This window comes from Balearica regulorum, chromosome 11 (genome assembly GCF_011004875.1).
Source record: "Balearica regulorum gibbericeps isolate bBalReg1 chromosome 11, bBalReg1.pri, whole genome shotgun sequence".
In the NCBI taxonomy this organism is placed as follows: domain Eukaryota; kingdom Metazoa; phylum Chordata; class Aves; order Gruiformes; family Gruidae; genus Balearica; species Balearica regulorum.
In genome coordinates this window covers 7,411,766-7,988,481 of record NC_046194.1, presented here as the reverse complement: position 1 = coordinate 7,988,481, position 576,716 = coordinate 7,411,766, and the positions used below count along the sequence as shown (strand labels likewise).

At 44.2% G+C, this 576,716-nt stretch overlaps 5 protein-coding genes and 1 long non-coding RNA gene across 21 annotated transcripts; 2 read left to right on the top strand and 4 right to left on the bottom strand.

The window, feature by feature from the left end:
• Nucleotides 1–1,113: 1,113 nt before the first annotated feature.
• Nucleotides 1,114–16,889, top strand: LOC142603332 (uncharacterized). Of its 2 annotated transcripts, none has more exons than XR_012837244.1 (3): nucleotides 1,114–1,274; nucleotides 15,011–15,248; nucleotides 16,716–16,889. It is a non-coding gene; the product is annotated as an uncharacterized LOC142603332 (long non-coding RNA). The 2 variants fall into 2 exon arrangements; XR_012837245.1 differs by lacking the exon at nucleotides 1,114–1,274 and adding an exon at nucleotides 3,529–3,698.
• An 85,488-nt stretch (nucleotides 16,890–102,377) lies between these two features.
• Nucleotides 102,378–364,259, bottom strand: FGF13 (fibroblast growth factor 13). Of its 5 annotated transcripts, XM_075763129.1 has the most exons (7): nucleotides 364,168–364,259; nucleotides 362,551–362,702; nucleotides 221,427–221,594; nucleotides 163,732–163,842; nucleotides 157,629–157,732; nucleotides 107,849–108,047; nucleotides 102,378–106,964 (listed from the first exon to the last, which is right to left on the bottom strand). In XM_075763129.1, exons 2-7 carry the CDS (start codon nucleotides 362,597–362,599, stop codon nucleotides 106,828–106,830), a joined length of 768 nt encoding a protein of 255 aa, XP_075619244.1. In that variant the 5' UTR covers nucleotides 362,600–362,702; nucleotides 364,168–364,259; the 3' UTR covers nucleotides 102,378–106,827. The 5 variants fall into 5 exon arrangements, with proteins under 5 accessions (XP_075619244.1, XP_075619246.1, XP_075619245.1 ...); XM_075763131.1 differs by lacking the exons at nucleotides 362,551–362,702; nucleotides 364,168–364,259 and adding an exon at nucleotides 362,315–362,436; XM_075763130.1 differs by lacking the exons at nucleotides 362,551–362,702; nucleotides 364,168–364,259 and adding an exon at nucleotides 362,135–362,245.
• A 57,333-nt stretch (nucleotides 364,260–421,592) lies between these two features.
• On the top strand, nucleotides 421,593–437,683 carry F9 (coagulation factor IX). The gene is made up of 8 exons (XM_075763128.1): nucleotides 421,593–421,716; nucleotides 424,800–424,963; nucleotides 425,301–425,325; nucleotides 427,197–427,310; nucleotides 429,067–429,195; nucleotides 431,336–431,574; nucleotides 433,887–434,004; nucleotides 436,965–437,683. Exons 1-8 carry the CDS (start codon nucleotides 421,650–421,652, stop codon nucleotides 437,510–437,512), a joined length of 1,404 nt encoding a protein of 467 aa, XP_075619243.1. The 5' UTR covers nucleotides 421,593–421,649; the 3' UTR covers nucleotides 437,513–437,683.
• A 1,435-nt stretch (nucleotides 437,684–439,118) lies between these two features.
• MCF2 (MCF.2 cell line derived transforming sequence) lies at nucleotides 439,119–499,885 on the bottom strand. Of its 6 annotated transcripts, none has more exons than XM_075763123.1 (30): nucleotides 499,654–499,880; nucleotides 486,908–486,976; nucleotides 486,228–486,342; nucleotides 480,491–480,581; nucleotides 473,395–473,514; nucleotides 472,200–472,316; nucleotides 470,261–470,410; nucleotides 467,365–467,489; nucleotides 466,767–466,881; nucleotides 466,276–466,395; nucleotides 464,889–465,080; nucleotides 463,266–463,457; nucleotides 462,944–463,115; nucleotides 459,652–459,740; nucleotides 458,987–459,075; nucleotides 458,675–458,741; nucleotides 456,731–456,846; nucleotides 456,569–456,638; nucleotides 456,115–456,207; nucleotides 455,689–455,781; nucleotides 454,574–454,699; nucleotides 453,531–453,752; nucleotides 450,106–450,198; nucleotides 449,058–449,136; nucleotides 448,467–448,530; nucleotides 447,871–447,977; nucleotides 447,677–447,789; nucleotides 447,282–447,394; nucleotides 445,755–445,855; nucleotides 439,119–441,078 (listed from the first exon to the last, which is right to left on the bottom strand). In XM_075763123.1, the coding sequence occupies exons 1-30, from the start codon at nucleotides 499,778–499,780 to the stop codon at nucleotides 441,038–441,040; spliced, it is 3,381 nt and encodes a 1,126-aa protein (XP_075619238.1). In that variant the 5' UTR covers nucleotides 499,781–499,880; the 3' UTR covers nucleotides 439,119–441,037. The 6 variants fall into 6 exon arrangements, with proteins under 6 accessions (XP_075619238.1, XP_075619240.1, XP_075619239.1 ...); XM_075763124.1 differs by having other exon boundaries at nucleotides 440,572–440,698; nucleotides 499,654–499,881; XM_075763126.1 differs by lacking the exon at nucleotides 439,119–441,078 and adding an exon at nucleotides 442,199–442,369 and having other exon boundaries at nucleotides 499,654–499,885.
• A 4,638-nt stretch (nucleotides 499,886–504,523) lies between these two features.
• Nucleotides 504,524–562,187, bottom strand: ATP11C (ATPase phospholipid transporting 11C (ATP11C blood group)). 6 transcript variants are annotated; one of them, XR_012837249.1, is made up of 32 exons: nucleotides 561,979–562,187; nucleotides 555,002–555,129; nucleotides 543,825–543,944; nucleotides 541,991–542,080; nucleotides 537,856–537,936; nucleotides 536,736–536,843; nucleotides 535,992–536,120; nucleotides 533,443–533,546; nucleotides 532,698–532,748; nucleotides 531,773–531,837; nucleotides 531,108–531,189; nucleotides 530,376–530,526; nucleotides 529,400–529,597; nucleotides 528,330–528,491; nucleotides 527,976–528,133; nucleotides 526,988–527,059; nucleotides 526,126–526,199; nucleotides 525,309–525,412; nucleotides 524,531–524,712; nucleotides 523,707–523,970; nucleotides 523,228–523,402; nucleotides 522,464–522,566; nucleotides 521,183–521,328; nucleotides 520,756–520,815; nucleotides 519,577–519,704; nucleotides 517,011–517,146; nucleotides 515,040–515,105; nucleotides 514,084–514,187; nucleotides 512,549–512,702; nucleotides 510,229–510,319; nucleotides 509,314–509,409; nucleotides 504,524–508,113 (listed from the first exon to the last, which is right to left on the bottom strand). XR_012837249.1 is itself a non-coding variant. In XM_075763118.1 (31 exons), exons 2-30 carry the CDS (start codon nucleotides 555,086–555,088, stop codon nucleotides 510,230–510,232), a joined length of 3,444 nt encoding a protein of 1,147 aa, XP_075619233.1. In that variant the 5' UTR covers nucleotides 555,089–555,129; nucleotides 561,979–562,187; the 3' UTR covers nucleotides 504,524–508,113; nucleotide 510,229. The 6 variants fall into 6 exon arrangements, 5 of the variants coding, with proteins under 5 accessions (XP_075619233.1, XP_075619232.1, XP_075619231.1 ...); XM_075763118.1 differs by lacking the exon at nucleotides 509,314–509,409; XM_075763117.1 differs by lacking the exon at nucleotides 510,229–510,319.
• Nucleotides 562,188–571,346: 9,159 nt separating this feature from the next.
• On the bottom strand, nucleotides 571,347–574,950 carry ARL13A (ARF like GTPase 13A). The gene is made up of 5 exons (XM_075762932.1): nucleotides 574,613–574,950; nucleotides 574,178–574,283; nucleotides 573,448–574,096; nucleotides 573,001–573,102; nucleotides 571,347–572,672 (listed from the first exon to the last, which is right to left on the bottom strand). The coding sequence occupies exons 1-5, from the start codon at nucleotides 574,945–574,947 to the stop codon at nucleotides 572,596–572,598; spliced, it is 1,269 nt and encodes a 422-aa protein (XP_075619047.1). The 5' UTR covers nucleotides 574,948–574,950; the 3' UTR covers nucleotides 571,347–572,595.
• Nucleotides 574,951–576,716: the final 1,766 nt, after the last annotated feature.

The window sequence follows — 576,716 nt, the reverse complement described above, 5'->3', positions numbered from 1 at the left end:
TAGTGGGATTTTTTTTGTGGCTGAGAATTTGGGTGACTAATGCCTGCAGTGTGTGTAAACAGACAGCAGCAACGTGCTGCAAGAATTGTAAGCAGTCTGGCCCCTTGGCAGAACACGGGTAGAGCTTCACCAGTCAGACTCTCAGTTCGATGTTAGGAATGTAATTTTGGAGTTCTCTGTGGAATTCTGAGATCTGCTTGGTGGAAAGCTAAGTTTTGGTTTGATATTTGTTGCCTATAATTTTCTTCCAATGAAATTACAACACTATCAGGCATATCTTCACCCACCCAGTCCAGCAGATGATTGCACTACTTCATAAACTCTTGTAAAATGAAAGGGGATATTTTTAATGTTCTATAAAGTTTGTTATTCTTCAGCTAGGGTTGACTCATTGTTCTCAGTCCTGCATAAATGTGTTTTCTTCATACTGGCAAATAAACAAATAAATAGAAGACCAACAGTTTAGAGAAGGAAACAAAAGGGAGGACTTCAAATGTAGTCTTACTAATGAGTTAATCAGCATGTTTGAATGCTAATAAGCACAAGTTGGTAACAGGATCATCTCCTTTCTATTGTCCACTGGGAAGCTACATTTAGGAAATTAATTCAAAATTCGTATTTAACTCACTTTTCTTATGAATTAATGTGCGTATTTAAATCTACCATGCAACAGTAACATTGGCATCTGCTTCTTTTCTGCTTCCTTCCTCCATTAATAATTACTATTCTCTAATAAAAATTAGAGGATGGAGGAAATAATACTAATCATGAATTCTAGCACTGTCATGCAAAATTCGTCGTTAGAGCCTGCAATCACATGTTGTTGTTTAAATAAATGCCTGTAATTCTTGCCTTTGCATCTGGAGTGTCTGTTTTCCCTCTGTGACATCAGTAAAGTCTTTCCCTATTGACTCACTTGTCTCTTTTGGAAAAGGACTGGCCTTTATTTCTGCAAAGGAGGATCAGTGTTGCTGGGCTGAGGCAAGAAAGGGAGACCCAACTGCTGTCAGCTGCAGGTACACTGTTCACAGTGTTTGGAAATGTAAGGCCAGTCATTTAAATACTTTGCATTTGCAGGAATGGCAAAAAAATGTATGATAGTTGTTTCTTCAAGTCTGCTGCACAGGATTGCTCAGGAGGCTCTGGAGAACTCAGCAGAGCGGTCACGGACAGCGGCCTTGGAGAGCCAGAGGCCACATCTGTACGGCACTTTCCAGCCCTCGTGTTTCCTGCTTTGAGGCGCTGGGACACTCTTGTCAGCTACGGAGATAACCGTGAGTAGAACGAGAGATGTGAATCTGAGAAACAGCTCATGCGCTACAAATTAGTAAGGTGCCTTACCGGAGGAGACGAAGCAGGAGGAAAAGGTCTGTGTACAAACATGCAGAATAGACTGACTTGCTAAGTGTGATCCCGCTAAGTGCATGGCAGCTGAACGCAAAACCTCCTGACATGTCTCCCAGCTTGTTTTGCAATAGAAAACAATTTGGCTTTTCCTATTAATTTTTGTAGTTACCGTTAAAGGCAATACCACAACTAACGTTATATCAGGCCCAATTACACTAGTGCGTTGCTTCTATTTTTTTTCTTTTTTTTCTTTCATGCTGTGGCATTTCCTTTCCCTTGAAAACACTCTTTCACTCAGTCTAGCAATTAACTGCTTGAACAGTATAATAAGGAAGCAATTAAGAGGTGACAGAGAAAAATTAACACTCCATTTCACATTAAAGGCCAAGTGAGTATCCTGGCCATTGTGAGTTAAATGTGTCTTTGAAAACCTGTAGTTTGGATGTATTTTCCTTTTGAATAAGAAGCCAGCTCCATGTTTTTTTGTCTAGAGTCCCAATCTGAAAATGGATGATAACTAATTGGGTGCTGTCTGCTTAAACAGGCTGTATTAATTGCAGTTTGTTCTCCTGTAAGTGTCAAGGAAAACAAAATCTTTGTAATGTGTAGGCACAATGTACGCAGCCTTAATTTGAATATGCATGTAGCAGAGCAAATAAAGCAAACTACTGCATGCAATGTTGCCATGGCAGACAGTATTTGCATAATAAATAACAGCTATCATGAGACTTTCTTTATGAAGTTCTCTGCTGTGTTGTCAGCTATAAGAGCCTGCAATAAAGGAGCCAATATTGAGAAAGTAAGAGTGTGTTTTGCTTGCAAATGCAACACCCCAACCCCAGTCATTGTTAAGCATACGCGATTCGGGTGCTGCTGACAAAACGTAGGGGGTTGCATTGCTTTGCACACGCGAGCACGTGAACTATGCAGGGAATCGTGCAAAATGATGCTGAAAAAGTGTTTTGTGTGAGGCCAGACTTTCCAAATCTGTGCCGTGGAGGCTGCAGGTTTGGCATGAGGTCATTAGCATCGACCCACGGCCCTCTTTTGGGACAATCTAACAAGTGGGACACAGCGCAGAGGGTTCAAACAGCGCTGCTTTTTATTTTATAAGCAGCCTAACACTCCAAATGAGTTTTGTGAAAGTTTTGCTCAGGCTGTGGATAAGATCAAGATGTACTGACGGAGCTCTTGGACTGGGACCTGACAGTGAAATCATGTGCACGTTACTACTAATTCCAGAGGGACTGGGGTTGTTCCCCAGAGTCAGGGTTGAATGTCTGTGCCGTCTCACAGAGCTCTGGCTTCAGAGCTGGTGGTTTCTGCTCTGTGTCTCCGACGTGTGTCTCCTGCCTGGTCCTCCTGCCAGAACAGGAGATGAGGACAACCCGCAGCTATTTGCCTCAGCTCTGTGCCAGGGGAACTCGGTCCTCCTTTGGATCAAGGCCTTTTTTGAGGCTCATGATGCTGTCCTGTCCTCACTACCTGGAATACAGACTCTTCAAGTAGAGCTGGTTAAATATATATATTTTTAATTTCATCTTCAGCTGAAGGGTTTCAAACCTCAGAGCGCGGCAAAACTTTCATGATCAAATCATAAAGCTTTGTGAGGCTCCTTTGCTTTGGGGGTTCATTACAAATTGTAAGCACTGGTTCACTGGGGAGTCACTGAATATTGATAGTCAGCTTGGGCCTGGTTTCAAGTGAATGTGTTGTGGAATTTGATATTGAAATCCGTGACTTTGATGCAATACCAGCTGAAAGGGAGAGGTTTCAGCTAGATTTTGCTTTGAACTTTTTATTTTCCTTTTGTTGAAATAAAGGGGAAATGCAGATGAAGGCAATCATTCCTTCCGAAATATTAGGGAGAGCAAAGGGAAGGTCTGAGATGGAACGTAAGAAAGGACCTTGGGATGGAATTAAAGGTAATAATAAATCCAAACCTGAGACTGTGTGCTTGGAGGTGAATGAGTGTGGGGAAATATGGCTGTTTTGGCATGGCTTATTGACACGGTGGGGAGCATGACGGAAGCGAAGGAGAGGACCACCTTGAGAAGGCTTCTGCAAGGCTCACTGCATCTGAAAGCAGATGCTCCTGATGGTAACCAGCCTGTTCAAAGGCAGATTAGTTGAGCAATCTAATTTGTCATTTAGTTCTGAAAATGGGGAGAGGGTGGTGACCTATACACCAAAATAATCAGACTGTGACCAGGGGAACCCCCCTGTTCCTCTTTGGTTGTGAGTAACAGCCTTCCTGTTCCTGTGCCAGAGAGCTACACCGAGGCTTTCCAGACTCATGGAAAGCAAAGCACCAAGTTCTGGCAACTCCTAACCAAACAAATGCTGTCAAGGTTTGTATGCATGGATTTAATAAGCTTTGATCAGGATTTTAATTGACTTGGTAGATATGACTTGACTGAATGCTCTTAGGTGTGATTTAAATAAGGCATTAACTCTTTTGTCCCATGCCAACCTTTTCTAATAAAACTTAAATAATGAAGAGGCTGGTAGTACTGGATATCTGGTAATACTGGTCTGGTGTGTGGATTAGCAGAGTGAGAATTATTGCTGGTAACTCCTTGACTTTTCCATAACTTATTGAAAAATAAAATGATGCTGATACTTATAAGAGGCTTTTCAGAGTGTATTACCATTTACTAACATGAAGCAAAAGTTACCGTGTCCCTGATTTAGTTTGACTTTTGGAATCTGCATGGTTTTTATTTTATTTTTCTATATTAATTGTATTTACTTACAGATTCTCTTCCCTTTATTTTTATTCTCTTTAATAAACAATAAGAAATAAGCTGACTATCAGTACATATGTTAGAAGTAAGCAATGATTTTTGGGTTTTCTTTTGGTCTGAATATCAGAAATGATACCTTTATCTGTATGGGTTTTTTAGCTAATGGATGGGTCATGTAATATCTATAGTACCTAATATCTTCTCCTAAATAGAAAAGAAAAAAGTCTCTTCAAACAAGCAACCCTAGATCTCATACAACAGCACAGCGTGTGTCAATTCACACTGTGTCATGTGACATGAAACTACTTAAGACAACCTGACTTGGAGTGACATTTGTATTGCCCATATCATAGAATAAAAAAATAACACTTACTTTCACAAGTGAGTAATTATCTTTTCCAGTTGATGGTATTTTGCTATTTGCAGGTCAAAATGAAAAACAGGTAAGGGTTAGTGAGCTACCTTGAAAAGAAATATTACAGTAGGGAAGAGATTTGATAAGGCCCTAACCATGCTGGCAATATGAGCAAAATAAATGGTTCTGTTCATGAAAGGATGGCTCTGCCTTCAGATGTGATTTGAACTAAAGCGGGGGGAAATCCAAAGAGGAAATCTCAGCTTTTGAACAACAGGCTTGTGAGATAATTAAGGCCAAAGGACAATTTTAAGGAAGGAAAAGAAAACATTATCTATTGCTGAAGACTGAGGGCACATTCGTGTTCTCCATTTAATCCCACACATCACACCACAGCAGACAGGTAATGTGGACACCCCAAAGATGTGGAGATCATTGGGCAAAGGGGACCAGTGCTGGACACTCTCCTCCCCATCCCACCACTGCGCTGTAGCTGCTCATGTTGCCTGGTGAGAGGACAGTTCTCAGGTGTATTCTTTCCCTGAATACATTGAAAATTATGGTTTATTCATAAAGATCCTAATTTGACATACAGTTAAGAGTCCTATGAATGCGGCATGGGGAATTAGCTTCCGAGTAGTGAGAGTTATCCGCAGCCTATGGTACTTTCTCTGCTTGCAAGAAAATCCCCGGTCCTTCTGGAGGTTTTTCTAGTTAGACTGGATCTTCATAACCACAGGAGACCCTTTGCAGTAGCATCTCATGGTGACATGCAGTTGTCCCCAGTTCACATTCCTGTTGCTCTTAAAGCATCTCCCCATTGTTTGTTCTTAAAAAAATCTGTGACACAGGTGTGTGACAGCTTGCAGACCTTATCCATCAATGTCCACCTGCACATCATGCTGTAGGACATCTTGCATGAGCCCTTTCTTGTAGCCCAGGAACTGCAAGTGAATGTTACCTTCCAAAAATGGCTGATAATTGCGAAGACAGATGGCAAAACCATCCTGCCAGGGGCAGTTTCCCTGCAAGAAGTTGTACAGAGGGCAGTAAATGGCTCCATTTTGCACAACACTGGGTGATTTCTGCCAGCTGCCTGGGTGACAGTGTCTGTTGGAGGAACTCTCCTCCTCTTGTATCTCAAGCCCTGTAAGGCAAGAAACACATTAGCACTGTGATTTTTAAGATCCTTTTGGATGTAACCTTGTAACCTCGTTTGTTTGTACAAAGTTGCACAGCTCAGAGCAAAATTGCGCCTTGTCTAATGTGCTGCTACTCATGTGTTTCTTTGACTCCAAAGTACCGAGACATTGGAAATATTCATTGTAAATTTATTTCAGCTATTTTCACAGATTTTTTTACGAAGCTACAAAAATAAGCTTGCAGTGAATATTTCTTGTTCTCCTGCCATGGCCCCATGCTGCCACTGCCATGGCAACCACGAAATCTCCTCTCCTTCTCTATCATCAGGTCTGTCTGCTCGGCTGGGGACCCTCTGCCGAGTGATGCCACAGTCATGGCAGTGCCTCTTTCCAGTACCGGGGCCACTTCTTCCTATTTCCTGACTGTCCACTCTACAACCCCCCAACAGTAATTGGAGATAGGAGCATGTCTCCCCTCTTCTCTCCACCTCAGTTTAGTCCAGGGGAATAGTCACATTTCTGCTCTGCAAAACTAGTGCCAGGGAAGAATGACACAGTAGTGAAGGTCTCCCACTAGTTAAGTCTTCTCCAAGCAATGCTTGGAAGGGTCTGGATGATGCTTTGTGGGCATGTTTACATGCATGACAGCTACACATAATTTCTCATTGAAAATGGACAGTTTCAATGACTTTTTAATCAAATTGTGAAGGTTTAAAAATGTAATACATTTTATATATGGGTTACATATTTTTCTTTACAAAGGGAGGAAAGGACATATCAAATCTTAGAAATGAACATAACATGACAATTTTGCAAACCACCATGAAATAAGGATTTATTAGTTTGTTGATCTCCCCCGGGGACCTGCGTGCAATAAAAGCAGGAATTGTGCTGACTTGGGTGGAAGTGAGGAACAGGTTCAATTTGAAGGCAAATGGTTTTGCTGCACAATCCAGGGATATAGGCTGGATGAGCTCAGCTGTCACTCAGTCTGTTAATCCCTCAAATCTTTAGCGCTTGAGGATTAATTTCTCTAAATATTGTGCCAAATATAATAGTCTCTCTATCTCTCACACTATTAGATGTGTCTGAACTACAAGGAGCCTTTTGTCTCCTTAATAGGATTCAGCCCTAATTCTGAAGTCATAAAGCATGAGTTTAAAATATAACAACTTAAAAAAAAACCCTGAAACATTTTCCACAGGTAGAAAGGTAACAGCTGGACAGTTGTAAAGCCCTGAAGTCCTGGGCTCTGCTCCTGCCCTTTACACCAGTCCGACAGCAGAAACAGGCCAGGCAACAGCTGCGTGTGCTTGTTTCTGGTTTATCCTGGTACAGAAGATTTCTGGGGTGACAAAGAAGAACTAACAGTGACACGGCACCTTTCCATGTGTTGATTTGGGGGGTAGGGATGGTGGTGTTGCGGTGGAAGGGACACCTGGATGGGAGGCACTCAGGTATAATTATAATGCTGAGCAAGTGTGCACGTGGAAGTGAGAACAACCTCTGGGACTCATAGTTACATGACGGAGTGCCCGCTGGTCCAAGTAAGACAATTCTGATTATTTTAACAAAATCACAATACTTTCAGATGAGATTTTATGTGTACAGTGCTATTTGGGTTTTCTATTCTCTTGGGGACAGCCTGCTACAGCTGGGGAGTGCTGTCAGAGAGCTGACCCTGTACTATTACACTTCCTTACTGTGCCATCTTCAGCCACACATGGTAGGTTGTAGACAATCAGGATCTTAGGACGTGGGTTTGGGCTCGCAGAGCTGGGGGACTGAATGCTGATAGCCATATATTTTCCTGCTGTGGTACTGCTGTCCTGGCTGGGAAGTCAGAAACAGGTGATGAAAGGAATAACAATACAATTTCTCACTTCAGAATTGTCTCACATGGCATTCATACCTTTATGAAGCAACTACTGCTATTTTCCCTTCCTCTCCTGTATCCCTAACAACACCTGCAGATGACAAATCGTGACCAATTACACTATTACTTTTAACATGGGCTGTACTGATTACCTGGACTCTGCTCCAGGTAGGTCTGAGATATCTTACTTCAAACTGTTCTTTCCTCTTGGCACCAAGAATCAGTGCGTGGTGCATTGAAATGAACTCTAATTAGAGCAGACGGTGCGTGATGTGCTGAGTGACAGGCCACTGCTTGCTAGGAGGCCAGCAAAATTTGCAGCTCACTGGGAGAAGATGTAGGGGCACATGCCAGCAGCCCTGCCAGAAGGTCCCTGCCTGAGACCTCGCTCTACGCCCCTGGGAAAACTCCTCCCGATACAGCTGTGCACCGAGCCTCAGCCCACACTGAGAGCTCGAGCTCGGGCATGTGGGTCACCATGCCACAGAGGCACAGCTTCCCAGGAAAAGCTCCTCTGCTTCTAGGTACTTTCTGCCTAGATGTAGGATCATATGGCATCACAGTCAATTGCTTTTTCTTTCCTTTCTTTTTTTTTCTGCATCCAGTTTGCTTTACCAGATCACCTTCTACTGGGCTGCTTTATTTCCCTTCTGGTGTTCTCCACGTCCACATTTTTCTGCAGCCCATTGATAGAACATGGTAAGGTGTTGGGCTAGGAGCTGGTCCCTGCGGGACTCTTGGGAAAACCTTGTTCATCGATGATATCCGGCTGTAGTTGGGGTTTCAAATGTGCTTTTTTGTCAGTTTAGTATCCTTTTATGCTGACTTCTGCCACACTGCCTTGGTGTATTTTTTAGTTTCTAAGCTAGAAAAATGTCCTATGATACCAAGTCAAATAGCTGATGAAATATTTTCTATAAGAAAACTGTAGTTCACCAAACTAAAAGTTGTTCACAAGAATGAGTAGATTTCAAATAATCCAACCAATCTGAAAACAAAGTAGGAAAAAAAACCCCTGAAATATAGTGGCAATGAAAAGTTTCACTTTTCAACTCTAAAGGACCCTTTCTTTTGAAATACTAACTCATTTATACTTTCTGAGAAGTCAAACTTGAGATAAAGAATTCTGCTTTCATGGCTCCAAAACATTTTATGTTAGTGAGTATTCTTCTCATTATATAAACTTTTCCTCCTAGTTTGGGATGGCAAAGAATGTAAAATTCTAAAAAAAAAAAAAAAAAAGAAAAAAAAAGATATTGATAGACTGCTTCCCAGTCAGAACTGCTTAAGTCCAGGATATTTACATTTTCATTGTAGCAATCAAACCTGCAATTTTACTCCAAATGATAATGAATTAGCTTTGAAGGTGCAAAGTGATATAAAAGTCTTTAAATTCAGAGCCAGTTAAGATTTTTCACACTTTTGCTTTTAGGTGAAAGTGAATGCAGAAATACAGGAACGCTGGATGCAAATGTTTTCACTGATGTAGTTCCTAGCAATCCAAGAATAAATTGATATCTTTCCATAAAACTGATCTAATGAGATTTTGAAGTAAAAAGGTCATCTTTATTGGAACATTAATTAGATTCTTTGAAAAAATGGGAAGCTGAATTTTTTGGTCTGTCAGCACCCTAGTAAAGATAGAAAACCTGTTCTATGTCTGTTAAAAGTATAAGATCATGTAACTAGAAATGGAAGAAGTCAGTGAAAATTAGGACGAAAGCAGGCTGTTTTAAAAGTGAGATTAATTAACCATTGAAATACCTTCCCAAGGGACATGGTACCTTTTCTCCCACTTAAAGTCCCTAACTTGAGGTGGGATGTCTTTTTCAAGAAAATTCTGTAAGAGTGCAAATTGTTCTACTTGTCTAGGAGTCGTGGGGTGAAATGCTGTCTTACGCAGGAGTTCAGATTAGAGAGGATCGCGATGTTCCCCTTTGGCCTCGGCATCCGCGGGTTCGGGCTTCATGGAATAGGTGGTAGTCAGGTCTGCAAGCTGAAATGTGGCTGCTCTGGGAAGCAGGGACTTTGAACGGCGCGTGGGGTACAGATGTGCGGTGTACGGGCGTGCGGCCCTGTGCAGGTGGGGCACAGTGGTCCATTGTGAGCTCCAGCTGGAGCGAAACACATCCAGGGAGGTTGCAGGATGGAGCAGGCTTTGCCCTGCGGTTTACACTTGTTTAGTTTTCCTTATCCCTTCCTGTTTCTCTCACACCCTTGAGCGACTGCTACTTGCAAACCTGCTGTTAAACTCTGCCATTGCTGAACCCGTATTAACCTGAAGGCATTAGAGAAATTGGTTGGAAAGCTCAAAATGTTCTTGGACATCAGGAAAAAGAGTCTTATGAATGACAAAGGAGAAAGTAGGAGTCAACGAGACACACAATGGTAGAGGAAAAATATTCTTTTTTACAAAATCTGGTGACTGAGGAAATTCCCCAGAGGAAGGAGAATAAGGTGCTTCCTACATGACAGTGAATGACAGCTTTTTCGTGTACTGTGGCTTGACGGTTGCGCTTTCGCCCTGAGAAGCAAGAGAAAAAGGAGAGACTAGCTCTTTTCTCAGAACATTAATGCTTGCTCACACCCCAGCTCTTCTACATTTTGATGTTCTCCATTTCTAGTCCAGATCTTCCTCTGCTTCCACTGAATCCTGCACCTGTCTTTGTTGCACAGTAAGGTTTGAATGAATGAAAGACTGGGGAAAAGAGGAATGGAGCAGCATTCTGCTTCCTGCCCTAAAAGCAAGCACTCCCGGTTCCCTCAGTATCACCCACTGCTGCAGCCCTTGGGGAACGGATCATCAGCGATGGGAAAGAAAATTCCCGGTGATGCTTGCCAGGAAACAACCATGTACCATGGTGAAACCAAGAGGTGCCTGGTGTACTTGCTGTTTCACAGGATTATGAACTATGGGTCTCTGCGAGCACTCCTGGACAAGGGAAAAGGGAAGACACAGTCCAGGGCAGAGTGTAGGGTGCTTTGTGAGGAGTGAGGTCCCAGTCACCCCATGGAGTGACAGCCCCTCCTCAGGCTCCTGTGGCTAGCTCTGGTTTTCCAGGGGTGGCCCTGCCCCAGGAGTCTTCTCGTGGTCTTCTGATCCCACGTGAGGTGGATGAAACTGCTGTGAGCAGAAGGACAATACAAACTCTCCAACATTGTCATCCAGAGAGAAGGAGCAATGATGTGCCAGGACTACCATAGTTCTTCATCCTCCTCTTTTGTGCACAAGGCACTGAAAAGGGAGAAGAACTGGCTGCAGTGTCTGATCCTGGAAAGTCTGACTTCCCCCGTGCGTATTTACACATTTGCAGGGTTCGGGCCTTTGTACGGTCTGCAGCCAGTCCCACCTGTCCCATTTGCTGTCTACCCCAGGCAAGTATGGGACGTGCCCTCCCTAATACCTGTTGCAGTATTTTTATGTTTCTTTCTGATGTCTAAGGATGAAAAAGGCATCTAAAAGGAGACCACATGGATTGTAGCAGGCTAAATATAATATGCAAGTTCTTAAGAGCATATGAAGCCCCTTAGGCAACAGTTAAGCGATCTCAAAGCAAGATTTGGTGCAATAGCTCATGTTGGTTTCTTGTGGGTTATGGCTTCTTAGCAGGGAAATCCCTAGCTGCACTGCCTCTTTGCCTTGACTGTCTAGTTTAACATCTTGTTTGCTTTTGTCTTGTATTATTTTTCTTTCGTTTTTTTTTTCAGCAAGCCTTAGTCACTGACTTTCCTGGTGGTTCTGGTGCCTGAGCCATGGCTTACGGCTTGTGAGGTGAGTGGGGTGCTGCATTGGGGAGGCTGGTGTCAGCCCATCTCTTCTTCTTTTAGTTCTGTTCTCTAAATTCAGCTTCACGGGGTAACAGATAAAAACTACAAGCCTTCCCTGCAGATCTCGTGGTGGCCTTGATCTTTGTATTTTTTCAGCTCCAGCCACATAAACCTTCGAAGCTAACCTTGCAGCTGCGCCCTGCTAGGCTCTCCCACACAGGTCAATCTCATTTCTAGTTTTGATTGTTACAGTTTAAAGATAGAATTTCCCTTTCTTGCTTCACAGCATTCAAATGCTAATGAGATCGCTTAAATGTCTAGGAAGTTATCCCAGTTTACACATATATGGTTTATTAACTCATGCTCATTTCAAACCTTTTCTTTGATGTAGGCTAATGGAATTATTCTTTTAGAATCGCTTTAAAAGCTGCCTTCTCTTTCTTTCTTGCTGGATGTGTTTCTCTGAAGCATGTTTGTGACTGCTTTTGGAAAAAATACCTGCTTTTCCACGGGCTGATGTTGAGCACTCCTGGACTTGCACGCAACAGATAAACAGTTGCTTTCTATTTGCAGCAACTTACTTTTTCAAGTTCACACTTTTACTCTTTGCTGAAACAATATTTATTTTACCTCCCTTTCCATAGCTGCACAGCTAATAAGATGGAACAGACCAGGTTTGCAAAAATACATCTGCCTAGAGAATATGGTCATGTGAGCCAGCATTTGTTTCCAGCTGTTTTCTTGTCATTAGCTTTTAATTTCAACAACTACCTGCTTGTGCCTTTCCTCTTTTTTCTCCACCTCAGGTATTTTGTGCTGTTATTGTGATTGTCAGTTCTGTTCTGCTTGAAAGGTTTCAGTGTATGTTGCCATGGTTACAGGTGCCAGAATTGGAAATAAATGAAGGGGGTATCAAGGCACCGTTGTGACTCTGATGGAGGCTTAGCACTAAGATGTTAGCTATTACTTTGCTGGATTCCACGTTATTTGATGATGGATCCATTTTAATAGAATATTTAAATGCTTGCGTGAATATAGATTGCACTAAAATGGAATTATGTAGAACTGGATTTAAAGTAAATTAATTTTTTTAACAGTTTTTTTTTTTAATGAGTACATAGCCTTTGGGACAATCCGCAAGTAAGTGAACAGAGTGTCTAGAGTATCTACTGCATGAATGGTATGAACACGTTTGATTATTTCTGCCACTGGAGTATGGACGAGTATTGAGAACATTTCTTCACAAAAGTTCAAAGAGAGAAGAGAAAAACTTTTTTAGGCAGTAGAAAGCTGCTTCAGAATAGTTTTTTATATCTGAATGAGGAAGACACTTAGAAATTAGGTGCATGCTGTCTCTCTTTTATCGTCTGTATAGTAGTAACACCTGCTTGTAAAGGCTTGTGGGAGGCTTGTGATGGAGATGACGTGAGGGTTTCTGCAAAACCAGATTTCCTTCTTCCATTTGTCATTTTATAGGCCTGACACTTAATCCAAAGCTCAGCAAAGTCAATGGAGAAATTCCCAGTGACAACAGTGAAATTTGAATTGAATCTTAGGTCATTTTTTAGCAATCTTTTTTCCCATGTTGTTCAAAGTGATATTAGTCTGGTTGAAGTCCTTTTTTCTATCAGATTGTCTCAATCAGTCAATCCCTCTCAGTGTGCATCCATGGTAATGTTTTTCATGTGTTCTTCACCCAGGGGGATGGGCAAAATATGGAAGCACTGCTAAATGTTTAAAATGGGCAGTAACATGTCATGCTTGTCCCCGAGAAAGTTCCTGCTCTCCTTTCCCAGGGAGGGGATGGGTTTTCCTCTAGTGGTGATATCTGGTCCCACTGAAGTAAGCTGAAAAACTCCTGCCCACATGAAAGGAAATTGTGTGTATGTCTGAATATATACATGCATATATTTATACACTCAAATAGTTAATGTATGCATAGTTAAAACCTTCATACTTTTGAAGTAGTTTTAAAATTAAGCTGTGGCTTTCTGTTTTCTGAAATGTTATTTTGAAGCCAATAGCAAGAAGGCAAAGAGTATGGTATCCTTGTAGTGTTGATTAGTGATTACAGTGGGATGGTAATAGTAATATGACATTTTACTAAAGGTTGAGGATTTTACAGGAACTCAATTTATCTGTAAAATGCAGGAAATGGGAACAAGTGAAGGCAGTGACTGTATTCATCCTTTCCCCTAATTTGTGTCTTCATTTCTTATTAACCCTTCCTCTAGCAAAATTGCTCAATGAGACTATTCTACCTCTACCCCTTGGGATTAATCTTGTGGAATAGCTTTGACAACTCTGTTATAAATGTGGAACTTAGAAAATACATCCTCCACAAAATGCCATACTTGCATTTACCTTCATCAGAGAGTTGCATTTATTCGTGAAAGCTGTCTCTCTTCTGAGGTGGATTAGAACTTGTAGTGTATGTCCACCCCAGTGGGGTAGACAGTAAGTGTCTGTGATCTGGTATGTGGAAGGTGCCTTCGATGTCTCTTTTAGGTGACTCTCTGTCCTGCTTGGGCATAAAGCAGGTAGATGTGACTGGAGGAGGAGGGTTTTGGTGGCGGAGTGAATCAGCTAAAGGGAGGAAAAAAGCTCGGGGAAGTTTTTCTTCATTAATAAATGTAGATCCCAAAAGGCAGCTGAGATCTAAACCCTCCAAAATCACAGGTACCTAAAATAAAATTAAGACAGAGCTTAACCACATAAGACTGTCACAAACCCACGAAAACTATGCCTGGCTTTTCAGAGTCCATAGGTACTGAGGTTTTCACCAGTGTAGTCAGTTAGAAATGTAAAGTTCAACATATCGATTATGGCTGTGGTCACCTTTTGTATACCTTGTGGCATTTATAGAAGGGCTAGCGGCTGTACTGTCTCCACGGCTTGAATTGCTCATGTAGAGTAGCCAGGGTAACTCTGCATGGCACTGAAATATGCTTTGCAGCTCCCCCCCGCCCCAGATGCTCTGCTCATATTTGTGAATTCTGCTCTACCAGCTGGATACCCAAAAGCAAAGCACTTAAAAGCCTGTGTCCCTTTGTCAATCTGGGCCCAAATTTTTAACTCTATGTACTGCAGAGACTTTGTCTGGGGGAAGCTAGGGAAAGCAGCATCTGCTTTGTTTGAGGACTTGCTTTGTATAAGCACTCAGCAAACACACAAAACTTCCACAAAACAGGGTGTCATGTTTTCCTGTGATTTTTGCAATTGCCTGTCATTAGGTTGAGGGACATACGTGCACATGGGATAAAAGGAGCTGCATCAAAATCAGTGTTTACACAAACTCCATAAACAAAGCAGCATCTGCTTGGCTAGCTGCAGTGTTTCCAATTCATTGCAATACCTAATTGTTGTCAAACTGTTGTGTTTTCCTTGACACTGAATATAATTTACAGGAAGAGGTAGATGTAACAGCCGTTCATCTCCTGATGAATGAGCAGAGCTACCGTTTTATGCTTGACTTTAAAATTTTGACTATGGTTTGTACCTGATGGAAATCAGCTCGTGGAAATGATTTGGCAGTATTCTTTCTCTGCAAACTCCTGGAATTATTGCTGCACAGGACAACAACGACCACTAGTGGCTAAAGATATTTTTTCCAAAATTGCTAAAACGAAGGAAAAAGCCATCGATTCAGTATGTTAAGTTAATGCAACACATGGTATTGGGTGGATTTTGTGCCCTAAGACATAGAAAACCATGTCACTCTTTTTGTAAGGTGCACATATTCTGTTCACAGCTGTGATCTGTCTCATTTTGCCAGGACTGCTCCAAGGTTTCCTTGAGCTCGCCACTTGCCCTCTGGTCAATATTAATGCAGACTGCTCCAAGTCCGCTTCTCCCTCCAAATCACCCAGTTTTGCCCTTACTCTATCCATTATCAGTTCAGCTCCTATACTGATGCAAGTCGCAAGCACAACGCAAGGTCTTCAGCAGCAAACATCAGAGTGGCTTCCAGCTATCACCCCGACACGGAGAATCCAGGCCTCACCCCCATTTAGGTACACTGCATCAGTCCTTGGTACTGCAGTTGTTGCTTCTCCTGTTGGTTAGCATCTTCTGTCACTTGTCTTTCATGCACTTTTTAATTGGTTAATTACTTTATCCATATGCCAAGCACGCACTAGAGTGCCAGTTATTAGCGATACCACATGTTCAGTTAATTCTATACATCTTTAAATGCTTTATTTAGGCATTTCCCAATCTGCACATCTTTCTTGTACAATAACACAGGTGTCTCATGTAGGCCTTTTGTTAGTTCTTTACTGGGCATCCTGCTTGTTAGTCTATCATCTAACTGCTCATCATTTGTGCTCACAGGCTCCCCATGACTTCACTTGTACAGCTACAATAATTATACATCATTTTTTCCTGGCTAAGGAAACACTGTGCATGTCCGCAGTGTTTAATGGACAGATGATGCAAGCTGCAAAATGTTACAAAGATTGCATCTCCCTGGGCCAGGCACTGTTTTACCTTCTGCCTGTTTGTCATTACTGACGATGTTTGCAGTGAGACAGAGTCCATCGTGGCGTGAAGTCAGCTCTGTTTGGGGTGAAGGGACCACAGAGTATCCAATTCCTTCTGGCTTTCTTTAAAATGACTGTAGGCAGCGCAGGGCAATGGGAATCAGGCTTTCTACATCCCTACCTCCAAATGTTATTCCTGCTCCCCCCTCCACCCCTTTTTAAAATCAGGGTGCTCTCTTGCAGTAGTTGTTGCAGTACCACATGGCAGAGGAAGGTGGCACAGGAGGAAGAGGAATCGGAGACATGTTAATGAGTAAAGCTGATGGAGTTCAGTTTGGGCACTGCTCCTCCTGTGTTGCCATTGACCCCAGTGCCAACTTAGTCAAAACAGAGCAAAGCGGCACCGTTCAAGTGTAAAACAGTGATGGCAGAATAAAATATAGATAATACAGAGGGGCACACAGAACCTGAGTTTTCTCTGCCTGTAAGCTCTTTGTGGTTCCTGCTGTTAATCCAAACACCAGTCTGCAAAGTGAGTTTTCCACTGGTTCAGTTGCTGTGCTGGGGTGGGGGGGCTTCAGCAAGGACAAGAAAGTCATCTGAGCCATAGCGGAGCTAATTGCCCCTATCCATGCAAATGTGCGCAAGTCACATTATTGTTAATGAGCTGCAGGCGTGATTGGAGGGGGGATGTACTCCCCAGCTTACTTTACGAGACAGTGTGTAGTTATTGTTCTGAATGGTCTCTGCAATGTGTAGTTGAAACTGAGCCAGGGGCATAGTGCCAAAAGAAAGGGGGAAAATACTTAAGGCAGACAGTTTGCCAGTAGCTTAGCAGCTGTCAACTAGTTGTTCCAGGAAGATATAAATATTTAAGATTAATGATACCTGTCTCTAACTCTCTTTCTGTGTATATAATATGTAACAGTGTGCGCGTTGCTCTACGATGTATGTGTTTTATTTAGAGAGATATAATTACTAATTTAAACTGCTCAACAGTGTGAGCAAAAAGAAGATTGTCTGAACACCAAATGCAAAAGCTGCACCCTGTGTTTACAAGAGAAGTTGTTTCTTCCCGGTTGGCCATGATGAAAGGTAAGGGTGGTTCTCTGGTCAAGGCATCCACCGGGGCCGTGGAGCTCTGCACTGAATTCTCCTGTGGGGAAACTCCTTTCCAGGAAGCCCCAAATCCCCTTTTTATAGAAATGCTTGCTCTTAGATCCAAAGAATGACTGTGTAAGTGGTTAATGCCTAGGTAGGTACTTAATTTCTACTGAAAGAAAGGGAATAAAGAGGAATTTCTTCCTCCTTAAGGGGATTATTAGGATACATGTTAAGGAGCTATACCTGTCAGCGGGAATCATATCCAGAACTAAGATAAAACTTTGGGAATTTCCCGTTATCCTTCTTTGATTTTCATTGAAATACAAATTTTAAACAGCTTCCACTAGCTGGTCAGAAGACAGAAAGAAAAGACAAAAAGACCTGGTGGAAACTTTTTTTCTATGTCTTTTTGAGAACAGGGAGAATACAGGAATAGTTGGGTCCATAGTCTAATCTCCATCTTTTGATTTATGGGTTGATTGTTCTTGGGCCTTTCTGGCTAACCAAAACGGGAAAAAAATCTTTATTCCTCCCTGTGAGAAGTCTCCAAAATCTTGAAATGGACACTGATTTCTGTTTCTTTGTTAGTAGGGCAAACCTTGGATAATGATCATATTCAAGCAGCCTCTGATATGGATGTGAAGGTGTTAGCCACCTCTCCAGATGCCCCACATACGCTGGAAAAAGATGGTCAATGATTGTAGGCTCAAGAAAAATCACCAGTTTTGGAGCAGCTCCATACCTCCAGGAGCTCCTTCTCTCATCCTCTTCTTCGTGCCGATCGGTGGAGAGGGTCTAGCTCCTGGAGCTGCAGCTGGGGCATCCCTACGGGTGGTGCAGTTGAGTGTGGGAAAGCCATGCCCTTGTGCAGGTTGGCTGGCGGGGGATAGCTTCTGCTGCAGGCCACACTTAGGTATATTACCTGTGTTATATTAACACATGGGGCACAAACAAATATGTCCTTAGCAGAGAGAATTCAGCTCCGGTTCATTCCCAAAAATAGTTCAGAACCATTTTCTCATGAAAATTAATGTCTTGTTATAAATCCATTTTCTTTTGAAGGTTTGTTTGGAAAACATTTCACCTCTTCCAGTGTTTGCCCCAAATTAACTGGCAGCTTGGACACTCATGTATTTACTGTTTGAATGAAGTGAGATGGTTTCTGTACTGAAACAGGCCCTTGCTCTCTGAATTAAAATACTTTTACATATCCTCTCTTATGGCACTGGTTTAATTTGTTCCCAGTTGCTGGTCCTATTACAGGGTTCTTTGGAGACCCTGTGTTAATCTACTCCTAGAAATTTGTCGACATTTGTCTGAAAATCAGCCCAATTAAAGTGCTTCATTGCTGATCCTTCCTCTGCCAATGTGCTGAGCTCTGATGTGCATTAAACCACTATGTCAAATACAACGTACTCGGGATCGATTATGTTAAAGGTAGCTTTTTATCTGATTATGCAAATTTTGCTCTGTAGGGACTGTTCCTGATGGCCCTTCTAATCACCCAGGCAAAAGGGTGTTGCTTACACCTTTAGGTAAAGGCATGTGTATCAGTGACACTCAAAGTGTCCACTTTGCCAGAGCATCTGAGCAAATAGATTCACTGATTGCTGAGGTCACACCTGAGGTTGCAGGCAGGGCTGGGGTCCCATTACACCAGTAAAACCTTTCTGCTTCCTTCTCCCTCGTGGTCTGGGAAGGAGCAAGACCAGATGGCTTATCACAGCTGAAGAGAAACAGCTTAAATGCCACAGTTGCTGGAGTGCAGGTACTTCTCCCAAAGTGTCAAACTGTTTCTGATGGCCTCTTTTAGCAAACTGTGGTGCACTTGTTGAATTTTCATATACAGAAAGAAAAAATAATTTAAGTAATTAATTAAATAATCAGCTGAGTCTGAGCTAGGTGCTGGAAGCTATCAGTTCAGCCAAGGAAAAATGTCTGCACCCTGCAGAGGCAGTGTGACCAGCCTTCTCACCATCACCTCCAGAAAAAGGAAAGCTGCTTTTCATTTTAAACACTTTTACAAGTGCAACTCTTCTAGTTTTTTCCCTGCTTCTGTTCTGCACAATTTTGGTCATTTCAGCTGTGTGTTAGTAGGTGGCAGTCTCGATCAAGTTTTGAAACATGGTGAAATTTCTCTCCTTGCTTGCTAGGAAAGCGGTGCAAACCTTCTCCTGCTGAGGATGGGCTACCTGGGCGTGGAAGGAGCCGTGGTCTCACTTTCCTGCAGTAATGTGTATGTACTGCACTGGCAGCAAACCTCACGTGAGGACATTTTCCTCCATGCTCTCGTTTCCTCCTGGAATGTGACTTTTAACCATACCTGTGAAAACTGGTCTTATTAAGCAAGGTGATCAGCTGGTTTCAGACATTAATGCTTTTCCACCGAAATGAAGAAATGGTGCAGTTCGGATGGTGTAATCCCGAAGGGGCCGTTTGCACGTGCGGGCACCCGTGTTAGAGCTCTGCCTGAAAAGCTCATTAAGCCACTGTCCAGACTGAACAGGAAAGGGGGACCGTGGGGCTGGGGTAGAGCCTGGCTTTCCTGGGGCCATGCCAGCTGTGCCACTGGCTTACGGCCAACAAGGTGTTATTTTACTACAGTTATTTATATAAAGTGTTACCTTAGTAAAATAATATCGACCTTTGAGGCACATCCTTCCCTGTGGCCTCAGCTCACGGGCAGCAGGGACATCCTTCCTCTCCTGGCCTGTGCTGAGTAGTTCGTTCTGCCAGCATGGTGGTGGTGGTGCTAATGGGGACACCTTGACCTCCCTTTTAAGGAAAAGCTCTTTGAGATGCTGTTGTGCTGTCAGCATTGGCTGGGCACGTTCTGGGCTGCCTCCACTTGGGACAGGCAGGGGGATGTCTGGAAATGCTTCCCTCCTTTGAGGGTCCTGTGCTGTGAGCATCTCAAACCTGGGCATCTCCAGGGGGTTTGTAAGGGACCCGGTGAAGTTGGAAGTCACACGGAGAGGTGACATAGAATCATAGAATCACAGAATGGTTTGGGTTGGAAGGGACCTTAAAGATCATCTAGTTCCAACCCCCCTGCTGTGGGCAGGGACACCGTCCACATCACCTGGGCTAAGGTGTAAATGTTGATTTTTTTGCTGCAATTACCCCAACTCCATCTGAACCCTTCTTATAGGCACCTTGCTGGTTCTGGCACTGAATCTGTCTCTCGTCTGTCAAAGACAGATAAAAGCATTTCGCCACTTTGTAGGATAATCCCGGGATAGTCTGCAATGGAACTGTGGACTTAGCCCTTGGGCTGCTCTGAAAACTGAGCACACCGGTGCAAGAGCATCTCTCCCTTGGAAGACGCTTTGTGGTAGGGAAGGGCTCATCTAGGACAGCAAAAATCCAGGGAGACAGTTCTTGTATTACTGTCCTGAAAGAAAGATGAGCTGTTTAGCAGGGACTAAAATGTTCACCTGGAGAGGTGTGAAGCCTCCTGAAGTATTTTTGGGCTTAGTGCTCCTAGGGGTCTCCAGGGAGAGGAGATATATACACACACAAATAGGTGTGCTTGGATCACATACCTACTGTTGGCTTTACCAGCGTAATTTAGAGATATAGTTCCCTCAGAGGGGCAGAGCTAAAATGCCGTGAGCGGAGGAGTTAGCAGGAAGAGCAGATGTGTGGGATGACACAAGCTATAAACACTAGGATGCTGTCCTTGGCTATGGGAGGGGAGAGGGAGGAACCATGCCTGTGCCTGCCCACACCTCCATGCAGGAGCCCTCAGACACTTGTGGAGCATTTCAGCTGTCCTCCTGCCCCCTTGGAGGCCCTCAGCTGACTCACTTCTCAAGTCTGGCCTGTCTGATTTGACCTCCATCTCTGCAGAAAGAAATGGGAGGGCTTACTGATCTGGGTTGAAAGCCCTTCTGTGTTTCTCCTTGGATTCTTTCCCAGTCCGATTTGTCTGTATCAATAGACAGGTCACCTTTCTTTGTTTTCAAAGTTGATGGCTTTATGTTTATCATCGCAATATGTCTCTCAAAAGTTAGCCAAGAGAGATGACTTGCATGTGAGTCTACCAAAGAAAGGTATTTTTAAAGTAATCATCTCCATTACAGATAAATGGAGTAGAAAGTGGGTGATGGATAGTACATTTCTTTCCGAGAAACTTCATGTAACTGGAATATCACTCCATTAAACTGGACTGAATGTTATAATAGTCATTCAGTGAATTGGAGAGAAGCACTATTTTCAGCCTAGCATTAATCTAAATGGACGCTTTCCCCAAGTTTTAAATTATTTATTCCTTTACTATCTGGCAAGTTCAAGATAACCATGGTTTTAAGAACAGCTCTGATCCATTTCATGAAGGAAAGGTTTTGGGTAAGGAGAGATCGGTGGTGTACCTGCGGCACAGCAGAGAAGCCGGTCCTGCTCCGGAGGGAGGGTGAACCACAGAGCTGATTTGTTAAGTGCGCGGCTTGTGCGGCGTGCGTGGGGGAAGGCAGGCTGGAAGTCAGTCGAGACCTTATTTTCATTCCTCTTAACAGAGTCCCTTGTTTGAAGCGCTATCAGAAAAAATTGATTGAATCATATCTCTTTATACTCAGGCAATTGCCACAGGGCTGTTAATAAAGATTTCAAGACATGAAGGATATCTGGCCTGATCTTTCCTCCTTTGGACAGCCTAAGGATAGGACTCTTGACCAATTCTAAATTCCCCTCTCCTCAGCTGGAGTAGCTGCTTTGTGGGTTTTGTCCTTAACCATCTCCTAGGGAATTTTGTGCCATCCTCTGGCTGCTACAAAAACTGGAGTGGGGAGAATGTAGGGTAAAATAATAATGGGTAAATGAACCAAAGAGAAAGTTATGAATTCCTCCTTGTGGATAAATGTATGCTTAGTTGCCATATGTGTAGTAGTCTCGCCTTGCACACCACTGCAAAACTCTTCTCACTCCACAGGGTTGCTGGCAGCTACTGGATCTTGGGGTGAGGAAGGTTGCAGAAGTCTTCTGAGAAGGAGTCATCTACTTCTGGAAAATAAGCAGAAGACATGGGAGGAATAAGGCCTCCAATGTTAGTTTCTGCCTTGCTATCTTTGTTTCAGGAAAGAGGTACAAGAAAGGTTTCCAACAGAAACATTTTAATTGCAGTAACTTTTGGCTCTTCTCAGCCATCAGCAGATTTTTTTTTTCTTTTAATTTTAATTTTTTTGGCCTAGTGTGACTGTTGGTAACTTAGGAAAGTGGGAAAAACTAATTTCAGGTGTTTCTTCTTCTAGCTGGGAGACTTTTACTTTACGATAGAATGTGGTCCCTTTAGCAAAGCGATCAGATTATTGGTCTGGCACTGCTGAGCAAACAGCAGCTTTCTCAGCCGCAGCGCAGATGTCTCTGGGATACCAGAGATCTGGTGTTACCCCTCCGCTGAGCACTGTATCACAGATTTTTAAAATGATGAGAGGGAGAGGTAAGAGCAGAAGGACCACTTGTGCAATGAGAGCTTATCTTGGGGAGCAATGCAGGGGCAGAAACTCTGACTTCTTGGTGGAGAGACCGACCTGCACTGGGAAATCACTCCTGCAGCCCTGGTTACACAGAGACTGGCTCCGTGTAACCCCAGGTGTGTGAACGCTCCCTGCTGTACAACAGCAGCTTCTGCATGGCTCCGCACTCAGTGCCTGGTTTGCGCTGTCTGAGATGAAACATGATTGGAATTTACGGCTGTGATGCAAGAACTGGGTGGTAAAAGTTTTATGGACTTCTTGTGGGAGCCAGGGTAACAGGGGAACTGTAAATCTTGAAGGTGATGTCTATAGTCGTCTAAAGGGAGAGCATGTCAGTGATTCCAACAAAGTGATTTCTTTTAATACCAGTGACTATGCCTACAGCATACAAATCCATCCTGTGTCTGACTGACTCCTTGCCGTGCCGTATCCTGTGCGGTGCCTGTGGATCCACAAGATGGCACTTGGTCCTCGGTTTACTCTGAATTTGCTTTTTCCTCTGCTCCAACTTGTTAGATGCTCTAAATGTAACTGTCTGGATGTCTGAGTGTTACTCTTTTCATTCTGAGTTAATCCTTTTCTTTTTTAACTTGCTGTTAATTTGAAAATATGATAATGTTAAAATGCTCCAAAAGCAATTAATGGAATAGATTCTGCTGTGACCCGCACCTAGCATTATAGTTATTTGTGAAAGCCCTTTGGGAAAACTTGCACCCGATATATAAATATTTTAATGACATCTAATTGGATTTCAAAAAAACTTCCAAGCATTTTAACTTTCTGCTTTAGTATTCAGCCTCATTAAATGTGTGTGATTACAGCAATGTCTAAATCCAAACTGATAGGGAATTATTCCAAGCCACTGAGAGCTTCATCAGGAAAACCACAGCAGAAAGTTGCTGCTGACTCCGTTACAGTACAGAGAGCACCCTGGGGTGACGGGGACTGTTCTGTGTGCTGTGAACGCTAAAAATGAATCCTAGCAGATGTAAGGAACAAGATAAAAATTGGTGGGAAAAACTAATAGAGTAATAAAGTCAACAACACATGTCCATCTTCCGATATAGATGATAAAATACATATGCTAGAGCAAATGACACAAGGTGTAGAACAGACAAGGGACTCCACCGAATCTATCAATAACCTACCTATTTTATGTAGACTAGCTAGTCTACATAAAACTACCTCTAAATTTTGGATTTTTGCCCATTTGATTTTTTTCCCCCAAACAACTAGTTGCTCCCCTTTGGAGGAACAGAGGCTGAAGGTGGGTAATTGCAGGGGAGACTTCAAAATCTGTTTTCTTCACACTCACAGGGAATTACAGAGGGAAAAGTAGTTTCTCTTCTTGGCAGTCCTAGCCTCTTCCAAGCCTGCTGATAGCCCAACATCTGGCTCCTAGCCCTTAACGCAATGCCCTAGCATCATTTCCTTGCTGTTCAGTCCAACTGTTTGGCATCTGCTTGTTGCTGAAAGGCAGCTGCAACTGACTCAATCCTTGCCTTGCTGTTGCTTTGGGCTGCATGTTCCAGATTTACACAGCAAGTTCCTTCACTGGTAACTTCTCACTGCCATGGTTGTTGCACAAAGGTCTCTCCTCTTTTTCCTGGATTTAGTTTGGCTTTTGATGCAGTTCTCTGTCATTTCAGAATTTCTTTTTTAGGAATTTTTGATATGATGCTACTGGAAAAATGGACCGGAGAACCTTCTGTGGAAAAAAAAAATGGTGCTTAAACTTGGTAGATGTTTCTGGAGACGTCTGTCTTCACTTTTGAAAATGGCTCTACCCATACTGGTGCAGTTTTTTTTCCCCTTCCTGCAGATCCTCCAGCAGGAGTATTAGAGTCTGCTTACGTTTCCCCACCCGATGAATTTCTCAGTTGTTAAAGACACTATTGGCTGTGGGAGACAGTGGTCCACCTTCTGTTCCTAGTGATGTTTGTGTCTGTGAGAGACAATGAGATTACTTTAGATTGAAATCGAAGCTTTCTGTCTTATACAATGGTGGTTTTATTGAAACTGTAAATCTGCAAAATGTTTTGGAGTTGCCAAAAGGTCTTGTGCTGTTTTTCATTTCAACTCAGACCAACAAGCCCAAATGCCAGTTGTGATTGTATTGCAAAGTTTTAACTTCTAACGCTTTCCTTCCATTTTAATTGGGAAATTTCATACTATAGCTCTAAAAAGACTTTATTTAATTTGAGATATTGTGATTTTTTTGGGAAAAAAACCCTCACTTCAGTCTGCCAGAACACTCTTTCTCCTCCTTGGAAACTGCATTTGCCATTCTCCATACCGAATTTCTGAAAAACTGTACTCCTGCATTGAATTAATGTCCTGATTTGATCACAGCTCCGAGGTCTGCTTATGCTCCCAGTTCTCCTTGAGACTGGCATGAGCCAAAGCAGGATTTTGCCATTTTGGTCCCATAAGGTGGCCTATGCAGACAGGCTTATTTGTTTAGCAGAGCGTTCATACTAAATGATACCAACAATGTTAAATAATGAACTTTGCTAATACATTTTGATGAATTTCAAAGACCAATTAAACCAAGAAGAGCACAAAATAGTGTCGTATAAATATTTAATGTAAACTTATGGATTACATTGTTCTGGAGACTGCTATCAGAGGCACTTTGAAACCACATGTGGCTCATGATAGCTAGACAGAGCCAGTTTCAGCCAGAGATGAGTTCAGACTCCTCTAATAAACACCCCTCCAGGGATCACTTTGAAGTGGTAAAATTTTATGACTAGCTAAAAAATCAGAGTTCTGCAATCAACAACAAGCACCATTGTATTTCCTCTGTGCCCTAATGAAAAGGACAGAATATGTATTTTTAGTACCCTTCTCCAAAATGAAGGTAAGATAACATGGTTTTGAGAGAAAAATGACAAATGAAGCAAAGTGTCCATGAAGAAAGGGAGCCTTTGTAGCTGGCACCAGTCTCCAGATGCTCTTAGAGCAATGGATTTGGAAGGAAGCTCTTTATACCAGCTGCTGTCGGTGACGTGCGCCTGGGCTGGAGCAGCCGCTGCTCGGCTCCATGTTACACAAACGGATCAATCTCCGTGTGTGCTGCGAGCGCTGGAGAGAACAGCACGTTCTGCCCTTGGGTTTTATGAGCTGGTGCTGCTGGCACGGCCGTGAAGCCCCCACCCACCGCTAAGTGCAGTAAGTGCCTGCTCATCTTTGCTCTTCCTCCCTGACTCTCTGTTTATCTCTTCCCATTTTGGCAATCAGATGCAAAGTGAGCTCCAGGGGTAGCTTTGATGGCTGTGCAAGGTGGGAACCACAGAGGTGATCTGTGGGCAGGAATTTCCCACAGATTAAGGAGAGTCTGTCACACTGGTGAAGACCGCACAGGACAGAGAGCATCTGAAGCGAGAGAGGAGAGGATGAAGAAGCTATACACCCATTAGAAGAGGGTCTGACTGGCCCATCCACTTAACTAAAATCAGTGATAGTGGCTGTTTCTAGCACTCACCACTTTGCAGAGCTTTCCATCCAGTGATGTTGGATGCCTGGAGCAGTGCCCATTTTGCAGGTGGGGATGCTGAGGCAGAGAAGGGCGGTGGCACAGTGGAAGCCAGGAATACAGCTCCCACTTGCTGACTCCTGTTGCATCCTCCTTTATCAGCCAGGGAATGCAGCCAAGAGCAGAAGGTTTCCTACATGGAAGTCAGGGCTGTGTCTAATGTGGCTCCATAATTGAATTTGGATTCATGTAACCAGTCAGGAGCACTTGGGGATAGCATCTCTGCATATATAAGCCCTCCCTCGATAAGAACAAACTCTAATCCCTGTATGGTCCCAGATCCCACTCTCCATGGGGATGCACCCCAAGCCAATCTGTATCACAAATCTCCAATGTCACAAGCAGGTTCTCTCACTTTAGCTTTACCAGTTCACAGCTGGCAAAGACTTGCCCTGCTGAATATGCACCATGCATCTTGTACAAACTTTTTTAAGGAAAAAAAGATAAAAGTGGCAATTTGCAGTTAAAAGAGTCTTAAGCAATTGCAACAATAGCAACTTAGAATCTACATTTCCAGAAAGTTTTATAATGCCGGAGACATCTGTGTTTTGCACTGTACTGGGTTTTATTTTCAATCATTTTTCTCATTAAAAAAATGTGTGTATCTCATTATGTCTTCATATCTGAGCCAGCATTTAATTCTCTGATTGCATATGGTCGGTACAGCATGTGCCATTACACCCACCAAAATAACGAAATGACAGTTCCCTTTGCAAAGTAGAAGACTAGAAATAACTTTCTGCTGAGAGATGCTATTAATTTTTCTCTCTTTTTTTCCCCCAATAAAAGTGAATAGTTAAGTGGCCATGATTCAGATCTCAGAAAGTGTTTTCTGACTAGTCTGTGACTTGTCATATAAGGGCCGCACTGCAGCTTTGATATTTATGATATATTATACCCATGTAAGAGTTAGTTTAAAAGACTACGAGAAATATCTTCCTCTTGTTTTATGTATTATTTATCGGCCTCTTATTCTTTCCTTTATGCCGCGGAATTTTTTTTTTAATCTTTCCCCTTGATATTATAAAGTAATAGGCCTAATAACATAATTCACATTGGGAAGATGTTCCCACGCTTCCCTGTGCAGGTACCCAAGCGGGCTGTGCCCGGCTGGTCCCCGCCGCCAGCCAGGGCTCTCGCACAGACGTGGCTGCGGTGCCGCGGAGCTCCGTGAGCGGTAGATGGCTCTGTCAGCTTTTCCTCTGGAAATCACGGCTTTATTAGAGCACCTGGATTTTTCCCAGTGTTTTTTTTCAGACTTTATCGCTGCTGTTCGTGTTGCGTTAATTTTTTTCCCTCCCTTAACATTTCCTCCACCTTAGGAAAGCTTCTCTCTTCCTCATCCAGAACATTTCTCGTGGTTTATGAAGAGGACTTAAAATGAATGTGAAAGCAGTGAAAGGCAGCATCAGGGGTCTTCCCTGGCTGGACAACAGAGTGTGAAACCAGCACTTCTGGCCCAGCAGCATCAGCTGTGAGGGCCAAAAGAGCTCTTATTAGCCCAGGGCAATAAATAGTCATCTGCTAAACACATGTGCAGCAAATTCCTTGTTATGCCAGTGTGCAACAGTCCCAGTTATCAAGGAGGTGGTTTGTGCATGGGCAGTTTCCCTTCACTTAGGACCAAGGAGGATTATTTAATAGTACAACAATAATTTTTTTAAAATTTTGAGTCTCTAATTTCTTCATTTTCCTTGTTAATTATGTCTCCTGGCACCCACTTGTAGGAGAAACCAGTCTGTTAGGTCTTGCATCAGCTGCCTTGCGCCTGTCTAAATTCATGGAAGCTATTACTGTTGCTCATCCCAAACATGAGACGGCTCCTTTAGGGAAAGAGCCGGTGCAAAAGAGCCACAGCACTGCTGCTTTGTGCTGGGGAGTCCCAGCAGTGCGCGGGGGCTCAGGGTGGGCAAATGGAGCACGAGGGCCCACTTCTCCACGTCTCTCTGTTCCCTGCGCTTACAGATCGATCAGTGTGTTTTGTCAAAACTGCAGCGACCTGTTTGGTTGCCTTTATCTCCCTGCTGTAGTCTAAGCACTGAATGTTACTCCTGGAGATAATAAAGAAACAGCTGTACATTCACCCCAAAGGTATCAGTTACAATTTAATAATATTTTTCTTTTATTGCTTTTTTTTCCCCTTTCTAAACGAACTCTGATGACATTCCTTTGAGTCGCTGTTTCCTTCCCTCTCCATTTTATCAGGTCCACTGTTGCTTTGGAGTGATTCTTCGCAAACCCGTTGTGCTGATTACCTGCATGTAAGTTGGCTTTATCACTGTGCAGTTTGGGCAGGGCTTGGACTATGTTTTCCACGAGGAAGGCTCAGTCGTAAGCATGAATCACATGGAAAAGACACGTGCCAAACAGCCCAAAAGTCATCGCAAGCCTCATCTTGCCAACGTTGTTTATTTCGATATACTTTGGTGAGTGGATCTCAGGAAATGGGTGGGTGTTTGTTCAAAGGAAAGTAAAAGCCAAATGTGCTTTTCAACAGGGTTCACCTTTCAGGGTGTCAGTTGTTGTGAAGTGACCTGTTTTCTAGACTGTCCCTGCTCTTTGAAGCTAATACTGTGTTTTCTTTCCCTGATGTCGACAATGTTCCTGGGAACATGGCCCCTAATCTATCACTTACCACATTTGTTACAGACTGCAGTGGCACATCCTTTTTACTTTTTCTAGCAGGTATTTTTTAAATAAAAGCCAGACTTCTTAGCAGCAGCTTGGTTATTCATCAATATTATTAGAATCTCCCTTCCCTCTTCTGAAGCTAGGAATAGAAACCTATGAAATTACTGTGGAGGATGCGCTCTTAAAACAAAGCACCGAGTAAGGAGAATGTGAAAAACATGTACAGCTGAAATACAGAAAGAGATTTTATGCGGTGGTGTAGTGGGAATATTACATTCAACACTCGATGTATGAGCTGGCAGGACCCTGGCTGGGGAGCAGCAGGAGAAAGGCAGGATGGCTACGCCATGCCCTTGTCCCACTGCCAGAGCCGGGGCTCGCCTCTCACCCGCACGAGGTTGGTCATGAGAGCGGAGAGTCTGGCCAGAGCCAGCAGGGCATAACAGGTGCTTTTGAGAAAGATACTGGATTTTTTCCTTGTTTCCAAAGCTGAGACATGCACAAACCCAGAGAAAAGGCCAGGCCTCCTTAAAATCTTGGAGAGGTATTTTTGTCACATCGCAGGAGCACGGATGCTTTGCACTGGGATGGCTGTTTGTAGATGGGGTTGTGTTCCAGCTGGTTTGTCTAAAATGAATCAGGGAGTGGAGGCAGCCACAGACATCACTGGACCAGCAGCACCCTGGCACCAACAACCTGCCCAGGCAGGAGGCAGCATGGAGCATCCTTCCCAGTTTGACCCTAGAGGGTGTTTGCCTGCTAGTTGAGCCTGAGGAAAGGAGCTTTGCCTTGGCGAAGTGCATTGACAGTGTATTTATCACTAGTCCCTCCTGGTCAGGTTCACCTTTGGCAACACATTTTTTCAGTGGGTGACTTGAAGGAACTAAATCTGCAAGTGGGAAATGTACCCAGACTGTTGGGAGTTTGAGCAAGAGCTGTTGGAGGAAAAAGTATCATCACAGCCGGTCATGGCAACAGGTAGCTTTCCAGCAAGTGCTTGTTAGTCTCGTCCTAGCCAAACACAAGCCTGGGGAACTTCTAGTTGGACAATGCCTTATCTCTCATTTAACAAGCAGCGATCTAAAAATGCAGCCCTTGCTCCAAGCCCATCAAAATACATACACAGTTGCAAGGAGTTTAACAGGGCAGTACAGTAGGTGTTAAAGCTCCTGTTATCCCACCTGCGCTGCAATTACAAACTGACAGATCTTAGGCATGAAGGAGAAACTGGAAAAACTGCAAGGTGCAAGTGCCGAATGTAGCAGAGCGCCAGAACTCCACCCAGCACAGGGAGAGCAGTTTTCATCCTTCAGCTGTGGCTGCTTTGCTTTTTCACAATCTATGACATTATGGAAACACAGCTGCTATTATGTTTCTGCTGCAAACACATAGCTTGCAGATGTGGTACTGCCTACAAAAGTCCTGGGCTTCCCAGGAATTTACCATGCTGGCTTCGTCCCACCATTCTGGGATGGGTTAATAAGGGCACAGGGTGCTGGGTGAGACAACGTGGAGCTTTTCTCTTTGTGGTTTTCACATGTGCAAGGTTCACCTCTGGTTCAATGTTTAACTAAAATTAAGGCTGACAGCTTTTCCCTATAAACTAAATTAATGAGACGTTTGAACTACTGCTAAATTGTTTCTGCGGATCTTTGCTGCTTGATATTGTCTCCACGCTCCCTTCCCACAGCTTTCTTTGTGGCCACGCTTGCTCCCCTGCCCACGCTGGGATTCAAGGAGCAATCACCACTGGTGCTGTGGGTGCCAGGAGAGCCAGACACACAGAAACTCCCTGCTGCATGCAGAGCCACTCCTACACAGGGAAAAAAAGTTTACTTAAAAAAAAAAGTAATGAAAGAATCCTGCCTTCCTAATCAGCTTTTGCCGGTGCTGGTCTAAGGGTGCTGTACAGCAGCAGTGCTGATCGTGGTGATCATGCTCTAGGCAGGTCTCTCCACTTTGCACATTTCCACAGGCTTTTCACTTAGACGTTCGTAACTCATCCTCTCCCAGCCACCTCCCTACAGCAGCTCTCACACTTGTCATCGCTTCCAATCCTTTTCAACTAAAATGGGCTGGATTAGCAGAGGCTGCTGATTAAGTTAATGAGTTCATTTAGGCTAAAATGGGATAAGAGATATATGTAGCCAGAAGTAAGAGCTTTGCCCTCTGATACAGCAGAGGTACAGTGGGGTCTGTTTGCCTGTACCACCAGCTGCAGGAGCTCGGTGGCTTGATCCAGTCTGGGGCCAGCTTGGAGAGGTGACAGGACCTGGATGAGTATGGGACATTTGCCTGGGGTGAGCTGTTCCCTGAGGAGCTCTGGGAGGGTAGGTAAGGTGGGTAACAGGTTTGGGTGTTAATATTTCTGTTGTAAATAAATGTGGTGCTTGGAAGAGAACATCTACCCTGTGGAGCAAGCAGAGCAAATTATTTAATGAATAGCAACCTTGAAGACAAGCTTTTTAAGAGCAGAAATGGAAGTTAGTGTGATTTGGTAAAGCTCCCTGAGTGCTTCCTTTGCTCTGTCTTTGCAGAGAAAGACTTTTCTTCATTATAGCACAATTCCCTGCAGCAGAGTAAAGAGGCAGTCATGACCTGGGAGCTGTGGTTGCCCAGCTGAGGAGGGCAGAGAGCACATTAGCTCTTTGTTGCTTGAAAATCAATCTGAGCAAATATCACTGTCAGAGCAGTTAATAGCTGTAAAACAGATAAGAAAGCAAAATGCAGGTAATGAGGCTATTTTACATGTACATTTTAAGAGATTTTTAGCTGTGGTCTGATACCTCAAGGAACCAGGCATTTCAGTGCTGTTTGTGGCCAGAATCTGTGGTTTGTAGTAAAAATAGTGTTTGTTTTTTTAAAAAACTACAGATGTACTTTTGTCTCATCTTCTTCCATAACCATTTGCACTGCATCTCCATTACAGTTCAGGATGGATGTAGAAAGTAAGTGCTTACTCTCTTTCTCTACTATTTGACTCCGGTTGCATCAGTGGAAATACCACCCAAGTGAGCGTGTTGCAAGCTTGGACAGCAGGTAGAGCGAGCACTGGTTTGTTTGCAAATGCCTGTGAAATAAAGCTGGTTACTAGACTCTATTCCAGTAAAGGAAAAAATTCTTGTAAGGGGAAAAAGTCATGACCATTACTGCAACAAATGTATTCTTTCTTGGGCCAGTGGTAGCATTGCAAATGTTAAGCTGAACAGCAAGTTGTCAAAGAAAAATAGAATGTGACCAACTCATCCATCTGATGGTAGGGGAGCAGTTTTCTGGCAGAATGGTTCAGCATCCAGGATTCCCCAGCTCCAAGGGGCAGAAATTGGACTGAATGCAGAGTTGTGTGTGGTCTCATTGCCACGGACATTCTCATCAGATCAATGTTTCCATGGGGAATGCAGTTTCTGTTTTATAACTGGAGCATTTGATGTTCTTTGGGCCAACTTAGACCTCTGCTTCTTTCTAAATCATTAAATGAATAGTTTAGCCATTAAGGTGCTTTTAAAATAGCATCCATTTTCCTCTTTCTGGTACCATATTCCATTTAATAAATGCAAACACAATACAGGGAGCATTGAAAGAAGCAAATTAGAGATCCATCCAAAGCAAAATACCCCCAAAGCAGGGAGCACCTAGCACAGAAGATAGAAATTAATATATCCTACAGACGTGTTCTGCAAACCTTGCAGCTCACTGTTAGGTTGAGAGTGGCTGAGAAGGGAGGAGATGGATACGATGACAGGGACAAGAGGAGAGAGGCTAAGGCACGGGGGAGGGTGGTTGTTATGGGGGCACAGGGAGCATGTGTGGATAAAACTTAATGAATATAGTGCATTTCGTTGGATAAATCTTTGTGTGAGTTGCCTCTACCTGGAATGTCTGGTTTGAATGGCACTCCAGAATTACAGGGTGTTCAGCTGCTGTTTAATTATTGGCATAAGGATACTTCAGGCAGATTTTGGTAATCTCAGCCTTTTGGGCTGATTCAAGTGTTTCTTCAGGATTACCAATGAGTTTTGTGTCCTTTCCTGTTTGCATTTTCATCTGAGATTTACAGCAAACAGTGATGAGAGATGCCAGAGGGCAACTTTTCAATTCCTAGCAAAATAAAAATATGTGCCAGGATTCATGCATATATTCATGCGGACACCTGTGTTATTGAAACACATTTCCTTTGCTATTTGTGATGTATTTACTTGAACCATTCTAAAATTCAAGTAATGCATAATACTGAAAATCTCCTGTGGATCTTGGTAGGAAACATGAAACTTTATTTTGTGCTTGGAAATACTGCACTATATATTACTTACTTTCCCCTTCAAGCACTTCCAGCATAGAGGCTTATTCTTGGCTGGAAATGGTGCAACCCCCAGAGGCTCTGACCAGAGGAAAGCTGTGAAGTCTTAGGGGTCAATACTTGTTTATAAGCCGTATTCCTGGGCAATCCCATTTTCCACCTGTTACCGAACCTACCTTAAAGTTTTGTCTGGCTGTCTGATATGCTCTCTCATCACCTAAACATCCGTACCTTTGCTTAGCTTATTTAATTTATAGGTTAGATCCCACCCCCGGTATCTTCTTTTTTCAACTGACTAGAGGAGGTCACGCTCCTCTCAGGCTCATGTTGCAAGGGACTAACTCTCCCAGGGAGATATTAGCCCTCTGAGGACCTTGCCTCCGTGACTTAGAGGAGATGATGTTTTACTGTTGTGAACATCTGACAGGCTGTTAAGACAGAGAAGTACAGTAGGGAGGAATAGGACCTTTATTTATGGTGTGATGTTTAGTGGGAAGTTTGGTGAGGTCCTGACTCACTGCTCAGACACCCTCCGATTTATCTCCTCCTATTTAACATATGTCTAAAATGTAGCTCTAAGCACATGTGCAGAACTTATTGCTGTAACAAATCTTGTCAGCCTGAACAACATTTGAGATGAAGAACAGGAACAGAGGCCTTCAAGTTGGAGCCAGGGAAGTATACCAGAGAAGATGAATAACCCACGTCTAGACACATCCATGCTATGGCATCACATTGTTGCCCCTGCCCTGCTGGCACAGGTCCCTGGCACGAGGGTTTTTCTCCGAGACCACCTTGCTATGAGGAGCTTGTGGTGCAGCCAGAACTCGTGCCGTTCAGAACTAATGAAGATAGTCAAGAGCTCCCATCCCGTGAAATTGTAGGGCACCAGGTTCTTTCCCATAGATGTGATTTAAGCCTATGAAAACTTGCCTTGCTTGCTGCCAGGAGGCTGAGGCAATGGCACTCGTTCGATCTCTTCCAGCCAACCCCGGGTTCGAGGTCTCTTACCTGTGAAAAATCAATAAATCAAAATATTAGAATATGCCACGCTGATCATTGATTCTTCCAAGAATATTTTTCCCAAAGCTTAAACTATTTCCAACAGCAAGAAGTTATAATGAAGACTAAGTGTATTTATGAAGTGAAATCATTAACAATGGATTAGCCAGTGGAATCCAATTTCCTGTTCCATCAGTGATGCTAACACAGACTGAAATTTCATTGATGTATTGGGCATCATTGTCATCCTCTTAACTGAGAGAAAAATTATATTTGCCATTCTCGACTGGCTGCACTTCGCAGGCAAAACTGCATTTTATACAAAGGATCAAGCCAGAATCTTAATGGAGAAAGTATTTACAAGAAAATAAATGCGCACATCAATATTTCACAGGCATCTCGTATGTGCTTTGTGTTTCATCATATTTAATGTATGAATGTAACTATTTTACTTGTGTGGATTTTCTCCTTTTAAGCAATGTCTTAAGAAGCTTAAGGTAGAGAAAGACATTTGTGTGAATGTCTGTAGGGCTTTATAAGACAATATATGGAAGAGGTAGAGGAAACCTTCTTGTAAGAGTTCTTTTTCTTAAAGAACAGAACTAAAAAAACCTCATTTGCCACTTTGTAAGTATTAAGTACTAAAATCCAGGTGTTTGAAGCTCTGGTCCCTGCTTTTATGCTGTGTACTCTCAGCCCTGCTGTGGCTTTCCCCCTGCCCTGGGGGGTGGCACGCAGCTCACCGAAATGGGCTTCACTGGCAGTAGCAGGGAAGTGCCTGTAATTTTGGATAGCCAGTTTTACTCCAGTGGACCAAACCACCTCAAGCAGAGATCTGGAGTAATCTAAACACCAAGTGTGACCTGTAAGTGTTGCTGCCTTGCTGCTCATCACTCTCTTCTCCCAGACCCTCAGGAAATACATTAAACAGCAGATGATCTTGTAGGGAACCTTGAGGCTCCTTTCTAGGGAAAACCGACAGTTTAATTCTGCTCCTTGCTTTCCAAGTCCTCACCATCCTTCCACCCCCCAGATCATATTTTGGCATCTTAAGGAGCTTTTGGTAGAGGACTCTGCTGAACTGCAGCAGGGATGTCCATATGATGTGTATGGTGGTGACTGAGACAAGACGCTCACTCTGCATAGTAAAGTTGCATCTTTAACCTACTTAGCGCAGAATAAATCCAAGCTACTGTTTGTCAGGCTCTGTGAGGGGCTCTTGGCGGTTCAGTGTGGTGCACTGTCATCACAAGGTCAGTGGTTTATAACATGATGCTTCAGGGTGTTATATAGGTCTGCAAACAGTGTGCTTATCTGCATATACTGATGGTTAATTTTTTCTCTCTAAATTGTTCTCTGCTGGAATAATATGTTTATTATTATTATTATCCCCAGGAGATGCTGATGGCCAGGAAAATCAGCTGCTGCACACTTGGGGGTGGTGGTGGCGTTACTCCATGTGTGGCCGGGTAGGTACCAACTGTATCTCCCTGAGCACAGGCAGCAGGGCTCTTTCTGTAAAGAGAGCCTTTCTCCAGATATCAGACCACTGTCTTAAAGCAAAAATGAAGTACTAGTTTCCTGATCTCAGTAATATAACAAGGCAGAGATTGATAAAAAGCAAAAAAACCCCAAACCCCAACACTTTAGGTAGGGAAAAAGCAATTTTTGGAAATGTTATTTTAAAAATAAAGATATGGAAAGTTTAACTTAAAATACAAACCAAATGTGGCTTTACTGTAGGCTTTTAATGAAATCTGTTTCTCTTTCTCTGCTAATTAAAAATGCCCAAACTAATCCATTTCTGAACCAGCCCAAGGTGACCAAAAGGTAATTCAAATAGAAGGTAAGACCTGATTGCACTTGGACTTGTCTTGAGTTTTAATACATGCAATGATGATATTTTCTCATCACATAAACTCTAGAGAGAGGAAAGATTTTTTTTTTTTAATGCTAGTGCTAAAATTATCTGCTAGTTATGAACATTTCTGTTATGATAGTTGCAGTGTTACCTCCCACAGCCACCTCTCCCACCAACACAGAAGCTGGGGAACCACGTGGCTCTGTTTGTAGTGCACCGGAGCAGCTCCAGCTGCACATGAAGGAGGCTTTGCTCTAATAAGCCGCAGAATTTGCCTCTGTGTCCCCCTCCAGGAGTGGGCTGACCTCACCAGAGGGCTGGAGGAGATGATGTTCAGAGGAAAGATTCGCTAGAGGAGGTCAGTTGCAGTCCTTAATGCTTCTGCCTTTTAATAGAGCGATTAAATAAAAACCAGGGCTCTAAATCAGGTTAAGCAGCCAACAGGGGCTTTACTCCTCACCTTCATTTAGTATGCAATGTAGTTGGCATGTGACGCCAGGTAACTTTGCTGTTTCCTCAGAATAGCACTCTGGTTTTCTTCTACAGAAATCCATGAAGATTTCCCCCTGCACTGCCAGTCAGGACTCCAGTTTTAAATTGCACTATGGAAATAGCTACTCAAATGCAGTTTCTGCAGAGTTTGGGTCTTATGCTACCCCTGTGGTGCTGAAGGACACAAATGCAGCAGTGCTGTCATCATCAATTATAGCACTGGTGAAGATGCTAACCCACCCCACGCTATTAGCACAGTAGATTTCACTTCAGCAGTTGTCATGTATATAATATGAGATCACTGTTCTTGTCTCCAGTGTGATGCCACAGAGGCCAAAGCAGTGAAGAGCACCATCCATCAGGCACCCCAGCCTGCTGTTCCTGAAGCTTTTATGGCCAGCATACCTCCTGGGCAGCCCGGGAGCTGAGGCCAGGCTGGGCTGGGCTGCAGGTGGCGATGCTCGGCAGGGAATATTCAGCTTGATCCCTAAAGAGGAGGCTAGACTTGGAGTCTTAGTGCTCAGACCTGAGCTAGAAATGTGCGGTCTGGGCCCTTCCTATTTGGAAAGGGGTGTGGGAGGGGGAGGCGAGCAGCGCAGAGGGGACAGTGGTGTGGCACGGTTAAAATCAAAAGAATGAAAGAGAAAACTATGATGAAGAAGGAGCTAATGAGAAGGAAAGAGGTTGTCAGTGCAGAGGCAGGTGTGTTTTCCCATCCAGGTGGGCTAGGAGCTCACAAAGAGGGAGGGATCCTTGCTAGATGGGATGCATGGGCTGGCACCAGTCTGCAAAACCAAACTGTGCTGGAGATGCTCAGAAGAATGGTTGTGAGCCCCCCGGCAGTTCTGCCTTGGAGCAGCTCCTTCCCTGTGCTTAATGCCCTGCTTTGGGGATTGGGCGTCCTAGATGTGATTCCCTGCTTCTCCAAAGGGAGCTTGGGGACCTCAGGTGAAAACAAGTTCCCTTGAAAAGCCCATCCTGTAACTGGAAAATAAATCTATTTCTTGCCATTAAGGTATTCAAATCAGAACGTGCCATATGCAACATTTCCCCATGGGATACAGCCAGCAGATGTGTTGGCAGGCCCCCACAGCCCACATCGGGCAGAATAAATGCTCACAAATCAAATAATATCCATTCTTTGAAATCCAGGCCAGTGTCAGCTCTGCTTGTATAGCCAGTGAGGCTCTGGGACGTGTCTGAGATCACACAGGAGATCTGCAAAGCAGGGATTGAAATCATGTCTCTCCATCAGGTGGTGGTGCTGTAATGAGCGGACTAGTCTGGAGTAAGAGCAGCGAAGGAGAACAATATTTAAACATATGCTCTACTGGGGAGGGAGACTAGAGGTTGAATGTATGTGATCAGGTATCAAGTTTTAGAAGAGGGTCTGTGGCTGGAGGATGGAGGGGAGAGTTATCTGATTTCTTTTGTGTTCTTCAGTCACCTACAGAATATCAGAAGGTTGTAGGTAGGAATTCTGGATGCTGAGACTCTACTCTTCCTGTCACAGTTGTGTTTTGCACATCAACATCAAATACTGTGCAGAAAAATTATTCTGTTTAGAAAAGAATCAAAAACTGTCTTCAAAGAATAATGCATCAAGACCAAGTACATGCTCTGGCATTTTTGAAGTTGCCTTCATACTCATTAGACTTTAATGATATGATGAGTGGCTTTTTGTTTATCAAAAGTTGTGGCGACTTCTAACTTTCTAAGCACCTTGCACATCAGTAATGTCTGGTTTTGGTAGTCTTCCCAATTACTTTACATTTTGCTTGTGTGCTTTTATTACACAAAATGAGGACTTTTGCTTTTGCTGGGTAAACTCTACTAATTTACAAATTCTGCAGGCTTTGTCCATTTACAAATCAAATGGATGAATTAAATTGGATTAGGACAATAAACATCCAAGGGATGGTAGAAGATGCTATCTTCTGAAGCATAGCCTTCATCTGGCTTAGCTGCACAGACGCAGTGTAACAAATCAGCTGTTTACCAAAGTGCTTCTGGTGTTTGCCCTGCCCCATCCGTAAATGTCACGGCTGTGAAGCACGAGAACTTCCCGCAGGCCCACCAGTCTCCGTTTTCAGCCGTTTTTAGGGGAGGTAACAAATTTCTGATCTAGGCAGCTATTTCTTTTTAAAGCAAGGAACTTTTCAAAAGTAGATCTTTGATGTAAGGTAATAACTGGAATCGAAGGGCAGGACAAACTGATCCCCTCCCCTGCTTCCCTGCAGCACCAAGCTGACTAAGGAGAGGTTACCAGGCCCTCGCTTTTTCTCGTAGCACGCTCCTCCTCTGTACATAAAGAGTTTTGGCTGTATTGGAAGTACCCTACAGACTTCTGCTGGCATCACCTCCCAAAAGACCATAGTATGCACGTGCTTGTAAGAGAACCAGTTGTGTTTGAGGGTGATGAAAGCAAAAGCCAAGTTTCACAGGCTCACCCCCGAAGAGGCAAAACTGACTCACCCTCGGGACTGCCTGAGAGCCGTCAGCAGCCTGGGGACTCTGTCAAGTCTGGTTGGAGTTAGCAGAAATCCCGTCTCTGTGCTTTCTTGCATCTGCATTGGTGAAAAGGTCTCTTCTAAAGCTCTGACATCATGCTTTTCTGTCATGCAGAGCTTGCATATAATAGATAGGGGATGCAAGTTATTGGTTTCCAGGGAATAGTGTACACTGTGTTCTTTTTAAAAAATAATAATAATAATGTCAGATATTTCCATTATTCTGACAGCAAGGGAAGTGAGCAAGTTGCATAGTCTTTGGTGATAGCCACCTTTTCCCTGCCCTCTTGCATACAGGGAACAGGGACACCAACTAAGTTTCTCCCCTGTGGTACGACTGTGCGCTTGGCTCCGGCTGTACAGGGAAAAGCTGTCCCTGCTGCTCCCCAGCTGGAGGTGGAAGTTCTGCAGGTAGCAAGGGAGAAGCCAAGGGAGAAGATTTCCAGGTTTTCTGGTCACGGTAATGGAACCCATTCTTTGTAGTCCTCAGCCCCCTGCTACATTTTGCCTACAGTTCAGGAGGGTATTTTGAGTTCTCTGATTTTAAAAATCAATCTGCTGTAAACCTGTTGTCCTGGGGTTCTGCCAGCAAAGTTTTAGCTATCCCGGTGGACCTTGTAATGGTAGGAAAAGAGTGCAGCAGTGGGGTCTGAATGAGAGCTGACAGGCAGCACATCTCCAGATAACATCCTCCTCTTCCTTAGCGAGACGTGGTGCACACAGGTAGGTGGGAACAGCTGCAGCACTCGCTGTGGGAAAGAATTAATATCATTTAAAATGAATTACGTGCTTGAGATAAACTACCTCTTGCAAGTGTGTTGCCTCAAAAGAGTCTGTGGCTTGTATTTAAGAGGATTGACAAGGTGTTCAGGCTTCTGTGAAATAGAGATTTAAACTTGTGAAGGAACTACAAGTTCTCCTCTTTCTTAGAGGTCTGGGTTTCCCTAATCCATGTCTGTATTTGCTTACATTTAATTAGAAGACAGGCCCTGAAATGACTTAGTGGGCTGTGTGCATGCCGAATCCACAGCTGAGACAAATTCGTTTGTCAAGTGTAATTCTTGAACACAACCGACCACCTTGCTCTAAAATGCCGGTGCACAGGACCTCTGGCACGCTGCGCAGGTCATGGAACATGCACGTCTCCGCTTGTGCAGGATCTTCTGGTGTTCTTTCAGGGATGGCACAGGGGCTGGTCTTGCCTGTGCTAGTAATGGAGCTAGAGTGGTCAGTGCTTTGCACTCATAACTTTCTTTTGCAGTTCTGGAAGAATCAGCTCCATCTCCTTCTGCTGTACAGTAAACATGAGAGCAGTCCAAAACCCTTCTCAGCATGTTCCTCACTGACTTTGCAAATGCACCGCTTGAAAAACCTACTGGTTATGAGATCAGTTTGGAAGTGATTGTCAGTCATGTTTATCAATGAAACCAAGCTGGAAATAAAACATTTGAATTGCTGGAGTAAATATGCTGGTAAAATGATATGGAATTAACTGATGGAGCTGTGGTGATACAGCATTTGTATCTTGTGGTTTCCATAGACAGACATGGAACAGTGTTTTGCAAACACTATACACCACCTGAAATATATTTCTGCTACTTCAGGAATAATAATTACACTTAAGTGTGTTCTGCACAAAAACACTCCTTAGGCATTTGTCAAATTATGAAAACTAAACAGGTTTTCAAAAGGTCATTGCAGCTTTCTCAGCTCTAATCTTAAATGTTTCCCAGACTAGAGGTGGATGAAAAAAGAGGGAGAAAGCCCCTGGCCCAAGGCCTGTGCATGTAGTTTTGTGGTATGCTCCAGCAAGCGCAGTTCAGCTTGGGGCGAAAGACTGGGCTGTGTGCATGCCCTGTCAGCAGCAAAGCTGGTGGTGCCCATGTCGGGAAAGGGAGTGAGAGGTGAGTTGAGTAGATGCAGCTTTGAGAGAGTACTGAGAGGAAGGAGAAAAAGGAAGGTTTAGGAGAGAGCAAATAAGATGAGCAAACAGATCCATCCACATCAAGTAGAGTATATGAAGGTGACAGATACATGGGGATGGAGGATGGTTCCCTTCAGCACATGAAAGTACTCCTTAAAATAAGAAGTTGCAAAACAAGGGACATTAAACCTAAAATGGGGCTCTGCTGATGGGAAGTTTTCCTTTTCCAGAGACACATTTTCCAAGTGAGGCCGATGGTTTGAATGGGTCTGTCTCCAGCACTGGGATCAAACCAGGGCAGAGCCCTGCACCCCCTCTGCACTTGGGTGCAGGCTGGATATTTCGAGCACTTCAGCCCCACAGAGCACACTGAGTACTGGCCTCGGCTCAGATCCGGTGCCGACTGTGGAGGCTGAGCTCTTACAGAAATCTGGCTCATCTTGTGTAGGAATAATTGAAACAGTCAGAATTATTATTCTCCCTCCCCAGTTCTTCATATCAAATATGCATTTCCCCCCTCTATGCTCTAATTAAAAAACTAAAGGAGAGGGAGAGAGGAGGAGGAGGAAACTAATAATGCCAATTACACATTTGGCTTACAAAAAAGAAAAGAAAAGCACACTCTAATGCATTTGTGGACAATAAGTAGGAAATGATTCACGCTTAATAAACCTCTTTGCTGTTAATCTCTGTTAACCTAGGGGCTCTGTTACTTATATCGAAAAGTCTCCTCACTTTCTGTTGTGTTATTGCAAAGAATGAACTTTTATTATTATTTCTTGCAGGGGCTATTGAATCTGCTCCCTCTGGAGCACTGGGGTGCTGTGCAGACCAGGCAGCCTGGTCACCGGCATGGTAAGAATTTTTTATCACTGTGATCATAGAATCATAGGATGGTTTGGATTGGAAGGGACATTAAAGATCATCTAGTTCCAACCCCCCCTGCCATGGGCAGGGACACCAAGGTTGCTGTGGTTTCTCCTCACCCACCACAGTGCTGGGAGGACAGGAGGTCCCAGGACACACATCAATGTCATGGAAGAGTTGGCTGCAGCTTCCCAGACCTTGATGCAAGAGGGCTGCTTGGGTCACCTGCTCGTTCAGATGATTGAGAGCTGCTGCTGGAGGGGTTTTTTTTGGGTGGATTCCCACCACCTGAAGGGCTGAGGATGAGTCTGTGCTGGAGAGTTTAGAAAGGACCCCAGAGCTAAGCATCTGCCAGCCCTCCAGCCACCTTGCTGGATAGCTGGGAGTACAACGGACGGATGTGATTAGCACACTATGTTAAAAAAACATATTTTTCTTGCGTGATGCACAGTCTTTCACAGCTTTCTCATCCCATGGAGTAATGCCCAGAAATTGATGTTATGCTGCTGTAATCAGAAAGGAGCAGGGGACTGCAAGGGGCAGAATGGATATTGCTGACAATCCTTCATGCTTAATGATTTTCTCTCCAGCAACGTCATCTACCACCCTCTCCCTTGTGCCTGGGCTTCAAACATCTAAAGTTTGGTGGTTTTATTTCAGTTTTGGTCTGTGGCATTAAATTCTGCCACTGTTTTTCTGAAGCAGCGGTGGCAGCAGTGGCTGTGTGACTCATCTTGTCTGTAACTGGTGGCTCAGGAGGACACAGATGCCATCAGTGTTCCTGGGAGCTGCAGATGATCCACAAACCCCTCGTGATGCTGCTGCATGTGCAATCGGCTGACTTGAGGTGAGTGAAGGTGTATTTGCAGGTAAGGGATGAAGAGGAGCAACAGACCAAAGGTGGCAAAGGACGTGTGAGAAGAGGAAAAATGAGATTGTTGTGGAAGATCTAGTGTCAGAACTAACATCTAACACAGCAGCAAGATGCCTGTTTGCTGATTCCTGAAGCAATTCCCACAGAAGCCCCATGCTCTTGCTTTGTCTGGATGATGGCTCTTCCCTGTAATCTGCAGATCTTCCCTACTGGCCCAGCCGCATCCAAGTTTTCAGAGAAAGTCAGCATCTCTGTCTGAGATATCTCCAACCTGTGAGGTTCACAAGAGGGTCAAATCTTGATTTGATATCAAATCGTTCAACGGAAACTTTCCCATTGATTTAATGTGTTGATTTTTTTACTTCCAGTCAGGACTTTTATCTCATTAGTTCTGTGAATCAAACCATGTGTCTGAAAACCTTTAATTTGCTTTCTGAGAGAAAGGTTTTAAATTCAGAGCTGGATAAAAATTAAAGCATGAACATTATCTGGCTGGATTGTAAGTCCTTTATAAGTTATTCAGAGTGAAGCCTGTACAGCTGCAGAATGTCATTCCCTGTTAATGTAATCAATATTCTCCTCTCTTGCAACGTTGTCTCTTGTTGCAGGAGGTCTTCATGGTGCAGAAGGAGTGCAACAAGGAGCTTCACACCACAGCACTCACTGGGGCTTGGGACGAGAACCCAAATCATGTCAAAACTCAGGACGCTTGGCTGGAGCATTGCCTGTGTGCGGGCACCACTGCTGGGACTGAGTGGAGTAGAAACGTGTCAGGCCTTGATTGAAACTGGACAAAAAAGATCCTAAAGGATCACATTTTCTAGGGAAAGACCTCTGAGTTGAGAGGATTCAGTCTGGGCTCCCAGCAGCACGTTACTAATTCTCTAAAGGCTTTCTGTAGCTGGGGGCATTAAATAATTTAGCAGTCTTTCTATCCAACCTCATGGGACTTTTTCCCAGGTGTTGAAAAGTTCTGCAGGCTACTCTGGGAACTGAAAGGATGACAGAAACCCAACCTGAGTACTAACACTTGTCATAACAAAGATGACTAAAAGAAGTGTCTGGAGAAGCAGCCCTCCTGGCAGAATATGACATTTAAATGTGTTTCCCTCCTTCGATTTAAAATGCAAGAAGCAAGCAGATGCAGAAAGGCACTTGCTTTTAGGTTCAAAGAGCTGTTTGTGTAAAGGATCAATACATCCAGCACTGTATTTAGTGTCGTACAAAATGCTGGACCAGGCAATTATTTTGATTCATCGCCGTGGTAAGTGAAGCATCCAAGTGTGACAGAAAATTCTCATATTTTCTTGTTTCTTGTGTAACTGAAATATCTCATCTTTAGAGGCAGTTATGTTAAAGATTAATATTCTGTTCTTGACAGCTATTGCCAATGGCTTGTTAATTCAGTGTTAGTTTTCCAGGGTTTTTTGGCATTTTGCATTCACTCAGTCTCTAATCTCTACCAGTGCCAGAGGGACTCTTCCAGTAGCACCAGTGTCCTCTGAGCCACCTGGGCTGGAACATTAACCGTAGAATCATACAATGGTTTGGGTTGGAAGGGACCTTAAAGATCATCTAGTTCCAACCCCCCTGCCATAAGCAGGGACACCCTCCACTAGACCACATTGCCCAAAGTCCCATCCTACCTGGCCTTGAACACTTCCAGAGCATCCGCAGCTTCTCTGGGCAACCTGTTCCAGTGCCTCACCACCCTCACAGGGAAGAATTTCTTCTAACATCTAATCTAAATCGACCATCTTTCAGCTTAAAGCCATTCCCCCTTGTCCTGTCACTCCATGCCCTTGTAAACAGTCCCTCTCCAGCTTTCCTGTAGCCCCCTTTAGGTATGGAAAGGTGCTGTAAGGTCTCCCCGGAGCCTTCTCTTCTCCAGGCTGAATGAACCCAGCTCTCAGCCTGCCTTCACAGGAGAGGTGCTCCACCCCTCTGATCATCGAGAAACAAATGTGCTTACTGGCATAACAGGGAAAACTCCTGCTGGCTCCAAAGAGCCAGTTCTAGAGTTGGATCCATCTTATTTTTAACAGTCTAAAAGGTATAGGGCTAAATTTAATCAGGGCAACAAACCCGCTAAGCAACATATTACATATGCTCAGCCACTTTGCTTCAAAACACTTTAATAGTTCTGTATTCACTAACAGCAACAGCCAAGTGTCATAATGTCTCAAAACCTGCAAGAAAAGCTCACGCACTTCTACTTTTTCTTGTTATATAGGTAAAAGCAGCAGATGCTTGTGACATCTTTGCCAGCTCCACGAGAGGGCTGCGATACTGTGAATTTCTGACCTGAGCCTGCAGTAGATCTCCCACATCAATAACTTGCAAGTACTGTTTCTTCCAGCTGAGATGAACAAAAGTTGGATTGTGAGACTAATGCTGTTCTGGGTATAGAGTGGCTTTGCAACCAAGACGAGTTGTCATCATGAGTTTGCAACCCTTTCCAGCCACAGAAGGGTGTGTTAAAACCAATGAAATTAAATGCTAAGGGAGGTGCTGACCATCTTGTATGAATGGTGTGTGATGTCCTGGGTTGGTTATGAAGAGCCCGATGGCTTCCAGTTTTACCCAGGGTCTTCATGGTCTCAGATACCTTTTCTGCTCTCGAGCTCGTTTCTGTAGGTATCAGAAGTGAAGACAATATTTTGAGAGGAGACCAGCTCAGATTGTATGTGGGAAGGGCGCAAACAGTTCCTAAAAATACAGGAGCTCAAATGAGTGTCTACTGGAGGCTTTTAAGGAACAACAGTCTGTGGACCTGAGGATATGATGCTGTTTGGAGCTCTGAGGTTTCAGCTCTTCAAGTGCTCTGTGCTTGTTGAGGAACATCTTGATTTTATCAGCTGCGTAAGTCTTAACTTGAAGGCTACAGAGCAATTGCACCAATTTGGTGGCAAAGGGAACTGATTACACCAATTTGGGAACATTTATTTCTTTGCATAAAGTTGCAGCTTTTCGTTATTCAGTATGATTTGAGCATGCTGAGAAAAACGCTGCAACTCTTCATTTACCTGTGCTGTAATGGTTTAGAGATACAGGCTGGTCCTTGTAGTCCTGGGCTGTAAAACTGTGTAATTGTAACCCCAGATGTCATCTGTTGCTGTCATCCCTAACTGGTGCTGTAGACACACCTGCTTGAAGACACAGGAAGATGTTTGCTTAAATAATGTATATATGCATATTTATATATCTGTTTCTTTCAAAGTAATTCAAATTCCACTGGAAAAAAATCTATAGAAAGTTCTTTGGGAAACTTGCCAACCCTTAGAATCTTTCATGCACTTGCAGTTGGTAAAAACACCTTTCCAAGACCTGTGTGTGTTCAGTCAACATGTAGTCAGAGGTCCCTCTGCAGATTGCTTGTTGCCTGTTCTGGGCAATATTTCTGCCTTAAATCCTTGTTGCAGACTTGGGCTACAATGTCACCTGGAGGAGGGCTTCCAAAGATCAGCAATGGGACTGGCCTGGCCTGCAGAACATGGCAGGAAGCTGGAGGTTAAATTACTGAAAGGGCCAGTGGAAAGCTCAGAATTTGTATCAGATATAATGTATTACAAGTAAGATTTATAAAAGGATTACAGAAAGCAGTTAGTTAAAGCTACTGGCAGTAAACAGGGATTAAAATATTTATCTTGCTGTAAAAATATGAATAATGGAGTCATTTATTTAGTTATGTAAAGAAGCTGAGTACTTTAAACTGACAACAAATAACACTCTTCATATCACTAATATTTTACAATGTCCATGTATCAAAATCCTTCCATGCCTTTCACTTCCAAGCAAAATGCTTGTGTATCTAATTGGTGCATAATACAGAATTTCCTCAAGCGACAGGCATGCTCACAAGGGGGTAGATCACCCGACAATGTAGTTATTTGCCTTTCTGCCTCCCTTCCCTCTCCAAGGCTGTAGCATTTGGAGATCAGTTCCTTCCTTTCTTCCCCTCTGGGAGGATATGTGATGCTGGTTACAAGGCAGCTGGCTGCTAATATTTCCTGCATTTTTATTTCACTCTTCTAGTTACTGTGTTTCTTCTAATTTTGCTGTTTGTGATTGGTATTATTCCACAGAAAGGTCACATCTTTATTTGAGAACTGGTTGAGGGTTGGGCCCTCCACAACTCTAGGCTAACGTTTCAACCTTTTTACATAAAATCATCCCTCTTTGACCCAGACCTCATGCGGTTACCTACTGCAATATCACTTCAGTTCAGCAGCTTAGCCATGTAATCTGTAAAATGATCAGCAAATTAAAAGCAAACACTTACTGCCCCAGTAAAAATTTATTGGTGACCATGACTGGTATTAGAAGTTTCACTTCTTATTTTTTTCAATCGCCTACTTGCCAGGAATAACTTTCAGTATGTTGACCATCTACAGTGATGCTTCCAGGTGCACTGTGGTGTTTTATCAAGGAAAAGCTGCGATTTCCCTTGTTGTTGTAGGTCTGTAAATGTGTGCTTAAATCTGCCTGGACTGATAAAACAATCTGGTGGGGAATCATCAGCTTCATCTGGAGAATCTGTGCAATCCTCTGACGGCCGAAGGACAGCCCTGGAACCAGTTCCTTCCTGATGCAACTTCATGGGTTTCAGTTTCCACAGGGGTGTCTCAAGCCTTCCTGCTCCCAACCTTCTGGGGAGATAAAAATAGTGTTCATTCCTTGTTTAGGACTAAGGTAGGAAAGCTCAGTGGTTTGCTGGTTTATGCTCTTACTCTCAAGTCAGCTTAAATTTTTAAAATATTCAGCAGGGAGGATTAAGAAGCACAGCTGGCCTCACTTCTGTGTCTTGCTGGATTCCCATGGTAATTGGTCACGCTGCACAGCGAGTGGCTCCCAACAGCTGGTTATTTCCTATGCTATCTTCTGCTGACAGTAATAAATTTAGCCCACGGTGGTAGTCTGGGAAATTGGCATTAATAATGACTTTTGGGCGGCCAGTTCATTTCCCTCCTGGGTCAGACCACCCCAGTACACAGCAAGCTTTGCTCCTCTCTCCCTCTGCAACAGATTGGTCCCACTACACTGCATCAATACAAATCAACTTGTGTTTGAACTCTACCTTTAATACATAACTTGTGAGTTCTGGGTGAGCCATGTTTGTGGGTTTTTGTATGCACAAGGATTCATCCCCTCCTGACCATCTGCGGTGTTGAAGTTTGCTCTTCCTCTCAAGCGGCGCATCCCCAAGCAGAGTTTCAGCCATCCGCTTGCAAAGCAGGGAGCTGCAGAGCTTAGTTGTGTGTCTGCCTTTGTAATTGCAAAGTGATTTTAGTGCTCATAGAAAGCATTGCGTGATAATTTAAAGAATATAAGCAGTGGCAATCAAGGAAAGTAAATATGGTATTAAAATCAGGCTACTATGTATAGTATTGAAAAGAGAATTTGATTATTTCAGAGCGCTAGTTAAAAAAGATGTAGCAGGACTCATGAAAGAGGAATAGAAAAAGGGATGTGTGTATGTAGCGAGGGAAAGATAGGAAGTAGTTACCCGAATGGTAAAAAAGCATGGAATATTCTCATAAAAAGAAACTTTGGCTGCTAAAATGGGAAGGAACTCTTTCTGTTGCAAAAGCCTTTCTGTTTCTGCCAAGTAGGGGGAAAAAATATGATGATGACACCTGGGATTTATTGCTCAACTGTGTTGAAAATAGAGCTGGTTTTCAAGGTATAGATGGGAAATAGAGCAGGAGTGTATTACAAAACCGTGAGATCTCTCTCCCCTGGATTCTGCTGAGGAGATTCCCCAAGGTTTCCCATCTCTACAATTATCTTCAATCGTTCATAACCTAGTGCCTTTTGGTTTTATTAAGGCAATACTAGTGTGCGTTTATTAGTCATTATGTTATGATTCATGTGTTCTCAGGACTTCTTCAGAACTTATCTACAACTACTTTTTCTTCAGCTTGGGGATGCATTAAATTCTACAAAGTTATTACCCTGCTTTCTCATGAGCAGCATGGGAGGGAATGTGCTGTACAGCTGTCCTGCCCCGGATTAGTGATGGTGTCTACCTGCTCAAAGACTTCTCTTTCTTTGCAAATAATCTTAACACATTGTTAATAACGGTGTTAACAAGCAGTACAGTGTCTGTACTTGTTGAGTACAATTTTTGAAGTATTATTTACCCTAAATGTATTCAAAAATACAGCACAATAGTAGGTAATGGTGGGCAAAGGGTCAGCCAAAAGTTCCTCAGTAACTTCTACTAACCCATAATGTCTTACCATATTTGCAGTGAAGCTCTACCCTGTGCTCCTCCTCCCAGCTGCTTGGGAAATCTGGCAGCAGTTCCTGAGCAGGAATTAACTTCGCTTTGAAGTGGGTTTGCTCCCTTATGGGTACCAGTTTAAGGTGGTCAGAATGATTGCCGATTCACAAAGGCTGAATTCAGGGACTTCTGGACACATGGTTTGAGAGAATTTTAGTGAAACTGAAATCCAGCTTTCCAGAAGATGCTTCTTCACACAATGTGTGCTCTGCTCATTGAACCCGTTACTACTGCCAAGGCAAGGTGCAAACCTCAAACTCAGCAAGTTGCAAGGAAAAAATCCAACTTATCTTCTGACGAGTGTATGCATTTACTTAGAGTAAGGCTTTCAGGCATAAATGAAGTTCCTAGTGGAGGCATGCTGTTCTGCAAGATTGTTACTCCTCCTGTGAAACACCTGGACTTGGCCCCTGTCTCAACACATGGGCAGTGGACAAATGACTCTCCAGACTAATTTACAGAACTATATTCTTACTTTCTTATGACAACAAAATAGAGACTAATTTGTCAAAAGTGTGTGAAGGATGTTGAATTTATCAGTCTTCAGAAGTAAATGTGATCCCAGAACAAGTTTATATCAAGCTTTGGGTCATTGCCAACTTCAGTGCAGTCCTTGGACTAGTATCTCATGAACCACCATAAGACATTAATGTTTTATAACTTTGGGAAACTCACAGCCAGCCATCCTTGGTGCATGTCCAACATCTCCAGCATTGGAAGAAATATCAGCACTGCAAAATGTCTACTACTCTGGGTCTGATCCAGCAAAGGTGCCGCTACAGGGATGATTAGAAGCCTGTGAGCTGCTACACTGTGGGTATGGATTTAGCTGTTTTGCAGCCTGGAAGGAAAGTCCTGGCTGGACTGAGCTCTCTGTTGTTGGTTTGCACCTTAGTTTGGAGTAGTTGCTTCTGCCCTAAGTTCTCCTTCCCAAACACCTGGCACAATGGGTAGGACTGCATGAGGAAAGCTGGTTAGGAATTACTGGGAGAGACTCTAAGCAGGGAATTAGACTGGCCTGGAAAACAACATCTGTGTTCTTTTAAAGTGAGATCTACCTGATCAGTTTGTTCTGGTTACTTTTTTTTTTTTTTTTTAATGGAAGATGCAATGACATTTTGGAAAATGATGCAGTGGAAAATTTGGAAAATTTATAACAGCAGTGGAAAAACGAAAGGGAAAATGCAGCAGAGAAATATTGATAAGAATGAAGAAAAATCACAGCCAACTAAGTATCAAACCTTAATTTTAAGGAGCATAGCATGCCTGACATAATAGGGAAAAGCTATATCTGAACTGATGGCTGGATCAGAGGTGCAAAGCCTGGAGCTTCTGACTTTCTGATTTGTCACGTTATTTCAAAACTCCCTGATATGCTAGGTCAGATGTTTGGCAGGTTTCAGAGGAAGAAAGAGAGTAACTTCACATTTCTGAAATGTGATACTCAGTCACTGCAGGGGTGGAGTCCATTGCATGCTTCTCACTTCAGCCACATGGAGATGAAATGTGCTGCACCATCCAAGTTAGCATCATCTGACATTAGTTATCTCTGCCTGCAAGACTGGATGGCAGCTCTGCCATTGTCTTCAACAGCAGCAGGTTTAAACCAGTATGAAACGCTTTTAAAAAATACTGTTCTTAATAATAGAAAACAATTTGGAGCTGCTACTTAGGCTGTGAAATGCCCTTGGGCTTTAGCACAGGCAGTGCAGCAGATCCGCTGGCCAGGCGTATCTCTGTTTGCTTAGTCTTGCTATCAGACACTAAGATGTCTGTGAAAGGTGCTTCAAACTATTTAACGTGTTTCACTGCTCGCTTGTAGTTTCTTCAGAGACTGGAAGCCAGAGGAAAAGGTTATACAAAACATCAGTTCTTCAAAATAGGATATGAAGTTTGTGGACTATAAACTAAAACTTAAACAAAATGATAGTGTGTTTTTATACGAGAGATATGAAGCAAATTTTTAAAGTAATACAATTTCTGAAAATCTGGAGCTAAAGAGGGAAGCTTGCAGTGCTTTCTTCATTTGTTTTGTATTTAATTCAGGGCAGACACTTCAGTCCTGATAGGGGCTGAGCACTCTGGTCTCTCCCAGCAAAGCCACAATACCTGTCGCAGAGCATCAGATCACTGCTACAGATTTCATGCTCAGTCACTTTTTTGGATCAGACTGGAGCACTCAGTAGCTCACCAGAATAAGCACATTTCCATCAAGAGAGAAATGCTTGGGGCATTGTGGGGGCAGATCACTAAAAGTCTTTTTTTCCTGGAAAGTAGAACAGAGCATCCCCCACATCACCCTGTTTGATTCTTAAGGGGCAGTAATTCCCCCTAATGTAAATTCCAGTGCCGTATCTAATCTTGCCTCAGAAATCCCAAGCCAACACCCAGTACTTGGGGGGGGGAAATTAGGATATTGGGTAGGAGGTAACTCCAGCAGAGACACAAGAGTTGCCTGGGCGAAACATGGACATTATGGGGCATGGGCATAGACTTGGTAAGAAAATAAGGTTGCCTCGATTCCATCGTGGATTGAGGGACGAGGCCCTCTCCGTGCCCTGGGACCTTCATGTTGGCTTTACAGAGACTCATCAAGCATGGCACAGACCTTAGAAATGTCACCTGCTGCCGTGCAAACCCGTGGGTGACTCAGCAATGCAACACAAGGGCTTGCTCAGTAATGACAGATTGTTCTGTATTTCTAAGTACATTACTTCATTTATTTTTTTTAATATCTTCTAATTATGTTCTCTTTGGTATCGATCCTGTGCTCTTTTAGAAGCTAGAGTCATCCCTTGCTTCTCAAAAAGCAGAAAAGAAAATATTGGGAGTCTGAGGTGCTCTGTGGTCCACCAACCATGTCTGCTGGGCTTGTTTGCTGCCTGACAGTTGGTTTGGGACTCCTGATTGCATTTTTTAGGGCTGTGATTTTATAGTATGTCAGGATCTTACGTCTATCTCCCTTCTCTGCAAACCACTTGTGGACAGTTGACCAAACATAAGTTTTGTGTTTTAAGAAAAAAAATAATATATTTTTCTAGTCATGAGATTCTGTTGCCAACTCACCTGTCATTCTCCTGTCCTATTTACGGCTCAGACTTGAAAAGCATAACAATTTTTGAAGGCTTTGCTTTTAAACTCTGCTCTTGTTTTTCCTTTGTGACTGCTTTGACAGACTTCTCTGATGTATATTTCAGCATAGGTTGATGTGAAGCTAATGAGAAGGCAGACGTTTATTTACAGAAATATGGGTTCCATTTGTAAAATTATTTCCTGGTGAGAAAAACATTGCTTTCCTATTGCCTTACATGCTAGGATTTTTTTATTTTTTAATTTTTTTCTACATCTGCATTCTTTACAGATTGGTCTTTAAACTGTGTATTGCTAGAGACATATAAAACAGCCAGTAAACCCTAACCCCACAGCTTCAGAGGTCATTATAAGACACAAAAAAGATTCAACTGTTGTTTTAAGTCAAGAAATGGATTTACACATCATAAAATAAGTTTAGAAGTAACACTGCTGATTTACAAATCTGACTAATAAGTACTAAATAAAAAAAGATTAAGTTTATAAATTCTCAGGCTACACTTCGAGATTTCTGTTGACTGATTTACAGTAAATAAAAGTTTGAAGCTCTGTTGTTCTAGTTTTACAGAGTCTTGTCTTCCATATAAACCCCAGTGCTAGTTGCATACATGCTGCTTAGACTTATTTTTATCACTTCATCTTTTGTTATTACCCTTGGTACTGTAAAATCATTATATAAATAGAAGATTAGCTACTCTGTAGCATATGGTCACAAACTGTGCTGTATATGAAAGCCTACCTTGTCCAAACTAAACTCAGAGGTCTGCTCCTCTTCCAAAATGTGATTGAGGGTCCAAGCACCCGGCTGTGAGAGATTAACTGGCCTTTTTGGGGATGGGGTGAAGTATTCCTTCATGGGCTGTAGGTGGGGGATGCTCTTGCTGCAGCTTGTGTGGACTTGGGACCAGCTCTGGCACTGCCTACCTATTCACAAGGGTAGGCAAATACTTCAGGATGTAAAATTTGCCCAAGAAGAGAGCTAAATACTCAAGTGGCTACTGTACATCTACCGTGGTCGGTAGCTAAATTGGCTTGTAGTGAGATGTGCATACCCCAGAATGCCTACAGTGCCGTGACATCTGGAAACCTGCCCTCTGAGGCAGGCAGGAGACAGAGCATGCCAGGAAGGGCACTGAGCTGCTTTCTTTGTGCCATACCCCTTCCCTGTGCTACAGCACGTGCGTAGGGCGTGCAAAACATCTGAGAGAGCCTCTGCGCTTAGACACTGGTAACCAGTTGCGCACCTCTCCTGGTGCCCTCTCGTCTCCAGGAGCCACATCCTACTCACACATCCTTCCCAGTCCCCTCATGTTTGGCAGCAAGTTTATGCCTCCGCACTTACTGATTGTGGAAGTCAATGCCCTGTATTTAAAACAACACAGGATTTCTAACTGAGAGGGGCAGAATCTCCTGTCCAGGATGCTATTCTGCCTGCAACAGGACCCCTGGCTGGCTGGGGTGTCCCTCCCGACTTGCACCAAGAAAATTTAATAGGGTTTTTCCTAATTTGGGCTTGCAGGTCATGTGACAGGATCTACCCCTTGTGTGAGTCACCTGAGGGGAGAAGATAAGGAGAAGGTCTGCAGAGGTTTTGGGTTCCTCCAGCTGGTGTGCAGGACCAAGCAATGTTGGTGGAGAGGAGCTCTGGCAGAGCACTGGAGATGAGTCTCCTGCTAGTTCTCCTTCCATCTCCTCCTGGATTCATAGATGTGACAGGCTCCAAAAATATGTTTCCAACCTCTTCTAGCGATTCATCAATGTTTTCCTAGTGCCCTGAGGGTAAGTGGAAGGACAAACCCTCTTGTTTCTCCTTATCTCCAGCTGTTTTGTTGTATTAAGTGTCTCTAAAAGTTTGCCTGATGTTTTCTTTGTTGATTTGCTTTCTATTTTGCTTTTTTGTAAACAACCAGTGCAGTTGCTCCAGGGAGACCTCCCCTTTCCCAGCACCAGGGTCTGGCTGGAAATCTGGAGCCAGCCCCCATTAGGGACTTGCCTGCATTGTGGGACAAGCCTGGAAGTCCTGCCCACGCTTACATCCAGCCTGAGCAGGCTGGCTTAGAAGTGAGGTGGGTCACTGCCTGAAGTGTTGAGTATGTTTGAGTTATGCATACACCTTCAGGCTGGTCTTACCTGGGAAAAAATGATCTCCTGTTCTCTTCTTGCTCTTTGCCAGGGAGATGTTTCCCATCATCCCTTTGCCAGCTCATGGCTGCTCCTGCTCCGGCTCTGGAGGGCTGAATGGGGTCAGTCCCTTGGTGGAGAAATCTGCCTTTATCTTTCTGGACCCAGGCTCATGCAGAGCGCCAGCTGTGTGTGTTCTTTACCTTGTCTGTGGAGCAGTAAAATCCCTTGAGGTTGTTTCCACTACAGTTTCTTTCCCTTCATTTGAACTTCCAAAACTGAGCTGTCCTCCCAGGGTATGGTTGCAGAGGTGTAGAGCAGGATCATACAGGACCTGACCACCCTGAAATCATTATCCCATTATCTCCATATTCTACACTTCAGCAGCTGGGCAGTTTCCCACTAAATCTTGGAATCCCTGTTAATAAAAGAAAAGGGAAAGATGAATAGCCTCAGTAACAAATGTACCCTATCAGAGAACTTACTGGCACAGCTATTGGTGAAACCTGGCTGCGTTCCTGTTTGAGACTTTGAATGAAATGTGTTGTTTCAGTTTTTGATTCACTTTCATTCTGAATGAGAAACGCACAGTCCCATTACCTTGTCTTCAGGGAGCTGGTTTCTAAGACTTCATCTAATAGTTTACTTCTACACTAAATTTTATCAGACTTAGTCTCTACTCAATGTTTTTAAGGAAAGTCTGTTTTTTTACTTTTTATTTGAGATGAAAAAATATTTTCCCCTTTCCTAAGGAAAAAAATAACCATCCTGAACTGTACTGTGTGACTTTGCTGGGAGAGAAGGGGTTTCAAGATGAGTATTTTTAGCCAACCAGAACTGGAAATCTGACTTAGAAACGTGTGTAAATCGGGTTCCAGGGTAAACCATCTGCAGAGCTGCGCTGACGTCGGTGGCAGAGCAAGCGGCACAGCAGCCGGTGGGCACAGCCCCTCCAGCTCAGCTCCTGCATTTGCATTCTGTTCACAGGAGCCGTGCGAAAGAGTCCGTGCTGCTGGAAGGCTGCAACTTGCCAAATCATCTTGGCAGCCAAATCCACGCAGCCCGTCCAAGAGGTGTAAATGAGAGCAGGATTTGGCCTGCTTTCTTTCAGTTAATCTCTCTTTTTAGAGGAGCTCCCTGTTTGTCTGGTTGGCTCATTGATGTTCAAGAGCTCAGTTCTACTTGTTGAGGATGTTACTAGTCTGACAGCAGCCTATAATTACCGTATGTCATGCAGGGTTGGTGATAGATACAGCAGCACTGGAATTTAGGGGCTGCTGAATTCATGAGCCACTCGAGGGTATCTTAGCAGTAAAATGATACTTGGTGTGACTAAAGCATGCAAACATTTCAGAGCGGGCTTAATATAAAGCCTGAGAGCTGTCCTCCTGAAGTAAATTGGAATATTAGTGTACTTATACAAAAATATCTGTATGCTTCTGTATGCTTGAAGGCTTAAATATCAATCCAGTTTGAGAATTAATTTATATTCACATTGTGGTATTTTAGTTTATGTAATTATCCATGCTCAGGGCATCTCTACCCACAAAAGTCAGTGTGCATTGTGATGGTTTGTGTTACGCAGTAAGCACATGTACTTATGCCATTAAGGCCACTTGTTTTCTGTGTAGGGAAGCTTTGAGTAAGTCGGTTGATGTGGTATTAACATGATCTTCAATTTATCCATGTGCCATATTTGTGTTATTTCTAACTTAATCCAGGTTTTGGACCGTAACCCCGTAAGGGTGGATGATGCAGGTCACTGTAAAGTCCACTGTGTGTTGCGGGAGATGCTGTATTAGGTCTGACCTCATCAGTCTCTTCACATTTCCAGCTCAGCAATGATGTTTCTTTAGGCTGTTATTCTTTGATTAAACCCTGATTTGTCTGGAAAGGTCAGTCACCTGTAATCAGCACCTTAAATGAAAGATCTATCCAATTTGCTATTGAGAAATAATCACAAATTCAATAAAGGCTTAATTCCACATTTCCAAATCCCGATGCTTTCAGCTCTATAATCACTGGTCCCTGTCAACCACAAAATTCCTTTCATTTCCTGGTGTATGAATGCAAACAACTGTGCAAGGAGCCACAGGCAGACGCCAGGGTTGCCTTGCTCTGTGGTAGGACACTGCACATTCAGATGCCATTCATCTCATTAGCAAACCTGGGATTTTCGTGTTTCTAGGGCATTTTGTGGAATAACACATCTGACAAGAATGTCACATCACTGTTGACGTCCTGAGAGATCTGGCTACCCAGTAAGTGGAATAAGGCAGTAGCCACCAAGTTTCCTGGTCTGTATTTGGTGGTGTCTAGGTATTTGAAAGGAGCATGGTTTGTGGAATCATTTTAACCCTTAGCAAGCTTTGGGGAAATGTGCTGCTCTGTGAAACCAAATGACTCCCTTGTTGTTGAAAAGTTTGTCCCCAAAGGAAGCTCTATTATGTAAAATACTAAAAGTAAAAAGACCAGCAAGGTCATTTCACAAGCAAAATTCTCTCAATATTAACTGTATTATATACCACTCTAGCTTCAGAAAAAAACCAAAAAACAGCAAATTAGCTTTTTGGAGAGAAAGGGTTTAGTGTGTGCTTTTTTGTGTAAGTCTGAAGCGGGCTAACAGCAGTTCAGAGGTGGGGGGAAAAAAAGGCCAAATCCGTGACCAAAGTGCTCTGGATCCGCAGTGTCAGTGCTTCATTAAGTGTATTTTATAGACTTATCAGAAGGCAAGGTTCAGGCACTCAAAGCTATGTAGCAAATGGGAAGAAATGCCTTAGTGCGAGGCGTACTCTCCCCCGTTGCTGTGTTAGTCAATGATGTTTTGTTTGAGGAACTTTTTTTGAGAAAGGGGAGTTGAGAAGGAGGTGGGACTGACAGCTAAAGTTTAATGTTTCTTGTATGTACTTACTTGCGTCGATGTGTAGAAGCAGAATGAATTAGCATGTTTTCCCTCCAGCAGTATTCCTAGAGCCAGGACCGTCCAGCACTTAAAGGATTTGTGGGATGATGGTTTCTTACAAAGAGAGTGGCAACTTTTATATCAAGTATGTCTGAGATTTTCTTTTCACTTGGCACGTGCAGGCTCAATTAGACTCAAAGTAATCCTAGGATAATGATACAAGCAGAAGCAAAACAAGAAAATTGAGGGAAGTGCTTTTAACTGCAGTGAAAGCGTCAAAGATAAATAATACATAGATTGGCGTTGCTTGCTAAAGTCAACCGCTGAGTCTGCTGGAGATTTTATTGCTGAGAAATCATGTGTGCCCTGTGGAAGAGCTGGAGTTGGGTTGTTTGTGCCAGGGAGAGCCAAAGTGAAGGGGAGTTCCTCTCCTCTGTGCAGCACGAGGCGGCTGGGTTACTCTGATGCAGCAGAACACTTCAGCACCCTCTTTTTTCAGGTTGCTGTGTAACCCCAGTTTTAATAATCTACTTGCAAGAATCAGTGGAGTCTGCTCCCCAGCAAAGTGGTGGGGAGGGGATGGTTCCCTTTGTCAGGCTGAACTCTCCGTGCTGGAGAAATAAAACAACTTGAAAGGGAAGGCAGTGTTTTCCTCTAAAAGGTGCTCTTGAGATGGCATAACATGGTCCTGAGTGACTCTTCCCAGACTTATTGATGGCAGGAACTGATGGGGGGTGGCAATGACTGAACCTAAAGGTGACAGTGTTGTGGCACTTGTGGGGCCAAGATGGCGACATGGAGATGTGCTGGCACTGGGGACCAGGAAGGAAGGGAGGAGGTGAGACAGGTGAATGTGATAGAAGATCCTTGAAGACATCCCGCAAAGAAAAGAAGGAAGGAGAACACCAGAGAGAATGGGAAACATGAGGAGGGAGGGACACAGGGTGTCCAGGGTGGGATGTGCTTCCCTTTACATGATTGTGGAGCTCGGTGCTGATGCATCCAGCACCGGGGTAGTACTGTCCTGGACACAGCTGTCTCCTCTTGTCACCCGGACCTTCTTTCCCCAGCCTCAGCCTCATCCCATTCACGGCACCCAAGGGACGGAGCCTTCTTGCCATGTTCTGCTTCCTCAGGTTAGCAGCTCTGGTAGCTGCTCAGGGGCCAAAGTAATTTTGACTGAGTCTTTTCCATTCAACTTGCTCCAGCAAGGTTTGATGGGTTGCACAGAGGCCCTGCTGCCTGCAGCCTCATCCATATGCATAACTATGATAGCTTCACATGCAAAAATTGAATTGCCTTGTTTCGCAACCTTTGATAGATAAAGTATATGGCTGAACCTAACTCGGCAGATACGACACATCCTACAAGCTGGTGGCAGTCTTATATTGATTTTGAGTAATTCTGGTTTCTGTCTTTTGACCAACTATCACTTTCTGTTGTGATAATTAAAGTACATTTTTGCATTCTCTGGCATGAAGCCCTGATTTTTCTGTGCATAATACACTGAGTTCCCACATCACATGGGAAACTATTGGGAAATCCATAATTGCGGGGCTTTGGCAACCTTTAAATATTTCCATGGTTACTGAGGGGAAGGAATATCCCATTGGTTGATGCAGTAATTATTTCAGTGACAAGGATGAACATGATTTTTTGAAGTTGTTTGTCAGTACATTATTTGTAGTACCAACTTAATTTTTTATCTCTTAGAGTACAATATCCATACTAGCTATTTATTGTTTTTTCAAAGCTGATTAATGAGACGCATTAAAACTTTGGCTAATTGAGCCAGTGGAATGATGTGGAAAACTTTGCTGCTGGTACTTTTCAGTTACTTTCAAGTGAATGAGGAGAGACAGACTTAGACTATTTGATTTCACTGTGTTTTGCATCTGCATTTCATGCTTATGTCAAAAATTGTGTTTTTACTGATACAAAAATCCCCAGAAAACTTGAAGTTATAACCAACAACTATAAATTTGTGCCTTAGGTGTATTCATGTGGAAATGAATGTGCTGAGACTGTACCTGGCCCAGCTGTGATCAGCTGGTGCCTGGCTGGTTTTAGGGTATCTCCATAACGGGCTGCTCACAGTCAAGACAGGTCAAAATGTGCGGGCTGGAGGGACCAATGGCGAGGGTGAATACCGGGGGGGTGTCTGTGGAAGAATGCCAAGACTTCCCTTATAGAGCTTCTCCATGAACAAAAGAGGGCAATGTTGACTGAATTGGTAGCTTATGAAATATTGCTCATTTTTACAGCAGCGAGGACATGACAGTAATTCTGGAGAGAGCCCCAATCTGTAACGCTTGCTTTGAGGCTGCTTGTGCAAGGGATGTGAAATGATGCCAGGTATTGGAAGCCACTTTCCTTTTCTGCCTGTTTCTGACTCCTCTTATCCTCTTCAAAGAGTGCCTGTGTAGCACAGAGGGTGGGTGTCTCTACTCCACGTGACTTCTTGGTGCATTTGCAACTTTGGCCTGACAATTATGAGAGTTAAAGATTTAGAGCTTGGTACTTTCACCAATTTTTTTTGGCCCGTTAAAAGTCTAACCCAGCTTGGTGAGCAAATCTTCAAATTTGTATTATACACCAAGCCTCAGCATGTTTGTTTTCTCTCGGGAAGTTAAGACAAGTATTAATGTCAAACTGGATTTGAACTCAAAGCATCATGCAGGAGCTGGTTTATGGGATAATACTCCAGTGTTGGGTTGTAATTTGCTTTTTTTTGTGCCTACCCCCTCCTCCCCTCTTACTGACTACCCACAGCCCCAAATTAGAACAGCTAGTAATTTTCTGGTTGAAAAAGCTCAAATACAGCTACCTTCAGTATGTCTCTGTGCTAATGCCACTGGCACGTGAATAGAAGCAAGACTTGAGGCATAAACCTGGAGCAATTCACACTGTGGCAGCTGCAAACAAAGAGGCAGACTATGTGTTGAAAGGCGAACACTTGAAAGTGTGTCAGATTTAGCCAGGATTCAACCCAGGGGGCAGAGTTAAATCATTTTGGGGGGCTGTGTGCACAGATTGATTTATTTTTTAATTGGGACAGCTTGTGTTGCCAAGCGTTAACTCATTTGCGGGTCCATGGCCCACTAAGGATGGTATTGTTGTGGATTGAGAGGCCAAATGCTCTGCTGCCTACATAAACAAGCCCACCTTCTCCTTGCTAGGAGCTGCACTGATGCAAACAGCCTATTGGCTTCAGTACAGTAGTGAAACAAAGCCTAATGTGGACATGGGAATCTTCTCGTTGGCTATGACCACCTTTAAAATGGTCCCCAGGTGAACTGGGAAGGTGGGGATCCTGTGTTTTAAGGGTTTTGAGTGCATGAGAGGTGTTTTCCCATTGCATGCTGGCTGGCTAGAGAGGGGGTACCCCGTGCCCTTGCTTGCTGCTATGGAGGAGGAGGTGGTAAAGGAAGACGGTCACTTCTGCTGTGTGGTTGCTGACCCTGGCAGGCTCCCACTGTCCCTGGACATGCTCCAAAGCTGCCCCTCCACGCCATGCTCCCCAGGGAGCTGTGAACCACCACATCTCGAGTGGGGCATGTGGAGATGCTGTGCTGCTCCAGCATGGGCAGGACTGGCCCAATGCAGTACTTACTCCTGGCCATCCAGAAATGTGGAGAACCACTGGACTCAAAGGGGCTTCTCTCATCAGTCCCTCTTCATCAGTCACAGCAAAACTCTTGCTCACCTGGAAGAACCTGAGCTGGGCATTAAGTCTCCTGCCCTTTCCTTCCACCTGGTTGTAGTGAGGGGTCTGGCCCGTCTCCCCTCTTTCTTTCCCCTGACCCATGTGCTGATGGTGGCTGCTGGCTTCATCTCCTCTTGATGTGATTTGGGATGACGCGGAGCAGTGGCATACAAGATTAATGAACATGTTCTGTAGTCCCTTCAAGCCTTTCTGGTGAGGTAATATAATGCAGATTGATTTGCACCATTCCTCTTGCCTATCCCTGTTTCCCGGAGGCTTTGACAGGATGGCAGGTTTGCTTGTCTGCTTTATTTATTTATTTTAAATGGAAGAGGAAGGATGTTAAATATCCCAATTGGTAGTTGTTATATTGAGAGCTCAGTTATCTCACAGGCCAAAAGCAGTCCCTTTCCTGATGTAATTTTTTTTTAAAAAATATGGTCTCTTCATGTTCCGCTGTGTGTCTATAAGCATAGATACATACATGATCACTTAAAATTCACAGTTACTTTGCCATGGAGCAGGGAATTGAGAGAAAGTGCTCATTTTCTATATCTCACTTAAAAGAAAACCTCATGGGAGTGGTGGATCTGTGGCAGTGATCACTTTAAGAAGTGGAGGCCAGTCCCCTGTGGAGATCATTTGAATTCAGTGCACTGCCAGCTGCCAGACAGGTACGCCCTCAGCAGCTCCGATATTTAGGATAGAGGAGGGATTTCTTCCACATGCACCAATGACTCTGTGGACCAACTCTGCATTGTACCATCCTCCTGCAGGTTTTTGTGCCCTTAAAGCCCTGTTTTTCTGCTGCCCCCATAGCATCCTCAATCTTGTCAACGCTGTTTTAGTAGTGCATGTAGCTTTGCTTTAATTTTGTTGATGCAGCCTCTCCCTGCTCCTCCTGCCCTGTGTGTGTGCCACCAACACAGTGAGGGGCTTGTACCGAGTCCCTCCACACTGCTCTCCTGTGTCCTACCTGCCCACCCTGTGCTTGTTAGGCTGTGGACCGTTTTGTCTCCTTGAGTGTTAGTTCCTTCTTGGTCCTTAAAAGCTGTGCAATTCAGACGCGAATCGGAACATACCCTGACTAGCAGGACTGACTTAAACCCTGGCAGACTTCCCTTCGTAGCATCCTGGGGGCCAGGCTTTGCCCCAGGGAACTGAAGAGCCCTGCAAACAGGGGCAGAGACAAGAACCAGATATAAAAGCTCTTGAATGGACAATTCTCCACTCAGAATTAAATCCTTTGTAGAGTCTAGATCTAAGTACCATCAGCTTTGTACCTTAGGGGACCTTCAAAGTTGACATTTGCACCCATGCTTCAGGGGTGTCCAGGTGCTAGTTCAGGGCTCAGGTTCACTTTTATTCTAAATAAACTTGATGGTGATAAGGAATCTGGCATTTTTTTTTTCTTTTCTCTTTCATCCTGTCCGCCTTATATCATGCCAGCTTTTACTCCAGGGTTCATTGACAGAGAAGTCTTTGCTCTGCTGTAGCTAAACAGGAAATCAAAATGATACAAGTTTTTTTTCTTTAGAGAGCACCGTTTGGCTCTTTTTCCATAACTGCTGATGCAGGGGCAGCGCCTGGTGCTTCCAGGAACGTCACTGCTCTTCTTTGCAGCCCATAACTATGTTGCTTTTCTGATGATTTCAACGTGCATTTCTCGACTTCAGAATCACCAGCAGCTGATTGGGGGGAAAAAAAATATCTCCTCTTGTAGACAATCCCAAGGGGGATCCTCTGCCTGCTGCCCCACCACCTCCAGCAGCGAGAGGGGAAGCCCCCTTTGCCCCGAGGGTCCGTGAGCAGCAGCCAGTGGGCTTCTTTATGAACCTGGCTGCCAGCTGAGGGGCTTGCTCGGGGTCCCTGGGTTACTGGCATTGACTGCCAGCAATCAAGCATCCCCTTGATTTTTATTTGTTACTTATTTTTTTCCTCTTTTAGCTGGCACTGCTGATTTTTAACCCTTTAATGGCAGCGGCTGTCTGCAAACGCAGCGTTGGGTTGTAACGGGCAGCTGCACTCAGTTGCTTTGCTGGACACCAGCCAGGCTTCCCTGGCTTATCTCAGCCTCTCCATCAGCATCTCTGTTGCTTTCTGCTTTTTAGAAACCACTACAAAAGTTATTAGAAAAACTTCCTTTTTAATTGCCTAATTGTTTCAGTGAGATGACTTTTGCATTGGTCTGTATCCCTGTAACATGTGGCCAAGGTCTCTCACATGTGGTTCTTTCCTTCCATTTTTTTTTCTTTAAACACCAGATCAAGGTGACTTTTGTCACAGCAGTGCCCAAGTCTGCTTCGTGAACAGAAAACAGCCTGTCGAAATAGGCCCGATCTCACCCTCCTGGATGCTGCTCTGCTGGTGCCTCCTTGTGAACACGAGTTCATTTGTTTTCCCTTCCAGTCAAACATCTTCTTCCTCGCTCTGGAGTCTACATTCAGTGTTTATTTAAAACACTCCTTCTTTTAGCAGCTATATGCAAGCTATATGTGTGAGACAACTCATTATAGCATGATAGAAGGGTATGGACATATGTATGCACCAGACTCACATATGATCAAATCTGGAAAAGAAATAGCAAGGCGAGAAATAGTACGGCAAAGACAAGTGGGAGAACAAGTGACTGTCAGAGGAGGGATTTCAGCCTCCTGGGAAAAGAGGTGGCATTGCTCCGGTTAGTCACCATTGTAGCTCCCACACCAGCTCTTACGGACAAGGGATCCCCAGATGCACCCGGCGATCTGTAGGTAATCAAGCAGTTTTGCAGAAGGTGTAGGAGCTGAGAGAGGGACCTGGGCAACCTCAGAGTAATCCAGAAAGCTGCTAGGAAGAGGTCATTTTTAGCTTAGTCTTGTGAATTTTGGCTTCAGCAAGGTATGTGTTTGCATTTGTAGTGGGGAAATTGCTTTTTCAATGATCAAATTAGAAGTCACATTTCCCTGCTTTAATTATCCCAGGGAATTAAGCAAGGGAAGAGCTTTGGGTTATAGGTAGAACCAGGGGAGACTTTTTCAAAGGTAGCTGGGGTCACTGGTTTTTGCTGTCTTCGAAATGTTCTTCCTTAGGCCTGGAAGTAGTTTTGAAGTTAACTTACCTGAACAGGAATAAATCAATTCTAGAGCTAGTTTAGTGTTGGGAAGGTATGTTTTTTGCAAGCATTTTCCTTCAACCATGTTGCTGCTGCATGGGTACATGCCCTCATGGAAAGCAATTGATCTGCACAGAAGAGGGACTTTCCTTAGATGCTGTTTTGCAGTAGTGGGGGCAAATACTTAATTTTTGGACTTGGAGGGTAAGAACAAGCCATGCTATGCACCGAGCTCACTTCTTACAGCTAGAATTGTATCTGCATACATGATTACAGCGTGTAATGACAAGAGAAAATACTACATTAAACCCAGCTGATAAATCTTAAAGTAGTCTAAATTTTCTATGAGGGAAGCCTCAGGCTAGCTGTTTCTGAGTCAGAATGGGAAAAGTTTTACAATTACGAGAATGTCTTGTTTAGTATCTTCAAACAAATCCTCATTACAACTAAACTGCATGTTTAAATCAAAGTGTTTTCTGGGTCAGTCTACAAAAAAAAATATTGGAGGGAAAGGCAATTGCAAATAACTATGTGAATTTCTTTAAAGGATGAAAAGCATTACTTTGTCTATAAACCTACATTTTTCCCTTCTCTCTTTTCCCCCATTTGCACTCTCTTTTGCCCAACACCCAAAGTGTGTCCTGCCAGTATTACCTTGGTGGCACCTCCACGCAGATGAATCTCTGAGCTGCTGCTCTGCGACAGAGCCCAACTTTGGGGGCTTTGAGCTGCTGTAGGTGCCCAGGTGATGGGCTGGGTGGGGAGCAGGAGCTCGTGCCGCCCAGGTTTCAGGGTGCTGCACACAGCGTGTGTGTCTCTGGGAGATTTGCAGGGCAGGGAGAGAGGGAAGAGGCGGAAGGTGTGCTTGGGGGGGGTGGTGTTTCCCGTGTCCCCAGGAAGAGGAGCTGGAGCAAAGGGTGTGGACAAGCTGCTCAGAGCCCCCACAACTGGGGTTTGCAGCTGGTGCCTGCGTGCCTTGCTAGTAACACCACGCGATGGGCACCATGAAATCCGCCTGTGAACTGCAGATCTCTGCCAGAGCTGGAAACACAAAGACTGGCCTGGTCTGGACTCAGCGCTTATACCCACCCCGTGACCTGTCCCTGGCATGGCCAGTGCCGGCGCTTGGGAAACAGCACCTGAGCAGGCTGCTTTTAGAGGGGTCGCTCCCCAGTTTTCTTCTCCGTAGTCTCCAGCCACCAGCTCTTTGGGCTTAATTATTCCTGGAGTGGCCTTTGCCTGCAGACCAGCGTGCAGCGGTCTGGTGGAGATGCACTCCATGATTTTCCCTAAGCGCTCTATGTGCTTAGTTATATTTCTGGCCATTACAATATCCTGTAGCCAAAAGTACCATGATTTAATCACAAGCTTTGTCGAATGTCATTTCCTTTTGTTTGCTCTAAACCTGCTGCCAGGATGGGCATCTCTCAAAGCAGCAGATGTTTCAGGAGGTGAAGAAATCCCCAAAATGCTTTTAATGCTCTCTTTGCACTTGCGTTGGTGGTGGGGGTTTTGCAGAACTGATAGATCCAGCCAAGGTTTTTCCCAGCAAGGACTGTTTAGGCTGCCGGAGCAGCAGCCGCTGTCTCTGCACAGAAAGCGGGTTCCTGGCCACCGCACGATGATATTCCCTGTTCAATTGCACGGGGACAGCGGCACTGGCGGGAGCTGTTGCCATGGCAATGGGATAACTGTCGCACATCCCCGAGTAGGTCCCCTCTGCGGCATCCCAAGGTTTCCCTTCACCTCCTGCTAACGTAAGAGCTGCTCTTGAATGCAACTGCAATAGCTGTTACTATTGCAACTAAAATAAAGCAAATTTACCCAAAATGGGAGGCACCTGTGGAACATGAGTGTGGATTGTGCTTGGAGCAAAGCACAGCCAGCAAGGGGGTGAGGACCTGCCATTGATTTCAGGAAGCGAGAGCAGAGGCTTGTGTGGGTGTGACAGGACTGAGACATTTGGGTACCGCGTGTGGCACAGCCGCGGCTGTCACAGTGCCCTGCTCTCCCTGCCGAAGGTATCGGAAATTAAACCTGACTGTGGCAGGTCTCTGGTACTTGCTGGATGCTGTGTTTTTGAGGATGGTGGCTAGTTTATGAAAGATGGTATTAAAAATATTTTTATTTTATTTTATTTTACTTTCCCTGGACCTGAAAGTGCCCTTGAGGTTTGAATCTTTAAGCAATACTTTGGGGAGAGAGTTTTCTGTAGACACCAACATGTTTTTTTGATTTTACTTTATTCCATGTACCATCAAGGTTGAGAAATCAGTATTGCAAGCAGAGAGAGCCGGGGCAGGGCTGTGGTTGATCCATTGCTGGTTGTCAGGTGTATGACCAACATCTGGTGGAGTGGGTGTCCTTCCCTAGCCTGGCTCATGCATAACACTTCAAAATTTGCTTTCTTGGAGCATCTCTGCCAGGCCAGCTTGAACATGCTGGTATGCATGGGATGGGAACATAAATAAAGGCTGAAGCCAACTCAGTGATTCAAGGGCATTGTAGCAAGAAAAAACTGCATTTGCTGAGAGCTGAACTATAACTGTTACATTTAGGCAAGTACTTTAAAGCAGACTCACAGTATTACTGTGTGTTATGAGATGACCACTTTGTTGTTATAAGCTGGACTTTGCCAGTAACATTAGCAGATGTTTTGGAGTTCTGGATACTGGCTTAATCTCAAAGAAAACTAATCCATTTCAAGATGCAAAGTGTTGCTTTCATTGTATGCTCCAAATCATCACTTTTCCTTTTCTCAGTGTGAGAATCTGAGCCTGCCACTGTGTAATTTAAGTGACTAAGATGTCTTTATATTGTCACTGTTGTCAGCAGTTCCAGTCTTCATCAAACAGCTACTTTTTGGTGTGGGAAATTTAGCATGCACATTGTCATGCTGGGTGCAAACTTCCATCTTGAAATATAGCTTAATGTATCAAAACCTCATTCCAGCTCTCCCCAAGGTTGTCTCTGAACCACTCTAGACTGACCAGTACTGGCAAAGTAAAGGAGATGCACTGCCAGAGCCAGCCTGTCACTGGGAGTGAAACACCAAGAATCAGTTTTGCAAAATCCCAGAGAGCTCACTCAGGGACTGGGACAAACTTTTTGCCTGACCTCCATTTCCACTACGGCTTGGAGACAATCACTTATTGGTGATTCTTTAAGGAGGGAGGAATTGCATCCTGTGCACATACAGAGGAATTTTGGATGGTAATTTAATCAGAGATCTGCCCACGCTTTGCTCCCTTCCCGTGCAGCTGTGAGATTTCTGGTCTGCAAATGGCGACTGCGGTGGAGACTGAAGATCTGCATGTGCCTCAGAGGAAGAGGTCTCCCCATCTTGTTTATTACTCTACTACCAAGGAAGGCAGCACAAAACCAGCTGTTAATGACATTTCCCTGCCAGCTATGTTCTTGGCGAAGGTAGCTTATGGCATTATCTCAGTATCCTCCAGACAGATGTCACAGATGTAGGATTGCTTCTGTTAGCCAAAGAAGCCTTTTTTAACTGGAGATTTGGGTCCTTGTCAGGAACAGCAGGCATTGTCCAACAGGAGGTTGGTGCCTGTGACCCAGAGATGCAGTGCTGCTGTGGGGAGTGGACATTTATGGAAAAGTTGGGAAGGACCAGAGGTCTCATCAGTCAAGACCTCAAGTGTTTTTTGGGCATGAGGGGACCCTGTCCCCCCGCAAAGTGCTCACAGAAGGTGATGCTGCAGTGGTTCTGTCATGCAAATGACCCATCGGAGAGAAATTGCAGTATGAGCTGTGTCCTGGTGGGAACTGGTCTTTAAATCACCTAGTGCAAAAAGGAGCAAAATGGAGAATTTTTATTAATAGGCTTAGAAAACTATCAGAAAACACTTAGACTGCTTGCCAGAAATTGGGGTGGGTCCTAACAGCCTCCCCTCAAGCTTGTAGCCTTCCTGGGCTGGCCACATGGTCCCAAGACTGGCAAGGGGGGTCATTCTCTGCAGAGCTGAGGCTGCCTGCGCTTCCCAGCCCCACACAGGGACACAGCAGTGCTCCCTGCCTGGTGGGATGCGAGACTGGCAGGGTCCCAGTCTGGGAGAGACCCTGTAAGATGTGGAAGCTGTGGCATCCAAAGAGTTTCACCAGAGCAGGTTCTTGGAGGTGCATGGTGATGGCAAAATATGCCGGATGAGAATACTCCAGAATCAGTGTGGTCAGGGCAAGTAGCCTGCTCCAGCCCTGGGTTTTGGTGGACACGCACCTCATGTGGGGAAGGTTCTTTCTATTTTCAGTTGCTTTCCTCCTTCTCCGCTCCCCAGGCAAACCCAGGGGCAAGCTCACATGGTGTGGTGTCACAGTGGTGCCTGCAAAAACAGGAATTCAGCAAGCTTTTTCTCTCCACAAACCCTGTTGCTTTCTCTAGGCAAGTACCTCAAGACTGTGGTTAGTGGAGTATTTCTAGGTGGGTGTATGTGAGAGCAAACTTTGACCCTAAATTCTTAAGTCAGCCTCAAATGGGAATCCTGGAGGAGGAAAAGGACAAATGTAGATAACACTTTAGCTTTTCTTTGGAAAATTTGCTTTTTCATAGGGGAAAGAGTATTTCTCAGTTTCTTAACTGAATTTGTTGTTGCACAAAGTTGAGTCTTGTTTGGAAAAGGGCATTTGGCAAATGTGTGTGATAATATTGAGCTCAAAGGAGGTGACTCACTGGCATAAGATATTTCCAGGAAACAAATGAAGGGTAGGGTAATGATATGTTGGTTTTTATACTGTGGAATAGAAGAGTAACCTTTCTGCCTGAAGGTACTTTTAGAAAGCCAGATAAAACCTGAAGTCAGAAACATTTATAAATTGATAAATCCTGTCTTTGAGGTTTTCTTCAGCTTTATGTGCTGTAGTTTCTCAGGAAAAGGCTGGGCTCTGAGAATCAAATTACTTCCAGCCACAGAGATTTGAAGTCTATGTTAAGTTAGTCAAAATGCTTCCTCCATACCTCTGCTGGAGGGCTCCCTAAATACCTGACTCCTTGTGGGAAGGAGCCGCTTAAGCAGATGAATTAAGAGTGGAAATAGTCGTTGTTATGCTGGGTGCAAACCTCCAGGGTCTTTCTCTAGTAGCTGGTATTGCACAGCAGCGTGCTGGGATGGAGAGAGCTGCTCTGTCCTTAGACTGATATTTGGGAAAGCCTGGAGGAACTGACCCAATTGTTAAGCATCATTTCAGCTTCTGGGAAGACTTAAAAAAAATAAAAAAATCATTTGAAATCACCTATTCATCAAAGAATGAACAATTCATATTTGCAGACCTACAGCAAATCCTGTTGATAGAGGAGACATAATTTTTAAAGCTTAGTATTTCTGTTTTGGAACAGTTATAGAACCTTGTCTTATAGAGGATGATGTGATTGTTTTGCATATGGAAACACCATTTAATTAAGATTTAAACAGATGGTTAACAGGAATGGTATTGTAGGCTTCATAAAAGTAAAATCTAAAGGGCACAATAATATTTCCACTTCAAAGCTGTTTGTTTTGATTTCTACCAATAAATAAATTAATTTCACATGTCAGACGAAAGCATTTTCACAGTACAGTTTGTGTATTACTGCTTGTGTAGTGAAGTTTGGTTCACAGAACAGGGACTCAATTTGTAACCCCAACGCATATACAAATCTACCAATTACGTGAATTACTCAATATTTTGAAATTTACTGATAACCACAGAAAGAGGGGGAAAAAAAGAAATCTATTTTCCATAACTGATGAAAAATATATACATGAGTTCAGCGGCAAGGCAGCGACCAGCCCCTCTGCTTTCCAGATGCACAGCCTTCCCCTTGCCCCTCTGCCACCACCACCATGCCAAAGCCAGTCGAGAGAGAGAGGTTGTTCAGCAAAGCAAAGAGGACGTTCAAGATATAAGGAAAATGAGAGAAGCCATATTCTTATCTCCCTTTACTCAGGGAACCAAAGGAAACACGGTGATTTAACCCAAGAGTAGGATTGCAAATGTGTAAATAAAAGTCAACCAAGGGAGCCGCTCTCGCCCACACCACATGCTGTACTCTGGATCCACTCTGCACTTCCCTGTTTGCTGAAAACAAGTAGTAGTAGGAAAGCGAGTGCAGCGTGGTTTTGTAGATTGGGCTTATTTATTTTTCCTCTCCAACACAGCTCAGCTGAAGAGCCACCATCACAAAACCCCCATCAAACTTTTCACATTCAAAAAGGAGAAAGCGCCATATCTAAATCAAATTGAAATGAATTTTCTGGAACTTCTTAGGGCAAAGCATTTTGATAAGAAAACTTGCCTATCGAAAGGGAGAGGCTGCTCTGGCCCCATGGCTCACCCCCAGAGAAGGTGAGAACATCCCTGCTGAGATAAGTGCCCTATTTCTGGGCATGGCTCAGCAGCAAGTTGGTTCTGTAGCCCCAAATGAAGATTCCCAGGAAGCAAAGGTCAAAGCAGATAAAGCACTGGTTTAGGAGCTGTCACTCTCTTCGGTCAATATGTTTTCTGCCACTGCACTGCTCACATGCACGTCGAGAACAAACCTGAGTGCAAAGGCTACTCTGCTCCAGCAAGGATGCATTGGGCAAATGGGCTGGGATTCATCTCATCCAACTTTAGCTAAAATCTGGTTTCCTTGGTAGTCTGCAGGAAGAAATCAGCTCTTCTGGAGGGCCATTCAGCCCACACGTTTATTCCCGTTGACTTCCAAGGGAGCCTGAACAACGTGGCTGATCCCAAAGGTCTGAAGCTGCACCCTGGCCATGCCGGCATGCTGGTGAGACTGGAGCTTGCTCCTGCAGACTGGTCTTTGCAGAGATGTAATCTTGGATCCTGGATGCTGTGTTGGGATATGAGTGATAGCATAACGGCACCTGCACAAAGCTCATGCAGGCTTTTGGACTATTTTTGGGGGATCCTGGCAGTGATTCCCTGCTTGTCCTGAAGTTCCTGCTTGCTCCAGCTATACCATTCTTGCTGTGTTTCTAGCATGAATATTTAGGAATTTGGATTATATAGAGAAAAAATAAAAGGAAGTGATCTCTGGTGGGTGAGAGGGTAGATGGGCAGTGTGTGATAGGCATAACACACTAACTCTGTGCCCGCAGCACAGGCTCCAGCCTAGACTGAGACTGGCAAACCCCCAGAGGTGGAGCTGCTTGTCCCAAAGACATCATGCTCTAAAGGTACCCCTCTAAAGAGAACACTGCAAATCAACAGCAGAGCTGGGAACGCAAGCCAGATCTGCAGCTTTTCCAGGAAATATTCTGTGAAATATAACAATAGAGGCAAACATCACTTGAGACATCCCAATTATAATTAGCATATTGCAAAAGACATGAAGGTTTTCCCTGTACAAGACCTAATGTCATTAAACTTAAACCTGGCAAACATCAGAGTTACTGGAAACAAATTCAGCCTTCTTTGGGAACAAGAACTCCTGCCTTAAGTGCTAACTTCCCAAAACATACAGGCGACAGGCTCAGAAAGTGTAATTAGAAAACCCTGCCAGACTTAAAAGGAAGTTCTTTCACCCACAAAGGCCCAAGTGCATAAGCTGCTCCTATCGCCCCATGGCTTGATGGATTTAATAGTCTCATTGCTCAAAGTGATAACCAGACCATGTTGAATTCAATATAGGACCATAGAAATCTGAAGGAAAATTAACAGTGTCTAATCCCACCTCAGTCACTCTTGCTTAATTCTTCTTGGGGTGGCTGGCAGTGCTCTTTGTCTTCGTTTTTTTTTTGTTTGTTCCAACAATGTTGTCATTTCTCTCCCTCTCCTTCTGTCCCCCTCACACTCTCCTTGCGTGATCTTCCTCCAGCTGATTTCTAATTTCATTCCTTACAGAAGAGGTGACTCACAGGATTCCGGTTGTATCAGCATCTCCAAGGTGTTTAACAGCAGGAGCAGCCCGAATATGGCATGAAAGTTAATAGCTGATGAAAGCATAATTTAACATAGTATTAAGAGGACAGATTCTCAGCTGATACAAATTGAGAAGAAAATGAAATTGCACCAATTTTTCATCAGCTAAAGAGAGGCACAGTGTAGATCTCTAGGTAAAAGTAGCTTATGTAGTTGAAATTTCACACTCTAACTTATCTGGAGACAGGGAATTAAACAACAAGACTAAGCATCTTCCAGAAATAGATGCATCAGTGGGAGTTGGAACAGGATTTTTAACGTAATTACTATCCTGCCTGGGGTGTCAGATTCATCAATAAAAGCAAAGCTTTTCTATTGTATTGGAACATATAAAATGAAGCAGACCCCACATTCTGCACTAATTGGTTGAACTAGACATTTTACAGAAATACTGAAATTGTGAAAAGTGTCCAGATGGAGGGGTGAAACCTGTAGGGCAAGTCTGAGTAAGGACCGTGTGGTTTGGCCCCTCGTCTTTCCTTAGGGGGCACCAGAAAAATGATCACTTATGGTGCAGTGCATCATCCCTCTTCTGATGGCAGCAGATGGCCAGGGTTACTCAATCCCAGATTAATCAAAACTCCATTTGGAAGAGGCAGTGCATTTGAGGAACAATCCAGAGATGGCAGTGGGCTGACAGAGGAGACAGTAGGATTGCATGTGCTGTGAAAACCTACATGGGATTCATGGAAAAATCAAAGAAAAATGTTCTAGGAATGAGGGGCTGCAAAATGAAGGGAAAGGAAAACTTCCAGATATGATGATAGTCAGGACTTGGGGCAGGAGCCAGACTGATCCCCTAGGCTTTTTCCAGGACAAGAACATTTCCTACAGCTTTTGCAGAGAGCAGGAATGTCATAGAGCGGTGTTGTAATATCGAGGACCTGGAGCTAGAGATGTCATATTTTATTGCACCGCAATGACAGAGTTGCACTCCAGGGAGTAACCAAGCCCACAAGACGCTGGGCATTAAGGAGATGCACATTTTCCCTTCACCTTTCTGTCCCCTGGGGAAAATTGAGTCCCAGACAGGCTCTGGTGCAATGGGTGGTGAGAATGCATCTGGGTCCTGATGTCAATGACATTGCTGATGTTACTGCTCAAATGAGGGCTGCCTCTTTCGGCAGCGATACGCGTGCCCCAGCGGAGTGGGGGAGGATGCTGGTGAAGATGCCTAATGCCTTGTCATTCAGAGCACATGCTAGGCTGTTGCTGCTGCAGATAGCAGCAGAGTAGGAGTAAAGTGTATTTGGGAATCCCTGGTTTAATGTGGTATTTGGGATACTGCGGGACTGGCTGCGTTATTTGGGCTGTCCTGGTTCTGCCCTTTGGAAGAGGTGTTATTTCTCCACAGAAACCCTGGGATTTGGATGTTTCAGAGAGTTACGCCTCCTTCAACTACTCAGCAGAATCTGATTTGGTCCTCAATTTCTGTAAAAATCTTTGATATACTTGTCTTATATCACTGCCTTGTGGGAGAAATCCTTTTTTCCCCCATCTTATTAATTCTGCAATGGATTTTAAGGGCTGTGGAAAGGGAAAAGATGAACCCATGTTAAGGCAGAGTTTTATGCAGCTGGGCTCATGATATTGTGTGTGAGTGGGTGAGCTGCAGGGGAACGTGCTGCCGACCAGCTGGACTCCCAGCAAAGAGACCTCCCTGCATAGGCATGAAGGAGTGTTACCAGAAAACTTGGCCAGGGTGCTTGAAAGGAGTTTTTTATAGCACATATAGATGCCTTAGTGGTTTTAAATAAGCCAGTCAGCCACATAAGCTTAGTTAATAAACTCCACTTTAGGTATGCATGACTCATTGGTAGCTTGTTAATAAGTTCTGCTCTTGATTTTAAAGCAAGCTGCTTAATTCCGTACATGATACTACCGGGATCACAGGGTGAGGCTGGTTCACTGCTGCATGTAGGGGATCTTGCCGATTGCTCAGGGTGAAGCTCTGCGTGTGTGGCATCTTCCCGAGGAGCAGTGGGATTTCTAGTGTCATCTTGGCTTGTAAACAAGAGAAATGGCGGAAATCATGGACAACACATTTCTCTACCTCCTTGCAGAAAGAAAGATTGGAAACCCAAGAAAGAGATACAGCACAGGTTGTGCCTGTCAAGCAATGCAAGATATAGGGAGCTCTTGGGAGTGTTGAGTCATGGTATTTGGTATTGCATTGTACAAGGTATTTGGGTTTCAGCACAGCCAAATATCCTGCTTGGAGGGGAACATACTCGTTGCCCCCTCCCATCTTTCCTCCATTCAAAGATCAGAAAAATACAGTGAATTCAGATTGCCCAATCTCCTGATAACTTCATAGGTGAATGGGAGATGAGGACGCACTGCCCTCCCTGCAAATGATGTTGTTCCAGTTTCTCTCTGTCATGCCAGCAGGCTGAAGTAGCTTGAGGTATGGTTTAGAAATTTAGAGACATCTGGATTGGACCTTGCCATGAGCAGCAGTTGGGGCAGTATTTTAAAATTAATTTAATGGAATTGCATTTCTTACCTGTGTCTTATGATGATGCTCTGATTATCATTGGCAAGAACATCATTACTCTTGGCCCAGGATTTGATCCAGAACCCAGTGAAGTCACTTAAAAAGCTCTTATTGATTTCAGTGGATGCTGCCAAACATGAACCCTTTTGGAGATGCTTCCTCATTGGTTTATGAGGATTTTGAAAAGGTAATTAAAAGGGAAGCAACATGTAACTGCAATTTACTGGTGACCAGTGTCTGTGCAGGAATGAAAAATATTTCAGAACTTTTCCTCTGGGGTACCCATCTCATTTTAGGCCACATAAATCCTCTCCACAGGTTTGCAGTAATACTTTGGCTAACTTTCTGCAGGTGATTTAAAGTGTATGTTTGACAAGATTCCCTGTGCCATTTTTCCCTCACTGCTTGAATGTCCTTTGGCATTCAACAAAAATCCAGACTGCTTATGTTAATTTGATTTTCCCAGTCAAGCTACCTTAAAGTGTATTTATTCCTGTGTGGTGAGTCATGCTATAATGATCTGATTTGCAGATCAGGTCCAGGTTCTGCAGGGTATTGTGCAAACATGAGGCAATTTCTTTCTCAAAAGTCTTGGAAGGCACTTTCTGTCCATGGTAACAAAAGAAATTATTACGTTTTTGACCACTCCAAGTGGAAACCAGAGCTTCCAATTGTATTTGAAAACAAAATTCACAATATTAGTCAAAGGAAAACAGGCATGAAAAATTGTCAGGTGAAATCTAAGATCCCAACTGTGTGAAAAAAGTAAAGAGCTCACACTGCTGAAGCTACGGTGGGAGTAGAGGTGACAGAAGTTGTAGCCGTGGTCTGTGGACAAGGAAAATGTGTACTAAAAAGCAATCCAGGGCAACTAAATCATGTTTAGATTACTGTGGACGTAATACCTGTATTTCCCTCCTGCCCCATGTCCCTTCTCTAGAATTAACCGAAAATTTGCTGTTGTTGCTTTGGTGTAGTCCTTTAGTTAACATCACCTGACTTTGAGCAAGAGCAGTAATTTCAGTGTTTTAATTATAATTATTGATATTTGGTTCTGAACTACAAGTGCACATCTAAAGTTTAATTCAAATGACTGGATTGGAAGCCGGAGGCAACACAGCTGGCAGGGTTAAACATGAGCTAATTAACTCTGCCACAAGACAGCCTTATTAGTTCAGCCAGTACTTCCTAAACAGGGAGGATCTGGTTCATTTGTGGTGGGGGCTCGGAATAACATGGAAGGGGCTGCAGGCCACTTGTAGGTCATGTAGGAGGGAAACTGAAGAGTTTTTAAGCCCAAACTGGACCACTTTGGTGCCACTTTGCTGTCCTGCTGCCCAGAGTCCATGCAGTGCCCGGCCGTGCACCGCCTGTGCTGGCCGATGCCTCCGCTCGGTGGGAGACATTCCCATGGTTGGGAATTTCTGCCTTTCAGGTTATTGAAATTGGGTCAAAATCCCTGACTGTAAAACCAACACGTGAAGGAGCTGCTGCTCCTTTATTAATGATGTACAGACACACTGGCTGCTCTCAGCAAGCCGAGCTGCCAGCAGCATGTCTCATGGCTTCAAGAAGTCGTTTCATCCTGGTGAAAGGTTAGAAATGTTTTGTTCAAGTGTGTTCCCTCTTTTAGTGCTGTGATTTTGGTGGTGGACAGATAAAGCGATATCAGTGGTGGAGACCTGCAGGCCAGGCAAGGACCAGTGAGCAGCTGTGGCTCACAGAGAATTGCTTGTGCTTCTGGTGAGCAGGATCTGTATCATGGTCAGAGCCAGTGACTGCCATGTGAGAGAGGAATGAAAAACATTTGTCTTTGCAATGAGTTCGAATAGGAACATCACCAGAGGTTCCCTTCTTTCATAGTGCTGAATTGGCAGACTCTTTTCCCTAGGAATATGTACTGAGTTTTTCTTTGCCTTCAATGGATGAGGATGTCTGATTTACACTTGGAAAAATATTCTTTTTCCCTTTCTCTATTGACTTGTTTTTCATAAGCACCGTTAGCTCGGGGCTGTATCAAGCTAACAGCTGTGGTCCTCTCCTTCCCACTACCCAGATGCCCATTGCCAGGGGACAGACTCCAGAATTTACTTTAGGAGCAGTGACCCTTTGCATTTGTTTTAAGTCACATTGTTCATTTTCCATGATAAAAGCTTGGAAACTCATCCTATAGTGTAACAGTCCCTTTTGGTTACTTTAATCCTAAAGGCAGAAATTTCATTAAATTACTCATTCTCCCGCATTCTCATTGTGATCACCAGCCATGTCAGTCACAGCGTCTCTTCAAAGGGGGAGGCTGAACTGTACATCAGATATGACTCCATTCTTTGTATTTGTAAGGCAAAGCATAAATTCTAACAGGTCCACTAGTCATATCTATTGATTTGGTACTTAATCATATGAACACAATGAATATTCAGTGCCTGTATGATAAAAAAAGAACAATCAGAATAAGCTATTATAGGTGCTGGAATCTCATTTAAAATCTAATTAGGTCTAGAACAAAACTAGAGGAGTCCTGTCTGAGGATGAAGAAATGGATGTGTCTATATAATGAGTGAAATGTCTTCTTTTTTTCACCCATCTCTTGGCATGTATTGAGAAACGAGCATTTTTTTCAGTTCCTGCTTAGAAAACCATTACTGTCTAGCTCAGACCATGGCTGGTACCCTCACACTTTACAGACTAAAGCTGATCACTCCATGCTGTTTAAGTATGCACTGCTTTATACATAGCATGGTTACGGTCACAGTGTTAGGGGTGGTCAACGCAACTCAAACAGTAATTGGTTTGTACCTGTTCCACTGCACTCACTGGCCTAAAGCCTTAGGATTGTGTTGCCCACAGTGCTAGTGGACCAGCATCCTTACTGACCGCCACCTCTGGTGGGCCCTAGGCTAGGCCAGATGCCTGCAGGTAGTAAAAAGAGTCATTGCAGCAAATATGGTGTTCAGCGAGGTCTATCTGAGTGCAGCACCAGGGTGTCCCTTCCCCAGCAGCACTGGACCTCTCCCTGGGCAGCAGTGCCATGGAGAAATGGTGCATCATGAGCTAGAACTTGGGCAGGCGCTCCCAGACTGAGGCATCGCAGAAGTCCTTGGTTGGCTCTTAGACCCCTCCTCACAGGCAGAGTTGCAGTGACCATAGTGTGATGAGGAAATCAGAAAAAAGGAGTCACAGAGACGTTGATGTTGTTAGTGCTCACTGGTAGAGTCAATGAAGGCCTCTTTCCTACAGCTTTGTTCATGTGTGTGTCTTACTGGCCATCAGCAACAGCAGAAACAGGATGACTTCAGGTACCACAGCAGGAAACCTGGCTGCCTTTAAAACCTATGCAGAGTGGGGCTCTTCCAGTAGTTATTTTATAGTAAAAAGAGTGGGAGATAGGACAATCCTATCACATATTTGAAATCCACTTAGGGCACTAAGATGTCATGCAAGAAATCCTTGGGAATAAAAATAGGGACTTGCAGGCTTTATTTTAAAATATATCTGTTCAGACTCCCAGATTAGGACAGAGCCTGCCTTGCCGTTTATAAAAAGAGATGTATAGATGGTTGTAGCTCTATCAGTGTTATACACATGCCCACATGATTAAGTAAAAATAGATCACAATTCAGTTCAGCATTTATACTTTGCAGGAAAGTGGAGTGCCATGAGTGTATGCTCATACACAGATATTTGTGCAAGCGAACAAAACTGGTTTTCAAAACATGTATTGATTGCCTCAGGGGCAGATGAAGAACAGAACCAAGGAAAATAAACACCTTTCAGCTAACTGTGTTCTGCAAATAGGACATGGCTTTCTGTCTTCAGGGTATATCTTTCTGTTAAAACTGTGCCAGCAAAGTGAATTTGTTGTTTAATGCCTGTTCTAGTTTCCCTTGTGCTTTTCTTGATGAACCAAAACATTTGCAGGAGTGGGTTCAACTGGCTATATAAGACTATTCACACTCTTGCTGTCTTTCACTCCTTTGCTTTTTTTTGCATCGGTGATGCAGGAGGGCAGTCAGAGACTGAGACAGAAAAGACACTTATGCAATGTGAGTCTGTAGTTTCCCCTGTTTTTCATTGCAAGAAAAAGAGTTTAGGCTTCAAACTCTGATTTATCTTGAAACTCTGCTCACTCCAGATGTCTGTAACTGGCCGGTCCTATTGCCAATAATGGGGATTTTTTTCATGAAGGGCTGCAGAAAACTGCTTAGATTTAGCATCCCCAGGAGATTAATCACGAGTTAAAAGCCTCTTCGGATGTCTTGAGGGTTTCACAGCTAAATACAAACCTGACATCTTTGACTTAGCTTTCCTGCAGTGAGCTCATCTGTCTGTCTGTCTGCTCCCCACGCAGGCTCTCTGCTCTGTGCCCTCCAAGCAAGGCAGCAACAAGTAGACAGAGCAGGGCAGCACACACGGAGAAACCCAGCCAGGGGCAGGGGGAGAATTTGTCTGGTGGTGTTTCTGGTTAAAAAACACCTTGGGCATGCTGAGATACTGTAGTGATGGAGCCATCTAAAAATACCTGTGTGGAGGATGTTGGGAGCTACTGCAGCGGCTGTGGTGTGACCTGTCCCCTTCCAGGGCATGAGGACTGAGAAGCCCCTTCTCCTGTGCGGCGATGTCTGGCTACTCTGCAGACTGGACTGCTTCCAGGCATTTCTTGTCTTCCTCAATTTTCAGCCTAATTGACGATTTCAGCCTTATTAAAGTCGTGCTTTCGAAAGAAATTCCGTGCCCAGATGCTGTCTGTATTTACCAGGCCAAGACTCGCACCAGAAATTCATAAGCTCCCTAGTTTACATTGCTTTAATTGACCTCATAGTTTTCCAGATTTTATCACCATACCAGATGAGTGATCTGTGAGGTTTGAGTTTGTTTTGTTTTGTTTTGTTTTTTCCTTTATTAATAACAAGATTGAGAAGAACTTCAGTTACTTAAGGCACTTTTGTAAAAAATCATCACTCAGGTGCAGGGGTTGTCTTGCATGAAGGCAGAGTCTGTCTTGCTCTGCTGGGTAGAGTTGAGCCGATGAATGATTCACTTCCCTTTAATGGTTAGGGTGGGTCTAATCCATGCTTGACTTCTCATACTGAGACAGCCAGAAGTTGTGAATGGAGGTCACCCTGTGGTGAACTGCTGGCTGGTGTGCCCATGTAGGAGCCTGTGGTTTGCTTGGCATCAGCAAACTTGGCTTTGACTGGATTCAGACTTTTCTGACCGAGGAGATGGGCAAGGTGGGCTGCACTGGTCCTCTAGACCCTCAAGGTCTGAGCCAGGCCTCATAAGAGCCATGCATACCTATCCAGATAGCTTTGGATCAGGCTCAGATGATGATAAAGGTGCACGATGCACCTACACACTGCTGTAGGGCCCTGCAAAACAACAGTCAGAGCCTGGCAGAGGATGGTTGAAGGGCTGCAAGGCTTTTCAGGGGAAGCTTTGCCACCCTGTGTGTGGTAGGATGATTAGATGACTGTGCTTGGTATGCTCAAATTACACTGCTGTCTTTTAATCATCCTTTATTCAGTGACTACACCCAGGTTTTTATCCTCCTCTGTCATTTCCAGCCCGTAACACAAAATCTGGTGTTCTTCAGGTGACAGTTTCAGTGTCACTTGTTAAAGGTCAGATCGTATAAGTCTACTCTTGAATGAAGCCCATGAATGGTACCATGGGTTAGCAAACCAGGAGGTCAGAGTTTTCCCATGAAGCTGGCTAACAACTGCTTAAATACAAACCATGCTACACGGTAATTTCCTGGAAAAATATCCCTGGATATAGAAATGACATTTAATTCATGAATTCATTTCGTTGTTTCTGAACATTTGTAGCTGGAATGATCTTTATGCTTTGAAAGTCTGTTCCTATCCCACCTTTGACGGTTTTTGACAGCGCAGAAGCCAAGGCAGCTGTTCTAGGAAAAGTGCCATTTACAACGATGTACTTGGACTGCAAAAGGCTCAGCCTAAAGAGTGTTGCAATGACTTCAGAGCTGCCAGCTGGGAGTATCCCCACCCCAACTGGCTGTCTAGCGTTAAAATCATTATTCCAAATGTAAGGACTTATATTTGCAAGTATATTGCTTCACATGTAAATAGAGAATTAAAAAGAATCGGGGAAAGTCATTCTGATATTCTGTCCAGATACTGTATTCAAACAGGGACTAACCAGTAAGGACTCATTCCTTGCTAGACTTTCTGAATGCCATATTAACATTGTTCATTTTGTATATTAAGATTCAGAAGTATAATCCAAGTTGTGCACATCTTCCCACCTGTAGTAAGTGACTGTTTCCACCATTTTAGCCCTGCAAATTCAAGTTACTGAAATTTACTTTAACCTCCTTACTGTAGCTAGCCAAAAGAAGTCCCATGACCTCTCTTTGCCAGGGAGAAATAGCGCTCATGAAGAGCTGGGATGCTCAACAGACGAGGGATGACTTGATAAACTCTAGTCGCTTGAGGATGCATCTGAACCTGTGAAAATAGGAATAGGTTAGGGAGCCCAAATGCCAGGTCAGGGTGGCCACCAGGGAAGATGCAGGGTCCCAACAGCGTTGGGCTGCAAAGCAAACACACCATGTGCAGAACTGCCCAGTGTGGTTGTCACCTCATGAACCTACCATGAGACCACCGACTGTAGGGCTGAGTCCTACCTGTTGCTGGGGGAGCTACACAAGGGGTTTCAGGAAAGAGAGATTTCATCATTAATGAAGAGGATTAATTTGCATGACATTAATTCCTGAATTAGCATGTATTCCTCATGGTTTGAGGAGGATGAGGAAGGTCTTGTTTGGTATACTGATGGTTTCCTTGCTTTTCTTCTCCTTGCTGTAATGCGTTAACCCTGCAGAAGTCTGCAATTGCCAGGTATGTCCCTAGACTTTGCAGGCTGCTGTGTATGGATGCCTGATACGTATTGCCTTCCACAACGATATTGTTCCCAGGATTTGATTCTGATTCTGTTCCATCTCATCTGAGATGAATGGATTTAATCAGAATCTCTTAAGCCCACTTCATGCGATGGTAACCCTTTATTAGATGTTAAGAAATGCACTGCAATCTCATCCTGGAAAGGCAAGGGGCTAAATGAAGTGGGGAATTTCAGCTTCTAACTAGATTCTAACTAAGAGGCTCTAAGGTTTTATAAGATTTTGCAGTGATAGCCTCATTTGGCCTCTATAAATGGGAGCTCGGCAAGAAAATGCAATCTATCTGTCTGCTCTGAAATGTACTTATTGATTTCAGCAGTCGTACTGTAACTTTTCTCACAAATCAACTAATTGAGATTCTTAATGAAAGGGGATTTAAGCTGCAGTAAATTTTGCAGTTGCCCCCCCAATGGACAGCAGCTGACCAAATCTGGTATTCCTTGTTAACCAAATACAAATCTTTAAATGCATTCAACCAAGTGACTAGAATTAATGAAGTTTATCACAACACTCAATGCTCTCATTCATCTCTTGCAAGTGGATTTTGTAAGGCTGAGTTGGTGGTGGTGTCATTGTCCTCTGCCAGAGAAGTGCTCTTCATCAACCCCAGACAAGGGCTTCTCTGTAGAAGGAGCAGACCTCAAATGTTGGATGTGAAGATGCAATCATGCCAGTGCTCTGCAGTCCATGACAGCATCAGGTCTCATGTCTAGGGCAAGGCTGTGTTGTTCTCATGGCTGATACAATGCTGATTCATGAGATCCTTGACACCAGGGTGTGCACAGGATTGGGCTTGGGGAGGCTGGGCTGTCAGGTCTGGAGGCAGGACCATGCTTCTTCCAGTTCAAGGCTGTGTTTGCACAGGTTTGTGGCTCCTCAGTGCAGTGCTGCGTTCAAAACATTTTCTTGCCTTAGGCACCATGGAACATCTCACTGCTGCGTTGGTGTGCGCACCCCAGGCTGGGAGGAGGGTAGCACCCACAGCTAGCATGTGAAACGCAGGCACTGAGGGGGAAGGTACTGGGAGAGACATCATGGGAGCTTTGTGTTCAAAGCCTGAGACGAAGCAGCTCTGTTTGGCAGTTTTCAGAAAGGGGTTTAGAATCTCTTTTTTTTTTTCTCTAGTTTACATGTGTGGTTTCCTGCCTTGGTTTTGCAACTCTTAGTGGTAGGAGAAGACTCTCCAAAATTCTTCTGAAGGTTCAAAAAAAATCAGGGTACTTTCTCCTCTGAACTTTCAAAATCTAACTAAAGGCTTTTAGCTGATTATCTCAAGTCTCTTCTCTCTAATGACTTTGCAGTTTCTTGATGTTGAGCAAAAATCAGTGCATAACTTACTCTATTAGATATAATTATCTAATGTATATTGAGCTTGGGAAATTATTCAGTTAATTTTGTCTTTAGTCTTCCATTTCCTGTTAGAGATTTGAAGTGTAAGCCTGCAATTCTCTCTTAATTACTGCATCCTGTTGATTTCTTGTTCCATTTTTTAAAGATAAGCATGTGCTTAAATGAGAGCCTTTGAAAGAAGGAAATAAAAAGTCTTCATTAAAGTGTGATTGTGGTTTGAGTGCACAAATATCACTGACTAAGGTGAACCCTGATTTTCAATTGAAAATTCACCACTGATTTAGCAATTTTTTTGCAGAGATGGCAATGGGGCGAGGGGGAGGGCATTTGCTTTAACAGGAAGAGTCTTTCTCTTGATTAGGTTTCGATGTTGCCTCTGCACTTCATCTTCCTAAGGATGAGTTCTTGTTCAAGTGGAGCTACGCTAATAGGAATGATCATATCCCATACTTAGCTGTTTTAGATCTTTTTTTTTTAGCACTTATCAACTGTTCAGCTGATTATAAAGAAACTGTTAAATACGTGAGGGCATCCAGAGGAAGAGACCACGCTGTAGTTTTATGAGGCTGCAAACTTCTTGCAGCCCTACCTACTAAGCGCCTTCAGTCGTGGGCTAGCAGCTGGGATCGCTGTCTATGTTGCAGAGCTTTTGTTGCCATATCTTGTCTTACTACTCGATGAGGAGAAATATTTCCTGTGGCTTTTTAAGGTCTCCCAAATAAATTTAAGACATTTTATTTTGCACAGAAGGGGTGTCCATCACTGTGCCCGTGCTTGCTTTCATGGCATAATGTTAATGTGCACTCACTGCATGTGCAGTGGAATTTGTCACAGGGCTGTTGAGAGCTATGTATTTTGTCCTAAATGAAGCAAACTGCAGGCCAGTGGGTTTTTTTCTTCTTTCCCCTAAAAAGTGGTTACTTACTTACAATTTAATTATTTCATTTCTTAGGGTCATAAAATGATACAGATTGGAAGGGAACTTTGTCTTTGGCCTTTAATCTGAATAGAGAATGTTATTTTTTTTTATTATTATTCTGAACAGAACACGTCACTACATGTTCATGTTCTCAAACAAGAAAAACATTCAGTTAACTCAGCTGAGAAAGTAGGTCTGGATCCCACTGCTGGATTTCCTTCCCTTGTCTATCCTTGATGCCTCTTGTTCCCTTTTTGTAAGTGCTAACTTTATCGCACAGCAGTCTGACAGCAGGGACACGCTCAGTTCCTCTAGTTTGATGTTTCCATTGCAGTATTAGGCTGAATGGTAGTTGGCAGCAAAATCCATCCCTATACCTCCAGAGACTCATTAAAACCGGGTAGCTCTGAAGTACAGCAAAATGATTTCTGTTTGGACTACATTGCCAATTTAACAGATGTGAATGGTAAAATGATTAACTAGTTCCTTGTAAGGAAATTCCTCTAACTAGGCACTTTCTAAAAACTTCCAATAAATGTTCACTTATTAAATCAACTTTGTAGATGTAACGTTTCACAATCATGTACTGCATGCCTAAGAGAGAGTACATAGATTTTTTTAGTATCACACAGTTCCTTACATGGCTTATTATAATTGCAATAATTTGTGTATGTGTTGAAAACACAGGGTTAGGAGTGCTATCATTGCACCATTTCAGGACACATACTGGTTGAGCAGTGCAGCTGCTTCCATTGGATCTGGCTGGCACGGATGAGCTTTGCCTCCTCCAATTCTCCTTCTCCTGGAGCTTGCACAGACCTCAGCCTCTCATCCCCCTCGAGCAGGGAGGCCCCAGCCTGAGTTTCTGAAGAGCAGCAAGCACACAGTGCACAGTGCTGCAACTACATTATCCACCAAGCACATGCAACTGTTGGGGCAGTGGATTTAGGAACCGTACATAAACAAGCCACTTCTTGGTCAGGGCTTGGCCATAGCTAGATATTCCGGTTGAGTTCAGGCTACACTGAAATATTTCAGATTTTGAATTTTTTCCCCCTCTATGAGGTTTTTTTGCTGTCAAGTGATAGAGAGGAAGGAAGAGCTGTTCTGAATCCCCAGGCAAGCCTGCTTCAATCTGGACTCATAATTTCAGCTCTAATCATAAAGGAATATCTACTATGGTTTTATTTTAAGCTGCCTTTGTGGAGGTGGCAGACTGAAACTGCGTGAGCCCTGACACTGGAAAGGAAATAATACCTCTCTTGCAGGCTGCTCAGTCAAACGGAGATGTCATGCAGGAGGTCAAGACAATCCCACTAACGCATTCAGCGCCGAGATCTCCCCTCCGGCAAATTCATGGCTGCCAGCCGGGGTGCCCAAATGATGTGCCAAAAGGCCAGATGCTGCTAATCACCGTCTGGGCAGCTGGACCCCCCGAGCCGCTCCGGCTGCGGCGGTGGGGACCCTGCCAAGGCACCGCAGAATGTTTCTGCAGCACCGGCAGGTTTTCCTAATTTGCTCTTACACACAAAAATCAAACAGGAAAATATTTAATTTGACAGGGCAAACAAATGGTGCTTTACTGGAGAAATGATACTTTAAGCATATGATAGCCATCTGCCTGTTCCTCGCCGTGATTGTTGGGGAGTTATAATTGGACACGCGGTTTTGACACCTACAGAGTCTAGCTGGCATTGCCACCAGGCAATTTTAAGTGGGACAGAGCACTTACAAGTGTGAATTTTCACTTGGCTGCCATCCCAACAGCCTTGTTAAGGATCACCGAGTGATCAGGGATAGAAATGGTTAATAAAGATTCTGCTTAGGTTAAAACCAGAGATACAAATTGCACACATTTAGTATTTAGAGTTACCGAAGATTCCTTCTGGATTAAAACAAAATGTACTATTTTGTATAGGTATTCATAGCTGAGGTCTGACCGCTCTTAGGACCAGGTAACCGAGCTTTCAGGGTCAGTGGGGGTCTTTTCACCCACTTCATTCGATCATACCCCATCCTGGAAAACACAGGCAGGAGCGGTGCTGCCTGCCCAGCCCATGCCTGTACAGGCACAGTCATGGCCACCGGCACACAACACACAAAAATCGCTGTGCTGTTTATTGTGCTCTGCAGCCCACTGGTGCTCAAGCAATATCTCCTCTAATTTGAGTTCTTTTCTTAGCAAAGGGTAATAAAGTTTTCACAAATTTTTTTGGTTTTCCCATTTCAAAATATCAATTTTTAGCCCAAACTTGTTGCCAAATTCTATTTTGATCCTGTGTTTTGTTTTGTTTGGTTTTGTTTTAAACTGGAGCTCAGTTTAACTTCAGGAATCACAATTATGTGGAGATAATGCTGATAATCTTGTCCTACAGCTTACCCACAAAACGTCTGCATGTGGTGTTTATCCTCTCAGTATATAACGCTGGTGACAGCAAACAGTCTTGCTAAAAGCTGCCTCTTTTACAGGGAGCTCTGCAAAATGCAGGTGTGAGCAGGCGTGTGTAATGGATCTGTCCAGGGAATGTGTGGGTGGAGGGTGAGGAAAGACAGGGATGCACAGCAGCTCGAGTCTGTTCTGTGCATTAATGGCTATAATGAACAGAACTGCCCCAAAATCCTACTCCAGAGTCCCGGAGGGACCATCCACACCATGCAGTGGGTCCTGGCACATCCCTCTGCTCACATGGAGGGTGGCTGGGAGAAGCTGAAGCCAGCAGAGGTGACACCGTGATGGGAGGAGAGGTGGCAGCAGCTGGGTCCCCTCCGCTTGTGCTGGCTACACAGGGGGAAGCAGCACCTGTGCAACAGCCCGGACCTTTCCAGGTGGGTTCCCTGCTGTGATGCTTCTGGACACTGGTCTTTGCAGCCCTTTTCCACCATGCACAAGTGAAGTTCATACATTTTAAGCTTGGAACAAAGGCTGCCTAGAGAGCCTAGTGGCCAGGGGCTTTGCTGTAGATCCCAGTTTTCCATAGACAATTTCCTCCCACTCCCCCAACAGTCACACAGGACAGTGCAAGGAGCTGGCGGGCTGCAAGTGGTACATGGTGGGGGTAAGTGTTGCAGTGCCACGGCAAAGCACCCGCATGGCTGTGGTGTGTGCAAGTTGTCCCCTTCGATTCTGGATCTGCCTATTGTAGCTGGAAAGGTGAGTGGCAATGTAGCTTTGGCATTTGTAGTAGGTTTGGAGGAAACGAGCTTTTAATATGGTGTGCCTGGCTGATCTTCATTTAATATTGAAGGGAGCTGCTTTAACAATGCATGATGGGGCAGTCATTTCCCATCGAGTATTACTGATACATTTGAAATGTGACCGCTCTCTCTGACGATCTATAATTCAGCAGTTCATGCCCGGGCAGAAGAGGGTCAGTACAGCCTTGGTTTGATTGCTGGATGAAAGCTATGCCAGCATAAAGATACTCTTTGGCATGCCAGAGGGTTGCCAGGTCCAAGACTTAATTTCTTTATTTATTGACACATTAATTCTTGAAAGAAAAAGAAGGCACGGCCCTGACAAGAACAGACCTGAACCCGTCTGGTCCTCTACCAGCAGCGACGTGAGCCAGGAGCACATCTCTGTCCCTGCTCTGTGGGCAGACATTAGAGGGCCCATGCTTCTTCTCCAGCAACAAACGGGCACATAGGGTCAAGAAGATGCAGGTTCCAAAGTTTGGCTTGCTTTGGTTTTTTTTAACGGAGATTAGAGGACTCGGGAATGGTTTCGATGCATTTAATTCCAAACTCTCAAGAGGACACTCACCAGTGACTTTTTTAGGATATCGACTGATCCTAAATCCCAAACCTGCTATCGATTCCATCCTTTGCTGTGTTTTGCTAGTCTGTCCCTGGCACTATTCAGCTAAGGGACAGTACTGTCCTAATTATGTACAAAAATACCAATCCAAACAAAAGTGCAATCCCAAAGGTGGATTATGGATTGTTTTTCCTTTGTTGAGGGAACAATGTTTTTGTCCATGTATTTCAAGACACACTACTGCTCATGAACAATTTAAGAGAGAAATATTTGATACTGCAGGGGGGTTGGTAATGACACAATCAAAGGCAAAATACCCCTTCGCTCCAGTTCAATGTTCATATACTTTAGTTCTTATTAGCATTGATTTTCCCCAAGCCTTTAGCATCTTATTTATGAAAGGCAGTGTGGTGAATTTTACCAATAAACAAGAATGTTGGAACAACAAAATAGACCATTCTTCCACTCGCTAATGTGTAGGTGTAAAACTCCTACTGCATTTCTAGAAGGGCTCTACCTTGGCTGGTTTACATTTCCTTTACAGTCACATGGCAAATAAATACATTGTGTCCCCATCTTCATCCATATGTAGGACAAGAGAAGTCAGAAACCACCTGGCATGTGGAATAACCACCTCTACATGAGCAGACACAAATCCCACGCCAGCCAGTCCGTCAGCCGCCGAGCACAGCATCCCTTCTGCGCCTACCCTCCTCCCAACGCTTAATGAAGAGCTTGGGGGATCCTGGCGTATGCCTGACCTTGTGATTGCGGCCCGTGTGGGAAGAAGTGATCCTATGCAATACTGACATTTTTTTGTGGCAGATGAGGGGCACGCTGAGTTTCTAGTCTGATGATGTTTTTATTTAAGTCAGTTGGGAATGTCTGACATTCTCAATTACAGCTTGTTTGCACACACTCTTTGCAATTGAAATGCAGTTTGCAACCAGCTCACCTAAGGTCTGCTCTGGGACAAGCTAAAAATCTCACTGTCAAAGGTATGAAAGCATGTGGCATTTGCAGTGCTAATAGAGAAGGATCTGAAAGAAATGTCTAAACTTTCTTCAGTCCTTTTAAGCAATGACTCAGTCACCAGTCCTTCCCGCAGTTCTTCATTGATGTTCTAATTACAAACCAATACCAGCTTAGGCTGTCTAAAAATAAACTTCACATTTTCATTTAATTAGTTGGACTGTCTGCCTCATTGGCATGAAAATTATATAGAGGAAAATATTTACTTAAAGGGGCTTCTTAAGCACAATCTCTCTGGTATTTAAATGTTCCAAACAGATAAGGCAATAATTCCATCTAAAAACTATGAAAGGCAATGGGAGAGTGAGTTTGGGGTGAGACAGCTGAGTGCCTGTGGGTATTTCCTGAGCCCTGGAGCTCAGAGCTCTGCCTCACCGGAGACGCAGCCCATTCATGTCCCAGCCTTTAAGAACAGGATCTCACTCATTCTTGTCCAGACTTTCCTTGACAAAGCTCACAATAAACAAGCGAATGACTATGGCGTGCAATTTTTGCATTCAGCTTCCAACCAGAGCCTGCCCCAGGGATAGTGGTCAAGCAATGAACTCTCCTAGTTGTGTGTTTTGAAGCAGAAATGGAGCTGCAGGCAGTGAGGTCTCTGCCAAATCTTTTGTCTGTGCAGTTCCAGGAAGGCTGAGGAGTTCCCGTGCTGCCGGGAGCTGGAAGCGCTGAGCTGCAGCAGAGCCCTCCAACCGGCTCGGCACGTTCTGCGATGTCCAGTAATTTTCTTCCCATCAAATCCCTTTGCTATGGCTAAAGCTTTGCTTTTCACAGGGAAAGATTAGCGTTTGCAATCAGCGACTCAGACCTGCGTCCTGGTCAGTCTGTTGTCATTTCTCTCTCTCTAATGAGATTCTGGCACATAAATAATAATGTATGTTGATGTCTTTGAGATCGCTGTGCTGAGTGCTGGACATTGCAATGGCCTTGCCATTACACTGTGATATTCTTCTGATGAGTAGCAGTTTCCTCAACAAAACATTGTGCCCCTCAAGAATCTGAAAAGAAATAAAAACAGGGATGGTTCTTATGCTGAAAAGCTTTTTTTTTTTTTTTTTTTTTTTTTTTTAAATTGAGCGTGCGTATTAGGGAGCAATGATTTGCAGTCATTTGAGAGAATACTGCAAAAATGTTCTTGGGAATATTTGTCTTTCCACTCCCTGTGAAAGAGTATTTAAAATGTTCCAACAATGCGAATAAAACACAGATCTCAGGGACGTTAGGTGAGGGGGGAAACATGTAGATGGGGATATGGTGGGGACACCCGGATCAATGGATGTGTCTGAGAAGTGCTTGCTTGGTCATCCCAAAATCCTTGGTGGGCTGAGGCTGCCCAGCCGAGGAGCACGGCCTCTGCAGTGCCTCCCAGCCGACGAGCTGGACGGCACACACGGCAGCTTACTGGACTCAGCAAACACCAGGGTCGATATCTGCAGGATCTGAAAGAATAGATTTTGGCTGCACTATATTAATGTAAATTGGGAAGTGACTTCTTATATTTATGAGCAGCAGAGTTTCAGGACAATATTTACTAGGCAAAAAAAAAAAAAAAAAAGAGCTATAGCTGAGAAACAAACTATTCATTGAATATTTTTGCCCAGCTGAAAGATGCTGTTGACAAAACTGAAAAACCTGAGGTAATTTTTATTTGATCTTTATGATGAAATATTTATTATCCCAATAATTATATTTGATGGTCAAAGATCAATATGGACCATATAAGTCATTAATGACAAAGACTGTCTATCTTTACTTAATGCATGTCCAGTCCAGCTCCCCGAAATCTGGCTGTTGGTGACTGCCTTGGCAAGATGCTGTTTGTGAAGCACCAAGCCTTGCCTGCCATTAGCCAAGCGGAGATGCTTGCCAGAGGTCAGCGATGCTGCGAACACCTGCGAGCCCGGGCAGCACATCGGGAGGGAGGGCAACAGGAGGGCAATCATGCCACCGCACCACGTGCCCTGAGCCGGAGCTGCATGAAGCCATCTCTGCTGTTCCTCAGAAGCAGAAGCCCTACGTGGATGAAAGCCCTGCAACACCCTTCGTGGGAAGTGCAGACCTTCAGGTAATGCTATCCCTGAGAGCGTTCAGAAATCAGGGAACTGGCTAAAAGTGATGCCTTTACTTTTTTATGTGAGAAGGAACAGCAGGCATTCTACTTCATCTTCTAGTTTCTGAGCCTCTAAAAGTGGCTCGCTTGCTATAATTCATGTTATTTTTTCCTGCAGAGGTTTGTTGATAATAAAACTTTTTATGTAAAAGGAAGAAAAAGCAGGAATTTGTCTGGGGCATATCCCAATATCAGGATCTATTGGTTAAATTGCCCAATCATCCTGAGATTTGCATTAAAAAGCTCAGGGTCAGCTATCCCAAAGACATAATACTGTAACTCTGTTGCTTATGGGTTGCTCAATTAATCAGCAACCATAATTAAACCTTTAGAGTAAGGGTTTGCATGAAGATCTCAGAGGAAAGCTTTGCAGCAGCATCCTGCATTGTGGATGGGTCCTGTACCACCTCTTGAGGCAGCCTGGCTGCTGGAGGAGGAGCGGGCTCACCCATTATTTCTAATTTCATGTGCTCAATGATTTTGGCTCCCTTGGCATGCTTGGAGGTGGCCGGACACTCCTTTCTCTGGGTCCTGAGGCTGTACCTCTTTTTATGGTCTTTTCACTCCTGTCCCACCTTGCGCAGGGCTGCTGATGCCCAGCCAGGAGGGGAGCAGCATCTGCAACACGTGCAGAGGAAACCCATTTCTCCTTGTCCCCACCAGCCGCCATGCACCGACCGAATCATTTTCCTCCCACTTGTTTTTCCTCGGAGCCGGTGGGGTGAGGCAGGCAGCCATCCCCGCGTTTTCAAAGCGCTGGTGCGATTCCTGCCACCCGACTGGTGCGGATGTGATGGGAATGAGAATCGCAGAGCTCTGTCCTCATGCAGCGCTTTGTAAACGAATCGCTTTGATCTCAGGCGGATTTCCCTGTGCTATTTTTAGATGCGGTGAGGATAACCGAGGGATGTCGATTCTAATGCAGACAGAAAGGAGTTTCAGATGCAGCGTTCCTCCTGGGGCAGGACAGAAGAGCAGGAGGAGGAAAACAAGGCAATCTCCACCAGCATTTCTGAGTCTTCTGGAACACAGATAGACCGCTAAGCCCTTGAGGCTACAGAGGGATGTTCCCCAAATGCAAAATTCACTAGATATCCAATAATTCTCCTTATGTTTCTCCTTGCTGCCTTTTGTATAATTCACCACTCTGTTACAGCCCAGCATCAGGACCTGTGATTAAATTCAGCTTTGTAGTGTCGTGGATATGTTTGTAAGGAATTCCTAATAGTTACCCTTTGATTGAAAGATAATTGCAACATCTCTCAGTTTTCCTGCTTAAAGGACATATGTGGAGGTCTCAATTTGCTCAGTTTTGGTCTCAGGTCTCAGTTTTGATCATACCAATTCCTGCTTTGCATTTTGCCTTCAAAAACAATGAAAAACTTAAGCAAAAGAACAAGCAGATAAGCAAATCAAGTCTTCCTTCTGTACTGCCAGGAGTGTGTGTATGTATGTGTGCAGGTTTGCATGCAGGATGCTGAGAAGAGCGAGAATCTGTTTACAGGGAAAAAGCTCTTCCGAAGGGTTTTTTTTTTCTCCTCCTTCTCCCATCTCCCGTTGCTGGGGAAACCGCCATCCCCGGCGCTCGGAGCGGCTGACTCACCCAGCCTGGTCCTCTGCCGCACACATCGCGCCTCGAGCTACAGCACAGGAACAAAAGAAATACAGACTTCAGCAATTCAACATGAAATACATAAAATCTCCTTTCCCAGTGTCTCCAGGACATGGCTGGTGGCAGCTAGCTGTAAGCGGTCCCTGGAGGCTGTAGAAAAGGCATGGGAGAGGCTTTTATTTGGTGCCCTAGGGAAGAAGAAGGCAGTGCTACCTGGAGCAATGAGGGTCCCAAGCCCCGCAGTGGCCATCAGACCTGCGGGAGGGTGAATCCACAAGGAATCCCATAGCTACAAAGGCTGCTGATGGAGAAAACCCCTATTGATTTCCACTGGGCTTACTAACTTCCTACCTTTCCATGAATATTCACAGGAACATGAATGTGTGCCCTTCCCCTGTTCCCTCATCTCCTGTGTTTGGATTTTTTGGAGTGGAGTTCAGTTCTGCCCAGCTGTGAGCTCTGGGTCTTGTAATAGGCATTTGTCTATTTTTAATTGCGATGCCCATGGTGGCTGTGGTTGGAGGATGGCTCTCCATGGCCAGATGCTGTGGTGCAATGGACTTGGTGATCTGTTAGTAAATCAAGATGCTAATATACTTAGGTTTCTAAATCCCAAACCACAAAGTCAGCCAAGTAAGCTTAAAAGTCAGAAGCTTAAAAATAAGAAAATTAGGATCTACTTGAGTTTCGTGAAGCATTTACTACTGTTTAGTCAGCTTTTCTCCTCTGTCTTGAGAGCTAGAATTTCAGCTGCTACTTTGGTGCTTCTGGTTTTCATGTTTTCTTTTTATCCAGTGCCATAGATTTGGGGAGAGGCAGATGCAGGAAATGTGACAAGACTGCAGGAGAGCAGTGAACACAGCAGGACCAGCAGCAGCCAGAAATCAAGCTTAGCAGGTTGTTGTTAGGCTGGTGTGTTTGGCTCCTGGCCTTGGCAAGCTTTGGGAAACTGAGTAATATCTGGAAATTTCCCCTGTTCAGGTTTCTGGGCAGCCTGCGATGAACAGATGTTTTTAAAACATCTGCATCTGAGGGCAGAGCCCCGCTGTTACAGTTGTTGAGGTCTGAGACTGATGCTGCCAGCTCTAGACTTCCAGTTCTTCAAACACACCCTTTCCCTCCATGTTCCCCCTTATCCCCTCTTTTCTCTTTCCAACACTGGGGCACAACCCACTGCTTCAGGTTAAGTTAACCTCAGAGATGAAGCAAAAAGATTCAAATTTGGAAAAATTGCTCTAAACTCAGTGTCTAGCTACTAGAGCACAAATGTGCATGGCCAGACGGATCAGTTAAAGATCCTTTTTCCCTCCCTCCTTGCACCACGCCTGAGCAAGCTTTCCAAAGCCTCTGTGGTACCTGGGATGCCCCTTCCTTGGCATCACCAGGACAGTCCTTTATCGCTTCAGGCAGTTCTCCACCAGCCGTGGTTAGTCCCGATGCCCCTCCACAGTGAAACATTCCCCTTTTGTTCCCTTCTCCTGCTTCACGCTTGCTTTTTCTGCAGGAGTCCCTCTGGGTTTGATGCTATCAGTAACACCGCCTCACTTTGTTCTGCAGCCCAGAGAAAGCTCGTTCCTGCGAATCTGCGCTTTCCCGAGAGGAGAGGGCGAGAGGAGAGGGCTGTGGGCTGAGCACTTGGTCCTTTGTTCACCTCAGAGAGGTGCCGTTCAGGTGCTCAGGGTCAGGCCCTCTTCACAGGCAGAGCAATATTCCCTTGTTGCTTTGCACACAGAGGAAGGAATATAATGAAAGAAAGTTGTAATATCAGTCCAGAGTTTGGAGTTGTGCTTCAAAGCTCACTGCTGGCTGCCCCAGTAGCCCGTGCCCAACTGGTGCTCCCGCACACCCACTGCAGAGCTGCTGCTTGGCAGCTGCGATGGTCCTGCAAGGATGTTGTGTTTTGCAGGTATGCTGTGGAAGGAGAGACCCGCTGGGGAGGGCAGAAATCCACCCATGTGAGCAGAGCAAAAAATGTTCTTGCTCTGCAAGTTTAAATTGTGCACCTGCAAGATTAAATTGGAATTTTGCACCTGCACATTTAAGGCTTGTGTCTCACACTGGCTCTTGCCAAGTCCTGTTCAGGTAGCTGGGGGGGGGGGGAGTGTGGGGCAAGCACATCATCCCTGCAGCTCCTGGCAGCTCCAGCCCCCCCCCCAGCCCCATCCCTGACTCCTTCCAACTCCCCACATCTCAGCCCCATTGTGCTTTGGAAGGCACATTTGTCTTTTTCCCATGGTTTCTTGGCAAGGTGCATTAGCTGCACTGAGCCACGTGTGATCTACTGGTCTGGGGCCGGAGCCCCTGCTTGCACGGGAGCCTTTTGCCACAGCTCAGCACCATCTGCAACGCACCGTGAAGTGACAGGGTGCAACTGGAGAGCTGCCAGGAGTCAGGGCAGGAGGAGAGGGGTTTTAGCCCAAATAACAAAGCAGCATTTCAAGCCTAGTCATAAGCCAGTGCTGGGTTTTCACAACAGAAATTTGGATTTAGAGGGTGGACTGTCTCCTGAATCCTAAAACCCATTTCTTGGTGCATTCTTAATTCTGCAAGTAGGTCACGCCTGCTCTCTCTCTTTGGGTACAGTGGAGACTTGACAGGTCTAAATAATAACTCTTATCTCTTTGCTCTTTGATGTTAGATGTCACTAAGTTGTTCCCTGCCATCTGTTTTTCATTTCTTCTATTCCTCTAAAACTCTGCTGAACACCCAAGTTAATGAAGGATAAGACATTTCTAGGTCCCACAATTTTTTCTAGCACGTGGTCTCTCCCCCACCCCCAGCATGACCCATCACATTGGCCTGGCATGGGACATGGTTTGGAAGGACCATGACGTCCTGTGAAGTTGCGGGGCGTCCAAAGCTTGTCTTGAAGCTGCAGTTTCAGTGTGCAACACGCAAACTCGACAGCCCTCTGCCTATGGAAGAAGCCATGATCTATAGTGCATGATCCCAGCAGGAGCATCTCTGCAGGGTGTGGAGGCCACCTCCATCTCACCTGGCTGCTGGGCACAGGGGCTGCGTTAATTCCAATTCCACCATACAATGCAAGTACAATTTCTTACACTTGCATTTTACCTATATGCATTCAGCTGAGTCTCTGTCACAGAGGTTTCAGCTGCCACAGGGAGCCTTTTAAAGACCTTGCCCTAATTACAAAGCAATTCCAGTGACATTTTAAATTATGGGTGAGTTTTACATAATTCTTTTGATACGTGTTGTTATGACATGTAAAATCTTATCTTTGCCAGATGCAGTGAATTATGTAAGATCTTTGTTTTGCGTTTGTCAGGATAATTCGAACCATTGCACATCTAGCAAATACACTTTCAAAGGACCCAGTCCCGCACACAGCTGCGATAGTACAGATAAGCTTCATGAACTTTATTAAATTTCTATTAAATTATATAAGCTAACAGACAAGTTTATGTGACAGTGTTCAAACTGCAGTGTCAAGCGCGCGAGGAGTAGGAAAAGTCTTATCCTGAAATGCAGCCCCTTTCCTGGGCTTCCAGTGATGGCTCATTATAGGATCAACGGCTGTTTTTTCCATGGGGGCCCTGCCTCAGTCGCTGAGCAGACTGCCTGATGCAAATCAGTGGGCAGCAATTCAAAAATCTGTTTTCTTCCCGTCATTCAGTGTGTGGCCCCAGCCCTTGTTTACTGCATACTGCTCAGCCTTGCTGTAAAGATGAAATACTGTTTCTGCTTGGGTTTTTTCCATGACACTCATTACTCCAGTCGTGTTTGTTTATTTCACATGCAAACTATTAATTAATTTGTCTCCGTGAAGCCCAGTAAGGCAGGGGAAAAACATTATCACTTTATAGATAAGGAACAGAGACACAGAAAGATGCAGTGAAGAATGTCAATTAATTCGGGATGTTCAACTTGAGATGTTCAAGAGCTGATATCTCCATGCACATACAATTTATTTGCTTGCTTCGATGCCGCTGTGTCTTTAGGCACTGGCAGGGCACCTGCAGCGGGCAGCTGCTGCCGGACCAGAGAGGCTGCCCAAAGCACTTCCCAGGGCACGAGACAAGAAACAGCAGCCAGAAGGAGGAAGATGGCAGGATACATGCAACGTCTTCTTGGCCAGGATTCACCTGGCGACAAGGGGAACTTTAAAGCAAGAGCCTGAAGGAGAAGAGTGATGTGACCTCGTGGGGGCTTTCTTGCCATCCATTTGCCCTGTATCCATTCAGGCACCAGTTCAGAGGCTGCAGCCTGTTACGGTCATGATCACACCCATCACTAACGGGGTTCAGCGGGCTGTGCAGGTATCCTGCAGCCTGGTCAAAAGAGGAGAAAATTCACTAACACATGCCCCCCCACAGCCCTCCCTTGGACAGCAGCATGCACCAGTAACACGAATGAGGACTTGTATCAGGGAAGACAGCGTGGGCACTCACAGGAACTCAGCTGCTGGGTCCATGTTGAGCTCACCAGTCTCCTTGGCTTTCTTCAGATCATAATTTGCCAACTCCCAGCCCATAAGTGAGAGACCTGAGAATGACTGCAGAAACTTTCACTTGTCTGAGTTCCAGGAGTATTTATATAATTTAATCAATAAATTGCATTGATTTATTTGCATTAAGTAACTCATTGGGATCTGGATAATAGATAAGGGTGTGCATGGTGCTGCACAAACACATCATAAATAAATGTAGCTTACAAATCAATTGCCAGATATTACTGATTAATCTTCTCATAGTAAAATAATGTGATGTCTGTCCATTATGGATTTTTTTTTTTAAAAAAATCTGACCTAAGAGGTTTGAGAGTCCTTTATTTCAGGAAGGCTGCCCTTTAAGCCAGATCGTACACTTTTTAAAAGGTCGTGGGGTTTAAATATCATGGCTACTTATGAAGCACGACTCCCTGAGTGGTTTGACAGCTGCCTTCATCAGAAAAAGTCAAGGTCCTGTTCAAATAAGTGCTCAGCCATTGAGGCTGAAGGCCGGGTTCTTGCAGGGAATTTCACACCACCATCTTCTTTGGCTGCTGGTGCTGAATACATAAAGTACTGTAAAGGTTACCCCAAAAGCCTGTGGACATTAACACATGTGAAGAAGAGCACAGACATTTTCCTTCATCAAGTCACTGGCTGGTTTGTTTTCTGACATTAGTGAGAGAGGAACAATATAATGTGGTGTTTTACTACGCTACATTTGATGCTAGTTTTATGCAGGCAAAAGACAAATCTCTGTGACCGGAGTTAGGTGTGATTCCAGGCATGCTCAGCCCAATAAACCCCGTTCTCAGGCTGTTGAGCCAGACTAGACTGTGGTCATCAGCTCCATTACCCAACCTCGGTGCTCCCAAGCTGTGCAATCATCTCATTCATCCCCATGATACATTATTATATAGCAAGGAGAAGATGTTTATTCCAAAACAGGACAAACTTCCTTGTCTCTTTATCTTCCTTATCCTCTCTTATCACATGAGGATTGGCAAGGCAGGGCCATGTGGTCCAGAGAGCTCTCTGTCATTTGCAGTTTTGGTAGTTCAATTTTCTTTTTAATAGGAAAAATGATTTTTACAGTAATTTCTATGCAATTGTTTTATCTTACCTACAATGTCTTCCTTTTGCTCTTTTCTCATGCTCTCTTTTTCATGCACTTTTAGGTGCACATCACTTTATTTTGTAGCACAACATTCACAGACAGGTGATACTTGAGTTCTTTGGATTAGGATGGTTTTGTTCTAAGAGTAATTATGGCACAGGGGAATGTATATGTTTGCTGCTATCTTTTAGTCGATAAATTCACAGCAATAGCCTGAATTCCACCTGGACACAGATGAGGTGTTTGGCAGAGCGCTGTTATTCATTGCATATGTGAACTAACACAAACCAACTACAATTCAATGCAAACTGATTACAATTTCAACTTACAAATCAATTATTTCCTTCTGGCTATAGAGCAAGAACTTGTTTTTAGTCCAAGGGTCAGGTGATAAATAAAACTGGTTAAAGCCACTGCTCCTCAGCCACTAGCCCTGGACCGGTTCGTTCCACGTCAGGAACAACATCAAGCCATGCTCAGGCTTGATGAGCTCATTCATTTTGGTTGACCTTTCTGTAATCACAGTGATTTTTTCCTCTCAGAGCCATTTTGCAGGAGGGCGAGGAGGTAACTTACCCTGTGCTCTGGCAATCAGAGCAGGGATTGGCTTTGGTGGTTCAGAACCAGATGGCTGGAAGTTTTATTGGCATTTAATGAAGACTTTTGCTACTAAGACAAATGCTTAGATCTGTAGGCAGCCCAACTTTCAATAACTTCTTCGCTACTTTTGAGTCATCATTAATACCGTCCCACTCAGTGGTTATTCCTAGGCCCACTCTCTCTTCCAGCACTTTTTTGCACATATACTTTTAATTTCCTTTAACGCTGCTGGCGATTAACCTTTTCCCCCACTCTTGTCTTGCCTGGCACACTCCATCCAACTCTGTAATCTTTGTCAGCTGCTTAAACCCTTCTACATTTCCATGGCAATTTTCAAAGACTTGAGATCTTTGTGCAGCTTTCTGTGAAGTTTTTAGCAGCCACTTCCCCTCCCTGTTGCTGTGTTGGTTGAGGGACTGGAGTCTGCTTTCCTCTTTCATGCCATTGCTGAGCAATTCTTCACCATTGGGCTTCACCCTGACTGATCAAAGCCTTTCCCACTGCAAACTTTGATCAAGAAGTAAAAGACTTCTGGCAAAGTGTCGGTCCCTTCCTGCTCACTGTACGAGGTGGGTCAGCCAGTACTGAGGGGAATATGAGAGCTGTGAAAGTGTATGAACAAGGCTAGCAGGGTTTTAATTTCCTAAACATTTTCCAGTTTACTGCCTTGGCAAGGTGGGTTGCTGTGTGCTCTAAGCCCGCACTGCAGCAGGAGGCATTCCTTGAGCTTGCTGGTGCCAACCGCATTCTCACCAGTTCAGGCTGTTTGCCCGGGAGCTCTTGTATGACAAACATGAGCTGGTATCTATTTGTCTGTCTGTCTGTCTATCTATCTGTCTATTCATCTATCTGCCTATTTATCTATAATATATATTTATAAAATGTATATCTGTATGTATTTATGTATCTGTGTGTGTGTATCTTTCATATGTGTTTGTGTGTGTGCCTATGATGTCATACACTTCAACGTGCTTGTGTAAAGACATTTTCCTCCTTGGCAGAATTAAAACTCCAAGTGGGCTGCTGTCTGTCAGATGTGGAGCATGCTGGAAGAATTCTGCCTTTGTCTCTGCTGAAAATGAAAACGATTTAATGCTGGCTCAGTAAGATGCCAGAGAGACGTGCTGGGGGCTGGCTCTGCTGTGGGTGAGCAGCTGCCAAAGCTCTCCTGGAGACAGATGTGTAACTGGGTAGGAACAGTCACACTGAGGAGGAGAAGGACCATCAGCAAGTGACCTCCAGTGGGGAAACACCGATGAGATGCTGGCTTTGCATGACAGCAGAGATGCCACGGACCTGCCACGGGAGGCTGACACGTGCCTGTGCTCCACATTGTGCATCCAAGGCAGCTGCTTTTGGCAGGTTAGGCAAGGCAGAAATACTTAACTTTTTCTTGAATGTGGATTCATTTTACAGAAAAAGATACAACAGGGCCAAGTATTAGTGACCAAGAAGGTGAAACTGGTGATATGTTCATAGGTAGAGCCTTAGGGATCATCCAAGCAGAAGAGGACACTGGCTGGTAAGAGCAGCATCGCTATTCCTGACTGGTTTATGATTTCCTTTGCTTTCTCTTTGCCTTGCTCAGTCTACCCTGATTAAGTGACCATAAGGTCCGCTGACTGAAACTCCCTAGAAAACCCCATTGTATTATCTAGTGCAAAACATTTGCGTTATTTAAGTCAAAGTAATATTTTCACCAACATCTCTGTAGCAGGTGGGTTCCCAAATGTTGCCACTACTTACAAAGGCATTAATTGTCCCTCTAAATGAGGAATGTTAAAAACCCACCCCTCTAAACAACAACAAAAGTTCTGCTTTTGCTTAACAAGGAAAGAAGTTTAATTTTTAAAGATCACTCTATATTATTAACTCGCTTAATTATCAGAAGGGATGGTTGGATGAGCAGACAATTAAAATAAGGAGAAGCTCAGAAGGAAAAGTTCATCAGTGCATTAGACAGACAATGGGGGAAAGTAAAACTATTTCAAGTACCATTTAAAGGAAATCATTTGGGAAGGAAATAGGATTAATTAAGTTTTGAACCGGTTAATTTTGTTATCTAAAAATATTTCACAGATTAACCACTGTAACATAGTTATGCATGAGGTAATGTCTGAGGTCCTTCAGCAGTAGGGCGAATTGCTGGTCTAGATAAAGGCACTTCAAATCAGCAGGGGACTCCAGACTTACTGGAGTCCAGGGCGTATTCTGCAACTGAGATTAGGATCAGGCCTTGAGACATCCACAACAGAGGAGCCTGAACTGTGCTGTATTATTTAGCTGGTTGTGGATCAGGGTGTGAGCTGAGTCCTGCTAAACTCAGTGCCTGGCAGTGGTTTTGCTGCCTCTCATGGAGACTGCGTCCTCCTCGCTGATCCTGAGGCTGCATCCCCTCCTGCACCTCCCTTTATGGCCTTGTCCTTTTCATCGTAAGCAAAGTGACAATTCTGCTTCATTGCTGTGAAACATCTTTGGTAGAGCTATAACAGTGACGTGGAGGAACCTGCAGCGAAGCCACTGTCACCAGAAATACCCCTGAACAGGAGTCATTTTCCTTCTTTATTCCCATTACCGCTTGCTCGGAGCACACGTGCGTGCAGCACCAGGGATGCTCCAAGTGTCCTTTGGAGGCTCTCTGAGTACAACACTAATTAATGTAAACTCTCTTCTACCTTTTCTTTTTCCTGTTTCCCTTCAGAGGGTGTCTGTAAACCTTTCCTGCCACAGACCTGTCTCCCTGAGGTTTTGTCTGTAGGGCTGATCTTCAGCTCACAGTAGGAAAAAGAGAAGACAGTTTTCACTAACTTTGGCTCAAACCTCTCTATGGTTTTCTTCAAAATACATTGTTTGAAAACATTAAAAGAGCTCTGAGTTCTTGTCTATATGAAACTTCCCTGCTGCAAAGGTGTGGACAATGGAGTCTGTGCTGCTGCTCCAAGGGCAGGGCCCTGCTTTCTATAACTGGGTCCAATAATTGAATTGAATCAATATGCAAAGGAAGGGCGAAAGAATGATCTGCTTACCCCAGTTGGATAGGGGTTTTGTTTGTGCCTTAGTTTTCTTTAAGATGTGGGTGATGAGTTCTGACAAATTACTTTTCAGAGCTTTGCAGTCTATTCACTAATGAATTAATTTTAACAGGTGCCAGCCATGGTCCTCCCAGCACTGCTGCTGCCACGGCCGTTCAGCCACAGCGACCAGCATTTTTCCACCCGTGCCTGAGCAGTTCTTTTCATTGCAAAACTGCCGAATTCACCCCAGGGTCCCCTTGGAGCAAGCTCTGAGCTGAGAGGTCTCTGCGCAGGAGCAAAGACAGAGTGTAAGACAACTGCCAGTCTGCTGCGTGTCCCCCAAAATATGCCATCGACAGCTCGGATCAGCCTGACTCAACATCTCATCAGATCAACCAGCTCTGGTGACAGGGACAACTCCTCCTCCATATACCAGTGTGATGGCCCTTGGTGGAGGGTGGACCCGTGACCCTGCCCTCGGCAAGGGGAGAAGGTCAGAAAAGGAGTGTGGCAGAGAGTGTGCGATGCTGAGAAGCCCATGGGAGATGAAAGCATTCATCCTGCCCCCCCCGCCCAGTTGTTGAAATTAGGTGAGAAATGCCAAACATATGTGGGGAAAAAATTAGGCCTACGGGTGCTTGAAGGTACTTTTCCATACATGGTATTTAAGATTCTTAACTTCCAAATCGTTAATAATGATCTTTGAGGGGAATAAACTTTCAGTTCCTGATGAGATGGAATAATTTATTACTTCAATTTCTCTGATTAATGTAAAATGTGTTTCAAATTTGGGTTTCCCTTTAATATTTAAACTTCCCGTGAGAGAAGCTGCAGAAGGGCAGGGTGATCGAGTGCCCCCCAAACTGACGTGGCATGTACCCAAAGCAGGGTAAGCTCTGCTACCGGAGCCGATCAGTGATGAAAGCCATCATGCACCAGCAAACCCAGCTTGTTTCAGGACCCTGCTCTCCAAAAGGCATGAACCTCGGTGCCAACCTGCCAGGAAAGAGCACGGCCCCACAGCTCTGCTCACTCAAGCCAGGGAAGAGAATTTCTTAAAAATTTGCCCTGTGATCTGAGTCAGGAATTTTAAGTTGCCAAGAACATGTCCCCCCAAAAGAGCTGAAAATAGCCCAAAGCTTGTGTTATTCAGGGTAGATGGCATGGTAGGATTTGTTCCTAAGAAACCAATTTATTTTAAATAGGCTTTCTGCTATTCATTTTTGTCATTGCTTTTTTGTAGAGCCAAAGTCAGACAGAACCATGGGGGTTTTGTCTTGGTCTTACACCACACAGGAAACTAAGCTCCAATATTTACAGTAGCCATTTCCCGAGCTGGTAAAAAGCATCACACTTTCTGTGTCCTCCAGGGACCGTGTTGAGGCTACAGCAAACTGAAGGATCCATCTGTGATGGTCTTGGCTTGACCACTCAAGTTGCCCCTCTCTGGTTCAGGAGACATAGGAGAAGGACAATGTTAACACAGAAAGGAAAACTAAGCAACGGTGTAATGCACCAGCGATGGGGTAGAGAACCCTTAAATATCTGCAGTGATAAAAATCAGAGTCCAGACGAGAGGGAGTCTGTTTTAGAGAGAATTATTTATTAGAAGATAGGAGGTTGTTACGTACAGATTCTGTCCTGCAAAAGTGTCCTGGTCATAGAATTGTCAGGGAGACATTTAAACCCGTTAGAGCTGGCTCTGGTCTCCACGCAGAGATACTCAAGACACAGCAGAGCTCTGCCAGGCCTGGCTCTCGAGCTGGTGCTCAGCTGGGGAGAGGCCTGGTGTACCACAGCATCCCTGAGCTCGTTACACCACCTTTATCCCACTGGAAAACCTGGCCCGTGGGCTGGAAACCAGCGGTGAGGACACCAGACGGTGCTGCAGAAGGGGCACCGTTCTTCCCTGGGATAACTTAGAGATGTTTTCCCCAAGTAGGGAATTGTCTTCCATCGTGCCAGCGATGAACATGGCTGAGCAAGTGGCTACAGAGATACAACCATGCTATGAGGTAGCATGAGGTAAATTAAAAGAAAAAAGAAAATGAAAAAAGAAAGATCTCTGTGATACAGAGAAGAGCTCTTCTCACCCTCCCTCATCCCAAAACCAGGCCAAGCAGGCAATGCCTGAGTCCTGTGCACAGACCTCCAAGAAAGCAGCTCTGACAGGTGGATCACAAAAAGGCAGTAATTTTGCCTCATAATAGTTGTGCTCCTAGCAATATTCCTCCCAGTTTCATGGGTGACCTGTTTTCTTTTGGGTTGGCGGGTAGTATTTGTCAGCCTTTCATCAGGTCTCTGCACAGCCCCTGCGGTGGCTCAGGGCTTTGTCATGTGAAGCCCAGGTGAATCAGAAAGCTGCTGCACAGGTTTTGCACCTCCGGAGCCAACTCCAGGCCAGTGGTATGCTGCAGCGTGGGCAGCATCGGTGGAGAGGCAGGAACAAGAGAAACGGCAGGTTCATCAGCCATCACATTGGCAATGACAGCAGGGCCTGAGACCAAGCCTTCTGCTGATGGTTAGTGGCTCACAGCCAGTGCAGGGCTTGGTTTCATACCAGCCCCTGGGCTTTGTCCTTATCCCAGGTGTGCATCTCACTGCACTCTGCCACCGTACATGTGGCAGAGCTAGGTGGATTGACCAGCGGCTGTAAGTTTTCTTTTGACAGACAGCCACCAACGTGGACATTTTTCCAACATCTAGCAGATTTCTTAAAGGAAGGTAGTATTCAGGAGTCATCTTTATAATTTATGGATGCTGAAGTATAAGTAAATACTCTTAAATCTGGTCCTCTGCTGAAGCCACATTCTTGTCTACCCAAGGGACCTTGCTGGCTGGGTCGGAGTATCACTGTCTGCAAAGTCACATTTAACTCTATTTTTTCTTATTAAATCTCAGTCCATGGCTCCAGAGACTACATGTAAATCCCTGGGCATAATCCCCCACATTGCCCATAGTAGACATGAGCTTTTGTCTACTCTCAGGACTCTATCAAGAGTATTCTCCTTTCCACAGTACTCTGAAGGAAAAACTACTGTTGGAACAGTTTTGTCAAAAATTTAACATAATTTTCAGAAACAGCTGTTTATGGCTCATCTATCACCATCTCTCTCTTCTCTTCTCAGTCCAAGAGTGGCTTTTGTCAGCTTGGTATATTAGAAACCTTTAAAACTAGGGACTTGGCAGTGAATGCTCACAGCTGATGCCAATGTCAATATGAAAGATGGGTCAGACTACAGACCTTGGAACAATTTCTGAGATGAGCATTTGTCTTTCACTGCAGATGACCTTCAAGGTTAGAGGTACTCAGGATGGGGAATAACAGTAAAGCAGCAGTAAAGCAAAGCAGCAGACCTCCAGTTATCTTTAATATAGCAAATGCTCCACATTGAACAATGTATCTAACTAGCTTTGCCACAAATATGCCTATTTTTATTCAGGTTTTATGTTCCTAAGGCACTGAGACTCCTTTTCTGGAACATGCACCTCAGTAAGTCTGATATTTGGGGTTGGAAGGGTTAAGAGGAATGTTCCACAAAGGCATAGCACACTTGGTTGAAGGGAACAGGTGCTCCAGACTCACTGAGTTATCAAAACTTCTGGAGCAATCACGGCCACATCTTCAATTTTTAAGGATTTCTCTGGCATTGGTTGTGCTCCCACCTTCTTCACCCTTTGGAAAGGGGTGAGCTGAGGCCCCCCAGCCCCTCTGAAGGCCAGCAAGATGGTGCTATTTGGGAGGGCAACACCCTGCTCCAATATGGGAGCTCAACAAGCCAGAGCTCTTTGCCTACTACTTGTCGCAAAACAACAAATCCAGGGGTTTGATCTGAAGCATAATCTCCTTCCCTCCTCCCTCAGCTCTAACGTTTAAAAAAACCCCCATTGTCCCAACCTGGTCTGAGGTCTAATTCCATCTTGGTCAAGTGGGAGGGACAGAGAGCAGAGAACAGAATACCTGATGTCAATGTCAGGCTAGCATTTATAAGTAGTTTTTGCCTCCATTTCCATTATGCCCTTCCAGAACTGGTTCTTCAGCGACCCGTGATGAGAACTTGTTCCTCCTAGAACTTCTCAAAACACCTTGATGAGTGAAGCTCACCTGTCAGAGCTGCCTGGATGTTATAGATGAGAAAAGTTCTCAGTGATGGTTTTGGAGAGAAAAGACAGGAGAGAGGGATGCTTTCTCTCCAGAGCATGTGCACGAAGGCAGGAGGGCATAGGAGCCTTTTTCCTCGAGCCCAGATAAAGCTGGCCCCTACGGTGTGCCTGCAGTGATGCACAGCAAACTCCGAGCATCCTAGAGGTGCCACTCTGGCACAAGCAGTGCTTGACTTACCGGATCTCTTTGGGACCTCTGTACCGAGGGCTGTGGGGAGGTGTGCTGTGCTAAGGAAGTCTAACGGGGAGGGCGGACACGGAGAAGCTGGAGAAGCTCAAAGCAGAGGAGTGCAATTCACTGGGGCTCCAGCAGCACACGGCAGAGGGGCCGTTACCAAGACTTTGTGGCACTTATTAGTCACTGTGTTTTGAGTATCTCGGCTGGGCATGTAAGACCAGTTCTAACAATATCCAAAAGAAAGAACACGTTCTCATTTGAATAGCGTACGGCATTACGGGGGAATAACCCATTACATAGAAAGATTTTGAACATTAATTACAGTTTCTTTTATAACTTTATAATTTAACTGCCAACCCTTTCCCTTTAAATTAATCACCGATGTACATCATATAATCAAACAAGCTTTTTTAAAAAGTACATCTTAATATAAATAGTTTATTCAGTGCATGGTTTTGTATACAACAAATAATAAACAACTCTTTTGTACGAGGCAGAAAGCTGCCTGTACAGAACTATGTCAGTTTTGGAGCACAGAATCCAACGATGATTAATGCACAAAATCTTACACATCATGCAACTCTATGCCAATATTCCAACTTTCTCCCATGCAACAGACATGATGACCTAAATGGAAACCTAACTACATTTTTTTTTTTTAAACAATTGTTTCCAATAGCATGTATAAGTATATGTTGTTTAGGGGTAACCTGTCCTAACGCTTCCTCCTACACAATATTCACGTGCCCGTTACAGTGAAAGAAGGATTTACAAATAAGACGTTTCTTATAAAAAAATTAAGTCACCTTAATTCCACAGTTTCTGTCTTTAGAAAAGAAGCCACAACAACAGTTTAACATGACACACAAAATGGAATTAAGAGAAATCTACACTGGAGGATAATTTTATCCCTTTCTGTTAACTTCCGCTTGGGATAACAAAACAACTCAATTCCTACAGACTGGGGTTAGCACAAGAACTTTACCAGAAACTACAAATCTATAAAAATTTATATTTCATTGTGTTTAAAACCACAAGAACACTGTTTGCTTGAGCCTGAGACACCAACTCTCAGTTCCAACCCTGAAGTGTTAATTATTTTTTTAAAGACATAGCTTTAAAGACCCATTGGAGTTCAGAAATCAAAAAGTTGCACTATTCCAAATTAAAGGATAAATTTTTTTATCAAGCCTTAGATATAAAACAGTAAGCCAAGGAAACAACAGAGTTTACATATTTGTTTTTTGTTTGCCCCTATAAAACATACAAGCATTAAAATTTCCTTTGAAGAGCAAAAGTGGTCTTTTTCTGAGTTGGAAAGCAAATTCTTATCAGCAGTGAATGCTGTGAAATGTTTTTGTTTCGTATTCCACAAAGCATAGGAGAGAGAGAGAAAGAGAGAGAGAAAGAGAGAGAGAGAAAGAGCTGGACATTTCTTCTCCGAGATTTATTCCGCAGTTATGTTTGCTGGCTATCCAAGTGCCTTGTGATATGCACAAGCATATTCTACATTATTGGGGTATATCCTCTGACAACCAGTAGATCTAATGGCTGATAAACGAGTGACCTATGCAAGTTCGGTGGCTTGTCCTGGGCAATTGAACGTTTGGATGAAAGACTGCTAGTAAGAATTCAACTGCATCCAGAGGTAAGGTTCTGTTTAGAGAGCACTTGGCTTGCCTGAACCTGGCTACGTTGACTCATTTTGGCTCATGGATTTACCCCCGTTTAGCACTCCCGAAACACTTCTGCTCTTTGTTGGGGTCCCACTTCCAGATCTTGAGAACTCTGTGAGATCATGGAGAGAAGGCTCTTTGTACATGGCCACTGTAAAGCAAAAGAGAGGCAGCACATCAGCACGTGTTACGGGCTACTTGGTCTGTTGGTGCAATGTCTGGCTGCGAAACATTGGGATTTTTCATTCAGCAATACGCAATGTAAGGAGTGAATGAAAGAAATACAGCAAGGATGCCTCTTCTATTTCAAACCTAAGAACCTCTGAGCTCTTCTTAAGGGAATGACATTTTACAGTAGGGAAAAACCACAGCTCCCTCCTTCTCCCAGTTAAATCACCCACCTACCCACTGCCCTTACAAAACTCTGCAAGATAGACCTAAGCTGATATAAATCAACATTTCCTTACTAATGGTGAAGCCGCACTGTCAACAGCTGTGATTTGACCTGTTACATGTATATGTAGCCTGAGCAGGTGAGTGCAGAAATGCATTTTCAGTCTTCTATTTCCTTTGTTTTCACACACGTAGGCCACACACATTATATTACCTTTAATGTCACCTGCTGATGTCACATTAATTGCGCACATTAGAACTTTATCTCAGGCAAAACCAGTCAAACAAACATTCTGTAACATAAAGCACAGATTGACAAGCTATACAGCAAGTCCATGATGGCCTGTGAGCAGATGTTTGAGCCATTCCAGGTAGAGCATTGGTTATCTATAATGGAGACACTTTGGGCACATAGAAACTAATATGTGTATTTGGTTAGAGTAGAGGTAACGTAGAGAAATGCAGAGGTAACGTAGAGAGACCCAAAAAAAGCAGCTCTGGTTAGATTAACAGTGTGTTACAGAACATTATACTCCTGTTATATAAGTAGCTGAACCCTTCAAATATGTATGCACTGCAATTAAACGTCTCTGACACAAGATAACGTCAGTTCAGATAGATAGAGCAAACCCAAGCAATTACCTTTTAATGGTTTTGGAAGAAAGTGTGCTGCAGGTTTATTTTTCTTCACGTGGTTTCCTTTCATTATTTCTCCTTCTTTGTTAAGACCCAAATACCAACCCCGGCCAGACTGTTGCTGTCTGTAGATCATTGAAGAATACGTCACGTAGTAGTTTTCAAATACTGATTCTTTGAACTTGCATTCAGGTGTAAAATGCTCCTGTAAGAAAGTAACAGGTCAATATGTGCAGTGCTGAATCTCACGTCAGTTAATGAAAAAGCATCCAATATTCATTGGTTTCCTGACGGCAAAAAGACATACCTCTCACCCTCCAGTATCCAATTATGAAACACGGGCCCTAAAAGTATTAACAGAAGAGTAACACAATTTGAAACCTGTGAAATGATGCTGTGAGCAGCTCAAAGTAGCATAATAAAATCTTTTTGAGCAATGAGTAAAAAGTCTAAGTGAAGAATTATTGATTGATGCAACTGATGGACATTAGGCAGACGCAGCCCTGATGTCAACCCCAAGGGATCAGCTGTGGTCCAGCCCCAGAGGCGAGAAGCGAGGCCACATAATGCCTTTGTGCATTAACTGCTGGCCTTAACTGCTTATGAGGAAAGTGCAATAAAAATTCAAAGCCAGGAAGTCATGAGTAAATGGTCATCTCTTACCAACCCAGCAATATAAAGTTAGCTGGTAGCAGCTGCCTCTTGGTCTAATCTATGCTCTTTCTCTGCCCAGCATATCATCCACTGAAAGCCCAGCTGTCAGAGACCCACGCAGACATTAGCCTCTGCTCTGAGGCTGGCAAGAGTTAAAGGGTACCACAGCTGAAAGCCTATGGGATCAAGCTTTAGTCTTCATGTTGAATTGCACTGCTGCTTTTGGGGAGATGGCTAACAGTTCAAATAAAGAGCAATAATCCAGAAGAGAGACTTTTTTCTTCCTGCCAGTAGTGTGACTGGCTTTCGCTGTGCAATGGCCCTGACTCAATCAATACCTTTTGGCAGTATTGCCCAGGTTCATAAAAGGATACAGACATGAAACATGGGGCTTGGAGGGACCGAAGACCAAAATGCCAGTCCTGACAGCACCACTCAGCTGCTTCCTAATGCCTCTGGGTGCTTCAGGTCTTTTAACATTAAAAGTTCTGATGTCTCACCTACGGACCCCTAAAAGTCCATAAAATATGAAAGAGGAGGGGCTTGGTCTGGTGATGCCAATGTTGTTATCATAGTCCTGCCTGTGGTCACACCGCACAGCAGCCAGCTGTTTGCTGGTCTTTCCTTGCGAAGGCAGCCAGCTTCAGCAGAGCTGCCCTTGTGCTTAAAGTATCCTCCAGTGGCGTGAAAGAAAGGAGGCACAGTTGTGCTTGCATAATGACTGTAATTTTGATTTTAAAAAAATCAAAGGAAATTAAATGTCTCAGGAGCTTAAGATGTTCTTAGCTAGTTTCTCAAATATTCTTGTGTGAGAAAAAGATGTTTTAAAAAAAACCCCACTGCGCATTTTCTGCACATTTTTTGCTATTTTGTCTTCTCATAGGAAAAAGAAAAACCCTCCCATCCTCTGACTGGTGCTTGCTTCACCAAAGAATGTGAAGTAAGCAATTTTCTTCTTTTTTTCTTCAAGCTAATTGGCTGTTATTTAGTTAATTGACGATTGGTTTCAATTGCTGTCAAATGAGGACAGTCACTGCATTTTTGCAAGATTTCTAAATAAAAGCCTTCCATCAGTGTACCCTGCCCAGCACTAGCTGCATTAACAAAGACCATTGCAAGTGTATCATCCAATTAGCAGCAAAATGGAAAACTACAGTGCTCCCACCGGAAGATTATGGTTTATGTACAGTAATTTGGAGCTGTTTTGGGTACAAAAGGCCTGCTTATACACAGTGGCAGAGGGTCAGATTGCAAACAGAACCACAACATGTACTCTGGCTCTCTTAGGAAGCAAGTTAACCTCAGTATGAGCAGCAGGAGCCAACAGCCTGCACGGTCCCTTGAAAGAGAGTGGGGAGACAGACAGACAGACACTAAAATCTCCTTCACCCCTGATTTTTCCCTTGGCTGTGAGGCTTGTGATAGCAAGCTGCAGCGGAAGCCCTGTGCTGCTCTAAGTGAGTTGGCGGTCGAGCCCATGTACAGCCAGACACCGGCCTGACAGCGCACGCCAGCCTGACGGCTGTCCCCTGTGAACATCACGGGCAGCAATCCCCAACCTGGAGCATCCCGCAGTTCAGCAGTTACTACCAGGGTGGTGATTTCTCGTGACAAACAGCGGGGCACGGAAACAAAGACATCTCTCTATAACGTGCCTGGTTACGACGCCAAATTCCCTCCCAATTTCTCCAGCACTAAAGCAAACCACCTCATTCACTTGCCCGGCTTGGCACAGAATCGTGCTCCTTTGTCTTCACTGACATCTGCTTAATTCCTCAGCTTCAGAAAGGTGCTGCACGGTGGGAAAGGCATCCTCCTTGCCAAATAAAAGTTGATCCCACATGAGCTGTTTGCAGAAGCTGAAGTACTCTGCTTGCTCCTGAATACTAAGCAGCTCCTTACCTTTTGCAAGGGTTTGTTTCCACCCATCACTTGCCTTCAGTTTAATCCAATGTGTGTCTTTCCTACTCATTAGAAAAAGAGCCAGGGACAGAACTGCAGAGGGGAGCTCTGAATGAGGAATTCTAGCAAATGTGCTCCTGGTTTGGGGATATTACAATTAAAATGTACTTTTCCCAGCTTGGCAAGTCCATGTGCCAACTCAGCTGGGCATGGACAGGGCTACTATCAGCACATCAGTTCAAAATGCAGTGCAGGGCAGCAAGTGCAAAAAGGCCATTATGTTATCTTTGCTGGCAAATGTACTAAGGAGGTGCAAGTTAAAGCTGGGAGAGGGCTGAGTGGCCCAATTAAAACTGATCTTTTTCAGCTCATATAGTCAATTGTGTTGAAAATTTATAAATGTAAGTAAGTGTTGAATTGAAAGACCAGGTTTTCCCCCATCTCTCAGCGGTCCTCTTTGTCCATCTTTGCAATGAAAATAATTGGAATGAGTTCTGAGAAGTCCAATGTTATGAATATATTGTTACGCAAAACATGAAAAATAAGTATTTGTGTGAAGTAATATTTCAATCTCAGCTTACCTCAGATATCAGGGATGATGGCACCTACACGACATTAAATTGCACTCACCCAAGCCCCTCACACATGCACCCTAACAATGAATGAATGAATGAATGAATGAACGAATAAAAGTTAAAGAAAGTGCTGGATTCACTGTAGTCATGACTCAGCCATGCTTAAGTAAGCAAGAAGATGAACTGTCAGGAGTTTCTTCTTGGTTTTGAGTTGATCAGCTGAACTACTGAAATGTTTCTTCATGAATAGATCTGCAGCTGCAGTAAATATGTGAAAAATAATTCAAAAAGAATAATTTGGTGTATGATAATATGGTAAAAAGGCCTTGTAGCATACACTTACAGTAGCTGTATTTCCAGGCAGCTGACTAGATTACATCTAAAATAATCCAGTCTCTTCCATACAAATAGTGCGTTACAGGTCTGCCAAGGCTGAAAGCTAAAATACTATAAAAGTGAAGCTGGAATTCTTCCTGCTCTAATTGTGCAAAAGCCGTGGTTCGAGCCAAAGACCATCCTGATTATCAGCCATCACACCCACCTACACTGCAGGACTGAATATTAATTATTCTGGCCCCCAAAGGATGGGGATGCAGGAATTCAGGCTTCCCATAGACAGAAAATGCAAAATCTGCTTTAAAAAAAGGTATTTCGTGCCTTCAAGTTTCTGTCATGTTATAGAAGCCTCTTGTCAGGATGGCTGTAGGCACAGCGCACATAAGGAGGGAAAAGACGCTTGCTCTCTGCTATTTATGGTATTCTGTATTGGTATTGTGGATACCATTGGCAGGGCACATCACCAAATACTTTACGGAGTAGTATGTTCAAGTCATTAGGTCAATACTGAGTTTGTGAAATGTCTATATATCACTACAAGTTGAATGTCCTGCAGCTACCCTACAGCGGTTGACCAGAACAATCAGAAATTTTATTCAGATGGATTTAGTGCTAGGGGTATGAATAAACAAGAAAAGAAAAATTAACTTTGAAAAGTATTTAGGAAAAGTATTGGGTACTTGGGAAACTTGAAAATGTTCTTACATATTGAGTATATAATCATGTTCCATGTGATCAATGACTTTGTCCGCTTATGGGATTTATTCTTTATTTTCTCCACTTAATGAAAATTGGATTTTTTTCCCTCCATATCCTGATTTCGTTCAGGAATAAAATGTAGCCCAGGATTCCATTCTATAATCATGAATTTTTGAAGGAGTCTCTTTAAGGCTCCAGACTAGTGATTTTCTGCGCCACTGAGCCTGCCTTTTTTTATTAACAGAGATTGATTTTTCTCCATCTTGGCATGTGAAGTTCCAGGGTGTATCCTCTGGATCATCACCCTGTAATGTGCAGTGATATCAACAGCAGAAGATGTGACTACTTCAACTGCAACGTTATCAGAAATAACAGCTTTTAGATCACCAGTGTGAGAAGACTCTCTGAAGAAACTGGTATTTTGTGAAGCCACCAAAAGCTGTTCGCTTTAGGAATGAAACTTACAACTATCTTGAAGCAATTTATTCTGGATCAGATACATTACAGTTCCCACAGATAGGTTCCAGTGCCACCGAATGGTCCATTTTGCTTAAATTTGCCTGTTTTGAGGAATCCTAGTGATTTCAGTGGGAGCAACTCACAACATAGGAATACGTACAGGTCTTATAGGACTGTAATTAGGAAGACTGACCATGGAATCATGACTGTATATAACAGTCGCCAGTCACAGCAAAAGACACGCTCATCAAAAAGCTGCGTGGGCTTTTGAAGACAGATGCTCTAGCAGTGCAGTGAGGAGCTTCATTTCGGCTATGCCTCATCCAGGTGAGTTCTTGTAGAGACATCATAGGTATCGCAAAGCCCTCAGGAGGGGCTGTAAAGCTGAACTCACTGCTGCTTGAACACAAAACTACTGCTGAACAGGAATTGGGGGAAGGCTGTCAATCCCTTTGAGTTCACTACAATCTGAAGGCATGTGTACCGGCCATGCGACAATGCAAAGAAGAATTTAAAGTCAAAATTATATAGAAAAGATAGATACACTCAATTCTTTTGTCCGGAAACCTACCTACTGGCAGGAGTGACAGGAAGGCACAATTTTCCTGGAAGGTGATTCCAAACAACTCCATAGGATGGAATTGCCTGGGATGGTGCAATAAACAGGAATTTATCAAGTGAAACACAAACTGTCAGGGGTGTGTAAATTTTTTTAGGACAAAGCTTCCAGAAAGAGTAAAGTGGAGCCCAAGGAAGCAGCTGGGTATCCAGCATCTCCAGAGTAAGATTTCAGGTTGTCACTAGATATTCTCTGAATCTATGAGAAAAGCATTGAAAAGATCCTGTAATTATTCCCTTGACATTGTTCCTTTGCACAGCAAATCAAATGCACGAACTCAGGGAAAAATGCACACAATGAACTGAAGCAGAAAACGTATTAATTACAAATACAGAGATTTAGAGATTTAAGTTTTGTTCATTACTCTTTTTCTAGCCTTATCAGTGACTCAGTTGTGAAAACTTGTCCAAGTCATCTTTGTCCAGATTTTTAAGTGGCTTTTAGGCACATCAATAAATACCTATTTAAAGCTTGGTGCGTCACCTCTCAGCATGCTCTGCCCATGGAATGGATGTACTGCCTGATGACCCCAGGGAAAAAGACTCAGTGTCTGTAAGCAATGCTGAAATTTAATTGAGATAGGAACTACGCATGATCATATTATTGTTCCCCTGTCTTTTGGTGATGCTTCACTTCTACAACTGTGTTGATTAACCAAAGCACTCCTTAATTGGGGCAAGAGAACTAATGCATGATACATACAGAAAGAAGACACTCTTCTGATTACTGCAGAGGAAATTAATCCTGTTAGAGAAAGCTTGTACGTGGTTTAAAAGTTCTGCAAGATGCCCAGGAGAACACCTCACAGGCATCAGACACAGGCCCCTTTCCTATTCTGGCCCATAAAGCTATGAGATGTAATTTACTTGAGACAAATAAGAAAGAGAGAAGATCCACTTTGCCCCCAAATGCTTCTCTTCTGCATCGATGCTGAGCTACACTGAACATGTGCATCCCTGACGATCCTGGAAGCGTGGTACAGGAAAAACCTCTGCAATTTCCTGAATGATCAAGTTCTCTATAAATATTTTAATACCTTCTAATGCTTGTACCTACCCTTTTTTTTTTTAATTTCTGCAGCTTTAGGGCACCAGACTTGCCAGTCCTAGTTCAAAATCAGTGAAATTCTAATATGATAAACGGAAGAAACTAGTCCTTAAACACTGCTTGTTTTGTGAAACTTGGGAAGGTTCATTAAGCACTAAGTGCCCATCAGGTTGTCTGAGGGCTCTAAACCAGACTGACTGAGAAAATCTGTATGGTACAATCCTACCATTACCTAGAAGCAGTTTTTAAAATCATATTTAATTTTTATTGTTTCACACATACAACAGTTTTGTTACTGCTTCTAAATCTGTAAAGGGAAGCCTATATATTAATTTGCAATTAAGCCTCTTTGGAGAGAGATCTTCTCTACTAGTGTAAGAATGGGTTTGGGGTTTAAAAAAAAAAAGAAAAGATTAGAATAACTTTCTCAGTGTCTAGCCAAAGGTTTTGTTGTATTACAAAGCCCCATGATTCATGGACTGTACTCCTAGGTTTGGTCAAGGACTGGCTAACACCACTACAGCCTCTGAATAAGGTAGTCTCCAGCTGAAAAATGGGAGCTGCAATTTTTCCCTGTACTTCCACACTCCGATCTCATATTCTTCTCTAGGTATGTGCCACTGACCATCTTTGGACAGTGAACTTGGTGGACCTTGGATCTGATCTGCTACAATTTCTCATGATCTTCCATCCCATGTGACTGAGCCAAGCAGAAGAACGAAACCTTCCTGGCTGAGCAAACCTTGGTGAGCTATCCTCCGAGCAAGTCAACTGAAAAGCAGGAGCTGCCTCAGTACATGACCTGCATGGACATTACAGAAAACAAGGATGTTGAAAAAGATGTGCTCCCTGAAAACCTGCTGGGAAAGATCTTGCCTGCTCAACCTGGACAAAAAAATCAAGTCATCCTTACATCACCAAAGGCAGCTGAAGCAGGTAACTATACCTAGTGCATAGGTAGCTGTGCATAGTGTATAAATACCCAGAGCCCACTGAGGCTGGTGGTTTATTTCAGCAGCCTGGGGACCATGCCAGCTGGTGAATCCTGCTCTCATTCCAAGCTACAGGAGAACTCCTTTTTCCTGTCAATAGGCTCACGATTTTCCCCGGAGCAGCCAGTCCTTTCCATAATTTTCCTGAGCTCATTATCTCTGTTCCCTGCAACAGTGGCTTCCACAGGTGAAGCCACCACTGTGGAAAACATTTAAAATATGTCCGTTGTTGTTATTTATCATACACAAATTTCTTATTTTTTTATAGCTTTCTTCTATCAGCTTTTAATTTTGGAAAACAGCACATAAAAGTACCCAGTGTGCCTCTTCTGTGCCATTCATTACTCCACATCTCTCTATCATGTCTCTGCTTATTCATCTCTTGTCTTAACTAAGCAGGCCTAATCTTTTTAAATCTCTCCTCATATGAAAGGTTCTCTGTGCCTCTAATCATTTTCATTACCCTTCACTGGATCCTTTCAATTTTTTGCCCTCTATCATTTCCAGAACTGAAACACAACATTTAAAAAGAGGCTGTACCATTGAGTTGCATAACTGAGGTAAGATATTTTCAGTCACTTATCTTATGACAAAGTAAAATGGTCTTTGCTGTTCAGCCTCACTATTGTGCATTCGTACAAAAGTTCTCTATCTTTTAAGTTGCGTCTCTGATAAATACGGTCCAATTTTATGGTATTTCTGACCCTCTGATCAGTCAGTGTACCCAAGCTTAAATATTAAAGGAAGGGAGAAGGAAGCAAAAGGCAGATAGGACAGCTTTCTTCCCCAGAACTAGAGCAGAGAGCCCCAAAGATGCTAAGCAACCTATTTTATAACATACCCATTATTACACAGATAACCTGCCAGCCATTGCAATCAGATTTCTAGCAGTTACAACTGACATCAAATCCTGGTATTGTCAAATCTCTCTGACACAGCTGTTGTGCAGAATGTCCTCAGCTTAAGTGTGTCATGCATTACTTTGTTAAAAAAAAACAAAACCCAAGTTGAAAACTGCTAAAGTATGGTGCCCATGTTCTGCTTTCAGTTAGAGAGAGCCCTGCATCCCACTCAGTTTAAGGGCCAAGCCCCGAGTCACTTGCCATTCACTGAAAATGGCCAGTGGCATGAGATGCTGAAGGACTAAGAGGAGCCTGAGCCTTAGGAGACACCACAACTGCCTTGTCTGGAAGGAATTACTTGTGGTTCATTCCTCCAAGTTGCTAATTGCCTGCCAGCTCTCCCTTTGGCTTTGTACATCACCTCCTCAGTGGGACACGGGGACAGAGAAACCATACGAAGCCTGGTATCTTCCACCGAGCAGCAGCAAGCTGCAGCAAGAACGCACCAAGGAAAAGTTGTTCTATCAGGCAGACGAGTGTGGCATGAAGAGACATCGCTTTGTCACAGCCTGGCCGCTGCGAGGGGGAGATGTCTGCGAGCTGGCAAGAGCAGCTGAGAAAGAAAACACATTCCTGTCCCAGTAGCCCTTTTACACAATTACTCTTGTATTCGTCTACATGATCGCTGCCACCGGGGGAAACCCACACTGATGCTGCTGGGGCTGTGGAGTGCAGGGCAGCAGCCGTGGGTTAATTTGCTGCTGGAACAAGGTGACTTGGCCAGTGTTTGTTAAAACACCACCTGGGAACAAGGGGCAAGAAGGGTAGTGCAACCTTTCTGCTGCCACATTGACTGCCTGGGCTGTACCGTCCTGAAATGCTGCTTGCAGTTACGTGGGCTGTGAGGGGCTGTGGGAGACAGGTAAGCTGGGATGGGGTTCAATAGCCACACCGGGGCACCCCCAGCCTCAGCAGAGAGGATGGGCAGTGATGCTGGAGCATTGCATCACCAAACGCTCCCCTGACACTTCTGTGGTGGCAGCTCTCCCGCCACCGGGGAGCTCCCCAGACAGGCTCTGCAGAAGTAGCAGGGCTAATTAGAAGAGTGTGGGATTTACTGCTGTATCCTAGATACAGGACATCAGCCCTGGGGTAAGGAGATGGAAGAGATCTCCTTCAGACTGTCACCCATGAATTCATGCAGATTTATCTTAAAGTGCTAAAACCCCAATAATCTAATCAGTGTTTACAGCAAGCTCTAAATCTGTCTGTTTAATTACAAGCAGGAACATGACCCTTTTAGCAGTGGATGCTCCTAAAATTGTATGGAAAAAAGGAAAGCATGCAAAGGTTTCTCTTTTTTTGGGAGGAAGGGCAGCTGAACGAACAACAGTCAGAACAAGTGCTACAGTCCTTCCCCTGGGAATAGATGATAACGGGGAGGACTGTTTCTGTGGTAACCTGCAACCTGGCTGAAAGCCTGTCTGTACAACTGCTCAGAGTTACGATGGGTAAATCGACATCGGAAGTGATGTCCTTGTCCTTTGCTGCTCTGGTGAGGTGCCATCCTACGTTTCTGATGGCAAACTCGTGGAGGCAGTGCTCTTCCACTCAAAGGCTAGGCAGGAGACTCCCAAGCACAGCCTCAGCTCGGACCTCCCCAAACTACCACCAGCCGCCTCGCCGGCATTAAAAAAGAAAGATGGGGTCCTCCCCAGAGGAAGTGCTTAGAGACAGATGCTGCTGAACGAGCTCTTTTTCTGCACACTAGAAATGGCCTCTGCTCGCTGACTGTGAGAAGCTGCAAGTGGAAGATAAATAACAGCGTGAGCTGCAGAAGAAGAAATAATGCCACGTTACATCAAACGGGACCTTGCTTCACTGTCAGCTTAGAGTCTATTCCGCACGAAAGGACAGCCCTGCCATTTGGCCTGTATCTTTTATTAATGTGGATGCATATTTACGGTGCTATGGATTAGCCGATACTTTGGCGTTCAATACTGTCCTTTTACGCTGGAGTTCTTGGCAAAGGCATTTGTCCTGTCTGCTGCTGTTCCTCGGGTGCAGCTAGCAGTGCTCTCGGGCGGCTGCTGTCCTCTCCGCAGACCATCCCCCCTGCACTGCCCGGGCTAGAATCGCTGCCGCAGAGGTGCCTCACCTATGCCATATACCACCAAACATGTTTTGGGAACCCACTGTAAACCTCTGTAAAGTACTAAATGCAGTATCATCTTTGGACTAGAATTATATGCTAAAAATAATATTAATGCCAAACTAATAGGCCTATTAATTAGGGTTTTATTCTACTAAGCACTACCTTGCATGCTTAATTTTTAACATGGATAATGTCAATGTCAGGAGAGCTAAGCAGGTCATTACACGAACAAAACCAGTGACTCTTTCAGGACCTGATCCAAAAGGTATTATGACTAAGGGAAATACTACCCATGTCTTCACTGCATTTTGGTTAGTTTTCTAATGTTCATGTAGTCTGCAAAGAAACATACACATCTTGCTTTAAGAAATCAAAGCTATTTGATATTTGTCACAATTAATTCAACTTACTTGCTTAGTATGAGGTGTAACTAAAAAGGATTAAGCTTCATAATAATGGGAATATCACAGGTTCAAGGAGCTGGTTACCTCCACCATGACCAAACCAGCATCTCTGCATGACCAAATGGTAATGAGACCTTTTCACATGAGCTTGATTTACTGCAATCCATTTATTCATGAATGTCATGGATGGATGTTTTTCAAATCTTGGTAGTTTGACAGTGCCAGGACATTACTGGCAGCCAAACCCTGCTTCTTGATATAGAGCGGTGATACTCTTTGGAATTCCTCCGCCCTCATGGCTCCTTAAATTATGTTATGGAACATATGCTGCTAAGAGGATCTCAGAGGGATGTTTGTATTAGATGGCAGGCTAATTGAGGGATTTGAGAGATTTCAGATGGCAAAACCTTTTAAAAACAAGATAATCAGGGATTATACAAGGGAGATGAGATGTAAGAGTGACCCTTTATTTAAGAGTTGATGCTGACTGGCAGAAAACATTTCTTTCAGCAGGTAAAGACCCCCCCACCCCCCCCAAGAAGGGACACCTACGCAGAGAACAGGCTAAATTTCTCTCTGTAAATAACAGATATGCATTTCTCATAAGCAACACTTTGAGGAATTCAATGGAAATTCAAGTCTGGGGAAGTTTTTGAGCACCTTGCACATGAAAAATTGTACAGCAGAGCAGAGCCCAACCCCCTCGGTAACAGGCACAGGTAACAGGAGCCTGCGTGTCATTCGGGGAAGTCATGCACTAGCATTTAAACCACTGCATTGCTCTAACAAGCAAGTTGGCACCATGTAGCTTGAAGAAATGGAAGGCTTCATGTTACAGTCAGTGCTTGAACCGCAGTGCACTCTCTGGCAAAGCCTGAATAGGACCCTAAAACAGCTCAGAGGGATGAGGAGGGCAGCAAACAGCAGCTGCCATGTCTCATCAGCCCCTCGGAAACCAGCCCAGGCAGAGCCAGAGGGAAACCTCACTGAAACATCTGACAGGCCTACAAAGCTGCCGCCAAAGCACAGTTTCTTTAGGTTTTATAGTTGTTATTTCTAAACAGGGGCCCTCATCAAGCCACATAATGCGGAAAGAAACAAACATTTCTAATAATACCTCACTTCACGATATGGCTATGCCATTAGCATCCAGACCAGGCTGAATATCATCTGTCCTCTTAACAGCCCTCCAACAACTGTCCTAACGAAGTTAGGAGTACAAGCTTTCTTTTTCAGTGATTTATGGGAAGTTTTCTCTAAAACAAATACACAGTCTAATAGGAACCCCTGTCCTTCCAAGAGACAGCCCGAGCACAGAGATAAGCTGATTAAGCTCTGTTTTCTTTCCCACGCAGTGATAGGGACTTTGCGAGGGTCTGTCACTTGGCTGTTTTACGACTCCCCGCCGCCCCTGGGCTGTGTAACAGATTACTCTGGAGCCAGACTTTTGGGAGACACCGTGCTGCTACTGTCTAAGCAGCAGAGGAGAAACTGGGCCCTGGTAAAACACTTGCAAAGCTAATTTAAACTTGGAAGACACCCAAACGTCTCTGGGAGGTGCAATTTAAAACCCTAACCTAAGATAGCCTGGACTGCAATCGCAGATTTCTGGGAACGGTGTGGAACAGTTCCTCCATGACCCAAACACTGCAGATCTCTCTGTTATAATATTTCAACAGGAGAGCTGTTGCCATTCCAAGTTATCTCACAGAGGAAAAAAAAGTAGCAAAATACTAAATTCAAATATAGGTATGACCACTCCCTGGCTTACACAACTGCACCAGCAAATCTCTTAGCTTTCCTGAGACTTTGAGTCGAGGAACATTTAACATCTCAATCTCAATCTGAATTTCTCTGACAGTGTTACCTGTTGAACAGACAGAGAGCTCCCTGAAAGGATTTAGAAGGTTTCTAGTGCAGAGAAATCTTTGTCCCTGAATCATACAAAAAGTTGAATGGTGTGAGCACCTTGATTTTAAAACCAAATCTTGTATCTCTGCTACAGAAGGTCCTTGTAAGCACAGTTAAAACAAAGAACTTCTGGCACTAGATTAACAGATGCTGTGTGCTGTATTGCGAGGAGGAACCCGAAAGGTAAGTCCAAGGCTTAGTTTGAAAACTACCATTGTATTTTTTCTTGAGAATCTAAACTGCCTTGGATCAGTTCTGCTTCTAAAATCTGGTTATCTATTTCCAAGTCAGCAAATAGCTGGCTGCAGGCAGCCAGGCAGAGAGCAGAGAGCTAAACCACCCTGCAATTGAAAGTATAAAGGTGAGCTTGTCCGTCAGAAAAAGTGATCGTCTTTCAATTTATCCACTGGTTGATCTTCCATTTCACTGTCCAGGGCTACCTGTTGTTAGTATAACCTAACAAGCAGCAAAAAAGGCTGAGGGAAAAAGGCACAGCAGACCAAGGATTCAGGGGAAATGCCGATGAATCCTATCACCTGCCTTCTGAAGTCTGCACAAGGAATACGGGCTGGCAAGTTCAGAAATGCAGTTTTCCTGGAGGCTAGCAAGACTCCTCGGACATCTTTGGGCTTTGAGGGTTTTGAGGCTAAGCCTGTGGAGACCAAATGGGGTAACAAAATGCCATTTAAATTCTACCACTGAAATAAAGTAAGACTACCGATGAACTAAATGGGATTCATCTATCTAAATATCCCTGAGGATCTGAGTCCATATCTGGACCTGCATGTACAAATCCAAGCTCTGATTCATCTCATCTACCTTCAGGCACTTAAAAGAAACACCAAAGTTAGGAGCTGGGTCAGCCTGGGATTTTCCTCTCCTCAAGGAGCATAGCTGGGATAAATTACCCCCTGGAGAGGATAAGTGAGTGTGGATCTGCTGTGTTTGACTCCTACACCACAGACTTGTCTCTGCTAAAGCCTCTGGTCCTTTCTGAGCACAGTGCAAGAGGTGCAACGTCCCGGGGCAGTAAGACACAGGTGGGAATGGAGGGAGAGGAGAGAGGTGAGACATGGTGGGCAACGCCAGGCCAGACCAAAGCACAAACTGAGCTGCAGAGGCGCTGGCCCTGTCCCTCCTCCAGTGTTACTGCGAGGGGTGAGGCCAGCCAGAAAGGTCTGCTAGAAGCCTCAGCAGGACCAGTCCATCCCAGTATGCTGCGGCTCAGCAGAGCTGCACAGACTGTCCCCAGGTGGCCCCACTTTGCTGTTCCCCATCACAACATGAGATTGGTTAAGCGAGCTTTAATACCGAGTATTGTATAGAAGAGGATTTCAGTTCTGCTCTTGTCCAAGCCAGGGAAAGTCTGCCCCAGATCAGCCTTGGCATCAGCAGTCTAACTGCCGAAATGGAAAGAAATTACCTTGGGTACATCCGAGATACAGTTTCTGCTTTGCAATATTTACAGGGATTTCTTTCCCCTTCACTGGAACAGCCCCCAAACCTTACAGTCTCATTTTGGCAAAGCTCCCATTGAAATGAATCACGACTTTGCTTGAGTTAGTGCTCCAGGACTGAGCTCTAAATTATTAAAAGCGAATGATATGTAAGAATTTATGTCAATTTTCAAAACGGCTCAGCAAAGGTAGACAAAAATCCTTCTTTGAAACTAGTAGAAGGTATGTGGCTGAACTCCCAGTCTGCTTTGAAATCTCAGCCCTAGCTTTTTAGTGAAACACAGCGCCTTTTAAACCTCATATTTTAATCATCATACTTCTGTACAACACAGAACTCTTGCCCTGTTTCTTTGCTTCACATACAACCTCGACCATGACTAGCTTTACAGTGTGAGCGAGCCCCTTGCATCGGAAGCTGACGCTCTCCTCGTGGGGAAGCCGTCGGCTCGTTCCTTTTCTCCCTCTTGCAAAATAACCTACTGTCTGAACAGGCAAATGTACCTTCCCAGAGCAACCTGTCGACATCCCTTCTTGTTCCTACACGGCACCTTCAGGGGAGTCAGACTGAGCATCAAATATTGCTTTAGGCATTGTGTTTGCATTTGTAAAATTCGCATTTGTCAGTGCGTAACTAACTCTTCCCCAGATTTGGGATTTTAGTCTGTGCCACCTGTGCAGCCAGGTGAGTTGGTGGTGTTTTGCTAAACTAGAAGGAATGTACATCATGGCAGAGCTCCCAGGGGCCCAGACCGGCAGAGACTGATCTCTGGGGTACACGACTTCCAGGAAACCTTCCAGAGTGACACCCGAGGCCCTTGATCCCAGCCTCAGCCCCTCGCCACGTCCACGGGCGCTCAGAGGGACCAGCTACTCCTGTTTACCTAATTCAGCAACACTGCGTAAAATTATCATCTTATCAGGGATTCCTAGACTTTCATTACAGCAGAATGTTTTTATAATTACTCCTAACTGGCTTTTCCTAGGATGTCTGAGTGCAGATTAATTGAGTACACAGAGTAATTATTTTCTTTCTGTAAGATATAACAGTTTGGCTGCTGGTCTCTTGTTTTTTTAAGCTCACATTGGTGAAATTCAGCTCTTTGCATCAGTGTGTCCCATCACTGGATGTTTGTTATTGAAAGGCGGCTTCTGTCAGAGCTGAAAACACAGCTACACAAGCACAGAATACAGACTGTAAAACGATGTGGAAGAAAAAGATTAATTTCTTCCCCTAGATTTTGCAAAGCCATTACCTGTTTTTGAATGACATTTCCAATTCTACACTGGGAACTGCTAAAGCATTTACATAAGAATGCAAAAATGCACACATTATCACTGCAGGAAGCACTTAAAATTTAAGATAATTATATAGTATGGAAACGATTTCAAAGGACTCAAACAAAATAACAACTAATTCTAGAGAGTCACCCTTTAAGATGATTATTACTCTGCACTACCGCTGATCTCTCACTAAAAAATCCTTCTCTTTACAATTATATGCACATTATAAATTCCTACTTTGTTCTTCCACCATCAAGCTCCTACAGCTGCCGCTGCCAAATTTGCATTCTCTGAGAGCTTAACTAGACAGCCAAAATATTCACACTGTGAACGGAGGTAAAACACACCGTTGCCATACTCGGATACAATCCTGCCTTCACCCTTGCCTTTCGCCGAGTCCTCTTCTGTGGGCTTCTACATCCCTGGTTTTACAGCTGCTGAGGCTGAACCTGGGGAAGGAGCCTCAGGCAGAGGATATGGTGGGGGAGAACGGCGAGTCCCGTGTCGGAGGAGAGTGCAGATGCCCCTCCTGCAAACCCGCAGAACAGCACCTAGATGCAGGCAGAGAGTTTGCAACAGGGATGTGGGGAGGATTCCTCTGAGGGACTTGGTATTTCTCTGCTGTGTGCTGAACAGAGGAATAAAGCATCCTACGCTGGAGTCAGCAGCACAGGTTATACGCAAAACCTCAGCCCCGTGTTTCACGGGGAGAAACCCTGTCTGTCATTCATCGGTGCTGCTGGGGATGCAGTGAGAGGAGCAGCCAGTAAACTGGGATGCATCTTCTCATCTCTGCAAACTAATAAAAGCAGTAAAGATTTATTTGGTCAGTGAATTTCCAGACAAAAAAAAATCACATGTGAACTGGGGAAACCTGGCATGGGAAGGGAGAAGCACACTTGTGTAGATCAAAACCTCCTGCCCCACTGCTGCCTTCATCTCTCTTCTCTTATCTTTTCCCCAATTTTCCCAGGTCAAAAAAAAAAAAAGGAAAAAAAAAGAAAAAAAAAAAGGAAAAAAAAGAAAAACAAAAGAAAAACAAAAGAAAAAAAAAAGAAAAAAATCCTGCCTAGTTCTTTTGCTCAAGGCAAACTCAGTTGGGGAAAAACTTATCTGCCAAACCCTAATATGTTTTTATTGGACATCTGCAAAGACAAATTTACAGAAGCTCATGCCAAAGTCAAACACTACCTTCCCCCCCCCCCCCCCCTTTTTTTTTTTCCACAGCAAGGGTAGAAATACATACTGAACTCACAGCAAATTAAAATCTCTTGTCTCAGATATTATGGAGACATAAGGAAGTCACATTCCAAGGCTCTGACTGAATATAAATGGACAAAAAGAAAGTGTTTTTCAAGTCTGATTCTTGGAAATAATTATAGTGAAACCTCCCCACAAACTTCAGCCTGAAATGGAAAACTTACACATTTTAAATCTTAAATTCTGACAAAGTACAGAACAGCTGAAAATAGTATCTGGTAATGGGAAGCACAGCCAACTTACTAATAGGTGTTGCTACCTGCGCTGCTGCTGGTCTTTCACACGACTGTCTCGAACGAACCAAAACATCAGAGGTCTGAACAAACCAGAGATGTTTGATTGGCAATGGGGTTCCTGTGGAAATTTAATTAGGTTTGGACTAGAACACATTTCAGGCAGCGCTGGCATGAATTCCCGTCTATTAAATAACACTTTGCATGAGCAGAGTGCCACCAGCTTTTGCAAAACGCCTTACAGATCTATGTGAAGCTTTACTGGATAACTGTGAGCAGGTCAGCGTAGGGCAATACGCATTCACAACAGTTATTTAAATCATCCAGGGCTACAGCATTTCTTTTTTATGGTCAGCTTGGCTAGGGTAACTACTGCACTCCAGAGACTATTTCTGCTAGCAGGAAATGTGATAATGAAGCCTCTTATTCTTCATAGACAGGGTCCTGTCTCCCTAAACACCGGGGGCTCAAACACAGGAGGAGCTTTGCTGTCCCCAAAGGCAGAAATCCCTCGGGTAGAAATCACCTTCCCTCCAGCTGTCGCCATGCCTCCAGTCCTGGTCTTTGTTCAAAGAGGGTTGAGACTGCCACCTCTTCTTTCCATGTACCTGGTTCTTCTGCCCCTCTTTTTTGGGCATAGAAACCATCACAGACAGCAGGCAGAGCCACTCCCCTGGCTGCCTGTACCCTGGGTGGGTCACTGCAGTGGGCAGCAGCAGGAGGGGCTGGTACCAAGGTGGCCTCTGCTTTTGACATACCTCATCCCCTGAAAGCGCGAAATCGTCTCTCACAATTTTCTCAGATGAGAGAAGACAGGAGTTGCCAGCCTATGACATCACTTCTAAAAGCAAGCTTGCCAAACTCACTCTAAAATGAATTATAAAGGTCTAGCTTAAACCAACCAGCTGCCTACCCGACATCCAGATTGCAAGGACCTGTACAGATGGAGATGTAATTATACAGAGAACAAGACGCTATGTCTTTGCAGCAGAGCCCATCTTTCATGTATTGTTGTCACTGAAACCTTATCATTATTGAAAAAGACAAAAGCGGTGTGCCAAGTAATGGTCTAGGTGTTATCTTCTGGTGTGGACACAACCTCATCTGACTTTTCAAATCAGCCAGCGTGATGTGGGGTCAGGGCACCACAATTGCCCAATTCAAGTTCGACACTTCCCAGCGTGGCCTGGGCCAAGTCTCTTCCTTAGAGCCTCATTTCTCAGGGACACACTTTGGGGAGCTGCGCATACTAAAATGAGCAAAGCACTAGATCCAATTTCCTATTTTGTAAAACAGCAGTGATTACAACTGTGAGAAGTAATTAATGTTTCCATTCCATTGTGAAAATGAAGACTACTAAATAATATCTGAGTGTAATCACATTTACATAGTTGAAGTGTGCTTAGAAAAAAATAATCTTTTAAGAGATTCACCTTTCCTGCTCCCAGTAGCTGCAGTCAGTAGTGACACTAGCCAAGAATGCAAAAGGCTGAATTATTTCTGCAGACGGAAAGATGATTTATATATTTTTAAATAATTCATGTGAATTATATAAAAAAAGCTTGTAACCTAACCATCAAATGATGTATAGGGTGGCTTATCATCAGGATTTGAATGATACCTCTAAAATACAATTGCGCATGGTTCAATGATTTACTAATAACCTACTTTCACAACACCGGCACAGATGCAAAGCACAACAGGTCTAACATCCCCCCCCCCCCCCTCTTTTAATTCTCACTGCTAAAAAAATAGCATTGAGACTGAGTTGTTTTTATTATCCCTCCATAATTTTTAATCCATTAGTGGGGTACTTTCTACCTCAGCACATAAATTAGTCTTTCATCATTGGAGTCCTTTACAATATTGTTGTTGTTCATACACTCTGTTAGTTTTCTGGATGTGCTGGCCATATCCCAGACACACAAGAAGGACTTACCTGCCCTAAGAAACTCCAGATCAAAGAATAAAGATGATGAAGATGAAAAATATTCATCAGAGGCAGCAGGAAAGAAGGAGTGGCAGAGACAGGCAGCAATGTAATGTTCAAAAACTTAAAAAAAAAAGATTTAGAGCTGAAGTGCATTTTAGTTTCAGTAGCAGTTTCAGCACGGGGTAAACTCGTGGAAGTGCTGCAGGAACGTACTTCTCCCGGTTTATCAGGAGGCTTGGCTCCCTGTGTTCCTCCCTTGCTTTTGGAAACAGGACTTGTCTGCCAGCAGCACATCCCAGCGCTCAGATGATATTCCCACATGAGCGATTTTACAAAGGAGGGAAAGGAAACCAAGTTCTTACATGTTTTGCCCAAGGCTAACGAGGAATTTATCTCCCAGAGTGGATTAAAACCCCAGAACACTTCTTGCACCATTACTGTTTTCAGTAGACTTTTCCTGCCTCCCCTGACTCTACTGAGCTCTCCTGCACATTGAGGCTGAGGTAAATTTGAAGTGTCTTGGTTTATTGGTTCTTAAACCCTTAAAAAGTCCTGAAAAAGCCCCACTCCTTGTGGTCTCCTTACTATCTCCTGCTACACTGCTAAACCTGTCTTTTGTCTTTTTCCATAAACCTTTTCGCATTCGGAAGATGCACGCAGGATTTAGGCAGGACTAGCGGAAGAGCATCCAGTCTCAGAAGAGCATCCAGTCTCAAGTTCACGCAAGGGCTATGGCCACATCTCCCTTTTACAAAGTTAAAAGGCACAGGAGTAGCTGCTAATGAGGAGCCAAGCCTCCTGCCTGCAGAAAAGCAACACTCTTCCCAGCAAAGAGAAGACTCCCTCTGTATTTACATTTCCATTACATCTATGTTTATCTCTGTATCATACATTTACAACTGAAGCAGCTGCATTGTCCTCCGACTTCTTAGAAAAGGGACACAGCAAGGAACACAGGGGCATCTTCAGACTGATTCTCCTGCAACTGTATTATTGCTTTCTGGAGCGAAAGTTGCCAGTAACGACACCCTGGTGACCTCTACCTGCACTGTCGAACTGCAGAGGCCAAGAGGGCAGTGAACTTTTTGGGGTATTTTTACCTGATAAACCTTGTTTCACCCTCAGGCTGGCAGCACGCTACTAACCCTGTGGTGATGGCAAACTGTTGGCACCAGCGCCCGGTTGGCATCGAAAGCAAGCTGGATTACACCAGCAGCAAGGTGCTACCATGGTTTTAAATATTAATTAGGAATGTGCACCATAAACCTTCTCCATTCCCTGCCAAAATGAGTCCATGGTGGTGTTGGGGGGGAAATTGGTGGGAAGATCTGTTGGTGATCACTATATACCAGTAAAACATGGTTAATGTGCATCAACAACCGCACACTGCACCAGTTACGGTACGTAGCTACAAGTCAAGTACTTTATTTGTGTAATTACAAGGAACCGATCCCTGGGGGTCATACAAATAATTCAGTATACTAGCTAAAAATGAGCTTTCTGAGAACATTTACACTAGTATTATCTGATAGGATGCAGAGTTCTGGAAAATAAATGCCAAAGGGGATGAGAACACAGCTAAAGCTAATTTATTTTTCAAATCAAGTGAATATTCACATTTTTTTCCCCTGTATTTGCCCAGCTTTAATGAATAACTTCTTTGCTGCATTGCTGTCTCTTCCATTTCGGGCAATATATCCCAAGTTGGGGAATTGTATCCAAGGCTCAGCGCAACTGCCAAGGAGTGAAATGCAGTTAAAATAAAGCCCTCAATATACAGCTACGCTGCACTGCACATGGGAGACACCTTGTCCATCACCTGAATGGACAGCCTTTTCAGTGAGCTTCTAAAAAATAACCTTGTGTCAAATGGCAGAGTGACAAGAGAGAAGATTTACCTGGGTAATAACTCAGCAATAAAGGTATATACTGAGGAGGAGGAAATTGGGTTGTTGCAGACACAGCAATAACATCATGAAGCAAAATCCAATATTGGAAGAGATAAAAGTTTTCCGTCCCAATATTCCTCAGTGACAAGTATGAAAGAGATGCATGAGAACAAGGAAGAAAAAGATGAAAGATAGCGTAAGTAAAAAATGCCTTTGAAAAGTGAGCTAACAGGTAATTAATCCCTCAAAAGAAAGAAGATCAGAGCATTTGGGAAACTTGCATAGATACAGATCTCGGTAACATATGCTTTGGGTCCTCCTCATTTAGTTTTGCTTAAACGCTCTGCGGAGGTGATTCAGAGAGATCCCAGCCAAAGGGCTTCTCTTCCCCTGGGAGGAACCTGCTGAGCTCTCCCCACCCCGTTTCCACCTGCCTAGGAAAATAACGGGTAAATGGGGGCAAGCGGGGTATTAAGGTGGTAATGGTGGTGACAAGGCAAGCCAGAAACAAAATGTATGTAGCAGTGACATGTTTTCTAACAGCAATGACAGATTTTAATAAGCAAGCTATTCTTAAGTTTTGATTTGAGGTGTATATAATTAGGTAATGTAGGTGTTGAGTGATAAAACTCACAAGAAATACACAAATTAGAAGCACTGATTTTTTGAAACCATGACCTGTTTCATACTAAATGGCATGACCTATTTTTATTGTATTTTTATATTTGAAAAATAAAAGGAAAAATTTTATTTTTGTCTCTTCTTCAGCATCGGAAAGATATATTGGAGACAAATGTCACTGCTTTTTTTCAAATCTCCTCTTTCCAAACTGAAGAACCCCTACTTGTGGTTTGATTTATTTTATTGTTAATTGGCTTCCTCCTAGCAGTTACAGGTGAGATCTACCTTGTCTTTTCCAGGTTTTCTGGTGGTCACTTTCATACACTTAGCTACAAACTCAGTTAAATATTACCCTGTTCTAGATTTGAATACGAACAGGAAAATCTAGAAAAACTCTATGACTGCTTATCAAAAGCAAGAACTTACAATGAATTTCAAGAATATCCTTTTGAAGGGAATATGGCTGCTGAAAAAACAAGAGACTTTTTGATCTACTCTGAATTTTCAGGTGTTTGCACCCATGGCAAGATCTTTTCATGGGCTATAAATGTGAAATGCCTAGGACAACTTCTTGTGCAGATTGTAAGAGTTCATACTCCTGACCATCGTCACTAACAGGCTGAACATGGAATCAATAGAGCAATTATACAAAATACATATTTCTATCTATCTCAGTAATTTAATCAATTCCTTTCTAAATAAGCTAGGTTATCTTTGTTAAATTTATAATGTGAAGTACTTTGGTGTGCAGGACAGTGTCTTGTTCTAGTATCTTCACCATCTTTCATATAGGCTTCCACTGGCCACTAATTTGTGAATTACCTTTTTTAGAGCAAGTTATCATCTTCCAATCATATGAATGTTATGGAATGACACATCTTTATCTATAGTGATCGCTATGAGCAAAAGTACAGTATTATTATTTCCCAAGAAATCCAGTCCATCTACCGAGGATGACTAAAGATAGTCATTGTTATTGAAAACACTATCAAATACAGATCTTGGGAAACATAATTTGTCCAAATGGCATCATATACCCCGCATAAAAGTGCTGACAAACTTTGTCCAAGTTCTGCTCTATCCAACATGTTGCACCTATTCAGCTCACGGCATTCTGCCTGCGGTGCCATCCCCAGCTGGGGCACAGAGCACAAAGCCTGAGCTGCGATGGAACTGCAAACCCCTTCACAGGCTTCTCTGAAGCCCAAGTGCTCCTCGAACAGTCATTCATTTATTTTTGCAATGGCTCTATCAAATGATGAGGTATCATTACAGCCAATATAAATACATTTAGTTCCATGGGAAATGCCAGGACTGCAAAATCTGTTCTTATTTCAAATCAACATGAAATAAATCAAAATCTTGAATCTTTTCATAAAACAAAATATCAGAAATCATCTCTTGATATTCTTAAAATTCTTCATTTAGGCTATCATACAACACAAAAACTGAAATTGTAATGTTGGAATGGTTTTAGCCATAATACAATATTTTCATAGTCTTTCCTCGGGAATTTGAGAAATCAAAACTCACAGCTCTTCTTCTGGATCCAGTCATCTTTCTCCTAGGCTTTCTCTCCTGAACCCTATTTTCCTGACGTCTTTGATTGTCCTTACAGATGAACAGCCCTGTTTTATAGATGTCTTTATACAGCACCTCATCCAGAGGTTCCCTGATCCTGGTTCCCCAAGTATCTTCCTAAAGCTGTCATCCATTTGAATTCATAACCGCAGTGATTAATAAGAATAAGAATATAAAGCCAGGAGCAACAAGAGCTTAGTGGCAATGCTATACTTTTAAATGAAAGCTGATTAGTCTCAGCTGTTCCTTCCTGGCTAACAGTGAACTGTAATAATTCCTGATTCTGTCTGCTTTACTGCTTGGCCTTTTGTAGGGAAAAAAAATCCCTTTTATTTTTATGACCAGGAAGGCAAAGTATCAGTGTTTTCAGTGACCTCAAAGCTATGATGAAGAACAGGCATCTTTGCCAATAGTCTGCACAAAATTTTCCTTGTTGTTTCACTGCCTTTCTACTTAACGTTCCAAATGCACCTGTGGAGAACCTAAGAAATCCCCTCTTCCCTCTGCCTGACTCATTTTCAGCCCCAGTATTGCCAGGATTGATTTTAGTGACCCCCCCAACCCAAATAACCTGGCACCCTTCAGCCTGCCAGCTCCCCCGTGGGGATTGCTCCCAGTGCTGCTTCCTGGCTTTGCCCTCCACCTTTGCATCCTCTGTGCTGGTGTGGGATGAACCCCAGCTCTGCTCCTGGCATTTCCACCCCAGGAGGAGCATGAGGTGGGGATGGGAAGCTGATTGCTAAAGGAGGAGGTTTCCTTTCAGAGACAGCAAGGGACGCTGCTCTATTGCACTGAGGACAGCACCAGCTTTCCAAATATTTCAAGAACTTTGCAAAGAAAACATTATTTCAGGTCAGAAGAACTGTATTGGGAGGAGAAGACCCTTTTAACCCAGTGTGGGAATGGTACTGTGTGCAGGCATTGGGCTCAAACCCCGACCATATTGAGACAAGCGTAGTGACCTTCACAGCCATGCCTGCAAGATGCTGCACGCTGACGGGATGATGCTGTAAGTAAAAGCCAGGAGCAGTAGGAAATGGACTGCTAAGTGTCTCATTAAGTTCCATTAAAGGGTCTAACCGCTATCCTTGGATTGACTGTCAGATGGAAAACATCTGTTTTATTTAATGATTTCTACTGATGCTATTCAGATCCCAGCAAGTTTGAATTGTTGCCCCTTATGCACTTAGAGCACATTTCCCAATTAGGAGTGGAGCAGTTCTTTTTATAGTAAAGTGGGAGATTTGCAGTAACTACTGTAACTCAATTGTAAGGAAGATCTCCAGGGCTTGATTAACTTTTTCATTGCAAAAATCAATCCTGGTAAGAAAAAGCAAAATCTTAACTCATGCAGCGGTTTCCCAGATGAGCTCAGTCCTGGGTATGCCTTCTCTCAGTCCCACCCACAGTACACCACCGGAAGGCTGCAAGATGTGTCCAGAGGCTCAAGGTACAGAAATGAAGCCACTTCTGTTTATCACCAGGGGAAAAACAGGACAGATTTGCAGAATTACTTATAAAGAGACTGACCTGGAAGAGCGAGTGTATTGTCTGATATGCAGGAGACTGTTTTCCGCAGGAAAACACTTTCAGGGAGGTTGTAACTTGGCCCTTATCACTTCTCGACATAAAAAGAAAATGCTTTTACCAGCTAATGGTTCAGGAAAGTGCACGACTGGTTACCGTAACCACAACAACATATTCAGAAGCAGCGAGACAGAAAATGAAATGCCCGATAAGCATATGTTGTTTTTAATAAAGAACGATTTAATGCTAAGTGGACCACACCGTCTCCAAGGTTGCTCTGCAACAGCAGAACACGGCGAGGACCTGGCACCCTCGGGATGCCCCACTGTGTCCATCCATCACCAACTGCAGCATCGCCTCGGACTTCTCCTCCCTGTGCATCCTACCCCATGCTGCAAAACAGGGCTGATCTCTTCTTTCTCTGTCCTCCCTGCCTAAACTGTTCAGCTCCCCCAGACGCAGCACCAGGCCATACCAAATTCAGTGCTTAATGTACTCTCCACGGATTTAGGACTAAGATCATTTGGTCAGACCCGAGATGTGGAAAGACAATTTTGTTCCAGCCTCACGTTAACTGTTCATTTATTACACTGTAAGATCAGCCACGTGTTATCAATATTCAGAGGTCTGAATGCACCAAGTGCAGACGTACCGCAGACTGACAGTAATTTATTTTGTAGAATGGCTGAGATGAGACTGGAGGAGAAGCGCTACCATCCAGGTGGCTTTCTGAGTACAAGCACAATGAATCAGCCATTAGCATTTTAAAATCCTTCCTGTGAAATTCTGGAAAAGGGAGGAAAGTTGGCCCTCACCCTGCCCGCTGCTCCCCCTGCTCCCTGGGAGCCAGAGAGCAATGTGTCCACCAGGAGACTTCCAGAGCTCTTTGCCTTTCATGAGGGTCATCCTAAGCAGGACCTAAAAATACCTTGTTTACAGGCTGCAGCTGAAACAAGCAAAATCACCCTTTTTCCTACAGCAAAACCTTGGTAGACCCTGCTCATGGCATTCTTCCTGTGACACCACAGCTAAGCAGAGAGAGGCAGGCAGCCCTGGTCACCCCCCGGTTGTGTGGTCATGATATAAGACCTTCCTCCAGCTGCATTTCATTCTTCTGCCTCGAATAGGTAGGTACAGTTACTATTAGGTGCAAACCATACGCAGGAAGCAATGTCTAGTGTCAAAATCAGTTCTCATGGCAAGTGAGACTTCGAATAGACCTGAGTCAACACCACCACTCCAGGAACCACCAAGCCATAAAGATGCTGCCTGTTCTATTTCAACCACCACCAACCTCCTTACAGCCTTCCCTGCAACAGAAATGTAATTTGTTCCTTCTTGGGAATGGTAAAGCTCGGGTAAAAGTTTGAATGGGAATGGGAATCCAGCTCCAGAGCAATCATTACTATGGAGCAAATGGCCTGAACAAACAGCAGAACACAAACAGCAACAAACAAGAATGAGACAGAATTTACAGAGAAAAAATACGCTGCCCCATTTAAATGAGCAAATCACCATTATTAAATTATCACCTTCTTCAGGTAGCACTGAACTAATTTAACCTCCACCAAAATACGCACTGCTAATGAAACAAGAATGAATATAGGACTGTAATGAATGCTGGATTTCTCTGAGCGCTCACATCCAGCTGAGAAATGCTAATGCAATGTTTTTGCTTAACCCTGGTACTTGGACCTCGCTTTTGAGAAGACGCAAAAGCAACTGCTGCTTTCACAAAATCAAGTGTCTGATAAGATGTTGCAGGTTCCACACTATTTTCTGAAAGGGAGATAAGGACAGAGCTTGGACAACTCTCATCCTGGGCAATAGTGACTCAGAAAATCCATCTCTGGGTACAAAAAGCACAGATTCAGGTAAACTCATCAGTTGATATGGAAAAGTAATTGTAGTAGGGAGACAAAAAGTATTTTAAAGTCTCATAAAAACAATCAGAACAAAAAGCACTTAGAAATTTGTATTGAATCTAGCTACATCTTCGTCTTCTTGATTTAAGGGCTAGACTCCTACAGCTCACTAGGTCAGACCATAGGTCAGACAGTAACACCTTGGGCTCTGAAAGCTGCTGGATCGTGATTTGTGTGATCATGCCAAGGACTGGAGGGATGTCACCCACGCTGTCAGCAACACTGACCTGCAGAGGGGTTAGCCTTCCCGGCACCAATCCTGCGGCACACGTGGTGGCTCGGATGTGCTGGGGACAACCTATGTGTCCGACTGCTCCCATGTAGACAAGCCCTGGGACTTGTCCACTTTTGCCTACTCACATCACCTCTTCCCCTTGGTCGGAACCAGAGGGTCTGGGTGACAGAGCTCTGGAAATCAGGCTGCAGACTTGGAGAAGCGGTGCCTGCCTTTGCTGCAAGATTTAGCCAAGGAGAACCCGGCCTTGGGTGGCCTGGGGCCCTGCGAGCTGACAGCAGCATCACTGCACCTGGCTCTGGGGTTGGCCCTTCCTGCTGGATAAAAAATAATAGCAATTTTCCTGAAGTTTTTAGAACTTTTTTATCACAAGCTACAAATGCTGAGACAAAAATTACTGAAAAAGTTCAAATCCTTGGCTATCACGGACTAACCCTTTGTAAAACAGTTATAAATGGATCCTTACCATCAAGTGCAACTTGGTTCCCCCGCAGTGGCAAGGGGAAGGCTTGATTGTGTACCTAATTTAGGTTGGAGGAAACAGCCTCTGTGCTAACCCTCTACTCTGATATTTCACACCACTTTGACAATCTTAAATGTTTTCCACTCATGCTGATACTTTTCTCCTTGGTGTCAGGCTCCATGTAAAAATTTCGGGAAAATTTCAACATGTACCTTCAAATCATCTTCAAGTTGAGGAAAATCTGAAAAGTGTGCTTTTCCCCACATAAAACCACCCCCAAAATATCTGCCCTTGCTTGTACAGCCTAAGTAAGGTTGGAAACTTTAGGGAACACCTTCATTTAGCTTGGTAGGAAAAAAAAAATCAAGCAGGATGAACTATACTGGAAACTGTCTGCCATCAGTGTGTTCAGTGATAGCTGCTATGGCCTTAGCAGACCCTGACGTTTCATAACTCACCTATTCCCAGAGTGCCCGGCCACCCTGCTAGCGGTTTTCTAGCAAAAAAGGGGCTATTAAAGAGTAATTTCTGCCTTTCAGAGGTCCCAAGACTCACATTCACGGGGCTGTTTCTTGCGATGGTGAGAGCTGCCCTCAGCCGGGAGGGCGCAGGAGATGCCGGCGCACACGAGATGCCCGAGGACAGACGCAGCAGCTGCCGCCCGGTCACTGCCACTCGCTGCTCGACGTGAGCCCTTCCCAGTCACTCTTGTTTAACCTCCAGGCCCTCGCTGAGAAACACAAGCGCTGCTTCACAAGGAGTGGATTAAATGATTTCGTGAATAAATAAGTAACGAGTACCCGTGTAGCAGGGCTGTGGTTTGACTCAGAGGCGGTACCCCCAGCCCTCCCGTTGCAGGGGAGGCACCACGGTGAGCACGGCTGCCTGGTGCAACGCCCTCAACACCCCACCAGCATCCTGCACTGATGCTGCCTCTGGGACCCACGCGTGCGGCGGCAGCAGCAGCTCTGTGAGAGAGCAGAGGACGAGCGAGTAACAAAACCCCGCTGAGAGTTCAAACACTCCCTCTCTGGCTCTCCTGTAGAGCTGCAAAGAATTTTGCAAATGTCTTTTTTAAGCAATTCTGACACTAAGCTCCAGTCCTAGGGGTGTTGCATTTAAAAGGAGAAGTGTCTCATTCAAAATGAACAACAAGGTAAACAAATTAATTCATTACCAAAAAGTCAGATAAAGGATTTGCAAGTATCTTCAGTCGGAGAAAACTACACCATGGTCTTGCTGCCACAGGGTGGTATAAAAACCGGTTTAAAATTTCCTGTGCAAAATTGTATTGCAGACCAGATGGAAAACATATACGCATGTGCACAGGGAGAAAATATACATGTCTGGAGAAAACTTATTTTCTCCGAGGGAAATTCTTGAATGTTTTAAACCCATGAAGAAAGAAGACAGGAACCAAGGCCCTATTTAATCCTCATTACTAGCGTCTGCATTCACCTGGCTCAGCCATGCATGACTCCGTGTCAAAGGGTTCAACTTCCAGTACATATACTTTCCCCACCACTAACTAATTCTCTCCCAACACCTCTTTTTCCCTGAGTAATTTTCTACGTGAAAAAAAATAAATCAAATTAATACTTTGCCCAGCTATACTTAGTTAAGAATAATCCAATCTCAGATGTGATGGATGGCTGTCTGATCTGTAATATACTTGCCTTATATCATATTTTATATTATTCTGCTTGCTTGCTTTCCCTATTTCTGCTGCTTTATTAATTCCTTCTCTCTCTCCCCACTGTCAGACTGACTTTCCCTTTTGGTAATTCTCTGCTCAGTTTCCAGCCCTATTTTTACCAGTGGATTTTTCCATGGCTCCTTTTTTTGGCCCCTTGAAAAAAATAACAAACTTAATGCCCAAGCCCCAGGCAGACTTTCAGACTTTGAAAGCTCATATACCTTTGCTAGCAAGCGGCCCACTTTTTTGCCCATTTTCACTTATTTTTTTTTAACAAGCTGACTTTCGAATAAAAATGATGGTGCTTAAATGATACAGTTTCTTTTTCGCAGAGATGATCACATTCCTAAGCAGTTCATCCAAAGGCTTTGTAAAGGCAATTCAAGCACATCCTTTTACCTGGGAGAAACGGACTGTTATTTCCCAGACGCAAACACACTCTGATGCTAATTTAAACAGAGCTCATGCAACCGTGTGCTCTGCTGTGAATGGCTAAGGATCATTAGGGCTTACACCACCCAGGCTTCCTAGCTATGGTAATTTTAAATTACCCAAAATATATATGATTTGAGTTGAATATGTATGCCTGCCACTCCTACTCCAAATTGAAAATTACTTTCTTTGTAATAAATGCCTATTTTGAACGAAGTGTTTGGAAAAGAAAAGCCCTTCCAAGCCAGGGTGTCCTCTGATGCAAGTGGGAGAAGAAACAGGTTTTCGAACCACTCCTTTTGTTCCAAAATGTGAAATGTATTTAGTTATTTTTATAGTCACACACTTGCAATTGGCTCCAGCAAGCTTTGAACCAAGCCTGCAATGATTCTGGGAACAGGAGGGAGGGGGCGATGGGAAGGAAATCTGCCCTCTCTGCTGGCAAAGAGAGGGCTGTAATAAATTCTAGGGGGGGGGGGAAAAAAAAAAGGAGAAATGTAATAAATAAAATATTGAGAAAAGTGAATGTGAAAAGAGGGGAAGTGACAGGAAGAAAGGAAAAGAGAAGTCAGTTGTAGTAAAAATTAACAAGCTGTTTATAAAAAAAGATGAAACATGAGGAGAAGAGGGAGCCACTGAAGTTAGGGAAAATCAAGCGCAGTCTCTGGTACCAACCTGGCAGAGGAAACAGCCTGTGCTTTGGAGGCAGTAACTCACCCTTTGCTCCCCCTTGCAAGGTGAGGACCAGGCCAGAGAGGGTTTGGGTATAACCAACAGCCTCACCAGCTTTCTGCCCCGCTGCTAAGGACACAGGGTGATGCAGGGCAGCGTGTACCCACAAATCCACCTCATGCCCATGGAAACTGGAAGGCAAAACCCAGCAGGAGCCCCTGTGATCTGAAAACCTGCCAGGAGTCCCGCTGAAACCAGTGTCCTGTCCTGGGGGCAGGAGGAGAGGCCAGCTCACCTTTAATGTCACTGGTATAGGATTTTAGCTTCTCTCTCAGTCTTAACAAGCCCTTAGACAACTTCCCACACTTAGTCTCTTCTTTAGACTGGCTTTAGGCTTTCTCCCAAGTTAATGAGAAACCATTTCTGAGCTACTCATCTAGAAAAGTGCCCTTCTTCAAAGCCCTTTCCAGGTGTCATGTGCAAACAGTAGCAGATCCAGGTTCCCTCTTTAGATCTCACTTGTCTGCATCCAAGGACTGCTCTTGGGAGCTATTTCAAAGGCTGAAGTGTCAGCATCAGAAAGAAGAGAGGTGTGTGGGTGTGAAGTTACTAAATGCAAAACTGTCACTCTCCTTTCATTTACAACCCTGAATATGCATGCATGCAAAAAATGTAGGGCTTATATTAAAGTTTTTACTCTTGGAGCAGAAAATATCAAGGAAAGAGACCAGAAGATAAGATGAGGCTGTGCAGGTTAGCATTCTCTCTCAACTAATCTTTTCTTTTTCATCAATAATGATTTCTGTTAATAAACCCGGCCCTACCTTGAATTAGATCATCTTTTATCTTCTCAGGGAAGGGCACCGTCAGCAGACAGACACGTTTGTGTTGCTGACTGGTCAATGACAGTAACAAACAGCAGATGGATTTTTTACTCTCTTACCCAGATAAAAGCTATGTAGAGAATTACTGATGCCCAACCCAGAAAAGCACTAGCTTAAAAAGCACCTGAGGGTAAGAGTAGGGATCCTGGGGTGCCTGCGTGTTCACAGTAAAGGAGGCTTTCTGGGCCCTACTTCGAGGTCCAGCAGCTCCCTGGGGTGGGAAAGGTACCCAAACAGTTTTACAGCGACAACTGGGAGAGCTGTGTTTACTGACCTACTGATTGTGTGCACATAGCAGGAGTCCTGTGCTACAGGAACGAGGACACACACGGATGTCTTGGACACTCAGTGCCTGCACCAGCCTTTCATAAGGCAAAATTGTTGGGAATATGCAAAACCAAACCAACCAACCAAACAAAAAGCAAATACATTCCTTATCCTAGCTTGTACTATCCAAGAAGGATGAAAACTTACCCATCTAATGGGAAACCTCCTGAATTCTGCACCTTGGGCACTCCCAGGCTGCATTTCAGCATGAACTCTGCTGCCTAGTGGTGGCTTGGACATGTCACCTGGTTGGGGGGATGCCTGCCCACCCGCTCGGCAGGACATTTGCTAATGCCCCCAGGACAGCTCAGATGCCAGGCACCACCACCTTGCCATGACGCTCTGTGATAGCTGAGGCTCACTGAGCTGCTAAAATATTTATATCCTTGGATATAAATGGAAAAGAGCAGTGGGGCAGAGGTAAAGCATCAAGGACTGAAGGTGGAATATGTCTTTAACAGACACCCCCAACATTTAAATGGAACCTTCTACTTTGATAGTTGCATTTACTTAACCTCCAGACACTGCTGAGCATCTAAACTTGCAGGCATTTGCCAAATGAGGCAGGTGTTGAGCGTACCAGCAAGGACGCTGGAGAGGGCAGATGAAGATACCAAATTTCAGTTGGAGGATTTTTAGAGCAGACAGGTGCCCCCCAGCACCCAAAGCCAGCGCTAAACAAATTACGTTTGTGCACCTTGATGAATTGCATTAGTGCACCTGGGTTAGCAAAGGAACGCTACAACCAACAGACTAATGGTATCGTCCAAATCCCTGAAAGACAAAATATATGAGGTAAATGGTTCCATTTTTTTTATTCCGCATTATTGCATTATGAAAGGATTTCTCAGATGAGATTTTTCAGTATAATGCAATAAGCTACCTATGGGGGATGAAAATTAATGAGAATGTCTTTCCTTTTACAAAGAACTATGGTACTTTGATTGATCTGATGGGTTTAAAGAAAAAGCTAAGCATTTAAAATACACACACAAGCACACACAAATACATGCTTTCCCAGTTTCCAATCCTGGAAATAAAAAAGCTGCAGATCAATGTTGTCCTATCAGCTCTCTGCTTGTGTGACCAGGACCACAGCTAGGAAGATAAAGGACACAAATTGACTCAGGAATGCTTTTAAGATTAAAATCCTTGCCTGTCTTACAACAAATATTTGCTTATGACTGGCATTTAGCCTTTACAATAAAGGTGAATATTACTAACATGTTCCTACAGTCTTTGATTACAGACATGGCCCTAACCCTGATTTTTTGCCACCTTACCCAGATAAGCAGAGCTCTGGTATGCCACACAGCCAAAGGAGTGAACACCTTCCAAATATATCAGCTTGCTGGATGCAGATTGCTTATTAAATACTGTTGTACAGTAGGTAACATAGCCAAGAACACGGATTTACTGCACTCCTGGCCTCAGGACAAACTCAGTGTTTCAACTAGACTTCTCTGACTTTGACCCTCCTTCCCATGAGAAACTGCAACACCATCTCTGCACTACAGACACTGCTCTTGGTTATATCCTCAGCAGCATCCCACACACTGGAGATAACCAATAGCTCTAATAACTACAGGGCTGGGCCTTAAAAATGGGCAGTTTCACAAGTTGCTGGGTTAAGCAGTTGGATTCTCTAGTGTCTAGTAAAGCATAAATGTTGATGGGTCCCAATCTGAGGGCATTCCCGCTTGCCCGGTGGGTTTCCCTGCATTTGATAAGAGTTGAGCTACGCTGCAACGTTTCTTTCCTTATGACCATGAGCAGGTCAGCTCTACTTTCCCCAGCTGCCTTATTTCATGAAAATTGCAGGAATGTAATATTTCTGAAAACTGTACTCAGTCTGCCATATTTTGTCAGAACTGGTTAATGGATTTTGATGTTATTAGGAATAGGGTCAGATATCAGATGACCAAGCAGGCCAAGTGTACACATGGAATGGACACTTAAGGAAACAAGGCAACATTGTTCTGAGTACTTCTCTCTGAAAAATTTTCTAAAGAAATAAATTTAAATAAAATTCTCTCAAATACCTTATTTTCTTTTCAACAGTCTGATGTTATGTTGCAGTAGCTATATTAACTTTCGGGGAAAAGAAATCGGAAATAAAGAAAATAAAAGATGAAAAGAGGATGTGAAAGTTTTTTAACTGGCCATTATCTGTGTGTTAACTTTTGAGTCATGATGGTTTCTAAATCATCTACAATTTCCTTCTATACCTATTATTAAATACATGCATTCTCCAAGGCCCTACAAAATACACTTCACTGTTGTGCTGCAGTAAAAAAATCATAATACATCATTTGTCTCTAACAGGATTGATTACAACTGAAATGTTGTACTCTCCAGATAGTGTCTCAAAGATTTTTCTTATGAAGCACTTCGTAAGAAAATTGCATTAAGAGGAGAAAAGTACATGAAGAGGTGAATCTAAATTTACATCCCACCAGATGTCCTTGAGGTCCTATCACCAACCCCACTGATAAAATAAAAGCAATGATTTCTGAAATGTAAATATCCAGTGCTTGCTGCCACTCAAATCTTCCCAGAATTATTATACAGAATTTGGAGGAGAATCAGCTGAAGTAATAGAGCAGCTTTAATATCCAAACCAAGCAAGCACAATTTTAATAAGGCACAAAAATACCTGTAAGTTTTTGGCTAACACCCATCCTCTTTGCACTGACAGTGTGGAGCTCTCGATGCGGGTCTCCAGTCCTCCCTCACCCCTACGTGCCTGATCTCAATCAGTCCTCTTGACTGCGACAGGTACGCAGACGCAGGCAGAGGGCTGGACGCAGATCCTTAATTTGGTTTCATCCACTGTAATGTACACAGGCAGGGGGAAAAGATCACTACAGAATAGCCAAGATCTTGGGAAAGGTTTCTTGCTCTACCCCATGGTGCTAACAGCTCCACTGTGCATCGATTACTGGGCTCTAAAGAGGCATTTTCTTTTTTTACCGGGCTTAATGACTGTACCTTGAACTGTCCACACATTTGCATGTCAAGATGGTTGCTAAGTGGGATACCAGGAGCCCGCTAAGGACAAGAGAATCATAATATCATCCAGGAAAAGGTCAGCTTGAAGAGTAACAGGATTTTTGAGTGGTTGCTTCCCTCGCCTGTGTGACATGCTCACAGAGACTCATAAAAGGAAAAGGAGATCAAGGGGTAGAGGAAAGGAGCTGGTGGAGAAGGGCAAGCCTCATGTCCTTCCGAAAGCTTACAAACACAGCCCTGCAAATGGAAATATCAGCGTGAAAACCTGACCTGACTGGAGTTAGCAATGGCTTTGACACTGACGGGCCATAGCTTGGCCAAGCACTAGCATTTCATCCTTCTGCGTACTGTGGTGTCAGTGATTCATGTTCAGAGATTTAAAAAGCAGGAGACATGAAAGTATTACTACTACTCTTATCCTTTCCCCAGGATGTAACCAAACTGAACAGGAAGAGTTCAGCTATTTTTAACCAGTTTCTCTCTCTCCTACAAGACCTTATGTGGACTTAAGTGCATGAGAACAGAGTTGGCCCACAGACATTTGGGGCTTGCTTTGGCTCAGTGCAGAGAAGATTGCCTAGCTGCAGCATTTAGCTCCCAATTTAATCTCAGATCTTTCCCCATCTCCCTTTTCAATAATGCCCGAGCTGTTGAGATGTCAGATTTTGATGCAAGCCAATTTCCGAGCCGTTTGCACATTATGCCTAATGTAAACCTGTATACAGCTATTTCATCAGTTTGGGTAAGAGGCTAAAGATACAGAAGTTTCCTTCATTGGGAGCCTCTGTGAGAAAAGGTGAGGCCACCAGGACGCAGTGTGAACCTTTCACCACTATGTGTGGACATGCATTTTGGTTATTCCCCACCTCACCCTCCTCTGCAGCAACACTTCTCTAGGAGCAGGCATGAATTACAGGAGCCTGGCTCACACCTACACCGTGTAGCTGCAGCCTCCTCGGCATCAGCCAACGCAGCATCCCCTGCAGCTCGCCACTTGAAATCAGGGGTCAGGGAGAAGGGTCTGTGAGAGTGGCCAAACACTTCGCAAGGGGCAGTTCACTCATGCTTGAGAGCAGGTATGCAACATCCAAATTGATGGTGGGTATCAATCACGATGAGAAATGAAATGAGCCCTTTCGAGCTGAACTGCCACTTGGTACAGTGCTCTTTGTGTTGTGCTTGCTGGAATATACGGTGTCACACAATACCATGTACTGATAAAACACTTCGTAAGTGACAGAGTGACATGAATAGTGATAAATGCTGATGTGACTTGCTAGGAGAGAAAGCGAGGTGTGCAAAATAAATGCTTGGAGAGGTAGATACTGGGACTGTTTGAAATTTGCCATTCCACATGCTCCCTTTGATGGTTCCAGTTTGCTATCTGCACATCCCAGTCCAACCCTTCCTGCATCGGCAGCATGCTCTGACGCAGTGACCAAGGACACTGCCCTAAGCTGGTGGGGGCATCCCAGAACTGCCGGTATTAGAAAAGGGCTACAGTGACTTCTCAGTGTCTGATCATCAGTATCTCAACTGCAAGCCCCTATCATTTATTACTTGACCATAAAAACAAACCATTGGTAGGACTTGGCAGGCAAGTCCTTGGCAAGGCCTTGGAATGAGGTTGATGGATTCTGGATGTGGGCGTGAATGACCCTGTGACTGTAAAGCACAAGAACCTTGGGTGTTCTACGCAGAAATATAATTCTTTACTCTTAATATCCCAATTAACTAAAAAAATACAGCCTGATCATAACACCAGCTTTCTCATAAGCATATCTACTGAACTGGCATGGTACCTTCTCATATGTGAGGAACGGAAAGAAGCTTTCAAGGAGGTACTGGTATTACTACATGACTGTTGGCCTGCATGCACATAACTTTCCAAGCAGAATGGTCCACTTCTAACCAGCCACAGCAAAGCATTATTCACAGTCAGTCTTTCAGAGATGATGCAATTAGCCTTAGGGGCGCGATCACATCCTTCTATATCTTATACACCAATGTGAGCAACAGACTAGTATCTCCACACTAGTAGAAAGTGTTGAGGAAGGGATGAATGAGTCAATAAACAAATAAATCTTGAATTGAAATGAAATTCATTCTATGAAGTTAAAACACAGAGCTAGCTTTGTGGTGATTTCTATTTGAAAAAGGAAAAGAAAAAAACAAAAAGTAAGCTGTCTTAAATCCAAGTTGAGCCTGAGCCAAAAGTTTTACATTTGGAGAGACCAAGACTTGGAGAAAAGCCCTGAGTTCTGGCACATCTCTATTTCTATTGTTTGTTTGTTGGAGGCTGCCCTGCTCCCTGCCCCAAATCTCAGCTGAATTCCAGGTGCCGGTCTATAACTACACAGAGCTCCACAACCCTGCTGAAAGGTTTGGGTGTTGTCCATCTCTATTTATTTTCTCTACATAGATTTATATGTCATAACTTCTGTAGAACAGATATGTTCCTTATAATTACACTAACAAACTAAATGGCTGGTAGTGATGCAAAAATATTATTTCAGAAGACTTTTTTCCAAGGAAATAAAATTTTATCAGGCTTTCAGGACCTTAAAGATTAGAGAGAAATGAAATTTTCTGTAGCTTTGTGAGCCCACTTTTCAGGAAGGTGGAAGGAAAACATATTTATCCATTTTTTAAGTAATCATTATAAACTCACAAAACGCTCTACTTATAAGAGTAATTTTGGCTATTTACATATCCCCAGTATTTATTGCTGTCTGACAGAAATGGAAAGTTCTACCTCCACCTTGAAGTGCTTTGATTTGGGTTTACAAACGACATCACCTGTAAAATCTCACAGGAGACTCTACCAACAGAGCTTTTAAAATGCCCAAACAGCAGTCAAAGGACCAAACTCTTCTCCTCGTAATGTGTGTGACCTTGCTGCAGCTGACACAGTGATGTGGGTATGTGGAAGGTACAACCTGAGTGGGTCCAAGGCCCAAACTTTCAATTCTAGGTTACTCAACATTTGTTTTGAGAAAGAGTAGAGATGTTTGCATTTGGCCTTTCTGTAGTAAACGGTCTCCAGAGAGATCAGTCTAATCACAATTTTACCAACATTGCTTGACTCAGTAAAAAAAGTACAGATTGGATAATTGCTATATCAAAAAGTAAAGGCCATAACGATCACAATTACCCACATTAGCTCCAATTGTTTCACAGGAGAAGCAACTGCTGTTTAGAAGACTGTCAGAGCCAGCGGGAAACAGAACAGCTCAACAACAGAAAGCCTAGTATTAAATGAAAGGGGGAAAAATCACTTGTATTATTTTACTGCCGTTCCTGTGATAATAAAATGAAGGGCTGCAAGTGCAGAGGGTTTGCCGCTGGGTAGCAAATGAAGCTTCATCAGATGATTCACAGCCAAGCCAGGGTGACTGTACTCATCTTCTCAGTTAACAGCACAAAAGGAGGTTGGTTTCCTTAGTACGGATACTCCCAAGCCACTTGCAGATCAAGACTGCCTCCTTCTCAGCCGAAAATTTCAAGATCTTCAGGGATTCACCATGGGGAAATTACTGTACAGCCTCTAAACATAGCCCTGCCTGGGCTTTGTGATAGAAATGGTGCATAAACACGTGCTTTTAGTGCCGTCAGATCGGTGCTGCTCAGGAAGATATATCATCAGTGCAATGGCTATTGGCTGATGAGCAGGGAATGCCCTCTCCCTGCCGCTGCTGCTGGACATAATTTTGTGAAGAAAAGTATTCTTTACAGTTTAGTTGTAAGAGTTACAAGCCATTCTGGTATTGTTCCTACAAGCATAATTAAAGGAAATATAAACTGTTAGTGCAACACTTAGAGAGTACAGGTGGTTTTTGGCATCTCACTGATTAGAAATGCAAATTTGGGAAACAATTAACTAATGCGGAAGAAATATTTGCATAAAGATCTTTCAGGTCTTTTCTATCACAGCTGCAATAATTTCCCCAAGAAAAAGCCTAAGGAAGTCTGTGCTGAACTCTATTGCCCATGGAGCAAGCTCCCAATCTCTCTGTCTGGAATACACATTAAATCTTCATTTCACACAGAGGCAGCTAAAGCATAAATTAAAGTCAAGATTTTCAAAAATAGGTGAGTGAAGTTGGCTCCAGTTTCATGATGCCCAACGGTGGTAACACAAACTCTGTCATCCTTGCTCATCCATGAGTCCAGGCACGCGCTGCCTTTCACAGGAAGGTGTCAGAAGAAAGTATGCTGTACTAACTGGTGAACCTTATCACAACTCTCCTGGTGCCGTGATAGCGCTGCAGAAAGAGCCTGCTGCTAATGTTCCCCCGCACCTGGAGAACTAGAGATTTTCATATGGTCTGCCAGAAAATTTTAAGTCCTGAAAGCAAATGTCAAAAAGTGTTAGGCGTTTGAAGAGAGGGATTATTTGTGAACACCACAACACCTGGTTCTGCACTTGCTGAACTATTTTGTAGGAAAGCATTAGTTCAGCTACTGCATGGCTCAAAACGAAGCCCTGGGCATTCAGTACCAGAGAAGGCTCCAAGCCAAGGGCTCAAGTCTTGCCCATTACACTGAACAAACCCTCTGGGCATCCAGGATTGAGGTCCGCTGCTTTGCCTGTTCCTGATGATAGTTCCAGGCCTTGGGACCTGTCTCCAGGCAAGCAGGGACTTATTTTAGTCATTAAGCTTCACCGGTCTTCTAAATGCTCTGTTCATTTTTTAATCACACAGAAATTTCATACTGCAAATCAATGGCTGTCTTGTCCAGATCCTGAAAATCTTACTCAGAGAAATTAATTCTTCCTCTGGCAGGCAGTCAATGAAACTGCTTGCTTGAGTAAGGATTACTTACACGAGAAAGGGTTTGCAATATCAAGCCCATTAAACTCTTAGTTCATCAGGTGAAGGGAACAGATCTGCACTTTGAACTGTGTCTGTTCCACTTATTAGAATTTCTCTGGCTTTTTGTTCTGTTTCAGATCATTCACTTATTTACTCTGAGCTTATTGTGCCTTCTGTCAGCGTCAATATGGCTCAGCTGGCAGCAGATGCTCCTCTAGATCTGAGGACGCTGGTGTGAAATAACAAGAATGGAATGAGAATTGATGTGAACTTTTGCCTAAAACCTGAACTGAAACCTTCATATTTTTGAAACTCTGCTTCTAATTTGTGTACCAGCTCCACGAGGTATCCTCATTTTAAAAATACAGTAGGTCTTCCAGCTTAGCTGGAGGCTGCGAGTACTGGCAGGGTGAGGAACAGCTCACTCTTTACAGTTCACTAGACCCATCTTGTTAAAACATTAAGGTTCTGGAGTTGTCATTCGAGTGAACGTGCCCTCACAAGTCTTTTGAGGTTTGCCTGTTCCCAGCCAGCCCAAATGAAGATCCCGCCAACACTCAAGTTCAAGAGGAACACTTATCTTGTAACAGGATTATTTACATCTCAAAATGCTCTGGGGATGAGGATGGCGGGGTCTAAATTGACTCCCTCATTAATGTGCATTCAATGTCATCAGAGTAAGGAAAGGGGAAGACTGATTTATAAAGCAGACAGCATCTTATGCTGTGCTTCTGAAACAGCTCTCTATGATTTTTAGATACCTCCTGAGGCTTTAAATAAACAGAACTGTACTTCACCAATTATCATGCCTGTTTTGCTTAGCTCCCCAGTGGATTTAATTTTAGAAGAACTGTACCGCTCAATATTCAGTGCTGTTTGGGTAAAACTACAAAAATGAAAAACAATGTGATAGCACCTGTAGCATCCCCAGAACGTAAAATATGAAAGGTCTTATCTGTTCAATTATTTAAACCATCCAATCTGCTGGTAAAAGCTATTATATTGGCATTATATCCAAAGACTCCCTAATCCATTCTAAATTTTGGATTGTTTTGTTAATCCTAGATGGCCTAATGAAAGCAGTTCCATATGGAAATGCAAGTTTCTTGATACAATTTTTATTCAACAGACTTGTTTTTCTTTCCCAGACCCTTTTTAGCTTTTCCATCCAGGAATTCAGCAGGCCTACCTCCAAGAATTAGCTTGTCTATGGAAAAGTTAGTTTCTGAAACCAAGGCTTCAAGGACATAATCTAAATATGATGAATTTTCTCTTTCCTTTGTCCCTGCCTAGCTTCTGTTATCACATACCATGTTTATCCTGCTTTCTAGGACTCATATAGGTGTCTCTGGTTTCAGTAGTGAGAAGCCATGCCAAGAGGATGGCATTCAGGCTCTCTGTGACTGAAGTAAAAGAGTTTCGTTTGGAAACACCCTTCAGTTGTGCTGCAGTTCCAAAAAGCAGCCATAAAACTCAAAATCTTGAGGATTACAACTCCTTGTTCTTGCCCACTTGCTCCCCATCGGTTTTGCTTAGTAGACTTTTCAAAAGAAGCCTTTTGACTGACAACGCTACAAATGTTATTTGAACTTCTACAGTCAAGCTGGATTCGCAGTTTTTGCACCTCATCACTTGCAATAAAAGTTCTGCCAGGAAAAGGATGCTTTCAGTGGGTTTGCAAGGATGTAAACGGCTAGAAAGCAGTAAACATTTCTCTTGAGGCTGCCAAGTAGGAACAGAACTGAATTCACTGCCTCTTAGCAGTGTCGCAACTGCAGGGCTACATGAAGATAAAAAGACACAAAAATGTGTTTAATAAAGTCACTCTGAATACCCCCACATGACAGATCTGTTGATGATGTCAGCCTGGATTGATGGATGGTCATTTCGGGGAACTGAACTGCCCTTTACCTACTTTTAGCACAGGAGCCGCCAAATTTCGTCTGTCCTAGCACTGCTGCAACAGCCGAAGCTCTGGGTCCTGCCCTGCAGCAACAGGCACACGCAGGAACAGGCGTAGGAACAGGCATATGCAGGAACAGGCACACGTCCACCTCCTCATTCAGCTTTTCCTGCAGCCCATTCTGACCCCAGCCCCATACTCTTCATCACAACCACTTCTTTTCCTGCATATCCTCAACCAGGGTTAACTAACACTTTTGGGTATTTCTCATCAGAGCACCAACAGCCTGCTGAAAACTAACTCTTCAACAAAACATCTGTGGGATGCAGCAACAGGACTGACCAGTGAGGGCACATCTTTCTCAAGCCATTGGCTAACTGCAGATGCCTATGGGACAATATAAAAAAAAAGGAATTTTATCATAGTATTTTCCCAGCACGCTTCCCCGGTCTCTGGTGAGCTATATTCAGGACATTTCTAAGCCAAACATGACATCATTGTATTTTGCACCATTTTTCTTTCAAGAATTTGCCTAAATGATATTTGAATCCACAAAAATGATGGCTTCCTCGGCATCCCATTGTAATGAGTTCCCCAGCTGAACAATGTGCTGAGCGGAAAACCCTTTCTGCAGGTTTAATAAACGCGATGAATCCTTGTGTTTCAGTGTCATCCAGGGTTAGTTTCTGCTCAAGTTCTGAGTTTGTTTTCCAGTACCAACCGACTCCTGCTGGTTTGGGGAGACTTTGGGGACTGTCTTTGATTGCTCCAGCATCCTTGTTTAGATGTTCACCTTCACATGGGCATTTACAGCTGGCAGCAGGCTGCGAGCACCGTTGGGGTGAGCCATCTCGTCGGCAGGTTACAGAGCAAGTGTAAGGAGGCAGAAGCGCTGCTGAGTCACTGTGACAAGAGCTGCTCATTAGCTCAACCAGCAGCATGAGAGGGAGGGGAAGCCCTTCTGGGCAGAAGAAGGGAAGGCAGACGGCTTTCTACAAGGAAAGGCAAGCGTAGGAAAGAAGCTGAGGTTTCATAATGGTATTTTCTTTTAATGAAGCCACATTCTAAAAAAACCAGGTAAGTTTGGAAAGTTATCTTGCTTCTGATCTTGAAGATATTTCATACATATCAGGGAAAAAACCCAACAACTCAAAAATCCACATAAATACTAATATACATATTTTCCTAGCAAACTGCAGAAGAGCCCAGCCCTACAGGGAGCAGGCACACATATCACCCTACAGGCACCTATGCCACTGGTCACAATGTGTAGCACCCACACCAAATTCAGGAGAGAAAAGAGCACATTTCTCATTGGCTCTGCTGAATCATAGCAACGTAATCCGTCGTTTGGTGATCTGAATATACAATCCCAACCGAACACGCCAAGAACCTGGCAGTGCTCTTATTCTCGCACTTTGCAACTCACGCCGTCTGCTCAAGTCCTTATCTGCTTACAACTCTCGCTTGCCAAACGTGTTTTGCAACGTGACGGTGAAGAGTTGTGAGTAGCCTGGAAGTCCTGGAACTCAGTATTCCTTGCTTGCTGGCACGGGGCCAAAGCGATGCTGAAAGCAGGCGGTGTGTGATCCAGGTGCCAAACTATTAAACTCGGGTCCAGCTCCAAGTTCCGCCACGGTTTGTTTTTTTGGTTTTTTTTTGTTTTTTTTTTTCTTTTCAGCATGCTGGTTTTGTGTGACTATGACTCCAGTGAACAGGACAATGGACTGGAAAACTGCACCTTGTGAGCTACGTTGCCATTTCAGCCACATATCTGAGCTTGCTGAGTCCCAAACTTCCACTCTGAGCAAGATCTGAAGTCTGAGCTTATAAAGACTTTCTTTCAGTCTTTTCACCCAAGGCCTTTGGCATTGATTAGCAAATGACTAACAAAGAGAGTGGACGCACTTTTAGTCTTTTATCTACTTCACATGTATGTCATTCAGCTCATAGGACACTGAAAATGTTCTAGCACAAACGGCAATTTCACTGCTGATTTTTAACAGCCGCTCAGTTGGGAAACCATTGCACAGGCGTCTAACTGCAGGTCTGTCAGGATCTATGCAGTGCACAGTCCTGAAGCATCACTTTCTCATGCCTGGGCTCCTCTTTAGAAGGTGCTGAGTGTCCTCAGCTCCCACCACCTGCAGTGAGGGATGGGTGCACAGCTGCACCTCTGGATTTCACATGCCTGGGGGATGACTTGTAGAGAAAAGCAGTATAATAGCTCCAAGTCTTTCCGCTTTCTGAGTCTCGTAATAATTCTCCCACGTGAGGGTGATGCCCTCCTCCCTTCTCTGCTGGAGACAGCAGGCAGTCTGTCTCCAGAAATCTGGAATCTCACTGATCCCAGCAGAGACAAGCACCTGAATGAAACAGCACCCCTCTCTCTGCCCTACCACTCAGCAGCAGCACATATCATTAAGAAAGACCAATGCATATCTCATTAAGGAAGACCTGCTGCAGGAAAACACTCTGCTTCCCCAGGGAGTCGACCCCCAGGAGTGACCCACATCACAGAGCAGGTCCAGACAGTCACAGCAAGCTCACCCACAGTCCCTTCAGCAAGTGGGAGACAAGTCTGTGAGCAGCAGGCTCTGCAGCTACACTGCTAGGCACAGTCCGGCTCATATCCGACACCAACAGCTCACGGTCAGATTATCTGGTAATGGGCTGAGTCTGTGAGCACCGCCTGAGCAAGGGAGTGCCCATCCGGGCAGCCTTATCAGGAGCCTGTGATGCTGCACGGAGACCCACCAGGCTGCTCCAGCCAGCATCCATCTCTGTGCTGCAACACTGCTGTAAGACTGAACCAAAGTACAATTGTTTGCATCTGCTGAGCTTAGCTGCTGGCATAAATTAGAGCAGAGTCCGTGGTTGAAGGTGTCAGGAAACATTTATCAGTTCGGGCTGGTCCTGCAATGCCTGGGAAGCTCCTGTCCCAGCGCTGATCCCACACCTCGCCTGCCCCCTCTCCCACCTTTGCTGTGGGGCGGGCGGGAGCAGTCGGGGCTGTCAGCATGACTCCGGGTCGCAGGAGGGCCAGAGCAGCCCTCCTCTCTGTGAGGATGTTGCATGTTTATCCAGCAGACAGCAAGGTGTTGCGATGGAAAGAAAAATGTGCTGCAGCTGTATCTAAGACCCAGTCGCTGAAGAGAATGAACTATATTAAGGTATAGTCTGCACTTGAGCATTCATGGTAAAACATGATTTATACTGACATGCAAATTTAACTAGATGAAGCTTTTGATTATTTCCCCTATCTCTTGGTTTGTGCTATTTCCCTGAGGTGGAAAAATGCTCTTTGCCAGTAATTCATTATAAATGCCCCAGCCATTCCCATTAGCTTCAGCAGGTCTCCACTGCACTGCTCAGTATTAAAATATGCACAAACTTCTCTTCTCTCCAACTCACCAAAACCAATTTCTGAATCACTCTAAGAATTTAATCACATTTCACTTCTCTTGGCTATAATCAACGTGCACGCTTCATACAATATTTACTTTCTGTGCAGGTACCAAACTTACATATGACAATCTACTTTACATACAGAGGACAATGTTAGCTGAATGCTCTCTTAGGGTAAATTATATATAAAATTCTGCACAGGGTATTATATCAAAGTGCTCCTTAAACCCATGCTATCTCAGTGCATCAGACAAGAAATGGCAAAATTAAGCCACGTACAGCAGTTCTATTAACTCAAACATATTGGACATCCTAGAATAGCTAACAAAGCAAGCATAAACAACTCTGTCATGTAGCATACCTCCTAATAACCATCCTACAAAAAGCTGACTGCCCCGAATTTCCAACAAATGAGTTGAAAGGCTGCAGGAGGGAGGGGACAGACTGGGCTCTATCACACATGGTCAGGGTGAAGGACAAGGGCTCTATCCAACCTGGAAGAAGCTGCAAGCTTACTCGCATATGACACTATTAAATCAAACGGTTTGGCAAATCACAGGAACCGAGAACAAGACAAGATGGAAAACAAACACTCTTTACAAGCTGAGTTGCATGGCTCCTGAGACCAGCCAGAAGGATGCAATCAGCAGCACATAGTTAATTTTACTGTTTCTGACAATGTATCCAGGCTAAATAAGCACACAATTACATGGGCTGCAATGTTCTACAGGAGAAATGTGCATTTCACTGACAATCATCAAATAATTTTAAAAACTCTGACACGATGGTTTCTGGAAAATACACAGCTAGATGTTCTCCATCTGTTTTTTTTTCAAAATTTGCTGTATTTTGGGTTACGTTTCAGCCCATGTAGAATTTAAGCAGTACACCCAATTCTCTTCACCTACATACATGCCTTCCCTCTAATGAACTTCACTCAGCTGCTGCTCTGTATCACTGTGAGCCTCCTCCTTCGCATCACAATCACTTTAATAAGAAAGCAATAGCTCTAGGACTACATGTCTGACAAACAGATCCTTAAAATACGTTTCACTCTTTTGTTCAAGGCAACGGAAGAACACAAGGAATTCACAGGGGGGTATGAAAGCCGAAAAACTCAAGTGTAGCATATGTGGCGGTCATTTGAGAGATGCAGTTGTTCATAGAAAGAAAAATAAGATAAAATAAAAGCAATCCTAAAATACAAAAGGGCATGATTCATTACGTGGTTACGTAAGACAGCAGTGCCATAACACCGTTTAAGTCATCTTGCAGCAGCATGACACTGGTGTAAGAAGGGATGAATCAAACCCTGTGTTTTCATTTCAAATGGATGCTCAAGCATCAAACAGCAGGAAGAGCTCCAGCTTCAAATAGCTCCTGACAAGGTCCCTCCAAAGAAAATTGTGAGGGTGGGTTCGGCTTGGGAGATGTAGTCACACAACTGCCTTCAGCTTTGGTAGGAAACTGGCTACAAATAAAAAACATTTCAAATGTGGTGGTGTTCTTCTAAGATATGCAGAGGCATTTTCCACCCAACGTGGAGAGGAGGCACACACTGCTCAGAGCAGGGCGAGCAGCGGAAGCACAGCGGGCTGTGGGGAGGACCAAGGTCACCTCCCTTCCCTGCTGCCCAGGACTTTTAATGCACTTCTACAACAAATGTAGATAATTATATATTTATTTTAACAGAATATTTTTTTTTTCCCTTAGCTGAGTTGCTGCCTTGTCCCCAAGGAGCTTTTATCATTACATTAAAGATCTTATTTTTGCTCTAACTGACAGACGCTGCAAACTATCTATAAAGTCTGGCAGCCAACTACAGATATCTGTTCTCTGCAGATTTATTATACATCACTGATCCCCTCATGGAGCAAATTCACCTCATTCTTGAGTACAGTCACTGGATCAGAAGCAAACCAGACTACAGACTACCTCTGAGGTCAGATACTTGAGTCCCCATCCCGGCAGACAGCTAGGGAGGAAGAGGCAAGGCCAAAGCCAGAGCCCAACAAATTCACAGAGATTCACAGATTGGTAGGGGTTGGAAGGGACCTCTGGAGATCATCTAGTCCAACCCCCCCGCTACAGCAGGATCACCCAGAGCAGGTTGCGCAGGATGGCGTCCAGGCGGGTTTTGAATCTCTCCAGAGAAGGAGACTCCACAACCTCTCTGGGCAGCCTGTTCCAGTGCTTGGTCATCCTCACAGTGAAGTTTTTCCTCATGTTCAGATGGAACTTTCTGTGTTCCAGTTTGTGCCCATTGTCCCTTGTCCTGTCACTGGGCCCCATTGAGAAGAGTCTGGCCCTTTCCTCTAGCAAACTAAATCCGCAGATATTCTCCACCTGCTGACAACTGTAATGGATTATGGCGAGGGTGTATTTTCTACATATGCAGGACACTCAGACTCAACTAAGTAAATTCTGTTGTCGCACAGCCCAAACCTAAAATATATACCACAAGGAACAAAACACAAGAATTTACCGCAGTTACTAAAAGGAAAAGGAACTGTGATTTAATATTGCAATTTAGTGCAAGATACATGGAAATGGGACACCTGGTGTGTTAGCTCTAATGTGCTTTCCTGTGCAAGTGTGGGAAAGCACTGAGCCGAGCCTCTGTTTATCCTCCCGTAAGCCAGATGTCTTATTTACCTATTTACCAGTGGGGTAATTGCTGTGGTCTTAATGGTCTCTTTATCAGGCGCAGTGTTTTGGAAGTGTTTCAGGCTAAAAGGCGCTATCAGGTGCAAGGCACAGACAGCAGCATGGGGTGAGGAACAGGCATTGCACAATAGTAGGGTGTTTTTCAAACCATTTACCAAATGAATCTATAACCTTCGGCAATGCAATCAGAAGGAAACGGTTTTGCACAGACACAAGCGTGACTGAAGCACTAGAGTCGCAATAAAACTGAAAGCAAATGATCATGACATAGGCCACAATATTCTCTCTGCCTATTACATCGCATCATCAGTGCTAATTTCATTTCTCTCTGGAAATGGTACAACTATCTGTTACAGTTATCTACAATTTAAGTACATTTCTATTTTTCCCTATATTCTTGCTTTAGGAATTTGACAGTGTTTTGTGAGGCTTTTGTTCCTGATCAATCCCATGTTGCCATGTGTCTGCTCCTGACAAATCTCATCAGGAACACACCCCTGTAATGGCTTGGAAACCCTCAGGATATGTGGATGGATGTCATTTACTCGAGCTGATCTGTTCCCCAGACTCCCTGTTGGCATCCCTTGAACAGGTGAGTGTTCATCTGGTATACATCAGCTGAGCTCTCTTGGGACTCATTTACATCAACCAAGAATCCAGCCCAAAATATAAAGATAATTTCCCATGTATTTGACTGTCAGACTGTATCCCTTGCTGAAAGGACCATTATCAGAAAAGAAGTGCTAGAAACACTTAAGACATGGTGCTGGAACTGCAATTCTGGCAAGCTTTTTGCATAGCAGGTGAAGTAGGGGCAGATGCTCCTCACCAGCCCTTGTCCATTCCCTGACTGCATCAACAGAGACATGAGCTAGATTTTGCCTGCCACAACAGTTTCTTGCAATTGTTGTAAAGGACAAAACAATCAGACCAGAAGGCATCAGGTGATAAACTCAAGATTATTGAGAACTTGGGTGGAAACCTTCTTTGGAAAAGTAGATCAACGTTAAATGGACATCTGTCTTTGTGAAGAGTATTTAAAAATATGGACCTGGGACACAATACCACAACAAAAGTCTATTTAAGGCCTTGCCAAGCCCATCAGGTTCAAGAAGAATAAAAGAATAAATGTAAGAAAATATAGCTGCCGAATAAAGAAACAAAAATGACCATTGTTACTAAGGGGAAAATAGATGGATGTCACCAGTTAATTTTGCAGTAACATAAACTATTAAATTCGCAAATACTAAAGGATTCAAGGAAGACACTATTCATGGTAACATATGAGACCACATGAAGGACTATCCCTAATCAATGCAAATACCAAAAATTACAACCAAAGTGAATCTCTGAGCTCTGCCAAAGATGCCTAGATACCTATCAATCTAAAAGCTGGACTTAATCAAAGTTATATTCTGCCATTCCTCCTCACATCGAGGGATACCAGAAGTGATAATTCATGCTCTTGGTGGTCCCTTTGACTTCAGGGTTATGGCTCGCAAAGTGATGTTACTGCTCCGTCGTAGGTTAACAGTGGCTGAATCTGTCCAATCCCATTTTCTGCACCTTTGCAAAAATAGATCTGATTCTTCCAGAATGTATCTTGCAATGAAAGAACTGACCTCCTCAAACTGAGCGCTTGTGCTGTGCACAGGGATGGAATTTCGCATTACGTACAAACATCTCTATCCCAGCCTGAGATGCGACTCGAGATAACGCTCCCCGAGGCGGAACTGAGCCCGCAGAAGCCGGCACGGCGCAGTGCTCTCTCGGTGAGTGGGCAGCCAGAAAGGAGAGCAGCTGAGGATGCTAATGTAAACGAAAACGCACGGTGCAGTCAAAGGTACATTTGGAGTGCAAATGTAAATGACGCTGTGCAGTCACAGGACCGTGACTACATGGCATTAAGGGGACTTTGCACGATCTGGCTGTGTGGCTACAGCCCTGCAAACAGATCTGTGGATTAACTGCACTAAGCAAATAGCCAGAGCAAAAAGAAAAGCAGGGTTCGATGCCGTTCACTGAAATTTCACTCTGTCCCAAAGCATAGCCAGGCCTAATTTGCTTTTGCTCTGGCAGATACAAGAGGAAAAATATGCAAAGCTGTCACTTGTCCCAGCTGTCAGGATTGCAAAACAAATGAGAGATTTGAATAAGTTTACTTAATTGTTATCAGTATTAAAGGTACCTTAAGGGAATCATTCATAGAAGAGAATAATTTGTAGTAGATAATAAATGACATTTTCCTCTGTTTTCCTCCTTGGGAAAAATCTATTAAGACTTTATAATTAAAACTCCTGAACATAGTTCAACTAAATGTTTTTAATTGAAAAATGGTCTATTTAAAAAAATGTCCTTTTTTTTTTTTTTCATGAAAACAGTTTGCTCTCTTGAGAAATGCCACTGAAAATTATTAACTGATGTTCTTCATCAAAACCGCTAATAAAACATTTCTTTACTCACTCAGCAACTTGAAGCCATAAAATTTTGGCTAATTCCATTTCTATTTGAAAATCTTGGCCAAACAAAAAAAAATATTTTCTCTAATCCCTTTTAATAACAGTAATAGAGATTATATGGGAAGATATAGAACATGTTCAGGGATGCATGTGATTCACAAAGCGGTCCCTTTTCCCCTGTACCCCACACAGATTAGCCCAATCAGTCCGCAGTGACCAAGAGAGAACATCCTTTCTGTTCAGGGTTTTGGTTATGGGGTTGGTTTTTTTTTTATTTATTTATTTCACACTTCGGGATCATCAGTTCACATCAAAGGCACTGCAGTTTGATTCCATACATCCATATGTATTCGTAATGGAAACAGAGTAATAAACTAAAACCAGACTATCAGCACTATACTGAATCTCCTTCTATAGGTTATAAGCAGATTCTTTGGAACAGTAAATTATTCATTTCCTAAGTTCTTAGCATAATTTCAGCGAGAACAAAATTAAAAATGTTTACTTACTGATGTATATAGATATCCTTCACTGTTCATTGCCAGATACAATTTTGTTTGAACCCCCTGAATCGCCACCACTCGTAAACCCACAGGTATGAGGTTAAACAAAGCTAGGAGAGAAAGGAGAGGAAGAGCAAAATTAATCCTTTAGAGTATGCAGATTAGATAGAGAATGAAGCCATAATTACCAGAACCAAATAAAAAATGTCCATTCATGCATATATTAATTTCTGTGGGTGCTATAGAACAATACTGCTACTATCGTGGTCTTCTATAATGATGTCCACTAATAGCTCAGAGATTATCTACAGAGGTTATCAACTTATCTCCCCCGTTCTGAAGATGGTGAATTGGAAGTACTGAGAGCTAAAATGACTTACCTGCCTCAGGAGCAGAATCCAGGGTCTGCTGAACATACTTAATTTGCCTTCCCCCCCCCCCCGACAATAAGTACAAAAAATATTAAAAAATCCAAACCCAAAAAGTTTTTCAAGACGATCAAAACTTCTTTTGTTTTTGCAAATTCAGATCAAATTCAGTAAACATTTTTGACCAAAAGGCAGGAGCAAGGTGAACTTCAGAAAAGTTAAAAACCTTCATTAACACCTTCAAATATTTCCACTCAAAACCCATTTTTTTTTTCTCTTTTTGAGAGAAGAATGTGTTTGAAAAAAACCAGACTTAAATAACTTCAAGATGAAATGAAATGACAGCATTTTCTTTAGATCAAGCCCTAAATCTGTGCTTTCAAAATTGAGCTGCTTGGAATGTTCTGCTTACGTTTATGCTTGTATACATGCTAACAGTGGCAGTATTTATAAGCAGAGAAATGTCCCTTCAAAAAATGAAGATTCTGGTTGGTAAAGTGGCAAATTAAAAAAAAAAAAAAAAAAAGGCAAATCTCTGCCATAGCTTAGATTCACAGCTACATTACGTAGGATTAAAAATAAAGAGGAGTTGAGAAAATTTTCCAAAATTGTTATCATAAACCAAAGCATCTCCTTCCAGTCTGTTGTATAAACGCAGAGATAGCATGAAGTAATGCCAAACTGGCTCTTATTTCCAATGGTTTATTACTTGGCTGGAAAACTCTGGTCTGCTTCAGGCTGAAGTTTGGTATTTATGGTCACTATCTGAAGTCAATTTAAAACTGAATCATGAATTTGAAATATTTTTATTATTTTCAAAAGTATAAGCTCAGAATTATGACCCATTATAAATTCCTTTTTCAGCCTAGCAACCCCCAAATGGTCATATTTAATTAAAAAAAAATTTGCAGCTTGCCAGACTTTAATACAGATCCTAAATTCTGCGTGTGGAGTTGTCAAGAGTGTATCAAAAAGAGGAAAGAGCAAATGTACGCACGTGCTATTTTGGTAAAGGCATGGCCAGAAGTTAACACTGTGCGTTGGGGATGAAGGACTAAATTCTGGTGAGAACAGACTCTGTTCCAGCAAGCAGCTGGACCTCCAGCTCCGTGCGCTGCCCTGGGTTAACCTGAGCATCTCAGCCCCATCCATGGCTCGGTGAAGAGAGGTGCAATGGCCTCGGGGGGTCCAGCAGCCGAGGGACGCGCTGAGGGCTGGGCTGAGCCTGCCCCGCTGCGCTGGCACGCTGCGAATTACGGGTGCTCTGCTCTAAGGCTGGGGCACTTTGAGCGTTGAAGTTCCTACAGCGGTCGAATATAGTAGAGCAAGTAGAAATATCTAAAACTAACAAATAAATGTAGGAGATGATAAAATCATACCTGTGTTTTTCTTTCCCTCTCATAAACACGAGTGTACATGCAGACACAAACACACACACACATGCAGTCCCTCCTCATGCTCGCCTGCAAGCACAAAATCAATAGAAATGGTTTTCTCTGTACTAAACCAAATTCCTCTAGTTCTGTGCAGTTTTTGGCAAACAAAACTTAGATTTTCAGTAAGGGAAATGCTTAGGGAAATGGGTTTCTCATTCGTTCTATCCAATGCTTGAATTTATTTGTGGGAGAAAATATTCCCCATCTGACTCAGTAAATATTCCCTTGGAGAGCCCTCTTTTGCAGTTCAACCCCCAAAAGCAGCATCTGATCTCCATGTAGGCAGGAAAGCACAATTTAAAGCTCAGTATCCAGGCAGAACCTGGAGGTCTCTTTTGAAAGGAGCTTTCTTAATGCCGTATTTATGTGTAGGGGAGGGTTTGCGTATTTTCAGCACATGGGTATGAGTATGGGCTCCTCTGAAAATAGTGCTACAAACCTGTCAGTAGATCAGCTTGAGGACAGGGCAAAGCCTGGGACAGTTGAGAAGATACAGCTCACAGCCACAAGCCACAGAGAAAGGTTTTAGTGAGCGATTCCTGGCTGTGCCGTGCTTGGCAAAGTGAGCAGAGATAGGAGGCTGAGCGCCTTCTGCCAGGGGAGGGCTGGGGCACCCACCGTGATGGGTGCTCAGCTGCTTCCCTCAGCAGCTGAACGTGTTTTCCTGCCATGTTCATGATCTATTTTGAGGCAAGACAAGGGTTGGGCACACTCAGGACCTGGTTTAGACATCAGTGGGATTAGCAGCTGCTGTGGCACAAACTACTGGAAGTTGCAAGAGGGCTGTGAGGGAGTAATGCTGGCTCTGCTGCCGACTGCTCTGCTGAAGGGGAGAGGGACCGGCTGTCGGAGAGGTGCACAGTCAATCTGTCCTACGCCAGCACAGCCAGACACACAGTCAGGCTGCCCCAGCTGCCACTCCAAGGCGAGGGCACATCGGCACTGCACCAAAAAAGGGGACCGTCCCCTTCAGCAGCAGCTGTTGCTCCAACCGTCCTTGCACAGCGGCAAGTCCGAGTCCAGCTTCTGCAAGAGTCAGGGCCTGTCTGTGAGCAGCGAGTGCCGATGGGTCCAACAGCAGAGCCACGCAGCCCCCTCCCCTGCAAGCCCCCAGTGCTGTGGACAACGGGGTTGAGATGCTATCGCATTTCTAGCAGTTGACCCTCATGTGGGCAGATATGGCAGAAGGGGTGAAAAACAAGCCACAGGAAAATAAATTGTTTGCTACTACAATAAGTTTGGGTTAGCATAAGATAATGCAAAGTTATTTGCATCCTAGCCTTTCCCTATTACATTTGCGCTGTGTAAAATAAGGACATAATATTCATCATAATGAAAAACTTGGCAATGCCTAAGGGAGAGATGATCTTTGCCCCTGTGCAATACACGCCGACAGAGAATTAGAGCTGCAAAATAAGAGGCAGTGGGCCACAGGTGGATTTATGAACATATACATTACTGTGAGGTCCGTGCCATCCTTGGCTTGGCCACTGGACCTTCGTACGCTTTCTGCAGGATATTGTTTCCTGTATTTCCTTAATCAGTCCTCAAATCTTTTTGTCTTGCCAAAACTGGGAATAAATTCTGCCTTGATTTAAAACCTTGCCCTATTTAACACATTTAACGAGGCAAAAATCTGTTTTGCAGCCAGAAATCCTTTCCATGAGGCACTTCCTCAAATTACACGGACTCTTGACTAAAACAGAGGTCTGGTGAGTGCCACTGCTCCTCAAATCCATGTTTCACTTCCTGCCTAAATTGTGCTGAAAAAAATCAGCTTTCTTTTAAATTTCCTGCACTTACGGATGCAACCTTGTTTTGGTAAACCCTTCATGCAGCAGTGGGTCTGCAGAGCTTGAAATAATTGTTCCCAAGTCAGGAGCTGAAGGGGATCTTCAGGCCAACTTCCCACCCAGCTCTAGGTAGCAAATGATGGAGAAGGTGAACTCCTGGCCCCAGGCTGTTGTCAGCAGCACAAAACAGCAACTGATTATCAGGGACTGCTAATTCTGAAGTTTAAACAAGGCTGACCAACACTGGGTCTGGAGACCAGATGTACTACGGCTATGGTTTGCTCTAACAAAATGCAGTTTCAGAGTCCTAGCAGTGTGCAATCGCTTTGCCAGCCACAGCTGAATTTGAGGATGTTCCCCTTTATTGTTAAGGGGAGTTTTTATTAACGTACTGACTACAAAGCAGATGGTGTCAGAGCAAACATTCAGTAAAGGTGACAAAAGGGAACAGCAATGATATCCCTCAGGGGTGCAAAGGGGAGGAGAATGGACCCCCCCACATTTGGGGGGGGTACAAGCCCTGTGGCTTCCCTGCAGTGCAAGGATTTTAGATGGGCTGATGCACTTAATATTCATGTGAGCAAGGCTTTGGGAGAAGCCTGTTACATGGACTCTGATCCACAGCATCAATCAGTCTGTCTTACTAGTTCCATTAAAAATATGGCAATTAAGATAAATTCAGGACTGCAGGACATTCAGGTCTATACACTTACCTTTCACATAAAAGAGGCATATATACAAATACATGTGGTTTTTTATGATAAAACCCTCCTCTGCTCTGAACACTTAGATACTGCAGCCCAGCTGCAACCATTTCTGCGATACCATTGCTGGTAGTCAGCATTCTGGAAGGCTGGTGTCCAGCAACAAGGAGTTTTTATGATTTGCTTTGTAATCTATCAGGTTATGGCAAATTTAAGGACACAGTGAAAATAAAGGAAAAGGAAAATATCCTGGAAACAGATACATTTCTATTTCCACAGACTTTATCTTGTTTCAAATCTCAGGATCCCAATTAGAGGGATTCCAAGCAAATTATTTGAATGAAACAATAATAATAAAAAAAGGATGCAATTTCAGATATTTGCTCTGGTACATTAAAAGTTTATAACAGTATTGTGCTTTGATGGAAAAAGTAAGGTTTGCCTAATTCTTCTTCTTTTTTAAAGATAATTAATAGAATTACCCTGAAATCCTGAATGATCTGTACTGACTTTTAAAATCATAAATATTAGATCATCCACTTGAAAGAAAAGCAATGTTTAAGGTCCGTAAGGATCATTCTTAAGGTAGATTTTGCACTGAGGAGAGCTCAGTGCGATGGCACCAGCCGCTCAGCATTGCACTGATTTGGTCTTTGTGCCACCTTCTCCATGGGTGAGGACAGGACCCGGTGCCAGATCTCGTGTCCCTACGGCCACTACACTTGTGCTCTGCCCTAAGGCCAACACCTTCGGTGGCTGCAGAGGAGACCTCCTCCGGCAGCATAACCAGTTCCCTCCTGTCACTCAGAAGTTAATACAGGGATGCAAAAACAATTGAAGAGGGTGTGGGAAAAGTGTAGGAGCAAGCGATCAGACAATTAAGATGGGATACTCATTGTGTCTAGTGCTTACTCTGCCATATTCAGGTGTCTTGTAAAATGAAATGATGTGTCACCTGCAAATGCTCTTCATACGAAAAGGATGGCACTTAAATAAGTGCTTTTTGATAATTAAAAAGGAAGGTCTGCCTGTTGATTTTCTAGTTTGTTGTCTAAGTGGCCTGAAGGACCTTCTCAAACTCCTTGCTTTGCCTAACTTCTGCTTTCAGAGCAGAAACATAGTTTAAGCTAAACAGTACAACTATGTGAAACACTTATATGTTTTATTTACACACACCAAATCTATGCTCTAGTCATCTTTCCCTGTTTTCTATTAATTCTCAAAGTTTTAAAAAACCAAAACGAATCAAAAAAAAAAAAAAATCCAACGCTTCTTTACAGAAAAGCTGAGGGAAATCTGCTTGAGAGCTGAAGGTATAATTAAGTTTAGAAGGGGTAAAAAAAAATAATAATAATAATAGGGAAATGTGAACTTTAAAATGATGATGAACTCTCATTGTGTGAAATAACATGGCTCTGTTTGAATGAGCCCCTGTTTAAGAGTGGAGATAGCGTTATTCTATTTCAGGCACTCTGAGTAGGCGAGCAAATTTTCACTGTCGAAAAAAAAAAATCTAATAAAATCCAAAGGACAGCAATGAACTTCTCTAGATTACCATGGAGATAACATTTGCTTTGTTTGTCATATGTGTCATCATTACCTCCTCTAGTTCATTATTTCTATAAGTGATTTTTTATTTGCATTTCTCTCAGACCCACTAAATCTGAAAGATTTCTGCGCTGTGAGCACAGTGTTAGTGCTGCTTCCACTCACTCAGTCATCCCAGGACAACAACTTTGAACGGACCTATATGGGAAGAATGAGACACCACAATTCACAAACACACCATTTATTCTCATGTCACTTACTATAACTACTGTCCTCCTCTTTTGTTCCATCAATTGTTCCATCTGCTTGCAACTGCAAGTGGTATCCTTGCCTGCTGTATAGCTTTGTTACTATACCTTTAAGCTGAGGCTCTGTAAAAAAACAATAGTGAGATTAATGTGGGAAATCCTGATGTGCCATTCCAAGTGAGCAGGATGGTAAAAACAAACCTCCAGGTTTCTTCTCGAGGCTGAGATATGAAAAAGACCCAAAACAAAAGCAGGGCAACAAGTTTTGCAACACTTTTCATTTAGGTTGAGATCAAATTTATGTCTCTGAAATCAATTACCAAAATGATTAAATGCTACTTTCAATTGCAATGTAGGTAGGACAGCAAAATCTACTTCCAGGGAATACAGATTCCAACAGTGTGCTGCTTGGCCTCAGGAGCTCAGCCCTATCTCATTTAAGATTAGAAATGAGCTGGCAAGGAGCGTATTCCGCCTTTTAAAAAGGTGTGAGTTCTTAAATGGAGAGGAAAAAGAGGACTACTACGATAGCGCTAATAAGAGCCATAGTGACAGTTGAGAGCCTAAATATATAGCAGCAAACGTTTAGCACAGGAACTGCTACAGCTCTAATAAACAAACCCCCATTCCATGCTGCTCCAAAGAGTACAGAGCATCCAAAGTGATAAACTACTCAATGAACATATGGAAAATGGAGGGGGCAACCCTGAAATCCAGCAATGTGTGGAACTGCAAAATAAATATTACCATAAGGGTTGAGGTAATTACCTCATCAGCTAGAAGAAGAAAGATCAAAACAACGCAGAGTTTGGATAGATTTCTTTTTTTCATAACCATCCTCAGATTCACAGTTAGAAAGCAAAATATCTCATACGTTTTCAGATCATTCTAGACCAAAAAGTAACAGCAACGGGATCTGCTGTCAAGTCTGTCATTTAAGATATCTAGGTAATGCACCAGGAGTAATTGCAAAAAAGGTCTACTTCCACTGAATCCCAATGACATCTGCATTGTAGTCATTTCACACAATTATGCTCGTCAGGAGGTGATATATCTCCGCAGCTCGCTCCGCAACAACTAACTTAATTCCGAGATAAACATACTGTGAAGATATAACGTGTCATTTCCAACAGCCAATGTCTGGATAAGACTCCTTGTGTTTGTAATCAAAGACATTGGGGAGCTCTGCTACTGTACTTCATTTTAGTAAGAGCTGAAGGCAAAAGCTTACAATAGTTTGCATAAGTATATTACTTCCTATTAGCAACCTTTAATAAGGGTATTGACAGATGCGCAATTCTTATAAACCAACTCTTCTGACAAGAAATTAATCCAACCCCTACTTCGGGTTTTTAGCCATAATACATCCCAAAGCTGTTTGCAAATTGTGAGCGAGGCACCTCTTCTGTGGCTGCTGAGAAAGGCAGACAGGTTAAGTGGCTAACGGCATCAATGTTTCAGCACAGCAAAGCGATAGCAACATTACCAGAGGGTTTTGCTCCTCCCATGTACAAAAAACCCCACTCAGATCAGGGACTGAGTCTTTATGCCTGATCTTTTGCACCTCTGACACAGAGAGCATCGTGTCTGCAGGGCAGCTGCATGTATGAGATTCCTCGAAAGGAACAGAGCACTGAAGCAAAACTCTGAAAGGTGCCAGCGAAAGCAAAAAGCCTCGTCTGCAATTAGCAAATAAAGCATGGCACAGGCATTCTGTGAAGCAGGAAGACAAAAGGAGATCTCCACACCTCTAAGTTATTTAACGTACAACTGAGGGAGGTGTACGTGTGGGAATTTCCCCTGCAAACATCTCCCCTACAAATAAATCACATGTGTGTGTGTATGTGTAAGACAAGCTACTGAATTACCGGTACGTGGGTGTGCAAGTGAGGCAGATAGCAATGGTGTGTGTTATCCAAAGAAACCAGATGAAGATGACGGGGAAGGGATTGGCATGGGATACCCACGTCTATCAGATCATACAAGCCAGGAAGGGCAATACCTGCAACGTTCATTTTACCAGCCCTGAGACATCGGTCCCCTGTTCCCCACGCCTGACGCACATCCCAGTTTGCATTAAATTAAACCAACCCCCCAAAGACATAACCCTTGCCAACCTGGTCGCCGCCTTCGTCTTTTCTTGGAGCCAAAGAGTTTGACCCTGGAAAACACATTCAACTTGTTCTTGTCGCAGCTTCCCTTGCTCTTGCTGGGGCTGTTGACACACTTACAGGCATTGGACTTCTCCCGCTCCCTGGCTTGTCTCTTCTGGCGGATCAGGGAGCTGGCGATGGCTGCAGCCATGGCCGCCACCGCCCCGGCACCACTGGCGGGTCAGGCACGCGGGGTTTGCTGGCCGGCCACGGGCGCCGCAGCCAGCATGCTGCTCGGCCCGTCCCCAATGCCAGGGACGCTGCCGGGCGCCTTGGCCAATGCCACCCACCGCCAATCGGCTTGGGAGCCCAGGAGACACTGGTGGGACGCTCACACCAGAGCCCCAGGACGGGATGCAACAGTTTAGCTCAAGCGTTTTGTCCGCTGAGATCTTCCCCTTTTGATTTTCTGATGCTTTTTTATTCCTCCCAACTTCTGGCAGGGGAAAGTTTGCAGGCAGAGGTGAGCGCTTCTACGGAGATCGAGCAGATATCACTTGCAAGACATCCCTCCGAGCTTCTCCAGACGCGCTATTCACATGCAGACATGACACATCCACTTGGTGCAAGATCATCGCATCTCTCCTAGCCCCAATTTCTCCAGTTAACTTTTCTCCCCACCCGTCCCCTCCCCATTCAAATCCCAGCAAACACCTGTTAGACTCCAGCAGGGGCTGTCCCGTTGCAGGGGCGGTTCTGGATCCTTTTTCCTTTTCTCCCTTAAGAAGAGATCCGAAGCAAGCGGTGATGGAGACACTGGGAGGAGATGCCGATGCCTGGAGCCTCGGCTGCCTGCTGCCGAATGCCTCGGGAAGCCTCTTCCCCTCCGCTCCTTACAGGTGCCGCTGCCGGCGCAGCCTCCCCTCCCCTCCCCTCCCCGGACGCGTTCGGCTTTTGCGTTGCAACACCTGGCAGCAGGCGGTAAACAGCCGGAGCTCCCCCGGCGCCTGGTCGCCGGCAGCCCGGCGCTGAGACTGCAGCAGCCCTGGGTCCTCAGGCAGCGGATACACGCACTCGCACACACCCCACGAGCTGTGCGCTGGCTACAGAAATGAGGCGACGCAGCGAGCCCCTTATCAGCACCCTCCCCTCCTCCTCCTCCTCTTCCTCCTCCTCCTCTCCCAGGCGAGGCAGCGAGCGGGAGATCTGCCCGGTGGTTCTTTGCGCAGAGAGTTGCGGAGGAGCCCCCGGGGTGCGGGCAGCGAGGAGGCAGGGGCTCAGGGTGGGCAGCGGGAGCCGGTGCACCCCAGCTGCCCACCCCTGCCGGCCCCACGGGCTGTGGGTACCTGCTTTCCACAGAGCCGCCTCCTGGGGAGGCGCAGACACCCAAACAAACGTGACTGCGATGAGCAAATAGCTGGCACCAGGTCTTCGGCAGCAGAGTGAGGACACCTGGCCGGCAGCAGGAAGGTGGTTCAGGGAGGCAGGCAGGGGGGCAGGCAGGGGAGCTCCAGCCACAGCTCTCCCCTGCCTTTCCCTCGTCTTTACAGGATGACCCTCGCTCTGCCTCACTGATTTATTGGAGGCTTTTTGCCTCTCTCGCCTTACCTCCCCCCCCCCCCCCCCCACCTGCTCTCAGCTCCAGTTCTTTAGCAGCGACTAGAAAATCCTCGGAGAGAGCAATTTCCTTGTCATCGCCATGTTCTCCCTCTTCCCTTTGTCCCCCCACGGTGCCTCTGTGTCCCTCGAGGCCAAGACCTCACGCCAGCTGGTTTTATTCACGCCTGGCTAAGTGGTGGCCAGGCTGCAGGGGTACCAGGGCAGGAAGAAGCAGCGGTGCCACGATGCCAGGAGCAGAGCCTTGTGTCAGAGCCTGGCATCTGCACTGTGGTTAATGCCCTGCACAGCGGACACCAAACCTTGCACACATCCATGTCCCAGGACGTAGGAAGCAGGAGGTCCTGGGGTCCCTTTGCAACCCACCTCCTGCTCTTCAGCATGCTTTCAACAGCTGGAGCCTAAAATGAAGCCCATTCAGGCTAGAAACAAAACAGAGATTTGCAACCCTGAAGGCAAACAACTATTGAAAGAATTTATCCCCGAGGCAGAGGGGATTTGCAGTCACTTGCAGGTGCTGAGGCAGGGTGGGAGGATGGGAGGGGGGAGGCTGTGCAGGAGCTGAGCTCAGCAGGGACTGCAATGGCAATGGGCTTCAGGCAGCCAAGCCCGGGAGCTGCGTTCTGTGCGCCCTGGGCCAGCCCCAGGACTCCCCTGGGGCTATTGAGGCAGAACCAATGCAGGTAGGTTGGTGTGACAGCGCCGGATTTCTGATGTGCTTTCAGATTCAGACAAGCTTCTCAGGATACCTGCCCCTTCTTCAGATTACCTGCCCCTTCTTCTTCTTCTACTCCACATACCCTCGGCCAAGCCACATGTTCCTCTTCCCTTCCACGGGTTGCACGCTGTGGCCCCGGGCAAGCACAGTGGAAACCACGCCACGCAGTATCTTCGCTTCAAAGAGCTCAATTCAAAAACAGTTCGCTGTACTTCTGCAAACATGACAGTTCTTCCCTGGACTAGAAACAGCTCACAACATCCAAATGTGTTTCCTCCAACTGGAAACTCCTGCCCCAATAAAACATGTTACATGGCCAAGCCTTAATAACAGAAGTGCCCATAATGCACAAGTTTTAAGATGATGTCTGACTGAAAGTACAACGTGTGCCATTACAGCCTGAGGCCTCGACAGCTGATGTGGTATATTGAATTTAGCAGTCCTGCATACCCATCCACAATACCTCTTTTCTGTAGAAAAGTATATGTATACATGGATAGGTGTATACACACACTCACTCACTTTTGTTTATGAGGCAATTTAAGACATCCATACATTCATATTAAATAAATACTCCTAATTTCTTATTTGGGTTAAACAGAAGGGTAAAAATAGCTGTAATTCACAAGTTCCACCACTACCCGCATCTGCCAGGCCACATAAGACATGTGAAATCCAACCCAAGAGACAGCCAGTTGGATATTATTAGTAATAACTCATCCTACTCAACTCACCGGTAACGTACTATAAATTTTGCTATCTTTCCACGTCCAATACAGTCACAAGTGAGACTTGTTTTTCTTGAGACTCACCCATTACTTCATAAACATTCCTGGTTTGGAAAGCAGCGTTTGATCTTCAGATCAAAGTGAAGCTGCCTCATTGTGATCTGTCCTATAGGTCAGATGACATTTCATTTTCACAATGACTAACTAGAACTCAGAATTTGGCTAACCTTGAAAATCCTGGGGAAAAGCAGTATATAAAAGCAGTATTCAGGATATCTTTCTGCCAGCATTCCAGCTTGCATGCTTAAAATCCATAAAGAAAATTCATTTGCACAAATGTTCCTTGACAGATAACTAAAGAGAGGAATAAAAATAGCATATATGCATAATCAGATTTAAGTTTCAAAAAAACAGTCCTCCAGTTTTTTTTGCATGATCAACCTCTCCATCTATCGGTACTCCTACAAACATGTCTTCATTTACTATAAATGGCACATGAAAATGAAGATCTTGTTGGGAAAATGCCTTTGGTACAAGACCAGTCTTTGGACTACTTCAGTGTTACAGACATAAAAATCTCAAGGAACAGCTTTATTTTCTTTGAACAGCAAGAGCTGTTCAGTCCTCACCATGCTAAAAAAGTAAAATAAAATAAAATAGAATAACATTCCAAGTGACTTTTTGAATGTAGAAGGCAACCAGACGTTCCTAGAACAGATGTCCTCTTTCTTTGTGTGTGATTATTTTAATGGGGCACACTTAAAGCTAAAGAGTAAATTGCCAGCCCCGTTTCAATCAAGAATGAAGCATCTCTTAAGAAATCAGCATGGGACAGACCTGTAACACAGTTACTGTCAGAGACCCGGCCATGAGCTACCTGGAGCTGGGATCTGACCCAGCAGCAATTCCACTGTTCTGAAGTAGACAAAGATCTCATCCACTTTTTATTTAATTCTTTCCTCCCAGTCATCCGTTGAGTTTACGCTGATGATTATTTCCATGATTCTGATCATTAAAACGTACTTGAACCTCCTGAAGTTGCCTGGATTGGGCAAAAGTAAAGCCTGCAATTTGGTACCACGACTCCTCAAACCAGGACTGGCTCTTCAACTAATGCAGGACATGGTTCACAACCAACGCAAAGCGTGCTGCCCTCGCTGCCTGGCTCCTGCAAGAAAAGGCATCAAACCCCCATCATTGGCCTAAAGTGCAGGCAAGCACTGTTGGCTGTTTCACCATATTAGAGGAAAGTGCAAAACTTTTTGGTTTTGCTCCATTCTCCTTGAACCATTTGCGCTGTGGCAGGTCCCAGACCACTGCTGTTTTCCATGAGTTTGAATCTATTCCGAGCGCAAAAGATTTATAGTAGGTCCTATATAAACAAGTAGCTGCTGGGCAAAACAAACGCTGCACAAAAATCGAGACCAGAAGAAAAATCACAAGCCAGCTCCAGACCTCACTGTCATGAAACAAGCTGCAAGTTCTGACAAGCCGCGGCAGCTTTGCGACATGCCCGGTGCCAGCTGCAGCCTGCGAGCCCAGGAGCTCCTTTCCCCCACTGCCGATCGCCTCTGCTATTTGGGCACTTGAATGTCAACAGATGGGATCGAGCGCAGAGTGGCGTATCAGCGCAGCATTGCTGTCAGAGAAGGGAACGGGTAGAGGAGAGACGGCACTTTCCAGCTGCCTGTTCAAGTGCATGTGAGCCCAACGTGTGACTCGCCGAGGGACCCAAGCTCCTTGATGTCCTCTAAAAGCATTAATGATTCTCATGACATGTTACCATAAAGCAGGAACTTAATGCCAGCACCTTGGGTCAAAACGTCCCATCCTCAGACTAAACAGCATGTTGAGTTATTTCCTCTTCCCCTATAAACAAGTACCAAAAGATTTATTGTAGGTCCTATATAAACAGCTAGATGCTGCGCAAAACAAATGCTGCATGATAATCAAGATGAGAAGAAAAATCACAAGCCAACTCCAGACCTCACTCAGCTCAGCATAAACCCCAAACCACCCCTCTACATTTAGAAGACTGAAGCTGCCTTGGTGTGACAACAAAATTTCAGCCTGGCATGGGATGTCAGGAGTTCCTCTTGAGGTTCTTTTGTTCTTGCTGGGGTAAGCTTGTTACAGAACAAGCAGAATAAAAAAAGCTTCAGGAGTCAAACCTATGGACTATTGCCACTGCCTACACTCCTCACAGCAGAGAATTATTTTCTGAAAAGTGCCACCAGAATCACTTCTCTTTTCAGGTTGAGATAAACAAGACTTCATCCAGTCGGGTATGACACAGCAGCACTGAGGCCCCCAGTGATTTTTTTCCTCTTCTAAGTAAACAGAATTACTATTCACCAGGAAACAGAGCTGTTCAGACCCAAGCCCCGCATCACTTAGCTCCTCCGTGAAACATCCCATGGAAATGACTCAGCCTTTCCTCTGCAGCCAGCTCCGCGGCTGGACGCAGGCGCTGCAGAACAGCGAGTGTCTGGGTGCTCTCCGCTCGGGGGATGAGCACGGTTTGCCGGCCAGTTCACTACCCCTGAAAGCCTGGTTTTACCCTAGATATGAGCCAAATTAAGAGTCAGCTAGAGGTTTATTTCTGAGTGCAAAGGTGTTAGTGGAACAGTTGGGCCTTCAGGCAGCTCCAGACCAAGAGCTCAAATTTGAGGATATTCCAGTCAACAGACCAACAGGGCTACGTTAAAATTAACCTTAATAGTAAAGATCAGCTTCAATAACCAGCTGCAGACTTTTACATGAACTGTATTACTGTAGACAGAAGTATTTGTATGTCAAGAGCACAAGGGCACTTGTAAATAGTGACATAGATGTTCCTCTGTGTGTCTGTGCCATAGTTCTTTGCAGAAGTGCACGGTGCAGCCCCGCTCAGTAACAGGAAAAAAATCAAAATAAATTCCTGTGACACCCATGTAAACATGTCACCTGGACCCACTTTATCTAAGAGCTCACTTGTTATTCAAGGAATTAGGCAGCTGGTTGATTTTGGTCTTCTCAGAGTACAGAATCATGAATCCCAACACCAGAAGAGACCCCAATACAACTGGTGCACAGGACTGGATGTGCTGAAACTGGCCCCCATCCAGCAAAGCAGAGAAACACGTCCCTGTCTTCAACATGTGAGTCATCTCACTAAGACTACTAAGATATTTGAAAATAATTATGTGCCTGATGCATTACAAAAGGTTCTCATATCCTAATCCTGTTCTCTTATCAGATCCGCACAAGTTTGCTAGGATGAGGTTCACTGACTGACAAGAATTTGGGCCTCTTCATGATGACTGACACGCCCCGCTAAATGCTCAGGATGGCCATGAGATCTTACATCAAGAACACCAGTTTCCTCTCAGATTCTCAGAGAAAATACTAATGAGAGAAATCCCAGTGCTGCCCCTTCCCAGCTGTGAATTCCAATTCCTCTACAGCACTGTCTCAGTCAAAACTGGATTTGATCTGACCTGGTGGTGCAGGCATTTTTAGAAAAGGAGGGCATTTGTTTGAAGGTAGAAAAATGGAAATATTTTTGCCTAGGTTAATCCATATTCAGTCATCCCAAAATGTCAACCACAAAAGATCGTCTATCCAGTGCATAAAAGATCAGTGCCAATCAGCTGGGAAAGGTCACAGAACAAACAGAAGAGATCAGCTCCCACAGCTCTGCGGGCTCCCAAATTGGGAACACGTTATTCCGGTGTCTCAGGGGGCCCAACCTGAGCCAGGAACTTGCAGCAGTGACCGACCGACTTCTCTCTGCCCACCGCAAAGCCGTAGCAAAAAATACTCCCACATCAGTATGCACAGAAGTATCTGTTCATTCACCTCTCAGCATGATGACTCTCAGAAACATCAGTGTAAATGACAGCATATCATCCCTGAAATATTTACATCGCAGCATGGGACACATGAGAAATGTGGGCTATATGCCACTGTCAAACTTAACATAAAGCCACTTTACACATAACAAAACACTGTAAATAGTCCTTCACAGACCCAAAGCAAGTTGCCTAGAGATTGTCACATTACTCAAATGGATCTTTTTCTACCTCTTCATAGATCTGATGGTTCATCCTTTGCCAAGAACTTGACAAAAACCAGACTCACTAGATCTCCAGTGAGTTGGAGCCTCTGAGAGTTCTCCCTCTCCCACCTGCACCAAAACGTTTCTACCAGCTTCTCCCACCCATGGGCCTTACTTTGCTCAGAAGGTAACTTCTGCCCCACCGCTTGAGTTCACATAGCTACAGAGCCCAATTCACTGCAATCATGGAATGGATGCCAAGCTTCCTGCTTCCTGTTGCTGTGTTAACGGTGTAAGACCCATCTGTTTTCTAATAATGAAGCCAAATTACCCGGGCTGGGATCAGAACCACCTGGCAATGGTTTCCTGTGACTTTTACCTGACTGCTGAGATCATGGCATCAAGTTCACACAGACAAATGAGAACATGAACAGTCAGTCACAAATGAAAGGGACTTTGGGAAAAAAGTGCCATGTCTTGGACGGAGGCAGGACTCTCCAGGAGTTGGAGTTAGACCTTGCACTGGGTTGATGGTTCTGCACATGTAACACTGGGGCCTTGCTACACTCACTGTCATGGAACTGGAACCGGTTTACCCAAGAAGAAATGCTGGTTTCAGTAATCAGAAGGAAGGTTCCTTGAGGATTAGGAAAAGGGCCACGAGCCCCAGCTTCTGCTTTCTGTCTCAGTTCACCATGTAATGATCATGATATTAATAATGACATAACAAGACATATCTAACCTAAGTTCAGTGATGTAATAATTAGGTTTATCTAAGCTCATCTGACCAAATATCTGGGCTGCACAACCAAGAAAGAAGAGAGAAAGGCACCTCCAGATGGCAATTAATTCTTATCCAAAAAAGCACGATTAATTTCACAGCTGCACGAAGGAAAACACTACCTCTGCCTTACTGAACTATCACTGCGAGGTGATTCAGACTGTAATCTTCCTAACGCATCTTTATAATAAATACTATTTACCACCATCAAAACTAAGTAATCACTTAATGAAGGTCCATGTAGCTCAGTGTCTTGCTTCTGGTAGTGCTCAGCAATGCATGTGAATATAAAACCAGCCCAAGTAGTCACACAGTCGCACTTCCCACACACACACGCACACGTACCTTCCAGCAATCGGCCTCATGGCAACTCCAAGCTTAGCAGGAGCTCCTGCTGGCAAGAGCAGAGCAAAGGTGACATCTATAAATTACACAGGGATTTTGAGGTGAAAAATACAACATAACATAAGTAAACAGAGGGGAATTCATTAGCGTTAAGTTAGATGCACTTTTTTTGCAAGCAACACTCACAAGTACTCGCATTGGCTAGCAAAACAGGAACGAGAACCACCAGCCAGCATTTGCTGTATTGGATTTAAACAGGCCTGGAGACTAGAAAAATTGTGTATGCAAATTCTACATAAGCAAATTAGAAGAAATTCAGAGAAGTCAATTCAGAGAAGGAGGCTAATAGCGGAACATCTGCTACTGCTCCCAGTATTCACATTAGGCGGCTGGGTACGTTTCTGGGGACTCAGACCTCACCAGAAAGCACAGAAAGGTTTCGTTGCTATGCAGAGAAACAATGCTCAGAAATCAGAGAAACAGATATGAAGCTTCCCAAGCTGAGCACTGTTATTACTCGCTTAAGTCCAGCTGAACTACAACAGGGACACATTTGCTTGTTCAGAGACTGGATAACTGTCCAACTTGTAGTTGCATTTCTAACCAAAAACACCATGAAAGAAGTAGATTAAGCTGCAGAAGTAGATACAAATATAATACCATGATTTTAATTAAATTCCCAGTCCATATGTATGGCCTTCGCAACTCCCCAGTCATATTGCTAAATCATGCTGAGCTAAACTCACAGCAGAGAGACACCATATTCAGCAGATGATGATATATCATCAGGATTTCTGTCCTTTTTCTTCAACCCTCTTCTCTTTGTTCATCATTCTATCTATCTATCTATCTCTTCCTAACAGGATTTTCTTTCCTTCTTTCATTAAAAATTACAACATGCTTCTAATGAGCAGTAGTCACAAAAACCATCAGTATCTCGATGTCCTTATCCTTCAGTTGAGGTCAACTTAGTCTTGTCTACAAACAGATAATCCTAGTTTAGCTTCATCTACAACACAACATTCCAAGGCCTGGGAGCTTTTGCTGGGAAATAAAGGACAAAGATCAGAATTAGATCCTAAGGCACAGAACTAAGCCTGCTGGTTTGTTAGAAGTTATCTTGACAGATCTTTCAATGCTGTCATTCAACCGATTCCACTCAGCCCATTCCATGTACCCATAATGAAGGAAGACCTCCTTGCATTTTCTTGTGCCCTATATGGGCAGTTACGAGAGGTTAAATTGTCTAATTGCAAAATGGCACCTGTACGTACAGCTGCACAGGTAAAACACGTAGCTACACAGAATTCACGAAATTCTGCAGCACTCTGAGGCCTGCAGGGATTCCCAGGCAGTTCCCCTCATATGACTGGAGCAAGAGATACGGCTCCCAGAGGTTGCTGCTATCTGTATTTCCTCTGGCTTGTAACTGGAATTGGAAATCTCAAATCTCTGCAAATATGGGTTCAACGTTCATGATACAGACACTTAAATCCATGCATTTTTTTCTTTGCCTTTCTTCTTCCTGACTTGCAGATATGAGCAAACCCAATATGTTTCAACAATGCTGAGGTGCACAAACACCAAGGAATTAGAGTAGAGCTGTTAATGCTGGGAGAAACTTCCACCTCCCTGAGCTCTTTTTTAAATTTTTTTCCCAGCTCTGTAATATATGAAATCTCTTACTCGGTGACTATATTTTTAAATCATTATTGCCATAAATTTTAGCCTACTTAAAAAGTTCTGATGTAAAGTCTTTTCAGGAGGCTTTTGGCAAAATATAGAGTTTCCTGTACAGGAAGCATGCTGTAAAACATTAATTTGTAACCAGTTACAAACCAAACAAACGGGAGAGATTTCCAGTACTTTCAGTCGAAAAACCAAACGTATAAAAATACTTCTAAAACCAGAAACAAGAGGGACACCTAGAGTTAGTTCTTGTAACTGCCCCAGCAAGGTCATTCACTTTCTTTTCCAGTTTTGTTTCGGTCACTGGCGACATTTAATTACAACAAACGTACGTGGTGCCTCCGGCTGTAATTAACAGCGAACCTGAAAGCTCAGGGTTCCGGCCAACAGGGAGAACCTGTGTGATTTTGCATGCAACGCTGTGGGTTTATATTTAACCGGAGCTCGGGTGGGTCTCCCACTCGCGGACGGCCCCGGGGCCGCTGACACGGGGGTGGCGGGGAAGGGGCCGCTGTCCGCGGTGCTGATCCGCCGGGCGCATCCTGCCCCGCTCCACCACCCCGCGCAGCTCCTGCTTCCGCGGAACGAGCCGCCGGGCCTGCCCACCGAGTTTACCACCAAACATCAAGGTCCATAATCAACCGCCAGCATTTCTTTTGTATATTGTGGCTAGGCAACGTACTCCGCCCAAAAGCTAACCTATAGCAAAATCTTTGACGGTTTCAGACCCACTTAATCTTCACCGCGTTCAAAACCTACCGCATTTGCAAAAGAGCAAGGCGTTTAGTAGTTAATAATCTGGATTACATATTAAGTGATTATATTCAGTACATGCATTTTTAACCTGCCAAAATATTGCAGACTGCTTACTTCACATTCTACACTTTACTATACTTAAATTTACTATATTAATTTTGAAGAGAAAAAAATAGATGCTGTGTGCAATGTCATGTAAGTTGTTTAATAATCACACTGAGTTATTTCTAATAAAGAATTATACACGTCCCAGACAGTTAATATCTAACTCTCTGTACACACTGCCTATCAGACTATTGTTTGATATTGGGGTATTTTCCAAGAGTCCTTGGATTTGTTTTTCTCTTCTAGCTGTAGGGCGTTGGTTCTTACAGTAATCTGATCATTTCACATACTAAATGCAGAGAACACACTTTTTCATTATTAAAGAGAAATAGATTACACCTTCATAAGCATTTAACTAAAACATTTGGAAAAGAATAGAGAAATGCTGGTGGTTTTGTATTAAAAAGGTTTTCAAGTTATAAACACCATAACAAGATTGTCTTCAGTTACTGTTAGGCACAGTGCTCTAATGAAAGACAATTAGAACAGAACTGGAATGATTTGCTTTTTTCCTTCCTTAAAGCAAGGTTTATACCTGACAAAAAGCTTGGGTACAAAATTAACTAAATACATGGCGCGGATGTTTAAAAGGCCATAAAATCAACCTGTGCAACATTTGAAACACATATTCAAACAGGACAAATTTGCCAGTTCAGCAGCATATTCAACATATTTACAGTTCCAATCACTAGGAATTAACAATAACACTTTCCTTTTTCTTCTTAAATAGTGTATTTTTAGAGTTATCAAAATTCATCAACTCAAAGAACGACCACATTCTTAACATTAATAAATATTAAGCTTTAATTTCTTTATATAGTTTATCATCTCTACAGAGGACTAGTTGCCAGGAAATACCTCCTAGTTTGTTCCTATAAAAATATTGCTTAAATACATCTTACCTGAATAAGACTTTCTTAACCCCAAAGCCATGCTGCCTTACAAGCTGCTCCTACCCAGACAATTGCAGTCTACATTTGGAGCAGATACACAGGGAGTAGATCAGAGAAAGTTTAAGGCATATTTAAAGTATTCTCTAAGGTACTGGCCAGAAACATCAAGCCCATACTCGCGGTATAGAGAGATCATTAATGGGCATTAGTGACAGACCATTATGACTTTCAGAGATCATTAAAGATTCATAACGTAGCTGTATTGTTCTGGCAACATCTAACCATTTCTTGGACATAAATGTACATTTCTCCTACATGATTTACTTAAACTTATAATTTTTGAGTGTCAAATTTTATTTTCTGCCTCCTAGAATTACAAAGAATGCCTGTAACAGGATACCGTAGTACATTACGCCAGCCATAGGAGCCTAGTGCTTGGTTTTAGTTGATACCCTTTATTGTAATGCATTTTGCAATATGAATAGCTCAACAACATTCATGAGGTAGAATATGTACCATACTTTCTTTCTTCTTTAAATAAGCTGCATTATTGATGTACCATAAATGTTACAAGTATAAAAAGCACTTAGAAGAATTGTATTTGCTAACAATTCTGAAATAATTACCTTTTGAAATTCTTAAGCTTTACCTCTGCATTTCAGAAAAGCTCATTGTTTGATGTTTGGATTTAGTGAAAATATTGGAGATATTCTAGTTGGGGTCAACCAAACCAGCTACTCCTAATTCAATTTTGACAAGTGAAGAAAACACTGAGATTTGCTTTGGAAGAGGTACAATACTGCAAACACTGTAGTTCAAAATGTGACTACAGTTATGTTTCAATTGTGTTAATCAAGGGCTGGATTTTAATTTTCTGTTGCTGAACTTGACTGAGACCTTGTTTAACTCATCCTTCTTCAGCACAGCAAATTAAGCTCGTGCTCACATATTATGTAAGTAATGAGATTTAGGCAATTTAGAAGCAAGAGTCAGATTTCGAAGTCAAATACTGTCTCTAAATGCGATTTGGTCATTGTGGAGTCATATAATTACAAGTAGTAGAAAAGAGCTCTGCCTCTTCACCAGGAGGTGCCACTCCTTCCAAGAGATGTTTACAAGTCATGTGTGCGTGAGCTTGGTTTATTCGCAGTGCAATGGACCCGCAATGGGCATATACCAATTTGCGTATCAGGAGGAAAATCACCAAACTCCAGCTGAGCAGCAGTAATTTCTTAATTCCTCTAACACAATCACTTGCAAACGCATGAGACGTGCTAAGGATCAGACTCTTAAAGTCATAGACAAGTAAACATCTTCCAGATTCTCTGCTTTAGGTACTAAAATGAGATCTAGCAACTGCAGTCACTGAAGCATTTAACCATGTTTTAGCATTTATGTTTTGATGAATATAGACCTGACAGGTGAAGCATGCCAATTTACTACTAATAAACAATTTTCCCAAAATTATATTTCAGTGTTTACTACTACACATTGCTGCTTATGTACTTGGAATTCACAACAACAAGTATGCAGAAACAAATCATGCTGTGAATTACACAATTTTAGAATATTCACTGTTTATTATGCCACAGTTGCTTATAATCAAGCTGTGAATATTGCGGATATCCAAATACACTGCACTATTAAAAACATCCCTAATTATTGCTGCCAGAAACAAACAGTACCATACCAAGAAAACTGCAGTGAGGCAAAAAAAAAAAAGTTGATTCTGAGACCTTTCCACTTGGAAATGGCACCATTTTTGCAAAAAGTAGTCAAAAACCCTTGTGGAAGAACGTACTCAAGCCCATTTCTAATTGCCTGCTGAGTTCTATTGATTTCAAACAACTGACCTTGAGTCGATAGGTTTTATGTCACCCATGACAATTATTGACAGGCAGTCAAAAGCCAACAGTGGCATTGCTTACTGCCTTGTGATTATAAACAAGGTTAATCTGCTTGTAAACGTAGTTCTTTTTCCATGAGCACCAGTGCATTTAACTCCTTTTCCCAAAGCCTACATGCATTTGCAATGGCAACTCCCTAAAATTTAGACAGTTCCTACTAAAATTTCAGTATTCTGTCCTCTTTGGCTACCTCAAGAACGGTTTAAATGATTCAGAATCATTCATGTGGTTTTACAAGAAAGTTGGAGTTGCATATTGAAACCTATGTCCAGCTAATCCTTATTACCGTCTAGTTATTCATTGCATATTAACTTGTTTTATTGATTTTATTAATAAAAGGAAAATACAGCTCATCTAATCTCCACTTTGCTTTGATCACTTTAAGTCTATTATGTGCCCTGAAGCAGCTGGCATAAAAGGAACACAGCTCCTCTGAGATCCCTGCATTTAGACCAGCTAAGACCTTACCTCTACTAGAGTTATCAGTTACCTCTGTGGGGTGTCAGTTTTACGAAGCAACCTTATAGCGTGGCGTAGGACCTGCAGCAAAAGGACTACAAGTAGAACTTGTAAAAAAACCCAGTCATTTTACACTTTTTTCCTCGTGTATCAATAAAAATCAAGCTGACATTTGCTATGAAGTACTCACTGGAGATTGCCGCGTTATAACTAGAAGATGACTGATGAGTAAACAACTAAGGGAAATGAGAAAAGAGGGTTTGGAGAGGGCATTTACATTTCTAACCATCCAAGGAGGAAAGCTCAAATTATCCCGCCAAAAGAGACAGTAGTGAGTCAAAACCAGTCCCTTTAAGGCCCAATTTGATCAGTTTACCCATGCTATTATGTGCCACAACTATTTGCTTGGAATAGATGACTTGGCAGGTCTCAGAAGACTTTGCAGCCCCACGTTACCACACTGGCCGGTATGGGGATAGTGCAGTAAGGACTGTATCAAGCACTCTCCTCCCAGAAATCACAGCCACACTACCAGCACAGTGCTCTACCTTCTGTACATGTTCTCCACAACAAACAAACTGTCTAGTTTGCAGCTAAGCAATGGGGCATGTTGAAATAAAGGCCCAAGCATATCCAAATAAGCTAGCGTGGGTACAAGAGAAATGACATACATTATTGTTCTGCTGTGGCAGCAAAATATCCCCTTTCCCTGACTGCAACATGGGATTAGATTCATAATCTTGCAAACTACTAGGCATTCCTATTTCAATTAATCCTACTTTGCAGTTTTGAACTGATATCCTCCAGAAAAAAAAAAAAAAAAAAACACCAAAAAACCCCAACAAAACAACAAACTAACAATTGAGCTTGACCTTATTCCCTGGAATCCAACAAAAAAAATCCCCAACTGGTTGGTCTGGCAGGAAAAGGCTGAGAACTCAGGCTCCAGTTCTGCTGCAGCCATTATGACCAAAGAATCTCAAATGCAAAATAGAGAGGAGCAAGCACAGCACTGCTGGCTCAGCAGTCCCGCAGCAACAGCATGCAATGCTGAACAGATGCTGCAACAGAATCCTTCCAGGGAAATACAGATGATGACTAAAAGAAGGTCCCTGCCTTCTTGGAGAAGAGGGAATAAGGAAAAGAGAGAGCTCTGAACTGCCACCCAGCCAGACAAAACATCTGCTTGAGGTTCTAGAGCCTGTTGCTCTGCATAGACTATTTTTGTGTTAGTGATCATTATGTTTTCATAGAGTCATTCAGTTGTTTAAATTTTAGCCCCCCCCCCCCCCAAGTGACCCAATTCATCCTATTTTGTATGTATTTTGGATTATTTAAAATATCATATATTTGTATATTTACCTGGAAGTATCTGTAATTTTTTTTTCTTTCCTCTCTTTTTGACCTGATTGTACTACCCTGTCATGCAATCCAAAATAAACAAGAAACCCCTTGAAGAGTGAAACTATTTAATATTCTGATGCTGGGAATGCCTCCGTTTCTAAATACTAAGGAGAAGCTGTGTGAAGCCAGTGCACACTAGCATTTTCTTTCCTTGGCTTCATCTGCCACCTGGTGGTACAGTCCCAGGGAGCAGGCAGCAGCATTTTTATGGAAGGACCCTGCATGTTCCAACACGCACCTGGAGTTTAGTGCTGATTTTAAGGCTGCAAAATGCAATGAGTAGCCTGGAAGTTGCAAACATCTGTGCAGTTCACATCCACACACAATGCAGTATGTTTAAAAAATGTTCTGCAGTTAAAACATTTAATGCTTTAACAGAAAGGGCAAGTTAGAAATTCAGATTTTTCAGCATGCTAAACAGCTGCACACTCCCAAGATTCAGAAATTGTCCCAACGATTTGTAACACTTACTACAAGTCCTTGAGCCCAATGGAAGCTCCTTTGCAAAAGCAGGGCTCACAGTCAGACACAGGATTGAAAGCAGAAAAGTGAGAGAGCCACTTTGTTACCTGCCTGCAAGTAGCTTGCAATGTCCCACTGTTACACCACGAGAATAAAGCAGGAAGGATAGAATAAGTACTAGCCTAAACTTTGCATGCTATCGTATTTTATTTGGAATACAATATCTATCGTTATTCTATTCAGAACATTTCAGTAAAGTTGCAAAGTATAATCAAAAGTAACTCCTATTTTCTCATTCTGAAATCAACAGTCCTTATTTGTGTTGTCCCGCACGCTATACAGAGACAGGATGACACTGAAGTTGCCTTGCTATGGCGATCCGTTATCTGCGTCACGTCCCTGCAGCTGCCCATGGGAAAGTAAATATTTACTACCAGGAGTTGGCTCCTTGGGGAAAACCTAAAGGCCAAGTCTACTTGGCATGGTGTGCCACCGTGCAGGGATATTCAGGCTACCTTGGGTCTAGCAGCATTACTATTAATTACTTGGCAGAATTCTTTGTCAAGCATTCCCAAGATACCCAAAACAGCATTGCACCTTTGCACTGACACACTTGAGATAGGCATCTTGAATCATATCCACCTCTGATATATGGGGAAAATGAGGCAAATATACTGGCCCACGCTCTTCATACCCTAAGGAAGGACACATGCATAATGTGGGCAAAAGCTGGTGAACACAGAGCAAACATTATTAAAAAAAAAAAAAAAAAAAAAAGAGCTACAAGTATTCTTATGGCCACCTGTGTATTTACATGAGCCCAGTGGGATGACATTCTTCTGATCCATTACACCTGGAAAGCAAATTTCAGTCACACCAGCAAACTTCTAATTCAAACACAGTTTTTACTGACTTGCCAAACATGGAAAAGAAAACACAGCAAATGTCTAATCCAAGCCCTCATGACAGTATGATCCTACTCATATCTGGTACCCCCAGGTGCTGGAGACCAATTCTTAAAGCCAAAAGGAGCATTTTCCCTATTTTCCATTACAGACCAAAACTAAGACTGACCCTTCGCTAGCTTAGGGCCTGTTGAGGGAAGAGCGCTGGATGCTGCACATACGTTTGTGATGGGGTTTGCAAAAGCACCTAAGAGAATTGGGAGCATAAAACCATTACATTTCCCTGACATGCAGGTATCAAACTCCCTAAAGTGCTTTTGCAAAACCCCACTAAAAACCACACTGGAACACCTGGAAGGAAATACCAGGCAGATGTCAGGGATGAGGAGATCAGCAGAGATTCCACCTTCATTCCCCAGAGATGAGGCTCCAGCAGCCCAGATGAATTGAGTCTGGTGATGACCACCTCCCTACCTAAGGAAATCCCAAAGACCCTGGTCCAGGTCAGAGTCGAGCGTGCAGTATCCGAAGCCCTGTCCTGGCCAAATGGCAGACAGCCCAACCACAGTGGCTGCAGCGTTCCGTAATGAGCAGATGGTTTTGAAATGACAGCACCTCTTGCCAAGTCCGACCCGTTCCGACTCCTCTGTTTCTGCATTACCCATGCCATTTGCAAACACTGTGCAAACACAACTCACAAGGAAAGCTCTTCTCTCGGCAGCCTGCAAGCATTTACAGCCAAAATCAATACACACATCAGTGCTCGTAAAAGTAATTTCATTTATGATAATTAAATAAATTAGCTCTAATAAAATAATGATTTTGCTATTTACCAGAGGAAAATAATGGGTTGAAAGTAATTTAATTTGACACAAACTTGGGTTTGGGTCTAATCCTTCAGATTTTATTCTTAATTTTTGCTGATATTTTATAACAGTTCAAATCATTATTATTTTATTTTCTGTGATAACATATGAAAATAAACTACTGAAAATATTGACCTAAGCCCTGGACACAAAAGGATGAGCAGACATCCCTGAACGTGAGTTGGTTGCACTGTTTGGAAAGTCAGCCTCAAGTTCCCTGTATGCACATCAATAAAACCAAAATGCTTTGCAAGCGGATTCAGATCATGTTTATACCTGCAAATTCCTGACATGAAGACACAGAAGTTGTACTGTATTTGCACAAGTATAAATGAAATAGAAGTCTCCATCCTTGCCACATAAGTTAATGCCTTGTAGAAGTTTGATCTAAGCACAACATTCACTGGTTTTGTCCCAAATTTCCAATCCACAGACAAGATATGGCACCAAACACCACTAGAAAAGTGCAAGCGAAAACCACAAATAGATTCAATGGGCTCTTATGTGCCACTATCATCCCTCAGGCCTTCATTCTCCTTATTAAATACACCGTCCCAGCACTATGCTTATATCCAGATGGGGAACTGATCACACAGGAAAATGTTTGTTAATAAAAGATGCTTGGTGTGTTTGCCAGAAGTACAAGCATAAACCCCTATCAGATAAAAAAAAAAAGCGCTCTCGCCACTTATTTTGCAGACATCATTCTGGCCTACTTTCCTCACTAGGGAAAAAAGCATGATTCAAGCACTCAAAAAAAAAAAAGTCAATAAAACATTTGCCACTAGAGGAGGCTATTTCACAATTTTTTTCCCACTGACATACTTGTACCAGGGAAATTTCAGTGGAGAGTTTTCTGCAAAACCACCACTACTGTTTTCCAGCTAGTCCTATCATGAATTCCTCTGAAATCAGCAAGTTTCTCAATAACTGTATTTGTACTTAACCTTCAGTCAAAGGAAAAATAAATCCACAAAACCCACAGAGTTCATAACCTGGATAATTTCTGTCCATTTTAGTCTGATGGTACATTTTTCACTGCTTGTAGAGCTGCCAAAGGAAAGATGTTGGCGAAAAGTCTAGGGCTTTCAGGGACTCCACTGATCTGTAAAAATTCATCCTCGTCAGAGAAACTTCAGCTGGATGAATTACCAATGAAGCCCTACCATCAGCAAGTGCATCAGTTTTCTTCGCTATTTTCCACCCTTTTTGTTTCTTTTTTTTCCCTGAAGTCTTTTGAGGACCTGACCCCAGATTAATATCCCAGACACCTTCAGCCTTGGACCATCAGACCCCAAAATTAAAGATTCATTCCCTTGGAGAATTGTGTTGCCTTGCATTTTGTTCCAGATCTGAATAGAACCAAATTTTAAAACATCCCAAATTTTCTATGAGACAGATTTGCCCTTTCCAGTCCGGTCCAGGTATAAACAGATATTAAGGGAAATGGGCCGTGTAATTCTGTTGGACAAATCTTGTGCTCATAAAACATCTCTGGCTGATGGTCCCAGAAATAGATGCCCTTTCTCCATCAATGGAACAAGCACATCCCAGAGGAGATCAGCACAGCTATGGGAGAAAGGTTTGTCCAACAATCCCACCTTTTGATGCATGCATCGCAGGTTGTTGTACCCTGTGGTATCTTTAGAGACTCTTTCCTGGCTCTTTAACTTGAGCAACAGAGGCTTGGACTTGGTTTTTGGCCACGATGCCCCATATTCAGGTAATGCTCCTGGTCAGAGAGGCCTTTGGCAGAGTTTCAGCCATGCAGGTTCCCAGGTGGAGCCCTCCTTTAGAAAGGACCCAAAAAAGCCACTTGTATCCTCTGCCACAAGCCAGGCTAGGAAACACCTCATAGACTGGGACAGGTACTTGAGAGGTTGGAAATAATACTGCCCAGGGCTTAAATGATGTGAGTACCACAACTCACATCAGGCATCTGGGGCTCCAAGACACTGAAAACGCAGCCTTCCCATGCAGCACTTCAGAGCCCCAGTGCTTCAGCAGGAAGTGCCCAGGTTCATTTTTGGGGACAGAGCCTGGAAGCCAGCTACTTAGTGCTATTTTCTGTGCTGTTCCTCTGTCTTCCAACTCATAAGCTCCAAATCTGTCTCTGCATCATTAAACATTTCCACCGCCATTTCCTTTACAAAGAAGCAGCTGTAAAACAAAGTAATTTAATTTAATTACATTTTTTTAATTAAGCAACTATGTAACTAAGTGCTCAACTGCACTGGTGAGAGCTCTAACCCCACGTCTCAGCATTAGAGGGAGTCCTACACCCGTTTAATTCTCTTTGCAGAGACGAGGAGGAAAAGTTGGAAGCATGGCTTTAGGGAACAGCGTCCCAGCAGTCAGTCAGCAGCACTAGAAAAATGAACAAGGAAAAAAACCAAGAGCATATTTCATGCTCTGCAGTGGACCCACAGCACACGGCAGCATAAAAATCTGGTCCCTCTCCTCATGTCAAGCATTAGCATTCCTGCTCTAAGCAACCCTGCTCTGAGCTGCAGTGCTTGAAAGAAGATTCACGCAGATATTCAGGTTCAGTGACCTTGGAGATCCAAAAGGATACATCAGCCTTTCAAGTAGTTAGCTTTTATGTCGACAGGCTTGGAGGAATCCATCAGACATGGGCAGACAGATAGGAGTAACCCATCTCTGGTTCTTGGATATTATGGTAATGACTGATGAATACAGACACCCATAAATAAATGGGCAGATGACTCCAGTGACATCATGTTCTTAAGTACTACAGCAACAGAGGCAAGGAAAGTAGACAGGCAGACAGGAGACAATCCAGTCATGCCCTATCTGCGCATTATGGCGTGAGTCATATTTTCAATGTAGATATTTAGTGGTGTACCTGGACGGGTGCTGAAGGTGTGAGCAGCTTCGACCAAGACAAGTTTTTGCCAGTGCCTTGTCTGCACAAACATCATCAGGCCATAAAGACTGCTGCATTTTCAAGAATTTGAACCAGATCTTGACTTCAGGGCTTGGATTGAACAGCACAGGCTCATAGATCCTTGGAAATATTCCTTTCAGCTTTATTTACCCATCTGACCCTGTGTACTGTTCCTTTTTATTTTACCTTTACATACCCTAGACCTGGACTTTCTATTTTGCAGTGCTCCATACCCAGTCAGAGAAGGTAATGGGAGCCGGTTAAGAACTTGTTTCCAAAATATTATTCTGGACTCCACTATCATACAAGGGCTTCTTAAAACCATTTTAAAACAACAGCAGCAGCAAAATAGCTCTGATAAGGACCCTACAAGACCACTGACAAAAGAGCTCTCAACTCCGCTGCTCCTGAGCTCCCAGCAACTGAGCAGCTCATCTGTTAGAGCACCAACTAATATGCTAACAGAAAACAGGACAAAGTTCAGCTGAGGAAGAATAAAAAGAGCAGCTAGTTTCATCTTCTGTTTGGAACATTGGGAAAATCCACCCGGACCAAGAGGGACACTGAAAGAACAGGACTAGGAAGAGATGCTCTCTGTGCAGTTCAGGAGCCTGTGCCTTCCTGTCCTCTGAGAATAGGCTGCTGATGAAAATACAAGCATCTGTAAGACATGATGTAACGGATTTGAAATGGGAAATAGAGCTTCCTGTCCCTAGCTCCTGTTTAAACACATTCATGATCATCAATGCCTAAAAGCTGTGATCACCCAGAGGCTTCTCAAAAAGCTGTGGCCCTGTTGAAAAACAAAGGGCTTAAAGTCAGGCACCTAAATCTGCGCTTGCACGCCTAACTCAGAGAAAGGTGAGCCTTGTGCCGCAGCAGCTTCACAGCCCACAAAAGCCACAGGCTGACAGAGCAACACAAACCCGCTCTCACAGGGACACACCACGCAGGCAGCTGCCACCAGGACTGCTGCCAACTTAAAGGAAGCCAGGGTGGAAACTCATCCCCATTTTCAAACATCTTTAAACAGCTGAGAGATCTTTTTAGGTATGGGACTTTCCAGGACTTAAAGGTGTCTGATTTTCTGAAACATTATGTCTCATCTGCATTTCTCAACTTGGGCACACAGACTCCCTTGGGTGTTGAAATAACCACAAATATCAGAAATCTCAGTAAAATGCAGAAAGGAGCTAGATTTCAGTGAAAAATTTCCATCTAGAAATTCTAAGCACAGATGAGCAAACATTATTTTTTAAGAGCGTAATAACAAGTACATATCATCCCTAATGTCAGGATCTCAGACAAACTGCAGATTGTGCTACACTAAATAACATCCAACACACAAGGCTGGTTTTGGGATGTCTCTAGGCCCATACTGTCTTTCAGTTACTTCAGAAAGAAAACAATATGCTACACACCCTGAAATAAATATTTCAGAAGTACACAGATTTCTAGCATTTTCCTAATTGTCAATTTAAAAGTGGTAAATCAGGATAGAGTTATGGTCTAGAGATATGTCTCATTTTTATACTTCTTCATGTATTTAAACCAGCATTTCATTTGGGGTGCCTTTGGTCAACAGCAAATAATTTTAATAGACTTGATACTTTGTTGTCAGTTTCAACACCTTCATAGAGATGAGGATTTATCCCTCTACCAGTTATTACAGGAAAGGTGTTAATTCAGGTGCGTTTTGATGTTTTCTCTGTATCTAGAAGCAAGCAGTGAAAGGGGTAAATGTTAACTGACTATCAATGGCAGTTAAATACTATCACACATGCCCACTGTATTCCTAAATTAGTTTTTCTGTAACTCCTTATACTGCCTTTTATGTCAATCATCCTTCTTGGAAGAAAAGTTCCATCCTCTCCAGCTGGTGTCTAACAGGGTATTCAATTATATTTTGGAGCCAGACTGTGGCTTCCAGTTTGCCCACAGTGACAATTCCTTCCCTGTACCTTCAGATTTAACATGGCTGGGACAAAACCCTTCTGGTGTGGCCGTCAGGGCCTAATTTCTGGGAAGATGGGAGGAAGAGAGCAATTCTGCTGATCTGCCCCTTCACACAGCTCTAGAACCAGCCCAAGAGGAAATTATCTCCTCTGAAGTTCACCATCATGACCGTTCAAGGAACCCTGACTAGTGCCACTACAGGTATCAACTAGCTTTCTGGTGCATAATATATGAAGCTTCTCCTCCATACAGTAATATGGAAAATTTAAGGGATATTTTGGCAGTGTTAGGTTTACTGTTGCACTCAATGATCTTCAGGGTCTTTTCCAACCTAAATGATTCAATGATTCTATGTATCTGACTGCAGCGAATTCTTCCTGGTTTGGGCCCTGAAATGGATGGGAACTGATTGTCCACTGCCAAGTAGCTTAGGCCAGGCTAAGCCCAACTCTCTAGTAGGAAATGGAGGAGGAGGCCCCATATTCCACCCTCATTCGGTGGTCAGCATGGCGCATTCAAGACAGTGATGGCACATGGAATTTATTGGGAGAATTTGCTGCATTTCAAGGTCTGGGACTGCAGGATTTTCTTAAAAATGGGAATGCTTCCAAGTTCATTCTGTTAACTCAAGCCTTAACTATCCCCAGATAGAGGACAGGGGATGGTGCAGTCTTACTCTTCCGTGCGTGTTCTCTCAATGCTGATGATGCATCGCTTAGACTGATGGGGGTATGCGCTTTCTGCTATTTTTAGGCCTCTGCAAACCTAAGGATGGGACAAACAACACTACCTGAGCTGGATACAGGTAGTGGTAACACTGAACAGAACAGGTCATATGAGGATATTGTGTGGGATACTGATTTTTATCATCTATTTCCTTAATTTGAAATATGCGAGAGCATGTTATGTGCATCAATGCAGCTGTCACTCACAGAGGTGGCCACTTCAACATACAACTGATGTACAGTAATAGTAACTCCTTTTTTGGCAATCCAGCCAAAGAAGTCAATGGGAAATTTGAGTACCTACTTAAAGCACTAAAAATGGCTAAGTGCCACTGGAGACATGCACAAATATTTCACCCCACTGTGAGGAAGAAAAGTGGCTGCTATGGAGAAACCAGGCATTGATGATACTGTGCCTAGTATTATTTTACCGAGTAATATCTATATATATTTGACTCAACGCTCAGTGCTGACAGGTTTTTCCAACTCTTTTCAACTTTAAGCCAGAGAACTGATGAAAATAAAGGTGAAAGGCAGATTACTATTTAGTTCTTGTTATGTCAAGCTTAACAGTCTTCTAATAGATGAATGTCAAGAAAATATATATTACCAAGTTTCCTGTAGTTTAAGCAGTAGGTTGTGCCTACAAGAAAGCCAGACACAGTCATTTAATTCAACAGAGGGAGAAATATTCTGGAATAGAGGAGGAATAGCTGGTTCACTCCTGATGAGTACCCAGGGTGGCCAGGCGAGGCCGTGCGAGCTGCACAGATCCCTGATGCCTCACACTGAGTGTCCGGCTGCCACAGCTGGTGGGGACCGGGGCATCCACGCCAAGTAGGAACCCCTCTGCACCCTGCTTCATCAGCTCTGGGGTGACTCTGTGCAGCACTGTACAAGGACGATCTATGCCAATGCTGCTCCAAGAATACAAAACATCTGTTTTCCTACCTCTGTTGCTGCTAAGAGAACATTTTAACAACCAGGCTACAGTTACTCAATATAATTTGGGAGACAGGATTAAAACAACATTCTTTTTTATGCTCCACTACATGTTTTGCTGTGCTCTTCCAATCAATGTATGAAGAATCCAATGTTTGTTTTTATCTTTGGCTGCAATTAAACCTACAGGGAACATGTGGTAAACGTAACCCTCCCACGGGGAATATTACTCTGCAAGCCACTGACTAACCACTAGATAAAACACCTAAATGACACCAGCATCAATTTTTCACAAAGCAAGACTAAGATGAACATCTCACAGTAATAATGTTAATTACACTTGGTGGATAAAATGAGAAGAAAAACACCCAGAGAATTCAGCGAGGGATGCTAAGATCTGTAATGCTTAAATAGCTAAATGCAATTAAAAGACTCACTCTTTAGTTATCAGCACTTTTGCAGTTCAACTGTAGGACATAAGCACTGGAGCCAGTGCACTGTGACAAGAGAACAGATTTCTGCTTTGCTCTACAGCTGACAATATGTGGGATGTTTGACATTTTATGCTTTTTTAAAATAAACTTGGCAAAACTGGACAATCAGATGAGTGTAACAATTAGTAACCATTTCCTAAAGCAATCATTGATCCCATCAGATCATATATGATTTTTAGATTTGAACAGAAGAATTTTAATGTCAAAAGACAATTAGGGGTCTTCACATGAGGCTAAAACATACCCGAATATCCAATGCCTGTTTGACTGGATGCTGCTGAGCACGCCTAGGTTGGGTTTAACACAGATGTCTTTCCTTCAGGAGCTGTGAGCAGTGGTTCACAGGATTGGAGCGTCTCTTAGAGCAGATCTGCTTAATCTCAACCCTATCAGCACAATAAAGCCTAAGGACAGAAACAGCTCAAAAGACTGAACCACTCTGAGCCTGTGGCTGGCTCATCTGCCGTTTGTCACAACCCAGGAAAACTCAGAAAGGCCCAACTGCTCCATGGGCTGGAGTCACCTCCAACCTGTTTCATAGGGACAGCTGTGACAACCCTTCCTTACCTGTCCACTAAACAAATCTCTAACCATAACTCTTCTTCTTAATCATTTCATATCCACCTTTAGCAAAACAACCATGCCTCCCCAGATAAAACTCTCTTAACCTCTTGGCCTGTATATCATAAAATATTTTACTGAGATCCTCTGAATTATGTTTATTAGTTAGGACCAATTAAGTATGGGTTACTTGGACAAACATGCCACAGAAAGCCACAAAAGTATTCCACAAGCCAAGGACACATGTGAATATTGAATATTCCTTTATTATAAAAATGAGACTGGCTGTCATTCACCAGAGCAAGTGCATAGGGAAATGACCATTTCCCACCCACCGGCACCACATTGGGCAACCTGTTACTTATCACTGCCTTAACACAAGTCTTTCCACTTTACCTCATCTGTTCTCCTTAAATGATGCCTTGTTACTACATTGCAACATACAGTTCAGCTCATCTACCTGAATTGTTTGTTGAAATATGCATATGTTCATTAATTACTATAGTTTATTTTTACAGTCAACTTTGCAATTGGTTGCTCATCAAAATCAATTCTAGCAAACAGCTCACACAGTTATTTCTTGGGAAAATATCCTGACTTTATTACCATTTTCATCCAAAAACCAAACAAGGTCACTATAATTTTCCGGATATTAGGTCAGCTGCCATGCATCAGCATACCCACAATTCATTTACTAGATCAAATAGCTGAACAGTAAACAAGCAGGACTTCTCAAGCCCTAGCTTTCCCTGTCTATATGTCCACAAACTAAAAACAAAAAGCAAAAAAGCAAAACCAAAGAACGTCAACACCTTATTTATATTTCTACAATCAGATGTTAAATTAAGCTGGTTGCACAGTAACAAAAAAAAATAGCCCCTTATCTTTATAAAGTCCAGTTATGAAGCTCTCAGATACAAAATATGAAGCAGAAACCTCTTGTTAGACTTACAGAATTACCTACAAGTGGTCTCAGCAAGATTAGGTTACAAATCAATGACAGCTATGCTGAGAGCCAAATTATGGCTGACCCTGAGCGGGCAGAAAAAATGTGAAGAATGTACAATACCTTCCTTTTTCTTCTGTTCTGTTTCCATGCAATACCACACACAACTGAACCCATACAGCTTTCCCAGGTAATTGATTTTTTTCAGTTTGACATCAAATAAACCACTTTCTCCTTAAAATGAAAAGTTTTGTTTTAATGTGTTTTTTCAGTGTTTTCTCACAATCTGCAGCACTTCAGAACGATATCTAGTTTTCAATTAAAAAACCAAAACGTTCTGCCTTTAAGAAATGCAGTACTTGTTTCTTTTAACCAGGCTGAAACTACTTATTGAAATCATTCATTCATCTCCAAACTGCAGCTTTTCATGAAAAACAGTTTGTACCGTTTTCTTCCTAATGTTACGGTTGATCACCCAGGAGATTCCTTTTCCTCATGAAAATTTTAGGCACCTCAATAAAGTTTAAGTTATAAGGCTAGTTTGCAAGGATCTGCGTGTTATGAATCAAAGGAGCCCAGCTCCTCCATGGAGGGAAGAAAACCAAGTCCACGTGGGTGTGAGTGCTCTGGTTTGTCCAAGGGGATCCAGCCAAGCAGGGGCAAAGCCAGCAATAAAATCCCATCCCAGTATCCTGGACTGCAGTTAACACACTCCTGCTTACATGACATGCTTTCCCTACTGCACTGCTATTTTTCCAAAAGCTCATATTATCAGCCTGCTGCTGCTTCTGAATAGCCATGAGGAGTGCCCTATGACAAATTCAAATGCCCACCGTTTTCAAGGTGATAAAGCCACTCACCATAGTGGCAACGCCTACCATGGATAGAACAAGTCACCTCCAGCTTGGTACATTCAAAAGAAAAATAAATGCTCTCAGCTACCAAACATACTCCATTAAAAATATGCTCTGTGTGTCCCAAGAGACGGGTTAGAGGAGAGAACTCCAATGCTCACGCTTCATCATTTCCCGTGTCATCTGCTCGCTAAACAACTGATAGCATGGAAGGGAAGCAGTGGAAGTTTTGCAAAATAAATACTCCTACGTCTGTCGACAGCTTCTAGGCACTCAGCTAAAAAGAAGTCATTTGTTTTCAAATTGCACATTAGGGCTCGGAAGGGATGAAATTACCATCTTCATCATCAAATAATGCAATATTTGTAATATGGTAACATCTAGAAGCCACAATCAGGTTCATAAACTGAACCTGCAGAAGAATGAAGACACAGATCCTTCTCTGAACAGGTAATTAGCATTGCAAACTGACAAATCATTGTTTCTACCGTCAATGACTTGGCTTAAATTGTGGATGGAGACACAAATAACTAGTGACAAAGCCCTGGATCTTTTTGCACTGTTCTGGCTTTGCATGCTAGAGTCTTACAGTTAATGAATCCACTCCACTGGAAGAAACGTGTATCTACTCTCAGCTGAAAGAGGGAGGACTCTGTAGTTTCATACAGCCTTTCCCTGCTTTACATCTTTCCTCTTCTAAGCCTCTTCGGAGCACACGGAGTGATGTGTCAGTTCACAAAACATTTCAAAACATACACAACCTAGAATAATTTGATTAAAAAAAATCTTTTTTTCTTTTTTTTTTTTTTTAATTAGAGTATCTGCTAATTTAATTTTGGGTGAAATTGAGCTCTTCGTAAAGGTTCATTTTTTATTTTCCATTTTCAGCACCTGGAAATGGTGTTCAATGGATATATCTAAATGAAAGGTTTCCATTTACAACCTTTTTCCCCCAAGATTTCTTTCTAAATTACTATTTTACCAAAATGAAGAACAACTCATGAAATATTTCAGTTTCACCAAGCCTTCAGCCTGGGCCCCAAAAGATGACACAGTAAAAATGAATGAAGAGTTTTTATACCCTTAATATATGTCCATAGTAAGTGATGGGGCTGAAGCAAGTCTGACTGTCCAGCTACCCATAGATAAGAAAAGCTTGTACGTACAACGGCACAGAATGACCACACTGTCATTTCCACATGGTGGTAGCAGTGGGGACCAATGGAAAACCCACCTCAGACAGAAGTACGTATCTTCTGTCGTTGTCCACGAGACCTACATAGCTGTAAAATTTAAGCTGTTACAAAAGCTCCTGATACATACGTACATACAGGCTATAAACAACTGGCTGCTTTCAGAAATAAGGAAGGACTTTCTTCTTTATTAAGCAGGAAAAATCAATAAAACATGAGAAGAGACACTGAGAAAACTTGTGTTCTAGCTACTATAGCAACATCTTTTTGATCAATAGGGAGAATGCAAAGAATATACAAAGCAACGGACACCACAGCTGCAATTACTACCTCATGTGAGACCATGCTTCATTTGCATTGTGACGTCCAATCAGTCAGAATTAAATTTTGTGTGCTACCCTATGTCCCCAGATCTCTCCTTCAGCTAATCTGTCACATCCTTTTCAGAAGTGTTACAAATAAGATTTATCAAGATGACAAATAGAGCTTTCATTCCTACCGTGCACCGCACTTGCCGTGCTCAGTGACAATCAGCAGCTCAGCTGCTAAGCAACAAAAAGAAACAGAGAAAGAAAAAACCACACACACCACAGCCCCCCAACCCCATCAGAAATGCCCGTCTTTTGGCACACCAAGCAGGAACTGCTGGCATGAGAAAGGGAATCAATTGCACCACAGACATTCCGAAATCTCAGGGATGGGGGAAAAAAAGTTATGTTTATTTGCCATGTCTCCGATCAACAACAATCTTTGATTTACTGGGTCCTACAGCAAGTTCCTATTTTCAAAAACACGTTCTGTTCTTCCTTTTTTTGAAGCTGACTCATAAAATAACTGCTGCCTGGGGCACATTATGTCTGCTGTTGCCCTCACCAACACACTTCATACTTTGCCAAGGTATTACCTTGACACTTGTGTTTTCTCCGTCAGTAGAATACACGGACAACTCACGTAACATGGAGCTCAGCAATCACATTTCAGAGTAATCTACTTCTGAATTATTATTAAACTACTATTACATTTATTTCAGATTTCTTCATCTCCGTTCCTTGTCAGAATTTACCATGCAGCGTACACTACACATTCTACTTAATATTCTGCTTTGTACTACTTGATTTTCACTAACCCAGGCGCTGAATTTAATTGCCAGCCCTGCCATATATCTTTATAACAAAACTGAACAGCGGTTTGCTCTTCAGCCAAAACCACTCTTACCACCAAGCGACCTGGCAGTGAAGAGGTTTGAAGACTGCCATGGTTTGTATCTGTAGGTCTCAAACTGCCCACAGCAACAGGCTTCAATGGAACAGATTTAAGATTTATAGCCAAAATAACTTTAGCTCCATCACATCCATGAGAGTCAAGTGAAAAACTTGTAGCTGAGTTTCCAAACAAGTCGTGGCAAGGTAACAAGTTTCCATAAGCACATAGATCCAAGGTTCCTCACTGCACTTGGCCTTTGTTCCTAGAAAATAAGGAACAATGAAGCTAAATTATTCTGTTCCCATTTAATTTAAATAATGTACTTGTATAAATGATACTGAAGTAGAGGAAATTTCAAGAATCTATGATGTATATTTACTATTTCTTGGTTCAGCTTTTCTTAATGTTGTATTATATAGCAGACTTATCACAATACTTATCACAGGTTCCAGAATTAACTCCAGTAGAGCACAATAGATGGCTCTGTCTACAAATATTGTTATGGATGGGATAATTTAGTAGAACAACGGCTTAGAGACACATTTAAGAACCTGAATATTACCTAAAGAGCTGTGTGAGCGCTGTCTGTGTTTTAAGTGATGATTCTTAGCTGATTCCTAAAAACTGAAGTACAGATTCATTCCTTGTTTCAAATGCTGAACAGCACAACCTGTCTGAGCTCTTCCCCAGCTCTGATCCACATGGCACCTAAGTGCCTCCCAGTCTTTGATATACTTATCTTTGCAAGATTCCATTCAACCAATTTTGCCCGTGTTATTGTATGTGGAGGAGATCTATTATCCTACACCTGAGCACAGCCCTCCAAACAGCCAAGTTGCCTGACTCTGATTACTATCACTAAGCAGTAGCAAGGCTGCATTACCCAAGGTGAGAGGGAGCTACTCAGAGCTACACTATGATGAAGAGTCTTTGGAAGCGACGCAGACAGAGGAAGGGCTAGTAAACAGGAGAGAAATACAAAGTTCAGTGCATAGGCCATAACTCCTTGAAGACAGTGACACAACCCCATAACCACATTTGAAATTATCAGGATTTTAATTTTCAAGTACAGCCTTAGTTACCTGCAATGAGATGTGTATAATATCTAACAACTGAGTATCAGAAAATTTTCTGCAAGGCTTATCACCATTAAGAGTAACAGGAAAATAAAGAAATTACCATACCAGGTAGAAAAGGATGTCCATTCAAAATAAAAGTATACACAGTATATGTACTCTGCAGTTATGATACCTCCTCTTCTCTCTCCAGCCAACTCTGTTTGAAACTACAAGAGTAGTTTAAATCCTAAAACAGTTGAATATGAGTCCCTGCCAAAAGCTGGCTGCAATTAATCTACAACTAGGTATTTTGATCACTGGCACTTCCATGGAGAGACATGGATACCAGGAGCGCAAGTACACCACCCCCCATCCATGCCCACATGAACTCCAGTTTCTAGAGGACCAAGTTAAAATTTACTTTATTTTTTTTAACTCCATGTATTTATGGAAAAAGCAGAACTTTGCATAAAAGTTTAGAAAAACCAATGCCCAGCCCAAAATTGAACAGTCTGAAACAGCCTTGGCCAATACAGCATCACAGCCAGAGTCTGAGGGAAATTGAATTCACATCTCAGTCATCAGCTTTAACTACAGACATATTCATTTGTCAATGGCCAGAGATAGTGACAGTAAACCTCACCCAGTCACCCAGATTAACACCCTCCCACATCCGAAGTCTCCAAGCAGCAATTGTTTCAAAGGGCCCAAGCCAGTTGCAGCTGACGGACTATGAGGAAACATCTATGCTCAGAGTTAACTTCAGGCTCAAAGCCAACTTCCAGGCCAGATTTGCACCAGCAACATTCCTGGCATCCTCCGCCTGCACCCCTGGGACACCTGGTCACATTCAACATCTTGAGAGAGACCCAAAGTCCCACCTCTGCAGTCTAAACCGGTCAACACAGCTGGACCTGAGCAGGATACGGGCCAGCCACACAGCAGGTATTACACGTTTACCTCTTCCTAATCACAAACCGGGCGATTAGAGTTAGAGCCAAATTAGCAACCACCGTGGCAGACAGAAAGAAACCATAAGGCCCAATGTACTCAACCAATTTTGGACATACTCTTCAGTTCGTCTGAAGACCCAGCGTTGTTGCTTCAACAGACACTGAATCAAAATCCTCCTAAGGACATCTGGTTTGACTTTGCTGCATGGTCTGCATCAGCAAGTAGCTAGAGAGTTTCCTTATTGAAATTTCTACATATTAAAAGTGCCAGAAAGGTACCTTTGAGTCATGTTGATAAATCCTTGTTTAATAGCTGTCAAGGGAACATGACAGATTAGCCAGAGGGGGGATCTCTGGGCATCCAGACTCACAGGCGTATCATGTACAATAAAATGCAGATGTAAGGAATGATCACATCACAGTGCCAGGCAGCATCATGTCTGCCCATAACATATGGATATCAGCCTGCATAAGAAAAAAGGCATTATAAACCTTTATGGTGTTATCACAGGCAGAGTGAAACTCTGGAGCCTGTTTTGGCTGCGGAAGTCCATAGCACAAAAACCATCCAGTGCCTCACCATGAAGAATGCAAACACAGCCTGGCTCCTGGAGAAGAGGCATCACCAGTCTAGCCCCAGACACAAGAGGCACGTGCTATTACTCTGATTGCCAGTGTAACGCAGCTGCTGCCACAGGTTTAACTTACTTCTTTTGTCAAACATCCATTGTACCCAGGCAGTTACGCGAAGCAGATTAATTCAAAATACAAACGCTTTGGCCTTTAGACCAAACACGTAACAACAAACCCCCACTTTTTCCTATTCTACTGTTGCTGTCCTCTCAAATCTCAAAGGTTAGATTACTGGAACTCCAGAGTAGCTTTTAAGCAAGTATCTATGTACAACATCTGGACAACTTTTCCTCCTGTACTATATCTTTGTCATGTAATGCTCATGGTCTTGCATACAAAATGACTGAGTCCAGATGTAAAATTTGCAGATAAAATCTTAACAAACAGTACACAAAATCCCAGTGGGGACATGCCACAAACCTCTGATGTATAGCAAGTTTAATCTTCCTGAATAATTGTTTTCTTTCCCATCCCACACTGCTGTATTTTTCTCTATCTTAATTTATTTTAATAAAACATACGTTTGTTTGGAAACAGCATATATTATTGAGCTGTTTCTGGTTTAGAAAACAGAATCATTAACATGATATAGCACACAAGTGCATCTCTAGTTCATGTTATTTTCTGCTTTGTCAGTTTGACTCAGTCTGTTTTAAATTGCACAAGCTATTTTTAATGGCCTTTTTGCAATTCAAATCTGCATTCTGTAAATATAACTGAAAAGATAACAGTTCATTTTCAGTCTTGCACTCAAATCTGTTGAAGGAGGCTTTAGTAACTTGAATATTCTGTTATTTAAACTGCCTTTTTGATTGTATTAATTTTAAAACAAATTTTTCTTTAAAAAGTTAGGCCTGTGAAATTAAGTGAAAAAGGTGAGGCTTGATTTGCAGTCTTCTACATGGGCCTGAAGGCAGGCCGCTTCCAAGAAGACCAGTGAGACGGATGCTTCATGACAGTTAAATCTGAACTGGAGCTTGGTGAGTGGAAACACTTATCCCAAGCCTGTTGTATCAGAGTAGTAATGGTACCAAGCCTCCATGGCTGGAGCTCTGAGGTTAGACCCTGAAAACCCACCCTTGATGAGTCTCCTCCAGATTTCTCCAAATCTGTTTTCTCCCTTTCCACATCACACACTGGAGAAGTACTCTACCTATGTTTTGGAAAATCTCTGGTTTCACTTACATCTCTTGGACATACCATAAAGTTGCCTGAAAGTGGAAAGTAGAGCCCAGAACAAAATCAGCTCCCTCCTTGCACACAATTCTGTTTCTTTGGCTGGAGCCTCGGATCAAATCACAGAGCATTTTGTCCTAATTCAAAGCGATAACTGTAAAAGAAATTTGTAATGTATATAAAATTGCCTTGGGTAATAATAATTTTCCTGACTCTGCATAACGCGGTGTTAAAATAATTACTACGTTTGGTGCTGCAGGGCCAAAGAAGAGCTGGTGTCAGGGAACACTGCTGAACAAGGCTCAGCAAACAGCTTGCAGCAAGGGGAGCTGCCACAGCCAGCGCAGCACACGGGGCGCTGGCACGACCCATACGGCACGGTCTGACACTCTGTTCTCGCGGATTACTTTCCAGTTACAGTCATTACCTTCTGTGGGCTGTGGAAACCAGGGTGCCTCCGTGTCGCTGTGAAATCAGTATGCAGGGTAATCACTGGCCTTTGGGTTACCGACAGACTTTTGTGGCAGACTCCAGAATTGTGATTTATCAGACTGTATCAATAATTAGAATTACTCAATCTCATTAAGGCCACACAGCTCGATGTCTCTGTGGTGGCAAGTCTATATTGGTCCTGCTGAACTGGCAGACATCAACAAGGTCGCAGAAAGCATGGGATAGCGTTTGGAAAGGATATTCATGCTGGCAAGACAGGCAGCACAACAGTTTTCCAGAGCATTGGGCAGCAGACTGGAGTTTGGGTGCCAAAGGAATAGGTGCTCCTGAGCCGCTTGCTCTCAGCCTTATCACCAGACCAATTCACAAAGTTCAAACGCCCCCAGTCCACAAGCCGGTTCGCAGTCCCCTGCAAGTACTGCTTAGCTGCAATAACAGATTTTAACGTATGAGATCAAACCCATTACAGCATAGTCTTCTATTAAAATGCCTTCACAGCCATATATTCGAGAGGTGAAAAGGCAGAACAAGGTTTGGTAATTACAGGACCATGTTAAACTCATTCTGGGTTACTCTGATTTAGAAGATCATGATGAAAAAATGTATAATTGAAAAGTGCCCTAGTACAGCAGCAGGGCTCCTACACTCTCCGGATTCCCAAGGTACCTGCGGATGGAGAAAGCTTTCATGTCAAGACTCTCATTAGACATGCACAAGGCTTTATAAAAATAAAGTTTGCTTTTGAATTCTGAAGCCATGAAAATATAATTAGCAGAAAAACAGGGTATAAGCAAACCTGCTTGGGCATTCATGTATTCAAACTGATGTGTGCACTGAGAGCCACATGAATCAATGACGACGCTATGTCCAGCTTGAGCACTGCCAAGGACACCCAGGCTTTATGTCGCAGCTCACTAGCACTTACATCACATCCACTTCACACATGTAGCTTCAATCACCGTGTTGCTATAATGGACCATGGAAAGTGAGTCTGCCAGCAACAGTCCTTCTTCCAGCTTGAAGGGTCAGAGGAAGAACGGGTCCAGCCCTGGCTTTGGGCAGCCTTAGGGCCATGTGCAGCAAGGAGCAAGCAGGGACAAAGGCCACCCTCCCTCTGTGCTCAGGCAGCCTGCACAAGAGCCACCAGGCTGCATCATTCCCACACAGATGTGCAAGTGGCTTTACACCCCAGTCCTAGCTCCTACATTTAAATAGGTTTCCATGTTTCAGTGTTGACAGTTGGCATATCTGAGGCGTTATGAGAGTACTACTCTACAGAGTTTAACCTTAACAAATATGTACGTTAACAGCAGAGGAAGAGAACAGTTGCTGAAAGTGTTGATTCTTAATTAATGTTCATTCTTTAATTACTTTCCTTTCTAATTAAATCGTTGTTAAGTTGGAATGCTGGAGCATCCCTAGAGGTTACTAAGTTGTTCCTATATGTCTTTTACCTTTAATATTTTATCCTTAAAGGTAACTTAGACATCTTTAGAACACAAACTTCAGAATGTAACCCAAAATTTTTGGTGGGTGTATGTTACCCGAAGATGCAGAGGACGATTACCGGGCCGACCACACTGACGGCTGGGAAGTCTCTTTCTAACAGATTGCAACAAGGGTTATCGATCACCTACCAGCAGCCTGAGAATGGACAGAAAATCATGGTTTTTAACTGACCCTCATATAGATTTACTATTTGACAGAGAAATAATACATGGGAGTATCTACCTAGATTGTCATGTTTTTGGGTGGGAATGAAACAGCTTTTGTTACATGAGACAACACTAAACCATGTATAGCTATTACCATAATCCAATTACAGTAACAATAGACATCATCACCCCTTTTTGCTTTACTGTCTAGCTTAGAATATACTCAGTCTTAAAGCACATACTCTTACTGATCTCAGTTATGGAGCAGGCTCTGCCACCTATGCTAACCTTTCAAGAATGGTTACGCAGTGTGTAAGCATGAGATCTATGCTGTTTATTTCTGCCACAAGTAAACACAGAATGATCCTCACAGCCATCCTGAGCTGAGGCTGCAAACAGAATGAAATGTCAGGAAAGGAGACAGAAATCTTGCCAGGTGGAAGGAAATACTGAAAAAAGAGGGCATTTATGGCATTCTTTAGGTATGAAGTAAGCAACAGCTTTAAGGAGATGCAGCATCTCTTGGTATGAGTTAAAAACACTGCCTTTTCCTACACACCATGCCTGACTTCTTATCCATTATGGTTACAACAGCACTGTCTGCAGAGATTTCTGAACCTTAAGGACCATTTCTGTCTATGTGAGTTGCATTTCCCTCTGGAACTTGCGTTTTGCCTTTCCATCACCAGCATTACAGCACACTGGTGAGCGCTAACCACAGCGGTTTGAGTCCTCTGTGATTCCCCTTCAGCAGCAGCAGTTCAATATCCCATTTCCTCTCTCTGGCTTTGCTGCTGAATAGGCATTTTTTCTCCAGTAACTTCTCATTTTTTCCCCAAGTCAGCTTGCTGCAGCATCTATCTGAGCAGTCATTTACCATGGAGTTCTTTACACCTAAGCTTATTATCTTCCATTTATCTGCATTGAGCTGTGCTGCCCCATTACAACCCAGGTACTCAAAATTAATCCTCCTCATGTATCAGATTAAATTGTTTCTTATTATCTGCTTGACTCTCAATTCAGTACCATTTGTAAAAGTAAAACCTACTTTTCCATATTATTAATCAAGACTCTTTTTTTGGTGACAAAAAGCCATTGTGTCCCAATCTGAATAATCTAAAACAGTTCAAGTAATATTTCTCCTGCTAGTCAAATTTAAATGTTTCCCTATTTTTATTTTCTCTTCCTCCTGAAGTCCTGCTTTAATCAGTGCATTGAAATGTGTATTTAATGCATATTTTGTAACCTGTACTTGTCTCCTTATAGGCTCTTCTTATAGTTAAAGGTTCTCAGTGATCAATATTTTACATGATCAGATCAACCACAGCACGTACAGCTCTCTAGGAGCCCTAATAAAACAATTTCCTACTGCTTTGTTAAAATGGATTTAAAACCTTACTTGCTCACTAGCTGTACCAGCCTTCCTCCAGCCTTATAGTTGTATGTTCATTTATACCAATTTCTTAAACTTTATTTTGTTGCAGATTGGGTGTATAGGGTTTCAAATCTGTGTAATTTTAAAATGAATTGTCAATCATCTTACAATTTGCCAGTGTGTGAACTCTATTTGATAACAAAACCAGCAATAACCCTTTAGTAAATATACATGTTTCCCTGCTTTGATTAACTGCCTTTATTTACACCACTCCAATTAGTTATTCATAATTCACCACACCATTAAACATGAAACATATGTGGCCTCTTTCCCTGACCCTCCCCACCCACATAACTCTGAACTAAATGCAATCTGGTTGCTGAGGAGATCTCTCTTGGGGCAAGAAGAGCAACGCAAAGGCCGAGTCTTCTTTACATGCCAGAGATGCACAGAGAGGAGAGTACCAAGACAGCAGGCTTGGAAGAGATAAGAAATGTCTCTTGTGGGCAAACCTGCAAGAGATTTCAAGGGCCACAGTATTCTGATAACATTCCCTGTACATATGGTGGTCTGTAATCATAGAGAGTATGATTATGACCTTGGAAACAGGATAATTCTCAAATTATAAGATAGATAAGACCCAAGTTTGAGAAGCCGTTAGGGAAAGCCTGCCGATACCTTTGCTCTCTGACTCCAGTACTTACAGGAACATTAATTTTATACTCATGATTCCCCTTCCCACTATATTCATGCACTTTTAAAATGGAGCAGAAGGGAAGAGGAGAAATAAAAAATGACACATACTTGAAATTGAATTTAAGGATGGCTTTGTTCCAGAAAAGAACAGCCTTGGTTTATTCAGTTTCTCAGTTATCCAAAAGCACTTCACCCCTGACTGAAGGGCAAGGGCGTCTCTTTCTCTAGATAACTCGGCATGGGAGGACTCTCACTAGCGCACCACCCCTGAGCATTTCCTAGCACATCGCTTCTGCCGATAGACCTCTGCAGGCAAACAAATGGGTTTGAACGCTGCTGACAACAATTTTCCAAATTTAGGCTCATGAACTAACTGGAAATAATTCCCTACTGGGTCCCAAATGCTTCTGGAGTAAACTTCATTAAAAAATCCACCCCAAACCTAGACTAGCACTCAGGCGAGGTCTCCAAGGGCACTGCTGGAACTGGCCCAAAGGCTGCACACCTTCCCTGTGGGTGGGGAAGCCACAGGTGCCCCCCGCTTCCCCCCCTTCCCCGCATAACACTGGTGCACACATTGTCCCAGGACAGGTGCTCTCCAGCTGTAGCAAAGACTGCTGGGGAACTTCCCTTCTCCCTTCTACAGAGCTCCACGCAAACCAATTTTCCATTAACAAGCCATGCTATTCTATGCATACTTTAATGAAAATCCTTACGTTTTTCTTCAAATGTATTAAAACCTAGTCTGTCTAGAAAATACAGTTAATTAATGGATAAGACAAAGGAAATTTTACAGTAAGTGAAGATGACTGCATCAACCATATTTCAGAGCAATTTTCTCTTTTGAGAGGAAAACAGACCACCAAGAAGATGGTGCATCTTGAAGATGAGATGACTTTTAGAGAGATATATTTGAGTCAAAGTGCTGGGCATAATGCCACATAGATTCTGTGGCCTCCGTTAGTCAGATTATCTAATGCCACTTCTGCCTTGAGTCCTGGCAGCCCACCTGCAATTCAGAAAAACGTCATCTGCTCAGGCTTGAAATCTAACTAGAGAACTTACTACAGCCCTTTGTGGGTGAGCTTAGTGCCACACTTCCTGCTGTAATATACTTCTATGCAGAGTGCTGCTCAATTCACATATAATTAATGCATGGAAAGATCTTTTCTCCTTGTTGAATTCCCGCCTCCCATTGCTTAATAGGAGACATGAACTTACAGCACTTATTAGAAACTTGACACATTCAGCACTTTTTGCACCTAGTCACAACACCTCTGCATTAATTGTCCTAATCAAGCGATTTTGCCACGTAGAACAATTTGATATACTGTGCAGAATATCTAATCTGTTCTCTGCATTGACATTTTCCTTCATTCACTATGAGAAAGAAGAACATACTCCTGGCTTTCCCACTACTGAACACTAATAGACTTAATTATAGTATAGAGGCTATAGAAAAAAATCTCAAGACTGTCTTAAGCCATTTCATATATTTGTTAATTATTAAGGAAGCACACAATCCAATTACACCTGATTTTTATTTGCCCTTAGTGCAAAGGGAACTAAAAGGTGATGTAACATTCCTAAAAGAATAACTTAAGGTCGCTGCAAGGCTCCTTCCAACCATCAAAATGTGTGAATGACCTACTACAAATAAGAACCAAGTCTATTACTTTAATGAAAATGCATCCTTAAGTGGAAATACACTGTCCTGGGACAACAGCAATTAATGTTGCAGGGTAGCTTACCCAGTCAATAAACTTTGAGTCTTTTAGAGCTGAAAGTATGCCAGCGCGAGTCAGCAAGCACAACAGTCTCTTCTCTGTGAAAAGAATGCTTGCTAGTGTTTCTGCTCATGAACCTTTTAACATCTAGTCCACAAACCCGACAACCAAGGAGGAAATATGACCACTATAAACCACAGGAATTACAGATTTTTGGATTTTCCTACCCACTTTAATTTCTTAGCCATTCCTTTGCTTATAGTTTGTACTTAGTAACTATATTTTTAATTGATGCCCTTCTCTCTGCCAAACACTGTCAAAATGAACATGGTCTGTTGAGGTATAAACAGAAGAGACTTTAGAGATCTATTTTATAGATCTTTACTTGCATTTGTTTATATGCAATATAACTTGAACTTACTGATTGGATATGCATATGGAAACCTAAAATTTACCTGAGAGATGATTATTTGTTAGCAGTGAAAGAGACCAAGAGATTTCACTGGTTTTCCTCATTTTGTTCTCCAGATGGAATAACTTTTTATTTTAGGGAAAAATGTGATTTTTTGTCTAGGGAAAGTACTTTTTAGTCCAAGGAAAGATACATCTTTGGGTAGAGGGAAATTGAAAAAAAGTAGACTTCTGCATCAACTATTAACATAATAAATGGCTTTTAAAATGACACAAATGGAGTCCTCCTAAGTAGAAGGAGCACGAAAAACAAACTGATCAATACAGCCTACATTGAATGTAATACATGTAATTACACTTCACTTCCTTGTCCTGCAATCAAATGCAACAAATGAAATGCCATCACAGGGTTACCCAGAGAGGACATGACAAGGGATTGTGCTGTCTGAGCTGTTAGTTCATTTGTTGAGATGCAGAGACAACCCATGGATTCCAATTCCTGAATATCTAAAGTTTTTCAATACGCAAAGCCCTGACTCCTGCCCAGACTACACTTTTACCTAATATTCCAATAGTTTCCTCCATCATGTTGGAAAAACTCTCACATCTTCTACTAGCTGAAGCAGTCTTCTTGAAGAAGACAGGTACCCTATAATATATGTTGATATATTAGTCTTCAGAGCGATCTTTAAGAGAGAGGGAAAGGTTTAAAACAATTTTGCAAGATGACTAGGATAATTTCCCAATTTAGCCTCCAGTCTCGTTCTTACAGAAAATGGAGGATGAGATAGCTTATAATGAGGAATCTCTATAAACCATGAAAGGAGAAGTCCACACGGGAAAGACTCCAGTAAATGCTCCTGCAACTGCTCAGGAGACTTTCACACGGTTGCAGAGGAAGCACTGACCTGCTCCCACAGTTTTTTAGCATTAAATATGGGTGGTGGCTGTAGCCAGCCACCATCCTAACTACATGTCCCCTAAACTAAGAATTTCTTCAGCAGAGAGGAGCTCAGGAAGTACAATTAATAAAAGTGATTGAGAGAGAGATTGTGCCTGTCCCAAAGTCATCTCATAGCCAGACACCATTTAAGAACACAGATTTTAAAGCCAGTCTAGTTTCAGGTTGTCTAAAGTTCCTAATTATTTTCAGATCTCCAGGTAGCAAAGCTGGAAAGCAGAGCAGGGAATCCATGAAACTATTTTTTATATATGTATATATAAAGAAAAAAAAAGGAAGAAAAAAAAAAAACCCGCTTTGAGAAAAAAAAGTAGAAAGTATCTTCTTGCCTTAATTTAGACCCCAAATGAAAGTAATCAATTTATGCAATGCAAAGTTGATAATGAAACGTGACCCATGCAATTATATGGCACATTTGCACAGTCACACCCCTTTTTTGGTAAACCACATTTATTATTTAACAAAAAGCACTTTTGAAAGCACTTCCCTACTAAGTCTTCAGGGGTCATGTTACAGACACTCTTAAAAGTTGCAGAAGACATAGTTCCAGATAAGATCTCTCAGTTTTGTGCATATGGATTTCTTCCTTGTTCCTCCCACCTCCCCTCTCATTTGTTTTTCAACAGTCTGCTGAGAAGGGCTATTAGGAGTAGCTCAAGCAGGCAAAGCCATTATCGCTTGTTCTTTACAGGACCTTCATTGCAGCTAAGCTTAATGGAGTGGCAGAGGATTCCTAGAACATTTGGCAGCACTACATATGAAATCAACCTTGAGTATTTAGTCTCTCAAGAAGTTAGAAGTAAGCATTAGGAGCCAGGTTCTCAGCCAATACTCACTCCATTCCTGCAATCCCTCTGCTTCACAGCTTTAAGATCCATTAACTTCAAATGGAGCAATGCCAATTTGAACAAGTTATACTACTCGAGAAATAACAAGTCTCGTTATTACAATTATGAAGAAATCAGACATCAACTCTCCCACACTCTAACATTGTCACCACTAGATTTTTAAAGACCATAAAGAAGCACTAAACTATTTGTGAATTTACTCAAACTACCAACTACAAGAACCAATTTGTTTTGATCCTTCCCTGGAGTCCCATCCTAAATCAAAGTAGTACAACTGAACTTTTTAACTAAAGTTTCCTTTCTAACCAACCTACAGTCTCTTGAGAAATCTGGTGCATAAGTTTAGATTTGCATGTTTTTCCTTACAAACCTTGACTTATGGATTATAAAAAATATTCCTACTGCTTTGTGTCCTTAAAAGTAAGTGTTCATCACAGCCATCAACTCCAGGAGACTGAAATCCTGACAGTATTTTACTGGATGCTCCTTCCCCAAGCTCCTCCTGCCTCCCAGCCAGAATCCTTTCCCTAGAACTAAACAGAGAAGATGGACTTCTTAGAGCAACAATAGATTGAGCTCAGACACCGACTCAGAGAGAAAGAGAATGACTCATGAAACACAGGTTATACAGCAAGATTGCTAGAAATAAAACAAGGAATGAAGGTAGAGAGTTTGGCACTTGAATAAGAAACAGCTCCTGTAAGATACGAGAGTTAACTATAGAACTCCTCTGCAACACCAAGCTAGTCACTGGTACCTTTCAAAGATTTGTGATGAAATCTTTGGGGATGTATTAAAGAACTCCAACAGTAAGTTGACCTGAAGTCAACTAACACTCTCACCGTATCCATCCCATGATGACAGAATTCCAATTTTACCCATAAATAAGTCTGGCCAAGAACTTATAAAGAAAAATTCCAGCAAGCATCCATCTCAACATCATTCTGTTGGAAACAAGCTGACTTTAAAAGTTGGCAATAAACCTCCTAACAACCCCCAACTCCAAAACACTAAAAAGTACTTGGCAGGAGTGTTGGTTGGGTTTCTTTGTTGTTGGGTTTGGGGTTGGTTTTTTTTTTATGATGTTCTTTTGAGACATTATTTTTTAAAAGGCACCTTTTCAATTCTGTTGAGGCAGTACAAATTCTGCTATAGGAGAGATTATATCAAGAATAAATTGTCATAGTGCTTCCCTGTGATTTTCTTTATTTAGTCTCTCAGATGAATAATTATGCATATGTTTTTATTTGCATGTGCAAATTAAAGACTCTGCCTATAAACACCTGATCAGCTATAAATTGGCAGCATTCTACAGAAGTCAATGTACTTCTCATTAAAAATATGTAAGTTGAGAATATGGACAACTACTTGTGTGGTTGGAATTCACTGTTTAGATTATTAAATCATTTCATGCATATGAGGATAGGTACAGAGTTGTGAACATGGAGTTAGAGAAGAAGCGGCTATGCTTTGTGCATCTGACTGGTCAGCTCATGGGTCTGATCTTCACAGGGTGAGGCAGAAATACCCAAGGAGACCAGACCATGTTTCTCTGGCAGTGTTGGCATAATAAAGATGATGTTAGTCAAAACAAAGTTGAAGCTGAGTAACTGATCTGTTTTTCTTTGGAGATCTCTGTCCTCTCTAGGTTATTTCTCTCAGGTTTCCATCCAGAAGGGGCTTCCAGCTCCTCTCTAATGCAGTAGCCTTCTATGTTGGAGCTCAGGGATCCCTCTCTTTTTCAATTTTGGATCTCACTTGCAGCCAACAAGTTCATCCAAAAGCACCTTGGCTCATCTGTCCATACCACCAGCTGCTTAACCACTCTCCTAGCAGACTTTTCTTTCTCATCATCGGATTTGCCTTCTCCCATTTCAACCTCTCGTCCTCAGTACCATGATGCCTTACAGTTCAAAAATTGCCCTCTCCTCCTTACTGTTCTTTATACCCATCCTCCTATCGCTACTATCCTACTCAACCCATCTTTCATCTTGATGATTAGTCCATAGTTATTTGCAACTTGCTTTCAAATTAATAGGAATGGGGAATAGAAGTGTTTTTCAGCAAATAAAAAGTACATTTATCTTCAAAAGTGTTTTCAGCGGACACAACCTATCAACTCTGAGTTCTCAGGATTCCCAATAGTACCAGCCTGCACAAGCCGAGCCTCTGCTGCCATTACATCCTGAAGATGTTATCCTGTATTCTGAATTTGAAAGAAATATTATTTACACACAGAACAGACACCCTTAGGAAAGCATGTACCTTAGTGTGCCAAAGAACAAGCAGCCAAGAGAAACCTCCACAAGAGAAGCTGCCATTCTTAAAAACAACCTACTAATTTTGGTTAGAAGGTCATCAGTCTTTAAGAGGAGGAGTCCACGTTAATTCAGGAACCTCACGGTGATCTGCTTAGTCTTCCTCAAGGCTAATCAACATGCCTTGAAAGTAGCTGGCTCAGCATCCTAGCAGATGAGTGATTTTAAATACTGTCTTCGTCTGTTATTCAGAGGGAAACTATCAAGGGGCAAAGGAATTTTTCTAGCAGAGCATCCATCTGAATTTTAGAGAATATATAACTTCCACTTGAGTAGCAATTGCATATCATGAAGAATATGTTCTTCAGCACCAGCAGGAAAGCTTGTTTTGACTTAGAACTTCCCTCAACTTTGAAATAACTAGCACTGAACTTTTTTATATATCCAGAACCATATCATACTGACTGTACCTTTCACTGCACATATTATTAAATGCACTAAATTCTTTTCAGTTAAAATAGTAATTTCCTAAACATGCTCCTTTGTTATTAGTACAAAGACCAGCAAAATTTCTCACCATTTTTACATTTATCTAATTTAATACCCAAGTGATTTAAGAAGATGCTTACTTGCATTTGGCAGCTCAAGTCCCATTCAAATTTTTGCTTACTACTGTTTTTACGGTGTATTTAATCTAAGTTTATCATAAAAAGGCCAGCCATATGAACTCTATTGGGTTCATGCTGATAGCTCATCATTAGAAGGGAACATCCTATGTGAAACTTAAACATTTTCTACTAACAATATTTGAGAGACACGAGCAACATTTGATGTCAGCTTTGCCACTTATCTGAAATGAGAGAATGATTATACTCACCAGAAGTAAGAGCAACTAGAGAGAAAGCTTGGTCTTTAACTACTGACTCAAGTTGGAGTTGCAGAGGAAGAGAAACAGGAGCAGGCACCAATTAATCAAACATGCACAACTGAAACAAACTCTACATTTTTAACAAGTCTTGCAATTAAGGGTCATATTTGGTGTCACCTGTTGCAGAAATGAAAAACCCTACCACTGCTCAGAAGAAAGGCAGGTTTAGAGAAGAGAGTGACTTCACCACAAACGTGGTTTATGCTGTTATGCTGGTTTCCTTCCAAAAGAAGGAAAACTTAGCACCACATTCACTGCAGTCCCAGACTCCTGTCTCACAGATGGTCTCCATGGCAGACTCTTTTTCTGCAGCCCCATCTGTCTTCACAACATTGATGTCAAAGTTGGTAAAACTTCCAAACCAATGATGTCCATGAGGACAGGTGGGAGATATGAGTGAAAACATCCCTATTCCTGAAATCACCAGCCCACACTTCACTGGTATCAGAGTCCTCCATGCCCTCAGAAGTCTCATGAGAGTTTATTCATGCATCTTCAATGGATGCTAAAGTACCAGCTTGCTGTGTGGAGCAAGTTCTGCTGATTTAGGACTATAGATACTTTTTCACCTTCTACAGGAAGCCTCCTAGTTTCATCCTCTAAGGATATGAGGCTCTAGGTCTAGCTAAGCCTCTAACCTTCTCATAAAGGTAGCAAGGAACACGGCTGAGGAATGAAATGTGCCTCTTCCACAAGATCCAAGGAAAGAAACCCTGAGACAGGTGTATTGTAACAAGAAGGAAAACCAAGCATAAGGAGGAAGGTTAAACAGAAAATATTTATTAAGAAACCTAAACCTTAATCAGAGTAATTAAGAGGAAGCAGGGTTGGCCCACTTCATTTGTCTTCTGTATGGGGCTCCAGCAAAGCAATCAAAATGCTTAGATATTTGCATAACATTACACTCAGTCACCACTCTGTACACTGATGCTCTTCTGACTTTGCTATGGCAAGGGCCACACAAAACAAATTAAGATCTAGCTTAATAATGCTGACACAAATCTGAAGATTGGTCACTAAATTTTTATTCTTTTGTGAGAGCTAAATTTGATCAGATAGTGCAGAATAGTGAGAACTAACGTACCTGCAACAATAACCTTTCTAGAAGGGACTGTTGTGTAATATGGAAATGTCAAGCGTGAAAGACAGGTGGTACCTAAAGACTTCTTGTGCAGTAAGTTGCATATATTCTTAATTTTTTTTTCCTTACTAAATCAATATGCAAGAATTATTTAGCACACTTGAAAACTGTGACAGACAGCTTCAGATCAGGAGCATCCAAGATGCCTGAGAAAGGATTTCTCCTTGTTTCCAAAATGCACCATCATTTTCTTTACAGCAGGAGTTCGAGGAGCATTGTGCCACTTGAAGAGGATGTACAGCCATATGCTGGATACACCTCTGCAGGTCAGAACCTTTGCAGTTTTGTGTCCCTTGTAATCTTTAGGGTTTAACCAACATTTTCTGTAATCTCAGTCTTTCAAAACAAAAGATCTGCTTCAGCGTGTTCAAACACATGGTAGAAAGAAACAAACACACACACCGGGATCAATACCCAGCAATCACCTGTTCAGTCTTCCTGAACGCCATTGCTTGACTGTATACCTTTCTGTCTTGCAGGACAAGAGCTGGGAATATTTTGCAGTGTCCTACAAAAGCTGGGTTTTTTTAAGCATACAAGCAAAATCAAAGAACTTGTACACAGCAGGAAAACTCTGTTGGTAAGATACCAGTGGGCAAAAAACTGAGTATGAAACAGTCTGAGTGCTGACTTTTCCCAAACGCTACTGAAAAAAGCATTCAATAATTTTACATAAGTGTTCTAGGAAAACTCTGGCCTTGTGCAATCTTTGGACCTCTGTTATGCTCAGTGAGGTCTGGTAAAGCTTCTTCAGTTTCCTCAGATTTACAGGTCAGGACGCTTAAAAGAGAACAAAAAGAGACAAAAGCACTACTGCCAAAAGTTAACTGCTTATGCAATCATAAAAGAGCACTAACCCACGCTACTGTATAGCGTGCTCACCACATATTTGAAATAAATTGCACTGCTGTGCAAATTCTTCAGCTTTGTTCTGAAGGCATCCATAACTCTGACAGAACACAGAGAAGCATGAGAGAAAAACAGAGTTGAGAGAGCACGTGGAGACCAGACTGAGTTCAAAGTAAGACTGCACTCCTTTTCCAGATAATCCTAGAGGTAAGGAGTGCTAGAATTTCTGATGAACCTAGCCTTTTGTTGTGGCTTCACTTCTGTGCACGCAGAGCTATCAGCTGCTGAAGGAATGAAGAAACCCCCAAGTCAGACATGGGCTGAGCTAACCCTGGAACTGGAAACCATAGACATGCTGCAACATAATACTGTGAGTCACTCGAGCTAATTATCTCTGAGATTACCAACGCCATTGCATGGTGCTGCACTGGGCTGCACAGATGTGGGACGGTAGCTAGGGGATCTCTGCAGTATGCTCTGCTGCACCATGCAGACATGCCTAAATGCTTTTGTAAGTGATTGCCTTGGGAAAGAAAACAACTTTCCAACGACAGTTCAACTCCTTGTTTCCGGAGTTGTCCTTACCTAGAACAGCATGAAAAATTTGGCGTGCTCTTAACCCAAAGGCCAATATTTAAATACTACAGACATTACTTCTGATAAAGGGTCGTGCAATAATTATGATGGGCCATGTAGCTGAATAAGGTACAAAGAAGAACCTTCATTATTAATAAAGAACTACATCATCTTATTTAAAATGAGGACAGATTGAAGAGCAAAGTCTGATGGTTTCTCAGGAGAGTGATGGAATAAAAACGTAGCAAGACAAAGACCTTCCTCCATACAAGGAGCACTCTTTGAAGCTCTCAAAGAGTCCTTTAGACACGAGATGAGAAAAAAAACATCAGTGTGACTCATTTGGTCTAAATGTCCTACTTCAGATATGCTAAGTACTAGATACTGTCTCCACAATGAAGATTTATTCCGAGATGAGAGTAAAATAGAAAAAGGCATAGAGAAAAGATTCGCCTTGAAGAGTACACAGGTAAGGTAAGAGATAAGAGTTCTCTTTAGGTTGTCATGACCTATTCAGCAGTGAGGTCAGCTCCAGCTTGAGAATTAACACCCATTTTCTTGAAATAAAAGCGCTAAAACTGCCCCTAATGCCATTACTTAAACTTCTCCGATGATACAGAGTGCAAATTTGGCTAACAATTACACAATTCACAATTACAGCTGCACCTTTGAATTTTTCCACCAAGAAAACCCAGTTCAACAAATGACTTGATTTCCAATTTGTTACTTATGGCCAGGTGAGACGGCAGATAAAAGTGCTGTGAGGACTTTTAGTGCCCCTCCTGGTGTATCTATTACCTATGGACTTGACTCCATGAGCACAGTCACCCAGAAAGATAGGTCTGCATATGCTGGAAAATCAGCACTGACTAGAAGGTTGAAAACTGATGATGCTTTACAGAGGACAAGAAACACCTGGGCACTAAAGAAAGTTTCTAGCAGAAAAAATAACATAGTCCAAAAGGGATTAGGGATTCAATAACAGATGCACACACAAAGGTGCTTTATAATGGTAGGTTTGATCAAAGGACATAGTCTGCAGGAACTGTGACTTAAGTATCAGCTCTTCTGAAGAGTGCTGGGTAAGAAGTGGCTGCAGGGTGAGCATCAGTCCATCAATGCTGGACACCAGCTGAATTCCCCCTCTGTGAGCTCCTGGCCTGAGCAGCAGCCTGGAAAGAGCAGTGGCACTGCTAAGTTTGAAATCCTTCTTCTATCAGAAAAAGGGTGCCTAGACTACCTTTATTCCTTATATTTTATCTTCATTTCCTTCAGCTACATTACTCTAAAGATTTAAGTCCAACAAACAGACTAAAATGCACACACTACTTCCTGGACCGAGAGGTGTGTGTATCCACAGTGAGAAGGATCTTCCAGCTCTAATCCTTATTGTTTCAGGTCACGTTCAGCTGACAGCAAGAGCTATAGACCTTTGAAAAAGTCTGGTTTTTAGGCAGGTAGGCATAACCTGCCAGGTGTATTAGTTAAAAGGAATTAGCAAATCAAATCAATAGGACGCAGGAATCACGGCTGTGTATAACACACTGATCTCCAAGCCCCTCAGGAGCTAAGTAAAGCCCTAAGGAAAGCTCTCGCACTGTCTCCTGGGAGGTGGCAGGTACATGTGGATTCAGGAACAAAGGAGAATTTGCAAGCCATTCAAAATGCTGCATTCAGTGACTTTTCTTTAAAATCTCAAATGCTTTCCTCAATATACACTTTGTAATCATTGTAATACCTGCTGACAGAAGTATTTTAATCAACAATTAGATGCCTCCTGCTTGGTACTTTAAACAGTAAACCACCACCTTATTCTTTAAATCATGTCCAGCCACCTTAAAAAGAGATGTTTTTTATAAGGCAGCAAACAGGTGGACGTGCAAACACCCAGCATAGAGCCATGTACTTGGTGAAAAGTAAATAAAGTGCAGAAAATGAAAGAACTAGTAGAGGATAACAGCTTCGGGTAAAGCTGAAATAGGAGCTTAATAACCTGTCACCGTTCACGCATGACCTGCTGACGCTGACTGCTCCCGTCCCTCACCACGCCACCCCACCCTTCCTGCCACGGCCAGCACCGGGCTTATCTAGTGCCAAGCCACTCCATAACTCACGTGGCGAGAAAAGAAGGTGTTTGGTGCTGGAGCTTGCCGAAGCACAGGTCAACGCACAAGCACGTGTTGGGAGGTGAGAGGAAGGGAGGGCTGGAGGCAGCCGGCAGTTCAGCTGGCACAGGCTGCTGCAGAGCTGCTGCTGAAGATAAAGATGAAAAACTCAAATTCTAAGTTTAAATATGTGGAAAAATGTTGAATTCCCAGCTGTGCTGTATTTTTGCATGGCTAGAAATGTCATACCCCAGAATCTTCCAAAGATAATAGTTAAGTACCTGGTGCTCAGCTTATTCAGTAGGCAGTGTTATTGTTACTAATGCTGATGAGATGCTCAAATAGTTTTGAGAATCAAATTCTTCATTTCCCTCTTTATATTGGGAAACATTAAATTTCCCTACTGCACAGCAGCGTTATGAGGACAAGCATGTTCAATTGTGAGTGGCTGTGGCAATAAGGACCATATAAACTCCTAAAGGAGGAAGAAAAGAAGATACCAAATTAAACTCTATGAGGGGGATCTGATCTCATTTGCAGACAAGTAAATATTAAGTAAATCTTGGATTTTGGTGGAATTACACTGGATTTGCACCGTCTGAGTCTGAACCCGAGCCAGGCCCAGACTGCGTTCAGGTAAGCTCATTAAATACATTCCAACCCCTTTGACTCTGCTGGGAGCACTCACATGTTTAAAGTTAATCGTGTGCTTAAAGGCTTTGGAGGATCAGGGCAAGAGGGCTCAGCCACTTACAGGACTGAGCTATTCTGCTTTATGTACTAAGCATCTGAAGAAAATAAGAGTGCAGTTGTCCCCACTGCCTCCCAATGCCCCGAAATAGAAGGTTATCATTAAATCACCCAAGTCAAAGTCAGGGGGAGAAAGCCATTATAACAGTGGCAGCTTCAGACCTTTGGGCTTTTGTGGTCTGTGTCACTCCCTTTAGATCATCCTTCTCTACAGATATGGTACCATAGCTGCAGCAACTCCGTGTGCATCCAGACAGACAGGATTTAGAGCGTATTTTCATTTAGCACTGCACAACGCTCAGGGATTGCTAATTGCTGATTCTTGCCTGTGCCAGGACTCAGGAGCAAGGCAAGGCGAAAGCTTCACGTTCCCCACAGGAGGACTCAAGAGGTACAGGCAAAAGCAGAGTCAAGAACAAGGCTTTGCTGAGGGAAAGAGTGACGATGAGGGCAGCACTGAGGGCTGCAGGGCCCAACACCAGGCAATAGCAAACCGCCTGCCCTCCCTCACTCCTCCCTGGGATGAACTGCTCCAAGCCAGACAGCTTAGCTGCAGCAGGAAAGGGTTAAAGACTCCTGTTGGCAAGAGTCTTGGCAAATGGGATACCAAGTCTTCACTTTTCACCTCCACTGAAAACAGAAGACGTGATGAAAAACATCATGGAAGATTATAAAATGTGATTAAGTTAGTATCAAGGGACCATAACCCTGATAAAGTTTATAAATAGGATCATATAACTTAGTAGGAGCCCCTATTCAATGAACCAGCGAGTTTCTTTCAGGCAGCTGTTAGTCCAGATTAAATCTGAGGCTGGATGCACCCACAGCACAAATGCCAAACCTCATCACTGGTGTCTCACAGCCAAGTGTGCCAGGCCATCTCAGACATGACCAGCACAGGTGAATGTACCTATGTTTCACATGGCTCATCTCTATTATTCCCCACTGGAATACAAAGTCTTTTTCAGTTCTGAACAATATCTAAAGTTTAAAAACTTCTTAGTTCTCCATGATTTCAAATACAGGCTCTCCTCCCTCTTCTTTCTTTTTCTACTCTAAAATGCAGAAATGCACATGTATTAACATAATTAAATGAGGGAGCTGGGCTAATAGAACTGATCTGGTCTAGAAGAAAAGTGTATAATTAGAGTGCCAAGTAACAGTACTATCAGTGGTGACACAACACTTGGAGCACCAAAGGGACATTCAGTATGACAACATAAAGGCTCCGAATTTCTGCTGGTGACAAACCCACGTGTGCACATGGAGTAGGCAGAAGAGCCAGCCTCCCACATAATGTGCTTAAATGTCCTACCTTTTCCTCGCCCCCGGGACCGGCTCTGCCAGTCATCCCATTGCTAGGGATGAAGATAACAAGCCATTGTCAAGGGCAACCGCAAAGCTGCTTGTTTCACATTAGCATCCTTAACATTTTCTATTTAATCAGATTTCCTGTTGGTTGAGGAAAGCTGCCTTTCCTCATTACCAGCTGCTATCCCAGATTTCCCTCGCCCCATCCCCAATACATATTTTGCCATGCTTGTCTGCTTTTCTGTGTAAAAAGGTTATGTATGCCTGGAGGGAGACTAAATGTTACCAAAAAAAAAAGGGGGGGGGGGGGGGGGCAAAAAAAACCCCCCATAAAAACAGAACTGTGGGCAAGAGGCCAAGACTCTTGATTATGTGACTGTGACTAACCAATGGGTGTTTTTAAAAAACATTTCTCTCATTATATTCCCTCCTCTGGATGTAATAATACAACTCAAATTAGTTTTCCAGGAGCAGACTTCTTTTTATGTAACCATGTTTTATACAGATAGCAGCAGCTTATGTTTAAACTATTTAAGAGAACAAATAGCTGCAAAATGTACTTCAGACGGCCCTTCTCCGGCTAGCAGCATATTCCTGGCTTGAGGGAAGCTACAAAAACACCCTGTATTTTGCTGCCGCTTGAATGTAATTGTAAACAATGCACAATGCCCAGAGGACCTAGCATCCAGGTAAGGATGTCAGGTCTGCTCGTTTTATTGCGTTTGAGAGATCCACGACATTGTAAACTGTAGAATGACTTTGACAAAACAAAGCTGGAGTGATGCAGAATAAAGCAGCAGTTTATCTTTTAACTTAGTCCAAAGTTTCCCATAGCATTAGGAAATGTAGCGTCCTATCTGAACTGCGATCCAGACCGACAGACATCACCCTGCTGGCACCGGACCTAAATGGAAATTTCCGCATTTGGGAAAGAGAATATTGTTGTTATCCTATTGTTCCTTCCACATCTACCACTTAAAAAAAGACTGTCCTTGCTATATTCCCTGCACCAAGGACCTTCTATGTGTCCTCCAGGTTGGTATCAAATGTACTGGCCCTGGGCCTATTCTGTTTTTGAGGCATGTGGGCGCTGTGAAAAAAGATGACATTGCAAGCAGGGAGGTACAGTGTCAGGAAGAGAAAAGAAACCAAGACAGGGTAATTTTGGAAACATGGATCTGACTTTCTTATTCCTTCTCTTGCTTTTAGAAATGGGCCTGAGATAGAAGAAATGATGAGCTACCTCGTTCATATACCAGAGTGAGGTGGTGGTGAAGTCTTTCAGCAAATAGTAGAACATTCCCCCAAACAGCCCTACAAAAAGCCAGGAAAATCTTTTTCTGGTATCATCATACATGCCTAGGGGGTTCAAATCCTGAAGTGTTAAATGAGATACCCCAAGCATTAACCCTGTATGAAAGTGGTTGAAAAACACAGAGAAGAAATCCATCATCTAAATGAAATATTTAGACAAAGAGTTGCAAAGTTAGAAACATGCAGGATTTACTGTGTTCCCATGTCATTACTCAGCAGATAAAAAAAGGTACATTTTAATACTCTCTGCAGAGTCTTTCAAGTCTGCAGTTTTCCACAAAACCTCCATTATGACGTTTTACTCTGAGAGCTTTCCCAATAGATTCTTAGTTGCTGTACTTTCCAGTACCTTCAAAAATGTGTAAATTATGCTCCAGTAACAGGTTTAAACATTTATCTTCATTCATCCTCACAGCACAATTGAGCTGTTAACTGCTGGGTTCGCACTAGAAGGTATCCAGGTAGGGTTTGTTTCAGCCACTCCATTAACTTCAACAGACTGTTTCAGCGTTTGCACTGAAAGCACAGTTCACATCATTTCATACTCAAAATTGTCCAAGCTTCATGCCAACAAACCACTTCAGATGATGTACATCGGTCTTTCAGGGGGTCTAACACCATTGCCAGGCAATTCACAGATTTTGAAGAAAAAGACCAATGCAGCCTGGGCAATTTAAGCTGCAACAGAGGCTAAAAGGACTCCTAAACAAATATTGTCCCTCTCATGCTAGAGGCAACATATTTCACAGAAAAACATATAGAAATCAGACAACAATACAAATTGATACTCCTATGAATTCCCATCAACTCAGGTGGGATAAGTGAATATGGCCATAGCATCTTGTGCCCTGTCTAGTAACGCAAAATTCCTGGAGAAGAGGAGGAAAGATAAAAAGGGGAAGGGGAAGAGACATTCATCCTTGTATACTGCAGTAGAAGATGAAAAGCTTTCCTCTTAGAACTAAACATTTTTAGTAAGAACGATTAACAATACCATATGCCATGAAGGAAGGAGTAACACAGCTGTTGTTGGAGAGAGAGAGAGTATGTAGATTTATGGAGAATCTAAGAAGAGCAACTGTTGGCTTCCAGGCGACAACATGGCAGAACTGATGCTCCCCGGGTCTTCACTTAGAGCCTGCCACCTCGCAAGCTGCTCCCAGTGGATCCTGAATTCCTCGACCAAACCATGCCCCCAGGAGATAAAAGGCCCAGCAGAACTCCGCTTCCCTTGTTCCTCTTGAACATTACATGTCATTAAGCATGTAAATTGTTGATTTATTTACTGAAAATTATCAGACCTAGCTAAGAGCTAGTCCCCAGCAGGAATCCAGCTCCCAGTATAAGTTCCACTGAAATGACCATCAGCTTCTACTGGAGTTCCACACGAGCACAAGGAAAAGTGAAATGCAGCATGCGAATCAATGATGCCAAGTTTAGGACCCTTCTCTCTATGGCTCACATTGAACCTTTCATTTCACCAAATAGCACTTGCCAAGGATGCTGAGCACCTCTAGTAGCTCAGCTGTCATCATACTCATAGAGGAGCCTGACATGAACAGTTCTGGGCTCATAATTTACTCATGAACAACACAAAACCTGACAGATGACAGGAAATTCATTATATTTGCTAATGCAGAAGAGTCCTATGGGATTCACCTTTCCTTCACGTTTACTGAGTTCAGAATTATGAAAACACAACTACTATTGAGTCAGCCCCAGAACTGAGAGGAGAATTGAGGTTTGTGTTTTCAAAAACCCCAATTTTAATATTCAGTTATATCATCACTGAAATAAAAAAAATTCTCTCCACACCTTACACTAGTGTTTGTGTCAGACTTAATATTTCTAGTGAGATGAAAAAGAAATCCTATTTTAGTAAAATGCTTTTTACATAAAAGACACAGATCTCCCAGAAGTGGTGCAAAGAACATTTATGCAAAATTTGGGGTATGTACCAGGAGAAAGCAATTGACTGAAATATTTAATGCTGAGCTAATAGCGACAGCTCAGCAACCTATGCCCATCATTACAGAGAGAATAATACAAGTGATTTGTGCGAAAGGGCTCCAACCTGCTCACTCTGGCATTCCTGCAGACTCAATTGTGGCAGAATCCAGCCCTGAATATTTCATCTTAAAATACATCCACCAGCAGTAGCATTATTTGTCTTGGCAGATACTGTAGCTTATGCAAAAAGTAGAAGGCTTACCATGTGGAATATGAGGCAGTAATGCAAAACACATATTGAACATTAAGAGAAAATATTAAAAACTATAATTTAAAATAGCGTAAGCTTATGTACACTAGACGAACAAGTTAAAGATAAAGATACCTCATTAGTAATTTCATATTAGTAAACACAGCATTAGAAGAGACCATACCTTCGCTTTATCTGAAAAGGAAAACATTCTACTTATTTTTTTTCTGCTCTGCATGCATTTTCCAAAATGCAACTGGGCGTGCATTACATACAAACTTCATCCTGCTTCACTGAAGTACAGCTGTCATGAGCATTCTCTAGCGCTATGCAGAAGCCTTATGGGGTGAAAGGTGTTGGGGATAAGCTGAATCTGAGCCTAAGTGCCATATTTTCAGCAGAGTGCAGCTTCAGAAATGTTACTGGAAAGAACCAACTAGGAATTGATGCCGTTTAAGTAGCAAGCAACTTTTGGCAGCCAAAAAAAGGGCAGTGTGTAATGATGAGAGCTGAAACAAACAGACTTTATTTAAGAAAAAGCAGCGTCATTTTACTTCTTGTCTAGAATGATACCGTAACATGGCTTATATTCTAGTGTCCCGTGATAGCCGAATCAGACACTGACAGGCAAGCAAAGGGGGACATGGAGTGCATCACGCTTCCTGCATCAGTTGCGCTACACTGACACAGGCTGGAAAACACACAGCACACTCTCGGGACATACATGGAAAAATAAAAATAATAGAAACAAACAGAACATGGATCCATAGTGCCACAAACCTTCCGGCTCTGTGTTCTCTTTGAGGTGCACTTGCTTCAGTGGGCAGCAGAAGATTTCGTGACACTTAGCACGAAAAGGGGACTCTTTTTTCTTTAATTCCGCAGATTGGATCGAATCTTGCCGTAACATAATGTACTCCTGTGTGCCAGGGGGAGCGTCATCCATAACTGTGGTCACCACATAACAAAATGAACTCAAGTTAGAGTTTGAGGAAAGCAATCTAGAGAATTAAATCAACTACATAATGTTAGGGTGGGGGAAAGAAAGGAGGGGAAGAAATGTTTATAGGAAGGAAAATAAAATTTAAAGTGTAAAGTATCTTAGTCACAGTGGTAGAAAGGTGGGGAAAATATTTACTTTTATAAACAATGTTTCTCATAAACATCAACACTTTATATTGTTTCATGCAACTTTAATAAACAGTAGAGTAACACCCTGCTCCAAAAAGCAACAACAAGGTTCACTCCTCTGCTTTATTCTCCTATAGCACCTATATCTATTCTGCATGCAGATTAAGCAAAAAAAGCAAACAAAGCATGCTTTTATTGCCTAGCCATAGGCAATCTCTACGTTAACATCAGCGAGTAATCATTCCACATCTGCAAGTAATGCAACACCAGTGTATCTATTCCCCAAAGTAAAAAGAACATGCCTTTATCAGGATATGTAATTATACACGGTTCCTTAGAGCAAGGATGATAATCCAATGACATTTGGCTTGATCATCATTTTCAATGGATAGAAGAGTAGATGTACAAAGAAAAAGCACATTAATCCTTTTGATGGTTTTCTTGTAAAACAGCAAGTCATTTTTTAAAGTTGGTCTTAGAAATCAATACAGCCATTAATAATATAAATGAGATGCAGTCTGAAATGTTTTCTGAATGGGGTCAGACTATTAAATGGTAAAAAGATAAAATATATAGCATACAGAAAGCTCCAGCTACCTCAAAGTATTACATTACCAGAAAGAATTGAAACACTTTTCCACTATCTAAAATATGAAGTCTTAATAACAGAGATAGTGAGATTCCTCAGCTTCCAGCTTTAAGGCACAGATCATCTCTCAAGAACAAAAATTAAATGATTTTTCAAAAGACAGTCTCTATCCACTACTAGTTATTTTTAGTGTGATGCAGAGATATAAAACCACAGCCAAAATGGAGCTGAGATTCTCCAACCCTATGGCAAATAAAATAAAATAATAATTAAAAAAAATTCCAAGCATCAGGAAAGTAAAATTCCAACAATCAGAAAAGAAACTATTGATAGGCTAGTCTAAAACTACTGATGCACTAGCAGTTTGTAAGTTTATATGCTTCTAGAAGTGTTGGGCATTAATTCAAACAATTTAACTGTTTCCTAAATATCTGCCAACGTATAATCATTTGAAAAACCTGTCAGATTTAAACATGGATCTCCTCAAACAAATATTATCCTCTTGCACTTTCATGCACTTGATTTTTTCTCTCCTATCAAGAACGGTCATATAGTCAGAGTCATATCTAGGTGATAAATAAGTGATTCAACTTGGTAGTCTTTCTTTTCCCAGTGGGCAGTCACCTTCTTCCAAGACCTCATTAATTCACAGGAGACATTTTGCACCTTGGGTGTTGTTGCTTCATTTGACTACACGCAGCGTCAGTAACACGCACTAATAATCCATATAAAGTGCCATTAAAAGGGATGCATGAGCTAATAGGAAAGCACAAGTGGTTCAAAAAAGAGCAGCAGGTCAATGGAGCACAGGGCCTGGGTTGCTATGTAATTGCTCCCTTAACAATACTAGTTTTACTTTGGCTCGTTTGAAGGGTACGTAAGTGTTCATGAAACATACTGACAGCCCTGAGACCGAAGGGCAACTGCTGGGAGTAATTACTAAGACTCAACACCCAGGATAAGCTGAAGACCAACAAGCCCTGATGGGTCACTCCTCCAAGCAGACATCACGCAAAAGCTGCTGTTGCAGGCGTCTGTGTAAAGCCAGAGCAATCTGCGCGTAGTGCCACTGACTTCAACGGTGCGGGAGCCCTACGGTGCATCCCTCTGACATTCCCAGGGATGAAGGATAATGCGCGCCATGAAACACGAAGAGCCAGCAGAAGAGTGAAATGCACAGCTACCTTCTGCCAGCAAGCTGGCTGATACACAGCAGAGCATGCTTCGCTGTCAAAAACTCAGCTTTGGGCAAAAGGCATGTCCCTGGGCTGACCCTCTGAGAGGCACAGCCCATCCTGAGAAGTCCCATCCAGCTCCAGGAGCTGAGAGAATTGCCCATAAAGCTCAATGCTGGGCTGCCACTTCGCTGAAAAAAAAAGCAGAAATCGGTCTCGCAGCTGCTAACCAGGGTCTGCAGGGGAGAAGGAGCTACTGGTCCTTACCCAGAGGTATGGCGTAAGGACCTATTCTTCTAGCTACTGGGCTATGATTTCTCAGCTTTTGTAAGCTCAGAGGGCACACACAGCTTCTGCAAACCAACTCCACAGACTGATTCCATTCATCAAGTGTTTGGCAAATAGTTGCTTGACATTATTAGGCAGGTCCACCCCTACCTCGGACAAGCTCACTAAAACAGGTGGAAAAGATATAACCGGTCCCTTACCAGTCACCTACACATTCATATCATCTACACGCAGATTTATTTAAATGCAAATAAGCCACAGAGAGAACCACACCTTCACTGAAGAACATGCTGAAATCAACAAAAGCGCATCAGGCTTCTAGAATCCAGGACAGCAGGTGTAAGTGAGCCTTGGTTTTGAGGACCATCATAGCACTGACATCTGGAACAAATCCTAGGAACCACAGCTCTGATAAAGCCTTAATGCTGGAATGATGTATGGATAACTGAATTGATGTCAGTGTTTTGAAGGGAACAGCTAAAACCTTTTCTTAACATGATGAATGGCCTCAAGTCAGGCTGAGAATTTATTACAAAGCTAGGAAAACCTCCTGACCCCAATGCCTCCTTTTCCCTGCTATGATGACAGCCAGACACCTTCATGAAGCCACTGAAATCACAGCTACAGGACCTCAATTATGGATACCAAGAACCAATCCAGAAGGAAGTTTCAATGACACAGAATCTAATGTAAAAAGCTTTAAAAACCTGATGATGTCCATTTTTGATGACTAAAAATAATCAGTGCACAACCATGAAAGAATCATTATTAAACAACTGTGAACAAGCACTTTGGAAAAGGGAGAAATATCACCAGGAATCTGCTACAATTTTGCTAATGGGATTAAAAAAACATGCTTAGGAAAGAATCACACATACACCAGAGTAGGAGAGAAACAGTAAATTTTAGGGAATTAACAAAAATCCAGAGCAGTTTTTACATACTGTGCTATGTAAAGCAAAGGACATTGTTTTCACTCAACTGTTCCCTCCATTACAGATTCTGCTAATTTCAGGATCTAGATATGCTTTCACTTCTCTGAGCAATGCACAGATATACGAGCTAGCTGTAAATCAGCTAATTTGGGTAGTGATGACAAGCCAGCACCAAGTTCAACAAGGGCAGCAGAAGAGCCACGAGAAGCCTGGCAGATGCCCAGCTTCACTCCATCACGGGGATGCTGTTCTCAAGAGTGGTTAGAAGAAACCTTCACGGAGGCACATCTACATTTCCTTGGCCACCTTCCTGAAGGCAGATACATAGTCATCCTGCCAGCCCCCAATATTCAGCTATGCCTCTGTTGTTATACTTGGGCAGCTGCTCACCCTAATGTACTCTCCATCCTCATGGGTAAAACACCTCATCGGTCTACACTTTCATCTTCCCATGAGTAAAACAGGGACAAGAATTCGTATGTCATGGACACAGGTGATTAAGATACTAGTAAAGAACTTGTATATTCTCAGCTGGAAGATGATAATTAGATACTTCATGGCTTTAAAACAAAAATAAATTAAAAATATCCTTTTCTTCCCCCCACCCTCCCCTCATAATTCAATGGAGAGACCAAAATCACAACAACTGATGTATACATAAAAGGAATTTGCTCAGCAGTTAGCATAAAATAGCTGCAGTAACTATTATGTTTCCTACGTCAAAACATTCAAGTTGCTAAATATCACCCTGTAGCATATTCCTTAGTTTTAAAAAAATAATAATAATTTCAATAACAAAAACTTACTGACAATAAGCCAGTAGGAAAAAAAAAAATCCTTCTTCCTATAAGCCTTACTGAGAGAGAGGAAAATGATGTTTAGGATGACTGCCAGCACCAGGATGTTTTTCAAGATAAAGTCAAACATGTTTACTTTATATAAACACATCAGCTAAACACTCTGCTGGTTTGCGTCTTTCTTTTATGTCCAACTGCATTTCAGTCCCATCTAGAATTGCCACAAACCATAACATCAACCTGTCCACAGGCCTTGGCTCAGGTTCCAACTGAATATTCTTTGATATAATTCAGAGTTTAATAAAGCTGTAAGGAAGCATCATCCCCCACTCCAGTTTTACACAGACAGACTTCAGCTCTTCCAGCTAAAGGCTCTAGTAACCATTGGGTAAATACGTATTGATATCCAGGCAAAAGAAATCCCCACGTTCCTGTTAGACTGTTCTCGTATGTATGACACAATTTAACACAAAATTTTTATACTTCCGTGGATCCATTCCCTCCTTGAATGACCTTTCAGGACATTACCTGAAACACGAATTTCCTCCCTCCTCCTTCAGTTCCCTTACTTTTCTTGGTCTCGTTAGTTTTACATGCAGTGAGCCCCAGGATACTTACACTTGCAATAAATTACTTTTTCTGGCATTTCAGAAGAACTAATGCCATAGCTCTACACTAGATCTTCAAGCCACGAAGAGCATTAGACTGCTGCTTAAATCATGCATCCACAAAGTGAAGAAAACCCCCCTCTTTGGGACAAGGGAGCAAGTTGTAAAAAAACATTCCCCCAATACGAATCTTTCTGGAAAAGTAAGAGCAGCAGCACATGCCTCACCGCTGCAGCCTGCCAGGCTGTGCTGTGAAACGAAATGGCGATGCTCATAGAGCACCTCCTCCATCCTCTGCCTCCTCCACCCACAAAAAGGAAAGGTCACGAGTGAAGTGACCCAGGCCCCTGGGGCAGTTTAGAGTTATGTAGGAAATGTCTTTTCCCTTTTAGAGAAAACGTTAGGGTATCAAGCTGCTTTCAGCTCCTCACGGGGACAAACTGAAAAAACCCTCCACCATAACTTGTTTCAAGCGAGTGCCTGCAGGACAGGGAATGAGTAAGAAAGTGGGGTATTTTTCTGTAATAACATTTTCCCCATTGAAGCAGCTGATGAGAAGCTCTCAGGTATACATGCAATAACAATTCCCTTTGCTTCTTTTCATTACTGCTTTGTTCTCTCTCTAATTTATTCCAGTTGAAGGTGTGATTTTTGTTAGCCACCTGAACAACATAATGAACTCAGGGCACAAAAAACACTTACAAGTTAATTAAAAAATAAAATAAAATTCTATTCTAGGGTTGTGATAAGCTCGAATCCTCTTAATGGTAACACAGTCTATCCATACCATTTCCCTGTCCAGCTTTGCCAAAATCCCGATGAAGGATTCTTACCAAAGAGCCCTGGCATTTCTGAGTCACCCAGAAACCTTACTTTCAGCTTGCATCTGTGTGCTTGCAACTTTGAAGTTTGTTGACTCTGAGTTGCAATTTTCACAATGAAGGCAGATATCACAGGAAATACAAACAGCCATATTCTCTAATTTTTATTCACAACAAACCGTTTCTCAAGTCCCTCCTTTTGCCCCACTCCTTTCTCCCCAGTGCACCACCAAAACCAGGCATCACACAAGAAACACTCATTCAATGTTAAAAACCAAAACAGCAAAAATACCTTGTGGAAGACATAACTTTTACCTTGAGTTTCTTAGATGATATTTCAAAATTAAAACTCCACTCAAAATGAAAACCCTCGTTACATCTGGAGGCTGCGACTGGATGGAGGCCGTGATGGATGACAGCCTGCCAAGTGACACAGCAGCACAACTCCTCTTATTGGGAAGCAGTGCCTGGTCTTTTGTTCTCAAACCAATACTATAAATTTCCTCTACAGCAACTATTTATCTGTGCTTATTTTTGAACTGATATTAAAAGGACAGTTTTATGGCGTGCATGAACAGAGCATAAATTTTGAGACGGGCGATAGCTGTCTCTAAGAGTTCAGACACTTACAGTCTTGGAGAAGCAAATTCCTATCCAATGGAGAGCTTTTACTACTTGAACTAATGATTTTTTGAACTGCTGATCTAAATTAGATTGCAATTGGTTATTAGGAGTTGAGGCTTTTAGGATTCAACAGTATACGGTCTACGAACTCTTTTCTGTGTCTGGTGGGAGAGGGAAGATAAACCCTATTTATGGCATAAATGTCACAGGAATATTTAAAATTCACTACTGATGTCCAAGAAATACTCCTTATGGTAATGCCAACGATCCAGCTCCTGCTGTAATTACCATGTAAGGCAGAGATTCCCAAGCACTTACATAGGCAGGAGCAGCCTGGATCTCAGCATTTACCCAGCCCCTGGGGAAGGTTCCCCATCCCACATCGAGTATCAGTTTTGTTTGTTGTATCAGTTTTTGTTACCCCAGCGGCAGCTGCAGCCAACCATGCTAACTTGAAACTCATGCAAACAGCCCCAAACTGCTGCAGTCACAGCACAGGCTCCAGCGTAAGGACCCCCAAAGGTTTCTGCCAAATCCTAATCCTACTTGGGGGCCTCATTCCTACATGGAAATGAAGCAGTGAACAGAAATCCCCCCTGCAAAAGGCTGCGGGAGGAGATGGAGTGCCACAGTCCTACTCCCAGGGCTTGGTCAACCAAAGCATAATGTCCAATCTGACTCATCAAATGTGACACCTTCCCTCGCAAGAAAGTAGGAACAAACTCCACCTAAATCTGTTCCAGTTCACCCACAGGTGGATTTTTCCTCTCCAAGAGCGAGCTCCTCCCTGCTTTACACGGATCATCGGCAGTTATTGCGCAGTCCCTTCCTATACACTCAATAAAATCCTTATTAGAGAACCAGGAACAAAGCAAGCCAAAATGATGTGGGTAAAACCTGCTTTAGGCAAAACATTTCATTCTGAATTAATTCTTAAGGTTTGCACAACCCTGCCTTCACCCCCACATCTAAGAATTTCACTGGTGATTTTAGATAGTGTTTTTATTTTCTGATTTGAAACTACTTTCCATTGTGAAATATCTTCATTTTTAAAATAAGCAACTATTGTCTTGCAATCAAAATTGAAAGCCTGCAGCCCTTTTGAACATGTTTCTTTCAATACGTGTAGGAATTTCTAAACTTTTAGATCTGCTGAAAAATTCTGAAATAGGCTCTCTTTGGGTCAACCACACAGAATAATTTTTACAGATCTTCCAAAAATATTTGCACAGAACACTCCTCCTTGACCTAAAAGAGTAATTGGATTAACTGCTAGCAGTAATAGGCTGTTATCCTCTAAAAAGACTAGCCAAGATAAGGCTGCATTTAAATCCTTGTACATAATAAAGACAATGACATCCAACATCAAAAATTTGTTGATAAATTCTGCTAAGAGTGCATCTCTTCTTTCCCCTGTGGAAAGCGCACTAATATTTCTGCACATAGCCTTCTTTCCTAGCTATTCCAGGCATCCATCTACTACCAAACAGTCCTTGATTAACTCTAATCTGTCACTATTCAGTGGTGCAGCTGCCTATAACCGTGACCTTACTGTGCCCACGTGTAAGAGCAGGGTTTGGGAGACCTGCAGTTTCCCCTCCAGATGCTGCTAGGCAGCGCTGTCAGCCTCCCGCATCCGAGCTGTGATAAAGAGAAGATGCACGCTCCTGCTCATCAAGGGCTTAGTAACATCCACAATTTACTCTCCATTGTGCAGACCCACTGCCTTTCCCTTCCCGGCCACCAGGATTTGCAGTTTTGCTATGCAAGACGTGTGCCCACTCTTATTTAGCTCTACAGCTCAGTTCACCACTTTGCGGTGCTTGCCGCTGAATGAATAAATATCGCTTCCCTGCCTACTCTGAGAGGCTTTCTGCTTTTCCCATCTGCTAAAATAAACGCAAACTGGCTGCTTTCCAAACAGGTGGGTTGCTCCATGCACCACAGCAGACAAGATAGTAATTTACAGTGTACTATTCATTTTTCTGGAGTGTGCATATCAAGAGCAACAGGCACGCAGACCAGCGTACGGCAGAGATGTAAGCACGTCAGAGGTTTATCAGGGACACTTCATGGAGACGTAGGGGCTGGCTCAAGGGAGGATAGCGAAATGGCAGCTTGGCCAGCTTCAGAAGATAACCCATCAAATTGCACAGCCACCAAAAGGTGTCACATCTTCAGATCAAGTTCTGGCTGCCACCTAACGCACAAACACACAGCTTGTGGATCAACCATTCCTCTTTCTGCTGCAAAGACGCAAGTAAGGGAGCCTTCTGGATAACAGGAGGAGATGGGAGGCAGCCCCAGATGGAAACGAGAGGTTGCTCACACCCCTCACTCACCCCTACCTAACCCAAAACCCACTCTGACCAGCTCAATGCAGGAATACCTCGGAGCCACACAATCCACAACAGTGAACTTATGTTTCCCTCCATTGAGTAAGGCTGGGAGAAAAAGCAAGGAATTACACTGTTTCCAAGAGAATATCCTTGCAGTGCGGTGAAAATCAGGCAAAGCAGAGGAGGAGGTGGCAAGAGAACTGCTAGAAAGGTCCAGGGATGAGTGGGAAGCTAACAGGTTTTGAGAGAGCTGTAGAGAGCTATAGTTCACTACTTACAAAATACTAGAATGCTCTTATGCAACGTAACTTTAATAAGAATTTAATTATTAATCTATCCCTATTCGAAGCTAAGAGAATAGTTTCAAATGACACAGGAAGTCAAGACAAGTGAGAATGCCTGTAGCTTTTTTCTTCCTATTTATAGAGCATCTATTGACAACAGAAGGGCTACAAAAGGAGACATAAATTTCCCTAGTGGTGGGGAGAAAAGAAAAACAAAAACACAAAGAAAGAACTAATAGAAATCAGAATCATCCTGGAAGAGCAGAACAAGGAACAGAAGCCTGCAAAAGGCAACAAAATCATCAAATAAAAGACTGCATCCTTCCTGGCAATCCGAAAGAAGGATCAGCCATACCTCTTGGGGAACAGGAGACGAGCAGCAGTACAATAGACTAAGACTCTGTTTCAGAGACTCTCCACTACTGCAGCTCTTGGGCATTTCACTCAGAAGAAGGGGACAAGAATAGAAGCACCATTCGTGAAAGGACAGGTGACACCTCCCAATTATTTGCCTCATTTACTGTGGATTAACAAAAGGAAGGAGGCAAGAAATGGAGTGTTTTAAAATTCAAACTCATTACAGCAAGAGCTGTTCTGAGAAATGGCCTCAGAGGAAATCTTTCAAAGCAAAGCACAGAAAACTAATCAGCAGGAGCAAAAACCCTCAGTGTGCCACAGAGAGGTGTGCAGCATGTTCCCACGGCCTGGGGAAGCTCAGACCCCTGTACGCTGCTCTGGTTCGGCAGCGCTGCCCAAAGGGGCGAGCGGCTCTGCCAAAGCTATGCACACGGCTGCTGGATGGACAGCAGATTATATCATTTCAGAAAAGAAAACAAACCATATACCTAATTTAACCTGAAAGCAATATTCCTCTTCATATTAAGGGTGGAAGTTATTTTCCATAGGTTAAAAACTAAGCTTATACAAACTGAGCCTCTGTACATACAAGCACACACGTACACAAAACATTTTATTTTCAAAACAGTCAAAAGAAAGTCCACAACATTTTCTCATATTCTTTTCTTGGACTAAAGCCTTAGTTAAATTCAACTCCATCCACAGGTAGATGCAACGCCAAAAAAATTTCCAGCAGGTTATTCACCCTGAAAAATACTATTCAAATGTAGTCTCAATGGAGTCATTCATATGACCAAGAGAAATCTCTGCTTACACTGTAATTTCTATTTACCAGAGTATTACCTACTGCAGAAGCCACTGCTGGAACAGCTTCCCCAGCCAGCCAAGGGAAAGCTCTAACTTCCAGGTTGCCAACACTGTGACTGAATAACGCACCTCAAATAATTTGACAATTAGCCAGCTTCCCCCCACCGCATCCGCCTGGCCTGCGAAGTGTTAAGTCATTATATCCACTTGAACGGCATATCCATTGAGAACAATGTGCAACAATATTCACAAGACTTCCTGAAAGAAAAGAACCACATTTCAGAAGCCTTCAATTGACACAGGTATAGCAACTGTACTTGAAATTTTTTTTTCCCCTCTCTAGACTTATCTAAATCCCTTTGGACATTACATACATCCATGTGTAATTATGCTATCACTGTTACACAGTGTAGCTACAATGCACTTGCTGCATATACACAGAGGGGTTTTGCTTTTCACTGTTAATCGATTTAATCAGCACTGAGTCAAATTAGCAGAAGATTAAACTACCTGTTTTCCTGTTACTGTCCACCTTAATGATCACGCTTGTAGAGTCCAGCTACATGTTCTGTATATTGAGCTCATTCCCAACTACCCAACAACTTACTTTTGTACAGTATTGTGGTACTTCCACATAGCCCGCAGCACATCCACTGTATACTAGCAGCCTAACTGCATCAGAATGACAATAATTTTCATAAAGCATGAGTTTAAATGTTATATTATTATTATTATTTTATGTTTAAGGTGGTATCTTTCAAGTCACCAAGACAGCTGCTAGACCATCTGAAAGACAAGGCGAGAGAGGTGATCAGTGCTGGGTCACAGACAGCAGGAAGGATTTCGCTACCTTGCTGTAAACAGCGAATGTGCAGCGACTTGGCTAACGACACCAACCTGACAGATCAGGGAGCACGCGAGGAGGATTTTCACTGCCCATTTATTCCAGCTTGAACAGGCAGAAGCTCACAGCAGAAATTGGAGCTAACTTCACCTCAGCGAGCATGAAGCCACCAGTTCCTCCCTCTCCAAGTGGACTCTGCAGGGAGATGTCTTGGCAGCCCTCCTCCTGCCCTGCGGGAGGGCGGTGGATGAGCAGGACCTTCTTGGCTCCCCAAAATGGAGCCCAGGTGTGCACAGCCTAGAGGTGGTACCGAGACAGGCTGCATAAACACGACGTTACAAGATTGTCTGGTTCCTCCCACTGTTTTAAGCTGTCTTCACTCAGATAGGAGCACCAATGCCACACAGCCGCTCATTTCACTGAGCGGGTGCATAGTCAGTGAGGGAAGATAAACCATGAAAGCTGCCACTGGTGTAGCTTAGAGTACATTCGCAGTGATGTCTGCGTGCCCCTAGGTGTGTTGAGATGGCTGTGCACGCAACCTGGAACACAAAAGCGCTGGCACTCTAAGAGTAAAGCCTTATCGGAAAGGAATTTGAATACTATGTGTTTGCATACTAGCAAAAAGGAGTTAAAAACCCAAGAGGTACTGTGCTTAAGCCAAACTGTAAATAACTCATCTGAGTGACTCTGGCTTAGCAGATCGCTGGTCTGCTCAAAACAGTCCGGCCAAGGCCAACATATCTTGCAGTTGTTCATGACTGACTGACATGTTGTCACCAATGGGAAGGGCACAGCAACAAGGTCGTAGAAAAAAAATAAATAAATCTTTTACAAACCAGCACCCATTTCCAAACTACTTAGCATGAAATTCAGATGTTGCTACAGATGATCTCCATGCCCAGGTGACTGTCGCTCCCTGAGCTTGCAGAGCTACTATCCATTGCCAGCCGTGGGAGATGGCTCTGCAGCAGGACCTCCTACAACACACGTAAATGTGCACTCATAAACACTCAAGCTGCAATACACTATTTGGAATTAACTTTTTCAGAAATCAAAAGGCAAACTGATCAAATAAGGCTGTTCTCTTAAAGCAGAAATAACAGTGGGGTTTATTGCCTTTATATATATTTTTTACACTACATTGCGTAATATGCTCACGTTGGTGTTCAGCACTGTAAGTGACATAAAAAATAACCCAAGGCAGCAAGCACAGCAGAGTTCTAAGAAAAAAATCATCACATTTCACATTCCAGGGCATGAAGTGAATACTGCAGTCCTCTAGCTTATAACAGTAGATCAAAGTTAGCAAAGACAAATGTCTGCCTTAGACAAAAATATATTATCTCAATACTGAGCTATAAATTAGCATCCAGTATTTAGGATGTAGTAAGTAGTCCTTATTTTAGTAGAAGAAAAAGCCACTCTCTTCAAACTCAGTAAGGACATTGCATACTGCAGATTGGAGTTGGGGATCTGCCTCTGGGGATACCACAATCTCTTTTTGTACTGCTTTGAAACCATCCATATTAGAGACAAGTCACCACTTCGTGCCGTTACCCTATTTATGCCTACTGGGCCTTTACATAGCTCAAAATAAATGAAAACATTTATTCTAGAAGTTGGTTCAACAACTTTAAAACATGGAAAGTACTTTTTCTTGCTGTAAATGTCTGGAATTTGTGGATTCACACAAGCTCCAGTTAAACAGGAAAAAAAAAAAAAGAAAAAGCTTCAGAGCAATTTGCAGAGGCTGAATATTTGGCCCATACAACTGTCAAAACAAGTGCTCGAGTACGTTGGTCCTGCAAACACTCATTACTGAGCATTGCGCTGCTTCGGACAGTTCAATTTTGCAAACCGTGTGCTCAGCAGTATTTGCACAGCTCCTAATCGCCAGTGGTAGGAGTCTTTCTATTGCTTCTTGCCCTGTATGCCACATAAACACTTCCAGAATTTTTAATATTAGCCCCCACAAGTCCACTTGCATCTTAGGTGACTGCTGGAGAACACAAAATAAATTTTTAATGGGCTCTCACAGAATTCATTTAAGAAGTGAGGTTTTTGCAGGTTGAAAACAAATCCACCTTTCCTTTTACTTCTGAATCTACTATCTGTAACTTCCATGTTACCAACGTACTCTGCTCCTGAACTGAAATCCTAAAGAGATTTTTGCAAAACTTTATTAGCATTTGAGTCTGCTTTTAACAATTCATTTCACGCCAGATACACAATTGACATGGGCTAACGTGCTCACTGCTGCATACAGCAGCTTGCCACCACAGTAAGGAGAAAGGGATAAAGACTGCAGATAACAGACGTGCTATCCCACCACCCCCCCAGCCCCCATCTACAACAGGTCCTACCTCTCACTGCCTTGGCCTTTTGGGATCAAACCCATGTGAAGCCTTCTCTGGAAGGAAGAAGACAGTGACTTTGAACTGCTTCTCCTTGTCCTGAGCTGCCATGCAGATGTGGGATTGAGGCTGTCCTGGGTGCCTGTGGATCTCCAGGCTGCTAAGCACAATGATCAGAGATGACTCACTGTCACTCTCACATACATTAAATGGTTCTGTCAATTTTCTGACTTGAATTATTGCTGTAATCGTTGTGTCTCACAGCTGAGGAGCTGACACAAGGGCTGACTCAACCACTGGAGAGCTCCCGCAGCCGTGCTGGGTCAGGCTGCTCGTGACGCTAGGGCTCAGACCTTGCCCTTACCCATCAGAAGTCATCCTCTCCCACCAGGTAAGACAACAAAAGAGAGCTTCCCTCGGCCATATCTGACAGATCTGTGCTGAAGTTTCTCTCCAGGAATGCTTTGCATATCATATATTAATAGAGTCTGACTAACTGCTTCACATCATGTCTAGACAAAGTGTCCTGCTGTGGGCAGTTGCCTGGAAGGGCACTTGAAATAGCTGTGGGTGAACAAAACAGAAATTGTGTGGAGAGCTGACATGTTGTATGTTCACTGCATCTCATTTATTTATTCTCAGAAAAGGGAAAATAATGGGAATCTAGCTGAAGTTTTAGGAAGAAAGAGGCCAAAGCCCCAGTATTCATTCCTTTCAGTAGATATCCATCACCCAAACCACCTAGAACAAAGAAAATAGCCAGAAGACAAGAAGTAATTAAAAGTTCCACAGAAGCTTTTTGATGGTAAAAATGTAAACAGGCAGAAGTTGCATAAACAAGGTGTTTAACCAAGTGCTCTCCAGTGCTGAATTACTCCCCTGAGCCCACGTGTACTCAGCAGTGTCCAGCTACATCCTGGCTATGCTCTGACAACAGAACTTTTACCCAAGCATTAACCAAATTCCTTAGCATCACATACTCCATACAGGAAAAGGACTGTCAACACACAACATAAAAGCACCACAATTGCAAAGTCACAGTAAACTGATGCTGTGAAGAACGGATGGTAAAGTATTTATAGCCCACCAGAGAGTCTCTACCACTTCTCAGCAACCACAGGAGTTTGCTTGCCCTTGCCGCGTTTCTTGTTAGGTGATCACTGCGTCTAGATGGAAAATTGCATCACTGCTTTCCTTCATTTAAATGATCCATTTAAATTGAATGCATTTAACTCCCTTTCAGCGCCTTTTATTATCCTCTAACACGCTGTGGCACGATTACAGCTTTAAATATTTACTTGACATTATCTTGCATCTGGCAAACGTATTCTGATGCTCCCAAGAAAGTCCCATGCAGGATTAAGTTATCCACTGGTCTTTGCATAGTTGCGATGGATCCCATTTATTTTACCGCTGCAATTCTCTCTGAATCAGGCCTGCAAAGTCTAAGGAGTTTTCAAATGATTATGTTATGACAGATGAGATTTGCAGAAACCAGACTAATTTCTAAGTTTCTGTAGAAGTTAAGTCTTTTTTCCTCCAGTAGGATTTCTCAGTTTCTATGCTATTCAAACCCATATGAAAACCGGGCTATTATTCTGTTAGTGCTATCAATTTGTATGCATCCTCTCAGTTTGTTCTCTTTCTTATTGTTAATTAACTATTTCATATTGCAAATTCCCATTTTTAAGATAAGGTGCTGTTGTCACAATAGTCCTGTAAGTGAATCATTATAACTATAATGCATTCATAAATAACACATTACAAGACTTAAAATAAATATTTTTTTACAGCTATTGCAACCCAATTGGCCTACGTGTAATAGAAATTGTGCACCCATGAAATTAAACTGGATAAAAAAAATAATTTTCAAAGGCTTACTTCTCTGAAAAAGTTATTGCATCTAATTCTTTTTGGGCAATGTTATTTTCTTTTTGATCCTAAAATAGAAATTAGAATACTAAAATAAATAAAAATGACAGCCTCTGGGTAGAGAGCTAAAGTAATGAACAGCAACCGAATTCCACTGAAGGCCAGGCAATCACAGTGGTGGGAAAGAGAGAGGAAGGGGAAGGAGGGAGGAGAAAAGCACACACACAAATAATCTGCTAATGAACCTGTGGCAGTATAGCAGCATTCTCAGACAAGTCTTCAGTAAAACTTTTTGGAGTCAACTTTTCCATGAATTTCTTCATGGGAGTTCACAGACTCTTTCCTGGGGATCTGGTTAGAGTTTCAGAGATTCAAGCAGCTCCTGCCCAGGAGCTCCAGGAGATCAGAGCCATCTGCAGCTCTTCAAGTGCCAGAGTCCACCCCAGCTCTGCATCCTCTGCACCGGCCCTGCAAACCCAGCATGGGCAGAGCCAGTGCCCAGGGAGAAGCAATAGAGCCCTTGACCATGCCTTCTCCCCAAAGGCAAGGTCAGGCGGGAGGAAAGGGACCACAGAAAAGGTTTTCTCCCTCTTCTGCACAGAGCGAGGGCAGAAAGGTCTGCATGGATCCACATCCCAACTCATGAGATTATGGTGAGTGGGTGAGAGGCTGCTTGGATGACACAATTTATCCTCACTGCTGGCAGCAACACACCCACACTGGAAGCCAGCAACCTAAAGGGCCTCAAAAGCAACGGCACACATCTCCAGGATAAGAATTAAAAAGCAGGGTCCTGACCATCAGTGATCTCCATGCGTTTTTGGAAGACAGGGCAAAATATCAAGTGTGGTTCATCACTAATTGCATCTCCACATTCCTCCCTCCTGGAAGAGACAGCAAATGCAATTATGCTTTGATGTGATGTCACCAAGCCTTTGCAATTAATTCATCTGTGCTCTTAAAGAACCCTCTGATAATGGAGAGCTCTGCGCAGACTCCTGGACAGATCTGAAGAGGCTGGTCTGACATTTGCAAAGGCTACAGCAACTGCCCGTTGCTGTGCTCTTCTCTCTGCCTTTGCACAGGTTTCCATGCCCATAGATAACACACGCTTAATTGCTCACCTCCTTCTGGTAATCAGCCCCATCCCGCTGAGGACACGTACCTAAAGAGCAACAGTAACAAACAAAATCCTACTTCACTGTAAGCTGTGGTTGGGTTTTCACAGTCCCATGAGAGGCAACAGGACTTTAATTTGATCGCAAAGCTCATGTGTAAGTTAAGGAAATCTATCTAACTGATTACAACCACAAAAAAGGCCAGGCACCTTTGGTGCAGAACAGTTGTGAACTGGGTGCCCTATGGTGCCAGCCTGAGCAGCACCAAGAGTCTGCACAGCCTGCCCCTGCCAGGGAGTCAACATGGATGTTCCAGCATAAAGTCAGGAGAAGATTTTTAAATGGTTCTATCACCCATTTTGCTCCAATCCAGCCTGAAAGGACTAAAGAGTACCCTTACTTTCCCCACACTCCCCTTGCTCATACGTCTCCATCTCAGGCATGCCGTGGTGGGAATCACCTTGCTGCAGGCAGACTCTGCTCCGCGTGCATTCCTACAGCACTGCACAGACTTCTTTCTTTCCATTTGCTTGCCACGAAGAAACTAAAACAATGACAAAATGGGGGGTGGGAATTGTCCAAGAACAATGTTGTCACTTTCCACAAAAGTAAAAATTTAAAAGGGCACTTTTTCCCCCCAAGTGGAAATAATTAGACAAGTCCACATTTTTTGGCTGACCCAACTTTGTGTTTAGTGAAACACTGTAAAATGTTTCCCTGATTTCTCCTGAACGGCCTTTAAAACACCAGCAGTTCAGTCTGCGTAGTCAGCACTACACACAGAAAGCTATTAAAACCCGATCCTAAATAACTAATCTCTCATAGCCACTCAGACCGATGCCACAGAGCAGTAACACGACGTGTAAGAGTTGTTCCCGCAGCATGGACAACGTTTAAATTTCCTTCATACCTAAACCAGCAAGATTTTAATTTTATTTTTGGCTCACTCTTTATCACAGGACTAATAAGTCCTGGTCAGATAAGGCTTTTTTTTTTTTTTTTTTTTTTCAGGCTATCCAAGGCTAAATCACCTAAATGCACACGTCCAGCTCACAGCGTTTTGCTGCTGCTGGCATATGGAGAGTTTAGATGAAAATGAGCAAATACTGGGTAAAAACTATTCCAGAAAAAGCTGACTATTTATGGCTTGTACACAGAAACATGACTGGCAAGTGAATGCTTTAGGTAGAGATAAAAGGAGTGACAGAAGAATAACTTCTATTTATGCAGTCTAGATTTAATGAATGCATCAACATTTGCAGATGATTAGGGCTAACCTAAGTACTTTGTTGTTCCTGTTGCAATTCTGAAGGGTTTGGACTTTATTTATTCTTTTTCTTCTTTTTTCCTCCCCCCATAGTTGCACCTAAATATAATTTTTGGCTTTGCAAAGGCCTATTTCCATTTATAGAATCCAGATGACAGGCTGGGGACGATATTTTCCTAGCTGAGGCATCTGCCTCCTTGACAGAGGGAGAGATAATCACATTGGGTGAAACAGGCTCGGCGTCTGTGACAAGCTTAAGATGTCAGAAATGAGAGCATCGCGTCTTGTCCCTCTGGATATTTTTTTCTTGAGAAATTTAGCCACATCTCATGTGAAATGCAGCCAGCTTGCAGTGCTGCTCTGCCGCCAGCGACAGAGAGGGGGAGGAGGGAGGCAGGCAGCGGACCGTTTCACTTCTGAGGCTGCCACAGTTTCTATTTAATTGCTTGCTTATTTATTTAATTATGGCAGCAACAAGAAATTCTGGTCAAGCTGCCAGCACGCTTTCCCTGAAAAAATTCGCTGCTTTGAAATTGCTTTTGCTGGACAATCCTCCTTCCCTCCTGGATCTCCACCAGGAGCGACCAAAGCACAGAGCAGCCCCATCTTCTTCTGCATGCCCATCAGGAAGCAGCGAGATGTCACAGCTGAGTGGAGCCACCTTGCCCCAAGGCAGCAGAGGCAGGAGGCCCAGGACACAAAGGGCTTGCGAAGGGACTGAGTCTGGAGAAGCATCTTCAGGTGGATCAAATCCTCACAGATGCAAACAAATGCCTCTGTGGCACCTAACTCTGCCTACCAGATCAGCACTAACCTGACAGCACTTGCCCCCCCTCCACACTGATTAAGTCCTGCTTTTTAAATTATAGATCAAATGTTCTGCAGTCACAGATCAAATTAGACAGATCAAGGTGCTACTTTTCTTTTGAGACAGGCCATTAGATGCTGCAAAATGCCACCAAATGAAGCTTTCTGAAAGCAGATTCCTCCTCACTCTCACAACTAACTTTTTCTTGCCAGATACTGATGTAAACGCTCACAAATCACAGAAGATTTCTGACAGATATGCCACCTTCAGTGGAATATACAAGAACAAGGAGGCTTTTGGAATTCAATAACAACATTAAGCCATAAGTGATTGCTTGATGCAGATGACTGTTAGTATAAATATTTTAACTAATGTTCACCAGGGGATTTTTTTACAAGGAAGGATGTTTTCCTTGAATTGATTTTTAAGCTACTGTTTTGTAATGACTTGCACTATATCATGAAAAAGCTCCTTCAGCCTGTCCTAACAGGAGTGCAAGTAGTACTCTTCACAAAGTTTGGAGCTAATTAGACTAAGAAAATGCATTTTTTTTCCAACATTATTTCCTAAAAAACTCAGAAATGGGCCCTGACTCAGAACAAATTTAAAACAATGTCCCAGAAAATAAACCTGCTGAAACTATAAAATGTTCCTTAAATCCAACACTTCCCTTCACAGCAAAAATACCAAAAGCAAGAAATGCCAATACGTAAAACATATATAAGGTGATATTGTAAGAGTTTCTGCAAGGGACATACATGCTCTTTAACAAATACAAGCTTTGGTCCAATACAGTTACTCAAAGACTGTACAGTAACCAACTAACAGACAAAAGTGCTCCTTTTAAAACATTTACATCAGGCAACTGATGCTAGCAGACAAACAGTGCTACAGACAGCAGCCGGCTATTATTTGACCAGCTATAGTCTATTTACTTTACTACAAGGCTATATTTATTGTGTAAATGCTACCACAGCAGATGAAATTCCATCCAAATCGACTGAAGCCAAGGTAACGGTCTCCCCCCCCGCTCTGCATTGCCCACTCTGTTTGCCCAGCGCTGCTAGTCACATCCCTGCAGAAACCCAGGAGGACCAAGGTGACAGCAGAGGAGAACAGAAATGGCAGCAGGAGGTTTTGGAGAAGAGCAAGATGATGCTGAAAACCAGTTTCTTTTTGCCAGAGCTACCTCAATAATGCAAAACTCTAGATTTCTCCCCAGTCCTTCCCTATGATAGTCACAACTGTTTCCCCTGAAGGAGTCCTTCTCCCTTCTCCTGCTTTATTTTGGGACCAACGTTTTTGTTCCATACTATGGATGCTGAGACATAACAGACTCTCACAACATTTGCCTTGTTCTGACACTTACCTAGCAGCTTCTGCAGGAAGAGCAGACTGCTGTACTGCCTATCACAGAGATTTCTATAAACAATATATTTTCACCTCCTCAAGTTTTCAGTGCAATGCTTTAGAGGTTAATCTGAGCTCTGCACAGTACTAGTGGTCTATACTCACTGATTTAATTACAACTTTGTCAACTCATTGTGGCTAAAGGAAAAGGTCCAAAATCTACTCTTGGAAGCACGCATTCAATTGCTACTCCAGTCCTCCTCCAGGCCAAGGGGATTTAAGTTCAAAGTTCTACAGTTGTGAAGATGAAGATGTGAAATATGTTTGAAAAATGTACCAATCATTTTTCACATTCTTCATCATTCAGCAAAGAATGACAGCAGAGGCCTTCGAGGCTTCTAGTCCTCCTCTGCGATACAACTTTTTAAGCTCTGCTCTCTTGTCTTCTACCTTGTCCATTTGGCTTAGGCCAGTGAGCAGGCTCACTGTAAAGCGTGAATTATGCGCGGCATGCAATCGATGGGGGAACCTTTGCTGTGAAACACTGGGGCACCAACAAGCCAAGTACTTAAAGAAAAACATCAGAACTAAGAATATGGTCAGCTCTTTCATTCTTCTTTGAAGACAATGCAGATGTGGTCGATTAACCTTGGTTCTAACACGCAGTTGTAGTGTAGGCACCTAAACAATAACTTGTGAATAAAAGGGAGTTTTGTGTGCTTGCTTTTTACTTCAGGAGGTTATTATTTGAATCTTAAGACTTCTAGCCAGCAACAACCACCACTGGTTGCACTGCAAGCAAATGCACAGGTACACATGAAACAGTTAATGTTTGACAAGTTGTATTATAAAAGATTTCAAACGTGTCCTTGCCGTATCACTAATGTCGGGGAAAGAGTGCTGGACTGACCAGAGTAAGGACAGTGTAAAAATTATTTTGGTATACATATCCTACTGGATTTTATGTTCTGGTTTGTACTTTTAACAGTTGTAATTGTAGAACATCTCCAGCCCTTTTTAAATTTATAAAAGGCCTCCAAAAAGAGGGAAGCTCCATGTATAAATTTTTGTGGTAGGATAACTTCTCATTTGCAATATATTTAATAAAATCAATTCAAAACCATTCAGTACAGATCAGCACATAGTAGAAAGCTGTACTTAGGATTATCCTGAATGACAAGTGGGAAACGCTCTTCAAGAAAAGCTGAAAAATAATAAAGGAAAGCAAATTGGCAAAAGAAGAGGCAAAATGATCAGACAGCAAGGGCAGACAACCCCAAAGACAAACTTTCCAGTTTAGATATAGCATACGTTAAGTGGCTCTATGGCTGCCCAGGTTTGCATGCATTACATGAAAATGGGGTGTCCAGGAAGTCATACTGAGATGCTACAGTCCCATGGAAACAATCCCTTGTGCTATATGGGGACTTCTCCCTGAACTACAGTGTAGCTTTTGATCTCCATTTCTTCTTTTGTTATCACAGTTAAAATATTTGGGTCCACAAAGGTGGAACAATTTTATTACTATTAAAACATGAAAATAACAAAAATGAAACCAGACTACAGCAATCCTATATCCTTCCTCTAGACAAGTCTAAATGAAAACCAGTTTTGATGAAGTTACTTAAACTTTTTTCCTTTCAGATCATTCCAGCATACATTGCTGGTTATTCTAACCATGACAGGTCACCTAACTGACATTAAGTGCCATTTTAAAACAGCCTCCCACCCCTGAGACAGCCACATTTCACAGATGACATCTGTGGCAGCGGATTTGTTAGGAAATTTTCTTGGCCAGGTTCTCAGCTGCTTTCAGGTTACACAGGGTGCATCTCCTGAGGGAATTGCTTTCAACTGGTTATCAAAGGAGGGCCCACCTCCATCCTCCCCACACAGGGAAGCACGCTGCCAGAAGGCAGGAGGTGTCGAGGGAAGGGCAGTACAAGAGGACAGGGGTTCTGCCTACATTTTGTCTCTCCCCTTTCCCTCCAGAAAGTGCTATTCTTCCCAGCAACCCTATCAATAAAAAAACCAAAAAAACCAAAAACAACCAAACCCAAAAAAACCCAAAAAAACAAAACCACAGTACTCTAAGCTGAAGGGAATGGAAGAAAAGCAACCTTCCAAATCATGCTAGATTTTGAGATGCAAAGACTTTTTTTCTGAGAGAGACAGGCAGAACAAGTATGTATTCCATAAGCACAATGAAGTTGAATAGGGGAATCTAATTAGCGTATAACAATTTAAAAAAAAAAAAAAAAAAAAACACTTGGCAATACTTGAGTCAGGCCCCACAAACTCAGGCTTCGCCTGTCTCATGCTCCAGTACAAAAGAAAACAATTAATAAAATAGTTGGAATGCAGAAGCAGGATAAGAGAAGCCGTAAATTAGGGAATAGTCCTTGGGTATGAACTAGAAAAGACACAAAGTTTGAGGCAACCTGATAAAGGGAGGCCCAACATGCCAACAAGCCTGGGACCATCTGGGCAGGATGGATAACAAGGTTGCTGAGCTTGCAAAACGGGGATAATGAAGAAGAGGTCACCCAACTCTGTACACTGAAGAAGAGGAGAAAGAGGAAGATTTGAGGAGGACGACCCCTGACGACCACCTGAGAAAGAAACTGCGCAGGCGTATCAGGACATTAGCATATATTCAGGAGTTCCCGGAATAATAATGAATATGTATTAAATGTATCAGAAACCTAATGAATATGTAAACTCTTTTGTAATATAAATCACGAACAATTTGTTTCTCGTCGAGACGCACGTTCGTGGAAATATCCCGGTGCGACTCCCAGCGCTGCAATAAAGGATACCTGCTTAATAGTCACATTGGCTATTGAGTGAATTTTCTTTGATTCAAAGTGCAGAGGCTTGCTGCAAGTCAGAGAGCATAGATGCGTACAGGTGAACCTATGGGGACTCTAGTGAAAGGTGACAATGTTAGAGGGGAAGCGGTGGAGCATTGATTTGAAACATTTGAGCGGTAAACTCTTACAAGAGCTTGGAAAGCTCTGCATGCCCTTACTAGACACAAACTGTCCTAAAAGATGATTCACCACCTGTTTTACTCTTCAAACATATCACAGCCAGTCCCTCCTCCACTACATTCCCTTTGTCTAGTGCTGTGGGAAGGGAGTTGATGGCTATGCTGAAACCTTGGGATTCCCTGATGGTTCCCAGGGCTCATGAGACTAAGCATGTACCATACACCCTCCCCTCTGCAAGGCAATGAAACCACCACACACAGTCTGGTAGGGAGCTGTGATCGAGTCTAAATTATCAGAGGATTGTGGATCTGGTATACACCACAGTACATAGTTTAAGTGCAAATGGACCTGCTGGTGCAAGTCCAGAGGAGGCCACGAAGATGATCAAAGGGCTGGAGCACCTCTCCTATGAAAAAAGGCTGAGAGAGTTGGGGTTGTTCAGCCTGGAGAAGACTCTGGGGAGACCTCAGAGCAGCCTTCCAGCACCTAAAGGGGCCTACAGGAAAGCTGGAGAGGGGCTGTTTACAAGGGCATGGAGTGATAGGACAAGGAGTAATGGCTTTAAACTGAAAAAGAGTAGATTTAGATTAGATATTAGGAAGAAATTTTTTACTGTGAGGGTGGTGAAGCACTGGAACAGGTTGTCCAGAGATGATGTGCATGCCCCAACCCCGGAAGTGTTCAAGGCCAGGCTGGATGGGGCTTTGGGCAACCTGGTCTAGTGGAGGGTGTCCCTGCCCATGGCAGGGGGTTGGAACTAGATGATCTTTGAGGTCCATTCCAACCTAAACCATTCTATGATTCTATGCCTTTAACCCAACAGTCATAGAGGCTTAACCGAATAGTTAGGGAGGATGTTACTTCCTCACTGTGGTCACACCTACTCCTTGCCATCTGCCAACAATTTCACAATTAAAACCAAGATCATGAAAATATTAGTAAGCCACAACTGGCTTGCCCGTTGCACAGCCAGGAACAGATTGGTAATCTGTATCCGAAGTGTATTTGCATACTGGTTTTTAAATAGTTTGACCATCCAGGTGAATGGGAAGTTTTAATAACTATCAGCAAGTCTCAGCATGCCATGCAATCCACGGTATAGCTCAGATGTTAAGATCTGTGCTGCAGACTCACTCCCTGGATATCATGAAAACCCTGCAAAGCAATTACAGAAGCAAATAAATTATTAAGAGAAAGAAGTGACAGCTCTGGGAATTGATGCAGATCCTGGTGTGAATCTAGGTTGTCACTGACAGAAAGTTATTGTTCAGTAGGTGATTGGTAATGCATAAAAAATGAGAGTTTGGTCCTATTTTGAATACCCTCCCAATCAACCACCGAAGGAATGAGCAACACAAGTTACCTACAGAGTTTTGATGGCTGTTCATTCCTCCAGTCTGCTTGAGACAAACAATGAAGCCCAGCTACCTCTGCCCTTATTCTGGCTCAGAAGTTGACCTTCCAGCACCCATCCTCTCAGCTGCTTCGATGCCAGATACGGAGTTTCCTCTCCCACCACTGCCACCATCTTCTCCTCTCCTCCAGGCCCACTCCATGGGCTGCACCCCTGGAAACACAGCCTGGCAGCAAGCGAGGCAGAGCGCACCTTGCACCCACATGCTCCTTCCTTAAATTGGTTTCCAATTCTCTCACATCTGAGTAAAATTAAAACTTGCAAACTTCTACTGCTGTCCTTGGCACTCTGACATCTATGTATTTTCTTGTTTGTTTTTCCTCCTTTCACTCTCGTTCTCTGCATCTGACACAGAACTTGTCAGAAAGGACATAAGTGAGAGAAAGCACTTGACAGAAGAGGAAGGAAAACATCCAAATTTTTCTACAGAAAAGCAAAGTTTCCAGCCCCAGATTCCTCCTGGTTTCAAATTTATTTTTTTTTCCCTAATTGAAGTCTTTCCAAGAAAACAGACACTAGCCACAAAGCATTTGCTTAGTTGCAAACCTAGGGTGTTCTGGAGCAGAACAAGAGACAGAGGAAGAGAGCGCAAAACAATCTATGTCAGCTCCCTGCAAAATCAGTAGAAATCTTTCCATCTAACATAACAGGCCTGGCCTACGCTCCCGGAGTGCAAACCAACTTGTGAACTTCTGATCTGTTGCAATACCAGCTTCTTTCACCTGGGTAATTTGCTGCCGCTCCTCCCTCCCTCTCCTACATGATATCAAGTAAGACAGCTCATGTAAGAGCCGAATGATGGCCTGTCAAGATGGAAAGAGGTTGTTATGAAAACATGTTACAGAGATCAGCTGTTCTCCCTGGCCTTACAAGAGATTGCTTCATATGCAGCAACAATGTCAGATACTGTATCGGAGTCGGCACGGGGGGGGGGGGAGAGGAGGAATATTTTTGCTAACATTCAAGGATGGAAAGAATGGAACAACCCAGGAAGACTCTTTGGGTTGGGATGTTCACAGTGCTCCTGGAGTTAATGAGAAGCTCATGTTACAGTTTAGACATAAGATGAATCTTTAATACAACATATCAGCTAACAAACGTGAGTCCAAAGACCTTGAGATAAAAAGAGAAATCTGCATGTCTCCCCTCTTCAAATATTAATGACATGATTGAACTTACAAAACCAACCTGAATACTCTTGGGATGTCACATTCATACCAGACAAGTATACTTCCAATTAAAATTTTCATGTAAAAGTTCATACATACACATCAGTATGCATATATCCACATATACCTCAATCTCTGTATTAGTCTTGTACATCTTTGTGGTGTCTTTCCTTTGGTCCTGTGTCATCTACTCCATCACCTTCACATGCTCGGTTTAAAAATCTGTACAATTTTTCATATTTCCTATCCTCCTCTCCCAAGAGAAGTGGAAGAGATCTCTTAAATATAATTTCAGTATCAATGGTGCTGCCCTGAAAGTCAGTAGATAGAAATCCGAATCTGATTCTCCAGCTTCTATAGCATTCCTTTCAATAAGAGCATTAAACTACAGGCTCAAAGTTACACACTTTAAATCACGTCCTCTTGCAAAAAAGTGTAAATTCCAAACAAATTGCGATTCATTATTTGCCATTTTCAGTCAATATATCATGTCTAGCAAATATTGATTTACATGCAAGATTACAGACTTTGCAGTTGTATTTTCCAAAGTTATTGAATAATAGCAATGATAACCAAAAACTGATAGGCAATTTTTCCAGTAATACACAAATTAATCTTTGCTAATTTGAGCCTAAATGACTCTAAAGTTTCATGATTCATTTTCACATACAAAATTGCAAGTGTTGATTTGATTTCTTGGTCACATTCTGCTTCCTCCCCCTCCATCTCATCCTTTGATTATTAAACTCGTTGATGGTACCTCATGCTTTCATTTTACTTGCTTGATGTATTTAGTAGAAATGCAGATTTCCCTTCTCCATCTCCACATGGGTCTTTTGATTCTCTTGCAAAGTATTTTCCCATTTGTTAAAGTCTTCCAGTACATCCTCCTGTGTGACATCTGCAAATCCAGACCTGAGACGCGACTTTGCAGAACAATTTCAGAGTGATTTTCCCAAAGCTGTCTGGCAGTACCTCACATGCCCTCACCCAAAGGAACAATCTTCCCACCAGCCACTTGGCACGTGCCTTGTTTTGGAGGTTTCTCTTCACAGTCTGTATTGTAACCTCAGCTCTCACATGAACTGTGGTACCAATGTACTAGCCACCACCATATAAAAGTGTATGTTTTCTCATCTAGGTAAAACATGGTCCTAAAGGTTTTGCGTAAGTGAATTTGTGACTTGGTATGAAGTGGCTCTGTGTGTACTTTGCAACTCCAGTTTGGATTTCTGCTTTCCTTGGAGCTGGGTGCTGCAAGCTCATCTGCTGCAGCACTGCCTTGGTTTCCTCACTAAAACTTGTAGACTGATTTAAGGAAAGTCTGCTTGGTGGTAAATTAAATTGCCTTTTTCTTTTTTTTTAAATTAAGTGAGGATTTTCTACTAACCTTCTCAGTTTTGAGTCTCTGATATTCATTATGATCCCATTTCCAATTAGGGACCCCCAATTGCCCTCCAAACTCACATCTGATTCAGGAGTATCAAAGCATCTGTTAATGGTTGATAAGTTTCTCCTTTTTTTTTTTTTTAATTCATGCTTTTAAACACTCCAATCACTTCAGCAGTGATTCTATTCTTTAGATCTCAACGTATAGTCAGATAATAGCTTGGTTTTCCCACTAACCGTAGGTTGTTAAACAATTTTAATGCCCCAGGGTCATTACTATTAACAAAAATATCTTTTGCTCACTGTCATTCTCAGGATCTCCATTCAGCTTCACAAAGGGAGTTACCAGGCACCCTCCAGTTAACCTCCACAATTTGTTCAGTTTGCACTGCATTCTCAGAGCTACTACTGCATTTTGTGATTTTCCACCTTTTCTCCTATTTCCCTACTGCAAGTTATTATATTCTATTTCTAGTATCACACAGTATTTTTAATAACAGCCAGTGAAAACTCTATGCCATTACACATAATCAAGAGGAAACCATCCTACGTAAGCCAGAAAGGAAAGAATTGAGAAAGGACAGTTCTCTATATTGACTCTTGACACCACAGCTAAACAAAACCAGAACACCACACTAAACTAAACTTAAAAAAAATAAATAAATCTAGAGTTTCCATTGTTAAACGGTCTCAGGTTTTGCCTTAACTAGGCAAAAGATGAACCCTGTGCTAGCTGACACTTCATCAACTAAAAACAAGGCTGTTGTGATGGAAGGTGACTATCCCAACCTTGCACCGTACCACACCAAGATAAAGACCAACGCATTAAAGCTTCTGCTTTGGTAAGTTGCCACGTGTGCAATAAAACCACGCTTTTTTCCCCTTGAGGGCAGGCTGGCTTCAGCCTGGCAGTCCTGCACAGGTTCCACGTGCACGGCTCCCGACACAGAGAGGAGGGATATGATGCTTGACATGACCACAGGCAGGGCTGCGTTCGTTCAGGAGCTATACCTCACTGCCATTAAAATTAAAAGAGACACATTGTTGATCTGAAATGGCCACCTGCAGTTATACGTTCAGAACTGGCGCCCTAACCGTTGGGATTGTTATTTTAACACCTATGTGATGCTACGTGGTAGTTTTATTAATAGAAAGGATCACATGCAGTCTGAGGCAAATTTAAATTCAAATTCTGCTATTTCATGTTATTGTACAATATGGCAGGCTGTTGTTTGATTTGGTTTCAAGTAAAGCAGGCTAACAAACTTCCTTCCAAGCCATTAATTCAGAAATGTAATAAGGCTAACACAACTGCACTGACTCATTAAAGCAATTTGGTGTAAGCTGCGCTCATTAGAGCAGCTACCATCTATATTCCTCTGACTGCAGCCTTGTTTTCAGACACCATCAGAGATGACCTGCTGTGCCAAATGCCTCTTCTGTCTCAGGAAAACTTCAGAGAAATAGCAAAATGGAAAACCTTGATTTGCTCAGGCTTTAAAATCCATTCAAACACAAGAATATTATAACAGTCTGAGTGTCTGCTTTCATCCAGAAAAAGGTTATATCACTAGATAAGAAGGGAAATTCTACAACAATACAGACAGTAGTGTGAAAATAGTCATGCAGGACATAAGTTTACAGATAAAATTGACAAAATCCCTCCTATATCTGGTGGAAATGATGGTTTAAGAGTACAGGAAGGAAAATACAGAGAAGACACATTATGTGTGTGCCACAGTTGAAATAATAAGAACCAACCTGTGACCTTGGTGTGCAGCCCAGGCTATCTGTCAGTATTAAAACCAGCTGTGGAGAGTGGGCTGTTGCCTAGAGGTAGGGAGAAAAAAAATCTTTCTGTGCTTAATAAAATAGAAAGGACACCAAGAGAAGGTACAAAGACAATCAAGGCAGCATTTAGCCTTTAAGCAGGGACCTTTACAGGTGTTCCAGTCATCAAGTTTAGAATAATTAAACTCAGCCCTTGAACTAGATCAACCCATTTCAGCAGCTGGAGGTGAAGCACAAAATCCTTGAGCAAGACTAATTCTGAGTCCTCCATCAGAGAAATTAAATAGCTTAACACAAAACAGCTTGTATTCTGTTAGCATACTTAAAAAAAAAAAAAAAAGCAGTTACCTAACAGAAGAGTAAGAGAAGTGCAGCAGACTTTTAACCCTCTACTACGTAGTAAAATCAACTGCCTAAGAACAAAAAAGAAATAAATCTATGTGCATATCTGCTGTTTCTTAAACAAAAGCCTGTTTTTATTGAAACTCAGATTCACACTCAACGTTTAATAAAGGTGTAACTGTGCTGACAATGTTGCAGGCTTGCAGCAGGCTGGTGTCTTCATTACATACCTCCCTATTAACTCAGAGTTCATTAGATGAAAAAGTTTGTTAAACAGGTTTTATTTATTTATTTATTTTAATTTCAAGCTACTACATCTCATGTAACTAAGCCACCAACGCTGGGAGAAGTACCTGGCATATGCACAGAGGAATTCAGGAGCAGAACCAGAACCTTTCTGCCCCGAAACACATGCCTCCCACTTGAACTGAAACCAACTCACTTTAGCTAAAAAAGATAACATATCCTATATCCTCCTTATGGGCTGGCCAGCCTCTGTCTTACAGAAAGGCTGTGCATCAGACTCATCTTTGCTTTCCTTCACTACCCAAAATGGATCCTTCCATGTATTCATAGAAAGTGATAGGATTTCAAAGGGACTGCTCAGAGATAACTAAGGACCATTTCACCTGGTATCTTTATTTCTGAAAACACTTATAAAATTCTTCCTCAATTCTTATTTAGAAGGCCTCCTGAGTAACCTGCTAAATAATTAATATCTCTTTCTTATTTTTCTACCATAAAGTGAATAGTGTTCCTTAGTAACTACTATATTACAAGAGAATACAGTGATGCAGAGGGGTTTTAGAGAGTATTTACACACTTCCACAGAGCCACCAGTATAGGAGGTCTCAGTGGCTCACATCCCTTTTACCATCATCACACTGAGAAACTCTAAAGAGTTTCACATCCCCTTCAGAAAGGATCCCAAAACACGTAGTCTAATGCTGTCAGATATTTTGTGAAACCTTTTGGTCTTCTTTTCGCTATGCCTGTTGCCATGCATGCTCTAGCTGTGTCTTGCCAGCCTTGCCTCCCTGTGCTGCTGCACTCCAAAGATGGACTGTGCCTCCTCTCACTGTCATGGGCCACTATGCCAAAGCCACGAGCTTTTCTGTGACAGCAGATGGTGGAAGACTTGTATCTTCGCTCCTCCCAACTACTTGTATAACAACACTATCTTTATAATCTTGATGCCTATTGTTGTAATGGAAAAGGTTTAATAACATTCAGGTAAATTGTCCCAAAAGATCCTTTAAGATGGAAAGATGGTGTGTCATGAGGAGTGCTGGTACAGTTTCAAGAACAAGGGTCAGCCCAGCTCCAGCACCAACTGCAGGCTGACACCTGGGAACAGGGACGAGCAGCCTTGTACAACACTGTCCTTCCATATATCCTTGCCATCGCTGTTTTCAACTGGGGGATGCCTGGGTAACTCTCAGTGTATGTATCTTCCAAGCGCTTCAAATAGTCTCTTTCTTGATCCCAAATTCTCTGTAACAGGCAAATAAACACAGGGGTAGACTGACAATTATTCAATGCTTTCCAAGTTCATAATATCTTCTCATTCACCTGTGATTTTTCTGGCTCTTTAGGTTTTCTGCAGCTTTTCTCCCTCAACAATCCTTTACCTGGAACATCTCAGTCAAAGGTTTTTTCAATTTAACACACTCTGAACAAGTTTTTCTGATGCTTTGTGGTCTCCAGGTGAACATCAGAAGGAACCGAGCTGGTGGCGACAGCAGGAAACAGCACAAGGAAATTCTCAACCAGAAAAATCCTCGGCTACTTTTGAGACCTTTCTGTCCTTGAGCTCAGCACAGACAGCACTACAGATCAGGAGGAGAAAAGGCCCCAAAGCTTCACAGGCATCTCAGTAATACTCTCAAAATTAGCCCTTACAATTAAACTGCATCATCTGGGAGACTACCAAATGTTTGCTGTAGTACTGCACCAGATGCGAATTCACAGCACCAGATACAAGCTCTGAAACAAAGCAGCTTATATTCTTTTCAAAATCCACCTTTCCTTTAATAAATGCTCTGTTATCAAGGTGATTAGTTTTTACTTTAAACTTTTTTTTTTTTAATAAAAAAGAAGTTGCTCCTATTTGCTGCTAAATTTCAGTTTTCATTTCTAAAGATTTTTCTGTTCATGCCAATTAAAATTGTGACCACATCTTGGTTCATTTTCCTTTGGCTTTCTCTCTGGACAAGAAAATCCATATGATTTAGGTTAGTTAACAGTTTCTGTTTTCTTTCTGTATAGATGCTAGGCATTAAAACATGGAAAGAAATAAATCAAGAGGAGGACAGTGAAGACGTACTATTGTACATTATCTTAGCAAACCTTTGGCCTTATTTCAGTGAAACAAATGAAAAATCTCGCCCAATCTCAGGAGTAATTTGGAAATGAGCAAGCAGAATAAGTCAGGGGTATTTCAGTGCTCCAGGCTTTGAATTCGACCAATGAGTTACCTCTAGCAATGTACAAGGATCCCCAAAGAAGCATGCATTTAGCCATGCACCGAGATGACGGATACAACCCGTTTACTGTGCCTTTAGTTTTGCAGGAGCACTACTGCAGGAATCAGCCTGATGGAGAGAATGTGCGTTTCCTATCACCGCTATTTTTCGTCTCGTGCTCTGTCTTATTTCATCTTCAAGCAAGTGGAATAAACCTGTAACAGCAGCTCCCAAACATTTCAGCTCCCCACTGGATGTTTCTTCCCTCTCCTCCATGCCTTTAAACACTGAACTCTTCCTTCAAAACTCACTTTTGAAACGAAACAATTCAAAGGGACAATTGCCTCTTCCCCAGCTTCCTCTCTCCATTTTTAACATTCTTAATTTCAATACTATCATCACTTGCCATAGCATTTAGAAAGTATCACCATAAATAAGGCTAAAATTCATGATGAAGAACTGATAGCAGTTAGGAAGTTTTTATATAAATAGGCTAGAGACAAGCCAATCAGTCTCCAAACTACTGTACAGAAAAGCATTCAATGCTTGACTCTAAAAGGAATCTTCCCTGCTGACACCATCCCTGAGGGTGAAGGATACTCTTGGAAAAATGGAACAGTGTCCAAAACATCAGCAGACCACATCCAATACAACCATGCCTTCAAAATCATCAGCAGGCCACCAACCCTGCACATTAAAAGCTAGGATCTATTTAAATATTGTCATTGTAAAGTGGATATATCTTCATTTTGTCTGAAGGGCATTTAAAACAACATGGCAACATTATGTTTCTAGCTGTAGGAACGTACTCCAACCTGACTTACTTTTCAGTGAGAAGGAAGAAATTAGTATTGCTCTGAATCACATGTTATGGATGGAGTGCCGTTAGACTCATGAGAGGTTGATTAGTGTTATGTTCATTAGAACTGTAAGAAAATACATTTTGTTTGAACTAAGGCTTCTCTTCAACAGAGAAGTACGAAAATACATTTTGTTTGAACTAAGGCTTCTCTTCAACAGAGAAGTACGAAAATACATTTTGTTTGAACTAAGGCTTCTCTTCAACAGAGAAGTACTAAAAGCAAAACAATAAACCTGTGTTTAAAAAGTGAAATAAAGGCCTGTAATTATCAGGTTTTTAATGGTCTCTGTATCAAGTTACTGCTTCAAAGCAACAGAATTGCTAAAGGACCTGCAGAAGAAATATCTTGATGTTACAGCACACCATTATGGGGTGCAAAGAAAAGGGCTGAGGTGACCCCTGGGCAAGGACTGGTACTAGCACATCGTTTGTGGTAGTTAGGCATTAAGGAAATAACTGGGGTGTCAGGAAGAGATGCAGGCAGAGCCCTGCAGGCACAAGCCAAAGGAAAACAGGACCACAGAGGGCAAAGCGAACAGCCTGGCAGAACAGCCAAATCACCCTGGCCTCAGGGGTTTTAATTCCCCAGGGTAGACAGAGAAGAAAAGCCATTACATCTCCTACCTTGGCCTATGGACTTCCACCTTCTCTCCATACAACCACCCCCGGGCAGACTCACTCCATGGAAAAGAAATGTTATCCAAGACCAACTTGCAGTCCAAATCACATGTCCCTCTCGCTTTAACAAAAATAAACGCTCTCAGGAATGCATTTGAGCAGCAACTGGAAAATTCTGGAGTGGGAAAACCGAAGAAACAGGAATACTTTTAAGTCAGGCAGGACCAGTTCTCATGCTCTCACGTCCTGCAAATGTCTGGGCACCAGCATGTGCTGCAGGGTGCAGGACTGCAATGGTGCGTGAGAGCTCAGTATGTGCAGATGGGAGAGGAACCCCAGCAGGGCATGATGGAGAACTGCCTGGGCTGCGTTAGCTCCCTGTATGAATACAAGGACACAAACATCCTTCTGGGAATTAGTGTGTACACTTTGTTTGTGGGGTTTTTTTTTAAAAGTCTGCTCTGGGCAACATATTTGTAGTTCACTGGACACAGACTTCCTAATAATCTTCATTGTTCCTGGTAATTTTTAATGAGACTTGATGTAAGGTGATTTCACTTCCTTCCGTCTTCAAAAGAATTTATTAAAAAATATCTGTAGAGGAGTAAAAGCCTCATAAACAGAGGAGCCACATGCCCACGATTAGAATTAAAGGAGCCATCTGTTTCTTTACAGTCATGCACATCTCAGACAAAAAGTACACACACGACATATGTCATTACTTCCACTTTCCTAAGAGAAAATATTTGTCATGATTCCCTCCCACAGGAGCACAGGAAGCTCCACTACCAGCTTGCAATGCTACAGGAACCCCTCCCACTAAAGCTCTGCAAGCAGTGTATTCAGTTTTTTTCCCCTTCCTCTTCCTCAGCCAACCCAACACAGTTTTTTATGCCTCTGTGAATCCTTTGCAAACATATTTTCCGCAAGATCTACAGCCAGGGATCGGCTTGCTGAATTCTGCCATCAACAGGAACTGCACTGTTGAGCTCCACACATATAGTTGTGTCTTACCATTTAAAAGTCAATTTAGGAAATGAAGCTGTTCATTGGATGATATATTTTTATGTTGATGTATTGTAGCTTGCAACTTTTCCCCTTCACCTACTTCCAATTTGCTCTGACAAAAGCAGACTGATAGAAATGCACCAGACACACCTAGACATATGTCTCAGCATCAACTTTCAGGCATTTAGACACAATTAGCACAAAAATTCCCCCTCTCCCTCACCCACAGAATTAAGCGGCAGCACCGTGTGCTCTCTCCTTTGCTCTTCATGATACATATGCAGCCAGCTGGAGACCCAGGAGCTGGAAATCATACTTCAAGGTGACACATCTACACGAACAGCACACAGCTAGGCTCTCTCTTATACCATATTAGCAAAAGTGATGGACTAAGATGCGTATTTATAAAGCATTCAAAAGCATCGTCTGTGGTTGCATATATCCCCAAAGTGGTCTTCTGGAGCAAAACCGCCTCTTCTGGGCCAGGTTTTGGCAAGAAGATATGGTAGACACCACAGCTGCTATTTCATGTTCCTCTCCTGCTGGAAACACTAACACTGCACAGCTACTTTATCTCGAGGCTCCCTGAACACAGGTTTTGGGTGCATCCCACCTCAACTTAAAAGGCTTGCTCAATTAAACGTCTCCCACTGGTCCCAGAAGCTTTTCAGCTTTACAGTGTGTTCAATTAGCATCTAATCAAAAGAAAGGCAGGTTCTGTATGACAATTGAAATAATCAGTACTTCTTTAATCTAACCAAGACCTGACACCTTGCTTTACAAAGTTACACATGCTACCCACCAAGGCAGCTCCTCCCAGAGACGAAATCGGCACAGCATCTGTAAGTCAAAACTGCCCCAGTGATGCTGCCCTGGAACGTGAACAGGGATGCTCAGAGAAGCCATCAAGAGGCCACCGTAGCACTGAAACACATCTGGTATTAGTTCTGCTCTCTTCTGCTACTTCAGCCCTGCCAAACCAGCCTGTCTCTAGAGTATAAAAAACAGACCGATGACAAATATTCTCAAAAAAACCTCCTGAAAGGATAAAAATTCTTCCGTCTAAAACATCTCCTCCTCTTTCCCTGCCTTGCCACAGTTCAAACACTGAAGAGTTCAAGACTGTACCTACTGTGCCACTGAGACATTGTGAAAGTATTTCTTCAGAAAAAATCAGAGAGTAGCTTAATTTAAGTTTGTCTGACCTGGGATGTTACCCTTGCTCTCCGTTATGGAAAATCTTTAAATAGGAACAGGAAAAAAAGAAGGAAAAAAAAAAAGAAAAAAGAAAAGTTGTCTGGTTCTTCAGCTTTTTTCTCTGCAGGCATGAATGCTTTTGATATAAGCTATTTATCAGATGCTAGGAGAAAGCTTCTGAAACTAAAACACTGGCAGCTCTGCAGTTGTGTAAAGGGAGTATTTCCTTCCCCCATTGTGCTCTCCCATGCAGATAATAATTTCTGTGCGTAGACACGCATTTCATTATTCGCAATACTCTGTGACCCTGAGATGTTCTGTAAATTCCCCATGTCAGTTCAGTAAAAAACATTGTCTTCCTCATGTCTATCTATATTCAGTTTCTGTGACATCTTCTTGCATTATTATGCAGGATTGCCCATCCATGGCAATCGTTCCATTGTTTTGATCAACTATGGAATGCATAATGATCGAAGACGTCAAGATGAAAAATAAAACAAAGCACTTTATCCTTAATTCAAATATTGAATAAGTTAACGCCCATTTTTAAATCCCTGTACAAAAATATATATAAAAGAAGCATCTATGGTTTTATCTAGCTTTCTAAATGAAATTTGTAACACACGATTCTCACTGGGGCTACCATCTAAAACCAGATTGGTGTTTCAGAGGCACATAGTTCAGATATACTTCATGATTCCCACCCTCTTCCATTCTGCAAATACATGCCTAAATAAATAAGATGTCAGCGTACATAGCTAAAGAATAACTGAGTTAAGCCCCTGCTGAAAAGGAGAGCAAGGTGTAATGTAGATTTACTGACATTTCAGCTGTCCTCATGCAATTTTCACATGTCATCCTACCTTCTAATAATTACAGTCTAATAATTCCATCTGAATATGCCTCATCTACACAGGAAAACCTCGCCAAAACATTTACGAAAATAAAATCAATTGTATACACACTACAAAAAAGCAAATGAATGAGGCAAGAGTGGCTGGGTGGAAATGCTCAACACTTAGACAAAAAAAGGAACAAAGAATCAGCGAAGTATGCAACGGAAAATATTTTCCAGATTTTAAGCACATCTACTCACACACAGGTTTTTTCCTTAGCTTCCCTTTCACTACTTGTCTGTAAGGCGGATCGCACTTTGCGCCAGCGTAAAAGCCCATCAGAGCAAACTCTGTGCATGCTCAGAAACATGAGTGGCCCGATGCAGCAGCAATGCAACGCTGTGCCCACTGCTGCTCTCCACTGCTAATTCTCTAGTTGAGTAGCTGCACTCTTTGCAGGTAAATGAGAACAGAGGGTTGCAGACTTATTTGTACCAGCGTGCTCTCCTGTCCACTCCATGTTCCCTGTGTTGGCTCCAACTGGCATACCCTACTCTGCAGAGCGGCTCCCATACCTGTTAAGTCTCAACCCTGAGCTTCCAGGCAGCTGTGAAGCCTTACCTATCTCTAAATCACATCACTTAAAATCACAACACTGAAAGAGTCAAGTCAATTTTTTCTCTGGCTTAGAAACACATTGTCAATTAAACAACGGAACAATTGGGAGTGCTAAATCCAGACATAAAGGTTATTTGTTTGAGTAAAGATTTTTGAAATGATACTATTAGGAATGACACATGATATGGAACTAATTTTCAAGCTGTCTTGGATTTCTGCATGAAGGATAATGTATAAACCTAAGAGCAAGAGTGAGCATAAAATAACAGCAGACTGGTCTGTGCAAACCTTGGAGGTGGGTGAGAGTCCAGTGGAGGGCTACAAAGATGATGGGAGGATTGGAGCATCTCTTGTATGGGGAAAGGCTGAGAGAGCTGGGTCTGTTTACCCTGGAGAAGAGAAGACTGAGAGGGGATCTCATCAATACTTATACTTAGTATAAGTACTTAGATACAAATATCTAAAGGGCAGGTGTCAAGAGGATCAGGCCAGACTCTGTTCAGTGGTCCCCAGCGACAGGACAAGGGACAATGGGCACAAACTGGAACACAAGAAGTTCCATCTCAATATGAGGAAAAACTTCTTCACTTTGAGGGTGACAGAGCAGTGGAACAGGCTGCCCAGAGAGGTTGTGGAGTCTCCTCTGGAGATATTCAAAATCTGCCTGGACGCCATCCTGTGCAACCTGCTCTGGGTGATCCTGCTCTAGCAGGGGGGTTGGACTAGATGATCTCCAGAGGTCCCTTCCAACCCCTACCATTCTATGATTCTGTATTCTGCCCCAGCCCTCCTCATAATTGGCCTATTTCAGGAGGAAATCAGCTTACTAAACTTCAAACCAATGCCCAAGTCACTGAATGTCCATAGAACAAAACCAAGCATCAGCACCAGTATCACTGCTATCCTCCCCAGCAGTGCTAGCCCAGAAGCCATTTACCTGGGTGGGCCAAGAAGACAGCAACAAATTTTTATCTCTGGAGGTGGTACTCCCAGTGTAGGGTCAAGAAGAGCAGGGGGAAATAATTTTTGGCAGAAAACTTGTGGCTGACATGCTTCCCAGGGAGGACATCCTCGCTGGCATGGACACAGGCAATAGCTCAGCAGCGTGACTCCCGTCAACGTCACCCAAAACAGCAAGCAGCACCCAGGGCTGAACATGGTGGGGGCAGCGCAGCCGGCGTTCTTCCTGCGTGCACATGGAAACCTTGTTCATCACCCACTAGCAATGTTAAGCTTTTTCCTGGTGATTGATTCTGCTCCATGTTTATGTTCTCCCTGACAAAGCAGTTTTACTAGCCAGAAGCTATCCACATCTTGTGCTAATAAATGCTACATATTAATTTATTTCTATTTATTAAACATCTTCTAGTGACAGCAGAGGTTATTTTAAGACTTGGAAGTAGAAAAGCAATCATTCAGTCATACAGGAGAGCGTCAGTAAACAGATCGGCTAAGGAAACCAGCAATATGTCAGGAAAGCTCTTTCTGGATCCTTCCACTGCTTCTTGACTAGCAAAGTTTGGCCAAGATGAAGAACAAGACACGTACATGCAGGTAAGCTGTCACTTGCTACTTATGCAAGTTTTGAAATGCTCTTTTAATGCTCTTTACAGTGGGGGAAAAAAAAATCCAACATGCATAGTTTTTCATCATAAACCTGAAGCACCTACAACATAAAAGCCTACCAGCTTAGAACTGCTAAAGCATCCAGCCTGACTGCAGCAGCTGAACGAGGAAGAGGGGATAACAAATACATCAAACTATTTTATGCAGTGCACAGATTGTTCTCTATTACGTTACCTGGAGGACATAACAAGCAAGAGAACTGCAACTTGACAGAAAATGTACACATTAAAACTTAAAACTCCGGAGGGATGGATAGGAGATGCTTGACTAGGAGGTACTTCACTGCTATATGGGGCAGCTCTTGGCTCTGCTTCAGCTTGAGGGAAATACTTAAGCATGGGCGTCTGTTTATTTGAAAGATGTCATATCATCATCCAATTTTATAAAACAAAACCATTCTGAATGGAAAGTACTTCAGAATAACCAACATGCTGCAATTATTCTTTTTTTGTATAATTAAAAAGTTCTTTATACATGTATTTTCCCTATTTGCATGTCTAATCTGGTTTCAGCTCTTTACCAACTTCATTCTAAAGTGGTATTTCCAAGGAGAATAAAAAAGCTAAAAGATGCACGACGAGTCTTGGCAATATAAAAACTTTTACGCAAAACTGACCTGATTCTGGAAAAAAGTGAAATGTGAACACAGCATGATATAATTGCATGAATTTGTTATTACACAGTCATTCTAACGACATCTGCTTCTTTCTTTGCCTCGCTGACTTGCACAGTATAAAAAGCAGACTGTATTAGATGCTGGTCATTCAGGAAGGACACCAGCTGCCTGTGATCCATATTTCCAACTTGATTATTTTAGGCATATTTATGACATGCCAGAAATTTATTGTTTAGCAGAAAATAACCATCTTTTAAAAAGTACCAACAGTAAAGTTGGAATACTTCTAAAACGAGACTGAAAGAATAACTTGAAAACAAACATCCTAAGGAGGATTAATTTTGTATCAGAACACTCAAAGATTTCTTTTTTACTGTGACTTACCACTTTGATTTTGCTTTGTGTTTCCTTGTCTCATTTTAATACATGAGTGTATCACAATTAAGAACAAAGTTTGATTCCACTGCTCCTACTGGAAAGCTGTTTCAGGGAGTCATGCTCAGAAATCCATGCAATGCAAAGAGAACATGGAAACTATCATAGAGTATCACTAGCAGAAGGGTTATAATTAGTTTCTCATGAATTTGCTCCTTTACTTATAATTAGATTGATCCTTCAGTCAGGCAGACAGTGGTCCTACCTAATCAATAAGTCTGTGCACAAAAAGCAACAGAATTAGGCCAAATACAACAATAAAAGGGTAGAGAAAGTTACATTAAACAGGTACTGTTACAATTAAGGACTGCAAGACACAATGGCAAAACTCTCCTCTCTGACCTATGTTGCCAATGAAAGCACAGGGTGTACCTGTACTGTAATTTCTGAATCAGCGATATAAATGGTACGGCCAGTGACTTTCATGGATCTCCCCTATGCAAATAAAACTCAGAAAACCTAAATGGCAATGACAGATCTGTAAAGGAAGAGAAACATTTTCAATACAGCTTGAAGAGAAACATAACATTGGAGAATAAAGAAATAAAATAATAAATTAAGCTACGTGGCACATACTTGAGATTAAAAAACCCCAAATCCCTGAACTGATAATCACCAGCCATGACATCCAGGGGCCACACCATTCAGCATGGCCTGAATGCTGCAGAAGACAGGATGCCAGACCAGGTGGATTGATTCAGTCCAGCAGGATTTATCTGATATTTTGCTATCCAACTATATTTTACTCTAGACAATATGTAGACAGATAGACCTAAGGAAGTTCCTTGCATCAGAACTAGTAGGATGCTTCATTCTTAAATAGCCCACTCCTGTATGCACCATTAAGAAACAGAAAATTATTCATATTTCACTATGCAACAAAACATTTCTAATTGAATCTGAATAGATCCAATATGGAAATTGCAATTACAGTAACTCCAGCTGCTGAGACAGAATGTGAACAGCAGCCATGGACTCTAAATCCCAGTTTAACAGTGCCTTCCAAAATTCCCCAACAAGACCGATAAACATAGACAATCCTGCAATGAGACGTAAGCATATTTTCCTAAAAATATCTTTTTTGTTTTCAGTTGTTTTTTCTGGTTTTGTTGTTGTTTGGTTTTTTTACACTACATGCATTAATTGGTATAATACTAAGTATAACTAAGTTACGTGCTCAGCAACAGCAATTATGGTGCTGAGACTCACAATAAATCTTTACTGCAAATACCTTTTTTCTAATATCTGAAATTATTGTAGGATACATATTAAGTTTAAAATGTAACATAGGGATAGTTATTAAATTATAGAATGATTTGGGTTGTAAGGGGCCTTTAAAGATCATCTAGTCTGACCCCCAGTAGTCCTAAAGCTGTTTGAGCTTTGAAATCCAGCAAGAGGAAGGCACGAGAGTGCCATTTTCAGTAAGAATTGAAAGGGATTACGTTTGTTTGGAATGAATTTTCCACTTATATTGAAACATCAATCACAGCTCCCACTTTCAAATTATCTCATCATTGTTGATACACTGTTTACACAACAATTTAAAACAGAAGGTTTATTTCATGTTTCAAGTACAGCACTCCTGCTGTTTTGTTGGGGGGTTTTTTCCTCCCCCCCAAAGATGGCCATAAAAAGAACTACATACATTTTTATCATTAAATACAAAATCAAGTCTCACACATAGATTGGTTTCTTTTAAGTGCTGTTAGGTACAACTTCAAGAATAGAAAATAAATTCTTGTTCAAATTCCATCAGATTGAACTTGTACTTCAGTCAATTAATTGATCCATGGCTTAAGTCAAAACTAGGGCTCTCAATCCTGTCATCGCATTCCATAAGACCTGATGATTAAAAAATATTAGTTCTGAACTGCTCTTGTTAATATTAGGCTGAACCAAATCAATAAATTCAAACTTAGATTAACTGGCATCAAAAGATAGTGTGTATTTTTAAACTGTGCAGGCACTGATCTTTGTGTTCAATATTTCTTTTATTTAAAGACATTTAAAAGTATAAGGTAATAGGAAGTCCTTCTACTGAGAAACGCAGGATATTACTATACAATAGACAGTGAAAACCTGTCTAGTTTTCACATGCTTCACTGAGAAAGCGCCAGAGGTAATGAAGACCCATTGCACAACCCCACCTGCCGCTGAAAGAGAGCCAGCGTTGAAAGGGATCTATTTTTAGAGGGATGCTAAAGGTCAGCTAGCTAAGGCCTTTAGTCATGCAATGTCATCCACATGTTACGTTAAGCTTTAAGATGCTTTTGAGCAAGGCATTTGCTATACAGTAAATGGCAAATTTTTTTCCAGGACATTACATATTTGCAAGTTCACCTTCAGTAAACAGTGCCAAAAGTGCTCTCCGGAAAAAAGAAATGGCACAATTACAACTTGAGCAGGAATTAGAAAACGGCTGCACAATATAATGAGAGCCTCTGGAATGCTGTCATGATCCTGTTCCCATGAGAACAGCAAGAATGGGTTTTTAGGAAAAAATGCAACGTTTTTAAGTTCTTGAAGAGCCATTGAAATGTCATACAGTCTACAGGATGCCACAGAACTGCGAAAAAAATCACCTTGTGTGCGTACACAATAATAAAGCATCACATGACATACACGCACATACAGAACACCCTCTTCATCAAGGTGGGGATAAACCTAAAATCTCACAGCTGCCTGGGACCAGGGATTATGCTGCCTCAGCCTGGCCACATAAGTGACACTCAGCAAAGCCTCAACGTCTGCATTTCCCTGGCTCCGAGCACCATAGGGATTTCAGTAAGTATACAGAGTCTGGGACTTGCTGAGCCACCTCATCAGAAAAATCGCAGCTGACACAAGGCTTCACCTATGGCAAAACACCGCACATGCAGGAAGACCCACATAAAGAGCGATGCTATCCACTTACGAGAAAGTGAGTGGGATGTTTGGCTGAACAGTTTCAAAGGCTGAATTCAACAGTAGGCGAGCCAAGCACAGCGTAAAATGGGAGGTGTAGCTACAGCCCCACAGCACACCTTATGGACTAGAGCCCAGGCAAGGCAAGTGCCAAGGGCCCACACATGGAAGACAGATGTGGAGCTATAGCTGAGGAGCAGGCACGGGGCTAGAACTACTGGCAAAGAAATGAAATGGCGTCCATGTCTGTGCAAACTGAGTCTTCTCTTTGTCCAGCTTGATCCACAGCTGGGGTGTAAGCTGGTATCCTGCCCCGATGTATATGACAGAAGAATTATGCCCTAAGAGATGTATGCACTATTTAAATCCTTTTTCCCCCTGCTATCTAAGGTTTCACCCATGATGTCTGAGTTGAAATTATGCCACTCTTCATCTCCTGAAAATGAGATTTCCTGTGGGGAGGGAACAGCTCACTGCATCGTAAGAGAAGAATCATCTTTCTCCTGTACAGGAGGTCTCCCTTTTCACCACGTAGCTGTGAACCCTCTCTGCCACTGCTGCAGACATCATCCTGGGGAGTTGGTGTTCAATGAGGAGTAGCACTTCAGAGGAGGACTACTAGGACTACTCCCCACAAGAAAACTAGCCTGGCTTCTTTTCTGCGTGTAGTTTGCTACATGGCACATAAATGAAATAGATCTCAAGTATTTCTACTAATAATATCTGGGTCTTTGGCTGAACAGGAAACGATCACAGTCAATGAGGTGAACAACGGTGCAGAAGGTCACTACTGATACACAGCTGTGAGCTCACAGAAAAAAAAAAATCACTTACTGCAGTGTAAGTCAGGGCACGTTTGTCGATGCTTACACACAAATGGCATAATAGAATGGCGGGGATTGATTTCATGTTTTAATTTGCAAAATAAACTTGTACAGCAAACTTGTAGAGAAGCAGAACATCATGAATTTTGACAGCTTTGCAGAAAGGAAGAAAGAACAGCAGAAAAAATGAAAGAAAAAACACAAGAACAAGAGAGAGCAAACTTTGCAGACTGACACCGCTCGTCCAGGAGCCTTTCCAACTGGAATGCTACCAGCACTGCTGTGCTGGCACCAGTCAGAGGAGGATCCAACTCATTCTCCTTCCTTTCAGCTTCCATACAGCTAACAGGAGCAAGAACGTAGTCCTTGAGCATGCTAGATGTAACTTTGAATGGCAGGAGGAAGGTGGTGGTCTGTTAGGTGGTCTATATACAGCAGGAAGACACGTAATGCAGGCAAGAGATCTATGGCGCCTACTACTTTCTGCCATGCCTTCAAAGACTGATATCTGTCCAACAATAAAATGCTCATTTTTACTTAGTAACTGCTCTCACACGTTGTTCAAGCTATACAATGCAGAAAGCAGGCCAATGGACTGCAGTTAATCTTAAATGCTTTTAGTGATACTGGAAAAAAAAGCAATACTTTGCCTGTACTCTCTTCTTAGCAAGATGGGGAAAGAAAAGGGAAAAAAGAACTAAAGATGTAGTTCGTTGTGTAGCATTTCTTGCTTCACTGTTATTATTTGTCATTGCCTAGGGCATATGAGTTTATACTAAGTGAAAAAGTGGAAGAACAAGTTACAAGTTCTATTTTTTCTCTCCTACATTCCCACAAGTTACAGTCACTGACGTGCCACAACTTTTTTCCCCATTATTCGGAATGGGCCTTCCTGCTCTTTTATCGCATTACGTTCTGTTTCATCAGAAGTCAAGCAGCAATTTCCTCCATAGCTCAGATCACAGACATAAAAATGTTCGCCACCGCCAGAATGATTTACAAAAGGCACTAGTCCTCTGCATCCTCAATACAGACACTGGCCTTCTTGTCTCCACTTTTATGACAGGTAGCAAATGAAGTAATGAAGTAGAAACGAAGTAATAAAATGAAGACAAATCATTCATCTTGGGAAGGTCTGCATCAGACCAATTAAAATAATGTCTTAGACACACTGCGATAACATATTGTACCTGTGGGAAGAGGCTACTAGTATGAGCAAGCCCTGCAATTGCTATTTTCTCCAATTACATCCTCAGAGATTTCTAGCTCCAGCATAATAAAAGATTAACAAATTAAAATGTATTAAAAAATTAGTCTTTATACTTTTTCCAATAAGCTATTAAAGGTGATGATAGTAACAAATCTCTGCCTACAAACTGGTCCTCACACAGGAAGCTCACAGAAGTCAAGATGAACACCAGCTACAGTGAGAACTGCTGAGGGCGAGGAGGGTTTGCAGACCTGGGTGCAGAGGCAGGTTGGTCACACAGCTGCAGTCCACATTACGAGCCCATGGACTTCCTTGTGCGAGGCAAGGACTTCTCTGAGGTAGGTAAAAAGGCTGTGTCCTGCACTCTCGTCAGCACCAGAGGTGTGAAAGCTCCTGCTTAGCTCTTTCCCACGTTGCATTTTGATGTCATGGGGACAGGCAGCTCTCCCCTCCCTGCTCAGATCAGGGTGGCATCCATCCGTACCCTGTCACTGAGGCCGAAGGGCTCAAGGCTGTGCGTTTATATGCCAGCATCCACCATTACACTATAAAGCATCAAATAACTTTAAGAGGATGTAAATCCTCAGCACTCCTCAGTATAAGCCCTCCATGTTGCTCCATGCTTTGTCATGTCCTCAGCAGCAGTTTCCTCTCGAGTTAAATCACAGGCATAAAAATGCTTACTGCCGGAGTGATTTATGGAGCTGTAATACAAACAGCAGCCTCTGTTTCTCCTGCTGCGGCAGGCAGCACAGGAGGAGATGCCAGAGACCAGAGCACGAAGACAGTTGTTGAGAGGGCAGACTAGCGATGGTCTTAGGCAGGTGAAAACCAGCATGATTTCATTCAGCACTGCTGTGAAAATGCCCTACTAGTCCAATGAATGTCCTGGCTGCATTTCAGAGCTGTGGCTGCTCCCCAGCTACAGGGATATGGGCACCTACTACCACAGATTTTCCTCCAGACAGTTGGTCCTTTCTCAGAAGAGATGCTCCTTGGTCTGTGTCTATAAATCAATCAAGATCTGGTTTAGACGTTTTCTCTTATCTAGAGTCCTAGTCTAAAAATAGTGCCCATTCTCTTCACATCGGTTGATTTTCAAACAATTGTAACACTGGTATCTAATTATAGTATATCACTGATCCTTACAGTTACATGCCATTTACTGTTTGGATGGCCAGCAGAACCTCTTTTCATACTCCAAATAAATTTTCCATTAAGACCACGCATGGTTTTGTCTCAAAGATCTAGCAGAAAGACTTAAAAAGTTCCTTTCCCCCCCCCCCCCCCATAATTTCTGACCACTTCAAAGGTTTATAACAAAATTTGGTGTCAAAAACAATGAGCAAGAGTTGAACATTGGGGAGATTGCAAACCATGGAAAATCCACTGTGACAGAGTTAACTGAAGCATGATCACACAGGCTATCAGACAAATCTGGATCACTTGAATGGACTGGCACAGCTTAAAGGGGTTTTTCTTTCATTTATAATTAACCACTTGGCTGTCACATCACCGTATCCACGCACTCTGGCTGTGAATGTTTACACTGAAATCTCTGTAGAAGACACAGAGACTGGGAGCTAGAAAAGGTGAGAAGGAAGGGACGTTATATATGTGCACCAGTGAGATGCTAAGTTTAGCATCACGAAAGCAGTCAGAGCAGAGGGAGCACCATTCACCAGCAAAACAGCAGCTCTGTGTGCTCCCCTGCGTTCCTCCGCCCCAGTCTACAGAAACAACGTTTTGGGGTGATGGAGCACAGTGAGGTTTTGGCCTGTGCAGTCTGACTTCTGATATGGGGTAAAAGGATAAACTTCTGCTAGGAAGAGGTTATCAGACAAAAGTCACTAAATGTTCCCAAAAAGCATCAGATGACACAGACAATGGTCTATGTAACTTGAGATAGATTTCTCAGGAAGTTTTCAAGGAGGCAAAAAGCTTGTCATGCTATTAGCAATGCTCAAAATGGAAACTAAATTAAGAAGTATAACAACGAAGTATGGAACTCCAGTTTAAACAACGAACAAATGAATTTAAGCAAATTAAATATAGTCCATCCTGCTTTAAAAATAGCTGCTTCTGCCAGTAACTATAGTCAAAGTAATTTTACAGAATGCCAGAATAATTGAGGTCGGAAGGGACCTCTGAAGGCCATCTAGCACAAACCCGCACTCATGCAGGGCCAGACAGATCAGGTCACACAAAGTTTATACATTCAGATCCTCGGCTTCTCTTTTTAGAGAAAGCCATTTCACAGGAACTAATGGCAAGCTCAGGGTGTGTGCAATTTGTTTCTTTAAAATGCGGCTGTGAGGACTCAACCTTCTAATAAAGCCAGCAAGATGTCCAGTGCTTCACAAAGCCTTCAGCAGTGCAGCAAAAGCATTCGTATCTCGGTCCTCCGTAGAGGACATCCGTATCAATCTAGTTTCTCTGAACTTGATGCCACACAGGCATCTTCAGCGGCTTATCTACTTGTGCACCTCAGACATTTCTAAAACAGACTACTTCTTTTGCCTATTGAGAATTTCTTCAAAGTATAGGTCAATGTGTTTATCACTGCAATCAAGGTCCAAAAACGCATGCAGCAAAATCTTCAATGCCCCCAGACAAGACAGGCAGCAACACACAGCTTTGGAGAGCCAGAGAACCACCTCACTGGCACGAGAGCCAGGAATGGGCATGCGTACATTTTGGAGACTTCCCGACATCACAGAGAGCCTGTCCCTCACCGACCACATCACAGCGAGCTTAGCACGCTCTCCCAGCGTAACGCCAGACCCCAGATCTGCCTCCCGGGCTCTGCTCTCCAGCAGCTAATGGTGAGAGGGGACATCGCATGGCAGTACCACCTGCGCTCACCGAGGAGTGATAAGAACTGCTGGTTATTTGGACTAGTTGTGTCTCACATGCTGTCATGTGCCCGTCATGTCCTTTCTTCCTTTAAGCTTTTAAAGGAAGAAGCTGTCTGCTTAACCTGCTGGCCAAAGGGAATGAGGTTTACTCTATCATAAAGCATCTGTAGGGGAAAAATCTGAGTAGACACTCCATAACTCAACCACAAGCCATGATGCCATAAGACAGTAGGCTTCGTTAGCCCCACTGCTGATCTGATACATGTTTCTACAGCCCTTTACAGAACGATGCAACATCTCTCCAAGAGTAACAAACAACACAGTTCACTCCAGGCCTGTTGCTTTGTCTCCTGGCAGCTCTGAGGGATTACTAATTTTGCAATAGTTGCCAGCACCAATACACCAACCAGTGGGTTGAATATTTTAGCTGTAATAAATAGGTTTAAAGAAAGGCTTTCTTCACTGACAACCTGCTTTATTTTTGCCAGCAGGCATGAATCAAAACAGAATCACAGTACCCTAGCCTGACTTCAAAGGATATGAACATTTAATTTTTTGCAGCTTTGCTTCACTGTCCATTGTACTGCAAATACACCCCCGGGCCCCCAAAATCTCTTTCATCACTAATTTAACGTTCTTTTAAAAAAAGATGACAATACAGAGAGGATGAGATGCATATCCCGCAAAGGCTGACCCGGCATGACCTTGTTTATTTTCCAGAGCATGCCCAGACTGTGAACATGCAGCGGGCTTCTCCACAGGCAGGAAGCTGAGCTGGGCCCACCAGAGCTGGAGGACACAATGCTCCTGGACTCCCAACTCTGTTTCCCCAGGCAGAGCCTGGCCTCCAAAGGTCAACGTGCACCAGCAGATGGGAGGCAGCACATGATTTTCTTTTGCTCTATGGCATAGCAGAGGACTAGAAATTAGATCTAGGATTTAATGCAATGATGCAAGTGAGGCAATTAGTAAATGACTCAGCATCTGCAGACCAGCAGGCCCCCTATTAACCAGCTAAGTACATTATCTTGGCGGAGATCAGAGATTTTTCCCTTAAGCTAATTGTCTATGTATAACTTCTACAACTTGTCATATCCTACTGGAGACTTGGGCTCCAACCCTGCAAGGTACCTAGTGCCCCTGCTCCACTGACATCCATGGGAAGCAGCATGCCCAACCTCCCCAAGGAGGAGAAGCATCCTCAGGCTCAGAAGTCTCAGTGAAAAATGAAGGAGAAAAAAGACATCACTTTACTATACCAATAACATCCCTATGCCCCCAAATAATCTTTTATTCATTAGCCTCAATTCAAGGAGAAAAAAAAATGGTTTCACGTGTGAACGGCCTGAACAACAGGCTCTAATTAACACTGTTTCTCCTGTTGTCTCAAGTCTCTGTTCATCTTTACTCTGTGCCTGTTTCACAACCAGCAGAACACCAACCAGTCCAGGCAACAGCACTTGCCAAATCCTATTGCTTATCAAGCAGGGGGACTCCACCAAGCTATAAAGCCAACTTCTGCTAAGCTTAGGACAAGTAGAAAGAAGCCAATTAAAAGCCTCCTGTCCTCCCACCCCACCATTATCTATTTAAGCATTAACATAAAAGATCAAGTGTTTGCATTAAGTTCTCAGGATTTTTATTCCAGTTAAAAAGGTGTAAAATATCTCAGCAATGATGACAAAAGCATTCACAATGCTTTAGGAACCCAGTAACAACCTCTTTCCGACTTCCAGACACTGAACACGCTTTAGCCTGTTTACCGCATCAAACAAAAACTCCATGCTGACAATTGAAAACTGGTCATTTTAACAAAGGGGCTCACGTTTTAGACAGATGCAATATTGGCCATAAGGCTACATACAGCTAAAAGGACAGACATTTTTCAAGGCTTGCTTTCTGTAGGGGGACAATAAGTGGTCCATGCAAGAGAGAAGATAAGGACAATTCTTTCCAGTGAAAGAAACCCTCCTCTGTCATGTACCACACAGCCTGGCAGCCCCACACCAGGAGAGAGGTGTGAACAGCCATTAGACAATCACAGAGCATGCTGCAGGTGCACCTTTCATCTCAAAGGGCTTGAAGGTATTGGTGGTCCTTTGATGTTCCTGAATATCCTGAAACCGCTCTTTTTTCAGACAACAGGCGCTTTGCTATCGGATGCTGCCCAGGGACTACCTTGCTGAACCCTGGCCAGCTACGCCAGTAATGATAGGAGCACGCAGCTAAACTGTGAAAGCGTGGCTAGGAGTGGGGCTGGCATCACCAGAGGGGAAAAGCCCTCAGAAGAGCGCTATGCGGGTTGTATTAAAGCTGTACAGAAAATGATGTAACTGCCCTGTGAAAATGTTTGAGAGCACAGAATGAATATTCCCTTCTGTCTTGGGATGAAAAGCTAACATCTTTACAACCATCACCAGTCTGAATGTAAAACCAAATTTCAGTTCAGGTCAGATGAAAATGCCATTTAATTTTGACTGTATTAATAAAAAACCCAACAACCAACCAAACAAAACCAGACCACCATAGGGTGGGTTGGTTGTTTTAAACAGACACGAATTGCAAAAGAGGTTACATTTATCTTGCCCTCCTTTGCATTTCAGGTATGTTGTTACTTTCATCTCTTTTATAAGAAACTTAGGCCCTTTTCCAGGGCTTTTTACACCCACACTTTATTTGGTACATCAATCATTTGTCTCCTCAATGAATTCCACCTACTGTCACCTTGAGCCTCAGAGGCAGATGACAGGAATATTGTATATTTTGAAATGTACTGTTTTGTTTTCTGTAGACCCCATCTAGCTCCCCCCTTCAAGCAGCTTCCAGCTGATTTTGGTCTCGACTCTAATCCTTCACCACATGATGCTGTTCCTCAGCCTGAGGCTCCAGAGACCTCTTTGTCCCTGGTATAAGGCACATGCGAGGTTTGCTGCAGATAGATGCTGTATGGCTGGGACCAGCTGCTGGACAACTGCATGTGACTGAATACTAGACCTACGGTCCTCAAGGGACCTGCCAGGTCAGGCCACTGAACTACCACTGGGTATGTGAATGGCTTGACATTTTCAAACATTTGTTATTCACTAGTAGAAGACTCCAGTGAGGCTAAAGCAAACTGTGTTCTCAAAATTAGTATTGATCATACAACAATGTTCATTTCAAAACAGCACAGTTACCTGATCGCCTCTGCTCTTCCATTTCCTCTGTGGACAGTTTTGATTTCATTTTTGAAACCACATTCTGCCCCATTAAAATATTTAAAACTGCAACGAGACACAGAGCTGCAAACTGTTGCAGAATGCAAGTATTCAGCAGAAGCACAGAGCAGCATTTTGTTGATGTTTATTTTACAAGCACTGCCCATGTGAGGAGCATTTTACAGATGCCCGAATCCCCATCTTTTGCTTTTGCCATATAAGATGACCTCTAAGGCGAATATAATCCTTCTCCATCTCAACACATGCAGTTATCACATCTCCACACTTGCCCTCCATATTTTATTAATGTGGCAAGCTCCACACCTGTCCCAGTTGCAAAGAGCAGGACAAGACCTCCCTCAGGCAAGACAAAACCATTTCCAAGGAAGCCTTGCCACGCACACAGACACTAAGCACCAGGTAGAGCTCTAACTGCCAGCTTCGTGGCAGCTGTTGATAAGGCAGATTTCTCGACAGTGACAAAGTGCGCTCTCACAGCGGGACGGGAACGCGGTGGTAAGAGGCTTTGCTATCTGATGGCCTTGAGCCAGCTGGGACGTGCGTATTGTGGCGCTGTCAGAGAAGGTCTCTGCAGCGCACCGGGCTGCCAGGTGGGTTACAGAGCAGGGAAATATTTTGCAGATGCGAGCAGAGGAGGACTTGGAGAGAACAAGATTAATATGCTTGCATTTAGATTTCATGTAGAGACTAAACACCTTGTCGCAACATGCTGTTCAGTAACACTACGACGGCTAATGTTATAACAGTGTGCTTTCAAGGAGGGAACTTAATAAGTACTTTAATTAAACCCAGTCCAATGTTTGCTACTTTACCACACCTTGACATTTCCAGAAGGTCACAGACAAGCATATCTTTAATCTGTTCAGTAACAACACTACTCTGCACAGTATTCATAACGTTTAAACTTTCTCATCATTTCCCTTATGACATTAACATAGGTTTCAAGTAATTCACCAAATTGAGAGCAACTGATGCTCTGTGGCTGTGCTAGAAATTAAGTTATTGTAAACTGCAGTGCAGTGTGGGTGCTGACTTCTGTCTGGTAAAGAGAAAATGTCACACAGTTTAGTATCAGCAAATCATAAACATTTAATTAAGATCTTGTGAACAGCCCCATTAGAAAAAGACGCAATACACTTCTGTGTAGTGCTGAAAACATTCTAAGGGTCACAAAGTCTTTCTGAACATGGTTCAGTAACTACCCTAGCAGTCAAAATCGAAGACGGTATGATAGAAATTGAAGGCAGTATGATATTCTGATAAAACAACAACATTCCCCTCCTCTTGCACCTCAGAAGTTACCACCATTACATTTCAGTCCAAGCATCACCAGTGATTTATATTTGCTGAAGATGAAAGCCAAAGACAAGACCACTCTAAACCTTCTTCTCTTTCAACTTACGCAAAGACCAAATTTAACCTTCAATCAGACTAGCATAGGAAAGCTCTGTCCATCAGCTGTCAATGCAGTTCAGCTTGTAACTATATTTTGGTTTTCGCTTTCATGTTCTATTGATTTGTATTGGCATAAGTCTGTGAGTTTCACCTGTTGTTCTGGTTGTCCAGTTTTAATATTTGTCACAGAAAAATTCACCAGAATTGGCGCAAAGGTTTAGATGTCATAAGACATAACAGCATGAAGATAATAAAACTATCTGAAAATTTTTGTTAAATCTTTTAGCATTAAATTAAAATTTTTATAAACTTACAGAAAGCTACAAAATAAACAACAATATAACAATCGGGCAATTTAAGAAATGAACAAAGGCAGAAGCACAGAGTGCCAGCAGCATCCAATCACAGATACAAGTACAAAGACAATATCCCTTTTTATGTCACTGATTACATGCACTATTCAAGTCTGTTTGGCCATCCCATTAAATCTAACCATATAGATCAACTCACACCAGTGTTTACAGAGAACAACAAAATCTCTTGCAGGCTCTTCTTTTGCCTCAGTGCTCAAACCTCAGCCAGGATTCTCTTTCCTTGGATAAAAAACATTTAAGACAATTCCAAGTGTTTCTTCCATCTTAAAAATAAACTCCTCTAACTTCACTAAATTAGCATTATATTCACTTTGTCTCAGCAATTCAGACACTGAAATGCAAAAAGAAATGTAGCATCAAGTGAGCAGTTACCTCTTCACTGACCACGAAGGGATTTTCAATCACAGATGCACCTCAGTTTGGAAACCACCACACAGACAACACAAGTCCAGGATTTTTGTACCATGTATCTGAACTGAACGTACATACTCCTAAACTAATTGCAAAGGCAGTCCCTGCACACTGGGAGCTAAAGTTTACATGTCACCGGTAATCAGCCTAGCAAGAGCCCTCTATCCACATTCAGCAGGTGAAGATACCTTCAACTCTATAGATGTAGAAATGAAGCACAGGATCCACAGGAAAGATGTGGTCCATACTCAACATAAAAATTCATTTCATACACTGCAGTATTCGTACACTGAATATATAACCATTTCTTTGCAATTTTTCAAATTTCCAGAGAGCAAGATAATGCTGACAAAGACAAAAAAATCCACTGTGCACTTCTAACACGTAACATTTGAGGTTACACTTTCCTTAATCTAAAGCTGGGCTCTCCCAAGCAGTAACATGCAACAAAACAACAGCTCCCGAGTCGGAATGAATTCTTTATTGAGTTATACAAGATTGCTTGTAGGCTTTGCTCTCAACTTCCTACATCTAACCTCAGGAAATTCCCACACCAGCTTAACAATAAATTGAGTTCTTTGTCACACTTAATGAGAGCACAGCCAGAGAGTTAATTTCTGCCTGCTTGGCCCACAGCCAATACAAAGCAAAGAGAAATTTGGGGGCATCAGCATTTAAGCTGGATTTCACACAGTTGCCACCACTGTATATTTAAGCAGAAGTAGCTCAGAGGTTTATTAAAAAGGGATCACCTTGATTGGTTGCAGAGAGTTTTGCAGCTTATGAGCATCTCCAAAAAGCACAAGGAAGCAGTTACCTGAATCCCTGCCCCACTTAGTGCTTTAGGAAAATGAAAAAAGGAGGGGAAAAAACTCTCAGGCAACCTCAACAAGGCAATATCTAACTTGCTTATGGAGTGGCAGTACCAACCGCTATACACAAAGTGCCAGCATTCGTGCAAGGCTCAAGAATATTGAAATGCTAGTCCATAAGCTGTAGGGTCTAAAAGAGCAAAAGCACTGTCCATGGCTGTTTTGCTGGCACAGGGAGATGCAAATGCCTGACCTGTAGGCTCAAACTATATAATAATAAACATATATCAAAACCTACCAGGTGATCTAATGACATTAGACAGGCAGATTTTTTTTAAAGGTGAAAGAAAAAAACAGTTTGGAAAAAACCTGCAGTAGGAAGTAGCACTTTAAATAAACAAGCAGCAAGGTATGCGAATAGCTCTAATCCATTTGCCTGTTTGAAATATTACTCACTAGATGGTTCATCTCAAAGCACAGGCTTTGTAGTTTATCCTCCTCAAATGACTCCCAGATAAAATTAGTCAGGTGATTTGCAGGATATATTGATTAGAGAGGATTTAGCTAGGGCAACATAAAAAACATCCAGCTTTATCTTTCAGTGAAAATGGAAGAGAAGAAAGCAAGCCTGCAAGCTATTATCACTGTATATAAATTACGCTTTATTAATGAATGAATTCATTAACTACATGGAAAATGCTAGATAAGAGTTAAAATAATGCATTTTCCCTCTTAAAAAGCAGATCTAAGAAAAAAGCAATACAAATAAAACAAGTTTCCACTGTTTGTTTGGGTTTGTTTTTTTCTAAAGGGGGGTAGCAAGCTCAATTTTCATCCGAACATTCTTGAAAAACCCTGAGACGAGATGCTCAGCTTTCTCCTGCAATTCACAACTTTTTCAGCCTTTACATATCAGACATCCTCAGCTTCCCTCTATTAAATCCCAGGCAACGTGAACTTCCCAAACTTTTCCTTCTCAACACTGGTTTCCTCAGGATTAACTTTCAAGCACTCAAAAGACAAAATATCCCAACTGTGTTATGCACAGACTGGAAAAATCAGTGATTCTTCTGACAGAGGGAAAAGAAATGGGCACCCAAAACTCCCCCAGCTGGGTGGGGGCTCTCCTGTGGGTTCCAACTTTGCATAAGACCTTCACAGGACTGTCCTGGTAGTAGCTGGACAGATAGTCTATTTTATCTGTAGGCTAACATGTCTTTCATGTTACAGATTTGTGAGAACATACGTATGCTGTTACGTACTGTAAAAATCAAAATCCACCAATCTGAGCATGTTGGGTAAAAGTAGCATGGTTCCCTATAATGGGGTCAAGCTTAAATCTACATGTGCATATAACTATACAGTTATTTATGGAATTGTGCATAAGGCTGGCATGGAAAGAAAAAGAGTGGCTTATTGGACATGATTTAATACCATATTCCTTACGCCGACAAATGCTTGTACTCCCTCAAGCAGTGCCACTGATAGCAAGGCATTCATCAAAATACATGGTACTTCACAGCCTGTGCCTAGTAGCATTTAAAAGTATAATTTTGTGTGAAATGACTGTTACTCCAGAAGTCCTTGAGCACTATTGTGCTTCAGAACCCCCCTCACACTGGACACCTTTGTATCAGAAAAGCTGCAGAGTGCACCCAACTCCTGACCATGCTGCAGAAGGGGAAGCGAAAGGAAGGTACACTCCAGGAGGCTGCTAGGACACCCATGTAGGGGTCGTCTTAAGGCATTTAGTCACACGGTAACGACTCTTCCGAGATGGGTTTGCCGCATCTTAATACGCTGGGCAAGATGCGCCTTCCCAATGGCAGAACAGACTTCATTATGGAGAAAAGGTAGGGGAAAAAAGCCTGCTTAACACACTGCTCGCCTAGAAAGCTGCTTCAGTCAAGCTACAATTTGGGTTAAATATGCCAAGCAGCTTTAGGTGGAAAAAGAGGGGCTCAGCCTGGCTGATAAACGAGCAGTGGTGTCAGCAGCCCCCTTCTCATCTGCCATCAGCTGGAGCACTCATCTGCAATGCAACGTCCTGCCTACACTTGAGAAGATTTGAACTCACAACATTTATTGCCCAGGAAGGTGCCACGACTACACTGCACCACGAGGGAAGCAAGAAGGACAGTTTTCAATCTGTCTTCCCAACATTGCTTTATTTCCTTAAATATTCAGCTGAGCCCAGACTGACTCCACAGGTCAGCAGTTAGATACTTTCCAGGGAAGCAAGAGAAAGGCATTTAAATTCCCTCCAGCTGAAAGGGAAATGAGTTCAAATCCACAATCCGAGGTTCATCAGCTCATTCAGGGACTACTGGGAAAAAGTGCTATGTCCCAGATGTGTTCTTGTTTTATGAGTCATGCTTCTCTAGCAATTAACTCATTTCAAGAAGATAAAGATGCTTCAAAGGTTTTTTTTTATTTTTATTTTTGATTTGAGTTAAAAATATATATTCTTGTCAGCAAGACATGCTGACAAATTTTCTTTTAGATTCAGAGCCTATCTATTTTGTTTTTATGTGCTATTTTAGATCAAGCACAGAACAAAAAAAAAGCAATTATGTATTCAGCTCTATGTTAAGGTTTTATTTAAAGTCAAAATGGAAAGTATTAACAGACAATGGCAGGGTAGAGCAGTAAAGTGGCAGATTAAAAGATCCAGGAATTCTGCTTAGCAGGCACATTTCTATGCTTTGTTGTTGTCTTTGCAGCCCTTCCTAAAATTCCCATCATTGGCAAGAAAGTTCTCATGAGAACAAACCAATTTCTTGATTGTCGTATTGCATTTCTGAGAAGACAACAACACAAGCTTGTTTTTACCGTATCTGAGGCACAAAAAAGAAATTGGAGGCCAGCAACACAGCCACCTCGAGCCCACTTTGTAGTGACTTCTGCAACCCCACTGCTTCAGCAGCACATATGGGAGGGGAAAACCAAACCCAGGTGTCACCATGCAGAAGACCTGTAAAAACATGAGATCATCTTTCTATTTTGAACAGGAGATGGACTCACTGTTTTTTTTTTTACACAATGCCTGTTGTCCTTCCTCCATTTGAATTTAATGATACTTTGAGGAGGAACAAAATGTAACCCTCAGGGGTTCAGTTTTACCCCAAGGTTGAATTGTTTCTCAGGGAGTCTAATTAAGGTTATAAGGTTTGATTTCAAATTCAGCTGAAAAATTTTTTTTTTTTTACTTAAACTAACTTCTAACTCTGTTAACAAGCCAATGGAATTCCATATTCTGGGCTGTGACTGACTCCATGGAAAGGCCCAAACTCTAATGCCCATACAGACAAAAGTTCTCCTGATGTCAGTGGGAATACTTGTGCAAGTAAAGCAAGCAAGATGTACAAACCAACAGAATGTCATCCTTCAACAAAATGACCCAATTTCTGTTGCTTTATGTTCAAAGCCATTGTTTTACAAAAAACAAATGTTCTAGCCTTCAAAAAACAGCAAAACACATCCATTGATTCCTATATCAAGATCACTGAAATGAAAATCTGTCTTAATCTGTGAAACTGCTGTTTGTTAAGATTTTGTTAATTTAGGTCACTCAATTGCTTGTGAAATAAAAGCTCATTACAGACTTTCTGCATATTCAGCAATTAAACTTCTACATTGCACCTGGTAGTTTCCCACCTTGCATTCATAAAACAGATCCAGTTTTATGGAAGCACAGCATGTGGTGTGTAATTACTTCCAAGTAGTCAAGTAAAGCAGTTGGTCTCTTTTACAGTCCAATAACTTTCAATACTAAAATCACTTTAAGGAAACAATTTAAATGAAATTGAAGAACCAATTTGAGCTTTCATGACTTGAATTTTTTTTAATTGCTATGGTTGTTCAAAAGCAACCTGTGCTCCTTCCATTGTGGCATCTCAGACTGAAAACGCTACCTGATTTCTTTGCAGAGCATGTCATGTACCCTCATACCCCTATGGCGCTAGAGCCAAAATCCTACATTTATTAAAGGCAACAGGAAACTTAATTCTAATAGCAACTCAGGACTAAAACCATCTTTCCACCACTGGGAAGCCAGTCACCTGAACTGCACAGAGGCAGAGCTCATGTCCACAAGGTCTGGAATGAAGCATTCTGCTGGACATACTGGCTCTTTTGGGGGCAATATTTCAGAAACAGCACACAAAAAGCACATCCATGAGAGTATTCACATATTACCTTAATGCTGCCAAGAATTTGGGTGTGGATAATCATATATGTTACTATCAGTGGGCATAATTAAGGGGATTTGGAAGGCTTCTTTGGATGTCCCATTAGCAACGTTCTTTGAGTCACTAAGATTGCTTTTCGTCACTCGAAGAGCTAGTGGAGCATGCCATAACTGCTGGTTGTAACGCTTTGACTCACAGCCCTAACAGTTCCTCCATGCAGCTTTCCTACTCAGGCTAGAAGGCACATTAGGCCTAAGAAAATTGAAGTACACAAGCTCCCAGCTCATGAAAGATGTTACCTTCTCCAGATGTAAATCCCCTTACATTGTAATTGTTTCTAACCTTTCCTTTTTGCACGTGTGCCAGCAAATACTCATGCATGCGTATGCACACACATACACTCTTCAAGATGCCTCATTTCCTATTCTTTCTCTCCTCTGAAGCCCCTTGACTCGCTCACATGAGCGCACTTCTACTCTCTCATTGCTTGTCAAATAAATTACAAAGCTAAGTCAGTCACTCATGGAGGCTCCTCAATATATTGCTGCAATTCAATTCATTATTAATATTCAAGAGATGCATCAACTGCTCTGTGTAACCATGTTATCTCACCAACTCTGTCTCTGTTGGTGTCCCACTCTCTCCCTTTTCTCCATTCTCCCTTCTTTTGTCCATCAAAATCCCTTTGTTCTTTTCTCTGTTAGCAGGGATAGTTATTTACTGTGCCCATGTACAACATGCTAAAACCCATTCTGGGCTCTCTCACCAGTCCAGTAAAACAAATTATCTTCTTTGCCTTTGATAAATTGGAAAAACATAACACTCAAAATATAGTCCATCACAGCAAATGGAGTTAAAAACAGAACAGTTAGCTGCTTATGTTGCAAATCTTATCCGAATGAGTTTATCTTTAATCGTACGGAGTACTCAATGGAACTGAACAAAATTTCAATAAATCAAAAATTGAATTCATTACGTGAAAAGATCAGAAACACGCATATGACTGAAAATTATTAGGACAAATCCTCAGGTAAAGGCTTCAGTGGGACTTACTGTGGATGCAAGTTATTCAGCCTAACCCCAACCTCACACACAGGCAAACTCTGCAGAGCTCTCACGGCCTCAGCAGAAATGTGCAATCCCAGAGACTAAGCATCAGCTTTTGCAACCAGTGGGCAAGGGCTCAGTTGCGTAGTTTAATATTAGAGTTACCATGCATCAGCAGGACTGCAGTAACAGGGTAGAAGCTTAGTTCCTGGTACCGTGACTTCTCTTAGCAGAGGACTAAAGAAGGCGTAAGCTCAATCACATTAACTTGTATTTGCTATGGGCTAAGAGTTTTTATATTGACAGCCAATGTGGATCAGTTGATATAAGATAACTCAAAAGCACGTCCAACTCTATTCTCAAGATAAAATATGAGTGGCACTGACATGGTGAGTTAGCTCTGGGTATTATCAGCATTCATTCGCTTGAAATATATTAACAGCTCTTTTCTTCTTTATATATTATGAAGACTTCAATCCATATTATGAATTATGAGCCTAATTCTGTTCCCAATAATGTTAATGGCAGACAAATGTGTCTCTACACTTAATATATTCTTTTCAATGTCATTAACTTATTAGTGAATATCAAGTACTGCTGTCACTACAAAACATTTCATATTATTCTACAAAATGATCTAGTATCTCAAAGAGGAAAGAAACGCATACTAAGAGAATAGCCAATCTCTCTTCTTAAGAGCCTAAGGTGGAACATCGCTCTGATGTCACTCACCATTTAATTTAATCTGCATTCATACCTTGCTCCAGTCCAAGGCATGCACATCGTGCCTCAACTAACAAAAGAAGGCAGAGTATCGTAGGGAACGTCTCTGGAGCGATACCACTTTCTGCAAAATGAACTAACACAAACACACAAAAGCAACCAACCAAACAAAAAAAACCACCAACCAACCACCCTTGTTGTTCTCTAAAACCAAATTCTGGATGGGTCCATCTATTTGTCTTGATCAGTTTATTCCTCCCAATTATTACAAACTTCATTTTGAAAGCATTCAGTTTTAGTCCTGAGCACACTCATAATTTAAGGGAAAAATAAAAAATCCAGACAACTCAGTATGATAGATCAAGGGAAGTAATCCTGTCACAGTAAGAAAAACCACAAAGCATCCAGGGATTTGATGAGCATGAGAAATCAATCGTGCATCAAGTCAATTGCTGTGGTTTATTTTAAGTCCTTCTCTTCTGATTTATTGCCATCATTGCCACCAATTTGCATAGATAATAGAACAAGACACCCTCTTAAAGTCTTAATCAGGAATTAAAAAGTAATATACTGTTACATCTCTTTCTGCTCATCAGAAAAGTGCACACATTAATGTTTAATGTCAGTTTTATTATAGGGATGGTACCGGATTGGAAAGAGGCACTTTAAACTGCTTCATGACATCACCACTAATTTGTTGCTGTAATAGCTGCAAATCAAAAAACAGTCAACAAATCCTTCAAGCTAAAACAGGTTGTAAACATGACGGTTACAAGAACAACAAGGATGAGCTGTACTTCTGAGAGCAGAGCAATTTTCTTTTCAGTATAGCAAGTACTGCTACAACTGCAATATTCTTTCGACACATTTCCAAACTTCACCAATTTGTTTTGTTAAAAGCGAGATGATTTTTTCAGACTTTCAGCATACTGAAGATGAGTGGGTAGTTTGCTGCTCAGTAAGTGATTTCTTTGACAGGTGCTTACATCATTTGCAAAACCACCATAAATATGCACAACTGTTTAAAAACAGTGGAGAAACAATAAAAGTCTTGCCTCAAAGAGTCAGAGAAAAATATGTTATGAGAGCAACAGTTCAGACATAAAGCATACGTGTAGGAAGAAAGATGGAGAGGGGAACTCTGAGATCAGCATTGAATTGCTACCTCTGAGCAGCAGGTTCTCTACAAAAATGTGAGCAGCCTTGAAGAAAAACCTCTGAAAGAGAAGCTCAAATTGCACATTGACTTCAGGAATTGTGTTGGGAAGACATGCTCACAAAGAACCTGGGAAAGAGAAGCAGGAAAAATGCTTTTCCATTTTTCATGGAGAACAAAAATGGGCAAAGTAATCCACCAGGCAGAACTGGCTACTAGCCATGTCTACAGGACAGAGGGCTGGGTCAGCTCTGAATCAAGCTGATATGGCTCTAAGAAATTCAGTACCATACACCTTAAAACCAGTAATTTCTTCTGAGAATAAGACCCAATCCAGCCAACAGACTGTGTATGAGATCCTCAGGTCACAGACTGCCGGACCCCAATTTACACAGAGGCTACAGAGATAACAATGTCTTTGTGCTCCCCCTTCCTAGATGAGCAGCTTTCTCCTCCATGATTCCTGCTTGCAAGAGCTGTTTTCTTCCACTCCCTCCCTTCTTGTTTGCTTCTATCACATCTTTGCTTGGGGCGCAGCAGCACCCAGACTTGGCCCAATAATAAAGCTGCTTGCAAAACACATTAGATACGACTGTTTGCACATAAAGAAATGTAGAGCTGAGCTCCCAGGACCAAACACTGAAGCCTCAGAAGCAGTGTTTCCCCCCACAATTCCCATATATTGTTGGTTTGTGCTTGGGTTTTTTATCTTTGTCAAAAGAGCTGTGGCTCTTTGACTAACAGACCCAGTTCTTGGATTTCACCAAGATTTCAGCAGATAAAGCATGGAAACAGCCAAGACCACAACAGACTCATGAGCTTGTAGGGGTCACCCAGGCTCAGCGACTAGCAGGGTGACCTGGGCTTAAAGCTGTGGGACTGTGGCATTGGGCTGCCCTGCAGCTCAGGACCCCACCTTGTAATCATCCTTATCAAAACCTGTTCAAGCGAGGAGGATTGCTTACGTGGTTAACTGACATCAGTCATGACTTGTGAGACTGAATCTTTTACTTGCCAAATGAGGAAGACATCATGTATGCTCTGTCATTAAGCAGTTTTACTGTTAAAATATTAAATATTAAAATTTTACTGTTAAAATAATGAAGGATTAAAGTTTGCTGAGAAGCTTCTCCTTCCAAAAGAGCCTATATATAGATGAAAGTTGAGATCTGCTACATGTCTCCGTGTTAAAAATAACTGCAATATTAAAAATTAAAATTCTCCTACAAAGAACTGTCATTGTTAACAGTTCTAATGCCAAGTTAAAAATTACACTCAATCAGCACAGAACAACATTTGGAAACTCATTTAAAAATGAATGAGACAAAGATTAGCTACTACAAAATATAGTACCACTTGTATGAAGTGGAAATTATCTGCCCAGAAAAAAAATAAAATTAAAAAGAATCACTTGCCATTACTGACATATAGCTAACACACTGAAGTCAAAACAGGATTGTGGCATGGATTTTTAAAATCAAATCAGCTTCCAGTCAATTCCCAAGACAAATATCTTTTCACTAGAGAAATCTAGGATGCAAGTTACTGGCAGAGGTTGTTAAAATATAACCCTCAAAACATTCCAAGAAATGCTAGATATACGATGATTAAGGGATTAGCTTCCAACTAGAAAAAGGTTCTTGCTTTTTGCATTTCCTATAAAAAGGCTTAAAAATCTCTTAATCACCAAACTGGACAGTAATATAATCTGCATCATTTTGTTAAAAGAATTAACCGCATTGGTATGAGGATACCAGTTGAGTTTAGGCGCTTTTTCCTTAATGGACACCCACTCATCTAACACTGCACATTTGTTCCAAGGCCCACGTTTCCCAAAAACCTTTTAAAAAAAATAAATTGCAGAGCAAGAGAATATATGCATATTAAAACCCAAAAATCCCAGAGTTAAAGATATATCATAACTTTTACTGGGTTTTACTGGGTTCCTCATAGGCTGAAATAGACAGCTAAATGAACACGCAAGTGTGTACAACAGCATTGACGGATTTTTGTCTCCCTCCTTCCATCCCTTATCGGTACAGGCCACCGCAGAGGAGATGGGGTGACACCCGAAAGCAATTGCTACACTCGTGCCAGTGGTCCCTTCACTCCATCAGCTTTAGGAGCAGCTGAATTAACAGGCCAGATGCCTGGTTCTAGTTCTTTACCATCCTGCTCCTAATGTCTCACTACAGGGAATTTCCGTCACAATTTTAATAGAAAATTCCCTCTTGAAACTAATTTGACAGAGTGGAATCTAAATTGCACTCTGCTTCAAATAAAATACCTTCAGAACAATGTACTCTGGGTGTAGAAGGAGAAGTAGTACTAATAAATGAGACTGAAGATAAAATTGCAATTTTTTCAGTGGAGAATGATAGCACTTAGTAAAGATAATTGCACACATTCACCAGAAAATGAGAACTTGAGAAGAATACTGTAAGTCACAAAATATTTGGATTTGAAGTATTAAAACCGTATTGCAACTGAGGATCTATCAGTTGAAAAAATGGTGTTTCCCATTTCACTCATTGCAAGTTAACCTATTTTACATGTAAAGGCACACAATTCATGTTGTTACAAAAATGACTTTTTTCCAGGCTGTTTCTACTGTAGCAGTATTCGTTCTTTTTGCAGCATCACAGAACCAACATCAGACTGAAAATAGAACCCAGTGATAAAAAGATGTCCGGGCCTTTAATTAGTGTAAATGGCATAAGTCCACAAAATGAAGGGAAACTTAATAGCTTGATGTCATCACCTGATGTAGACCGGGGTGAGTGGAGGAGGGTGGGGGTAGCAAGGCAAACATCACCTTCCAGTTACCCTGTTATCCGAGAGCGACCAAAATCTCTCAAAAAAATAATTACATTTTTGTGTTGCCTTAATAGTTTTCTCACCTCTTCAAGCTCAAATGCAAAAGTAGTTAGTAGGCTGAGGGGTTTTTTTGTCTTCTATACGCCCAGCTAACACACATGAGGTATTGGTCTGATTTGTGCTGTCCCGGCTCACACAAAATGTAAGACTTGTCCCTGTTAATGAAAAACAGAATTTAGCTTTTGGGGTATCTGCTGCATCTTTTCCTTCCTCAATAATAATATGATCTTGAGATGCTTTGGGGTTTACTTTATTATGCCAGGGATATCTAAATTGTATCTCTTCAGTTACATGCTAGATAAAAATTGCCCAGTGCAGTTTTCTTTGCTCGTCTTCATGGTGCTTATGCATTAAGATGTCTTTATCTCCAGGATAGTACAGTTGGTAAAAAAATATTTGTCCTATGAGACCATGTTATTACTTCATTATTGAAGTCTGATTTTTGAATGAAGGCTACCATGCAACTTCTCCAACAGTCTGATTAAAAAAAAAAAAAAAAAAAGAGGAAAGTATTTCCAAGAGAATAAACAGCTCATATTTAAAATAAATCTAAGGATGATATTTATTTCTATTTATACTTATGGCATCAGCTACAGCCCTTCACCTTCATTCAAGTACACAAGCCAAACTCTATACAACCAGTATTCTGAGAATAGTTTTAAGGAAGGGGACATTTCCAGGAACCCAGCTCAGTTGTACCTTCCAGCTACTACCAGCATGAGCACAAGAGTGCTCTGATTTTGCTGGTCTTACGTTTGTCTAACAGGCTCTTACCCTTTTTCAAAATTGATTTTGAGAAAAAAAACCCTCAATTTGACAGAAAACCAAATTAAACACATGCCAAAGTATTGCTTCTGCCCACAAACACTTGATGCCTGGCAATCCAAGGCCCATTGCTTTCCATAAGGAATATTTTTGCGTAAACCTCTTGTTGCAATGCTTATAAAGTACTGCTGGGTAACACTGCCAGACCATCACGATCCTCTTAAATTATTTCACTTCCAGCTATGGGAGTGTTTGGTGTTGTTTTGTTTTGGTTTTAAACCAACAGTATTAGAAAGAATAAACCCGCATCACTACCCACCGAGACTGTTAGTAATTTAGAAAGTATTAAGTATTGCTCTCAACAGAGCTTGTGGAAAAACCAAAATAAACCCAAACTGCCCTCAGTTCCCTGATCTGGTTCAAATCTGCTCAGCTACGAGGGTTTGACAGAAATGTGGAGGGAGGAAGGAAGGAGGGTAAAGCTTCCAGGCAAAGGCATTTTTCAAGGAGTTAATGAATTTTGCAAGTATAATTATTTTTAATCTGGGTGCCAAGCCCTCTCTCCCCTTCCATGAAATCCTGGTGCTGTGACATTACAAAAGGAACACAGGAGCCCTCAACTCGCATTACAGAATCATTAGAGAATTCACAAACGTCAGTCTCAAATTAAACCTACTTAAATGGGTTTTACCTCAGTGAAAGAGTACTACGGAATGGGGTATCTATGGACTCTCAGAGCCCACGGCAGCTCAGGACCTCCAAATCCAGGCTCCAACAAGCCAGGGAGGTGAACAAATTCCAGCGCAATGAAAGCCAGCTTACACAGAAAGCTCTTGCCAAGCTGAACTCAACGGGAGGCTGCAAGGAGACCCACCAGCCACTGGCTGCCACGGGAAGCAAAGCCAAGGGCATGCCAGAGCTGATCCACATCCATATGCCACCACTACTGTCTTTACGCAATATTAGGGGAGGAAAAATGGGTAAAGGAGGAAATCACTCTGAAATAATCCCTAAGTCCAGGACCTTCTGCTTCTTCAGCATCTACTCCCTGTCCAGAAGCAGCAAATGCTGCTCGACTGACTCAGCTGTAGAGCAGACCCCAGTGTGGGGAAAGGATTACACTCCTGGGTGCCACAAAAAGCCTGCAAAAAACCAACCCAGAAACCAAAATGCTAAATACAACCACTCAGTTAACCTCTGGTTATGACAGAGAAATAAAACAAGTGAAATCAGAAAGGAAACACACACTTACAGCTTCAGCGGTACAGCCTGGCCTCACTATGCAGCAAGGCAGCTCTGCCTGCCAGGTTACTGGACTGGATTTAGCAGATGCTTCAAGTTCTCAATTTTGGGGCAACCCACACAGTTCAGCTGCCTTTAGGAGGTCAGAGACTGCCCAGTCTGCTCATCGCTCTCAAGTCCTGCCGCATTTGGATCCCAGAAAGGAGAAGTTGCCCTTCAGTGCGCCATGACTCCCAGGATCCTGGTCTTTTTGGGCACCAATCCAGATGAGCCTGCATGCAGACAGACACTCCATGGCTGGCTAAAATCTGCTATAGGGTATTGCAGTCTGGCCAAAAGCATTTATTAAAGAAAACTGCTGTAACAGCAAATACACACGTATTTAGATTCTGTTCCAATTTTCTCCTTTTGTTGCCAGGCACGTCAACGTGCTAATGCTGCACTACCCACAGGGTATATCCAACAACTCAACAGCACAACTGCAAGGATATTTCATTCCAGGTTAGAGATTTCCAAGAAGTTAAAAAAAAAAATCCTATCGATTTTCTTACTGTAAAAATTTGTGATAGCAGACAAAAGGCAAATTTAACATAAGAACAAGCATATTGGCTAAATGAAAAAGTCATCAACCTCACAATTTAGTCTCTTGATTTGGATTGGAAGGGACCTTAAAAATCATCTAGTTCCAAGACCCTGCCATGGGCATGGACACCCTCCACTAGACCAGGCTGCCCAAAGCCCCATCCAGCCTGGCCTTGAACACTTCCAGGGATGGGGCATCCACAGCTTCTGTGGGCAACCTGTGCCAGTGCCTCACCACCCTCACAGGGAAAAATTTCTTCCTAATATCTAATCTAAATATACCCTCTTTTAGTGTAAACCCATTACAAAGGGCATGTAGTGACAGGACAATGGGTAAACAATCGCTCTCCGTATCCTTTAGGTATGGGCCGACAGTGGCTACTCAAGGACAAGGCAAATATACGTTGACACTTCTGAGCTGCTCTCCCAGCATCCAAGCAATCTGAATCTCATCCCTTAAAAACAGTTTTGAAGACAGGTTTCTTCCTCCACCATTCCCACAGTTTCAATCGTACATAGCATAAAATAATTGGATTTCTGTTAAAATAAAAGCAGATCTGCCTAACAAGTATCCTGCTTTTGTTTCAGATCACTGTCTTGGTGCTTATCTCCAAGTGATACTAACTTTGAGTTTAGGACAAGACCTCAAATGAAATGAAGTCTGCTGTCAGCTTGCAATTCACTGAGGTTCACTTGCATTCCATTTCCTTCCTACAACGTGTACACTGTTTTGTAAGATTCTGGAGAAAAACACCTTAGAATTCCTGACCAGGTATTACCAAGTCAGAAGACAGCAGGCAGCTTCCTCAGGTATGGTAGGCTGACAAGAAGAGCCTACCATTCAGCTGGAGTAGCCAGAACATCTTGAAAGAGATATTTAGATGCACAGAGAAATTAATTTATGCAATTTTCAAAAAGAAGCTATTGACAAATAGCAGCATTTTCCAAAGTCACTGGCAGCAGATGCCATGTTTATAAAATTTGCCCACAAATGAGCATCTGTAATACAAAAAAGAAAAACAACAGAAAGCTTTTGGGGAAGGAAACTCTTAAAATACATCTTTATAATCCAAGGCTTTTGGATTTAAAGGTTAGACTTCAATCTAGACATCTGGGGCTTGATTTATCCTATTGGTAGGCAAACTGGAAACAACTGTTTGCCATCCCAAAATCAGAAGCAGACAGGCTCTTTCCATTGTTTTGCATAACAATACTGTGGAAATGAGCTTAAAGTGACATTTTCACTCAAGCTTTTGTTACAGAAGAATGCTAATGATTCCCATCCTGCATCCCAATCACTCACTGCTTCTTAACTTCATTAACAACTCAAGATTCAGCATAGACACAGAAGTCCTATAGAATGAAAAGACAGGCAACAGAAATAAATATATCAAAACCATTACGAAGCCTCTTCTCACTGCCAAATAAAAGCTATGGAGAGATGAGCCATCATAACACCAGAAGAGGCCACGTGGCGATGGCACTGGATTGTGACTCGTAACCCTATACTCAATTCCAAGTGCCAACAAGACTCCTTGGGATGACATTTAGGCAAGTCATCCCATCCAGCTTGTGAAACAGCACAAAATCAAAAAGATGATAATATGCCTGAAGCCTCCCCAAGATAGCAAAAGGGTAGATTTCTCTGTATGAGACACTAAGACACAGTTAAATTGACCACAAAGTACTTGAATAGACACCTCTCTGTGGTGAGAGGGGGAAAACTACATCATAAACCTATAATTGGCAAGTCTAACAAAGTTAAGACTGATTTACCCTGCTTGATTTAAAGCCCCTGAGTACAGTCTTCTGATTCATAGTTAAGGCTATGCTGGCACTGTCCCACCATTTAAAGCAATCTCAATTGTCCCATACGGATGATTTTGTGTATCTCCTATTTACACAGCTGAGCCAGTCTATTTTTAAACCTAGCTATCTGCAGGCAGGATATTGGTATAAAACTGATTAAACAATTTCATATACAGAAAGACAAAGGATGGATCCAGCAAAGAAACAAGTAGGTACAATGAATACACATGTGTAACAGAATGGAAATATGCAGCTGAGTGTCCATTTAAGAGCACGTTTTAAATTTGACCTTCACAATACGCAACAGAAGTCGGGTACATATACAAGCACGGTTTTATGGAAAGAATATTTATCCATCAAGTTCAACTGAGCTTCTATAAATAATGCAGAAGAAAAACAGTAATTGGCCTGTTGCAGAAAAATTTTGCATTTCACAACTCACTGCTCTTCCTGTATATTATCTAGGGGTTTATCCTGACTAATCCAAGAATGCAGAAATCTATCCAAGGAGTCAGTGCAAGGCTCCCACAAAAAGCACCAGCTTTTTCTTTTTTAACCTGGTTTCCCAAGAAAAGGACGTTAGACACTTTCACTGTCCAGCTATCCATCCCCCTATTACTTCACTTCTCCTATCAATTTTTTTTTTTTTTGCATATTTCAACCATGTCTTAAGATGAGAACATGCTTCAAAAATATTAAGTTCGTAAAAGTTCAATCCAACCCAAAACCCAGGCAAAGAAAAAGAGATCCAAAATAGTGTCTCCGTGATGGAAAGGCAGTTATAAAACCACTCCTTATCCATTTCAAGAGCAGACATCCAGCAGTCACCACGTGTACTGCCATGCTAACCTGCATGCAGGAGACTCAGTTCTCTCTGCCAGGCAAAGAATGGGGAGATGCAAGGGTGAAGGAGCGCGTGAGCTAAGAACAGAAGTCTACGAACAGAGGCTCCAAACCTGTCAAAACCCCCTTCACTACTTCTGGCCCCTACAGAACAACTGTCCTTTCAAGTGCAGAGAAGTTATCATCAAAACTTCAGGTTCTGACTGTGTTTCCTCTTGCTTAAAGGTTTTTGTGACATCTGTCCCCCCCATAAATAGAATACATGCTTGAAATTAATTTCATTCCTTCAATTTCACTTTTTTTGTAATTATAATTAACTCAATCATATTTCCAAAAGCTGGAGGAATTATTTATGCTGTTAGAAAAGGGTCTTATCCATCAAGAGAAGAGACTTAGAAAATTTTTCTCGGAGGCCAGACACACAATCGAATTACTATGCATCAGTAAGTTACCACCTGCCACCTAGAGCAGTACCTGCCTAGGCATGCACTCTGTCCTCACCACAGAGGTGAGGCAACACAAACCTGCTGCAACAGGCATGCTAATACACTTGGTTAAGCCTTCATGAATGCTTCAGAGGGGGTATTTAACCTTGTGTCCACCACAGGCTGAGAACAGGCATCCAGCCAGTTACTGTGACACAGGGGACACACAGTTACCCCGTGCCCTGCAACTTCTCTACCCAGGGTCACGCTAGACAAACAACGCGTGTTTGGGTTTTATGCTATTAGTCCTGTCTTCATCTTTACACAAGAAATCTACCAACACTCCCTCAGCATGTTAAGTGGACAAACATGCAAAATTCCTGAAAGTTGTACCCAAGCAGTTTACTCAGTTAAGCTCATTTCCATGACTCAGGTGGAAGTTTTTTTCCTTCAGGAGTTGATCATCAGCCTAGCAACTATTTATATTTTGAAATCCATCTACTTTTTGAAATGTAATACCTCAAACAGGAGACTCCTCTACTTTATTACCTGCCCGGGTAGCATACGTGGAAGAGGATGGGCAGCACAGATGGGCTGCATTACAGTGACTGCTGCAAGAACCAGATGCCCACGTAGAACGTAGTCTGCTAACTTCAGCAGCTGACTCCTTGGCTAGTTCCACTGATAATAGCTGAGATGACAGTTCTGAAGTTGCCTCTGGGTCTATCACATGGTTATCCAGCTGATGAGCTATCCAGGCTGTCCTAACCTTTGAGATATAACTTTTATTCAATTTGCCTGTCTTCCAGGGGAAATGATGCATTCTCCTTAACTTACTGCGCAAGTTATTGCACAAGTCCTTCAATAAAAGCCTCCCAATGGATTCTTTATGGATAGATAAAATGAAATGTTTCTGCTTGCTCAGTCTGGTTTTTTCTTGGATCTCAATGGATATTTTTAGGTAACGTTTCTGGAAGAGGTTCTCTCTGACTGGACCAATAATATCTTCTAGATATCAAGACAAATGTTATCTTTAAAGGAACAAAAGGCAAGTGACATAAATCAGTAAAATTCACCCAAAATCTATAATACAGGTCTCTGAAAAAAGCTGGCATTTATGAGAGATCAGTGGAAAGGCTTTATGAGCCTGAATGAAGTTATTTTGCTGATTCTTTTTAGCAGCTTGAGCAGACTGGTTCCCAAACTTCAATTGAGAAGAATTCATATCAAAGCACTGCTGCTTTTTAAGCCTGCTTTCCACAGGGAGGAAGAATCACAGGAAAAAAAGTCCTGGAGGGAGTCCAGGGTAAAGTTTATGTTTACAAACATGATCCTGCCTCAGGGATTTGTTACTTAAAGAGTCCCTACAAGGTGTGAGTTTTGGACAGGATTCATAAATCTTCAAATCTTAAAAAAAAAAAAATTATAAATGCTGAACCAGACCCAACCATTCTGGTAATTTAAGATGAATTTTTGCATAAGATAGGTCATACGCAAACAAACAATTCTCAACAGGTTTTTGGGGGTTTTTTTTTGTTTGTTTTTTTTTTTTTTTTGGGGGGGGGGGGGGTTGTGGTTTGTTTTTTGGGGGTTTTTTTGAGGACCAGAGCAAGGCAAACATGCTCTTCTCCTGAGCACGACCCTGATAACCTCCTGGTTTGCGCCTTGAGGCAGATTCAGCTCACGGGCCTGATCTCCTTTCCCATCGCTCGAAGGAGAGCCTTGTTTAAAACCTGGATCTTTTATAGTATCTTCTTCAGACAGAGAAATCTCATCTTAAAAAATAGCTAAGGAAGAATCCATTGCCATTCCTAATTAAGGTCTTCCCAAATCAATAATGATAAAGATGTTCATCTTTTTTCTTGCATAAATTGCTCTAGATACTAACGTGAATTTCACCCTCTCCAACCTTGCCTGTTCAACAACGCTCTATTTCCACTTGCTTTTCCGTAACTTCTCTGGAGTAAGAGAAGTGATGAGATGTAGCTTGTCCTCTCTTATCCCAGATTCAAGAAAGGCAGGAACGGGGCACCTGTAACACACATGGACCTACTCTAGCATCTGACACAGTGACTTAGCACTCAGCAGACAGGAATATCTCTAAATAGACAGATGGCATCTAATACAGTATATTATTAACAGGGATTTAATGACCAGAATGAGTAATTATACGCCAGAAGCTTATTTCAGTCAGGCTAAGTAGTAGAAAACCAAGCAAATCATTCTGCTACTAATGTAAAGGGGCAATGCTATTTACAACAATTTGTTAAGACTTTACCCTAGGCAAAGAAGAATTAAACTTCACAGAGAAGAAACAAAGGGCAGCAGGCAGGCTGGATAGAGGGGAAGCAGAAAGCAAGCAGAGAAAAAGAGACCACATGTCCTTGAAGGAAGGACAGCATGTATTGAGGAGGAGAGGCCAAGTGCCAAGACTGGCTGATGTCTTCTAAAACTACATCCAAACTTCTAGTCTTCAGAGCTTGCTTTCAGGATGTTCAGACAGAGTCAATTCCTCCTCTGAATCCCCAGGTAAATCAACATCTTGATCATGTATTTTGCATCCTTGAAGTGCTAGACAAACACAAGCTAATTCCAACTATACCCAAGAACCCAGGTAAATGCGATTGCCCCAAATAAAAATGTAGAACTACAACACAGAAGGGTTAGCAACTTCATCAGGGCATGCTGCAAAGACAAGTTTACTGCTCGAAAGTCCTGGCTCTGGATTCAATGTTTAGTTCGATCGATCATCAATTTCCAGACTGTTGTGTGTATGAGTTCCTTTTTCAAAAGATAAAACATCCCATCTACTCTGAATAATACAAACAACAACAACAGCAGCATTATCTGCACCCCCCAAAATACAGTATTTTATGCTTCTCCACAGCATGTCTCTACGGCCCAACTTCTGCTCAGCTTGAAAACCACTACAGTGGACCAGTGAGGCTGCGATTACCTCTGTCCAGCCTATCTGGCACAATAAACTACAAGGAGAACTGCTCATTAAACAAGATTGACATATTTGCATAGGGGCAAATAAAAATTAGATGTCTGAATGCATGACGGAAAAATCTTCTGCATATACTCTCAATATTTCAGTACTTCTGCTTGTATTTTCAATGCAGATAAACTTCAAGTATCTCCCACAATAAAATGAGAGAAAACACATGACCAGTTAAAAATACATTAAAAAAAATAATCAGTTAGAGCCATGACCACTTTTGAAAAACAAGCAATTTCACCTTTTGTGATTTTATCAAATGCTACATATAAATGCCATTTTCGTTCATTCCATTAGCAGTGTCTTTTATATTTGAGTGGTAAATTAGGTATGCTCTTTTCAACATAAAAATGCAAAAGATCAGGTATTTGAAAGACTGATGCCACCTATGAAAAAGAATCACATTCTCAGCTTCATCTTATACAGTGCTTCCTTTTACCATATACTTTTACTCCTTCTGTCTGCCAGCTGCAGTATTTAGTCTATTGGAGTATCAGTCGTATAAACAATGATTCCACAAATAACGCCCATATGGGCATTCCTGGCACTCTCCAAACTGCCAGTAACTTCAGAGTCTTTCTACTGCAAGTGGAAACGGGATACAATGAAGAAGCAGGTGAAAGACCAGGAAAAATGTGTGTCATCTGTTGTCAAGAAAATACATTGTTTTCACTCCCACACTTCTATTTTTTGCATTGCTGAAGCACGAAATGCTCTCTGAAAGGTTACTTATGAAGTATGCAAAGACTCTGTGTCACATCAGATGGCTCAAGCTGTTGGATGATTTACTGTGATTGTGCTAATTATCTCTTACTAATTATTGCAGCCTCGTGTTCAAAGTCCTAAGCAATATGCAGAACTCACATTCAGCCCAACAGCAAGAGATCAATTCAAAAAACAAACAAAAAACCCCCAGAAAAACACACAGTCAAATTTACTCCTATTTCAGTGTCTCCACCTGTCCACCACTTGACATGATTCTGCATCCCAGAAAAGCTCAGGCCAGTAGGACCTTCTCCAGTGCGTACTGGGGGTCAGTAAATAAGGATTTCAAGGGCATGACCTGAGGAATGATTTACCTGTCAGCTGCATTCGGTTTACAGTAAGAAGTACTTTGGCAGATCACAAGTGCATCAAGGCTGGCTCAGTGGTGCCCCATGGCTGGGCAGGGCGGTGGCAGAACAGGAGACCCACATCTTACAGCATTGCTGGGGGAGACACTGGGGGCCCTCGATTGTGCTGAAACAGGGTCCTGGACCAAGGGCTTGGGGAGATCAGGATGGAGACTGAGGCAGGTGTCCTCTTAAACCAACTGAGCAAGGCACAGACAGGGAGGAGAGGGAAGGCATCCAAAGGCAGCATCTTTCAAAATCACACTCACCATCACAGCTCTGCAAGGGGCTTTTTGATAAATATTTCTTGAGATTATTTTTCCTTGCTCAGGGTTTGCAAGGGAGCCTGTGCCATCATCTTGAGGACAGATCGGGAACGCAAACCTGCCATATTCTTCTCTTCCCTTTCAATATCAGATGATCAGCTGTGGCTTTAGTCCTGCCAAATTTTACCAAATATAGCAAAAAATTACACAGAACCATAGTAACTGCACTCCCACCATTGTTCTGATTTAAAGAGGAGTTTGATTACATTAGGTAAATATTTGTCCTTATGTAATAGCTCCCTCCAACCTTCTAAAAATTTGCTGTCTCCTAGAATTTAACTGAAGAGGGTGCTTTTATGTGTCACTGCTCTGCCCCAAAATCAAGTATACTCTATTACAGTGTGAGTATTAAACTGTGAGTAATGTTATTACAAGCAATAATAGTCATCCAGACAATTATGTAGTTGCAATTGCAGTTTTCCTATTAAACCTAGAAGCTTTAAGCAAGTTCAGAGGCAATAAGAATTGCAACACCATCTCTGATGAGCTAAATAGCTGTTATTTATTCACAGATTGTTAAATTCTTATAGCCTTGAGACTTCCAGGAGGAAAGCAACAAAGAATTACCTCCACCTCTAAATACTGGCTCATTCTTTCTGTTGATATAATTATGAAGTTTCAGTCATTGCAAAGCTGTTCACACTGCTTTATCAACTACATGCATTGCAAAATATACGCTAACTGCAGTTTTTCCATTATAAAACTAGCTGGTGAAGTCACTGTTCTATTCCCAGCTCAGCTCTGGCACTGTGCGGATGCTCACTGCTTAGTAAATAGAAATATTTTTTTAATTTTTTTTTTTTTTTGGGTAGGGAAAAAAGAACATACGGAATAAAAAAGCTAGAGGCTTTCGATACCCTTTCTTCCAAGTCATTTTAAATAAGGTAATGAAATAAATGAATAACAAAGAGCAAATAGAGGCTTGTGTGATGACTCAACACACCAGGAGTCATGAGGAAAATGCCGAATTCTTGACTACATGTTCCATTATAATACACAGGAGCATATGCATAGAAAAGCTTTCACCTTTTAAAATAGGTGTTATCAATAGCCTAGGCAGTAATAATCAACATTCTCATCACTTAGGTAATTACATTCCTCCTAGCACGCATACGCAAAGGGAGGGAATTTAAGATCTTAACTTCAGGCTTGGAAAAGAAAGAACAAAGCAAGCAAGCTCATTTGCCCTACGTCTTTCCTTGACAGCTCCAGCTAGAGTCTTGACTTTTTCGGTCAACCTCCGTGATGAAGAAAGTTTTAACCCCATGCAAATATATCAGCTCATTTTCCCGTGAAGATTTGTTAAAATAAATGATTTCATTTACTTTGGATGCATTCATATTTATGTTCTGTGAATTTTGGAGGTAAGGTAACTGTCACAAATATTTGGTCAAACAAAGGATTTAAAACAAGCTTGTTGACATTTTTCTTCTGAAACATTGAATATTTCTACCAGAAACACGGTTATTAAAAGACTCCAGCTCAAAGAATCACAAAACTTTCCAGCTACTTACTGTATCATAAACAAACAGCACGGTTCAAACGACTCACTCTGCTATAGAAGAGCGCTCTACAGAAATAAATGCATACAACTTTCTAAATCCTATTTCAAAAAGGAGAAGTTTCAGCACAAAGCCCTGCCCACGCAGGAGCCAAGTTGTCTGTCCAGGTCTCAATCAGCACTCTCAGTGCAACACGAATTTCAATGCATATGCGACGTTTCCCACTTTTCACAAGCTGAATGTAAAACCACAAAAAAAACACAGAAAAACACTCACGCAAGAATTCAGCCCCCGTCTGGTTTCTACCCTACCTAACCTACAGCAGATATAGCTCCCAAGTAAAACTGGTGCTTCGCTCAGGGACTCTGTTGCCCAAACATTGCTATAGCAAAACTCCCTCTGTCCTTGGCCAGAATTTGGTCCAAGGATGAGAATATTGGAAGTCACATGGGAGATGCACGCACAGACTTCATGGAGAGAGTGTAAGAACAAAATATTTTAAGAGGTACATCTGGAAGGTAAGAATAGACTATTGCAGTGCCAAAAATACTTTTCAAAATAGAGCACACTTGTTCTATCCCTTTCTGCTGCCAAGAGGAATCCGCGGCACAGGACTGGAGACAGCAGGGACAGGTGTTTTCTCTAAAAGTAGAATTCATTCTTTTGGCCACCTATACAACACGGTTGGCCAATGTGATCAAATCCAAGCATGGGATCCTTCCAATAGCAAAATTCAGTCACTGGCAAGCTTCGTTGGAAGTTCTGCAGTTGCCTTTCATTTGATCAGATGAAAAGCTGCTTCCTGAGCTCCTGTTTGCAGTTCCTTTTTCCTTCTAAAACACGTATTATTTAAAATTATCTGGAAGAGTTACAAATTGCTCTAACCAACTCTTTTAGCATGCAAGAATATGTGACTGTAAGGAGATTATAAACATATTTTCTTACAGCTGAGTAGTTCAAGCCCAACATTTAAATGTTGGTATAAAAATATGCGAAACCAAATTGTATGACAGAGCTTGCTTTGTCAAAACACAAATGTCTCATAAAATATGCTGTCTAGTATCGTAAGTAGTAGGTGGTATTTTCAGACAAACTTTTTCAGTGAGAAATACCTATAAAAATTAACCAAAAGTATTCAAAATTTAGATTTGTGATTTTAATGGACTTCTGATTAGAAACAGCAACAATTCTGAGGTTTATCTAGATTTGCTTAAAAATCAAGCCTCCAAAAAAAAAAAATCAGTTATGCAAAACATTTTCTTTAACCCTTCATAACTTCTTACAATTACTGTTTCTTAGTTGGAAACTGCCCAAAAAACACTCGTATCTATCCAGTTCCCCTATCTGCCGCCTTTGCCTCCAATCTTTCTTATCAGTCCACAAACCAAAATATCAATGATTTGTTTGACTCTAATCCAAAGGGCCTACACCTATACAATATATCAGTAACTTTTTTGGATTTTAAGTCTCCCCAGTAGCTGTCATCTTTTGGCAGCTGGTGTGAGAAGAAGGAGAGTTCAATTTACTGGAAAAGAAACCACCCTCCACCATTCATACATGACCATATAAACACACGAGCAGCATTGATGCATTGCAGGTAGATCAAGGCAAGATGCAGAGGCAGAATGGCTTAATGGTGCTTGCAAAGATGGGACAGGAAGAAAGGGAGGATGGAGGGAAACCTGCCAGACTGTACTGAAGACACAAGATGTCTCTTGGCAAGTTATTAGGTAGAAACCTGAAGGATTGGGAGATGTTTATCACCCTCTCCCTGCCAGGATGGAGACTCAGGTCTCCAAAAGAGGAGCTGCCAGCAGGTAATCTGCTGGAGGAGGATAAAAGCACCTCCCCATAGGGATGTTTTCCATCTGGACTCTCAGGCACCAAGGCAGAAGCATATGGGGACGCAGAGTTACGGGAAGCGGAGGCTGCTCTGATGCAGCATGCTCAGAAGTGGGGAACCTGATCTTCAGGAACTCGTGCTCATTTCTGCCCACTTACCTCCCTGACTTTCTCTAATTACAGTTCCTCTGTTTGGAGCTAGTACATCTCAGATCTTGAGAGGCAGTTTTAATGATTTCAGAGGAATGAAAGCAACTGATACAAGACCTGGACATTTACTCCAACTAAAGCAAAAAGTATTAGGCTGCATTGTATCAAATAATGATCGGTTTTATCCCTCTAGGAGCACCTCACAAATAACCAAAAGACCTGTGAGTACAAATTTTTGAACTCAAGTAGGCTATAAAATATTTAATTTGTTTGAAAACTTGGAGGTTTTGATCATTTCTTGCTTTATCAAAGCAAGGTGCAAAAACCTTGGACCTATTTAGTTACATTCCAGTCATCCACAATAACGTGTTTTTATTAACAGAGGAGACATTAGGTGAGATACTCCTGTTCTTCCACATCAGCCTCAAAAAGCTACTATGTTACACGTGACCCTGAAAGGAAAAAAACCCACAACCCAAAAACCCCAACAACAACAACAAAGAGCTTAGGCCAAGATACAGATGAGCTTCCCAATAACCCTTACTGTAATCTATTTACACGGTTCCTGCAGAGACTCTTTGGATGGACAACTGTTTTGTTTACACGGTGCTTTATACTTCAAGTTCTAGCCATTTACCTCAGCAACTAAACGTTTTTAAGCAGATAAAATCAGAAGACATCAGACATGCTCAGGTGGACGATTCCAGACAAAAAGCATGTTAGCAACGGATTTTGTACTGTAGTGGCCAAAAGTGAGAAGCAGTTGTGGATGCTGCATTTAAAGCTGTCTGTATTATTATCTCACCGAAATAAGTCGTATTCAAACCCATCCATGACATCACCAGTGGCAAAACCTGAAAAGGATGACGTCTGACTTAAATGATACTTATCCTACAAATATATACAAATATTATCTCGTGATAAATATAGCAGACTTTTTTTTTTTTAATAAGGCAAATGACTATGAAAATCAAGTGAGCTATGGGTCACGTACTGTATTAATTAGAAGTCAGCAGCCTGCAGAGGTGGTGAGCATCCATAATGAATTTCACATTGCAAAAGCATTTACACTAAGCATTTTACCATTTACAGTAACATTCATCAGGCTCAGCTGTATCCAGTGTCCATTGCAAAACAGTAGCTTTGCCTGTAAGCAAGAACTTCACATATTTTGTCAGGATAAGCAGGAACAGGAAGCAGATGACCATGTTGCTGGTCCCTCCTTCCTCCTTTCAAAAATAAGATAGAAAGTGTGTAAGTTTTTATCCTGTCCAAATTCAGTGAGGTCCTAAATTGCCCCAGCTAGTGGGAAGCCATCCTATGATATCCCAGTGATGCCAAGGGTGACAACAGCACAGACACAACTGCTCCGTTCCATCTCTGAAAGATTCATGGATGCCATGACTGGGATCAGGGTACCATACTGCCTGAGAAGGTGATGCAATTGTTTGGTTTTCCAGGAGTAAAATCCTGACTACTGGTAAGATACCAGCAAACAAGATCAGCTTCCAAAGGAACCCTTCCTATTTCATTAAAACACTTTTCATTTTCCACAAAGCATAACTTTACCTTGTCAGAGAGCTTCTAGACAGCTCAAACCGTTACCACACATTGCCTTTGAAACAACAAACAAGATGGATATTTCTCATTAGATGACAATCTGAACACGTGCATAGCTCATCTCTGCTGGCTATTCAAGATTTTACTTATCTGACTTGTCTATTCAAAAACTACAGCAGCAGGTTACACTCTAGCCATGAGCTCGTTCTGATGTTCAAATCCAGTTAAAATGAATTATTAAACTGCTGAAATAAAATTAAATAAAAGTTATACAGCAATATGTCTTGCTGGTCCTACAGGCTGCACTCTGTCTTGCATTATACAAGCCCATAAAATATTTAAAGTGACCATGTCTACACAATTACACATAATTCAGTTGAGAGGAATATACTGTTAAACGAAATAAATCATGCTGGCATTTGTATCTATGTAGGACTAATATTAAATATAATCCAAATACCTCTTTTTTTTTTTTTTGTTCTAAGAAGAATTACTAGGCTGGCTGCATTTGAACAACAGTCGTTATTCAACATAGTTGTTTCATAGTCACCCTGTACAGATTGTAAATACAGGGGCAAGATCTCAAGCAAGCACTTGGGCATTTAGAAGTATATCTTGTATGAAATTCAAAACACCTAAGCTGTTCTATAGCCCCAACATGCTGCTGGGCAAGATGAGCATGCCAGTGTGCACCTTCAAAACTAAAGCAGTTTGAAGCCTCTGCATTGAAGTCCTCTGAGGAGTTCAATCCAGACAACCTATTCAGACACATGGATAGCTTTGATTTCACTATAAACCACATCAAACAGGCATATTGACTTGAAAACACTGGAAGTCGACAGCAATGTTTCAAAGATTTCTATTTTTTTAAGCAACCACAAAGAGCAGGTGATCAGGTTTCTCTTCCCCAGCATTCCCCACTTTCTAGGGCAGTGCCTTCTCCATCAAACTAAGGATGAGATCAAAATGTGGCCAATATGACATGCATAACACAGTTCTTCATGATGAGAGCAGGACACGCACAATTATCATGGATCAACTGACGACCAGAACAGTTGTCAATGACAGTAACTCAAATTCTCTGTGTGATCTTAGTTTTACTCTCAAGTCTGCAGTTTTTGCAAGATCAAGCCTGGAGGCTATATTTTGTGTACAAGTTAAGAAACACAAGTCAACCTGTATGTGATTTGATAAGCAGAGTATTATGAAAATTCAGAAAGCAATACCAGTTATTTCAACTCCCACTAAGGACTCATGAGCATATACGGAAGACAGCTGTTCCACGAGATCATTCGAGACACTGATTCAAATTACTATTAAAATGCTAGAGTTCAGGATTTTTTCCACATCTTCTTACAATTATTTTCCCAGTCATTATTCCTTAGGTGTATACTGGTAGCATAAAATTTTTATTCCATAGTTTCCATTATTCTACCTTTAGTAGAAAGGCTCTGCTCTCTCAAGAGACTCATGAAGCCTCCTGTATTATACCAAAACACAAGGTAGACATTCTATTACTACAGAAACTGAGGCATCATTTGATTACTTTTGTGTGCCATAGTGTAATATGTATTCTAAAACCTGCAGTTTTCAATTGTCCTTCTCCTTTGGCCCATCCAAAAACACATCACCTATGCTATACGCAAGGAAGTATAAGAATAGCTAAGAAACAAAACAGAAATTACTCCAGACTCACCCATACGCGTACACACGCCCATCACTATCACACGTACTCTCAGCAATCCTTTGTATATTTAAAACCGCAGTGTCATCCTTAAATTACAAATTGAGAGAATAAGGTAGCTTCTCATTTCTTCCAACAGTACAAGATCTCTGATCTCCAGCAAACCCCGCCAGATTTGGAACGCATTTCTTTGGGACAATTTGTTAAGGAGCTCCTGCTGCCAGCCTCCTCCCAAAAAGTCTGAGGTGCCAAGCCCAGAGGATTTGAAAGTCAGCGTATGCTGTTGTGTAACCTGGAAAGACGAGCTCCTGGGGCAGGCACGACACAAACCGTTTAGCCCATCGCAGGCGAACATCAACACTTCAAGTGCCACCTGCAAAACACTTGATAGTTTGTACAGAGAATGGTTCGCAGGTGTTACCTGGTCTCTGTGTGAAACATGGCTTGGCAAAGAAGTGCGTGCAAGCTGACACCTCCAGATGGCTTCGTAGCAGCCAAAAAACACAGAAGACAAAGCTCCACTCAGGGAGAAATAGCATCCAGCCTTTCTGCACGTGAAAGAAAGCAATCCTGAGGTGACGAAGCAATAGGACACCAACTTTGTAACTAAAAAAACCAACATAGCAGACCACAGGAAACAATCGTGGTCCTTTTGGTCGTCCCCTCACCTTCTAACATCTTATTCATCACTCAATTGTATTTCAGTGACCTCCAGAGACTCCAACAGGCAGCAGAAGGGTCACGCAGAGCTGCCCCAAGAACTAGCAGACTCCAGGCTCCACATGAGCCAAGCAACCAGTCTCCTCAATGCCTCTAACACTTTGTGCCCTCCCATCATGGCTACAAAGACCAAAGGCAGCCAAGGGTGTCACAGCAGCACCTTTACTAATTTCTCTCATAGTTCTTTACATAGGTTAAGTAAAGAGCAAGACAGCAAAATCCATTGCCCTGTAGCTCAGGGAAGAGCTGTGTGTTCTGGATTTTTCTGCACCTTTGCCCTACCTTTTGGCTGTCCAGTTGTTTCAAATAACATAAGGGTTTTCAGCTGTATCACGTTAAAGGAATTATTTTCCTTTCTGTTCAGATTCTTTTGCATTTAGGAATATTGTCATCAGTCACACTGATTTTTCATGGACTAACTAGACTGAGGAAATGAACGATTGTTGCTGATACAAACACATGCTGCAATCTCATATTCCATCCTTTCCTTGCCCACCAAGAGGCAGTTGCTGCACACTGGGTCTGCTGGAAATGCAGGTGGCTCCAGCATCTATCACATTATAGGAAGCCACAGCAGTAAAAAAATGTTGACCAGGCAGAATTTATATACAATGTGACCCACACTGTACTTGGTATAGCATAATCAACAGTGTTTCAAACACAACTTCCTTGTGCCCCAAGCTAGGGTAGATGATGTCAGTGAGAATTTGAGATTTATTCCCAGCAAAACTCCAGATAGAAGTTAAATATTAATATTTCCCTGATCTAGAGCATGAAACCATCTGAAAGATGTGACACATTACAGACCATGACTGTAAGAAAGGAGAAATCATTTCACAGTTCAACATGACTCTGTTTAGTCAACAGGCAGTAAATAACACAAAGTGGCAATGGCTTCATAAAGGTAAGGGAGCAGCTGAAGGCAGATGTGCTGAAGAATGAGGAAAACCATGTTTTGGATTCAGGGAAGAAACAAGAATTGAGCTGCAGGGAGTGGAGGGGGCAGGAGATGGTGTGCTAGGAGGAAATAACTGGGGCTGACCAGATCAAGAACATATAGCAAGGACAAAACCAAAGCCATGGTCAGCTGGTTCCCCACTGCCCTGCCAGCTGTGCAAGCCCAGGGTGGAAACAGCAACTCAGAATAGCAACATCTGCACCCTTGGTGAAGACCTCAGGGGCTACATACATATGTAGGTGAACGCAAAATAAGGTCTACTGAGAACACATTTTAAAAAAAAAAAAACAAAACAAATACTTACTCCTGGTACATAGCACGGCAAATTTCCACAGGCTGAGCACAATTGAACTTCTGTTCTTCGAAAGATCACTGACAACAGGACCCTTGCATTTTCCTCTTATGAGATCAAAGCTACTTGTATGTCACAAGGATAGGAAATAAAAAGCAAATACAGACTCAGTTTAGCAGACCTTCACACCTGTAAATAATTCTCCCTCTCAGTGGAAGCTCCCTTACTCTTAAGGTAATTATTCATGTAAGAGCAGATTTGCAGGACTGGGTCCTAAAGGATTCGCAAGGAAAGGAAATACGCAGCGCAAGGTGGAAGTGAAGCTCTTCACACAATTTCTTTTCATCTCCTGAAGCTGCCATGCATCTATTTTGCAGAGCAAGGATGGTTTGGCTGTATGTTCATGGGTTGACAGAAGGGTAGGGGACAAAGCAAAACTTTTCAGCACAATCGCCTGTGGAGTTTGTCCTTCACTTTATTAAAACCGGAGGGATATTTATAGAATAAAGTTTCACTTCAAGCCCTGTCACATACTATATTACTCAGAAAATGTCAAAAGTATAGCAGTAAAACCAAAATGAACTAAAATCATCTTTTGAACCATTTGATGCCTGGCAAAATAGAAAAGGACAGGATGAGCAATGATACCCTTTGGAACCAAAACAAGGATAACAGAATTTTAATCCATCTCTTTAGAGCTTATCTTCTATTTTGAGTATTTTGGGAAGAAGTTGTCATATCTGACTGCAAGGCACAGACGACTCAGCCAGTGTGAAGTTTGTAGCTTACAAAACAAAAATGGTGTCTTGCTTACCACTATTTTCGTCATCAGACAAGTCTCATCTGTGACTTGTATACTAGTACACTATTCAAGTGCATTTGCAAGTATACTCCCACTCTCACTCTGGCCAAGGAGTTTTTGCATTGCACTTAAACTTTTCAATTGATTTTTCAGTCATAAGAGAACATGCAAGAAAGGTAAGAGCATGAAGAAGCAGAAGGAATAATTAGTGAATTTGAGAGAATGTCTTAAAGCCATACGTGACAACTTTTGTTTCTGTGCATGTCTGTCCAGCAGATGCAATGACAACAATCAGGCAATATTTAGTAGCCTGATCAGTAGCAACTGATCATCCCAGTAGCAACACATATATAATACAGATCACGTCTGGCAGCAGTACATTTCAAGTATTTCATTCAAAGCGCTACATAAATAAAAATTCAAACACAGTCCTCAAGCTCAGTTAACCCAAATATAAGAAGAAAAAGGAAATAAAACTGTTTCTTTTACATGTATTCTTAGGGCTGCTCCAAGTAATACCACATGCCAATTACTCAAAGGTAGCATGTCCATCAGGAATCAGAGCATAAGGCATGACCAGAAGACAATTTCTAGAAATAGAAGAGAAATTTTAAATATCTCCACAGCAGAATCTGCAGGTCTTGTCAAATAAAGGATTAGGGGGTGAAATACACATGATTTTCCTGAAAGAAAACAAAATTCTAACTTTTCAGCTAGGAAAATTTCCTCAAATTTTACTGTTTAGGGAAGGGAATTAAATGATTTCCTGCTACATCAGAATACTTTTTGACAGCCCTAAGACATTTTGGGTTGAATCAATTCACACTGTATCACATCGCTTTCTTACTGCTATCAATGTATTACTGAATGGCAACAAGTTCAAGCCACCATTATTTCACTTGTTGCAGGCACTTCCAGGCACTGCACCTACCCTTTTCCTCTGACCAAATCGTATGGATTTACCTGGCTTCAGAGCATTACAGAAATCACATAGGGGCCTTACACCTCCAAGCCCTCCCTCTGGGCATGGCTTAATTTCCTGAGCTGCAGCAAACAAACAAATATGCCACAGTAGGAAACATTTTAATATCAAACTGATTTGTGAGAATACTTCTGCTCATCCCATGCACTGAACCAAAACACTTCCCTTTCAGAATTCTTGAGATTTCTTTAAAAAAAAAAGCTAAATTAAACATTATAAATTTCAAAATAACCTCAGAACCTTTGTTTTCTGCACAAAGGAATTTCATCCTACTTACACTTGTGTCCTTAGCTTGGTTTTGAGTGATGGAAAAGTTGGGTACCTGACCAACCCAAGAAGCAAGAGAAACAGATGCTATGTGACCTTTCTGAAGGTAGGCATTGCTCAATAGCTGCATCAACCTAGGCCTGAAGGTCTAGTCTTTTCCTTCCAAACCTTAGTTCTTAATTTAGGATGAAAAAAATCCAGCTGAAATGCCAGAATTTTCCACCTGATGGAAATCCTACATTCCTACAGGTCAGCTATCCTCCCTGGCTTGTCAGTGCTTCTGGTTCCATGCAGACCATTGCTTTCCCCCAGAGCGTGGCAGATGAGTGATTTCTCAAACGAGCCCACAGTATCAGTACCAGACTGCGGTGGACTTGCACCTGACAATCAGCTGTCATGGGAAACTCCAGAAAGTAAATTCCAGGTAAGAGGTTAATCACAGAGTTACTCTTATTTGTAGGAATAAAAATGGAGTCTTTGTAGGAATAAAAATGCTTCTGGAGTCCCTAGAAGCAGTTATAAGGAAAAGGCTTTTCACTGATGGACCCCGAAATTATCTCAGTTCATTGCAAACCTTACTAGTTCACAATATTTTCTTGGAGAGTTTTAACAGAAATTTCTTGAACACATTTTCATTTTTTATGTGTCACCAGAAAAGGTAAATTCTAGCCATACATCTTCCAACCCAAACAGGTGGGAAAAATCCTCTATTTTATTACTTTCTTAGTTTTATTTTGCTATCTGTTATGCAGAGTTCAAAAAGAAAGATAATTAAAAATTTACTTTTCAGAACCAAGTTTTCCTCTTTTTTCCCCCCCACAGTTCCAGCGAGGGGAAAGAGGAGAGGAAGGGGAAAAAAACCAAAATTCTTCCCGTCACATAAATAATGAAAAAGATGCTCAAAGACTGAAAATTTCACACACAGCTTTTGAAGTTATTTTTTACTACATTATATTTTTGTTGCACACTCTACCTGCTGGTTTTTTTTCCCTTGGTAGCTTGACAAGTTCCTTTTAAAAAAAGATTTTAAAAAGGCTGAGAAGAAGGCAATTCAAGAAGTTTTCACTGATCTTGTCCAAATAGAAGAAAGATTCTTTTCCTTGAGTATGCAAGCTGCAATCCTTTGAACAAAAGCCACTTGACTCACATGATGCCAAATCTTTTCTCAGCTGAGAGCTTACACAATGCAGGCTCCATCCACAATAACACAAGTGTAATAGGGGAGGAAAAAAAATATTGAAACTAATCTCCTCCTTTGGCCAGGCTCGCCATATAGAAATTATCTTTTTGCCATTTATGCATGAAGAATTGTCATGTTTTGCTGTATTATTTTTCTGAGAGAGACAATGCCCAGGTCCAGGCAGATGAGGTGACAGAGCGGTGCCTGCACGTAACACGGGCAGGCAGCTCCGTCAGCCAAGGAGGCGAACAAAGCTCCCAGCGTCAGTCTGCATCGAGCTCATTTCCTCAGAGCTTGCTGCATTATCCACAAAACGGTTACAAAATAAAAGCAAATCTCCAGAAAACCATTCAACTGTAATCTCTATAGACATTTCCAGCATCAGCCAGCCAAGAGGCAAGAGACTCACCTTTCTCCTTAGCTTACCTTTACTCAGCTTTCCTTTTTACTTGCAACTGTTCCCCAAACTACCAAACACAGGAGCCTGTTAACCCCTTACAAAGTGCTGTACTTTCCACAACCTAACACAAAACATACATTTATAACACTTCATATAGGTAGCTCCCAAAGCCACTCACTGTCATCCTTCACCACATGTTTTCAGGCACGGGGATGCTAACCACTGGCTCTGCGTGAGGAATACCACCGGTCTGAACAGACTCCCAATCTTTTGATGTGTGCTTCGAGTTTTGCAGAGTCTGTGTAAAAGGGGGCTAGCATAAAGCCATGAAACCCAATCCACATAAAAGTAAGGAGTAAACCTTGTAGAAAAGGGCTCAGTGAAAATAGCCCATGCTTCATATAGCTTGCAAAAGCCAGGAAAAGTCATGTTGCAAAGCATTGCTGCTCCTGGCGTTCAAGCCTCCATCCTGTTAGTTTTATCTTGGCTTTATCTCCTGGGAAGAACCAGCTGCATCAACCTCCAAATCCCTTGCTATTTTCTCTTTTAAATTAAATACGAATTAATCATGTTACAATAGCCACAAGGGTGCTGAGGCAACCTTCTTTAGATAGCACTCCACAGGCCATGCTGCATCCAGAGGTACAAAGCATTAACCATGCTCCAAGCACACCAACAGTCTCAAAACCAGAAAAGTGGTTTTAATCAGCAGTTCTCATGTTCAGATAAATATATTTGTGAAGCTGATGAAATACACAATGGTATGTATAAATGCTTTCCTTTTCCTCTGCTTTCTTTAGTCAAAAACAACACAAACCTAATTCACAAATGTGGACTCTCAGTGTATTAGTGGTCTGCATCTGCAGTCTCCCAGTGTAAAGAACATGGAAATTAAAGGTTTGAAAACCGTATCTTTTCTAAGGCAAATGGGTTCCTTTAAGTCACTAATAGCTTTGCAGAAAATTCCCCTGTGAAGATGAAGGGGGATGATATGTCAGAAACACTGTTCTGAGCTAATTTATGAGTACTGCATGTGGCCAGGCTGCAGAAACATTTTCCTCATGATTAAATAGAATTACTGGAAGGCTTATTGTACACATATGTTGATTAACTTTAATTGCAGAGCTGTTATGAAACTAGCAGGAAAGAACACAACAGACCATAGTAACTTCTTGGAAACTCTTCATATCGAGAAAATTCAGGAGAAAAATATAGGGAAGTAAAGTAGGCATGTGGGATAGCCAGCTCCTCAGCTCACACTGCCATTCTGCTGAGGCAGCATTCCCATCACTTCAGCAGGAGCTTTCCCACTTCCTAATACCAAAAGCTTGTGTCTTCCTCATATGGTAGTAACACAGTGTCATCTTCAAGGAAAAAAAAAAAAAAAAGACAACTACATAACTCAAAAGTCTCCATGAAACAGCAGTTTCATGGGTGGTTTCAAAACCAGAACAGAGATAATACTGTGTTAGATGGTGTGGTACATGCCTACAACTTCCCAGATTATTGACATGAAGCTGCTATTCACACCAAAGCCTCCCTCAAGCACTCCAGTCTCATGGTTTTTCAGACACACTGCATAAATCCCAAGTAACGCTTCCCTGTAGCAGTCACAACTGTGAGCACAGCATCTTTTTTCAGCCTCTGATTTACACTACAGCATCACTTTAAAATGCCTTCCGTACTTTTGGGATATATGAGAACAAGTCTGCCTTTTTTTTTTTTATATATATATACCAGATATAACAGCACCAAAGACATGGTAATATGGATAAACACATAGTCCACCCCCTCAACCCAAGAGGCAATAAGACCTGAAATGCAAAGATTTGAAGCACGTATTCCATTACCAGTTAGTGATGCTTGATCACTACATTTTAAGTAAGTCCCACAAGTAATAAGCAGTAATATAACAGAAACCAACACAGACACTAGCATCGCCATTGTTCATTTTTTCCTTTATATGTTGGTATCATCATCATCATGAAAGCTTTGAGCTCATTTTATCATTTGGATGGGTGAATAGTTGCACAGGGAGGGATTAACATGCATTTGAAATATAATAGCAGACGTAATTTCAAATTGGAGGCCTACATCTTCTGTCTGCCTTTCTTTAAACAAGATTATTAAACGTGGTTCAGAAGTGCATTTTAGTTGCAACTCATTCCCATAGCCACATATCTATCCCTCGTGGCACGCACACCCTCAGAGGGCAAAAGATCAAAGCTTGATCCTATTTGCACTTAAACACACTTCCTAAACCTTTAATAAGAACATGCAGAACTTGGAAGAACATCAGGATTTGCTGATTCACTCTGAAATGCATCACTGCAAACCAGTAAGCGTTTTACTGAACCCTTTTCAGCTTTTCATATTGGTTCTTCACATGAGCAAGTTCAGTCTCAGAGAACACCAGACACCACCTCTGCAGCCGTTCACCTTGGAGACACGTGTCTTCTATGTGCGTAATCAACCGAGCCCGTGCTAGAGCAGTCCTCCATGCTCCCGATCAACTGCAAAGGAAACAAAGCGCCCTTTGCTGGAAGGGCACATGACGTGTCACAGAGACACTAATTTATCACAAGTATCTGCTGACTAAATTAGCTGAGCTCTAGAACACGGCTATTAACAGGGCCCATCAAACTGCTGTAAGGACTATGAAGCAGACACCTACCTACACAAAGACAAGCAGAAAGGCAAAACAGTCAGATATAAAACATTCATAATTTGCCAACTGCTGCCCATGTCACAGAGGCACTAATTTATCACAATGTTAGAATCATCCTAAGTGGGATGCAACAGCATTCTGATTCTTGCAGGCAATGATATTAAATTTCTACGGTATAAGGGAGGAAGAGAGCTATTTTGTCTTTTCTGACTCTCAGAGATGAGGAAATGCATCAGAATCCCTCTGAGAATTCTGCTGGAGCTCAGGTGGGCTGCGAGGAGGAGGAAGACAGCTATAACCTGTGTTATGTTTTTCCCCACATTTTGCTAGGTACGAAGCAAACCAGCATGAATTCAAATTTATTCTTTCAGTCAAGTGATGTTCTGAGATAGGTATTCACGAACCTCCCATGTTCTTGATGCCTGAATGACCCACAGAGAATTCACATTTGTCAAGTTTAAAATTTTACCTGCCTCTGACTACAGCCTGGAGTGTGAGCGCTCCACAAGCTGTTCTTTTACGCCAGAGGCAGCAGCTTTGTGCTACCACAGATCATAGACGGCTCTCAGTCTTTTACAGAACTCCACATTGGCAAAATCCTGTAGTCCTCTGCAAAGGGAACATATCCATCAGGTTCTCTTCCCAGATACGGAGGAGTAAAGAAACGCGAAACATTTTCATAACCTGGCTAAGCAACTCAACAACTTAACAACTTTACAACTTTAACAACTTTTCGTGTTAAATCCAACGAAATGTTCTGATTACCGTCACAGCCTTCACATGGTTCAAATGTTTTTCACATTCAATTGGGCACTGGACCCATTTCTCCTTTTAATTGCAGGCTATACACCACTTTAATCCAGAAAACTCAACAGTTAATTCATAGGCCTAGACATTTAAGCATGTCAATCCAGCTTTACTCATTGGCAAGAATGGCATTTAAAATTCTATCGATATCAGAAGTTAAACTTACAAGTAAAGATGCAGTGCATTCAATCCTTTGATTTTCACTGAAACATCATGCTGAATTCACTAGAGATGATAACAGCACAATTCAATTTCTCTTTCCTGATTTTAACACCTGAAGTCATAACTCGTTAATCATCATGGGAGTGGGTACCATTCGCTATTGCATCTGAATTGTTGCTGAGAGCAGGATCCAACTGCAGAAATCATACTTAGTGCTTTCAAAGGCCACACTCCTCAGCTCAATTCTGTGGTGGATGCTTACTGTAACGCCTCCTGCTTTCCCATGCTAACAACCACTGCACTTGGCAGCCACCTGCACCAAAATCCCTTTGGGTGGTGGTAGTATGAACCTGGCACAGCACTGCCCAGGCAGCAGCAAGGGACAGGCAGCTTGAGAGCTCCTTGGCAGAGCTGGAGGGCAGCCTTCGCTGCAGGAGGGACGGGGCATGCCGGCAAACATGCTGCAGTGGGCATAAAGAGAGAATTCAATCCACCCTGGCAGAGGCAGAGTTTAAGGTACAGGTACCTGAACACTGTGGCAGAAACTGCTACTGGAAATAGTTGCCCACTAACCAATTTCTTGGGGAGCACAGTAGGAGAAGAGGAAGAAAAAGGAGGAGTTCACATAGCAGACTGCTCTGAAGGCAGATGTTTATTCAAGACTGCTTCTGCATACATAAAACAGGCACAATAGAAAAGGCTTTTATTTGGTTAACACACTTAAAAGTGGATGCTTTTATTATTTGAGATTTTATGATGTTAATCCTGCAAGAATGGCTGGACTGGAGCTATTTATCATCTGGCACTCTATACTTTGTTTCCATAGAAGGAAATGAAAAAGGCCAGGAAGGTTCAGCCAATTTGTCTTTTAATACTCTTTATTGGCTCGTTAATGATTAATTCTTTTTAACACTCTGCCCTAGATCCTAAATTCACAATGTCTCAATGTAGATGAAACATTTCAAATCCCCATCTCTCCTCCCTCTTCTCTTCTGGTTCCTGAGCCTATGTAAAAAAAAAAAAAAAAAAATCTGCCACTGCTCAGCACCCTGCTAAGGAAATCATCCAGGACAGAAAAACATCTTTGGAAGATTAAGTGGTGCAAAAGATGAAACAAGCAAAGATCACAATACAACCCAGTCCTGAAGAGCCACAAACAGTAAAGGACCCTCTCAATAACGATAATAGCTGGCACCGCTTAGCCACTAAGTCTGCAACTTATTTATGCCTAGCACTGCACTACTGCAGTACTGCAGCATTCAACTGTTTTAGTTATTGAATTCTTTTTGAAGGAACATGGATTTATTTCTTCAGTACATTATTAAAAGCAGAAAATAGTACTGTTCCACAATCAGAAATAAAAGTCTTAGAAATGCCACATAACAAGAACATTATTCATTTGAACATTTCCTTTGGATTAAAGAAAGCTACAGGCCTGATCACAGTGTTCTTTAAAAGTCTCACAGCAATTTAATAACAATGCATTTGTCAATACACTGTCCTGTATGCTATAGTATGCATAAGAATATTTTGCCTACATCAAGTTTCTTCCACGATTTCAGTTAATCTCTTCCCAGTCTTTCCTGAAGCCATAAAAGAATCAGGTGAATAGGATAGGAGTCGGATCCTTTTCCTGCCACAACTATCAACACACTGTTTGTGGCCAATTCACTTACCCATTTTGCATCTCACTTCTGTTTACAGATAAGGAAGCAAATAAACAACCACCTTCACAGTGCACTTCGAGATCTCTGGAGGAACAATGCCATTTCTGTTCAGTATTTTTACTAATCTGCTTACGTACTGTTACTAGCTGTTGCAGTTCAAAGCAAAGGTGACTGCATGTCAGCGATCCTGGATGAAAAGCATGATATAAATATCAGTCTTACTATTAAATTCATTAAGTAGGCCTACAGAATTCAAGTCATAAAATTACCTGGATGAACTAATAGTAGCATATCATTAAATAATCATCATGTCACATGTAACACAGGGCTTACCACAGAGAGAGAAATGGAGCACCCGTAGTAAGCCTGTTTGAGCAATACCACCTGCAGACATACATTCCTTGCTCGGCACATTTTTGTTTGTGCAGTTGCAGAGCAAGAGGACGCCATGGATTCAGCAAACACGGGATTAGTAGTAATCAAAAGGTAGAGGAGAATCAGCTTAAAGACTGATTTCTAACAGATGAATACATTAGCACATAACTCATTTACTCAAATTGGCTGATATGACAGTACTTGAAAACTACTTTATACAGGGGATATTAATGAAGATAATCTGCAATTGAAATCACAGTTGCATAAACTTCAAGAAGTCTCTTGGATAATGGGACACAAAGCCTCTGCCTGCTGGTCACCTGCTCCACCGCAGCTTACACCTGCAGTGCCGTAAGCCTTTGTCCATAACGTGTTCAGTGGCTGACACAAAGAGAGATAAACGTTGCTACACTAGGAACTAAAATGAGGAATACGATCTCCCCAGAACACCACTGCTAACAAGGATGTCTATCGGGAACTCAGGAGGGAGGTCAGGGAATCCCATGAAAAAAGAAACTGGATTATCCTCCCTCTCATACTCTGCTAATACCGATGTGGGCAGTGGCAGCCTGCATTGTCCTGCCAGTATTGTGGGAGTTTCAAGAGAAACTTTAGTTGCCAAGACTGTCAATCCAAGTACTTCCAAGCCAAAAATCACATTTAAAAAGAGATTTGTAAGAATGAGAAAGTACAATATAGCATCTTTATGCAGGTGCAAGTACCTGTGCCTTCTGTTAACAGCCACTTTGTAATGATCCTTAATATTTTGCTATTAGTTCTGTATTTTTAAACACAGATCTAAGCCTGCTAGTAAGATTTCATTAAACAATATGCAATCTTAATCAAAGGTCATTGCTATCACTACCCAATTTGAAACTTCGAATTTCACAAATAAAGGCATTCACAGGAAAAAATCATTCATGTCTGCAACAGGTTCTTTTTACAGAGATGGCTAGATTTCAACAGCTTTAGATTTGGTGAAGTTAATGTATAGATGGGAAAGGGCAATGTCAACTCAGTAACATTTTACACATCTCATTCATTAGCATAAATAACATTATAACATCTCTAAGATATGCAGAAGCTTCAGTGAATACATATATTTACCTCTAAGTACACTTGAGAAGACTGTAGTTCTACCATTCATCCCAAATGAAGAGAATCATATGTAAATATGTAAATTTCCATGCAATGCAATTAACCCAGGTGATGTGTTCATCTGAATCACAGCAGCTTTTTTATTAAACAAACAAACAAAAAACCCCTCACCACACAAAAAGCCAAAACCAAATATGCAAACACCACAACAAAAAATGTGAAAGAACTTTAGTTCCCTAGGTAGACTAATATTTTTGGCCTAAGGACTCTGACATCATCACTCCACAGTTTACTCAGCTAAAAGCCTGGGTACCACAGCCAAGAAGGTTACTTTTAACTTCAAAATTAATGCAGATCTTTGAGGGGATTTAACACCTGAGGAGCTGGTTGGTCTCTAGCCAGGTGTCTGAATGCCATTACCTACCTAGTCAATATTGCTAAAAATACACTTTTCCACGATGACGTGCTGAGTAGTCTGTACTCAGCCACAGTACTTCCATCATTTTCCCCATAGTCATTAACCATAAGTAAATCTGTGCAAGGAAAAAAAATGTTACCCAAATCTTTTCGTATCTGTCATCTCACAGATGATCAACACTGTTGGAAATGCCTCTAGAGCTTAACAGCCCCCACCAATTCATCACTAAATCTGCTTTTTCATTCCCTTCCTCCTACCATGTTATGATTCTCATTGCTATCAAACTGGAAAGGCTAGAAACCCTGACCAAAACTCCTGGTTCTAACCCAGTGCTGGTCCAGAGCACCAGAAGGGTGCCAGCGAGCACTGCTGCCTCTCTGCCCAGGACCTGTCCTGTTCCACCCCATATGGCAGAGGCAGGGCTGCTCCAAGCCCTAACCTATGCAGCAAGGGATCTTGAATATTTTAGGTCACTCATCTTTCTGTTCTCATCACTACAGGCACAGACTTTGAAGGCTGTAGCATAGCACACGAAAATAAAAGCTTTACCAGCATTCATAGATATACTAAATACTAAACATTATCACTTCTCAAAAAGTAGCAGTCATTTATTTCTTTAACATTATGGATTATACTGAGATTTTGGGAAGTCTGCTTTGATAAGGTATGTAATTCCCTACAGAAGCAGATAGAGCCTTACACTGTTTTTGTTTGCCTCATACTTCTCAATCAGTTGACTGGGGGTTTTTATTGGTTTTGTTTCCTTGTTTTAGAGTATAGTTTTCCTTTCTCACGGTTGCACAAGGAATCTGTTTAAAGGCCTCTGACAAGGACATGACATGCTTTCGTTGCTCCCTGTATCTTACTTTCCCCATCTTCATGGCTAATGCCAAGTATTATTATATGTTGCTGTATCTACAGGCGACTTCTGAAGGCACTTTTGTAAGTTTTGGTGTGTTGTTTCATTTGTTTTTTAAATAAACATTAAGCATTATATCATTTTTTCCTGTTCAAAAAGGAATTTCAAGAACATGCATTTCGCTTTTACTAAGCATTCCAAGAGAATGATAGTTCAGCTTTTCCCTGCAAATTGCTTCACTTTGGCCTTTCTACTTAACCGTTCACAGACTGCCTTGGAGATCTGGAGGGCATGAAAATCCTAAAGGAGAAATCCCCTGAGAACATCACCACATGAGGTTTACTGCTGGTTGTTGATCACTGTGGGTGCTGTGAAATCCAGAAGTTCCCTGTGGACCTCACAGACATTGTAACGTGCTCCTCAGCAACCACACGATATAAAGCGTGTACAAACATCCTGCAGCTTCTGTTCACGTTCGTCTTTTCTTCAGACTTTCCCCAAACTTCCTGGGCCATCATCAGCCCCAGGGAACGGCCAGCTTCAGGAGTTGCCAGATTTGTTTTGGCAATTACCAGCACAAGGCGCCCTGGGAAGGCAATGCAACTCCTGGTTGCAGGCAAAGCTTCAAATCACTCTGAAGTAGTTTGAGCGTCACAGCTGCACTCCTGCCTGCTCTGCTCCTGATTACACACACAGAAGTCCCAAAGGTCCAGTTCCACACAAAAAAAAAAAAAAAGTCTGCCCTCTATGTTATTTTAAGCAAGTGCAGTCCCATTGACTTCAGAGGACCTACTCACATGCTGAGCTGGACTTAAATACTTCCCTGAATTACCACCAGGTACTACCTCACCCACACCAAGCCCTCTGATTTCTCCCACACCCTCCCATACTCCATCTCCTCCCGAGCTGCTCAGAGCCTGCTCTGACAGGGCGCTCCTGCAGCACGGGGACAACAGCATCCACACGGATTACACTCAGAAACATTGCAAGATCCTGGTCCAAGTGTGCACACAACTCGAAGCATGCCTGAGACTGATCTCGTAGCTACAGCCTCTTTGCATTTCCACACTAGAAACAAAGATCAGAATCTCTTCTTGTGTTTGCCAACGCGGCGTTTCCTCCCATAGCATCTTTTCCTCTGAAAGCAGACACCTGAATTTTAGTCTGGCACAAATGCACCTGCCAAAAGCCTTTCATGTACATCAGCTCAAGAAACACTTTCAGTTAACTCTCACTTGGCTGGAGCAGCATCAGCACATGTAACGTGCTGGATTGGACCCTGCCCTCACTCCACAGGAATTCAGGAATAATAGCACTGAAATAATCTGGTCCAGAATTCATAATTATGCTAATGCATTTATGCCAGCTGCATATAAAGATACTCCCTTCACCCCGAAAAATGATTTTAAAAAAGTCAGTAACCTGTAAGCTATACAGGCCCTCTAAAGTGCAAAGAGAAACCTATGCCTGCCTGCCTTTGTTTGGATTCATTTTCCACTTTCCTTATATATTCTGAGGAGCTGAGGAGGCACCCAAGATAAATAGCTTGTAATCATCTGGTATCTTCATGTGACCTCCTCTCTGCAATTTGCATTGGCTTCGAGTTTCCAGATGAAGACGTCGGACGAAATAGTGCTAGGATTAATTTTAGCCTCCTCCTCAAGATGACTCGCTGATACCAGATTAAGGCTATAATAGTTGACAGAGCAGAATATTTTCCTTGCCAACATGATCTGTTTTAGGCTTCTCAGGACTGAAATAAAGTGTACAAAAACAGTTCCAAGCAAAGAAGTGTTGTGAGCTTTGGGAGCAGAGAAAGAATTAAAATAGCATCATTCCTCCCAGTTTGCAAATCAGGATACACAGCATGCACCTGCAGGGCAGCCTGCACAGTACAAATCTGAACACGACAGCATCTCCTTTAACGAGACATTCACTAAAGCTTGTCAAAAGATGGCACAAACACAGTTTTGGGATGTTGATAGAACAAATTTCTCTAGTTTTTAACTTCCGAATATGTGCAGTCATAGACTAACTGTGGGAAGCTTTCGTACCACCAGGAACAAAGCCATTTTTACAGTGACAGCCTTGCATCCTTCAGTCCAAAGCCCTTACAGTGCTGCACATCAGGCAATTAATTTTAGCATATACTCCACAGGAGAGTTAATACAGTTTCAAGACTGCTACCTTGATTTTTCAGAGATGTTTGATGAGAACAGCTCTAGAGAAAGCAATCAAGCTTTTCTGAATCTCCACCATACAGACAGTGAGCCCAATTCTGCCCTCTCTTATACATTATCAGCCTGCCTGTACGTGCTCACTTTGAGTTACAGTCGTGCAACTTTCAAAATGAGCTCATGCTTCAATAACTTTCAGTGTCCTTGTCAGCCAAAATACTATCACTGTATGTTTGTAAAGAGATTTTTTTCAGACAATTGCCAGAGCAAAACAAAATCTACTGTGGTAGCACAGTCATGCTATTCTGGCAGTTTAATGAAAAACAGAAGGATTGAAAAGTGCTGAACGCCAAGGTTGCTGGGACAAGAGGCAAGTCAGGGATGAGGGCATTTTTGAGAGCATCCAAACTGAATTCACAGTCCAGAAGGAGTCTGAAAACTGAATTCTGTGACTGCCACAGAGGTAAGACTGCGGGGTTTGGTATGTGTCAAAGTCATTGCCGCAGCTCACAAGGAAGCAAGTGCGCGCTGCAGTAGCAGAAGTGAGGCTGGTCACTCTTCTTTGACGTGGCAGCCTGACCTTTTCCTCTCTGCTACAAATCAACCCACCAGAAAAACTCTTGCAACTTTTCCTCTCTGCCACAGAAACAGCAATTAACTTACTTGTGTCAAATCTACACACAAAAAATGGCAGCACTGTCTCCATTTCCACAGGCATATTGCCTTGGAAGGTCTGGGTAGGAAGAACTTTCTTTTTTTAATACACTTTTGTGGCATTTCTAAATGTTTGAGGACCCAGTAAGAGCTATTGACTTAGAGATTGTGTGGAAAAATCAAGATTTACTCTGCATATCACAAAACATATTTACAAGCAAGTAAACTCAAGGATGTGTATATATTTCTGTCCAGAAAATCCCAGGAAAAAATATAACAAGACTAAGTAGTGCCTGAAAAAAACCCAACACTCAATGATGTTCTAATACTTAGATTATTAATAAACTACACTGATATATTTTACATGAACTACACCATAAATGAATTACAGTGGAAGCTAATGCAGATCCTGGCTATATTTGTGCATGAACTTTCTCTTGCTGTGGATAACTGCTCAACTCGACCAGGACACAACTGCTGGCTTGTAATTGAACTTCAGGGGGTTATTTTTTGAACCACTATGCTCTAATGAGACTTTCCGACAGTCTACACTTTCAGCACTTGAAATAGAATGAAGAGTGATGAAACCTGGAGCAAAAAGATACAGGAGCAGAAAAATATCCCAGCTTAACACAAGCAGAACAAAATGCTGTCTTACCAACAATGTGAACAAAGAGGAAAAAGCAGCTGATGAAATCAGCAGATGAATTCAAGGGACAAATATGTCAATGGCCTGGGAAGCCTTGGCACAATGACACCTGTCTTGGGAAGCTATGGAACAGATGTGGAAAATGAAGCAATGAAGGACACAGAAAATTCGAGTCAGCCTCATGGGCAGAGATGAACAAGACCACTGGAGGGCAAGCATGAATGCCACCAGGGCGAGGAGATGAAAATACTGTCACAATAAGAACCAGCAGAAATCAGCAACTCGAGCACATGCTAGCAGCAAAAGCAGACAAATAGTATTGCCCTAGAAATATCATGTTTGGGCTGGCAAGGACCCTAAGGAGGGAGGGAGGGGGCTTTCTTGGGGGTAGTCTTGCACACAAGCTCGCAGCAGCTGGAGCTGTCCGGCGCCACGGCTCCTCAAGCAGCCCCAAAACTGCCACGATGGTATCTCACACCCCTGCCGCTGCCAAAGCCATGACATTTGATGCCACCTCTGCTCCATCAGCCCAAAGACCCTCAGAGAGGGTGAGGGGCAGCCACTCTGAGAGGTTATGCAGGCACAGCTGTAATCACCACCAGTCTCACCAGCAGCTTCTCCCCTTCCCACGGAGCCTGGGAAGCTGCATACTGTACGGGACGGCTGTGACATTTTAGGCCAGACCAAATAAAAGACCTTGACTGTAATCGTAGACTTTTACAGTCAACATCACTGGTCCTCAGAAGCACCAGGATTTCATCCATGACATGCAGATGGCCCTGGTGCCTGCAGCCCACCTCCTGGGAACAGACCCCTCCGCAGCAGGAACGGCACCGGTGGCTCTTCAGAGGAAACGCCCGAAGTCAGAAACACGCCTGACCAAGAGGAGCACACATCTACTTACAAGCTGCTACAAATGTGGCTTGAGGGTTTTTTGGGGGTGTTGTTTTGTTGGTTTTTTTTTTAAAAAAAAAAAAAAAAACCATGCATATTTAATACCTAAAGTTCTTTAGAAAGTATTTTAAGAATTAAAACCAAAGCCAGACAGCAGCAGGATGATCTTTTGAAAGCTTCAAGGAAATACAGCATGCACCAGTTTGTCTGTCTTGTGAGGTAAAGGATTTGGTATATTTATGGACTAAGGAAAAAAATAAAGTGGTGTTTCAGCAACTATAATCTGTCCCGACACAAAGAATTTGTGAAATGGTAAAAAGAAATAAGGGGAAAGGCCGGAATCTCCTCATTTTATAAATATAGCAAAGATAAATGCAAATGAGGTGTTCTTGAGTAGGGTGAATGGTAGTCCAATTGCTATGTGAAAGTACCTTTGCTTATGCTACATCAGATTAAAAATACTAAAGACACATGTGCCTTTGCTTTGTTTATGGGACACAGTTTGTCTCTAAAATCTCAAAAAGAAAAAGAATCCTAGGATTTATGAGAAGCCATTAAGAATTTAGGTTGCAATATATTAAAACATGAATATGGGCATATTGATAGTGATTTCATACTTTGTTCCAGTGCACTAAATAATACAAATTAACACAGCTAATAAAAATCAAGCTAATACTCCCTCTTATTTTTAGGCCTTGTATTTGGAAAAAAAAGATAAGTTATGAAGGTTAAAGAATTTACCAAATAAAATTAGGAAAAAATGCTGTAGCTCTCCTACAAAAGAAAAACTGTCAAGCTATTATTTCTCTAACCAATTAATCACATCAGGAGAACACCACATGAGCTTTTAAGAGTTTTCAGCACTACAGACAATACCAAATTCAATTAACTCTCCTGAGTTTCTGGTAGTAGGGTAGGAGGTATGATTTGCACAGCGCGGTGTAATTCTGTCCTATTATTAATACACATAGGGGTTTTTTTTTGGTTTTTATTTGAAAAAAACAAACAGCTAAGTAAACCATCAGTTTTCATGACATTTACTTCCTATTATTCCTTTCAAAGTATTTCATCTCTCCTAAAGTTAGTTCTGCATGGAAAAGCTTAAATTAAAGGGAACTGGCAGACCTATAAATCATACCTTGCTTTACATACCCCCTCATCAGAAGTTACAAGTCTACTACTTAATTTCCAATCAATCAATTAATTATTAGTGAAATCCATTACGACAAAGTGTGCATAGAATAAATGCGAAAACTAAAATTTAGGTTAAATCTTATTTGAGTAAGAGCTGTCACCAAAGTAGGATTTGTCCAAAATTTCTTTCAAATTTCTGCAAATACTGTAATTTAAGCGTTCTTTTCAAAACCACATTTTCTTCCAAAATGAAAACTACACAACTGAAATGTCTAGCAGACTTTTCTTATTATTATGCTCAGCAACTCCACAATTCTGAAAAAATTACATTTCCATAGTCATAAAACTAAGTCATGCAAAGCAGATAATTCACATATGCAAAAATTCCAACATTTTCCTAATCTTTAAGTGTCCTGTCTTTTTAAATAATTTGCAGGAAAGCATGTGCAGAATTCCACCATAAACACATATTAGAAAGAAAAAAAACCCCAAAATATTGTAATATTGACAGAATATATATACAGACATCTCACTAACAGAATTAGACTGATACAGTTACAGAATAAAAACTTATTGAAAAGAGCCAATTCACTTCAAATTTTACTTACTGAATGCTTGAAAACATCTTGTCATGAGCAATACACAGACCAAGAATTCACCATGCAAATTCAATTAATAACTTTGAATGTATAACATTTTTCCCGCAAGCAGTTTATTTTCTCAGTGGATAAATAAAACCTACTTTTATCAAGCATGCAATTGTTCATTCAGCTTTTATCTCATCTGAGTAAAGCTACACAAAGAAGGGAGAGAAGTTTCATTATAAAACCAACCTGTTACTGGGGCCAACCCAGAAACACCTTTTCAAAATCTCAAAGAATTTTAAACATCACTTAATCAGACATACAAACAAATGGTTATTAATTTTAATTGGATCACTCATCGCATCTCTCTGAGACCATTTCTTCACCTATGTCTACCTGCTCCCAGAAAGTGAACAGAGGATGTGTGTTTATTATTGGGTAATTAAATTTAGCCTAAAAAAATACCATCTGTGATCAAGCATTCTAGACTTAACATATGTTTACAGATATGGTGTCATCAAAATTAACTGCACTCTAATCTCAATAAATGTGAATTTTGAACTTTTTATTAACTAATCTATTGAACACATTTTCCAAGCTCTTGACAAAAGGTCATTCCATTAGCAGCAGACTCTGGCTGTAAGAACACTTGACACTGTGTTGATCGGCTCCAGTTACTTGCCAAATATCAGCTCCAAGCCTTCGAAGGGGGAGGGGAGGGGAGGGAAGGGGGGAAAAAAAAGAAAAGAGGCACTATATGTCTAAATAGTTTTAGAGTAGAGAGACTCCTCCTCCAAAAGCTTTTTACATTTTTCTGTCCTGTGCAAACTACCTGCCATGAGCATACTAAAAGTTCGGGATAAAGTGATGACTATATTGTAACAGTACACACAGCAGAATGGAGCATGAATACTGCGGAGCGAGCAGCTGAACCGTGGCAGTTCATTTAACCTTGTGCATTACAAGAAATCTTACACAATAACGCAGTCTCTAAACACCCGTTTAGAGAGTATCATAATATGACAACTGCATCCCAGTTTCTCTTAGATTGACCAAAAGTCCACCAACATACCTACGCACATGCGGCCAAGCAACCACGTCGGCTGTCGCAGAAATACAGGCAAGGTACGAATGGGGACGCAGCCTGGACCTGGAAGGCTCCCTTCTCCTCAGATGCAGTGGCCTTTCCTTGATGATATATGCTAGGCATCTGCAGGAATCTTGGCTGCACTACCAATGATGTTTCAAGATGTGCTTCAAAGCATACTTTTCCCACTTGTTTAATTTGCATAGGCAGCACCCTTATCTACTAACCAACGAATCTTCAACACATACCTTCCCGACCACGAGCTGTAACATCTCCTCCTTAGCCGGGCATCTCCCTTGATGAGAAGGCAGCCATGCATTTCATGTGAGCAACTGTGCTCATACCATACTCACTGCTGTACTTCTCCTGTCGCCCATGGACGAAGAGATAGCAGTTCCTAAACTGTCTGCTGCTCAGTAAAAGCACAAGCTTCAGAACCACCCTGCGAGGCTGTACAGGCTCTCTTCTGTCTCTACCTATCATTTAAGATAACTTTTTTAATCAGTCGGTGCAAACAGGACTAATGGGAGCCCTATCTATAAAAGAAAGTGCTAAATCCAGAGAGGTCTCCAAGAGACATGTTCTTAAAGAAAATCATTATACTACCAAATTAGTAGATAAATAGACTTTTGCTGCCATTAGCCTTAGGATATGGAGCTTAAGAAAAAAGACCCATATCCAAAAATCTGGCTGGACTCACTGTACCACAGATGAAGACAGAAAAGATTGTGATCTCTGCTGAATACAGAAAACTTCTGTCCAAGTATGGCGTTTACCAGTTGAACCTACTCTGAGATCCCCTGTTCTGCAGGTGTTCGGCCAGAGTCTTTGAAAAGCAGCAAGGTTTTCCAAAAATCCACAAACTGAGGAATGTGGCAACCCACTGCAAGTGAGATCGGACACCAAGGCGTCTTCAGCAAAAAGAGGTAGTAAAGGCACTGAAAATGAAACAACTACGTTTGGCCAACAGACAGAGGTAACGCAGAGGGCTGAAGGGAACAAAGCAAGACAGAAAATCCATCCATTTTATGGGTATTTGAAAAGCAGAAGAGGCAAAAAAGACAGGAAAAAGGTAATTTTCACATTAAATACCACCATCCACAACCACTAAGGAAAAAGCTTTCTTAGCTATTCCCCCTGCTTTCCTAGCCAAAGCTGATACAAGAAAAAGACCCAGCCCTCTCCTTGTGACATGCTTCTGTAGCTTTACTGCAGTCTCTAGACTTCCTAAAAAAAACAAAAAAAAAACAAAAAAACCACATTTTTATTTAGCTTTCAATGTCAAATAACTGATTTCAAGTGCATTTCCCACAGCAATCCATACATTCTCTGGCTTTCTATTTTTAAATGTGTGATAGCTCGCAGCTCTTTGAGGCTGCAGTATACATTATACTGCAAAATTACCATGTCAACAAATAACTTTTCTTTACTTGTAAACAGTGCCTCTTTGTGAACTGGCAGATGTCTGCCAAATTATGCTTTTACTCATCGAGATGTTCATTGGGAAAAAATATCAGTAAGATACAACCCTCTTGTGCAGCAAGCAGCAACAAAAGACTTGATGGAAAACGACTACCCCAAAATACTCATATCTCAGTAGTAAACGGCAGTTCTGAGAACTGGTGTGCAAGCAAGGGATCTTAGGCCCTTAAGGAGAGCAGTTGTCTGATAAATTCTTTACAAAGGGGATGTGTAATTCAAAACCAATCAATAAGTAGGTGCCAGATTCTCAGAAAATGAATCCTGGAGTACACTCAAAGTGAGCAGATACGTGCCGTTATACTTGCACATATGCTGAGGCTGCAAACCCAAACAGCACTTGGATTCATACCTTTGTAGGTCGAATGGTGCCAAAATGCCAGGTTGCTCCACCCAGCTACGTGCACAGATCAGCTCCTGCCCATCAACCGACCCCAGAGGGAACATGATGCTCAGCTGACTTCCCAGACAAGCAGGGTGCAAACCCTCTGCCCCACTGTCCCTTCCTGCCATGTGCCTCACCCATCCCAAAGCATCCCTGGAGCTCAGCCTCCACAACCAAGCTGGAGTACTTTGAGGGGCTACACCAAGTAACTCCACTTGGGGATGCTCCAGGACCACCCCGCTACCTGCCCTGGCATCTCATTCACCTAACATGGATGCAGCTCTGCTTTGATACAACAGATAAAATGGGAAGGACTCAAGTGCTTCCCCCAGCTAAAATTAATCAGACAATAACTTATTTATTACTGAAGAGCCACTGCTAAAGTGGTGGTCAGTGTGTGAGGTTTTATTTTTTTGTTTTAAAAGCTGTGCTTCACAAAACGCATAAATAGATTTTAAAAAATAAATATGTAGGCGCACACACCCAACTTTAACTCTCAGCACCTGAGGAAAGGATGAAAACTGCATGCTTGCCGAGTAAAAGGCAGACATCCTGTCACTCCTGAAATGGAACCGCATGTGCCCATTAATTGTTTACACCAAGGAAAATTTAATCCTCTGGTGAGGAGCCTGTTGTAGGCAGGGGTAAGGTGCTGGTGTTCGCAGGCATAATTCCTGTATCTGGAGATAAAGCAAGAGGAGGCAGCACAGAGGTGTAACTGTTGTGCTGGAAGCACCTGGGCTCCTGGGGACAATAGATTCAGAGCTCTGTGGGGCTCCCACAGCTCTCTTACCCTTCCAAAACAAGAATTAAAATCCACACAGGATGTCATGAAAGACCCTTCTAATAAACACCGATTTCTTCTTTGTCCTGCAGGGAGGTGAAGAGCTGGGAGGAAAAAGGTGAGTTTTCCCATGGCTGCAACTTGACAGCTCTGATGGCTGTGCAACACCCTGATGGTCCTCCAACCCCACTGTGGTGTGCACCTGCATAACATACTCATTTCTGATGCTTTTTATCCAAACAGATTGCAGGGCCATACAAAGTAAAGAAGAAAGTGTTTCATCCCCACAAATGCTTGATCATGCAGTGTCCCTTGAAGGGACGCCATTCAAAAAAAGAAGGTTTCACTGATTTGCATCACCAATAGCTAGGCAGAAGTAAATGTGCAAAGAATTTCTCCTGGTAGAGACAAGAGGGGGAAAAAACCCCACCCAAATCTGTGAAAATATTATTGTGAAATGTCTCAAACAGGTGCTGATAACACCCACAGGAACAAGGGTGGGCATACGAGGGGCAGGCCAGACCACATCTACATTCTGGTCTCAACACCACAAACCAAGAGGACAGGAGGTGGATGTTTGCTCTAAATGGCAGGAAAGGGGGCGACCAGGCCATGTGGATGAAGGAAAAGCTATAGTTACTGCTGGCAGTGCCAAAAGGAGCACAAGTAACTAAAATTGTATGACCTTTTTATTTTTAAGCACACACATTGCAATGCAAGATTAAAAGGATCCATTTTCATCATATGCAGGATCTGTTTACTGCTGCATTATCATGGCCATGTACAGCATATGTATTCAGCAATATGGAACAGAGATTAACTGCATATGAAAACTAACCACAGAAGATGAAAAGAGTAAATGTGAACCAAGGAGGAAAGATGTATAGCTTTGACAGCACAACTGAAGAGCCAAATCAGACAGGCGGCCATAGAGACCAGCCTAGAAAAGAAGCTAGTCTTACACTAAAAAATAAATCAGCCTCTCCATGGACACTTAATTCTTTTATGGATTCAACAGCAACCGTGCAAACATAGTACTAAAACAATAGAGAAGAGAGAGGAATTGAGAAACAGAAGCACAAGAAAGGCATTGTTCCATACAGAAATTCTCATAAAATTGGAAACCATTAATTGGAAGCTGAAGAATTTTGCTAGTGTCATAGGAATCCAGATCTTGCAGCAAACAGTAAAATTTAATATCCTTCTACTAATATCCTTCTGTGAAACCTGGGTCTTGCAACAAACAGCCCAATCCAATATCCTTCTATTGAAGCACCAAATGAAATCCTCATGTACCAAGGAGGACAAAGCAGCTTTCTTCACTGAACAATAGCTACCCTCAATTTGCATTTAAAATTCTCTAATCTAAGTATGATCTGAGTGTAACTCCCGAAGCAATCAAACCTCATGTATTTCGATATTATTTTCTAAGCGAACAGGAAAAAAGCATACACACGGAGAGGAATGCCACCTTCAACCAACAATTATTGAGCTGACTTGAAAACAAGGACAATAATGAGATCCCACCAATGGGAATAAAGTGCCTGATTCAATCACACAGCTATCCAATAATACCTTGGAATGGGAAAATACACATTAGGTATCTGAAGGTAAATGGTAAATCATTTCATAGTTGACAGAAATGGGGACAGTTTATATAAAACTTCAGTAGTTTATAAAGTTTACTTTATTTAGCCATCTTAAATGCAAATCAACCGTCTTTAGTTTCCACAGATCACCTTGACAAAGTACACACATAATAATTTCCTTACAGAAAGCAGACAGTGGTCCTCACTGGATACTTACAAGCAGGTATTGTATTTTAGATGGGCCTTTCTATGGCAAGCCTCCTTCATAAGTTTTGTTGTTGTTGTGGGGTTTTTGTTGGTGGTGGGTTTAGGTTTTGGCATTATTTCTTTTTTAATTGTAAACTGTGATACCTCAAACTTCTTAGCAATGATTATAGGCATCATATGGCCTTGAGTGCATAACGTATACATGTGCTATAATGCTGGCTTGAAACACAATGACAGATGAAACCTGTAAACCAGCAAATCTTTCGTTTGATGATTTTTGTCTCCATGCTTAGCTATAATCCTTCTCCTAATTAAGGCTTGGATAGTATTTCCCTAATAATTTGTGGGTGTACAATACACTATCTGCACACTCTTCAGAGCATATAGGGCCTGATCCAAAATCCACCGGTGAAGGTGTGTTCATCTCATGCAGCAACTTGAGAGAGATAGAATCCAACGAGCAAGAAGAGCACCAGCACTGTTTCCAGAAGGGAATTCTCCACTGACTTATGCCGACAAACAAAAGTAGTCATATTCAGGAACTCTTGAGTTTTATTCTGCTTTGACTGTACAGCTTGACAGCAAATGGGCTTTGTGCAAAGAATCAAAGCACAAGCAGGCACCAAGAACCACTTACAACTTCAAATCAGTTGCTGGACAGCCCTGCAGAAGAGCACCAAGAAGAAACATCACCTTGCTGGGCCCTGTGTACAGGGCAACGCTCCAGCAGCTCCTGCCCGCCTGCGGGCAACACGGATGGCAGCGCAGTCAGGCTGCCCACCCCCACGCCACACCAGCCCAAGCGGCAGGAAGAGGGGGGCCCGGCAGCTTCCCTGTGAGCCAGGTCCATCCCTGCTCCCCCAGCCCACTGCTCTGCAGCTTGACGTGGCGGCCATGTTTCCCAGCCGGTGGCAGCACAGCCTGTGGGTTTCTAAACCCTTTGGTGCTGCACGATAAACTAACACCACAGGTCCTTCTCTAACGCACCTCTTGCTAGAAGTTAAAGTCTCTAACAAGCAGCACAGTATTTTCACAAGTTCATCTTTAGTGGTCACTGTTTTCATATTCACCACAGTTATTTCTTCACCACAGATGTGAAGGTAATAAGAGACCCTGTAGGCATTTCACTGCCAAAATTGCATCCACTTGATTTGAATCAGCCTTGTGTCATCTTCTGCACAAATGCCAGACTGGACTTTTCTACACCAGTAAAACCTGCCTTAATCTCCAGTGCAGCTCCTTGACATGTAAGGATAATGACAACATCAAGGAGAAATGACAGAATTTCATTCTGGTTTATAAATACTTCTGCTCAAAATGTGTTTAAGGAACTCGGAGGGAAACCCAAAATCCTGCTTTAATATTAGGATGTCGTCACTGGTAGCAAAGAGCTGCACAAGCAAACGACTTTTGTCAAAAACCACGTGCTTATTCAGTTATATTTTTCACTAGTCACACCCTCTCATTCTTTTTAAACCCAAGATTTCTCCAACTTGCCAATAGCTGCTTCAAATATCTTTCTTTGCTGAATAAGCCTCCCAGTTTCTATATTCAGAGCACAACTGATGCAGAAGTCTCTTAACACCCACTAAACTTGAATAATTTATACTCTTACGGTCTTGTATGGCAAGATACAAAGTGACTTAATCATGAGGTATTCCTAGCATTCTCCTCCACAGAAGTATGAAACTCGGTGAAAAATATCATTCCAATACAAGTCCTCAGGCGGTATGTTCCACACAGGAGACTGACTTGAGTTTTCATTAAAAATTCAGAGCCATAGACAAATCAAATACTTTTGGTTTTGTATGACTGCTTGCCTGGGCAGTTGGAGAATTTATTATTAAGCACACTCCATTTCCAGATTAAGCTAAGAAAACAGGATAGGTTGCTTTAATATTAAATTAATGTATCTGCATGATGCCTACTGCATTTCGCGAAACTTTTTAAGCACAATTCAAACTTAAAACTGTCTTTTACTGCTTCAGTGTTTACAGTGAACACACCTACATCATGGCTAAACTTCATTGCATGGTTACTGCTTTCTGAAAAGAAAAAGATGGCGTGATAGCAGGACTCATATATATGTTTTTATCCTGCTTATATTTTTAACAAATATATAAACAAAACAAGTAAATTTGTCCCTCAAGTCCTGAGACACAGGCCACAGTAATGGTTTCGTAAGAGCCACAGAAGTAATCCTGTCTTTGGGCTCTCCGTTCAGTTTTGGTTTTGTATAGAGATTTTCCAAGAGATGAGTAGGTGCTAGTACCCAAACACCACTCATTTTCTGCAGAGGTTGGATGCTAAGTTATCTTTGAGAAAAACTCTCTACAGACATGTTTTCCTCCTTTAAACATTTTAAAGGTTTATGAAAATGAAAGGAGATTAAAAACATATATGTGATTGCCTGTTACATAAGTAGTTTTTGAAAGCATGCTGAGTTTAATGATATCTCAGTGGAACAAAATGAAGCAATTCACGAATCACAGTTACCAAAAAAATTCTTATGTCAAAATATTTTCTCATGAGTTTCTTGGGTTTTTTGCAAGTTAAAAGTGGTTTCACCTGCCTTATAAACACGTACATTTAATCAACCCATTTTAAAAAAGGATACTGATATCAAAGTGGCCCAAAACAAAAAAAAAAAAACCAATACACTGAGACTGTGCAGTTCAGTGGATAAGAGACCGGACTGCAAGCCAGGGCACATGGACATAAAAACTTACATCCTATGTCAGGGCAAAGGTTCACTCCAGTTCATTTTGTGGCAGCAGCAAGTACCAGGGGAGTGATATGAGCACTGAGGATGCATGAACCGATACCATCCCAGTGCCCAGCAATCGGCAGCTAATCATCCCCCTCGGCAGCTGTGTATCTTCACATTTAACAGCCACCGACAGATCTGCTGCAACCTACCACTAAATGCTGTGATCAGCTACAGCTCACTTGGCCTTTTTTCTTTTCTTTCCCTCTCCGCCCTCTCCTTTCTTCTGTCCTATCTATTTAAACTTACCTTTTCAAGGCAAGGATCATCTCTTACTCTACTGCATTCATATAACACCTAGTTCGATGCAGTCTTGATCTCAGCTAAGGCCTCTAAGAGTTACTCTCTCTGCTATGGTGTACGTGTTAAGCAAATAGAACAAGGGGCTGGAAACACGCACTACCGTAAGGTAGTAATTTCCTGGCAAGCAGCAAGTACCCGAGGTTTGCCATAAAAGTCATCAGGCTGGCCTAAACAGGAAAGTTAAGGATTTTTTTTTTAACTGCATGCAAGGCTATTTATATTTCAGTTCTCAGTTAATATCATGGCTTTGTGGTTTCCCAAAGCATGTTTTAGCATTTCCCTTGTGCTGTGACATCTGGCAGCACATCTTCAATATTCCCTTAGAGCAGATACGGCTGTCGGTATTCAGTTCAATATCTGGATTACAATCACGTTGATTAGGTCTTTGGTCTCCGAGCGATTCCATCAGTTACCCTGAAACTATTCTCACAAAAGAAGGTAAAAGCAACAGAATTTACCTTCAAACACAAGAGTACTTGCCGGGTAGAAATTTTCAGGATTGACACCTAAACGAATAAAATCATTCACTTGACAATATCCCACTGAAAGCAATGTCATCTAGGCTTTTATAAATGGAAAAGCTTTTAAGAAATCAGCTCTAATTGGCTGAACTCAGTTATGCTACCCACTATTATGGAATAAAGTAAATCTCAGAGTCTTATTTTTAGCATCTGCTGCACTACAGAATAGTTTCTTTGACAAAAAACCCTACTCTGCTCATCATCCAAAAGGCCCTTCTCCTTCCATGTCGTTAAAGCCACTAGCAATTAGCTGTTATCCTACACTAAGTCAATACCATAGCACACAAGTAATATCATAGATTCAATACCAAAAGGCTAACAGAATTCTACTCCTCCAAAGTTAGTAACAGTAGGGTGCAATGTGGCACTTCAGGCTTGGAGATCAAGAGGCTACAAGGGAAATGGACCAGCTCAACTTCTATAAAGAAGCTGAAATGAATGCAAAGTTAATGCTGAAAACCCCCTGGGACTACTAACTACCTGTCCACAAAGCAACAGCACTTCTGTGGGATCCAGTTGCAGACATGCCAGCAGTGGATTTACTAATTAAGTAGCAATATTTGCACAATAATTATAGCTATTGCATCATAAAAATCATAGAATGGTTTTGGTTGGAAGGGACCTTAAAGATCATCTAGTTTCAACCCCCCTGCCATGGGCAGGGACACCATCCACTAAACCAGGTTGCTCAAAGCATCAGACATTCTCCCCTAATTATTACTAGTCGCAATTTTTACTCCTTACAATGCAACAAAAATGGCAAAGGACTTTCTTACAGTTCTTTTTACCAGTTTTCCCCACATAAATTTTCACAGTTCAATGGAGAACTACAGTCAGTGTGAATGCAAGCTAGGGCTGAACGTTGTTACATAAACGTGACCTTGACGGCACTGAGCCAAAAGGAAGCCGTTTTATTTATTCAGTTTTATTGAGAGGTGGTTTTATTTGAGAATATGAATTTCACATACGTACATCCTGGCTGACTAGATTAGCAATGAGTTGTTAAATGATATCCACTGTGAAAAGTTTATACTTATATTTAAACTGGGGCTTGTAATTGCCCTCTATGCAACTCCTTTTAGGAACTGAAACATCAGTCTAAACGCCAAGCAGCCTCACAATCACTTTTTGGAAGATTTCCTTGTACGTGCCTTTCTGTAATAGTGGAAACCACAGTTCAAACTTTCAAGCCATCTAAAGATGAACTACACAAAAAAAGAAACACATTCTGCTACCTACCCAAAAGCTGTTGGGTAGTGTGAGAAAATCCCAGTCACTGGCAGTTTATTCTCTTAAATGTAGTAAGAAAATATTCTTGAAGTCTCAAGAACCCAAAGCAACAAAAGAAGAATTCACAAAATGGGATATACTGATTCCTATTCCTACTAAAATAAAATATCATCTAAGCAGTTTCAGAGCATTTAGCCTGGTGTGAGATCCATGCACATTTTTCCAATTAAACAAAGTTTTAACCTACAGTAGTCAACATAAGACTAACTCCCAGCTAAAGCAATCAGCAGCAAAAAATATGTGGATACATCTATCAACCTCTGAGCTACCAGGCTTACCAAGCAACAGTTTGCCAAATCATTTAGCCAAACATATTTTCCTGTTTGAATGCTAATGCGAGTGTGTGCCTGTTTCTTACTAGAGTTTTATGAGACTTCAAAATACATCCAACCACTTGTGCATTCTCTTTCGTGGGTGTCCTACCACCTCCCAGAACTTGCAATACTTCGGTATACATACCGATGAGAAGATTTCTCTTACATTTATATCTATGTAGAAGACACATAAATATCCACCTGGTTCACAGACCTACCTGGAGATGCTATGAAACATGCAATATGTCCCCCTGTTCAAGGTTTTTCAGCTTTTACTGTGGGGGGACTATCATTCAGTGAAAATGTGATCAGACAGCTCATCAGCTTCCATGTGCTTTCATACCTGGCCTACATAACACAAAACATGTAGACATAACTGCCTTTAAGTCTGAATAACTCAATTTTTGCCCCATTAGGGGCAGCTCCTTTCACTGCAGCAGCTCTGCAGTTTCTCCACTGCTAGGAGGCACCTTCACTCTGCTTTTGCAAGTCCCACACTGTGAATACCAGTCCTATGGGACTGAGGACGAAGTTCATTCGGGCATTTGGGTGGCAGCTGAGGGCTATACAGAACATACTCGCTGTCTGACCAGGGCTCTCGGGAGCTCCACAGCAGCCAAATCCTGGCAATCAGCACATAGACCAAGCTCCCCACATCCCTACCACTGCTCTCCATGGGTGGACTAGGAAGAATGAATCCCTCCTGTCTCTAACTTCCTACAAGACAGCCAACACATACTAGGAAGATAACCTTTTCCTCTGTGAAGGCTGCATTCAGACCTAAGGGTCTTGCCTGGGGATTTCATTCACAGCCTACCACAAGAGAGGGCTCGTGTTTTACCATCGCTTGCCGCCAAGCCATTACAACCCACCTCCCACGACAAAGCTGTGACTTTTTCAGCTGTATGAAAAATTATTTCAGCTCAATCATTTGAATGAGCGCAGTCCCAAGCAGACACACCAGTCCTGCAACACCCCCTGACAAAAAAAGCTGCATGCCCGTGGCATGACACCGTACCCCGCACAATTCTGTTTGCAGTAGCACCAGATCCCAAAGCCCTGACCCCAATTTATAAGCCTCTGTATAGGCACGACCTGTGAGTCTCCGATAACGCCTCACCAGCCGCAGTCTTCCCAGGCTATGAGAAACAGAAAATGAAGAAATTAAGCAAATCCATCTCAGCTGCTGTGGGCTCCCTTAGTGCTTCCTTATCAGCAGATCTCCCTTGTTGAAGATCCCTCCAAGTCCTGCTGGCTTAGGCACGTATTGAAATGCAGCTCACCTCTCTCTGAGTACAAGGCTTTCTCATTCCTTTCAGACAAGGGATCAGAAAGAGTAAGGAGGAAAGTAACAGGAAAGAAAAACTAAATCAGGATGAGATCCAAACACTGCCAAAATCAATAGGAGCCTCTCTATTAACTTCAGTGGGTTTTTGATGTAGCAGAGGGAAGTCAAACAGACTGAATGGCAAGCAAATTGATTGGTTAGATGCTCAGATACCACGGTGAATGATGCCTTGGGCAGAGACTAGAGATTACTGATCTCCACTCATTATGGTTTTCATATATTATACATCGCACACACACATTTCCTAAATAGTATTGAAAAGAAAAAACACCAGAATAAAGGCTTTCTGTATTACCTCATTAAGCATGTCAAAAAGTACTCAAGAGAAAATATCACCCTTCATCTCCACTTTTGCCTCCAATATTAGACGCTCCCATTATTTTTTAAATAGCAATAGGCTGGCAAAAATACAGAACAATTGAGACTTTTGCATTGAAAACATTCACTAGCAACAATTACTTCTTGTCAAACTGCAAAAAACATCATGAAATTGAGTCTAATTTTGAGTGCACACAGAAGCAAAATAAATCTGACCATTTTTCAGTTTCTAATTCACTTATCTTAGCAAGCGCATATTCCCTTTGGGTATTTAAAAAGATTTTTCTCAGATGTTAAGAAGAAACAGGACTACAATAAAAGAACAATTTCTGCAGTTCTGAAAAGGAAATTTTCAGGTACAGCATGGTAATAATAGAAGAAAGAAAGAAGCCAGTCATTACAGATCTTGGTCAAGAAATCCTGGTAGAAGTGGCTGCACATCATTATTATTGCCAATTGTACTTCATCCTTATGGTTCGTTGTCTTATGTGTTGTTCTTAATTTCACTAAACTCGTGGTTAACTTTCTCCTAAATTTCTATTGCTCAGAATAAACAAAAAATTGAAAAAAGTTCAAAGCTGACAAACTTTGGCTTCAACCAAAAGGACTACTCCTACAGCTATAATTTTGCATGCTTTTCAGGACTGGGCTTCTTGTCCTGAAGGCCAGGTACAGGTACAGTGCTGGTGATATATCGAAGAGGAAAGCACTGTTTAGATAACGTTGCAGTCAAGCCAATAAATTACTCCATCACATCATGGCCTGTTGCTTTTTAAAGCACGTTTAGTAAGACAGATGGTCCTGCTACCACTGCTACTTCTCCAAACGCTAATTCTTTTGCCTTTCCGGACACGAGGAAGTGAGCCTGAACCACCTAAATCATCTTACAAAGTCTGACTAACTCTTTCCCACCTCAAAGGCTGATTAACAACTTATGAGCAATAATACTTGTCCCATTAAAACTTTGTTCTTCTGAATCATTTATATGTCCCATTCATTGATTTTCACATTCTTACAACTCCCACAGCAGTGTTGTATGTAAACTGCCTGATTCACTGGCTTGCGTTTGCTCGTGAATCACTCCTGTCTTTGGGGACTACAGCACTAGCGCATTCCAAACACAAATTTGCACTTGTAAGCAACCCCATAGCTGCTTGCAACCTCCCTGCAACATGCAGGGAAACTGTCCCTCCATTGGCAGACTTCCCTGCCAGCTCCGCACCGGCTGCTCTACACCGCGCATCGGCAGCTCCACGGCTTGTCCCACCAGCTTCCCTCTCTGCAATTACCCTAAGTCACTCCATAATCAGCAGATTCCTGCACTTTCCCCTTGACACTGTTATTCCAATTGTGCATGAACATATAGATCAGGCTAAAACAGTAATATAACTGCCTACATTAGACCATGTTTAAGTCCTACAGTTGTGGAAAGGAAGAGCCAGGAAACATTATGGTTCTAACAGCGTCAGCATGTCGTCCTTGCGTGGAACAGATTTGGTACCATAAATCCACTTGTAATGTACAGAGCTGCAGGTTCAACACTAAAGCCTGAGCAGAAAAGACTACATTTGCATGAGCTGTTATAATACTAAGTTTGTGCAGGAATGGCAGGTTTTGTACTTCAAGATATGTGTTTATTTGAATTATACAGTAACTGCTTGCATTTAAACACTTCAGGTGTTCGGTTTCAGGGTGATTTTTTGGGGGTTTGCAGGTGTGGGGAGTGAAGGTGGTGTGTGTGTGTGGCAATTGTTTGGGGTTTTGTCTTTTTAAAGTCTCTTCATGGCAAGTTCCAAGTACACATAAAACCTCCCCAAAATTTAGGAAGTCTAATAAGTGAAAATTATTCTGAAGTGCAGAAGCTGCATTGCTGTCCCCCAGGTGCTCCTCAAGATAGAATCGATCCAGTAAATTAACATTGTGGTTTCTTGCTATCTTTAAGTCATGCCAGCACTTTGCAGTAAGGCACAGTCTCTCCTATAAAACAGTCCACACTTGCTCAGCTGCACTTGTCCTATAATTGCAACAAGCCTTCTAAAAAGCAAATCGCACCACTTGTTTAACTCGTCAGCCCATCAACAGCCACAGGCTATACGGCCTACTCCCCCCCCCCCCCTTTTTTTTTCTTTTTAATTACAATACTTTAGACACAAGTAGCTCTTCCTGCAGAGCAGATCAATTATGAAATAAATCTAATATTCATATCAGACTATATTAGTAGGCACTACTCATCCTATATATGATATTTCCAGATTACATCTTAGTATGGCTTACAGAGTCATCACTTCAGCATTCTCACTAAATCAAAAATTAAACAAAGCGAATCAGTCAATTAACATGGCTGCTTCTTGCTCTGTGCACAAGTCCACTCCTTAATCTAGGAAGAAGCATTGACCTTGCAGAGCTGGCTCCACTGTTACAGTACAAGATGTCTAGCTTAATGTTTGAAATTGCTGCTACACAAATGCAGCCTCAGACAGACAAAGGTCAAGCCTGAAAGCCTTGATTTCCATCAGAGAGACTACCAAATAGTGCACAATAGAACAATCACTACCAACTACCAAAATTCAATATTCTGCTTTACTCCCTTCAAGACAATGAAGACGTTTTCTCCCTCAAACCTCTGCTAAGTGTGAAAGACAAACTAGGGATCTACTCATTTGTCCAGCAATCTGACAAACTGGCTACACTTACAGCCATAACAGAAAGAAGATGCAAATTGCTTTGATCCTTAACAGACACAGAATTAACTTACTGATTCTATATGTAGCATATAGTTTTCAGGAGGTATAAACTAAAGTAAAAGAAAGGGAAGGATTGGTTAAGTGCACAAGGAAATATTTTACCCTTGAGAAATACTTTCTAAGTCTTCTTCACTGGAATACCTTTCCCTGTCATCCCAGAGATGGACCTAACTCCATCAAAGGCAATGATTTATGCAGCCTCTCTCCAGTTACAGAAGGGTTAGAGGTTTCTTTTGCTTTTTAAAGCAAAAAAATGGCTTCTAGAAGCTCCTTTTAGCACAAAAAGCTAAAACTCCTAAGTCACTGGCCACCATTCATGGTTTTGGTGCCCATGCTAGGGCTTGTAAGAGAGAGAAATAAGCTCTAGCGCACATAACAAAGACGCTCTCCTTTCAATGCAATGGCCACGCTGGGTCAGACCAAAGCTGCAGTCAGTATCTGGTTCTTGAAATGCCTGGAAAACAGCTGTGTTCAGGTTTTTCCTCAGCTGAGATACAGGTGAAGCCTAGAAAGTACAGACAAAGATAAGAGTGTTTCTCCCTCTTACGCAAAAGTGTTTGCACATTTGCTTTCCAATTCAAACCGTACTCTCTCTTAATTCCCCATATGCACATGCTCCAAGAAAAAAATTCTGAACTTGTGATGAAACAAGCTCTAGTCTCATTAAAGTCAGCATAGGAGCTTTGCAATGGACTTAAATGAGATCAAAGCATTTATCTAGATTAACAATGTTTGGTAGCTGTGCTATTAAGCAAATTGCTCTGTATACAGTAGAAGTGATGAATATATTTTTGCCAACTGCCCACTTTCCCCCACCAACACCTCTCCTCTACTAGCACCTGCAGTGTCCGTGCACATCCTACCCTACAGTATTTTCCCACTTTCCACCAGTTTCTGGCCTGTCCGGCTGGACATATGTAGTGCTGATGCAGGGACGCAATTGCATCGGGCAGCTCACCAGTTCTCTGAATGCAAGAGACGAGGTGTGATCCCCCTGTCTCTGTCATTGAAGGTGCTAGTTTGGGTCCTTCTTCTTTACACCACACCACTTTCCATAAAATTTGCAGAAAGTCCCACTGACTTTGCCCAGTTCAAGCTTTACGTGGGTGAAAACGTTTGACAGACCACATGATCACACACAGCACTGTCCTTAAGAAACCAAACTAGGATGTCATCTTTTCAACAAACGTAGGGGTTGAATATAATTTGTTATAACTACACAACCAAAAGCCTAAGGACTTAAACTTCACCTTGCATTTGCTAAGAATTGCTGCTATGGTGAATGTTCAGCAGTGCAAGCTAATAAGGGACACAATCTCAACTATGAAGGCAGAGCGCTACTTGGATATATTTGCATCATTTTCTTGTATTTCTTATTTGGGTTTATCTAAACAATATTTTAACTTCAGATATTTTTGCACCTTGGAACACAACTGCAGATGTCCATCACCAACCACAGACTCCTGCGTTTTGCACGAAGTGATGTAAAAAGCAGCATTTTCCTAACAAAAGCTACTGCTCAGACCTTTCCACTAATGAACGTTTCCCAACAGGTTTGTCCCTGCTTGTTCTTTTATTGTGCCAAATGGGCTTCCTGGATTTTTTTTTATGTCCCTATCCACCAACATAAAAGACACTATCATTGCAAAGTCAGGTGCGCATAGCATCCCGCGCTTGAATACTCTGCAACAAGGTACTGATCATATCAAAAGTATTTTCCCTTTTAATGCTGCAGTATTTCAGCACCTCATCTTAAAGTCCTCTATCTACAGCTTTGTCAAAACAGCTTCAGAAGAACTGTCTGCTAAGCTTCATAATTATGCTAAGTACCAGAATCTATTAATCCATGGGCATTTATGAAAAGTATCTGAACTATTAACCTCACATACTTCTCAATGCAAAGTAAAACAGATGTCTGTATATACTACTTCTTAGAAGTTGCATTACTTTTACATAATGACCTTAGAGCAACAAAGTTACTTGGTCACTTAGTGAAGCGTGTAACCAGGTTTTTTTAATGATATGGACCCAACCAAAGATCTTTCTCCCTTTCAATTTTAAACCATTAAAAAACCAAAGAGGTGTATGATGCATTTTGTGGCTAAACACTGTTCTCTTCAGATATTTCTGTTTATGCTGTAGAGATGGTTCCTGTGCCAAATTGAGCTTTTGCATAGAAGGGCAGTGCAGAGTGGCAGTACGCTCTTCAGATACCCACTCTACGGTTTCTTGTGCCCTGGTGGTTCTTCACCTTGGTGTGACAGCACTGGCCATGCTGGGCACCACTCTCAGTCCATCTTATCACCATGAGCTTTCACCTCTACAACTGCTCTACTGCAGCAATGACACGAGGATGGAGCTAATACGCCCAGCCAACTCCAGCCATGCTCAGCAGAAAGGCTTCAAACCAAGCTGCTGTAAAGGGGCAGGGAAGCTACACCTGTGCTGCCCTGTACAAAGCTTGTGCTGTCCAGTAGAATCTGCTTGTGCGGGTACCACACCCCAGGGATGTACGTCAGACTGGGAGCCAGCGACCCAAAGCCAACTGCAGTGGACACTGCCCAAATAAAATCATTCCCAAAGCCCTGCCCGTTCAAACATAAGATGGCACCTGCAGCAAAGAGCTGGAGGGATGAACAGCAGCAAGATAACAAGTAATAGTTCTAGCACTCTGACAGGTTTACAAATATCCTTATGTTTTTATATATAAGTATTTTTTTCTCCTGATATGCATTACTTTGACCATATGTTACTAGCTATTACACTACTATCCCAATTAGTTTTCCTTTTTTTCCCCTCCATCTCTTTGCAAGTCATCTTCTCTCTGGCAAATATTGTTGAGAGTCTTCACCTGTTTTTGAACATGAATATAATAATGTAATGAATCAATTTTGGTTTATTACATTTAAGACCTATTTTGTCTCTGATTACTTCTCACTTAGTGCACAAAAAGCATTCACATGTAGTCTAGAACATGTAGGGCATACAAACTAATAATTATACAGTACAAAACTACCATTTAAATGTGTGCCATTTACATTTAAAATCCTGCTCATTTTTCTTAACATTCTATATTAAAGCTGATTAAAATTATATGTTAATACTGCCCTGTAATTGCACGAATAAAATTCAGTATTTATTCTAAAGTTAATGAGTATCTGTAACTTACAGTAACAGGGAAACTATAAGTTAGAGTAAAATATGATTTCCTGCACTAGAAACCTAGCAGAAGTTCTGTTCCAGCATGTCAGGTAGTTCTAATTCTCGGATTTAAAGGTTAGTGCCACAGCTGACAAACAGAGTCAGCAACAGTCAGCTCAGGCACAGAGATGGCTTTAGCCAATCTTTTAATCCCTGTGATGCAGAGAAGAACCATCTGAATACCATTTCCATACGGTCTTTGAGATCTTCAACATCCATAAGCAGGGCATAAGAAATGCAGGGGATGTTCTTAAGGCATCAAATGCAAACACTGCCGTGAAACATACTGCCTTATTCATAAGGGCAAGTACCCCCTCCTGCAAGAAACACACTCTGGGTGCAGGTCTCAGCACCAAGGTTTAGCCCAATTTCTGAGCAGAACAAGCTACAAAGGGCAACTTTGGGGGCTACCGCTCCATCGAACAGGTCAGTTCTCCTGAAGTCAGCTGAGTTACACGGGTCACACAAACCCACCTGAGCTTTCATTTTTGGCTTTCTTTTCACTATGGAATACAAATAACTAGTATTTTGAAGGATCTGCTATGAAAGAGGTACTGTTTTAATACCTCTGTGAAGGAAAAACAGAACAAGAGCATATGACACTCCAGTTTTTCCTGGTTTGGACAGTTGCCTCACAGCCGCTGGCCAGTCACATCTGTGCACAGATTAACACAAGGCTCAGATGCCAAATAAGCCTGCTCAAGTGAACCACAAGTGGTAACAGAACAGCAGAGAAAACAGAATTTGTCTGATGAAAGCCTAAAGACAGCATCCCAGTTACAGAAGGTACTCTGAAATATCAGCCCCATTTGGAACTTACAGCTAAAAACTACACAGCATCATCACCGGAAAGAGAACTAGCCTTCTTAACATTTTGTTTCAGAAGGTACACACTTGTATTTCTAAAGAAGTGTGATTTGTTTATTCTGCATAGATGCAATTAACATCTACAGAGTGGATAATATCCTTCAAATCTGCTTCTCGTTACTAATTTAGCCAATCTTTAAAAATGGAGGCATACAAACTGGAAAGCCAGACTCATTACCTTTGCAACAAAGACCACCAATTGATTCCCACCAGGACTTGGCCTTATTAACCTTAGTTTTAAATTACAAAGTCACAGATGTACTCATCAGTTGCTTGATGAAGATTCATTTGCCAACCTCATCTCACAAAAAGGAGTAATTAACATGCAGACATTACGGGCTGATGATTGAAGTTGTTATAATGTAGGACCTACAGGCAAATAGTGAGGCACCTGCATATCTGCAACAACTAAAAGCTCTCTCAAAAGTTCCAATTAACCAACATAATTGTAAGAAATTAAGTAAAAAGCACTGAATTGCATCAGTCATGGGCCCGTTCTGTGCACAGTTGTACAAATAAATTAATGCCTACAAGTGCAGCACTGCTATAGCCATGGTGGTTTAAGGACAGAAAGAAAGGACTATGTCATTTGTTTGACTAATGTATTAGGAAAGATCGGACAAGTCTTTGGCACACGATCCCTTCACCAGATCTGACAAAGCAGAAGCAAACTCCAAGCTAAATACAGGTTAGAGACAATTGCTCTTAATTAACCTAATTATGTTATTCAATTAGGCAGCTTAAGGGAAAGGATGGTTAGCACCTGTGGAGGGAAGAATGGCATTGAGGGGGAGACAAGAGGTTGGCAGCTGTGGAGCAAGAAGGCAGGACCTGTGGGTCAGCAGGGAGAGGCTGAGAACATAACAGATCATAAAATCACAGACACCAAGGGCACGGGCATTCCCAGCCATGCTCTGGCTCCAGGACCAAGGCTCTTTGTTAAGTCCAGGGAAAGAGGGAAGTGCAGGACTTGATCAGTCTGCACCAACTCTAGAGCTCTCCTGACTACTGAGGACACTCACCCCATGACAGCCTCACAACAGGAGGTCTAAAGACAGACAGTGTGAAAATCCTTGAGAAATTCCAGAGTAACATCCTGGGATCAACCGGGGCGTGCAAATCCACCTGGAAGATAGTGCTGATGCACAGCACAGCAGCCTGCCTGCAAAGCCAGCTCCAAATGAACGTCAAGGCACTGCTGCTATGGGACCCATGAAGCAGTGGATGGCTGGAGACATTCCTCCCCAAGGCACCACTTCCCTCTCCTTTCTTGTGCCAGATGCCTGTTTCAGTCTGAGAGCACTACTTGCCCAAAAGCCTCTTTTTATTCTATTTTCTTGAGTGTTCAAAGGACCAGAGACTGCACATGATATACAGGATAAGAAACCCATCAGCACCCTTATGGAGTGGTGCCACAGACACAGAGACACCCTGCTGAGCAGCAGGTTTGATGCATTGCTGAAAAACTTGGTATTTCAATGTAGGCGGGTTCGCTCGAGTAAAAATTTTGAACTGCATCTCTCTACTTTAACATGATCAACAGTACCTGTATCGCTTTGTTTTCCTGGCACCTTTAGGGGTATATCTGCACTGCACCACACATCACACTGCAGAACGCTGCAGGCAAGTGCCAGCTCCTCTCAAAATGGGAACTGTATATTCAGGTTGGAGGAAGGGCTAAAGCCACGGGACACAGCAGCAAGCTGACAGACACGCAGCCTCCAGGTCCTGAGGCAGTGACTCTGCACAGAGCTGTGTTTTGCCACACAGATGTGCCAGCCCATTCACAGCTGGAGTCACAAATGCAGAACATCCTGGTGTGCATTGCAGATGCTCCCTCTCCCTTCTACGGAGGATACTTCAGCATCCCATGGTCTGGGGAGGTCCTGTACATTTGCAGGCCTTTCCCAGCATGATCATTCTTCAAATTCCAAATTCACTGGTATAAAACAAGAAAAAGCACAAAAATGTTGATTTTGTAGTAAGAACAAAGTTACTTAGGAAAAAAAGTGAAAGCTGTGTGTATAGGGGGGTCTCCTGTGAAAGGCAACAGCTTATACATCTGCAGGTTCTTGGCCTTCCTCAATTTCCTGCCTTACCGCTGTCATTTAACAACTCACAGGCATTTGCTGAGGAGTTGTTCATCTCCAGACACTCTCCTTCCCCTCTGTTTGTTTACCTTGCAGACACCTAATAGCCAAAAGCACTACACAGATGCAAGAAACATCCAATAACCAGGTAAACACAGTGTATTTACAGAGCAACTCCATCATGGAGGCATTACTAAGGACTTGTGGATTTAGCCTGAGCATATTTACCAGGAACAGGAAAAGAAAAACTCAGACAAGCAAAATGCACTAGATCACTAAAGCTTGAGGACAAAAGAAAACCTCACAACCATTATACAAACTTCACAGGGAGACTAGTTTCCCAGAAAAGGATATAACGAATATGTGATAGTACTGGAAAGGAAAATAAGCACCCTTTGTAAGGTATACTAAACTAATCTCTCCCCTCCAATGCAAAGCTCTAAGATTTCATGCTAAGATTCTTCAGCAGCTAAGCTTTTCTAAACATATTCAGGGACAGAGAGATGCTATTTTGAAAGATGCCCAGAAGTGTTTTCAGGAGACAAAGAAAAAAAAAAATTCAACAACAAGCAATAACTGTGTAATCCTCAGTCTGTATTGCCCGTCTGAACGTCAGCAGTTAAATGCACAATTCTCCTCTGACGTTTTGCTTTCAAGATTGCCTGCCTGCTCAGTGCTCAAGCTACAATTTTCGTTCAGCTAGTCCTGATCTGTTGAGAAGTTTTATCAGTATTTCACTATTTAATAGCAATACTGCTGTATGAAAATACAGAAAATGAACAGTTGGAGTGGTATGTAGATAGATTTCCTTGCATAACCACCAATATAAGGAATAAAGGCAGTTTGAGGGCGCATATGGTCACTGAAAAGGGTTTTTTCCACTGGAATGAGAAGCACCAGGTTGTGCAGACCTTATTATTAATGAGAAGAATTTACTTAGCTAAGCAGCCTGGAAAATCTAGTCTTTTGACGATCTACTTTCAGGGTGAAAGCACTGTGGTGGAGCCCGTACACATGAAGCAAAGAAGAAACCCCTGAAATATGAAATATTAAATAGATACTATTCAGTTAAGGAAAGCTTTTACACATTATGTGTATTACACTGAAAAAAGATTTAATGGGTCTGAAGACAACTCTGAGTATCTAGTTGCTCTGCAGGTGCAGGAATACACTCCACCATCCCTTTTGCTCCAAACCAGAGCACTGAGTATTTGTTCCTTCAACACATGGATGTAACAACTTAGAGAGTACCCTGACCATAAGAACATGTGTATACTCAGTTTAAAAAAAATAAAAGCACAGAAGCCTTCAGAAGTACAGGTATTAAATTTTGCTAGCAGTTTAAAAGCTAGGAACTTAGAATTTAAAGATGACAGTCAACTACAATAAACCTATTCTGGCCAGGTCTTCACCTTTAGGAAGATAAAGTTGAAAGATAAATCTGATCAGAAGGGTTTCATTCACATAATGCCTGTTGTTCTCAGGCAGAGGGCACGGTGTGCAATAATCTTTTGGGCTTTGGATAAGTACTATTTAAAATGTCATTTCTGATAGGTTATGTAGAGTTTCATAGGGGTTTTTTATTATTATTACTACTTTAGATCAGAGAGGATTAATAAATCATCTCACAATGCCACCTGTATACTACTAGCTATTTACCCAGCTCCTCCTTGAAGAAGCCCATTAACTTGGATTAAGGAGGAACCACAGAAGATTAGAGATGAAAGCTTTTCACACCGAACAAACGGACTGAACAGCACCTGGGCACAACACTGCTCCCCCAGAGGTGGAGCCCTTGGCCAGATGTACTGGCCATACTGCCTTAGTTACGGGACAGCAAAGCCAGCTCAAACCTGGATTAAGCTGTGGCCATGAAGGACCATTCACTATCACCCATCATCCTCCCTCTGACAGTTACCAAACCCCTGGTGATTAAGAAGGTGAATAAAACCCAGAATACCTGATACCCACAGCAGTGCTCCAACACAATGTTTCATGTGCCACAGGGATAGGTTTGTGAAGTGCCCTGAACATCCCATTCATCCCCCAATTTTATTCTCACCCACATCTCCCATAAATACCCAGTACCCTTCAGTGTGGCAGGGGAAGATCCATAAATATTGATGCAGGAAAAAGAAATAAACTTGTGGAAGAGTGGGTCCTACCTATGATGCCCCAGGAGCCTCAGTGCCATCAAGCACTTTGTGGTGTGAGACCATAATTTAAAGGCTGAATTTTATACCTCACAGGCCCTGTCTGTGCCAGTCAAGGCCTCCCTTCCTCCATTTCAGCCCATTAATATCACAAAAAGGTCAAGAGCCTTCTTTGGCCTCATCACCACTTCTGGAAAGGACTCGTACTCATTCCACAAGCTGCTGCTCCTGATGAGGCTGTGAGAGAAGGCGCTCTTCATATGCCAGGAAAACACAAATTCCCCTCACCTCTAAAATCCAAAGTCCAGCACCAGCCAGCAGGATTTGTATTTTGAAGCCATATATTTTCAAAAAAGACATGGTTTTCCAATTCAGAAGAACCTTCTAATAATGGACTGTATGGATCATAGCTATTTCCATTTGGTGATTTTTAAATAGCACAAGAAACAATTCTTGACAAATTATGGCTTTTAAATAACTCAGGGTAGGGGAAAAATCACAACCAATTCATCTATTTGCAAGGAAAAGCCTCCCAGTAAGCACCTCCTTCAAAAAGGAGAGAAAAATACTGAAAAATTCTGCTCTACCCACTAAAATTCAAGTTTTACCACAGAGGCCAACAGGAGACAGCAAGAGCTGAGCTCAGTAAGTCACTAACTGATTATCTCCCCTAGAGAACAATGCAGCTTTCATATCAAGAACACACAGTTACAGGTCTCTGCAAGAAATTGTTCAGAAATACAATTAGCAGATAGTGTAACTGAACAAATATGTCTCATGGAAATGAAGGACATAAAACTTCAAATTAACCAGTGCCTGAATTGCCTTTGTTATTGATCACATCTCATACAAGCTTAAACCACTGCAGTTCAACAAACCCAACCTACAACTACAGGGACATTCAAACCATCGAACATGGGGCAGCCAAAGTTTGCACCCAACTGGACCTTATAGGCAGAAAACCAAAGCTGCTTGCATATTTTAAATTCAATATCTGCTATCCAAGATGATGATGATGTATTGATGTTCAAACAATTCTCACTGGTATTCCAAGTTACCTACAATTTGTTACATCAGCCCAACAAAGAGAACAGTAAACTGCAACTGGGGTGGCAGGAGGGAGTAACACACTGAAGAAAGTCTACATGGACCCCTAGAGAAGGCTATCTGTGTCCTTTCACTGTATAGATCTGTGTGCGTAAGGAGTCTAGGCTCTTTAAGCTGCGTGCCTGAAGGTACACCCCATGAAAATGCCTTCAGGCACCAAACCTGTACGCATACATAATTTATTTTTTGCATGAGTGAGTAGTTTCAACACCTCTGGTGTTTGCCAAAGAATCGAAGCATTAAAAATTAAAGCAAACTGACTACTCTCGTCCCACAGCAAAACAGCACAAACACGTGTCATCACTCATCTCTGTGGTTACGGTTGCTGAATAATCCTCCGTTGGTTCTAAAAGCAAGGACCAGCAATTCAAGGAAAAAAATATCACAAGTAGTACAAATGAAACAAAAGTAAAAAAAAAATGGCATTTAAATGCCTCCAATCTCATATGAAAAACTATTTCTTACAGTAATCAATAGGTGTCATGTCCCCTCAAATTGGCAATTTTTTGCATGACCAAACAGGAATATTGTTGCCCAGTAAAAACCAAATACCACCAGTGCATCAGCATGTCAGGGTAAGCCTCACTCCGAAACATTTACCTCACTATGCTGAAAGTCTTTGAGGTTTTTAAAACCACGGACAGATTAATAAAATTGACCAAGGATGAAGAGGGACTAAAATAGCTCTTTTTTTTTTTTTTCTAAAGCTAATGGCAAAAATCAAACCAATTAAAATCATGATCTGAGTCAGTTTTAGTCGATTGTTAGAACCTCAGGCAAAATACTGCTAGAGCAGAGTTGCGGTTGGTTTCCAATTTAGCTGTCAGTATGACGACGGAAGGGGCTGGAAGAGATGGAGGAAGGCATTAATAGTAACAGGGGCAAAGACAAGAGAGCTCGGTCTGCACCGTGGGCACAGGATTTGCATCAACTTCCCATGCCTATCTGACAGCAAGCCTGGCCGAGAGCAGGAATATAACCAGGAGAGAAAGAGGAAAACCTAAAGGGAAGCCAAAAAATGAAGATGCAGAGACACACAATCAATAAAGATTTTTTTTTTTTAAAAGCAGTTTAAGCCAAGTGTTCTCAGTAGAAACATTTTCAATGAGCATGTGAGAAAAGTACATTGCACAGAGCACTACAGATGTTTCATGAAATGCGAGTCCTCTCACCTAACCAAGCAGAGCAGGCATGCTGGGAACATTAGCCAAACCAAACAGAAATATCCCATTAGACTGGTAAGTGCCACGTCAAGCCGTGGGATTGATGGGTGTCTACCAAGGTGGGGAGGGTGTCTACCAAGGCTGCCCTACATATCTATATGCCATCTGCATTACAGAATTGACTCAGCTAGCTTCATCCAGGCCAATAAAATGTAGTCAATGTGACAACAGCAATATTTGCAAGGGGCTGGAGGAGAGAATGCAATAACTACATCAATACCAAGAAATTAATTTTGCCCAAGGCAGTGTGCTTATTTTACAAGATACCTTGCAAGAGCAGCGTGCCAGTCACATCAACAGCATAGATACATCGGCCACAGGGCACTTAGCCAAGCAGGCTTGACCACCAAGTAATACTGCTAGAAAAAACATACAGCATGATGCTGTTCTGTACACCCCTGACAGAAGCAGTCCAAATCTAAAACAAAAAAAAAAACCCAAACAATCAAACAACAACAAAAAATCCCCATAAGACAAGCTAAAAATAGTATTTGGCAATACTGCTTTTCATCTGCTCTTCCTCTGGGCTTGAAAAGGAAGAGCATGCAGCAAGCAATACGTACCATCGCTTTGGATTCAGGATCACAAACAACTCAACTCATCAATTCCCAATAGTTCGAATGCAGCTTGAGCAAAGATATTATTTCCTAGGGAGGAAAAGCAAGGGCAAGAAACTATTATAACTCTAAAAATATCATGGCGTGACCAAGTGGAAGGCTGGGTCCTTAACAGTGGTTGATTTTCCTGCCTCTGCTCCTCAGGCTCGTGTGTTTGCTCTTGCGGTACAAGCTGCTGTTCCCCTGCCCCGCAGCAGACATGCCGTGTGAGCTGTGTGTTGGGACACCGTGGGTAGGACCAATTGCCCGTTTTGGGGATAAGGGTGGAACTTTTCTTTGCAGGAAAGCTTGGCGAGGTGCCCATTCCCTTTTTTTGCTGTACCCTCCAGTGCTTTAGGCTGATCAAAAGTAGGTCCTTATGATTTATGAGTCCCTTACAAGAGCATAGGAAGGATTTACAAGTTTGTCATCCTATCTCAACTTGTGGATAGCATCCCACAGAGGAAGAGAAACTGGAAAAGGGAGTTTGAGGTTCCCTTCACACATACCCTTAACGTCTCTCCCAGATGAAGGGAAAACAATCAAGTCATGACCCAATTCCTATAAGGGAGGCTGAAAAAAAAAAAGACTAACCTGACTACAAGCAAAGAGGAGTCTTCAATACCACAGCACCCAGCAAAACGCCTGTTATTACAGAAGATGGGAAATTAGCTACCATCGTGCCATATTAAAAGCAAGCTCATCAAGTTTCTGTCTTCTACTTTAAGATCTGCCCCATGCCTTTCTCATACGCCTGCATGTCCTGATCAATTAGCCTACGTCAAAGTCTTGTTACACACACATGGAGTTTTAATTGATTTACTCAAGTCAGTGAGCAAGGAATAATTACATCTTGGAAAATAAAGCTGGGCAGACTAGGGCAGCCCGCTTCATTGCTACGAGACTTAAAAGTTCAAAACAAAGGCAGATCTAGTTTCATCCCACAGTTCAATTGTAAGCTTCAAACTGCCTGGTGCTCTGAGACAACGTGTTAGCTGGGCCTAATCATCAGCCAACCCACTGATTTTTCATATCAGTGCAGCCAGGGTATTAAGCCTACAAGCACAGTCGTGTTCCATAGAAAGATATTGTTTATCTGGCAATAAACTTACACAAATCAAAGTAGTATTAGCTTGAATTTATAAACCATGAGCCGTTCTCTCCACATCGTAAAACAGAGACACATCCTATAGCATATGGCAAATCTAAATACTGATTAGAAAATGCATACAAAGCTAGTATTTCCATACTTTATGGAGGTAATAGGGTAAAAAAAAAACGCCACTACCTTTTAAAGACTGTATTCCCACCACATGTATCAATGTATTAACCATCCTTCAAGACCTTTGAGTCAATAATCGTTATGCTTGTGGATAAAGGTAAAACATAAATAGGGAAGAGACAAAGATGAAAAGAATAGAGGAGACTGAATTACACACTTTTGATACCATAATTCCCAAAGCCAAATTTTGGAGTACAAACTACCATAATACAGTGGAACTGGAGAAGCAGCAGCTGCCTCCAAGGCCATCCAGCACAGCATATTGTAAAATTCCATGCCACACTGTTTCAGTTGCAGCATCTTCCAGGCGATCTTTGAAGATGCAAACTAAACACAGGATTCTGCTACTTTTTATTCACCAACAGGGTTTTCTGCTGATTTGCAAGATCGGATTTCAGGAGCCAAATCTATTTGTCTTATATACTTCAGTCTCTTATTAAAATTGCTGGAACTATCATGGCACTTCATCCTACATACACAAATCCCATATTGCAGAATCAAGCCTCAATACAAAATTTACAGTTTATTCTAGCCATCTTCAGGCTTATCTTAACACATAACACTGATTAAACACAAAATACTACTCTTTCTAAAAGAAAAAAAAAATTCAAAAGAGACCAAACATTTAAAATATTCATCACAACAGCGGTCAGCACCAGGAAATGCAAAACATACCACGCTGCCACTGAGGATATTACTCAGCAAAGCCAATGCCGAGCAGCAAAAATCGTGTTTCAATCTAACTTGACAAGGCAGTACTAGTTCAAGTTCTGCTCTTTGTAAGGTGTCACCCAAACAAACACAGATGAGTTATCAAAGTCTCTTACCTGTAGAGTTATTCAAACATATGTCCCATGCATAGTGATAGTTTAAAATGTTTAAAGAAGTAATAAAAACAGTAATAGAGATCCTACTGAGAAGGCCAAAGCACTTTAAGAAAAAGATATATAAAAGAATAGGGTGTTTCACATTGAATGTAATAATTTACTGATGAATTAACAGAGCAACAATTTTAACAGCTTTATGGAAGAAGAGTAATGCATTATCTTCTCCTTAGTGACAGAGATACTACCTTGACAAACAGCTCATTCATACACGTCTGAATGAGAGGGATGCAAGTATGCTACATTTTGTTGATTTCTTTTATAAGCCTTTTGTCACTCACTCGGTCTTCCTCATACACAGTCAATTGCTCCTTCTGAAATACATTTAATGTAAGACTTCGTGATAGTGGGAACATGACACGACAGGAATACACGACATTCACTGATACGGGCCCAAACCACAGCGCTAAATGGTTTTGGGTAAATGAAAAGCAGAGATGCTTGGCACCTTGCAGGACAGATTGTCAAGGTTTTTTGCAGTGTTTTAGGTTGTCAAACCTGTGTGCTTTCACTACAGCCTGGTATTACTGCTAAAAGTTTCAAAGACAGGACTGTTGGGGATTCTTTGCTTTCAATACTACTACAGAAGATAACACCGTTTATGCCATTAGAAAATACAAGTGTCTAAATTTTCTTTCAAGCTGGTTTATCAGCAAAAGCAAGATTTGGCCTCCAAATCCCAAATAATTATACCTGATAATTATTCAGGGAAGTCTGGTAGAAGTGCACACTTCAAATTCAATGGAAATTTGCGTGTGCATCAGGTACACATTACCTTCACCACAGTAAATGTATTCATTCTCTCTGTGACTGAGCTCCCCAGCTTTAGAAAAAAAATCAAGTAGTAATTCCAGTAATTCACTTTTGGGGGTCACAGAGCTCACTGACACTGGTGCAAACACGTGGGCTTTCACTGGACTGGTTATTAAGGTAGCACTTGTCTCAGCTTGGTGCAAGTCCAGGATAGATTTTTTTTTTAATGGTAAATGGAGAGCTGGCCTCTGGGAAAATCAGGCATAGAAGGAAGATGATTTGAAAACTTCATTTAAACAAATAGTTTCATTCTTGGGTGTTTGAACCAATACACATAGGACACAGATTTTAATAAGCAATGCAAAGATACTCCCAGTTCACTACACTGAAGAGGTGAAAAATTAGATGAGAAAGTTTTTTAGATCCTTGAGCTCTGACTGACCAGACCACTACACACCACAGAGCTGAGTTTCCCTTCGTCTATTTTGAACGGAGTTATTGAACAATTTATTTTTTTTTCTATTATTTTTTATTTGTAAGCCCAGTTCTGTCTCTCTTGATTAGAGGTTCAGCCTCTCCTGGCACTTTACACTCTGGGTACTTTTCTGACAATCTGCAAAACACCCAATTAGTGGAAAACCTACTCAGACAATCCACTCAGCAAGTTAACCTGGTATGCAAAGGTATTTGTCTTTATATGCTCAATATTTGCAACAGCTTCAGTGGCTCAAATGCTAATGGTTCTGCCAGTTCCTGCAACAGTGACAATAAACCCGTATCTTTGGTCCTCTTATGAAAAGCCCTGGAGTTGCAGCAAATTCATAAGCTCCTTTTCCTCCTTGTGCCTCTCTATCTCCATCTCTGTGTCATTGCTAACTTCATCTCTCCCTTGACCATGGCTCCATTGAAACTCTTTCCACTGTTCACTTCCTGCCTCAGCTACCCCCATCGCTTCTTTTCAGGTCTTCATAAATCCACACTCTGCAGTGAGAAAATACATAGCCCGGCTATGATTATACTCCCGGAAACAGTGATAAATTATGCCCATAATATTCCTTCTTCCATTACATTTTTCAGCTTCCTTGTGCTCTCCAGAGCCTTTTCAAAGCTGATTTTCTATTGTTCAAACTTTCACGGGATTTGCTTTCTTCTTCCATTCCATCACACTTTCTCCCACTTGCATTCTCATCCCAGCATCTCTTATTCCTTCCACAAATCAGAAAGCAATTCAAAGTTCATCCCTCACCATACAATGTGCAGTGAAATAAAAACAAGACACTTGTCGTCCAAAAGGCACATTATCCAAAACCTCCCTGCCTCACTACAAAGCTTCCTGCCATCCTCCACACCACTGACCTGAAATTGTGCTTTTTTTTTAAAAAAAAAAAAACAAACCACAAAACCTCTTATATTCCAAAACCTACTTCTAACATTGCTCAGAAGTGCCTAACCAATTTTTCTAATCATACTCAAAAATCTTGTAAAAACATCCCAGTTTTGACTGGAGGGCTTCTCAGATCAAGGGTGGAACAAGGACACAGATGGAAAACCTCACAGGTCTTTTTCCTTAAAATAATTCTGATATGCCTGTTTTTGCTGAATAGCTTCAAAGAAGTTTTGCTTATGTCCCAATGGGGGAACAAATACAAATGTTTAAACCCTGAAAGTTGCCATGGAACAGAAACGACAATTTTCACAGCTCTGCATAATCCTGCTCTCCTGTACATTCATTGCTGCCACTTAAATTAAGCGTCCAAAAACAAGAACGTCTACTGTTCTTGCACTACTAGGAAAAGTACAATTTTACCTTCCTCCTGTTTTCTGTGCTGTTCTCTCCTTGTATATGAGTTACTGCATGAATATCCACAAAGCTTTTGCTACTTTCCATTGCCTAATACTTGAATATCCTACATGAAAAGACCATTATTTATACCAGTTTGTTACTCCCAACATCCCAGAAATCACGTGACAGAAATTCCTCCCAAATACACAATTATAAAAACAAAACTTGAAAACTGGTTTCTGCACTGATATTTTGAAAAAAAAACAAAACCACAAACCCCAAAACAAACAAACAAAAAAAGCCCCAAACTCCTCTTTCAGCCAAAGAAACCAAAGATGCAACTTCCCAGTGGCCAAGTAACACAAGCCTGTAAGCTCAAGAGGGCAGGTACCAACCCAACTCCACCATTAAAATAAACTTATTGCTTTATCGGCCTCCCTGGCCAGAAAGTATCCTGACACTGGAGTGGAACAGAAACAGGTCACACTTCATCCCAGGAATTTTTCTCAGCTCCTGGGACTGATATCACAGTTTTTCTGCTGCTGCAGCCTTCCCGTTAGGTGATCAAGAAGAGACTTGCTATTTGATCCCTTCTGACTTATTTCACTTTTACCATCTTTTATTTACTTCCACCAAAATAAATTAAAAAATAACATCTTTTCTTAAGAAAACAAACAGGGAGAAGAGGTGGAAGAAGAGAAAAGAGCAGCAGCAAATTAAAGTCATTCCACTTCTCCTCGCTCCATCACTTGAAAACAGTTAGCTATTTCCAGCAGGCTCTGAACGTTCAATCACTGGTACGCAAGATGAGAAGCAAACGTAATGTAGAGCACACGACAAAGCTGCACTGACTGTACGTCAGCATGAGTGCAGAGACCTTTCTCCTATTTACAGTCAGAAGAAATGTTACTTCAACATCTGCAGTGGGGGGTAGGAGGGAGCACCTGCACTACGTGATGGTCTCAAGCAACTACAAATCATGATTCTCCCAGGAAATGCATACGCCTGCAATTCCCACCAATATTACAACTCCCCAAAATACCACCACCTCTGTATTTCACTAGAAAAGAGACTTTCACAGTTCAGGTATTCCAGCTCTGCACCCCACAAGAAGTGACAATGGCTTGCAGTGGCAATTGGCTCCATCACAGTTTCTTATTTTCTTGCAGCACTTGGAGGAACAAAGTATAAGTGACAGCAGTTCGGAGCACTATGTATAATTACAATTTAAAAATTTAACATTTTCGAGGCAGCACTGTAGCACAGCTTGGGCAGATTGAGATATAAGAGCAAATAAGAAATTGAGATATAAGAGCAAAATAAGAAATTTGTATGTCTATTGAACATAAAGGATAGCTGTACAGAAATTCACAGCAGATGTAAAATCCAAAGAAAAAATGTTTCTACATTAGCAATTTGACAGCACATCAACAACGTGTGAAAGTAAATCCAGCCTAAACTACTTGAACAAAGGTCGCGGCCAGTACCAGTGAACTACACAGAGATCAAACAAGGTGCCTACCACCTTCCTCGATTTTGATAACTCCTGAAAAAATGGCTGAAAAAACAAAATCAGAAGAAAGCGCTCTCTCCACTTGTGTGTCTGCTGGGCAGGTAAGAGAGTGTTCGAGGCCGGGCACGAGCAGACGACATGCTGCAGATCACGTGGAGCTCATTCTGCAATGCTCCCTTCTCCTACCAGCTGTTTTCCCTGTCCCTCTCTTGTTAAGCTTTCTTTACTGGTTCTTTCATGCTTGCTTTCCATTGTATATTTCTTATTTTATGAAAAAAGAAAAAAGTCCTGTAGTTTTTCCTTTCACTTAATGACAATCAGAAATACCGCAAAAATTTGAAGAAGTCGTCACCTCCAACAGAAGAGGAAAAAGGGAAAAAGTCCAAGGATTCAATACACAAAACAAATAGAAAAAAAACCTAACAAAACCAGATTAGTGCTAATTACCACCAGATTTGCAAATACAGGCTACAGGCGGCAGGGGAAAACTGTTCAGAACTCTTAAACTTCTATCATTAAACCAAGCGTGTGAATAAAACCTCCATGAATCTCCCAGAACTGGAGAGCTCCCAGCCATCACCTCCGTGTTCTGCCTGAGGAGCTGACGTCCAGGGTGAAACCTCTGACGCAACGGGAACGGCCTTCTTGGTCCGGGAGAAAGAAGGAATTTTCCGTTTCATTCCTTTCACTTGGCCCACTCTAATGAGAAGTGCAATTAGCAGGTTACCTTCGTCATCAGAAGTTGAGGCTGAGCCGTAAAGCCCTCTTCTGTCATCAAGTCTCCGTGCAAGTTGAATTGTGTGTCAGTGCCCTGGTGTCATCAGAGGCCTCTGTCAGGCGAGGCCTGGGCTGCCCCCAGCCAGACACAGCCGGTTCCCCAACCGCCCCACTGCGGGGCACCGCCGAGCCCGACAGCGATGCTGGTGGCACCCCTGGGAAAGTCTATCGGAGACAGGGAAAAATGCTGCCCGGGAGCGAGGGGAAAAGGTGTGAGAAACGGCCCTGGGAGCACCAGGGCCAGCGCAGGAGGAGGGGAGGAGGTGCTGCAGGCCCAGAGCGGGGGTTCCCCATCAGCCTGTGGGGAGACCATGGGGGAGCAGGTGGAGGACTCCAGGCTGGAGCAGGTGAATCTTTCCTGAGGGAACTCCAGCCTGTGGAGAGCCCACACTGGAGCAGGTTTATCCTGAAGGACTGCAGCTCATGGGAAGGACCTACACTGAGGCAGGGAAAAAGGGTGAGGAGGAAGGAGTGGCAGAGGGGAACTGCTGTGGACTGACCAGAACCTCCTTCCCCATCCCTGCTGCATTGCTGGTGCAGGGGGAGGAGGTACAGGAGTTGGGAATGAAGGAGTGAAGTTGAGCCTAGGGAAAAGGAAGGGGGGTGGAGAAGGTGTTTTAGTTTTTGTCTTTATTTCTCAACATCAACTTTATATTGGCAATAAAGCTGAAGGTGTTTTGCCCATGTCTTTATCATCTTGACCCATGAGCTTTTCCATCTCATTTTCTCCCCATCTTGTTGAGGAGGGTGAGAGAGGGGCTGGGTGAGTGTCTGGCAGCTCTCCAAGGTCAACCCACCACATGAGTATTTTCCCTCTTGGCACAGTATGTTTTAGGGGGATGGAGAAGGAGGAAGAAGGTAAGAAAAATAATCACATAGGTACTATCATTACTGCTGATGAAATCCCACGTCTGCATTGCCAGTCTCAGTTGTTAAAGCTTACACGAACAGGGAGACAGAAGCCCACCAGAGCCATACAGCAATGTACAGCAGGATTCCCTGTACTGGCATCTAAGAGCGATGCACAGAAGCGAAGCAGTTACTTTACAAAAGCCAGCAAAAGCCCATGGACCACTCGGGTCAGATGAAGATTAAACGATGCATAAATGTGACCTGATCCCCCTGAGACAAAAGAAATGTGTCCTAAATCGGGTGGTAACTGAAAGCACATATATGAAAAATACCAAGTATTGGTTAAACAATTTCTTCTTAAAGCAACCAACAGAGCCTTATATCAATTACGTCAAGCTTCAGCTGAAAAGCATCTAGAGATTACTTGGGCCACAAAAGGTGTATTTATAGAGATTACTTTGTTCATTTCAGCTACAATCACAACCACAGCATCAAAGGTAATGAACCACCACTAGTTTGGATTTAGTCGATCTTGAACGGTGTACGCGTGATGCAACCCAGACCAATGGCAATTCAATTGCTATTTCAGGACTACCTCCTCTTCCCATTTCATTTCAGTCCCTTTCCTCCTTCCCACCTCAGAGTGATGCTCTAATTATTCAAACAACGTAAGCAGTGTTCAATCCATGCCAGCCCTTTCTTCCTTTAGCTCTGACCTTGCCTTATACATCACTCTCACAAAACTAATTAAGTGGAGAACAGTCTCACTTTACACTCTCTTCATGAAAAGAACTGAATTGTTACCTGCCTGAGGGTGTAATTCAAATTATTTTCACCTTCATTTCTCTCAGCAAAACAATACAAATATTGAGCAAGAAATCAGAACGGCCAATTCAAGGAAACCCTTTACCCAAGTTACCACACAAAAAAATAAAAGGATGATTGTAAATAACATACTCCTTTAGTTGTTTCATTTTGGTTTTTAACATCTGTCTTTTCATGTAAGCTTGGCCAATACACGTTTTGGGAAAAGTGGTGAATTTCGTTAGGCCAAGAGACATAGTTGAGGAGAGAAAAACAATGTTTGGGGCACACAGACCCTAGAACCAGGCTCAACTATGAGGGATCCAAGTGGCTAAGAAAGCTTCAGTCCCGCAAAATAAATATGCAACTGCTGAATCTGTAAAAGCATCAGTAATCAACAGAGCAATTCCTCTCCAATGTACATGAAGTCACAAACACAAAGATCCTGGTCTGAAAATACTTAGCTCTATGTCATCTAGGATGGGAATCTTGTCCTACCAGACTTAGACATGTTTTGTTTGTATACAGGATTCACCGCCCATCTAGATTCACAGAGGGTTTTATAATAGCACAGAGTTACCACTTGCAGGGAAGAGACTGAGGAACAGGATTTGCCGTGTCTTTGCTCCTGACGAAGTGGTACGTATAACTCTGGAGCCATCTCTTTTCCTAAATACACTATAGCAATAACACACAGTGAGGAACAGAGGAAGAAAATTAACATTCATTTGACCCAAGACTACACTGCGGCACAAAATTCCCAAAGCGTAGGGGTAAGACCAATGCCTTGCAGGAAATCACAGTAAATGGCACAAATACATCTAATGACAAGTCTCCGGCATATTGTGGGTGGCCACAGAGCAGAGATGCCAGAAGCCTGAGCCATACAAATTCTTATGCATCTGCTGTGGATGCTGGTACTCACCCCTTTGCAGCCCCCTGCAATGCTCTGTGGGGCTACTCATCCCCCAGGCTTCATCTGCCTGGGAGTTTTTCCTTTGAAGATGAGATTTGGCATCTGCCAAGAAGCAACTATTATTAAGTTTTCCTCTAGAAGCAAAAAAAGATGACTATCTTTTACTACCTTCCGAACAACACACGTTCTTTGCCATAGGCAGCAGCCATACAAGAACATACAGTATAACAAACCCCAAAGTTTGGAGCGTGTCCCTAAAATGCTGCCTTACTGTGGATTTCTTCAGCTAATACTGAAAACTGTTACAGAGCATCACCACAAGTGTGCTGGCATCTTGATCTCAAAGGCCACTTCCATTTTTTAATTGCTGGTGTTTTACCAACAGCTGTCAGGGACCACCATTTGGGGATTTAAGAGGGAACGATGTTTCTTTTATAAATGTATCTTTTATAAAGAGTTACTGTAGTTTTGGAACCAAAATCAGTCACAGATAATGAGTCATAACAGGAGGTAGTTACTGTAAATATTCCAAGCATGGGCACATTAACAACCACCCACTAATCAGAGGCAATGCCACAGGCAGACACAGAGAACTCCCACTGGTGTCAATGGGAATTTTGAATGGATCAGGACCTCAGCCAAGAGCTGAGTATCTATTGTAACCTGCAGCATTAATATCCAAGATGGGGTGGGTCGTGCTTCAGATTTTGGCTGTCGCTTTCCAGTGGGTGATGCAGGCATCTATTCAAAGTGGATCTGCAATCTCAGATTTCAGACAGGAGGCACAGAGATTTCTAACGTGGAGCGAACAAAACAAAACCATTGAGTTCAACTACTCATTCTTTAGCATCATTAAATGTTTATGATACAAACACAAGTTCTGATGTGTAAGTCAATAGCACCAATTGACCACAATAAGACCCAATCTACTGCTGGCAAACATCTGCCTAAACGGAGACTCCAGTTCATATGTCAAACTGCGGCTGCTGGTGCATTTTGCTGGGGCCTTTTGTCTGGGATGCAAAAGAATTGACACTCAAACTTCTGCCAAAAAGACAAAGAAATGGCCAACCTCCCACCTGAGCTGGCCAAGCAGCAGATAAGGGTGCTAGCACCGTGCTCCCTTCCCCCTGCTCACACAGGTCTGCACTTGCTGCTAATTTTGATTCAGTGGACTCAGACCAAGACATGGTCAGCTTACACGTTGCCTCTGCGCTGTTCTTCTTCAGTCCCTGAAGTAAGTTACTTTCTCATGATTCAGTACTATAGAAATATAACCGTTGAGATCAGCTTCTTTATTTTTGTCAGCTTTTCCACAGACCTTTCAATCATAAGCTGCATTATACTATATTCCCATAAAGCCAGGAAAAGCAGTAATAGACACCTCAAAATTCTGACTTCTCTTTTTCCTGCCAAGTGCTTTCTTTAAGTGCTTTGTTTTCTCCTGTCACTAAATTAGAATAGTACCTAGACTTCCAAAGTCTTTACCGTTACTGTCACTATTTCAATGCACTCTTCTCAGATTAGAAGTTATCAGCTTCAAAAATACTCCTCCTATTTTGCTTTCTGGAGAAGAAAACATACTCTGCACTTTCTCACTGCTTACGGCTGAGGTTATCAGACTTCTAGGCAAAGCTATCAAAGTTTCTTGCAGTGAGAGGACAGTGACAGGGAAAGACACACCCCCCCCCCCCCCCCCCCCCATATCTGCCTCGATGGGGAAAGGAACACTACATAAGCCAATTGGTTAAAAGAAAAACAAATTCAGATGAATCCATTCCTCGGATTTAGTTTCAGATTCTCTACTTCATCTCTTGACTTTCCTTGGAGGAGCCACACAAACTGCAAAGCAGCCTCTGGAAAGAGTCTGGCTGTAACACCAGACAGCCCGAGCTCTTTAAGGCCCAGATCCAAAGTACAAGGATTCAGCAGGTCTCGGTTCACTTTCTAATGCCCTATGTTCTCCTACTGCCCCATGCCTCTCCCCCAAATAAAAGGTTAACAAATATGTCATTCAAAATAGGTTGTGCTGATACAGCCCCAAGGCTCACTGGGGACACTGGATATACTCTTCTCAAAATCCAAAGCACAAGCTTTTTGAGGTGGAATTGGGGAAGGTCCCCTGTCCTGCCACACACGCGGCTCTCTGCACACCAGCTATGAGGAAAAGAACCCGACTGGTAGGAGCTGCGCTGCTGCCGGTGGGAACGTACCTAGGGGTATCTCTTGAGCACATAACTAACTTTCATTGAAGAAGAGCTGTTACCAACCATCAGACTACCACTGCAGGGTGCTGAGCTGTTGTTACCCAGATCCTCGTACTCCTGGCAACCCCAGAGAGTACAAACTGAGAAGAGACGTAGGAACCTGCACTGTGCTTGAAACCACCAACGCAGCTGGGACGAGGCTGCTCTCAGAAACAAGCCACTTGCTACCACAAACAACCTCCACTCTGGAGCAGCAGCACTGCCAAGCTACCTTTGGGAGACAGCTTGGAGGCTACCTGGGCTTACAGTATCCTGCAGCTCTCTGACACACAGTTAAACAAAACAAAACAAAAAAAATCAATGCCATAATCTTATACAATCACAGTTAATACAGCATTTTGCAGAAAGTAAAGGTGCACATCCCTGACTTCATTACGTTAATCCATAAGCTTTTTTTAGACTGGGATAGTTAATTCTCAAACATCCACAGCCAGTTTTAAAAGCAGCCAAATTTTGACCAAACAGTCATCACTGGGTTTTCTAGGCAGGACTGAAGCAAGGAGTTACTTTCCTCTTTGGCTTAAGAAAATATGGGGGAAAAAACCCCTATTTATTTAAAAAGAGATTTTGGTACTTCCGTTACACCTGCACAACTCCACTAATACCACCACAGTCTTTACAAGAGAGGGTAATTTAACTGAAAATACCCATTGCAAGACAGTAACTACTTGCACTGGATGTGCTGATTCCTACCAAAATCCATGGCCTTTCAAGGTTATGTATAAATCAAGTTTTTCTACAAAGACCCACCCCAAAATCTGGCTGTAGAAAGTGCCCTTCAACAATTTACACAAAGCAGCTACTTTATATTAGGGCTGAATCTGAGCCTCCCCAAGTTCTGTAGAAAGCTACAGCAAAGTCTCTTCTCATGCACAACCCTGTAATGCATAAGAAAGCTTCAGGAGTAAGAAAGACTGACAGTACTCTCGCTAACAAAATACTCCACATTTATAATGCAAATATAACCCTGGGACACCTGCATTTAAAGCAGGTATTAAAACTACATCGTACGTCTTACAGAACGTGGGGTACATGAACATATCACCACAATAAGCTACTCTCATATGAAACCTGATTACATTGTTCTTGGAAAGAGTGGTTAACTAACTCAAAAACATACGGGCTTCTGTCAGGACTGAAGTATTCCAAGTGCCACGGTATAGCTGCAGAAATATGCAGGAAATGGTATCCCACTCTTTCCAGACAAATTACTGTTTCATTGTATTAAAAAAAAATTAAAAACAAACAAACAAACCAGCCTGTCCTTACCATAGCTAGATTCAAATTAAACATTCCCATTAAGAGCAGTGTTACTCACAGTCACCAAAAGAAAATTCAGGTGGTTCAGAAGAAAAAACATCTCCTATTTTAGTCTATGACACAAGAGGCTAAAGAATGCCATACAGCCTATACATTAACTGGTAAATACTACCTCCTTACCACTGTACCTGGACCCTTTTTAAAAGCCTGTTTCACAGACCATAACCATCACTCACTTTTCTGCAGCAGTACCAAACCACCTCATACATGTACCGGCTTCTCCTGCTGTATCTAAAACTGCCTCTTTACTTTGTGATAATGCAGAAAGTTTTTATATGAGCTCAAAGAGTGTACCAGCCTCTCCTGGAAGCAGAGTATCAGCATCAACTGTTTTTCTTGGGATTCTCAGAACATACACCTTCTGGTACACTGTCACCACAGGAATCAAAGCCTTGCCCATCTAAGTCATTACTGACTCATTAACAGCAGATACAAATGCCTTTGCCCCAGGGTTCTGAAATACACATAATTCCCAAAACCTATACACAGACAATTTAAATCATGAAGTTAATACGTCATTAAAACTTACAATCACAGCACAAAATGGAGTATGTAAGTTGGATTTAAAAAACAAGCTTTCAAGCAAGTATAGCACAAGCACGACTTTTTTTTTTGTGTGTGTGTGTGTAGGATTATAACATAGTTCTAAATCATGCAAAATAATTCCTCAGAAAGGCAGGAATCTTTTGTTCTGCATTACTCAATAAATTATTTAAAGAGCATTTTAGTGAATAAGGCCACCATAAAAAAATACTGAACATCAAAGAAAATAATGTCAAGACAAAAAAATATTTATTTAGAAAACGTAAGGTTTTGCAATGCATCTGAATGGTGAACTTTATTTTGTTGTTGTGAAAAATAATAAAAAAAAATCTGATGAAAACGCTAAGGTTTTGAACATAAAACCTAACAGAACTGAAAAGACAGAGTTAGGGGAGAAAAGAACAGTAAAAAAAGTCTCAAAAATCCAGTTAAGCACAAACTTTCAAAATCAAGAAACCAGAAAGTTTTTTTTAAAAAAAAAGAATAGAAAGGATTAATTGCTTTGATTTGGCCTCTCAGGCTGCTAAAAAAGTGACAGAAAGGTGCCCATTACGTTTTATAAAACTAGTAAATAAGCAGTTTTTCCTGTTCCAGGGAGGCCGAGAGCGTACCCTGCACCTGGGTTATCCCACCAGCACCAGCCTACCACGCAGATACGCGTTTAAGATACACAGATTTATCTACAAATACACAGAAAAACTACTTACTGGAGAGATACCCAGCGCACACACACCAGCTACTTATCGAATGTACTCCTACAACCCTGAGTGTAGGTAACACCGCATAGCAAGCTGCGCGGGGGATGCGGAGCCCGTCAGAGAAGGGGGCAGAACCACCTGTGCATGCACCCCGCAGCGGGGCACTCCGCCCCCCCCCCCCCCAAGGCATGCACCCCCGGAGGGGGACACCTTGCATGCACCGTAGCCCCCGCAGGCATGCACCCCGGGAGCGGGCAGCCCGTCCCCTGCATGCCCCCACTGCCCCGCCGGTCCCGGGGGGCCAGCCGGGTTGGGGCAGCCGCCCGTGCCCAGCCCCAGCTGGGGGGGGGGGGTCTGCATGCAACCCCCGCCCCTCGGCACCGGCGGTGACCCAGCTCCGCGTCTCCATGGCGATGGCTCCCCGCTCCGCCGCCCCGGAACGCCTCGGCCGGGGCCAGGGGCCGGGGCCGCCGGCAGCGCCGAGCACCCGCCCGGCCCGCGGCAGGGGAGGCGGCGCGGCCGAGCCGGATCCCCACGGCGGGGGGGGGGGGGGGCACTTACTCTCGCCGGTGCCGCATTGAGCCGGGCCCCCTCACACACCGTGCCGGGGTGCCGGTGCAGCCCCCCGCACGCCGGGCACAGCCGGGCGCCGATTCCCCCACCCGTGCCCGGGGCGGGGATCCCCCGAGCTACGGACTTTCACCGGAGCGGTGCCTCCCCCCGCCCCGGTAAGGTCGGGCCGTCCGCGGTCGGGCCGGGGAACATGCCGTTTATCGGAGCGGCTGCGCCTGCCTTACCCTTGGAAGCATCTTTCTCTTCTTTGGGCTTGATCACCTTCCCGCTCATAGACCCCAGCTTGGGTGGGAAAATCCCCGGGAGCGTCGCGGATTCCGGCTGGACCCAAAGAAACCTCGGGCGGGGGGCAGCGTGCGTGCGTGTGGGGGATCCTCTACGCCGAAAAGGCAGAAATAACACCAACAGAAGGGGAGGGGAAAAAGAAATTCAGGACCCGGCGAGCTGCCCGCTCCCCGGCGCGGTGCCTCGGAGCCCGGCGGCGCCGCCGCGGTGCCTGCGGGAGCGGAGCGCTGAGCGGGGGGCTCCGGCAGCCGCAGCACCGAGCCCCTGCGCCGCTCGCCGTGCCGGAGACAAAAGCGATTTTCCCTGTGTCTGCCTGGCCCCGGCCCCCTCCTTCCCTCCGCCTCCCCGGCTCTGCCTCCCCTCCCTAGGGCCAGGGAAGCGCAGCCGGTCCTGGAAGTCCCACCGACCGGGGGGAGGGGGTACTGTGAGTTGGGGAGGGGGGGGGGCTTTGGTTGTTTGCTTGGGTGTGTTGGGGTTTGTTTTTTTTTTTTCTTCTCGCGTCCTCCCCTAATAATAATGGGATGGAGGAGCAGAGCTGCAGCCGCGGATGGGAGGAGGAGGACGCGAGTCGCCGGCACTGCAGAAGAGGCGGCAGATTTACGCTCGCCGGCAGCAAGGAGGGCTGGAGCTAGAGCTGTCCCTTGGCTCCGCGCATCCCCTTCCCCATCGCCCAGCCCGGACCCCCATGAAGCGGTACCGACGGGGGCAACGCGCATCCCCGCTACCCTCCGGCCCCGGGACGGTGCTCCAGCACGGGGCTGAGAGTGGCACAGCCCCGGCCTGCCCTCCCCTTGGGGAGCCGCTCTCACCCCCCCATCCCACAAAGGGGAGGCCCCGGGGCTACGGCCCCCAGCATCGCCTGGTCCCGAGCTCGGCAGCCTGTTGCTGCCGTCGCGGGAGTGCGAAGAGCCGGGGGACGCTGGGGGGGGAGGAAGCCGGAGGGAAAAAGGCTCCCTTTAACCGGGGAACACGCAGAGCCTGCGCCGTCCCGCTCCCAGCCCTGCTGCTCTGCCCTGGCGTATGGGACGGGGCTCACCCCCCCTCCCTGCCTCTCTCTCCACCCCCCTCGAGGAGGAGGAAGGGACCCCCCAAGAGCAGCCGAAGCTCCTCTCACCTGTGCAACAAAACGGCTGCGCCTCGCCCCCCCACCCCACCCCCCCGTCCTCCTCGGCGGGGGCAAAACTTCCTACGACCGAGGCCGCTGTCGGGGTAGGGAGCGCGGTTCGCGGCCACCCATCCTCTGCCCCCCGCGGGCTGCGCAGGGAGGGAGGGGGAAACCCGATGCAGCCGGTGCCCCTTGGAGCCCGGCCCTGCTCGGCAGCGCCGAAAATAAAGTGCTGGGAAGGGCGAGCCGCGAAGTGCCTGGGGAAGCCCTCGATGCGGCAGCCGGACTCCCTCAACCCCTCCCCCCCTAAAGTGGCCTGTTTGGAGGGGGGAACATGATAGACTTCTGCAAAACCAGCAGGGAACAAGGCAGGGCTAGGCATCTCCTCGGAGGAAGGCAATATAGCCAGGGCACGGCTCTCCCCGTGGCTTCTGGGCACTCCTCTACTTACCCTGCCCCCACGACAGGGGAAGCAATGCGCCCGCAAATGTAGCCCCCGCACCGGGGGTCTCCGGCCCGGCCTGAGACGTAGCAGCCACCGGGGCTGTGAGGCCGCTATTTTTAGCGGAGCCGAATTCCTCCCCCTTCACCCTCTCCTTGCTCCAGCCTAGCGCCGGGGACAGCTGAAGGCAGATCAGCTTACCGCGCCCAGCGGGGTCCCAGCCTTGCTCCTGCCCCAACCAAGAGGTGGCCGGGCTGCCAGGAGGCAGGACATGACCTGGGTAAACAGGTAATGAGCCTCAGCTGGCCCACAGCATGGGGTGAAGTCCCAGTCCTACCTCACTCAGATCAGGTGTGATTAGGAAAATCAGGGCTGTTCAAGCTGAAACTGAAGAGCCAGGATCAAAGCTGCCACTTGGAAAACTTGCACTTACTCAATGCTTTCCCCTAAGAAATGCACAAAGCACAAAACTGAACCCCAAGTCCTCGAGCGGAGCTCCTCCAGACCTCCATGCATCTGTCTGCACCATGAACAAGCTCTGCTCTGTTTCTGGAACTAAGGAATTGCCCTGGCAGAGTCAGCTTTGCTTCACGGAGATTCAGTAAACCCTCTGATGATAGTGGACTTCGGGTGCTGTCGATATAAGACTGCTTCACCTGAGCTTTTCTGTGATGGTTTTCTTTAACACTTCAGAGACCTGCCAGGAGGATCAAAAATTTGGGCTTTCTCTTGGCTGTTTCTCTCCAGTCACACTTGAACAACTGAAACCAGAGAGTTGGAAGTGGAGAAGTGGGGAAGGAGAGATTCTGCAGTTCAGCTGAGCCAGTGTTGTCAGAAGTAGCCAGCGAGCCCCAGCAAGGAGATTCAGCTGTCCGATAACAACTTAGACCCTGATGTTCAAAGGCACTTGCAGTGACTTTGATGAGAATTACAGACAATTCACACTTCTGGTCCAAGGTCTTTCCAGCACCAGAAGCCACTGATAAACGCTGTGCTTAGTACTGCCAGTGAACTTGCCTTACATTACCAGTTCTCACCTTTGCCAGGAGATCTGTTAAATTTTACAGGAGTAGTTATTACATTGACCAAATGAGGCCGATGATACACTCGAACTAAACATTGGAAGGAGGCAGCAGCTCAGCGTGTTGCAGAGCAACTGTACCTGCTGGTGAGCAGAGAAAGCTTACCCTGCTGTTTTGAAATGAGTTAGTTTTTCCCCTAACTAGTTTGCAAGGCTTAGACGTGTCAGTTAAAACAGTAATAAAATACGGTGTTATGCATGCAAAATATAAGGGGATTTGCATGAAGGCTTATTGCAGCCTGGGTACAGTTTGTACAGCCTTTACTTTTAAAGCTACCTTGATGGGTCAAGTATTCTAGTGGAGAGGGTATTCTTGGGGCTGGGACGCTGACTTAAGTCTTCAGATTCCCTCATCAGTTCCTTGCTTTGATGTGAGCATCTCTAGATTTGGGGTAAATCACATAAGGTCTGGCTTTGCAATAAAATTTTGCAAACTAACTTGCAAATATTTAAACATGAATCTGAGCCCTAGTATCCCCCTGTACATCACTTTCCCAACTACAACAGGGAAAAGTGTCACCTCATTGCTTTACAGCTATAATACGGGAAGGTGAGAAGCACTCGGATGCTGTGGTGACAGAACTGATAGGCAACGAGGTACACACCAGGCTTATGCAGAAACTTACCTATATGTGGCCCTGACACAGAGCTTGTACCTCTCACTGACAGCGTTCTCTGAGTTTCTGAATTAGAAAAAAATTCTGCACCTCCAGATAAATCAAATACCCAGAGGAAGAAGATTTAGTGATGTTTAATACAGAGAAGTCTGATGTGTCCTGTGCAAAAGCTGCTATATCCACCTGAGCGGCTGTGTATGTGTGTGTTAAATTCAAGACTCCCTTTAGTGTGAGGGCACAATTTAAAGTCAAATACAGTAAATTGCTCTAATTACATACCTTTCGTGCTCCTCCCAAGATTGTGATGGAGTCATCTCAACTGAGTGGCAACAAGCCAGCACGGCAGCTTGAACAGGGGAGCATCATCTATACCCTTTTATGGTTCCTTGAACTCTCCTGCCCGGAGGGACAAACGCGATTGCCCCAAGCACAGCAAGGCCTCGCAAGCTCTAAGTGTGAAGTGAAACATGAGGCTTTTGCAGTTGACACACACACGCGCGGCAGATCATGTTTGGGCTCTCTGAACACTTGCAGCTCAGAGTCGCTCTCTGGAAACAGGGTAGGCAGAGCGGACGTGCTGCACGGAGCTATGCCTCTGCTGAGGGTATTTATTCCCCCAGAAACATCTCCCAGAATGTTCTGACTTGGCACAGGCTTGGAAAAGTCAGGTATCATTTACAATCTGAAATTGTAAACTCTAAGTGCCTTTATACAACACAACTATTGCTGCTTAATGTCCAAGAGGTGTACGGTTTGTCCATAAAACACACACTCAAGTCATGAACATGCTTTTCCTATCCTCATAAAATACCTGTTGAGACATATATCCCCTGAGAAATTCTGGAACTCACATAGATGCGGTAGCGGCATTGCTCCTCAGTGTACTTTTTCCTTTCTTTGGCTTATTCTCAAGTTGAAATTTTCTCTTTTCTGCAGGCAGTGGTTTGTAAAAGGTCCAGATTCTGCCCTTTTATATAGTGGGAATTTTACAATATGCCTTTAAAGCAGTCCAGCAAGTTTAAATTAGCTTTGTCATGATGGTTGCTGGTATGTTCCCAGTTAAATCTGAAGAAAATTCTCCCTGCCTTCAGGTGGAGCAGGATTAGGCCTTAAATTTAAGATTCTAGACATGATAAAGTTTCACTAATACAAGTACTTACTACTCATTTCAAATTATATATTTATATTCATACTGGCATCTAGAGGTATCTATTGCATTATGATAAAATAAATCAATGATTAAATGGCCATGTCTAAAGTTTTGCTGCCACTGTTTTGTAATGATGCCTATAAAATCAGTCCAAATAAATCTACCACACATCTCCTTATTGCCTGGCCTGCCGCTGTTTTAATTGGAACGCTAGGACAAATTTCTTTACTACCAGTTGTGTGTTTTAACAAAACCCACGAAGATTTACAGATGAGATTAATACTAAATACAGAGCCAAAACACAGCCTATTATCTAACAGGCACATCCTTACTCTACTGGATGTTTAATTTGGTCCCCATCTTATTTTTACCATTCCTATTCCTACGCAGTCTTAAGCACTACACAGAGGATCTTTTTTTGGCAGACAGCTTGCTGTGCAGAATCTTCCTCTTTTTGATTGCCAAAACCCAACTGCTATATGCAAATAGAGTTCCAGCTAATGGATAGTATGGAGACTGCAGTTTAATTTCTCTACATAATTCAGTCTGATAAACAGAGAAGCCCTAAGCAGATGCTAGTGGTAAGGGATAATGATCATACTCACATAATGAATCTCTCACCTATTTGCTAGGAGCCATTTCAAATAAAATTAATGGACATCAAGCATTCTGTGCTGCGACCTCGGCATTTTGGATTGCTTCTCTGGGCTGGGGAATGTGCTCAGCACCTGGGAAATGGAGCATCTCACATCGCCATGCAATGATCCCTCTGGCTGATCAGGCTTTGCAAACTGCAAAGCAAATCCTCATCAAGGCTGCCGGATTGAGCACCAACCTGATGTGAGGCCTTTAGCACTGCAGATCAAAGTCTTCCAGATTATTGGAAGTCTAAAATAGACCAGTCTTCAAGGTCTTTTCTTTCTGCATTTCAGTACATTTGTAAACTGTGATCAATCTAATTTAGCAAAGGTATATATTTCTGTAACAGAATATGGTATTAGTTTTAGTGTCTAAGTAAAACAAAACAAAAATCTTCTTACAGCTCTAGAGAAGCCTGCAAAGTAGTGGTGTCATGTACAAAGACTGTATCTCACATGCAATCTCAGAGCTTCGCTCTCAGCTAACAGATCTTCTAAAGGCTAACAGCAGACCTTGGTTTTAAGTCCTGGATTTACTGAAACTAAACCATCCTAAAATATACCATGAAGTTCTGAAGTAAGTGAATTTTGGCAAAATGTGTTTGAGGGATGCTAGTGGTTACACAAATGCCACTTGGCAAATGCAATATAATTATGGGAATCACTGACAGTATTTAACACAATCTATGAATTATCACTTGAAATCTTCATTTAGCAGAAAGGTTTACATAGATTTTTATTAAGCCTGGAAAGTCTGAGTAGACCTACAAAAGAAGTTTTCTCTCTCAGAATCCTACCCAGATTACCGCTGGTAGAGGACTGCTTGGCAGCCTGCCTTTTTTTGAGGTTGCCCCTCTCCTCAGGTTTGGTGAAATGCAACTGTTTAAGAAATCTGATCTCCTTTGCACCAGCAGCATCTATCTGACACCAGAGCCTCTATATATCCAATAACCATTTATAACCAGCACACTAAAACCCAGTAACACTGGAGACATGAAGGACACCGGTTTGCAGGTATACGAGGTGGCGATGTCGCAGCGGGAGAATGTGATAAAGGGCCCCCGAGTGCTTTCTAGCGCTTTCATGTAAAGCCAGCGCTGGCAGCAGAGGCTGAAGCACTGCGTACTTTAAGGTGTATTGCGGAAGCACTACCTGCACGCTAGCCTTGAGAAGCAGACAAACTCAGCTTCGTGACCCTGAATTGATTCCTTATTTCTAATTCATGCCTTCACAGATAAATTGAAAGATGGGATGTTTTGTATGACGTCTTTTCATATTATTGCTGCCAGGCAGAAACCAGTGAGAACAGCCGTAAACCGAAGATGCCAGCCGAGCGGTTAGAGCTGCAGCCACACTCTTTACCTTCACCTCACCCAGCCCTTCTTAAGTTTGCACAAATGCACACACACACACAAAGCGGGTGAAGTTAGGACCTTGCAAAAATGACAGGCAGTTCATTTCCTCTCCAGGGAAGGAGTGGGGAACATAATCAATTTAAAGTTGTTACTCGATAGCTTTTGTTAGACACCTGAGGACTGAACTTTTGCAGGCGGGGTGGGAAAAGAAGGGGGAAGCGTTCAGTATCCTAACTGAAACCAGCTGCCTTGATGTCAAAAACCAGATTTCTGCCCAAGGCCCCTTCTCCAAGGCTGGTGAAAGGTTTGTTATAGAAAGCATAAAGATGAAAGACCTGGGAGTGGTTCTGCTGCTATTCATAGCACAAGTCAAAGGGCGAAGGTGGTCCCACACCTCTCATGAGCATAATAACAAGAAGCACAAATCAAACTATGGCTATCACTCGCTACTTTTAACTGTGTAAAGTAAGATGAAAATGCACTTCTTCACAGAGCCCATCATCCTGCACATTACAGCCTTCCCCTTACAACTCTTTCTGCTACTCGGTCAAGTCTTAAAACTTGAAAGGTTTTGAAGTTGAGCTGGAACAGGAGCTTTGATGTTCGGCTCCGCCAACCTGCAGACTGGCAGTGGCAGCTGATCTCACTCCGGCCTTTGTGCAGCTGCAAGAAAACAGTATTTGAAGAAGAGGCTGGGGATACAAAATGTATGTGATACCAAATCTGGGCCTGAAATCCAGAGGTAAACTCAGATGGACGTGAAGTCCCTGTGCAATGGGAGACCTGACATTAGAAACTTTGGGCCACCTCGACAATAGGCATGTGATGAGCATTACGTGATTGATCTGAGCCTTCCCTGGCATTACACCAGACTTTCAAACACAGAAAGCTAATAGAGCAACAGCAGGAAAAAGAACGTACAGCAATATTTGAAAGGAAATTTGCCAAGTAGAGCTCTAACATTATTGCAGGCTTGCATATGCAATGATATCATAGGATAACATTTTTTCGTGCCTTTTTCCTTACGCATGGTAAAAATTAATCAGTGTTTGATTTTTACAAGCCTGAGAGAGAGAGGAATGTAATGATTATTCAGACCTATTTTTGGGCTCAAAGAAATCTAAAAAACCAGTTATACTTCAAGTTCAGGGTGGATCCTTAAAGGAAAAATGGAAAGACGTTACATTAGTTTAAGAAACTCATCTTAAAAGAAAGTTCTAAGTGTTGCAAGAAGGCTACATTGCATAAGGCAAGACATTTTCTGTTACTTTGAACATGCTCTTATACACCAAGAACCACTAGAGTTGTATAGCCACAAAATAAGTTGCTTTCCTCTGTCATGAACCTATTCCCCCTCTACTAAGTATTTCCTGCACGAAATTGTCTTCCCCTTTAAAGCTCTATGCAGTTCATCTCAGATGCCTCAGTTCTCTTTAACTTGCAGCAATTTTAAGCTGCATTTGATGGACTTTTTCTAGCATTTCCTTCACTAAGATGTGAGCTAGGTTCAGCGCTCACCCAGGATCAGAAGATGAAGCTCACCTAATTTACACTGTTTCTCCTGTTTCCTCTGGACACGGCACTGTGGCAGTGCCACGCAGCTCCAAGGCTTGCCGTTCGTTTCCAACTGAGCTGAGCTTGTAGCTACCTCATAAACCTCTCGCATGTCTTAATCAGATGGCAGCTGGAATTTGTCATGTGTCCACCAAGTTTTGATCTGTATGACATGCACAGTGCCATGGGAGAGCACAAGCAAAGAAAAGAGAAAGACTTTTCCCTTTTGTTTTTACAGATTTGCTTGAGTCCTCATGATCTGTTAAATTCCCATAGCACAAGGTGGCTGGCTGTGACAGTGGTCTAGTAGCTGGCTTGATATTTGAGGAGAAGCAAAGCTTTAGCTCTGGAAGTCAAGTATTGCATGACCTGGAGACTATTTTTTTTTTTTACAAAGCAGACTTCAGGTAAGTTGGGGGATTTGTTCAAGGCAGAGCATGTAGCTACAGCCTTTCTCCTTCAAACAGGCATTGAGTGCAGGTCCCTGCCTCACCAACCCAGGAGGATTCTGCCAGCTCATCCTTTGTAGAAAACCACAAACACTTCAGGAGCTCTTCCCTGTTCAAAGAACTGCATTTGGAGGTCATGGCTCTGAAAGGGAAAGAATTTTAAACTGGTTTGTGTGTTTTTAAAATCTTGTTCAAAAGCTCCATATGAACTGTGTTGACATAATTGCTTTTTGTTTTTTTTTTACTTTTTGCTCTTGCCTCATTTCAAAACAGTAGCTAAATGGTGCATTCAGATCAGGAATGTCGTATGCAGTAACTGGTGTGCACCAACACTTGGTGTTTTGGTTGAGGCAGGACTGCACCCAGGCTCGGTGCTGGTGGCAGCTGTGAAACATAGCTACAGCTTGGTTATTTCTTGTCATGCCGTTCTGCTTTGGCCTTTTCCTGAGCCATTGCTAGATACTGCCTCAGAGCTCCACTAAGAAGCGGTGCTTTCAGGCTCAGCTCCCTGTTCCCCATTTCTCTCCTCCAAATTATTCCTAGGTGTATATTCTTCCTACTTTCTGGTGACACTATGATATCTGCAGATGTATTATTTATAGCCACAAGATTTGGCTTTCTGTGCCTCCAATCTGAATGCTCCCTCAGCATCTTTTAATAGCTATCGCTATTTTGTATCCCTTTTTGTTTTTTCTCTAGGGAATATGCCAACAGGGATGGGACTGAAATCCTTCTGGATCACGAGCAGAGACAAATGCTGCTCTGTTTGTAAACACTCCAAGGCTAAAATTAGCAGGAGTCAGAAGAAGAATCGTTTATAAACTTCAGGCTCCCCGAGCCATCTTGAGGAACGTCACAGGCATATCGACACATCTGCTGCCGATTTAAATAGCAAGCGGCATTACCTTCCCTCCGAGTGCCCCCGCGGGGAGCGGTGCCTCCAGCGCCCGCCCCACCAGCCGACTCCTCCACGTGCCCTAGCCCTTCTCCTCGCTTTGGACTTGTCAGCCTAATGACACCACCCCAAATGATCAAGCACATTTGCAGCTGGAGGAACTATCCAGATCCTCCTAAACACCTTGCAGAAACTGGAAGAAAAGCCTTCGTCTGCCAGAATATTGTCCCACGGAAAGGGTAGGGTGTCAGGCTCTGATTAAACGTTGGAAGTCCAGGAAAAGCCTCGCAGGAGGGGCAGTTTTTAAGCAGGCTTGTGCTGTGCAATTTCAAGCTTGAGGGCAAACTAAGCCACGTTGGGTACCGCAGACAACTTAACATTAACTGGGATGGGAAACCCCTACATATGTCTCTTCTTTCAGCAGTTACAGGCAACGGCATATAAGAATGACCTTGCCTGTGTCTGAAGGAAAACACGACAATAGAAAAGCAGTGGTAAGCTCAAACAGTGAGTTCAATAAAATCTATGCTTCTCAGAACAGGCTGCCAACCAAATGCCAAATGATCTGAATATTTCATGTCAACAGTTAAACTCAAGTCTTCGTAGATCCTAAAGTAGGAACTTGGTTTTTGGTTTGGGTTTTTTTTTTTGTTTTGCAAAGCACATGAATACATAAATATACACATCTAAAGCTTTATTAAAAGGCATGGCAAAACCATGAGATCTTTTTTGTCCATGTATTTGCTTCATAAGACTGAAGGAGATTAAAATAGATACAAAATAAGTAGATGGTATATTCTAAAAAGAAAAAAAAAATAGTGTTACAGCCAAATGAAGCAAACATCTTTAGCAAATGTCAGAGACCAGAACAATACTATTTGGAGTTTTATTCAGGGTTGGAGAATACGGTCACATTTTTTGAAAGTGAAAATTCATGCCCATAAACCTGACGTTATAGAAGGAACTTACAGAAAGAGCAGATTTTATTTAAGAGAAAAGCAACTGAACTGAAAAGTATAACTCCTCTCTGCTTTGTGTTACTGGCTCGACATGGGAAAAACTAACATCTCCACCGGAGAAATGAGGTAGAGAGAAGAATTCAGTGAGAACGGGTTGCACCCAGTTCCCAGGCTAGGAGAGCTGATTGAGCTTATTCTGTACAACTAATACAACTGGCAGCACTGTTGGGGTTTTCTTTAGGGGAAAAAAAAAAAAAAAGGAAAATATTAAACTAGATGTTTGTAATGAGCAATCAGGATATTCTGGACACACAGGTTTATTAAATACAGCTGCTTACCACCCCCTGCCCTACTGCCTGCTCAGTGCTTTGCTCTTCCAAGTCATCCCCTCAGTGCAGGGGAACTGCTCTGAGGGAAAGAGCTCTGCACAGTCTTGTCTGTAAGGGTTTGCATAGAAAGTGTTGGCCCTGACGCTTATGACTACTGTGCACCCCTCTTTGATGGCACTTTCTCTGCAGCAGACCCCTGTAACACCATCGGAGAGGCCATCGGTAACAGGACCTCTGGCTTTATTAGCAGCAGGCACTCTCCTCCTAGGACACTCCGATCGATCACTGCTTCTCAGGGTGCTGCTGTCATGGGCCATAGCTCCTCTGCACAGCCTCATGCTGTCAGATGCTCTCAATTTAAAAAGTGCTTTATATTTTTTTCCCTCATTCTTGTCTAACCCTGGACATGAAGAACTGATTCCAGCTTCAACCAATGGTAATTGTGGGGCATCCCCTTCACTGATGCGAAGCACAAAGGACTGGCGTGTGCTCTGCTTCAACTCTCTCCTGCAGGAAGCACAGTAGGAAAAAACCTCACCCTGGCGTGAGGGAGGCTGCACGGGCAGGCAGCCGATGGCAGAAGCCATCCCTCTTGCAAAGGCACCGCCAGCAGCAGAGGTGTGATAGGGACTGAACTGCCTCAGGTACAGTCCTCGAGGGACACAAAGCCCTGACTCTGCTGACCCATCAGTAATGGGTATGGGGACACCTGAGTTGGTGACAAAGCACGCTGCTGTCCCTTGGGCAGGCACACGTTGGGCAGCAGGACGTGGTGAGGCTGATGCGCCCAAGACCACTCCAGGCTAACGTAGCAATAGCCCAGCACCCACCAGCCCACCAAAAGCCACAGATCCTACCAGACTTGTGCACGAACCCAGAGCTGCTATATTTGGAAAGCAACAGCAACTCCTTAAATGAAGCAATAAGAGTCAAAGTACGTGACTCGGGGCACTTTTGAAAGAGCCATATCCTTTCCATTTAAAGTGTGGCGCTTGTCGACATTTCCATTTCTCTGCCCTTGGCAGAACATGCACACATACACCCTGTCATGTCCACAAAATACTTGGCTGCAATTTATATCCCCAAAATCCTTACCATATGCAAAATATCCCATCCATTTAAATAGGAGGATTATAGGAGTAGGAGGAAGCTTAGCACAAACAATAGCTGTGATCAGACCCTGTGTGCACGAGTGATTTGTGGGAAGTGCAAGACATATCAAAGATGGCAGGTGCTGCTCTTGCTTGGGAGCTATTTATACTCATGGAGTCACTCTAGAAACACTTCTTACTTTAGTACACTCGTAGGATTCTTTTTCAAAGGGAGAGGAGAGGTGTCGAGTATGACTGCACGGGACAAGTCTGTCATTTTAAAGATAACCGAATTAAGTATTGTGTAAAAATCCCACTATATTACACAAAGAGCAGTCGTCTGATATAACTAGCTTCAAAGTAGGGAATCACGACAAACCAGGAGATAGGGGAAAAGAGACACAAAAGGAGTGGAGGGGAAGCAAATAGAACATTTTTCCTCTTAGAAAGTACTAATCTTAGAGATCCAGGCTCTGACGGGATTTTGTCTTTTTTTTTTAACAAAGGAATCACTGTCTGCCACAGGAGGTAAATACATTCGGTAAACAGGACTTGGCTGCTTACTTCTGAGGTTTGAGAGTGCGATGAACATGACTTCTTACCCAAGAGATGCGTTTGGGGGGCTTTGGCCCCAAGGAGGGATCCCCTGGGCTTCGGCAGGCCAAAGGCTGCGGCCTCAGCAATCCTGCGCGGGAAGGTGCTCTCACAGCGTCCCCCCAAACCACTGCAGGATCCAGTCAGAGGATGCAGGCTTTTGAATTCAACTGGGAATAAGAGCTGAAACCATAGAGCATGGACCACCTGGGGACATCATCAGAATCGGTCACAGCATATCTCAGTTGGTGTGAGGTGCTGTAGAACCCAGGATTAATCCCTTACGCACTCTCCTTGGGCTCAGGGAGGAGCAGAGATGTCACTATGGTCTGAACCCTGCATCCACACTCCAGCATCCATGCTGTGCAAACACAGGGAGCTGCGATTCCGATGCCCTTTCAGCGATAACACCCCCAGCGCTGCCATCCTCACTGGTGTGTGTCTGGAAATAACCATTTGAGAAACTGCTATTTCTGGCTCACAATTCCAGTTGTGAGCACGTGTACGATGAAAAGGTTAGCGCCTATGTTATTTACATGTCAGCGCAGTTCAGAGGCACTAACAAAGGTTACAGAAAGCAAGTCAAGATGAATGTGACCTATTATTTGTAGTCCTGATCTTAAGCCTTTTAGCCTGGCAGATCTCCATTAAAATGAACGAGAGTTTCTGTGCTAAAGCTGGAAAATTCACCAAAAATCATTCTCCCTGTGTTTTGTTATTACAGCCTTGTAGTTTTCAGTTGCTCCTCAAACACTGTTCTTGTAGGCACGAATTACATCATTTACATCATTACATCATTTTTCTTGAAGTACCAAGTATCACTGTCACTGTGTCACAACTAAGGCAATAATACAAGTCTCAGAAGTGATTTTGGAAAAAAACCCCAAACCTGATTAGCAAGCATCTTCTTTAAAGCAAACTACCACAAGTCATTAATCACAAATGTTTCTAATTTCAGAAATGAGTTAACTGAACTTTAATGAGACAAACAGCTTTTAAAAGCTGCCACCACAAGACTGTATGCGTTAAACTGGAGAGTGTTGCAAAATGGCTGATTTCATTACCAATTTGAGGAAGTGCTCCACCAGAAGCAGCTTGAGAAATCTACAAAATCTCCAAATTCCTTTCAAAAATTCTACTTATTTATGGTACTTGGTATTCCAGGACATCCACGGTACATTGGCACATAGAGCTGAGGTCACCACCATAGTAAGACAGCAGATACTTTTATAATCAGCGAAGCAGATTCCATGCCACGTCCCAAATGGTTTCAGCTGGTAGGAGCTGTCACCCTCACTGAAGGGTGCAGTGATGCAGCCACCTCATCCAGCAAGAAGGCTGTTGGAGGCTGTCCTGGTTTCAGCTGGGATAGAGTTAATTTTCTTCCTAGCAGCTGGTATAGTGCTGTGGTTTGGATTTAGGGTGAGAATAATGTTGATAACACGCTGATATTTTAGTTGTTACCAAGCAGTGAAGGAATCTTCAGCTTCTCACACTGCCCTGCCAATGAGAAGGCTGGGGGTGCCCAAGAAGCTGGGAGGGGACACAGCCGAGACAGCAGACCCCAACTGGCCAAAGGGATATTCCATACCATATGACATCATGCTCAGTATATAACTGAGGGAGTTGGCCAGGAGGTGGCACGGCTCAGGACCTAGCTGAGCATTGGCTCAGGGTGGTAACCAATTGTGCTGTGCATCACTTGTTTTGTGTATTCTTTTATCATCATTCTTACTATTATTCTTCTCTTCCTTTTCTGTCCTATTAAACTGTCTTTATCTCAACTCACAAGTTTTACCTTTTTCTTTTAATTGTCTCCCCCATCCCATTGTGAGGGGGAGTGAGCAAACGGCTGTGTGATCGCTTTAGCTGTCGGCCAGGTTGAACAATGACAGAGGCAGAAGAGAGCTCCTGAGCACCCATCTCCTGGATGCTGCTGCTGTATTCCCAACCTGTCCTTTCCTACAGCATCGCAACCCATCAATGGGAAATTGGGAGGGAGAGGAGGGGGCCAGGGGAGGGCACAGAGGGGTTGGCAATGGCCATGGCATATCCCCTCAGTGCTTGGCCTCTTCCAGACCAATGTTTCTATGATTAATGATCGCAGGACATCAACATGGATGTACGCATTTAAATCCAGTATAAAAGGGAGAGAAACAGATAATTTCTGCTGGGGAACTGCTTCTTCCTGAGTTAGAGCAGAGCCCTTGCCCTATTGGTGCAGGAAAACTTGTAGACACCAGTAACTGAAGACACTCATCAAAACAAATACTAGCATTAAGAATGCGTTAGTCACTGTGGGAAACAGTCAAAGGGGAAGCTTGATGTCATTGCCACATTTGGCCTAAGCAGAAAGTTGCTCTGAATGGGATGAGAGGTTTCCTGAGAAGTAATCATCTATAACATTACTGCAAACGAAACACATGGTCCTGGAACAATCCTCGTTTCAAAACTACACCCTGCTGACCTTCATGCAAACAGATGTTCACAGGCAAGCGCCTTACTGTTGTCTCCTCATGACAAAAGCTAAAGTAAACAGATTGTTGTGTGAGGCACAGGCTGGATGGTGCTATTAGCAAATGACAGCATCATCCTGTCAAGGCACGATCTCCAGCACGCAAATTGCTGCCAGAGCGGTGCTCACATACAGCAATCCACACTTTGCAGGCACCTAACTCCCTCATCTACAGCACGGAGGAGATACTGCCTGAGGTAGTCAGACCACCTCCTTCTCCTGAGAAGCATTTTCAGCCTGGTTTCCCAAACCCATGAGTTTATGCAGGGATATGCTGCTAGCCTGTCATCAGACAACTTTAGCAAAATTTCCTACACAGCCACAGGTCACAGCGTTACCTTCATAGGGAAAAGTCAGGGGGCCACAAGGCCTGAGCTGGTGAGGAAGGAGGCTTGGTTTGTGCCTGAGGAACCCTTTGCTTTGGGGCAGGGAGGTGAGGATGTGCCACATGCCATCTTACCCAACCAGGGGCAGATTTGTGCCCCTTGTCTGTTTTCCTGCTGGACCCTGGATCAGTGAGGGAGCCAGAGGCACTGAGCACAGCTTCACATGGCCAGCCACGACCCCCTCCCTCCTTTTACAGCAGAGATCTCGGGCTCAGCACCACTGTGGGTCCTCAGAAAACAGCTCGCTCTCCCCAGGGGCGAGGGAGGGGCGGTACGGATGCTCTGAGCAGCCTCCCCGGGGCTGGAGAGCAGCTCTGCAGGCAGCTGTGTGCCTGCAGGTCGCATTGCCACCTAGTGACTAGCACCACAGCCCAGCAGCCCGCCAGCTTGGGGCAATAGATTTGCTCCCACAGGAATAAATTTGCCCCCAGCAATTGCACAGACAGGCACTGGCACTCTGCTCGCCTGAAGCCAGCGGTCACTCCACAACCTGTCCTCGTGTCTCCTCTGTAGCATCCAGGCAGCACAAGCCACAGGGTTTTAAATGAAAACCTTGAGTGGTTAATGTACCGATTACTAATCACAGCGGTCACTGTTAAAGCAAAAAGCCGAACACATCAGTAACGTGCATGGGAGGGGCAGATGCTTTATTCCGCAAGTGAGCTTGCCTCACCGAATGCTGTAATTGCAAAGCGGATTGAAATCAACAATACAAGTGACTTCATCCCAATAAATTTAAACAAATTTGACTATAAGCAGTTTAAGAATCTTTTTAGCTTGTTAATCAGTACAACATATTGTCATATTTGTTCTTCCATTAAAAGATAATTAAAGCAAACAGCGGCAGCCAATAACTTGAAAAAAGGGAATTGAATCAACTAAAAACTCCCTTCCTTTAGCAAAAAGTTAGATACACCTGTATTTACTGATGTCTAGTGGGGCAAAATAATGCTTCTCAAGAAACAATTCAGTTTCTATTCCTGACACTGAAGGAATGTTATAAGAACAATTTCCATTAAGAATACCTAGAAGAGCTACTTCTTCCTGAAGAAGGGATGAACTGAGAGTTCTTCACTAATGACTTCTGATTCATTTCCTCAACACCTCCGGTAATGAAGTACTGTTGTGTTCACTTCCACGAGTGAAGGATCTGTTTCTTTATCATCTTGCTGTGCCCAGTACATGGTTTCAGGCTCTTCCCTTTCCTGACTTACCCAGAACTGAAAAATGCTGTTACACTATCTATCTGGGTAGCTTTGGTTCCCAGAAAACACAAGTTATTTCTAGCAGAAATATTTGCTCTCCAAACTTGCTGTTTTAAGTGTGCTCCTAGGAATTCAGGAAGGTGAGCAAGGACATCAAGTCAGCACCCACCGACAAGAAATTAAGGTTGGAAATTGCCAAAACGTCACATGAAAAAATACAAGAAAGCATTGTGCAACCTGGTCTTTCTTCCTGGAGCCATCCAGTAAACCGCATAAGGCATTGCCGTACCAAGAAAGCATTTTATGGCTTTGTGTTGGTTTTGCGTGGCAAGGTTTTGGTAGCGGGGGGGCTAAAGGGGTGGCTTCTGTGAGAAGCTGCTAGAAGCTTCCCCTGTGTCTGACAGAGCCAATGCCAGCCGGCTCCAAGACGGACCCGCCGCTGGCCAAGGCCAAGCCAATCAGCGCCTCTGTGATAACATATTTAAGAAAGACAAAAACAGTTAGAGAGAGCTTTTGCAGCCAGAGAGAGGAGTGAGAAGATGTAAGAACATCTGCAGACACCAAGGTCAGTGAAGAAGGAGGGGGAGGAGGTGCTCCAGGCGCCGGAGCAAGATCCCCCTGCAGCCCGTGGTGAAGACCATGGTGAAGCAGGCTGTTCCCCTGCAGCCCATGGAGGGAGGATGAGGGGGTGTAGAGATTCCACCTGCAGCCCGTGGAGGACCCCACGCCGGAGCAGGTGGAGACACCTGAAGGAGGCTGTGACCCCGTGGGAAGCCCGCGCTGGAGCAAGCTCCTGGCAGGACCTGTGGATCCGTGGAGAGAGGAGCCCACGCCAGAGCAGGTTTGCTGACAGGACTTGTGACCCCGTGGGGGACCCACGCTGGAGCAGTTTGCTCCTGAAGGTCTGCACCCCGTGGAGGAGACTCACGTTGGAGAAGGCCGTGAAGGACTGTCTCCCGTGAGAGGGACTCCATGCTGGAGCAGGGGAATGATGAGAGGAGTCCTCCCCCTGAGGATGAAGAAGCGGCAGAAACACCGCATGATGAACTGACCGTAACCCCCACTCCCCGTCCCCCTGTGCCGCTGGGGGGGGCGGAGGTTGAAGCCGGGAGTGAAGTTGAGCCCGGGAAGATGGGAGGGGTGGGGGGAGGTGTTTTAAGATTTGGTTTTATTTCTCATTCCTTTACTCTGTTTTGCTTAGTAATAAATAAGATGAATTCCCTCTCTAAGTTCGGTCTGTTTTGCTCATGATGATAATTAGAGAATGATCTCTCCCTGTCCTTATCTCGACCCGTAAGTTTTTTTTCATTGTACCTTTTCTCCCCTGTCTAATGAAAGAGGGGAGTGATAGAGTGGCTCTGGTGGGCACCTGGCCCTCAGCCAGGGTCAACCCACCACAGGCTTTTTCTATGGTTCTTTTTTAAGCAACAGTACTGAAGTGTCTTCCGATGGTCAATAACGCCCTCAGCTGCGTGAATGCCAGTTCCCATCTAAACAGGCAACATGCTTCCCACACTCCAGAAAGAGCCAAAACTCATTTCATGAAGCCTGTGAAGCATCATGCAGCACAACTCCGCGAACTGAGAGGCCTGCCTGTGGTGTCGTTACCTGTAGAGGAGAGGCTGATGCCTATTCCTTCCCCCAAAAACTATCATTGTTTCCAGATGATGTCAGTACATTTCTGCTTGGTTGTACAGTCATGAAGAATCACGTCAATTCTCCTGCTTTGCTAGATTTACTGAATCCAGCTTGCTACAGCATGAGGCCTTTGGTCACCTTAACAAGGAACAGAGAAAAGGGCTTCCAACAACTTTATAGAAAAAGAAGATATGCTTTTAAACCACATGAAATATGCCCTAGAAAATGACTTAATGGTACTGACAATTGCAGGATTCTAATATCACTGCTTATTAGCTGAATATAACCTGGTGATGACACTTCAGAACATTACTTAGAGCTAATTTCAAGATTGTTGTTTCTGCCGCATACTGCGGCTCAGCCTTCGTCACCAGCCGGGGGGGGTTGGTGGGCTCCTTGGCATTTGAGCCTCTCCATCCATCCAGCAGCTTTTGAACACAGCCTAATCAAAGGAGCCGATGTTTGTTCCTTGAAGGATCTCAGTACTTGGTGGTATGTAAACTCTGAATCTTCACAGATCTAACGATAAGCACTGAGGTTGTTTAGAAACAGTGTGCTATACTTCAGAAATGAAGCTCTTACCTTCTGCAACTAGTATTTCATGACTTATTGCCAAACACTGCTGTATCCCACAGGGCTGCAGTCCCACAGCACAGAGAAACTGCTTCCTCCACCGTGGCTCAGGAAAACTGGGGTGAAGCCCTGCTGCCTGCTAAGCCTCCGTGGCCACACCAAATTTTTGAATGTAATTCTTGATATTCCATCACTTGGTTTAATCAATATTTTGCTGGCTGCCCAACCTCAGTGGGAGCTCTTCTGGGCCAGTTCATCCCTGCGTTGTGATTTCTGGAATGAGGTGCGACTATAGTTGAAATGTAAATAGCTGTTTCTCTGCTTCAGACTGCAAGATTCAGGCTTGCTCTGTGCCTAGTAAAGTAGAGGCCATAAGTGCCCTTACCAGGCTGGGATTCATTTTAATTACACGATGGCCTCTGATGCTGAGCATCGGCTTCTGGAGAGCTGTTATCGTTGTATCTCATTTGCCATGCAGGATCAAAACCCCGCAGTATTTGCACAGCTGTTCCTATTGCTCACGTACCTGTGCATGAAGCAACCTCGCTGGTTCATCTCCCACCAACTATAATTACAGGTCCAATTCTTCTGATTTAGGGGAGGGCAGTATTACAGTGGTTAATACTCCTTAATACTTTCATGGCTTTTCACCCAAACTAGATGTCTTCATTCTAGACTGCAGCCCTGCTATGTGCTGTTGTATAAACACAAAGAAAACGAGGTTCCATTCAAAAATTTTGGTATTTTACAAATTTCCTGTTTGTCTCTTTTCTCTCTTCTGTCTCCTTTCTCCTACACTGTTAACTAGATGCTAGAAAAAAGCAGGGCTGGACCTGTGCTAGGTCTGAGTCATATTAGGCTTTCAATTAAAAAAAAAAGTCATGTCACCTAATGCCATGCAAGAAGATGCTCTAGAAGCACGATGCAGGTGCTCGTGAGATGCTGAACAGATCAGAAGATCACTGGCTGTGTTCCCAGATGTTCACAAGCATTCAGGCCCAAGGTCTGGCCCATCTCATCATCCTCCCCATGTTCTATTAACGCTGCCTTTGTTACTATAGATTAAATAGGAAAGGATCAGTTCTCATAAAAGCCTCTTGTTCTGTTCCCTTTGCCCCTTCCCATCTTTCACCAGTAGTACATTAGCTAGTTGCAAATGCCAACTCGTGTTTGCTGGGCAGCAGAGCCGGGGTGCTGAGGATGCTGTTTGGAAACTGGGGGAGGCTAATGGCTGCAGAGCACAAAAGTCCCTAGGCCCAGGGAAACACGCAGTGTTTGGCAGCTGCAAGGCGCTGAGTGCTCTTTGTAGGCTGCTTTTCAAGGGTTGGGTTGTATGAAATATTAATTATGATTCTGCAAGTTCCCAAATGTCCTTTCAACCACAAATTAAGCTGAAGATATAAGATCTGTTGCAGAATGACAAAACAAAGCTGTCATTCAATAACAAAGGGAGCAAAGGTCTTATTGTCCCATGCACGGCTGCGTTTCCTTTGGTTAGCCCCATTTTGTTGGGCTGCAGAGAGACAAACCCATCTTTTGTACAAATTTGGCTGGCGAGTGTTTGTGGCAGGGACCGTGCTCCTCTCTCTCAGTGCAGGACATGCTGGGTCTGCGAATGTGAATGCCTCTCTAGTTTGAGACGCTTATAGCATTACATTCACTGATTCCTGCTGTCAGCAGGAAAATCCCAGTTATGCCCATGAGGGGAAGAACATCCCCACAGAGAGGAAAAGGTGATGGGGTGGTTGCTCCTTGTGCTAGCTGTGGGAGAGGGGGAAGGAGTCACCTGTCCTCTCCCCTCCATCTAACACGCTGGAGCTCAGCAGCCACAATTAGCACTAGATGGGGTTTATTTAATGAGCTAACTACCTGTCGTGCACACTGGACCTGACTTTCAGGTACCCTAATCGTAAAGATGAAAGGGGCTTTTTTGTCCATCTGTGTCTGAGGGATTTTGCATCCATTAGCAATTATGGTAATGGATCTATTTCCAGAGAATTAATTGCTCCTTTGCCCAAGTCCTAGACAAGTTTGCTGTAAAAATTAATTACTTGGCATATACAATACGCTTAACAGTCAAGCAATAAGCTAATTTTCAGAGAATCCACGGAGGCCTCCCAGTCTCCCAACTTCTCAGAGGAGTTTCCAAATATACAGTGAAAAGTCAGTTGTCTTCTTGCACTTCTTTTCCCATGGTATTTGACAGCCCCAAAACACTTGACCTGGTACTTGACAGCTCAGGACCCAGCAAGCAACGCAGGAAAGCACAGGGGTATTAAAACAAACCACATCTGCAAATCAATCCTCCCAAACAAGCAATTCCCTCCTCCCAAAACCCCTGATGCTTTCCTGAGTGGCAGCATGCATTATGTCTGAAAATGGACGAGGATAATGCCAAACAAGCAGCGGAGAATCAGAATGGACAAGACACACTGCTCTCCTTTCTTGATTCACATCTTCCTCCCAGGGAGGGCTTCACCATTTACACCAGTGGGATGTACCAACAAGGAAGAAAGAGAGACAGCTTTATTGTCAGAAGATCACCCAACACTAAAAACCTTCAGCTTTAGGTCCCTTTCTAATTCAGGAACTTGATGTTACATCTCCCCACATCCCAGGTGAGCACCACATGCATTGCAGAGATGGCTGATCCAAGACGACAGGCATGGATATCTCTCTGTCCTTGTTGTCTGAGGCAACTTGAGCTCCCATCGCTGTCTCTTCTGCCTAGCTATCTGTTTCTGTAACACCTGGAGAAAACCAATATTTTGCAACTTCTGCTCTTCTCCAATTTTGTTGGAGCTGACCAAAGAATTCAGCAGAGAAAGACAGCAGGATCACAACACTTTCCTTAGGAAAGCAGACTGAAAATTTTCACAGTGTGTTTGCAAGCAACCTAATTAACTGTCCTGAACAACCTACCACCCATCAGGTAGCCCACAGTAATGGATGCCACGTACTCCCCTTGCCTGCCCCAAAAGCAGAATGAAACTGTTTTACTGACATTAGCAGAAAGACATCGTTTTTGACCAAGACCTGATTTTTTTGCCAAATGCCCACAGTAAACGAAGCTAAGTGCTTTCTGTGCATGCGTGAACACAAGATAGTTAATCTACTTAGGTTCATAGAATGATCAGCCCTACGCTTCAAAAGAACAGGGATGCTTGGCCATTTTTCTTGAGGTTTACTGCAGCTATTTGCAGTCCCTGTTTCTTTCAGTAGCTTAAATATTAGGGTTTTTTATAGCTCTCACGAACATATGTAGTACTTTGCACAAAAAAACATACAACCAGATGCAAAAGGATTGTACTTAAATAACAGAGATGACCCAATGTGTAGATGTGAATGAAAGGAGATGCATGTGCAGGGATGCTGGGCACTAAAGCAGGAGACCATGGTTAGCAAGGACAGCAGCCTCCTGGGGCAGCTGGCCCCAGCAGACCTTCTCAGAGGTAGTAAGAGGATTTGGATGTTTTGTTCCTATTCATTTAATGGGAATTGAGCATCCAAATACTGGCATCTGACATCTCAGCCTAGTTACTACACCAATACAGAGACTGCTTTCAAAAGTCCTGCCCAAAGCATGGCAATTCCTCCAGCTCAGGAGGAAGTCTACAGTCGGTTTCCATTGGTATCAACGGGAATAGCATTAAGCTAGTGCTGAGCATTCCTGGGGGAGAAAAAAACCCCAACAAGAAAAAAAAACACCAAACCAGAAAAACAGCACCCTCCTGATAACAGAGACTATGATTTTCAACATAAAACTCCTCCTTTTTCATGACTGTGTTTCATGAGTGCTTTGCCCGATACAGGTGTTTTTAGCAATAAGACCATCCTCAACAAATCAACAACCAATCTAAACGTTAATATGACTTCTCTTTAGGAAATTAAATTAATTTGTTTAAAAAGTACAGAACAGTCCTGGCTGAGTTATTTTCTTAACCTTCTGTGTGCCCTTGAGCTTACACAGTTCATACAAGGAAACAGCATTTTTTAATTTCTTGTGGACATATGTTATACAACCTCGCAGAAGAATGCTGGAAATGATCATCTATGAAGAGCATGGGGCTTCCATCTGGCACCGTTTTGATTCGAGACTGACAAAAATATCTAGCAGAACTGCATAGAAAATGCTGAGATCACTAATGGCCCAAATGTATCTTCTAGGGGGGAAGGGGGAGAGAAAGGGAATAAAGATAATAAAAATCAAGCCATCTGCAAAGAGACATTTCAACTAGAAAAAGGGAGATTTGTGGGGGTTTTTTCTGTGGTGCTGTAAATGTACTGATTCCTGCTGCAGGGAGCCACACAAATCTTTTCTTCAAGTTTTATTCACGGGAGGTGGGGAAATCACAACTGCCAAAGGAAGACAGGTCAGGATTAAAAAACAAGAAATATGTTGTTTTGGTCCCGGAAAATTCAGTGGCAAAGAACCTCATCAGAAACCTTTGGTTCTGCCTGGGCTTGTGCTAAATTACAAATTTTGCATCCATTTGATACCAAACCATACTGTGCCAGTTTAATGGGGAAAAAAAGGTAGAGAGAGAGATATCACATGGGGAAATTACCACATGGTCCTAGTACCCAGAGATACCTGGATCCTGAGACTGGAACAATTGAAAATAAACATATATGGACAGATAGCTTTTAAACCTTGCAGGTGGAGGTTTCATACCTCTGTGATTCAAGAGAGAGATGGAATTTGTTAAAGTTTCTACAGCATTCTGCCTCTCACTCTCCTCTAACCAGCTGCACTTTTATATGCTGGGAAATTGATGGAATGGGCTAAATTTCTCACATAACAGAGAAAAAAGGTTGGCAAGGAATAACTTCTCACAGTGAAAGCCAGTGCACAGACTGCACCATCACACTTTTATAGGCTTCCAAACGTTAACCAGACTGGCAAGACCTTTTACTGTAACTCAGGATATTTATTTTTGAGGAAACTCTCAGATTTATTTCATAGTAGGGACTTTAAAAGGAAAAACAATCTGCTTTCCTCAGACTCCAGAAAGCCTTATTACATCAATTCTGCATCTGACTGGAGTGATGAGAAGTTTTTCTATCAGTTAAAGGATTGTTATTAAATTAAGACCACAGATAGCATTTGTATATATTGCACAAATTATGACTAACAGGGAAGTATGAGAGAAGACACTCTCTCCAGACTCAAAACATAAGGCAAGGCAAGCCTATAGCATGACCTGGTTACAGCAAGGACTGTACCTCTCCTTGGTCACTGCTTCACTGGTGATGAGATGAGGTGCACGTGATCCTTTCATCCCACTGATGCATCTGGCAGCCTCCACCATACAGTGCAGGGAAAGAAAAGTGATCTTCACCTTGTCTTGCTCTTTGCTGCTGAAATGCTCTGTGCTCCCAGGAACAGGGAGCTGTAATTCAGGGGTGGCTGCTGCATCTGCCTCTTGTGCACCACTTGCCCTATCTACTCAAGCAGGAGTCAAACCTGAGCACATCCCCAGCTACTTTGACAAAAGCACCCTCCTCTTGCCTTCACTGTGTGTTCTGTCTGCAGCATCTGTCCTGCTCATCTCCCAGAGGCATTTGTCCTCTCCCCTTATTTGCACACCACAGGTGCCTCCCTTCCCCAGCAGTAGGACACTTCAGTGCCCCTCCTCCAGCTGCCTCCAAGCTGAAAATCAGTCAGGGCAGCATCAAACCCGGGGGGATGTTGCCCAGGCCCCCTGCTCTGCCCACCCATCCCAACTCAGCCGGGAGGAATTAGCTCAATCGCTGCCACCCTGCCGCAGGGCAGCTGGGCTGGACCGCGCTCGCCAGCAGCCGGCTCTGTCCCTGCTCCTGCACAGCCACCCGGGCTTTGCCTGCAAACCAGCACAGTGTCCGCACCCTGCAGGTGTTTGAATCTCTTTGGCCCTCTGCTCTCCAAAATGCTTAATCAATTTTTGGTGAAGATACTGAACAAACCAGCTTCTTTGAGTTTGTGTTTCCCTACCAAGGCTGCCCATCACAGCCTGGTCCTCTCCGTATCCCCAGACAGACCTGTCTGCACTCTTGACATACACATATTTCTGTGTTTGGGGAACATGAAACATACTTTGCAAGCCCAATTCCTGCCAGAACAAATCCCTTTAGCAACCTTTCCTTCAGTGTTATTTCTAGGAATGGCACAGAAAAGTGTTTAGAGGGCTCTATATTGATGCTGTTTCCATCACAAACTCTCCTAAGGACTTTGGCCGTGTCGTTATCTTATTGCAGCTGGGAAGTGGGTCAGTATCTCACCAGTGCAGTGGGTAAGACACTTCGAGAGTGTTGAATGGAAAATAGCTTTATAACTTCCCAGCACCATTCTTCAAGACTTAGCTGCTCTGCCTTGGACAAAATATTTCCCAGCCTGCAGGTTTTGCTTCAGAATATCCGGAGAAATGCAGACCAGCTTTAAACAATATGTTTAAAGGAAATATTCAGCTGTTAAATGCCTTGACTGTCTACCTCTCTACGGAGTATGCAAATTTCTGAGTCCAGGCAGTTTCCAAAAAAAATCAGATTTCTGCCTAGGAGTGTTATTGCTGAGTGCTAAGAAATACTTTTCTTTCTCTGAGCCATGATAAACTCAATCCAGGGGAAAATTTTCTCTTAACATACACGAATTTTTCTTTTGACTCAGTTTGACAAACAGGCCCTGCACCCCTACCTTTCAGCCAGCTAGACACTCTTGTTGGTAGATATGCCCACATGACAGAAATGTGGTAAAAATTATGTAAATCAGGCATGGCATTCAAGGCGATGGAGCCCTGCTTGCCATGACACTGGAAAAAATCTCTAGGCCAGCAGAACGCTGGAGGGGTATTGGTATAACCACCACTCAGGTGGTGGGGAAGGGGAAAGGGGAAAAGCAAAAAATGTAAGACACGAATCAATCCTTTTGGGCAGTGGAGCACCCACAGCTTCAGAGCCTGGGACGGTCTCTGGTGGTCTGTGCTGCCTTCCTTTTGCTGTACAGTCATGGCAATAAAGGCATGCAATTTTTATCTCAGGGTGTGCAGATCCTGATTTTATAGAGCTATAGATTAGATTTAGATAGACTAAAAGTTGATAGATCCAATATATCTCCCGATTGCTCCTCAAGGAGAACAAATGCCTTTGAGACCTCTGAATAATTATGCTTTAGGACCAAAGTTATGAGGCTGCAAAGTGCACAATGTCTTGCATAGCGTGTTACCGAGGTAAGATCTTAAAGGAAAAAAATCCTCTAAACTGTGTGAAAACAAACTTCTTAATTGGTGAGAAACACAGTTGGGAAACATCCCAGGCAGCTGTTCTTCAGCTATCTGGAGACCCGCCAAGTCTTATACATCAGCTTTGAGCTGAGAACAAGTGTGATAAATTCCCGCCAAGAGGGTAATGTTTTTGAGTTACAAGCACCTAAAAATAGGCGCATGTAATGAAATTGCCTCCTCAGCCATAACTGGAGTGACACTTGTATAACGCACCGTGTCTGCCCAAAAACTGATGGGGTCCTGCATCCCACTGAGTCACAGAAGGGCTCCTGTTGGTGTCGGTGGGCATGGAGCATCATCAGTCCAGGGTCTCCCACAAGACTCCACTCACCAGGCTGTCACACGGGCTGAAAATCGTCACCAGGAAAAGGTCCTCCCACTGCGTGTGCCCATTCCATCCATGACTCAGGCAGAAGGACCTGCTCCAGCTCCAACCAGGGCAGCAATGTTTGCAGTACTGTTGTTCATGTCTCCACTGGGATAATGCAGGATGATCATTTCTAAACATTACCCTTTCAGTGCATACAGAAAGCTCAGTGTTATCTCATAACATTTGCAAGGAAATCTTTTTAATCAGTAATGAAAGCCAAACATTATCTTGCCTTTATTGACCTGCAATAACAGAACACCACTGCTACGTTTCCCCCGTGCCTCTTGCACAGGTTCATTTGACTCAATCTGTGGTTGGTGTTTATTCTTAGCTCACAAAGCTCAAAGAGTTTATATTATTGATTTGCTGTATTTCAGGTTCAATCCCTTGGTGCCCTTCAACCTGAATGAATTAAGTCAGAAAGAGTTAACACCTTTAATTCCAAGACACAAAGGTGATGGTGGTTTATATAATCCACACATCAATTTTCACTCTACCAGTGTTCAGCACATTAACTGGAAAGCACCAAATGCTGCAGCAATATTGATATTTGCAACAGCAAAGGTATTCACAAACAAGAGCCTGCTCCTGGCAGAGGGAAAAACGACATATTCAGAAAAGGAGAGTGAAGAGCCACAGCAGAGTAACCCCCACATCCTGGGAACCATCCTTCCCTCACTAGTGGCTACAGAGGTGGTTTGTTACCCTGTGTGCAGCTGGAGCCTCTGCAGTACTGTGCTGAGGTCATGGTTTCCAAATTCTTTTTCCCACCTTTTATTTATTTCATGTACCTCTTACAGCTGGTCAACAGGCTACACTGTAAGCACATGGGGGCAGGGACTATCACTTTATCTGGTGGTTATATCACACTTGCTCACTGTCTCTCAGTGCAAGAACCAAGGAGCATCAACTGAAACCAGCAGACAGAAAGTTCAAAAGCAAGAAAAAGAGATGTCATTGCCAGCAGCAAGCAGTGGACCTGTGGAATGCCTTGCCTCACAGATTTGTGGATGCTCAAAGCTTATAGGGATTTAAGAAGTGGTTGGACAAATCCATGGGGGAAGACTCCATCAGGACAATTAAAAACAAACCCCTCTGCTTCAGGAAATACTTGAGCCACAGAGAAAGGAAAGCTAGGAAAAGAGCTAGGTACCATTACGCTTCTATCTTATTCTTATACTCTTTGCCAGAATTGCTTTTGGTCACTATTGGAAACAGAACACAAAGCTGATGGCTTTCTGGTCTGATATAGGACAACTGTTTTTCAGTGACATTTAAAAACTGTGGCACTGAAGAAAACCTGAAAGTTTTGCGCCTTGCAGAAGCTACATATTTATTTCTTCCCTCATTTATACCAATGGAGTTCCTCATTAAATGGAACAAAAACCTCCCAGGAAAGCAGACTGGGTGGCTGGAATCTAGGTGGGAAAATATGCAAAAAATTTGGGTTCCCTGTAAAAAGCTGCTAGTGGAATTTCATCAGTATATGCCCCCCTTCCCCCACCCAGAGACCAGCCACCAGAGCACACCAGTCCTTTCTGAGATTGTTTTTTTGCTTACTTTTAACCATGGTTCAATTTCTTTACCTTTGGGTTGGCCATCATTTAAAACACAGTCCTCTACTTGTTTTGTCCTCTTCCTAGAAAAGAAGATCTGTTTGTTTTCCAGTAGAAGAAATTACCCTCCCAAATATTTCCATGTGGCAAGGGGCCAAGATATTCCCAGTTGCACAGGATGCTCTGGTCTGGCATCTAAATATGCAGCTCCTCTCATAGAGCTTCTCACGGTACATTCGGGCTCTGCTTAGGACAGGACCAACTGTTGAGATGTGCTATCAACATATAACCAGGTAGGTTTAATTTCTTCTGATCCTCAGGGCTTCTCTAGCCTCAAAATGAACAATGCAACTTTCTGTAAAAGTCAACAACCTGCCTTCCGTACAATGGAGGCGTCTCCAAGACTGGGAGCACGCTCCATCAACCCCTCTAAGTGCTGGTTTGGCAGCAGTAAATGTGTGCATGTCATAGCTTTCCTAAGAAGAGCTTTATGGTACACAGCCCTGTCCCTTGGGCTTTCTGCAATGGGTGAGCTTTTTCAAGAGCATCTGCCTCCTCCTTCTCAGAAGTGGCTTACCCAGTGTTCGTTTTCAGCTCAGAGGAACCAAAGCCACAGTAAATGTTATACAATTTCAGCGTTCTTTTTCTCTCAATAAGTTGCATCCCTGAGGACATGACAAGAGGAACTTCAAGAAGATTAAATAAGTAGCACAGAGAGGGTAGGAACAGACTGGACCACGTCCTGCTCTGCAGTAGCTATGGAAAAATTTTCCTAGGTGTGTCAGCTGCATGAAAATGTTATTTATCTCATTCTTCAGAGCACCAAGCGCTGGCTTGGGGCAGCCACGGGAGCACACTGTAGTCGGAGCCTTCTGAAAACTGCACTGATCCCAGCGAGGTGGGAGAGTGGATACAGAGGTGCCACAACTACTTTTATTTTCCCTTCCTCACGAACTTTCCCAATGAATTTGAGCTAAAAACTTGCCTTCTTGAATTTCACTACACCGATAACAGCCACTGCTACACACCTTAAGCAGCAATAAGCTTCCTACCTCCTGTTCCCAGTGCCATGGCTGCATGCGGAAGAAGAGTCTCAAGCCACCTCCATAGTCGGACAAGTTGTAGGACAAGAAGTGTTTCAAGCCGTGGCACGGGGCATTCTCATGTAAGAATATCCCTTAAGAAGGAATTATGACTGAAAAAGTAAGCTTTTGCACTAAAATATGGAGCCCAGGAATAAAAGAAACTGTCCGGAGCACAGACAGGAGAGCCTGCAGTACTTTAATCACCATGGCTTCAGCAACAGGAATCTAGAAACAGCCACTGCAAAAGCTCATCTACCACTAATGTGTTAACCATTAACCCTTTTTCCCATGCAGAAAGCCTAAGCAGAGTGCTCCAGCACCTGCTCGGTCCATAACCACGATCCCACCCACTGCCTGGTGCCATGCAGCATTTCACAGGTTCACCTTAGCCCTTTTCCATTCATTGCAGGGTGGGTCAAGAGATGGTGAGTGCAAACACAAATAGCCGGCCTCCGCATTAATGCAGTTGCTTAGGTAAGTGTTTTTCAAATAGATTTGTGCTAGGGCTGCATGCCCAGCCACAGCAAATTTATAGTGACCACCGGGTGACAGAGCACTGAAATATTAAAGTCTTTGTATTGTGATTGTACTTGGGAATTGCTCAGTTGGCTCTGAAAAGTAGCTATGACTCTATAAATAGTAAGTACTTTATCATTTCTTGCCTACTTTAAACACACAGCTATATTTCAATCATGATTCAGAGTAAATCAAATTCCATGCGAGGTATGGTAGAAATGTTGTCTGCGCCAGAGGTGCACCCTAAGCTGATATAAATCAGCACAGCTCCATTGATGCCTGGGGAAAGGATGCCAATTTATGCCAGCTGAAGATCTGCAGGGCAGCATTAGTATCATTCTCTTAAGACTGAGATACAAGTAAGTAAACATTGAACATAAAATTATTCACTACGGTTCTCACTGTCCTCCCGAGATCTACTGAAAAAAGGCACAGTATCATCTCTTACGTCATTCATTCTCATAAAAACATTAGAAAGGTGTTGGTTAGAACTAGTTATGATTTGCCATAAATCTCAGTGCTGTGTAACAGTACATTTTGTTTAGGAATATGACCTGGAAATTAGAAACTCAGTGGGCCATTGATTTTTAAAATGCCATAGAGCCAAAATTTCTTCACAACAGGATGCAAATAAACTAAGAAAAAGAATAGTGTTTACCAGGGGGAAAAAGGGAATAGGATCTACATGCTAGGTAACGTTACAAACCAAAAGAGTAATGAAACCCTCACTTGAAAACTCTTATGGCCAAGGAACTAAAAAATGTACCCGTAAAAAGTAATATTAATTGAAGAACTATGGGGAAATGTGCAGCTGTTACACCGCAAATATATTTTCCTCCTCTCTGCAGCTATACAGCTTGCTGTGCACGCCATGTTCTTCTGAGTCGGGATTATAACTGTCTTTTTAATGCATAGGTTCACAGTGTCTTAGGTCAGAGGGAATCATTAAATCATCCAGCCTGACTTTCCACATAACACAGGTTTTTGCGTTTTACCCATTTACCTCTACATTGAACTCAATGACTTGACGTAGGCAATATTTTTTTTTTGTCTTGGCCTCAGACAAAAGTTCTTGGGCTCAAACAAAGCGTTGCTATCTTTTACTCTGAGGATGACTACACTTAGTGTCTCAGAACAAGTGGAAACACTCCCGTGTAGCTGCTTTCAAAGGACCATGAGGTACTGAAAAGGCAGAAGCAACTCACATGTTGTCCCATGTTCCTGAGCCCTGGTTTTCAAATACATTCTGCTGGTGTCATCAAAGCATCAAAGTCCTCTTCTGATAGTGCAACAGGCACAGCCACTGCCCAGGACCGCCAGACAGCACATCGACACATCCACAAAAGAGTTAAAGCAGCACCAGATAAAAGCAGGCAGCAGTGCTAAAAATAGACAACAGTTAAAAAAAAAAAAAAAAAAAAGGAAAGAAAGAAAAAAAGAAAAAACTCTCAACACATCTTAAATAAATCCATTTATTCCAGGGTTTCATAGAAACCATATAGCTGAAATTGCTACAGGATAATTCCTCATAAGCCTTATAAGAAATGTTGCTGTCCCAGAGCCCCAGTACAAATCCTGGCAAGAATATTGGAGATAACAGATTGGATGCCATGGAAACCGAGACAGACCTAATTTGAGCAGTAACCATTGCTGTTATTTATTTAATTCTGATAAGCCATCTAAATGTAGAATGACTAAAGGTTCCTCTGCACTAAAAATAGCAGGCTGGTAATATTTTAAATCGCAAATCGCTCGTGTTTAACAATATTTTGGGCATCTAACATTAACATTTTGCATGCACTTTTGAAACCTCAAAATTAACCCTGCTCTGGTTTATGCTGATAAGAAGGAGAGTGCCTTGTCCCTTCCTTTTTACATTAACGTTATACGTCAAGGATGCCTTCCATTAGCCCAGGCTTCTCATGGGAGAGTGGGAGCTTGGTTGTCCCTGCTGCCCTCTCGTCCTCCCCCAAGCTTAAAGCAAATGATTGAAGGAAAGCAGAAATGGTCCATAGGAACCAAATTCCCCTTCTCCAATTGATACTGAGGTTCTTCTGTGATTGTTTGATCTGGACGACTCCATAAATAAAACACCTCCGGAGGCATGTCATTTTTGAGCTGGCTGACAGCTCCCATCTGTTTTTGCACCCTTGCCTCCTTTTTTTGAGCTGGAGAAGCAAAAACCCACAGGTGTAAATTTGCAATTTGTGGGGCTTTGGGATTTTGCAGTGCTGCTGACATGCATGGAAGCAGGCGAGAAGCGAGGTTGCTGTTGGGATGTCAGTACCACCTGAAGGACCAAATTGAATTACCTCATACTTCTGCCATGTTTTTCCCCCTTGTAATCTTCACTGTTTCCACAGCAGGAATAACACCTCCATTTCTCTACTGCTTTGGATTTTAACCTTAAAGTGTAAATGCAGTTCTATTCCCTGGGAGGTTGTTATTCCCTGGGAGGTTGTACGCACAGTGTACAACAAATAAAAAAATCTTAGATGTGTTTTGTTTCTTAGAAATTCTCTCTGCTTCTTGCACTCCTAGCTCGGAACAGATCATCATCAGCCCTGTTCCTGTCCTTACGCACCCAGTTCCTCACAGCAGCGTTAGCATTCGCTCCGCTGCGCCTCAGCACACCTTCCCTTTGGAAACTTCCCTGTCCTCCTACACCTGCCTCAGTTTTTCATTTTACCATCTTTTGAGCTGGGAATTCATGGTGCGGTGCGGGTGGCGAGGATAAAGCAGCTGCTGACAGTGTTGTGCCATCCAGAGAAGCCCAAAGCTTGGGCTGGGTTAATGAAGCTACAAGGCTAGATCCTCTTGCCAATTAATACCAAATAGTGCTGATGACATCGATGTAGCAGTGCCAGTCAAAATCAGCTAAGAAACCTGGTCTTGGAATTTAATGGCAGTTTGGATTTTGTACAGAAAGGAGGGAAATGACCAATATTCTTTTTCACTTTGCAATTAGCTGAGCTCTGTAACATTACCCATCCTTTCTTGTCTGCAGTGCAGGACTGAAGGGTGAGTTGTCAGTGTTGTTTTCCTCAACGATTCAGAAGTAGGACTGCAAGAAAGATATTCTGGGCAAGAATCAAAATGAATAAGAATCGCTTTCAGGATCTGTCACCCTAGAGTTAGCATATATTTAGCTTCCACTGCTCTCGTTTACAAACAGGGAGCAACGCTAGGATATTTATAGCCTTCAAAGATCTTTTTCAATGGATTGCAGCTCCAAGGGTCTGTGCTGGGATGGACGAGTGGTGATAGACTACATTAGTATACCATGGAACAACCATTCAATATTTATATGGCACAATAAGACTGGAATTATTTTGAAAATGTACAGGTTGCAATTACAGCTTTTTACCATTTCACTGACTGTGTGCTACAGGGCTGTTGCCAGTTTAAAGCTTTAATGGTTAGCAATTACATTCAAAAGTGAAGGGTTCATTCATTAGCTAGGGTTTAATCTCAAGCATGATATGACTGCACAGTGAATATTCCACAACACGCTGCTCATGTTATCAGGGTAAATGAAATCCTGTTGGGGAGGCTCAAGATGAAGAATCAGATATGGCAGTTTCCTCCAAAAACCTGCACAAGGCTTCTAACAACCAGATTTTACCTGTTACAGAAAAAGAAACAGTTTCTAGTCCAAATTTCCAAAAAGAAAACGTTGTAGGGGGTAGCGGGCATGTGAGACCTCACATCCTGTTTAGCTCTCTTTTCTCATTAGAGTCTGCAAAGATGTTCAACTTCTGAAGAGTATCTGACGGCTGCTTTTCATAAAGGAAATCTCTACTGAGTTATCCAACTAACAGCAAAGAAATACTTTCTGAAAGGATTTTTGTTCAGATGGTTTCACAGCACGATAAAATGCTGATTATCTAAATATAATAGGAAGACGTTGAATAATTTCAAACTGAGATTTCACATAATAGATAGCAGACTGCCTATATTTAGCTATCCAAATCTATACTTAAATTCCTGTGTAAAAATGGCCAAGTGGAAATCGGCCATTGGAAGTTGGATGTTACAGCTCATATCATTATTGATATGAGTTTGTTGGTACCATTTCATTTTTCCTTTCTCTTTCTAATCCTTCTGCTACTAAGCTTCTGCTTCCCCACTGTCTCTCTGCCTCTTAATAAGGACATGTGAAAACTAATCTTGGAAGGTACTTGGACAGCAGCACCTTTGAAAATTTGGACCGAGACTTTGAACGATACCTACAACCTTCAGTGGCCCTAAAGAGGTGATGTGGTGCAACCACTGTATGCCCAGCTCCTTCGATCTTCTTTGGAGACCTCACCCACCGCCCACCCATCTGTACTGATACCCCATCAGAGAAGTGGTGACTCACTGACACAGCAAAGAACCGATTCCTTGATTTACGCATAATAGTGTGTCCTAAATTTAAATAGACAAGCCTGTGACTCTGTAGACTTCAAGGGACTTGTGTCTATACACATCAATGTGCATATGATGAGAATCTGGCCACCACCTGTATAACAACACACTGCTGTTCAACACCAAAACCTTTTGCTTCAAAGCAGAAACAATTTCATTACAGTGGAGGACATGGGAAGAAATTGTTAATTCTGTTTAAATCTTGAGCTGCCCTTGACATTCAGCAGAAAGACATGAGTGTACTGAAACAAGTGTAAATAAGGTTAACACATCAAGACAATTGCTCCTAAAATTGAAAAATGTAGTCATCTGCTGACAACAATCTATTCTCTTCTCGCAGAGTCATAGTGGGGCCACTGTGACCATGGCTACAGTTGAGTCAGCATTTCCATTATCAACTGCCATTTCCAAGGATTTATAGCTTGGCCATTAAAAAAAAAAAAAAAGATGAAGAAAAAAAAAAAGAGTTCTTGGCTGAAATTCCCAAACGAGCTCCTTGGGCCTGATCACGCCTCTGCTCTCCACCTGGTACTATCAGCTGTTCCTGCACAGCATGAGTATGAAACACTCCAGCACTGAATTACTGGCGATCAAATCATTTTGCACAAACAGGACTGACAACTGAAGGGGCAAGAGATCAGCGAATCCATCCCTGCAAAAACGCTGCCTTTGCTGAACATGGGTATCAGAAACCTGCCAGAGCTGGAGGGTTATTTGAGTTAGCTTCCAGAAATTAAGTCTGGCAAATGACTCCCCTACTGTGCTGGGCAGCACCATCACAGAATCAGGCATGTTATAACCTGAAATCACAACCGTCGGGTTTGCAGTCAAAGTTTTTGCCTTAAAGAGAGCTCTTATGGGGTTTATTGTATGTTTGACTCCTGCTTGCAGTAGACAGGCAGGCTGACAGCTCCTTTGCGATGCAGTATTCACAAAGCTATTACCAGGTTTTAGAAACTGTAACAAATTATTCAGCTACACAGGATAGAGCTTCTGCAATGAAGAGATTATTCAGTGACTATCAGTTTAGCCACAGGAAGAGGCACTTTTTATCAAAAGAGGGAGCAAAAGAGCAGTTGTGTGCACGTCAGCTGGCTCACTACTACCCTGCAGAAGCAGAGGGAGATTTAGCTCAAGATTTGTGTTAAGGTTCTCCATCTCATGCCAAGTCAGACCACAGACTCACTGAACTACATCAGCTGGGTGAACTGTGAGGGCCACCAAATAACACACTGGAAGTTACGCCAAGGGTTCACATTAATCATGGCTTTGCAGTGCCAGCCTGGCTGCTAAAGGCAACTTCTAGTCATAGAGATGCTCATAGAGACCGTGAGTTAATTTGACAAGTTATTTTTAAGGCTTCTAATTCACATCCCACAAGCTGGTTTTTTGTAGTAGTGGCAACAACTTAGAGTAGCTTAAATGAAACTGTCTTCACCAGGGCCAGTTCACTGTGAATGGGTTATTTTTGTCCTTCTCAATATTACAAGAGCGTTACAACATGACCTACTTTGTGACCGAGTCCTCCACACACGTAGAGGCTAACGTGGGATGGAGAGAGCATTTTTCCATAGCTGTTTCCCCCATCTCTCCCTGCAGACACCAGCCACCTGCACCCTAGGGTACGGGGCTGCAGGAGCCTTTGCAAGCAGCGACACCGCCTGCCCTACCTGCTCTTCTGGGCATCCTCACGCCGGAGAACTTTTGTCTTCCTACCGATGGCCTCTACTGGCACGGCTGAGGTCTCAGCACGTGCTTTAATAAGAACTACTTTGTCTGGCATTGTTTATGCAAAGCCTTAATAAGCTTTGCATTTTCACTCTGTTTTCTTTGTGTTATTTTTTCCCCAAAGGAGAAAGTTTTATTCTATCAGTTCTCATGCAGTAGCCTTGAGTTACTGCATTTTGTTCGCCTCTTTCTTATGTTCTTTCCTGCCTTATGAAGCCTTCGGCACCATGTCCATTCCTCTGTGCTGAGTGTTCCTTTTCCTCCTGTGATCCATCACGGCTGTCACTTACCTTCTAACGACATTCAAATGGAAGTGCCTTGCTGTCAGACTAATCAATGCTAATAATATAATTTAAATGATCAGCTAGTCTTCAGAGACTGTGTTTAGTTGGTTTATATGTTAAAGAAATTGAAGAGAAACAAAGCTAAAAGCTGTAGACCTCAGAAAGTGTTTAGGTAAATCGGGCACATGTAATTTTGACTAGAAAACACCTCACAGCAACTATTTATGTAAATATTGAGTATGTCTCAATGAGAAGTGTCATTCATCTTTTCTCTGCCTTTTCCTAGCTAGAACTAAATATTGCCATTTGGGATATTTTTAAGTTACATGGAAGAATGCATTTAAGTCTCAATGAGAGGCTTCAACATGGCAAAATACTTAAGCCCTTGTGTCACTTTAAAAGGACACGAATAGTCCCACTGAAGTCAATGGGATTTAATACACATACTTTAGAGCCAAGTTGAATCACGGCCTGAACAAATGTTGGTTTCATCTTACAGAATTGTGTGACCTGATACCCTACTTCCAGCCGTAGCCCAGCTCTGCTGACTGCTCTCCATCGCACACAGCCTAAACACTAAACCCAAATCCCGTCTCACTTGCAGCTTAACAGGACTCAATTTTTTAAAAGTCACATTCCCCCGACATCTTATCTTTTTACCTCCTCTATTAGAAGTAACACTAGATATAGCTATTATAAAATGAGATTCCAGGGAAAACTATTTGTCAGTCCATTTACTTTATGCACTTGTCAATCATTAATGTATCGTCACTGTCATTACACGGTGGCTCCTACTGTCTGTATCTGACAGTACTCTCCTACAGGTTTTTTCTGTCACCAGCACGTCCCTGCACAGCAGCAGGAGGCACAGCAAAGAATTAAAACACAAACGCACTGCTGTAAGGACGTGAAACCCACAGGAGCTCTCGAGGTAGAAATTGCAGCCACAGGGATTTATATCTCCAGGGGTGGACATGGTCCTCATCTAAACAGGAGCAGTGTCACTGGTCATGCTGGGAGCCTGTACACTATCCTGGATGGTGCTAAGGAGAGGGAGGGTAAGGACAGGACACCATGCCACCCGTGCGGTAGTCAAGCTCCCGGCTACTGGGATGGGACATCCCTCCAGGTCAGTGTCCCTCCCTCCGTGTCAGCCCAGGCGGACATCAGGCAAGGCCAGGCGCTGGGGTCAGGAGAGAGGCTGCAGCACACCCACATCCCTCATGTGGCCCCTCTGCCTCAGCATCCTTCCTTCGGCCATATGGATGCGGAGGAGGAGAGTGGGCCAGGGCGCTTGTTCCATACAGTCCACACAGGGGGGTCAAGCTGAGTCCAAACGCTTGCCATCCAAATCACATTCTAGCAGGTTTGGGTCTGTGGGCTATAAACACCTTTAAAAATGGGGAGGAGGAAGAGAACTCCCAGGCAGAGGAGAAAAGGGTTTATTTAAATATTAAACTCTCCTTGTCTTTGAAAGGGTTAGATGTGCCTACAATAGGATTTTTTCTGTAGGCAAAGTTTCTCTGTACCCTTCAAATCAGCAGCATCAGAGAGAGGTTTAACCGTGGACAACAGAATCTCACAGCTGTGTCAGACAAGAAGCTTCATCCTTACCCTGTACAGAAGGTTTTCCAAGCTTCTGTTACCAAAAAGGGAGCAGGCAAGCCGAGCAAACCTGTTTGCTTGCCAATTTAAGGATTACAATTCAGCTGAATACTATGGCTCTGTACACCAGAGCAACTAAAATATTGACAAGGCTACTTCCAGGACTGATAGTGCTGCTAAAAAAGAGCCACAGTAAATAGGGCAATTGACTGGAAGCTAAAATGGTGTATGCTTTCTGGGCTAAAAATTCCTTCAAAGATATTTATTAATTCATTATTCAATGATGACGTGCATAGTGCTGCACACACTTAAACATGAAGCACTGCTGTAACTGCTTCTTGAAATTCTGATTTGCTTAAAATATTTAGTTCATTTTCATGCTAATTAAGGAGCAGTCGAGAAGGGAAGCCATAGATCTGTGAGAGGAAAAACAGATCTTCTCATTGAAATGAGACTTGCCCCTTTCACCCCTCCTTGCAGCCAAAATCTTACATGACCTTATAAACACTCTCATATATTTTGGCCATTAGAGGCAATCACAGCTACAGCACAGATCGCAGCCAGCACAGGTCAAGAGGTGAGGTATGTCAGCCATGGCCAAGAATTAGAGGTAAGATACAAAATGCAATGCAACAGCTGTCAAAAGCAAATCAAGCTACTTGGAGCCCGCTGCGTTCCCAAGCTAGGCTCTTTTGCTACTTCAGTAGCGATAATTGTACATCTGGCAGCAAGGATTTGAGCACAGAAGCAGCTCTCCAGTCATTTCTCAATTGCTATTGTGACTGGAGGATGCCAGAGCTGGCTGACCAGCTGGGAAACAGCAGTTTTTGCCAACAGGATCAGAAGACTAATCTTTCTGAACACTGTGATATTATTACTCTTGAGTTCCAGGTTTTGGGGGCTCAGGATTTTCAGCTCTCCATTACATTTCTCCATCTGTTTGCCATCCCACCCACCTTCCTCAGGCAACAAATAAAATCACCCACAAAGAGCCAGTCAGAGGAGAACAAGGGGCTGGCAGCTGCAACCCAAATCCCAAATTTTGTGATTACAACAATTGGTTTTGAACCCATTCCAACAATTAAAGTAGCATTTGTTCAGACAGTGCATTTCTGAGGGTTTCCAAGGCTGGTCCAGACAAATGTCCCTCCTTGGCTGACAGAAGGAGATTAACCATAGCATTGCCACAGATCTTGCTGAAGGTTGCCAATTGCGGTACAACATCGGAACTGCAATCTAAAGGACCATGGTAGAGAGGAGGCAGACTTCCCATATCATTTTACTTATCAGGCTGAAAGTAATTTTCAAAATGTTGCCCAGAAAATATTGCCTACAGAAACTAGTAAAACAGGTAAAACAAGAGAATGATGTCTGTGAAAGTTGCTGCTGTGTTAGAAAGAACATTCCCCTAAGAAACTCTCTCTTTGCAAATACATATTCCAGCATTTCACAGTTCAAATGAAAGTGCAAGAACTATCCCGAGAGATTTTGCTGCAGTGAACTAGTACAAAGAGGCTCCAGAGAAGAGACAGGCAGTTGCATCTTCCTCGATGACGAGATTCCTAGAGCAATTTGCAAGGAATATGAAATGGATCTGGGTGACTCTTCCCACCTGCGCAAGTTTTATGAGCAAGTTCATTACTTCTTCCTGCTTCACTATTCTGTTTTCATTGAGAAGTGCTGGCAACACTTTGGTGATACGTAGTCCTCCACACAAAAAAGCAGAAAGGAGTTCTTCTAGAACAAGCCCTGACTCATCCTGGTGAGTCAGGCTATCATTCACTGAAGTTTGTCTGATAACTTGGAATCTCCAACTTTGAATGGGTGCACAGAGCTTTTCATTAGCAAGTTCCAGAAGTTAACCCTCTACCCACTCACTAAAACCCATGATGACATAAAAGAGCATGAAGCAGGAGCTCCCACTGCCTTTAGGAGCTATAACTGATTGCTGTCTTCACTGTGGTCTGCAGACAACCTTGAGCTCTGAAAATGCATCTGTTTGCAGAGGAACTCAAAGAGTACTTAATAGCTGCGACTCGTCATTTTAGCTCTGCTTCTTCTCTCAAATCTCCAAATAAATATCATGCGATCCACCAAAAAGCTACCTGCCTGCCAGCCACCAAAACTGTCCCCACTCTGAATCTGAGGGGTTTCACTGCACTTTCATTTTGCTGGTGCTGTTCTGCCAACTGAAATTTCTAGCTGCAAATTACATTCGAGATGTGCAAATATTTTAGGTGCACAATCAAAATGCTGTAGATGACAAATTACAAAGTAGGAAAGGAATAGCTGGCAGTAAAGCATGGCTTCAATGCTGAATTAAGAAGTCTAATGAAATGACAGCTACCGTGATGCAACATAGACATCTGATCCACTCTGCCAGTGAGCACATTATTTCAAAGAAATATTTGTATGGTATTTATCTTAGTCTATTCATCGGCTCCCATCAAATCAAGAGTGTCCCTATGTTACAGGTTCTCTGTCCTTAAAATAAAGCTGTGAAAAATGAAAGACTAAGGAGATGAAAGTTACATTATGGTTAATGCAAAAATATGTGCTAATTATCTATGTATGGAGAACTTCCACTTGCAGTTTTGAAAGCAGTGGTCTGCGTATAGCAAGCAGTGAATGACACACGGTATGATGCAATAGGCATGTGGGGAAAGCACTTTGCAATATTTTAATAAATATTTTCCTATTAAAGTATGATCCTAATTTTTAAAATGATCTGACTAGTACAATTAATTGGATGCTAGAGGAAACGTCTGTGCTCCTGGTGTTCCCAGGATACCCTGACTCTGCTGCGCCTCTGAGTCAGAGTGGGCATACCGGTGCTTCGTGTGTTGGCAGCATGTCCCCAACCCACCTTCCCGTGCCCTTGAAGGGAATTATGCTTTTGACTTGTATTCACCAAGAAGGTTGAGCTTTTGCAGAGGATACAGCACTCCAGTGCCCTTGTTCCTGGAACAGGCATTTTCTTTGTGCTGTAATGAGTTGGTTGAACCACAAATCCAGCTGACTGCCTGGGATATTAAGGCGTTAAAAGTACTCTTCTATAAAGCCTCACCTATAAGTCTGAGTCCAGTCCCACAGTGAGGTGAAGCTTGCACAGACAGCAGCAGCAGTTCTAGCAGGTCCTCTGCCTATTCCCACAGCAGCCCTTGGTAGGCAGTGCTGGCATAGCTTTATACAGAATTACAAATAAAATTTAGGGACTCACCTTTCCCGAAGTATCAAAAATTCACATTTTTGGGTCTTTACCTACAGCCTCAAACCTTTCCCCAAACAGGTGTATGCTAGTCCATATCTCCAAGAGTTAATGCTTCCCTTTCTCTGGAATAGGGAAAGGAGGAGGGAGCGTAAAAACTAAAGGAATCCAGGATGTACATAGGAAACGTAAGCAAAATTGGAGATTTTTGCCTAGATATTTTTTCCTGATATCAGGATATCTATCTGTAGTAGCTGGCCCCTAAATTTACTATCCTACTCATCCTCTGTTTTGGACAAGAACCAGCCCAACCAAGTCTGCTGTCTTGGAGGACTTCCCATGCATTTTCTTGACGGACATTAGATTAGCCTTGCGTTTCCTTCTACCTGTGGTGGCTGGTGGAGGTGAGGGCTTAGTTTGTGGCCATCACTACATGATTTTTTACATTTAAAAGTACTGAAGTGGGCAACTAGATTCAGAGGTGTTGAAATGAGATGCAGAGAAGCATTTGCCTTAAGAATTTGATGGAGCAAGGCATTAGTCCCTTTCAAGTATGAGAAAAGCAGATTGGTTTTGAAGTCTGCTCTCCTAATGGAGGAAAAGGTGCTGGAATCTAGCTGTTTTGCATCAGGGAGAATAAAACAGGCAGTAAAAATGAGTGAGAATGAATGATTGGCCTGTCTCTCCCCTACATAAAAATACCATTAGCTCATTTCATGTGCCACATATTATTTACTGACTAGGTCGCTGAGGAGCCTGTGTTCTCCACCCAAAATGCTGCTGCTGAATGCACAAATGCTTTTTTCCAGAGGGTAGATTGAGGCAGGAGTGGCTCTCCCCAGCAGTAGCTAACACTGTTATTGGGGTCAGACCTTTATTTAACCTGCAGTGGCAGCAGGCAAACAGCTTCTACCAGCACACGAAACTTCCCGAAACAGCCTCAGACCAAAACACAGTAGAGGTGTTAATAGCTCTGAGTCAAAACCTTGCTCTGTTCATGTAGGAGTGGTTGCCCCACCAGCCTTGGGAGCTTTCAGCAGCCAAGGTATGAACTTGGGAAAACCCGCAAATCTTAATACTTTGCCCCTGACAGACCCCACATTGCCATCAGGAGTCAAGAAAACAGGGAGCCTAGTAGCCATGCCAGACACATGATCTCTTCTGAAGGGCCAAGAGCAAGACCAAGAGCTGTTACGTTCACCTGAGCCATTCCCAGCAGGTAAGCTGTGCTGTGGATGAAACCAGCACCCCAAGATGAGGTTTCTGATTTACCCACTGCTCTGACGGGTAGGCTGGGAGGAACAGAGAGGAATCCTGCTCAGTCCCTCTGCCTGAGCCCACTTGGAGTTTTATGAGGATGATTTTGAAAATAAAGACACAAAAGCAGCCTAGCTAGTAACTGAGCTCTCCAAGAAACCCAAGCTCTCTACAATATGACAAGTAGTGCCACAGGCAGAGAAAAAAGATTATGTTATGAACATGCCAGTAGACCTGAGTCTCAGTGGAACTCAACATCTATCCAGTTCTCCAGTAAATGCCATGTCAACTGTCTGTGGGTTTTCCTTGCAACCCAACAGGGACAGGATCACACCCTTTTCTATCCAAGGCATGGCAGAAACCATCCCTTACCAAGGGTATATATAGAAGCTGCCATTTGGTTAGACATGGCAGTGCTACGAGTCTCAAGCTGCACCTTTTGGAGCTGAAGATGCTCTCCCAGGGTGGGAGGGATGGAACTTTTCTATCTCAGGACAAGGGGAGACAACACACCTCCTCAGTACTTGGGGATAAGACTATGAATAAGACTCCAGCCAGAATGGAGCCCAAAGCCCTTCCTCCTGCATGACAGACCAAAAAAAGGATCCAGCTGAAAAACATTGTTCAGCAAGTAAGACAGGTATCTGAGATTCAGTGTGAATTTCAAGTCTGACCGAGGCTGGCTGAGAAGCAATGTATTTAATTATGGAGAAACAGAGACAAGGGTGCTTCTGCTGCGGTCCAGCCCAGCTGCCTCCCCACAGCTGAGTCTGGGCTGCTGAGGGAGGTGAGAGTGGGGACTCAGTGCTGGGTCCCACCAGAGCCCTGCACCCCCCCGGGCATGGACCCTCCAGATGGAGCCTGCACGTACAGGAGGCATCCAGAAGAGCTGGCACTCCTGCTGTCCACCACCACACATACCATTGGACAGCTATTCGGAGAGATGCAGTTTTGCATGATTTTTAACATCACCACATCAACACCCTCATTACAGAAACTGCTGTTGGTTTGTTCCGGCTCCTGCGTGCTCGAGCTGGGGCCAGGGCCTCCAGGCAGCGGCTGCGGATGCAAACAAGCCAGCAACAGCGACTGTCAGCACCATTTCACCAGGAGCTTCACATCCTCCTCCTGGTTGTCATTTCTGATTTTGCAGCCTGCTGGCCCAGACCATTTGCATCTGTTGTCTCTGCAGAGTAAGGACAAAGCCAAGCTCTTCATCACAGGACTTTGCACACTCAAAAAGGAAGCTTCTTCCAATGTCTGGGTAGTGCAGGAAGAAATTTAGCAGATTCTCACCTTGCTGTTCATTACTGAAAGGCAGTGGGCACCCGGAGTCAGAGCTGACCAGCTAATTTAAAAGCACAGACAATAACATGAGGCTTCACATAAGGGGCAATGGAGACACTGCTCATCTCGATGGCTAACCTTGCAATTCGGAATGAGAGACATCTCCCCACAGAAGGTAATCTGTTCCCTCCATAACCACCCAGGAGGTGTGGAGAGATGCAGAAACTAAACCAAATCTGATTGTGTGTGGGAATTTACAATGTGAAAACAATGTCAAGCCTAACTCCTATATTCACCCACGTTAAGGCAGAATAGAGGTCAACCAAGCTTCAACCAAAGCAAGATCTCTTGGAAACTGGGCTCCTGACTCCAGTAGTGCAGACTTATTTATTAATAGAAATAGAAAGTTTTAGGCTTTTCAAAACATTTCTCAGTAAATAGGGCCTTGGGTTCCACTGCATGATAAGGGAACATAAGGAATAAAAATAGGTAGAGAGCCCTCGGGGAAAGAAAGAAAAGTTAATGTTAAATCTGTTTGTGAAAATGCTTTTCCTGAAAAATAATCTCTTTCAAGCACATTGGCAGCAGTTTGTTCAGCAAAACCCAGCAACCTCAGGAATGGACAATTTTTGGAAAGATAATTAAACAAGAGGTCAAAACACGTCTGGGGAAGCAGGTATGGCAATTACTTAGCCTCAATGCATAACTAGCCGAGAGACAAATTTATACAGCATCCTTTTGGGCAGTTTAGGCTTCCATTTTCCTATTCCAGTGGCTTAACTGCTTTGACACTAACTACTATCTAACCTACAATGAAATGGTCTTTTCTCCTTGTAGCTGGATTAAAAAGACAACCCAAAAAGCTTCCCAAACTGTGGGAAGCTGACACTACCCAGGCCTTTGACCTCCCTCCACTTTGATCCAGGCTATCTTTAGGTGAGACTATTTAGCCTGAGAAACCAGACGCAGCCACCTTGATGTCCATCAGTGTTTCCATCTTCAGTGAAGGAAGATAGCTAGCTATAGTGTCTTTCAACAACTTTTGGCATGGAAAAGCATGGATTTCTGTGCCCAGGCAGTTTAACAGAGGGGAGACAGACTACAGTGGAGCAACATGGAGCCCAACAAATGGGGAGACACTCTTGAGAGCACAGGAAACAGCACCGGTTCTGGCCTCCATCAGCAGACACTTAGCCACTTCTAGACATCAACCACTTGTAAACTCAATGCTGACCTTGCTTTGAGCAAGAGGTCAGTCTAGATGACTTCCTCAGGTCCCTTTCAACAGGATCTCTCTCCCCTATGGTTATAAAGAACCTGCACAACAATTGCAAAAATGCCCAAAGAGGAGAAAAAGCACCAGCAAGAGGGTGCTTAGGAGCAATTTGCTGTTTGCTGACTGGAAAGTGGGAGATGGCTGAAGACCTCCAACTCAGGTCATTGCTGAATGAACTTGTAGGGAGATGCATCCTCCAGCCCAATGGGAAGGAGCTAGCTGCTCCACCCGTGCTGCCTGTCTACGGCACAGCACCAGCACTGGAGAAGGCATGAGGGGAGCTCCTGCCCATTCCTCCTGATGCAAGGGATGAAGAGTTGAATCTGGTTGAGGACCAAATTGGAAAATGGCAGATGGGAAACAGAAACTAGCACAGGGGGTGAAGTCACGCTGCCTTCATCACTCATTGATTAGTCCTGCTACCCTGAGATAGTTAAATCACTGAAATAACAATGGGTCCATTTGGGACCCTATTTGGAAGCCTCAGGGCTGTTTTTTGTGGCTCCTCATGGAGGTGTAATAATACAACAGCTTTTTGTATTATGTAGAGAAATCTACTTTGAATCACTCCAAGCTATCAAGCCAGAGCTGAGCCTTCACATTTGCCTTATTCCCAAGAAACATTCAGCTTCCCACCCCACCCCCACCCCTTGCAACAGTTATATACATCACAGCTTTGATCTCAAGGGGAATGAGCACAAGATAGATGCTTCCCCTGATGGTTAATAATGAAGGCTTAGGTGGGAGCATTGGGCATCAGGTAATGCTAGCTGCTAAATGGGCTGCCTCCTGTAGAGGCAGTAGACCGAAATACTTGACCTCATCTTCCCCAAGGTACCTGCCATTAGTCCTGGATGCACAGCTTGCTTTGTGTTGCCAGTCAAGAAGAAAAACCTGTGAACACCAGCCTCTGCAGAGCAGCAAAGTGAAGTGGTGTTATGCCAAGAAAGACAGGCAGGATGATTCAGAGTTGCTTTTAAATTACGGGCTTCCTTCAAAGTGGCAGCCATCTGCAGTCACACAAGCTGCAAGACAAGTGCCTAGGGGAGACAACTCAGTTTCTTTACTAAATGAAGTGGAAGAGGCACCTTACTCACTCTCACTCACTCTAATTGCTACCGTTTCTATCAATTTTTAGGCCTGAATGTTGAATAAGAAATAGAATTCCTATTTTAAAACCATCCTCGGTTCTTCACTCTGTGCAAAGTCAATGGGGGGAAAAAAATCTAATCTGAAGCTTTGATCCTACAGATTCCTGGAGACGCTCATCACCTTTCGCAGAGACCCACATGGTGGAATGGGTTTCTGTCTCTATGATGCTGTTGAAGCCACACAATTTTCCCCAGACTGTTAGTTTTCAGGTGTTTGGAAAGAAGTGGCCCAGCCTCTGGGACTGAATTCAGAGGCTCTTGGGACTCCTCCCCTGATATGGGGTGAAAAAATTGCTTTGAACCTCCAGCCTAAACTGCATAGCTGGGGCTGCAGGTCTTTCCAATACATCATTTTTTAATTCCACATCAATGCTAAATGCAGTGGTACTTGACCATGACCTCCCTTATTGTTCCAATGACCACTCACTCATACTTCTTGTATGAAGATGCCTCTCTTCAACTTCCAGGATCTCGTTAAAGCTTTATCTGCTATATTGAAAAGGTTTCCCTTACAACATTTTGTTCCAGATGTGGAAAGTTAAGACGTGCCTTGGTTAGCACAAAACTGTTGTTCTAATAGCTAATCAAATTGCTCAGGTTTCTCACAATAAAGTATGTTAATTGATCCTTCTATTATTTTGGTAAATCTTCATGGAGGGGACCCTGATTAACTTGAACCCTTTTTGAACTGCTGACCTAGACAGACTCTTCATATAGCAATTATATTAGCACAGAGTCAACAGCTCCTTCCCAGACTATGTGTGCTCGAGAACCGCACTAACATTTTGGCTATAGGTGAACTCATATTCAGCATGTTTTTCCACTGGTCATACTTTGCCACCTCTCCCCATGGCACCATCCCAACTTGTGAGCTAGAATCTCGTTGCCAGTGCCATTTCCAGTCAGCTGGTAAGTATCATGGAAATGGAGAAAAGATGAGTCCTGGAGAGCACCCACAGTCCCAGAAGCTGACAGTGATCATTTTGAGGACCATTAGTTAGGCAGTTTTAAATCCATTTAATACACAGAATATTCATTTTCATGCTCTCTAGTTCCTTAATATAAAGGGTTCTGTGGTACCAAATAATGTGTCTTGCAGAAGTCTATGTATATTCTGTTTTATCAACCCAAGTGTTTTCATCAGCCAAACTTGTAATATTACCCAAAAAATACTACATCAAGCTCCTTCAACAAGGTTATGTTTCCTTAACCCACAGTGGTACGAACAAAGGAAATTTTTCCTTCTATGATTCACTATTCAGTCTAATTCTCTGAGATTCCTTTCAAATAACATCAACAGTCCATAAAATTTGTGATTCTCTGCATACATTCAAAATCCAGCTAGCTTAGTTACTGTTTTATTTGCATTTGCTTGAAGCATAAACACCAAAGACTTAAAAGCATCGCTTTTCAGAGCAGGTAAAAAAAAGAAAAAGCCAGAAAAAGAAAACAACAACAAAAAATAACTCCTTCTCTCTGCATCTAACATGCAAGCTTAAATTAATTTTTATTTCAAAGCACTGGCTGTTTTCTGCTATTAAATGTACCACGGAGGCTACAGGATAGAAAAATACAGAGATCTGCCATAACACCATTCTGTGTAACGTAAAAGGAAGAATGGCTGAGGCTCCTGACAAATTATTCACACATTTAACCATCTGCAGAATGAGGATGCATCAGCTTGGCAGGATGGTAAAAACAATGGAGAGAAACAATACTTACTTGTGGTTCTGCACAGGCTTATTTTTCAGAAGGGCTTGTTTTAGCTTTAAATTTCCTTTTATTAGAAAGAATTCATCATCAATGAGATATGCTTAATGTTAATCATGTATGTCAGATTCTGCAGAACATTTACATATCTTCGGGTCTGTGCAAAAACACTATGGAAAGACCCCCCACTGGAATAAGTCTTTGATCAGGCTGTAACGCAGTTTCTACTCGTAGAGGTGAATCAGCAACCAGCTCAGCTCACTGCGCTTTTATTTCTACAGCTGAGGACCAAAGGCCTCAAAGATATGCAATCAGCTCCACTAAAAGATCAGAAGTAAAGGACTGAGGGGCTCTGGGGCTAGCTGCAAAATCAAAGAGATATGTTCCCATTTTGCTTCTGTTTCATTTTGCAGATCACCTTCAGGGACTTGGACCACTTCTACAATTGGCAGTGGGTCTTTCCACCCAAAAAACTCTTCCTTTAATGAGCATAGGGCAGAAGCCTAGATAAACCTTGTACTTCGTGATCATAGATATAGTTGTGTCCCTTCCCACCCCAGTCCCAGGTTGCCTACTGTCCCATCCAGTTGCTTTTAACAGGTTTTGATTTTAAGCTTTTTTTGACCACTTCTTCCCCACCTGTCCCCATCCCCTCTGCTCCTGGGCAGTTCCCAAACTCTTCCCTTACTCTGAGGCAAGGAACTTGTCTCTAAATTCTAGCTCAGATTCAGTTATGACTGATTTATACTCTTCTGTTCTTATATCACTGTTTCTTTCCTCCTACAGGACACAAAATTTAGATTAAAAAAAGGCAAACAGCAACAACAACAGAAAACCCCAACAAGATCTTGTCTCAATCTTGTAGAGCATCTCCAGCCTCCAAGCTATGTGCACACTGGCAAGATGTAGATTTGCTCTTTTCTGTAGGTATGCATTTTGTAGTTTTTAAGAGGAAACCGGAGGGAAAAACTGATATGGACAAGAAAAAGAAATGTTTGCGCCAAGCTCAGCTTGCTTAGGGTTCTGCAGAGACCGTGCTGGGAAAAAGGTGTGACTCAGATTGAACTCTGAATAAATTACCTTCTGGAAGGTTTAAATTCCTTCTTCAGCTAAAGAGAAAACTTGCCCCCTCCCCAGGCAGGACTGCTGCTCGGCGGTGTTGGTTTTGCAGGAAGCTGCCTGCAGAAGGAATCCATGACCGGACCTTTCTGTGTTAGAGCACACAGGGAGAGGTCTCCTCCCAAGAGACAGGACCAGGGGTATGGGGATTGTGCCTGCAGGACTTCTCACCCTGCCTAATTGAGAGCAAGTAGAAATCCTGGTTCTATGTGGGTAATTGATATTTAAAGCTCCCAGAGGTGGGAAGCAATGCACGAACTTCAGGGCTACAGCAGGTTTCCCTAAAATGTATTTCTTTCCCAAATTACTCATTTCACTTCTGGTATGCTTTAGCTTTGGTGGCACACGTTGCAATTTGTTTGCCCCTGATGAGTTTGTCACTGTTTAGAGCAACGGTGGAGACACAAATGGCATTTTGAACTTTCACTAGACAGATTAGATATACATTAATTAAAATGCATTCGATTTCAGACACGATAATTTGTTTTCCTTCATTCTGCCATCAACAGTTTGGGTGCCACCTCATCTTTTGCAATGAAGCCTAACTGCAGCAGCCCTTTTAGCTGAGGGCTCAGTTACCAAGAATCTATTGTCTTCTGGCACCAGAGACTGAGAAGCTGGGCCATTTAGAAGACCTTTCTAATTACCTGAGACAAGACAGAGGTGATAACCTTCACAGGCTGAACTAGCAGACTTAAGAGCGAGAGTTAACACATACATTGCGCAAACCAAATTGAGTGGCTCAGCTGAAGACAAGGTGTATTACCTAGCTTTATATTTGCTTATCTATGAAATTACATGCTTGTGAGAAAGTCCTACCTCATTTAATGGGTAATATTTCCTTTTATTAAACTTTTTATTGCTCCATCTCCTTAGAGAATTTCCCTGACAATTCAGTTATACAGGGTAGCTTTAATGCATGACAGGAGCATGCCACCCCCTGTTTGTTTGTACAGACCGTCCAAGAACACTGCTGCTCTTAACATCATGGGGCTAGCCTGAAAGAAGAGTCATGGAACTGGATTAGTCCTCTAGAAAACCAGAGCTCGCTCTCCTGGCTCAGGCACTTTTTCATTGCCCCATCGTGGGCAGGCTATTGTACTGTCTCCATCTCCCCTTCTTCTTTTCTTTGAGTTCTTGGTGGAGAGGTTTCCTCTCCCTGTACGTTGGTACAGATGACCACTGTGCAGCCCTTATTTCCACTGAATCCTGCGAACATTGATGGGGTGCACACACACACACACACACAGATTCAGGACTTTCCTGTAAGAATAACTTCTTAAACATTCACTGCTAAGTGATTAAAACAACCTAGCATGGTCCTTCTAGCTATGGTTAACCCAAAAACCTTTATAGTAGATAGCTTTGCAGAGATTTACAAATGAGACCATTATTCTACCATGAGCTAATTTTCTTTGGGAACTCACATTTTAAATGAAGTTTTTCATCATTTCCCTCTTCCCAGGAGGTAGCAGGCACCTCCCCAGGCAAAGCAATGCCAGCTCCATGTACACTCACCCTTCAGGGGGTTCTTTTCCAGCTGACAACTTGATGCAGATTAAATTTGAAATCCTATTCAATAATGACATCTTTCTTCGCCACTGTTTACTACTGTGTAGAGAATTATTTTAAAGATTTTAAGCTTTTTTTTTTTTTTTTTTTTTTTTAAGAAAGAAAAAGTGTGGCTAGCTTGATCAGTGCATGGGAAGATAAAGTCTCCTCAGATTTCCCAAACCTCAAGTTAATATCCTCTGAGATTACAGCAGACTGTTTCCTATATAGCTAAAGCAAGAAAAAAACAGAACTTAAAATAGAACAATAAGCACCCAAGGGCCCCACGTCTGCAAATGAAGAACATGAAGCACATGAAGAATTCAATTTAGGGACCAACTTGGTGGATCTGCCCAGTGAAATACCACCATTGCTCCTACAGGGTCAAGCCATGAGAAAGAACCACAAAAATTGTAGGGCAAAGGAAGTTTAAGGGAGGAAACAAAACCAAAAGCAATTTCTAGCTGTACTACACAGAAGACAAAAATGCCGATCATTTTTCCAAACACTGTAATCTGACTTGAAGGCCTTCTTTAGAAATGGCATTTGCTCTTCATTTTTAATCAAATGGATTGTTTTCCTCCTTAGAATGGGGCTGAGCCTTTTAGCATTGCTGCAGAGTAGAGACACTGCTAATAAATATTTAAAGACTCAAAGCGTTAAGTGAAAAGAAGGATTTGTTGGATAATATTTCACTTTCCTTAAACTGTTTGTTCACCATTAAAATTGAAATTTTAATTTTATGGTGATTGCTCAGAGAGCTGATGTTCAGACACTTCCCCAAGAAACCCAAGAGCCAGGAAGATAGTCTATAAATAACTGCCTTGGAAATAAACTTCTGTGAATTGGACATAACCCAGATCAGATTTTCAAGCATGTTGTAAATTATCCACAGCCAGAGCATAGGTCAAAAATATTTACTAGCATTGAGCTTCATTGCTCAGATTCACCTCCCAGGAGTATTTTAAACCTGGAGCAGACAACAGAGAGGCCTGAGGTTCAGTTCTGCTTGCCCTCAGCCCCAGGTGGTTATTTATTCCTGTGCTGATGCAGCAGTATTGCCTACTGGCCTTGCACTGGTGCAAATGTCCATAACATCTGCATTTTCTATTCTATTAATACCAAAAGGATTGCTTGTGATTAAGGGCTGCTTACGGTTAAGCTGACTTGAAAAGTACTACAATAGCCTGAGAGAAATGCAGGAGAGCAGAATTATACGGAAGGAAAGAAATGGAAAGGGAGGGAAGGGTTGCACCATCACACTCCCAAAGAGGAAACAGAGGGAGCTGACAGATCCCCTCCTTAAAAGGAGCAGAGTAGTGGCTATGTGGGATAACACATGCTATTTCAGGTGCCATTTTGTACCACAGTCATTTAGCTCCAACACGGGCTGTCCCTGCTGATGGATGGTGACCCAGCAGCACTACCAGGGTCTCCTGGGGAAGGTAATTTCAGTCACTTGTGCAAGGCACAAATCAACTCGTTGGTTTGTATGGATTAGTGCCTGAACTCCCACTGAAGTATCTATTCTAGGAGTACATCTCTCCATTCATTTTTTCCAGGCTGCAAGTAATTAAGGTTGTGGATTGATAAAGTCCCACCTCTCTGATAACTATCTGCTGTGCCCGTTGTGAAGCTCTCCTTGGGCACACACAGTCCCTTCTCCTATGCCTGGGAAGTTCTCAGTATGCTTCGGACATCGCAGCAAACTAACCAGAGAAAATATTAGAAGAAAAAAGAAGTGGAGACCATTCAGAAGTGGTGACCTGACTAAACTGCTGAGGGGAGGATAGGTCCTCACAGGCTCACTGCACAAACTACCAACAGGGTTGACATGATGATTTTGAAGTCCTGTCAGGTGGTTTCATCTAAGGACTGAGACAACCAGTGCTATCATGCCACCAGACTGCCAGTTGCAGAGCTTTGCAGCAAGGTGGCCCACTAAGAGATGGCCAAAGCCACAGCCCCATTCCAGTCAATCAAACTGTGCTGGCATGAAAGGATGGCAGACTTCGGCCCTAAATCTACAAGAAGATCAAGATGAGGTCAGTACTTGAGCAAAATGAATTGCACTCCCATCCTTGCATGGTGCAACCTTAGCTGGAAAGCTCAAAGCCTTGAAGAGAAGAAAAACTCAGGCCCATATTCATTTATAGGAAGAGCATACGTAGCATTTACCTGTCAAATAGGGATTCATAGCTGGGAGCTGTGATGCTTTTTAGAAGAAGCACACATCACAAACTCTTCATGTTTCCATGAGTTTGACACAGCTTTCAAGATAAAAAGCTGATGTGAAGAAGCATCCATCAAAAACCCTTGGGAGATGCTTTTTGTGATTTCTAAGATAATCTTCTGCAGTTTCAAATTATGATCTAAACCTGAGCTGTGGAACTCATGCATTTTTTCAAAGAGACAAGCCTAATTTAGAAAGAGTGTGTCATATATTAGACGTTGCATCTTTTAACTGGTTGTATTTCCATGCATGTGAGATATTTCACTTGATTTAAGAAGTTTACAATATGCTTCAACTTAAACAGTATATTCATAATTAGTCATGCAACCTTAATTGCAAAGAAAGAGAGCTAGCCTGACCAAGACAGAGACTTTTCCTAAGGTGGGATAGGGATGCTGCTTTTTAAGATTACTTTGTATTAGTTTAAATGCAAAACTCTCAGGACAGCTGCAGTAAAGTTTAAATTAGCAACTTCAATTAAAAGTTCAACCAGTGCAAATCCGATGAAGCACCATTGAATTCTGCACAGTCACTTCAGGTTCCAGCCCTCATCTGCCCCTTTGCATCCTACTGCCCATTGATCCTCTTAACTACCAAGGCTCCCAACGTCTTCTGAACAAAGCATAGGCCTGACACAGCAACTCTACAGGCATCAAACACGTATGGACACTGAGGTGTCATTTTCCCATTGCACTTGGAGCATAGGTGTGTACATTCCCTATGGAGTCAACACAGGGAGGAAGGCACTTCAAAGCCCAGCCATATCCCGAGTGTCTGATCTTTGGGGTGTCTGAGCCTCTAGAAGTACTTTTTTCCTGCAACTATAGAGTCTGTGGTCCCAGACGTGGCAATTCAAGTTAGGAGATTAAATTCAGAAATATGAACCCTAGCTTCTGTGCCTTCTTAGCAGCAGAGACTGGAAAGCCCACCTGTAAACAGTCATGGCAGATCTTTATGTTCCTTCTTCCATCCACCTGTGACAATCATCCCTTTGAAGCAACCACTGGGTACACAACTACCATCCTTCTTGAATTTTCAAAATAGTGCCCAAATAATGCAGAGGAGTTTTGCTAGTTCTCTTGGTGAATTTGTCTGCAAATTAACCTTCATAGATGAGTGCTGTTGGCTTTGTTAGAGCATCCAGCCATCCATTAGTGAATGCTATTAGCAAGAAAAGTATGCCAGGGCGCTAGGCCAGGGGAGCAGAAGAGAAAACCCAAGTAGGTCAGACCCACTAGAAAGGCCAATTCAGTCTTAACTATTCATCACATCATACACCTCTGACAGTCCTGGGACTTCAAGAGAAAAATTGCAGTGTCTCCCTCTGGAACTAGAGTGGTGGTTTCATCCATTGTATGTGTTGATGTGAGCAGATGGAGACTGTGAGGTCCCTTTCTCTAAATATATGTCAACTATTGACTGCCTCATGCAGCAGGTCCAAGAGTTATAGGGAGAGCTCTCAGCTTTTCCAGTTCCCTCCCAAGTCAATCAGCTGGAAGGGGTGTTCCAAGACCACATTTATTAAGCAGAGAATAAGTTTTGAGTGCCGCTGCTTCAAGTACCTATGACTCAGGGAGCTGGCTGGTGGTATCAATGAGGGATACACAGATTAGAAATATCCTTATCTCTTCTCTGCATATCCTCCCCTTAGATTTTACTGTTAATACGACAGACAGTTTTGTCCCAAAAGGGCAAGAAGAAGGCTCTAGATAGATAGGGCTATCTCTATAGACTATCTATGTGAAGATAGACTATCTCTATAAAGATAGTTGAAAGAAAAGAAGGTAGGAAAGGTGAACAGGGCACAAGGATGCCCTGGTACACAGAGAAGGTAGAAACTTCAGATGGAATATGGTTAAGGCAAAGAAAATTAACAAGGGCATAGTCACAAACATTGACATAGAAAATGGGCAAAGGGAGAACACTGAATGTTATTACATTATGCTCAGAATGGACTTAAGTGCAAGGGCTTTGACTATGGTGGGTTTGGATATGCTGGTTGAGACTTGTTTCACCCCAATTTTAACTATCAAGAAAATAAAGTTTGACATATAGCATAAGCTGTTAGTCGAGGCTCCTTTTCTAGTCAACAGAAAGGGAGAGCAAGAGACAGACATCTCCTTCCTCCAACAACAGCCATCAGAACAAGGCAGGATGAATTTTCTCCCATGAGTGAAGAAGGAAACAAGGTCCCTCTGCTTAGCTGGATGCCACTGGCTGGAGTTAACCTGTCTGTTAACAGCATCCTGGTCCAGGAGTATTTCTCTAGGACGCTATGCTACTAATACCATCAGCAGATGGGGGCAATGGGTTTACTGGAGGACGGGGAAACATTTTTCAGAGATCTGTTTCAAAGAAACCTCCAGAACTCATATTCGCATCAGCAAGCCTGGAGCAGGACGAGCCTCTATCCCACACACAGTGACAAGCCAGCTTTTGAGCTTATATTTAATTTAGTTCATCCTCTGTGCAATGATGTTTGAGCTTGGTGATCTACCTGACCCATCAAAACCTACAAGAGCTGCTGCCTCCTCTGAGCTTTGTTTAATTGCTTTATCCAGAGTTCGAAGTGGAAATGGCAAAGTCTAAATTTAGAAAAACTTCAGCAGCATGGTGTGTCTATCCATGCTTGCACTCTGCTTTCTGAAAAGACGATGACCAAACCAAATCCAGATTTCCTTTTAATCCGGCCTATTTAAAAACAAACTACTAAGACAGATATTAAAGCTGCTACTGTGAAACGTGCTGCTCCATGAATTTGTAATTGTGTTTACCTTCTACATTGGGAATTTTTTGCCTGTGTTGCTGTTTCTTACTGCCACTCAATGTGAGAGGCTTTTATTCGAATGAGACTATTTCAAAGCACTTTTACACTCATGTAGAGTCAGGGATTTATTTACTTTCTGACAGTTATTTACTTCCTATAAATATTTCACAGCCACAGGATCTCCCAGATAAAAGCAGAGTTTGCTCTGTGCTCCTGTTCAGGAATCTAATTAAAAACTGAATAAAATGGGAGGGCCGGAGCTTAAGTGCTAACTGCAACGGATGTGTCTGGAGGGAATTCAGCAAGGGGAGCCTGTTTCTTGGCACAAGTATTGAAGCCTCTGCATAAAAGCAGCAGAAAAATGCCCAGCACAGGAACTGAAAGCCCTGAGATGGGTAGGGGGAGTAGGGGAGATGCTTTCAGAGATGGGATAGCTATGAGCCAGCACTGCTCTTGCACAAACTGTATGCTGCCATCACTGAAGAGTTGGTCCCAGCTGCCATTTCACATCACCAGAGCCAGCCACCTCCTTTTTGCTTGAATGCCCCTCCCGCAGCACAGACTTGAAGTCATCAGCAGCATCTCCCCACACCCGCAATCCCACCAGCCCAGAGCCACCACCACAGGGACAAGGCTTCTCCATCCCACCCGTGAAAGCTGAGGGCATATCCTCACCTGGGGCAGGTCACTAATGCCACTGATGTCCAAATACACCTTCGTATCTTCAGTGGCTATGGAACTTTTAACAGAATTCTTACCTTTCCCAGTATGTTAATCATTACAAAAGAATGATAGGCACTGCAAAGGACTCCATGGCTGTGCTGCCTCTATATTTGGATAACTTCCCACAATCACTGCTCCAGAAAAAGCCAGAGACTTCAAAGTAATCAAATAAAGAAGGGGGGGGGGGGGGAAGAAAAGATCGTGCATTACTTTCCCTGTTTTTTTCAGAAATATCTTGTTTGCTGTTGGTTAAGGAAAGATTACTTACCATAGCTGTCTAGAAGGCGAGGGCAAATTGCAATTTGCTTAAGGTTTTGAGTGAGGATTTTTCACTTAAAAGAGTGCATTTGGAGACAAGGGAGATTATGAACAATCCTTTAACAAGATCCTCAAGCCATCAGGCTGTTTAACATTATTGACCAGTGCAGCCAGAGCACATTTTTAAAAAAAAAAAAAAATTCTATCAGATTAAAATGGAAATATCTTTCTTGTTCTGACTCCTCATAAACTTCATTTTGCTTTGCAGCAGAAAGCTTCTCCGAAAGATGGACAGTCCCCAAACCCAAGGTGGTGGCCCTGCCAGGAACACGCTGCCCTGCACCCCTGCCAGCTCATTCTGCCTTTGACATGAACACATGCCCAGCGACCACACGTGTGTGACCGTTCTGTTCCAACAAAAAAAGGGATATTTCAACAAAAAAAAAAGATCCCAGCCTAACACCTCAAACCAGAATAGATGTCTCCTAACAGCTCATTGCTACAGAAAGCCTTTTTAATAGGAAGGAACATGACTTGGGCCTTCTTTTGAGAACATAGAACACTAAATCAAAATATACCCAGATGTGATATTTAATTGATGTCATCCACCTAAACAGCAAAGCTTTCCTCTCCAAAGTGCCCTTGGTGGGGATTGCAATGCTGGCGATTTTGTTTGCAAAATAAATGAAAAGAAACACTTTAATTTCAATTTAGTGCCCCAGAAGTTGACAGCAATAGTAGTAAACAATAGACATTATTTGTATTAATAGTCTTGTTTATTCTAATAATGTTGGCATTTTCTGTGAAGATTAATTAGCTATAATGTTGCAAATACTATTACAAGTAACATATACAGCATAAACCAAAAATAATGTGACTGACCTATGTTCTAAAGTAAAATATTTACAGTAATGAGATTCTAATTATCCTTTGTTATGGCAGGCCATTCTCTGCACTCCTCTTTATTGATAGGAGATATATTGTTTCAACATTTTAGCTCAATTTATTTCCTCACATTTGCATTTTCTTATGCACAGAAAATGAGAGATGATCATTACCTTCTTCACTTTGCATTCAATTTACATCAACAGCACATTACCTCATCCTAACTCATTTATCTACCACAGAAATTTGATAACAAAAGCTACTGTCAGTGATGAATAAAGATCATTTCAAATGGAGCAAGAAGAAACTAGATGAATTACAGGTTTCGGGACCTTTTGTTTGCTCAAGAAAGGGAAAATAAAGAACGCTTTCCACCTAGGCAACACGGATCTCACAAGGCTGTAACTCACATTGGCGTCTCATATTTACCTGCAGCCGATCTGTCCTTTCTGCATACGAAAGTAACTCCAAATACCCACGCAACCGTAAATGTCTCTCCCATTTGCTGCACGAAGGAACATTTTTAATTTTTTGGACTGAGTGCACAGAATTTATGGTTCATAAGCTCAAGCAAACACTTTGACAACTACCCAAGGGCTATTGTAGCCTCATAGCAACTAATAGCTCCCCGGCCTGCGAGATGCAGGCACATCCAGCACCGTACGTACTCTGCGTCTCACCGGATGGCATTAGCCTGTTCGTGAGCACTTGCGGCGCCCTGAAACGGGCTGTGGGATTCTCTTGCATTGACAATAGCAGAATATCCACCTTGCTTCGCTGGGAACGAGTGAAACCTGCCAGCTCCCCTCTTCTAGCTCTTCTGCTTTAACGAGTCATCAGAGCCTGTTGGCCTCTCGCTGCTCTTCTTCTCTTAACTGTGGTAGAGCTAAGCCAATACCAAAAGGCAAAAGCACCAACACCACATTCAGAAATGGAGTTCTGCTTTAAAATGTCTCTGTCCGAGACCTTTTTGTAGCTGGGCAGAGCACTGCAAGCCCCAGATGTGCATGGGTGCAATGCTGGATTTCAGTTCTGCCCTGTGCACGGGGGACTTGGGGGGGAGAAGCAGAAACTGGGAAGCAGGTTTTGAGGAACAGATCACTGGCAGAAAGCCCACAAGCCCTCCCCAGAGTGGGATGAATGATTTTGGCCTACTTTCCCCACAGCTCCTCAAAGGAAGGGGGGGGGGGGGAGATTTTTGATGTTTCCAGAAGTGAAAGTTTCATTTATTGTTTTACAATATTGACTATTTTCCCAAAAGCAACTAATCACCTTGAAATAGCTCTTCATATTAAGGGAAAGTCAGAAGAAGGGAAAAAAATGGGGTTTAAAAGTTGTAACTAACCCACCATTAAATATGAATGGTTCCATATGAAAACTTGCTCTTTATTTTCTGTGTGAAAACCTGCTTATTTCCCCCATCTTCCCTCCCTTTCAGTCCACTCTTTTGCCAGTGTGGATCAGGAACAACCTGTGAACCTCCCAGGAGCCTGTACGCTCTCCCCGCTCCAGAGCCGGCATTTTATCAGCACATGCCTACACCAGCCCACTGTCCACCAAGCCACCAAGTAGCAGGTTCGTTCCCGTGGCCCCAAATACAAGATCTAGGAAACTCCATGGTATTTCCAGGGTTTGCCCCAGCAGATCTGGATAACAGACCAATAATCTCACCTCGCTTCATCCAGGTTTTTAATTAGATAACCCACGTGACACTGTGCAGTGCTGGCTGGCACAGCCCTGCTCCAAGGACACCTGGTCCCTGAGAAGAAACATCATCTGTAGGGTTTTCTTCAAGGGAATTGTGCCAGCATTTTTGGATGAAATGTGGACCATGCTGAAGCCTTTCAACACGCTACTGTGGACTTTTACATGGCCGATTAAATCACCTGGATAGGAGCAGGAAAACCTGCGCTTTGAAGAGGTTCACTGAAGCTGAATTAATTTCTTCTTGTGCCATGCTCAACCCCCAAACGTGGCAGTAATACCCCACAGGGCAGAAGATGAGCCTGAGGACCACAGCTACCTAACAGATTTCTTGTACATGAATGTGCCCCCTCCAATAACACCCATGCTGCCATTTCAAGCTTCGGCAACAGCACATCTGGGGATCTTAAATTAAAGGGTTACCCAGAGTAAATAAACAAGCACTTGCACTTTGGAACTATTGACTGAGCTCCACCACCTGAACATTTTGTCAGCGAGAGGCTTGGGCAGTGGGAGGAAGATGGCAAATATCCCCCTCGTATTCTCCATTTGTCTTCTGGGAGCTTGTCTTGGTGCTGAAAATACAGGTGGGTGCACTGAAAACCTAACCCGTCCTTCACTTTTGGGGGCAGGGGGTTACTGGCACAAGTGAAGGGACAGTTTGTCACTTGGCAGTGGGACAGCTTGTGCAGACTTGTAAGAGACAAGAGCTCAGAGGGATTGCTGCGTTTTGTAGCTCCTCTCTTTTAAAGCTCTGGTTCTTTTCTTGGGAATGAAATAATAGTTTTTATGCTGATTTTACACAGAGTGTGTCACAGGGATTAATTTTAAGAATGGGATTTTTCTTAAATTTTTGCAGCTTTTAAGCTTTCAGAGCCTGATTCAGCCATTTTAGAATGCACGCACCCACACACAGAAGGAAAAAAGGGGAGAGCGTCACTGGTGGAGTAGCATCCACACCTCTGCGCGTGCCGCTGCTTTGTCCTGGAGTACAAATGAGTACTTACATCCATACAATAGTCATTGGATTTGCCACTGCAAGAATTGTTTAAAGCCAAACCCAGCATGAATTTAACAAAGATTGTAAGATGCAGCCAAAATTGTAGACAAGATAGAGTAGCTGATGGATGTGGGCAATCACGCATAGTAATGCGGGCTGTTGCTTGATTTATCTGTAGCAGCAACAGTTCCAGCAGAGACGGGTTGACATCCAGTGTGAGTACTTGTTTGGTGCAAGGCCGGCCTTTCTTCTTTCATTAAAACATTGCAAGTAACAGGTCAAAAAAAAAAGACCTCTTTCCAAAATATTTGCTTAGCAATGAAAAGTGAGCACAGTCTAAAGTATATTAGTACTACCACCCACCCAGGCATACCTCCTAGAAAACACTACACCACTACACTCAGCTGGCAGGACAGGTCTCCCCACACAGCCCCTTGGCCCAGAGACCCATGTCACTCTGTCAGATAACAGTTCAGAAGTTGGTAAGTCATGTGTGAGTATATTCTTGGTGTGAGAATGGTTTCCAGTCAGGGTGACTACCATGCCTGTGACTCCATGGGGCCTGTGGCCTTCAGTTCAAATCAAGTTTTGCTTGTAAAGCAATATGTGAGATCAGTAAGAAACTGAGAAAGCCTAGAGGGATCTGAGGGAGGCAAAGCTGCATTCATTAAAATGAGTTGTCTCCATTAAATGGGTTAATTATGGCAGGTGCCTGGCACATCCCACCAGGAGAAGATGAAGGAGTGGGTCTAACACAGCTGCCTCACTTCACTCAGGGCAATGTGTCCTGTGCCCACATCGGGTTGCCCAAGCACTAAGCACATGAAGAGCCCAACAGGGTTACAAAGCCAAGGAAGGCTGCTCCATCATTCCCACCTGAGCCTTTTCTGCCCAGCTTGGGGACAAGCTGGAGGCTGGAGCCCATGCCATAGGGAGAAGGGGGCAGGTCTTCCCCCCAGTGCCTCCGTGCTCTCAGCCTTGGGAGTGTATGTTCATGTTCCATGCGGCTGGGAGGGGACTGGCCACCCCATGGGGGCTGCAGTGTTTGAAACAAGCCTGGCTTCCTCAGAGGCCAGTGCTTTACCCATCAATATCTACTGCAAACTGTTAGATTAAGGTCAGGATTTTAATGCACTTCTTTTTTGTTTTTAAGCAAAACCACACTAGCATGAGGAAGGCAGAGGTGCAAGCTTGCTGTACAATGATTAAAGGCATTGCAAAAACAATTAGTTCAGTCTCTTGCAGAGAGATCTTTAGGTGAAGGGGCTGGTTACACCATCAGGGGCATGGCGTAAATCAGAGCAACCCGCCTGGGGCTCACGAGAGTTCAACAAAACCCATCTGCTGCGCGTTCGGAGAGGCTGCTCTGGATGGAGAGCAGAAGCTAGCCATGAGAAGGAACGAGCGGCTTGTCCTTGCCCCTCGCTCTCCTCTCTGCCCTCCTGGCTGAGCTCAAGCTCTCCTTAACCCTCAGAGGGGCCGGGCCCACAGGTGCCTGAACCCCTTCCAGCACAGAGCCCCCAGATAAGGGCCCGTGTCCAGGGTGGCTACCGGCAGCTCCAAGAAGAGCTGCTCTACCGTGCCATCTGGTGACAAAAAGGGACATGGCTGCGAGCACTAGGGGAGGGTGGAGAGAGAGGAGAGGCTGGGGAGGCAAAGCAGGAAGCTCCTCTGTGTCAATAATGTCTTTTTTTAGAGCGGTGGGATCGGGGAAGAGTGCTCAGTAGAGCCGGGGGTCTGCTGGTGGGTCACCCAAGAGGTGGGTCAGGAGCAAACCCTGCCGGGCGGCTGCCTCAGAGAGGCTGCTGCTGCTGACCCTGCTGATGGGATGCCTGGCCCTGCCAGGACAGCATTCATGGTAGCACCATGACAGGACTGCATGTCTTTGTGCCCTTCACCAGGCAGCCACGGTGGGAAGGCTGACAGCCACTGCAGACATCCTGCCTAGACTGGGGGTCCCTGCAGCGCCAGCAGCTCTCTGCTGATGGTTTCTGCCCAGGAGCTTGGCCAGCAAGTTGAAGGTGGATGCACACCACCTCGTTGACATGACCTGGCCCAGGGGGTGAGGAGGACTCATGTCACCCCTCCTGCCAGCAGGAAACTGTGGTACCCAGGGGAACAGGCAACAGTGAGGAGGAGGGAGAGAAACAAATGGCCCGTGGCTTCCCAGGGCCGCAGCTGCTTGCAGAGGCAAATGGGCTTTCACAGCCAAAATAGCCAGAGACAGTTAATGCAGGACAACTTCTGTGTCCAAACAAAACCTCACCAGGCAACAGCACGAAAAAGGCTATTATTTTCCCCTCTCAAATAGCTTATTCTGGTCTCTGCACCTATGGTAGGAGGACACTCACACCATCTGCTTTAGGGTATTTTAAACATCAAACTTCAATGCTCCTAATCACCCTCTCACCATCAGTCACTTCTGTCTATCGACTACTTTGAGTCCTGGTTCTCCAGGTTTCAGCCTCTGGATTGCACTTAAGTTAGACACCAAAGAAACCTCAAGCAGATGATAACACTCCTGAAACATCCCCAACCACGGGGCAACGGGAGGGTGAACGCATGAAAAGGGCTTGCTTTCTGGGAGAGCAGAGCCCTGACAGCCCATCCCAGCTGCATCACACGACAGCGCGTGCTCCTCTCCAGCCCCTATTTCTTTTCAAATTACAGTCTTCATTGAGAACAAAGAGGCAAACTCAGTTCTACACAGGCAAAAGCGAGCCAATTCTAACAGACTGGAAGAGGTTATTCCTGGGAACCTCGAGAGAGAATGCATAGAAGAAAAATGCAGCTTTGAAGAGGCCCGAGAAGTGTTTGAAAACACTGACAAAACAGTGAGTATCGCTGCTGCAAAATGGCAACACCTTGTTCCCCCCCAGCCCACACTTGTACGAGCCCTTTGGCTGAGGCACGGAGGGGGACGGAGTGAACAGCAAGGGGAAAACCCGCAGGGGCCAAGTGCGGCATCTATTGTGTTTTATTCTCATTTGTGATCCATCAGTTGGATTGGGGAACTGCTTTAAAGGCTTGTTGGTCACCACTGGGATTACAGAGGTGGTTGTTTTCCTGTAAGTCTTGTGCTTTAGCTTTGGAGTCATCCCTTTATTATTTCAGTCAGGCAGTGCCCAGAAATTAGAAATCAAAGGAAACTTTCTTTTTTTTCCTTTGCAGATGGAATTTTGGAAAACATACGTTGGTAAGAGCTGCTTTCTTCATGTTCAAATGCATAATATTCATCTCTCAGTGCATAAGTAGCAGATGTTTATTGAAACAAATGTATTCCAGCATTCAGAAACTGTTTTATGACAGAGCTAGTCAGAGTCATGCACCCTAAATCCTGCAGCCACCCAGCCTGGGCCTGTCCCATTTGTATACAAATTGCAAGCCAAAAAAAAATTACTTAACATTTTCTTTGTTCAAGCAGGTTTTTTTGAACAAACTTCAAAAACCTCACAGAGCAAAACCAGTTCACTCAGACCACTGGATTCGTTAAGCCCAGGTCAGACTCAGGGCTCCTAGTTTCAGCTGTAGAGAAGAGTAAAAGGCGACAGCAGTAATTAACACCTCTCCAGCAAAGAGCAAATGCTCTGTGATCAACCAGAGACCTCAGGATAAGGCACAGCCTTGTGCAAGCACAGCATGAATCCTTGGAAATGCCATATTAAAGTGGAGCCTCAACATGATCAATGCAAACAGCTGTTTGCAATTCACACCAGTGGTCCCAAACCCTTGCTTCTCCACCATTTTCTTCCCACCATCTATTTCTTCCCTTTCAGCCTCCATTCCCAACGACTCCTCAGTCCTGTACCAAAAAGATTTCAATGCCCACTAAAACATCTGAAACTAATTTTAAGGACATTTCAATAAATGAACTGCTTTGTAGATTGGCAAAGTGCCCAGAACATCTCACTAAAAAGCCTTAAATAATTCAGATTAGTCCATCCAGACTATAAAATAAAAAAGTTACATTTCCATTGTAGGACTGTCCTCTGAAAAAACAGCTGATGAAACTAAACACTGCATTTGTTTCCCTGCCACTGTAACCATTAGCTCTTCAAAAACAATGATTGCCATATATTTCCCTATCATCCAAAGTGCCTGATTTACTGTTCAGCTTACAAGTTGCTATTCCCAACATGTGCAGCCCGCAGGAGCTCAACCCTTGCACAGCACCCAAGCGGTACCAAGCTCTGATTGCCCTCACCAGGCAGCAACAAGAGCCGTGATCCACACCTAATACCATGCCTTAGACAAGACAAAACCATTTTGTCCATGTTTGCAAGCTGTCTTCTGCATTCCATCCCACTCCTCAAAGCATGATTAACAGCCACACTTACTGGCGGGACACGAACACATCAAGACATTCCCCTTCCTCCTTGCTTTTGCATTACCATTTCAAAGCACGCTTCCCTGTAATTTAACGTCATGGACTCACTGTTCCAAAGTATTAGATCACTAATTTTGCAATACTGGGTATTTTTATTAAAGCCTCAGCTTCTCAGCTGTAGGTAACTGTGGAAATAAAAGCCCTAACACGTAAGGAAAAATCTAGATCAGTTAATAGTAGTACAAGAAAGAAAGAGCAGTGACTGAGGCTCTCAATCCTAATACACAGAGAGGTCTTCAAACTCAAGTGGACAGGTCCCAACCTTCAGAGAACAAAGACAGCGATGTTAAAATAATTCAGATTAGGAAATTCTAACCACTCTTGAGGAAGCAGACCTTCTAACTTTGTCTAACTTAGCCAAGACATGAATTCCTCTTGAGATGTTGCATGAGAGAAGCTGAAGAGGTTCTGCTGAAATGAGCAGAATTAGCCCACACGGGACAGGGTACCTAATTAGGACTCTGGGTAAAGCACTGCTGCTGATGTTACCCAAGCACTGATGATGTCCATTGTGCACTTGGGTGCCAAGATCTGACTTATTTTCCATTACAAAGAAGGAAGATGTGCAGTCTTTTGCTCATCTTTAACAGGAGGCTTGCACAAAGCAAGGCTCCAGCGCTTGGTCGGGACCAGCCAATGTTGATGCTCATGTTTGTTAATTCTCCTGTCTTCTCTCCAAGATGGAGATCAGTGTGAGCCCAATCCATGCAAAAATGGAGCTGTTTGCAAGGACGGAGTAAGTTCCTATGTGTGCTGGTGCCCAGCTGGGTATGAAGGCAGGAACTGTGAGATAGGTACGTACCGGGGGCTCATCCTTTGGTTGTTCTGCCCTACTCAAAATCCCATCGGATCAAAGTGGGAGTGGAGTTTCATCCTGCTAGAGGGCTGTTTCAGACACATTTTGCCTTGCTGTAAGGCATTGCACGAACATGCAAATTCAGCCTATTGACAGCGGGATTGCAGGGGGACATGCTTGGGGATACAGGAGCAAATGTCTCTGTCCTCTCCCGTCCTTGGTGGAGCCCCAGCTCCACCTCCGCTGAGCACTGAGATGCCTGCTCTTATGCAGGGTTCACCAGAGACTCAGGCTCAAGGTCTTTTGTTCAGCACGTTGCGGCTGCCAGCGCAAATGTTGACACAAAGACCTTCCTTTATCTCCCCAGCACAAGCCTTTCCGGGGCTGCTTGTCAGTCAGGGACAACGTGTGCTCACCCGCTGAAAGCCACCATTTTCCACCGACCCCGATGGGGCCCCCATGCTCTCACTCCCGTTCTCAGTTTCTCATGCCAGGCTGAGCAGCAGGTGCTGAGCAGGGCAGGATTATCGCAACCTCCTCTCGATGGCACTCTGCTAAATTCATAATTATAATTATTGCCAGCAACCTTGATTCTGAAGGCAAACAAAAGGCGAATATTTTCCTGATGGGTTGAGGAGTTTATGAAAACCAAACAGCTGATAATTTAAGCAAGAGGGATATTCAACTCTTATATTTATAATATAATCAGGGGCTGTGCGACTCGCATAATGTGCTAGACTCACTGCACTAATAAAAGATTCTCTTTCTAGTTGTGCTTCTGCTCTGGCAAGAGAGGAGTGTACGTTAAAAAGAGCATTTCAAAGCTGCATCAAATTTAAATAGTCTCATTGCAGATTTCTCGTGGAAGTGAGACAGGAACAAAAATAGAGCTAGAAGTGAGGCGTGAAAAGGAGCTCTGTAAAAATAGTAAATGATGGCATTAAAATGGCTACAGGAAGGGAGGTGTCCTTGAGGAAGTAGGAGTGGAGTTAATCTGCTGTGAAGTTATTTGAAAACTCACAGAGAATTAAGAGGGTGTCTGTGGATTAGTGGCTTCCCATCTCCAAGAGATGGTGTTCCAACCATCGAGGAGTGCAAGGTGGGGTGGGAGAAGAGGCAGGCAAGTCACGGGAATCTTGCCATGCTTCAGGTTGGGACCCATTTCATCAAACATCCTGCTGAAGTGGGTCTTCCACGTCAGGCTGCGATGATTTATTGGTGTGTCAGGAAGAACATACGGCTTTGCTTGAGGTTTTAAATTCAGAGTGCAGTGATAATCCCAGGACAAAACCCTTCCTGGGTTCAGGGTTTGCTCCCATTGACACATGGCGTTGTCTGCTAGCATCCGCACTGGGGCTGGATTGTCGTAAGCATGGGGGGGAGGAGAGCAGCACAACGGCAGGGAAATCACGTGGCTCATACCCAAATATTTGCAGGAGTCCTTTAGGATCAGGCTGCCAAATTTCAGACAGCAGGCAGTTGTTGGAGGCAGGAGGCTGCACCAGGGCTTGGCAGGACCTCTCATAGGGCCGTTCCTCAACCTGCTTTCTCGAAGAGGCACCCAGAGCTCCTTTATTAAGAGCAGGGACATGATTTGGAAGGAGGACACTTTCCTTGCAAACAAGCACCTATTTTCCATGCTCTGGAACAACCAGAGTAGGTTATAGGCTGAGTCCAAAGGCCCAAGTCCCAACAAATCTCTGATCAGTTGTGTTTCAAAAGAGCTGTCACAGTTTCATTTAAATTTTTTTCAGATTTCACTTGTGCTATTAAAAATGGAGGCTGCAAGCACTTTTGCAGGCATGACCCACCGCAGAAAGTTGTGTGTTCCTGCGCCACTGGCTATAGACTTCATGAAGATGGAAAGTCCTGTGAACCTGCAGGTTAACTTTTAAAGTATTTTTAAGATATTTGGGTGAAAGTTTCCAAGGTCTTGTCCTGGATTTAGATACATGAATCTCAGAGAAGTGCCATATCCTGTTGGAAACCAGCCTTGTTTTCCTGCTTAGCAAATGTAAAGAGTCTGACCCTGCACTTTCCCAATGGCACACGTGGGGTCAGGCTTGAAGGCTGCAATTTAAACACCCTTTTTTTAGCCTAGATGGGTGGAGAAGGAAGGTAGGTGTCCGGGAATTTGTGCATAAGGCAAATGCTTGTTTCAAATGGCTACTCACACAGGCACCTCTCCTGCTTGCAGCCATCTTATTTTTCTAGGTATGGATCAGTAGTTTTCTGGAGAAATAAATATGTTCAGCTACACCAGAATACACGCTGGTTCCCATCTGCCCAGAGCTCACTCCCATGTTTTTCCATAAGAGCTACCATTTAGTTAGTGATCCTACATCAAGGATGATCTGGGCTTTTTCAGAACAAAAGACAATCTTACTTACTGTAAGTCCTCCTGATGGTCCATTTGATGGCTGGATATTTGATGCAGTGTTTTACAATTACCTGAGTTGGGTGGAGACAAGTGAAGTTTTGTGGTGGTGATGTCCTCCCACCAGTGTGTATCTGCACACAACGACCCTCAACAGGAAATGGACTCCATAGTGTGGTACCAAGGAGTAAAATGGAAAGGCAGCCTAAGGGCTGGAGGGGAAATGCATTGCTTGAGCTTGCAACTTCAAAAAGGGCTAAAGAATAGCTGGGTTTTGTCATATTCCCCAACTTTACCCTGCTCCTAGGCTGCGACAATAGCTCTAACTACACCGACACATGCAATCCCAACCCACCGCAATGCAGCAAGTTAATTGGGCATAAGCATCTCAAGCACATCTGGCAGAGGAAAGAGGAGATTGAGGAAAAAAAATGTCATCTAAGCTCAATTTAACATTTGATGATACCATATTTCTAAGACCTGAGAGTAACAGATTTGCACACCTACGCTAGCATGCAGACACCTGCACAGGTGAGTTAGTGTCTGAAGGAGGTCTGAAGGAACTCTGAGCTCCTGAAAGTGCCAACCTTTGGCAATTGGTGTAGGAAGTATCTTAGGCTGGGAGTCCTTCTGGTAATGGAGATCATTAAGAGCTCAGGCCTGTGTTGCCCAACATGCTGTATCACTTTCACTGGACCAGAAAGTTTTACTGTTAGCAATAAGATCATCTTTCAGGTTGGGTAATTGCCCTTCCTGCAAAAGCTTAGCTTTTGCTGGCTCTGAAACCTTCATTTCCTAGCCTAACCTCACAGGTAGCACTTTCCATCAATCAACTCTTGTTTGAGCTCTAATTCTAAACCGGACTGTTGAAAAAAGAAAAAAAAAAAAAAAAAGAAAAAACAAATCTCAGTAGGCCACACTTACATCTGATTTTACACTAATGTTTGTTTGCACAGTGCTGTTGAAAGCTTTGCAGATGAAAGACAATGCCTGATGCTATTTGCTATTTTGACTGCCACTATCAGCAGGAATTCGGCACAGACCGCGTAGGAGATAAATGGGAAGAGCTCGTCTGAAATGAGCCTACCGATGAGATCTTCATTAACAGAGAAAATCTACAACTCTAGAAAGAGCTTATTAATGTTTTCCTCACCTTGGTGCCAAGCAGGATTATCTGTACAATTGGCAGATATTATTTCCTGCCCTCTTCCAGCTGGACTTTTATTGTACTAGAGTTACTTGCTGTAGAAATGTCAGCCAAGCGCCCGGCTGCCTACAGCAGCAAGGCTCCCAGGCACGCACCTCAGCATACGCGAAATAAAGGCACAGCTGCGCCAGCCCGTCAGAGGTGTGCTCTCTCTCACAAGCTTTCTTCTTTTTAAAAGCTGTTCAGAATTAATTTCTAAAGCCCAGAAACAATTTATGCATTTGCTACTCTTACATATTACCTGCACTGCTGCTTGAAGGCATAGGCATCTGTGTGCACGGAGAACGCATGAGTCGGCCCGCAGCACTGCGTCTCCCGTGTTGGTTCCAAAACACTGTGCTGAGACGAGGCAGCATTTGTGTCCTCGCCTGCTCCTTTGATTTCTGTAACTCTCAGTGTGATGCACAGCCAGTCATAACCACGACTCTTTCTCTCCCAGTGCCGTATCCCTGTGGGAGGATCACGGCTCCTGAAGCGAAGAGCAAGCTCACCCGAGCCATAAACACCTTTGAGCACTGGAACATCACCACTGATGACCATGACGATGCTCATGACGAGGTGCTTGACAACATCACGGAAACCAGCACAGCCGCCACCACGAAAATCACACCGATAATTAAGACGGGCACCCGGGTTGTCGGTGGATCAGACAGCATGAGAGGCGAGGTGCCTTGGCAGGTACTGGCTATTTCTGCAGCTCTCCTGTAACCCCAGCAATCGCTGTCTATTCATTTCCTTCTGAATGCAGGATCATCTTACTTCTGCATACCTAAAGCTCATCTCTGAGGTTAGTTTAGCAATAGATCTCAAGTCTAACAGGAACATAGCTTCTTTCTGTACATGGTTTTATGACGCAGCAACAAAACTTGCCTGGCTGGGGGTCTGCCTTGGCAAAAAATCTAGAAGTCAGAGTCACAGTGGCTTTATCTGGCGGAGCACAAAGGATCCAGTTTTGAGCTATAGCAACAGATTCCCCAGTAGTTCACGTAATTTACCAAGATTAAGCCGAAGGCTGAGGGAGGGGAGCTCTGTAAGGTACAGCTTTGCAAGGAACAATGCAATTTCTTTTTTGGTTCCATCAGTTTCAACAGATCCATGGTAATTTACACCAACAAAGGATCTGTCCTTGTATGACACTTAGCAAATCCAGCTGCGCTTTCTTTATCCAACCCCACATCCTTCTTGTGACATCATAGTCATCTCTACCTCACCAAAAGTGACATCACAGGTGAGGGGAGGCCGCAAAGAAACCTCATCCAACCCATCGCTCTGCAAATACTTTTAAACAGTCATCAAAAGGAAAGTTAGCTCCTAGCTTGGATCTTTCTCAAAGTCATCTACTATCCTTAAATTCTGCTCTGGCTGCAGTGAGCGCAGAAATCTCAGTGGCTGAGACTGCAAAATAATAAATTCAGATGAGGTTTTAGAAATGGCAAATCTCTTTTCCTTGCAAGCTCTGGCGCAGAGTGACACTGGTGATGTCAATGAAAAGTTGACCACGCAGGGACGTAAATGCCCATTCACGCAGATCAGCCGATCCCTCTGTGTCTGCTGAGGGAGCAAAGCAGTGAGCAGGGTGTACGCAGATAAGCCAGGAGCAGGCATCTGCCTTCCATTTCAGAGCTAAAAAAGCCAGCAACATGTTGGGGGGACACACGGTCACCAGAAGCAGCAGCAGGTTTGTTGGGCGGTCACATTTTCTGTCTGCAAGGCTGCACTGCTGCCCTAGCCATGCAGAGCTTTGTGGCACAGCCTTTTGTGGGACAAACCATAGGTGATGCTGGCACCCACCACACATTCACAGAGAGTCAGGAGGAGAATCAAAAAGTTAAATACGAGAAATCAGTATCCACAGAGCAATTAAACTCACACGCTACAAGCGCACCAAGTCTGGCTAGTTGGCTGTGCTCATGGAGTCCTTTACCTCACCAGGCACCCCCTGAAAAAGGTCTTGGTTGCCCTTTTGCCCGCTGACAAACGAGGACGCTCAGCCTGCAGGGATCCAGGCAGCTGCCAGGAGGGGTGCTACGTTCCTCCTGGGATTTGGGGTGGTTGTGGGGCTCAGATCCCGGTGAAGGGCCTTACAAACCATGCCCATGTCTCCTCTCTAGGTGCTCCATGGGCAGTCTCGCACCCACAGACACGCGTGGGCGCCCTGCTCCGCGGCAGCAGCCGCCACCGGCAGCCTGCCCTGCCCTCCCATGGCCTGCGGCCGGGCTGGTGCAGGCACGGCCCGGAGCGCTGGGGCTGAGCCCAGGCGGGACACCGGGGATGGGGATGGCTGCGAGTGCGGAGGCGGTCTGGCTCATCGCCATGGACGAGCTTCATCCTCTTCTTTAGGGATATTGAGCTCCTTAAAACGCTGCCGGCTCTGCCTAACGAGGCATCAAATGAGTAAATACGGGGAAAGTATGCGGCAGATAGACAGTCGCGAGCCACATCACGCAAACGGAATGAAATAGGTGAATTATAAAGAAATCCGTCTTTTAAACACAGTTCACCAAGTCAGCTGATCAATTTAATCAGAAGTTTTAGCATAAGGGATGTCCTGGCTTGTGCCCCATAAATGCTGAGGAAGTTAGATGCCCAAATGTAACAGGAAGTTAAGATTTTGTCCCTAGTTAACTAGTTAAAGATCTAGTCACTGCCAAAACACTTTCAGGAGGTATGTGCAGAAGTGCTTGTATTTCAGACGCTCTGAGTTTTACGCTGAGGTTTATGTGCAGGGCTGTCTGCCCTCCCAGCCTGGCAGCAAAGGGAGGAGAAGTGCAATGGGGCACTAATGTGTGCAGGGCAGCGCTGGCCACCCTCTGCGACAGAGTGGGGGGCGGAGGGGCAGGGACAGCCCGAGGAGCAGCATCTTTGGCAGCACTGGGTCTGTACGACCTAAGCACAGCCTGTCCTATAGCCAAACAAAACCCCTGCGTCTCACTCTTCTTCCCCTCTGATTTACAGAGGCCCACAGGTGTGATTTCCTTCTGCTCCCACAGGTTTATCTGGTGAACAGCGAAGGCGTGGGCTTCTGCGGTGCATCCATCATCAATGAGAAATGGGTAGTGACGGCAGCGCACTGCCTGCAGCCAGGCGATGACGTCACTGCCGTGGCAGGTGAGCACCTGGGGTGGCATCGAGCCAGCGCAGGCAAGAGACGTGGGACAGGGCTTGCGCCGACCAGGCACAAGGCATTGCACAGAACCCTGGGGCCCACACCAACACGATGGGCAGCAACGTGGCACGAGTTGCTTTAGGGCACCGAGGCCCCAGTTGCAGACTGCAGCGTTTTGGCAGCCTGGTCTCTGCAGGTGCCACCACCTCTGATGGCAGCAGTGAGCTGGGTCTGGCCTTGGGCCCAAAGCCACAGAGCTGCTGGACCATGTTGCAAAGACAGCTCAACCTGACTGCAGGCAAGCTCAACTGGGCCGGAGAGGACCTCAGGCTGCTTAAAAGCCTGGTGAACTTCAGTTAAGATGCTGCTTCACGAGCTGGCATGATGGATTTATATCTGCTGGCCACATAGGACCTCACTAGGGATTTCTGCTCCTCTTGGGGGTCACACTAAGTTTTCACACAACTTTCAGAGAATGGATTTGTGTGGCTGGTCCAAGAGGTGCACCAGTAACCTGACTAGCTCCTTGCAAGGAGCAGATGATTACTTTCGCTTCTAACTTGTCTATAAGTATATGGTATTTATGGATTGAAGTAGAGAAACCGGGCCGGCATGTGGGAAAGTGTACTTTCACAGCAGGGGTTCTGGGGAGTTAGGCAGGGGCAGTGTGGCCAGGCCGCACAGCAAGCGATGCTGCTGCTTTACAAACAAATGTATCTCGGCTTGAAAAACAGTGCTTCGCCCTGACTCTTGGTCCCCAGCTGTTCCAGCCCGCCTGCTAGGCAGCCTGCCGATAGCCCGGCACGGGGCCTTGGCAAGCAGCACAGTGCCACGTTTCACTGCTGTGGCAGAACCACCTCCCCCAAATTATTTGTTTCTCCCCTGTATGAATATCTAGTACAGGAGGGGAACACTGGTATGGTTAATAATCGCTACAAGTAGCCCTGAGAGGAGGCAGGAAAGAATCATGCTTTCTGTTTAAACACTGTGAAATATGTTAGTGACAAAAGTGAGATTCTACCTGAGCACTGAACACCGAGTTTATATCTGCAGAAACAAGCTCATCAAGAGCTTCATCTTCCATGTTAACGTGGCTGAGCTCCTGGAGCTTGTGCCTGGCCAGACCCTGGAGACTGAGCACCGCAGGGCTGGGCACCACCTGCCCGGCGCTGGCAGGATGGGGCTTGCAGCTTGCAGGCAGCGGGTTTTTTTCTATCTACTTTCAGGCAGTTTTGCTTGAGAGCCCAGCACAAAGCCCAGCCTTCCACCTGCTAATGTGAGAAAGTACAAAATGCCCAGTGCAAAAACAGTCTTACTCCCCCAAAAAAGCATTTTTCCAGCTGGACAGAGGCTTGCGTTTGCTGCACCTGCATGCAAACTGCCTCTCCTTCCAGGCTCTCTCCTGCATGTCACACACCCCTCCATTTAGGACACATTATCAGCCAGCTCCTCTCGCGCTACCTTCACATCACTCTGCAGCACCGCTGGGTTTCCAGGACAGGATTTTGGACAGGCAGCAAGTCAAGAAAGCAAAACACAATTTTGCAGGTCCTCAGGGACTATTGGATTTGTGCCTACACCATGTAAACTGCATGGGCAACATCTGATTCCTTCATGTGCATTCATACTAAATGTTCAGCTTTGTATATAGCACCCTAGGAGGCCCAAAAATCAATAGCAGAGGGTGGAAGAAGCATTCTCCTCCCCTGTCCTTCTTTGCCTCTCCACTTTCATCCCCAAAGCATATTTTCACGTCTCCAGCAATAGTAAGCAGCTGTAGCATAAGAAAAACCCTCTCAAAGTCTCCCCAACATCTGTCTCACATTTACAGTGTAGAAACACAGCCTGTGAGAAAGCTGACATTCACACTCTGCTGCAAAAAAATCCCTCACAGAGCACATCAGCAGCACCAGCCACCAAACCCGCCTTCGTCAGGCGCCAGCATTACCGTGAACACAGAAAGCTGCCTCACCTCTCTTGCTGGGCTCCGTGCCGTTCCTCGCAGACAGACGCAGCAGACACAGGACACTGCCAGGGCCAGGAGTGCCGCAGATATTGTTTAGAGGCGATCGTATATTCTGGAGATTACAGCAAAGCACGCAGAAATACCGCAGCAGGGGTTAAAAGCACCCTGAGCCTTTTGGGCTGCGAGAAAGCAGGCAGGAAAAGTCATACTGCTCGGGAGCCTTCAGCACAGCCAGTTCACTGCTGGGAGAGGGGATTCGGCTACAGACAGACCCAGACGCTGCCCGTTTGCTGACTTGAGACCACAGAACATTTTCCCTTCCCTCTACCTGTTACACAAGCCGGGAGGGGAGGTAACAGGCTGCCAGCAACTCAATCACAGGAGCCTGAAGCTGCCAGCAGCAGCCTGCAATCGCAAGCAGCTGAGCCTCGTGCCGGCAGCAGGGACCTGGGGTCACCTGTGAACACTGCGGGGGGTGGCATTTCGTAGCCCTCTGCACCTCATTTTGCCCCATGGCTGTGCGGTTTTAGAAAAGGGAAGGTCAGGATTCTTTTGACTAATAAATTATTTATTTTAAACAAAGGTTGTTAAATCTAGAGGCTTTCCCCCCCTTGATGCAAGGGCAACATCCTCCCGTCTCCTTGAGGGTGCTAAATCCTGAAAACAGTCACATTGCTACCAACCTTGGCAACATCACCTAGATCTTTGGCACTTGATCGGTCAGTGCGTGCCCAGTGTCACATCTGGGGGTTTGGGTCCTGCCAGCTGAGGGGACCGAGGAGGTGCTGCTGTGGGCGAACCTCCAGCGCCCTTTGACGAGGAGCAAGTGGCCTTGCCAGCAGCAGGCTCAGAGCAGCGCGAGGGCTGGGGCGTGCAGCGCTCATCCCTTTGCAACCACCCCGCCGGGCTGGTGTCTCATAAGGATGGCATCATCAGGGCATAGTCACTGGTCCAGCCATGGAGGGGGTCCAGCCCGCGCCACGCTTGTCTCTGCAGGTGAATACAACACCAACGAGGAAGACAACACGGAGCAGCGGCGTAAGGTGGTGAAAATCCTTCCCTATCCCACGTACAACGCCACGATCAACAAGCACCACAACGACATAGCCCTCCTGGAGCTGGACCAGCCGCTCAGCTTCAACAGCTACGTCACCCCCATCTGCATCGGCAACCGGGAGTTCACCAACGCCCTGCTGAAGCACGGGATGGGGACGGTGAGCGGCTGGGGCAGCATGCTCTTCCGCGGCCGGCCCGCCACCGTCCTCCAGATCCTCAAGGTGCCCTTTGTTGACCGGCCGACCTGCCTCAAGAGCACCTCCACCACCATCCTGCAGAACATGTTCTGCGCCGGCTTCCCGGCTGGGGGCAGTGACACCTGCGGGGGGGACAGCGGAGGTCCCTACACCACCGAGATTGAGGGCACCTGGTTTCTCACGGGGATCACCAGCTGGGGCGAGGAATGTGCCAAGCCAGGTAAATACGGCATCTACACCAGGGTCTCCAAATACCTGAAGTGGATAAAGGAAATCACGAGGCTTGCCTAACCTGCGCGAGGTTATGGACTGGTTAGTTGAAGAGAGACCGTAGCAGTCTACGTGTTTTTCGGAAATCATTGCGTTTTAATAAACATTTCTAAATGAACTGATTTCTGCTCTTGGGAGGCAAAAGTTGAGAGAATACAGTGGAAATGTGGAAATAAAAAGCCCTTTTAATTACCTATTGCTCCATTCCTGAGCGCACCAGCACTGCTGAGATGGGGTAAGTCCCCAAATCCCGAGTGTGGAGGCTGGTGTGGATGAGCTGGGGCACGGCTCGCACGTGTCCCTGGCCACATGCCACCAGCACACCCACAGCTGCCACCCAGCACGGCGGGCAAGGGGAGCCCAGCAGGCACTGGGTGCCTCGGGCACTGGCATCCAGCACCGTCCCTGTCGAGGTAAACACACAAAGCACTGCACCCGCAGCACTCTCGGCCAGACGTTTCCACGTAAGCCAGGCTGAGATGGATCACGGGCAGTTAGGAAAGGCTCCTCCTGCTTTAGGATGGCATAAATTGGCTGTATAAATGACCTAAAATCTGTATAAAACTCATCTAAAAGTAGTGGCAGGCTTTATGCTAATGATTTCTGCTGAGCCTTGTTAGGATTATAAAGAGAACTGCTTAGTGCTCATTACCTGTCCTTGTCTTCGTATTAATCACACTAAATTAGAGACTGCAGCCATGGATGCTGTTGGTGGTGATGGAGATGGTGCATTGCCCTCCCCAGACAAGCTTGTGGGATGTCCCCTGAGCGCCGGCAGTGTGCGACACCCCAGTGTCTGGTCTGAGCAGCTGGGAGAAACCTCACTGGGGGGTGCCTGCCCCGTGCCCGGGATGGGTGCTGGCACCAAGGCATGGGGAAGGGGAGCTGGCATCCTGGGGAAGGCAGGGGTTCTTCACCGGGCTTAATTCAGTTCCTGACTTCAAGGGAAGGGAATAATCCTGGAGGAAGGGAGGTTTATGTCTCATCAGTGCTGGTTTGTCTCATATCTCCTTCCATGGAAAACTCCAGGGGTGCACAGGGAAACAGCGTGGGCTTTGGGAACGGCACCCCGTGCTGCCGGGCGCAGGCAGCTCATGCACTGGCTTTACCACGCTGCAGGCATGCGCACAGGACCACGGCACATCCCCAGAGGCATAACCCCACTGACGGGGGTCTCCTCCCTCCCGCCTGGTGAGATGTGCCCCCAGGACCACCTCTCCCCCCCCGCCCCCTGCAAAAGGGCTGTTGGTGCCCACACGGCCCCCACTCACCCACCCACGAGCACAGCCCCAGCCTGGAGGTCGCTCCTGGCAGCGGTGCCCGGTGCTGGGATGCAGGGGAGGCTGGTGATGGAGGCACCCATCACACCCTGAGCCAGGGCAGGGTTTCAATAGCTGCTATTTCAGACGTCAGTATGAGCGCTAAGGTGCCTCTCCCAATTTCATTGCCACTACATCCAGCGAGAAGCTAATTGGATCATCTGCCACTGCTTATTTTAAAATCAAAATGCATGTGAGGAGGTTGTATTTGTTCCAAAGAAATTAAATAAAATCAACACTGTGAGAATTAGGTTTTTTCTCCAGAATTATAGCAGAGGTGGCCTTGGACAGAATTGCATATTCTCATATGAATTTATTTAACAAGTTTTTAATCTTTAAATATAGATTTAACACATTTTTTTACAGGTACATATACAATATAATTCATTTAAACTTGCAGTCAGAGAAAATTCTCTACTGTAATTTATAATAACATATACATGAAGAGCCTAGTTCAACAGCATACTTAAAGTAACATACCATGTCGTGTGCAAAGTTTCAAATGTTAAAAATCTCAGACTGTACATTCAGATTTGCAGAACTTATCAACCTCATAAATTAATAAAAGCTTAGATTTAAAACTATGGAAGACAAAAAAGATTAAAACCATTTAATATGCAATGTGTGCTACGTTTGAGACAAATATTTACAGTTGTACCTCAAAATGTGTACTGTTACCACAAGAATTGTTACCACTATGAACAGCCCTGACAGCAACTTAAGAGACTCCTACTTCTCCACCCAGCCAGTGCATTGTGACCAATTTTAAAGTAGATGGAAATAACCTTCAGTGATTTAAAACCTCTCTGCTGTGATTGCCAGTGGCCAAAGAATACTGGGACCTCTCTAGTCTTGGAGTGTTGCTCAGTTCAGACTCAGCTGGTCCTATTTTTGAGGGTGTACGGGGGTTACCCGCAATACTGGCCACCCGAACTGGAGCAGTGCCCACCGCTGCGTGCCAGCGTGGCGGGGAACCCCCCAGGCAATCACAGCCATCAAGTAGTTCAACAATTCCTCCATACAAAAATGGTCACCAAAGGGAAAAAAAAAAAATAAATTCCCCAGTATGTTTTAACTTAACAGTTTGGGACTGTATCTAAGAATCCCTGGTTCACAAATCAAAGTCAGATCATACAGGTCCCCCTTTAGTCCACAGTATAAAATGTTTCATTTTGACGGGACAAAGCAAATTCACTACCGCATGCATACTGTTAACCCTGCTCTCAACACAATCAGATGCTCTTTGCACACATCTGCTTAAAAGTCAAACCACCTGTACCTATGTTCTACAAAAGCAAAACTAGACAAAGAAACACAAAATTAAATTATGAGTGTTCAATATTCTTTTTTTCTTTCTCAAAAATTCAATAGATACATTATCATTAAAGATGCTGAAAAGTACAGTCTTATCACAAGAACATCCTTAGTGCAAACATGGACATTTAACTTTGATTTATGGCACGTGTTCCAAAAGTACATACATTTAATGTAAACTTCAACACTTGCTAGATACAGGTTTCAGCCTTGGGACACTTTGGGACCCTAAGTGATTGGCGACAACCCTGAGTTGTCAGTGTGACCTGATCCAAACCTCACTGAAATCAATGGGACTGACTGCAATGGGCTGGAGTCAGACCCTAAGTGCAAAAAGAAGATCTTTATTGCATCTTCGCATGTGAGTCAGCCAGATGATGCTCTTACAGAACATTACATTCACACAGCTGAAGTAGATATTTAAGAAAAAAATCCATCCATAAAATCAATTAAGCAGGACATACAGCTTCTTGGTTTGGTCTGGGTTTTGGTTTTGTTTGTTTGTTTACCAAAACTCTTTTATTTGCAATCAACTTCAACAGTTGTCAGCTAATAAGTAAGTAAAGCCTTCAACCTGTAGAGGAAATTTCAAGCATCTAAACAAAGTGTCAGAAAACTGTAGTGTACTTCTCTGATGAAACGTGATGGATGTCATGGAAAAACAGCAGGTAAAATTAATAAAATACTGTACTTTCCATAGGAGAAAAAAAGAAAGAGCAGAGAATGGCTTCCTTTATGACTATGAGAAGCTGCTTAGGACCCCAGTCCCGTTCAGTGCAGATGAAGCTGTGGAGGTCTGTGAATGTGATGAATAGTACAGGACAACTCCAACTACCGTGCTATTTCTCTGTAACACTTAGTTGAAAGCTTCCAAAGAGCATCGAAAATAGGATGCTACTAGTTCACCCTTAATTCAAGGGGAACTAAACTTTCTCATGTTACACAGGGCAGCATCTATAAAGTAATGAAGAATGATGTTAATATTAAAGCATCTTATTCCAAGAAATACATTGTTCCCTGTAATCACGTAACATTCATATAACATTAAAAAAAAAAAAAAAAGTGCACTCCTGCAGTTCTCCCTAAAAGCTGAACTCCCACTAGGTTCAGCGAGAGCCTTGTCTAAGGCAGGACCACAGCGTTTGACTCCTTTCCATCATCTATCACTTGATTATCACAGTGCAGCCAGCCGGCATCTTCTCTAGCTCCTTATTTTGTCAGGCTCAAAAGGGTTTTTCTACAGTGTTACAAAATAGCTGTTCTGTGAAGCTGGCTGGCATTGTAGATTGTACAAGGAGACCCTGCTTTATGTTTCAAAGGCCAAAAAATAAATAAAAATCAACATTACCTTGTAGGGACTCTGCATAAATACAAAAGCCTGTGGCTGCAATCATTAAAGTGCATGAGTAATAGTGCAAACAGCTGTGCTGCATCTGCAAAACTACAAGTGGTATTTTAACCGGAACACTGACAAAAGTTGCGCATTTCAGCTAACGTGCTTACGCCAGCCTGCAAGAGCTCAGTCACGTACGATACTCTTATCGGGCAAATTCAAGCCACGTGGCCTAGGGAGCCACGTAAAGGGTTGCCTCAGGCTCACCGCAGTCGAGAGGACAATCCCCACCGCCCTGGCCAGCAGGAGCAGAGGACATGCAAGCTCGGTCCTTCGGGCACTACCAGCACGGGAAACGTTTGCTCAGTTTTATTGCATGAGGAGCACGCACAGGGGATCCCCTTAAGGCTTGGAAGAGATAATTTGGCAAGTGGGATGTTAAAATAAACTAGGAGAGGGTTTGGTGTGTAGAACGGGAGCCTGTGTCCTTCTTAAACCACGCGGGTGCGGGTGCCTGCCCTGGCACAGAGCATCCTTCCACGTCTGCTCTGAACGCTCCTTGCCTTCGGGCTTAAGTCAAATTCTGCCATAAAACTTCTCTGCTGTTTGAAAGAACTTGAAAGTTGTAGCAATATTCCTTTTATATAATCTAATAAGTAAAGGCATTTATCGGGGCTTCCATTTTTCATTTGAATCCCTTTTTTTATTCAGGCTACTCCATGCTCCCTCTCAAAGGAATCAGTCTCACGCAACCTCCACGCAGCAACTGGAAACGGGACGCTCGCCCTTCTCTCTGCCCAGCTTTTAAAGGTCAGGTGAAAAAAGCTGAAAATTCTTTGGCCCCATTTTGCTCTGATGTGAAAAATTTGGGACCAAACAACGTTTCCTTTTGCTTGCATCTGTTTACCACTGCTGAGAGAAAAGAAGAGCAGGGACAGAGCTTAACCTCGATGAGATGGGAGGCTGCGGTGCTGCTAGACACGAGCACTGTGTCACTGAAGCGAGAACAAGTCATACATCTACTCTGGGTTACGGCAAGGACCTCACTTCTGCTGTCCCCACTCTCCGTTTCCCATGAAGTGGCACGATGCCTTTTCCCTCACTGACGCAGACACTGTCAGTGCTGTAAATCACGATCTTTGGCACATTAGCAACCAGGGGACTTGCAGAAATGTTTTGTCTCCTGCCCAACTGTGGAAGAGGAGTTGGGATTGTAACGCTGCAGGCCTCCCTTTCCCCGAGATGTGCGTCCTGCACAAGGGAAATGAAGAGAGATTCTTGCATCTCCTTGTTAATTCACGTAACAGCCAGGTGAGTTGACCAGGCAATGCCTGACCGCTTTAGCAAGGCATTGCTTAAACTAGCCACACACAGGTAAATCTCAGCAGTAGCTATTTTCTGAATACCGCTTTTGCTGAGCAGCGTTCTCTCCAAATCTTTTCTATTTTGAGATCTGTGCGTTATCCCCTGCAATACAAAACTATTCCTATGGCACACGCACAAAAAAATCCACCATGGATTTGCACAGGAGACAGAATAAGTCTATGTAGAAGAAAGCAGCAAGGAGTAATCGCAGAAATTATAACTAGAGGCACACCAGAAGGGAAACTGATTTTCAAAATTACCTCCGAGCCAGCGATCTTCCTCCCAAAAAGTCACCCGACTTATATCCAGGCCAAGAATTACAAGAAGTTTAATAAGGTTTCCCCTCCCTACACCTCTGGAACAAAAAACTTGCTTTATCAACAGTTACATGGCATTGCCAATAGTAACCACCCATCTATAAGGAAAATTATCTATACAACCATGTGAGGAAATGAAGAAAAATCATCTGTGGGTTCGTTTGGGTGTTACAAGTTCAGCTTTCCACACAGGCTCTCCCGCAGAGGCCGGACACAGGAGGATGGTGGATTTGCAAAGCTGGCAATGGCCAAATATATAGCTGATAACTTCAAACGGGCAGCAAAATGTTCCCTGTAACTTCATTATGATTTGTACTGGCTCAATACTGGAATAATTAGGAGGAGGGGAGAAGAACAGCTCGCAAGCATGCAGGTATCAGCCATCCTGCGGTGGGAGGTTTTTTGTCAGGGCCACAGTATAAATCTAAGAAAAAAAATGTTAAGGTAAGGGAACCATTTCATCTATTCAGCTAAAGGCTATGCACTGAAAAACAAAAAAACCTCAAATAAATCCCAGATTTGTATGAAATCTGGTTATGAAATTTTGTGATTTGAGATCTATTTTTATTTATCGTGGGGACCTGGAGCCCAGCAATACCAGCGGCACTACCCCCCCACAAAGGGCCAGGACTGCCGTTCCCCAGCTCTGAAGCTACTTCAGCACGCTCTAAGCTCTTGGGGACCCCACAGCACACTTCAGGTTTACCCCGTTTACATGCAAAACAGCGTTTCAGCACAGGCAGCTATGAATACGTGAGGGTTACGGTGCTCCCTCCTGCCCCTTACTTTGCTCTACCAGTTGGCCGCCTAATTCTCCCTCTGCTATACTGGAGCAAGAGCTCCATCTTCTGAAGCAGCAGAAAACAGAGCCCAGTCCAGACCACGTCCCAAAGCAGTCAGTGCTATCAAGTCACCTGCAGCATAAAATCACCAGTCCACGGAGGAAAGAGAATTGCTAAATGCAAAGGTACTGTTTGAAAATCAGTTTTCAGAGTGCAAGTACATTATGGCTATAAAGACACATCACTGAAGAGTTCTAGGAATAGCTCTAGAAAACGGGAAGAAAACATCCTACATCATCCTACGATATTGCCTGGAGTGCGTGTAAAATTAGAATCATGCCTAGAGACTGCATACATGATCTGCAACAGCGAGAGAGAACAGAGTTAATCTTAACGGGGAAAAGAGAGCCTCAGTGCTGCGACTAGACCCCGGCAACACGACTGCAAAGCACCTGGGCGGTGGTGTGAGACTTCCAGGAGGAGCTTTCTGTGGTTTCACCTTGTGAAACTCTCCTTAGTTTGTACTCAGCAACTTTGTAAACCAGCCTGGGACTGGGAGTCTCTGTTTTTTGGGGGATATGACCACCGACAAAGCAAACTGCTGTTCTAAGTTTGCTGGCACCCTATTTTCAGGATGCATTTATGGCTGGAGAAACCTCCTGCACAGGCTGTGGTCCAGGACCCGGTGAGATGTGATAACCAGACTTCCCCAAAAAACAACACGTGGTGCTCCACTCCAGGGTGGGAGCACGCCAAGGGGAACCCTCTCAGCTGTGCTGCTCGCCCACTGCAAGCTACCCCTTACGTAAAGTCAGAAAACCTCCAACCTCTGAAATTTGACTGCTCTGCAGCAAAGGGGATTAAAAAAATACCTTCCTGTATAGGAAGGACTTCACTGAAAAATACCAGAAAACCATCAAGACCTGAATGGGATTTTAAGCCTTTCAGAAGGCTTCCTTCGTATTCATCAAAACAATAGGTTTTGACAAAAAGCAAGTATTTACAAAGAAATCTACTCGCAAAATTTGTTTCATATGGTCATAACTGGTGTATTCTTTTTCTTTTTTAAATGGACTAAATCTGTGTGGGTTCCCTGAGCTGCTCCCATTGCAAACCCCGGTCTCCCGTTTCCAGTGGACAGCATGGTGATGAGGCAACACGTGAGCAATGATGCTGCATACACGGCAAGGGCGACAGGCTGCTCTTAAGGCATTTTCTTGTGTCATCTGTTATGCTTCCCTATCTATTTCTATGTACATTTACAGCTAGAAAATGAGAAGTGTGATTTTTGAGACTAGAGGCCTTCTGCCGAAACCTGGTAACCTGTTTATAAACTTTATGCTAACGATGGACTAACAAGCAGGCAGCAATGAGGGCAAGAGTGAAGCTGCAGAAATGAAGTATTGCCTTGAGAGTGCTGGGGGTCGGGCCACGACGTCTTTTGCAGCAGGAGGAGATTTTGCCTAGGTACCTCCTATTCACACGGGGTTTGAGCTACAGCAGCGAGGAGGCAAAACAGTCACGGGAATCCCTGATCAGACTCCGTCTCTTCTCCCCAATCTTCTACCCAGTGCTCTTGCAAAGAAATCTACATTTTTAAATGCTTGGTTTTAATTTACTAGTGCCTAAAGTCACAGAAATGTCTTAAGGTGTTAACAAACAAAAAAAGCTCAATGTACTACTTTTGCAGGCTTTTTGGAGTAGCTGCTTTCCTTTTTTTTTTTTCCTGCAGAGCCATACGCAGCCAGATTTAGTACATCAAGTGTAATGCAAATGGCTTAAAAGACCTGATTGGAGTTATGAGCTATTTCTGCTAGCCGTGCTATATGATACCTGCGACTTTGGCATTCCGAAATCTGCAGTCACCAACTACTATCTGCAGACTGTGGACAGGAATCCAGCCTTCTTTTCTTCTGTTTAGGTTTTTCACCAACCTTTGAACAACAACGGTATTAGTAAAAGAAACAAACCAAGCCAGGAGCAGTTTGATGTGGGCACACTCTACACAGCTACTGCTGCAACCAACAATTTGTTCAAGCCAAGGAAGCTTTTTAACAGGAGCTGGGCATGCATTTAAAGTATTCTTCCCACCTAAATTTAGGAACTTCATTAAAAAACCCAAATCGGGAGCACAGTTGCCTTGGGCCTCTCTCTAGTCAATGGAGAGGAACAGGACTCTTCAGAGCATGAGTTATCCTGCCTGAGAGCTCCGGAGATCCCAGCCTCCCTCCACTGACTACTGATGGAGCAAAGGGCAATTACTTTCCTCAGTCTTCTGCTACTAAGCTAGACTGATAGGATTAATTTAGTCAGGGTACTATAAGTAAATTCAAGCCAAGATGTAGGCAGCTGGAAATACTCATGCTCAAAAATTACATTTCTCTGTCTCACTCACGCAAGGAAATCTGCGCTAACAAAAAAAAAGTTTGATGTGAGAAATCTTTGCCTGGCACTGGCCAAAACGGCCATGAGAGGTGGTGAGCATTCAGCGAAACTGTGATGCTTTACATCTTGCTTTTGCTAGCAACAAACTGAATTTCCCTTGAAATGCAAGGGCTGTAGATGTTGGCCAGGAATCCTCCACGGGGCATTTGTGTCTGTGCATTTTGGGGCTAGTGCCTGCACAAATCTGATTCAGGTTCCTGCTGATATCACCCTTCCCACATCTCGAACAAGGCATCAGCACGCTGTGCTCTCTCCTACTGAGACCCCAGGGTGGCTGACGACAGCTAGTCAGAAATCAACCTGGAAAGGAGAGACGGCCAGAAAATCTCAGCCAAATGGCTGCAAAAATCAGAAGAGGGCACGCTGCCCTCCGAGACAAGGCGACTAATGGTTCAACAGGCAGGAGGCTGGGCACGGTGGTTTCCCAGGCAATGCTCCCAGCTGTGAAGTGTTATCTTGTGAGCCACAGCTTTAAATACGACAGAAAGATGGTCTGCAGCCATTAACCAGTTACACTCATACGGCTGTTTGAGGGAGGAAAATGTCTCGCAATTACCCTCTCCTGCTATTAATAAGCCCAGAAGAACAAAGCCAACAGCTGAGCTGGGGTGGGCAAAGAGCTCTCACTTGAAGCATCGTCTGAAGTGGGAAGAGCACGGCACGAGGGGCTGCGAAGATGTCGGTAAAACACAGCTCGCCCAGACACCCACGGCAAGGGAAGTCCTGACGTGTTTTCCCAGGCCAAGCCAGTGCATACGGCCTCTGGTCTTGGCAAGGGAATGAATTCTCCACCTTTCTGGAATGGTCTAAAACGTAATCGGAAGCTGCAACGAGTGTATCACCAGGCAAACAAGGTTGCACGGGACTGCCTTGCAGGCTCTTAGAGATAAGGCAAAGTAATCCTGAAATACCTACCACTGTCCCTCACCATCTTCATGCAAAAGCTGAATTTCATCCCCATTTTTCACCAGCAGGTCCTCTGATCCTCTCCTCTTGCAGTCTGCAAGGGCTTTGTATTTTCCTGGAGACTGTGGTAGTAAGAAAAAATTATCTTATTTAGCTGCATTTCACATCACGCAGCTGTTATTTCTGGCTGCCGCAGGGAATGTGACAGAGCCCTATCAGCTACCTTAATTAAAACTATTTCAAGAAACCGTGGCTGAGACATCTCCTCATTCCCCAAAACTGAGATATGGGAAATCTGTGAGACATGGACAAGATACATCCATTATCCAGCAAAGCAAAACAAAGCGAGACGACCAAAACCGGCAGCACCCCGAGCCCTGGGACTATTGCATCTCTGTACTAACCAGCTGGTTCCCGTCCTCCTCCTCGGTGTCTGAGCAGTTGGAGAGGTACTGGTTACCCGACCACTCCTCCAGCCCCTCGCAGATTTCCAGGGACTGTGACATTCCCGGCCAGCCTGCAAGACAGCGTGCAGCTCAGGTTGGGGGTACCCCAGCACCCACAAAATGCAACCCAAAGAAAGGGGGAGGGTCCGTACTTCTGTGGGGCTTGTTCTGGGGGGACTGGAGCCCACTGTCCAGCATCACCGGACTGGTGCGCTCTGAGTCGTTCTCTTCTGAGCTTATGGAGGCTCTCTGCTGCTTTCTGAATGATTAGAAAAAAAAAGAAATCCATCTTAGTTTTACTTTATGAACAAACGCAAACTCCACAAGGTTTTATAAAACAGGGTCAGAAATAATGATGGTACTTTTTAATGGATGTTTCTATAAATGTTAAGGACTTCGGTGCCTGGTTTTAATTTTTTGGGAGGCGAAATAAAGGTGCTAGAGTATTTCTTCCCCTGAATTTGAGCACCGTCTTTAATCCATGTCTCCATTTGCAGAGCAGCTGCAGCTCAGGCTGTGCTGCCAGGGGAGCGCTCGACGGTGGCTGGTGCCCCTCACAGACCGTGTCCCCAGACCACCGCTGCCGAAGGACAAACGGCAGCACATCCCTCCTGCCACCTACCCAGAGGTCTCAGACAGAAATGGGATGGGGGGAACAGCACAGAGCCAGGATACATGCAGAAGGCACCGGGTGCCCAGCAATGGGAGGGTATCGGAGAGAGCCCCCGGTCCGGCTCCTGGGACTCACCCATCACTCAGCTGGGAGGAGAGCGGGAGCTGGTCCGTGCACGAGCTGGGCTGCTGCTTCTCCACTGCAGGGAGGTCAAACACCAGCTTAAAATCCATTTTTTTATTAGCAGCTGCCACGCTTGAAGCATTATTTTAAAAGTTAGACCTTCTGTACAACCCTAATGATTTCTGTTTAGAGGAAAACAAACCTGGGGACTCTTGCAAAGCCCAGACTTGGTTATGATTAAGATGGTATGTTAGTACAAATCCAATAGTGAGCATGCCACTGAAGACTATAATATGCTTAAAACTAGGCATCTGCTATGTATCTTATTGAATTAAGCCTCTGATAACAAATGTGAAATAATCCCCAAGGTAATGACAAAAAAAATGTGCTTTGTAATTCATTTTCACATAAGCACCTGGCCTTTACTGCTCTAAGTTATGTTATTTCCCTGTAATGTAAGACCTCACTCCAGTATTTTGTTACTAGGCTTCTCCTGAAAAATCAATTCTCTGGTGAGAATTAGTGGATTTGAAGATTAGCAATGTGAAAATAGGAAAGGTTCTGCTGCAGAGTGAATGCCACAGAGAAATTGGTCAAATGTACCTTTTATAAGCTCCTGCTGCTTGAACAAAATTTTCCTTATTTCATTCAACCATGCCATCTTCAGATCTACTGTTTGGGCCTGGAAGAAGAGAAAACTGTCTGAATTTTGAATTAAGAATCATCCATTGTAATGTATGAATAGAAGTTCCCCTTTTATCCAAAGCCACCCCTAAATTTTAAACATTCTTGATCTTTTAAAATTGATGATGCCCACTACATCCAGGCAAAACACAGTGGAAATTGTGGAGCCATCACTACAACGCAAGGAATGCAGGCAAAAGCACATGTGTGCATGGATGTTATCTCTTTTACAAAATGCCTAAAGGGCCAAATCTGCCTTTTGAATACATGTATACTTGGCTACATGCATCTCCTTTATGAATCTAAGTTGGCTACTGTGTTGTAACATGGAGGAAAAAAGCAGAACGCAGAAGACTAATTAAAAAAAAAAAAAATCAATCAACAATATTTTCACAATGGGTTTTCCTGTGAACACCCCATTAGGCAAACATTTCACCTCCATAAATTTCTATTCAAAATGCTATAAAAGGAAAAAAATAAAATCAGGAAGAAATCAAGTCAATCGGGCTACTACTTTGTAGGTGAGTCGAAAGCCTGCTGGCAATAGCAGGACGAAAGCCAAGCCTCTGCTCTGGGAGCAGTGCTGACATCTAATTGTGGAGGAACACACGCGCCCATTAAAGCACGAGGCCCATTTCCCAGCACAATTCACATGAGCTATTAAGCACAGTAATTTTTTATTTTTTTTTCAACTACTGGTCTATTTGAGATTTCATCTGAAATAAAAGGCTCTATTTCCAAGGAGCAATTCTGTCTCCACTTGTAGATGATGTTTACAGTTCTGGACTAGACACCAAGGATCAGCCACGGGGACAGCTCTGGGAACGCTGACATGGGCAAAGGGGAAGAAGAAATGCAAGGAGAAATACAAGTTAAACTTCTGATAATCCCATAAAAATCAATGGGAGACATTTCCTTAACACTGTTATGAGGATGTACAAATATCCAGATTTTTGACGCTACAAACCTGCACGACATAGACCTCTTCTCGCCCACTATACCAGATTTCAAATTTCCGATGATCTCCTTTCACATTCTCAGTTATCCCAACAGCATTCATCTGCAAAAGAAGCAAAAAATTAAACATATTACAAATCTCTCCCTCTTCCCTAAGATTCCAGACCTTTTGCAGCACGTTAAACAAACCTGCTTTCACCCAATTTAACACATCTCATCAACTTTAACTTCAATAGCAACTGAAAGTCATTATCTAACTTATCCCCCCTGACTTTCCGCCAGCTTGCTGTATTTGAAAAAAACTTTCTGAAACCAGTCAATGGACCTCAGGGGACTTTTCATTTGGGAATCAGTGGAACTAAGTGAAAAGTTATCTCATACCTCTTCCGGCATGAAATTTCTCAGATGAGGCATGTGAGGCTTTATAAATGCATGGCATGTTATTTTTCTACAAACATTATTTCTGCCATATGATTCTTTATTTACTTGCTGAATTCTGTGTTTCATCCTTTCAGTGATCTTTGTGAAGCCCTCAATTCCTTTAGGAATTTCAGTTCAATGTCTTTTGATCCCTGACCATCTCTGTAGTCGAGACATCATCCCAAGGTTTCCAAAAGAAGGGCTAATTTTTGGATATACAGCCTGAGCTGCCATAAACCTGGCTTTCAGGAGACTTCAAGCTAGATGTGGCTGAATGCTGCTGTACCTGGGTACCCGTTATCACAGACCACTTTTGATAAGTTGGATGGAAATGCCAAAGGCCAAAATAATTCAAGATCTGCACAACATGACCCAACTGAATCAGTAGCTCAAACTACGATTAGAGACCAAGAAACTCTTCAACAACAGGAGACCTCTGACCAACCTGCTGAACATGCCATTAAGCTGAAAAACGCTTTAATACTTGGTATCACATAAACCATCTTCTCATTTAAAGCACAGTTTGCTAGCAATTTATTGCTGATTGACTGGTCAAAAATAACTAAAGTATCCCACTTACATGTTTCTAAACTGATCTAATAATAATGGTATCATCTATCATAAATGATGCACACAGATTGCATTACATAAATCAGTATAAATACATATAAGGTCTTAGAAAGAACATCCGTTTAACATTGCTGTTCCTCTTTGTTAATATGTGCATCCCCAGAGCTTTTGGTCTAAAAGACTATGTCGATTTACAGATTGGGTCACCTAGGCAAACTTTCTGCTCCTAGTTACTTTTTCAAATGTTGACACCCATTTTCAGTGACTGGGAACAGCCTCAGGAAATAGGAAGCAAGCTGCTAATTAGCTTTCCTCATTTCTTCACTGGTATGAACAGCAGAGCCTTCGTGAACTTTTGAGAAAGGGTTTGCCTCCAGATGCAGAAAAGCAGCAGCCAGTATTTCCTAGTTTTATTTTATTTTAAGATTTTTTAAGTAGGTTTGTTTAAAAATTAGAAAGGCAGATCAGGTTCCATTCTGAATTTTATGAAAACTTAAAAAACTTTAAATTTAAAAAATAATTTATGAAAGACATTGAAAGGGCAGCCTAGAGAGCGCCTTATCCATATTCTACAATTTCCAGTTCTGGACATCTCCTCTGGCATGGCAATTTATACAGAAGCTCCTACAAAACTGCCCAGACATCAAGATATTAGAAATTTTAGATGATCTCCTATGAAGATGCAAAGAAAAATGCAAGGAATAGACATATTTAAGGTCTGTTCATTCACGTCAGTAGATTTTGAATTTCTATTTCCTCCCCCTGCCCAGGATTTACTGTCTGTCGGTTCACTGCAATGCAGACCCAGGCGGGTTAGTGAAAAGCCCTGGGATGGCGTTCATCTGCGTCGCCTTCCACGGCAGTACGAGGCAGACTGATTTACTTGGCATTGCAGTGAGTTACGAACCTGCACCCTCTAAGTTACTGGATCTCAGCTGAAGAGGTATTTGCCACTGGATATTTTACATAGTATGTAAAATATTATCCTGAGACGTTTTTGTTTGTTTGTTTTACAGATGTCCAGTTACACAGCTTCTACCCAACAGCCTGCCTTAATTCTGAATCCCCAGAAAACATTCTTGCAAAGAAAAATAATTTCCTGATACTATCATGAATCAAACAAACGTCAAGCTCCAGAAATATGATTTCACCCTCAGAACAGCCATTCTGAAAACGGATGTAATCCTGCAGCATCCATGGATTCTCTAACCCCAACCTCACCCCCAATCCATCCATGGATTCTCTAACCAACCCCTGTGCCAATGCAAACAACTGGAAAATGAGCCCTCCCGAGGCAAAGAAAATCCCTGGCCACGTTGCCTGGACTCCTGAGTGCAGGATTTTCTCCTCCGAGCAGGCTTCCCCTACACCACCTCTTCAGTTCTTTCAAAAGCACGTATGGTAAAACAAGTACTACAGGTAAAACAAGCTCTCCAGAAAGAAAATGATGCTGGAAAAACATTTAACTACCTAAACATATGGTCTGGGATTTGCTTTTAATGCACAATTTGTAACGTGCACTGGAGCTGAACAGACTTATCTACTATTACATGTCTTTCAGACTCCTCGTGGCATCTCCCTCCCCAGACCCAGCTGAGACCAGGGACCTGCGGCACCTGGCCTGAAGGCTCTGCCTCCAAGTGCCCTTTTTTTTTTTCCATTCTAAGATATACCCATAGTGAGGTTTTATTTATCAAGAAAAACAAGGCAGAGTACTGAGACAAAAGGCTGATGTTAAAAGTGCTCATCACATGCAGTATGCCAGAAGGTCTCTTTTAGAGGAGCAGTTTGGGATTTTTATTGATAATAGTTGGTGTTTATAGGCTTGGGCCAGCTGTTTATGTCCCTCACAGTTTGCCATAGGTTACTCTCTTCATCTGATAATTGCACTTTTAGGTGCAGTTAGAGCCTGCTAAAGGACAAAGGCAATGAGAGAGGAAGAAGAGTTATCTCTGCATCCTCCTGGCTGGGAAACGGGGCTCAGGAGCAGCCAGGCTGCCCCAGGCTGTGCACGGGACAGACCCCGGCCTGAAGGGCCACCCTGGGGACCAGGGGAGCCCCACTGCTCTCCCGGGTGGGCTGGGGAAGATGCAAAGGGCCTCCCCAGCTTCATGCCCTCACCCCCGCTCTTGCAAAGCAAATTAGGGGAGGGGGGAAGGCATGTTCCCATCCCTGGGACTTGCCCACAGCACTGTTTCCCTGGCAGATGCCATCACATATGTGACACTGAGTCCATGGGCTCTCCCAGTTGCTGCTTCAGCTACAGGGGTCCTCACAGCTTCTTACAACCAACAGCCTTTCATGGGCATGGCACTTCCATATGGAGCATTACAACCCTTAATAGCAGAAAACAAGCCACTGTGTTAGAGGAAAAATGCTCTCTGGGTCTGCAGAGTTCATGGTTTACACTATATATGGCAATGGGCCCAACTAAAAGGTTCTTACTTTCAAAAAATGCTTAAAACTGTAAGACGAAGTTTTGTCATATCCGTCTCCATGCTCCTCTCGCTTCTTGCAGAAGACCAAGGCTTTCTCGTACAGGAATAGATGCCTCTGCATTGGCTTGAACCTGGCAAGATCCTTCATTTTTGTGGGACCTTTTCGGTGTCCAGTCCAAACACTGAAAGATCCTTGCATCAATACTTTCCCCAGTTCGCTCAGGTCACCCTGGTGAGCGTATGACAAATAAAAAAAGAAAGAAAGAACACCAATTAAAATGTAAGAGGACCGTCCAAACAATGACAGACAATGGAGCCAGCCCTGTTCCAAGGCACGTCCCTCTAAGAATAGGTCTTCCTGGAAGGATCAGATGATCTTTTGGGAGCGACAGCATGGTGCCAGGAGGGAAGCAGAGGTCTCGGACACAGGGCTGCAGCTAGTCTATGTGAAGGGATACAAGTCAGTAACTGGAAGAGCTAGGACGATAGGAAAACTCTCCAGCTCCTATGGGAGTCCAGGTCAAGGGCTCTGGCTACTTCAGTGGGAGAGGGTAGATGAGATTTGAACCCGAAATGAGGTCTTGGAGGATGGACTTCTCAAGGAGGCCAGGACTGGGACCAGCAGCTTAGAAAGCCATCCCCTCATCCTTCCCTGAAACCCTAGTAAAAACAACCGCTTCAATGGGCAGGGATCAAAATCAGCCTCAGAGAGTATTTAGTTAAATGTTGAATGAAAAATGCTATGAGGACACCCCAGGTGACTTCTAAGGTGAGCCATGAGAGAACTAAGGTGCATGCTGGAAAATACTCTCGAGAACCACAAGGTGGCAAGTGTGGGCACTATGTGACTTTGGATACGTCCTTTGGATGCGGATATTTTCCAAAATCCTGAGATCGGACGGAAGATTGTCACCTGTAAGAGCTTCCTGACCCCATTCATTTTGTAGCTGTTCTAGTATAGTTTTTAGCTCATACATTCTGGGACACTATCCATTTCCCAATGCATCATCCGGCCTTGTGCAAGGTCTCTCATTACCCAAATCTACTCACATCATATCCTGTTATTGAAATCTGATGCATAGAGTCATTGACTGACTTTAGCAAATCCAACATTGCAACCAGAGCTTCTTGAAGTTCCTGAACTCCATCACAGCTCGTGCTGTACTTTAGCAACTCCTGAAAATAGAAGTGCAAGAACACGTGTTTGCACTTGAACAAAACAGAGTTTTCCATCTCGCCCAAAGTTTCAATGCCCAAGAGCAACCTACACTGCCTGAATTTCTTTTTTGATATGTCACCAGAAAAAAGACTCAGTCTAAACCATAGTCAGTATGAGGTGTGGAACAGATCACTGAAGCATGGCCCATTTTTTCTGGTTTTCCTTAAGGACGGTGTCAGGTTATAGAGCAGCATCAGGCTCATCTGAGTTCTTTGTGTTGTGTTGTTCTCCTTGGTAAGAAACGGGAAATAAGGCTCGGGTTTTCCATCAGCTGCCAATATGTCATATATGCCTTCAAATAAGGTTGAAACAGATGATTGTCTTCAGACTGGCAGACACAAGGAACAGTTTTTATAAAATCCAGAGCCTTCAAGGCACTAAGCAGAAGACAGACTTGGGAATTATACCACTGATATAAAATTACTTTCATTTCAGATCTCCTCTGCCCACTTACAGCTTCTTGTGCACTCATCCCTGATTCAAGACACTGGAAGGTGGGTTCAGAAGCCACCACCCCACTGTTGTTCACACTCTGTAAAGTGGGAATAACAGCACTGCCCTGCCTCAGAAGGGGGACACGAGGACAAATGGATTAAAAATTACAGACACTATAACAACCAAAGAAGAGATGCATCAACATAATATATTTCATTCATTGTACACTTATAATCATCTTAGTTCAGTTTTCTTAGAAGTGCTTGTGTCATTTTGCATCTCTAAACACATTCAGTCTTTTTCCCCTTAAAAACATCTTGTTAAAAGCACTCGTTCCTTTTTCAGGTATGTGAATTTTCATCCTCACTGAAAGTCTTTACAGAGGGCAGAGATAAGCAATACGTAATCTAAGGCTTGGTGCTGATTTACAGGTAACCTTTAATTGAAAAATAAAACAAAACAGAAAACAAGTCTATCTCCCAGTGTCCATTCACAGCAGAATATGAAATACCTTCAGAAGTAACTGGTATTTTGTCAGGCGTTGCACTGGTTTAAGCAAATAGGAATCCAGCCCAAGTTTGTGCTCTAATTTTCTTTGGCATTCCTGGAACAAAGAATCCAGATTAAGTTCTGCATCAGCTGTAAGTAGTTATTCCAACAGCATGACTAATAAGTTTTGATGACTTCAAAGATTTCATGTAAAAATGTCATATGGTGCCTATAACTAAAGAAATTTTATAAAAACACATAAACTAATATAGGGAATGGATCTTTCTTAAACTCCTTGTGCACAAGAAAACCTAACTGCTGTTTTTGTGAGGCTTCCATGCAACCGTATACAGAATATGCTGCAAAATCACTGGGGTGCTGCGGAGGGTGTTTAGGACAAGTGAGTGTCCCAGGACGATGCCTGCCTTGGTAGGAACAAAGAGCTCACCTGGAAGAAGGTGCTTTCGGAGCACTGCCTCCACAGGGACTCCGACCGGGGCTTGTTCTGGCAGTATTTCTCATACATCTGGAAATCCTCTCGCTGTAAGGGAAGCCGAAAAGCAAGTCACACGTGTGCATGCAAACCTGCTGGGCAGCCAAATAAGGTGAACACCCAACGTGTAAATTTGCTCTTATCTCTGCTTCCAACCTTAATATCTAGAAGTCACAGACTTTGGGTAAAAGAACCACTGCTGGGAATCACAGCAGACCACGGTGTAGTCATGACTGCTGCTTTCCCCCATCTGCTGCTGGGCACACACCTACAGTCCCGGCCTTGCTGTTGGTATTGCCTATCAGGAGCATCTTACTCAACTGGCATAACTGAGATGTTGCAGAGTGTGACAAACCAGGAGAAACATTGGCCTTAAAGTCTGCTTTATGTGTGAAAATGAGTCACCCACCCTGTCTAGGAAACAGAATCCCACTCTCTCGGGTGCTCCCAGGCAGCTTTCCAGACTGTGCAGGAAAATTCTGCAAGAGACGGGGGAAGAGACAAAATGCAACAGTGAGCAAGGTACAGCTGGGGTATTTAGTCGCTGCAGGAAATAGAGCCAGCATCATACTTGTTGTGGAAATCATATATCTCGGGCATGTTCCCGAAGAGGACGTCCTTCCTGTTCCTCAGCACGGGAGGCACGAGGATGAGCATGGCGGGGTTATCCATCTCAGCTCTGTAGCCCTGCGGGATGCAAAAGGGTTCATCACTCAGCTGGTGAGGCCTTGGCTTGGCATGTCCTCAAAGGCAGGTGAAAAAGGGATGCGAACAGACTTTCAATACAATCATCTGCTTTGTTTCAAAGTGCAACGTCCCTTTTATTTCCTTATTTTGTCTCTAAACCCCTGTGTCAGTCCCTGGGCACGTGGGGGTTGTGGTCCAGCAGGGACTTGGGACGGCTCCAGTGGGGCTGGCCAGCACTGCGGACATACTCTCTAGTCACCAAAGGCAAATCGCGGCCACTTTCTCCTCACTATGGTCTGCCTGCAGGACAGGTCCCAGAGGAAAACTTGTCTGGGTTAAATGCATCTGCTGCTATCGCCGTGGGACACAGGAGTGACGACGCGTTTGTACAGGGTATGCAGTTACGCACAACCTCACGAGAACTGGTGCACGAGGTGACTTGTTGCAAAGTGGAGACGGCTTGAGATCAAATACCAAAATCAATGGGCTTTTTGCTCTTGTACGAGACCCGCTGAGCACCAGATTCTCGGTCTCCTCAATGCCTCAGGATTTCTGTCTGTGGCTCTGCTTGCCTCTTGAAATCACAGTGTCCCGAGCAGGGAGGAGCTGGAAGGAACATCACTGCCCTACAAATTGTCAGGTACAACTAAGAAACAATGCAAAGTTCCCCTCAGTAAAATCACATCACCGCACCAACACAAAAACATTCACCAGATGTGGTGAACATCCTAAGTGTAGGGTAGGGAGAAGGCACAGCCAGGGGTCAGGATCGTGGCTGCAGAAGACATCAAGAACGCCATTAGCCACAGCTCAAGCTGGCCACGCCGGCCACCAAGCATCGCACAGAACTGAGGCCCTTTTAACACGAGTAGCAAAAATGTTCGCAAAAATGTACTCAGTATGCACAGCATATCTTCTTTGGCTTTCTAAATTAATCTCTCACACTCACTATGGTCGGAATCAGTATTCCTGATACTAAGCAGGCATTTTGTAGTTGATTAAGGACGCAGTAGAAGACAAGTATCTGGAAAATTAGGCACTTATATTCAACCACTGCGAGCAGGCTTCCCTCTTTAAAGCAAATATTATTTTCAGAAACCTTAAGTCTATCTGTCCATTTTGCTTTATCTAGACTTGATACGCACTGTAATAAATATGCGTACCTGCCAACTGCTTTATCATATAGAGTGTGGTTTAACAAAAAAACCCCAACAATCAGTGCAGGGCAATTACATGTAACTGCCTGCAATTCAACAGATTTATATCCTGTTGGCTCTTGGGTCAGAGAAATGCAAGGGGGGAGAGCTATTTAACAGCCAACTTGTTCTTGCCATCAGCAAGAGTTATTTTGGAATAAAGTAGAAGTGTCTAAAATGGCAGAACGAGAAATTATAATATTTTTTCTAAAGAAACATGCTTTATATGTTCACCAACTTCACAGTGTTGAGACAGAATCCACCCAAGAATAAAACACAAGCTTCTTCCTTTTGTCTCCAAAAGGTAAAAGAAGGTAGGAAGCAGTTAAAAATACCAGCTTTTTGTACATTTTTCCAGGCACTGATAAAACTAATTACCAGTGCTTTTGTGTACAAACAGAAGGCTTCTCCCTCATTCTAGATGAAAAGCTCATCCTGACACCAACTGTTCCTGCAGATGCCTCCAACAAAGAAAAGCTAGGGAGAAAACTTGAAAATTTATGACTAGCTCGGGATCTGACAGTTTGGTAGAAACCTGTCCCATCACATTTTTGCTTAGTTTGACAGTGGCAGGTGCCCTTTTGTACAAGTCACCAGGGAACAGTAATGAGCGATCTGAAGAAGTCACTCACCGTCAAAACAGTGAAGAGTTCCTCTACATACACTCTCTCAGTTTCTATAAGCTCATTTATGACATGGCTAAAATAAAGAAGAAAAAAAAGAAGTATATTATTTTTATGTCTGTAGAAAACCTACAGGTAATCAGTGTGGTTCAACTAGTCCAAAACATAGTGCGACCTCATGAACAACCAACACAGGGATGGTAAAACAGGTAAAAGCACAAGAGGTGACACCTAGGTCAGACTGGAGGAACACACGGATGGGGCGAGGACTGGCCAGAAATAAACATCGTTTTGAGTGACGTAAACAGGGCGAAAGCTTACCCTTTCAGTATATCTAAGTTGTCGTCACTGTCTGATATAAAATACTGCAAGGAATTCCGTTTTTCCTGATAGTCGTGCATTACTTCGATCTGGAAGAGAAATGGGATGCGCTGGGAGGAGCTGCAGGGAGGTCACTGCAGAGGCAGGACGAGCCCAGCCCCTGAGGTCCGCACGGGAACTCCTTGGGGAAGGATGAAACACACTTCCTTTTAAGAAATCCTTCGTGACACAAAACTTTAAAAGGGCACAGTATGTACTGGGTAGCCAAATATTCCCAGAAATTACTCTGCTACATAAAATGTGAAAATACTGGTAACATAATTCATTAGCGTGGAAACCAGAGAACAGTTTCCACCAGGGAAATATCTGCGGATGGGGAGTTTTCCTAATAGACATCACTGTTATGCGAAGAACCAGTTCAGGGAATAACACAGAGGAAATCGATATCTGTGGCTTGGGAAAACAATCCAAGATCTCAAGTGCTGGACTAATCCAACTAAGCCATACAGATATGAAGGGGTTTTGGCTTGGTTTTTGATTTGTTTTTTTAAAAGGAAAAAAAAAAAAGAGCTTCTTCAAATCCAACACCTAAGTACAATCAATTTTTAGAAGGGTTTCAGTTTTTCAGTGTATAAAAAACATCAGTTTTCATGAATAATTTTTACCTTGCGAGAACTTGGAGTTTTTCTTGATGTTTTCTTCCCAGGAAGAGAGAGATCAAATGAAAATTTCAAACTGGAATTAAAATCCACACCTTGGGTAGAAAAAAACCATGTAATTACGTAATGTACATCTATAGTGAAGGAGATGGTTCAGACAGAAACTAATAAGTCACAAAGAAAAATGGGATACATTGTAAGAATGAATAATTAGTTAGCTAATACTGCAAGCAAACTGACCAAATAAAGGATATCTCAAGCAACAATAGTAATACCAAATAACACAAGTCACACAGATGGTCATAAAGGCCATAAAGTAAAAAGTAATCAGAAAAAACAAAATGTCCATTAAGTGAATACTGTAATCAAAACCTAACAAAGTCTGTGAAGCCTGAGCAAATGAGAGAAAACAATAAAATCAAATAAACTACCAAAAGGAACATCACCTCCTGGGATACTGTTTTAAAGTCCTTTTATGAACGTAGGGCAAGATGCTCAGCTGGTATAAACTGTTTCTCCACCTTGGAAGAATTTATTGATATTGTCAGTAAATAATTACAAGTTGTAATACTTTGGGTTACAGAGGTAAATTGGAAATTTAAAAATACAACATCTCCCCAACATCTTTCAAATACTTCTTATTCCTGAATTGTCAATGTGACAATTCTTCACCAAAAGGGTCTTTTCCCCCAACATGAACGGCAATAATGAATTTGTCCAGCTCTGTGCAGGGTCCATCACGCAGAGATGACCCGGCAGAGGATGGAGGAGCAGGCAGCTGGGACTGGCAGGGGACCAATGATCACCCATTTCGGCGGAAGCAAGGCATCACGCCGGCTTCAGCCTCGGCGATGGTGCCACGTGCCAGGCTGCAGCCCCAGTGGCTGCACTGGACTCTGAGATGGACCAAAAATAAGCATGCTCTGATGTACAATATTCACCTTATTTATAAACAGAAAAAAAACAGGTCAGCAAAGTAAAAATTTTAAAAAAAAAAAAAAAGTGGACTAATGACATATCTTTCCATTAGGGTGCAAACAGGTATCGCAGCACATATGAATGCAACAGGAGCTGGGTTTGAACAGTGCTGGCACCGAAGAGCCACCTTTTGCGAAGCAGAAATAGTAGGGAGGAAAATGGATGTAGAGGAACGCAAACCCACGTGGAGAGCAGGCGCCCCATCTTCAGCTGGGGCTGCTGTAAGATAAAGCTATCACGTATTGTCACACCACCGGGGCCTTAAACCTCCCGTTGTAAACACACCGAATCCGGAAGGAGAGAGATCTGGGTGCTGGGGAGCAGATTGGAGGGGTGCGTGGGGTGTCACCCATCACAGACAGGAAGACCCAAAAGAAACGAGGACTTGCCAGCCATCCTACTGGGAGATTCCCACTGGGAGGAAGGGAACGTGGGTAGGAAGTTAGGTCAGAGCTGGTCACCAGCTGCAGCTCCGTGTTTTGTTGCAAGAGTGACTTTACTCCGGCACTCGGGCTCCACTGCAGCCTGCCGTACCTCTTCCACACACCTCACTACACTTTGTGGCTCAGGACAGGATAGGTTTGGTCTTTTTTCCCCAAAAAAGCGGTTTCAAAATTAGAACCACATTTATCAGACAGGCTTCAAATCTGGGGCAAAGATGACAGAAGATGCAGCTGTCCTCAGACAGAAAAAGAAGGGGGTAGGAACAAAAGAAAGAAAGAAAAAGAGGACAAAAGTAACGTGCTCAGAGGTGGTTTGGTTTCAATCCACGCCATAAAACCCATCATCTCAAAGCACTCCCGGCGGAGCCCAGCATGCGTCTTTGACACTGCACATCACGCCAGCAGGCCTGCAGCATTTTGATGTTTTCTATCAAACAGAGGCCTTATTAAAAAGCTCTCTTGGCACGATCTATCCAAAGAGGAGCCTTTTGTCTTTCCCCGCTTGCTGGCTATGCTCATTTCAACATCCTCGATCACTCCTTTCAGGAAGAGGATTAATGGAGGATACCTGTGCTTTGCAGGCGACTGAGTGCCTTTGCTAGACAAACGTGCATCCCATAGAGGCATGAAATAAATCCAGCCGATTGATGATGGTCTGACAACATCCCCCGGAGGTGGCCACCCATTTACCCCGACTCCATGTCAATAATTCCTCTTTAACACTTTCCTGTTTCTAGAAAGCTGGTAAAATTACATTAGGTAAAATGAACAATACTCTAAAGACTCAGAGCCTTTTTCCAGTTTGAGGAAAGGGTTTCAGAGGGCAGCGCGGTCTAGTGAAGGTGGCATCGGCCTGGGAAGGGGAAATTTGGGATTTATTTGCTGCACTGGCCTGTATCTTGAGTAGTTTAATTCCCCTCCCTGCATGTAGCTTCATTCCCATCCCTCCGCTAGCTTGGCTATTTACGTTAGTCACTCCCTGAACTGGAGCCACCTTTACTGTTTGTGTAACACCTACTACAATTCACCATAACCAATATTCCTTAATTCATCAGAAAAAATTTGTGTTTAAACACAAATGTTTAATTGCTTTAAGCAGTCAGATCACTGAATTTAACACTCCCACATAACTTAGCATGCCCCTGGTTTGAAATACATGGACATTACTTTGGAATACTTTTTAATTCTGTTACAGACAGGGCTGCCAATGATGAAAGTTTTAATGTTATCATTTAAAGCTAAATTGTGCCACATCCCACTACCAAAATCAAGGCAGAACATTCAGTGACCTCAGTTCAACCAGAATTTGTACCTTTATGGGCATTAATTATTCCACAGTTGGTATTTAAGGAAGGCATCCTCAAAGAATCAAAGGGAGTGAAGCATCCAGCTTCTCATTTCTGCTCATGAGATTTGAGCTCCTCATTTCTCCCAGCTCCTTTGCAAACATCAGTCTAACTTTATGTCAGTTCCAGCTCAAGACAGTTATGGAGACTGTCGCAGAGAATAGGTATGCTAATAAATTTATAAACCTTGCCCTTTTTCCCTGTAGTACTAACAAACACACCAGTTTTCAGCCCAGTAGAATGCTAATAAAGCAGAACTGGAAGGATGCACTGTTTAGAGCTGTCTTTTTTCACTGAGTAGGAAGTGAAAATAAATACGAAGCAACCAGCCCCATTCTTCACACAGGTATGGGAAGCTAGACACAAGAATGGGAAAGACAATGAAACATCTCATGCACATTTAGCATTTTACAACAATTCTGTATCAGCCAGCAAGGTTTAGTTGGTTTCTCAAAACCGTCCTTAGCCTTACTCTTTCTGCCTCAAAACAAAATTATGACCTGAAAATACCATAAACTTAAAATATTTTACCATGTTTAGGAGAAAATAATGGTGATTTTGATCTTGGTGGATTTTCTGGCCGAGGGGCTACTAATTGGACAGGTCGCACGTGTTTATCCAACAGCTTCTTGAAGCAAGACTGCCGATTCTCAAACATGCTTCGAACGTTTTCAAGCTTGACCTGCACTGACTGTATCTGGCACTGTAGAGAGTGAAAAAGACTCCCGTGATCAAATAACTACCATTATTTTGCACTTTGACCCAAAACAGAGGACTATAAAGCTGACAACACTGCAACACAGTCCGATCTTGCTTTTTACTTCCGTAACAAGGCACTGGAGGTGTTGCTTACCTTCAATTCAGATGTTAAGACTGACTCAAAATCATAGTGTAGGGCTTGGGGATCATAATTTAAGTAGGCTGAAGAGCTTTCAAGAAATCTTTCTATGTCCTGGAGAGCTTTCTGAGCGCCTTCTTTAGACTGGCACTTATCCATCTGCTGGTTGGCGAGCAGGTAGGCACCTTCATCACAGCACTGCAGAGCCTGGTAACAGCATGGGGCAAACACAGGGAGCGAGACCATCAGCAGAACCCCTACTAAATCAAGGTTCCCATCAGGAATATCATTTACTAGATCTATATTTTCAACATGGAGCTAATTAGTACTCCTAAGACCTCAGCAGCTATTGCATTTTGATTAGAAAGCAGAAAGGCCACATTTCTTCTGGAGGGTGACTGCAGTCCTCAACATACCCAGCCAAGTTGTGCTCCCACTCATACCTGGATAAGACCAGTGGTATAACTGACACAGAAGCACTATTTAGTGCACAGTTGAACCAAATGATTAGCAGATCTTTATTTATCCAACTCAGAAAGCTGAAGGGGGCATGACAGACTTTACAACGAGACAGGTGGGCTTCTTGAGATAAATGAGCGGCTCAGTGCAGACCTGAACTGCGAGGAATGATCAAAGTAACTGCATTCATGTTTAAAAAAAACATAAGGATTTTAAATTGCATTTTTAAGTTCTATACTCAACATGCACAGGTAATAGCTGAACGCCACGCTGGGGTTCAGTTGGCACTCACACACTGTGGTGTGCACAGGCATGAGAAGATGCTGCAGCCAAGAACCATAGAGGATCTCCAGTGCTGCGAACGGGAAGGGAGACCGTGGACAGCAGGACCACGGTGTGCTCCAGCAGATGGGCTCGACCACTGGCACCAAGGAGGACTGCAAGGAGCCCAGGAGAGGACACTGCCCTGCAGCTGAGAGGCTGCTGAGGAATCCTCTGTCCCCGCAGATTAACGCAATATTGAAGTGGAGCACACCGAGAGAAAAAACAAGTTTCCTAGTCCCCCGAAACAGTGAGATGGAACAGGGTCAAACTTCACTGCTTCTCTTAATGGCCTCAAGCATATCACAGCCGTGTGCCTGCTGGCCTAATTAGCGTGAATTCCCCTAAATGAATATTTGATGCTGATTAAGATATCAAAGAGTGTTGGAGCCACATGACTCCACTTCCATGCTAGCACACAGCAGCTGCGCCTATCTACCAATCTGTCACCTTATTTTACAGTCAGCTATGTTCATTCTTAATAAATCGCTAAGAAAAAAGGGCTGGAGTTTACCTGAAAGCATTACCTCTATTGCACTGCATATAAAAACCTCAAAATTAATACATAGATGCAGCTTGAAAGCATGACCACCAGCAGCAGCTGGTCTTCTGAATTGCCCTCTGGAGCTGCCCACCTCTTTCTGCTGACTATTCACAGCATCAGTAGGTATCTGTTTGCTAACTTAACCAGCTAAGTGAGGGTGAAGCACTCCTCCAGCTTCTGGGGAACACTTTCCTACCATGAACTGCTGAAGCAAAGCTGCAAATTTCAGATGCTTCCAGCTAAGAAGTGGAGAGGCTAGCCCCATGGAGAAGCTACCTATCAACTTCTCAGGGCACTGTGTCTCTGAACTCTACCTGCTGAAGGCGTGTATGAAGGTCCAAGGTCTTCTGCAGTCTCATCTGTTTCCTTTTGATCTCATCAGACAAGACATCAGAATGGTGCCGCAGCTCGTTGCATTGCTGGCAGATTAAGTTAAGTGCGTAGTGATGATTTGCTGCTAGCTGGTGTCCATGTAGTATTACCACCTGAGCCTTTCCAATCAGATCCTTCAGTGAAAAGAAGAGAATGGATTGCACACTTACTGAAACAATGCCCAAATATCTACATATAACAACATGCACTTTCTCGTCTTACCAGATTTCAGGTACACACGGAGATGACTGCCATTAGGAGTAGCCAGAATGGGTGGCTTACACAGGATAAAATGGCACCCATCATCTGGGAAAAAAAACTTTTGCTATCCAAAAAGAGGATGAAGAAGAAAACTATTTCACCAAGCTAGCAATGTTGTGAATGGCTGCTGGCAATGTATTGCTGCTGTCTCCAGGAACTGCACCCTAAGAAAAATGCAACTGATGTCCAGTTTAGGCACACAACGCTCATAAGCATGAAAGGGAATTTGAGCAGTTAAGGTTTATGGTGAAAACAAACCAGGCGCTTTGCAGCAAAGCTTTGCAGCAAAGCTTGATGCAAAGAACATGCTATCTTGTCTGTGCATCTTGGTCAGTGTAATGGTCACTTCTTCTCCAGAGTTGGCTTTCTGCTGGGACTGCTTCCCTGTTGCACCCTGTCTGCCTGGCCTTTCGTTCCTCCTCCCTCACTCCACAAACATTTCTTCCAAAGGGCCAAAAAGCCTTACACCTTTCCCCTAGGACTCTTTATTTTCAATTAAGCCTCTGGGGGCTGTGTCCAGATCCCTCAGGATTTCTCCACTGACCCTGGTGCACTTGTCAAGCACATCCCTTTACAGAAGTCACATCCTCAGTTGGGCTCCTGTGAATCATCTCTCTTTGCTCTTCTTTCCCCTCAATCTCTTAGTTTTCACCCATATGTTATGTTCAAATCACAGACACGTCAAGACAACAACTTTTTTGCCTCTCCATGTGCCTGGTAACAAGTCTCTGCCTATTAGCATTGCTAAAGCACTTAACATATAAATAATTCTTCTTCCAGCTCATTAACTCCCACGCCTCCCCTATGTTCAGACATTTATCTGTTCTGGATTTTCATGGTGGCTCAGCAATTTATTTTAACCATGATAATTAAATACCCTGTTCCTGGCTTTCAGAGTGATCACAGCATTGCTGCGCAGACCAAAGACATGAAATCAATCGTTTTGTACAGCCACTTACCAGCGATGTACACCAGAACCAGGTAATTTCAGAAAATACCTTCTACCACAAATACAGAATGTGCCTCTTATGTTTCATTAGTGTCTCTTTCTGTGAAAGATTATCTCACCTGAGCCATACCATCGAAATGACCCAAGTCCTTGAGCCTCTGTTTTACTTGGAGGACACTGTCACCAGTGTCGGGCAGCTCTGCTTGCTGACCCATTAAAAATTCAATGGCATTCTTGACCTAGACACAAAGAAGAAGACTGCTGCAAAAGGATACAAAGCACAGGCAGAAAAATCATTCTCAGACCAAAATTAATCACACTTTAGCTAAGACTGCTAAACCCAATCATAAAACTAGTGTCCAAGAACTAATTTCTAAATTCAAAGATGCTTCTATCAGCAAAATCTATGTGACTGCAGGGCAGTGATACCTAAATTAGCTCTGAATGAGGAAGCACAGTCGTCTCCCCAAGCTAGCTAGTGCTGCCAGAGTCAAGGAACAGCAGCATAAATTAAACACTCTCAAAATAAAAGGCATAAAAAGGTCTCTCCTCTCCCCTCCTTTCTGTCTCCAGCTCTTCCTTCTGCCAACAGAAGTGCATCTGATCATACCTCTTGAAAACTTTGCTCAAACTTCCACAGTTGTAAATACTGCTCCATTTTTAACTGATGTTTTTCCCAGAAGCCATCAAAAGCAGTTTCCATCTCATGCAGCTGACCAAGTAACCTTGAGCACAGAAAAAAGGACAGGATTGGAACAATTTGCAAATAGAGGACAAGCAGAGATGGACAAGCCCTAGAGATCACCTATACAGGTCTTCTGGACCCAAGCTCTAAGGAGAAGTCTACAGATGTGTATATATGACTTGTGAAGATCTCAGAGATAATTTTAATTAAATCACCATTGCAGATGACAGCACCTGTCTGAAACAGTTGTTGCTGTCTCCATTTATCTGAATAACACCTGGGAGCCTGGCATGGGAGAACATGGCATCTGCTCCACGGCCTCATCGTATCAGTGGGGGAAAAAAATCAGAGCAGGTCAAAGTCACTTGACAGAAGTTACCCAGCAATTTGATGGGTCTGGAGCAAAAGTCTGGTATGTTTATCTTTCTTTGTTTGATAGGTGACCTAAACGACACATCTACGCTTAAATAACTTTAATGTTTCCACTCAAAAATCAGGCAAATTAGGAACACAGTGCACTCACCGATGCACAGTCTCCCAGTCCCCAGGCCTCTCATGGTGTTGCTCCTGACTGCATTCCCCAGGGTCAGGCTCTTCAAAACTGCTCAAAAGCAAGTTTCCCTCTTTTGTGACCGCTGTAATATCTTCCTGTATAATACAAAATATTTCTGATTCAGGCTACTTTTTGTGAGGTAAGGCTAAGTCATTTCATCTTTCTCTTGCCTTAGTTTTCTGTCTGTATGAAATGAAGTACCAGCATCCATCAGACCAAAGGACTCCCAGCAGATGTTTTAGCTCCCTTAACATGAGGTTAGCCCCTGGAGGTGGAGGAGGCTGAACCATGGATCGGTTGGGTGGAAACTGGCACGCATGAAAACATCAGGCCACAAAATGATTCAAGAGACAGGAGGACAGCACTACCACAGGTGTCTCTTGGTGAGCAGGTGGGTTCATATTAGATATCTATCTACTAGTTAATGTATTCAAGCATGTATTTCTGCAGCTTGGAGGCTGTGCTTCTCCATCAAGGTCATCACAGGAGGTTGTAGAAAGAGCATCCCATAGTGGGACAAAGCTGGGACTGAGACCCTGTGGCACCACCTACTAGAGCCCCTACGGATAGAGGCAAGCCAACACTTTCAACGTAACCTCCACTTAGGGAAAATGTAAACCCTTGGTGTGCTCATTAGCATCAGCTGAGGTGCTGTGTTGGGCTCAGCCCCAAAGCAAACAGGTACATTTAGTCAATTATTTTCAGAAAAAAGAGACTAAACACAGAGGTGAGAAGGAAGGAGAAAATAGATGTGGCTGATGAACTGAGTTTGAAGAAGCCCTGAAGGAGAGACCTGTGCACAGCTCCATTGGAGACCCAACTCCTGGAGGAGTAACAGCCCATCCTAGGAGATGGCCAGATTTCTATTGCAAGAGAAGCAATGGTAAAACTACTTTAGGGAGAAGATTCAGCAAGCATAGTCTTGCTTAAATGTCCGCCTGCCCCAGATTGCTCAAAGCAACCTAAACATAACAGCATCATCAGGGCAGCAGCCCAGGAGCAGAAGGACACTGCTGCAAGAGCTTCTCCTCTCCCACACACAAAGTGTCCACTGCTGGTTTGGATCCCTATCACTAAAACATCATGGAAGACGATCATAAGGCAAAAACTCTGTCTCCTTTTTGAGTCCATGCTTTAGACTGCCGGTGGCTGTTATTTCATCCTCTTACATCTCACTCTCTGCGTTCCCCTTTTGATTCAAAGCCTTTTGTTAGACATATGACAAAGTAGCCCGACTGTCAAACAGGTGTTAACTTGATTTTTTCCCATTCAGTATATCAAAGAGGTTAATTTCTTAGTTACTCTGTTTAATTAATTCCTATCATTTTTTCATTGTATTTGCAACCAGCTGCTGTTCAGTATCACAGCTACATAAATTATTCTGATCGACTCATGATTTGAATTCAGGAATCAGCTGTACCAATCTTGGAGTTGTCATGAGAGAAAGAAGGATCCCATGTCTTGCTGCCATCACAATCTGTGCACAGTTTCTCATCTGCTTTCATCTTTCATGGTCTTGGAAGGAACGAAAGAAAAAAAACCAACGGACTTCATTTCAGGCAAAAGCCAATGAGTGGTTTTGATATTTGAAATTAATAGACAAGGCATTAAAAGCAACAGATGCCTCGTAGTGCATGCTGCTGTGCTTTATATGCAAATGGAAACACATGACGTGTGTTATTTCTCCACTGAGGAAAGCGTGTCTTACTGATTGGTTTATATACAGGACTACAATGTGTAGGTGATATTTGCCCCTACACATTGGCTATAGTCCTAAGCATGAAGTTTAAGTCAGCAAGTCATATTGCAATATATGTAGCTGCTGTTTTATACTACAGCTCTCTCCATTTTCAAAGCAGTAATAAAGGACTATTAGCAGTATCTATAATGATCCTTTCTATACATACACACATACATTGATGCCTACACGCAGCACACTTTGGATGTCATTTTGCGTATTTCTTATGGGCAGCCTTCTGGCAACCCACTGTCACGTGAATGACAGATGATTATAAATGAATATAGATGCACTTCTTTGACTTATGTAAAGGGATCCTGTCATAAAGCAAAGGAGCTCATTCTTCAGCTGCACAGCATGGCTATTAACACGGGAATCATTTCTGAAGCGAGGGTTTGGGGACAGGTCCGTGCTGTCCCCAGAAAGATGTAGGAGCAGCAAAGACAACAGCTTGATATAGCAGCAGCTCGCTGCTCTACAGCTTCCGCTAACTCCTATAATAATATTAATCATAAACACAAATAGTTGGAAAAAATCTTAAAATACTAAAGAAACAATGTTAAGACAAAACATGAATGCTCACGTGAAGACAGGGATCACATCATGAATGCTCTGTACCATGTGCTCACACAAAACCTTCACCTTGGATGCTCTCCAGCACAGTTCCCTTAAGTCCCCTCAGGGAAGCTGCATCAGGCAGAGTGACCTGGGGACAAACCATCCCTCCAGACCTGCTGATGATCTTTGTGTGCAGCTTCCTCCAGCCACAGGGGTGAAGTGAAGGGAATCCCACGGGGGGCACGAACCCACAAGTGACGAAGCCTCCCACCTGCCCTCCTGCCAGCGAGACGTGCAAAGCCCACGGCGGGAGCACACTATAGATACCAACTTCTGCAGCTGAGACAGTTTGCTGGATGCTGGCAGGGTAATTTGTTTGAGTGGATGGCAAATGTAAGGGTAACATACAGAAATAGTCACACTGTGTTTTATTTTGTCTGTCAACTCATACACAAGCATGGGAGGGAAGGAGAAGTGGGCACCAAGCAGAGAGGCAGCCAAACCCCAGAAATCCCATCTTGCTGAGCAAACGGGCTGGAAACATGTGGTGGAGCTGCTGATAAGACATACCTTGAGCTGGTAGTACTTTTCTGTGCGCAGGGCCAGGATGCGCTCGATTGAATACATGTCATCCGGTAGCTCGGTCTCTGCCAGCTCCGTGCCAAAGGATTGTAACATCTGTGCAATTTCCTTCACGGTTAGTGCAAAACTCTCTATCGCCTGGTGGGAGACAATAATTGCAATCAGCTTGGGATTCAGGGTAGTCCTACAGCTCATTAACAGTATGTGAAGAGCCAAGGCTAAGATCTGCAGGAGAGCCCAACAGCTTGCTCTGAGAGAGGTGGGTGGGATGTCCACTGCAGATGGAGCTGATGTGCGCTGTGGTGTGTTAGCTAGTGGCCACCAACACGTGGCCAGGTAGCTTTTAGTGCAGCTTGAACCCACAACAGATAGTATTGTGCAGAGATACCTCATGCTTTGTTTTCTGCTGCCTGTTCTTGTGCACTCCGAGATTTTTTTCCTACCACATATTGGAGGACTATAGCAGAAGCCACCACAGGATCCATCTCACATATTCCTGTAATTTCTCTTCTATTATTCTTCTCCTCTGGTTAACCCACACTGGGAACCACCTCCAGGCAGTAAGGCTTTGGAGATGTATTTGGCTTCTTGGTGATGGACGTTTCCAGCTTTGCAAACTTGAATGGTGGGTTACAAGGCAGTCTGGCATCACAGCCACCTCATCCACAGCTTCACCAAGAGGACAAGGGAGGGAGCTAAGCAGCGTGCTGGAGACAAACTGGAAACAGTGGGATGGAAATGAGTGCTGTTGGCACCTCCCCAGCACACCCAAAAGGCTACTGGGAGCTCTGGACGCCAGACGGCTACCACACCTCAGGGCAAGGTGGGGCTCTCTCAGCCCCACTCAGCTCCAGCTCTGCTTTTGAGAACGTGGTAATAAACTCAAATGTTACTGATTGTATTTATGTTGTCTTTAAACATCATGCATTTTCCATGGAAATTTCAGGAAATGTTTTATGAGCACACTACAAGGGAATTTTGAGAGAGGTTTTTCTTATGGACACTTATCTACCATATGCAGCTGTCGTCTAGAAACTATCCTTTTCTTAGATTAACATTTTTTGTCATTCATTTTGTCATTTTTGTCTCCAAGTGTAAGAGCTAGGCCATTGCTGCTTTAACACATCATGCGAAAAAAAAAAACTAAGAGCCAAAAATTTAAAAAATTCATTAATTTGGCAGTGCATCAGCATAAACTGGCACAAAGTTAATGGCAAAGGAATTGCTTGAGTTATTCCAGCTACAATGTCTTGTGCTTTTGTCTTTATACTGAGCTCCACATCTGCTGGTGCAGACGATGTTGCAGGACAAGGGGCACTAGGACGTCTCATACATTTTTCATTAGTGCTTTGATTTGTTGGAAAGGTAACTGGGAATCCAATCTGCTATTAATATGGGAGACAAAGTCCCAGTGAAAACTAAGAGTGTGCAGGAAGCATAGAAACACAGAGCAAGGCACAGCTCAGGGAATTAAATGTCTGATTCCTGGCAATGTTAAAGGAAAATTCTTGCAAAGAAAAAAAATAAAAGGAAATTTTCTGAATTCTCTGCATTCGGTCAGTGTGCAGACAGCAGTTTCATTGCCCTGGTTCCCAAACACATTTGTGATATTGATCACATGAAGTAACGATTATTAAAAAAAAAAAAAAGCCTATTCTGTATCTACCATTAGGGAATTTTAATAAAGACTTAAGAAGACAGATCTTTCGGGAGCAGTTTCAAAAGGAGCCTGAGGGAGTTAACCATCCAATTCCCTTATAAACCCATCGAGTGCCTAACACCACTTCACTCCTTTGCAAACCAGACCAAGGAAATGTAGTTGGCTTCAGGGGTTACTCTCAACTACCCATTACTCAATGCCTTACAGAAAACCTTCCTCAATCGATCCCAAACACCCAAGAGCCCAGTGCTCAGCCCCAGTACGTACAGTCCTGAAGATGACCCACTCGCTGTGGCAGTACTCCAGGGTGCCTCCAAACTCCGGGGTTAATTGCTGTTCATCAATGTATGTCAGCAGGTCACTAACTGAGCTCAGCATAACAACCTACAAACAAGGCAACACCCGTTAGTTGGTCGATCACGACTTCTACCGAGTCATACACGGATCAAGCCTACAAACCTTTTATGTATCTAAAAATTGGGTTTTCTCTAAATATGCATGGCTTTCTTCTTATGCTTATGGCTTAACATGGTTTTTATTTGATGGATTTGACCATTTTTGTAAGCTAACCCTGATCTCCCAGGTGCCTTCTTCCTTACATGCAAAGCACAGTGAGATGCTGCAGTATCTGACTGCAGAACAGAGCTGAAAGCAAAAGTAATGCAGGCTTTTGCAAGGAATGACTAGTAATCTGGAAAAAACATATACATTTTAATACGTTTTGAAGCATTGGCCGATTTCACATAAATATATACTCTTAAGTTTTTTGTGTATCTTGATCTACCCCGGGATAAGTCCTGAATTTTCAAAACTCTGCAAATGACAATCATTTTAGAGTAAAAAACGCAAAGTTTGTGAAAATCATATTACTTCCTAAAGGAAAACATTGGTTTATTTTGTGGGTTTGTAATTGCGTCAAACTTACATTCCATAAACATACTTTTCTTCTCATTATGTCCTATAACCAAGGTGGCTTTAGAAGTCTTGGAAATGCTGACTTGAGAATATAAAACCATTTCAGTTGCTATTTTAGAGACAAATACCAACATGATGTTGGTACGGTGTTTACATGAGATACAAATGGCAATTATGGGTGGAATCCATAGCAAAAGCTTCACTAGACATGTCTTTTTACTTTTCAGACATTAAACAAATTCTTGAGCATGAATTTATCCTCCACAGAGGCATGGGAATACGGAGGATATATGGGGGATCCTATATGGGGGATGAGGACAGGCTGAGAAGCCCACTACCATGGACATGCCCTGTGGGGAGCAAACTGTGCACAAGGGAGCTGAAAAATTCTACAGGAGAGATTTGGTGGAAATAGGACATTACTGGCAGAGACACTCCAGTTACCCTTCACAGAGGTGCCTGCAGTGGGACACTGTCACCCTCCCGACCCGAGGTGCATGGGCAGCCTCCGATCACACACAGCCACACCACCTCTGCACGCTCGTACCGGTAACTTGAGTAGAAAATCCTCCTGACTGAACCGAAACCCAATGTCAGTGAAGGTGCGCTGGAAAAACCCCGTGGGACGAAGAACCATCACTAAGTGCAGGTTCCCTGGGAAAGATGCCTGCAAGGAAAGAGATGACATTCAACCTGGGGATGTGGCAGGTCCAACAACAGCTTTCAAATGCCTTGAAAAGGGGGGAAATCGTTCAGATCTCAGTATTTTTTTGTGATTGCCCTGATAGTCTTATCTTATTTTCAAAACAGGAGGGAGACACTGTAAGTGGTTTAGAGATACAGGATGTAACTGTGGGAGGATTGTCCAGTCCCACTTCCCATTGCAACAGGCAGGAATTCAGCCATGCACCTTGGAGGGCCAATTATAAACTTTAATACTATATATTTTGTTCAGCATTATAACTTGGGGAGCAAAATTAGAACTTAGCAGGGAACAGAGGACTGGAACATCGAGGGAAATGACAGGCAGATTTGGGAAGCAAAATTTATTGCCAAACTAGCTAATCATCCCGTAACTGCATCAAGCATACTCTTCTTGTCCCTGGTAATTACCAGGCAACATTTAATTTGTGGTAAGAATTTGGAATTTCCTGTCTATGCTGCTGGAGTCTTTTTACAAGCATATGGTTGGCAGGTGCATTTTTAAATAGATCTGTGAAAAGGGTGCTTGAGAATGAAAAAGAATTTTTAAGAAAGTAGGAGTCATATCATTAAATTATGGATAAGTGCATGAAGCAGAGAATTGAGTTAATTAAGACACATGATTTTCTCTGAGATCCTGCCAGGCCAGGTTACATCTCTCTATGTATTCCTCCTTATATTCTCCTCCTCCGTTATCCGCCAAGACAGACAATAGTAGTATCTATTCCGAGGGTGAGAGTAATGAACATGTTTAGGTATTTTGCACTGCAGGGCACTTAATGTATGCCTTCAAAACAAAGATCCTTCCCATAAATGTGCATTAGCATCGTTCAAAAAAGCCATGATTTACGGTTGAGATCTGACATCCATGAACTGCATTGTAACTCATTTGCTATGTTTTCTTGTGCAGAAAAGGTCAGGTTGTGGCTTCCATTGCCCACCACTCCACTTAGAAATGGACAGTCACTTTTAAGATCAAATAAGCCACATAAATTCAATATATTGATCTGCTGTTATTTTAAGTAGGAGCAGAAAAAAAAAATTAAAAATGAATATGAATGAAGTCCCAAATTCATACCCTTTGGAAGTCAACAAGAATGGTGCCAGGGACAAAAATTTGGTGTTAGAAAAAAGAGCAAACCATTAAATAATGGAGAGGTTTGTGCTGGCTCCAGGCCCTGGGTGCTGTACCTCTGTTACACAGCACACAACGTCTCTGAAACGGCTGCCAGCCCCAGGCGCGCAGTGATGGCTACAGCTACAGGAGACCCAAGGAACCAGCTTGCAACCCTATCAAACCTGCAGATGGGCCAAAGGTCTAAACCCATCCCTGGAGTCACCAGACCTTCACAGCTCTGAGACAGGTCTCGCCCAAGAAAGTGTGGGTGAGATGCTTCAGGAGATCCACATTTGGCTCCCTGCTTCAATGACTGTTTAATTAGCTCTACAAGGAAGATCAGCTCTCCTGCAAGACAACCACAGGCAGGCCCTCCAACAGCCCAGCTACCAGACACAGCTCCGTCTGCAAACAAGCCCATCTCAGAGAGCCTGCTCAGCTCAGGATTTTTAACTTGAGCTTCCCATATTACTAGAAAGAAAATCACCCACATTCTACTGGGTATCTCAGAGGAGTTGGAGTGGTTCCTCACTTTGAGATTGAGAAGAATCTCTGCCTGGGATGCAGAAAACCTTCACTGAGGAAAGCACCACCAGAACTGGCACAGGCTTGTAGATATTTTGAATGAACTGAAAATTCACAGCATTAATATTTCACTGGAAAATCTCTGGCAAGCTCAATGCTCATCCACCAGCACATCCCAGAGAAGCTGGCTGCCTCTCCCACCTCACCGTGCTGGCTGGTTGTTGGACCCAGTAAATGTTGCTATTGCTCTTTCCAGGCCTGTTGGCTGGCCTGACTAGTCCTTGACACTCTTCATGGTCTGGCATGTCCCACAGCACTAGGACATCCCAGGAAGAGACCTGCTGGTCTGCGTTCATGGCAATGCCATGCCCGTCCCTGCAGAGTGGCAGGTCCGTCGTGTCATTCCCTCACGGCCACCCTTACATCTGTGTTTGCCTCATTTTACATCCTGGTCATTTCCCACTGGGCATTTCTCTGCAGACAGGACAACAGTAGCATCCCTCAACAAGATTTCAAAGATATCACCAAGGAGCTACTACGAGCTGAAAACCTCAAAGGATAGGATGTTTTTGCTCCAAGACTGGCCTTGTACCCCTGGTGTTAATAGCTCAAACTGACTTGAACCAAAGCCTTGTGAGGCCAATGGTCTTACAATGCTTTAAAGGAGCTTGGAGGATGCAATTTTAGATCCTTCTGCATGGTTATGAGTCCATTGTAGGTGAATCCGATGGTGAAGTCCCACATAGTTTGGGGAAAGTCACTGTTTCCAGCTCAGAAACACAACAGTGTGTTCAGGTCTCTGAACTTTAGGCTCCTACCCTGACCCTCTCCTGAAAAATGCATCAGCAATATCTTTGAGAAGAACAACCATCCAGAGATGCATCCTCCCTTGGTGTTATCTCATTATCTCCCTCCATCCCCTGTCCCCTTTAACCCTGTTTGGCACCTCAAGCAGTGATGAGTCTGCTTTGCCCTCTCCAACTCCTTCAAGTCCTTTTTGACATGCACCCTTCATGTGCAGAGCAGACTCCCTGGAGGAAGGGCCTGGGTCTCCAAACTGTATCACCCAATGGGAAGCTGTAGACTTTGAATGTCTTCTCCTACGAGCCCTTGTGCCAGAAACGCATAGCTCCAGGAAGATGGACCAGTGACCAGGAGGCAGAGCCACCTGCCAAAACTACACTGCAATAGTGATAAGGTGCTCTGAGAGCAAAGGTACCTTTGGACACCTTTGGTTTCACGAATGCAGGATGCCAACATGTTCCACACAACGTACAGGAAGAGACCATTACCTGGCACTCACATCCTTATGCCACATACATCACGGGGGCAAATTCTTCCTTGATAGACCTTTATGCCCCATACGCGCACAACTGCATCCCTTTTGCTCCTTGATATGTTTCACCTCAGAGGTAGCTGGGTTTCCAGGACAGGTGATTTGATTGCCATTCAGTTTAGACAGCATTTGGGGATTTTTCCGTTGATTTTATACATATAAGATCATGGTCAGCACTTATGAGTAGCTAAAACCCAAGAAATACAGCTTTGCAAATGATACCTAATAGATTTCAAGCATGGAAAAAACCCAAACAAGCCCAAAAAAGCTTGCAGAAAGACGGCTACCAATCAAACCATGTCCTGTGCCCTCTTACAGACTTAAGAGAAAGGATGAAATGTTAAAAATATAGTTTTTTAATATATACACATGTAAAGATCAATAATTCCTCAGGGATAACAATCCTGAAGGGACTATATCTTTTTTAATCACTGCTGTAATTCTAGTTCTTCTAAGGGCTGAAGTGTAGGTAAGTTACCTCCAAACTGAAATCTAATGATACTGAAGGTACTCCTGGGAAAAAACCCTTCCCCATAATATATTCAAGAAAGTAAAGACAAAAGAGTCCTTAATCTTGCCTTATGTTTTATCTTATTATTTATAACACTAAAAAGAATCTTGTGCATTAGACAAACTTGAGTTTATGTAACAAAACACCTAAAAGAACCCTCGAAAGCCTTTGCCCTCTGCTATTCCTCTGCAGCATATCAGGAAAGACAGAAAACTATCAGCACAATTCCACTAAATCAGGCAGTTGGCAACATTTCACTACTATTAACTATCTCACTGCTCAAAGACCATGCTCAGAACATTCCTCCCCTTCTGAGGACACAAACGTGTATACCTTAAGTCCCCAGTTCAGCAACTTGTATAAATGCACACTCAATTGCAACCATGTAGATAGTCCTGATACAATCAATACAGACGAACTGGGCTAATAAAGCACAAGAAAACATACGTTGAAAGCATCACAGTTATTACCTCCTTAGTGAATATCTCATCCCGATGCATTTAATGTGATTTTTCCCTAATTTTAGGAATTCATTTTTCAGATAATATTCTTCCCTGCAGTTCACTGGGACATTCATGAGGTCGGAAATCAATAAATGTAAAGAAAAAGTAGCATCTGCCAGTAAGTTTGTTTCTGAGCAACGGAGATTGAGGCTAGCGGTCCTTACACAGGTGCTGAAGTTCATGACTTTCTGCTGTCCCTTAAAGGAAAAGTCATACAACAAAACGCCAGGTACTGCTAATTTGAGCTTTAACTTCCCCCCAGAGCCAAAAGGCAACTCCAAAGCGCTCTGCTACCTTTTTTTAGCCGCCTGCATAATTAACCCCCAAAGATGCCGTCAGCATCGCTGGTGCACAAATTGTACCCAAGGCCCCCTCTCCGGGGGAGGCTTTCCCTTACTGTAAGAGCGATAAATAAAGCCTTTCCCACGACATTTCAGAGATGCGCTGGAAGAAGCACTGCAGGACAGCGATGCCCAACGCCCGCAACGACAGCCTGGCTACTCCCGCACGGAAGATATCATTAAAAAAAAAATAAAATACTCCCCGCGATGCTCAATTAAAATCACTCCGGTCAATACTCCCGCTCCCTCCATCTTCCCCCCCCCCCCGGTACAAAAAGGCCTCTCGCCACCGCGATGCGGCCGCCCCCGTCCTTGGGCGCTGCAGCACGCCGGGCCCGGAGCCTTACCGCATTCCTGCCGGCCCGCCGCCCGCCCCGCCGCGGGCTCGCCTCGGCCATCGCCCCGCGGCCACCGCCGGGGCTGGGGGTGCCTGGGCAACCGCCGCGCTCCCCGCGCTCGCCCCGCTCCCGGGGCAGGCAGGCGGGCAGGCAGGCGGGCAGGCGGGCAGGCAGCAGAGCGGGCAGGCAGGCAGGCACCCGGCTGGCAGCCCCGCTCTCCTTCCTAGCGCCGGGTTTGTTTTTAAGGTGGAATGCCAAAAATCATCCTGCAGACGGGGCCAGCTCTTTCCTTCGAGGAGTGAGCTCTCAGCTTTGGGCTTTTACCCTTCCCTTTCCCCCCACTGTGATTATCTCAAAGGTGGGTTTAAAGGTGTTTAGGATTTTGTAGGGGAAGTAAGGAAAGATGCTCTTGAACCTCGACCCCAGCAGCAGGGCCTCGCTTTCCAAAGCGAGTAGTACCAGCGTGAGCCTGGTTTGCCCGTGCAATTAGGAGACATACACAAAGAGTTAAACAAAAATCTGTACAGTCTGATACAAATTTTTTCTGGATCAGATGCACGAACGCAGAGCTGCAATTACATATACATATGCTGAAAAAATAGGACACTGTATTTCAAATTCAGCTTATTTGCACTTTTTATTCTAAAATTATACAAAGATCAGAAGAAAAGATTTTTTTATTGCAGCATGGGTTATGGTTTATCATTGGAAAGAAATCTAGATTTAATCTTTTGTGTTAGCTGCACAAAGGCAAGTGCAGCCTAACGCCTCCTGGACACAAAGACAGCCCTTTTGGGGCCAGGCACTGTTTTTAAGGCAAGATTCCCAAGTCCAAGATTTAGTGGACACAGGTTTCCTGCTTCTCATTCCTCTTTGCAGAGAGCACCTCCACAGTATCTACAGGGACAAGCCCTGTACTACAGGCAAAGTCACTTCTCTACATGGACACACAGCGCATACAGGTACGCAAATAGGGTGTACGCTCAAAGGTCACTCAGTAATGAAATTTTCTTATTAAACACAAAATGAATGACACTTCTGTAGAAGCTACAAATGAGGACAGGATTTTTTTCACATTTGAAACTTCCAGATTATGCAAAGTAACTACATTATCCTTAAAGGATGCTCTTAGTACTAGCACCTGTTCAAACGCTGGCAGCAGAACTGAATTTCGATGATCACTTTGAAGAACTACTTTTTAAATGCTGCTTCTTCTCTAATAGTATGGTAACCATACTTGGAAATTCAGTTTGTAACATTCAGGAAAATCGGAACCCAAAATATTGACAGTGTTATCTTATGCACATTGCAAAAAGGTAACCCTCTCTTTCTTCTGCTGGATGCCTATCAGCAAAATCCACCAAACCCAGGCATTTTTAACACCAAGTTCAGCTGTACCAGTATTAGCTACTCAAAATAGCAAAAGATCTAACTTTATCAGATCTAACCAGAATCAGGCAAGAGCTTGCTTTCTCAGTACACGCTGTTGACTTCATTCTGTATCAGATAGGTCAATGTCTTTAACTGCTCAATGATTTTAAGCAAAACCAAAGGCAATAATAATAATACGCCCAGATTATTTTCACTGATTTACCCACGTGGCAAGGTCTGGTCAGTAAAGCATTTATCAGTTAGCTCCCACCTACCCATGCATCTATAAACATGACTCTTCTACACCTGCATGCACTACCATGCTCTGGTTTCACAAGATACAATGCATTGCTGAGGTGTAAAAAGCTTACTTTTTGAGATATGTTCAGACAGAAAATGTGCTAATCATGTGTAGCACATAAACATGTGTAATAGATACTTAAAATACATGAAAACATACATACACATTTAAAATAGATTTTTCCACTCATGCCCACATACAAATGCTTGTGAAGCCTGTTTTAAAAACCCAACACTTTCAGTCACTGACAATTAGGTAAAATGTAGTCTCACTAATAACCAGTGTGCAGAAAGAACATATATGAAGCCAAATTTTCCACCCATCAAAAGCATAGAACATGGCACCAAACACATTTGAACCACTATGAAAAAGTACAAAACCAAGCAAATGAATCAGTTAATACTCAAACAGGTCATTTAGGCACTCAAATGAGGCATAGAGCTATGCCTGAATTAATTATAGGGCCATAAAACAAACTACTACCTAGAGAGAAAGCACGAGCATCAGTGCTCTCGGTTGTCAGTGTTTTCTGAGAGAGATACAAAATGGGCACGATGACTTACTACATTAAAAGAAATTAACATTAAAGAGGACTTACTGCTATTTTTTGGAGAGTCATTTTGACAGATGTCCATGTGTCCAATCTTCTATCCAGGATTAGGATAAATTTGGTGTCAGACTCATGTTGACTATGAGATAAGGAAATACCAATAACCAGATAACATTTGAGGAAATGTGACTCTGTTCCCCCCCCAAAACCCCAAACACAAGAACACAAAATGCAAACCACATTTTGAATTTTCCACTATTTCCAAAATTCCATTTGAAAATATTTCCCTGAGCAGACCCCAGCAAGAAATTTGGGAAGCCCACCTTACAGTTAGCCTGGGGTTAGGCATCACCTTTGAAATGGGCATTGCATGGGAGGGGGAGACAACAGATCACCCTTAAAACCCACATTGGACTTGAGAAGGACTTTGCAGAGGTCGGAGGCAGCTGTACTTCTGCTGAGGAGCTCAGGGGTGGCCAGCAGCCTCCACCAGCCGCTGCCCCAAGATGCACATCCCTGCCCTCGCCGCTGAGCTCTTCCCTCTGAGGGAGCTTGTGACCCGCTTGCCCAGGTTACAGCATCCAAGCGATGACTCCTGGCTTGTTTCGGCACAAGGCAACAGAGGTGACACTAACCCAGGGAAGGGTGATGCCAGCCTGGCAGGGGGAGAAGGGCAGCTGGTGCTGAAACAGGCTGCTGGGGCTTCCCTGGCACCTCCCAAGGCCCCGCTCGCGAGGCAGCGATTGCCAGGAGACAATTTCCAGCACGCTCTGGTTCGCTTTGCGAGCACAGGCTTCCTAACATCCCTTTTGACACCCAAATCCTTTAAGTTGCTTTGAAATCCCCAGTCTTACCAAGCGAGCCCGCAGTACCGGGGATGCACGGCTTGGCGGGTGACCTAACGTGCTCCCGTCTGTAATTCAAATATTGCCTTCCCAACCTAGCTGGGCACAGCCCAGCCGGGCTCAACCCACGACAATACACACTCCAGGGCAGTCTGAATTACAAACTGGAATCATGTTTGCACACAGGTAAGGGTACGCCAGCTTGTAACCAAGTCCTCTGATGTGAGTGTATTTACAGGATACTTAGGTAATATTTACAATATTTATTTTGCGGATGCTGTAACAGGATAGCCATGTCCCACGCCACCCTATCCGGGCATCTTAGTGCTGCGGAGAGGCTCCCAGTACACGTGCTGGGTCCTGAAAGCTGGGTCAGGTATCTGCACTGGGCATGGCCCCATGCACGCAGCCTATTGCAAGCACCGTCTTTGGTAATTCTTGTGTTTGGCAAGCAAAAACACACGGTGGATTACTCAGAAGTATCACATGGCAGACAATACTTGGCAACTTTACTACAGAAAAAAGAAGACACTCGAAGCCGGTGCAGGAGTTTTCATTCAATGCACATCTTGCTGCCCTGGTCTGCAATAACCACACCTTTGATAAATATATTTAAAAGGAATTGTTGTGCTGTGAAGGAAAAAAAAAATAATAAAATTCCCTTTGGCTGATGATAACAATTGACCGAAGATATGTAGAAGCATCCAGCTCCCAAGCTGTTCTACAAATATATCTTATGGATCTCTAACGTCACACCCAAAGTGCAAAGGTTTCACACGAATTTATGCACTGCCATTGAGGCGTAGCAGAAAAGAGCAAACAAGTAGCATATTTTACACATGGGTCGTACACAGAAATTCTGCATGTAATAAAGTCTGAGGTTACACATTGTGAGCTGGATCAGACACTTTCAGCCAAACCCATATCTAGCTAAAATAAAACCAGAATAAAATAATATAATTAAAATAGGTTTGGCAACATGAGATGATTCTGCAGGTTTCTGTCAGCTCTGTTCACCCTCACCATGAGTTAAATGACCCGGGTGGGTGGGAGGGGGGCAAAATGATCCTTTTGTTTGAGGTAAAAATAAAACCCTTTGGTTTTTCAGTACACCCTAAAACTTTAAAAGGTAGGTCTCTGTCCTATGAGAAACAATTCCCCAACTCCCCGTGGTATTTCCCAATAGGTTGCAATTGAAAAAAAAAAAAAAAAAAGAAAATAGCATTTACACAGCACTTCAGTCTTTTTAATAAAACCTGAAGAAAAACCCCAGAATCCAAGTAATTTAGAAAAAGCAGCCAGCCTGAAGTTGTACTCACTGTCAGTTAACAGAAGTATGCCAAAGTATGCCATTTAGTCAGGACAAGGTTATATTCAGAGAGCAGCCTCTAAGCATGCTAACTTACTTTTTTATCAGTTCCCTTACAGACACAAAGAAGAAAGTTCCCAGCTGTCCAAAAGCCTTGAAACCTACTGCGGGTAATTTTTATTTTTTTCTGGGACTAGTGGAGCAAGTCTGTGACTATTTGTAACCCAGGCCTTGCAGTTTTATCAGATTTCCAGTCCTGCGATGTACCTTTTAGACTGACAATGAAAATAAATCAATGCTTTCTCACCAAGGCTGCAAGGGGTGAGTTCATTTGCATCCAGCAGCAGAAGGATGGAGACAGATAACCGGACCGAGAATTATTTCTCTCTGGGTACTTCTTGTCACTTTTTTTTTCTTACCCTTAATTTTGTATGTGTTACAGGATGCACCAGACTAAAAATAAGGACTTGGGATGTTTTTCAGGGATTTGAAATTGGATCCTAGAGTCTGCAGTTGTGAGATTTATCACAGGGCTTCTTGTGGCTGGTGGGATCAGAGCACGCTGTCAGGACCCACTGCTTAATATTTAAATTCAGAGGTATTTATAGCCAACAGCACCCTTCGCTGTGTCATTAGTCCATGTTATCAGCCATGGCTCTAAATCACTTTGTACTTCACTTCTCAATCTAAGTGAAACATGCAGAGCTTGTCTAGATACTGAAAAGCTGGATAGTCAAAAGAAGATGGATAGGATAGGATAAGAATAGAGTAGAGTAGACTAGGATAGGATAGAATAGGATAGGATAGGATAGAATAGAATAGAATAGAATAGAATAGAATAGAATAGAATAGAATAGAATAGAATAGAATAGAATAGAATAGAATAGAATAGAATAGAATAGAATAGAATAGAATGTCCAGTCTAAACCTCCCCTGGCGCAGCTTTGAACCATTCCCACGTGTCCTGTCCCTGGATCCCAGGGAGAAGAGCTCAGCATCTCCCTCACCACTTCCCCTCTTCAGGAAACTGCAGACCCGTGAGGTCACCCCTCAGCCTCCTTTTCTCCAAACCAGACAAGCCCGAAGTCCTCAGCCACTCCTCACAGGACATTCCTTCCAGCCCTTTCACCACCTTTGTTTCCCTCCTCTGGACGCATTCAAGGACCTTCACATCCTTCTTAAACTGTGGGACACAGAACCGCACACAGTGCTCAAGGTGAGGCCGCACCAACGCTGTATACAGTGGCATTTTCTTTTAGTTTTCAAAGACAGCATTATTTTTCTTTAATTGTAATTGAGACAGTTTTTTGTAATAACAATCTTATATATACCACAACTGACTTCAATTGAGGGTTTTTTTCCTTAAACTTTCTACTGAAATTCTGACTTAGCGTGGAAGAAATAAATTCTTTTAGGGTACACAAAAGATCAGTATTTGTTGCAAAGTCTACGCTGCAGCAGCCTCCAATCCAAGCCTGGATAACATGCTGCTTTATCACTCCTAGGGTCACCTTTCTGCAAATACCGGGATCTGTCATTCTTACCTGTGCCTGCCCTACAAGCACACCACTGCACTGTGCTGCTGAACAAAGCCAGCCGGCAGGCAGGCAGGCAGGCAGCCCCTGAGCAGGCAGGCAGGCAGCCCCTGAGCAGGCAGGCAGGCAGCCCCTCAGCAGGCAGGCAGGCAGGCAGGCAGCCCCTGAGCAGGCAGGCAGGCAGGCAGGCAGCCCCTCAGCAGGCAGGCAGGCAGGCAGGCAGCCCCTCAGCAGGCAGGCAGGCAGCCCCTGAGCAGGCAGGCAGGCAGGCAGCCCCTGAGCAGGCAGGCAGGCAGGCAGCCCCTCAGCAGGCAGCCCACCACGCACTTTTTGAGATGGATGTGCAGCGTGTGGAAGGTGGAGACCTGCTACTTATTTTTCTGTACATCTCTTCCATACAAGCACTTTCTGCAGCTGCTCCTGCCCACAGCACGGTTCCCAGGAATCCTAAATTAAAATTAACTCACCTGCAAGACTCACTTTCCTCCTGGCTCTGTTATTAATGCACTCATCTTGTGGACAGAAGAGTAGCTTACAGCATTCATCTCCTTTATCTAACAATTATTTGCAGGAGAGAAATGCTTCATGATATTCAGCTTCCCAAAATTCTACAAACCCGGCATCCCATGAGGCTTCCTCAGACCAGTATCAGATTAGTCCGTGCTGCTGGTTCCACAGGAAAGGCACTGTGCGTGTGCTTTTGATATGTCCGTACCCATCTATAGGTATGTGGTAGGGAGGTGTCGGTGCATTCACAGCTAACTGACACACAGGTGGCCAAATATTTACCTCTTTCAGGGACTCTGTGGCCCAAAGTTTGAGCTCTGATCCCATGATGTGATGCCGCTGAGGGACGCACGCCCGGGGTACCAGAGCTGACACAGGCCATCCACCCTCACCTACGTGGTGCTTTTCCTTGCTCCCCAGCACCACAGCCTTTTTCACTCCGAAGCGTTAAAAAGCACATGTTTTTTAAGGTGGTCAGGTATCGGGGCAGGCTGTTATGGTGGCAGGAGGAGCAGAGAAGCATGATTAAAGTGGTTTTACTAATAACATGCTGAACATGTTTGAATCACTGGCAAGCTCGCAGCTCTCATTAGTTTCTTGATTGAGTTTGACCTATTACAGGGACAGCAAGACTGCTCATCATGCTAATGCCGGGGTGTTTACAGTCATAGGAAATAAGAAGCCCCGGAGAAACCGGGCAGAGCTGGGAAGTGCAGATGCACAGCACGAAGGAGAAACCCCTCTGGCAGCCCCACCATGGCACACTCCTGTCCATGCTGGGACAGCTCTCGGTGGGCCAGGAACCCACCAAACTTCAGAGTCCATCCCAAACGAGGACAGAGGGACCAGAGGCTCTGGGGGTTTTTTTCTGCAGAGGTGACTAAACACACGGTACTTCTTCCAAGGCAGTTGCTGATGGAAAGCTCCCATCTAGCTGCTGTCAAACTCCTCTCCCCACAGGAAGAAATTTGCCAAAACAGGTATTATTCACGGAAATTAAGCATTCCAGGTAAGTGAGTCACCAGGCTCAGCAGCAAGAAATAGGAGGGCCATTAATCTAAGTATACAGTACGCGGCACAGGCAGACTGTCAGCCAAGACACAGGCGGGCAACGGGAGCTGCGGCACGCTGCTGAGCCATCGCGCGTAATGGGGACCCCAAACGGTTTGTTCCTGTAATTAGTCTCTTCCTCCGGTTACATTTCTCTTTTTCCACGGTAATGACTCTCTATTTGTACATGTCAAAATATTATTCTGCAGCAGCATGGCATATTTAAGCAGTGACACATGTCAAAGCTTAAGGAAAGCTTGCTGTTAATTAGAAACTTAATAAACTAAATTTATGATACATGCAGGCTGACAAGTCATAGGGATGATGTCCACTTTTTACTCTGCAGTTACTGCACATTAAATACCACGCCTGGACACCGTAAGGGCTCGCATCATTCATCCTCTCCCTCTTACTTGCTCTGAGAGCTGAAGATGCCCCTCACCCCCACGCGTGGCTTTACCCTGGAGATCTCCTGCCTGACCCAGGCAGGACCGACACCTCTGCCCATCACAGGCAAGAGCTAGAAGGGAGCCACATACCTTGGGACTGACGTTAGGTATGTTAAGACTTTAGATACGATCTCCTCGGGCACCTCGTTGAAGCGAGCGTTGTCGGGGAGGGTGATGATCCAAGCCTTGTCTTTCCCTCGGCCACCTGGAACAAAGACAAGGATGCTTCCCTGGGCGTGCTTTCGAGCAGGGCCAGCAGCAAAGCCCAGGTCCACCAGTCAGGTCAGAAAACACGCTGCCATGGCTACAGAGGGTTTTTTACATCACCAGAATAGCAAAACCGGGTCAAATCCTGCTGCCGATTTCAAGAACAACACATAGGTGGTAGGAAAAAAAAAATGTATCAGGTACCAGATATTTCCTTTATTTACTGAGTGTACTTTACATGGGACAGGAAAAGAACTCAGAAATACAAGGACAAATCAGCACGCTGGTCTGGCACCTATAGAAATACAGTTCAGAGCAAAACGCTTGTTAACGCATTGTGTTTGAAGGTAAGAGTATTTTGCAGTACGGCTTGAGACAGAAACCTAATATGCTCTTTCAAACTGCCTCGATGTTTTATTAACAACATTTCTAGTGGCACTGGAGACTACCTGATGGATAATATCCTGTGTGGAGTATCATTTTGCCAAATAGCGCAGAAGTTTGTCTGGAGTATTTAATTACTGCACAGTGAGAGAGACCCTGGAAAAGTTCACCGTACTCACCAGAAAGAAAAGCAAACTCTTTCATCAAATCATCACTGATGTCCTTTGCGCAGATGGGTATTGCAGTTTCTGGAAAAAAGCAAAAGCAACGGTCAAAAAGGAAGCAAAAATTCAAAGCAAACACATTTATCTGTGTTAACCCAAAGGTGAGACTCGAACCAAGTGCAGTATCCCTAAATTACATATGAAATATTGTACCAAAGGATACATAGTTCTCCTAGAAACCAATGTTTCTAATGACTCTAACAGAGCAAATGCCATAAATCAGTAGCAAATGTATTCTATCAAATGTACTGAGGAAGACCTGCCTGGGAGCTTGAGCGCTCTTCCCTCAATAGGGTATATCCAATGTCAGTATTTATATTTTGGAGTTACTAAATTTACACCCCTATTTGCAAAACTCCCCCAGTGCCTCCGAGCCTTGGCAATACAATGGGACGAGGTTGCTGCTGGGAACGGCAGCGTCCACGGCTGCTGCGCTGGGAACAAGGTTGAGTTTTCAGACTGTAATAGTCTTTAATTTTGAGCAAATAAGCCTCTGAAATCATGTTTTCATCTGGCATGGGGCCACATGCGCTGGAAAGACTGTTGTTCTTAGGTCCAGTCATTAGATTTCTTTTTAATTAAATAATGGGAGAGGCTGTTTTAATACTATATTTAGCACACTGACCGTTTCAGTGGCAATGGAGCACATCAGAACAATATACATGATTTTACCTTTCACTGGGAGAAGGAAACAAAAACCAAACTTAACAAACACAATAGGAACTTATAGCTGGCAGACATTTTTCTGGATTATCTATAAATGGAATGATAGCTAAAAATTAAACATCCTTGTTCCTGCAAATAAATGTTTTAAACCACATCTATACAGATTAAAGTCCTTGTGCATTCTGATAATTAAATTTTAAACACTGATTATTCTACAGACTTGGTTCTAGGGAGTAATCTTTTGGCTGTTTTAAATCACAAGTCTGCATACTTCAGCACACTCCAGTGTAATCAATATTTATTCTGTTTCACTTTTTCCCAAAGCTTTCTGGTCACTTCTGCTTTCCCTAAGGATTTTTCAGGCCTTTAACGGTCTGTCGGAGCTGCAGCACAGCAGCCCAGAGGTGCACCAGCTTGGGGGGTTCTCTGCCGGGGCTGCTCTCTGCTCCGCTACACGCACATCACTATTTTTTCCTCTTGTAGATTAAACTGTTATTTTTGTTTGTTAAGGATTGAGCCTCAGTCCTACTGGCATCTACAGAAACATTCCTGATTTTAACAGGCCCCAGAATTGGTCCAGGTAAGAAAGAAGTTTGTTTTGCAAAGGTATTTCAAATATTTCTCATTCAACTGCTTCACCTAAGTTGAGGACAAGCGGTGGCAATAGATTTCTCATTAGCTGATTTTTTTTTCCCCAGGTCTTTTCCAGGTTTTTTCATACCGATAAAAATGACATTTAATGACTTAATGTGCTTCAACACATGACACAGATGATATTAAACACGAGGATCTTTGAAAATACAAGACAAAAGCCCAAGGCTGCGCACACATATTTGCCTCGGAAAGGTGTGGGGCTGTTCAGCAGCTCGTCTGCATTTGCAGTCGGGGTGAAGCCTGTCCCCAAAGCCAGGTCACCTCACCTACCCCTGCCGACCCCCTTCCCTGAAGATGCAGCCGCTGGCAAGCCAGGAAAAGTTTTGCCCTGCGCTATAACGCCCGCGCCTGACTCAAGTGCTCAGCAGTAAAAGCCAAGACAGTTACAGGGTTACAGTAAATGCAGCTTTTGTTCCTGGTTCTGCAGTGACATGGGAGGGAAAGGCTGGTTTATTGATAGCTGGCCAGGGAACAGGCTGGGAAAAGGGGGTTAACCTTTGCCTGGTAAAAAAAAAATATCACTTTATTAAAAAGTTTCACAAACATTTTCTCACTGAGAACAGCCTAACAACTTGCAGCCTTAAATCAAGCCAGAGACAATCATAATTGGAAAAAAAGTGCATTTTTCCACATGTATTTTCAAACTTTGCTTTCCAGAAAAGAAATATCATCTCAAAAATGCAGGCTTTAACTCCAGAGTCCAGCGCTTATTCTCTCACATCTCCCTTAGCTGCAATTTCCCAACGATCATCATGGAAACGGCAAAAAGCAAAGCACCACAGGGCGAGGGTTCCCACCACGCTTGGGAATGACCTGAGGGACTCGCTTTGGGAGTCGTGGTTTCCAGTAAGGATCTTGCTCCCCAACATTTTATTCCACTGCAAGTTTCATCCTTGACTTTGGCATAAAGGTGGAGACCCAGATTCCTAAGCACCCCTATGATTTTGAGTTTCTCGCTTCTCAAGGGTGGACATTTTTGGAAGAGGGCACTCAGCACCTTCAGAAAATCAGGCCCTTCCAAGCAGTCCCAAGCTGAGCACCCAAAATAACTCATTTGAGGAAAAACTAGGTGGGAGTAATTTACTTCTGGCAGTGAAGGCTCGGGGAGCATTTCCCTTACAACCCCTCCCCATCTCCTGCGGGGTAGGAGAACCCAACAAGCAACAGAGGAGCAGGATGGCTGCCCTTTGGTAAGGTCAAGGCATAACAAGAGGCTGATTGTGGTCCTCTTAGAGCTGCTCCTTGGCCAACTCATCGCTCGCTCTGCATTGGCCATCGAACTCAACTTCCTGGGCAAACGTTAGGGAAAATCAAGTGCTGGCATTGAATTTGCAGGCGTGTCACTGTGCCTGCGGCACATCAGTTGGATGTTACTCTAAATCCTGTACAGAAACATGACCTCCGTCCTCAAATACTGATCTCTGGAAAAAGAGCAGTGAAAGGCAGTGGGGCATCAAAGATAGCCGCCTCTCGAACAAGGCTTCAGTTGATGTTTATCAGCAATCTGGGCATTTCTTATTTGAAGGACACTCTTCAAACAGAACAGAAAAGACCCCGGGGGGACTGCCCAGCACTGGCTATGAACAGTACATCCAGCCTGCATCTCCCTTGGCACAAGGCAAAGGAAGTCAAGGTTTCACGCAAGTCCACTCGTTTCTCTTAAAAAGAGGCTTTGTGATCATCAGCTATGATAGAATAGAGCTGTAGTATTACAAAATTGAGCCCGAACCCCTTGCGTTACGGCATCCCAGAGCACTTTACGAACTACGATGCTATCACCACGCAGTTGATATGACCTCAGGCTTTAGGATCTTACCAAAACCAAGCAGCATCTGGATGATAAATTGTCATAACAGTGTAATAACATTTTTTATATGGGCTCTAAACTGGGTATTTATAAAATGCTGCTGCAATTACTACATTCAGAGACTCCTCTACGGAGGAGATCGTTGCCATGGCACAGAGTTTTGGAGGATGCATGAAGCCAAGCAGGGAAAAGACAAAGGAGAAATACAGAGCTCTCCATCCCACCGAGAAAAACTAATGTGGCTCAGCAGGGAACCATGTTGGACCTGTCCTGTCCCCATCACTTGGTTTACATAGTCCAGAACGTTTTTCTGGGTCCTGTCCACAGGACTGCATCTCAAGGCCATTGCACAGACTGCACTTGTAAGAACAATGCTTATTGTTAGCGATCTTCCCTTTCAAGGCGATTCAAGCACAACGGGACTTGGACGTACGGCGGAGGTCTGCAGTGACATTCAGAGAGGGGACAGCTACAGTCTGAGTTCAAATCCCTCTCGTAAAACTCAATTAAACTCTGAAGTGCTTTGCTCTTTGGTAACTATTGTTTTCTCTTCTTTTCCAAACTTCGCAGGCCCACAGCATCTGCAGACAGCAGCTGTGTGAGGCATCTGCCAAGCTGATATAATAGCGCCTTACACTTCACAACACTGACCAAATATTGTTTGCAGCTATAAAATCCATTTGGATATGGCTTTGTTGTGAATGAAGAACAGCAGCTTTTCATGTGAGGGTTGCTGCCGTAGTCTAGGAAACAAAACTGAAGTAAATCAAATGAAAAGAGTAAAGGATCACGTTGACCTTCTCCATGATCTGCTTGTCCATTTGGACATCTACACCCTACAAAGCAGCATTTATTTGGTGTCAAGGGAGCCTGCTAATCAGCACACTTGTGACCTACTTCCACTTCCCTCGGTAACTTTCTGGGCTAACCGGGGTCATCAGCCAGCATCCACCGCAGGTTGTCCCACTGCAGAAGGCCCACCTGCCTCCAGAAGCTCCTTTGAGACTAACGATGCCTGTAACATAGACCTACATAAACCAACAGCGTTTGCAGGAAGGTCTGGTGCTCGGGGACTTTCAATGAGCAGGGTTTCTTCCATCTGCCACAGACACCTCTGTCCGAAGCCAGCGTTGGTGCGAGCCTCCCAGAACAGCCCATGGAGCACAAGGTAGGCTGGGCATGAGGATTAAGCCATCCCTGTCTCACCTGCTTTGCACAGAAGTAGGAACAGTAAGAGCAGCATGCCCCAACCATGAACCCTGTGCAATGCAGAGCGCGGCCCTTTCAGCTTCTCTGGCTAAAGTTGCTCCACTGTGCAGAATCAAACATTCGCTGGAGCAAAGAACAGACACAGAGTCCTGTATCTGAGGAGAAAGGCCAATGCACCACCCTGCGATATGTCCCCCTAGCTCAGTCCTGCTGCTATACCCCATTCCATAGCCATAAAGAAACAGCCTTAAGGAATGACTCTGCGGCCTGTCACTAGGTGCACTCACTTTGGAGAAGGGGAACAGTGTCACTTGAAATTTAATTATCTGCAAAAGCCGAAGAGCTCCTCCAGGAAGAATGACAGAAATCCATCCCATAGCCATGGTCAGGGCCAGAGCTTGCTGCAGGAAACCCAAGTTTCCATTGTCCTAGCTGGCGAGTGGCTGAGCCTCCCCCTGCTTTCTCACGGAGCAATTTCAAAAGACTTCGGATTCAATCCGGTACGCAACCAGAAATATCGCCATTCTCCCCATCAGCACACCATGTCCAGAAAGCAAGACAGAGGGAGGTAATGGAGGAAAAAGTACTATTTTATATTGTCTGCAAACTGCCCTACTGTGAACGGCACGCTTGCATGAGGTCTACACAAAGCTTGTCCAACAGCATGGTGCCAAGTGACAAAGTGCCGGTCCCCGGCTGTAGGGAAGGGGCAGGGCAGGAGCACAGAGGCATGCAGGCAGCTGCCACTACTGCCCGGGCACCACTTCAACCAGTATCTTCCCGGGGATCATGCCCCACCTGCGCAATCTTCGAGTGGTGGCTTCCCTGACAAGCTTATACCTGGAGGAGGATCCTAATTTCCTCATCACTGGATCCACCCTCCCGCCTTTCCATCCTGCTCCGTACCTGCCGAGGAACAGGATACAATGCTGTGTAAATGCAGAGCAGGTGTTTACACAGCGTTCATGGGAACCGGAGCCAGGAGGGGCTGGCGGCTGGCCAGGCGGCACGATGCTGATGGAGATACCATGCTGAACCGCACGTTCATCAGAAAACACGTAGCAGAGAATAGGACATTGTGCTCCTCAACAAGGCCTGCTGTACTCACCAAAAGCTTATTTACAGGACCTGGTTTGAGCAGAAAAATGACAGCCAAGGTCCTGAGGCTGTTTCCTGGCTTTGAGACTAAACTTTTTGGTAGCTGGAAGCAAATCGTGTCTCCCATGGCTTCAGTTCCTCATTTGCAAATGGAAACAGGCACAAGTGCCAACAGGATATGATGTTAGCAAAGGGCCACGAGCATGTCTGATGACAAGAGCAGAAAAGACCCCAGCAGCCCCCATCCATCAGGCTGACATAGGTGTCCACATCTGTACGGGTTGTGCAAGAGCTGGGATCAAAGGGCAGGTGTTAAAAACCCCGTTGAACTAACTGTTGGATGGCGTTGGGCTAACCTGGACAGCTGGGTGGGAAAAGGTCTCCACAACCCACGGAGCTGGTTTCTGGACGTGCAGAAGAACTGAAGGTCTCGGGATCAGACATGAAGTCCACCAGCCAGCACTTGGTGGCTTCCTCCTTGGGGACCTGTGGCCAAGGGATCATTTTTCCCTACAAGTGAGCTCGCAGCAAGATGGCTCACAGGGGCTCGCAGGTCCCACACCAGGGACTTCTAAAAATTCATAGGGCAGAAAAACAGAGGGGCCTGCTAATAAGACCATTTCTACTTGGTTCCACCAAAGTCGTCCAGAGCTGCAGAGCACATGGGGGTTAGCAGCCTTATGCTGCAATTACACCTTCGTACCGGAGGTAACAGCCTGGCCACGGGTTTAGACCTGTGGGGATCTTTTCCCCATGTGATGAATACGCTGCAGTAAAGCATAGACTGCATCAAACAAATTTCCTTCTCTCCGCACCCCAGAAGTTCAGAAGTTAAAGAAACTCAGAGATTTGATCGTGCAAAGTGCAAAAAACCTGCTGTGGTCCTCTTCTGCATTTGCAAGTGATCTCAGGTACGTTGCAGAAGCTTTATATGTAATCATTAGTAATTTCTAACAGCAGCTCTGAGCTGCGCACACCCTCATATGCACCGAAATCACGGTCAGCTGCTCGTGCATCCTGCCCTGACACATATACACTCTTCTAGCCAGGGGTCCCTGTTGCAAAGACGAGCCCTGTTGTTGTCCAGGGGAGCCAGGTGGAGCAGATTCACCTTTAGCCATCTCAGTGCAAGAACAACAACTTCTGCTGCTGCACTAAAACCTGGCACATTCAACAGTTTGTAATTCCAGGTGGTGCAGCCATTCCCCGTGCCAAGCGAGCAACACAAAAGACCCATTAAAATATTTATGGCAGAAAAGCTTCAATATCCTTGACTGCTGCAAGCCCCTTTGTGCGCCCCTGCCCGCAGGGACAGCTCGCACTGCCACGAGCTGCAGGGGAGCATCTGCGTCCCCCGAGCCCTGGGCTCAGCCTGCAGGCACCTGCTTTGTAACTCCAGCCAGTCAAAACCAGGCTTTCATTTGGAGGGAAAGATTAGCAATTAGATGAGGTTTTTAAACGCCTATTTTTCTGGAAGACGTGATGTATTGATTCCAAGGAAGATGACAGGGCTCCTCAGCTGGTTCTGTCAATAGCCCGATGGCAAACCTCTACCTGCCACATGCAAATCTCTCGGTAAATCCTTGACTTGGCAGAGGCGCTTGCAAAACCTGCTTCTACGGGGTGGCTGAGCTGCCATCTCAAACGCTTCCTGGGAACAGCATCAGTACAATACGGGGGACAAGGGATGGTAGAGCCACAGGAAGAGCTGCACCCCAGGAATGCGATGGGAGCTGTGGACAGGCAGGGTGTATTTAGAGAGAGCTGGTGGTTCAGGTCCTGCCAGCACTCTCTGGTCCTCAGGCTACAGGTGGTGGTGGGGACATCCCAGGAGCTGCCAGGAGCCTGGTGGGGATGGCAGCCAGACACAGGTGGCCCTCGGAGAGCTCACTATGGAGACAGGTCAGCAACCAAACGTCTCCTTCAGAGCCAGATGGGACAGATGCACAGCAGCAGCTGCCACACCATGTTTCAAAGGGACCTGGCCCTGCAAAGCCATGCGCTGCGCAGGACAGCCGCCAGCACTGGCTCCCCAATACAGCCACCACCCTCCACGGCCACAGGGGCATGAATGCAGACCCCTCTTCCCGAATGGACGCAGTAACCAGTAACTGCCCGCATGTGAGCATGGCCCAGCAAAAATCGCAATTTAAACTTCACCAGGAGCATCTCCTCATGCCACAGATGGGAAACTGAGGCAGTCACGTCAGGCAGGAACACATCAAAAAGACCCAGGTCTTCAAAAACGCCGTGGAGAGCCCCAGGATGGGTTGGTCACCACACCACATTCAATGACTGCTTAAATTATCCTTTGTCAGACCAGGGAGGATATTTTGAGGAAAGGCTCACTCTGTTTGCAAGTTCTTTCTTTGACTTCTCCCCAAGCACCCACTCTGGCACAGCGTAGGAGGAGGCAGGATATGGCACCAGATGGTCCTCTCTTCTGACCCAGTGGCTGTGCTTCTCTGCGGAGGCCTTCTGGGGCTTATCTGCAGTTGATGCTTCAGTGCAGACATACATCCCCATCACCCAAACCTGGGAGTATGCTCAGCTAAGAAACCATACAGCAACAACAAAAAAAAAAATTAGTGAAGCTTCTGAAAAACTAGAATGACCTTTTCAAAAGGCTTAGACTTCTATACAATAAGGATAAGTGTGAAAATGCAAAAGAAAACTTTGTGAAAGAAAAAAAAGATAAGAAACAGGGAGAAAATGTTAAGTCAGCGCAGTCCGGGCTTGCAGACCATCATCCAGGCAGCGTGCCCATCCCACGGACGAATGTCCTCACGGGACCAGCTGAATCATCACCTTACAATAGGTGCTGATCAGCACGGCCGAGGAGGGATCGGATGGCAGCGCGTCCAGGCGTGCGCACAGCGACCCTGGATCAGGCCCGTGGCCAAGCCTGCGAGCCCCATGGCAGGAGTCTCCCTCTCCCGGGAATCCCTCCAGCAACTGCCGGTGGGGAAACGCCGGCTGCGAAAGAGCAGGAGCACCCAGGGCACCGGCACGGCACAGCTGCAGTCACACACTGACACAGAAAACCGGCAAAACCTCATTCCAGCTGACCACGGGCCATCGCTGCCGGGAGGATAAGGTGCAGCCAGCTAAGGATCCCACATTCATGGGAGCGTCACTCTGCAATACAGTTTTGGGAGCTGGAGTGAGCAGAAGGGTCCCCTGGGAGTCAGAGCTGAGCTGTGCTGCCAGCAAGGAGGAGGATGCTCAGGGGAGGTCAAAAGGTCCAGAGCATCCCTACGTGCTGGGGACCAAGGATTTGGGGGTGGGGGGGGGAGGGGAGGGAATCTCTTCCAATTTAGATTTAACAGCTGGCAAACTGTGGAAGTTTTGCTCAGAGAAGGTGAACCAAAAGTAAACTAAACGGCAACAAGGCTGACGTGTTATCTCCTGTTTTCGCTGTGGCTAATCTGCTAATGCCAGGGAACAAAATACTGGATGCTCTGATGTGTTCACATCCAATCAGAAAAACTACCTTCTCGTATCACCCCAAACTAGGCAAAAATTGGGGAAGATAAAAGCCAGCTCAACTATACATGAATTTACATCTATCACGAGAAACGTAATAAAGTTTCTCAACACCCACCCTTGTAGACTCAAACTCAGTGTGGGAGTTGAGAAAATCAGGTTTCTTGCATTTCTAATACTTAGGAGCTTCAATGTACTTTTCATTTTCTCCTGTTCCCATTTTTGATAACTACTCCCTTACGGGAGGCTCAGGGAAGAGTCTACAGCTGTGTTGCACATCAGCACCGGGGCACGTTGGCCAGCGGTGCAACATCTGCCACCAGCACACACCTCCCCAGCCCACATCGTCAGCCTGCAAACCAGAGCCCGTTCAGCACAAAAGACTTCCAAAGCCAAATAAAAACATACACGCACCAATAACTTCCCCGTCATCATTCAATAGCATGCAAGCGTTGCTTTTTCCAAGCCAAATCCCAGCTTTGTGCACAAAGTAACTCTTGGGAGATGCAAATCCTTGGGCCCCACTACCTGCCTAGGAGCCTGGAATTAAGTTCACTGAAGTCACTGGAATAATTTATTCGCTTTCATAGCCCATAGAGCCAGGAAACTAAATCATACAGCCAGGTTCCCACAACAGCATCACCTGGAAACTCTGCTGCAAAGCGAGGGAAACTAAAAACAATTTTCCCTGAATCGGAAATGGAAATGTTCAATTCTGGCATTCCCCTGTCGAGCAAAAACACATCTCCAAATCCAGCTAACCGTTCTCCTGCGGCAGGAGAAGGTCGGTGGCATGGAAAGCAAGGGGGAGGACGATATCGCTGGCGCTCGCTGTCTGTCTCACACCACCCAGCCCTTGGACAGACACCCATGGAGCAGCAGATGGGTAATTGCACCGTGCAGGCGGCTCAGCCAGCGTGGGTTCCCAGGGAACAACTCTGCCCTGGGAGCTCCTGACTCAGCCCTGCTGTAAAACCAAGTCTAGCATCGCCTGGGAGGAAAAAGGATTGGGAAGAGAAGGCAGCCCCACCTAGCCACTTCCACCACAGCTCCTCGCGCTCCTTCCTCTGCCCCCAATTTTGCAATGGCCTTCAATTTTACTGCGTTAGGGAAGGTGGCAGATGAGATGATTGAGGCTTTGGCAGCAGAGCAAGTTGAGGAGCATGGGGCCCGAGCTGTGCTTGTCACACATGCCGAAATGACCACCGTCACAGCGACGCATGTCAGCCAGCACGAAGTTGCCCGTTTGCAGGACAAGGCTGAGGGCACTCGCCTGGTTTGTGGCTCTGGGATTTCCTTGCCGGTCCTACCTGCCAAAACTGACTTTACGAAAAGGCTCCTGCCACGAGGACGACCAGTGGCAATATCTGAGCTCTGAACTCCCCGTCTCCAGGCGCATGGGGGAAGCTCCGTGTCTCCAAATATCCTCCAGTTTGCTGGCAAAGACAGCACTTTGGAAGACTTTTTTTCCCCCACCATATTTTGCGCTTCAGTTGCCTCCCTCCCACACAGCCCTGCTGTCACTTCACTTCTGTCCTAGTAAATGAATGATAAACCATTAAACTGCAGTTGTAGCAAATGTGATGTAGGGAGAGGAAGCACGTCCCACGTACTACTGACTGCTCCCAGACTACTACTCCTCCGTGGTCCACCCAAAGAGGTCTGACAGTGGCACAGAGCTTTCGGAGGCTACTGGCCCTGTACTCCTGCAGCTCCCTGAGGGACCCCAAGCCGTTTTAGAGATGAGCACGGCTGTACAAGGCTGGGGATTTATATAGGCTTATATCTCACTGTAAGGCAGATACGGGGGAAACATCACCTCCTACTAGAAACGACCAACAAGTTTCCAGTACTTATGTGCAAAGGGAAATGGTTAAAACAAGGTCCCAGATCAGGCTGAATGCTCAGAAATCAGTGATGAGGAAAAAAACCTCCTGATTTATTTTTAATCTCATGATTTGGGGAACCTTACTCAACTTTGTTTCTTTTTCAATATCTCATTTTAAGAATCTATGTAGATGCCAAATCAATCACATGTCCAGATCCTGCAGCTACAACCACGTAAGTGTGCCTTTGTGGAGATATTTTGATTTCATATGAGCATTATACAAAGGTCATCTGCCACGAGCTGGTTAGAAGGCAGGGCTCATGCTCACGAGAAACCCGCTGCCCGCTTTCACCCGGTTTCCACTATATCACATATAAGAAAACGTTCACCATCTGCGTCCTCATCCCTGTGTCACCCAGCTCCTGTTCAAGCAGCGTGGGTGTTTCATCGCTGACACCAGCGCAAGGAGGATCAGACTTTTTTTTAATCACATTCGTTCAAGTCGCATCCTTTGCTAACTGGCCACGATCACCCCTGCCTATGTTTTCCTACCGCATTTGCAGGGTACAGGCGAACGAACAGGTCAGCACGGGTACGGCGGGCAGGACAGCCCACAGCAGAGAGGAAGATGCTGTCATGAGCATCATCCCAGAAGAGCGCGTACACAAGCAGCTCCTGCAAAGCAGGTGACGCATTGGTGAAGTCCTCACCTGTGACTTACCCCCTGATAAATTCCTCCCGCACCCCAAACTGAGCTTTGCAAAGAGGTCAAGGAAACTGAAATTAAACTGGAAGCTTTTTTTCGGTCAGCATGTCTTTTTTGTGCCTGGCACGGCTCCAGGTGCTCTGCCAGCTGTGAATAAATAAGGAATGACGAGTGCCTTCGCCTCCTGACAAGGTATGCATCCTCTAGCATGGCTGGAGTCACCCCAGGTGCCACTACCTTTCCTGGATTATGAAAGTCCTCGTTGCAAAAAAACCCAGTTCGCCCCCCCCAAGAAAACAAAATAACAAAAAAGCCAGGGCTTCCCACAGTTTATGAGCAGATCATTGTCCATCAAAGGAAACATAGTTGAAGCGCAAGAGCAGCTACAGCCTGAGGGTAAGGGATCAGATTGCGTTTGCTTCTCACATTAAGGGTGTGCAGCCACATCACCACCACCACATCTTTACAACTCCGTGCATTCCCCAACGCAGCCTGGGTTTAAGCGATGTTTAAAGACCAAGAAGCGAGGGAGGGAAGAGGGGCTAGCAGAGACGCACGCTTTACACACATCTGCTTTTCTACTTCAGAAACCGGGAAAGGGCACACCATAGCCATCAGGCTAAGATGCAACTTCCCGGGAAGATTTCTTTAGTTTTGAGCACGGGGAACCTGAAGAGGGGACTAGCACTGGCAAATACCCTTCTGCTCACCGAAAACAATCTCCTTTCTTCAGATACATTTCGAGCACTGCATTCCAAAAACGAGAAGGACATGCCAGCAGCACAACGCGAAACAGCTTCTCCTTATAAAACGAGGCCATTCTACACCGATCGTGCGATCCATCAAAATAACTAACACCCCGAGTCCTCCACAACCCTCCTGCAACAAACCCTCCCGGAGCCTTCCTGGGCAGACGGACTTGACTACCAACAGCTTTGCCCGCCTCGCCTTTGGATCCTGCCCCGGCAGCCGCCACGCAAACCCGGCTGTCGGGCGGTGAGGACTCGGGCACCTGTGGGCTCCCTCCGCCCCGGGGCTCGGCCGCGGCGCTCCCGGCCGGGCTGACACGGCCGGGCTGAAGGAGGCGAGCCGGCAGCCTGGCTCCTTCCACGGCGGGAGAAGGGAGAGGGATGTCCAGGGCAAGCCCTTCGCCACTCCCGCCCGACCTCCGGGGTCCCCGGACACCTGTGACACCTCATCCCACCCCCCCCAACCCCTCGGGGTCCGGCAGCCCCCCCGGGACTCACCGGCGGCGGCGGCCTCCAGCAGCGCGGCGGCCCGCAGCAGGCAGTAGTAGCGCTCCATCTCCCCCGCCGAGGTGCCCCCCGGCGGGGGACCGGCCGGGGCCGGGGCGGGGGCCGTGGCCAGGGCCATGCCCCGCGGCAGCGCTCCGCCGCCGGCAGCGTTCCGCCGCCCCGGGCCCGTGCGGCCGCCGAGGCGGGGCCGGGGGGAAGCGGGCGGCCGCCGCAGCCGCCTCCGCCCGCCCCGCGCCCGCCCCCCGCACCGCCCCGGCGGCCGCCCGCTGCCCGGTGCCACCGGCGCCAGCCGCCCCGAGCGCCCGCGGCTCTTTTTCCTTCCCTCCCTCCTCCCCCTTTTTTTCCTTTTTTCCTTTCCCCCCCCCCCCTTTTTTTTTTTTTTTTAAATTTACTGCCCCTCTCCGGGGTCCCCGGCACACCGCCCTGCAGCGGGAGCCGCTCCCCGCCTTAACGCCTATAGCACTTCTCTAAGGAAAAAAAAAAAAAAAAAAAAGTGTTTTCATCCTCAGCAAGCAGCATTCTAGCAAATTCCTTGAACAGCATATCAGACCTACATTAAGCCATACTATAGCCAAAGCTGGGCAGAGCTCTAAGCACAGCGCTGGCCTGACCCACCAGGCTCAGTTTCCCCGATGCTGAAGTTCAAATGATGCCAGCTCATTCTCAGCAGGAGCCTGAGCTGCCCAGGAAGGCAGCACAGAGAAGTGGATGTTCCTGTTTTTCCAAAACAACCTTTTAATTATGCTCCTTACTACAATAGCAGCCTTTTTCCCAACACTTCAGCAGTCAGGGTTATTAATTTAGGACCCAAGGTCTAACAATGGGAGTATGAAAACCACCATCTTTCGGCAGACCATGTCCCTTCTTACACTGATACAGATTTTTTCAAGGAAAAACTACCTGTTCAGTCAGTGCCCCTTGTTTATAACACAGCAGATCCTCTCTAACATAACTGTTTGAATAGACAATTTTCTGCCTGGTCATAAAACACGTCGTGTGCAACAGGGAGAGCTCATGTGCAGTTACTCATCAAAAAAAATCCGGCTGAGGTGCACAGCAATAAAACGTGGTTATAAAATAGCCATATGCAAGGCTACAAGCATGGAAAGACAGCCACGTCACATTCCTTCTGTATTCTTATCGCAGGAACGCTAGTTTCCCTAAACTGCAACAGCTCGCGCAGAAACGAGGCCCATCCAAGTGCTGAAAGTCTCTTTTTTGTTCCACTGCTGCACAGGGTTTGCTCTGCTGTAACCGAGACTCACCACTGCTGAGTGATACATACCCACTTTAGCACCAGCTTCTGGAAAAATAAAGCTAGCCAGTAGAAGATACAGCTATGTTATGCCTAAGGTTTCACAATCAATCCATTTCTTGCTCTCTGAACAGAAGACAACATGATTTAGACTGGATCTGGATGAGGTCTCTGCAGCCAACGCACCCTACCCGAGCCCCAGGTGGGCTAGGCTGGACCACGGTGGCAGATGCCGGCAGGAATCCTGCACATCCCGAGGCTGCACCTCCTCCAGCCAATTCAGCTGGCCCAAGACAACATCAGCCAGCACTCAGCACGGAGAAGCTGTGTTCGCTCAAACTGAAGGATAATCAGTCACGGCTTTTCCTTACCGTCGTTCCCTTACAAGCCTGTATGGCCACAAAGATTCTTGTTTTGGAAACCTGGCTGCTTACCACCCCTCCTTTCGGGCATTTCATGATAAATGCCCAGCTATTCCAGCAATGCATTCAGCAGAGGTACCGTCCAGCTGCTCGTATTTTACACTGGCAGAAACTGCTCGGCGTGTCTGTCTCCTCCAGAGACGAGAGTTACTCTCTGCCTGCCCAAGGAATGATAAGCTGAGATAGAGGGAACAAGGACATGGATAAAAAGGAAACAATGACAGCCAGAAACATGGGTGTTTCTTTGTCTGGGATTTCCCAGCCAGGCCCCATAACAATGTTCAGCGCTCCGAGAGTGGCACATACACGTCTGTGCGCAAAGGGAAAGTGTCCTTGCAGAGAGCTGGGGAAAACGTTGCCAGCACCTGCAGCACCTCTGTTTGCAGTCTTATTTCATGTTGGTGCAATTCCTCACCCTTAAATTTTAGGGAGAAGGTGTAAGGAGAATTCCTATTAATTTCATTAATTCCAGATCAGAGGCTGGGAAAAAAAACCTCAAACAAAATTCAAATGCCTCTTTTTCCTTTTCTCTTTTTTTTTTTCTTTTTCTTTAGATAAATGCTAAAAGTTTTTGTTGGGACTGGTGCCATTATTTGGATTTTAGAAATCACTCTTCAAAAATACCTTTTAGTCATAACAAGAAGGGTCCGTTTTAGGCAACAACAGACACCTGAGGCCTCGCAGTGACGCGATCATCTTTTGAGACTGATCTGACTAATCACATCAGCTACTTCTCCCCAGCATATAGTTTTACATAATTGGGAGAAAACATAGGTTTCATTTCTGAAACTTCCAAAACCTGCTGCTTTCATGCTCCACCGTGGGACTGTGCAGTGAGTCTGGGTACGGCTGCTCCAGCCTCACCACATCGCTTGGAGACATCGCTCGGTTAGAAGTATCTTGACAAATGCTCATCTGTCACCAGCAGCTCAGTCCATCCCATCTCCTTCAGAAACACTCCTCTTCTGACAGTTGCTGGGGAAAAGTTTCGGGTTAAATAGGGGAATTTAACTTGTCACCCTCAATGCAGCCCTCTGTCCCAGCTCACACGCAGTCCTGCGGCTGCCAGGTAGTTTCTCAAAGATACAGCCCTGCTCTCATCACTCCAGGGCTCAATTGTTGCAACATTTTTTCCCTGGCTTGCCCAAATCCCATTTTTCCTGCTACACCGCCTGGGAGGCTGCTGCAAACTCTTATCATGTGAGCCCCATCAGATTTTACGAGCAGTTCCTCCATTGATCCTCACCCACATCTGCTCCGTGCCCCCTGCTTAGCCCCTGAGCCCCAGCAGCCATGGGGAGCAGCCATTTGGTCTTTCATGTCCAAACTCCAATGGGCAAAACGGGACAGAAGGGCTTTGATTTTATTTTTTTTTTTAGGGTGGTGCTGGGAACTGGAAAAACAGAGCTGGCTAAGCGTAGTTTGGAGTCAAACTGATGTTGAAGGGAATTGCTCACCTCTGGAATAAGTGCAGTGACATCAAAGTACTCGTGCAGGAAAGTAATTAAGCTCTGGTTGGTTTTCATAAATGGGGATTTTAGGAGGATTTCATGTGCACAAGATGGCATCACCCCCGATCCAGAGGTACCATCCAGGTGGGCTCTTTCCAAGCTGGTCCAGGAGGAGCAGAGCCTCCACAGCCCAGCAGAAATCCTGGCCCCACTGAAGCCAGTTAAGCCTGCAGAGATTTCATCAGGACCAGGATTTTATTTCACTTACTATGTCAGTGTGAGAAAGAGAACGGACTCCGCTCCGCTCTCCCACTCTCACTTTTTCTCTGCGTCAGTCAGACCTTATTTATTGTTACAACCCCAGGTTTTGGACAAGAACACGCACACAGGCGCACACACGCCCTTTCTCCAGGCCACAGCGTATTTTCCAGCTTAGCAGGTTATCCCCAGACATGAAGATTTAAGAAGCCAACCCCAATCCCAGCAGCGAGGACACTGCGGACACATCTCCTTCTGCAACGGCTGCGGGGGAACAGGGAGGGACGGGGACACCGCGGCCCCTCCACGTGCCAAGAGCCCTCGCACGCCAGCAGCCTGACCTTTTAAAAAAATTGCTGTCCTTGTTAAAAACCACCTTACAAAGTGATACTGCTTCTCCTTTCTAACACGAGGGGTTACACAGGCGTTTTAAATGCCACTTTGGTGCTTTCCGAAATCCCTGCTGACCCGTGGATGTCTCCCATCGCTTACATTTACCACTTGCGTCCTGTCAGCCTAGGCAGCCAGCTCCGAGCAAAACCCTTGCCAGCTCTTCAGATGATTTTCACTATCACTCACTTGGGCTATTAAGATTCCCAATGCGTGTATCTGGTTTCCAATAGTACAAGCTGCTTCTTAAAGGTTATAGTTTGTTTTAAATAGCACAGCCATCTGTCCTCCGGTGGCTGATGGGAGCTGAAGAAATCGAAGCAGCCAAAACAGAATTTTTCAAACTGTCAGTTTTTCATTACAAACATTTTGGTTTGAATCAGACCCATGTCCTAGGGGGGGGAAAAAAAAAAAAAGTCTATATATTTTTCTTGGGTATTATACAAACACTGTGAGTCTTGCTTTAACAGTTTTGTTGTATTGTTGGAGTTTTATCAATGCAAATATCTGGCCTGAACTTCACCAGCTCCAGGCACTTTACAAACCACAAAATAATCCTTGTTTGTGTGCTTCTCGTCTTTGAACTAAAAAATGCTCGTTTATTACAGGTAGCCACGACACACAGAACCAACGCACAGCATTAAGAAAAACTCTTCATTCACGTATGGAAGTCAGGCACATGGACCTGGGGGTTTTATTAATCCAGTTCCTAAATGTCAGCTAAAGCTCCAAGTTCAACTCTGCTACAAAGTTAAATCAATTTATTCACTTAATTCACAGGACTCACTTTCTTAATTTGACATGATTTTTGAGGGAAATGGGTTTAGAGCACATAGGCCAGCTACGTGCAGCAGCTGTTACCAGCAGAATTGCTAATACCTTGCTGGAAAAATAAAAATATATGAGAAGCAACCAGTATTTCCTTAGCCAAATGCTGCTCCACATCAGAAAACCAAGTATGGCCTTGCTGGCATCATCCACCCCCCAGCGAAAAGGCCGACGGTCCCCCTCGTACTGCCTTGGAAAAGCCCACCTTATAAACTGTTGCCTACGAGCATCCAAGGAGACAAGACAGACAACAAATATATATTAATCAGAACAACATACCAAAGTTTATTGATTACTTCAAACAAAAGTCTCTGTAATGAAAAAAGAGCAAGTTGCATTCATAAAAGGTAACATTCACATTCAATTTCCTTTATATAAAGCAACATAAATGTATAAAATTGCATTAAAGTGAAAAAAATGTAAGGTTGCAGTCCTTTTTTTTTTTTTTTTTTTTTTTTGCAAGAAGCTGAAAATGTATCTTCTCATTGCCTGTATATAATTTACACTTTCTATATACTACATGGGTTTTAAAAAAAATCCATAGCTGGGATATTGGATAAATGGTGCAGTAAGTTTTTCAACTGTGTGTATACAAATTCAATTTTAAGCTTTTATGCAATTCCAAGTCATTCATTATATTCTCATAACGATTAGGATTAGTTTTTGAAAAGTAGCTATGACTACACCAAGTTCCTCCATTATCACATACTGGTTTTAGAGGAAATCTTAATTACTTTTCTTATCTTTCAGTGTCACTAGCCAGTGATTAAACTTTGACAAATTATTATGAACCCCCCCCCAGCCTTTTTTCCTTCAAGTTTTTCCACCGTTAAGCCTGTACTGACCTTTCAGCTCACTAACGAGCGCTGTAACAGTGCAGCGTGTATCACATGAACAACAATCACAGCGTCACTGTCAGATTACTGCCACTTCAGCATCCTGCTGCCTTACACCTTACAGTCACTACCACCACTTTTTCTTCCCTTCTCCAACCCCAAACGGGGTTTCCTGTTTTCCCTGATTTCACAAGTCATCCCCAGTAATAAGAATTTCACTTCTGCCGTTGCTGAACGAGGAGGATCAGCTCTTTCGCTGGTCCAGGGCAGCCCGGCTGTCCTGGCATCCTTGGCACTACACCAGCAGACTGGCTGAAAATCCAAGCCCAAGAAAACCTGCGTTTTCCCAAAAGTGCTGCTATTCAAGACATTTCACGTTAATCCCGACCCGCCTGTCAGCACACGCGCCTTGGGTTCCAACATACAACTACTGCAATGGCTTGCTCCATCCTGAGACAGGAGATGGGGGAACGGGAAGAGAAAGATTTGGTTCTCAGAAGGCTCCATCTTAAAACAGGCTGCAGAAATTAGCCCGTTTCAGTGGCTTTATTCAGACAGTTCACACATCGCACATACATGGCAAGCTTCGCTCTGTTCCCACCAACGTCAACAGCAAAACCTCCAGCAGAATTACACGGGAACAGACTTTGACCTCAGGAGTAGAGTACGGCACCAAGCAAACGGAGAAGCAAGGTGTCAGGCTTGGGACTATCCGGGCTTGGAATGGTTTTGAATCACAGGAATCAGGCATTTCAGCGCCCGCATTTTAAAGGTTATGTAAACACAAGTCAGCAACCGTGTATTTAAGGAGAAAGGTTAGATTTGGCATATAGAGCGTATCTTCATTGTATTCATCGCATACTTGATCTGTAGGCACCACATTTCAGCAAGAAAAGTTGAGAAAGGGACAAGGTCTGCACATTGAATTCTAGGTCTGCGAAATGAGCTAGGAAAAGGAAAAAAAGAAGAAAAAAAAAAAAAGCTTTGCCCATGGGAGACATGCTGGAAGCGCAGCTCCTTACTTGCATGCAGCAAGGAGTCGAGCCGCGGTTGCTAACACACACCACTTGCGTTGAGGCCAGTGCAGCGTGTATAATACAGTGGTCCTGTCCATAGGTCCCCTCCCACGCTGGGTGACTTAAGGGCAGCCCCTGGCCGCAGGGACTCTGCACACCCCTTTCTCACTCAGGGAAGGCCCACTGCCAAGTCCTTATCGCCCACACCAGAATTCGCCTGCAGCTGATGCGCATCCTGCTTCCACCAGAGTCGAAGACAGACCTCAGGGATGGCAGCCAGAGAGTGAGACTCGATTCTTCTCAAAATTAATAGTCCGCTCCTAGTGAAATTTGATTAAGGGAATGTTCCAATTTTCCTAGTCCCAAATTGTTGTTTCTTTGCACGTAAGTGACACAAAGCTTGAGCGAGCAGGAGCCAAACCCAGCCGCAGCGTAGAGCTCGTTACTTCTGGAATAAGACTTGAACGCTTCTCACAGTAGTTCCTTCGCACTGCCCTGCGGAGCAACAGGGCCAGGGCCAGCCAGCACCAGGGGGGACCCTCGCACCAAACGGCGGCGGCACACAGGGTGCTCCGTCACTGCTTACGACTTAACGCAACAAAAAAAAGCTGCTTTTTCCACATACGAAGTATCAAAGAATAAAAAAAAAAATTATCTCAGAAAACCCCCAAATGAGCATCAGGCATCTCACCTCTGCTGAGCACAACCTAAAGAGAAAAGTTCCCATGACCATGGTACAGGTAGATTTAAAAAGAACATGCCAATTTAAAAAACCAAATAAAGTGTAAAATGAAATCAAGTTCATGTATTCCTTTTATTTTTAAACTAGCTTTTTTTTTTTTCTTAGTGCAAATAACTCAAGATGCAGTTTTATATGCCTGCAGGTTTCCAGGCACAGCCTGCGTCCCTGGGATCATCCAAGGACCACACTGTCACTCAGGCCTTTAAAGTGTTGAAGCAACTGCACAGCGCAGTAACGTAAGCACGACCACAGGAGCCCGGGCAAAACGGCTGCAAGTCTGGCACAGCCCAACTTTTGAGACTCCTTCCTCCCCATGAAAGCTTCCTTCCATCACCAACAGCCACAACACGAGGGGAAATGACCTTTTCTTCACCCTCCATCAGGAATAAACCCACCAGCAAACTGGCCGCAGGAGGATGCTCAGGCGTTTCCCGGCACCGCGGGTCTCTGCACAGGTACCACCGTTGCGTACGGACCGTGGACCGCTTCCAGCCGTACCCAGAGGAGGGATATGCAACTGAACCCTTTGCACCGGTCCGCAAAGATTTCTCCCAAATTTTCAAGTATTTCTGCCACGTGCATCTGGCAACCCATCGCCGGGGAGGGGCAGCCCCCGCCGCGGGGTTGCAGCCCCAGCACCAGGCGAGATGCTCGCAGGGCTGCATCCAGCTTCTGTGTGAGAGGAGCAGGCTTTCCCCAGTGCCTTCGGGGAGCCGGAGGGGCTGTTACTGGGTTTAATGTCTGTGCTGCTTCTTTGGTCAGGCAGAGCAAGAGACTTCAGCAGCTCCCTGCTGCTCTCGGACAGATCTGCAGCGGGCAGAGGAAGCCCCTGTGTGAAACGGGGCTGGCATTGCTCTCTCGCACTTCAATTCATGCTGTTTTGGATGAATTCCTAAAGATGCTTTCTCAGCCTCCAATGACGTAGAATTTAGAAGAATTCTTGGGGTTTTTTTTTGGGGGGGAGGGTAGGGAAGCCACAAGCCCAAAGACAAAGTGGTACCGTGGGGCCAGTGCCCTGGCTACTGCTTTATCAGCATGGCTGCTTACTGTACTTTGCAATATTAAAGAGAACTGGTAGGTTAAAACCATGGTTTTTTTCCTACAGCATGACAATATGCAGTTTTTTATGGAGCACTTTAAAATATCCTGAGAGGACATCTTTCTGCCAAATTAGTAACAGCATCTTCAGTCTTCACATAACCATTCTCTATACGTTTGTATGAGACTAACATAGGCAGATCAAAGGGACCAGTCTGCAAAAATCAGAAGGAAAATGCACACGTATTGCAATTGTTACATTCCCAAACTTATAAACCTTTTCCCGTGTTATTTTTAGAAAAAAATACTTAAAATTTTATAGAAGAACCATTAGACCATGATAAAAGTGCCAAATTTCATTCACAACCAAATTAACAGGCTGGTAAATCAATTTGCACAATCTGCAAAATGCCGCGTAAAGTCTAAAAGCGGCATCTGCCTCGCTGTCCCCTGCGGCTCCCATTCTGCCCCAGTCCGGCCACCTCCCGCACCAGTCTGCACCAGTATACGGTGGTGGAGAGCACCACCTAACGTCTGCGGGGAAGGCTCGCCGGCAGTGCCTGGGCAAGCAGAAACCCAGATTTCTGCATTCGGAGCGCTGGCAGGGCTGGCTGTTGGACCTGCCATTCCGATCAACCTGATCTCTTTGGAAGCAGGTGTGGGTACAAAGGGAGGAGAGCGTTGCAGAAAATTTACAGGTTTGTGTTTGCAGCGGACACCACGCCGCTGTGTCACATCTAAGAGCAAAATTGTGAATTCAATTAGGCACTTTTACTTTTTTATTCTGCTATCGGCTTACTACGTTTAAAATCAAGTAAACTTGTACTAGCATGCTCTCTGTGTGTGCATACACGCACAGACACGGAGACATGCCTGCTGTACTGTATGTTGACGTACAGACAAGGACACACGTTTAGTTTCAATCTATGCAGATGAATTAAAATGTACTTATTTCTGACAGAACAGCATGCACCCTAGAAAAAGGGATTTTGGTACAATTCAGATGCAATACTGGAATCATTTTAATAGCTGAGATGTGAATACTTAATTGCAAATACATCAGTGTTGGCTTTCATAATCACTGTTAGCAGGATTCACCGACTGTGTGCTCAGACTAAGTTGTCTGTTAGTATTAGACTAAAATATGTTATACTGACAGGTTTGTTTACATACGGGAAAATATTTCAGTTTGAGAGGATCTGTACACACCTGGGATTCTGAAAAGGTCGGATAGGACAACACCCCCAAATTAAAATGCATCCCAAGCATTGCATCTCCATTCCACAAGGACAGGTGCCCCACACCAATAGTCAAGAGGATTACAAGAACCATAGTTTAATTGATTTGGAGGGGGAGGGTTACATTTGGTTAACTGATGCCTTTTAAACCCATCCCGACTCCTTTGGACAGGGTACCTGTTACAACACATTAGACTCATCTGAGAACGTTCTTAAAAGAAGTGGTGTGACAGAAGGTCTGGCCGACAATGAATCAGGTGCCTTCCCGCTGCTCTGCAACAGCGAGGCAAAAAGACTTAGAGCACACGTGACGCTTGCCCCTGCCTAATGGTTGAACAATGTAAGACACACACACACACACACCCCCCCGCCTTTCACAGCTAAATCATAAGGGATGAGGCAATACACGCTCCTAAATACCACAGCGAGTAACACTGGCTGGGTTTTGCAGTGCAAGAGACACGGAGAGCATTCAGAAACCAGCCCTGCTTCCTGAAATGGCTAACTTCAGGCTTGGAGGTTTACGCTAGAGGTGGAGGAAAAAACCATCCTTGATCTCCTTGTAACTGGTATGTTTAAAATAGTAAATAATACCGGAGATCTCCAGCAACTCCAAAGGCTAGGAACGTATATTCAGGGCATTTATTCGCATCTACAAAGAGCGACGGGAGCGCTACCAAGTGGGATGGACTGGGCAAGCCGGGCACTTGGGGAGCTCCTCTGAGATCAAAGAAGCCTGAGCTGTTTGCCAAGTCATCCAGAAGATGATCAACATGGAGTCCACTTTGTCCTACGCTTTAGAGAAGTTTGCATCTAGTCCACGAACACGCAAAACTAGACCGGGAAGGAGAGTGAGTGTAACCACCTCACTCGGACACCCCCAGCACGACCAGCTCACCCACCTGAGGTGCAGCAGGAGACCAAAGGGGAAGAGACAGACGAAGTATTTAAGCAAAAGATTTAAATTAAAGCAAAAGGGGAGGAAAAGCAGGGTTTTGCTGGTGAGCAAATCTAAACATGGGTTTAGAGGAGTTAGGCGGAGGGAAAAAGCAGTAGAGCAAGCAACACACAGTGACTCAGAAAGGAAATCACCTTATTCACTCCAAGAAAAGCTGTGATTGCTGGAAGTTTGAGAAAGCATGAAGATAGTGGATGTTCCTGAGGAAGGAAGGCGCTTCGTTACCTAGTTCACAACAGCACAAAAGACAGAAAATTGCAGTACAAGAAAGAGAAAGGCAGAAACCAAGGAAAACACAAATGCGTCTTGCAGCTAAAAAACAAAACAAGCCCAAAACATTTCCACACAGAAAACTGAATAAAGACCGAGCAGAGCAGAAATGTTGCATTAGAGGGAACTCGGGGTGAAACCTGGTCCCATGGAGGTCGAGGACAAACGCCCACCGACCATCCTCCCCTTCCAGAGGGACCCTCAGCTGCCCAGTTGGGGGTTCAGGCACCTAAATAACATCCCTAACCTTGTTTTTCATTTAACGCTCCCCTTGGGAGACTGATGTTTATTTTTTTCCACTATTAAGGTCAGGATTTTCAAAAAGGGTCTTGCTTTGAAGTCATCTACCTGGTCTTAGATACCTTTGAACATCAGGCGACTGACTTCAGGGTCTGTCTGCTGACACAGACATCTGGGGCTGGTATCTGCTTCAGGCGTTTTATAAAGCTCTTACTCAAAATGTACATTTAAATACAGCTCAGCCTGTGTTTAGTTTGGTATGCACACATGAAGAGACTTTCCTAGTTGACACTTACTTTGCTTTGCTAAACGATTTCTCAAGAGCCTTTTTTAAATGTGTATAAGGCACTCTTGAAAGCAAGTATTACAGGAGGGAACGGATCTTCTGGCTATCAGCTGAAGGCAAAAATGGGTCACACCTCTCAGGTGAGTTGAGCTGGGGCTCGGAAACCCCCAGGTCGCCCTTCCAGGTCACTGTCCTCAAACTGTCCTACGTCCACAGCTGAGCGTGACTTGCTCCCAGCCTATTCAATAGGGGTGTCCAGCTAGAAACTATTAAATCACACTTAACTCAAAGGTATTACGTGGAGCCTCAAAGAATTCAACTGTACTTTTACCATCTCTGTTGCTTTCAACTTTAATGATTTGGGGTTTTATTTTTGTTTGCAGATACATCTTTTACTTCAAAACTACAAAACGTGTACTTCAAATGTAAAAAACCTTTACTACTTCAACTGATACATATTTTTTAATTATTTTTTTTTTAAATTGAGATAATCATGATTTTTAAATAAGGACCAAAGATAAGTTATCCCGGCTGAGGAAAATGCACTGAAACCTCATGGGATATAAGAGCTTCAAGGAGAGAAGCCTGTTTTGAACATCAGTACTTGAGAGGTTCCCATGGTTTCCCGGGACATGGTCACACCAGCTGGGCACCGGTCTGCCGGTACCACGGTGCTGGTCCAGGGCACGGTGGCAGGGCAGAAGTCCCCTCTGGCCAAACCCACGCTGCCAGCATCTGCTGGGTGCCGGGGGCGGGGGGTGCACCCCGTGTCCCTTGGGCTGTGCCTACCGCTGCCGAAGCACACGCACGCCCGACGGCAAGAGGCCAGGGCCGGGCGGCAACACGCCGCGCGCCAACGCGAGGCAGGGCTGGCTGCTGCTGCGGGGGCAAAGAGAAGGGGCTGCGGGAGGGAGGGCAGGCGCGGGGAGCAGCGGAGGCACGGCCGGGGTGAGCAGGGGCTGCCGGGGGGGACGGTGCTGCCGGGACGGTCGGCACCTCTGGGCAAGCGGAGCGCAAGGGGTGGGGGGCGGGGGGGTGTGTCTTGGCACGGTGTGCTGGATTCACCATTTGCAGTGATAAAGACGACTTTTCACAGATGGTTTACACTTCTAAAATGAGCTGCCTTCCTCAGCGGCAGCAGAAAGCTGTCAAGAAACCAGAGCGCTTTCGAGGAGAACTAGACACTGCAGGCTAACGCCACGGCACAAGCCCGTGGTTATTAAGGGGGGTGGGCAAATGTGGTAAGAGCTGACCCTGCCCCCCCTGTGCTGACACCTGAGGACGTACCCACGGGGAACATCGTGGGTCTGTTCTCTGACACAAAAACAAGTAGCTTTTTTTCAGGACACCAAATGGTGGGGTTTATGGTCAGTTCAGGATGGAGCAGGATTACTGTACTTTTCTAAGATGCAGCAGGTTTCCGTCCAGTGAAGGCAACTAAGGAAAGGCAGAGGTTGAGTCCCTCCTTGCTACAGATCTAGGCAGTATTTATATACGAGCTTCTTGACATTTCTGGCATGTGAAAGAGCAAGACAAGACTCTGGAAAGCCTTCCTCGAGATGTGTGTGGTACACAGTACTGTTACTCTTCAGCACCAGACGAACCCGCAAGAGCGGTCTTCCTAAAAATACTGTACGATACATCATCTTGTTCCTTACCTGATGACTTTTCTCTTTTATATTTTTTAAAACTATTAGAAGAATTTCTGGGAAAAGGCTGATAAAGATCAGGAGAATTATTGCCAGCCACGTGGAAACAGAAGTCAGCATATGGGCAAATATAAAATACATTCTTTGCTGCTTCAAGAAAGGCCTGAAAAAGAAAGGACACAAATAAATTCTGGTTAACGTGAATTTCCCAAGAAGCTCAGAATCAAAGGCAGAGTCAGATCAAACTATTAGCTGTAACACCTCCCTTTCAGATGGAGATGGATACAGCCTGCACAGAAACACACTGTCCATCCTTCTCCCAAACGCATCCCCTGCGCTAGTTCTGGAGAACCGTCCTGTCACCTCTCATGATGTATTTTGCATCTTCCACATCTGTTTCATTTCAGGGTGGGGAGGGGTTTGAATTTTACTACTATCACTGAAAGATAAATTATTTACCTTATCAAAAAACTAGATAATTTTATTTCAACTTTGGACTTTGCTACAGCTTCTGGTTTGCTTTTGATGGTGGAAATCCAGAGGCTCTTGATCCCAATAGGTTATCTGCCTCTTCCTGCCTCCCTTGATGATGACGGGGAACCGACAAGATGCTTGTGAAAAATGCCTCGTAAATAACTGATGTCAAGGATCCCAAAGCAGTTGTTGCTTAACGTTAACTCAAAAAATATTGAGCTATGCAAATTAAATGCACCAGTAGAAAACTCACACATTCCAGCATAGAGACCTGGCTAGATCGCAGATCTGAACTTGTTTAGGAACACTGAAGAGTTAAGCAAAGTCTGTGAGCCCCAATTAGAACATTTAAATCAGTTCCACATCTTTATTAGCAGGCTGCTGGGTCAAGGATCTGGCCAATAACCCATGGCACTGGCCCATGGGAAAGCAAAGGTGGAAAATGGGAGATGCTGTCTACAGTGAATGTCAACATGAACATGGGAAATAGAAAACTAGTAATATCTGTAACGTACTATTGCTTGCCTGCTTTTGCAAGACATTAAGCCTAAAATCCTGGTCGCACTCAAATCAATGAGAATTTCTTCTCCTACTCAGATCCAGGATTTCAGCAGCAGGATCTGCGCTTTCTCCTGCTTATTTCTCCCTCTTAAGCTGCCCCACCGTACTGGGTCCTCTCGCTCTGCATCTGCCTCATCTCCTCCTTCCTTCTGTATCGCTGGGTTTCTTTCCACCATCAATTTTTCCTTTCCCATCCACATGCACAAACAGATCCTGAAACATTTACCCCAGAACCTCCCAATGAAGACAAGTGCCTCAACACCAGAAATGACCCCGCGGGCAGAAAAGCAAACCAACTCTTGTCAAAGCCAAGCACCTGGATGGCGACCTGGGCGTCACCTGCTTTCAGGCTATCTCTTCGGTAGAGAAAGAAGCGTGGTTGCACACACCCTGCCATCTGTAAATCTCCGGATAGCCCAACCGAGGGGATGCTGCAGCCATGTCCCCCGCAAAGCCGGGGCTGGGCATCCCCCTGAGAAAGCACCACGGAAAGAAGAAGAGATACTTACCAAACCACTCCTCCCCAAAAGAACGAGAAAAACACGTAGAAGGCAAGGGAGCCCCAAATCACAAAGTGGTTCATCCACGTCCAGAATCGGGTATCTAACGCTAGCTGTGTGAATAAAAAAAAGACAGAACAGGCATTAGAGGCAGAGTCTATTTCTTTGTATTTATATGAAATTTCTGACTACTTTCACATTAAGGTTGAAATTCTCCAAACAGCTACCTCTCTGCATACGTGCACCAGGGAAAATATTTTCAATATCTACAGATTGACATGGTGTCAACAGGGAGATAGCCAGTTTCTAATTGTAACTGACACTCTCTAATAGAATAAATTCAATGCAACCTCGATGCTACAAGGAAAGAAATGTCTAAAGGTTACAGGGGCTGTAATTGCCTCCTGCCACCACCTGCTGTCCTCAACCAAACATAAAAGACCTTTTGTAAGGTCTTATGCGAACTGTTTGTTCTGGAAAGCTCCGTGAAACAGAGCAGATTTGCTATTGTTATTTGACAGATGTGCTTTTGTGATCCCTCCGGTGCTCAGCAGTGTCTGAAACAAGGTGGACAAACCCAAGTTCTCTATTGTTCCTCTCCTCTTGCTGGAACTGAATGCCAAGGGGTGAAAGCGTGGGAAAAAGTGAACTAATCAACTACAGTTCTCAAGAGAGGGCAAAAAAAATAGGAAAATAATTTAACGAAAACATAAACACTTATAGACCAGCACACTTCATGTATATAGACCATAGACTACACACAGGACAGTGGTCAAGAAGCTACTCAGCAAGTTCTGCCTGTATGGAAGAAGAGAAGATTTAAGCGTAGGGGGCACATATTCACAGAAACTTCATCTTCAACACATTCACTGCACAGACTGCGTGACCTTACACCACAGCACATACACATGTCTTGGAAAGTGACTGCAGAAATAAGTGACTGAAAAAGAAAGGAAGAACCTAACCTTCAGAGTGACGGTGAACACCAGCACGGTGAAAACAATAGTCCCAAAGGTCCAGTTCCCAAAAACCTGAAAAACACCGTTACATTGGACGGAGACACCTGTGGCATCCCCTTGGAGAGGCACAGATATGACGATGAGGACAGGGGTGCAAGCAGGGACCAGAAAGGACGAGATGGAGTGATTGCTACAGGGACCGATGCTCGGAGAGGTGCTGGCGCCCCGCACGACTCGCCGCCCGCTACGCTACCCTGTGCCATGCAGTGCCACACAGACGGGTGACCCAGAGCTGGGACGGTGACAGGTACAACCTCCTACTAACAGCAATGTCGATTGAGGATACAAGTCACTGGACCATCTGTATTTCATCATTTCTTGGTAATTTACTCAGTTTCTGCTTTCTCGCAATACCTCTGCTCATCATCTCATTTTAGTCCCATTTGCAGAACGCACCAATGGGTATTTTTCCATCTGGTTTGGTTTGCAGATACTAGTGACTACGCATGACAAAAGAAAAGCAGATACTGTATATAAATCCAAACGATGGCAATGAATGGGAGGGATGCTTACCAAAGGCTGTCAAGATCTGAATGCATACATTAAAACAGAAAGTGAAATGTAAAAGTTTTCAAAAAATGCAAAAAAATTAAAGTCAATAGGAGCGAAAAAGGAGTCAATCAAACATACATGGATTTCATGAACAATTGCTGGTAGCAGTTCTTACAGGCATAAGTGTTTACAAAACAGGACATAACCACAGATTTTATTTTACTGCCACATAGACTTGACCTCTCGAGGCATTTGCAGAAAATATCAGTGCTTCATGTTTTATTCAAATACAACCAGAATGGCTACAAAGACAGAAAAGCACTGAATCTACAATACAGGGGCTTCACTACTTACAGCTGGGGCCATAAATGTCGGCACTGATGCAACGTATGCATATACATACATAAATTTCATCAGCTTTTCTCCAAGTGTTAGCCGCTAAAAAAAAAGCTAAGGTATTTTCAAGGGTCACAAGCGATGGTGTAAAGAAGTTTTCCATCAGCCGAGACCTGATAACACGCTGGGTAGTCCCTTGGGGAAAGGGTCCCGAGACAGCCCAGGCCACCACGTGAGGTGGCCGCACGGCACTAAGGCTTTGCTCTGTACTCAGTTAACCACAAAAAATAAGAAAAAAAAAAAAAAAGAAAAAAGACAAAAAAATCAATCTTCCCCCCCCCCCCTTTTCTGTGCAAGATAACCCAAAGCGGCTCCCACACCTCGCTCACGTGGCGATGCAAGCGCTTGTCCAGACCCAAGCGGCACGAGCAAGCAGGCAGCAGGGACAAGAACAGCCTGCTTCGTTCTGACAGCGGTGCGAACCTAGGCCGGCTTCGGAACGGAAGCAAAACCCCAGCACCAGCCTCCCCCACCGCAAAGGGAGGGGGGAGGCTGAACGCACGCCCCGCAGCAGGTGCGGCAGGGAAGCGGCCCCGCGCCACGTCTGAGCAAACAGGCAGCATCTTATCAAGGCGGGCTAATCGTTATCAAGGCGGGCTAATCGTTATCAAGGCGGGCTAATCGTTATCAAGGCGGGCTAATCGAGTTGCTTGCAACCCGCTGAAGACGGGCCGGATTTCGCACGGCACGCTGGTGGGAAGGGCAGGCGCCGCTCCTGCCCTGGCACCACGTGGAAGAGTGGAAGAGCGCTGTGCAAAGCTCACCAGGTTGGAACAAAGCTGTGTGTAAGACTAGTTATGTTACCTAGCGAGTATAACCAGCTCTGCCTTGTTTCCATGGCGATTTGGAAAATGTTTTATTTCAAGCATTTGCTGCAGAATCACACCATAAGCAAGGCTACACCATCGGACAAGACTCGAGACACACCGCACAGATTAAGCGTGTAGATATTCCCTGCCAGGCGTATAAAAGAGGCAGCACGCACAAAAACAACACTCATCTTTCTCTTTCTTTTTTTAGTGGTGTTACCTTTCCGTTATCTTCCAACGATGAATTTTGAAAAAGAAAATAAACCCCAAAGAAAAACACGAGTCCTTCAAAGGCGCCCAGAAAGGTCCAGTACAGGAACGGCCTCCACTGCAGCATTGCGTTATCCGAAACCTTCCTGCCAAGAGACGGAGTAAGGAGAACATCACCGTCGTGTTTAGGGTGCAGCGCAAAGCCCCTTGCAGCCAGGTGATCAGCGGGGCTTTGGAGCAAGCCCTTGCTGTAGGGGGACAAGGAGGTAAAACACAAATACCTGCCAGCGTACAGGACGTAACAATTTGCCACGTGCAGCTGATGGTCGTGAGAAACCATAAGAGGTTCAGCGCATTAATCTGTTTTGTCCTTCTCCTCTAGGTAACTTGGATGAAAATCCAAGCCAGCCCAAAGCAAACAGCTGTAACGCTGTCCTGAGCCTCTCCTGCAGTCCCCGCACTGCGCACGCTGTCTGACATTAACTGATGAATTTTAAAACCAAGGCAATGCTAACGAAGAGCCGTACGGGATGCAGCGAATCTATGGCATGTTCCCCCCTTTTTGTTGAATGTACAAAGCTCTGTCTGCAAGTCCCATTTCTGGAAGCGGTGTTTTTCTGCGTAGGCTGAAAATAACCTCCTGAATCGTATGGTGGGTGTTTTTAACACGGGGGTTGTAGCTGGAGGCTCTTGGCTGAATATAGGATGAGATCTGGCACGGAGGCAGCAGCAGCAAATGCACGCGCTACGGGCAGAGCTCTGCACGGACCGCACGCAAAGCCCGGGGAGTGGAGAGCAGCTCGCAGGGCAGGGGGGACTTAAAAAAAAAATATTCCTGCATCATTATTTTTTCAGATTACTTTAAAATTTGAAGATTGATGGGGATAAAGGCATGTTTATGGCAAACCCAAAGATCTCCATTCCTCTCCCTAACTGTTAAGGCAATACATCCATTCTCAGCAAGATGCACCCTGCAAACCGGTGTGGCGCTGGGCTCCTCTAACTGCATTTTCCAAAAAACCCAAAAACCTACCGAATCCTATGCATGATGATGCAGTGACAATGCTCTAACATACTGCAGTTTGGGAGTAGGGAGCACAGATAAACCAGCCTGTAGGTGGGTTTTATTGCAAGGAGAGAAAATACAACCAACTTCCCTGCTGCGAGCTCTGTTTTGTATTCACATTTACGTCCTGCAGCGCTCATCGTAAACAGGCTTTTTACAGACTAGAGATCTGCACTGCAGCAACTCAGCACTTCATGCAGCAGAGGCGCAGCAGTCGTTCTGCATTCAGCAGCACATGCACAGTCATGAATATTCAAACTAAAGCTATCTGCCTGCACAATTAATCCGTTTTCCCTCAATGGGCTGACCCCAGAGATCAGACAGCCCACCAGGCGAACGCGCAGGGGCCAGCTGTTATTGATCTATGCCGCACAATATTCAATTACCAATTTATTTAAAAATACACGCGGTGGCATTTTGCCATACGAGAGGAGAAACACAGAGGTCTAATCAATCTTGGATCTGAGTACTTATTTCAAAAACATCCATGCCCCCTTCCTAGCCTCACAGCTTCGCTGCATTTGCTGAATTTTCTATACCTAAAGCAACTTTCACACAGTATCTTTAGGCACCTGCTAATTCCCTTCCCTGCAAAGGCATTGCTCTTGGCTTCAGCACGGCTTTGCCGCCCACAGTTCCTCCGTGGCCAAGGAGCATCATCCAGTGGTGACAGGGCTTGCACAGGGCACCAACCGGAGCAGCCCTGACCTGGTCTCTTGCCACGGGGGTGCGTGGACAGGAACCTTCCCAAAAAAGCATCTTCCTTAGTCCTTGCTGAATGGCCGCACCCAAGCGTGCGTGTGTGGGCAGGGGTGGGAGGAAGATGGGAAGCATCTCTGTTTCCGTGGCAGGTTGGAGCCACCCTCAGTTGCAACCAACGGAGGAGAGAAAGAAACCAGCAAAGCAGAGACAGGCAGTCTCCTCAAACGGGGCTCTCCATGGGCAACACGGCAGAAAACTCCGTGGAGCAGAGTTCCCCGGTAATAGTCCCTGATATGGGGATTTGGCTTGTGGAGGCTATCCCTTTAGATGAGCTGAGAAACTACCTGCCTGAGCTGGGCTTCAGAAACATTCATCTTTCTGTAAACGAATGGATCTTTTTCCCTCCTGAAAGCTACATCTCCCCTCCATCCATTACACGCTCTATCACGTGCTTGGCTCATGCTGCCAGGCTCAAAGCTAACGTGAATGAAAGGTCTGGCCACGCTCGCAGCTTGATTTTTCTTATGGATGAAGAATCCACATACAATTTATTATTTTTTTTAATAACCTGCTAGACTGGATACTGTTAGCACAAATAAGTAGAAAGAGGCAGCAAACAGGACATTGCTCAGCTCTAACGCAGCAGCAGCAGCGGCGCCAGCAGGGACAGAAACAGCCTTTTCTGCAGTTCATGGTGACCCCATCACCGACACGGGACAGGGCCACCTGCTTACGCTCCTCCGCCAACAACACTTAAACCGTGGTTAACCAAGTTGTGCAGAGGCTCACCTAGTCCTGTGCTACTTACATATACAGCTGAGGATCTGAGGTCAGCGTGTCGATGTTGATATGCTGCTCCAGGAGGCTGTAAGCCAGGATAGGTAGCGATGTGAAGCAGATGTTGTACATGGTAAGGTAAGCAGCATCGTACAGTGGCTTAAAAGAAGAAGAAAGGGTGAAATGAGACAGAAATTCCGCTTTAAAAGTCTCCCCGCCAAAGCGATTCAAAGTTCCCTTGCCTCTGCACATACCCTACAGACTGATCCCTTTGTCACAGCCACACAGGACAGTTTCACTTGATAGGGGTCACGCTTCGTGCAACGCCGGGGGGCCAAGGCACCTGCAGGCTCGTGGCCGGGACCCCGCTCCCACCGCAGGGAAGTTTTGTAACTGGCTGGTCTCATCTCCAGCAAAACGTGATTAAACAGCCCTTACCAGAGCTTTTCTGTAGCTATTGTGCTGCTGTTTCTATTAATACACTTGAAGTCTCCTGTGACTCTAAGGACTAGACTGTTTTAGAGAAACAATGGCTTCTTTTTTAAAAAAAAAAACCAAAAAAACAAAAACCAAAAAAACCCAAACAACAACCAAACAAGTGGTTCTGCAGAGACAAGCAGAGAATTATCTCCTGTCATTCACTGTTCCTTACCGTTACTTTTGAGGCAAAATAGACACAAAAGCCCAAAGCTCTTGTCTCCAAGCAGGTGAGCCCACCCCGTCACATGGACCTGTCCTTCTGATGCTCACTTGGACTAAGCGAGTCTCTGATGACACACATCGTGTGTCTTTTTTTAAAGGCTGTCACAAAAGAACGAACTGTTCTTCCTTTCGAGACGCCCCTTTAATGCAGGGAAACGCAGCAGAGGGGAAAAGATCAGGAAGTCTTTGAAACTTTTTCTCTTAAGAGAAGTAGTAACATCAGGTGCTGACAAACCAGCGAAACCCCTCTCATTATTTCAGGAAGGTGTCCGTCTGTGTTTATGGGTGGTGGATGGGAAAAAGAAAGAAAGCAGATTTCTTTCTTTTCAGTTATGGGTCTCAAAAACATTATGCTCCAGATGCGGTGCTGAGCAACGAGGTCGGTTCCTACTGTCCTCTAAAGCGAGGTGAGGAAGGGACAGGACGCCAAAAGCCAAGTCTCTGCTAGGAAGCCTCACTGTGCCTCTTGCTTTTGATCCTGGTTTATAGACACGTTACTGGAAGTTACCTGCTGTGAGAATCCACAGAAGAACTGGTATAAAAACTGCGGTAAAATGAAGCAAAGGTTCTAGGGAAACAAAAGACAAACAGTTAGGAGGGAAGCGCTTGACTCCTCAATCTAAATCCAAATAATTTTTCCTGCTATCAGACACTAATGTCTGATATTACAATATAGGACAAGTTAGGGTGCTGCTCTCTACCAAGCACAAAACTAATCCAATGAGCAGAAGACAGTGGAAGAAAGCCATGCTCACGTTGCCCAGTGAGCACTGTTTGCAACAGACAGGCACATGGCAGAGACACAGCCTGTTCCAGGGAAGGAAATCAGAGCTGCAGAACAACCTATACTTTTTTTTTTCCTGTTTACTATTTTTTTCTGTTGTCAAAGAAACCCATAGTATAAACAAAGAAACAAGCTCCACACGCATCCTTACCTTATAGAAGAAATACTGTACAAGGTGTGCTATTCTCACGTAATATAAATGCCCATGTGCTAGTAGCAATTTTCTTAAGTGTTTAAACTTTGGCACAGCGTAGTCGCTGTTTCTGGAAGCCTGCCGTCCTTCTTTGCCTTTTATACCTGCAGACAGAAGCATGGCAAGGGGTTAATCCCTGAGAGACTGGAATTTGGATGGATGCTATAGCAAGGGGTTAATCCCTGAGAGACTGGAATTTGGACGAATGCTACCCTCTAGGTTTGTTCACATCACTCAGTGTCTCAAGGCACGACAAAGGTCGTATTTCCCTCTCAAGTGCCCCGGGAGAGCAAAACACTAACGTGCTGCAAGACTCGGCGTGGTTTTGGCTCCACAACAGTCAGATCTGCCTCTGGAGTTTTTAAGCTATATTTAGGTTGCTGTCTGAGTTCCTATGTAAGAGAGCGTGGTGAAAAGTATCTAAGCAAACCTGATAAAAGATAAGGAATTGGTTTCCCCGTGGGCTTGCCCACATCTCACGCAGCCTAGTTATTTCACTGCAGACGCTCAGCCTCCCAAGACATCCCTGCAGAGCTGAGCTCAAGAAAGACAGTTTTGTTCGCTTAAAAGCCACATTGAAATGAACTGCACTGGGACCCCACTCATTACAGGGCTCCGCAGCATTTCCAACAGCCTCAAATCAAGAGGCTGTCCTTCCTCTTCCATCGACCCTTCTTTAGCAGTATTAAAAAATCTCCAGTATTTCCTGTATCTCTGACACCAGTCTGCAGAAAGCAGGATTGTTCCCAGCCTGATGTCAGTCATATGGACAGGGCAGGCACAACAAAACTGAGCATCGCCCCTCGGGAAACATGTGTGGGTTCCCAGTGCTGAGTTACTAGCAGCTGCGACCAGTTAGCCCGAATAAAGTCAGATATTTTCATCGCACTGCCTTTGCAACAACGGCCAGTAATCACCCATCAGTTTGCTACTTGTGCCTTTTGTTCTTCTGGCCAGCAAGCAACTTTGACCACCTTGAATCTGGCCATGCCATAGAGTTTCTGAACACAATCTGCAGTTTATCACGGACAGAGTTGTACTATTAAAGGTGATCAGTGTACGATGAACCCAAGCATTTATCTGGAGTCAAAGCCTGGCTCCAAAGAAAGCAACAGCAGACTTTCAGCATTTTTTGGTGGGATCAATTTAGCCACGTGCAATCAGAAATACTGACTGCGCCTCAAGAGCGAACCCCAGCAACAGCAGACAAGGTCAGACGGGTGTTATCAGGGGTCTTACCTATTCCAACGTGTGCTTCCAAAATCATACTAACATCATTCGCACCATCCCCTATGGAGAGAGTTATGGGGCTCCCTTTCGTGTTCTTCACCATTCGCACAATCTAAAAGATTTTAAAAAGGACAGCAGCAGAAACCAAGAATTCAGTAAAAATCTGCCCCACTTGCAAGACCCCCCCCCAGGACAAGTAGCTGGGTTTTTACAGCAGTAAAATAACACCTGGAGAGTTCAGATTAATAAAACCCCAAGTTATTTCCTTCACAGTCACCAACCAGAGCAAAAGCCAAGATTCTCAGCCCGGGGCTGAAGGACACAATTTAAAAACAAATCCCAGGCAGCAGCATCCCATCCTTCCCTTCTGCTCTCCCAAAGATGGGACCTGTCACGCATCTCAGGAAACCCTCCCTTGGAAGAGAGGCAGAGACACGCCACTTATCAGGCTTGGACACCATCAGCTGGCGTGAGGAAGTCACGGACTCCACTTGACAAATTTGGAAAGGCAAAAAGAAGAAACAGGGTTTTTTTGTTTATTTCTAATTCGTTTGGGTTTGTGGCTTCCTGCAAGCATATTAAACAAAGGTTTTACATTCAGATTTGAAAGACTGGTGTGCTTCCATCACTCTCTGAAGCTCAAACAAGGTTTACACATAGCCTGGAGAAGTCCTAGCTGATTAAGACGATCAGGTCAAGTCCCAGATGATGGATTAAAAGTGCATCACATCACCTAATGATGCGCGTCAGATGGTTAGAAGTAGGGTAAATACCTGTGCTTTCTGCAAAGGAGCCATCCGGCAGCAGAGGACTGCAGTACACTTCATGCAGATTTGTAGAAATATGTTTTTGTAATTACTAGAACTGGAGTCCTGAGAAGGGTTGAGTATCAGCGACAGCGTGGAGCCATCTATAATCAGACCGTACTCTTGACTCAATGTCCAGCTTCTGGGACACAACAAGGAACATGTTTGAAGTAAAATCAGACTTTAAGAAGCCAATCTAGCAGCTTGTATCATCTTAGCAGAAAAGAAATTGCTTTTGTATTAATCTTCTTCCCATCCCTTTTGGGGGGCTTAGCAATCTTAAAAGCTTGGATTTAACAAGGTAATTAAGTTCAAATCCAACTAATACTAGAGATGATGAGCAAAGTGAAGGAGCCAGCCGCAACCTGCACATAGCCAGTCCTACTTCTCTACAAACTTTGCATCTGCATCTGAAATGCGTGTGGGCTGGGTCCTCGCTCGCTTACCTCTTCAGGCCTCTCCTGTTTTTGGGAACGTCCTGAATCAGCCTTTTATGGTACTCCATCAGCAGCTCATGGAGCCGATCTTCCTTCCTTTCGCTCTCGCCCACCGTTTTCGCCGTCAGCTCCAGCAGCTCGGTGCTGGTCTGGAAGAGCCTGCAGGCGTAGCAGGTGGATTTGGCAGTTTCCATCTTGTCTCCCGTCAGCACCCAAACCTTCATGCCAGCTGCGTGCAGAGCTTCGATCGTCTCTGCCGACTGCTCCTGCAGCCTGCGAGCAGAAGCAAAACATCACTCCTCAGGTTGGCCCACACTTAATCCATATAATCCATATTTTGCAGGTAGGAAATACCAGCTCAAGAGAAGTTAATTGATTTACTCTGTGCTGGGGAGACTGCGGCCATAGGTATAAGGATTAGAAGTCAGCAATCCCAAATTTTTTATTTGCAGCCCAAAAAAAAATAAAAAAAATCACTGCTTTATACTGTGAGACCTAAGAGTCAAGAGTAAGAGTTTAATTCACACATACAATTACTGTAACTGCACACAAAACTGAATTTGTTTTGATGTGCAAGTTAACACCGTGTGCTTAGTTCACTCTCTACAAGTGCAAGTACTTCAGTAGTTTCATTAATAAATCCTAATTCCTACTACACCAGCCAATTTTAGCAACTAGGGCACTGTGTAATGGGTTGTGCCACGGAGTAATTAATTGCCCTGGACACTTTCAGCATCTGCCTGGCTGCTCAGCTCCACCACGGCGACTCATGATACAACGTCAGGAAGAAACCCAGGTACCACAGTGTCAGTGGTTGGTGGTCCCCTCTTTACCTGTCTTCTACAGCTGTAGCCCCAATCAAGTGCATGTCTGCTTCTGTGTCTTCAAAAACCTTCGCCATCTTCTCCTCCCTGTCCTGCAGAGCCATCTTAGCTTCATTAAGTTGTCTGTCGATTTTGTCGAACTCCTTTTGAGTGAGTTCTTTGAATGCCACGCAGAGTGTTCGGTAGCCATCCTGGTAGGGAGAGAGAAAGAAAATAAAGTGTCTAAAACCAGATTTTCTACAGCTCCTCACTTTAGGGTTAGTGTTTTTCTTCCCCATCAGTGCTTTCTATCAGTACTGACCCTGACAGCACTGCCAATTTGTTGGCTTGAGTCAAAAGACTAATTTCTCTGTGTTTATACAGTGACTTCTTCCCACCAAGTAACTGTGGCTTTGCTTATTACGTGCATATAACATGGCAGAGAGAAACTAAGAGAAGGAGCAGAGCGGGGAGCGTACATCCAGCCAGGAGAGCGGAGACCGGGTATCCCCACAACTGGGACCAGGCACTTCAGCCACCGGAGAAAACAGCCTGCTATTGTTATTTCTGTTTCTAACTTGATCGGGAGACGCTTGGACACAACTGTGATGGAAACCATATAAGTATATCAAAAGTCAAATAAAGGTGGAAGCCAAAAAAACAGTAAAGGAAAGAAGCCCGGCTTCAAAACAATGTGAAGTGACACTCAGATTTTCAACGCTTCCCTCCAAAGCAAGGTCACATCCCTATTTTTGGAACAAGGCTTTCCTGACCCCAGGAGCCAGCCAAATTCCATCTGAGTGCTCACCATAGCGTTGCGGTCCACGTGGACTTTCGTTTGTTGGATTTCTTCTTGCTGCACCCTTGGAAAAATAGAGGAGTCTGCTCCTTTACAGAAGAGAAGCAACTTTCCTAAAAGCAAATTATAAATAGTTCATAGCATTCACAAGCTGTAGAAAGGCTTAACTGATTCAATAGCCAGCAAACGATGCAGAGGGAGGAAATGTGGCAGGACTAAAGAAGGAACTGCTAGAAGCCCTGTTGCTTGCCAAAAGTGGCCTGCACTAACCTGTGCAAAACCTTGTTTGACCTCGGGCTGGAACACCAGGTGTCCCTACCTGCCTCTGAGCAAGCCTTCTGCAACAGCCTGCACAAAGCAGGTTATGGTTTTTTTTTCCTATTTACAAGCCTTGGCAATCTTTACAGGCAGGGTAAAACCAGCATCCCATACCTTACGGGACTGAAATTTGAGAACGATGGTGACCTCTGAATTTTTGTCTGCTATCCCCATGAAAACTCATCCCGCTCAGGGGAAGGTCTCAGATCTCCCCTGCCCCTGTAGTTGTACCTCCAGGCTGGAGCAAAGCAAGCAGGGAGCTCTCTGGAGGTCACTGTCCCTCTCCCCTTCTCTGCTGCTGGGCCCCAACCGCTGCTATGCGGAACATTAACTCTATCCCAACCAGACCCAGTACAGAACTTCATCAGACCAGCTAAGAAAACCTGAACAGTTTAGCCTCTCTGGGTTACAACACGTGGCATTACGCACACGCAGTACAGGAATAAAGAGGACAAGTTTTATATTTGTGCACGCTGTATGGGAGTCCAGAAATGCGTTTTAACTGTACCCGTGGTGGTTCTCACAATGACGCTCATACGGCGACGGACAGGATCGAAGTTCAACACATGGAGAAGTTGGTACCTTTTAAAAAAAAAAAAAAATAGAGCTTAGACTCGGTAAAAGAAAAATAACTATTTAAGACAGAAAATCACTAAGAACAAGCTGCAGAAATCAATACACCCTACAAATGGCAGCACCCACTGGGTAACGTACTTTTTACAGCACAAGAAAACGGAATAAAAACCCCCTCCAGCGCTGCTTTGAGCATGGGGCCGAGGGCGTGGGTGCACCCAGGCCCCAGGCTGGGGACCAGTGCCGCAGGCAGCGATGTCGGCTCTGGCAGTCAAATACGAAGTTTCGCCATAAGGGGAGTAAGAAGTGAAACTTGCTTGTGAAGGCAAGTTCTGGGGAAGCGCTGGGGTTAGGTCAGTGATTTCAGCTGTCCCACGAGCTGGGGGCACAGGGTAAAATCTAGCTATTTTCAGCTGGAAGGGGAAGAGAGTTGCAGGGAAGGGAGCCATTCACGCAGTTTAGGCTTAGAGCATCCCGCTGTGAGGCCCAGCCATGGTCCGTAAGGTCAGCAACCACCCTGCGAATCCTAGGCATGATCTGCGCAGCCACACACAGATGAAGGATACGTGTAGGGAACCGCAGGCACTACAGGGACCTGAGCTTAGATGTCATTTTTGCAAGCAAGCCCTTCAGCCTGCACCTTGCTGTGCAAAAAGGACAGGAGTTTTCGGGCAGGTCAGCACGGTCTGATGCCAGCCCTCGCGGAACAGCTCCGACCTGACCAAACGCGGTTAAGCCGGGCGGGAGGCGGTGCAGCACTAGCAGCCCCGTTCCTCGGCAACCCCCACGGCACTTACATTTCAGTTTCATTCTTTTGGTTTCGTATTTTCATGAAATCGTTTTCAAGTCCTAGAAAAGTGAAACCATACCTGTCAATAAACAAAAGGACAGAACAACATTGAAAACACCCATTGGCACATATTATACATTAACAACGTTCTCGTTTCACCTTCCGTACTGCAGAAGAGAGCAAAGAAGTTAACAAGCCTGAGCTAAAAAACTTGGCTAGACGTTTGCTTGCTCCATGCAGAGCCTGCTGCGACGTTCTGGCACCACTCTCGTGACCTGGAGAGCTGGGCACCGCAGCACACAGACACTGAGGGACTCTGGACGCGGTCCCCTGGGTCTCCAGCAGATTTACAAGCCATGAGCAACTATATACAGCTGCAACAGCCTGTGCCTAAGACCTAGGGACTGGCAATAGCACAGAACGGTTTGGATTGGAGGGGGTCTTAAAGATCACCTAGGTCAACCCCTCTGCCATGACCAGGGGTACCTTCCACTAGGTCAGGTTGCTCAAAGCCCCGTCCAACCTGGCCTTCAGCATCTTTGTCAGGATCCAAATGTGGGTTTGATAAAAGTAACCCACCCTATTATTTTTCCACTGCATGCCAAGGAAGCAAATTGGCTGCAGAGTGCACGTGGTAACTGGTCTCCATTTCTTGGGGATTAAAACACGTGGTCACGGGGGCTCCCACAAAGGATCCTCTGCCCGATGGGCACTGCTCTCAGCAGCGCATGCAAGCCACGACCTCCCAAGAAGCTGCTCAGAGGAGGCGGCCTTTTGCAGAGCATCCCTTTCACGGAGAGCTCATTTAAACCCACGGGCTCATGTGGCTTAACAGGGCTGTGGGTCAGGCCCAGCGCTGGTATCACAACGTGGTTCCCAGAGAGAGACAGATGCAGTCTTGACTGGGGAAAAGGGTCTACCGTCTTCAGATAACCCTCACCGCCCTCCCACTGGGAGACAGGGAAGGAAAAAACCCAACATCTTCATATTCTTACTTTTCTGCGCCTTTCACCAAAGCAATTTCATCCGGGGAAGAGGAGATGTAGGTGTATTTGCGTTCTGGATGTCCTATCAGCCCATCCACCTGGTCTGCTTCCTTGATCTGAACGGTGTGGCACAGGCAGAGGGCTCGCAGGAACAGCTCCTCGCGGCTCTAGGCAGGAGCGAGGGAGGGCTCGTTACCAGCCCAATGCCGTGCACCCAGCCCACCTTGCAGCACTTCCTTGTGATTTTTGTGGATGTATATTAAAAAAAACCAAACCGCCCCTCCCCATCCAGATTCTGCTGCATTTAACCAGGCAGGAGCTGAACACAAAACCCCAACAGTCATAAACATGCAGATTTCTTACCTTTTCTGCTTTGCCATAATATTTTAGGGGTCCATCAGTCTGAGAGAAGCCATCCACCTCTGAAATGCAGCCTTTGTACTTGTGCCCGTCTATGCAGCACTCGATGAACTCCATGCTGTTCTCCGTCAGGGTCCCAGTTTTGTCCGTGAAGACGTACTCCACCTAGAAGCAGGCAGGCTGCCTTGCTGCACCCCCAGCCCCACGCGCTGAGGAAGGAGCCCACAAAAACCAGAAAGGCTGGGGCATTTTAGTGCATCTGCTATCCTAACCTGACCCCCCAAAAAGATGCAGGTGCCCCAGGGAAGTTACACCACTGTGTAGTTTTACTACTTTGCTCCTCAGAGCAGCTACTCTGTTTTTCAGCCCATTGCATGGGTGGCAGGAGGCAGGTCCTGGAGACTTAAAATGTGTTTCCAGGCTCTTCATTTTCCCCTCATCCTCTTTATTGTGTCCTTTGCTATAGCTCCTAGCGCTTATATAGCTGCTGCGGCAGTTCTGCTGCCTCCTTTGGGGGATCTTCATTTTGGTGCTGTATTTAAATTAGACTAATCGCTACTCCAAATTGATTTTTTTATTTTATTTTAAGCAAAATAAAAAGCAGGAGGCACTACTCATACATCACACTCAGTCTCTCCTGATGTAGATAAGAAAGGGAAGCCTGAGCTATCTAATTGCCCCAGCAAAGCAGAAGCAGCGTGGCTGCACGTGCGCTGCGTGCCCAGAGGGATGACTGGGCAGGCATTTTCGTTAATCCTCAAAGAGACAAAGGATTTTTAATTTTTAATTGAAGCAGTGAAAGCAAACCACCCTGACACGCAGAGCGTTGCGCCTGATATTCCCCAATATGGAAACAATTGGCATGACCCAATTCCTGCTCTTTCATGCACTATTTATAATCTTATCCATTTTGCAGAGCGAGTAGAATCACATTAAATGGAAAGTGCCACCAAACCGGCTGAAGCTCTGCCCTGAGGGGATCACGAGGGACTGTCACAACAAGGGTTCCTATCAGGGAGGACATTTCTGTCCACATTTTCATCCAACCAGATCCAAACAGAGCATGTTCTGACCTGCCCGAGCTCTTCGTTCAGGTCCGAGGTGTTCACCAACGCTCCTTCTTTTATTTCTTCGTCATACAACTCCTTGTCCCAAGAGATGAAGAAGGAGCCCAAGAACTTCTGCATCTCTACTGTAACATACATGGAGACCGGGATAATAAAATTGAAGAGGACCATAAAGGACAAGAAGTCTGTGAACATCCGCAAGACCTGCAATGGAAAGAGGAGAAGATGCAGTCTGTGCCTGTCAGGCATAACTCAGAATACCTCTGGGGTTTTAGAGAGCTTTTCTTCTCAGGTGAAGTAGAAAAAAAAAAAAAAAAACCCCTGAAAATGAATACAGCCAAGATTCAGGGCCAAATTCCATTTTCCTTTGATGCAGAAAATCTCACTATCCTCTGCAGATCTATGAGGGTATAATACAGGAGGACATCTCACTGCTTCATAGAGACCAAAACAATGTTTTATTTGAGTATATTCCTCTTAAGAATATAGTGTTACAGGCTCATTCTGATCTCAAGTAACTAGAAACAAGGAGCAAGTGGCTTGAGACCAGTCACGCTATGGCACGGGTACAGCTGATGCAGGGACATCCCACTCAATAATCCATCAAATAACTGATTTCTACACACTCATTCAGGCTTAACTGCCTGTGTTTCAGCAAGTTTAAGAAGCTGGCTGATGTGGCCTTGATTTATCTACTCAAAGCTGAAAGATTGCTCAAGTTCAGGTACAGATCCAGGTTAAATCAGCTGCTGTGTTTATGTAATATATAGTATTTATTTTTGCTTTGCCCCACTCCATGCGAGCATCGCCGTGCACGAGCGAGGCAGGAAAGAAATGCAAATAGCAGGAGAGACCGAAGGAAACGGCAGCACTTCCAGCGAGCAAACAAGACTCACAGGGCTGGCAGCAGACACCATCAGATTAAATAAAACCGTCAGAATAAATAAAGCTGGAGGAGGTGCTGAAATACAAATCCACTTACCTTGAACGTCTCTCTCTCTTTTTTAGTCTTTTCGTTGTACCAAGGCTCATCATTAAATGGATTACTCTGCCAAACATATTTCAGAGTCGTGCACACAGTAGCCTTGCTCAATAGGATGCACAAATACACTATCAAGAAAGCGTTGATAGATCTGAAAAATAGGTTTCTTTTTTAAATTCTTACAGCTATTTTTCATATAGAAAAATCATGCAAATAAGCAGGAACAAGACTTCTTTACTTTTCATAGAATCACAGAATGGTTTGGGTTGGAAGGGACCTCAAAGCCCATCTAGTTCCAACTCCCCTGCCATGGGCAGGGACACCCTCCACTAGCCCAGGTCGCCCAAAGCCCCATCCAACCTGGCCTTGAACACTGCCAGGGATGGGGCATCCACAGCTTCTCTGGGCAACCTGTGCCAGTGCCTCACCACCCTCACAGGGAAGAATTTCTTCCCAATATGTGAGGGAATTACAGAACAAGTGCTTTTGACAGTGCTGATTTTCAGGGTCAGTTCACATATTTTAATATTTTTTAATTTTGTTTTTAAATAAGAGAAGTTACTAAATGATGCAGCTTCTTGAAAGATATGCTTAATCAAATATACAGATTTTCTATACAATGAGAGGGCATCTGAAACAAAAGGCAGCAGATTCAGGGATTATTTCTGTATAAGTCACCCATAAAAAAACCCAACAGCTTTTACCGATTTTTTACTAACTATAAATACTCACTTTTCTACAGCAGATCGTTTCTGAGATTTCCCTTGGTAGTTCAAAGCCATTTTCGTTTCCATTCCAGTATAGACTGCAACTCCTACAGAGCATTAAAGCAGGGCTCATCAGGGACTCAGCCCAGGAGGGACCCAGGTTGCCCTTAGCCATAAGGGGCATCGGTGTTTACATGAAAATCGAATCCCAGTTGAAAAAGTCCTTACCCAAGGACTGTTCAACTACAGAAACCTCCGAGGCTGCTAAGTAATGTAATTACATATATCCCAGAGCCTATGGATCACATATAGTCAGAAAAAACATCAGTCTGCCACAGCAGCCATCACCTTCAATCACGAGTGGCTGGGACTGCGATCCTAGCACACATTTTTCAGCAAAGGATTTGGGAACAACTCCCTGCTCTTTGTACCTCAAGCAAAAAGAAAAGCTTGCTGAGGTGTACTAACACAACCTGCACAGCTTGGGAGCACTGTGGATATAAGCAGTATCTCCAAATTTCACTCTGTCAACTTTGCAATCAGCTGATTGCAAATGCAACTGCAGGGTGCAGGCAGACAGGCAGCAGAGAAGTATTTTCCCTCTCTAGATTTAGTGATGAACATCTACACTTGCCATTATTTATCAGAACTATGTAAGTAAATAAAATAACACCAACAAAAAATGTTCACCATAAATCTTCTTGGTATTTTTGAGGGTAGCACCTTTCAGCAACAGGTTTTCAGGACCCAAAGACCTAAATGTAAAAGAAATTATAACATTACATCACTCAGAAAACATTCAAACTGCTTTATAATTTAGACCCAGAGATAGATTATAAAGCTAAACAGATGTTCTTTAGATCCGATTACTTGATTTGTATGTTAAATTTGGCATTAAGCTTTGTTTTTCTCTTTACATACTTGTATTTCCATTTCATCTTAACACACATTATTTTTAGTGCTCAAAGTTCCAAATTTAATGGGGATTATCAGTAAGGCTGTTGAGGAATAAGTGCAAACTGTTCCGATCTAATATGTTCTAGTACTTATATAAAAACCTGATTTTAAAAGCATTGAAAATCTGTCCATCACAGCACAGTCCATTACTGCCACCATCAAAATCAATGGCTTATTTTGCTCCCATTTATGTTTTTATTTCTTTTTGAAAACCCCACCTGTGACCCTCCGTTGCTTCTAGGGTCCACGTAGATCCACCACAGCACGAAACACGGCCGGCACCGCTCTGGTGACAGCACAGTCTGGACGGTATTTGCTTATTTTTTCTGAAACACCCTGATTGACGCTTATGTTTCTGCTTTCCCTCAAAAACCAATATTTTGCAATTGTCTGGTAAATGTGTTCCCCATCAGCAGGGAAGGATGTAACCAGGTGGTCCTGCACTGCTTCCCCAAGAGGGGCTCAAACACATCATGGCATGGCAGAAGAGCGTAAGTGGAGAGGTTAACTACAGGCCTCCCTGAAAAATGAAATATTTGGAACGGTTAAAGAAAAACAACCATTCCCTAACAATGGCAGCACCAGTTCAGAACCGTAAAGTCTGATGTAGATGCCCAACCTCTTTGAGAAGGGCCAGTGAGATGGCTGCAAGACCAACCTGGCTACGGGCTCTTGGTTGCTTCTGTAGATCATAATTCTTCCAACAAATCTGCAATAAAAATATGAGAAACTCGTATTACAAACACATTAACGTTATACGGAGCTACTAGAGACATAGTAAAAAAAGCCCTTGGCAGGAGATGGAAGCAGACACATAAATGAACGCATTTGGGAGTTGAACACTTCAGAGGGGCGGCTACACGGGGGACAGGGGGAAGCCACGCATCCCCAGGGCTGGGGGACCCCCAGCTGCCACCCATCAGTGGAGCAGCAGAACCTGACGTGCCTACGCTCCCCAGCACATCCCCATTACACCCCAGCACACCTCCTGCAAGGGATTTAACCACAAAGACTGCTTACTCCTGGAAGTCCTTCAGCCCAATGCATTTAACTTGGGAGGTCGAGGGCCTAAGAATAGGCACACGGACCATTACTACAGCTGAGCTGACAAAAAATAACTCATTCCACCATGACAAGTGTCGCACCAGGAAGGTTTTGCTGCAAAGAGACCAAGCCCTGAAGAAGCGTGGTGTCAACTTTGCCGTCCTCGTACGGAAGAAGCCCTGCAGCTTATCACTGCCTCGAGAAACCTTTTGGTCTCTGCTGAAAAGAAAACGCCCTTCACTTTGCTGAACTGTAACTTATTAGATCCCCCAACCGATGGTGCTCAGGTGCCTGCAGGGAGGTGACACCAGGCAGCAACAGGGCAGGAGGAGCAGGATGGGCAGGACGAGCAGACTCACTTGTAGAGGTCAGGCTGTGGCTGTTCACACTCGATCGTGGCAGTGAGGGTGTCGATGGCTTCATCCGTACAGAGCACGGTGGTATCCCGCACCGCGTAGTGAGTCTGGGCAGAGAAGCAGAAGCAGCGTCACCACAAGCCCCCAGCAACACAGCCCACGTTTTACCCCATTAATTACAATACCACAAAGGCTCGTCAGCGCCAGCAGCTCACCCCAGCCCTCGCCCCGCTCCCACAAAACAACTGAAGCATCTCTCAATGAAAGACTGAAGTCAATAAGCTTAAGAGAAACCGTAGCGGGAAGGAGCTGCTGAGTGTCTGTTCGGCAAGACGTGCACCAAAAGCAGGGCATCTTTGGGTTTTCCCCAGGGACTTGCTGCCGCCCCGGCTGGGGTGGGGGGGGGGTGAGGCTGCAGGCACCCCCGGGGCAAAGGGGCGCCCAGGGACCAGCCGCCCACCCGTTCCTGAAGGTAATTAGATGCCAGCTCCAGTGCCCAGGGATCAGGCAGAGCACTGGCAGGCTCCAAGCTATTTTTAGCAGCTGCTGCTGTGAAGGTTCATCTCTCACAATTAACTGCAAAGCCCACGAAGGATCCGCTCGCTGCCTTCCAGCCTCTATTTATAGGAGCTGCTCAGAGCTCCAAGTCACGGCAGGCTGCCTCAATCCATCTTCATAAACAAATTCATTAAAAAGCTTCCTCCAGTCCTTACATTTGCGTTCTCCTCCTTGTGCATCCCAGGAGGAACTGCTACGTTACACACACTGTAGTCATGACATTATAAATACCCACCTTCGTGACATTTTGGTAATCTGCCTGGCTTTTCGTATTAAAAGCTGACAAACACACACACACATGCATTTCTGGTATAAACCACAGCGTTTGTGAAACAACTCAAAACTGTTCTGCAGTGACCTGTACCAAACCCAACCCTTGTGTGGGGTTTTGCATCCGCTGCTCCTGTCACCATGGACACTGTGCAATTACTGAGTGATACTTCAAAGCCACCTCCTAATCAATTCCATGATCTTTTACATCCTCGGTCCCTTAGCATATTTAGAAAACACACGTTCTTTTAGATAACTTATGACTGAGGATTCACACTTCAAAGAGCCCTGACAAAATGCTTTTTATAGTTCTGCTCCAGTTTCACTTAACCAGGCATCTTTCCCATACCTCGACCTGACATGCCCCAAATACCCGAAAAATCCCCACAGGTAGGCAGCAGATACCGGCGCAGATGAGGTTTTGCAAGTACCTGAGTGTGCTTCCCTCACCCTCCTTCTACATTAAACCCTTGTTCCTAATGTTAGACCTGTTTTCCCAAACAGCACTTGTTTTTCTGTTCCCCCTTCCCCTTCAACCTCATCTTCATCTTATCAAGAAAGAGGAGACAGCTCCCAGTCACCTACAGGAATCCACAAACCAAGAAAAAAAAAACCCACCGCAGTGCTTGATATAGAAATTCAGCATTGCACTTACAGACTCAAAAGTCAGTAACAGCCAAGACTCTGCAAAAGTTATGTGAACTCATGCATGTAATACACCTGACACAAACAGGCAACTGCTTATTTAACATGGTTATCTATTTTTAGCCTCAAGCCACTTCAAAGCCCTGCTCCTCTTCACTAGTGGAACCAGTGTGGTGCACCAGCACTGCATCAGCTCCTACACAAGATTTCAAGTACCAGTTAACACCCACCCATAAAGAGACGAGCCACAGACCCCATACGACACACACCAGATCGACAGTGGTATTCCCACTGACTTCAGAGTGGGCCGGAATGAATCAGGTCTTTTAAAGTGTCTTCCACTCTTACCACTGCAGTTACTAGTATCTGTACAAACATTTATCGAACAGGCGTAATCAAATTTTCCTGTCTTCCGATGTCAGGTGTTGTTTTTTTTTTTGCTGTTGCTTCTTTCCTTAATTTAGAGAAGGGGGGGATGAATAAAGAAAAACTGAAGAAGAGATTCATCCTGAGCAAGAATAATATTCAATTTCACTGCTTGATTCAGGGAAAGGGAGAGAAAAGAAAAACAAACCCCACAGAAGAGATGTTTTTCTCAGGCTGGTGAAATATTCCCCAAATGAATCTAGACATACTGCCTCAAAAAGTCCCAGATCTCACTGGAAAAGCTCAGTTAAAGAACAGAGGCATGGGCAGGTAGCGGGAAGGGAGCTGAAGCAGCTGCAGGCACTGCAGTACTGACGCACCAGACAGGGAAGCACTAACACGCTTCCCATGATGGGCAATAAGGCAGCGAAGGCGTATCGATAAAGATCGATTCAATTTGGGGCAGCGCCAGCAGAAATGGCTGTTGGAAACAGAAAACAAACAATCCTCAGGGCACTTTGGTGCTGACACACTGGGAGCAGAGAGAGGGAAGAGCTGCAAATACAGCCACGTGGCCACGGGGATGGGCTCCATGGGAGCATCCTCCAGTTAATCACACCCCCCCTCCCCGGCACGAGCTTCAGCGGCAGCTCCAGGCACCCGAGTACCCCAGCGCACCGGCTCCCGAACGCCGCCTCATCCATCCCCGTCACCTTGAAATTGGACTCGCCATCAAGACTCGCTGTAGTGACGTAACAGGTCCCGTCAACGCTGCTTGAGGCCAAAAATATCAAGTCACAGGGGAAGGTTTCATCCGCTTTCACTTCTACTATGTCTCCAACCTGGAAGAAAGGAAACGTTTACATGAAAAGCCGTCTTGGTTGTTATTGGACGGTTACGGATTCAGCTTCTCTCAAAGCCTAAGAGAAACCACCTTGGCTAAAAGGGAAATCAGGGCTGAAGAGGCGCGCAGGTCCCCGAGCATCACCCCGCAGCCCCATGGGCTGATCCAGCCCAGCACCAACTCAGAGTGCCCACGTGGCGCAGTTAGTATTTATTTCTCTGCTAAATCTCGATGGAGCAAAAGACTCCGTACTCGTCTGAAGTGCGGTGTGATAAATTAACGTCAAAGCTAGTGTACTTTCCTGGTGTCCTTGGGAGAGTTGGAAATAGAAGAGGACTGCCTGTCCCAGAGAAGTGCAAAGCGCTGACAGATCTGTCACTTGTCAGCGCCGGTACAGCTTTTGCGAGACAGCTTTTCAAAAGCAATCAAACAAAGGCAGCTTCACTCCTTAACCGGGAACAGCTCTCTGAACATCTCGTCTGAAAGCGAGCACGCCGGGGCAGCTCTGACCGCAGCACATCCCTCCTCCCCTGCCCTCGCCTCCTTAGCACGCTCCCTCGTGTTCCCGTCGGCTTCAAGGATAACTACCCGCGAGTTGTCTGTTAACAGTTACCTTGATTTTTTCACTCTCTTTCTGCACTTGCTTTGCATTTTCGACAATGAAGACATCGCTTTTGTTCACTTCGTTGTCAGCTCTGTGCCGCAGCCAGTCCTCGTATCCCTAGGCACACAAATACAGGCAACGCAAACTCGTAACGAAGCAAGTAAACTAACGAAAGAGGATGAGTGGGGATGGAGAGGGAGAGACTAAAAAAAAAAAAAAAAAAAAAATAACTTCAGCAGTCCTCAGACCTCCTTCATGCCTGACAAAACATCAACCAGAGTAGCTCAGACTGAATCAATTTATTTTAAAAACTTCATATCCATATTTGACAGATTCAGAACAGATTAAAATAACACACAAAAATAATCTATATGCAGCGCATGCAACAAGCAGCTAAATTACTGTAACACGTTTCTATTATTCTGTGCTGGCAAGAGCAGGCTGATAATATGAATAATACGCTTAGCACCCTGCGACTCTTTCCTATGGTAACGCAGTACGAGACTCTTCCTCTTCAGTCCTCGCTGAAAGAATAAAACATTCAGATTTGAAGCAGATGGATTTTACTCTAGCTCTCCCTTTCTGGCCCCTGCAGAAGAAACTTCTTTTATTATTCAGTTCTTCTGTAGAGGAAATTTTAAATGGCACACGTGTGTACGACGGGAGGAAAAAAGGGCTTTTAACACCATGAGGAGATGAGGACTACATATTTTCAGGACTAGCCGAGTAGTTGAACAGAACCCATCCTTTCCATTTACCAACACAGGAGCAAAGCGTAGGCTATATTTGGAGCACGTCTCTGCAAAGACTCAGAGAGCATTTCTAAAAAGAGAAGAAAAATTCAAGTAAAGCCAGAACTACAGAGATAACCTTTACTGACCCTCATGGCTTGCTTACAACAGTACACATAGAGACATTTCCCTCTGCCAAAACGAGAGAGAGAATAACCACACTCAACGTGAAGCCTCTCTTGAAAAGCACCAGTACGCGTGTCTGACCTTCTGAGAAGCCTTCACCAAACCTACCAGCCCGTTTTGGTGACTTCTGAGTACGTTCAAACACACGCTCATCATTTTCTCTACCACATGTCCCAGAGAGCATCCTCCTCTCCCCACACTGACACCTGTACCTGTTTGATAGCTGTGACAGTGATGACAAAGAAGAGCGGGAGGCCACTGGTCACTGGACTGGTTGGGGTGTCCACTATCACCTGCAGAGAGGAAAAACGTACTGCTGACAATTGGTTTTCAGGTAGCAGAAGAAACAAAAACTCTGGTAACAGGGAAAAAAAAAGGGTGCTCATCCCACTGGGGGTAATTCACAGCCCAGCAGAAGAGGAAGGGAAGGAAGAGGCACAGGAGAAGGACCAGCACAGGCATCCCCAGGAGCGCTCTCCTCCATCTTGAGGAGACTACATCACCTCCTCCTGAAGACTATGGGATGTCCTCAGGTGGGAAAAACCCTATCAGAAATAGCTTAAAACCTAAATTTGACCTTGCTCTAGTGGGAAACTAAAGCCTGGATGAATGGGCTCCTGAGGACGGGCTACATAAACACAACTGCTCAAAGCGCAGATGCCAACAAGCCTGCTCCCACCACAGGGGCTGCTGCAGAGGACGACGGGGCAGAGACAGCAACAACGCATGAAGTGAAAAACACCCTCGTTTCTCCCTGAGCCACAGGAAAGCGGTTCCTCCTCTTTGGCAGTGAAGACTGAGCACATCTGAACCCTAAAACACGGCTGGTTATGAGAAGGAGGACAGTACCAGGTGTGTGGAACCACTGACAAGAGGTTAAAAATAACATGCACCTGTCCAAACTACCTATGAAATATAACGCAGAATAAAACATGAATATTTAAGCAAAACAGAAATCCACACTTTGTCTTTAAGCTGTCAAATGTGGAGTTCAGAGCACGATTTAAGCACAGCAACCACACGAGGACCTTGGTGGGGACAGCTGGATCCTTCCCGAGCTCGGTGCGGCGCTCCAGCCGGCACTGAGGCAAAGACCGAGCCCCTTCATCGTTAATTAAGCTTTCAGGCTGTGGGAAATCACTGTTTCTTCTGCCTGTATCGTGACTTGGCCCGAAGGGTAAGAACAGCAGAACACATTCATAACTGGGAGGGAATAACGTAAGAGGAGGACAAGCTGCGCCCCTGCCCCACCTTCCCAACCCAGCCACACAAAATTGGCCATTTTTCCTGCTGTTCCCGGACAGAACGGGAGCACGAGAGGCAGATGGTGAGGGCTGCGATGAAAGGGACAGGGAAGCTCAGCAGAAAGGCTTTGTGTCCCCACAAAGGGACTTTGTCTCCCTCCACTTGTTTGTGCTTCCCTGGCACGCTCGCAAACAGCGGCATCTGTATATTTATTGTTTTAGGCTGCTCGTAAAATGCTGTGTTAAGGACAGGACTGCTCTTATCGGCTGGGAAGAAGCTACGTGGAAATTTTTAACTCTATGACATGCCATACACTGCAATTCTACCCTGCGTGACTGGGCCCAAAAAGAGAAGAGCCAGAAGATACTGAAGTGGCAGAGATACACCACAAGGAGCAGCCCGGTAAGTGGTGTACGAGTTGAGTAGCGTGAGGGTAAACCAAGATAAACACAACAAATATTTCCAGGAATACAAAGCCCTGGGTGTAAAACGTTTACAAACAGAAAGTCTGGTAGAAACCAGATTTCGGAGGAACAACCTTGAGCAAGGACGGTGCCAAGTGTCACACGGACACAGCATGTGTGATGGACGCTCACTAGAGCGGCATCATTGAAGTTTAGGCCAGTCAGCCAAAAGCTATCTTGCAAAAACTGGACAGACCTTGGAAATACAAGAGGAACATTGGCTTTTAGCTGAGAAGGGCAAGGGAGAGGACCTCCTGCTGCCCAGTGGGAGAGTTCTCTGCACTGGACAAGATGCAGTTGTATTTGTTTAAGCAAATGATACAATTTCCATCCCCACAAATGCTGTATTATAGAGGTATGAACACAAATATTAGATGAATTCTCCCCAGAATAACTCATTTGTGTATTTGGAGATTGCATTCCCTGCGCATCCCGTGGCTGGATACTGCTCTTCCCCTTCGCAGCTGGTGGAAAACTGAGGGACGCACAAGCAACGTACCAGAACATCAAAGGCACATGCCTTTGAAGCTATTTTTGAGCTGGTTTAGGACTTCGACAGCTTAATTTGGATCCACTTAAAAGTGACAAAGTGCTCCTGTTACTTAATAGTTTCTTCCTAACTCATTGTTTAGGAGACTGAAGACCACAGTCCAGAAGTCATCACCATCAACCAAAAGGGACATTTTTCATTCCTTGTACCTCCTAAACTAGCTTACTGCTGTCAACTTGGTCTGTCTACAAACATACTTGGACTGCACTTACTCCAGGTCAGCCATTTCCACCAGGAGTTTACTCAGTTTTCTTTCCGTGTTGCAAGAGATGAATCAAAGAAACAGCTATTTGTATCCCTGTTAGTGCACTAATAGGTGTTTTATGTTTAATGCATGTAATTTCTCTTCCTCTCTCTAAAAAACAAACAAACAAAAAAAAAAAAGAGCTGAATTTGGAGTCTCAGAGCAACAGACATTTTGATAAAGAGTTTCAGCAGCAGGTAGAGCAGATGCACCAGACAATTCCCCAAGCGCCGTGATACTTCACTCTTAATGCAGTGTGCAGGGCAATTCTATTAATTTAAAGTAATTTACAGATAAGCACCAACATTTAAGCTATAGATGCCATTTATCAAGGTATAAGCCTTGGTATTTTAAATGAACAGAGTGGCCCTGAGTGCTTTTTCAAGGCAAGTGACGTCTCAGAACAAGCAGCGCCTGGGGGCAGTCGGTGACTCTGCAGGGCAGGAAGTGTATTAGTGCTGTCAGGTTGGGTTTTGTTCGGCTGGGGACGTTTTTTCTCTAATAGAGCAGGAGGGTCGCCTCCTGATTTTAGAGGTGCTCACAGAATATAAACAAGGAGGAAGAGCCAGGTTGTTCTCTCATCTGCATACACCTGTGCCTAAAATGGCCAAATAGCTAAACGGCGACCAGTTTTAGAAGTATAATCAAGTATATCCCATGTTCTTCGTGGCCAGAAGGTCAATGGATAAAATGTAATACTGCGTCACTAAATGGCTAGCTACACAAAAAGGACATCCCGGCTCCAGGGCATCGCTGCAGTTCAAGGCAAATTACAAATCTGCTCTGACACAACGGAGCAATGCCAGCGAAATCAAGTGGCGGAGAAGAGCCAGCTGATGCCGGGGTAAATCGGCCTTTCGTGTAACACTGCCAGGAGGAGCCAGCCACGGCCGTTACCTTGGGATCCCCCGTTTCTGCAGCAGCCACCGAAATGACCTCAAGCCGTAACTGTTTACTGTAAGGATAAAACGTTTTAGATGCTTGTTTGAACATGCAGCCCAGAAGAGAGGGATACCCCAGACCTGAACCACCAAAACCCCCGAGAAGCCACCTACCAGCAGGCTGTCTGCAGTAGCTGCGTGGTGCCATTTAATGTGCTGGGGTAGAGGTTTTGATGACTATTTTCAGCCCTGGAGCAGGTTTTCCGCTGAGCCCCAGGCCAGAGTACAGGATTTAAAAGGTAAGCGCATTGCAGTGATTCTCCCAAACTCCCTTTGCCCCAGGACATTTTGACAGCCTGCTTTTTTCAGTGACAGAAAATGAGTATTCAGGTTTACTCAGGATTTGCCCCTTAACCAAAGCCACAAAGCAGAGCAGAAAACGTTTGTGTATAAAATTTGCTATTTTGTCTATGCAGAGCAGCTTCCTGAAGCTTCACGTGCCCAAAGCTCATGCTATGCAATTTTCTGAATTTTACTGAGTACAGCTTATCTCTCCTGCTTGCCTTGAAACTCAACATAACTAAGATATAAAAATATCATATAACTTGGGAAAAATATATAGTTATGCAGCAGAAGTAATAAAGATGACAAAAACCTAGATCTTAATTCTGTAGCATCGAATTATTTTCACCGCTTGACTGATCTTAACGGTTAAGGAGTTAAGATGATTTTTTAATTGTTTCAGCATCATTCAAACATCATCTCAGACAGGCCCAAATATTTTAATTGTTATTATGCCTTGGACAGTGTGTCAGAATTATAACACAGCTTCCAATAAAAAAACCCAAACCAACCAACACGCCACTTAGAAACACCAGAGTCAGTTTTGAACCTCAATTCTTGCTCAAGTTGTTCTTACCATCAGTACACAAGTAAAACCCACCTTGGCATCAAGCCTCTTACCTGCACGAGGAAGATGATGAGGAAGTAGAAGTTGGCAATTCTTCTAAACTGCTCAAAAAGGTTCTTTGGGAGGAAGTTCCAGAGGGTGTACTGCGGGGAGAGAGGGGGCGGTCACAAACAGACCAAGATGTGGGGCTTACTGGGCACTTTGGCTACAAAATGGGAAGCACCAGCACAAAATAGGAAAGGAGTTTTCCCTTTAACCCAGCAAGGAGCACCGCAGCGAGCTGTCTGAGCAGCCCTGGCGTGCTCCAGGCAAAGGTCCCGGTCCCTGCTTTGAAGTCAGGAGCGTGACGCAGCTGGATGCTGAGATGCCACCGAGCTCCTGCTTCAGCTTCCAGCTCCAGCTCTCTCTGCTGGTTCATGGAACCACTGGAAGCGTCTCACAGTTACGTAGGGGTTCTTGTTTCTTTGCTTTAAAGTAAGCAACTATTTCCTTTTTGTCAAAATAACTCAAACCACACAGTTGGAGATGGTGAAGGGTAAAAGATGACAAAAACAACAGGATCTGTTTCAGCAAACAACTAGATAGGTGTTTGGAGAGACATGATTTCACGAAGAGGTAATGCACAGCGCAGAGATTTTTTTTCCCCAAACAAATTCCGAAAAACACCTTAGAGTTGCTCTTCTGTTAAAAGAAAAAGCCATGTTGCCAATACAAATTTGTTACTAGGTTGTGCTTATCATTTTAAGAAGGCTGCTGAAGCATTCACTTTGGAAAATGTGGAATTTAAGAACAACGTGGAAAATAATCAGTCTAATATCTGATCTTTCAGTCTGCCTGGAATAAGCAAAGAATGATAAGCAGCCAAGTTCTCAGGACCAATGTCCACTTAATTATAAAAAGAGATTAGTCAGGTAGGAAGACTCTATGCCTCTTGCATGCCAGGGAAACATTAATGGGAATGCTACACAAGTTAAACATGGCTAGACTTAAAACTTTTCCCCAACAAACTCAGACAGCACAGAAACATAAAAACAAGTAAGATCCAAGCTGTATAAAAAAGAAAAGAGACGAAAAACCCCCTTACAGCTCAAGTACAGTAAAACTGGAGCCTAACTGTATGCCGAGCATCGCAAATCCTAAGCAATGTAATATGTATCCAGCTGTGTTGACAATATTGGATGCCACTTGTTTGATATTTTACTCGAATTGGCTTCAAATCTTTTGAAATAGCTTCATGAATGTCATGGAAAAAAGCTAAGCATAAGGCAGATGGGTGTCATCACAGTTTTCCACCGTAAACAAAAGCTGCATTAATACCATATGAATGTTTCCCCTTTCATCCAAAGGGATAAACAGAGCATGGTTATTTTTGTCCTATCTCGAGAGAGAAAAAACCCATGGAACAACAACAACAAAAAAATAGGGGAATGGTATTTTTCTGTCCATTTATAAATAATCCCCACTCCCTTTTGCAAATCTGAGTTGCTGTTGTCTCGTGCTGTATTACAATTAACCTGTTCTTTCTTCCCAAAGGGAATGCCAGAAAACAGTAAAAAACCAAAAACACCAAACAAAAGACATCCCACAAAACCACTGTGTCCACGTGCTTTGCTCTCACCCAGCCTAGAAGAAAGGAACTTGCATGCACCCCCACTGGGATTGATAGGAAGGAAAAAAAAAAAAGACAAAAAAAAAAAAGACTAAAACAGAGACCGGAGCTGTGGCACAAGGTACGTATCAGGCTGCTCCACTTGTAAAGCGACCTTTACATCCATCTTTAAGGAATTCAGAGTTTCTCAATTTCAGAAACAACCATCAAATAAAATCAGGGTAACCTCACGAGCAGGAAACACGCACGATGCGCCCAGACAAGTGGAGCAAGCTCACCTTGGAGGAGACGATCCTGTTGTCGCAGAACTTCTGTGCCACGTACGCATCTGTTTCCGAAACCGGACGGTGCCCGACCACCACAGTGCGCGTACCGACCCGCTTCTCTTCCCCAGCACACTGTCAGGGCAATCAGGAACGGGAAAAATTAGCTTCTGTCTCAAAAAAAGTCCAATATTTGTGTTAATAGCTTCCAGCTTCTGAATGCGCAATGCCATTCATTGGAAATAAAGCAGCTGGAACCTCAAAAATTCACTTCTCTACCCCAGCACGGAGAACGAAGAGGTCATTTAGCAAAACCAAGGCGACGTTTAGTGTGCAACCTGGGATCCCCACCGCTGCCCAGCCACCGTCCCCAGGACCACATCCTGCCCAGGGCAGGTCATTGCTCATGTCCACCGCGCTCTTGCCCTACGCAGGAGAGCTGCTGCCCGTGTTTGCAGCCTGTGCCCACCTGCCAGGCAATTTTTCCCTCTTGAAGGAGAATATATCTTCATCAAGCATTTCAAGCCATTAGGACTATAATTTATCTTCTATACAGCTCTTCCTAGTCCCAACCTGGAGAGTCCCACCTGTACCCAGCAAACCTTTTCCTGCACCAGCACATACCGCACAGCGACAGCTTCAGCCTTGGGTTCTACAGCACCTCCAGGCTTTACCCCAGGACCCCACGGAAACTGCACCCTCCTTTACACCTGCTGTCCTGTCAAACCCTCAAGTCCACTCAAAATGTCTCACCACCACACTGGTGCACAGCGACTTGGGATCTAACTTAAAAAAAGCAGCTATACTTCTGCTATTTTAAAATATCTCAGATAAAACTAGAAATAACAAAGCAGTTTCACATCACACACTCCTCAAAGAGACACACAGGGTGCTGGGGATGCTGGCTTGCCTTGCTGGGGTCTTATTTTAAAGCAGAATGAGATGTCACAAGTGAAGGATAACCTGGTGTCACGGGGGCTTGATGACAGCCCCTCTGCTCCGCAGCGGCCAGGGAAGGATGAGGGGAATTACAGCAGAATGAACTCACACAGAGGGGAAGCAGAGCGGCTCTGCAGGAAAAGAACATCCCTCGCATGAAGCCATGAGACACACTTGTGCCCGGCAACATGGGGCTCTAGCAGAGCCGTAGCTGCCCCCACGGCCCTTGCAGGCTTCCCAGGGAGGTCACAGACCCGGCAAAATAAAGATCGATCCTCCCAATCCCATGGGGAGCGTGCCGAAATAACATCTACTAAACAAGGTATCTGAATATACTGAAATAACAGTGCTCTTCTACTTAAATACAACTCTCAAATATCAAATTTCCAACTTTCATTTCCATCAACTTCCAGCTGCAGGCTGCTCAGCACACGCAAGGTCCTTAGTGGATCAGAAAAGTTAAAAAAATCCCCAAAACTTTGCAATAGTTTAAAAATTGGCTTTTCATTCTGCCCAAGTTCCACCTCGCACATAATAAAGTGTCCCTGCCACAGATGCTCGCAGCCAAGGGAGGAGACCTGGCTGGCACCAGGAAGCATCTTACAAGGTTAAACTTAAAATTACGAAGTGAATTTAAAATGCTCACTAAGAGGAGATGGAGTGGAAGAAAAAAGGGTCATCTTAAGCCAGGCTAAAGTTTTCTTAGAGTTAAGGTTTTGGATTTTAAAACACGAGCAGGGAAGACATTTGTCACTGTTTATGGTTCAAGGGCATTAGCAGGAGGCAGGGCTGCTAAAACACCAGCGGATACTGTTCATACTCCGCTTAGTCTTATTAATCCTCAACCCTGGAGCTTGTTTGCTTTGAAACCCCACCAGGGCAGGTACCAAAAATGCCAAATCCCTATAATGTGTCAGCTGCCCGGCTCAGCCCGCCACGGGTGGATGCTCCTGGCGTGCCCGGTGTCTGGCTCAGCATCCCGGTCGTGTGAAGGGCTCGTCACAGGCAGTTTGTCAAGCTGCAAGCAAAACCCAGCAAGGCCCAAGATTAACTGCTGCTTGGGGAAAGCATTTAAAAAAAAATTTAAAAATAAAAATCTAAGCCAGCCCTATTCATGTACCTGGAGCAGCGGCAATTGAATGGATCCTGCTGCACCAGGAGCAGGGGCTGCCCAAAGAAAGCAGCACATCTTCCTTCCCCTTCTCCCCACCCACGTCCACAGCATCTTTGATACAAACAAGTGTTTTTACACCATGCCAGTTTGGTGTGCTGACCACACTCTCACTATAGCTGTCCTCAAACCTCCAGCGGCAGTCACGTAGAGCAGAATAAAGTTTCTTGCATCGCTGCAAGCTGCAGAGCCAGCGGCAGCCACCAGCACCCCTGGCAGCTGCTCCCACCTCCGCCGTGCACTGCCGGCTCCCCAAACATGCACGTGCTCCCACCTAGGGAACGCCACCACGCTGGCATGGGCACGGGCTGACCACCCTCCCAAGCCTCATCACCACTGCCTGCAGCAGCAAGCAGCAAATCTGAGCTAGAAAATAGACCCAAAAAACGGTTCCCTGATGTATCTGCTGGAGGTGGCAGCCGCGGGTCTCACCAACCTGCGCCCCAGGAGCGAGAGGCAGAGCCATTCATCCACAGCGGTGCTGGGGAGCAGAGACAGGCTGTCCCCAAGCCTGAAGTCCCTGTTGTGTCCCTGGGCAGGAGCTGGAGCCAGGCGTCCCTGGCGAGCATCCCTCCAGCCTGGACAGGAAAGGAGAGCTTTCCCGCCCGCGCGCTGCCGGCTGAGCGGGGGGAAGGAGCGGAGGTGAGGGTTTGCCAAACGCACGCGTTGGCACGGAAGCAACAAAGCCCCGGTTCAAACACTCCTGGAAAAACATACACAAGTATTTGCTCTGCAAGTCTATCCATAGTTAGCCATGGAAAACCTGGAGCGTGGAGGACGAAGCAGAGAAGAAAAATCCCAGGTGGTGTTAGCTAACCTAGCCCACTACTCTGCCCTTCCACCAAGTGATCACCACCAACTCCTAGGTGGGCTTCCACCCCTCAACTCCCCTTCAGTTATTTATCTGAAGCGTCTCCTACAAAGATGACGGCAACCCCCTCCATGGTGCGTCAGAGGCAGAAGTCCTCGCTACGTGGTCTAACCAGACTCCCACCTCTCCCGGCGTTTCATTTCCCATTCCCTCGCCCACCCCACGGTGCCGCACCGTCACGCAGCCACGCAAGCATCTGGAAGGCTTCACGCCTCATCTCTCCATTTTCTTCTTTCTCTTCACCTCCCAGAAATCGAGCGCACCCCACGATGACGCCTGCGGCAGGAGGCGTTGGCTCAGCTCGGCAATTAAAAGCTCTTATTTTGACAAGCCCACCTCAAACGGCTCGCCGGGTTGCTAATAGATTGCTAAGACTTAATAACGGCTCTCAGAGGAGATTTAGGGAGTAACTGCCAGGCTTTTGGGAAAATTATAAAACATGCAGATTAGCGGGGAAAGGATTTAGACGACTTTTCCCGACCACCTTTCATCAAAAATTTTAATTCTGATAGCAAAATAAAAAGAAAATATTACTTGGATACAATTCAAATGGCTGCCTTGTTGCCTGGTGGGGTTTTATCAACAGGGCACAGGAGTCAGACGGCGCAAGCAGAAGCCAGAGTTTCTTCTGCTGTTTAGAGCCGAGCATGCCAACAGGATTATTTAAGAAAAACAATTGCATATTGCACTTTATCACCTCCCTCTTAGACATGGTATTTGCAGGAATGCTGGCAGAACCAGAGCTATCCGTAGGGATTAGCGGTGCCAGACTGCCCACGGCCTCAGGAGCACGCGGTGGGAAAGCCGCACTGCGTCCTCCCACCAAGCCACGAGGGTTTGGGGATGCCGGTAGGCGACCCCAGCCCGCTCTCTGCCGTACTATGCCCCGGCAGCCCAGAAGAGCTCCCAGCAGCTGGCAGACACAAAGCAGCACCCCGGGGGGACACCGCACACCCTGGCAATCGAGAGGAGGAGGTATTTTTGAGAAGAGCCACCATCCTGTTTGCATCACTTGAAGCCCAGCCCCGAAGACGCGGGTGTCTCCTGCAAAGTTTCGAGCTTCAGCTCAGGGCTCCTGCTCCCCTCGCCGCGTCTAACCAAGCCCATCAGCGAGCCAGCCTCTCAGCAGGGCATCCAAACCAGATTTATTCTGGAGGAGCTCAGCTGGAAGACAGCAGCCAGAGAGTCAAACACAAATCATAGGAGATAAAGATGAGGCTAGCGAAGCTGTTCTGCCAGGAACATCTTTCAGAGCTGGCAGCCTGCTATCTATCACCGCGGGCAGGACCAGGCACCCAGGCTGCAGTAATAAATAACCGCATCGTCGCCACCGACACGGGCGGGCAGGCACGGCAGGGCAAAGTGCTGCTGCTGCGGTACAGTCTTCCTTGTGCCATGGAGAAATTCAGATACAGAACATATTTCTATTAAACATTTTGATGTACTTCCTGTACTTTCAACTTTGTATAAAGCCCACTTATTGCCAGAAGCAGCGGTTTTGAAAAGAAGGCATTAGGGATAATAGCTATTTTGTTATGTTGTCCAAATATAAAAAGCCCATCCACACACATCAGTATGTCCACGGAAGGTCAGCCGAGGTTTGCCATTTTGCTATAAACTCTTCTCTGAGAAGTTAGAACAGGTACGATTTGAAGGCATCAGACCAGGGCTAAAGAAGTCCATGGATGCAACTAATGACCCAACATCATTTACGACTTGAAACTGTTGGAGCATTACATAGAGACGGCAGAATTACATTTGCAGTCCACAGCACTCCCCAAATTCTTCGCCTGAGTTTGGGGAAGCCTCCCTTCGTGCATCTTTCCCTCTCCATCTGCATCCTCCTCCCACAAAGTGTCCTGCCCCAGCTCCCGCCTGCCTCCCGGAGAGGCTCCTCTTCCCTCGCCCTCCCAAATTTCTGGGAATCCATCACAGCACCGTGCACAGGACCCGGCCAGCTTGATAAAAGTTGCAAACCTGGGTAAATATTAGCAAGCCTGGGTAAAAAATTAATGGAGTTAGACTGAGTTCAACAGGAGAGGTGAACCTCTGCTCTGCAGCCACCACTGACAAGGAGCCACCTCGAGTGGGCTATTTCTAGGGCAGCTGCAAAACACAGGGTTTAATTATATCCCCCATATGGAAAACAAGTGTCTGTGCTACCTGCTGGCCCCGTTTCCAGAAAAAAATAGTGGCAGGAAAAAAAAAAAACCAACTACCATTTGATTTACTATAGCTGCAGAAAGCACCTAAACCAGAACTAATCAAAAGAAACTCCTTTCATGTTTGCTGAAGATATCTTCAAGCCACAAAGTAAATACAAATAACTCATAGAAAAAACGTCTAATAAAAACCACAGGCATTTAAAAAAAAAAAGTCATCTGCTAAAACCAGAGATAATTATACAGCACAAGTGCAAAGCTCAAACATTTGAATGAAATCACAGTTTATATTAAATATATGCAGAAGAAAGATTAAATCACATTACTTGGCTTAGATCTCATGAATAGTTTAAAGTCTAATCACTCCCGTATTGTTCCATTTATCATAAAAGTAGTAGAGAAGACGACCTGATTTACAAAAAAAGCCTGCAAAAGTAACAACACCTCCCAAAACAGCCTGTTCTAGCTCCCATTTCATTTATCCCCAGAAGAACCAAGAAAAATACATCCACAATTTTAAAAAGCTTCCACAAATTTACCATAACCTCCCCAAACTGTCCGGCAGTCCCAGAAAGTTGCTCAGCACGCTGTCCTCGTTGCCCAACCGATATATTTTTAATTGAATTTTTTCTTGCCAATTTTTATATTACTCTTTGTCCTTAGTCATTTCTATGCAAGTACAAGCAATGCTTTGAGAAAAACCTTAATAATTTAGCAGCTCGGACTATGCTTACCCACACCGACCACATTTTTAGGCAGATCTTTTGATTTATAGAGAGAACTCCGTCGATCCGGATCAACCCCACTGCTCTCCCCTACGTCCGCAGGAAAGGGTCGATAACATGTACAGTCCTCAGAAAAAACCCCAAACCATTTAAAATGCTGAGAGCACATAGGTCCAAGAGAAAGGGCTGAAGGTGAGCACAGCTCTGAGGTCCTCTCCCACCGGAGGGGACTTCTGCTGCTCATCCCCAAGCGGAAGAGGGAAGGGCAGTACGTTGGGAAAGCAAAAAGTTGAAATTTAAACCAGTCTCCCTTCTCCTCTGTCGAGGCTGAAGCTCCCACTGATATTTCAACCAGAGAGAAAACGGGACCACCAAGGACTGACTGCCGGGGGCAAGCTGGCTCCAGCCACGGTGAGGGGGGCAGCAGGGGGTTAACCGTGTGAGCCCCCAGATCAAGCAGAACAAGCAGCAGGAGCAAAAGAGAAGCCATGGGTAAAGGACCAATACTGTTTTTTAAACCATGGTCAGCACATGATGGGGCTGAACACCCAGACCTCGTCCCTGGTCCCCTGTTGGGGGTGACTAAGTGGCGGATGACGCGCTCTAGCAGAGTATCATCAACCCAGATCCCAACATCCTTAACGTCAGTTGAGGTGCGTCCAGCGACGCGAGGGGCCCCAGCCAGAGCCCGTCCCTGTGTCCCAAGGGCGGGCTGCCTCACCGTACAGGCTTGCAGGAAGGTCACCTTCACCAAGGACAACGGGCTGGAGAACAGCAGAGCCCAACAAGGCTGAGTTTCCTGGAAAAGATGGCTTAGCCAATAAAGCCACCGATAAAAGCAGAGACACGCGTCAGGGCGGGGAGAACAGGGGAAAGGCCTACTTGAAAGATTTAAGAAGGGTGGAGAGAGGAAACACAAGCAGTTTTTTCCCTAAGTAATAAGTTTACAGGAGGGCCCAGCCCTCTCCCGGAGCTGGGGAGTGCCACGCACAGGGGTGACACCCAAAAAGAGCTTTTTTGGTGTGAGGTTTGGTTTGTGTTTTTCTTTTCCCACGTGAAGGCAATGTACCCCCAAATCACGCAGTATTGCATCCTCCCAGCAAACATGCCACATTGTCCCTCATCACAGCTTCAGCTCAGCAGCGCTTTGCAGAAAGTCAGGATCACACGTGATGCAGAAAGCCAAACTCAGACCAAAACCAGCCGATATCGATCGGGATAGCATTACTTCACTGCTGCTGGTTTATGGAAAATCTGTTGCTCCTGTTCAAAGATAAACACCAACCTTTGGAAGTTTTCAGGACTCTTCCCCCCACCCCCCCCGCCCTGTTGGGGTTATGAAACCATTGCTCATCTCGAAATGCAGTCAGCACATTTTTATTTTTGGCAGTCCAAAAGAAAAGTTCGACCAGCATGCTGCCGGCATATCAAATTCAGGCTCATAGGAACACTTCAGACTCAAGAACAGAAAAATGACTTTGAATAAGAACCCAAATGTTTTGCAGAGGTCACAAAGCAAATACAATGACGTCTTCCCGTCTTTAAACCTCTTCCTCCCTCCTTTCCCCGGCTCAAGCTGTGCTCCTAAGTCTGTTCATCGGCAGTTATTTTAGCAGGGCAGCAAGCTCTTCAGAGCAGTGATTTGCCCTGGCAAAAATTAAAGTAAAAGCAAACTGGAAAAAAAAATCTCCAAGTTTGCAATTGTCAATGCTTGCATCAGCCAGCAGAGCTATAATTTGTTGGTTTTCCCGTTGTTTTCTGGTTCTCTGAAATCCTGAGCTCTTCAGTTATGGAAACAAAAAAAAAAAACCCTAAATACTACGTTATCCCTCCCAGCTCAGCCAGACCTTACTCTGACCTCTGCCACCTACAAACATTTTGCCCCTTTTTAAGTTTTCCCAGCATTTCAGAGCCAGGCTGCCAGCAGACAGGCAAGGAGCCCATTTCCCAGAGCAATTTCCTTCCTTTTCCCCCGCGAAGCGAGCGCACCCAGCCACCCGCCCGCCGGGGGCAGAGGCTCCAGACCCCCCTGCCAGGGCGTGCATCACCGCAGCAACCCAGCAGCAAGGGCTGGCACCCAGGTCTGCCCAGCCCGCATCCCTCCGGGTCAAGCTCTCCCCCAGCGAGGCTGTCGTATTTCCCACGCAACAGCCACCGGGACGGATGGGAGGGGGTGCAGGGGGTGACCGAGCCCCACACCAGCATCATGGGGTGCCCTCACCCCTGCAATGGGTACCCGGGGTCCAAGGTCCCAGCCCCACCGTGCTGGTTCGGATTAAGTTTTTCTACTCCAAAGAAGTAAAAGCTGTGGTTTTCTAACCCTCCCCTTGCTGTACTGCAGGGAAATGTTTCCACAGAAGTAGCAAGAGATAAAAGGGGGAAGAGAGGGAGAAATCTCCTACCACACCCCCTTGCTCCACAGCCAAAATCAGCTCCACACACCCCAGACCCCATCTGGAGTATTTTTGTCTCCAGATATTATAGTAACCAACAGATTTATCCTTGGGGCTGCAGCACAGTTACACTAGGATAGTGGATCAGCGCAATCCACCCAGTTAGGAGACAAATCCTCAACATGTGGCCTAGAATTGTTTATCTTCAGGAAATCCTTTTGGCTTGTGTTCCTGCCGGGCTGGGTAAAGTAGCTGCCGAGCAGCTCCAGCAAAGCACACGCTGCCCGGGGCTGACCGAGCACCCGTGCTGAGCAAAGACAGCGGCACAGCACCCAGGTTTTGCACTGAGAGGGAAATCTGCTTATCCACAGGGACACAGAGATGAGGTTTGAGGTGGCCCCAGGATGCCAGGCTTGGCACTCAAGGGGTTTTGGTGTGGTCCATCCTGGCGCCGCCAGCCGCAGAAGCGAGCCCATCCTGTGCAGGAGAACAGGACAGCATCCCGGGAGATGACTCACTGCCATCCCCATCCCGCCAGTTGCTCGCTCTAGACAGGCACTGGGATAAGGGCGTTCCTACTCTGACAGTTATCAAGACAAGCTCCTTCACCCAAGGCTTCCTCTCGCTGTGCATCTCATCTTCCCACCCTGGAGTTACCGAAACGGTACTTGTCAAGTGGAAAGTCCCACTTCCATCCATTCAACCGCACTGGAAGAAACCGCCTCACGGAAATGATTTACTCCACAATTTTAATTCAGCTGGTACAAGGATGACAGCCCTCTGGGCATCACAGCTAATTTTACTGTGCTCCCTCCCTGAGCAAACATTTGTAAGAAAAGGTGAGCTGGAAGGAAGGGGGAGAAAGACAAAAAAAGAATAAAAAACTTCCACAATTCACAGTAAACAAAACTGGCATGCAAAACACCACCCTGTGAGAAAAAAAAAAAAAAAAAAAAAATTACTGCATTTTAGGCTTGGCTTTGCAGCCCTCATAAGAGCGGGGCTGCTGCTGAGCGGGTGCCCCCAGTGCAGCCTGAGCCCCCCAGCCCCAAGGCAGCGCTCAGGACCTCACATCACCCCTGCTCCCTGCAGGCAGCAGCCGCTTGACTTTGAACTCTGGGGAGGAATTACACAGAAATCATAATAAAAAATGGCAGGGCTGCTCACAAAGTGGTTTTTTTTTTCCTACATTTAATTTCCCAGCAATGAGGGTTTTTTTTTTTTTTTTCTCTTAAGCCAATTGAGACTCAGGCGACGGAGCAGCGTCGCTGTAGTCTAGCAGTACTTAATTCTTATTACTGCTGAAAAGATCTTGGATTGCAATACCAAAGAAACGCTTCAAATTGTCTAGTCTTGCCCATTGCACATCTTACTCAGCTCTTCTACATCCTTGACTGTACAAGAAAAATAGGATCCCTAGTTTGCAAATCAGTGCATTTGCCACAATAGTGCAAACAAATTACATCTATCAAGTGAGCGCTGCCTCTGTTTTCTACTTTAATAGTCTTATAAAATCTTATTAAGGGTATACAGCATACTTTAAGACAGACCAGACCTAAATATTGCTTGCTGACCCTTTCAATGTACACAGCTAGAAATTAGCTCTGCATACCACGCTACGAAAGCAAGGCTGGGGCCAGCCCAAGGGCCCTTGCACCTATAGATCCTGCAAAACTCAGCTGAACCCACAGAGCAAAAAGCCCACAGCAGAGCACTGCTCATCCAAGGCCACAAAAGAGGTTAAGCGGGAGTCTTGAACAAGTTGTGAACAAAAGTAACAGGCCCAATTTGCTCCCAAAATCCCCGGCTACGACAGCCTCACAGGTGCCTACCGCTCCTTTCTGCTGAAGGAAAACAAAAAGCCCTTTACAAACAGACGGATCAAGAATAAGTGCATTAAGCTTTCATTAAGGAGAACAGGACAAATGTGTCTGAAGTACAAACGCTATCAATTACAGCTGGATGTCGAGAGCGGGCATGCTTTTAGACTAAATTGGCCTCAGTTGGAATTCTATCTCAAACAAAATGACTAAAGTTTTTGGGAAAAAATTACTGGAGTCAGGAAGATGCAACAGGTACCCAAAAGAGAGACGGGCATACTGCAAATCACGTGTGGAAGGAATGGCGTAAGGAGCTGGAAAAGTTTTTTTACACAGTGTTGGTTCTGAGCAGCATCCGTGGCAGCGAGCATCCCTATGAGAGCATGAAAAAGGGTGGAGGGGAGGAAAAGCACAACCCAAGACTGCTTCCCTTCCACCAGCGAGCCCCTCGTGGGCAGGCAGCTCGATACCCAAATGCACTTTACGGCCACTGGAGTGGCGCCTCGTGCCAACCACTGGCCGGCAGCTCCCTGGATTTTGGCTAAGCCCACGGAAGAGCCCATAAGCAAAAATATATATAATTAATGCATCTATATATATTGCATGTATGCATATTTAATGCACATATATATATACACTGAAGTCACTGCAGCCTCCGGGCAGAACAAGCTTTTCCTGACCCAGCAGCCATGCTGCTGCCAGGCGGGAGCCAGGCGAGGGCAGGGGCCGGAGGAGACCTTTGATTACAGGAAAGTTTCACCGTTTCCCCAGGCTACAAGTTAGTAAACTAAGCTTTAAACCAGCTTGTCATCCCCTGCGGTGCACAGGCAGCACCAGCATCGCTCTCCTACCACAAAAGGGTGATGGCAATCAACCTAACAGCTCCGTGCACAAGTCTTGGAGTCAAGTTTATTGCAAAAAGCAAAATACTGACTGCCCAAATCAAACGTTGACCAATTCAGGCAAATACTAGTGGACGACTCACTGGTCGGATGCAATTCAGCAAACTGCAGCGCACAAAGGCGAACAAAGGAAAACACTAAAACCCACTGAACCTCAATATTGCTCGGCAATTAAAATAGGGGAAAAAAACCAGATATTGTCTACTTGCAAGAGATGAGGGAGCTGGGGAGGGGGCAGCGGCTGCAGGAGATGAGCGGCAGGGTTCTCCTGGCTCCCATGCAGTGGTGCACATCATCTGCAGAGCTCAAAGCCTGGGTCTGGACACAGATCTGCTGTCTGGGAAGAGCACAGGCAGGTGAAGTCCACAACACCCTGGGCATAGCACCCGCAAAACCTGCTCAGCAAAAACCAGCCCATCCTTCCCACCACCAGACCTCAGCAAGCACATAAATATTTCTGAGATGAGCAACAATGAGCAGGTTTCAGTCTAAACCCATAGGAGAGGTATTTTCTACAACCACCTCGGGATAGCAGGGCAAAAGCTGCCGCCCGCTCCCCCAGGCAGGGCTTGGTGGGGGCACTTTTGGGCAGAAGACCATCGAAGCGACCGGCCGAGCCACGCTGGAAAACCTCCCCGCTGCCCTCCGGCCTCAGCACCCACTTCCCACACACAACTAAATACAGGAAACTCCCTCGAAAAAAATCCCCCAAGCAAACGTTTTCGGGGAAAGGCAAATGGGCTAATAGTGCACTCAGTCACCCTGTGTCCAAGTTTTTTTGGAAAATTCACCCTTCCCAGACAGCCCAGCCGGGCTGAACAACTCAGTGACTCCCTCACCCCTGCGATGCCAGCTCCTGCAGCAGGCAGATCTCGGCTGCAGGTATCACAAGGGGTGTCCCCCCACTCAGCCACCCCATGTTTTCTCAGCAAGGACAGCAGGTTAAAGTCCCCCAAGGGGATAGAGAGTCCCGCACCCCGAGGAATTAGCAGCCAAAAGCTGTTTTTCTGTTGCACACTGCTGCAGGTAAGAGACACGAGCGTGGGTACCGCGGGAGGAAGGTGCTCACAGGGACCCAACTTGCGCTGCTAAAAACACGGTCACTGGCGGAAGATCAATGAATTTTGGTGTGAAGGTTTCCTCTGGCTCACAGACCCTGTTAACACCCTCCATCAGCTTTGCTTTTAACTAACATTTAAAAAAAAATATCTCTCCAGTAGAGAGGGCACCAATGGTTACAGCCAGAAAGCAGCAGTTTTAGTCAAAAAGGAAGTGCATAAACCAAAGGCAACAGGATGAAATTAAAGGCAAGGCTGAAAAAGCTTGCTATTAATAGATGGCCTGTTTGCTTTTACAATTTTTATTGTTAAAAGCAAATTGCCATGCCTTCAGCTGCAACTTGAGTCAGTTCAGCTCCAAACCTTCCCCGCACAGCCCAGACAATCATTATTATTCTCAGCAAAACAACAACTGGAGACAAAAAACGGTTTTGAGTGAAGAATAAAATACAGCCTCAAGACACATGTAATTCCACAAAAAAGTTTTTGCACACCACAGGTTTAATTGGCCGCACCATTCACCACTAACGTTTGAGCGGTGCTTTCCAGTCCCTCCTCACAGTGATTTCTAACCTCTCCAAACTTTAACTGCACGCATGAATACTTCCCATGCAGCTGCTTGTCCGAGGCTGGGGTTTTTGTTTGATTTTTATTTATCTTCAGTCAAATGGTTGAGCTATTTCTGGGAATAAGGCTACAGTTAGGAGACTGCTGTGCAACGTTAAACAGAAACAGTTACAGGAATTTGAGAAACTCTCCCGTGTCCCCATTTTCCAGAGTAGGGGCATCAAAAAGGGATTTCAGCCCTGGGGAAGAGCCTTTTGCAGCTCCAGATTCCCAATTTGAGCCTCCACTGTCTTCTCTGCAGTCAAGCATGGGCTGGCCTGTGGCTGCTATAGGGGAACTGGCCCTGAGCACATGAATCGCCATTATCACGTTAACTACACGTTACAAAATAAATTCCAGCAACATTCATGAAAAATTCAAGTCACTTCATTAAAATCCATGCTCTTTTGAAGTGTGGGATTTCTCCAAGCAGAACTGCCACCCAGTGTCACAGAGAACACCCCAGCCCCAACCTTTGCTGTGGGATTTTGTCACTTTAATGAAAGCAAAACACTTCTTGCAGGAGCTGGCACTTGGGTACAAGGTATTTGACATCCAGCCTCACTCTTAAGGTGTTTGCGTGGCTGCAGCAGGGAAATAAAGCAATTCAAGGCTTCCTCCTCCTACCTATGCTCTTCTTTTTTATTAGAATAGGAACTGCAATCACACTGTAATGTTTGGTTCACACTCTCTAAAAAAAATGCAAGTGTGAAAGAAAATCGCAGATGTGCTCTGTGTCCCAAAATAGACTTTATTACACATTTGCTGCAAAAACTAAAGACAGGAGTGTAAATCAGCATCCTCCACCCCAGATTCAGACATCTCCCACTACATGTTCTCCAGCATATCCCCCCCCCCCCCCCCGAGACAGGCAGGGTCCGGATGGGCAGCAGCAGTCAGCACCCACAGTGCCCGCTGCGCCCCAAGGGCTCCCCACACCCATCCCGTCCCTCCTCACCTACACCCTGTTACCAGCCGCAGGCACAGGGAACTTACTTCCCTTCTAAAAAGTGACTTTGAGCCATTACTCATTTTCTGCCATTTGAAAAGGTCTCAGTGGGGATATTTTCCTGCTGAGCACCTGGTGGGACCTGCCCAGCTCCTCCCCAGCCTCCAGCAGATGCCTTCTGAGTCAACATGTGCCTTTTCCAAGGCAGTCCTCCTGCCTCTGCTCCTCCCCAAAGGGACTGGGACACGAGGGGACAAACTGCCACGTTTCAGTCCTGCCGACGGCTCTGGGCACAGCGGAGCATCCCAGTCCAGACTCCCCTCCTCAGCAGGACCAGCCTTGCCCCCACCCCCCCGAGGTGTGTGGGGTTGGGGGAGCACTCAGGGTAAGACAACCTTCAAAAAAATCCAAAGGGGCTTTGCAAAACTACAGCAGAGCCCAAAAACAGAGCCCCAAACTTCACACCAGGTTCTGCTCATGTGCGTGTGAGCCCCCACTGGCAGGGACAGGATCAGTCCCCCCCCGCCGCTTCCAGAAGGGTAAGGATTTGGAAAACAAATTTGTGACGCTCACAAGCACTTTAATGAGAGAAACAGTTCCTGCTGTTGGCAGAACACCAGCGGCACACGGGTGCAGCCGGGGGATGCAAAGCAAGTGGCAAAGCAGTGCCCGGGGAGCCCGGCTGGGGCAGCTCCCCCACAGGTGACATTAAAGGTTGTCCTCGAGTGTCTGTCCCCTGCAATCCTGCCACGTGGCAGTTTGCATGCTTTTTTTTAATTAGATAAAGTGAGCCCCAGATGGAAAAGCTCCACATGAAAGCAGCACCAAGCATGCAAATGAAGAGTAACGGTCGGTTACGAAGGCAGCTCCTCGGTTTTAGGGCTGCACAAAGCAAACCCCCTTCACTTCCCTTCCCATCCCTCTGCTGTCAAGCAGGAGAGCCTGAGGCATTCCAGCGGGGACACCAAGGGACAGGCCCAGACCCAGGAGAGCCAACAACCCCCATGGAGAGGAAGACTGCAGAGAGTGGGAGCCCCAAAACCAACCTGGGGGTAACCCCCACAGCTGGCAGCCACGCAGCAGAGATATGTGGAGACCCCAGGAGAAGACCAGCAAAGGAACATCATTACCAGCCTACAGCAAGGCAAAGGCACTGAGGAACACCACACATCCAGCTCAGGGACAAACACTGCATGCCCATGTAAGAGGCATCTTCTTTCCCACAACATCAAGCAAACGTTCTCGAGAGCCAGCAGCTCAGGAACAGCCCAGCACTTGCTAAACGCTAGGGATTTACCAGGGCACGGGCTGCAAAGAGGATCAGACCCCAAAGTATTTAATTAAAGGGAATAACACAACTAAGGCCCTGTTGTTAGACACTGCAAAACACACAAAATGAAGAATTTTGCCCCCGTTTACAGACTGTTTGTTATTTTCCTACTTTTCCTGGGTTTTAAACAAGAATAGGAAAATACCAGAGCGAGGACCTGCACTAACTGCAGAGGCAAGAGACCCAGGCAGGAACACTGTGACGGGCAAGTGCCAGCCAGCGGGCTCTGCCAGCACCGGGCACCCTGAGAGGACGGAGAGCACCCCGGGGTGCTTCCTCCCCACCAGCCTTCTTGCACCATGACCAGGGTGACAGCTCCTGGGGCTCACTTCCAGATCGACCTTAAATAAAAGCAAATGGGGGGAAAAACTGAAAACAAAGGGGGGCATCGGTAACTTTTCTTTCCGCATTTCTTACTTAGTTCTTAAACAGCCCAAATCAGCATCGGCCCTGTGGCATCGGCAGAGCTGTGGTGTGTAGCTGTGCCCTGGATGTACAGCTGTCTGCATGCTTCAGAAGAATCCAGGAAAAGTAATTAAGGAAAAAAGCACATTGTCTTTGATGCACAACACAGGGACCAGCACTTCCCAGGCATCTGCCAAGTGAGTTTGGAAGAGGGCAGTGTTTGCCCCGGTCCTGCGAGGAGCCCAGCACAAGGAGACAGACCCAAGCCCTCCCCTCGTCACCAACACACTTCCCCATTCTACTCCTGCATCCTCCCCACAACAGCCATACAAACAGCATGAGACTAAAAATAAGACTCCAATGCCAGAACCCGTTTCCAAAAGAGAATTAAAGTTATATTTCAAGTTGACAGTATCTCCTGAAAGTCGATTAACCGTGGCAATTCAATCCTGCGTCCCCACAGCGATCCTGGCCCAACTCCCCTTTCAGCAGGCATGATTTCAGCAGTGTAAATTGAAGTTCAGAATCAAATTTGTTTCTGCAGAGAGCATCAGCCTGTACCCTGGGGTAGCAAAGCTGACCCGCATACACCACTCTGCCCCTCTTGCTCTTTTGCCATCCTATTTCCTACCCTATGCAGGATAAAATAGTTTATGGGAGGGAAAAACAGAGCCACATAATGGTCACATTGATAGGGCAAGGCACATTCATCGTGCTCAAGTTGTGAAATACATCTGAAAACAGTATTTTTAATATCCGTGAGTATTTACGAGCCTCTGGCAGAGACCACGCAGTGGAGAGGTGACACCATTTGTCTGAGTAGCCCTATGGGATCTTAAGGGTCAGATGATCTGCAGCCTTTAATAACTGCAGTGAATTTCCTGCAACACCGCTGCCACAAGACAAGCATCGCCTGAAGCCCCATGCCACCCATACGGGGCCAAGGGCAAGACGGCAGCTTGGGGATACCTCTGTGGAGATGGCTGAGGGCTGCCTCCTCCCACAGGACAAGAGAGGGGACCAACCCAAACCCTGCCAGCTCCTGGGAGACCTGCAGGGCTGGGGACAGGGCAGAGCCGCAGCAGCACGGCAGGAGCTGCTATCTGCCCAAGGCTGGGGGGAACACGTGGACCTGCACCAGCCTGATAAACACAGCACATTGCCACTCAAATGCCACTGACAAAGATGGAAAAAGTGTCCAACAATTCTTAGCAACACCACAGTCACTCTGGTGTGCCCCACAGTCACAAGTTGTTCCTCTCACCAGAAAACTACTATCTGTGTCACCCTCCGAATACATGCTGCAACAGCTCAGCCCCAAAGTAGTTCGAAATACCTGGGTTCAGTGTTCAGGACTGTTTCTTCTTCACTCCCACGGACATCATGCCCCAGAGTGGTGCACATCCCCGGCTCAGGCCGAGAGACCGTGAGAGGTGGTACGGAACCGCTGGGACCACCGCACAGCACAGGGATCGTGCTTCGTGCGTGGGGAGCACGCTGAGGCTGGAGCCCAGCCAGGCACTTCCGTGGGATCCTGCAGCTGCCAGTACCTGCTCACAGGAGGCTGCCACCTAAAAATGCTTTTAGCCAAACTCGGGGACTCCAGAAGAGACACTTCGTACCCCAAGTGCTTCCTGATACGCCTTAGAAAAAGCCTCCTGCAAGGGAGGGTTAGGAAGCACATAACACCAGGCAGAGCTAAATTCAAAGTAAGAAACTCAGGGCACTGAGATTAGACCTGATATATTTGTCCCCGTGGCTGCAAAACAATAGTTGCAGTAGGTGTGTTCCCTGCAAGGCTAATCCGAAGTCTTGAACAGCAATCTGACCTACAGATGCACAGATAGGAAAATTAACCATTTTTTCCCCCCTCAGAACTGCTGCAGAGTGACTTCCAGACTTAAAAAGAAGATGAGAGTCCCTTGTGCTGAAAGCCTGGAAATCCAGCACAAAGAGCCCGCTCAAAACCAAAAGTGAATATGAAAATACATCTCAGTAGCGCTGGCCTCGCGGGCAGCTGCAGGCAGAGCCCATTATTGTGGCAGGTAACCAGGTGCCAAGAGGCGCCGTGTGCCTCAGGAAACGGATCCTGGAACTCCCGGGGTGTACACGCCGTGCTAATAACAGATGTCTGCTGTTTAAACTCGAGGAACTTCGTTAACTACGCACTGCGCAATAAATGACACTGCTAAATAAAGAGAAGCTCCCGAAATGATGTGAAAACACTGGTTTTACCACACTTGCTGTGAAAGAGGAAAAAATGAGTAATTACAGAGTTCAGGCCAAGCAATGAGATCACAGTGAAATCTCTGGCTTATGTGGCACCGGGAGGGTTTTTAACGTATTTGGGGACATGAAGCCGTTGGCGGGCTGCACCCTGATGACAACCGCCGTGTATCTCGCCCCGCCTGTAACACGCGATTTCGGGTGCATGCTTCCAGGGACTGCAAAGTCCCTTCCTCCGGCTTTTGGGGTTTTCTTTGGGAGAAATAAAAAAATTTCCAAAAAAAAATTAAAAAAAAAAAAAAAAGGCTTGGGCTCTCACAGCAGAGGCAACTTCTCGTGAAGAGCCGCAGCGCGGGCTGGGCCCTGCTCCAGAGGTTTCGCAAGGGAGGGAGCTGCCGCTGCGGCTCCCCGGCAGGAGCGGGCCGGGAGCCCTGCTGCCACGACCCCCGCCGCGCCCGGGGACGCGCCTCATCCCCACGCGTGCGACGCCCCCTCCCCCCCCCCCCCTCGAAAAACAAATCCGATAAAAGGGAAAAAAAAAAAACCAACAATGAACTTTTCCCCGCCCGGCACTCCCCCGTACCCAGCCCGCCGCCCCGGCCCCGCACTCACCAGGCGGCTCAAGCTGCGGCGGAGCATCGCGGCGGCGCCCGGCCCCGCCGCCCTCACCGCCGCATCGCCCGGCTCGGCTCGGCACGGCTCGGCTCCTAGGCTGCCCGCGGGCCCCGCCGCCGGCCACGCACCATGCCCGCCGCGGGGCCCCGCCGCCCGGCACGGCTCGGCACGGCTCGGCCGCGCTCGGCTAGCGGCACTTCCCCCCACGCCCCCCGCCTTTGTCCCGCCACCGCCCGGGGAGGCGGGAAGTCTACCCCGGAGCAGGCTGGGAGCTGTAGTGCCGGGACGGGAGGGGGGCCCCACCGGCACCCTCCGGGCGATACTGCGGGGACAGCGGCTGCCGGGAGCCGCACGGGTCGCGCAGCGGCGGATACTGCCGGCCGTCGCCCGAGGAAAAGCGGCCCCAGGGACAAATCCTGCGGGGCCGGGAGCAGCCCAGGGGCTGGCCCGGTGCACGGTCCAGAAGTGAATGAACTGATGGAGGGGAATGGCTGGAGAGAAGCCTCATCCCTGCACCGCCCAGAGCCTTTGGGTTAGACCCCTTCTGTCCACCTTCCCAACCCCTCACTGGAGCCACGGCTATGGCCAGACACTGGGTACAATCTCATCCTTAGTGCAGGTCTCCTCTCCTGTGTAACAGCCCTCCTAATAATCCTCTGGTGAAAAACTCCAGTCACTGCCCTGATGGCTCAAGCAAATATCCTAAACACCCCTTGGAGCACTTCAACTGACCATGGAAGGCGTTCAGGGTCCCTTGGTGTTTCACCCACTGCACACTCTTCCCAGAGGCCCCATGCACATCCCCAGGACATCACTCCCCAGGCACTGCCTTGGCTAGCCAAGCCTGCCAGCTAAGCCCAGCCTAATCCATGGGGCAGTTTCACAGCTCCTGAGCCCAGGACTGCCTGGCTTTCCCTGGTACCTCCAGCCTTCTGGCAGCACACAGGCCAACCCATATCTTCTTCCCTCTAGGCTGGGATAACACATGAATGGAAACACCACTCATCTGAAAGAGCTTCAAGGGAGCATCTCCCAAGTCCAGAGGGCACAGAGCAGGAGAGTATTTGTTTCCACATAAATCACCAAAATTGAGAGAGATTAGATGTAACCGAACATCCGCATTTTCTGTTATGCTTTTGACATTGTTATTGCCTGGTAATAAACCAGCCTCTTCTGGAGCTATATCCTCTGTAACAGCACAGGGCAGGGAGTTTTCCTGGTGCCATCCCTTGCCGACAGCCCTGAGGACCTCCAGGAGCAGGTGAGCTGCTCAACCCTGCCAGCCTGGAGCCATTATCACTTCAGCGGTTTGCATTACTCCTATTTTAAAGCAAGCTTCTCCCTGGAAACTCAGCACAACTCACCTTGTTGCACCATGACTGGGCCCAGAGAGCAGCTGTGAGCTTCCAGAGACCTGGACAACACAGAGATTTTTCACCTGGCATTATTTTTAAAGCAAGAATAGTACCATATTGATTTTACTAAGGCTAAAACCAGTCACATTTGCTCTACTTAAGCACCACCAGTCTGGCACTTTTACACAGTATGATATATCTAAACTCACACAGAAAGCCTGCCCTGGGCAGCACCAAAATAGCAGTCAGGTGTTGGACAGGCAGGAGCCTACTCTTATTTTTGGTTTGTTTTTTTAACCCCTAGTTATCCCAGGGCAGCAGTAGGTGGGTCGGTGAAGGCTCCCACATCCCTGCTGGGGAAGGCAGCGTTCCCAAGGGGACAGCCAGCACTCATCTGAATCCCAAGTGCAACTTTTCCACTATTCTCTGTGCAGCTGTGCTGTTACTTACCTTTTCACACAAAAGCCTAACCACAACAGAGGAAACCAGAAAACAATGCCAGGCAGTTTTAAACACATTTAAACATACTGAATGGAAATTGTTAAACATCTTAATATAATGCCTAACCAGTTTAGCTCTAGACTTCCCTCCCCCACAAAACAGAGAGCTAAACTCAGATCAACACTGTACTGCAGCTTTTGCACTGCTTTTTTGATACTTTTCGGATTTTATTTCTAGCTGTTAGTGTTGGCTGGAAGAGGGAACTGCTGTTCTCAGACATTTTTCCTGCTGCAGTACCACGCAGTGGGTGCTAAACAGATCAGTGATGCTTGATGAACCACCAACCTTCAGGGCCAGGCACCTGCATGTTTCCAAAGGCTAAGGCAGCTTGGCTAGCCTGGCCCAGTAGAAAAAACCCTATATTCTTCTCTTCTACAATATACTCCTACAGGTATGGTTACTCTTCATTTCACCTGCATTCACTGGTAAGAAGGGAACTCAGTCTCACCAGCAGAAGAGAGGATCCACGCAGCTACGCTTGTCTTTAGGATTCCCATGCTGTACAAACTGCAGCCTGTATCCAGTTTAGTTTGAAATGCTGCTGTCCTTAAGGGTTTGTCGAGTTAGAACTAAGCACTGCAGTATTGTGGGAGCCCAATGGCAAAATCAGGTCCTAAGGTAAAACTGAGTCCAAAGAGCTTAAAGGACATCCTTAAAACCAGTAGGGATTTCACATAGTAAAATCTCCACAGAGATTATAGGAACAACGCAGTATATAGGATTTAGGCTTGCTCAGGTACAGCTTCAGAGTTGTCTTCCCTCACTTCAACCAACTTCTTTAAGAATTTTCATTAATTATTTGCTCATTACATGAATACCTTGTGATTCCTTGAAGCTGCAGGCATAGCCACTGGATGTTGTGCCAATCTCAATAGCCACAACAAGAAGAAATAACTGATACGGAGTTAAGTGTTAGGTAACTACCTTGAATGTATTGCTAACAGTGGCTGTGGTTAAGATATCAGAAGAGATCTTCTTCCAGGGAACTCCCAGATGAAGCAAGTCACCACAGCTGGGAAGCAGCACAGGCAAGTGTTTGGGTCCTCATAGTCAGAGCAGAACCAGTCTCCTGCTACAGACCAGACCACTTAAATCCATCCCTCCCCCTACTTAACCTGCACAGCCAGAGGCATGATTTCACCAGAAAAATCAAGCCAGTCATGCCCCCTTTTGCTGCTGACACAGTGGCCTCGGGGCAGCAAAAGCCCTGTTTCAGCAGAAGCCATCCCCACAGACAGGAAGCAAAAGAACCCTGACTGGGCTTTTTCACACCCTGAAACAGCCTGTGCAGTTCAGCTGTGATGTGGTAGCAGTTGTATCAGCTCATAGGTCTTTTACAAGGGAACCTGGGTTTAGTGCACTTTTTAATGCTACGAACACCCACCCCCAGTGCAGATAATGCACGTGGTGTGCCAAAGAGCACGCGGTACCAAAGGGCCGTCCTGCACAAAGCCAGCGGGGACTCCATCCTGCATCCCGGTGTACCCTCCCCAGGGAGAATTCTGCACAACACAGCTCAGCCAGGACCCACCACCACTTCAACTACCATCAAAAACTAGTTATCCAATACATCAGCCAAGCTCTCAGCAGACCACCAACGAAGGCATGAACAGAGTGACCCCAGGGATTGCTGTGAACTACTCACAACTTGGGAGAGTCCATCACATTCTTTCACAAGATAGTTTTCGTGTCCTGTAACCTTTGTTTTTAATGTTCACAGTGATGAACCTCAGTCTCTGGCAGGTAGCTTAGCAGGAAAGGGGAGCCAGCCTCCCCACTAACCTGGGGACATAAGTCCTCGCTGTTGCGTTTTTTCTTTCACTATTTTTTTTGCAATGTTCTTTGCTTCTTCTGCCATCGTGTGGCCAGTTAGAGAACGAGAGTTGTCACTGGAAAAACATGCAATTAACTGGCTTGCCATGTCTGAAGACTGGTTTACGGATTTTTTAAAATAATATCCAGTGGAATATGAAGCCAATGGAGATGTATTACTCCTCTTCAAGGTCCATCCCACCTCCTGACAAGTACTACAGATTTATCTTTAATGTTGTGATGGCTTGAAGTAGATATTACTAATCCGACTGTTTAGATCAACAGCTCTTTACTGTAAGGGCATGACCTCCCGTTGACTTGCTGCTTGTGGAGCTCCTCCTCACATTAGGCAAGAGGATCAGGGAAATCTCGCTCGCTGGTGACCACCACGAAAGTGGGTAACTGCAGAAGTAATTTTCTTTCACTTGAGAACCACCTCAGGGCCATCTCTGCCTGGGAAAAACCGAGTTCACGCTCAGGGCTGCTGCGGTCACGGCACTCTGTGGAGACTAGCGGGGCTCCGTCCCTGCCCACAGGCACAGGTATGTGCCAGGAGACCTTCTCTGCCTTCCTTGGGGGGAGCCAAGGAGGACCTGACAACACCATTTTTTCCTCCCTTTCTGAATGGGGCAGATCTTTCACTGATTTGGTGAGAAAAGTTGTTTCATAAGAAATGAGAACATTTTTGCCAGCAGATCCCAAGGCAGAATCCCTCTCTGTTCACACCTGAGACTTTCAAACCCACCCTGCAGTGGCCTTTGCTTACCCTGACCAACAGGCACAGGACCACAGGCTCTCTGAAAGCAGCCAAAGCCACCCAAAGACTATCTGCTGGAGTCCCACCTATGGCCTTTAACTGCTGGCCTCTCTGGGTATTGCTTGTTGCCCCTCACCAGGATGGGGTGTAGGCTTCATCCTCCTCTCGTGCCCATCTGCCTGGAAAGAGCAGGTCTCGGCCCAGATGGGCCAGCAAACACTCAGCATGACATCAAGAGTTTTACAAGGAGAGATTGCATCATACCTGCAAAACACCCACGAGGGAAGGAAGCGGATAATTCTGCCTGCAGAGGGGTTTGCATGAAGGCATGCATCAGCACTTCCCTCAGAGCCTGCACATCCCATCCCCCGGATCAGCACAGCACGACAAGCACCCCCAAACCTCTTCCTACAGCTGCGCTACACATGAAGGATGGGTCCTAAAGTCTAATGCAGAGCACTGCTGGGGTAGCAAGAAAAAGATCTACACCACAGGTCAGAGATTTGGGCTAGAGTCTTGTTAAGCCCAGCTGCACTGAAATATAAATGCACTTTAATAAGGTGAAAGTTCTCTCACAGACAAGGCATGAGCTCTGATCACTGCAGAATACTTTAAAATTAAAAGTTTGGTTAATAAATTGGCTCTTGATCCCATATCCAATGATGTTCTGTAGCAAAAGCCCTTCTAATTAATACACTGATAGTCTTTCTCAAGAGGCACTTTCTCCTTATAGTCTGAAATAACCTATTCAAATATGCAGCAACTTACAGAGTGATAATTTATGAAAGACTACCAGTTTTAGTTAACAGAATTTCCCTTTTTAAAAACAAGCTTTTTTAAGAGCAAAAAACCAGCGAGTATATTTGGTACATGATGTGACAAATTTATATACCTCAGACTCCAGCACATTCCCTTGTGCCCTGAGACAAATACATCCATTAAATAAATTTGATTATAGCCTTCCTCCTCCTGCCAGCAATAATGTCTCCAACAAGGCTCATTTAACCTAGAAAGGGAAAATTTTCATATTTTCTTAATTTCCAGTCCTCATTATCTTCTCTTTCCTTGCAAAGTCTTAATAGCCTCTTTCATAACAATCAAGAGAAGCTTGGGGAGTTACTCTCACCTAATTAAGTCTTGGTTTTTTTCTACCAATTCTGCAGAATAGATGACTCCAGCTCTCATTTTTCATGTAATACAACAGAGAATCTACAACTCATAACAAAAACCTGAAAGAAACCCTGTGCATGATTATTCATTATTCAATATATACAGCCTCTGAGAGCCACAGGGGGTAAAGACCACCCAATATCACATGCCAGCATTTTTCAGCTCAATATTTTGAATGACCTCATGGAAATCAGTTGTGTCCTAGTATGCTTACCTAGAAAAAAATGAAAGTATTTCCCAACACTTCCTTTTTCTGACTGAGCTAGTAAAGTGCAACAAGAGCACGCTGGCACCCAGCCCACCTGAGCCAGAGGGTAGGAGCTGCAAGCATGAGAAAGCATACATAGCAATCAGCTTCTCAAGCACAAAGAGCATCCAGGCTTTTACCAACACAAATGCCCACTCTGAGGTTTAAAAATCCACTAACCTCACTCATATATATTTATTTAAGTATATACATACTGTAACCAGATTTCAGGAATGGTGTAACCTGAGAGAGCCCCCCACACCTTAGTGCTGCCCGATCAGCACATCTGTGACACCTCCAGCCCTGCCCCAAGGGATGGCACACCAGGCAGCAGAGGCTGCTCACCTCCCCACCAGCCACAGCCACTCTAGAGCAAGAATTTTGTATTAATTTTTTACCCTTTGTCCCAAACAGAGAGAAGAGAGCTGCATGTGAAAGACCATCCCCTAAGTGCCAGCCCCCATCCCTAGAAAACCCACAGCCTTACCTTGGTTGAATATATATATATATATATATATATATATAACCCTACTACACCTGCTGAGTGTTACAGGGAGGCTGGTGGGGAATGAGGAGCACCTGCAGGCACCCCGCAGGATGTGACCCGTTGTATTTGCCTTGCAAAGCACCTGTTAGCAAGGATCACTCGCACTTAATTGCCTTTACAACCCTAAACTAATGTCCGAACTCCAGTATCAGGGATGCTCTCCCAAAAACTGATTTCTGGTTCCTTCTTCTGTAATTTGGGGTTAGTGGAAGAGTGGACAAAGAACCATCACGTTCTACACACAATCACAAATCCCTGTCTCTTTGTTGTTTTCCCTCATCAGGTCTGGAAACTGCTGGGTCGTGCCACCCCATGGCTCCCCAACATGTTGAGCACCCCGGGACCAGGCTCACCTTCCCCATCCTGCCCCTCGGAGCATGCGGCATCCTCGCTGGCTGCAGGTGCCAGGAAGGCTGACTCCCAAAGGATCTCTGCATCCGAAAGCTGGAAACAATGGTGAGACCCATAATGGTTCACACTCCCCTGGAAAGGCTCATATAAGGGAAAAAAAATACACTATTGAGTTTTTATTCATAAAATACAAGAGTGGATGTACAGCAGGAGAGATACCTGTGCACCTTAACAGCAGATTGCCATGTGGGGACCTCCTGCCCTGTCCAAATCTGTGGGACAAGTCCAGGGCTCTCAGAGGAGATCAGAGTCAATGCCACCTTCCCTGTCCTCGTCCTGGGGTGGAGAGGAGCAAGGAGGAGTTCCAAATTAAAGTGTAATTGCTGGCTAAGCCCAGCCAGCAGGCAGAAGTGGGCGAAACCACAGCAGGGCGGTGGGTGCAGCCGGAGGGGCCAGCAGCCTCGCTCATGTGGTCTCATCTCCCTGGCTCTCCTCTGTGTCTTCCCGCTGTCCAGCAAGCCTGGTGATGTGCTGGACACAGAAGAGCTAAGCAGCGTTTTCAGCACTGACCAAGCAATCCTCTTGCCACCTCTCTTCTCAACAGAGCAGTAGCCCTACCCTCCACATTCCAGCCTACGCAGTTAAATTTTGATAGCGATAACAGGCATCAGGAAAAAAATCTGATTGTGCAAAGCAATGTTGGTATGAGGAGGTGGGACCAGCCGTGCCCCGGTGTAGGTGTATGCCCACAGGCACTCACTGAAACATGTCTTCATCTCCTCCTAGTACTGTACAAACCATCACCAACTTTTGCAAAGCTCAGACAGGCGCAGCCTCCCTCCCTCCATCCTTCAGGCTTAGAAGGACGCATGCCATGGGGAGAGCTGCTGGTGGCCATGCCGGCGGCTGTGGGTTCCCTGAAGAAGCACCATTGAGGGGAAGTGGGCTGCAGGCATGGAAAACTCACACGCTTCTGTGTCAGTAGTTTGCAACAAATGCAGCCACAGCCCAGGCTGAGGCACCACGAAAACATTTGTGGAAGCAGGAACCAGGTTTTGCCTAACCTGATCCTCCTGAGACAGCTCTTCTGGAAACTTGAAAAGAAGGATGTGCTAGATAATATAGAAATGCTTAAATACAAAGCATGGTTGTATCACACAGCTGGCTCCAGTCCTCCCCGCAGAAGATGCTATTGATACCATTTACTCTCTGCATCAATAGACAGGTGGGTGTCCCGGGGCAGTTGCTGTTGCATTGCTTTGTGCTTCTTGGCACATTTGCTTTCCAACGAACCCAAGATTCATGGGACGGTGCCACTCACCACTACCTCATTGTTGGGGACATCTCCTCAAGGCAAGCACCGCTGCTGGTCACCACGCCTGGCCTTGGTGCACCCGCCAGTAGATCGGACACACTGGGACCACCTTGCCCCGCTGTCAGCAGGCAGTGCCACCGAGGACTGTACCTCCCAGAGACCTCCTTCCCTTGCTGGTTATTCAGCTATAGGGCTGGAAGATAAACAGCAGGAGGATTATGGTGGAAAAAGGAGCCCTGCCTGCCGTGCCTGCCCCACGCGTGCACCCCCTTGCTACAGCCACCACTTTTCATGCGTGGCCAGAGCAGCCCAGCCCGTTACCCCTGGCATGGAGTAGCCATTAATTAATATCTTTGGGTTTCTCTTTGATCACACAGATCTCAAGATCTCATTTCTGATATGTTTCTAGCTTTGAGATAGACCATTTTTAACATGGAGTTGTTGCTGCTCACCTTTTAAAGAAGATAATAGTCGTATCCCCGGTTGGTGCAGACCAGGGTTGTCTCCTGGCTGTAGGAGGGATTAGCCACTACAGCCACAGAAACACCAGGGTAAAGGGGTTTGATTTTGAAATACATTTGAACTGCCTGTCTGCACCACTGTCTTGAGTTCATTTTGTCAGGGGAAAGTACATTAGATTGACCTAACTGGTTTCTTACGGCTGGCTCCTGGGGAAAGTTTCATTCAGCTGCCCAGCAGTGCCAGCCGGGCCAGCTCTGCCGTAGGACTCGTCTCGCTGGCCGACCCCGCTGGCTGTGGGCGTCACACGGGGCACGCCGTGTCCCCACTGGCTGTGGGCGTCACACGGGGCACGCCATGTCCCTGCGTGGCTGCTGGTACCGGAGCGAGCTGGCTGCTGGGCGCTCCCAAACCCGCACAGCTCCCGCTCCCCACACAATTTTGGAGCCATGGCGAGTGAGGCTCAGCCCCAGCACAGCCATGGGCTGGTTTTGGGGTGCTGGCTGTTTGGGAGGGCTTGGCCTCCTCCCAGACCCAGTGGGTGTGCGAGAAGCAGTCATTAGAGGGGATAAACTTGTAATGTTTCTCTCCCTGTGGCCCTGCGGACATCCATGACCCTGGCAGAGGGACCCTGGCTGGCAGCCCGGCCCAGCCCCCACAGGGACAAACACAGCCACATCCCAGCCCGGGAGAAGGAGCTCCATCGCAGGCAGGGACCCCCTGCTTTGCTCCCCTACCCCCTGCATCACCCACAGCCCTGGCACCACAGGGATCTCCACCAGAGACAAGGGTTTACAAAAAGTGCTGTATTTACAGGCCAGTGTTTGTTGTTCTTGTTATTTATAGTTTATTTACAATTAATCCCTCTAGTCACTGACAATTGAATCTGGCAGAGTTAGACAGAACTTTACAGCAGACTGCAAGGCAGAGTGGCAGGAGTTTATTTTCTTTTCCCTTTTCAGCCCCGCTGAGGGACAGGCTTTACCGATTTTTCTTCCCTGGACTGCAAAGGCATTGCCTGTTAATTAGTGATCACAGGAGCAGAGGTGACTCACGCTCCACTGCTGAGCACAGTTCAAGTCCCAGTGCTGTTGCAGCCACGGAGGGAAAACTGCTGCACTCCTGACTTCATGTAAAGTGTTTCCAGGGATGACGGTTGGTTTCCCAGCACGTGCACCCAGACGGAGCCGGGCAGGACGAGTCCTCTGGCACAGCCCCGTCCCCACGACAGCCTGGCTCTGCCGGACACAGTGTGTGTTGCGAATGGATTGTGTTGGGATGCAGATGCTGCTTCCTCTCCCATCTCAAAGCTGAGCTGAGCACAGATCAGGGACTGCCCTGGACTGCAGGTGCCAGGCTGTCAGTGACATGGGAGCATTTTGCATTACCTGCGGGTCACCAGTGTCCTCTGGGGAGGATAGCCAGATCAGGAGGAACGTTCTCCTCCTGGGAAGGAGCCTCCAGTGGCTCCACCACAAGCTGTCTGCCATTGAACTATGCAAGCCTTCACTGACAAGCTGCAAAGATGTGCAGCCAACACGGGCATCACCCTCCTCCACTGTGTGAGGGGGCTCCTGTCAGCCCTGCCAGATGGGGCTGGGGACTGGATGAAGCTCTCCTGCAGACCACTTGTAACTGCCCTCCCAACTTCACCAGCATGAAAGTGGATGTGTCAGGCATCAGACAGGCACTGACTGAGGGGCCAAGCCAGCCCCTGACCTGTGAAGAGAGCTTTGCCTGGGCATAGGACAATTAAAGAGATGAGCTTTTCCTCTGGGATGTTTGCTCCGATCTTCCTCTCTTCCACAGGCTCGGCTGGGTTCAGAGTGAGTCTTCCACAGAATACTAACATGGGCTCAGCGAGTGGCCGGCTGTTCCCTTTTCAGACGAGTTTGCTGCCAGAGGCGTTTTACAAAGAGACTTTTGGCTCACTCCTGCAGATCCCTGGTTTTCAAGCCATGCAGAGGACAACGATGCTGTTCATGCCCCAGGACCCATTGCCCAGGATGGCCAGCCCTGGCCAAGCACCCCAGAAGCCCTGCAGGAGCATGGGTCCCACTACCACTGCAGTCTGGAACCCCCTGGGACGTGCCTTCTGGCTCAGGGGACAATGGCAGACTGCTGCTTCCTCTGCTCCTGCCTCATCTTCAGAGCCAGCATTGCCCGGCGGTACAAGTCTGGGGAGGAAGGGAAGAGGTCAGGCACTAACACAGGGGCTACGCTCCGGGGTCGAGCCTGGCAGCCTGTGCTGAGCAAGGGCTGCAGGGACACTCCAGGCTCCACCACAGTGCACTCGCGCGGCCTCCCTGCATCCCACTCAAAGGCAGCGGCAGCAGAATTTGCCTCCCCAACAGCTCCCACCTTGCCCTGCAGCAGCACTTGCTTGTGCCCGTGTCCCCACACCAACCGCCCCATGCCAAGGGCTCCTGTGCAGTTCATGCCCCGCTGCCAGCAGGTCAGACCCCACGATGCTTTTCAACGAAATCTGTCCTGGGAAATACCAACCAAAAGTGCTCGAGACCTCCTCACGCTGCTGCTCCACGGCAGGTTCCTGCGACTTGATTTTATTCTTGATTTTCTTCTTCTTTCTCTTTTTCATGCCCTGCACTGGATGGAGAAATACAAAATTTCAGGCACCACATCTGAGCAAGGATGCGTTTGTCACCAAACCAGCTGAGAGGACTGCTGCTGGGGGACCCACAGTCCTCCATCACCTCCGTGCATCAGCCCCTGCGGAGATGCTCAGAGATGTCTCTCCTCTTCCCCAGTTGGACTCCTGTGACCCCACTCTGCGCTCAGCTGATCTGCAAGCAAAGCTAGGGGAGGTGGTGGGGACCGGTGGTTCAGCGCACTGCCATGTTGCCAGGACCCAAACCCGCCCCGTAAGGTGGCTCTGGGGGTCCTGATGTGCCTGTGCCGGCAGTGCTGGCAGCCCCCTGCAACCCCTCTCACCTGGGTGGGGGGTGTCCATCCCGGTGGGTGCCGGCTCCTCCTGTCCGACCCTGTTGGGGGGCAGCAGCCCCCCGGCAGCCCCCGCTCGGCTGTCACCCCCTCCTCCTGGTCCCTCCGGCTCCTCGGCTGGGTTTTGCTTCCCAGAGCCCTTCTGCCTCACCTTCACCTTCCTCTTCCTCCTCCCGGGGCCCTTTGCGCTCTCCTCCTGGGCAGGGTAAGGGGGATGAGGGCAAGGTGGCAGAACCCCCCCTTCCATCCCGTCCCATCCCGGGGGGTGCCACTCACCAGGGGGAGCAGGCGGCGGATGGGCCGCAGCGGCCGGTACTCCCCCATCTTCCCCGCGCCGTTTGGGGCATCCTCCCCGGGGGGCGGCGGGTCCCTGGCGGGGCGAGAGCACGGCGGGGGATGGGGGCGAGCCCCGCGGCGGGGAGGGAGGAGAACGGGGACACGCACGCACGGAGCCCCGCACCCACCTGCGGACGGGCGGGCGGCCGCGGGCTGCCCTGGGGCCGGGGCCGGGGCCGGGCGGCGGAGCGGCGGCGGGCGGCGGTCCCGGGGCGGCGGTGGCAGCGCGGAGGAGCCAGCGCAGCCCCTGCAGGGTGGCGCGGCCCGGGCCGGCGGGGGGGCCCCGCTTGGCGGCACAGGGCTCCTGCGGGTGGGGGGACAGGGTCAGCCCCGGCGGGGCCCGGGGAGCGGGGCCCGGGGCCGGGCGGGGAAGGCGCGCACTCACGATGCGGCAAGGCGAGCGGTTCTCGTTGACCAGCCGCTCCAGGGACAGGCGCTCGATCAGCTCGCAGGGCAGCAGCGCGGCCGCCGCGTCCTGCTTGTTGGCCAGCCTGGGGCGCGGGGAGAGCGGAGCGCGGCCGTCACCCCGGCCTCCGGGCACCTGCCCGCACGGCGGCGGGGGAGGCTGGATGCTTTCTCCGGTTTGGCTGCGATTGCCGAAGCATTGCCCCGGCCTGGAGCCCACTCCCCAGCCCCTCTCCGGACATGCTGCCAGCTCCCGAGCACCGCTGGGGTCCCCATGTCCCAGCACCCCTCGACAGACCCCTGGGCACCACGTCCCCGCAGCAGCCCGCCCACGCTCCTCACAACCCCAGCACCAGGTTGCCGCTCCCTCCGCACCCCAAACCCTACAGGTCACATCCCGGGGACTCGGCCTTACAGTAAGATGGGCTTCCCGGAGACGTCGGGATGGCTCAGGACGCGGCTCAGGACCTTGCGGGCCTCCTCCATCCGTGCGAGGTCACTGGAGTCCAGGACGAAGAGGAGCCCGTGGGCCGCACTGTAGTGGCTGCGCCAGGCACCACGGGAGCGCTGGCCCCCGGGGAGGTCCACCAGTGTCACCTCGAACCTGTCCACCCGCAGGCGGGTCTGGCCGGGCTGCGCCGCAGGCAGCACCTCACCGGCCAGCGCTGCACGTGGGGAGAGGGCAGAGAGCTGGCGCAGCGAGCCCAGGAGCATCCCTGCGACATGTGCCTCCTCCTCCCCCAGCCACATCCCCGCTCCCAGGGCTGCCCAGGGCACGGCCAGTGCCCTGCACAGTTCCCCCAGCCCAGCAGCTCTATTTCAAGGACCTCAGTCCTTCAAGGCTTGGGCACTTGGTTGCAAAGTACCATAAAGCTGCTGCCCCCAGCTGAGGCCGGCTCTGGGGCTCACCTCTCTCTATGTCCATGATGACGGAGGTTTTCCCTGCATTGTCCAGCCCCACAACGAGGAGGGTGACCTTCCTGGGGAGCGACAACAGTGAGTGAGTGTCCCAGAGAAAGGCTGTGATCCCTGGGGAGCAGAGACCACTTCTGGCCCTGGGCAAGGGACTTCTGGCCCTGGGCAAGGGACCCTGCACACCACAGCCATGCTTCGGCAGGAGAGGGGCAGGATGGTGACACAGGTTCTGGCTGAGCGGGGCGAGGGCAGTGATGGTCCCCGGTTCCCCGAGAGCAGGCACAGGGACCTGGAGCCACCCCAGCACCTCGGGACAGCCACACTGTGGGGCCTTCGATGTGCTTCCCATGCAGCAAAGACTTCTTTTCACATCATATAGGATTAAGCAATGATACACACAGGCCAAAAAAGTTGTTCCTTATATGCAAACAGTTAATGATTGCTCTTGGTGTGCTTCCTTGTCAGTGAGTTATGGGTATACACAGATAAGGAGAGGTAGCAAGGGCATTTTTCAGGCTTCTGCCTGGACCCAGGAGGTTTTTCCTGTTGCTAAACAGTCCTATTTGGTCTCCAGCGATGTGCTCCACCAGAGCCACGCGCAGAATGTTTTTCCCTGTGGTTGAGAAGCCACAGTAGTCATTTGCAGTGTTGTTTCTTCCTTAAACATACAGACCAGGCTGCGTGGGTGGCACAGCCCCCACCTCCAGCATTACAGCAACGTGTCCTTGCTGGCGGGAGAAGACCATAAACCCCCGCCATCACCTGCTGTGTCTGCCCGGGCTGGTGCAGTGCCAGCCACAGGGAAGTAACCCAGGTCTCCTGACACGTGCAAACATGGCTGGCGTTTCAGTTCGTCCTCCTCAGCTTTCTCGGGGAGCTGCTGACTCCGCACACGGGGAACCCCTCTGGGAGTGTTCCCATATGCACACCCCTGCCTGCCCCACTCCCCTCCCTGTCCAGCTCCTGCCTGCAAGGACACACGTGTGCCTTGCCCCACAGTTTGGGGACGGTTCCTGCAACGGGCACCACTCTCGCAGTGTTACTGCACCGGTGCCCTCACTGATAAACACGCGGGTAGATGTTGTGCCCTCCCGGAGCCCTGAGGAGCGGGTGCGGTGTCCTACCTGATGGGCTCCTGTATGGCCTGCAGCCACGACCAGCAGTGGGAGAAGAGGTGGAACATGCTCGGCAGCCCCACGCAGAGGGATGGCCTCTCTTCAGCACCTACAAAGCGAGCAGCCTGGTGTCTCCCTGTGCTTCATCCTCCTGCCCATGCTTGCTCCCCGTGGTGGGGGGCATCTCACCCTGGGGTGCCCCGTCCCATGGCCCAGCACTGCTGCCTCCACCAGCCTGGTGCGCACAAGCCAAGCCTGGGGACAAACCCCAGCCCCCGGGCAATACCCCACAGGCACGGACCCCTGGCTGGACCCTGCCCCAGCAGCCCCTTCTTGCATTTCAGGAGCAGCACCAGCCTCTCACCCACTCGTCCTCGCCGCGCGGCCCCTTCTCACATCCCCTTTGCGTAGCAGCTGCTTAAATCTAATCTGGCTTTAAATTACTTACTCCTCGCAGCCTCCTTAATCCTGGCAGGTCGGCCCAGGCCG

Coding starts and splice junctions, on each gene's coding strand:
- FGF13 (XM_075763129.1), bottom strand. CDS start 362,599: ATGAGCGGGAAGGTGATCAAGCCCAAAGAAGAGAAAGATGCTTCCAAG. Junction 221,595..362,550: donor AGAGAAAGATGCTTCCAAGG/GTAAGGCAGGCG, acceptor TGGTGACCACAG/TTATGGATGACGCTCCCCCT. Junction 106,965..107,848: donor TCTTCCAAAACCATTAAAAG/GTAATTGCTTGG, acceptor TTTGCTTTACAG/TGGCCATGTACAAAGAGCCT.
- MCF2 (XM_075763126.1), bottom strand. CDS start 499,780: ATGGCCCTGGCCACGGCCCCCGCCCCGGCCCCGGCCGGTCCCCCGCCG. Junction 453,753..454,573: donor TTTCAATAACAGGATATGAT/GTGAGTAGATTT, acceptor TACGCTCACCAG/GGTGACCTGAGCGAACTGGG. Junction 449,137..450,105: donor AAGAGGTCTATGTCGTGCAG/GTTTGTAGCGTC, acceptor CTCTTCTTCCAG/GCCCAAACAGTAGATCTGAA.
- F9 (XM_075763128.1), top strand. CDS start 421,650: ATGGCAAATATCCCCCTCGTATTCTCCATTTGTCTTCTGGGAGCTTGT. Junction 421,717..424,799: donor TCTTGGTGCTGAAAATACAG/GTGGGTGCACTG, acceptor TTCAAATTACAG/TCTTCATTGAGAACAAAGAG. Junction 427,311..429,066: donor AGGCAGGAACTGTGAGATAG/GTACGTACCGGG, acceptor AATTTTTTTCAG/ATTTCACTTGTGCTATTAAA.
- ATP11C (XM_075763116.1), bottom strand. CDS start 555,088: ATGATGTGCACCACTGCATGGGAGCCAGGAGAACCCTGCCGCTCATCT. Junction 531,190..531,772: donor AAATACCAAGAAGATTTATG/GTGAACATTTTT, acceptor AATGCTCTGTAG/GAGTTGCAGTCTATACTGGA. Junction 519,705..520,755: donor TCTGTGGATTCTCACAGCAG/GTAACTTCCAGT, acceptor TCTTCTTTTAAG/CCACTGTACGATGCTGCTTA.
- ARL13A (XM_075762932.1), bottom strand. CDS start 574,947: ATGTGGCTGGGGGAGGAGGAGGCACATGTCGCAGGGATGCTCCTGGGC. Junction 574,097..574,177: donor ACCGCTCGCCTTGCCGCATC/GTGAGTGCGCGC, acceptor CCCCACCCGCAG/GAGCCCTGTGCCGCCAAGCG. Junction 572,673..573,000: donor GGAGGTCTCGAGCACTTTTG/GTTGGTATTTCC, acceptor CTTCCTCCCCAG/ACTTGTACCGCCGGGCAATG.